The 576,716-nt window shown below is 42.8% G+C and overlaps 1 protein-coding gene and 1 long non-coding RNA gene across 4 annotated transcripts; both read left to right on the plus strand.

Moving 5' to 3' along the window:
• Positions 1-726: 726 nt before the first annotated feature.
• On the plus strand, positions 727-442,148 carry negr1 (neuronal growth regulator 1). 2 transcript variants are annotated; one of them, XM_045205313.1, is made up of 8 exons: positions 727-1,156; positions 175,729-175,955; positions 245,935-246,060; positions 294,007-294,138; positions 354,890-355,010; positions 356,589-356,737; positions 376,917-376,958; positions 441,223-442,148. In XM_045205313.1, the coding sequence occupies exons 1-8, from the start codon at positions 987-989 to the stop codon at positions 441,321-441,323; spliced, it is 1,068 nt and encodes a 355-aa protein (XP_045061248.1). In that variant the 5' UTR covers positions 727-986; the 3' UTR covers positions 441,324-442,148. The 2 variants fall into 2 exon arrangements, with proteins under 2 accessions (XP_045061248.1, XP_041695038.2); XM_041839104.2 differs by lacking the exon at positions 376,917-376,958 and having other exon boundaries at positions 729-1,156.
• LOC121572321 lies at positions 331,964-334,013 on the plus strand. 2 transcript variants are annotated; one of them, XR_006001867.2, is made up of 3 exons: positions 331,964-332,256; positions 332,950-333,070; positions 333,698-334,013. It is a non-coding gene; the product is annotated as an uncharacterized LOC121572321 (long non-coding RNA). The 2 variants fall into 2 exon arrangements; XR_006001868.2 differs by having other exon boundaries at positions 331,966-332,238.
• Positions 442,149-576,716: the final 134,568 nt, after the last annotated feature.

Below are 576,716 nucleotides of genomic sequence, written 5' to 3' on the forward strand. Positions count from 1 at the left end.
TATCCCCAGAGAGATAGAGATTTGCCGGTGGCATGCTATGACAACGACATGCATTTCTTTATGTCAGATGGCTACTGCGTCTGCTATACAGATATAGAACAAATTCTTAATATTAGCCACACCATAACAAAACTTCACAAACGTTTCTAATCTTTATTAGGGTAATACCAAAAGTAAGTCAAGCCATTCTTTATAGGGTAAATTCGAGCAGAAGAACGAATGTAAACCAGGGAAAAAACGCACTACCCTCCCATGTACCACCCAAAGAAATACACAACCCTCCCCAAAGCCAAAAATAAAAGTTTGACAACCCTCCCCTATTTTGGACCACACCTCCCCCCAGTAAATGTCGATATGTCTCTTAGGATGATTCTCCAATCAATCTTTATTTGCTATTGGGTAGTGTTGCTGTACTATAGCACCTTTACTAGGTTGTCTCTAGTTACCACAGCCACAAAGTCATCATTATGGGTAAACCCCGCCTATAAATAGCTACCATTTCTCTTGTTAAAATCTGATTTTAAACGAAACTCTAACCTTAACCCCAGCTTTAACCACACTACTAACATTATGCCTAACCTTAAATTAAGACCAAAAAGCATATTTGTTTTCATTATTTGTTTTGATATTCTGACTTTCTGGCTGTGGTAACTAGTGACAACCCTTTAACTGCTCCATCACGAACCACTGGGAACAGGTTGCCTGGGAAACGGCCGCATGGCAACAGGATCAGAGCCTGGGAGTTGTCTGCTGCTAGGTCTGCTCCCATTTTATCGCATTTCTTCACTAGATGGTGTGCAAGCCACTGGAGAGTAGGCTGTACTTGCTCGCGCACAGTAGGCTACGGCTTGAACAAAACAAACCTGGAAAACTACATTATACGACGCGCCATTTCGTAAGGCTTTTGAGGAGGAAAGTGTGGGAATAAAAGCTTTGCTTTAAGGTTTTCATGCGACTTGGATAATATAGCCTACAATCCAGCTGTGATGGACATAATGATTGCGGTGCAGGATGTGTGTGTCTCCAGTCAATGGTTTACCGCTATAATTCTCAGTCTGTGCTGCTTTTTGCCTTCCTGCTTACCCGCTGGACAAACTGTGGACTATGCCTCGATTGAAAGTGTGGTCACCCGACAAGGCGATACGGCTCTCCTGAGGTAGGAAAACAAGCAAAGCAGCTTCAATTTCCCTCTGTCTCTGCATTCACGGACGACAGAGTTTCAATAGCTAACCAAAGATTGCTGTGACACCAAACAATAAACATAGCATATCATTTGATACATTTCTGCGTTGCATTCAATGTTAGCAATTCTAAACTGGGTCACTTCACGCGCTACAAAAACAATCCATTCTTAGCCCGTGTGTTTTTTCATAGAATTAGGAATTCGAATTACTATAATGGCTAGAATGGTTATAAACCTTCCTTTGATGGAATCAGCCATTTTGGTCAGGGAGTTGGTCAACCATTGTTTGCCAGTGCTGTTATAAGATATTGTGTAAAATAATGAATTTGAATAATTGATCTGCGCTGTATGCAGGGCCATGCACAGACCTTTCAGGGGGCAGGTTCCCAAAACTAAAAAAGGGCACTCCCCCTTGAAAAAAAAATCGGCTTTCATAATTAATATCTTGAAATTCATAACATATTTGTAAATGTTTTAGCATAGGCCTATTTATTTCTGCAACAACACACTCATCACAAGTTGTAAGTAAGCTAGTTACAGTGCCTCCTAAAGACATGATTGACATCAGAAAAGAGGGTAGGCTATTGATCATTGATCAAATCAAATTTAATTGGTCACATACACATATTTTGCAGATGTTATCGCAGGTGCAGCGAAAGTACACCATTTAAAAAAAAGAAATAAAGAAATATCAGAACGAGCAATGTCAGAGACCGAAATATATATATATATATATATACACACACACACACACTGCCGTTCAAAAGTTTGGGGTCACTTAGAAATGTCCTTGTTTTCGAAAGAAAAGCAATTTTTTTGTCCATTAAAATAACATCAAATTGATCAGACAATGTAGACATTGTTAATGTTGTAAATGGCTATTGTAGCTGGAAACGGCTGATTTTTAATGGAATATCTACATAGGCGTACAGAGGCCCATTATCAGCAACCATCAGTCCTGTGTTCCAATGGCACGTTGTGTTTGCTAATCCAGGTTTATCATTTTTAAAAGGCTAATTGATCATTAGAAAACCCTTTTGCAATTATCTTAGCACAGCTGAAAACTGTTGTTCTAATTAAAGAAGCAATAAAACTGGCCTTCTTGAGACTAGTTGAGTATCTGGAGCATCAGCAATTGTGGGTTCGATTACAGGCTCAAAATGGCAAGAAACAAATAACTTTCTTCTGAAACTCGTCAGTCTATTCTTGTTCTGAGAAATGAAGGCTATTCCATGCGAGAAATTGCCAAGAAACTGAAGATCTCGTACAATGCTGTGTACTACTCCCTTCACATAACAGTGCAAACTGGCTCTAACCAGAATAGAAAGAGGAGTGGGAGGCCCCGGTGCACAACTGAGCAAGGGGACAAATACATTAGTGTCTAGTTTGAGAAACAGATGCCTCACAGGTCCTCAACTGGCAGCTTCATTAAATAGTACCCGCAAAACACCAGTCTCAACGTCAACAGTGAAGAGGCGACTCCGGGATGCTGACCTTCTAGGCAGAGTTGCAAAGAAAAATACATATCTCAGACTGGCCAATAAAAAGAAAAGATTAAGATGGGCAGTCTTTGAAATGGCTTTTTCTTTGCAACTCTGCCTAGAAGAATAGACTGACAAGTTTCACTTGGGAGCCAGGCCCACCCACTGGGGAGCCAGGCCCAGCCAATCAGAATGAGTTTTTCCCCACAAAAGGGCTTTGTTACAAAGAAATACTCCTCAGTTTCATCAGCTGTCCGGATGGCTGGTCTCAGACGATCCCGCAGATGAAGAAGCCAGATGTGGATGTCTTGGGCTGACGTGGTTACACGTGGTCTGCGGTTGTGAGGCCGGTTGGACGTACTGCCAAATATTCTCTTATGGTAGAGAAATGAACATTCAATTATCTGGCAACAGCTCTGGTGGACATTCCTGCAGTCAGCATGCCAACTGCACACTCTCTCAATACTTGTGACATCTGTGGCATTATGTTTTGTGACAAAACTGCACATTTTAGAGTGGCCTTTTATTGCCCCATCACAAGGTGCACCTGTGTAATGATCGTGCTGTTTAATCAGCTTCTTGATATGCCACACCTGTCAGGTGGATGGATTATCTTGGCAAAGGAGAAATGCTCACTAACAGGGATGTAAACAAATGTGTGCATAACATTTGAGAGAAATACGCTTTTTGTGCATATGGAAAATGTAGGGGATATTTTATTTCAGCTGATGAAACATGGGACCAAAGCTTTACATGTTGCGTTTATATTTTTGCTCAGTATAATTCACCAGGCAGGCCAAAACTCAATCGAACAGCTCTTACACTGAAAGTGCATTATCATAATTTTCACAATTCCCCAGTATTATTCCAAACACAAGAAAATCAAATGTTTGACTATACTGGGCCTTTAAAGAGAAGGACTTTTCATTTAAGTGATAACTTATGCATTTTGTTGTGCATTTATGTATTGAATTAAAAAAGCTGAATTGCCTCTGGTTGTCTGCCTTGGCCTGTGGACAGCAGTGATGAGATATTGTTAGTTATTTTGTGATTTAATACATTCATCACAAAATTACCTTAGCAACAGCAATGATGGAGTGCACAATTTTTGCCCTATTCTCTGCATGCCCGACGGCTGCCATGTCAAACCGACTTACACCTCAGAGTCTAATTCCCTGGTGTCAATCTGGGTTGCTTGTGATCAGTGGCAGAAGCTGTGCTTGAATCCCAATGTTTCATTGGGCTAGAGATTATCCCTGTGGTATGAATCAGCTCAACAAACAAGTTTACCACTCCACAACCGGGTCATTGACTCTGATTGCAGCTCTGACAGACTGGAAATCGTGGAAATGGATATGGGGACCATTTTGAAGGTCCTTTGCGTTTAAAAAATAAAACAAATGAAGAGGTAATTTCACAATACCAATTATAGGCAAAAAAGCCTATATTTCTGTTTTGAAATTCAATGCAGTTTTCTGTGTGTATGCAGTCAGTGTGGAGTTATCATTTCACTCTGTTCAACTCTGTTAAACTAATGGATATTGGAAAGCTCTTAAGCTGCTCTACTTGCCTCTCTGCCTTGCATCTAATTGCAGTTTATCGTTATCACCAGGATGACTGGTTGTGTTGATATTTGCACTGCGATAAGGGGTTTTCAGAAAACGGGCTGTTTTTCAAAATCCGAATGAAGCTCGGATTTGACTTTTCCAGTACAGTGGGGCCTTTGTTTTCGAGAAGGTTTCAAACCTAACCATGTAGCTAGAGTGCAACCATAAAACAATGTCTGAGGTTGGAGCCCTCTTTTTCCAGACCCTAGACTAATATAAGGCAATTTCTGCCATTCTCCCTAAGCTGATTGTAAAGAGAAAATGGTGAGCATTCTCAAATGGTGACAAACCCAGAAGCATGCAATTAGTCACTGCCTCTGGATTATGGAATAGCTCCCAAGAGGAACGTCCACTCTGTCATGTGTTCATTATTCCTCCCTCCTCTTCAATTCTTAATGCTGCATTACTGTGGCCTTCTGTGTTCCCCCTGCCTCCCTGATTTATGTTCGACAATGGGTCCATATCAATTAAATGACTAGGGCTCTTAGAACAAAAGGAATGGTCCGCATGTGCATCATCTTCCTTTTAAAGGCCCAGTGCAGTAAAAAAAACTTTCCTAGGTTTTATATATATTTCCACACTATGAGGTTGGAATAATACTGTATAATTGTGAAAATTATGATAATGCCCTTTTAGTGTAAGAGCTATTTGAAAAGACCCCCTGAAATGTCAGCCTGTTTTGGTGGGATGGAGTTTTGGCCTACCTGGTGACATCACCAGGTGGTAAATGTAGTTAATAGACCAATAAGAAAGCGTTCCAAACCTCTCTGCCAATAACAGATAGTTTTCAGTTTTCCCCTTCCCAGACAGTCCTAGCAAAATTCTTGCTTGAGAAATGTCTCTTTGCTAAGAAGCTATTTTTGTTTCTTTTTGACCATTTTATTTGAAAACAAGGTACTTATTTGTTACCCAGATTATTTGATATTGAGATTAAATCGTCTGCATTGGACCTTTAATATTTTTTAATGACCTAAAAGCTTTGCCATTTTCCTAATGGGGTCGTTTTCCATCATTAACAAAGGGCCTTGTATTCTGAATGAGTTATGCTTGGTTTGATGACTGCATAGTTTCATGTATCTGGTGCATTTTGCATACAAAGGGGTTTCTGAGCCAGTGATTCCTCACGAAACCTAGTGATTCCTCACGAAACTCAGACAAAAAAAGACCATCATTTTGGGGATTTTTACTAGAATAGAATAGTCATTTGGAGGAACGATTGTTGAGATTTATTTGGCTTTTGTATCTAAAAGCATAATTGAGAAATAATTAATCAAAGTTGGTATATTTATAACATTTTGGCCTTACCCAGGCATCCTTTAAGACTCCATCATGTTTTATCTGTACATGCTACAAGGAAAACATTGGTGTCATATGAAGCTTTACCACTTGCTCTGTAATATGAGTAGAATTTTGATTTCAATAAAAAATTGTTTTACATTAATTTATTAATATTGAAGAATATACACTTGAATATTGCATATATACAATTTTGGATTTGGCAAATTGTTCAATATATTGTTCAACATAATGTACTCTAAGGGCATATCAAAGTTCCTGAGTGGGATCTCGGCTAGTTTTAAGTTATGGCCCATTTTATAAAGAGAAATTGGCATAGGAGGCAATGTAACCAATCACAGCCCCCCTTTTACTTGTACTTTGCACATCCTGCAAATCACCATCAGAGGGTGATACATTTGAATAAATTGTTACATTCACTCTGTTGGTAATGCTTACAAATTGGATAATAACTCTAAAAGTAGCAGAGATCCCACTCTGGGACTTTGATATGCACGTAGAGTATATTATGTTCAACAATATATTAGCAAATTTGCCAAATCAAAAAAAGAAAACGTTCAATATTCATGTTTATATGTATAAGAATATAAGAATAATATAATAATAATAATAGTATTCATAAGTTAATGTAAACAAATGTTTTTATTGAAATCAAAATACTACTCATATTACAGAGCAAGCAGTAAAGCTTCATAAGACACCAATGTTTTCTTTGTAGCACCTACAGATGAGAAACTATGGAGTCTTAAAGGAGGCCTGGGTAAGGCCAAAATGTCATACATATGCCAACTTTGATACATTATTTCTCAATTATGCATTTAGATACAAATGTCAAATATATGTCAACAATCCTTCCTCCAAAGGACTATTCTATGGATTACTTTTAATGAAAATCCCCCAAATCATGTTTGTTTGTTGTGAGGAATCACTCAGCTGCCATGGAGCGCACACCATCAATGGGAGCATCACTTCCATGCACCCCATCTTCTCTATTATTTACTGGTGTGATGCCATTGAGATTCAGACGGATGAGACTTGAATCTTCACATTAAATGTTCTTCATGGCTAAGTAGACTATAGCATGGGACAGCAGGGATACAGTTCTCTTGAAGGAAAAACAGGTAAGATATCATTAGAAATCCATTCCACCCAGATAAAGCGATATAGGCCTAAACAAATGTAAACTGAGCTAAGCTGTAGCCTGCTGCATAGGTAGGCTTAACCTATATCTTGAAAATACGTTTGTAAGACATTATGACGTGATGAATATGGTATTGACATGGTACATTATAGATGATAGAACCTGTAAAATATTAGCCTACATTATACAGTCTAATAGAGTCAAAAGGGGGGCGTACCGTAAGTAGGCTATTCAGTGCAGGCATATAATAAATCAGAGGTTCAATTGGGGGGGTTGTTCCACCACCATTCGAAGGGGGATTTTGTGGCAGTTGAATATAAAACACTTTTTTCCCTTAAGAAAACCATCCTCCATTGTGATTGGTTAGGCCGAGTTGTTCATGTTGAGCTTTCTCCTGAGGACTAGGCCAACATAGTATCAGCTTGATGATAAGTCGTGTTTTGTAAAATAGAATATAATGAGTGAATTTAACTTGCTGAAAGATACTGAAATGAAACAAAGCATCACTTCCTTGTCTTACAAACTTGGCATAGCGATAATGGTGTGAACATCTGGACGTTGGTATTGTAACAGTAAGACATGGGCCACAAAATGATAGCAAGAGTTTATCTATCTATCCACACTGAGGATAAGATAAAGATCCAAGTTTATTTTTGTTATTTAGTTTGACAGTTGGCCCTTGGCTGTAAAATAAAGGCTGCACAGAGGCCTTATTCCCTGTAATGATGCAAAATTGACCTGTCACTACTTTCGAAGTCTGATATGTAACATCATTGCCATGTGTCAATTTAGCGTTTGATGAAAACCTTTTTCGCTCTGTACAATTATTAGGGATGTAACAATTCACCGATACGGTCCCCGATTAAAATATTTAAGATATGACTGCGTCAGTTCATGGATCCCAAACTGATTCAAATATATCATGCATCATTTAGAAAATAGATTCAGCCTCCCGAGTGACACAGTGGTCTAAGGCACTGCATCTCAGTGCTTGAGGGGTCACTACAGACCCGGGTTCAATCCCAGGCTGTTTCACTACCGGCCGTGACCGGGAGTCCCATAGGGTGGCGTACAATTTGCCCAGCGTCGTCTGGGTTAGGGGAGGGTTTGGCCAGCGGGGGCTATACTTGGCTCATCGCGCTCTAGCGATTCCTGGTGGTGGGCCAGGCGTTTGCAGGCTGACTTCAGTTGAACAGTGTTTCCTCCGACACATTGGTGCAGCTGGCTTCCGGGTTAAGCAGGTGGGTGTTAAGAAGCGCGGTTTGGTGGAGCATGTTGCACATCTGCTAGGCACCTTCAGCATTTGTTATGATGAGTTTCTCGGGTATCAAGTAATTGAGAATGTAAGAATATACTTAGACACTTTTGATGGGGAGTTCATTTAATATTTAATAGGTACCATGGTTCGTTATGACAGAAGGACATAGCCCTGCCTCTTGCTATTCCGAACTACTGAACAAAGAAGATATATCAGCTTATATACACTCTGATACACGTTTCTTCAACACATCTGGTACCCATCAGTGGGCACTCCCTTCTTTGATGTTATTACCCTTTACCCCAAGTCAGTATATCCTGTCCATCAATCATTCTAAAATCAACATCAGTAATCTCCTTTGACATGATGGAATATGCAGACTCTGTGGCACCAAGTCACTTATCTACTAACTCTAACCTGATTTCCCATAACACTATGAAAACAACATCATAACAGCATTCAAATGCTAAAATGGCTTGCACAATATTAGCCTTTATTAGTTAAGTGACAACCTATGTAATTTGCTAGGTTATTGTTATCTTTGAACTGTTGAAAATTGTGTTTTACCATAATAAATGTAAGCTACCGGAGGCTATACCTGCTGAACAGGGTTTACAATAGATTTTATTTTGATTGTTCAGGTTCACCATCAGCAATAGTTTTGGTAGTTTTGCTTTAAACAATCAGTGTATATGGTCATTTTTAGATATACAGAGTAAAGGTGATAATTTCATAACGAGGAATCACTTTTGGCGCACTGCAAAGCGGAAGGAGAAAATAAGCTCACTGAGATGGGGGTGAAATCCAAAGTTGTGCTATATATTCATTGGCTATGTCATAGCTAATTTGCAAACAATAAATATTGATACACTACTAGCTCAAACACGTAATCTGCAAAAATGACAAGTTAATTAGTGGGTGATTGTGATTTCAGAACCAAAGTGGGTGGACAAAAAACATAGGCTACATTGCCCATTGGCTCAGATCAGGTGCCTGCATAGTACACACCATAGACATACATCATTTACACCCACACAGTACATAACAGTGTTGGGAGTAGTGCACTACATGTAGTTGAACTAGTATTTTACCTACATTTTGCAGTACCTTGGTGGTAGTTAAACTAAATTCAAAGCTTGGTTGTGTTTTCAATAGTTAATAACTTTTTTTGTCATGTAGCGGTGTAGCTAACTACTGGAACTACACACTACTTTGTTTGCAAAAATAAAATACAATATTGGTGAAGTATGCAATAGATTTCTTTCTTTTTCAGCATCAGACCTGCCTTATTCTCACTTGAAAGATAATTTTTGTGTTTACTAGGCTAAGTTACACATTCTGTTAACATCTGAATCCAGAGTGATCTGTTCAGCTCAGACAGATCAAGCTCAAAGAGGCCCAGTTCATGCGCTCCATCAGCAGCAGATTTAATTTAGAATGGAAAATCAATGTGTTTACGCAACAAATGTTAGTGCATTAAATCATGTCGCATCGAACCGAATCGCATCGATTCGTTCTCTAATCAAACCAAATCACACCGAATCGTTTCAAATTAAATGTATTGTTCCTATATTGTATCGTACAGTGGGGGGAAAAAAGTATTTAGTCTGCCACCAATTGTGCAAGTTCTCCCACTTAGAAAGATGAGAGAGGCCTGTAATTTTCATCGTAGGTACACGTCAACTATGACAGACAAATTGAGAAAAAAAATTCAGAAAATAACATTGTAGGATTTTTTATGAATTTATTTGCAAATTATGGTGGAAAATAAGTATTTGGTCACCTACAAACAAGCAAGGTTTCTGGCTCTCACAGACCTGTAACTTCTTCTTTAAGAGGCTCCTCTGTCCTCCACTCGTTACCTGTATTAATGGCACCTGTTTGAAGTTGTTATCAGTATAAAAGACACCTGTCCACAACCTCAAACAGTCACACTCCAAACTCCACTATGGCCAAGACCACAGAGCTGTCAAAGGACACCAGAAACAAAATTGTAGACCTGCACCAGACTGGGAAGACTGGATCTGCAATAGGTAAGCAGCTTGGTTTGAAGAAATCAACTGTGGGAGCAATTATTAGGAAATGGAAGACATACAAGACCACTGATAATCTCCCTCGATCTGGGGCTCCACGCAAGATCTCACCCCGTGGGGTCAAAATGATCACAAGAACGGTGAGCAAAAATCCCAGAACCACACGGGGGGACCTAGTGAATGACCTGCAGAGAGCTGGGACCAAAGTAACAAAGCCTACCATCAGTAACACACTACGCCGCCAGGGACTCAAATCCTGCAGTGCCAGACGTGTCCCCCTGCTTAAGCCAGTACATGTCCAGGCCCGTCTGAAGTTTGCTAGAGTGCATTTGGATGATCCAGAAGAGGATTGGGAGAATGTCATATGGTCAGATGAAACCAAAATATAACTTTTTGGTAAAGACTCAACTCGTCGTGTTTGGAGGACAAAGAATGCTGAGTTGCATCCAATGAACACCATACCTACTGTGAAGCATGGGGGTGGAAACATCATGCTTTGGGGCTCTTTTTCTGCAAAGGGACCAGGACGACTGATCCGTGTAAAGGAAAGAATGAATGGGGCCATGTATCGTGAGATTTTGAGTTAAAACCTCCTTCCATCAGCAAGGGCATTGAAGATGAAACGTGGCTGAGTCTTTCAGCATGACAATGATCCCAAACACACCGCCCGGGCAACGAAGGAGTGGCTTCGTAAGAATCATTTCAAGGTCCTGGAGTGGCCTAGCCAGTCTCCAGATCTCAACCCCATAGAAAATCTTTGTAGGGAGTTGAAAGTCCGTGTTGCCCAGCGACAGCCCCAAAACATCACTGCTCTAGAGATCTGCATGGAGGAATGGGCCAAAATACCAGCAACAGTGTGTGAAAACCTTGTGAAGACTTACAGAAAACGTTTGACCTGTGTCATTGCCAACAAAGGGTATAAAACAAAGTATTGAGAAACTTTTGTTATTGACCAAATACTTATTTTCCACCATAATTTGCAAATAAATTCATAGAAAATCCTACAATGTGATTTTCTGGAAAAAAAAATCTCATTTTGTCTGTCATAGTTGACGTGTACCTATGATGAAAATTACAGGCCTCTCTCATCTTTTTAAGTGGGAGAACTTGCACAATTGGTGGCTGACTAAATACTTTTTTCCCCCCACTGTATATCACAGCACTGTTTTCCAGGCAAGTCCTATACCGGTCTCTACAGAGGTTTGTCAGTGACAAAAAAGGTTCTGATGTATCATTTTTATGAAATCTGTTATTATTGTGGCTCTTGGAAAGATCTTGGCATTTGCCAATAGAGCTTATGCGAGGGCAGGCATCCAGCGTGAATGCCTGTGTGCCCAACACAGATGCGAAAGGTAGGCCTAAGCGAAGAACAAATTAATATTCTAGCTATGTAGCCTCTTCAGTTTGCAACTTCTTAATCAGTACAAATATATTCAGCTGCACATAGGGCATTTTATCCTCATTTACCTATACAGCACACACATAACCAGATAGGCTACATCAAATAAACTGAGACTCCCTCAGATGCCTGTGTGGCTTTCCTATGGAATAACCTGTGTTTAGGCTAGGTCTGGGAGGAAATCATGCTCTGTGGTCTGAACATGTCTGCCACATGTATCTGTATCGTCAGACGTACATGGGGAGGCAGAGGCGTCATGCCCATAGGGTGCACAAGGGCAGATGCTCCCGCATATTTGTTTTATGTAATACAAAAAAATATACGTTTAATTATTATATGTTTACACTGAACAAAAATGTAAACGCTACATGCAACAATTTTAAAGATTCTACTGAGTTACTGTTGAAATAAGGAAATCAGTCAATTGAAATGAATTCATTAGGCCCTAATCTATGGATTTCAGAAAACCAGTCATTATCTGGTGTGACCACAATTTGTTTCATGCAGCACGACACATCTCTGTCAGGAGTGGAGTGTAGTGGGATGTGGAATCACACGCAGGACACAGAGATATAAATCCAAAGGTCTTTTAGTGAAGTCCGTAGTACACGCCAAGCACGGCAACAGGCCACAGGCGAAATCAAACGCACACTAAACTGTACAAAGTAAGTGTGCACAACGAGCAGAGAAATAAGAGAGAACAAAAATCCAGAGGACCAAACAACCACACGACAGTAGAACAATTACACACAACACCTGACCTAACACAAGGAACTAAATAGGGTGCCTAATGAGACTAAACACTAAACAGGTGTGACAAACAGACAAAACCAATCAAACATGAAACATCGAACGGTGGCAGCTAGTACTCCGGAGACGACGACCGCCGAAGCCTGCCCGAACAAGGAGGAGGGGCCGCCTCGGCCGAAACCGTGACAGTACCCCCCCCCCTTGACGCGCGGCTCCAGCCGTGCGCCGCCCCCCGGCCTCGGGGACGACCAGGAGGACGCGGAGCAGGGCGCGTAGGATGACCACGATGGAATTCGGTCAGAAGGGACGGGTCCAGGATGTCCCTCCTCGGCACCCAGCACCGCTCCTCCGGGCCGTACCCCTCCCACTCCACGAGATATTGGAGACCCGCCATCCGGCGTCTCGAATCTAGGATGGCCCGAACAGTGTACGCCGGAGCCCCCTCGATGTCCAACGGGGGCGGAGGAGTCTCCTCTATCTCAAAGTCCTGGAGTGGACCAGCTACCACCGGCCTGAGGAGAGACACATGGAACGAGGGGTTAATATTTTTGTAATCAATGGGCAGTTGTAACATGTAACATACCTCGTTCAATCTCCTCAGGACTTTAAAAGGCCCCACAAACCGCCGACCCAGCTTCCGGCAGGGCAGGCGGAGGGGCAGGTTTCTGGTTGAGAGCCAGACTCGATCTCCAGGTGCGTACACTGGCCCCTCACTGCGGTGGAGGTCGGCGCTCGTCTTCTGTCGACGGATGGCTCGCTGCAGATGGACGTGTGCAGCGTTCCACGTCTCCTCCGAGCGCCGCACCCACTCATCCACAGCAGGGGCCTCGATCTGGCTCTCATGCCAAGGTGCCAGAACCGGCTGGTACCCTAACACACACTGGAAAGGGGTTAGTTTAGTGGAGGAGTGGCGGAGAGAGTTCTGTGCCATCTCGGCCCAGGGCACATATCTCTCCCACTCCTCCGGCCGGCCCTGACAATATGACCTCAGAAACCTACCCACATCCTGGTTGACACGTTCGACCTGCCCATTACTCTCCGGGTGGTAACCCGAGGTAAGGCTCACCGAAACCCCCAACCGTTCCATAAACGCTCTCCAGACTCTGGAGGTAAACTGGGGGCCTCGATCAGACACTATATTCTTGGGTACCGCGTAATGCCGGAAGACGTGAGTAAATAGAGCCTCAGCGGTCTGTAGGGCAGTAGGAAGACCCGGCATGGGAAGGAGACGACAGGCCTTCGAGAACCGATCCACAACGACCAGGATGGTGGTATTCCCCTGTGAGGAGGGAAGGTCGGTAACAAAATCCACCGAGAGGTGAGACCAGGGTCGTTGTGGAACGGGCAGGGGTTGTAATTTACCCCTGGGCAAGTGTCTGGGCGCCTTACACTGGGCACACACTGAGCAGGAGGAGACATAAATCCTCACATCCCTGGCTAACGTTGGCCACCAGTACTTTGTACTAAGGCAGTGCACTGTCCGGCCAATACCTGGATGTCCAGAGGAGGGTGACGTGTGAGCCCAATAAATAAGCCGATCCCGGACCTCGAGCGGGACGTACGTCCGACCCACCGGACACTGTGGAGGGCTAGGGTCGGTGCGTAATGCCCGCTCGATCTCCGCATCGACCTCCCATACCACCGGTGCAACCAGACAAGACTCAGGTAGTATGGGAGTGGGCTCCACGCACCTCTCCTCTGTGTCATACCGCCGAGACAGGGCATCTGCCTTCCCGTTCTGGGACCCAGGGATGTAAGTGATCTTAAACACAAACCGGGCGAGAAACATAGTCCATCTAGCCTGGCGAGGATTCAGTCTCCTAGCTGCCAGAATGTATTCCAGGTTACGGTGGTCAGTTAGAATGAGAAAAGGGTGTTGAGCCCCCTCAAGCCAATGCCTCCACACCTTTAGGGCCTGTACTACGGCTAACAGCTCCCTGTCCCCTACGTCATAATTCCGCTCCGCCGGACTGAGCTTCTTAGAATAAAAGGCACAGGGGCGGAGTTTAGGTGGTGTGCCGGACCATTGTGAAAGAACAGCCCCGATACCGGCTTTAGACGCGTCCACCTCCACTTGGAATGGTAAGGTGGGATCCGGGTGTGCCAGCACTGGAGCTGAGGTAAACAGGTCCTTCAGTCTCCATAAAGCCCTGTCCGCCTCAGCTGACCACCGCAAGCGCACAGGACCCCCCTTCAGAAGGGACGTTATGGGAGCTGCCACCTGTCCAAAACCCCGGATAAACCTCCGGTAGTAATTCGCAAAACCCAAGAACTGCTGCACCTCTTTAACCGTAGTTGGGGTTTGCCAATTACGCACGGCAGACACACGGTCAACCTCCATCCTCACCCCTGACGCAGACAACTGATAACCCAAAAAGGAGACCGACTCCTTAAGAACAGACATTTCTCGGCTTTGACATACAGGTCATGCTCCAACAGTCTCCTCAATACCCTGCGCACCAGGGCTACATGCTCGGCCCGAGTAGAACTGTACACCAGAATATCGTCTATGTACACCACTACTCCCTGCGCCTGCATGTCCCGGAAAATCTCATCTACAAAAGATAGGTAGTACTAAATGCTGTCTTCCACTCATCGCCCTCTCTAATGCGCACCAAGTTATATGCGCTCCTGAGGTCCAATTTTGTGAAGAACCGTGCCCCGTGTAAGGACTCCGTCATGGTCGCAATCAGCGGGAGTGGATAACTATATTTCACAGTCACCTGATTGAGACCGCGGTAATCAATACACGGACGCAAACCTCCATCCTTTTTCTTCACAAAAAAGAAGCTCGAGGACGCGGGAGAAGTGGAGGGCCGTATGTATCCCTGTCTCAGAGACTCGGCAATGTATGTCTCCATTGCCCTCTTCTCCTCCTGTGACAAAGGATACACATGGCTCCGCGGGAGCGCAGCTCCTGCCTGGACGTCTATCGCACAATCCCCCTGTCTATGAGGCGGCAACTGTGCCGCTCTTGTCTTGCTAAACACGAGTGCGAAATCCTCATACTCAGGTGGAATGTGCAGTGCTGGCATCTGGTTCGGACTCTCCACCGAGGTCGCCCCTACGGAAACACCCAGACATAGCCCCTCACACTGAGCAGACCACCCTTTAAGAGCCTTCTCTCGCCACGAAATCGTAGGATCATGGGTAATCAACCAGGGAAGCCCCAGTACCACCGGATACGCAGGAGAGTCGATCAGATAGAGTTGAATCGTCTCCTCATGACCCCCCTGCGTCTTCATCCTAAGTGGCGCTGTGACCTCCCTAATCAACCCAGATCCTAACGGACGACTATCTAGGGCATGTACAGGGAAAGGATTATCAACCGGAAGGAGGGGAATCCCTAACTCAACACAGAATTTACGATCTACAAAATTCCCAGCTGCGCCTGAATCTACAAGCGCCTTATGCTGGGAACGAGGTGCAACCTGTGGAAAACAAACAGGTATAGTTATGTGTACGACAGAAAGCTCTGGGTAAGTGGGGCGCCTACTCACCTGGGAGGACTCCCCAATGTGTGGCCTGCCGTCTCCTCCACCAGGGGACCCTCCCCAGCACCTAGCCGCGGTGTGCCCTCCACGGCCACAGTTGGTGCAGGGGACGGCCCCCCTCGGGCTCCTTCTTCTCCCTCCTCTAGCGCCAGCACCTCCGAGCTCCATCGGGCTCGGCTCGGAGGCGCTGGAGGGTGGAATGGGCAGCCCCCACCTGGGACGTCCGCGGGTAGCGAGCAGGGTGTCCAGCCGAATGGCCATGTCCACCAACTGGTCAAATGAGAGTGTAGTATCCCTGCACGCCAACTCTCTGCGGACGTCCTCCCGGAGGCTGCAACGAAAGTGGTCTATGAGGGCCCGCTCATTCCACCCTGCATCTGCCGCTAGAGTCCAGAACTCCAGCGCAAACTCTTGAGCGCTCCTCATCCCCTGCCGGAGGTAGAATAGACGCTCCCCCGCCGCCTTCCCCTCTGGTGGATGGTCGAAGACCGCACGGAAGGGGCGGGAGAACTCCGCATAGGTGATAGTGACGGCGTCTATTCTCCTCCATTCGGCGTTGGCCCACTCCAACGCCTTGCCGGTGAGACAGGAGATGAGGGCGGAAACGCTCTCGTGTCCCGAGGGCGCCGGGTGTACGGTGGCAAGGTAGAGTTCCACTTGTAACAGGAAACCCTGACACCCGGCGGCGGTGCCGTCGTACGCCCTCGGGAGCGAGAGCCGAATCCCACTGGGTTCCGGTAGTTGGACGGGCGGGCTGACCGATGGTGATGGTGCGGTAGGTGGGGGTGTGGGTACCCCGCCGGTCTCCCATCGATGGAGGGTGTTCATCACCCGGTCCAGGGCGTGCCCGATTTGGTTGATCCGATCTTCTTGACCACGAAGGCGCTCCTCCATGATCTCCGTGGGTGCGGGTGCTCCTGCTGATTCCAAGAGATGGTGTGTAATTCTATCAGGAGTGGAGTGTAGTGGGATGTGGAATCACACGCAGGACACAGAGATATAAATCCAAAGGTCTTTTAGTGAAGTCCGTAGTACACGCCAAACACGGCAACAGGCCACAGGCGAAATCAAACGCACACTAAACTGTACAAAGTAAGTGTGCACAATGAGCAGGACTCTCTATTACAACACGAAATAAGAGAGAACAAAAATCCAGAGGACCAAACAACCACACGACAGTAGAACAATTACACACAACACCTGACCTAACACAAGGAACTAAATAGGGTGCCTAATGAGACTAAACACTAAACAGGTGTGACAAACAGACAAAACCAATCAAACATGAAACATCGAACGGTGGCAGCTAGTACTCCGGGGACGACGACCGCCGAAGCCTGCCCGAACAAGGAGGAGGGGCCGCCTCGGCTGAAACCGTGACAATCTCCTTCGCATAGAGTTGATCAGGCTGTTGATTGTGGCCTGTGGAATGTTGTCCCACTCCTCTTCAATGGCTGTGCGAAGTTTCTGGATATTGGCGGGAACTGGAACACCCTCTCGTACACGTCGATGCAGAGCATCCCAAACATGCTCAATGTGTGACATGTCTGGTGAGTATGCAGGCCATGGAAGAACTGGGACATTTTCAGCTTTCAGGAATTGAGAACAGATCCTTGCGACATGGGGCCGTGCATTATCATGCTGAAACATGAAGTGATGGCTGGGGATAAATGGCACGACAATGGGCCTCAGGATCTCGTCACGGTATCTCTGTGCATTCAAATTGCCGTCAATAAAATGCAATTGTGTTCGTTGTCCGTATGCTTATGCCTGCCCATACCATAACCCCACCACCAACATGGGGCACTCTGTTCACAACGATGACATCAGCAAACCACATACATGCTGTCTGCCATCTATTAGACTAAGCATAGGTGACAAGATGATGTTGACATTTTGAAGTTGAAATGGTGCTGGAATAGTGGAGGCAGCGCCTGTTTTCTTTGCGACTTGTGGTAACTCTCCGTGGTTCTAAATCAATTGTTGATTAGTTGTCCGAAAATGTCTCAAACATTAACTTACTTGACTATGCTGTAGGTCAGTGTTTCCCAACCCTAGTCCTCAAGTACCCCCAACAGTACACAGTTTCGTTGTAGCCCTTGACAAACACACCTCATTCAAAAATGTGTACTGTTGGGGGTACTCGAGAACCAGGGTTGGGAAACACTGCGGTAGGTCAGGTAACTTTGTTACATGCAATATGTTTTGTGGACTTCACCGGACAGATGTTGCTCTCCGGTTTTGTGATGAAACAAAGGTGTGGTTGAATGTATTATGCCACTGTGTCTTCTTATTGTCTCGGCCTTAGGCCTATATATCACTGTGTCAAGGCATATGAACTAACAGGTTATAGAGTAAACAACGCAATTATCACCACATAGGTTGTTATATGGCTTTTTGTCCTGGCTTGGCTTCCCCAGTGATTTTACCCACGCAGCGCTACTGGTTGGACGTACTGCCAAATTCTCTAAAATGACGTTGGAGGCGGCTTATGGTAGATAAATGAACTTTCAATTCTCTGGCAACAGCTCTGTTGGACATTCCTGCAGTCAGCATGCCAATTGCACGCTCCCTCAATACTTGTGGCATTGTGTTGTGTGAAAAAACTGCACATTTTAGAGTGACCTTTTATTGTCTCCAGCACAAGGTGACCTGTGCAATGATCATGCCGTTTAATCAGCTTCTTGATATGCCACAGGTGGATGGATTATCTTGGCAAAGGAGAAATCCTCACTAACAGGGATATAAACAAATTTGTGCCAAAAATTTGAGAGAAATAAGCTATTTGTCCTTATGGAAAATTTCTGGCATCTTTTATTTCAGGTCATGAAACATGGGACCAACACTTTACATGTTGTGTTTATATTTTTGGCAGAAATGCCTTCTGGAACATGTGAACTTTCATGTGCCTTAATAACAAACGTGTATTCCATCCGTAAATACGAATACAATTGTTAAATTACAAGCCTAGTTGGTTTAGCCAGTGAAAAAGACAGGAACCTTCCCGCTAACCATGATTAAAAACATTCGCCATCGAGAACTACAAAAGTTTTGCTACTTTTCTCAACAACATTGATGCCCTGAATTTAGCAGGCGCTATCGACAGATCAGTTGGAAAATGTGATGGGCTACTTTCTGCATATGCCATGGTCAGTGTGAACTAGAGTGACTTGACACAACACTGGCCAAACAAGATGTAGCTACAAACAAAACAGAGTTAAATGGTTCCAGTCTGCCATGAAGCGTTTATCCATTGATACGGGTAATTTTCAGATATTATACGTTTCTAATTTTGTCAGAAAGTCAATTCATTGCAAGTTAAAGTGTACTGTTTGCTGGCTGGCTTGCTAGCTAACGTTACATGTATGCTCTGTGTAGTAATATTATTTGAATCAGAAAACCAGTTGCATTGCTAGTTATAGCCTAATGTTAGCTAACTAACATTGAACCTAGTTTGTTAGCTTTAGCTACCTGCAGATTCATACTACAGCTATGACAATGTTTATATTGGTAGTAGCTAGTATGAGTTGGGATTATGCCGGTTCATTGTTTAGCTAGCTAGCTACATGTCTAAACAAAAGACTCCACTTTGGCCGGATTATTACACAACCCATCAAGTTAGCCAGGTGTGTCTGGGGGTGATTACGGCCAACTATTGTATTTCATGAACATGTGTACATGTATAGACAATAGTGACCCATCCACTTAGCTAGATGTGGCTTTGGGGGTGGTTATAGCCTTTCCTTTACATGACCCATCAATTTAGACAAGTATGTTGGGTAAGCGTCATCTAATAATTATAACATTTTATAAAATATTTTTATCTGGACACTTTCTGTTTTTGATATTGCTGTAACCATTTCACTGTACCGTTTACACTTTCTGTATCCTGTGCATGTGACAAATACATTTAGATTTGATTTGATATAGTGTGTGTTTACCACATGGCCTCACATGTGAATACTTAAAGAGATGGGTGGGGCTAAGGCGTAAGAGGTTGTGTACGATGCCAATTTCTCAAAAGTGGGGTTACAAGTTTATCAACTTTCAAAGCAGAATTATTTTCCCATTCTTCCTCAACTGCAGTGTATGATATACCATTTTCCAGCTCTGAGTCTCTACTTTTATCCAAGGTAAAAACCACATTTTCAAATGTTGATACATAAGACCGAATCGAGGCGGACGGTCACATATTATTATAATTTTTTCAGATGTTAAATTAATTATTAAACTTCATTTTTAAACCCAAGTTTTATCATCATTATTTATCATTATACAAATATTGTTCTATTCTCTCTAGTAAGTGGTTCCTTCCAAGGTGCACCACGGAGCAAGGATATGCTAGGCTGGATGCTAGATACTCTAGTGCGTGCAGACAGTATCGGCAGTGGAGGAGGAGAGAGAGTGTCGAGTGACACGCCGTTTGATTTGATTTTAGCTGCCAGTGATAGGCAGGACTCGCAGGAGGTATGTTTGTAAATTAATTTGATCAAGTTACGTAGCCTATTGATTCCTTTTTGATGAATAAATAAAACAAAAATGCTTTCTTGTTTCTCTATAATACTAGCCACATAGCAATTTTATTAAGTTGGCTTTAGCTAGCCAGCTAGATAGGTTCACAATCTCCCAACCTCATGACTAGCTACCAAGCCATTTCAGGCTATCAATCAAGTTCGAGTAGCTTGTCTATCTAGACTTTAGAAAATACTAAAATTGCTTTAATTCTTGGGTTATGATTCTATACCAGTGTGGCAGTAAAATCATTGTGCATCATTAATTTAAATTACAATTGAACAGGGCTGGGTTTCCCAAAAGCATCGTAGCACTAAGATCATCTTACTCCCTTGAAACTAAATGGACGAAAGATGATCTTAGTGCTATGATGCTTTTGGGAAACCCAGCCGAGGTAAAGAGGTATGCTTATATAACCTATCCAGAAATATATACTCTTTATTTTTTGTACATAGAATTAGGCATAATGATTATGCTCTAGATTGCAGGAAAAACTGTTTCAGGTGTTTTGAAAAATGCTAAATTCTCTAAATTTAACCTCACATACTTTGTGCCCTCTCTAAAATAATGGGTGCATGACGCCCCTGTGGGAGGTGACCTGCTTTAGCCTCGCATGACACATCTGGGGACACATCTGAAACTGTCACTGCTGATTAAACGGCCAAGTCCTCCAGCATGCGATCTCCTCTACGGGCTTAATGGGATCAATGTTGCTGTCAAAAAAATATTGCTCTCCAATTCATAATCTTCATGTCTCAAATGCTTACTGAAACTGGGAAATACATTTACATTTTTACATTTTAGTCATTTAGCGACTTACGGTTAGTGAGTGCATACATTTTTCATACTGGCCCCCTGTGAGAAACGAACCCACAACCCTGGCGTTGCAAGCGCCATGCTCTACCAACTGAGCTACAAAGGACCACACTATGTACTGTACATCAAATGATTTGTCTAGGCCTATATCTACTGAGGTGCCAGCGTATAGCCACAGTGTAATAATTCACAGTTGTCTTCAGTGTTCACGATGAACAGTTAATTTATATCAACCATTTACAAATGATGAACAAGACGTCAAGAACAAGATGAAATACAGTATATGCCTGTATAATGTGAAGAAAAATGGCATCTGCTTAAGAGGATTTTCCAGCTAAGCTGAAATATACTTTACTGTAACAAGCCTACAGCTGCTCTCTGAATGCTCCAAATCAGCAAGCCTCAGCTTGCTAGTGTTATCTATTGTTACCCAAGGAAGGCTGGCTACAGTAAAGTATTCATTAAATTAATTACACTGGCGACCATTTGCATATGATAATCTTAACTATTGATGAACTTCAGTTAACAAGGTGGCAAGGTAGTGCAGTATGTCCTGAATGGCTAAAAATACTCGCCACTTGCTTTGTCGCCTCACATACAAGTACATTTTACAGGATCCGGAAGACCATCACCGGTAGGTAAATCAAAGGCTTATTATCACTCTGTCAAATGCCTATTGTTGTTTGAGTGCACTTATTTCATGAGTTATTCATTTATACTACAGGGATGACTTTGAATCAAGTAGTACTTGGGTTTGAAGAATCATTACCTTTTCATGCGGTCCCTCGTGGCACCAGGTTGAAAGGGGGGTTCAGCTGTGGCTTTTATACACAAGTTATATGCAGAACACAAGCCATATGTAACCATTAAGTAGGCCTAATAGCCATTCAAAATGCAAGTAAATAATTTCAAAATAGCTAACATCCACAGCTTTCTAACATTTTAGATTATTAATTGTTATTTTTTGGAAATTAAAAAGTATTTCTATCACTAATGTATTTCAATTAAAACTAAAATGAGTGTGCTGAGGAATTAAATCCTAAATTGAAATACTCCCCTAATGTAAAACCCTAAAAGGGAGAAAGATGCTATGCTTGTTTAGAAGCCGTCCTCTAATATGATTATAATGGCTATAATAATAAGGAATGTGGGAATTTTGGGGGGGGGGAAAATGAAGCTTTTACTGGCACCCAGCTGAGCTCTGTGGCAGCACCCCCATAATTGCAATGTTTCTGTAGGAGAAAATCTCAAAGGAGTGTTTGTTTATTTCAGTAAAAAGTCTGGGGCGGAAGTTAGTCTAGCAGTTAAGAGCATTGGGCCAGTAACCAAAAGGTTGCTGGTTCGAATCCCCAAGCTGACAAGGTAACTTAACCCTAATTGCTATTGTAAGTCACTCTGGATAAGACTGTCGACTAAAAAAAGAACTTGACACCAAATAATTCCAGCTGCAATATCAGGTTTTAAGGCTAAAGCAATTATTACAGGTCTTGGATTTTTTTTTTTACATTACAGACTGCATTTTTTTGTAGCCTATCTAGTCAGGTGGCTAATGGTCGTAGATATGATATGTTGCTAGTAGAAAGCAAACATGCTAAACTCTACAATACTTTAAGGGCGATTCCGTGGGAAAGGCAACCTGAGCATGCAAAATAAAGTTAGCCATTTCCAAAATTATCCTTAAATTAACTTTCCAGTGTTTCCAGATTTATATGAAATTTGACCTATAATTACTTACAATATGAGGGAAAATGGTAATTAAGTATGTTAAAAAACAGCTTTTCTGTGTTGGAATGGTGTGGGCATATACCAGTCATTAAAAATATTCATGCAAGTAGACCGCTGATTGGCCAGCTCATCCTCCTCTCAACAGCTGATTGGCCAGCTCATCCTCCTCAGGAGTATGACATCATACTCTATTTGGAAATTGAAAGTATTTTTTAAAGATGCACTATGCAGAAATTGCTCCGCCATTTCCTGGTTGCTAAAATTCTAATAGTTCACCTAATTTCAATTTATTGTGCAAAACAAGCAAGTATAGTGTAGAGAATCATTGTACCATCTGAACCGCTGTAAAATATATTTGCCATAACCAAAAATATTGTATTTTCAGCTGTTTTGAAGCTGGTATAGAAAACTGAAAGTAAAAGCAAAAATGAAACTTAGAAATAGTGCACAAAGAACAGACCTACTGCTTCTTAGACTAGCTTTCAATGAGAATGACAGATATAAGCCTCACATTTCTATGTGAATTTTGGAAGGTCACCCAAAAAGTGACAAATTGCTGCTTTAAACGGTCTCTTTGACAAGTTTGAGGTGGGGTTTCTGAAGTGTTTTATCTCCAATGTATGCTTTGGCCACAAATACAAGTATAGAACGAGTCAACAACATTATTTGGGTATGAGTTAACGGAATATGAACTTTTAAAAGTGAGAGTTTCACTGGACAGTTACTTTAAGGTCTAAATGTTGGAGTGCAGGTTTTATTTTAACAGTTAAAGTAGATAATTGCATGAAATAAATAGGTCTAGGCTAAATTATTAATATAATTCCAATACAAGTCAATGGTACAGTGCGTAGTGGAAGTCACATTTTTGCTGCTTTCAAATGGAATCTAAAAAGGTTTACATTTAGATTTTTTTCCTACCGATCTACACAACCTACTCCAAATGTTCAAAGTGAAAGAAAATTATAGAACATTTTCAAAATTAATTAAAAAAAAAGAAACTAAGATATCTTTATTGCATATGTCTTCACACCCCAGAGCTAATAATACTTGATGGAAGTACCTTTGGCAGCCATTATAGCTGTGAATCATTTTGAATAAGATTCTACCAACTTTGCACACACACATTTCGACGCCAAACACACCTGCCTGGAGTTTGCTAAACGGCACTGGCACTTGGATTGGAACCGGTGCTTTGGTCAGATGACATGCAAATAGAGCTCTTTGGCCACTCACACCAGTGGTGGGTTTGGCATCAACATGAAAATGCATAAGCAGAAAAGAACCCCATACCTACTGTAAAATATGGTGGTGGATCTTTGATGTTATGGGGCTATTTTGCATCCACTGGTCCTGGGGCCCTTGTTAAGGTCAACAGCATCATGAACTTTACCCAGTACCTGGACATTTTTGCCAAAAACCTGCTTGCCTCTGCCAGGAGGCTGAAACTTGGCCAGCAAGACAATAACCCCAAGCACACATAAAAATCCACAAATAAATTGTTAATTGGCCACAAAATTACAATTTTGCAAAGGCCATCTCAGTCTCCGGACATGAAACCCATTAAAAACCTGTGGTTTGAATTGAATAGCGCAGACCAAGGATATCAAGGATCTGTATGGAGGAATGATCAAAGATCCCTCCCATTGTGTTCTCCAACTCATAAAACATTTTAGAAAAAGGCTCAGTGCCTTGCAACTTATCCTCGCAAGGTGAGGTATTGAAAACAGGATTGTCAATAATTTTGACCCCTAGCTTTTTGAGAAAAAAAGTTTACTTGTTAAACAAAATCTCTTTCTCTGAGCAATTGTATTAGTATAAAATAATGAGCGTACAATATAGCTTAGTATTTGAATTATTTACTTTATACAGTCATTTTTGTGTCAATCATTTTGGACTACATTGATTTTGTCAAAATTGCTCAAGTTCAGTAAATTTGGTTGGGAACCATTGATGAACAGCAATAATCAAATCTTGTCTCTGAGTTTCAAGCTAATTTAACTCAGAAACACTCAACACCTCTTGGAAAGCCATTCTGGTGTGTCTTCGGCGTTACAATTTGTGTAATTGTCCCGCTTAAAAATCTTTCTATCCCAGGGTTAGGTTTTCAGAAGGCTGAGGCTGGGTTTATTAAAACTTTTTCAGGGGGGAACCCATTTATTTGGCAATAATTTCTGGGGACCCAATTTTGTTTTGCACAATTTTCTTGCGACCCCACCCCAAGTCTAATCACACTAATTACACAACCTTAAAATTGGTAAATCTAGATTTTTACATCAACAAATTACCTTATATTCATTATATTTTCATCTCTTATCAAAAAAATAATAAACCAATACATACATTTACTCAATCAATTTTTTGTTTTCAATTATCTTTCTCAAAAAACGTTTGTATATTGTCCGTTTAGTGGGGTCCCGGTCCCGACCCCGACTTGGAATACCAGTGCTCTAACTTTATACCTGGGCTTTGCTCCTTTCATATTTATTTTGATTCTGACCCTGCTGGTGACAAGCATACCCATAACGAATGATGTTGTTTTTCTAAGTTGCTTGTCTCTTTTTGTTGTTGCTTAAAGCGCTTTCAGATTATTTATGTAATGAATAGCGCTATAAAAGTTCAATAAATTATTATTACTATAACATGATGCTGCCACCACAAGTTGGGATGTTTCCTGGTCTGACAAACACCTCTGTAGCTCTGTCATCTTCCACCGCAGATGCCGAAGGCCGACATTGGCGGATGCGGTGGATTAAGACGGAGCCCATACAAATAAAAATACATCTCTAGTTTAAACAGACAGATTTTGATGGGGATGTGTATTATGCTAATTTGAGTTCCACGTGGACAGCGACTCTACTACGTACTAATATACTTTCTTTTAGATATTTCCACGTTTTTAGGTTGGATACTTTTTTTCTAAAATAAACATTTGTTGATTTTCGGTATTGGAGGTACTGTTATGATTTACCAGTATTAGAACCCAAATGCAGACAAGTACACCAAGCCAGAGAAGGTTTAACAGGTTTATTTAAAATGTTCAATAGTCCAGGTTTCCAATAATAGGGGAAGAGCAAGTCCAGGTTACAGGGAGGGTAACAGATCCAGGTCAGGGTAGGTGTGGTACCGTAATGTCCTAGTGTCCGTGGTGAGTCCAAAAGAGAGGTCCGGTAGTGGAGAGCAGGATGGTGGTGGCAGGAGTGAAGCGGAGGCAGGAGTCAGGTTCCAAATATATGGTCGTCTTGACTATGATCTGACGATGAGTGGTAAGTTTGACCGGGTCTTAAAGGCTGAGGTGATTATGGTGAATGAGCTGCAGCTGGAACCCTGACTCCCGCACACCAGACTTCACTCCTGCAATCAAGGACAGACAGAGGGGAGGGAGAGAGCAGAGAGAGAGCTACCTAGCAGCAGTAGGCCTAACAGTACCCCCTCTACGGACGCCACCTGGCGGCCGACGGGGTTTATCGGGATGTAACCTATGAAACTCTCGGACCAGAGTAGGATCCACAATGAAGCTCCTGGGCACCCAGGAACGTTCCTCAGGACCATAACCCTCCCAATCCACCAGGTACTGGAAACCACGACCCCGGCGGCGAACATCCAGAAGTCGCCGGACAGTGTAGACCGGACCCCCACCCACGATCCTGGGCGGAGGAGGGGGACGAGAGGGCGGGCACAGAGGGCTAACCGACACAGGCTTAATCTGGGAAACATGAAAGGTGGAATGAACCCGTAGGGAGGCAGGAAGCTGTAGCTTAACCGCGCAGGGGTTAACAATAGACAGTATCTTGAACGGTCCTATAAAACGAGGCGCCATCTTCTTAGACTCCACCTTCAATGGAAGGTCCCGTGACTTCAGCCATACCTCTTGACCAGGAGAGTAACCGGGAGCCTGGGACCGGTGACGGTTGGCTTGCCTCTGCATGTACGCCGAAGCTTCGGGACAGAGCTACCCTGGCCTTCCTCCAGACCTTGAAGCAGCGGCGCATGTGGGACTGCACCGAGGGTACCGCCAGTTCCCTCTCTTGAGATGGGAACAGGGGAGGTTGATAACCCAGAGCACACAGAAAAGGAGACAAACCAGAGGAAGCGTTAGTCAAGGTGTTATGAGCATATTCCACCCAGGAGAGCATGGAGCTCCATGACCCAGGGTTAGACCCTGTGACACAGCGAAGAGCGGTCTCCATCTCCTGGTTCGCTCTCTCGGCTTGCCCGTTGGTCTGGGGGTGATATCCAGAGGACAGGCTGGATGTAATGCCCAAAGCTTTACAGAAAGCTTTCCACACCTGGGAGACAAACTGGGGACCCCTGTCAGAGACAATATCCGTGGGTAGACCATGAGAGCGGAACACATGTTCAACCAAAATATCAGCCGTCTCTCTGGCAGTGGGCAGTTTAGGTAGGGCCAAAAAATGAGCGAACTTAGAAAAAGCGATCAATCACCGTGAAGAATTACAGTCTTTCCAGACGAGGGGGGAAGTCCAGTGACAAAATCCATAGCGATATGCGACCAGGGCCGGCTGGGTATAGGTAGAGGTCGTAGATGACCAGCGCTGGCCTGGGTGGAGTTCTTACTTCGTGCACATACCGTACAAGCAGCAATGAAGGCTCGAGTGTCCGCCTCCATCGTGGCCCACCAGAACTTCCGTCGCACAAAGTCAAGGGTCCGCGAAACTCCAGGGTGACAGGTAAGGGGAGACGAGTGAGCCCACTGAAGTACCTGGGAGCGAGCAGACTCAGGGACAAACATCCGGTTAGGAGGACCCCTCCCAGGGTCAGCTTGATGATGTTGAGCCTGTCTAACAATCCCCTCGATGTCACATGTGACGACCGCAATACTGCAGGTAGGAGGCAAAATGGGTTCAGGGTTACTACCAGTATCAACAGCCGAATGAACACGAGACAGGGCGTCAGGCTTGACGTTGCGTGACCCAGGACGGTAAGACAGAGAAAAATTGAATCTCCCAAAAAATAGTGCCCACCTGGCTTGACGGGGGTTGAGCTGCTTCGCTGACTGGAGGTAAGCCAGATTCTTATGATCCGTCCAAACGATGAAGGGTTGTTCCGCCCCCTCCAACCAATGTCGCCACTCCTCGAGAGCCAGCTTAACGGCGAGCAGTTCACGATTGCCAACATCATAATTCCTCTCTGCCTGAGAAAGTTTCCTTGAGAGAAAAGCACAGGGATGCAGTTTGTTATCTTCAGGAGAACGCTGTGACAACACCGCACCTACCCCAGTGTCAGATGCATCCACCTCCACGACAAACTGGCGGTCGGGGTCCGGCTGCATCAGAATGGGAGCCGAGGCGAAGCGATGTTTCAGTTCTTCGAACGCTGATTCGGCCCCTTCATTCCAAGCGAACGGTCGTGAGATGGAGGTGAGAGCGGTGAGTGGCGCCGCAATGCGGCTGTAGTCCTTGATGAACCTCCTATAGAAGTTCGCAAACCCCAGAAATCGTTGAAGTTGTTTGCGGGTAGAGGGGGCTGGCCAGTCCGTGACAGCAGAGATCTTAGCTGGGTCCATCCGCAACTCCCCCTGAGCGATGATGTAACCCAAAAAGAGGTCTCAGACACATGAAATTCACATTTCTCCATCTTCACAAACAGTTTGTTCTCCAACAACCTTTGCAACACCTGGCGCACATGCAGTTCATGTTCCTGGGAGGACTCTGAGAAAATCAAGATATCATCCAGATAGACAAAAACAAACCGATTCAACATGTCCCGAAGGACATCATTGACTAGTGCCTGAAAAACAGCAGGGGCATTAGACAACCCAAAAGGCATAACCAGATACTCAAAATGTCCCAAGGGTGTGTTGAAGGCAGTCTTCCATTCATCACCTTTACGAATGCGCACCAGGTGATACGCATTTCGTAGATCCAGTTTCGTAAAGATGGTAGCACCATGAAGGAGGGGAAAAGCAGAATTAATCAAAGGCAGAGAATACTTGTTCTTAATGGTGATGTTGTTAAGTCCACGGTAATCAATACAGGGTCTGAGGGTCTTATCCTTCTTAGCAACAAAAAGAATCCCGCTCCTACAGGTGACGAGGAAGGACGCATAATACCTGCCGCCAAGGAGTCCCGAATGTAGTTCTCCATAGCCTCCGTCTCCGGCCGGGAGAGATTGTACAGGCGACTGCTGGGGGAGCGGGGCTCCTGGCTGGAGGTCAATGGCACAGTCGTAAGGCCGGTGAGGAGGAAGAGAAGTAGCTCTGTGTTTGCAGAAAACGGATGCCAGGTCATGATACACGTCAGGAACATTAGAAAGATCCATGGACTCCAGTGGAGGTCGAGGCACAGTACTGGCAGGAGTCAGAGCAGAACACAAACAATTCACATGACAAAATGTGCTCCATGAAACAATTCTACCTGTCACCCAATCAATGTGTGGATTGTGTCTTATGAGCCAGGGGATACCAAGGACCAGAGGGGTCTGTGGGCAGTCGATAATATGGAATTGAATGTTCTCCTGATGATTTCCCGACACTCTAAGACAAACAGGAACAGTCTGATGGGTAATATGGGTCAACAATTGTCCATTCAGACCCTTAGCCTGCAGCGGACAGTCCATAGGAACAGTCTCCAAATCCATTTGTTGAGCCCACTCTCTATCCAAAAGCTTTCGTCTGCACCAGAGTCAATCAGCGCACTAACAGAGAGATTCTGGAACTGCCACTGGAGGGATGCCTGGAGCAGAATGCGGGGAGAAGAGGAAGAATCCGCTGCTCGGCTCACCAAAACTTCTCCCATTAATGATGAGCCGGCCCTTTTCCCCGGACGAACTGGGCAGGAAGGAACGAAATGACCAGCTTCTCCACAATACAGGCAGACCCGAGCCTGAATGCGACGTGCACGCTCCTCTGAGGACAACCGTGCACGACCCACCTCCATGGCTCGGGTTCAGTGCTCCTCGTATCGACTCGGGAAGACACGGCTTTCTCCGTAGGGAAGATGCGGGGAGGAGTTTGTTGATGACAGACAGGTTGCTTGGAACTAACACTCCTCTCCCGGCGGCGCTCCCGAATCCGATTATCCAACCTGATGGTGAGTGAAATAAGATTATCCAGCGTAGGCGATTCATCATATGACACCAATTCATCTTTTAAAGTCTCAGACAAAGCATTGATGAACACTCCTTGTAATGCCTCGTCATTCCAACCACTCACTGCTGCTAAAGTCCGAAACTCCACTGCCATCTCCGCCACACTGCGAGCCCCCTGCCGAAGAGAAAACAACCGTTTCGCAGCCTCCTTGCCTCGTACGGGGTGGTCAAAAACCTTCCTCATCTCAGTGGTGAAGGCAACGTAAGCGTTGCAAATGTCCGATTGACTCTCCCAGACCGCGGATCCCCAGGCACGAGCGGAACCGTTAGTAGAGTTGATAAGGTAGGCAATACGGGCTCTTTCTGAGGCGTAGGTGAGGGGCTGTTGTTCAAACACTAACGAGCATTGAGTCAAAAAAATCGCCACAGGTTCCCATGTTCCCGTCATAGCGCTCTGGAGCAGGAACAAAAGGCTCTCTGATCTGGGCTGAAGGGGTAGTAAGGGCAGACACTTGATTGGTGAGTAATTGAACCTGATTAAGCAGCACCTGACTGTCCTCAGCAATCGTCTTAAACAGGGTATCATGTTGGCCAAGTAAAATGCCCTGATTGGCTATGGCAGTCCAAATTTGAGTGCACTCTGGGGTGGTATCCAAGCTACTGTCTGCTGGGTTCATGATGGTCAGATCATACTGTTTTGATTTACCAGTATTAGAACCCAAATGCAGACAAGTACACCAAGCCAGAGAAGGTTTAACAGGTTTATTTAAAATGTTCAATAGTCCAGGTTTCCAATAATAGGGGAAGAGCAAGTCCAGGTTACAGGGAGGGTAACAGATCCAGGTCAGGGTAGGTGTGGTACCGTAATGTCCTAGTGTCCGTGGTGAGTCCAAAAGAGAGGTCCGGTAGTGGAGAGCAGGATGGTGGTGGCAGGAGTGAAGCGGAGGCAGGAGTCAGGTTCCAAATATATGGTCGTCTTGACTATGATCTGACGATGAGTGGTAAGTTTGACCGGGTCTTAAAGGCTGAGGTGATTATGGTGAATGAGCTGCAGCTGGAACCCTGACTCCCGCACACCAGACTTCACTCCTGCAATCAAGGACAGACAGAGGGGAGGGAGAGAGCAGAGAGAGAGCTACCTAGCAGCAGTAGGCCTAACAGGTACAGGTAACGGAGGTACCACACACCCAATTCTAAAAGCTGATTTAATTAAATCCATGAACAAATTATTTTTACACATTAAACCTTTTAAAGTAATGTCCAATCATTAAATAAAAAGGATAATAATGTTTCTAATGTACATACTGGAGATGTCATTTGCTGTAGAAAAAAGGGGAAAACCTGCAACACAGTGATGCTTGATGTTGTACAAAGTAACACTATGTTTAAACCAACCCACTATCACAAATTATCGTGAAATAGACACAAATTAGTGATGGGAAATCCATGACAGACACATGAAAAAGAAAATAAATTGTGTCCGCCACACGATTCTGTATACAGTGCATTTCAATCAGAGATGTAGGCGGTAGGTTACATAAGACAGAAACGATAGGAGGGAGATTGGTCGGGGAGGATGGGTGGGCGTCACAGGAGGTTGGTGGCAACTTAATTGGGGAGAACGGGCACGTGGTAATGACTGGAAAGGAATCAGTGGAATGGTATCAAATACATCAAACACATGGTTTACAGGTGTTTGATGCCGTTCCATTTGCTCCATTCCGGGCCATTATTATGAGCCGTTCTCCCCTCAGCAGCCTTCAGTGGTGGGCGTATAATGTGAAGGTCTAGTAACCCAAACGTTGCGTGTTTGAGTCACATGATGGACAACTTTAGCATTTTAGCTAATTAGCAACGTTGCAACTACTTAGCTAGCATGTTAGCTAACCCTAACCGTAACCATTTAACTACTTAGCTAGCATGTTACCTAACTCTTACCCTAACCGTAACCCCTAACCCTAACCTTAACCCGTAACCTAGCTAATGTTAGCTACCTAGCTAACCTAGCTAATGTTAGCCACAACAAATTTGAATTCTTTATGAATAAAACCGTGTACTGGACACGAATGAGTTCTGAAAAAAAATAGTGTGGTGGGCACGGAAATCGTGTACTGGACACCAATGCGTTATGAAGAAAATCATGTGGTGGACAATAATATTTTGAATGAGTAATTTGTGTCTATTTCACGATAATCTTTGATTTTGATACTATGGATGGTCAGTCCTTGCATCCATAGCTCTGTTTATGAATTTGAGAGTGGTTACATTTCTCCAGCCCCATCCCTCAGCTTTTTACCTAAACAGGGGCGAGAAGAACGCTTTGTTATTGTTTCAACTGCGGATTGCCCTTTAAGCTTTCTTTGGTGTACCGTTGAGGATCTGAAGCAAGCACCCTTGTAGTTTTTTGTTTGAAACACAGACCTGTATCCCCACCATTACACAATTATGGTTGTTGTTTACACAATCCCAGAATTGCCCATTTACAAATCGCTATCTGGGACAGGTGGACATTAATTGAAAGCTTATTCTATTGCCAACATGACTAATTAAGTTATTATGATCTTACAGTATTAGGCTTTCACAACCCACTGGGCACACCTTGTCATGTCAATGTAGATAATTGGGTAATATTTGGTTGAGACGTTGACCAATGAGATTACAATTTATAATCTATAAAAAGTTTGTTGAATTTCCAATGTGTTATCACTATGCTTTTAACCATCTAAAAGCACAACCAAATGTCAGATTTCTGGTTTAGTTGTCACCCAAATGTATATCACTGTGCTTTCAACCATTTAACATTTTACTGCAGTGGGATAAATCAGGGTCACACAGAGTGTTGGTAGTCTTAAACAAATCTACTTTGAAACAAAGGTATACACCTTACACATATGGTTATGGGCTTAAAAACATAAGACACCTGTACCATGTCAGTTTGCATCCCAATATTACACTTATACATCACAGAATACTGAAATATAACAAAACCTTTTGACATAAAAACTCAGGATTTTGGACTTGATTAATTATGAAATTATGAAAAATATTAACATTCCACCCATGAGGCCACTAGCGCTTTGATCATTTGACTGCAGGAAAGGGTTTTAAAAGCACAGCAAAGTTCAAATGGGAATACCATGTCAGATATTTTGTTTATTTATACACTGAGTATACAAAACATTAAGAACACCTGCTCTTTCCATGACATAGACTGACCAGGTGAATCCAGGTGAAAGTAATTATCCCTTTGTGACGTCACGAGAGGCTACACAGCTTTCAGCGGGATTGCTCAAGTAGTGCAAGGAGACAAGGTTCAAACAAAACAAGGATTTTATTATAGGTCTTGGGAAATTAACGAAAATATAACAAAATTCTGTTCTCTTGTGGCTCTTTAAGGGTTAACAGTTCAGGGATGTCTCTTCCACATCCAAAATCATAATTCTCACTCGCTCAGATAACTTTTCCCCAGCCTTACTGTAGTCCACGTTGCAGCTAGTGGCCAACCCAGCAAAAAGTCCTTCCAAATGTCTCTCACGTATTTCCACAGGTGCATATATCCAAAGGTGAGTATTTCCCAAAGGTAAGTATCTCCAAATCCTTATATTCCTCATGGAAGTGGACGTGCAGCACTCTTGTCCTCCAGAGAGCCCAGGTTGGAGACTGTGTCTCTTCCCTTCCCAAACCTTCAGCTCATCAGCTCCTCATTTGTTTCAGCTGCGTGGGAAGATTGGCCATAGAGGGGTGGAGTTCCCGACCATACCAGCAGATGGAGCCATAGCTGTCTGGGTTTGCAGCCACCTCAGGGGGATGTAACGTCCCTCCAGGACACAGCCTCTCGTGACATCACACATCCCCCTCCTCGGGACCGACGTCCTCGTCGGGGTAAAGGCAGCGAAGAAGGCATCACGCCGGGAGAGGGCGTCCGCATTGCCGTGGTGCTTGCCAGACTGCTCTCTCTTCAACTCCTCCAACTCTAGGACCAGGGACTCCGCCTCCTGTTGTCTCTCCTTGAGTTTCTTACTGAACGCATCAGCCTTGGTTTTAGCAGAGTTTAGCTTCTGTTGAGCAGCTTTCAGTTCCTTCTCTCTCTCTGCCTCCGCATTCTTCATCTTGTTCTCCAACACCTTGTACTTCTCCTCTGCCTTCTTCTGGACCTCCTTACTACTGCGCAGGGTCTCCTCACACTCCTCGATGGTCCTGCGCAGCCTCTCCAGCTCCTCCTGTTGCTTTAACAAACGATACCTCTCAGCGGTCCCCTTCAGACCAGACAGTTCTTTGTCCAGATTCTGTAGCTCCGTCTCTGTGTCGGTCTGGGCACCTGCCATCCCTATCAGAGCCCGGGCGGGAGTGAGTAACTCGGAGGATTGCACCGGAGCCTTCCCAGGATGAGTCTTGCCTCTCCGTTTCCGAGGTACTCGGGTTATCCTCTCCTGAGACTCTCTCCAGAGTGGGTAAAAGGCTGGGCAGTCTCGTCCAATTAGGACAGGGACGGGGAGGGAATCAACCACCCCCGCCGTCGTGTGTATGGTTCCCCGTGTGCTGGTCATTGTAAGTTCAGTAATGGGGTATTCTCTGGTGTCCCCATGGACACAGGAAACTGGGAGGACTTTCCCCGGGGTCAGACACGTTGGGCCCACCAAATCCTTACGCACCAGGGTGGCCCGGCTACCAGAATCCAGTAAGGCCTCCACATCATGGTGATTCACAGTTACCGGGCAGGTGGGGGGTCGATCTGGGCCGCCATCTACGACTCCCAAGAGCGAGGCAACACGGTGTGTGGGTGCTGAGCTGGAGGACTCCGCAGTGGGCATAGGTTCATCGGCTGGTTTCCCACACTGCCAGGAGATATGTCCCATCTCCCCACACCGGTAACACTGTCGAGTTTCCCCCCTCCTGGTGTACTCTTCTTGGACCCGCCTGGTTTCTGGCTCCCCCTGGAGCCGGGATAAGTCCTGACGTGGCTGGGTTCGAGACCTTGGGGGTCCTTTGGACGGGTTCTTCCCATTTGTGGTGGGGCCGCACTCCTGGGGTCTTTTCGGGAAGCATTCAGCATCTCCGCTGTGGCCTGGTACTTTTCCACAGCTTCCACGGTCAGATCAGCCGTGGTCAAGGCCTGTTGACTGATGAACCGTTTTGCCTCATAAGGCAGGGCGCGTGAGGTAACGATCCACCACAACGGCCTCCACCACCGCCGCTGCTGTATTCCTCTGCGGATCCAGCCATTTCCTTGCGATTCGGACAAGTTCATGCATCTGCGCCCGAGGAGGTTGGTCTGGTTGGAAGGTCCAGCTGTGAAAGCGCTGGGCCATACCAAACTTTGTGAGTCCATATCTGCTGAGGATCTCAGACTTCAGGGCATCATAGTCAGTAACCTGGTCAGGGCCCAGGTCCCGGACAGCATTCAGCGATTCCCCGGTTAGAAAGGGGGCTAACAGACCAACCCACTGTTGCTTGGGCCAGGCTTCCCTAGTGGCCGTGGCCTCAAATGCATGCAGGTATGCCTCAATGTCATCGGTAGCTCCCATCTTAGATATAAAGTCACTTGCCTTTATTGGGCGGGTATTTTGGACCACCCTCTGTCTCTGCAACTGCAATTCCTCTGCCTTCAGAAGGTTGGCTTTCTTTTGCTCCTCCAAGAGAGCCACGTTTGCTTGCATCTGGGCTTGCTGGCCAGCAACAAGGGCTTTCAATATGTCCTCCATTTCAGTCGGCGGGGAGCCTACGGCCAACTTGGAAAACTGGGTGATCCAACCTTCGGTATCCTCCTCTGACATGCACTATTAACGCTTGAGCGTGCCCGTATTCTCCACCATCTGTGACGTCACGAGAGGCTACACAGCTTTCAGCGGGATTGCTCAAGTAGTGCAAGGAGACAAGGTTCAAACAAAACAAGGATTTTATTATAGGTCTTGGGAAATTAACGAAAATATAACAAAATTCTGTTCTCTTGTGGCTCTTTAAGGGTTAACAGTTCAGGGATGTCTCTTCCACATCCAAAATCATAATTCTCACTCGCTCAGATAACTTTTCCCCAGCCTTACTGTAGTCCACGTTGCAGCTAGTGGCCAACCCAGCAAAAAAGTCCTTCCAAATGTCTCTCACGTATTTCCACAGGTGCATATATCCAAAGGTGAGTATTTCCCAAAGGTAAGTATCTCCAAATCCTTATATTCCTCATGGAAGTGGACGTGCAGCACTCTTGTCCTCCAGAGAGCCCAGGTTGGAGACTGTGTCTCTTCCCTTCCCAAACCTTCAGCTCATCAGCTCCTCATTTGTTTCAGCTGCGTGGGAAGATTGGCCATAGAGGGGTGGAGTTCCCGACCATACCAGCAGATGGAGCCATAGCTGTCTGGGTTTGCAGCCACCTCAGGGGGATGTAACGTCCCTCCAGGACACAGCCTCTCGTGACATCACACCTTATTGATGTCACTTGTGAAATCCTCTTCAATCAGTGTAGATGAAGGGGAGGAGACAGGTTAAAGAAGGATTTTTAAGCCTTGAGACAATTGAGACATTGATTGTGTGTGTGCCATTCAGAGGGTGAATGGGGAAGACAAAATATTTAAGTGCCTTTGAATGGGGTATGGTAGTGGGTGCCAGGCGCACCCATTTGTGTCAGGAACTGCAAAGCCGCTGGGGTTTTCACGCTCAACAGTTTCCTGTGTATATCAAGAATGGTGCACCACCGAAAGGACACCCAGTCAACTTGACACAACTGTGGGAAGCATTACAGTCAACATTGGCCAGCATCCCTGTGGAACGCTTTCGACACCTTGTAGAGTCCATGCCCCAACGTTTGAGATTCTGCACAGATTATTACAGCAATTGTGAAGATCTCCACAGACCTGCGATGACGTACACATGGTATCTTGAACATACACACTTTATATGATAACATAAGTCATTCATAAGAGAAATGTTGCCTGGGTCAAGGCCAGGAACATAGGCTTAGGCCCGGATTGGCAATATTTTAGGCAACTGAGGAATCAATGTGTAACACTAATCAGAAATGCTAAATCTGATTATTAGGGGAATCTGTCAAATCGCTGAAGGGTTGCATTTCCTACTCTGCCCCAACAAATTAATTCAGACTCTGGCCCAATTACGGACAAAAATGCCATCATCGGAGATGGCGCCGGAGAAGATGGCTGTCGTTTTACAGCCCTCTAAGCAATTGTACTATTATGTGTGTTTTTTCGCGTTATTTGTAATTTATTCTGTACATAATGTTTCTGCCATCGTCTCTTACCAAAAAGAGCTTCTGGATATCAGGACAGTGATTCCTCACCTCATATTGGACGAAGATTTTTTCTTCAACGAGTCGGATGCGAAGGATATCCTACAGACACCCGACAAGGCCCAAATCCCCGTCATTCGCAGGAGAAAGAGACGGAGATATCGTGGACGTAGGTCGGGGTGCCTTGTAAGGATCCAACGGCGAGCGAGTAAACTGCCTCTTCCATCAATCCTATTAGCCAATGTTCAATCATTTGAAAATAAATTAGATGACCTACGATTACGGTTATCCTACAAACGGGACATTAAAAACTGTAATATCTTATGTTTCACCGAGTCGTGGCTGAACGACGACATGGACAACATACAGCTAACGGGATATACGCTACATCGGCAGGATAGAACGGCTGACTCCGGTAAGACAAGGGGTGGTAGTCTGTGTATATTTGTAAACAACAGCTGGTGCACAAAATCAAATACTATGGAAGTCTCGAGGTTTTGCCCGCCTGAGGTAGAGTATCTTATGATAAACTGTAGACCACACTATTTACCAAGAGAGTTTTCATCTATATTTTTCATAGCTGTCTATTTACCACCACAAACCAATGCTGGCATTAAGATTGCACTCAATGAGCTGTATAAGGCCATAAGTAAACAGGAAAACGCTCATCCAGAGGCAGCGCTCCTAGTGGCCGGGGACTTTAATGCAGGGAAACTTAAATCCGTTCTATCTCATTTCTACCAGCATGTTAAATGTGCAACCAGAGGGGAAAAAAAACTATAGACCACCTTTACTTCACACACAGAGACGCATACAAAGCTCTCCTTCGCCCTCCATTTGGCAAATCTGACCATAACTCTATCCTCCTGATTCCTGCTTATAAGCAAAAACTAAAGCAGGAAGCACCAGTGACTCGGTTAATAAAAAAGTGGTCAGATGACGCAGATGCTAAGCTACAGGACTGTTTTGCTAGCACAGACTGGAATATGTTCCGGGATTCTTCCGATAGCATTGAGGAGTACTCCACATCAGTCACTGGCTTCATCAATAAGTGCATTGATGACGTCGTCCCCACAGTGACCGTACGTACATACCCCAACCAGAAGCAATGGATTACAGGCAACATCCGCACTGAGCTAAAGGGTAGAGCTGCCACTTTCAAGGAGCGGGACTCTAACCGTAGCCGATGTGAGTAAGACTTTTAAGCAGGTCAGCATTCACAAGGCCGCAGGGCCAGACGGATTACCAGGACGTGTACTCCGAGCATGTGCTGACCAACTGGCAAGTGTCTTCACTGACATTTTCAACATGTCCCTGACTGAGTCTGTAATACCAACATGTTTCAAGCAGACCACCATAGTCCCCGTGCCCAAGGACACTAAGATAACCTGCCTAAATGACTACCAACCCGTAGCACTGACGTCTGTAGCCATGAAGTGCTTTGAAAGGCTGGTCATGGCTCACATCAACACCATTATCCCAGAAACCCTAGACCCACTCTAATTTGCATACCGCCCCAACAGATCCACAGATGATGCAATCTCTATTGCACTCCACACTGCCCTTTCCCACCTGGACAAGAGGAACACCTACGTGAGAATGCTATTCATTGACTACAGTTCAGCGTTCAACACCATAGTGCCCTCAAAGCTCATCACTAAGCTAAGGATCCTGGGACTGCACACCTCCCTCTGCAACTGGATCCTGGACTTCCTGACGGGCCGCCCCCAGTTGGTAAGGGTAGGTAACAACACATCTGCCACGCTGATCCTCAACATGGGGGCCCTTCAGGGGTGCGTGCTCAGTCCCCTCCTGTACTCCCTGTTCAGCAATGACTGCATGGCCAGGCACAACTCCAACACCATCATTAATTTTGCCGACGACACAACAGTGGTAGGCCTGATCACCGACAACCATGAGACAGCCTATAGGGAGGAGGTCAGAGACCTGGCCGCGTGGTGCCAGGATAACAACCTCTCCCTCAACGTGACCAAGACAAAGGAGATGATTGTGGACTACAGGAAAAAAAAGAGGACTGAGCACGCCCCCATTCTCATCGACAGGGCTGTAGTGGAACAGGTTGAGAGCTTCAAGTTCCTTGGTGTCCACATTACCAACGAACTATCATGGTCCAAACACACCAAGACAGTCATGAAGAGGGCACGACAAAGCCTATTCCCCCCCAGGAGACTGAAAAGATTTGGCATGGGTCCTCAGATCCTCAAATATGTCTACAGCTGCCCCATCGAGAGCATACTGACTGGTTGCATCACCGCCTGGTATGGCAATTGCTCTGTGTCCGACCGCAAGGCACTACAGAGGGTAGTGCGTACAGCCCAGTACATCACTGGGGCCAAGCTTCCTGCCATCCAGGACCTCTATACCAGGCGGTGTCAGAGGAAGGCCCTCAAAATTGTCAAAGACTCCAGCCACCCTAGTCACAGACTGTTCTCTCTGCTACCGCACGGCAAGCGGTACCGGAGCAACTAGCCGGTGCCCCCGCACATTGACTCTGCACCGGTACCCCCCTGTATATAGCCTCCCTACTGTTATTTTATTTTACTTCTGCTCTTTTTTTCTCAACACTTTTTTGTTGTTGTTTTAATTTACTTTTTTATAAAAAAAATTATGCATTGTTGGTTAAGGGATGTAAGTAAGCATTTCACGGTAATGTCTACACCTGTTTTATTCGGCGCATGTGGGAAATAAAATTTGATTTGATACATTTAACTGTAATTTTATATCAGCGGGCTATCTTTTTGAAAGAGTGTCTAACCCTACTATCGGCTAAATGCTGATTCTGGAATTTTGCAGATTGACTCGGAAAATGGTAGTGAAGTTTTTGCATTTCGGCAATTCACCGAAAAATGTGTCCTTGATGCCTTACTTGCTATACTTACCAAGAAATCCACAGGGGCTGACCAATTCGAACTGGGTCTGCTCAAGTGTGCTGCCCCCCTCATTGCTGGCTCAGTAAATCATATCCTACATCTAACATTGTTATCAGGAAATATTCCAAAAGTATGGAAAACAGCTTATGTGCTGCCACTCCATAATGGCGGGATAGTAGTGATTTCAATAATTATTGTCCCATCTCCAGGCTTCCATGTCTAGCTAAGATTCTCAAATATTTGGTAATGAAGCAACTTTGCTCTTTTTTATCTGAGCATGGTATTTTGAATATAAATCAATCTGGGTTTAGGCCAGGGCACTATCACAGCAACCACGTCAGTTGTTAATTTTAGTGTCGTTGCTCTAAAGGCTAAAATGAATTGTGCTGCCTGTTTGTGGACCTGTCAAAAGCATTTGATACTGTTGATCATGAACAAGTTGTCCTCGATGCCTGCTCATGGTTTCATGATTATCTTAGTGACAGAACTCAGGCCACTGGATTTCTTGAAGTACATAAAGATGTTCCGCAGGGGTCGATACTAGGACCTGCTCTTTTCAATATTTATATAAATGCTATTGGTCAATCTGTTAAAATGTTTTAATTTAATCTATATGCGAATGATACTATTATGTACGCAATTGCCCCAACGGCTGACCTGGCTGTGAGAGTCCGATTTTGTGTCACACCCTGGCTCTGGGACTCTATATGTTGAGCCAGGGTGTGTTCATTCTATGTGTTTATTTCTATGTTGGTAGTTCTAGTTGTGTCTATTTCTATGTTGGCTAGAGTGACTCCCAATCAGAGGCAACGAGTGTCAGCTGTCGTTGGTTGTCTCTGATTGGGAGCCATATTTATACTGTCTGTTTTCCCTTTGGGTTGGTGGGTTCTTGTTCCAGTTGGTCATGGTTACCGTTGGACGTTACGAATCGTTTATTGTTTTGTTGGTTGTGTATGTTATCACTGAAGATAATAAATACCATGTTCGTTCAACACGCTGCGCATTGGTCTCTCCCTGACGATGGAGACAGAAGAACCCACCATACAAGGACCAAGCAGCGTGTGCAGGAGCAGGCAGCCTGGACATGGGAGGAGATATTGGACGGTAAAGGGTCCTGGACCTGGGAAGAAATCCTGGCCGGGATGGATCGCCGGCCATGGAGTGAGACAGTGGAGAGGCGACGGAGAGAGGAGCAGCGGCGTCAGCAGTGTCAACGTCGGACAGGCGAGAGGCAACCCCAGAAATTTTTTAGGGGGGGGCACACGGCATGGACGACGGGGCTGACGGAGGCAGAAAAGGGGCGGATTCAGAAGGCCACCAGGTTACGGGGGCCACTGGGCAAGGCAGGGATGGAAGGTGTAGAGGCACGGCGAGAGGTACTGGGGTGTGTAACCAGTCCGGTCCGGCCCGTTCCAGATCCCGAGGTAGAGCCAGTGGTGTGTGTCCCCAGTACGGTCCGGCCTGTTCCGGCCCCTCGCACCAAGTGTACAGTGTGCGTCGCCAGCCCAGTCCGGCCTGTCCCTGCTCCACGCACCAAGCCTACGGTGTGCGTCGCCAGCCCAGTCCGGCCTGTCCCTGCTCCACGCACCAAGCCTACGGTGTGCGTCGCCAGCCCAGTCCGGCCTGTCCCTGCTCCACGCACCAAACCTACGGTGTGCGTCGCCAGCCCAGTCCGGCCTGTCCCTGCTCCACGCACCAAGCCTACGGTGTGCGTCGCCAGCCCAGTCCGGCCTGTCCCTGCTCCACGCACCAAGTCTACGGTGCGCGTCGCCAGCCCAGTCCGGCCTGTCCCTGCTCCACGCACCAAGTCTACGGTGCGCGTCGCCAGCCCGGCCCGGCCTGTTCCTGCCACTCGCACCAAGTCTACGGTGCGCGTCGCCAGCCCGGCCCGGCCTGTTCCTGCCACTCGCACCAAGTATACGGTGCGCGTCGCCAGCCCGGCCCGGCCTGTTCCTGCCACTCGCACCAAGTCTACGGTGCGCGTCGCCAGCCCGGCCCGGCCTGTTCCTGCCACTCGCACCAAGTATACGGTGCGCGTCGCCAGCCCGGCCCGGCCTGTTCCTGCCACTCGCACCAAGTCTACGGTGCGCGTCGCCAGCCCGGCCCGGCCTGTTCCTGCCACTCGCACTAAGCCAGGGGTGCGAGACGTCAGCCTGGTAAGGCCCGTCCCTCCTCCACACACCAAGCCAGGGGTGCGAGTCGTCAGCCTGGTAAGGCCCGTTCCTCCTCCACGCACCAAGCCAGGGGTGCGCGTCGTCAGTCCAGCACAACCCGTGCCTGGGTCACCGGTGCCTGGGAAGGTACCAGTCAACTGCTCCACTACGGAGCTGAAGCTAACCGCTCCAGCCAGCGGGGCCAGACTGGACCAGGGGTGCTATGGGGGGTTTATTGGAGGGTGGTGGGCAAGGCCGGAGCCAGAACCGCCGCCGAGGAGGTATGCCCACCCAGCCCTCCCCTGTTTTGTTCTAGTGGAGGCGCGGTCGCAGTCCGCGCCTTTAGGGGGGGGTACTGTCACACCCTGGCTCTGGGACTCTATATGTTGAGCCAGGGTGTGTTCATTCTATGTGTTTATTTCTATGTTGGTAGTTCTAGTTGTGTCTATTTCTATGTTGGCTAGAGTGACTCCCAATCAGAGGCAACGAGTGTCAGCTGTCATTGGTTGTCTCTGATTGGGAGCCATATTTATACTGTCTGTTTTCCCTTTGGGTTTGTGGGTTCTTGTTCCAGTTGGTCATGGTTACCGTTGGACGTTACGAGTCGTTTATTGTTTTGTTGGTTGTGTATGTTATCACTGAAGATAATAAATACCATGTTCGTTCAACACGCTGCGCATTGGTCTCTCCCTGACGATCGTGACATTTTGCAGCTGTGCAGGAAGGATTCACATCTCCATCGCAACCAGAAAACTAAATTAAAGAATAGGACTAAATCAAATCAAACTTGAAATATACTTTATCAAGTTTGATTTGATTTAGGCCTATTCTTTAACTTTGGTTGAGATGGAGACGTGAATCCAACATATCTATTATTAATCTGTAGACTAACTGATTTTAAAGCCAGAGTAAGACAGTGGCACAGATGGAATTACCAAGCAGAAGAGACATCTCCTTCAAATGCTGATATTTGGTTGCGTTAACAATCAAACACAATTCAATATCACTAAATTATAATTTCATTTGAAATCAACCAGAGCTATGCTATTGTCTATTTGTAGTTGCATTCTGGGTTGAATTGAAACAATAGCTGTTGAGGACAAATGTGTTAAGTAAAAAAATATAAATACAAAATAATTAAAGAGCAGCAGTAAAATAAAATAACAGTAGGGAGGCTATATACAGGGGGTACCGGTACAAAGTCAATATGCGGGGGCACCGGTTAGTCGAGGTAATTAAGGTAATGTGTACATGTAGGTAGAGTTAAAGTGACTATGCATAGATAATAAACAGAGTAGCAGCAGCATAAAAGAGGGGGTGGAGTGGGGTGGGTGGGACAATGCACATAGTCTGGGTAGCCATGATTAGCTGTTCAGGAGTCTTATGGCTTCGGGGTAGAAGCTGTTAAGAAGCCTTTTGGACCTAGAATTGGCGCTCCGGTACCTTGCCGTGCGATAGCAGAGAGAACAGTCTATGAGTAGGGTGGCTGGAGTCTTTGACAATTCTTAGGGCCTTCCTCTGACACAACTCCTGAGTGGCATAGTGGTCTAAGGCACTGCATCGCAGTGCTAACTGTGCCACTAGAGATCCTGGTTCGAATCCAGGCTCTGTCGCAGCCGGCCGCGACCGGGAGACTCATGGGGCGGCGCACAATTGGCCCAGGGTAGGGGAGGGAATGGCCGGCAGGGATGTAGCTCAGTTGATAGAGCATGGCGTTTGCAACGCCAGGGTTGTGGGTTCGATTCCCACGGGGGGCCAGTATAAAAAAAAATATAAAAAAAATATGTATTCACTAACTGTAAGTCGCTCTGGATAAGAGCGTCTGCTAAATGACAAAAAAAAATAAAAAAATAAAATAGAGGTCCTGGATGGCAGGAAGCTTGACCCAAGTGATGTACTGGGCCGTACACACTACCCTCTGTAGTGCCTTGCAGTCGGAGGCCGAGCAGTTGCCATATCAGGCAGTGATGCAACCAGTCAGGATGCTCTAGATGGTGCATCACCGAGAGCATCATTGATATTACACTATACTGTATATACAAAAGTATGTGGACATTCCTTCAAATTAGTGGATTTGGCTATTTCAGCCACACCCGTTGCTGACAGCTGTATAAAATCGAGCACACAGCCATGCAATCTCCATAGACATTGGCAGTAGAATGGCCTTACTGAAGAGCTCAGTGACTTTCAATGTGCCACCTTTCAAACAACTCAGTTTGTCACATTTCTGCCCTGCTAGAGCTGCCCCGGTCAAGTGCTGTTATTGTGAAGTGGAAACTTCTAGGAGCAACAATGGCTCAGCCGCGAAGTGGTAGGCCACACAAGCTCACAGAACGGGACCACCGAGTGCTGAAGAGTGTAGCGCGTAAAAAGACTAAGATCACCGTGCGCAATGCCAAGCGTCTGCTTGAGTGGTGTAAAGCTCGCTGCCATTGGACTCTGGAGCAGTGGTATCACGCTTCACCATCTGGCATCCTGACTGCCAGGAGACACTACCTGCCCCAATGCATAGTGCCAATTGTAAAGTTTGGTGGAGGAGGAATAATGGTCTGGGGCTGTTTTTCATGGTTCGGGCTAGGCCCTTTAGTTCCAGTGAAGGGAAATCTTTACGCTACAGCATACAATGACGTTCTAGACGTTTCTGCGCTTCCAGCTTTGTGGCAACAGTTTCCTGTTTCAGCATCACTGCCCCCATGCACAAAGCGAGGTCCATACAGAAATGGTTTGTCAAGATCGGTGTGGAAGAACTTGACTGGCCTGCAAAGAACGCAACCCCATCGAACACCTTTGGGATGAATTGGAACTCCGACTGTGAGCCAGGCCTAATTGCCCACCATCATTGCCCAACCTCACTAATTATCTTGTGGCTGAATGGAAGCAAGTCCCCGCATCAATGTTCCAACATCTAGTGGAATGCCTTCTCAGATGAGTGGAGGCTGGTATAGCAGCAAAGGGGGGAACAACTCCATATTAATGCCCATGATTTTGGAATGAGATGTTCGACGAGCAGGTGTCCACATGCTTTTGGTCATGTAGTGTAAATAAGTGAAGTATGGTCACATTTAATTTGCTCTGTTTAACCTAGCCTTTGGAATGACTTCGATACCAACAGTGAATCTATTTAGGTTTTAATTGGAGATCTCTCAACAATCATTCTCAGTATTGCACATTGGTAATAGTCAGTGACAAATACAGTGGGGAAAGAAAGTATTTAGTCAGCCACCAATTGTGCAAGTTCTCCCACTTAAAAAGATGAGAGAGGCCTGTAATTTTCATCATAGGTACACGTCAACTATGACAGACAAAATGAGGAAAAAAAATCCCAAAAATCACATTGTAGGATTTTTAATGAATTTATTTGCAAATTATGGTGGAAAATAAGTATTTGGTCAATAACAAAAGTTTCTCAATACTTTGTTATATACCCTTTGTTGGCAATGACACAGGTGAAACGTTTTCTGTAAGTCTTCACAAGGTTTTCACACACTGTTGCTGGTATTTTGGCCCATTCCTCCATGCAGATCTCCTCTAGAGCAGTGATGTTTTGGGGCTGTCGCTGGGCAACACGGACTTTCAATCCCTCCAAAGATTTTCTATGGGGTTGAGATCTGGAGACTGGCTAGGCCACTCCAGGACCTTGAAATGCTTCTTACGAAGCCACTCCTTCGTTGCCCGGGCGGTGTGTTTGGGATCATTGTCATGCTGAAAGACCCAGCCACGTTTCATCTTCAATGCCCTTGCTGATGGAAAGAGGTTTTCACTCAAAATCTCACGATACATGGCCCCATTCATTCTTTCCTTTACACGGATCAGTCGTCCTGGTCCCTTTGCAGAAAAACAGCCCCAAAGCATGATGTTTCCACCCCCATGCTTCACAGTAGGTATGGTGTTCTTTGGATGCAACTCAGCATTCTTTGTCCTCCAAACACGACGAGTTGAGTTTTTACCAAAAAGTTCTATTTTGGTTTCATCTGACCATATGACATTCTCCCAATCCTCTTCTGGATCATCCAAATGCACTCTAGCAAACTTCAGACGGGCCTGGACATGTACTGGCTTAAGCAGGGGGACACGTCTGGCACTGCAGGATTTGAGTCCCAGGCGGCGTAGTGTGTTACTGATGGTAGGCTTTGTTACTTTGGTCCCAGCTCTCTGCAGGTCATTCACTAGGTCCCCCCTTGTGGTTCTGGGTTCTTGTGATAACTTTGACCTCACGGGGTGAGATCTTGCATGGAGCCCCAGATCGAGGGAGATTATCAGTGGTCTTGTATGTCTTCCATTTCCTAATAATTGCTCCCACAGTTGATTTCTTCAAACCAAGCTGCTTACCTATTGCAGATTCAGTCTTCCCAGCCTGGTGCAGGTCTACAGTTTTGTTTCTGGTGTCCTTTGACAGCTCTTTGGTCTTGGCCATAGTGGAGTTTGGAGTGTGACTGTTTGAGGTTATGGACAGGTGTCTTTTATACTGATAACAAGTTCAAACAGGTGCCATTAATACAGGTAATGAGTGGAGGACAGAGGAGCCTCTTAAAGAAGAAGTTACAGGTCTGTGAGAGCCAGAAATCTTGCTTGTTTGTAGGTGACCAAATACTTATTTTCCACCATAATTTGCAAATAAATTCATTTAAAAAAAATTCTCCTCAATTTGTCTGTCATAGTTGACGTGTACCTATGATGAAAATTACAGGCCTCTCTCATCTTTTTAAGTGGGAGAACTTGCACAATTGGTGGCTGACTAAATAATTTTTTCCCCCACTGTATCATAGCTAAGAAGGGCTTGGTTTGTATTTGTTTTTGTATTTATTAAGGTTCCCCATTAGCTGCTGCCAAGACAGTAGCTACTCTTCCTGGGGTCCAGTAACATTAAGGCAGTTATATACAATTAAAAATATTACATGACAATATATTTCATAACACTTTTCACAACACATTAAGTGTGTGCCATCAGGCCATCACTCTGCTACCACATATCTACAATACAAAATCCATGTGTACTTGTGTGTAGAGTCAGTGCTTAATTTGAGCCGGATCCAGTCGGAACATGATCCGGCACCTCTCCGTTTTGGACTGTTTTGTTCCGGGAACCTATTTGACCGGATCCGGTAACTCGTGGCATGAAAAATAATTTGCGTTGCCTCTTCATTTATTATTCTAGCCCCCCAAAAGAACGTAATGTTAAAAAGTAGATTTTCCACACAGGCCTAATATTCAACGAGTTGATTGGGTTGGGCTGGCCCGGGTTTATGGTTTGCGCAACATTGTAACCTACTGTAGGCCTATGTGTGAGACCAACAGGTGGCCGTGGTTGTGTGAGAAGCTCGCCTGTATCTCTCACATAACTAGAATGAGATTAACTTTCTATGATCTTTCCTTCTCTCTGCTGTGATAGACATGAGCCTGCAACTCTCATCTCTACAGCGTTGCACGTCATCATTTATTTCCTTATAGAATCATAGCCGCACGATGGGTTCTGAAGGAATTGCAGCACCCCTAATAAATTGAAATAAATTTGCCAAAGTTACAGAATTACTATTGTCTGTTTAGAAAGTAATGAAATCATTCAGAAAAGCCTACTACACCATGAGAAGGCCTATAATTTAGCCACAGAGGATAAATAGCCTCTTTTAAAAATAGACTAGCTGTGGATTGTAGCCCAATAACAAGGGATATCCTACAGTCGGGAACGCGCGGCAAATCTGTCAGTGAACAAACAGCATGCAGACAAAACAGGACTTTCGCAATATTTCAAATACAATTGAGGAAAAACACAGGTTGGAAAGCAAATCACTACTGCTGAAAATAGAAGACTATGCTGTAGCCTACCAAAATATTTGATCAACTTCCAGATATTGTTTTACAAAGTTTGGAACTCAGTAGTGAGTGTTGCAACCGAGGACAGATGATTTTTATGCGCTACATGCTTCAGCGGTCCCGTTTTGTGAGCTTGTGTGGCCTACCACTTCGCGGCTGAGCCGTTGTTGCTCCAGCTGCACCAAAGTGTCGGAGGAAACACCGTACAACTGGCGACCGAAGTCAGCGTGCATGCGCCCGGCCCGCCACAAGGAGTCGCTCGAACCCGGGTCTGTAGTGACGCCTCAAGCACTGCAATGCAGTGCCTTAGACCGCTGTGCCACTCGGGAGGCCGACCGGGCACCTCCAGCAGGGCAGAAATGTGACTAACTGACTTGTTGGAAAGCTGACATCCTATGACAGTGCCACGTTGAAAGTCACTGAGCTCTTCAGTAAGGCCATTCTACTGCCTATGTTTGTCTATGGAGATTGCATGGCTGTATGCTCGATTTATACACCTGTCAGGAACAGGTGTTGCTGAAATAGCCAAATTCACTAATTTATTATATATAGTGTATTTAGTTATGCCACTGTGACGCCATTGCATAATTTCATATTTGGCTCCTCAGTTGAGGCTCTTTCTGTGCCGAACCCTGGGTTACAGACAAAACCCCTGTCATTAATGTTTGACGCCACCTCAGCGCTGAGGCTTAGGCCCTTAGTAAACCGAAATAGGAGCCCTTATAAAATAAAAATAGGTGTTTTTATTCAATTAGGCTACCACAGCTATATCAGTTCGGCACATATCAGTTTCTTTCACATAAATGCATCAATGCATTTTTCAATGCAGATATTGGTTAAGTAGCCTTACAAACTTGAATGAAGTGCTGTTCAGTGAATAGCAGCACTTGTCCTGCAAATTAGTTTGCCCTAGTGGGATAGAAGTCTCAGCCAACCTAGTGGGTCAAATACTATTTCAAGGGATTGTTTCGATTATGTTTGATGAGATTATGTTTACAGTACGAGAATTAGTAGAGAGAATTAATGAGTCATCATGTGGAATTCTCTCATGGGATAGTAAGGCCATTGGTACTGCTGGTAACTTCCTGGCAGATTCTGAGTTGTGTGAGCATCTTCAATGTGTTAGCATGGTCTCGGCCTAAGGGACTTCAGGTAAACATTTATTTGATCCTCTGGGAATAATATATCAGACAGGGGCTTCACTTTACCTCTGGAGCAATGAGACAATCTATTACCAGCAAGTGCTGACATATGGTCGCCTCAGCAATGCCCTTTGTACTCTGAGTTAAATATGATCCAGAGGGATTTCTGTCTCTTCTGGGACATATTTTCTTGTCCTTTAATGAAATCCAGCCATACATTTGTGTCATACAGGGACAGTTGTCTGTAGTTAAGGATAAAGAAGGCAAATACTTTTACGTGTCAGTTTGGGGTGAGAAATGGCAAGGACCTCATGATACGATATTGTCACGATACTTACGTGCCGATATGATATGTATTACGATTCGATGTTCCAAACATATTGCTGCTGCAAGATGGAGAACAAGCTATGCGTTGAGAAATAACATAGTTTTTGGTGCAGGTACAGCTGACTAGCACTAGCTAATTTTAAATAACTTGTTTTCTTTCTTAGAATGAATACTTGTAGTCAGAGTATCGCTATAGAATCATCAATACTAATATTGCAATACTCTAATGTATCGATTTTTTCCCCCATCACTAGTATAAAAGAACTGCATAGATTTGATTCAGTAACAAGCAGGTTCTGGTTAACATACAGTATGCCCCTTAAATACCCAATGAAACCGTTTCTATCTAAATATCAAAACATTTTGGGTAACAATAAAAGTTACTTACTAACCAGGTTTTCATACAACCATTTTATGCGAGTAAAGTATGTTGGACAAAAAATGTAATGACAGGCCTGATGGAAACTTTCCAAATGTCGACGAAACACAGTACGCTAGACAAGGTGGGATCTTTTGTGTCGGTAAAATGAAATATGCTAGAAATGTTGGTGGAAGCGCTTTCATGCGCAAATATGAATATAATAACCTTCATATCGAAGTAAACTTGGAGTCACGCGATGACATGTTTTGTGTTCTTCCCACTATGACTCGTCGGAAAGCATGCAGTTTATTAGGCTACAGATGAAATAAGTTATGATGAACTTCACAGGGTGGTGAAAGTGCAAGGTGATGAGCTTGATGCTCCTTTCCAATAAATATCAAGGGTCTTATTCTGGTGACATGATAATCGATGCTTTGCTGCCGTTTGAAAAAAAATAATATCTTGCTCTTTTGTCCATAATAATCTCAATGATGAGTAGGCTATACATGCGCTCTAGCTAACAGCGAGCAGATAGCGCTGTTGGCTAGAGCACATGTGCCAATACCAGATTGGGCACACTCACTATATAACACAATTTATTTTGTGAGAAAACCATCAGTAGAGTTGAAAATGCAATGGAAATCCATTTACATTTTAGGCATTTAGCAGACGCTCTTATCCAGAGAGACTTACAGGAGCAATTGCTCAAGTGCACATCGACAGATTTTTCACCTAGTCGGCTCGGGGATTAGAACCAGCGACCTTTCGGTTACTGGCACAACGCTCTTAACCACTAAGCTACCTACCGCCCCATTGCACTTTTATTTGTTATTCGGTACATGAGAATTTAACCGCTAAATATATTTGTATGTGTACGTCATCACGCTTTTATCTGCAACAAGTAAATTAGATGGAAACACATCTTTGGTGGGTAATTGTTTTTATGCATATTTTAGAATATTCGGCTGAAAATATGTCGCCAATTGGATGGAAACCTAGTTAATGTAATAGTTTTCCATTAAAATGGTCAAAAAGAAACAGAAAACTAAAAAAACTAAAATCTGAGCATTTTGCTGGGACTGTCTGGGAATGGTCGATATGTAACCTGAAAACTAGCTGTTATTGGCAGAGATTTGTATTTATTAGGGCTCCCCACAGCAGCTACTCTTCCTGTGGTCCAAACACATTAAGGCACTTACATCACACATAAAACAAAATATAAAACAGTACATCATATAACATTATTACACCACTACATATCTACAATACAAATGTATAATACCACCATACAACAATATTACAATGTACGTGTGTGCTAGCGTTTGTGTGCGTATGCGTGTGTCTGTACCTGTGTGTGTGTCTCTTCACAGTACCCGCTGTTCCATAAGGTGTATTTTTATCTGGTTTTTAAATCTGGTTCTCCTGCTTGCATCAGTTACCTGATGTGGAATAGAGATTCATGTAGTCATGGCTCTGTGTAGTACTATGCGCCTCCCATAGTCTGTTCTGGACTTGGGGATTGTGAAAAGACCTCTGGTGGCATTTCTTGTGGGGTATGCATGGCTGTCCGAGCTGTGTACTAGTCGTTTAAACAGACAGCTCGGTGCATTCAGCTTGTCAACACTTCTTACAAGAAAAATGAGTGATGAAGTCAATCTCTCCTCCACTTTGAGCCATGAGAGATTGACATGCATATTATTAATGTTAGCTCACCATGTACATGTAAATGCCAGCCGTGCTGCCCTGTTGTGAGACAATTGTAATTTTTCTAAATCCATCTTTGTGGCATCTGACCACACGATTGAACAGTAGTCCAGGTGCGACAAAACTAGGGCCTGTAGAACCTGCCTTGTTGATAGGGCTGTTAAGAAGGCAGAGCAGCACTTTATTATGGACAGACTTCTCCCCATCTTAGCTAATGTTGTATCAATATTTTTTGACCATGACAGTTTACAATCCAGGGTTACTCCAAGCAGTTTAGTCACCTCAACTTGCTCAATTTCCACATTATTCATTACAAGATTTAGTTGAGGTTAAAGGTTAGTGAATAATTTGCTCCAAATGCAGTGCTTTTGGTTTTGAAATTATTCAGGACTAACTTATTCCTCGCCACACATTCTGAAACTAACTGCAAGTCTTTGTTAAGTGTTTCAGTCATTTCAGTCTCTGTAGTAGCTGACGTGTATAGTGTTGAGTCATCCGCATACATAGTGGAATGTCATTAGTAAAGATTGAAAAAAGTAAGGGGCCTAGACAGCTGCCCTTGGGAATTCCTGATTCTACCTGGATTATGTTGGAGAGGCTTCCGTTAACGAACACCCCTCTGTATTCTGTTAGACAGGTAACTCTTTATCCACAATATAGCAGGGGGTGTAAAGCCATAACACATACGTTTTTCCAACAGCAGACTATGATCGATAATGTCCAAAGCCGCACTGAAGTCTAACAAAACACCCCCCACAATCTTTTTATTTCTCTCAGCCAGTCATCAGTCATTTGTGTAAGTGCTGTGCTTGTTAAATGTCCTTCCCTTTAAGCGTGCTGAAAGTTTGTTGTCAATTTGTTTTTCTGTAAAATAGCATTGTATCTGGTCAAACACAATTTTTTCCAAAAGTTTACTAAGGGTTGGTAACAGGCTTATTGATCGGCTATTTGAGCCAATAAAGGGGGATTTACTATTCTTGGGTAGTGGAATGACTTTTGCTTCGCTCCAGGCCTGAGGACACACACTTTGTAGTAGGCTTAGATTGAAGATATGGCAAATAGGAGTGGCAATATCGTCCGCTATTATCCTCAGTAATTTTCTATCCAAGTTGTCAGACCCCGGTGGCTTGTCATTGTTGATAGACACAAAAGAAAAATTCACTCACTTTACAGAATTCAAAATTACAATGGTTGTCTTTCATAATTTGGTCAGATATACTTGGATGTGTAGTGTCGATGTTTGTTGCTGGCATGTCATGCCTAAGTTTGCTATTCTTGCCAATGAAAAAATCATTAAAGTTGTTGGCAATATCAGTGGGTTTTGTGATGAATGAGCCATCTGATTCGATGAATGATGGAGCTGAGTTTGCCTTTTTGGCCAAGATTTCATTTAAGGTGCTCCAAAGCTTTTTAGTATAATTCTTTATATAACTTATCTTTGTTTCATAGTATAGTTTCTTCTTATTTTTATTCCGTTTAGTCACATGATTTCTCAATTTGCAGTAAGTTTGCCAATCGGTTGTGCTGCCAGACGTATTTTCCATACCTTTTGCCTCATCCCTCTCGACCATACCATTTTTCAATTCCTCATCAATCCAAGGGGATTTTACAGTTTTTAGTAATTTTCTTTAATGTGTTTCATAAATGTGTCAAGTTGCTCCTCATTACACACCACATACCAGCAAATATTATTTACATCATCATCATAAGAATCACTACAAAACCTGTTGTGTGACCTCTTATACACTATATTAGTTCCAGCCTTTGGAACTTTGGTTTTCCTAGATATGGCTACCATTTTGTGATCACTGCATCCGATGGATTTGGATACTGATTTAAAACAAATTTCTTCAGCATTAGTAAAGATGTGATCAATACATGTTGATGATTTCATTCCTGTGCTGTTTGTAACTACCCTGGTAAGTTGACACTGGTTACAGTTTGAAGCTTTTTCTTGAGTGGGCAGCTTGATGAAAGCCAGTCAATATTGAAATCACCCAGAAAATATACCTCTCTGTTAACATTACATACATTATCAAGCATTTCACACATATTATCCAGATACTGACTGTTAGCACTTGGTGGTCTATAGAAGCTTCCCACAATAATGGGCTTTAGGTGAGGCAGATGAACCTGTAGCCATATTACTTCAACAGTATTTAGCATGAGATCTTATCTAAGCTTTACAGGAATGTGGTTCTTAATATAGGCCGCAACAACGCCCCCATTGGCATTTCTGTCTTTTCTGTAGATGTTATAACCATGTAAGTGAGTTTCAGAGAATATGAATATATCTGTTACTAGCAAGTTACTGATTTGATTACCCTTGTTTCTTAGGCTACATATGTTAATATGGGCTATTTTTAGCACTTTTCTGTGATGCTTGATTATTTGTATTGCTTACTGGGAAGCTTATCAGAAGTAGACATGCTGATGTTATTTATATTTGAGCTAAAAGTGCAGGGTGAGCTGCACACAGGGGACTTACTGCTAGGGCACACTGCGTCAGTGCTAACAGTATAACTCTGGTTCATAAGCACATGATTACTGCATACAGTAGCTGTAGGATCAACAAAGGCATTCAGGGCAGTTAGGGGGACATATTGTAAATTAAGTTACTTACATTGTGTCTGCCAATGCCCAACACAACTCAGCGACACAATGGTAGGGATTAACTGAGCTGGTCTTGGGTCATTGATAAGTAATTGTCTCAACGCAGCCTTGAAATGCGTGGACAGAGATGTTTGGAAGTCAATTAATTACGATTCAAATCAAATCAAATCAAATCAAATCAAATTGTATTGGTCACATGCGCCGAATACAACAGGTGCAGACATTACAGTGAAATGCTTACTTACAGCCCTTAACCAACAGTGCATTTATTTTAAACAAAAAAAGTAAGAATAAAACAACAACAAAAAAAGTGTTGAGAAAAAAAGAGCAGAAGTAAAATAAAGTGACAGTAGGGAGGCTATATATACAGGGGGGTACCGTTGCAGAGTCAATGTGCGGGGGCACCGGCTAGTTGAGGTAGTTGAGGTAATATGTACATGTGGGTAGAGTTAAAGTGACTATGCATAAATACTTAACAGAGTAGCAGCAGCGTAAAAAGGATGGGGTGGGGGGCAGTGCAAATAGTCCGGGTAGCCATGATTAGCTGTTCAGGAGTCTTATGGCTTGGGGGTAGAAGCTGTTGAGAAGTCTTTTGGACCTAGACTTGGCACTCCGGTACCGCTTGCCGTGCGGTAGCAGAGAGAACAGTCTATGACTAGGGTGGCTGGAGTCTTTGACAATTTTGAGGGCCTTCCTCTGACACCACCTGGTATAGAGGTCCTGGATGGCAGGAAGCTTTGCCCCAGTGATGTACTGGGCCGTACGCACTACCCTCTGTAGTGCCTTGCGGTCAGAGGCCAAGCAGTTGCCATACCAGGCGGTGATGCAACCAGTCAGGATGCTCTCGATGGTGCAGCTGTAGAATTTTTGAGGATCTGAGGACCCATGCCAAATCTTTTTAATCTCCTGAGGGGGAATAGGCTTTGTCGTGCCCTCTTCACGACTGTCTTGGTGTGTTTGGACCATGATAGTTCATTGGTGATGTGGACACCAAGGAACTTGAAGCTCTCAACCTGTTCCACTACAGCCCCGTCGATGAGAATGGGGGCGTGCTCAGGCCTCTTTTTTTTCCTGTAGTCCACAATCATCTCCTTTGTCTTGGTCACGTTGAGGGAGAGGTTGTTGTCCTGGCACCACACGGCCAGATCTCTGACCTCCTCCCTATAGGCTGTCTCATCGTTGTCGGTGATCAGGCCTACCACTGTTGTGTCGTCGGCAAACTTAATGATGGTGTTGGAGTCGTGCCTGGCCATGCAGTCATGGGTGAACAGAGAGTACAGGAGGGGACTAAGCACGCACCCCTGAGGGGCCCCCGTGTTGAGGATCAGTGTGGCAGATGTGTTGTTACCTACCCTTACCACCTGGGGGCGGCCCGTCAGGAAGTCTTAGAGGGCACTATGGTGTTGAATGCTGAGCTGTAGTCAATGAATAGCATTCTCACGTAGGTGTTCCTCTTGTCCAGGTGGGAAAGGGCAGTGTGGAGTGCGATAGAGATTGCATCATCTGTGGATCTGTTGGGGCGGTATGCAAATTGGAGTGGGTCTAGGATTTCTGGGATTATGCTGTTGATGTGAGCCATGACCAGTCTTTCAAAGCACTTCATGGCTACAGACGTCAGTGCTACGGGTCGGTAGTCATTTAGGCAGGTTATCTTAGAGTTCTTGGGAACGGGGACTATGGTGGTCTGCTTGAAACATGTTGGTATTACAGACTCAGTCAGGGACATGTTGAAAATGTCAGTGAAGACACTTGCCAGTTGGTCAGCACATGCTCGGAGTACACGTCCTGGTAAACCCTGCGGCCTTGTGAATGTTGACCTGCTTAAAAGTCTTACTCACATCGGCTACGGAGAGCGTGATCACATAGTCATCCGGAACAGCTGGTGCTCTCATGCATGCTTCAGTGTTGCTTGCCTCGAAGCGAGCATAGAAGTGGTTTAGCTCGTCTGGTAGGCTTGTGTCACTGGGCAGCTCGCGGCTGTGCTTCCCTTTGTAGTCTGTAATAGTTTTCAAGCCCTGCCACATCTGACGAGCGTCAGAGCCAGTGTAGTATGATTCAATCTTAGACCTGTATTGACTCTTTGCCTGTTTGATGGTTCGTCGGAGGTCATAGCGTCCGGGTTAGAGTCCCGTTCCTTGAAAGCGGCAGCTCTACCCTTTAGCTCAGTGCGGATGTTTCCTGTAATCCATGGCTTCTGGTTGGGGTATGTACGTACGGTCACTGTGGGGACGACATCATCGATGCACTTATTGATGAAGCCAGTGACTGATGTGGTGTACTCCTCAATGCTGTCTGAAGAATCCTGGAACATGTTCCAGTCTGTGCTAGCAAAACAGTCCTGTAGCTTAGCATCTGCGTCATCTGACCACTTTTTTATTAACCGAATCACTGGTGCTTCCTGCTTCAGTTTTTGCTTATAAGCAGGAATCAGGAGGATAGAGTTATGGTCAGATTTGCCAAATGGAGGGCGAGGGAGAGCTTTGTATGCGTCTCTGTGTGTGGAGTAAAGGTGGTCTAGAGTTTTTTTCCCTCTGGTTGCACATTTAACATGCTGCTAGAAATTAGGTAGAACGGATGTAAGTTTCCCTGCATTAAAGTCCCCGGCCACTAGGAGCGCTGCATCTGGATGAGCGTTTTCCTGTTGATTAATGGCCTTGTACAACTCATTCAGTGCAATCTTAATGCCAGCATTGGTTTGTGGTGGTAAATAGACAGCTATGAAAAATATAGATGAAAACTCTCTTGGTAAATAGTGTGGTCTACAGCTTATCATAAGATTCCATGTGATTCCAAACATATTGCTCACTATAATCTGTTGCAGAAGGACGAGAGAGAGACATGAGTTTGGTCATTTCCATGTAAAAGGACCCATGAGCACCAACGTGTGAAGTTCACAGGAGCATGTCAAATTGGGTATCAAATGAATGCTAATAGTCGATATATAAAATGTTCAAGCATTTTCCATCCCAAAAATGTGAAATAAGCAAAGGCTTTTATTTCTTGTCAAACAGATGGAAAAGGGTCTTAGAAAACATCTACCAGAAAAGGTCTTAAAATATTAAATACGGTCTTAAAATATAAAATTCATCAGAACACAATATATTAGAAATAAATCAAAACACAATCATGTAAACTAATATCAACACTTTTAGTTTAAGCTATTTATTTCTGCCTTCTGTAAGTTAAAAAAAGCTTTGCCTTGTGCCTTGGAATTCCGCTACCAAAACCCCACATACAGTACCAGTCAAAAGTTTGGACACATCTACTCATTCAAGGGTTTTTCTTAATTTGTTAAAAATGTTACATTGTAGAATAATAGTGAAGACATCAAAACTATGAAATAACACACATGGAATCATGTAGTAACCAAAAAAGTGTTAAACAAATGAAAATATATTTGAGATTCTTCAAATAGCCACCCTTTGCCATGATGACAGCTTTGCACACTCTTGGCATTCTCTCAACCAGCTTCACCTGGAATGCTTTTCCAACAGTCTTGAAGGAGTTCCCACATATGCTGAGCACTTGTTGGCTTCTTTTCCTTCACTCTGCTGTCCGACTCATCTCAAACCATCTCAATTGGGTTGAGGTCGGGGGATTGTGGAGGCCAGGTCATCTGATGCAGCACTCCATCACTCTCCTTCTTGGTCAAATAGCCCTTACACAGCCTGGATGTGTGTTGGGTCATTGTTCTGTTGAAAAATAAATGATAGTCCCACTAAGCCCAAACCAGATGGGATGGCGTATCGCTGTAGAATGCTGTGGTAGCCATGCTGGTTAAGTGTGCCTTGAATTCTAAATAAATCACAGACAGTGTCACCAGCAAAGCACCCCCACAACATAACACACATTTCCACAGGTCTAATGTCCATTGCTCGTGTTTCTTGGCCCAAGCAGGTCTCTTCTTCTAATTGGTGTCCTTTAGTAGTGGTTTCTTTGCAGCAATTTGACCATGAAGGCCTAATTCACACAGTCCCCTCTGAACAGTTGATGTTGAGATGTCTAATGACAGACACATGACTAGTCCCGTGTAGATCAGTTGGTAGAGCATGGTGTTTGCAACGCCAGGGTTGTGGGTTCGTTTCCCACGGGGGACCAGTATGAAAATAAAAAATAAAAATATGAAAACAAAAATATTGTATGCCCTCACTAACTGTAAGTCGCTCTGGATAAGAGCGTCTGCTAAATGACTAAAATGTAAATGTAATGAACTTATCCTCTGCAGCAGAGGTAACTCTGGGTCTTCCATTCCTGGTGCGGTCCTCATGAGAGCCAGTTTCATCAGAGCGCTTGATGGTTTTTGCCATTGCACTTGAAGAAACTTTCAAAGTTCTTGAAGTTTTCAGTATTGACTGACCTTCATGTCTTAAAGTAATGATGGACTGTCATTTCTCTTTGCTTATTTGAGCTGTCATCAAGGTAAAGGGCGGCTATTTGAAGAATCTAAAATCTAAAATATATTTTGATTTGTTTAACACTTTGGTTACTACATGATTCCATATGTGTTATTTCATAGTTTTGATGTCTTCACTATTATTCTACAATGTAGAAAATCGTAAAAATAAAGAAAAACCCTGGAATGAGTAGGTGTGTCCAATCTTTTGACTGATACTGTATATTTAAGACATTTTCACATTTCTCTCCCTCATGAGGAGGTAGGATAATGAAAGTTCACAGAAGTAACAAATAAAGGTAGACCTACAGTATCAATTACTTCAAGTGTTTTTAATGATATCATGTTTGTTTATAAATTATTAAGTGATTATAACTAGAAATTCTGTTACCAAGTCGGTAACAGAATTCCCGAAAAATCGGTAACGGTATTTTTGCAATTGAATTGGCTTTTACGGGAAATCATAATAGTCACAAACCACAGTTGGGTCACCTGCTACTGTCCTCCCTTCCACTGGCATACTGTTAGGTGCAGCTGTCTTCTTTCTCTTTCTGTCGTCTGGTGGTCAAAGCAAGTGTGTGAAAAGTCTGGACAACCCCTCACTCTCCTCTCTCTTCTCTCTCTCTCTCTCCAATGAATGTCACCTCTCCCAGCGCTTACTGACACCTACCCATGAGCCCCCTCTCTTTCCATTTACTGTAACCAGCATCCTTACCCACTGAGCACCGACCGACACAGGACGTCCATGGACGTTGAAAAGTAGGTCAAATTTGGTCAGTCCGCCCTGGTCTTGATTTCAACGTCCACACGATGTGGACCGGCCTTCATTTGGCCCAAACATAGACATCCATGATTTGTTCAGATTTGGTCATGTAGTTTTATTGTGACATACACCTGATAGGTGCAGCGAAATGTGTTATTTTACAAGGTCAGCCATAGTTGTACAGGCACATCAATAGATTTTTCACCTTGTCAGCTCGGGTATACGAACCAGCAACCTTTCGGTTACTGGCCCAACTCTCTAACTGCTGGGCTACCTGCCAGCTTTAATAGGTTAGAGTACAGTAAAGAATAGTAGAGTATAGTTCAGTACAATACAATATACTCAATCTTCTGTGGGGTGAACTATCACATAATTTCACTACACACTGGAATTAACATTTAATTATTTTACTCTACAGTACAGCAGGGGTTCCCAAACATTGTTGGCCCACGACCTCATTTTGATATCTGAAAATGATCGTAACCCCAACTATGTAAAAAAAAAAAAATGTAATTAACAGCCAATGTTTACATTTTTATTTGGGGCTGTGGCAGTCAATTGAAAAACATTCTAACAGTATTTCTGATTGTCTTCTCAACTCACCATCACATACTTTTAATGGGGGGCTAAGATAGTCAATTGCAAATTAGTCTGACATAATGACTCTTATCTCACCACCACTAGTGAGATGGGTCTGCTTGATGCATTTTGTGTCAAAGTTTCTCAACGTCAGGGGGGCGTGGTCGACAGTGCGGACCTCATCTCTGCTGTCATATCCAACCTGGATCGATATTTTGTTTTAATGCAGATGAGAGGACTGAATCCAGCTTAACACAGATATGAGCTGGCGAAGGGTACCATGAGTTTTATGGTGCTTTCAAGACAACTGGGAACTCAGAAAAATATGAAGACAAATCATAACGTCAGTGATCTTCAGGTCGGAAAGTCGGCGGTCTAGATAGAGGCCCGAGTTCCCGAGTTGTAATTCTGAGTTGGATGACCATTCAAAACTATTTTTCCCAGTCGGAGCTAGCTTTTTTCTCAGTTCCCAGTTGATTTGAACGCGGCATTAATGCTCAGAGGGAGACGGCAGGAACCAAAACTTGTCCGTGGTGACCCGGGAATGCGTTGTCTGCAGCATTCGGTCATATGACAGCTCGATCAGCTGTTCGATTTCACTTACCGGCATGTCAAATGAGCCAGGATCACAGTCAATCGGATTGGGAAGTAGGTCTCAAAGTGCTCTTCCAAGCGTTTGAGGTGAGCAGTCATCACTCGTGTGGGTACATTTACTGATGCTATTTTCTGTTAGAAACATCCACAGCTGAGGGAAGGGGCATGGTTCGCTTTTGAAAGACTTTCTCTTCAATAATAATGTTTTCCTCTGAATCCACTGATTCGGTCACTCATCTGTAGAATGTTTTTGTATATCCCCTGCATGCTTGCGTTCAGTTGGTTCAGTTTCCCAAATATGACTGTTACATAGGTAGGCAAGGAGACACATTACACAAAAAGTCAACCTAATCTGTGTTATTTTTTTTTACATCCATTGTGAATGACAACAGTTCCTCTCTCAATGCGAAAAATCTTTCGAACACTCCCCCTCGATAACCACCAAGCCTCGGTGTGAAATAGAACATTGTCATGCTCTGATCCCATATCTCCTTATAGTTTTGTGAACAGGCGTGCGCGCAGTGGATGTGGTTTGATGTAGTTTACAATCGAAGTTACCTGCTGCAGTATATCTCTGAGTTCTGTGCTCAGCTCTTTTGCCGCCAGTTGCTCTCAGTGTTTCATACAATGCGTCCATACAGTGAGGGAAAAAATATTTGATCCCTTGCTGATTTTGTACGTTTGCCCACTGACAAAGATATGATCAGTCTATAATTTTAATGGTAGGTTTATTTGAACAGTGAGAGACAGAATAACAACAAAAAAATCCAGAAAAACACATATCAGAAATGTTATAAATTGATTTGCATTTTAATGAGGGAAATAAGTATTTGACCCCCTCTCAATCAGAAAGATTTCTGGCTCCCAGGTGTCTATTATACAGGTAACGAGCTGAGATTAGGAGCACACTCTTAAAGGGAGTGCTCCTAATCTCAGCTTGTTACCTGTATAAAAGACACCTGTCCACAGAAGCAATCAATCAATCAGATTCCAAACTCTCCACCATGGCCAAGACCAAAGAGCTCTCCAAGGATGTCAAGGACAAGATTGTAGACCTACAGAAGGCTGGAATGGGCTACAAGACCATCGCCAAGCAGCTTGGTGAGAAGGTGACAACAGTTGGTGTGATTATTCGCAAATGGAAGAAACACAAAAGAACTGTCAATCTCCCTCTGCCTGGGGCTCCATGCAAGATCTCACCTCGTGGAGTTGCAATGATCATGAGAACGGTGAGGAATCAGCCCAGAAGTACACGGGAGGATCTTGTCAATGATCTCAAGGCAGCTGGGACCATAGTCACCAAGAAAACAATTGGTAACACACTATGCCGTAAAGGACTGAAATCCTGCAGCGCCCGCAAGGTCCCCCTGCTCAAGAAAGCACATATACATGCCCGTCTGAAGTTTGCCAATGAACATCTGAATGATTCAGAGGAGAACTGGGTGAAAGTGTTGTGGTCAGATGAGACCAAAATCGAGCTCTTTGGCATCAACTCAACTCGCCGTGTTTGGAGGAGCAGGAATGCTGCCTATGACCCCAAGAACACCATCCCCACCGTCAAACATGGAGGTGGAAACATTATGCTTTGGGGGTGTTTTTCTGCTAAGGGGACAGGACAACTTCACCGCATCAAAGGGACGATGGACGGGGCCAGGTACCGTCAAATCTTGGGTGAGAACCTCCTTCCCTCAGCCAGGGCATTGAAAATGGGTTGTGGATGGGTATTCCAGCATGACAATGACCAAAAACACACGGCCAAGGCAACAAAGGAGTGGCTCAAGAAGAAGCACATTAAGGTCCTGGAGTGGCCTAGCCAGTTTCCAGACCTTAATCCCATAGAAAATCTGTGGAGGGAGCTGAAGGTTTGAGTTGCCAAACGTCAGCCTCGAAACCTTAATGACTTGAAGAAGATCTGCAAAGAGGAGTGGGACAAAATCCCTCCTGAGATGTGTGCAAACCTGGTGGCCAACTACAAGAAACATCTGACCTCTGTGATTGCCTACAAGGGTTTTGCCACCAAGTACTAAGTCATGTTTTGCAGAGGGGTCAAATACTTATTTCCCTCATTAAAATGCAAATACATTTCTAACATTTTTGACATGCGTTTTTCTGTAGTTTGTTGTTGTTATTCTGTCTCTCACTGTTCAAATAAACCTACCATTAAAATTATAGACTGATCATTTCTTTGTCAGTGGGCAAACGTACAAAATCAGCAGGGGATCAAATACTTTTTTCCCTCACTGTATGGCAGAGGGCGACATTCATATCTAGAGTGCAGAGGCCTGCCCGCCGTCTCACCATAAATGGAGCCCCATCTGTGCAAAAGCCCACCATTCGATCCCATATGGAATCAGTTTTTCGTCAAAATATATATATATATATATATTTTCTTCTTCTTTTATTTAACCTTTATTTAACCAGGTAAGCCAGTTGAGAACAAGTTCTCATTTACAACTGCGACCTGGCCAAGATAAAGCAAAGCAGTGCGATTAAAAACAACAACAACACAGAGTTACACATGGGATAAACAAAACATACAGTCAATAACACAATATAAAATCTATATACAGTGTGTGCAAATGTAGTAAGTTATGGAGGTAAGGCAATAAATAGGCCATAGTGCAAAATAATTACAATTTAGTATTAACACTGGAGTGATAGATGTGCAGAAGATGATGTGCAAATAGAGATACTGGGGTGCAAATGAGCAAAATAAATAACAATATGGGGATGAGGTAGTTGGGTGGGCTAATTACAGATGGGCTGTGTACAGGTGAAGTGATCGGTAAGCTGCTCTGACAACTGATGCTTAAAGTTAGTGAGGGAGATAAGAGTCTCCAGCTTCAGAGATTTTTGAAGTTCGTTCCAGTCATTGGCAGCAGAGAACTGGAAGGAATGGCGGCCAAAGGAGGTGTTGGCTTTGGGGATGACCAGTGAGATATACCTGCTGGAGCGCATACTACGGGTGGGTGTTGCTATGGTGACCAATGAGCTAAGATAAGGCAGGGATTTGCCTAGCAGTGATTTATAGATGACCTGGAGCCAGTGGATTTGGTGACGAATATGTAGTGAGGGCCAGCCAACGAGAGCGTACAGGTCACAATGGTGGGTAGTATATGGGGCTTTGGTGACAAAACGGATGGCACTGTTATAGACTACATCCAATTTTCTGAGTAGAGTGTTGGAGGCTATTTTGTAAATTGCATCGCCGAAGTCAAGGATCGGTAGGATAGTCCGTTTTACGAGGGCATGTTTGGCAGCATGAGTGAAGGAGGCTTTGTTGCGAAATAGGAAGCCGATTCTAGATTTAACTTTGGATTGGAGATGCTTAATGTGAGTCTGGAAGGAGAGTTTACGGTCTAACCAGACACCTAGGTATTTGTAGTTGTCCACATATTCTAAGTCAGACCCGCCGAGAGTAGTGATTCTAGTCGGGCGGGCGGGTGCCAGCAGGGTTCGATTGAAGAGCATTCCCTGTGCCGTTTCATGCTCGGGAATTGAGAGACAGAATAAGATGTCCTCGTGATTAGCACCCCCCGACATGTATAGTGAACAAAAGTCAATGCATGGGCATCTCGGCCCTCAAAGCTAACGTCCATTTGGAGAGCACAAGCTGGGTTGTTAACAATGTTATCTGACAAAGGTATTGATGTGAGTTTCTGTGAATCTGCCTCCCAACACATTGTTTTCACCATATCAATTGCGGCCGGTAATATCAAAGTCTCTGCAATAGTGTGTGGTTTCATAGCGTAGTGGGCCTAGCCATTCACCGTGGGAATGATTCAAGTGCAACGGTCAAATGTTGCCTTTTCCCATGATCTAAGGTCGCTCTCTGGATAAATTGTATCTTTTAGATTTGAATAATTTTCATTTAAACTGAACAAAAATAAAAAGTGTTGGTCCCATGTTTCATGAGCTGAAATAAAAGATCCCAGAAATGTTCCATGTGCACAAAAAGCTTATTTCTCTCAAATTGTGTGCTCAAATTCGTTTACATTTTTGTCATTTAGCAGACGCTCTTATCCAGAGCGACTTACAGTTAGTGAGTGCATACATTTTCATACTGGCCCCCCGTGGGAAACGAACCCACAACCCTGGCGTTGCAAGTGCCATGCTCTACCAATTGAGCTACAGGGGACTGTTTACATCCCTGTTAATGAGCATTTCTCCTTTGCCAAGATAATCCATCCACCTGACAGGTGTGGCATATCAAGAAGCTGATTAAACAGCATGATCATTATACAGGTGCACCTAGGGTTGTGGCGGTCACGAAATTTCATCAGCCGGTGATCGTCAAGCAAATAACTGTCGGTCTCACGGTAATTGACCGTCAGTTAACATAATCACATTTAGCATCTCCTGGCTTCCACGCATACCCTACAAGCCATTTTAAAAAGTCTAATATATCCATGAAATATAGCCTACACCTTCACAATATATCCATTATTTATTTTAGACAGGTCTAAAGAAGCATGATATGAAGAAAATGTAGTCTATTTCAGAAGAAAAGAATAGCATACTCTGAGTTGTCCTTATGTTAGGTCCTGATGTGGCTATGCCATATGGCTGTGGGCTACACTTGTTCATTTAGCAGACAAGATTTGCTTATAATTCCGTGGCATTATTTCATATTATTTTATAGTATGAAGAATACAACTGAACAATGCTGAATAAAATATAAATATTTTCTCCAAACGATTTGAGGGAGTGCGCACATGCAGCTATTCTGTGTTGAGCTGTTAACAAAAAAATAGGTACTCCTATATGCTTAATTTAGAGTTATTAATGTATTTTTAGTTGTTCTACAAACGTTGGGCTATATGTTTTGATTTTTAATACATTGTAAGGCTACATGATGAGACTCTAATGATGATTTGAAAAAAGTCGCTTGAAAGGCTTTTTTTGCGCAGGCTGCACACACTAAATAGTCTCTCATTCACAATTTGACAAGCACTTGATAATGCCTCGAATTTCATGGCGGCTTCCCCTTTGTGGCCGTAATGCACCCTAAAGAAATCCATGCCTTTTGCGGCCCGGAGTGCTGCGTTGTGCCCTTCTCCCAGAGTGTGCTGCGCAATCCAAAGCATCTCTCACTCACATGGCTCTCCGTCACGTGACCAGGGCTTTCTCACAGGCTACATACAAGTGAAGACCGACACATCGGGGACGCAACTGCGCGCGTGCTTTTCCAATTCCGGGGTGCATATTGAAGATATTGGAAGAACTGGCCACATTTACTTTTCGTCAGCCAACAAGATGAGTAGGACTAACGAACAGCAAAAGCACTAGCCTGTGTCAAATTACTATCCCCCATAGTGCAAAAGTCGACCTATTCTGTGCGACATATAAATATTCCAAACATAGTCTGGGACAGTTGTGGGATGCGATAGATCCCAAATTAATAAAACCACTAGCATCATAAAACCTTTTTTATGCAATGTGGCTGACGCAACAGATCAGAATGTTTAGCTTAAAATGTTGATAAACTATTAGGCTATTTCTTCACATTATAAGCGCAGCAATACGCACATGATAGTAGGCTATAAGCGCAAATGTTCCATTAGCGGAAAACACCATTAGCAAAAGTGACCGCAAATGCAATTATGCATGTAATACTTTTATTATAAAGGTTAATATTTATGGTGAAAATTATCTTTCTCAAACTTGAAACTTACGCGCTGCTTATATATGCCAGTTAGGCTCAACACCCCTTGTGAAGCGGATTAATGTGCTTAATTTTAAGAAGTTATTTGGCCACTTTAGTTGTGATACAAACCTTATTAAAACATATAGGCCTATGGGCTAGGCTACATGAGGTGTGCGACTATGATTAACAAAAGGCTTTGTTTCTTATGCTGGGCGTCATTCACAAGTGATAATATATAATACACTGATGGGATCCTTGTCTTTTTATTAGCGGCCATCACGGCCATTTTCTCCCACAATTGCAGAGCCTATAGTAATGTTGCGCATCATGAGCTCATGGGCTCTCATTAAGTGTGTGATTACATTTTCGAATACATTTGCATTGATGTCAGAGGGACAATAGAGTGCTGAGTACCAGGCAGTTAGCAAGTTTGGTAGGCTACTAATGACCAGCAGCAGCATCAGAGCTTGGAGAAGCCTAATTACTGTGACTAAACGGTCATGTGGAATTTGACTGCCTTCATGACTTGTGACCGCCGGTGTGGCGGAAATACGGTCACCACAATAACCCTAGGTGCACCTTGTGCTGGGGACAATAAAAGACCACTCTAAAATGTGCAGTTTTGTCACAGAACACAAAGCCACAGATGCCTCAAGTTTTGAGGGAGCGTACAATTGGCATGCTGATTGCTCAAATGTCCACCAGAGCTGTTGCCAGATAATTTAATGTCCATAAGCCACCTCAAATGTCGTTTTAGAGATTTGGCAGTATTTCCAACCGGCATCACAACCGCAGACCACGTGTAATGACCTGCGGGATCGTCTGAGACCAGCCACCCGGACAACTGATGAAACTGTGGGGGAAAACTAATTCTGATTGGCTGGGCCTGGCTCCCAGTGTGTGGGCCTATGCCCTCCCAGGCCCACCCATGGCTGCGCCCCTGGCCAGTCATATGAAATCCATAGATTAGGGCCCTAATGAAATTATTTCAATTGTAAAATCGTTGAATTTGGTGCATGTTGCGTTCATATTTTTCTTCAGTATATATTTCATTTCACTGCATTCAAATATGTGCTCAGAGTTTGAGTGACCATGACAATTGGTTTTCGTATAACATGGATGGTTGTCCTATTTACATGGGATGAGGCCTGTATTTGAATTTGGCTACGCCTCTAATACCATATGTGACACTGACAGAAAGAAAATGGCAGGGGAGGGGCTGACAGGAGCTGTGTATATCGTTAACAAGTACTGTTCTAGGGAAAGGAAATGTAACATAAAAATTCTGGTTAATACCATCAGTTAGCATCCGTGATTCATTTCTCAGCGAAACTACAGCCATGTTTTAAACTAAAGCTGAGGGATGGTGCTGGGGAAACCCCCTTTATGAACAGACAGGCTGATACTCTTCAGTCAATGAATGACCCACTTAAAATGTGACCCGTTTTCAAGAAGCTAAGCGTATGTCACACGTCACTACTTCACAAGAGAGGCATTTTTAAGTAATCTTTTTTAATCAAAATGTGCTTTTTGGCAGAAATGCCTTCTGGAACCTGTGAACTTTCATGTGCCTTAATAACAAACTTGTATGCCATTTGTAAATACGGAAAAAAATAAAATAAATACGAGCCTAGTTGGTTTAGCCATGGAAAAAGACAGGAACCTTCCCTCTAGCCATGATTGGCTGAGATAATGGATGGGCTGGACATGCCGAGAGATGAGTTCGGCTTGGTCTGCCATGTAGCACGCTTCTGTCTATAACATGAGCTGCTCAGTATGTGTAGACAATCCTTACTACCGCAGCTTTTTTGAAATATATAACGTTAGCCATGGAGTTCTGCAAAAGTGTTGCTACTGCTCTCAACAACATTGCTGCCCAGAATTTAGCAGGCGCTATCAACAAAGATCAGTGGGAAAAAGTTGCGATGGATTACTTTTCTGCACATGGTCAGTGTGAACCGGAGTGACTTGACACAACGGGCCAAACAAGCTGTAGCTAGCTACAAACCAAACAGAAAAGACACGCTGCCGTGAAGCGTTCATTCATGTATACGGGTAAGAGTCTAGCTACATTTTCAGATATTATATATTTCTAATTTTGTCAGAAAGTCATTTTCATTTTAACGAACGTTAGCTTGCTTGCTGGTTATAGCATTTTTTTTCACATGACCCATCAATTTAGACAAGTGTCTGGGTAAGCATCATCTAATAACTATAAAAGATGTATACAATATTTTTATCTGGACACTTTCAAAGTCAGATTAGGATATAGGCCAAGATAAAGTGTATTTTTGCCTGGAGTTTTTCCTTATTGTAAAGAGATGAGTGGGGCTAAGTCTTAAGAGACCATGAATGATGCTGAATAGGTGTAGAGAAAGGATGAGCTCTCCAGTAGGTGTACCAAAACATTCAAGTGCCATTTTCTTAAAAGTGGTGTTACAGGTTTATCAACTTTCAAAGCAGAATTACTTTTCCATTGTTCCTCAACTGCAGTGTATGATATACCATTTTGTAGCTCTGAGTCTCTACTTTTATCCAATTAAAAAAAAAACACCATTGCAGATTTTGCTACATAAGTCTGAATCGAGGCAGTAGGTCACAAGTCACAGTGTCACAGTAATGGAGCTTATGTCACAGTCCAAGCTAAAATGAAAGCTTGTAAAATGTTTTCATACCTCAAAAGTATACTAATGTCAAGATATGGTTTACATTCCACACCATTGGTTTGTAGATATAGTAACTATATACCTCAACCTCCAAAGAATTGGCAACACAAAAGTAATATCACTAATGCACTAGTAGTGCAGCTAAAATAAATTTTTACACAACTCACATCTCTTGCTGCGTCTGTGGGTCCATCAGTCAGACTTATTTTCCTTGCCTTGTTTTCATCCAGAATTATAGTTGAACCAGAGGAATCAGACCTGACTGAGCAGATAGAGACCTTAGAGATGGACATTTGTTCATCTGATAGATTACAAAGATATAACTTTCAGGGAAAGTTCAGCAAAAACACACCCTAACATTACCACTAGCATTGCTAAAATGTTAACTAGAATCTGATGGACATAGCAAAATAACCAGACAATGATTTACCAAATACCACAATCAACTGATAACAGGTGAGTGAAAATAAGATGTAGGTATTCTTGGTGGACTATCCCTTTAGCAAATAATTGGCATAATCCTGTGCAGGAAAGTTTTTGCTTGGCCCGTGCAGGATCCTTCCAGGGCCACGTGTCACTCCCAAAATGCAAAGTCAGATGGCTAGCTAGTTAGCTATCTAAATGATAAAATATAGCCTAAGATTATAATTAATTATATTTCAGTACCTAGCTTTAGCTTAATAGCTAGAAAGACCGTAGTTCTTTCTAGCTAACTAAGAATGAATGGTCCCCGCCATAATGGTAGTGTTAACTAGCTACCAACTATTAGTTGAACCAACATCAGCTATTGCAAAATGCTAACTATTTTTCCAAAGGAAGGCACACCATATCTTAGGCCAGGTAATGTAAACTGGCAAGCTAGTAAATTGGCTGGCTGGCTAGCTTTCACCTCAGCTTCGGTGAGCTGTCTTTCAAATTGCTCGCTCGTTAACTCCAAATCTCTTAGCTGACACAAAACATGCCCTGAATCATGGACAATCATCAATCCACTTTACATAGCTGGTCCTCTGTAGCTCAATTGGTAGAGCATGGCGCTTGTAACGCCAGGGTAGTGGGTTCGATCCCCAGGACCACCCGTATGTAAAAATCATGACTATAAGTCGCTTTGGATAAAAGCGTCTGCTAAATGGCATATTATTATTATTATAGCTATAACAATTAAAGATAACCATGTGAAATGTACTGTTCTGTTTTGAATATTTTCATGTTCCGTTGGCAATGCAAAAGTTAAGTGAGATGAGAGGAAAAAATGGCGGCCGCTGAGTACTTGAAAACGAGGAAAGTTTGGATTTGGGGCATGGCTTCTTGTGATAAATTAGCCCTGACGTTGTTATAAGTCATACCACTCCCTGTTTTAACCCTGAATATATTAATCACTCCAAGAGTGTGGTATCAGAAACATGAACACTTTTTAGTGTTACATTAAAACTCTTTTTTTTTTTTTTTTATGTACCCTCACTCTGGATTTGATGTGTACTCTACTGAGCTCTACTGTGCTGTACTTTGATGTCCAGACTTGTGAAACATAGACATCTATGATTGGTTCAGATTTGGTCCGGACCAAACAAATTTGATCTTGTTTGGTGTCAGAGCTCATTAACGGGTGTAAATCCACTTCACTTAAGGTAGTTCAATAACCAAAATATATTTTTTTCAAACTCAAGGTGCCATGTCATAGCTGACACCCCATTCTTTCTGCAGACATATTTTAATCTTAATTCAGCACAGATATTTAACAGAGTTTTTGGAAAACTGAGGGAGATTTAGCCAACATTCTATTCCCAAACTTTGCATCTGCACAGTTCTTCTAGTAAATGTGTTTTTGTAAAATGTTCTGTGTAAATTGTTAAAAGTAGTCCTAGAGTTGTATGGTTGGTTAAACTTTGAAATAAATGTTTTTTGTTTGGCATACATTTTAAGTGAAAAGTCTCGGCGCAATTCCATTTCCGTGGAATTGCCTGTTTTTTAATGTCATGGAAATAAAAGTGCTGAAAACATGTTGGCTCACAATTTAAAAATAAGTTGGAGAACAAGCTATAGGATGAGAAATACCCCAAAAAGCAAAAAAACTATTTCTCAAGCAAGCATTTTGCTAGGACTGTCTGGGAGTCGTCGATGTGTAACCTGAAACTAGCTGTTATTGGCAGAGATGTTTGGACGACTTAATTATTGGTCTATTAAATAATTTTCACCTCGTGATGTCCCTTGAAAAGCCAAAACTCCACCCATGCAAAACGTACTAAATAGAAAGTGCAATGTAGATAGTTTTTTCAACCAGCATCTATCAGAATTAACACTGATCACATTTTTTCACACTTTTACAGTGTTTGTTTCATCAGCTGTACAAAGACAATACAAAACACATGAAAAAACTAAATGTTGACGGCACTGGGCCTGTAGCCCTTTACACTCGTACCCGTATACTGGTATTGGGCGGTATACCGTATACCGGGTATTTGGAAAAAGCCACAGGACCGTCAAAATATTTATTTGAAGTTTTTCAATAAATATGAATATTTGTGGCTACAATGTGGCCTGCAGTCAACTTGTGCAATACATTAGGAGATAAAGCAGATTGCGTTCTTCATTTCACCTGTCACATTATTTTACATTATGAAGCTTATGGTAGTTCCCCAGAACAGTTTAGCCAGTCACGTGTTTGTTTGTAAATAGCACAACGGGAGGCGGCGTGAGCTGGTGAGCCAATAGCGTTCCATATCTATCGATGAGTCTCTGTTTTGCAGTGCACATATCTTATAATGGCTTTCTGCCAGAAGTGAAAGAGCTCTGGATTAGTTATCTGTGGGACGTTAACAGGGTGTCCTGACTCTCTGTGGTCACTAGAGATCCCATGGCACTTATCATAAGAGTAGGGGTGTTAACCCCGGTGTCCTGGCTAAATTCCCAATATGGCCTTCATACCATCATGGCCACCTAATCATCCCCAGCTTCCAATTGGATCATTCATCCCCCTTCCTGTCCCATGTAACTATTCCCCAGGTCGTTGCTGTAAACGAGAATGTATTCTCAGTCAATTTACCTGGTAAAATAAGGGTAAAATAAAACATAAAAAAATCTGTACAGCTACCATTTTTTCACTACTAGCGTTTTTTTCTTTCTCCTCCGTTCTTCTCCCCTCTGCTCCGTGTACAGATGCTGCTCTTCCTTCAGAAAAGCATGCATCACAACTTTATTCATTTCCACAATTTCTGTCGTTCCCTTACGCTTGTAAATGTTCACACTCACCAAAAATGACATTCGGTAGCTACTAGCTATGCTTGTATAACTTTATGAGCTGGATTTGCCTGTCTTTGCAATTAGCTTATGTTTGTTTTCGCTCTTTAGCATTTAGCTAACAACATCTATGTTATTTGACTATTATTTTGTGCTAATTTTGTTAGCATTCTGGTAATAGAGGCCCAATGTGCTTTTCTTGCGTTTTTAGCACGCCCTTGTGTGCTATGCTGGTAATACAGTAAATCCCAGGATGAGAGAAAGATGGTATGACGATATGAAAATCTGGATGCCACCCAAGCCTACTGTATACGGGTTGAAAATGGCATATTTGGGTACTGATAAACGCCTAAATTGGAATGCAGTGGCTGTACAATAACATGCTATACATGATGTCAGAGCTCTGGTTCTGCGCTTCAATGTGCTGTAAGGGTTTTGACTGACAGCCGTTCGGATCTTGAACACCTCGCGCAACAAGAAGTTGCCCCCATCCCTCCCGCTAATTGGGCAACTTTTTTGTTATCTGAGTGAGAGAAATGCTGTAAATGAAGATGACTCGATGTATTTTGAAAGATGAGACATTGAGGATTATAATAAATACCGCTTTGATGTCATAGAAGCAAGCCAAACACCCATGAGTCCAAATGTGCACTTCATATTTCCATATCATAAAACTCATGTCATATACAGTGTCAACGTTTATGATCACTATGTTTTATGTACAGTTAAAAGATGACATGGCATCATATCCTTGGTTGTTCTGAACAGAATGAGCCTATGTTTGTATATTCTGAAGGAAATTCACCGCGGCACACTCCTGAATGCTTTCATGACTCCTTTCTATGCGCACCAAAATGATCATCTGTTTCCCTAAATTGTATTGTGAAAGGCTAACACTGTAATATAGTATCTTATAACTTAGCTAGTCATGTTGGCAATAGAACAGGCTTTCAAATTATGCCTACCTGACCCAGATTGCGATTTATAATGGACCGTTTTTGGATTGCGTAAACCGCAACAGTAATTGTGTGAGGGCGGGGATGCAGGGTTGTGTTCCAAACAAAACAACTACAAGTGTGCTTGCTCTAGTTCCTCAACTGCACAGCTAGGAGAGCTCAAAAAAACACTTTATAGTTGAAGACTCTTCATTGAAATTACTTAGGAACTGTGTACAGTTGTGGTCAAAAGTTTTGAGAATGACACAAGTATTGGCCTTCACAAAGTTTGCTACTTCAGTGTTTTTAGATATTTTTGTCAGATGTTACTATGGTATACTGAAGTATAATTACAAGCATTCCATAAGTGTCAAAGGCTTTTATTGACAATTACATTACGTTTATGCAAAGAGTCAATATTTGCATTGTTGACCCTTCTTTTTCAAGACCACTGCAATCCGCCCTGGCATGCTGTCAATTAACTTTTGGGCCACATCCTGACTGATGGCAGCCCATTCTTGCATAATCAATGCTTGGAATTTGTCAGAATTTGTGGGTTTTTGTCTGTCCACCCGCCTCTTGAAGATTGACCACAAGTTCTCAATGGGATTAAGGTCTGGGGAGTTTCCTGGCCATGGACCCAAAATGTCTATGTTTTGTTCCCCGAGCAACTTAGTTATCACTTTTGCCTTATGGTAAGGTGCTCCATCATGCTGGAAAAGGCATTGTTCGTCACCAAACTGTTATTGGATGGTTGGGAGAAGTTGCTCTCGGAGGATGTGTTGGTACCATTCTTTATTCATGGCTGTGTTCTTAGACAAAATTGTGAGTGAGCCCACTCCCTTGGCTGAGAAGCAACCCAATACATGAATGGCCTCAGGATGCTTTACTGTTGGCATGACACAGGACTGATGGTAGCGCTCACCTTGTCTTCTCCGGACAAGAGAAAATGACTTTACCCCAGTCCTCAGCAGTCCAATCCCTGTACCTTTCGCAGAATATCAGTCTGTACCTGATGTTTTTCCTGGAGAGAAGTGGCTTCCTCACTGCCCTTCTTGACACCAGGCCATCCTCCAAAAGTCTTTGCCTCACTGTGTGTGCAGATGCACTCACACCTGCCTGCTGCCATTCCTGAGCAAGCTCTGCACTGGTGGTGCCCCGATCCCGCAGCTGAATCAACTTTAGGAGACGGTCCTGGCACTTGCTGGACTTTCTTGGGCACCCTGAAGCCTTCTTCACAACAATTGAACCTCTCTCCTTGAAGTTCTTGATGATCTGATACATGGTTGATTTAGGTGCAATCTTACTAGCAGCAATATCCTTGCCTGTGAAGCCCTTTTTGTGCAAAGCAATGATGACGGCACGTGTTCCCTTGCAGGTAAACATGGTTAACAGAGGAAGAACAATGATTTCAAGCACCACCCTCCTTTTAAAGCTTCCAGTCTGTTATTCTAACTCAATTAGCATGCCAGATCGATCTCCAGCCTTGTCCTCGTCTACAATCTCACCTGTGTTAACGAGAGAATCACTGACATGATGTCAGCTGTTCCTTTTGCGGCAGGGCTGAAATGCAGTGGAAATGTTTTTTGGGATTAAGTTCATTTTCATGGCAAAGAGGGACTTTGCAATTCATTGCAATTCATCTGATCACTCTTCATAACATTCTGGAGTATATGCAAATTGGCATCATAAAAACTGAGGCAGCAGACTTTGTGGAAATTAATATTTGTGTCATTCTCAAAACTTTTGACCACGACTGTACACTTTGAAGAGGTGTGTGGCCATTTGGAGACACCAGTTAGTCCTCTCACTCAAACCCTTGTCATATTTTTGTTTTATGTAGCACTAACATTTTCCAGGAATATTCTTATCATGTTACTGAATGTATCCAGAGCATTTTCAGATTTTGTTATTAACAAATGCGGCGAAAGTACAGTGAATGCTTTTCATATTTCTTCTGTAAGAAACATTTAAATGTAGCTTTATCCATATACAGTGGGGAGAACAAGTATTTGATACACTGCCGATTATGCAGGTTTTCCTACTTACAAAGAGACAGAATCTAAAACAAAAATCCAGAAAATCACATTGTATGATTTTTAAGTAATTCATTTGCATTTTATTGCATGACATAAGTATTTGATCACCTACCAACCAGTACGAATTCCGGCTCTCACAGACCTGTTAGTTTTTCTTTAAGAAGACCTCCTTTTCTCCACTCATTACCTGTATTAACTGCACCTGTTTGAACTCATTATCTGTATAAAAGACACCTATCCACACACTCAATCAAACAGACTCCAACCTCTCCACAATGGCCAAGACCAGAGAGCTGTGTAAGGACATCAGGGATAAGATTGTAGACCTGCACAAGGCTGGGATGGGCTACAGGACAATAGGCAAGCAGCTTGGTGAGAAGGCAAGTTCAAGATGACGGTCAATCACCCTCGGTCTGGGGCTCCATGCAAGATCTCACCTCGTGGGGCATCAATGATCATGAGGAAGGTGAGGGATCAGCCCAGAACTACACGGCAGGACCTGGTCAATGACCTGAAGAGAGCTGGGACAACAGTCTCAAATAAAACCATTAGTAACACACTACGCCGTCATGGATTAAAATCCTGCAGCGCACGCAAGGTCCCCCTGCTCAAGCCAGCGCATGTCCAGGCCCGTCTGAAGTTTGCCAATGACCATCTAGATGATCCAGAGGAGGAATGGGAGAAGGTCATGTGGTCTGATGAGACAAAAATAGAGCTCTTTGGTCTAAACTCCACTCGCCGTGTTTGGAGGAAGAAGAAGGATGAGTACAACCCCAAGAACACCATCCCAACCGTGAAGCATGGAGGTGGAAACATCATTCTTTGGGGATGCTTTTCTGCAAAGGGGACAGGACGACTGCACCTTTATTGAGGGGAGGATGGATGGGGCCATGTATTGCGAGATCTTGGCCAACAACCTCCTTCCCTCAGTAAGAGCATTGAAGATGGATCATGGCTGGGTCTTCCAGCATGACAACGACCCAAAACACACAGCCAGGGCAACTAAGGAGTGGCTCCGTAAGAAGCATCTCAAGGTCCTGGAGTGGCCTAGCCAGTTTCCAGACCTGAACCCAATAGAACATCTTTGGAGGGAGCTGAAAGTCCGTATTGCCCAGCGACAGCCCCGAAAACTGAAGGATCTGGAGAAGGTCTGTATGGAGGAGTGGGCCAAAATCTCTGCTGCAGTGTGTGCAAACCTGGTCAAGACCTACAGGAAACGTATGATCTCTGTAATTGCAAAAAAAAAGGTTTCTGTACCAAATATTAAGTTCTGCTTTTCTGATGTATCAAATACTTATGTCATGCAATAAAATGCAAATTAATTACTTAACAATCATACAATGTGATTTTCTGGATTTTTGTTTTAGATTCCGTCTCTCACAGTTGAAGTGTACCTATGATAAAAATTACAGACCTCTACATGCTTTGTAAGTAGGAAAACCTGCAAAATCAGCAGTGTATCAAATACTTGTTCTCCCCACTGTATGTCACACCCTGACCTAGATAACTCTAGTTAGTTTGGTCAGGGTGTGCATGTTTAGTTCTAGGTTGTTGTATATCTATGTTTAGATTCTAATTGTTATACTTCTATGTTTGGTCGGGTATGATTCCCAATCAGAGGCAGCTGTCACTCGTTGTCTCTGATTGGGGTTCATACTTAAGTAGCCTGGTTGCAGTCCTTGTTTGTGGGATCTTGTTCCGTGTAGGCTGGTTGTTGATTAGCCCATAGGACTTTCACGTCACGTTAAGTGGTTTTGTTGTTTTTGTGTGTTTATTCTATATAATAAACATGTACGCTTTTCACGCTGCACCTTGGTCTGACCCGTCTCTCAACGTGCGTGACAGAAGATCCCACCAACAATGGACCAAGCAGCGTGTCCGGGAGAAGCAGACACCTTGGACACAGGTCGGGAAGAGTTTTTGGACATGGGAGGAGATTTTGGCAGGTAAAGGACCCTGGGCGAAGGAGGAGGCCCAGGCAGGAGAGGTACACAGAAGGCGCCGGCCGAGGAGGAATCCCGAGAGACAGCTCCTATAATTTTTTTTGGGGGGGCTAAAAGGGTGGTCGGGGATCGATAGAGAAGAGCCCCGACCACTGCACTCGTGGGGGCTCAAGGAGGAGTCCTCACTGGAGGAGGACTGTGCGCGGAGAGTAAAAGACTGGTACAGTCTGAGATCTCTAACGACAGTTCCCAGTCCGGTAAACCTCGTGCCTGCGTCTCGCACCAAGCCAGTGGTGCGTGTTCCCAGTCCAGTACGGTCCGTACCTGCTCCTCGCACCAAACCAGTGGTGTGTGTCGCCAGCCCGGTACGTCCCGTACCTGCTCCCCGCACCAAGCCAGTGGTGCGTGTTCCCAGTCCAGTATAGCCCGTCGCTGCTCCTCGCACCAGGCCAGTGGTGCGTGTTCCCAGTCCGGCACGGCCCGTGCCTGTTCCACCGTGGGAATCTTTGTGGGATCTTGTTCCGTGTAGGCTGGTTGTTGATTAGCCCATAGGACTTTCACGTCACGTTAAGTGGTTTTGTTGTTTTTGTATGTTTATTCTATATGATAAACATGTACGCTTTTCAAGCTGCACCTTGGTCCGACCCGTCTCTCAACGTGCGTGACAACATAGGCCAATTCTTATGAGTGTAAAGAGTTAACAGGGTGTGGTCAATTTATTAATTACTACATTTTTATTTAACCTTTATTTAACTAGGCAAGTCAGTTAAGAACAAATCCTTATTTACAATGATGGACTACCAAAAGGCCTATATTTGTCCTATATACAAAAATTGTACAAAACACACATCACTACAAGAGAGACGCCACAACACTATGTAAAGAGTGACCTAAGACAACAACACAGCATGGCAGCAACACATGACAACACAGCATGGTAGCAACACATTACAACAACACGGTAGCAACACAACATGGCAGCAGCACAACATGGTAGCAGCACAAAACATGGTACAAATATTATTGGGCACAGACAACAGCACAAAGGGCAAGAAAGTAGAGACAACAATACATCACGCGAAGCAGCCACAAGTGTCAGTAAGAGTGTCCATGATTGAGTCTTTGAATGAAGAGATGGAGATAAAACTGTCCAGTTTGAGTGTTTTTTGCAGCTCGTTCCAGTCGCTAGCTGCAGCGAGCTGAAAAGAGGAGCGACCTAGGGATGTGTGTGCTTTGGGGACCTAACAGAATGTGACTGGCAGAACGGGTGTTGTATGTGGAGGATGACGGCTGCAGTAGGTATCTCATATAGGGCGGAGTGAGGCCTAAGAGGGTTTTATAAATAAGCATCAACCAGTGGGTCTTGCGACGGGTATACAGAGATGACCAGTTTACAGAGGAGTATAGAGTGCAGTGATGTGTCCTATAAGGAGCATTGGTGGCAAATCTGATGGCCGAATGGTAAAGAACATTTAGCCGCTGGAGAGCACCCTTACCTGCCGATCTATAGATTACGTCAATACTGTACAATGACATTGAAATCATGGTTTGTTTTACATAGTTTACCAGTTGGATATTGGATTTGAATAACATTGTAAAACAACAGCATTAACTACTAAATTAAAGGTGGGTGTTCAAAGACAAATGTGTCCCTCTACTGTCAATGAGAGAATGTTGATTAATACAACTAATATAACTAAGACAAAGCCATTTCCTTTTGATGAAGACATTTTTTTTTACTTCGACCTCTCTATTCAAACCACTTCTGTTTGGTTACTGGTATTAGTTCAGTTTCAAGTGAAGCTATAAAATAAGTGTTGTCATCCTAATTTATTTGGCTCTGCATTGCCCTGGCCAAAGGATTTTAATTGGAGTAAGCAGCAGGTCTCAAGTTTTTTCCTGTCATCTGCATAATGAGTATGTGGATTACAGACTGCTGTAAATGTTTGTTTGAGCTGAGTAATTGGAAGGACCGCATTGGTAATTATTAGTAAATTGAGAAAGAGGCAGTGAAGCAAAACAATATCGTTGAGCACATAACTCTTTTCTTTTCCACCTTTTACTGGGAGAGGAAGTTAAGGTAACAGAGGTGTCATGCTGCACAGAGATTAGCAAAAGCTTAATTTGTGAGGGTGATTTATTCACAAGTGACCCCAAATGTATGTACATAATGGATTGAATTATAATACTGATCAAATATGTCCTTGCCTTACTCTGAGTCATGCTGGTCTGATAGAAGTGAAATTACAGATGTGAAATTACAATTTCATTCTGTACTGGGTGATAAAATGTATTACACATAATTTATAACCATGATGAAAATACCCCTGGCAGTGGTGTAACTCCATGACATCTATATAAATTACTTTAATTGACTATAGGTAAATATTCCGTCCCTTATATGTGCCTCATATCATATCGTTATTCACCCCTAAAAATGGATTACGAGCATGGATGCACTTATAGATCAATGGAACGCAGACTGTGGGGGATAGCACAAGGACTGATCTAACAAAGTGGATATGTGTCAAATCCAGCATGAATGATGTGTTCTAAAGCTTTGTTCACACTGCAGGTCTTAATGCTCAAATCAGTTTTGTTTTTCAAATCAGTTTTGGAATACTGACCGTGCAAACAGCAAATTACAAGTGACCAAATCGGATATGTGTGTGTTCAGACAGTAGTCATTTGCTGACATGGCTACCCTAGTTGTCATAGTAACGAAGGGTGTAGGCTTATTGGTGGTGGGGCTTGTGCTTCCTCTCACTCAGAAATGGTTGTTTAGCAAGCTAAGGCGACAACAATGCCTGCTATGGAAGTTTCCCTGTTTCTTTGTATGTTCAAAATCATAATGTAAGTACACATTTAAAGTGTTATAGGATACGATGAGCAAACTTTCAAAACAAGTATTTTTTGGCTAACCACAACAGTCAACAAGCTAGCTAGCTGTTTAGCTTGCCAGCACTCACTAATTCATTTGTAAACATTTAACAAGCTAGTTAGCTACCACATGTTCTTGTCAAACTGTCAACAGAGTAGCTAGCAAGCAACAGGATACGCCAAATAACAGTCTAAAAAACATTTGAGGGCGGGCATGCGTGGGGTTTCCATGGCGTTTCCATTGTTTTGGTCAAATTCTTACCTGATCTATTCCTGAACAGTTTCTCAAGGCCCTGTTTCAGAAACAACCAGGTAGACAAATGCAATATAACACAAACTCTGAAAGGTCACTAAATGTATTGGTCTTGACATATTGGTATAACATTTCCCTGACATTAATAGGTTTCCAAGTATTGTTCCTACCATCCCATGGCAGACAAATTTAGTCAATCAGTGTTAATGTTCAACAGTGAATTCATCAAGTGATTTGTGAGACAGGCAGTCATTAGAATTCTAATTTTAGGCTCAGGGGCCTTTTTGCTATTCATAATTGGACTGCAATCTCTCTCCCACCCACCCCACACCGCCCCTTCCACTTTATTTTTCCCTCTCGCTCCCCCCCTCCCCCATTCCCCCTCCATCCCTTCACCCTCAGACATATTTTTTTATTTTTTATTTAATGGCCCTTGGTTTCTTATAGTATGTTTACTTGGGAGTCACTTTGTTGCTGGCACTTGGCAGAAAGATCATTTTCACATGCCCAGTGGTTATGTCGAGAACCTGGGTTTTTTCAGAGACTCTTGTGTATTCATAATGCTCTCACCATCTCCTCTGGCACCATGTTAGCTCAGCTATGTTCTGCACAGTACGATTCAATAGTCGACTCATTGTGCTTGATCAAGGGGATCACAATCAATGAGTGCTTGTTTGAAGGACTGAAATAACAGAGGCTCTGGCCCGTATCAGTCCTGATCAAGCCATCAATAACCCGAGCTAGGATTCTGAGTGTTTCTACTGAGGTCCTCAAGTCGAGACAGACAGGCATGTTGAGGGCACACATGCTACAGTACTACATAGAGCTATGACTACATGGAACTCTATTCCACATCAGGTAACTGATGCAAGCAGTAGAATCAGATTTAAAAAACAGATAGAAATACACCTTATGGAACAGCGGGGACTGTGAAGCAACACAAACATAGGCACAGACACATGCATACACACACGATAACATACGCACTATACACACACATACACGTGGATTTTGTGTTGTAGATATGTGGTAGTGGAGTATGGGCCTGAGGGCACACACTTAGTGTATTGAGAATTGTGTAATGAATGTATTGTATTGTTTTTAAAATTGTATAACTGCCTTAATTTTGCCGGACCCCAGGAAGAGTAGCTGCTGCCTTGGCAGCAGCTAATGGAAATCCATAATAAATAAAAGTACAAATATATGACTGTGTTATTACAGTAATTCCATTTATCCTTTGCTACTTACTTATGTTACTTGCGAAGTCACGATGTACGCCTACTGTGAACATTATGTTTGCTGTTTCAAATGGAAAAACAAAATGTTCTGTTAATGTTAAAAGTATTACAGATTAGCATTAATTGAATATTTATCTTATCTAAAAAATGTGAACAACAATCAACTAAAAACACTTCAGTGTAAATCATCCAAATAGCCTATACAACTGAAATGGATAAATATGCTGTTCAAGCTATTATATACATATTATCTTTGATTATCTCAGATGACATAAACAATTCACAATGGATTCCCTTCTCCTTGAATTGTAGTCCTCTAATTGCAACCCTCTAATTGCAACATTATTTGTAATTTATTTTATGATGTAGATGTATAGATGTATGCCACAGGAGGACCCCAACCGCCACCACTGCTGAAATCCTAGGAGGAACACTGTGGGCTAATATGCCAAGGAGTCTTTGTGCATAATGGATTTCATTAGGAAAAGACTACTGCCGTCTTGAACATATTTGGCCACAAAAGTAAAGTGCTTTACTCTTAGATTTTTTAAAATGATGACTAAATAAGTGAAGCAGTCAATGAGAAACAGAAAGAGCGCCTAACTTGCAAAATAAAGAGAGAATGCCTCATTTAGTTAATTGAGGTTACATGGTTGGATAGATCAAATGCAAATGTCCTTGAGTTACCATTCAGTGTGTCTTCTATAACAAGCTGAAAAAATGGGACTAGTATCAATGAAGGTAGAACCCTTTTGGTCACAGGTAGAACCCTTTTCAGTTCCATGTAGAACCCTTTCCACAGGGGGGTTCAACATGAAACCCAAAAGGGTTCTCCCTGGAACCCAAAAGGGTTCTCCCTGGAACCAAAAATGGTTATCCTATGGGGACAGCTGAAGAACCATTTTGGAACACTTTTTTCTAAGAACACTTTTTTCTAAGAACACTTTTTTTCAACATAGAGAACTGTGCAATAAATAGGCCTATTTAGCAATGCGTTGCATTGTCTTTATCTCTTTCTTGGCACAATTGCTTGAAACAGAATTATGTGAATAACCTCAATGAGGTTACTTTACTAACCTTTGCCTTCTTTCTATTTCTGGTGATTTCCTGAAAAGAAAAACAAAAGGGGGATAACAGCGACAAGCTAATTCCCATTCAGCATAAGGAGCTCCCAAAGAAATTGATTTGTACATAATGCAATGCTCATAGCTAGTTAACGTCACTCTGTGGCAGCAAAACTTACGCATTAACATTTGACGATAGATATCTTCACGTCGACTGCATTGTGTGACACACTTTAACTCAGGTTTCTTGTATGGGAGAAGACAAAACTACTGGAGACACGCAGTGAGTATTGTAGTCCCCTCATCTTTGATACATTTTGCTACAGTATGCTCCTCACTCTCTAACCAGCCAATTGGCCTCACTTTGGATGTCTGTGCTGTGCTCACTGCCTCCAAACTCAAACCAGGCATCATTTTGCCTTTTAAGATGCCTTCATTCGGACGATTTTGAAGGCAGCATCCGATGTATACTTCCCCGGGGAGGCTATCCCATAACACCTTGCGGCACAGCAAAAATGCCCCAAATTCCAGAATTAGTGTTGGACAGAAGTCCCCGCTTGGGATAACATTTTCCAGAAGAATAAGCAATAACTTTGCAAAATGTAAGTCTAATGTTTATTTATTCACCAAATTATATTAAAATGTTTAACAAATTACTTTCATATGAATTTTGAATTCAAATGTTGAGTAACTGTTGTTTATCAGCCCATTGCCAAGCTAGCTAGCTAGCTAGCTAACATGTTGGACACGATAGCTAGCTAATGTTAGTAGGCAATCTCTTCCTGCTTATCGGCTGTTTAGAGATGAACAACTAAACTAACTAGGCCTAATCGTAGATTAAGCAATGTGTCAATTGTGAAGACCCAGACAGTTTTTAAATCAGGAATGGGTGAACTTGCTAGCCAGCTAAATACATTTTTCCCCATTTGTTTTCATGGACTAAAGTGGGCATCTGATCGCATTTCACTCCATTGCATTGGCTTGGCAGGAGAAAACAGTCCTGCCCGGCTCGTTTGGAGGTGTAAGGTTCTGAACAAATAGTAGTAATAACTCAAATGGACGACTACAAAAAGCTCAAGCCAAGTGTATTCATCCCATTGGGTCATACAGCTGCAAAGACAAGACATGATGATACAGCACATATATTTATAACCTCCTACTAGGCGGGGTCAACTCCTTACACATCTAGACAGCCAATACATCTCGTTGCTAGGCAGAAACTTAATTTGTTTCTCTCACTGGTGTAGTCATGGCCCTGCCTGATGCTAGAACCTTTGTGGGTGTGGAAGGATATGTAGGAGTGTAGTAGGAGGGTCGTTGGGGTGGGCCCCTCTGGCCCCCCTCCCAGAGGTTTCTTCTAACTTCTTCTGTTGACTTGCCCTCGAGCCGAATTCCTCGCTCCTCCCTTGTTCAACAGCTGGTCTGCCTTATCAGAGACTAATTGTTGCCCTTCGCCTCCCTCAGTAACTTTCCATACACATTCCTTATTCACCCATCATTGACACATATCATAAACAGTTATCATACATGTAACATAATCAATAAGTTCTTATATAGTGACAGGAATAAGTATATTTCAAGTTAGAACCCAACAGGCGTAAGACATGTTAGAAATGTTAACAACATCGGATGAAAAATGTAGGAAATGCAGCCAGCTGTGTTCTGTTTAATCTAGGCTTGCTAGCCAGCCAAGTTATTTGTGCATTCTGTTGATGAGTCTGTTTAGCTAGCTTGCTAGCTAGCTGCATGCAGTGTCTGTTTACATAACATTAGCTAACTTTCTCTTGTCACTTCCCCTCACCCTATTGTGTTGCACGATTGGGTTTGGTGTTACTAGTTAAAATTAAGGCTGTTATTCTTCTCTTACTGTAAACAACTGACCAAGCCTAAAAATATGCAAAACGATTGCACATTAATAAAGGTAGCTGTGACTTGAGCAACATGAACTAGCACTGAAATTTGAGCAGTGAGGTTAATTTCTCCCCCCTTGTCTCTGCTTATTCCAGGTTGAAGGACATCCCACCCTGACACCCTGCAGTGTTACAGGAGGGTGTCGCAGTTCCGGAGCGACCCACTAGGTGTCCTCCTCCGACAACCTTAGGCACCTCCTCGCTCACAGTCTGAACTAATCATGATCCTATTGGTTTCACTGTGTCTACCTGTTCACCTGTGTATTTATGCCCTCACTTCTCTGTGTTCCCTTGCTCAGTTTTCTCTGCTAGTTTCTCGATGCCAAGCAGTACGAATCAGTGTCTGATCGCGAGACGTATGTACAGGCACTTGAGAAGTGTTCTCCCTGTTTCATTGTTGTTTCAGTCGTAGTTAGTATTTCGTATTTTTGCTGTCAGCCTGTTTTTGGAGACCAATTTGCTCCTCCTTTATTTTATCGTGACAAGTCCGTTATTTTGTATCCTGGCTTTGGGACCACCAGTAAAGATCCTTGTTTCACCATCTCTGCCTACTGCCTACTGTCTATCCTGCACCGCACCTGGGTCACACATCACACCAACCCTTACACTGTAGATATAAATAACTTGTTGTGAACCTCCCAGCCACCAGGATAATCACCATATCTCAGGATATTATAAGGAGTGTGCAACATCACAATGTTAGATAGAAATAAATTCACCCATGTTATTGTTTATCATGCAGATTTGCCAGGACATTGTAACTTATGAAGCTCATTCTAAAATACAGACATGATTTCTGTCCCAGGGGATTGCACTGTGTGCACATCTTCAATTTAGACCACAATTAGTTAAATGAGGTGTTAGTAAAGGGCTGGAACAAAAACCTGTAAACTCCTGTCCTGTGTATAAAAAAACCTGTGGCGGTCATGGCAAAATTTGCCCTCATGTACTGAACAAGTTTATGAATGTGGGATGTTAATCTCCTTGAGATGTCCTACTTATTTTGTACAATGGACTATGTGTTAAGTACTCATGCACAGATACAGGAAACCAATAAAAAGTGTAATATTTATTCAAAATGACAAAGTTTTTATGTCTCCACATGTTTCTGGTTTTGAGGCTTTGGCATCTGGTGACTGCAGTTCATCTGTCCAATCCCCAGCAAGGAACGAGAAAGGCATCAATAATATTACAATGCTTTATTCATTTCATTGAATATATATTCCTGTTTGATATGCATTTATATAATTATATTGGACATATCCTTTATCACATGCCAGTATTTGTTTTGTAACTAATGCATTTAGCTTACATTAGGATGAATTAGCCTAGGCCTTCTCATCTAGTTAGATTGCATCATATGAACTTTCAATATTAGTTATCTGTCACGATCGTCTGAAGAAGCGGACCAATACGCAGCGCGTGGAGTGAACATGATGACTTTATTTATTAAAGCAACCACGAAAACAAATAAACGAATGACGATAGTGAAGTCCTCTGTAACACTGACAGAAACATGGAACAAAAACCCACAAACCAAGGAGAAACCACACAGTTTAAATATGGCTCCCAATCAGAGATAACGAGCCGAACAGCTGACACTCGTTACCTCCGATTGGGAGTCATATGACTAATCAAACACAATCACCCAACATAGAAATGAACAACTAGAATCCCCAACATAGAAATACACCCAAATGAAAATGAACAACCCTGGCTCCATAAATCAGAGTCCCTGGAGCCAGAGTGTCACATTATCAACGAATATAAAACCATGTTATCCTGAACATCGGTGTCATTTAATAATATGCACGGCCCCGTGTAGCGCAGTTGGTAGAGCATGGCGCTTGCAACGCCAGGGTTGTGGGTTCGATTCCCACGGGTCCAGTATGAAAAATATATGCACTCACTAACTGTAAGTCGCTCTGGATAAGAACGTCTGCTAAATGACTAAAATGTAAATGTAATAGTTGTATGAATTAATCACAATTTTAGGCGTATTCATTAGAAAAAACAGCATCTCTAATGCAATATTAGATTCACAGTGAAACACCACTATTCTTGCTATTAATCATTCTTAAACAGTCAGTAAAATAGCTTATTTAGCAATCTAAATTTTTTTTATCCTGTATCATGCATGCAAGCTTGTCTGTCCACGACAAGGGAGCAGCAGACCAAGCAATATGCGAGAGTAGGACCCTATACCGTAGGATATTTATTCTGGTCGGTGTCAACTTAATTCATGAACAGGTACTGAGGAGATTGATTCTGGTACTATTTCCATTTTGGGATAGTTGTTCACTGAATTGCTAGCACTAATTGCTCATGCTGCTACAGTGGCTCCAATGTAAACAAACATCTCGCGCTCAGTGGAATGTGAATGCGTTGTCACGTGATGCTGCCTTTGAATCCCCTCCCAAATGGCAGTTACCTACTGGAAAAGTGCTACCTACTAAGGTAGGTGCCTTTGGAGGCAGGTAGGCAGCAGGCAGCTGGCTTTGGATTGGGACACAGCCTGTGTCTCCCACTGCCTTCCTCCCTGTACAGTTTGAACGGCACTTCAATTCCAGAATATTCAAACTCCTTTGCCATCGGAATGGCAGAGGGAAAGCTCTATCCAGAGATGGGATTAAAATGTCTGTCTATGTTTTTGATGGCCTTTTCACTGTAATGGTTCAAGCAAACTACATTGTATTAAGCCCAACCCCACAGTGAAAGATGACACTGTGTTCAAGATGCATCCATGCCCATAGGACCAGTGTATAGTATAGGTCAATGTGAAAACAGGTGCCATGTACTACGACTTAAGTAGCATGCGCTGGCTCACGTTGGGGAGTAATTTTAAGCAGATGCTTCATTATGTTGCACTAATAGTGATGACAGTGTACCACAATGCACAGAGAGGAAAGTAAAAGGACAGGCAATGGCTAGCGAATGCATGCTTTCAGAACCAGCTTTGGTTCCAATTTACACTCATCAGAGCTGCAGACAAACAAACTAAACAACACTGATACAGAATCTGACAGGAAAAGGCCTTCGCAAGGGGATCAAGTTTACCATTTTAAGAAGCTGGCATGTTCTATTACTGTATAATAACCACTATATCAGTTGCAGTTTAACTTGTCGATACAGAGAGTGTGATTGAAGTAAAATACTAAGATATAAGGCTTAATTCAGTTCAAGCCACATTGCAGTATGTACATTGTAGTTTCGGTAACATTGCTTTTGAGGTGTTTACACAAGACATTCATAACACCTTAATGCGTGTTACAGTATCATTCATAACAACCTCCATAACACATTTGTTCAACTTCATTTATAAGGAGTTTTCAAATTAAAAGTCCCCTCGAATAGATCTTTATTTATCCATTGTACAGACATTTTTATTTTTACCCAACCCCCTGACACACTACTCAGGCAACAGGCTGGGACCAGCACAGGGTCCACCTCAGAACATTACCCTAGTAAAGGTTTAGGGGTTAAATGCCTTGCTCAAGGCCACAATGGCAGAAGGGGATGGCACATACAGTGGGGTCCGAAATGACCCTTGATAAAGACGAGCAAAAATAACTGTATGGGGGTTCTTTCTGCTTATGCATTCTTATTTCGACGCCAAACCCACCCACATGTCGTCTGACCAAGGCACCGGTTCCAATCCAAGTATCAATGCCGTTTAGCAAACTTCAGGCTTTTACAGTTGTTGGATGACATGAAAATACAGCTCTTTGGCCACACACCAGTGATGGGTTTGTTGTAGAAATGAGAATGCTTGAGCAGAAAAGAACCCCTACTGTAAAATATCAAATCAAATCAAATCAAATGTTATTTGTCACATACACGTGTTTAGCAGATGTTATAGCGGGTGTAGCAAAATGCTTGTGCTTCTAGCTCCAACAGTGCAGTAATATCTAACAATTTCATAACATATACCCAATACACACAAAACTAGTAAGGAATGGGATTTAAGAATATATACATATACAGTGAGGGAAAAAAATATTTGATCCCCTGCTGATTTTGTACGTTTGCCCACTGTCAAAGAAATTATCAGTCTATAATTTTAATGGTAGGTTTATTTGAACAGTGAGAGACAGAATAACAACAAAAAAATCCAGAAAAATGCATGTCAAAAATGTTATAAATTGATTTGCATTTTTAATCAGGGAAATAAGTATTTGACTCCTCTGCAAAACATGACCTAGCACTTGGTGGCAAAACCCTTGTTGGCAATCACAGAGGTCAGACGTTTCTTGTAGTTGGCCACCAGGTTTGCACACATCTCAGGAGGGATTTTGTCCCACTCCTCTTTGCAGATCTTCTCCAAGTCATTAAGGTTTCGAGGCTGACATTTGGCAACTCGAACCTTCAGCTCCCTCCACAAATGTTCTATGGGATTAAGGTCTGGAGATTGGCTAGGCCACTCCAGGACCTTAATGTGCTTCTTCTTGAGCCACTCCTTTGTTGCCTTGGCCGTGTGTTTTGGGTCATTGTCATGCTGGAATACCCATCCACAACCCATTTTCAATGCCCTGGCTGAGGGAAGGAGGTTCTCACCCAAGATTTGATGGTACATGGCCCCGTCCATCATCCCTTTGATGCGGGGAAGTTGTCCTGTCCCCCCAAAGTATAATGTTTCAACCTCCATGTTTGACGGTGTCACGATCGTTACAGGAAGCGGACCAAGGCGCAGCGTGAAAAGCGTACATACTTTATTTGTACTGAACACGACACAAAAACAATAAACAACGATGCGTGACGTCCTGAAGTTATACACAACACAAACCTTAACGGAACAAAATCCCACAAACCCGAATGAAAAACAGACAGTTTAAATATGGCTCCCAATCAGAGACAACCAACGAACAGCTGACACTCGTTGCCTCTGATTGGGAGTCACTAAGGCAAACATAGAAAACAACAAACCAGAACCCCCAACATAGAAACACACCACATAGAACAAACACACCCTGGCTCAACAACTAGAGTCCCATAGCCAGGGTGTGACAGACGGTGGGGATGGTGTTCTTGGGGTCATAGGCAGCATTCCTCCTCCTCCAAACACGGCGAGTTGAGTTGATGCCAAAGAGCTCCATTTTGGTCTCATCTGACCACAACACTTTCACCCAGTTCTCCTCTGAATCATTCAGATGTTAATTGGCAAACTTCAGACAGGCATGTATATGTGCTTTCTTGAGCAGGGGGACCTTGCGGGCGCTGCAGGATTTCAGTCCTTCACGGCGTAGTGTGTTTTCTTGGTGACTATGGTCCCAGCTGCCTTGAGATCATTGACAAGATCCTCCCGTGTAGTTCTGGGTTGATTCCTCACCGTTCTCATAATCATTGCAACTCCACGAGGTGAGATCTTGCATGGGCCCCAGGCCGAGGGAGATTGACAGTTCATTTGTGTTTCTTCCATTTGCGAATCATCGCACCAACTGTTGTCACCTTCTCACCAAGCTGCTTGGCGATGGTCTTGTAGCTCATTCCAGCCTTGTGTAGGTCTACAATCTTGTCCCTGACATCCTTGGAGAGCTCTTTGGTCTTGGCCATGGTGGAGAGTTTGGAATATGATTGATTGATTGCTTCTGTGGACAGGTGTCTTTTATACAGGTAACAAACTGAGATTAGGCGCACTCCCTTTAAGAGTGTGCTCCTAATCTCAGCTCGTTACCTGTATAAAAGACACCTGGGAGCCAGAAATCTTTCTGATTGAGAGGGGGTCAAATACTTATTTCCCTCATTAAAATGCAAATCAATTTATAACATTTTGGACATGCGTTTTTCTGGATTTTTTTGTTGTTATTCTGTCTCTCACTGTTCAAATAAACCTACCATTAAAATTATAGACTGATAATTTCTTTGTCAGTGGGCAAACATACAAAATCAGCAGGGGATCAAATACTTTTTTCCCTCACTGTATGGACAAGCAATGACAGAGCGGCATGGACTAAGATACAGTAGAATATTATAGAATAGAATGCAGTATATACATATGAGTTGAATGCACCAATTTGTAAGTCGCTCTGGATAAGAGCGTCTGCTAAATGCCGTAAATATAAATGTAAATGTTGTGCAAGATATGTAAACATTATTAAAGTGACTAGTGTTCCATTTCTTAAAGTGGCCAGTGATTTCAATAGGCAGCAGCAGCCTCTAATATGCTAGTGATGGCTATTTAACAGTCTTATGGCCTTGAGATAGAAGCTGTTTTTCATTCTCTCTGTCCCAGCTTTGGGAGACCGCACCACCCTCTGGAGAGCCCTGCGGTTGTGGGCGGTGCAGTTGCCGTACCAGGCGGTGATACAGCCCGACAGGAAGCTCTCAATTGTGCATCTGTAAAGGTTTGTGAGGGTTTTAGGTGCTAGGCCGAATTTCTTCAGCCTCCTGAGGTTGAAGAGGCTCTGTTGCGCCTTCTTCACCACACTGTCTGCGTGTGTGGACCATTTCAGTTTGTCGGTGATGTGTACGCCAAGGAACTTGAAGCTTTCCACCTTCTCCACTGCGGTCCCGTCGATGTGGATAGGGGGGTGTACCCTCTGCTGTTTCCTGAAGTCCACGATCATCTCCTTTGTTTTGTTGATGTTGAGTGAGAGGTTATTTTCCTGGCACCACACTCCCAGAGCCCTCACCTCCTCCCTGTAGGCGGTCTCGTCATTGTTGGTAATCAAGCCTACTACTGTTGTGTCGTCTGCAAACTTGATGATTGAGTTGGAGGCGTGCTTGGCCACACAGTCATGGGTGAACAGGGAGTACAGGAGGGGGCTGAGCACGCACCCTTGTGGGGCCCCAGTGTTGAGGATCAGCGAAGTGGAGATGTTGTTTCCTACCTTCACCACCTGGAGTTACCGCTGCTCTGATATCCCATAGTTTTTCCCGGCTGTATGTAATGATGCAAAACACTTTCTGAGCTAATAATGTAAATAATAATACATAAAAATAAAAAAAATACTGCAAAGTTTCCTAAGAGCTAGTCGCGAGGCCACCATTTTCGTCGGCGCCAGTCAACGATAACTGCCGCCGGTGGTGGATGTTTAATGTTATGGGGATATTTTGCTTCCACTGGTCATGGTGCCCTTGTTAAGGTCAACAGCATCATGAAATGTACCCAGTACCAGGACATTTTAGCTAACAACATGGTTGCCTCTGCCAATATAATCCATCCACCTGACAGGTGTGGCATATCAAGAAGCTAATTAAACAGCATGATCATTAAACAGGTGCACCTTGTGCTGGGGTAAATAAAATGTGCAGTTGTGTCACACAACACAATGCCACAGATATCTCAAGTTTTGAGGGAGCGTGCAATTGGCATGCTGAATGAAGGAATGTCCACCAGAGCTGTTGCCAGATAATTCAATATTCATTTCTTTACCATAAACCGCATCCAGCGTTGTTTTCGAGAATTTGGCATTACGTCCAACCGGCCTCACAACCGCAGACCACGTGTAACCACGTCAGCCCAGGACCTCCACATATGGCTTCTTCACCTGCGGGATCATCTGAGACCAGCACCCGGCCAGCTGATGAAACCGAAGAATTTCTGCACAAACTGTCAGAAACCGTTTCAGGGAAGTTAATCTGCGTGCTCGTCGTCGTCACCAGGGTCTTGACCTGACTGCAGTTCGGCGTCGTAACTGACTTCAGTGGGCAAATGCTCACCTTTGATGGCCACTGGCACGCTTGAATTCCGGTTTCAACTGTACCAGGCTCTGGATTGACATGTATGACAGTGTGTTCCAGTTCCCGCCAATATCCAACAACTTCTCACAGCCATTGAAGAGGAGTGGGACAACATTCCACAGGCCACAATCAACAGCCTGATAAACTATATGAAGGACATGTGTCGCGCTGCATGAAGCAAATGGTGGTCACACCAGATACTGACTGGTTTTCTGATCCACGCCACTACCTTGTTTTTAAGGTGTCTGTGACCAACAGATGCATATCTGTATTCCCAGTCATGTGATATCCATAGATTAGGGCCTAATTTATTTATTTCAAATGACTGATTTCCTTATATGAACTGTAACTCAGTAAAATCTTTGAAATTGTTGCATGTTGCGTTTATATTTTATTCCAGTGTACTTGTTAAACAAAATCTCTTTCTCTGAGCAATTGTATTAATTTAAAATAATTATATTTTTATTATTTATTTAAACAGTCCTTTTTGCTCATCTATATCAAGAGTGTCAATCATTTTAGACCCTACTGTACATAAACTGTGCTAGTTTGAGTTTGCCTGGCACAATGGAATAATCCCAAAAATGCAAATGTATAGCATGAGCTAATGCAGGCGTATTTCACACATGACGCACCGCCAGGTACACTCGATGAGGCAAAATGAGCGGTCATCTTGGTAGATGGGAAATACAGTGGGGGAAAAAAGTATTTAGTCAGCCACCAATTGTGCAAGTTCTCCCACTTAAAAAGATGAGAGAGGCCTGTAATTTTCATCATAGGTACACGTCAACTATCACAGACAAAATGAGGAATAAAATTCTAGAAAATCACATTGTAGGATTTTTTATGAATTTATTTGCAAATTATGGTGGAAAATAAGTATTTGGTCAATAACAAAAGTTTCTCAATACTTTGTTATATACCCTTTGTTGGCAATGACACAGGTTAAACATTTTCTGTAAGTCTTCACATGGTTTTCACACAGTGTTGCTGGTATTTTGGCCCATTCCTCCATGCAGATCTCCTCTAGAGCAGTGATGTTTTGGGGCTGTCGCTGGGCAACACGGACTTTCAACTCCCTCCAAAGATTTTGTATGGGGTTGAGATCTGGAGACTGGCTAGGCCACTCCAGGACCTTGAAATGCTTCTTACGAAGCCACTCCTTCGTTGCCCGGGCGGTGTGTTTGGGATCATTGTCATGCTGAAAGACCCAGCCACGTTTCATCTTCAATGCCCTTGCTGATGGAAGGAGGTTTTCACTCAAAATCTCACGATACATGGCCCCATTCATTCTTTCCTTTACACGGATCAGTCGTCCTGGTCCCTTTGCAGAAAAAACAGCCCCAAAGCATGATGTTTCCACCCCCATGCTTCACAGTAGGTATGGTGTTCTTTGGATGCAACTCAGCATTCTTTGTCCTCCAAACACGACGAGTTGAGTTTTTACCAAAAAGTTATATTTTGGTTTCATCTGACCATATGACATTCTCCCAATCCTCTTCTGGATCATCCAAATGCACTCTAGCAAACTTCAGATGGGCCTGGACATGTACTGGCTTAAGCAGGGAACACATCTGGCACTGCAGGATTTGAGTCCCTGGCTGCGTAGTGTGTTACTGATGGTAGGCTTTGTTACTTTGGTCCCAGCTCTCTGCAGGTCATTCACTAGGTCCCCCCTTGTGGTTCTGGGATTTTTGCTCACCGTTCTTGTGATTATTTTGACCCCACTGGGGGAGATCTTGCGTGGAGCCCCAGATCGAGGGAGATTATCAGTGGTCTTGTATGTCTTCCATTTCCTAATAATTGCTCCCACTGTTGATTTCTTCAAACCAAGTTGCTTACCTATTGCAGATCTTCCCAGCCTGGTGCAGGTCTACAATTGTGTTTCTGGTGTCCTTTGACAGCTCTTTGGTCTTGGCCATAGTGGAGTTTGGAGTGTGACTGTTTGAGGTTGTGGACAGGTGTCTTTTATACTGATAACAAGTTCAAACAGGTGCCATTAATACAGGTAACGAGTGGAGGACAGAGGAGCCTCTTAAAGAAGAAGTTACAGGTCTGTGAGAGCCAGAAATCTTGCTTGTTTGTAGGTGACCAAATACTTATTTTCCACCATAATTTGCAAATAAATTCATTAAAAATCCTACAATGTGATTTTCTAGATTTTTTTTTCTCATTTGTCTGTCATAGTTGACGTGTACCTATGATGAAAATTACAGGCCTCTCTCATCTTTTTAAGTGGGAGAACTTGCATAATTGGTGGCTGACTAAATACTTTTTCCCCCCACTGTAGACATGTCTTATATGGGCAGAAAGCTTAAATTCTTGTTAATCTAACTGCACTGTCCAATTTTCAGTAGCTATTACAGTGAAAAAAGACCATGCTATTGTTTGCGGAGAGTGCACAACAACAAAAAACTTATCACGGCAACTGGTTTGATACATTCACCTCTGAAGGTAATAATGTACTTACATTCAGTAATTTTGCTCTGATTTGTCATCCTGAGGGTCCCAGAGATAAAATGTAGCATAGGTTTATTTGCTCAAATCCATTTTTATATTCAAATGTAGGAACTGGGTTCTACAGTTTGAACCCTTGCTGTCTCTGGCTCCACACCCACCCCGCCCGGCCATCTAGATGTGTGAAAGTTAGTGTATAAGCTAATGATCCATTATGTATGACATTCCTGGGAGTGTGTAAACTTACATTTTGTATTACCATATCATTTATGTATATAGTCCTGTGTAGCTCAGTTGGTAGAGCATGGCACTTGCAACGCCAGGGTTGTGGGTTCGATTCCCACGGGGAGGCAGTTTGAAAATGTATGCACTCACTAACTGTAAGTCGCTCTGGATAAGAGCGTCTGCTAAATGACTAAAATGTAAATGTATGTTCTCTATATTTATGTACTTGAAAATGTATCAATTGACCAATTCGGCACATTTAGGCAGACTTGATGAAATATAGTCCAGTATTGCAATGCTTCACTGGATCAATCTGAAACTTTGCACACACACTGCTGCCATCTAGTGGCCAAAATCTAAATTGAACCTAAACTGCAATATTATATTGTGGCCTTTCTCTTGCGTTTCAAAGATGATGTAACAACATTTTTTTTGGTTTGTATTATCTTTTACCAGATCTAATGTGTTATATTCTCCTACATTAATTTCACATTTCCACAAACTTCTAAGTGTTTCCTTTCAAATGGTATCAAGAATATGCATATCCTTGCTTCAGGTCCTGAACTACAGGCAGTTAGATTTGGGTATGTCATTTTAGGCGATAATTGAAAGAAAGGGTCCGATCCTTAAGAGGTTAAAGGGATGGAACATTTAATGCATTTCAGACTGAAGAACCCATAAAATACATCAAACAGACCGCCTCTAGCAAAGGCTCATGTAAACTCAACACCATCGCCTTAAGTGAACTCAAACTTGTGCTACGGAGAGAGGAGAGATACTCCTGATATGCATGTTTGTTGCTTTCCATAGACGACAGATGGATGCCTGAGCTAACTGCACGCCGAAGGGTCCTGACAGCCGAGATTAACTGAATTCCTCCTATCCCTACCTGAAATGTGGAATAGAAATGCATACATGGTTATAAAACAGAAGAGATCGTACAGAGAGAGAGCTCAGCCATGACATACTATCACATAGCATATACAACATAGAGTATATTAACAACCCCCCAAAACCGCAACTAAAATGGTAGCTACATAGAACCACCTGTGCTATCCAAAGCCTAATGTCACTACATATACAGTACTGCTTGGCAGTAGCTGAACATCTGCAGCATGCACAGCATACACGGTGAGAGTGACATGATAATCTAAAACCTAGACCTACAATATAGTCTACCTGAGCTGAAGCTTATGTCTAACAGTATATGCCGGTAAGCCAAGAGAGAAGATAGATTACCTGATAACAAAATAAATAGACCCCATAGATTACTAGAATAAGCCTGCATATAAGTGTGTCTGAAATAAGCTCTCTAACAGAACGTTCCCATAGAGGCAATGAACACTTGATCGCGAACAGCTGATCACCATGTTGGTATTTAGCAAGCCCACAGCATGCTAGGTAAAGCTAGCATCACCAGCCAATCCAATGTGACTGGAAGCTATAGTGAGCCTTGATTGGTCATCGCACTGCGATACAGCGTCAGCTCCCCCACAAAGGTCCAAGGTGATAACTTGAAATCTGAGGGGGGAAAGGTTTGAGATATGGTTAGGGTTAGCAGTAGTAAACAACTAAAATTAGGCTGAATTTCTGTGAATATATGCTTAATGATGGAAAGACCTAGTAATTTTAAGCCAGCGACAGACTGTTGCACAAAATGTTTTGTTGCTCAACTGCTGGACAGCGCATGTAGCGGCCCCCAGCATTTCGGCCAGCACAATGGTGGTAGAAATGAGTCACGCTCAGATAGAATGACTGTATCAAAGTGAGCTGCATCAGGGTATAAGATGCCTTGCATATGTGTAAACTTGAAGGAGAGTGATGGAGTGCTGCATCAGCTGACCTGGCCTCCACAATCCCCCGAACTCAACCAAATTGAGATGGTTTGGGATGAGTAGGACCGTAGAGTGAAGGAAAAGCAGCCAACAAGTTCTCAGCATATGTGGGAACTCCTTCAAGACTATTGGAAAAGCATTCCAGGTGAAGCTGGTTGAGAGAATGCCAAGAGTGTGCAAAGCTGTCATCAAGGCAAAGGGTGGCTTTTTGAAGAATCTAAAATATAAAATATATTTTGATTTGTTTAACACTTTTTTGGTTACTACATGATTCCATATGATATGTGTTATTTCATAGTTCTGATGTCTTCACTATTATTCTACAATGTAGAAAATAGTAAAAATTAAGAAAAACCCTTGAATGAGTAGGTGTTCTAACACATTTGACCGGTAGTGTATGTGCAGATGATACAGGACATAACAGCCAATGCATGAATTAGCACGAGAATCGCCTCGTCAAGGTGATGAATACAGAGCCTAAACATGCACGTGCTCCCATAAAAGCAATACCGCCAGCCATTCACCACCACATTCAAAGTTGCAGCAGGAAACACATGAAGAACTAGTATGTAAGACAAGATCACAAAATGCAAGCAGAAGATGAGTTAATAACAGCTAAAACATGACCAGGAGGAAGAGATCTCTACAATAGCATACAATATAATAGCGTATGTTAGAATAGATAGTCAAAATGCTGTCACTAGAATAATACTACTAGAATGCAAGATAGACCGACAGGGAGGGACTACATATGTCAAATGCATGATAGAAAAATGGCTAATAATCAGCCAAACATACTGCTGCAGATAATGATTAAGTAAATATGACTACGTGACTGAATGATACCCAAAAATTTATGGAAATAAGGTGACTCATTGCAACAGTATGCACTAATGAGCTTGCAATACTCTGGTAGCTCAGAGCAGAAAGCAGCAAGGTGTGACTATACAAGCACACTAATCCAGACCAGTCAGCACGTAAAGTGAATGTTTCTAGCTTAAACTGTGTAAGAATAGGGTTCCAGACAGTGGTGGGAAAAGTACCCAATTGTCATACTTGAGTAAAAGTAAAGATACCTTAATAGAAAATTACTCAAGTAAAAGTGAAAGTCACCCAGTAAAATACTACTTGAGTAGAAGTCTAAAAGTATTTGGTTATAAATATGCTTAAGAATCAAAAGTAAATGTAATTGCTAAAATATACTTAAGTATCAAAAGTAAAAGTACAAATCATTTCAAATTCCTTATATTAAGCTAAACAGATGGTACCATAAAAAAATAAAAAATAAAATGTTTACGGATAGCCAGGGGCACACTCCAACACTCAGACATCATTTACAAACGAAGCATGTGTTTAGTGATTCCGCCAGATCAGAGGCAGTAAGGATGACCAGGGATGTTCTCTTGATAAGTGTGTAAATTTGACAATTTTCCTGTCCTGCTAAGCATTCAAAATGTAACGAGTACTTTTGGGTGTCAGGGAAAATGTATGGAGTAAAAAGTGTATTATTTTCTTTAGAAATATAGTGAAGTAAAAGTTGTGAAAAATATAAATAGTAAAATAATGTACAGATAACCCAAAAAACTACTTAATTAGTACTTTCAAGTATTTTTACTTAAGTACTTTACACCACTGGTTCCAGACGATGACCATGAGTCAGATAATTTGCCAGCGCAAATCAGACTAACTAATTTGACTGAGATGACGCCATAAAATGTATCACTGATAGTGTGCCTGCACGTCTCGTAAGCTGTGCGACACACAGTGATAGCTACTATTGATAGATTGCTGCACTAACAAATTACCAGCCGGATAGAGACCAAAATAGTAGAATCACTGTGATGAGTACCATCTCCTTGCTCATGTTATCAAGAAAACATTGCTACTCACTGTACGTACAGTGGTTCCTCAATTAAAAGTTTCGAGCTTATGCCGCGACCATTTGTGGTAGATGGTGGCAGATTGTGGTAAATTGCGTCATTGCACAACACTATCACAAGGGGGAGTTAGAACGCTGATCTATCAGTATTCTGAACTGTGGCACAAATTGACTATCTTTTTGTAAATTAATGGAGGTGTGAATGTTTCAGTCCAATAGTCTCTCTTCTCTGGCACTTGAGTGCTGCATCAGGCAACAACAAAAAAAGGTGGCGGGTGGTCCCGGAGTTGAGAGAGAACTTGGCTAAATACAATGGCACATTTACACTTAACATGTGGACTGACGATTTTCGAAAAATAGGCGTGGTGGGCTTTTGGTTTCTCTCCCTCTAACAACTGACATAAATATTTATAAATAACAAACTGGCTTTATTTACCACAGTGTGAAAGAGTGATAGCCCCGCTATATAAAGTGAGTTTCTGAAACACGGAGTCCTTCTTTGCTGATGTGAAGAAGAAACTGAATGAAAGAGAGTCCAGCGAGGATAGGGAGGGGAAAAAGGTTGCCCATATCTTCAAGACCTGAGCTACTTCATTTATTTATGAAATGTACTAGTTTATTTAGGAAATATAATATATTAGTTTAGGCTTGGCCTATTTAGTAGGCTATTTCGCAGCATAAAGGTATGTTTGTCAGCATAAAGCTGAGTGACTCACTCATTCGTGGCTTTGGATCAAATAGATAAGTACCAAAAATCTTTCTGATAGTCTTTAATAAAGAAATGTTTTGACCAAGTTAATCTGCTCATGTTGTGTGTGTTAAATTATTTGTGACATTGTGGTTACAATGAAGAATGTAAACAAAATAAATCAAATACATCCTATTCATAATGAATAATCAGATGCGTGTTGCGAGCTTGTCATTTTTCCTTTTTTATTTTTTTTTACGATTTCTTTAGACAATACACCTACAAACGACAACTACATCACACCTGCCCAGACCCACCTGCTCACACCCCCATCTCCAGCACCCGCGCCACATGGCCTCAAACTGCACCGTTTTGTTTCTCTCCGTCGCCCACACTCACTTTCAACATTTGGATAATAAAGCATTCAAAGGCTGACATTGGTTGATTTTCAGTGTTTAAGTACTTTTTTCAAGATGATTGATGAGAAAATTATTGTCCAACCCATAGGGTATCTCGCTGCACCCTTATATGCCATGTCTTGAAATATGCAGACAGACGGATTAAAAGTATATTTCCATTGTAATACTTCTGACAGCCAAATCTCTAACTCCACCCATAACTTTTGGGCTTTATAACATTCCAAGAAGACATGTATTATTATAACCTAATGAAAAATTAACCTGGTAATCTAATTTAATTTACTGCAGTCCTAAGACCTATGGGTTTAATCTTCTGAATTAATGATTATATTGAAGACAGAAGCCGCCTCTTAATGAGTTCCGAGAGCCGATCCATTACCCAACAAAATAATATCAATTTATTTAGCCTAATTGGTTTTATGACAACAGACAGTAGCTATTATTCCTATTTTTCCTGCATTCATTAATTTGTCTGCATGTCTATTCAACATTTGGCTAAAAAGAAACCATGCCATGATTTAAGAACATATACAGTGGGGAAAAAAAGTATTTAGTCAGCCACCAATTGTGCAAGTTCTCCCACTTAAAAAGATGAGAGAGGCCTGTAATTTTCATCATAGGTACACGTCAACTATGACAGACAAAATGAGAAAAAAAAATCCAGAAAATCACATTGTAGGATTTTTAATGAATTTATTTGCAAAGGAATTTATTTGCAAATGTGGAAAATAAGTATTTGGTCAATAACAAAAGTTTCTCAATACTTTGTTATATACCCTTTGTTGGCAATGACACAGGTCAAACGTTTTCTGTAAGTCTTCACAAGGTTTTCACACACTGTTGCTGGTATTTTGGCCCATTCCTCCATGAGATCTCCTCTAGAGCAGTGATGTTTTGTGGCTGTCGCTGGGCAACACGGACTTTCAACTCCCTCCAAAGATTTTCTATGGGGTTGAGATCTGGAGACTGGCTAGGCCACTCCAGGACCTTGAAATGCTTCTTATGAAGCCACTCCTTCGTTGCCCGGGTTGTGTGTTTGGGATCATTGTCATGCTGAAAGACCCAGCCACGTTTCATCTTCAATGCCCTTGCTGATGGAAGGAGGTTTTCACTCAAAATCTCACGATACATGGCCCCATTCATTCTTTCCATTACACGGATCAGTCGTCCTGGTCCCTTTGCAGAAAAACAGCCCCAAAGCATGATGTTTCCACCCCCATGCTTCACAGTAGGTATGGTGTTCTTTGGATGCAACTAAGCATTCTTTGTCCTCCAAACACGACGAGTTGAGTTTTTTACCAAAAAGTTCTATTTTGGTTTCATCTGACCATATGACATTCTCCCAATCCTCTTCTGGATCATCCAAAGGCACTCTAGCAAACTTCAGACGGGCCTGGACATGTACTGGCTTAAGCAGGGGGACACGTCTGGCACTGCAGGATTTGAGTCCCTGGCGGCGTAGTGTGTTACTGATGGTAGGCTTTGTTATTTTGGTCCCAGCTCTCTGCAGGTCATTCACTAGGTCCCCCCGTGTGGTTCTGGGATTTTTGCTCACCGTTCTTGTAATCATTTTGACCCCACGGGGTGAGATCTTGCGTGGAGCCCCAGATCGAGGGAGATTATCAGTGGTCTTGTATGTCTTCCATTTCCTAATAATTGCTCCCACAGTTGATTTCTTCAAACCAAGCTGCTTACCTATTGCAGATTCAGTCTTCCCAGCCTGGAGCAGGTCTACAATTTTGTTTCTGGTGTCCTTTGACAGCTCTTTGGTCTTGGCCATAGTGGAGTTTGGAGTGTGACTGTTTGAGGTTGTGGACAGGTGTCTTTTATACTGATAACAAGTTCAAACAGGTGCCATTAATACAGGTAACGAGTGGAGGACAGAGGAGCCTCTTAAAGAATAAGTTATTGGTCTGTGAGAGCCAGAAATCTTGCTTGTTTGTAGGTGACCAAATACTTATTTTCCACCATAATTTGCAAATAAATTCATTAAAAATCCTACAATGTGATTTTCTGGATTTTTTTCCCTCAATTTGTCTGTCATAGTTGACGTGTACCTATGATGAAAATTACAGGCCTCTCTCATATTTTTAAGTGGGAGAACTTGCACAATTGGTGGCTGACTAAATACTTTTTTTCCCCACTGTATATATTTTCAACAATGCAATGCGGCACATTGACAACTCAAACCGCTTTAAAGAGCCCTCTAATATTAGACAACAAATAAATATACTAAAACAATAGCTTAAAAAACAGTCCATTCATCACTGGATTTCTTCAAATTGCTGTGCAGGAAAAGGATGTCATCCACCATGCCTGGTCGCAGGCTCGTAGCTGGCTTCTCTCTGAAACCACACATCCATCTGAAGGTAACACTTTTTCCTTTGGAACCACACAATTACCAGGTGGACAGTAGGCCTCTTGAAGCGATAGAGGAAATCAACAAGATCCACAAGTATTCTTTCACAATAGCTAGCCTTATGTTATCTGCAGTTTTGAGCTGCTCTGTCCCACTCTGTGGTGGATAACATCTACTCTTCATTTATGTAATGGGCTGAAAGGCACAAGTATCCTATTTTTTGAAAATCATCAGTACACATGTCAAGTGTAATTGCGCCAATGTATTTACCCACATTTTCTCTCAACTCCGGGACCACCCGCCAGATTTGTTTTTTTTTCCTGATGCAGGACTCTAGTGCGATAGGAGAGAGATTGACTGAAACATTCACACCTCCATTAATTTACAAAAGGATAGTCTAATAGCTCGGCTAGGTGTGAAAAATCCTCCAATTTGTGCCACAGTTTAGACTACCGATAGGTGCTGCGGTCAGTCAGGGTTGAGTCCTATTGTAAAGTGTAGCCTAATTGCCAAAAAAGGGCAAACTTGTAATGTATTCAATGCTTAAGTACTCTAAAGATTTACATTTCTAACTCAATATCACAGACCAGATTTACCCTAACGAAAAATGCATCAACTCCTACAAATATATTAGTTTATTATAATCCACATAATAAATCAAACGAAATTAGCTGTAGCGAGAGGAGAGACTGCATGCTAAAGACAATCAGAAATAATGTTTTTTTAACCCTGCATTATAATATAACTTATTTTGAACAAAAGCCAGGAATGACTGAGTCACTCAGCCCTATGCTGTTCATGCTTCTGTTGCCTATTTGAGTGTTTGTTTAATATCCTACTGATTCTGTGATCACCAAGCCTCATGCAACTGCAAAATGTCGGATAAAGCAATTTCACAAAAACGGCTGTTTTTAAACTTTGCTATGCTGTATTAAAGGCTTTACAATGTTTTTTCATAGAACAGACTCTCTAGTACTACTTATACTTTATTTAGTATTGTTTACACTTTTCCAAACTGGCAGATAAATTATATTGTAATCTAACAGCACCTGTTTGTCATGTTACAGGATCTCTTGCACTTTTGACAATGATCTTACATGAAGCCTAATTCACATGATATGCCTAAAATACTTATATCCATTAGGCTAATAAATAATCAAAATTTTCCTTTCGATTATTTAATATACCTATATCATGTTATTTCAAGTTATCTCTTTGGAGCACATGTAAAGGCGATTTGGAGTTGTTGAATGGGAGTGACAAAATGTATTACAATTTAATTTGAATGAACTGAATGATGAGGATGAAGAAGAAGAGACTGATTGAATTTAGAACAGTAGTGTAAGAATTTGTCTTCCTCTGTCCCGCGTGCACACTCAAAAAAAGACACTTATTTTTGTTTCTACTTTGTCAGAAGAAGCTGTAACTGGACCGTAGCTTATTACTTACTAAAACTGTTGTTACACTGTAAGGTTTTTATTCTAAGAGAAACGAAAATGGTCTGTTATATTCCATTATATTCTTAAAATATATGTGTTGACTGAAAATACGCAAGTGATGTCTGCTAAATTAAAAAGTTGATAGCGACGCCATAAAGCCTCCATTACTAAGCACAAAAAAAGGGTTATCATATTTTCAAGACCTGAGCTATTTAATGTAGGTGTTATATTTGTTACATTTACATGTGGAATGTTAGCGAATAGATAACAACAATAGAACAAATAATTTGGTGGAATTGGTAGAGAGTCAGGAGGAGAATGGAGTGAAAGTGCACTGTACTGTAAGTACGCAACAATGCTGTGGGCCAGGTGTAAATGGTTTAGCAGCCTTTCCAGTAAATTTAAATACAAAATAAGTCATCCACCCTTGATGGGCTATCAGCAGGACAATAGACACTTGCCAAGTTTAGGGACTTTAAATGTATTAATGTATGTTTGCGAGTCACTTTACCCATCTCTTTGCATAGCCCACCACATGCAATGTTTTCTAACTACATCTGGATGGATCCATGACGAATTACTATGGGAATAAATATCACTGAATGACAAAAATATTGGAATAAAGTAGGCTAATGCATTTGAAGGCAACAAATGGTTGCTTACTGAAACACCCAAAGTCATCCAATTGTTATAATAGGATTTGAAGCAATAGCCTACCCGCGTGTGGTCAACTATTTCAGCACTGTTTCGCGCTGCTTTGAGACAAGCATGGGGACTGGTCTTGATCAATCAATCAGATTTTTATTTTCACTGAATCTCCGTTTGGGTATTGGTTAGCCTACAATTAGGGTTTGGAAATGTTAGGATTATTTTGCTCTTCACTCGCAATCGCTTAGTAGCCTAGGCCTACTCCCGACCGGTCATGTTGTACAGCGCCATATTTTCCTCACGGAAACCCTGAGGCATACACATGCTACTGTAAAATGCATTTTCGTTTTTCTTGGAATAGAAACACCATAATATTAATCAATTTAATTAAGCTACATTTCTAACTGTATAAACAGCACAACAAATACAATAATATTTTGCAAACAAATTATAATCAATCCCATATAATCTGTTCTAACAAAAAGGGTTTAAAGTCTAGTACAGCCAATATTAAAAACAGTCAAATGCATTCGTGAATTTAGCCGACATGTTGAGGTTTATTCATTGTTTAATTATTCAAGGCTCTCTTTGTTATTTTGTTTTATAACTAAAACACTTGACTGTATTTAAAGACATTGATGACTTGTATGCTGTGTACAGTATATACCCCCCCATAGTAAAGTGTAACTAGTAGCTTATTTCTACTACTGGACTGTTTAATTACCACTACAGAGATGCATCCATGTCGGGTGACTACGTCATCAGAGTGCGAAGCTGAACACTGTATGCTGGAAACACTCGGTTTGTTATTTTTGACTAAAACATAACAATATTCATTAAATATAAATACCGAACTTGTTTTTGCGTGGATTCCGCGATGCGGTTATCTTTTAACAGCTACATTCGCTATTTCTTGTCCCGAAATCCCGCTTAACAGACCGGTTGAAGCCTGCTTGACAGAGCCGCTAAGCTGCTAGCCATCAAGCTAACGAAGTTAGTCCCAGATGAGTTTTGCAATGGAGCCCTCTTTGTCTTGTGATGTCACGAGAGGCTGTGTCCTGGAGGGACGTTACATCCCCCTGAGGTGGCTGCAAACCCAGACAGCTATGGCTCCATCTGCTGGTATGGTCGGGAACTCCAACCCTCTATGGCCAATCTTCCCACGCAGCTGAAACAAATCAGGAGCTGATGAGCTGAAGGTTTTGGAAGGGAAGAGACACACTGAGGGAGTGTGTGGGGGGTGAAGAAACACAGTCTCCAGGCTGGGCTCGCTGGAGGACAAGAGTGCTGCACGTCCACTTCCATGAGGAATTTAAGGATTTGGAGATACTTACCTTTGGGAAATACTCACCTTTGGATATATGCACCTGTGGAAATACATGAGGGACATTTGGAAGGACTTTTTGCTGGGTTGGCCACTAGCTGCAACGTGGACTACAGTAAGGCTGGGGAAAAGTTATTTGAGCGAGTGAGAATTATGATTTTGGATGTGGAAGAGACATCCCTGAACTGTTAACCCTTAAAGAGCCACAAGAGAACAGAATTTTGTTATATTTTCGTTAATTTCCCAAGACCTTTAATAAAATCCTTGTTTTGGTTGAACCTGGTCTCCTTGCACTACTTGAGCAATCCCGCTGAAAGCTGTGTAGCCTCTCGTGACGTCACAGTCTGGAGAAATAAATGAACGGTTCCAGTGCTGTAGGAGCTGTATCTACTACACTTTGTTTCAGGACTAACCGGATCACTCAGAGTTCCAATACAGCAATTGTTTGCTTGCCGAGGATTATAGGCTTGAGGTGGCTTACTTGATCACGCAGGTCGCCAGCCTATGTAAGAAACTGGGGAAACGCAGAGTGGAATGTTTACCTTTTCTACGCCGGTGGCTGGATGGCGTTCGTGCTTGTTGGATGCATCTCCGCCTTGTCGTTTGTTGTTATCCAACTGGCCGGTGTTGCCCGGAGCTCCCCCATCTGATAGCAGAGTCGAAGGCTCACAACAAGAGGAGCATGGCAATCAGCGTTGTTCGCATGTCACGAGCCGTGGAAGCCGAAGACAGCGGCCTCCCGCAAAGCAGTCTACACTCGTAACGAGAGGCCCGGAGCGGATACAAACAACAAATAGTTTCACCGTCCTGGAGCCTGATCTTCCTGCACCTTCGTCGCTGGGGCTACCTGTGTCTGCGGCCACAGTGCCTACTCCTACGATTTCGAAGTCGACGTCGGCAACCTTCTGTCCCTGCTCTGGATCAAGCGGGGCTTCTCCATCTGTCGGAGGCCTGCACAAGGCGCCGGGAGCAACGGGCTCAAGTTATCCTGCCTCTCACCCGTCCATAAAGGGTTCTCCGAATCCTGTGAAGCATGGGAGTGGGTGGATTTCCTCGTCCTTCTTGCCAGCTGTGATTTTGGGCAGCTCCATGGTAAGAAATGTGACCGTTCCTGGTGCAAAAATAATGTCCTATCCTAGAGCTCGAGTAAATGACATTACTAAGCTGCTCCCGAATGTACTACGTCAGGACATGGAAATCGATTCTATCGTAGTCCATGTGGGTTTTAATGACATTATGAAGGGCAGCTCTGAACAGTTGAAACTGGATTAAAAGAGCTGATTGACTCTCTGCTAGACACTAATAAAATACCCATCATATCTGGCCTTGTGAAACTCACTTAGATAATACCTTTGATGATACAGTGGTAGCAGTACAAGGTTATAACATTTACAGAAAATACAGAAATGCCAATGGTGGAGGTGTTGTTGTTTATATTCAGAACCAAATTCCTGTAAAGCTTAGAGAGGATCTCATGTTAAATACTGTTGAAGTAATATGGCTACAGGTTAATCTGCCTCACCTAAAGGCCATTCTTGTGGGAAGCTGCTATAGACCACCAAGTGCTAACAGTCAGTATCTGGATAATATGTGTGAAATGCTTGATAATGTATGTGATATCAACAGAGAGGTATATTTTCTGGGTGATTTAAATATTGACTGCCATTCATCAAGCTGCCCACTCAAGAAAAAACTGGTACAGGTTACCAGTCAACCTACCAGGGTAGTTACAAACAGCACAATAATTAAAATCATCAACATGTATTGATCACACCTTTACTAATGCTTTACTAAAGCATTATCCAGATCCATCAGATATAGTGATCACAATATAGTAGCCATATCTAGAAAAACCAAATCCCAAAGGCTGGGCCTAATATAGTGTATAAGAGGTCATACAATAAGTTTTGTAGTGATTCCTATGTTGTTGATGTAAATAATATTTGTTGGTCCGTGGTGTGTAATGAGAGCAAACAGAAGCTGCACTTGACAAATTAAGAAAATGACTGTAACAATTAAGAAAATGACTGTAAAATTACAATGCTTGTCAAGTTAAGAAAATGACTGTTAAAATGGTTAAATCCCCGTGGATTGATGAGGAATTGAAAAATTATATGGTTGAGAGGGATGAGGCAAAAGGAATGGCAAATAAGTCTAGTTGTACAACCGATTGACAAACGTATTGTAAATTGAGAAATCATGTGAATAAACTGAATAAAAAGAAGAAGAAACTACACTATGAAACAAATATAAATGACAAAGAATGATAGTAAAAAGCTTTGGAGCACCTTAAATGAAATTTGGAGAAAAAAGGCAAACTCAGCTCCATCATTCATTGAATCAGATGGCTCATTCATCACAAAACCTACTGATATTGCCAACGACTTTAATGATTTTTTCATTGGCAAGATTAGCAAACTTAGGCATGACATGCCAGGAACAAACGTTGACACCACAAATCCAAGTATATCTCACCAAATTATGAAAGACAAGCATTGTAATTTTGAATTCCGTAAAGTCAGTGTGGAAGAGGTGAAAAAAGTATTGTTGTCTATCAACATTGACAAGCCACCGAGGTCAGACAACTTGGATGGAAAATTACTGAGGATAATAGCAGATGATATTGCCACTCCTATTTGCCATATTTTTTATTTAAGCCTACTAGAAAGTTTGTGCCCACATGCCTGGAGGGAAGCAAATGTCATTATGCTACCTAAGAATAGTAAAGCCCCCTTTGCTGGCTCAAATAGCTGACCAATCAGCCTTGTTACCAACCCTTAGTAAACTTTTGGAATAAATGGTGTTTGACCAGATACAATGCTATTTTACAGTAAACAAATTGACAACATACTTTCAGCACACTTATATGGAAGGACATTCAACAAGCACAGCACTTACATAAATGACTGATGATTGGCTGACAGAAATTGATGATACTCGAACCAGGATCTCTAGTGGCACAGTTAGCACTGCGATGCAGTGCCTTAGAGCACTGCGCCACTCGGGAGGCCCCCTGGACTACTGTTCAGTCGTGTGGTCAGGTGCCACAAAAAGGGACTTAGGAAAATTGCAATTGGCTCAGAACAGGGCAGCACGGCTGGCCCTTGGATGTACACAAAGAGCTAACATTAATAATATGCATGTTAATCTCTCCTGGCTCAAAGTGGAGGAGAGATTGACTTTATCACTACATGTATTTATGAGAGGTATTGACATGTTGAATGCACCGAGCTGTCTTTTTTAACTACTGATGCATCAGTAAAATTAGATAAAAAAAAAAAAACTAATACAAATACACCTTATGGAACAGCGGGGACTGTGAAGCAACACAAACATAGGCACAGACACATGCATACACACACACGATAACATACCACATACGTACACATGGATTTTGTATTGTAGATATGTGGTAGTGGTGGAGTAGGGGCCTGAGGGCACACAGTGTGTTGTGAAATGTTTGAATGTATTGTAATGTTTTTACATTTGTATAACTGCCTTCATTTTGCTGGACCCCAGGAAGAGTAGCTAATGGCGATCCATAATACATACAAATACTACTACTACTACTACTACTACTACTACTACTAGTACTACCAGGTAGAAGAAGTATGTCTCAGACTCATTAAACAGTTTTTAAACGAAGACTCTTCTTAGCTAGATATTGCTAAGGCAGGTTCCATTGAATTGTGAGATGCCAGTTCCTACATCACAGTAGGGCTGTTTTGAAGTTTTTATTTTATTTTTATGCCTTATTGAAAATGTGAACATTCAAGTGTCTTAATTTCAAATGTGTATGGGATCCGTAAATGTAAATAAAAATGTAGATTAAGAGCCTAGTTTTGCCAAGGAGAAAGCACTGAGCTATATAGGGAGAAAGACAGGATCCTTCCTGGCTACCCATGGGGCGGCGCACAATTGGCCCAGCGTCGTCCAGGATAGGGGAGGGAATGGCCGGCAGGGGATGTAGCTCAGTTGGTAGAGCATGGCGTTTGCAACGCCAGGGTTGTGGGTTCGATAAAATAATGTATGTGCTAACTGTAAGTCGCTCTGGATAAGAGCGTCTGCTAAATGACTAAAATGTAAATGTAATGATTGGCTGAGATAATGGGGGGGTTGACCATGCTGACGATTGGCCATGCATTTAAATGTGAATTCTTAAAGAGATGGTTGGGTCAATGGCTTAAGAGGGTGTGAACGATGCTGAATGGGTGTAAATAAAGTAGAGCTCTCTAGCACTTAACAAAATCTCTCAAAGACATTTCTCCTACTTGTCTCATGGGATAACACGTTTAGCAACTTTTAGTGTGAGAAATTAGCATACATGCATCCTCCGAAACACAACTCATGAATGATTTAATAGTGGTTTCCAAAGTAGATATTGTAGTGAATTCCACTGGGACTTGAAACTGAGTCCTGACTGTCAGTCCAGCACCTTAACCAATACACCAAGAGGTCAGAACCTCTTGATGAGATCACTAGATTTTGTACTAAACCACTCTGTACCCTTGCAATTCAGTCTCACAAGCTTGTACCAATGGAACACGCTTTTGATGGCCCTCTCAGCAGCACCATCCCATTTATGAAACAATGCAAATTCATCAATATGACCAAATGATTTAAGCACCACCAAATCGACTCATCCATTTTTCTGAATGGATTTCCATTTGGTTTGATCAACCATAATGTGCAGTTGCCGCTGCACAACTCAGTGCTATTTTGCTACTTCTGCTGTGTAAATTATTTCTGAGATATATATAAAAAAATTTAGCACACTAAATAACAAGGAGGTAAATCAAAATAAAATCGAATCACATTTTATTCGTCACATACACAGTTTACACCATGTATAAAAGGTGCAGCAAAATGCTTATGCGCTAGCTCCCTCAACAATGCAGTACATTAGTCAACAACAATGGGTAGCTACCATACAGATTCATACATTATTCATAGAGGCATTCCTTTGTATAGATAAAAAACGGAATAAGAATAATTTACACTGTAAGCTAGTGTATTCAATGCCGATACTAGTATCACAATACTCAATACCATCACGATACTTGATAGCAAAACGATACCACGGCAAAAAAAGAAGGCGTATCAGCCAAAGTCACACAATGGCCCTTGATCCAGACAGTTATTTTTAGTTCAATATCATTACATTTAAAAATGTTGTTGTCAATTTTTCAGAGACAGCCATGTATGTGTTAATGAATCAATTATGCAATCATACAATCAATTTCACTTTGTTATTACTTATCTAACTTCATAACAGCATAATGTTAATCACTTATTTGAATGGTAAATGTCTATTGATTTAGAAGTTATTGCACTGATCAAAAACATTTGCATAGAAGAAGCGATCTCTTCTTTTAAAAAGTGTACGCTGTCTCTTTAAGATCTAATGACGTCATTCACACACACAATGAGAGAGAAAGGAGAGATGTGACTGAGGCGAGGGAGACAAAGTGAATGAATAACGTTTTTGGTAATGACTGTAGGGTTTTTGGCGACAATCAGCTTTGAAATCAGCATATTTTGTGTTTTGGTCCTATGGTAGTGCATTGATGTTCGCTTCAGCTGTAAGCTAGCAAAGCTGGAAGCTACCGGTATCTTCTTGCATTGTAAAGTGTTGTAGTCTGTAGTGGACATTGTTTTGCGAACAGTAATTAACAGTTGCAACACTTCTATATATCATGTTGCATTATTCATTGTGTTAACTTCTGTGCAGCATGAGTGGGGAGCTAGCATGATGCAGCTCATACTACCAGTGAGTGCAGTGGTTCCTCAGGACAGGCTAGAGCTAGTAATAAGTAGCCTAAGGGGAGCAGGCACAGTGCGCTCGCGCTATACGGGGGCATCGGCTGCGCTGATAGACAGACTTGATCCTCTCTCAATCAGTAGACAACGTGAGACACATTTGATAGTATCTAACCATTTTTCATGTTCTAGTATCGAAAAAGTACTGAAGTTTCGGTATACCGTGCAACACTACTGTGAGCTTACATAAATTGTTTTAGAAACCGCTAATCAACTCACAAACCTGTCTGGGTAGCTACTCCCACAGTAGCTACCTGCTCTTCTGAAGTTTGGGGCTTAAACCCAAGATGAGAGCCAGAAATGAATTCAAATGGAGTCTGTAGGTAGACACTCCCTCCACAATCTATATTCCAGATGATGGTTCTCTCCTGGACACGTGACATGCCGAATCAGCCTCTCACTGTTTCCTCTGTCACTGAGGAGACAGTGACAGCACCAAATTATACAGTCAAGGGGCCCAGAGGCACTTCAACATTAAGAATTACTTAAGGATAAAAGCAGCAGATAAAAGGGGAGGAATAAAAGAAGATAGAGGGACAGGTAGAAAATGAAAGGAATTGCAAATGCCGTCAGGAAAGAAGGGATAAAAAATGAAAAATGTTGATGGGTTTAGAGAGAGACAGGGATTTGAGGTGTGGTGCAGGGAAACTCTGCTAATGGTCTCTTTCTACTTGTTTCTATGTTTTAATCAGATTTAGAGCCACATTATCCATATTTATTTAAATGAGAACATTTTTACATAATACTCTTGTGCTGTGGACCAATTGCAGAGATCAGTTGCGCTTCAGTTCACTGCAGCAAATTCCCACCCAGAATTTGCACCCTTTGACCTTCAATGGAAATTATGGAACATGGGCATTGTTATTAGTAAAATGTCTCCAGTCTTATGACTTGCAAGGTCAGTGGTCCTGCAGTTGAGAACATTTCAGGAAAAATTGAATAACTGAATGAGAGTACTATTTGTACGAAGCCCTAAAGGACATTGGGCTGTGTTTACTTTAAACCTCAGAGACGTAAATGGATTAATGATCCAAAGGTTGTCAGTTCAAACACAAGCCGGAGGATACTGCTGATGTGTCCTTAGGGGAGGCACTTAATCTAAATGTTAATATCCATCTTCATATATGCATTATATCCATCTGCTAGGTTATGTAAGTCACTCTTGATAAATTCAGGGAAACAAACCATGTTAGCCCTGTGCTCTGGCCCCTATGCACAGTTGAAGGAATATCAAGGGGCTCCTTCCTTTGTATTGTATTTCTCTTTTCCGGAGGAGACTCTCAGGTTCTCGTGTTCTCTCAATATTTATGGGAAGAGGTGCCCACTCTGGTGTCTTCTAGTGTGTACCCCACCGAGTACCATGACCCGATGTAGTGTCCCGCTGGCATGGGGGGCCCACAGGCGATCCTTAATCAGGGGCACTAACCACACTCCTCTGTGTGGGTGGTTTCGGTGGACCCCACAGTATCTGCGAGGGAGTTTTTTAGGGTTGCCCAATTAGCAGTGAAGAGTGTTGGGCGGTGAGAGTGCATCAGCAGGGACATGTGGGCCAGAGGAGTCATTAATCATCACTCCAGCCCCTTGTTCATTCAGCCCCCTCTTCCAGAGCTGGAGGAGGAAGGGAAGAGAAGGCCCGGCTAGTTAGGGAAGGTCATCGGTTACAGAGTTACAAAAGCAATCAGAGTGATTTTTATTACCATGATATTGAGTTGCCCATACAGTGCATTCGGAAAGTATTCAGACCCCTTGACTTTTTCCACATTTTGTTACATTACAGCCTTATTCTAAAATTGATTAAATAAAACAATTCCCTCTTCAATCTACACACAATACCCCATAATAACAAAGTAAAAACAGGTTTTAGAAATGTTTACAAATATATTAAAAATAAAAAAACTGAAATACCTTTGCTATGAGACTCGAAATTGAGCTCAGGTGCAATCTGTTTCCATTGATCATCCTTGAGATGTTTCTACAACTTGATTGGAGTCCACCTGTGGTAAATTCAATTTATTGGACATTATTTGGAAAGGCACACACTTGCCTATATAAGGTCCCACAGTTGACAGTGTATGTCAGAGCAAAAACCAAGCCATGAGGTCAAAGGAATTGTCCATAGAGCTCTGAGACAGGATTGTGTCGAGACAGATCTGGGGAAGGGTACCAAAAAATGTCTGCAGCATTGAAGGTACCCAAGAACATAGTGGCCTCCATAATTCTTAAATGGAAGAAGTTTGGAACCACCAATACTCTTCCTAGAGCTGGCCGCCCGGCCAAACTGGACATTCGGGGGAGAAGGGCCTTGGTCAGGGAGGTGATGAAGAACTCGATGGTCACTCTGATAGAGCTCCAGAGTTCCTCTGTGGAGATGGGCGAACCTTCCAGAAGGACAACCATTTCTGCAGCACTCCACCAATCAGGCCTTTATGGTAGTGGCCAGACAGAAGCCACTCCTCAGTAAAAGGCACATGACAGCCCGCTTAGAGTTTGCCAAAAGTCACCTAAAGGACTCTCAGACCATGAGAAGCAAGATTTTCTGGTCTGATGAAACCAATATTGAACTTGGGTATGACGCTTGTAGCGTCATACCCAAGAAGACTTGAGGCTGTAATCGCTGCCAAAGATGCTTCAACAAAGTACTGAGTAAAGGGTCTGAATACCTATGTAAATGTGATGTATAATTCTAAAAACCTGTTTTTGCTTTGTCATTATGGGGTATTGTGTGTAGATTGATAATGGGAAAAAACGATTTAATCCAGTTTAGAATAAGGCTGTAACGTAACAAGATGTGGAAAAAGTCAAGGGGTCTAAATACTTTCCGAATGCACTGTATATGAGGACAATAAATCTGAATCTGGGTTTAGTTTAGTAGTAAGTAATTTCAGGGGCTATTAGGATGTTTTTCATGTTATTAGTCTGTGTTTAGTTTAGTGGTAAAACTCTTCCATAGCCAAATTTTCATATGGTGTGTTGTATCCGAGTGTTTATGTACAGGGTGGCATTACAGTACCTCTTTGTCATGAAGACCACAGATTTTTTTTTCATAACAGCCCATGACAGAACTTCATATTTCACTTATGGGAATGTGGTACTATTGTCTCTTTCAATTCATGTAATGTATTGCTTCTTCCATTATGGAACTAGCAGACTGTCATCAACAGACCCACTGTGGTTGATTGTGTTTTACAGTGAGTTACTTTGTAACACTGGTTGGGAGATTAGTAATGTTGCCAAAAGAGACTATTTAGTATGTTAAGCATAATGACAATTCATTATCAGAAAGAATGTCTCTCACAACAAAATAATCTGCTCATTACTTTTGCTTACTTTGACAGACTATCACCAAAGTAAGATAGCTACTTATTTGGCTTTAAATTATGTTCTTAATTGTTTGGTTAAGAAAGATCACTGTGTGGACCTTTTTATTGACCTGTCTAAAGCATTTGACACTGTGGACCACTCATTACTTTTTCAGAGGCTTTCATCAGTTGGTCTGGACCAGGCTGTGTGTAGCTGGTTTGGAAATTATTTAAAGGACAGAACACAGTGTGTATTTGCTGATAGTGTTAAATCAGGTTTTCTGGACATAACAAAGGGTGTCCCATAGGGATCGATTCTTGGTCTGGTTCTTTTCACTATTTACATGAACAATTTAGGTTTATCTGTAAAAAAAAAAATATATATATATATATATACTTTCACCTGTTTTGCCCCCACAGCTGACCACGCTATGTCAGAGCTTCAATCTGCCTTTATTGCCCCGCAGAAAGCCTTTGTTGAACTGAAATTGGTACTTAATGTAGGTAAAACCAAGTACAGTGGGGAGAACAAGTATTTGATACACTGCCGATTTTGCAGGTTTTCCTACTTACAAAGCATGTAGAGGTCTGCAATTTTTATCATAGGTACACTTCAACTGTGAGAGACGTAATCTAAAACAAAAATCCAGAAAATCCCATTGTATGATTTTTAAGTAATTAATTTGCATTTTATTGCATGACATAAGTATTTGATCATCTACCAACCAGTAAGAATTCCGGCTCTCACAGACCTGTTAGTTTTTCTTTAAGAAGCCCTCCTGTTCTCCACTCATTACCTGTATTAACTGCACGTGTTTGAACTCATTACCTGTATAAAAGACACCTGTCCACACACCCAATCAAACAGACTCCAACCTCTCCACAATGTCCAAGACCAGAGAGCTGTGAAAGGACATCAGGGATAAAATTGTAGACCTGCACAAGGCTGGGATGGGCTACAGGACAATAGGCAAGCAGCTTGGTGAGAAGGCAACAACTGTTGGCGCAATTATTAGAAAATGGAAGAAGTTCAAGATGACGGTCAAACACCCTCGGTCTGGGGCTCCATGCAAGATCTCACGTCGTGGGGCATCAATGATCATGAGGAAGGTGAGGGATCAGCCCAGAACTACACGGCAGGACCTGGTCAATGACCTGAAGAGAGCTGGGACCACAGTCTCAAAGAAAACCATTAGTAACACACTACGCCGTCATGGATTAAAATCCTGCAGCGCACGCAAGGTCCCCCTGCTCAAGCCAGCGCATGTCCAGGCCCGTCTGAAGTTTGTGGTCTGATGAGACAACAATTTGGTCTAAACTCCACTCGCCGTGTTTGGAGGAAGAAGAAGGATGAGTACAACCCCAAGAACACCATCCCAACCGTGAAGCATGGAGGTGGAAACATCATTCTTTGGGGATGCTTTTCTGCAAAGGGGACAGGACGACTGCACCGTATTGAGGGGAGGATGGATGGGGCCATGTATCGCGAGATCCCTCAGTAAGAGCATTGAAGATGGGTCGTGGCTGGGTCTTCCAACATGACAACGACCCGAAACACACAGCCAGGGCAACTAAGGAGTGGCTCCGTAAGAAGCATCTCAAGGTCCTGGAGTGGCCTAGCCAGTCTCCAGACCTGAACCCAATAGAACATCTTTGGAGGGAGCTGAAAGTCCGTATTGCCCAGCGACAGCCCCGAAACCTGAAGGACCTGGAGAAGGTCTGTATGGAGGAGTGGGCCAAAATCCCTGCTGCAGTGTGTGCAAACCTGGTCAAGACCTACAGGAAACGTATGATCTCTGTAATTGCAAACAAAGGTTTCTGTACCAAATATTAAGTTCTGCTTTTCTGATGTATCAAATACTTATGTCATGCAATAAAATGCAAATGAATTACTTAAAAATCATACAATGTGATTTTCTGGATTTTTGTTTTAGATTCCGTCTCTCACAATTGAAGTGTACCTATGATAAAAATTACAGACCTCTACATGCTTTGTAAGTAGGAAAACCTGCAAAATCCGCAGTGTATCAAATACTTGTTCTCCCCACTGTATGTGTTATTTTCCAAGTCACGTAAAAATGTATCTGATGATTTATGCATACATACTTTGGATGGTGCCCTCATTGACCGTGTCCCCTTTTATAAATATCTGGGCATCTGGATTGACTAAAAGCAATCTTTCAAAAAGCACGTTGATGAGTTAGTTAAGAAATTAAGAATTAAAATAGGCTTCTTCTATAGGAACAGGTTCTGTCTTTTGTTAAATAGCAGAAAACAAATCATTCACTCAACATTCATTCCGGTTATTGACTATGGCGATATCGTCTATATGAATGCAGCTTCCACTGTATTGAAGCCATTGGACGTAGTTTATCAAAGCTTATTGCGCCTGATTACGGGCAATAGGTTCAGTACACATCATTGCATTTTGTATCAGAAAGTAGGCTGGCCCTCTTTGAACTCTTGTAGATCGATGCATTGCATTCTTTTTGTCTATAAACCCCTCTTGCATAAACTTCCGCCATACCTTACCTCATTGTTAACCTTCAGACGTATAAATTACCAGACCCGGACTCAGGGATGGCTAACCCTGGAGATCCCTTTAATCTCCACTGAGTTATGTAAATCTGCTTTTAGTATTTTTGCACCTCTCATGTGGAATGATCTCCAAAACTCCTTAAAGTTGGTGGAGTTGCTGCCACTAGAGCAATTCAGGCGGATGTTAGAGGGCCTTTTTACTGAAGAATGTGTTTGTTTCATACACTCTTAGAAAAAAAGGTGCTATCTAGAACCTTTAAGGGTTATTTGGCTGTCCACATAGGAGAACCCTTTGAATAACCCTTTTTGGTTGCAGGTAGAACCCTTTTGGTTCCAGGTAGAAACCTTTTGGGACCCAAAAGGGTTCTACCTTGAACCAAAAAGTATTATCTTATGGGGACAGCCGAAGAACCTTTTCGGAACTCTTTTTTCTAAGAGTGTATGATTGTGTTTTGCTTTTCATGTTTTGTGTTTGCTTTTCATGTATTGTGTAATTGATGTGTATATAGATATGTATGGTGTAATTATTGTTCACTGCTGTGTTCATGCAGGCTTATCTGCAAAAGAGACCATGGTCTCAGCATGACTCCCTGGCGAAATAAAGGTCCTTATACTGTTCCTATAATATCAACATTGAAGGAAGGTATTCTTCAAATATGCGCTCTACCAGCTAGATGCTCCATAACTTAAATTAGATTCCAGATACAGTTTCTAGCCTGAACCTTTTTGTTCATTTTATGCACTGACTCCTCTCCTCAGCAATTTCCATTCCGGGAGCTGTAATATACAGTGACGGAAAAAAGTATTTGATCCCCTGCTGATTTTGTACGTTTGCCCACTGACAAAGACATGATCAGTCTATAATTTTAATGGTACGTTTATTTGAACAGTGAGAGACAGAATAACAACCAAAAAATCCAGAAAAATGCATGTCAAAAATGTTATGAATTGATTTAGCATTTTAATGAGGGAAATAAGTATTTCACCCCTCTGCAAAACATGACTTAGTACTTGGTGGCAAAACCCTTGTTGGCATTCACAGAGGTCAGACGTGTCTTGTAGTTGGCCACCAGGTTTGCACACATCTCAGGAGGGATTTTGTTCCACTCCTCTTTGCAGATCTTCTCCAAGTCATTAAGGTTTCGAGGCTGACTTTTGGCAACTCGAACCTTCAGCTCCCTCCACAGATTTTCTAGGCCACTCCAGGACCTTAATGTGCCTCTTCTTGAGCCACTCCTTTGTTGCCTTGGCCGTGTGTTTTGGGTCATTGTCATGCTGGAATACCCATCCACGACCGGTTTTCAATGCCCTGGCTGAGGGAAGGAGGTTCTCACCCAAGATTTGACGGTACATGGCCCTGTCCATCGTCCCTTTGATGCGGTGAAGTTGTGCTGTCCCCTTAGCAGAAAAACACCCCCAAAGCATAATGTTTCCACCTCCATGTTTGACAGTGGGGATGGTGTTCTTGGGGTCATAGGCAGCATTCCTCCTCCTCCAAACACGGCGAGTTTAGTTGATGCCAAAGAGCTCGATTTTGGTCTCGTCTGACCACAACACTTTCACCCAGTTCTCCTCTGAATCATTCAGATGTTCATTGGCAAACTTCAGACGGCCCTGTATATGTGCTTTCTTGAGCAGGGGGACCTTGCGGGCGCTGCAGGATTTCAGTCCTTCACGGCATAGTGTGTTACCAATTGTTTTCTTGGTGACTATGGTCCCAGCTGCCTTGAGATCATTGACAAGATCCTCCCGTGTAGTTCTGGGCTGATTCCTCACCGTTCTCATGATCATTGCAACTCCACGAGGTGAGAACTTGCATGGAGCCCCAGGCCGAGGGAGATTGACAGTTATTTTGTGTTTCTTCCATTTGCGAATAATCACACCAACTGTTGCACCTTCTCACCAAGCTGCTTGGCGATGGTCTTGTAGCCCATTCCAGCCTTGTGTAGGTCTACAATCTTGTCCCTGACATCCTTGGAGAGCTCTTTGGTCTTGGCCATGGTGGAGAGTTTGGAATCTGATTGATTGATTGCTTCTGTGGACAGGTGTCTTTTATACAGGTAACAAACTGAGATTAGGAGCACTCCCTTTAAGAGTGTGCTCCTAATCTCAGCTCATTACCTGTATAAAAGACACCTGGCAATCAGAAAAACCTTTCTGATTGAGAGGGGGGTCAAATACTTACTTCCCTCATTAAAATGCAAATCCATTTATAACATTTTGGACATGCATTTTTCTGGATTTTTTTGTTGTTATTCTGTCTCTCACTGTTCAAATAAACCTACCATTAAAATTATAGACTGATCATTTCTTTGTCAGTGGGCAAACGTACAAAATCAGCAGGGGATCAAATAATTTTTTCCCTCACTGTAGAATATATCAGAAACTACCCTCACATACAGAAAATGGGACAAAAGGATATAACAGTTAGAATTTATTTTTATGATAATGCATTTTGCAGTTATGACTATTCAACCTTCCCAATTGTCTCCATGATAGCAATCGTCATATCTGATCTGGAAAAATACATTGAATCAGATCGGCAGTCATTGTATTGGCCCTGTTATCCTACCCAACTTTCTGACACCCGCCTACTTTCCATAAAACAATCATCAGCATTTACTGAGTGGTGTAATTAAGCTTTTGAGAGATTTTGGGCCTCCATTAGTACAATATTGCTCGCAAATTATGTTCAACAACATTATCTTGATGACAATGTCCATATGGCATCCTTGATGGCTGTGCAGTTTATTGGTGATGGGAACAAATGTTTATTGTACCACTTTATTGTCCCAGATTGATTGAAAAAGCTGGGATATAGGGGGCTGGCTGTATCTTCATGACAAGGTTCAGGGGATTATGTTCAGACATTATAACTACATGTCAATGTGTGTGCTCTTCATCTGCTTCCATATTCAGGTGGGAGCAGTGCTTTAGACAAAGAACTGCCATGGAAGAGGGAGCTGGAATCTAGTGGTAATAACCTCTTCTGTGGTTTCAGCCAGCAGCCAAGGAAAGGCAGGACTGACTCCCTCTTGTTAGTATGTGCTGGTGGGGAATCAAGGTCCTCTCTGTCCAGAGGTGATACGCCAAAGCTTCAGACAATCTAACTAAGTCAGAGTGCTCAGTGAGAGGAGGCTAGACATCATTTCATTACATGGAGGGGGACGAAGGGGCCACTCTCCCACAACACTATTCAGCCCAAGCCATCGTTAATCGCTGACAAAATTAGCATTTTACTGTTATACACTACCGGTCAAAAGTTTTAGAACACCTACTCATTCAAGGATTTTTCTTAATTTTTTTACTATTTTCTACATTGTAGAATAATAGTGAAGACATCAAAACTATGAAATAACACATATGGAATCATATAGTAACCAAAAAAGTGTTAAACAAATCAAAATATATTTTATATTTGAGATTCTTCAAATAGCCACCCTTTGCCTCGATGACAGCTTTGCACACTCTTGGCATTCTCTCAACCAGCTTCACCTGGAATGCTTTTCCAACAGTGTTGAAGGAGTTCCCACATATGCTGAGCACTTGTTGGCTGCTTTTCCTTCACTCTGTGGTCCGACTCATCCCAAACCATCTCAATTTGGTTGAGGTCGGGGGATTGTGGAGGCCAGGTCATCTGATGCAGCACTCCATCACTCTCCTTCTTGGTCAAATAGCCCTTACACATCCTGGAGGTGTGTTGGGTCATTGTCCTGTTGAAAAACAAATGATAGTCCCACTAAGCCCAAACCAGATGGGATGGCGAATCGCTGCAGAATTATGTGGTAGTCATGCAGTTTAAGTGTGCCTTGAATTCTAATCACAGACGGTGTCATCAGCAAAGCACCCCCACACCATAACACCTCCTCCTCCTCCTCCATGCTTTATGGTGGGAAATACACATGCAGAGAGAATATGTTCACCCACACCGCATCTCACAAAGACAGGGTGGTTGGAACCAAAAATCTCAAATTTCCACTGGTCTAATATCCATTGCTCGTGTTTCTTGGCCCAAGCAAGTCTCTTCTTCTTATTGGTGTCCTTTAGTAGTGGTTTCTTTGCAGCAATTCGACCACGAAGGCCTGATTCACACAGTCTGAACAGTTGATGTTGAGATGTGTCTGTTACTTTAACTCTGTGAAGCATTTATTTGGGCTGCAATTTCTGAGGCTGGTAACTCTAATGAACTTATCTTCTGCAGCAGAGGTAACTCTGGGTCTTCCATTCCTGTGGCGGTCCTCATGAGAGCCAGTTTCATAATAGCGCTTGCTGGTTTTTGCGACTGCACTTGAAGAAACTTTCAAAGTTCTTGAAATGTCCGTATTGACTGACCTTAATGTCTTAAAGTAATGATGGACTGTCATTTCTCTTTGCTTATTTCAGCTGTTCTTCCATAATATGGACTTGGTCTTTTACCAAATAGGGCTATCTTCTGTATACACCCCCTAACTTGTCACAACACAACTGATTGGCTCAAACGCATTTAGAAGGAAAGAAATTCCACAAAATAACGTTTAAGAAGGCACACCTGTTAATTGAAATGCATTCCAGGTGACTACCTCATGAAGCTGGTTGAGAGAATGGCAAGAGTGTGTAAAGCTGTCATCAAGGCAAAGGGTGGCTATTTGAAGAATCTCAAATATAACATATATTTTGATTTGTTTAACACTTTTTTGGTTACTACATGATTCCATATGTGTTATTTCATAGTTATGATGTCATCACTATTATTCTACAATGTGGAAAATATTACAAATAAAGAAAAACCCTTGAATGAGTAGGTGTTCTAAAACTTTTGACTTGTAGTGTAGGTACAGGGCAAAATCCTTTTCCCCCTTTTTGTGTATGCCAAGGAAGGAACATCCACAAATGTAAAAGGTTTTCGATGTGTTTGGTTCATTGAGAAAATGATTGATGAACTGGTTTATCAGCAGCTCTCTTTTTCAAGATGGGGGTTGTTCTACCTCTCTGTCAAGGTCATTGGCTGTGGGGATAATACAGTAGAAGAGCCTAAGTCTGGTAAGCTAGGGTTCAATGCAGTCTATTTTCTTGACCCTGCCTAAACATCTGTCAACTGCACACTGAATTTGCCATATTGTCTCAAAATCCACCCATTTTTGTTGGTGACCATTCTAGCAGTGACAGTGTTTCAGTCGTACACACTGAGAAGCTAATTTCTAATTCAATCAACTCTTTGGCACTGCTAAAAGGAAATACCAGTATTGCCAAAGAAACCTATTCAGTGACAATATTTCCAATAAATACAATGATCCGTTCAAAAGGCAAGTGATCAGTATGGGGAATATGTCATGTCTTCTGTCACTTCACCAGCAGGGTTTGTCGGAGGAGCACGGAGGAACTCAGCAGGGGGTGCAGAGGATTCCTCTCACTGAAAGTGAGTCATCACAGAGTTGTTATCGTGTATGATCTGTGCTCAGTCAACAATGTCAACAGCCAATGCTGCTGAAAACACAGCCACAGGATAGAGAAGTGTATTTGTCAAGAACTTCAGAGTAAACAATGCACACTATACCCAGCTGCAGCGGAATAAAACTTGTCATTATGAAGTGTTTTATGGTGTCATGGTCAGGTTGTATACTGGTTGTATAAGGCTGTTTTGTTAATGTCATTTTAGCAACCAGAAAATATGTATTTATCTGGTTGTAATGGCTGGTTGGTTTTGGTTGGTTGTCTGACTAGATAACCAAAATATGACGTATTTCCAGTGACCTCTTTAACTGTTTGTAGTTTGGTTATACTGTATGATGTCTTCTCAACCAGAAAACTAGTTTCCAACCAGACAAAATGTCATTAAGACATCATGTGCCAAATATTTCCTGCTGGGACGGCCCATGTAATTCTGTATTTCATTTTGAAATATCTTACATTTTAGTCATTTAGCAGACACTCTTATCCAGAGCGACTTACAGTTAGTGAGTGCATACATTTTCATACTGGCCCACCGTCGGAAACGAACCCACAACCCTGGCGTTGCAAGCGCCATGCTCTACCAACTGAGCTACACGGGTGAGTTCTAAATATTATTAGTTGATGCACAATATGTGTATGTCACATTTGTATTTTCACGGTCTTCCCAACCAAATGCAAAGAAATCATGATCAACTTCAGGGTTGTAAATTAGGGTTTTAAAATCATGTTGGTTGCCACCAGATGTGGTGAACAAATACTAGAGTTAAATTGCCTTTTTATTTTGGGAGAATGATATTTATAAATTCTATTTGACTAGATGTGTCCCATCAATCTGAAGGTGCGTAAACAAACCTGAATTAAACCGTGGAGGAAAATGTTGCTGTCTTCCCATCAAATGAAAAGCATGTCCATGGAAAAACTCATTACACTGGCCTGCAGGCACTTTCCTATTTAACACTGTGTTCACTTTAATGGGGTTATTCAGTAAACCTCCTAGCCATCTTAAAATAACGCATGTTTTATAAACTGATAAGAAAGACTCACACACTTTATAGGCTGCACACCATATATCTTACAGGAGTGCACCACTGTCAAATTTAAGAGCTTATATTTTTATTGACCTCAAAGTACAACTTGATCTCACAACAAACGCTAAAAATGTTGGCCGAATTGCAACAGCCTGAGAAGTGTACATGTTCTCTGAATCTCAAAATGGCCGATATTTACATACAGTGCCTATAATAAGAATTCACCCCATTTGGGTTTAATAAAACACAAATATATCTTGATTAGATAGGTATTCACCCCCCTGAGTCAGTACGTTATAAACACCTTTGGCATCTATTACAGCTTTGAGTCTCTAAGAGCTTTGCACACCTGGATTGTGCAATAGTTGTCAAGTTGTTGGGGATCATTGCTAAACAGCCACTTTCAAGTCTTGCCATACATTGTCAAGCAGATTTACAGTCCCTTTACTTTTTTTCACATTTTGTTGTGTTACAGCCTGAATTTAAAATGTATTGAATTTAGATTTTTTTTGCCACTGGCCTATACACAATACCCCATAATATTGGAATAATGTTTTCGAAATGTTTACAAATTAGTTAAAAATGAAAGGCTAAAATGTCTTGAGTCAATACATTTTCAACCCCTTTGTTTTGGCAAGCCTAAATGAGTTCAGGAGTGAAAATGTGCTTAACAAGTCACATAATAAGTGTCATGGACTCACTCTGTGTGCAATAATAGTGTTTAACATGATTTTGGAATGACTACATCATCTTTGTACCCCACACATACAATTATCTGTAAGGTCCCTCAGTCGAGAAGTGAATTTCAAACACATATTTAACCACAAAGACCAGAGAGGTTTTCCAATGCCTCGCAGAGAAGGGCACCTATTGGTAGATTAATATATATATATTTTTTAAAGCAGACATTGAATATCCCTTTGAGCATGGTGAAGTTATTAATTACACTTTGGATGGTGTATCAATAAACCCAGTCACTACAAAGATACATGCATTCTCCCTAACTCAGTTGCCGGAGAGCAAGGAAACCGCTCAGGGATTTCAGGCCAATGGTGACTTTAAAACAGTTATAGAGTTTAATGGCTGTAATAGGAGAAAACTGAGGATGGATCAACAACATTGTAGTTACTCCACAATACTAACCTAATTGACAGAGTGAAAAGGAAGCCTGTACAGAATACAAATATACCAAAATATGCTTCCTGTTCGCAACAAGGATTTGCCCTAAAATAATATGTTTAGGGCAAATCCAATACAACACAATACTGAGTACCACTCTCCATATTTTCAAGTATAATGGTGTTATGGGTACGCTTATAATCGTCAAGGACATGGGAGTCTGTCAGGATAAAAATGAAACGGAATGGAGCTAAGCACAGGCAATATCCTAGAGGAAAACCTGGTTCAGTCTGCTTTCCACCAGACACTGGGAGATGCATTTACATTTCAGCAGGACAATAACCAGGGCTGCACGATATATCAAATGATTTGATTAATTCGACCATGCATAATTCAGTGTCTGATTTGTTATTTTTATTTATTTGGAAAAACTCTGGGGCCTCATTTATAAACATTGCGGATGCACAAGGTATGCTCCAAAAGTTGGCATTTATAAAAACTTGAAAAAGTCGTGAGAATGTGCTTATCCTCCCGCAAACTTTAGACCATGTGTACAGTTTCTACTGGTTGAAGTATTGCATTGCAAGAAGGCAGAAGTAGTAGCCTTTTGCAAATGGGGAATATTATTCATATTAAAAAAACAGGTAGCCTAGCTAATTATAATAACAAGATGCAAACATTTGCCGTTAGTGAGAATAGCTTTTTTTCTTTTCTTATCTTGTCATTCTAAAATAATTAGAAATAGGCATATATTACCTATTATTTATTTCATTTCCATGATCATTGCAGAATTAATTCCTCACCTTTTCTGACTGTGTCGCGAAATAGCCTATAGGCCTACAACAACTTAGTATAGGCTACCATTCGTCCCATCTCTCATTTAATTGTCACATGTCCCAGTAGTAAATAGATAAGCTATTTCAAGTATTTTGTTCTATGCGATCCAATCCGAAGCGCAGTTTAACGGTAGAACAGATGGTTCACCTTTTCCATTGACATCTGTAGGCTATGGCTGAATACTGTTATGTCAAATTTCTCGAGTAGACAATATTAAATATATTAACATAATACATATATCATAAAGAATTAATTGAAGAATATATTCCTCACCTTTTCTGGCCATGTTGAGGCAGTTGACTTTGTATTCCCGAGGTACCCATACAACACATTACCATGTGCATCTCTCATTTAATTTCAAGTTTTTGCTTCATGCATCCGACAGGGAGCGCAGTTTTTAACATACAGTAGAATTTAACAGGTGAACAGATGATCTTTTGCATAGGCTACCACTGTAAGTAGGACTACTGTAGTAAAAAAAATAATAATCAGAGTAGACAATGTTTCAGAAAAATATAAAAATCCCAATTAAAGCAATATCAATATCACTTTGTAACACAACAAACTAGCCACTGTACAAGTGTGACAGGTTAGATTTAGGCACCCCCCCCACCAGTCCCAACCAACCTCCTTGTACAGCATTTCCTATTTTGACTCTTGCCGTGTTTCCTTCACTTCTGGTGCCTCCGAAAATTACATACTGTAACAGTAAAATAAAATTGTGGTCAGTATGGTTTTGTATACATTTGTTAGTTTTTTGGTCATTTAGCAGACACTCTTATCCAGAGCGACTTACAGTTAGTAAGTGCATACATTTTCATACTGACCCCCCGTGGGAAACCAACCCACAACCCTGGCGTTGCAAGCGCCATGCTCTACCAACTGAGCTACAGGGGACCTGTACATACCCATGAATGCCAGAATGATGGAAATCCTTCTGCTTTTGGATTTAAAATAGTATAGAGATGAGAGCTTGCCATCCGGTGCAGTGTCATTGAACCAATAGTCCAAGCTACATGGTAGTGCATTCGGTCACATTTGAATCTGTGACTTCTGTAATGAGCTGCCTGATATTCCGAACACATTATTGCAAAAGGAATGAATGAGTGACATGGATTCTCCTGGGGATTTCTGTTTTAGCATTATTGTCCTGGTTGCCAAGATCTCAAGTCCCAGATGCTTCAGAAATGTACATGGGCTTAATGAACCTGTTCACTCCGATGCTTTCCGCTATTCCCTGTATCAGTTTATGAGTGGGAGAAAGCCAGGCCAAATCCATCATATAATAGGCTTTAGATAACAGCATGATGATGGCTAATATGTAACTGAGCCAATCTGGTGCCTTGATTTTGGAGCAATGCCACCACTGCTGTGCATGTTCCAATGACATTACGTTTTGAGTGATATGTATTATGAAGCTATTGCATTTTTTACCTCTGGCGATGGAGAGCGACAAATGTTGATTATTTTGGTTGTCAAGGAGAGAGGGAATAATCTCTGTGCATCATTAATCTTCATTCTGCAGATAATTTATTTTTACACCAGAGAAAAATTACATGTACTTAGCTGCCCTTAGAAGATGTATTGTGCAACCCAGATACATATGTGTGTTAAAACAGGATGTTGATGCCTTTAGGAAAGATCACTAAAGGCCACACACATACCTTTGTTCTGGGTTATTGTTAAGTTAAGGTCACAAATAGCGATTATCATGCATTTGGATTTTGTTTATTTATCTGGCAGCTTTTCGCTTGTTGAATCTCAGGATTGGCCATGGTTGAATTGCCTCTTACTGTTGTTCCTTTCCATTTCAATGTTTGCATTTCACATTATGAGCATAGTTTTTGACCTGAAGGTCTTTCCCTATAATGCTATTATGTGGTGTAAGCATTAGAAAGTAGGTCCAATTAGTTAGTCATTTCACAATGTTTTATCTACTCATTCATACTATTTACAGGCCACATTGTTAATGGTGACCTGTGACCTTAAAGTTATTCTAGCAAATCACATAATGTAAACCAGTATGTTTTTACAATTATGAGCTTAATCTCTTGATACTGTGTATTTAGCTCACATTGTCTGTCTTTGGTATAGCGTTGGAATGTAGGCATTTTAATGCCAGGATTAAATCTGATCAGTGGTAGCCGACAAATGCATTGCTCTTGTTTTGGCGGTGTCAGGGGTGTAACTACGTTAGAGCGATCAAATCCACAAGCGGCTCTTAGCGTTACTTATCACAGACATTTCCATTGGATGCACTGTCACATTAGTAGATATTCCATGCAGTCCGTTACAAGTTCGAACACTGGAATGTGTGATGTTGTATGTAGTCTACACCTCGATTAGGCTGATTATAAAGCCCCATTTATTTTGATAAATGATTTTACATTTTATTTTTATCATCGATAGAGCCTACACTTTCTATTGCCCTTCTGAACTTCTAACGCGGGTGATTGAATCCTGGCCATACTCTGATCATAGTTGTTGTTGTTTTTGGTGGTGGTGTGGTGTTGTTGCAGTCGATGCTGTTATCACTATATTGTATAGAAAAGGGTACTTTACTTCTCAGAGGATCTCTGTTTTAAACATGCTGAATGTAGGACCAAACACGTATCCAACAACACTACCTATCCCCCGTGCCTATCAGAGTCTCTCCAAACCAAATTGTGCCTCCTGTTGTCTCTCATCAAATTGCCTTGCCACTGCTAGACTATTTGGATCGAGGCATGACAGACAAGCATGCTCCTTCCTGGATGCGGCTTTTACAGCAACACAGAGTCAACCAGACAAGACGCCATACAAACACGTATACAAACACATTAATATTTGTAATTGTTTTAATTACATTTCAATGTTGCTAATGTCTTCCTATGTAGTCCCAATTGATTAAAGCAACCTCAAATGGATAATTGTTTCTATCAATACAAATTACTTATTAAAGTCACTGTTATGAATCAAAGACCATGTATGTGGGACGTACATAATTCCTGCAAATCCCTGGACTGCGATTAGCTTATCGCATGACTTTTTTGTAACTGCCAACACCAAGACTGCATTTTAAACAGAGGAGCACTCATTGAATTTCCCTATTAATGCCTCCTCTGTGCGATTCCACGCCAGCGTAGTCCGAAAATATTTTTGGTATCTCAGATTGTTCTGGCAATTCTCATAAAGTAATTTCATTGGGAGGAAGCATGGTTGACATGCTTTTTACATTTGTATCACAAACCATTTTTGTGAAAATCATGATGAATGTGGTCATTTTAGGCCTTTTTAGACCTATTCATGCCTCCTTTAAGACCCTATGATCTATCTGTGAACCGTACATGATACAGACAACATCTTGGTGTCATTATACTCCTTATAGTGTGCTCTAAAATATGGAGTATGTCTAGATTCTGAAATACAAATGATCACATTAATTTATTCAACATTAAAAATATTAATATTCATATCTCAAAACTAACCTTTTTGATTTAGCTAATTTTTTTGACATATTGTTTGTAACAATGTAATTTTCAAACACATCAAATTTCCAGAGTGGGCTCTCTGGTACTTTTAATGATATGACCCATTTTATACATAGACATTGACAGCATAGGTCATTAACCAATCAAAGCCCTCCTTTAGGATTGCACATTCAGCAAGTCACCAGCAGAGGGAGTTCCTTTTCAATCAATTTTCCCATTCACTATGTTGATGGTGCTCATAAAATGTATCATACCTTCAGAATTAGCAGATAGCCCACTCTGGAAATGCTATGTGCTTGTTGAGTATATTGTTCCAAACAATGTCTTAAAATGAACAAAATAAAAAAGGGTCGTTTTGAGATATTAAAGCTGCAATATTTAATTTAATTTATTTAGAAATGTGAGTTATAGATCTGTCATTCTCATTGAAAGCAACTCTAAGTAGTGGTAGATATGTTCTATGTGCGCTATTTCTATGCTTCTCATTCTTAAGCCTTGATTTTGCTTCATTTACTTTAGGCTTTGTACACCAGCATCAAAAGCTGAAAATACAGTTTAGATGGTACAATGATTCTCTACACTATACTTGCTTGTTATGTCACATAAACTGAAATTAGGTGAACTATTAGAATTCTAGCAACCAGGAAATGGCGGAGAAATTTCTGCATAGTGCATCTTTAATATAAATATTTTTTATGTGAAATAAATTAATGTGAAAATGTGTATTTCAGAATATAGACATACTCCATATTTTAGAGCACACTATAAGGAGTATAATGATACCAAGATGTTGTCTGTATCATGTACGGTTCACATATAGATCATAGGGTCTGACAGGAGGCATGAATAGGTCTAAAAAGGCCTAAAATGGCCACTTTCATCATGATTTTCAAACAAAATGGTTCGTGATACAAATGTAAAAATCATGTCAAACATCCTTCATCTAAATTTTCTATGTGAGAGTTTCTGTGTGAGAATTGCCAGAACAATCTGAGCTACGAAAAACATTTTCAGGCTACGCTGGCGTGGAATCTCCCCCCTTCTCTTCCTCATACACAACCATGTACACATGTACTGCTGACAAAGGTCCCGATACACCCAGGAATGTAAGACATGCTTTGACATCATTAATAGCCAGCCTATGTTCATATTGAATCAAATCTTGCATTGTTTGCAGAAATGCGATTTCCAGAGGATGAATGGCGTTTAGTGTAGAGCCATCTCCCGCTGCATTCCATGGTCATTCCCCTTGTTAGTGGGACTCGCCTGATGCGTTTCCTTCTGGTTGAGGGAAGAAGAAGCAGGAAGCTGGGCAGCTGTGCCGAACAACCTAGTTCTTTCACCCACACTATAAAGTAGGGATGGAAATTGATGGTGTGTAAGTATCTTGCAGGAGAGAGAGGAAATAAAGATGTCCCCAAAAGGAAGGCACAGTAAGCACAAATAGGGCATGTAAAATATGACTAGGCCCTAAGGGGCCCTCTTCTTCTAGACATATTTATTCCAATATTTGCAGATGACTGAAAACAGTTGAGGTCTGGCAATTGCTTATTTCTTTTTTGTCAGGGTGATAAATACCAGAGCAACTATCTGCCTGCACTCGGTTCTATAAGTCATTTGACAATGAAGGATGGTCCATTTGTGCTTTGGATGCAGCACATCAAAACAGAGGGTTAAACCCTACAGAAAGGCAACAACAAACTACTTTACTGTCATTGTTTATGACAATGTCTATAGAGCTACGTGGCTGTTCCCGTAAAAGCCATGCAGATCTCTATCATCTGTTAATGTGCAGTTGAGAGGAACTGCATTTGTTGTTGGATGACGGATGGAGTTTGCCCTGAGATCGAAGATCGGTGTTGTCAGGATTGTCAGAGAAAATAAGTGTACTGCTCGCACATAATTTGTATTCATGCCTTTAATTTAAAGCTGCCATCATTAATTCCAAAAACAAACAGCAGCCTCATCACTTGGTTTGCTATATTGTTAAGGGGATGGGGCTGGAGAACTGTAACCACTCTCAAATGCATAGCTGGACATATGGATGGAAAGACTGGCAGTCAATGAGAAATTAGTTTTAACAATTTAAAGCTGTAATGTTTTTGTAAACAAAGACATGGAGTAAAACAACCTTATACAGTGCATTCGGAAAGTACCCCTTGACTTTTTCCACATCTTGTTACGTTACAGCCTTATTCTAAAATTGATTAAATAGTTTTTTCCCTTATTCAATCTACAAACAATACCCCATAATGACAAAGCAAAAACAGCTTTTTAGAAATGTTTGCAAATGTATTAAAAATGTAAAAATGAAATATAACATTTACGTAAGTATTCAGACCCTTTACTCAGTACTTTGTTGAAGCACCTTTGGCAGTGATTACAGCTTTGAGTCTTCTTGGGTATGACGCTACAAGCTTGGCACACCTGTATTTGGGGAGTTTCTCCCATTCTTCTCTGCAGTTCCTCTCAAGCTCTGTCAGGTTGGATGGGGAGCGTCGCTGCACAGCTATTTTCAGGTCTCTCCAGAGATGTTCGATCGGGTGCAAGTCAGGGCTCTGGCTGGGCCACTCAAGGACATTCAGAGACTTGTCCCGAAGCCACTCCTGCATTGTCTTGGCTGTGTGCTTAGGGTCATTGTCCTATTGGAAGGTGAACCGTCGCACCAGTCTGAGGTCCTGAGCGCTCTGGAGCAGGTTTTCATCAAGGATCTCTCTGTACTTTGCTCCGTTCATCTTTCCCTCGATCCTGACTAGTCTCCCAGTCCCTGCCGCTGAAAAACATACCCACAGCATGATGCTGCCACCGCCATGCTTCACCGTAGGGATGGTGCCAGGTTTCCTCCAGACGTGACGCTTAGGCATTCGGGCCAAAGAGTTCAATCTTGGTTTCATCAGACCAGAAAATCTTGTTTCTCATGGTCTGAGAGTCCTTTAGGTGCCTTTTGGCAAACTCCAAGCGAGCTGTCTTGTGCCTTTTACTGTGGAGTGGCTTCCGTCTGGCCACTCCACCATAAACGCCTGATTGGTGGAGTGCTGCAGAGATGGTTGTCCTTCTGGAACTCTGGAGCTCTGTCAGAGTGACCACCCTGACCAAGGCCCTTCTCCCCCAATTGCTCAGTTTTGCTGGGCGGCCAGCTCTAGGAAGAGTCTTGGTGGTTTCAAACTTCTTCCATTTATGAATGATGGAGGCTACTGTGTTCTTGGGGACATTCAATGCTGCAGAAATGTTTGGTTACCCTTCCCCAGATCGGTGTCTCGACACAATCCTGTCTCTGAGCTCTACGGACAATTCCTTCGACCTCATGGCTTGGTTTTTGCTCTGACATGCACTGTCAACTGTGGGACCTTATATAGACAGGTGTATGCCTTTCCAAATCATGTCCAATCAATTGAAATTACCACAGGTGGACTCCAATCAAGTTGTAGAAACATCTCAAGGATGATCAATGGAAACAGAATGCACCTGAGCTCAGGTTTCAGTCTGATAGCAAAGGGTCTGAATACTTATGTCAATAAGGTATCTCTGTTTTCTCTTTGCCATTATGGGGCATTGTGTGTAGACTGATGAGGGAAAAAAATAATTTAATAAATTTTAGAATAAGGCTGTAATGTAACTAAATGTGGAAAAAGGGAAGGGGTCTGAATACTTTCCGAATGCACTGTATGTTGGGTTATGATGGGGAAAGAATACTAAGCTAATGGGTGTTGATATTCTTCAAGAATCAAATCCTATATTGTGTCCTTAAACATTGATGTTTTGGCCCGCAAGGCCCACTTCAGAAAGATAGAGAGGTCGAGAGACTAAACAACAGCACAAACACAGTCGATCAACAGGAGAAGGGTTAGTAAAGCCCCTAGACCCTGCACTTGGGGACAACTTCTATTATTTTGAGCACTTTACCCACCGGGCACAGACGTCAATTCAACGTCTATTCCACGCTGGTTCAACGTAATTTAATCGAAATTACGTGGAAACAATGTTGGTTCAACCAGTGTGTGCCCAGTGGGTATTGTCTCTTACCTGGGTGGGCAATGCTTAACAGAGAGAAATCTTTAGTGGCTCACGTAGCAGCCTGACCCCTCCCTGCGATTCCACTTCACCCCATCTCCCTGGCGCTCTGCCAAGCCTGACTTGTCACCTGGATGGTGGGCAGCATTGGTAAATAGCGCCACACATATTACTCAACCAAGCGCAGCGGTTGCATGTGGACTTATAAGACAGGAAAAGGCCCCCATACACCTCAGCCACACAAACAAGCCTGTGATAGAGGAGTGGGTCGAATACAAAACAGCAACATTATATGCGGATGTGAATAGTTCTTTCCAGTTTTACTTTAGGTTAAGGGGGGTGGGATTGAGGGGGCAAGGAGGGTTATTATTCAGAAGAAAAAATAACTGTATTTAAATTATGGCCATATACGTGAGCCCTCTTGTGGCTGTTTATGGCAGTTTGAAGGTCATCAGGTTTTGAATTTGGCTAGTTTCGCTTGTATTCAGGCATTTCTGACCCAACACAAAGCTACAGTATGTCCTGTCATGTAAGCAAAGCTACAGAGACTTAAATATATACAGTAGCATGACGTCTAGTTGTGAATTCAATTCAGATGTGAACCTCCTCTTCCGTCCGCATGGAACTGAAGGCTGTAATAACTCTAACTCTACCTTATGTTATGATATGAACCTGAGCACAGATTGCTCAGGGAGACAGATGTCCCTGATGCGCCATTCAGGTTAGCCCTGCCAACTCTGAAAGGGTAACAGTAACAATGAATGAATACCTTAGAGCTGGGTAGATTTAGAAAAGCAGCTGCTAAAACCATGCTGCGTGTGTGTTTGCCTGTGTGTGTCTGTGTTCTGTTACGTGTATTTGCGCTTATGGACGTGACTGGCACGTCGGGCAGTCTGTGAACGGGGGTATAGGCTTGTCGGCTGATGAATGCTTCCAGTCACAGAAGGGAGAAGGGCCAATGATAAGGTATCTGCCGTATTGTTCTGCTGTGAGCACATTACAACACATTTGAAATGAATTTAGGCATAATTAATAGGCTTCCAAGGAACCAAGGAGCCATTAGCGCTCAGAGCTCCTGCGCTGTCTGGGGTAAGTCCACCACCCACTGCCTCCCAGACCTATCCCTGGGTCTCCAAGAGAGAGCACAAATGCAATTATACTCTGTATTTATATTATTCTCTCTCTCTCTCTCTCTCTCTCTCTCTCAGTAGGTGGGGAATTATAGAGGCATGTATTCACACAGAATGTCACATCCCAGATTCTGCCGTTACATGCACACAATTGGTCCATTAATCTCCAAATCCTGGTCCCCTTTCATATGGGAATGCCCCCTCCTCCTCCCCCTCCTCATGGATGGCAATTGAATTTCAAGATCAACCAATCATCTACTTTTAGAGGCAATTCTTATAATTTTGCATGCAAGTGATCTGTGTCCGATTTGCTGTAGCCTATATGCTTGTTTTGCAAAAGCAACAGAGAGGGTACTGTGTACAGTCTCGAACCTGATTTTGAAGGCCAGTGTAATTCATTTTGGGAGAAGCATTGGTGGTCTCTGTATCCAGAAGTAATTGTGACCAATTGAGGTGCAACTAAGAAGATGAAGGCAGCATTCAAATTGCCTTCCTTTTACAGTGCCTTGCAAAAGTATTCATCCCCCTTGGCGTTTTTCCTATTTAGCTGCATTACAACCTGTAATTTAAATTGATTTTTATTTGGATTTTATGTAATGGACATAAACAAAATAGTCCACATTTGTGAAGTGAAATGAAAAAAATAACTTGTTTCAAAGAATTCTAAAAAATTAATAACGGAAAAGTGGTGTGTGCATACAGTGGGGAAAAAAAGTATTTAGTCAGCCACCAATTGTGCAAGTTCTCCCACTTAAAAATATTAGAGAGGCCTGTAATTTTCATCATAGGTACACGTCAACTATGACAGACAAAATGAGATAAAAAAATCCAGAAAATCACATTGTAGGATTTTTAATGAATTTATTTGCAAATTATGGTGGAAAATAAGTATTTGGTCAATAACAAAAGTTTATCAATACTTTGTTATATACCCTTTGTTGGCAATGACACAGGTCACCATGAAGACCAAGGAACTCTCCAAACAGGTTAGGGACAAAGTTGTGGAGAAGTACAGATCAGGGTTGGGTTATACACTCCACGGAGCTGGGCTTTACGGAAGAGTGGGCAGAAAAAAGCCATTGCTTAAAGAAAAAAATAAGCAAACACGTTTGGTGTTCGCCAAAAGGCATGTGGGAGACTCCCCAAACATTTGGAAGAAGGTACTCTGGTCAGATTAGACTAAAATTGAGCTTTTGGCCATCAAGGAAAAGGCTATGTCTGGCACAAACCCAACACCTCTCATCACCCCGAGAACACCATCCCCACAGTGAAGCATGGTGGTGGCAGCATCATGCTGTGGGGATGTTTTTCGTCAGCAGGGACTGGGAGACTAGTCAGGATCGAGGGAAAGATGAACGGAGCAAAGTACAGAGAGATCCTTGATGAAAACCTGCTCCAGAGCGCTCAGGACCTCAGACTGGTGCGAAGGTTCACCTTCCAGCAGGACAATGACCCTAAGCATACTGCTAAAGCAACACTCGAGTGGTTTAAGGGGAAACATTTACATGTCTTGGAATGGCCTAGTCAAAGCCCAGACCTCAATCCAATTGAGAATCTGTGGTATGACTGAAATATTCCTGTACACCAGCAGAACCCATCCAACTTGAAGGAGCTGGAGCAGTTTTGCCTTGAAGAATGGGCAAAAATCCCAGTGGCTAGATGTGCCAAGCTTATAGAAACATACCCCAAGACACTTGCAGCTGCAATTGCTGCAAAAGGTGGCTCTACAAAGTATTGACTTTGAGGGGGTGAATAGTTATGCACGCTCAAGTTTTCTGTTTTTTTGTCTTATTTCTTGTTTGTTTCACAAAAAATAAGTATTTTGCATCTTCAAAGTGGTAGGCATGTGTAAATCAAATAATAATATAATAATATGCCATTTAGCAGACACTTTTATCCAAAGCGACTTGCTATTGTTTATGTGTGTGGAACCCACTACCTTGGCGTTACAAGCGCCGTGCTCTACCAGCTGAGCTACAGAGGACCACCCATACAAGCCCCCCAAAAATCCATTTGAATTCCAGGTTGTAAGGCAACAAAATAGGAAAAATGCCAAGGGGGGTGAATACTTTTGCAAGACACTGTACATATTATCGTTGCACAAAAGCAGTACCTACAGTCGTGGTCAAAAGTTTTGAGAATGACACAAGTATATGTCTTCACAAAGTTTGCTGCTTCAGTGTTTTTAGATATTTTTGTCAGATGTTACTATGGTATACTGAAGTATAATTACAAGCATTCCATAAGTGTCAAAGGCTTTTATTGACAATTACATTAAGTTTATGCAAAGAGTCAATATTTGCAGTGTTGACCCTTCTTTTTCAAGACCTCTGCAATCTGCCCTGGCATGCTGTCAAGTAACTTATGGGCCACATCCTGACTGATGGCAGCCAATTCTTGCATAATCAATGCTTGGAGTTTGTCAGAATTTGTGGGTTTTTGTTTGTCCACCCGCCTCTTGAGGATTGACCACAAGTTCTCAATGGGATTAAGGTCTGGGGAATTTCCTGGCCATGGACCCAAAATGTCGATGTTTTGTTCCCCGAGCCACTTAGTTATCACTTTTGCCTTATGGCAAGGTGCTCCATCATGCTGGAAAAGGCATTGTTCGTCACCAAACTATTCTTGGATGGTTAGGAGAAGTTGCTCTCGGAGGATGTGTTGGTACCATTCTTTATTCATGGCTGTGTTCTTAGGCAAAATTGTGAGTGAGCCCACTCCCTTGGCTGAGAAGCAACCCCACACATGAATGGTCTCAGGATTCTTTACTGTTGGCATGACACAGGACTGATGGTAGCGCTCACCTTGTCTTCTCTTCTCTGGTCAAGCTTTTTTCCGGATGCCCCAAACAATCGGAAAGGGGATTCATCAGTGAAAATGACTTTACCCCAGTCCACAGCAGTCCAATCCCTGTACCTTTCGCAGAATATCAGTCTGTCCCTGATGTTTTTCCTGGAGAGAAGTGGCTTCCTCGCTGCCCTTCTTGACACCAGGCCATCCTCCAAAAGTCTTTGCCTCACTGTGCGTGTAGATGCACTCACACCTGCCTGCTGCCATTCCCAAGCAAGCTCTGCACTGGTGGTGCCCCGATCCCGCAGCTAAATCAACTTTAGGAGACAGTCCTGGCACTTGCTGGATTTTCTTGGGCGCCCTGAAGCCTTCTTCACAACAATTGAACCTCTCTCCTTGAAGTTCTTGATGATCTGATAAATGGTTGATTTAGGTACAATCTTACAAGCAGCAATATCCTTGCCTGTGAAGCCCTTTTTGTGCAAAGCGATGATGACGGCACGTGTTTCCTTGCAGGTAACCATGGTTAACAGAGGAAGAACAATGATTTCAAGCACCACCCTCCTTTTAAAGCTTCCAGTCTGTTATTCTAACTCAATCAGCATGACAGACTGATCTCCAGCCTTGTCCTCGTCAACAATCTCGCCTGTGTTAACGAGAGAATCACTGACATGATGTCAGCTGGTCCTTTTGTGGCAGGGCTGAAATGCAGTGGAAATGTTTTTGGGGGATTAAGTTCATTTTCATGGCAAAGAGGGACTTTGCAATTAATTGCAATTCATCTGATCACTCTTCATAACATTCTGGAGTATATGCAAATTGCCATCATAAAAACTGAGGCAGCAGACTTTGTGAAAATTTATATTTGTGTCATTCTCAAAACTTTTGACCACAACTGTACACAGCCCAACATACTGGGCAGAGAAAAGCGAGGCTGCACTTGGTTAGAAAAGATTAGTCTAAATAAACATGTTCATAACAAGGTGTTGATGTGTGTTAACTTAGGGACAATTCAAAATTTACTGGAAGGGGGTGGGGGTGGTCTGGTCCTACTCGAGGTGTCATTAAAATAAATGCACCCCCCTCACCAACGTAAAACATATTTTCAGACGACCCTCCCCTTGTACTATCAAAAAACATTGCACACCCTACCCCCTCATAGAATTAACAACAAATTATGTTCACGACCTCAAATAACAATAACTGTAGTGACCATGTGGTAATAAACGTGGATATCGACTTTGCCACTTCAGCACGATTTTGTGGCACAGTCGATGCCACGCAGGGCTACGGGCCACAAGGTTGAACTAACTCTCCCTGCCTGTTTCATTAAACCTACTGCCAGCTGCAGACAATGATCAGCTAGGTAGACAGATTTTCAACATGTTGATGCTATATTTATAATTATATAAAATATATGCAACACATTTTTCCACCAACAGGTTTCTGTGCCAATGCACCACAACCAATAAACAAAGCATATCGACTTCGGGTACTTCAACGTCATGGTTTGCGTTTTCAACACCACAATCTGCACAGTTTGGATGCTATAATAATATTTTGGATGAACGTGCGCAGGTAGCCTACAGGTGACTTTTGAAGTAGCCTAATCATATTAAAACATTGTGACTGGTTGTGTGCCCCACATAAAATGTAATACATTTTCAAACTTAAATGCCAAATACAGTGGGGAAAAAAAGTATTTAGTCAGCCACCAATTGTGCAAGTTCTCCCACTTAAAAAGATGAGAGAGGCCTGTAATTTTCATCATAGGTACACGTCAACTATGACAGACAAATTGAGAAAAGAAAATCCAGGAAATCACATTGTAGGATTTTTAATGAATTTATTTGCAAATTATGGTGGAAAATAAGTATTTGGTCACCTACAAACAAGCAAGATTTCTGGCTCTCACAGACCAGTAACTTCTTCTTTAAGAGGCTCCTCTGTCCTCCACTCGTTACCTGTATTAATGGCACCTGTTTGAACTTGTTATCAGTATAAAATACACCTGTCCACAACCTCAAACAGTCACACTCCAAACTCCACTATGGCCAAGACCAAAGAGCTGTCAAAGGACACCAGAAACAAAATTGTAGACCTGCACCAGGCTGGGAAGACTGAATCTGCAATAGGTAAGCAGCTTGGTTTGAAGAAATCAACTGTGGGAGCAATTATTAGGAAATGGAAGACATACAAGACCACTGATAATCTCCCTCGATCTGGGGCTCCACGCAAGATCTCACCCCGTGGGGTCAAAATGATCACAAGAACGGTGAGCAAAAATCCCAGAACCACACGGGGGGACCTAGTGAATGACCTGCAGAGAGCTGGGACCAAAGTAAAAAAGCCTACCATCAGTAACACACTACGCCGCCAGGGACTCAAATCCTGCAGTGGTAGACGTGTCCCCCTGCTTAAGCCAGTACATGTCCAGGCCCGTCTGAAGTTTGCTAGAGTGCATCCAGAAGAGGATTGGGAGAAAGTCATATGGTCAGATGAAACCAAAATAGAACTTTTTGGTAAAAACTCAACTTGTCGTGTTTGGAGGACAAAGAATGCTGAGTTGCATCCAAAGAACACCATACCTACTGTGAAGCATGGGAGTGAAAACATCATACTTTGGGGCTGTTTTTCTGCAAAGGGACCAGGACGACTGATCCGTGTAAAGGAAAAATGAATGGGGCCATGTATCGTGAGATTTTGAGTGAAAACCTCCTTCCATCAGCAAGGGCATTGAAGATGAAACGTGGCTGGGTCTTTCAGCATGACAATGATCCCAAACACACCGCCCGGGCAACGAAGGAGTGGCTTCATAAGAAGCATTTCAAGGTCCTGGAGTCTCCAGATCTCAACCCCATAGAAAATCTTTGGAGGGAGTTGAAAGTCCGTGTTGCCCAGCGACAGCCCCAAAACATCACTGCTCTAGAGGAAATCTGCATGGAGGAATGGGCCAAAATACCAGCAACAGTGTGTGAAAACCTTGTGAAGACTTACAGAAGTCGTTTGACCTGTGTCATTGCCAACAAAGGGTATATAACAAAGTATTGAGAAACTTTTGATATTGACCAAATACTTATTTTCCACCATAATTTGCAAATAATTCATTAAAAATCCTACAATGTGATTTTCTGGAATTCTTTTTCTCATTTTGTCTGTCATAGTTGACGTGTACCTATGATGAATATTACAGGCCTCTCTCATCTTTTTAAGTGGAAGAACTTGCACAATTGGTGGCTGACTAAATACTTTTTTTCCCCACTGTATTTAGGCTATTGGCTATTGAACCGTTATGGGTTCTAGATGCAGACTGGCATGCTACTGTGCCTTTCTATACCTTATAAACTGTTGAGAGTAGACCCTCAACTGATCCAAATGGAATTAAATATTCAAATCACAGGGCTTTTTCAAACTGTCCCTTATTTGGGATTGGACATTTAGAGGGAGCATTTAGGCCCCCAAAATGAGTTGAGGCTCCTACAATATTTGGATGAATGGACAATTGTCCCTTGAGTAAATGTATTCTCTGGTGCCCAATGATGTAGTGGATAGAAGTTGAGTATGTGATGCATTGGTGTTTACATGGCAATAGCATAGGTGAGAACAAAGGTGAGAGCCTGGAGTCCAGAGATGGTTTCTGCAAACATATTTAGTTGCACACTGAAGTGCTGTAACAGAGAATTGCTAAATAATCCTCTGTACCAGATATTCTTGAAATACTGGGAGTTCAAATAAGGACTGTTTATATCATAGATTTGCTCTCGCTGCTGTTTTATGTCTTCAAGTCAACCCTGAGCCTTTCAGGATGGATATCAAAAGCAAGCAAATCAAGTTAATTGATAATGATAACAATGGATTTGATTTGTATAGCACTTATACGGTGCTCAAATCATTACCTCACCTCACCCACTATGTGTAGCACCCACCTAGGTTGATAAGGATGCGTTTTTCCCCCAAAACTATGTAAGTATGTAGGAATGTAATTACCATTGTACAAAACTCATTACTTGACATGTGTTTACAGTGCCTTCGGAAAGTATTCAGACCCCTTGACTTTTTCCACATTTTGTTACGTTACAGCCTTATTCTAAAATTGATTACATTAATTTTTTTCACTCATAAATCTACACACAATACCGCATAATGACAAAGCAAAAATCGGTTTTTAGAAATTTTTGCAAATGTATTACAAATAAAAAACTGAAATATAACATCTACATAAGTATTCAGACCCTTTACTCAGTACTTTGTTGAAGCACCTTTGGCATCGATTACAGCCTTGAGTCTTCTTGAGTAAGACGCTACAAGCTTGGCACACCTATATTTGGGGAGTTTCTCCCATTCTTCTCTGCAGTTCCTCTCAAGCTCTGTCAGGTCTCTCCAGAGATGTTCGATCGGGTTCAAGTCCGGGCTCTGGCTTAACCACTCAAGGACATTCAGAGACTTGTCCCGAAGCCACTCCTGCGTTGTCTTGGCTGTGTGGTTAGGGTCGTTGTCCTGTTGGAAGGTGAACCTTCGCCCCAGTCTGGAGCAGGTTTTCATCATGGATCTCTTTGTACTTTACTCCATTCATCTTTGTCCCGATCCTGACTAGTTTCCCAGTCCCTGCCGCTGAAAAACATCCCCACAGCATGATGCTACCACCATGCTTCATCGTTGGGATGGTGCCAGGTTTCCTCCAGACGTGATGCTTGGCATTCAGGTCAAAGACTTCAATCTTGGTTTCATCAGACCAGATAATCTTGTTTCTCATGGTCTGAGAGTCTTTAGGTGCCTTCTGGCAAACTCCAAGCGAGCTGTCATGTGCCTTTTATTGAGGAGTGGCTTCCATCTGGCCATTCTACCATGAAGGCCTGATTGGTGGAGTGCTGCAGAGATGGTTGTCCTTCTGGAAGTTTCTCCCATCTCCACAGAGGAACTCTAGAGCTCTGTCAGAGTGACCATCAGGTTCTTGGTTACCTCCCTGACCAACACCCTTCTCCCCCGATTACTCAGTTTAGCCAGACGGCCAGCTCTAGGAAGACCCTTGGTGGTTCCAAACTTCTTCCATTTAAGAATGATGGAGGCCACAGTGTTCTTGGGGACCTTCAATGCTGCAGATTGTTTTTGGTACCCTTCCCCAGATCTGTGCCTCGACACAATCCTGTCTCGGAGCTCTACGAGCAATTCCTTCGACCTCATGGCTTGGTTTCTGCGCTGACATGCGCTGTCAACTGTGGGACCTTATATAGACCGGTGTGTGCCTTTCCAAATCATGTCCAATCAATTGAATTTACCACAGGTGGACTCCAATCAAGTTGTGGAAACATCTCAACGTTGATAAATGGAAACAGGATGCACCTGAGTTCAATTTCGAGTCTCAAATCAAAGGGTCCGAATACTTATGTAAATAAGGTATTTCTGTTTATTATTTTTTAATACATTTGCCAACATAAAAAAAAAAATGTATTTTGCTTTGTCAGTATGGGGTATTTTGTGTAGATTGCTGATGATTTGTTTTTTAAAATCCATTTTAGAATAAGGCTGTAACATAACAAAATGTGGAAAAAGGGTCTGAATACTTTCCGAAGACAGTTATTAGATTGTCTTTGTTTCAGTAGCCTCGCTAGAATGTAGGATAGAGACTGAGATTCTGTGGTCGGTAGCCTTAGGATTTAATATGTTCTCTTACGGACAATGTGCTATTTGTTTTTCAGATAATGGCACTGTGGGCCTTTCTTATGCTTTATCATGCAATTTCAAGACACTTTAGAATGTGACATGTACCCAGTTACATTTACCCAGGCTCTGAGGAGTAACTGTATGGGGGCCTGGTTGTTACTAGGCCTGTTGGCTCCACACACATCAAAAGCATAAAGCATATTCACAAATGTTCATAATGGGTATAACTGTGTCCAGGAGGGAACAAATGCCAGACCCATTACATCCAACAAAGACTGCTTTTATCCTTTCAAATTCCAACTCACAACTTGTGAACCAAGCATAACGTCAGCCCCCCAAAAAATTGATTGGTAAGTTAGTCTAGTGGCCAGCTATCTAAATTTGTAGGACACATGGTTGGGGTATGGATGTACACTACCGGTCAAACGTTTTAGAACACCTAACCAGATGGGATGGCATATCGCTGCAGAATGGTAGCCATGCTGGTTAAGTGTGCCTTGAATTCTAAATACATCACAGACAGTGTCACCAGCAAAGCACCCCCACACCATAACACCTCCTCCTCCATGCTTTACGGTGGGAAATACACATGCGGAGAGCATCCGTTCACCCACACCACGTCTCACAAAGACACATCGCAAATGTCCATTGCTCGTGTTTATTGGCCCAAGCCGGTCTCTTCTTCTTATTGGTGTCCTTTAGTAGTGGTTTATTTGCAGCAATTCGACCATGAAGGCCTGATTCACACAGTCTCCTCTGAACAGTTGATGTTGAGATGTGTCTGTTACTTGAACTCTGTGAAGCATTTATTTGGGCTGCAATTTCTGAGGCTGGTAACTCTAATGAACTTATCCGCTGCAGCAGAGTTAATTTTGGGTCTTCCATTCCTGTGGTGGTCCTCATGAGAGCCAGTTTCATCATAGCGCTTGATGGTTTTTGAATAAACATTTCCCTATTGACTGACCTTTATGTCTTAAAGTAATGATGGACTGTCGTTTCTCTTTGCCTATTTGAGCTGTTCTTGCCATTATATGGACTTGGTCTTTTACCAAATAGGGCTATCTTCTGTATACCCCCCTACCTTGTCACAACACAACTGATTGGCTCAAACGCATTAAGAAGGAAATAAATTCCACAAATTAACTTTTAAGAAGGCACACCTGTTAATTGAAATGCATTCCAGGTGACTACCTCATGAAGCTGGTTGAGACAATACCAAGAGTGTGCAAAGCTGTCATCAAGGCAAAGGGTGGCTATTTGAATATATTTTGATTTGTTTAACACTTTTTTGGTTACTACATAATTCCATGATAGTTTTGATGTATTCACTATTATTTCTACAATGTAGAAAATAGTAAAAATAAATGAGTAGGTGTTCTAAAACTTTTGACCGGTAGTGTAGGTACGAGGACCCACTAGCCACGGCCCATCGTGATGAGTTCCATTGTTTTGTGGCCCCCACCTCCATCAAAGTTTCCCATTCCTGACATTGACTGACCAGGTGAATCCAGATCAATGTCTCAATCAGGGGAGGAGACAGGTTAAACAAATATTTTTAAGCCTTGAGACAATTGAGACATTGTGTGTGTGTGCCATTCAGAGCGTGAATGGGCAAGACAAAATATTTAAGTGCCTTTGAATGGGGTATGGTAGTAAGTGCCAGGCACACCGGTTTGACTGTGTCTAGAACTGCAACGCTGCTGGGTTTTTCATGCTCAACAGTTTCCCGTGTGTATCAAGAATGGTCCACCACCCAAAGGACATCCAGCCAACTTGACATAACTGTAGGAAGCATTGGAGTCAACATGGGCCAGCATCCCTGTGGAACGCTTTCGACACCTTATAGATATCGGATTGAGCCTTTGGATTGCGTGGATTATGGCTGGAGGGCTTCAGATGTGTCCCACAGGCTACAGTAGACAGGATTACTGCAGGAATTAAAGCCTCAGTGCTGTGTACCTTCACTGAACAGCAGCATGTCCTCATTCTTCCCCATTCTGTGGCCTCCCTCTCATGCCGAGTAAACACAAACCTCACACCTACACTCACACCAAACACTCGCACAAAAACACACACACACACACAGCAATAGTGTGAAGAGCAAAATTGACAAAATACACTTTATACAGTGCCTTGCAAAAGTTTTTCCTATTTTGTTGCATTACAACCTTTAATTTAAATGGATTTTTATTTGGATTTCATGTAATGGACATACACAAAAGTCCAAATTGGTGTAGTGAAATGAAAAAAATGGCATGTTTAAAAAATATCAAAAAAATTAATAACGGAAAAGTGGTGCGTGCATATGTATTCACCCCCTTTGCAATGAAGCCCCTAAATAAGATCTGGTGCAACCAATTAACTTCAGAAGTAACATAATTAGTTAAATAAAGTCCACCTGTGTGCAATCTAAGTGTCACATGATCTGTCACATGATCTCAGTATATATACACCTGTTCTGAAAGGCCCCAGAGTCTGCAACACCACTAAGCAAGGGGCACCACCAAGCAAGCGGCACCATGAAGACCAAGGAGCTCTCCAAACAGGTCAGTGACAAAGTTGTGGAGAAGTACAGATCAGGGTTGGGTTATAAAAAAAAAATATCTGAAACTTTGAACATCCCACGGAGCACCATTAAATCCATTATTAAAAAATGGAAAGAATATGGCACCACAACAAACCTGTCAAGAGAGGGCAGCCCACCAAAACTCACAGACCAGGCAAGGAGGGCATTAATCAGAGAGGCAACAAAGATACCAAAGATAACCCTGAAGGAGCTCCAAAGCTCCACAGCAGAGATTGGAGTATATGTCCATAGGACCACTTTAAGCCGTACACTCCACAGAGCTGGGCTTTACGGAAGAGTGGCCAGAAAAAAGCCATTGCTTAAAGAAAAAAATAAGCAAACACGTTTGGTGTTCGCGAAAAGGCATGTGGGAGACTCCCCAAACATATGGAAGAAGGTACTCTGGTCAGATGAGACTAAAATTGAGCTTTTTGGCCATCAAGAAAAACACTATGTCTGGCACAAACCCAACACCTCTTATCACCCGAGAACACTATCCCCACAGTGAAGCATGGTGGTGGCAGCTGATGGTGAATGAAAACATCAGCAGGGACTGGGAAATCTGACAGAATTGAAGGAATGATGGATGGCGCTAAATACAGGGAAATTCTTGAGGTAAACCTGTTCAGTCTTCCAGAGATGTGAGACTAGGACAGAGATTCACCTTCCAGCAGGACAATAACCCTAAGCATACTGCTAAAGCAATACTTGAGTGCTTTAAGGGGAAACATTTAAATGTCTTGGAATGGCATTTGTGGATTGAGAATCTGTGGTATGACTTAAAGATTGCTGTACATCAGCGGATCCCATCCAACTTGAAGGAGCTGGAGCAGTTTTGCCTTGAAGAATGGGCAAAAATCCCAGTGGCTAGATGTGCCAAGCTTATAAAGACATACCCCAAGAGACTTGCAGCTGTAATTGCTGCAAAAGGTGGCTCTTTAAAGTATTGACTTTGTGGGGGTGAATAGTTATGCACGCTCAAGTTCAGTTTTTCTTTGTCTTATTTCTTGTTTGCTTCACAATAAAAAATATGTTGCATCTTCAAAGTGGTAGGCATGTTGTGTAAATCAAATGATACAAACTTCTAAAAAAATCAATTTTAATTCCGGGTTGTAAGGTAACAAAATAAGAAAAATGCCAAGGGGGGTGAATACTTTCGCAAGCCACTGTATGTGCATGTTGGCACACACACACACACACAAACACACACACACACCATGGTGTCGTGACGTGACTTTCATTATTGTGATGACTATTATTTATCGAATAATTACCTACTGTGTTTAATTGTTACTACATTAAATTATTCATGTAAAAATTAACTCATTAGGAATTTGGGGCACCACGGGAAAAGTAGTTTAACGAGTTACCGTTTCCCGAATTAACTCTGAATATATCTAGATATCTCTTATCATTTAACAGTCATTTATTAATAATTTACCTTATATCAGTCTCATTCTGAAAGTCGTAGACTCTTTAAGTCTGCACGAACCCGGGCCTTACTGATCATTCCGTACCACACAAATTGATGTAATTATTTATTTACTAACTAATTAAAAATGATAACACAAGATACAAACACATACACTGTATAGGTAGGGATTAGAAACTTAACACAATGAAAACGGGTCCCTAGCGGACTAACACAATATGACACTTGTTACAAAATATGGCGAGTTAAGAGAGAGAAAACACTTGGATAAATATGGACCTACACTCACAGTAATCCTAATACTTTGCCCCGAACTGCCGCCCGTTTGGGAAGAAAAGCAATGCATGTATTTACGTATTGGAGGTGTTCGTCGTGTATCTCTGTTGGACCCAGGCCTTCGTGGGAAGGAATCGATTGGGCCTTCTCTTTCGGATGGCCTTTTAGATGTAATGCTCAGGTTGTCCACACGAGGTCACAATGTCCTTCTTCTTAGTTGTCTGTTTACTTTCACTCGTTCTGGAAGTGGTCTTCTGAGGACGGCTAATCAGCCGTGTCGATGATCCCCTGTGGGGTGATGAGAGCAGTGTAGTAGACGATGACTTGAAGAGAGTAACAGGATGGTCCCACTTAAATTCACCTTCTTAGATACAGTACTTAGAACAGCTACTCAGCCTTAACATTGATTGTTAGTGGAGGCAACTTTGTCATCTTCACCTCGTGTTGATTTTCAGGGTCAGGACCAATATGGACAAAAGCTGCAGCTTGAGGTCCGTCTAGTCTGATCTGATATTTCTTATCTCAATCTTTTATGCACACTTGTAAAGAGGGGCGTTTCCGTCATACTGACACGCTCTCTGAGCTCCCGCGTGTGTGGCTAGTTACGAGGCAAAAGTATTCTCATCACTATGATTTTGTTAGAAAGCTAAAATCACATTCCTATCATCATGAAAACATTGTCTTCCTCCTTGATATTTTCTACCCAAGGTAAAGGATGTAAACCTGATATACACAGTGTAAAAGCTTTTCAAGTCAATGTTTTCATTATAAAGCCTATATACCATTTTTAATGACATCACAAAATATACATTAATTTTCCATATTCCATTTCTCATCATTCCCAACGTTTGGATGTTTAAATATATTGTCCCAACATTCATTGTTGGATGTTGAAGTTTTTGGGCGGCAAAAAGTCTCTGAAACAAAGGCATTGCTTTCACCATACTAGAATGGCAGAGACAGATTCTCCTCCTCTCTAATTTATGACATTATTAAGGTGTCAAGATCGGCACAGCCCCCCTGTGGGTAAGAGGGTCTGGTTGTTGTCGGTCATTTGTCAAGCTGATGTGAGGCCTTTGATCCTCACCCAGGGAGAGTCATGACAGTCCCCCTCTGGTGGTTCAACCTTGGAAGTATTCTGCAAGTTTGCTACCCACCATAAAAAAAAATGACCACGTGATGTCCTGGTTGTGGATCATCGTTGCGGGCCCGTCTAGGCAGTAACTTACACAGACGTTATCAACGCACAACACTCAGGCAATACATCATAACATTTCTTCCCCAAATGGGCGGTGTTGTGGCACTAACTGGTGATCGTATGGGGAACTTGTTTGTGGCAATATCACTTCCTTAGTGTCAATGGAAATAAAAATTTAAAGAATAAAAACACAACAAAATATATACAAAATATAGTTCCCCCACCTTAATCATCTACTTGGACTCTTATTCTATGTACGTCCATGGTCTTGGCTAAATGACTCTATCATGACATATGTCTTACCTCAACTACCTCAACTAGCCGGTGCCCCCGCACATTGACTCTGCAACGGTACCCCCCTTTATATATAGCCTCCCTACTGTCACTTTATTTTACTTCTGCTCTTTTTTTTCTCAACACTTTTTTTGTTGTTGTTTTATTCTTACTTTTTTTTTTTTAAATAAATGCACTGTTGGTTAAGGGCTGTAAGTAAGCATTTCACTGTGATGTCTGCACCTGTTGTATTCGGCGCATGTGACCAATAAAATTTGATTTGATTTGATCTAGGGCGATCCTACTTGAAGGTGAGTAGGTAAGGCACTCTCTAAAATGGCACCCTGAATGACAAAGATTCCATTGGTGGCACTACAGGGCTGACCTAGCAAACTCTGGGGAAGAAGCTGGGGATGCTGTGGATGGGTCACCTGATGGGGTTTTGGAATCTATTGCCAGTTTTCCGAAAGTCGGGATTGCTTCCGTCCCACAGGTGATCCTAGCATAAGACCTCATTAGGTATTTTGTTGCGCGTGTGCGCCTGTGTACATAGTAGGTGCACACGCCAAGGGCAATAAGACCATGGATCATGATAACAGTCAGGATACAGTCCGGCACCGTCCAAGAGCGGGTGTCAGACCAATCTTTTGGCTTATAGCCAATCGGGTCAACTAAAAGTCAAAGATCAACAGTCATCAGTCCCTCATACTGAATTTGGTTTTGAATAGCTGGTGGTAACTCAAGGCAACGTTTAGCAAAAGCATCAGGCATTTAAATATCTGTGTCTATCCTGTCGTCAGGAAGTTGGTATAGGGCTAGGTCGTCTATGTGGATAAACGCCCCCTCTCGTACCTTAACAAAAAATGTCTGATTGGGAAGGTTCAGTTGGGTGGTTGAGTCATGGCGTTCGTAAATCATAGTGGCGGACGTGAATGGGGTGTTAGTCAGCCATTGATTCCCTACCACTTCCACTTGCGTGGTGGTGACTCCACCTCTTGCTGTTAGTTTGGCTCTACAGCATTCTTCGCTGGTGATAGGCTTAAGGCCACAAAGGCGCTCAGTGTTATCCCTGACAATGGGTTTGCTAGGACACAAGTAGTCGACGTCTTTGGTTAGAGTACACATTAACAGGTTAGGGGTGAGATAGAAATATGGATTGTGTTCCTGATAAGCTACGACTGGAGGTGTGATGATTTTCACATGGGTGTTGCCGCGCCAAAATCCTACGCTTAGAACTGTTTTCAACCTATAGATATTCTCCAGTTCAACAACCGGCAGCATCAGTAAAAATCCCACTTAATTTCGATTGACATCAACGTGTATTGGAATTGCTGGCTTTATCATGGTTGTGGTAGCTGAGGTCAATATGTTGTGCACCATTGAGAGGGGCACTAGATATGAGGGGATTCTATTCATGGCCAAGTGGTCCATAGAAGAGCTAACTTCACGGAGAAAATCCTCCAACAACAATCAAACCAATTGGACATGGGCAGAGTCATGGTTCATGACCTCTACTAGCTTGCCTACTGACAGGAGGGTTTTGTTCAGGAGAGTAGCGTGTGTGTTTACCACCAGAATAGTGTCCTGGAGAGACCTTCCCACATGCTGCAACCTGAGTGCCTGTGATTGCATCTGTTGCTGGATAAGTGGCATCGCTTCAGTAATCTCCCTAACATTTATTTTGACCGTGCCTAGACTGACTGCATTGACGGCAGTGGTACCTAGAGCAAATAGTGACCCTATGGCTGCACCTATTGAGAGTAGCACCCTGAGGAATCGTTTTTCTCGCCTGGGCTCTGCTAGTTCTGACTTTTAGAGTTGGTGCCAACATGTGGGCAGTGTCTAGCTGAGCGTGCTTAACTGCCTGAGGATACTTGAGAATTTTGTTAGTACCTCTGATTGGCTAGGTTTCTATCTATTTGGGGCTGGCTTGCACCCTTTCTATTCCCATGGGGGGAGTGTACAACTTGATTTGGTTCCTGTGGACCCACTTGAACGTGATGTTCTGTTGACCTTTGCAGATTCTGATTTGATAAGCAACAGGTGTCAGTTGTAACACAATCTCATGTGGTCCTGTCCAGTGGGGCAGGAACCCACGGGTTTGGTGTATACGTAGTACCACACCATATCGCCGACCTCAAACTCCTGGTGTGAGGCCTTTTTGACGTAATGGGTCTTGTCACCTTCCACACATCTTTCCAACTTTCCTTGAGCGTACGCAAAGGTAGTCTGGAGGTGGGTTCGCAAGTCTGTCACGTATTGATGGGCCGTGTACGCGGTGGCCGCGGCGACATCTCCCGGTTGGTACAGGAGATGCAGTGGAAGCGTCATTTGTTTGCCCATCATCATCTCAAATGGTGTTATTCCCGTAGACCTGTTGCGTGTGACTCTGATCGCCATCAATACCAGTGGTAGTTTGAGGTCCCAATCTTTGTGGTTTGCTGCCACATATTTCCTCAAGACTGTGACGATTGTTTGGTTGCTCCTTTCTACCCTGCTGGAGCTCCTAGGGTGGTACGCGATGTGGAGTTTAGCTTTGACTCCCAGGAGCAGTTCGGTCATTACAGCAGCCGAAAAATTGGTTCCTCTGTCGCTGTCCACGGTTTGTCCTGGCAGGCCAAACGACTGAAAACGTGGTTGAGCAAAAGAACGGCCGTGGTTTCCGCTGTGTCATTGGGTGCGGGCAGGCACTCCACCCACTTTGTGAATGTGCAAGTCACTGTGAGGAGATACTTGTTGCCTCTTGCCGACCTGGCAACTGGGCCGACCCAGTAGATCTGGAACGAGCTCCAATGGTGAAGTGGCTTGGAGGGTTGAAACTGGCAGCAAACTAGACACCCCCTCACATATTTTGCCACGTCTTGTTCCATGTGAGGCCAGTGGGCTACCTGTCGCAATGTTTCACATGTAGCCTTGAACCCCCTATGGCCCCCACATGGCTCGTCGTGGGCATGAGCTATCATTATCCCCCTCTGTGTTTTAGGAACCACCCACCTTTGTTGGTCATCTACAGGTGTGAGGTGCTGTTTAGTTGCGTACAGTGAACGCAAGTCATGTGAGCCTGCCAAAGCCAACTTGGACACTGGGTGATTGATAGGATCAAACAAGAAAGCCATGAAAGTGGCGAGGGATTCATCTTGGTGTTGCATTGCTACCAGGTCACCATTCAAGAATGAATGAGTTAGCAACACATTATGTTCGTGTGAAGATGATTCCCGCGGTGCTACATGGCTACGCGTTACTGCAGACACCATGGGCGCCTTGGTGATCATTGCATCCCGAGCATCGAACACCCAAGGGGTGCCGTGAATTGCACGTTGCCAAGTTTTTCACGACCAGGTGATTTGGAGTGTCCCTTGACTTTTTTCCAATACACCTGTATGTCGTGTTTAGTTATGAGGTCATCGCAAGCTAGAATGAGCTCTTTGTTTTTCACTTCTTTGCCACTTGAAGTAGTCATGTGCTTTTGTTTCCAAAACGGCAAGTGGCATAAGAAGGTGAGTCTGGCATAGAGTCGGTGCAGATTGCCAGTTCTGACAAGTCGTGTTTTACCGCAGTTTGCAGTGTGACAAGTACACCATCTACTTCTGCGAACTGGCTGGTCTTGTTGCCTAGCTTAAATTGAAGCGGTTTGCACGGAATGTCGTTGTGCCATACCAATCCCACACCAGCTTGCAAGTGGTCTAGCTGACGGTAAGAACAGCCATCTACAAATGCCATCGGCATGCCAAGACATACGTTGTCTTCGAAGTAGTGATGGCAACGGCGGAGCTACGTCACATGGGGCTGGTGCGAAGTCGGTTTCGTCTTCACCGCAACGTTGACACACCAAAGCCCCACCCAAAGGCAGGTTTTTTGCATTTGCGTAGTTGACAACCACATCATGGCTTTGCAGCGTCATGAGCCAACCCGCTATCCTGCTGTTGTGTACAGTACACTCACGGATTCATTGGCTTTTCAAAAAAGTCACCGGCTGGTGACATGTTTCTATGATCACCTTTTGTCCACCGACATAAGAGATGAAATGCTTGACCGCCCAGACTGTCGACAGCAAAATTTTTTTGCAGTCTGAGTACTTGTGTTCAGCAGGGTTGAGTGTTTTGCTCATGTAAGCAACCACACGTCTGTCTTGGTCGTATTTTTGGTACAACCCAGCACTTAGTCAGTGCTCTGAGAAGCCTACTTCCAAAAATAACGTCTTTGTTGGGGTAGACCAGGCACGGTGCCGCACAAAGCAGGTTTTTCAAGGAAGTCACAGATTCGTTGTGAGTGGGGTCCCAAACGAACGGGGTGTCTTTCTGAAGAAGACGGGTCAAAGGTTTTGACAAGTCGGCATAATTGAATTGACGGGAATAATTACATACTCCCAAGAAGCTGCGTACCTCATGAAGGTTTGCAGGCGTTTTGATGTTGCAGACTGATTGGATTCTGCTAGATTGTGGCAGGATGCCCTCAGCACCCACCAGAAGTCCAACATAGTTGACCTTGGTCCTGCACCATTGTCCTTTCATGATAGCCAGCTTAGCCCCTGCCGTTCCTAGTTGTTTAAGAACGTTGTGCATCTCGTTGAGGTGATGTGACCAAGTCTCACTTCTCAGGAGAACATCATCCACATATATTATCGATCCCCTGGTGGCTGCATCTGTCATTGCCTTGTGCAGGAAGATGTTGAACTCTGCGGGGGAGTTCAAATACCCAAACGGGTAACGATTGAACGTGAAGAGCTTGTTTGAGAAAGAGAAAGCCAACTTGAGTTGGTCGCGAGGTTCGACTGTCATTGTCCAGAAACCATTCGCCATGTCGACAGTGAAGAAGTATTTGGCCGTTTGTCACCTTTGGCAACTCTTGGTCGAGCTGTGTCATAGGCCAACGAGACAACGGAACCAACTTGTTGAGTTGCCTATAGTCAATGGTAAGACGCCATTTACCCGTTGGTTTCAAAACAGGCCACATGGGAGCACTGTACGTACTGTTACATTCCCTGATTATCTGTTTAGCTAATAGGGAGTCTACAATCTCTTGTACCGCCGAGTACGCTGCAAGCGGAATTTTGTATTGTCTCACAAACGTAGGAGCTGCTCCGGGTTGCGTAGGAATACACACCACATGAATACCCGTAATGCCGCAATCCAGCGAGTCTGTCGACCAGATCTCTCTTGGTTTGTTAAATAATAAGAACAACTGATGTCTTTCATTGTCATTGACAAGTGTGTCTGCCTCCATCATTAGCTGTAGTACCTGTGCAATGAAACCAGGATATGGTTCAGCAGCATTATACAGGTCTTCATCAGGTGGTGACGGCTTGTCAATGGTGTGGGAATCATTAGCTGTTACATCATCTGTGTGTTCTTCACGTGCAGAAGAAGATGCATTATCCTCCTCCGTGACGATGGAGTGTATCATCAGGTCGTTGTCAGAATCGACATCCAGCCTGAACGTTGATGTGTCGTCCAGTGGCAATACGGGAGTTATAGCGATTGCCTTTGATGGACAAGTAAAAAGTGTCCCTTCCTCACCACATAGGTCTAGGGAGGAAGGAAGAGGCCCAATCATGGGAACAACAAATTCAAAATCATGGAATGAGTAACCAATCAATGTTCCTAGCTGAGTGTGCCGAGGAATGGAGATATCCGCTTGAGTCAGATTCTGCACCAAGAGGTAAGTGGATCTGGCGTTTAGCTCCAACAGCGGTTTTACCATTGATAGTTAGCCCCAATTCGAATAATTGCAGCGAGGATTGGAAGAACCCAGTGGTGCCTTCCATCCGGTATTCGGGTGCCAGGTTCAGTCTTATAGAAACCTCTGTGGTTCTTGCCGGTATCACCACGGCGGACTCAGTTATCACGTTGCAAGCTTCAGGAATAGTCTGCCCGGATGCCATTCGCACAGGGTCGAAAGACAAGCCATGTTGAGCTGAATGCGCCAAAGACCAAAGAACTTGGTGTATGGTATCGAGTTTAACACCCAATCTCACCAAAATGTCTGTATGCAGGAGGTTCGTGACAACCAGTAAGTAGTGAAATACTTCCATGTTTCAAATGCGGATCAAATCAAATCAAATTTTATTTGCCACATGCGCCGAAAACAACAGGTGTAGACATTACAGTGAAATGCTTACTTACAAGCCCTTAACCAACAATGCAAAGTAAAAAAAAAAAAAAAAAAAAGTGTTACGTAAAAAGAAAGAAAAAAAAAGCAAATAACTAAATAGCAGCAGTAAAATAAAATAACAGTAGGGAGGCTATATACAGGGGGGTACCAGTGCAGAGTCAATGTGCGGGGGCACCGGCTTGCCTTTTGGACCTAGACTTGGCACTCTGATACCGCTTGCCGTGCGGTAGCAGAGAGAACAGTCTATGACTAGGGTGGCTGGAGTCTTTGACAATTTTGAGGGCCTTCCTCTGACACCGCCTGGTATAGAGGTCCTGGATGGCAGGAAGCTTGGCCCCAGTGATGTACTGGGTCGTACGCACTACCGTCTGTAGTGCCTTGCGGTCGGAGGCCGAGCAGATGCCATACCAGGCGGTGATGCAACCAGTCAGGATGCTCTCGATGGTGCAGCTGTATAACTTTTTGAGGATCTGAGGACCCATGCCAAATCTGTTCAGTCTCCTGAGGGGGAATAGGCTTTGTCGTGCCCTCTTCACGACTGTCTTGGTGTGTTTGGACCATGATAGTTCGTTGGTGATGTGGACACCAAGGAACTTGAAGCTCTCAACCTGTTCCACTACAGCCCCGTAGAGATTGCATCATCTGTGGATCTGTTGGGGCGGTATGCAAATTGGAGTGGGTCTAGGGTTTCTGGGATAATGGTGTTGATGTGAGCCATGACCAGCATTTCAAAGCACTTCATGGCTACAGACGTCAGTGCTACGGGTCGGTAGTCATTTAGGCAGGTTATCTTAGAGTCCTTGGGCACGGGGACTATGGTGGTCTGTTTGAAACATGTTGGTATTACAGACTCAGTCAGGGACATGTTGAAAATGTCAGTGAAGACACTTGCCAGTTGGTCAGCACATGCTCGGAGTGCACGTCCTGGTAATCCGTCTGGCCCTGCGGCCTTGTGAATGTTGACCTGCTTAAAAGTCTTACTCACATCGGCTACGGAGAGCGTGATTACATAGTCATCCGGAAGAGCTGGTGCTCTCATGTATCCTTCAGTGTTGCTTGCCTCGAAGCGAGCATAGAAGTGGTTTAGCTCGTCTGGAAGTCTTGTGTCACTGGGCAGCTCACGGCTGTGATTCCCTTTGTAGTATGTAATAGTTTTCAAGCCCTGCCACATCCGACGAGCGTCAGAGCCAGTGTAGTACGATTCAATCTTAGTCCTGTATTGACTCTTTGCCTGTTTGATGGTTCGTCGGAGGGCATAGCGGGATTTCTTATAAGCGTCCGGGTTAGAGTCCCGCTCCTTGAAAGCGGCAGCTCTACCCTTTAGCTCAGTGCGGATGTTGCCTGTAATCCATGGCTTCTGGTTGGGGTATGTACATACGGTCACTGTGGGGACGACATCATCGATGCACTTATTGATGAAGCCAGTGACTGATGTGGTGTACTCCTCAATGCTATCTGAAGAATCCGGAACATGTTCCAGTCTGTGCGAGCAAAACAGTCCTGTAGCTTAGCATCTGCGTCATCTGACCACTTTTTTATTAACCGAGTCACTGGTGCTTCCTGCTTTAGTTTTAGCTTATAAGCAGGAATCAGGAGGATAGAGTTATGGTCAGATTTGCCAAATGGAGGGCGAGGGAGAGCTTTGTATGCGTCTCTGTGTGTGGAGTAAAGGTGGTCTAGAGTTTTTTTTTTTTCCTCTGGTTGCACATTTCACATGCTGGTAGAAATTAGGTAGAACTGATTTAAGTTTCCCTGCATTAAAGTCCCCGGCCACTAGGAGCGCTGCCTCTGGATGAGCGTTTTCCTGTTGACTTATGGCCTTATTCAGCTCATTCAGTGCAATCTTAATGCCAGCATTGGTTTGTGGTGGTAAATAGACAGCTATGAAAAATATAGATGAAAACTCTCTTGGTAAATAGTGTGGTCTACAGCTTATCATAAGATACTCTACCTCAGGCGAGCAAAACCTCAAGACTTCCTTAGTATTTGATTTTGTGCACCAGCTGTTGTTTACAAATATACACAGACCGCCACCCCTTGTCTTACCGGAGTCAGACGTTCTATCCTGCCGATGAAGCGTATAGCCCGCTAGTTGTATGTTTTCCATGTCGTCGTTTAGCCACGACTCGGTGAAACAACATAAGATATTACAGTTTTTAATGTCCTGTTGGTAGGATAACCGTAATCTTAAATCATCCAATTTATTCTCAAATGATTGAAGATTGGCTAATAGGATTGATGGGAGCAGCAGTTTACTCGCTCGCCATCAGATCGTTACAAGGCACCCCGACCTACGTCCACGATATCTCCGTCTCTTCCTCATGCGAATGACGAGGATTTGGGCCTTGCCGGGTGTCTGTAGGATGTCCTCCGCCTCGTTGAAGAAAAAATCTTTGTCCAATACGAGGTGAGTAATCGCTGTCCTGATATCCAGAAGCTCTTTTTGGTTATAAGAGACGATGGCAGAAACATTATGTACAAAATAAATTACAAATAACGCGGAAAAAATACACATAATAGTAAAATTGGTTAGAGGGCTGTAAAACGGCAGCCTTCTTCTCCGGCGCCATTATTATTAGATGCAATAGATTATGCAATGACGACGGTTCGGCGTCGTCGACTGACATACCCCCAGTGAACTTGGTAATGACTCTGCCATTTGTGGCAGATGACAGGGTGACTAGTTCAACTCGGAAACTAACCGAACATGAGGTTTTCCTATGTAGCTTGGGTGAATCACCAACGACTCCCCAGACGACACTCACCGCTTTAGGGATATGTGCGCTATTAAGCAGGTCAACATTCACAAGGCCGCAGGGCCAGACGGATTACCAGGACGTGTACTCTGAGCATGTGCTGACCAACTGGCAAGTGTCTTCACTGACATTTTCAACCTCTCCCTGTCTGTGTCTGTAATACCAACATGTTTCAAGCAGACCACCATAGTCCCTGTGCCCAAGGACACTAAGATAACCGGCCTAAATGACTACCGACCCGTAGCACTGACGTCTGTAGCCATGAAGTGCTTTGAAATGCTGGTCATGGCTCACATCAACACCATTATCCCAGAAACCCTAGACCCACTCCAATTTGCATACTGCCCCAACAAATCCACAGATGATGCAATCTCTATTTCACTCCACACTGCCCTTTCCCACCTGGACAAGAGGAACACCTACGTGAGAATGCTATTCATTGACTACAGCTCAGCGTTCAACACTATAGTGCCCTCAAAGCTCATCACTAAGCTAAGAATCCTGGGACTAAACACCTTCCTCTGCAACTGGATCCTGGACTTCCTGACGGGCGCCCCCAGGTGGTAAGGGTAGGTAACAACACATCTGCCACGCTGATTCTCAACACGGGGGCCCCTCAGGGGTGTGTGCTCAGTCCCCTACTCTACTCCCTGTTCACCCATGATGACTGCATGGCCAGGCACGACTCCAACACCATCATTAAGTTTGCCGACGACACAACAGTGGTAGGCCTGATCACCGACAACGATGAGACAGCCTATAGGGAGGAGGTCAAGAGACCTGGCCGTGTGGTGCCAGGATAACAACCTCTCCCTCAACGTGATCAAGACAAAGATGATTGTGGACTACAGGAAAAAAAAAAGAGGACTGAGCACGCCCCCATTCTCATCGACGGGGCTGTAGTGGAACAGGTTGAGAGCTTCAAGTTCCTTGGTGTCCACATCACCAACGAACTATCATGGTCCAAACACACCAAGACAGTCATGAAGAGGGCACGACAAAGCCTATTCCCCCTCAGGAGACTGAAAACATTTGGCATGGTTCCTCAGATCCTCAACAAGTTCTACAGCTGCACCATCGAGAGCATCCTGACTGGTTGCATCACCGCCTGGTATGGCAACTGCTTGGCCTCTGACCGTAAGGCACTACAGAGGGTAGTGCGTACGGCCCAGTACATCACTGGGGCCAAGCTTCCTGACATCCAGGACCTCTATACCAGGCGGTGTCAGAGGAAGGCCCTCAAAAAGACTCCAGCCACCCTAGTCATAGACTGTTCTCTCTGCTACCGCACGGCAAGCGGTACAGGAGTGCCAAGTCTAGGTCCAAAAGACTTCTCAACAGCTTCTACTCCCAAGCCGTAAGACTCTTAAACAGCTAATCATGGCTACCCGGACTATTTGCACTGCCCCCCCCCCCCCCCCACCCCATCTTTTTACGCTGCTGCTACTCTGTTAATTATTTATGCACAGTCACTTTAACTCTACCCACATGTACATGTTACTTCAACTACCTCAACTAGCCGGTGCCCCCGCACATTGACTCTGCACCGATACCCCCCTGTATATATAGCCTCCCTACTGTTATTTTATTTTACTTCTGCTCTTTTTTTCTCAACGCTTTTTTGTTTTAATCTAATTTTTTAATTAAAAATAAATGCACTGTTGGTTAAGGGCTGTAAGTAAGCATTTCACTGTAATGTCTGCACCTGTTGTATTCGGCGCATGTGGCCAATAAAATTTGATTTGATTTGCATGTAGCCTTCGATGAAGGTGGTGATGTCAGCTGAGTTATTGCGATTTGTGACCAGATTTGGTTCGATTTCCAATCCATCAGTGGTACCAAATGGTCTATTAAATCCATCCCAATCAGCATCTGCTCGGTGTCAATGCTAGTCACGTACATAGGGGTGGACAAGGGACACGCTTTCAAAGTTCCATTTTAGTAGGATACGCTTAGTAAGAGGCAAGGTAGCCTGAGTGAAACCTTGAAGTTTAGTGTCGCATCGTTCTGTTTTTAACCAACGTTTCGCTGGTTTCACTGCCCTTTTGAGTTCATCCAGCAAAGTTTGAGATATGAGGGAAATAGTCAAACCCGAATCTATCAGTGCATCACAGGTCTAACAGTCCTCTAACACAGCTTTGAGGTATGGCCTGTTCAAGTCGGTTTTTGATGCATCGGGGGTGCACCCTCCAACTGGAGTGATTGCACCCCCACAATCTTGAAAACCGAGGTGTCCGGGCTCTTAGCCCGCCTGCTTTGGATGCATCAAAAGCTGTGCTCGCAAGCTCTCGGAGTGCCGAGATTGGTAAGGGGGCCCAAGTAGTTAATGAAGTTGGGATACATGTTTGACATAAACGTTTGTTTGAATGGTAATAGCTCTTCCATTCCTGTTTCAGTGAGCATGCCAAAGTAAGCTGTACGAAGGCTATGATAGTAGGCTTGTGGGTGTTCATTCCGAGCTTGTTTGACAGTGTTAGCCAGCGAGCTGTCGTGTTTGCGAGTCAAAGAACCACTGAATTCTATTTTCAAAGCTGTGGCAAGTTTAGTGTAGTCATTTTGCACATGTTGCTGTTGTAGACGGATGAACCTTGTCACATGTCTGTTGGACGTTCGCTTGTTGGCTAAATCGAGTTGTTCATGTAGAAAACAGATTTGTTCGAGAGTTTGTGCTCGTTCTTCGTCATAAGTGTTTGCCAGATCTTTAAGTTGAACTGTTCTCAAATGCAGCTCCTCGGCTAGCAGCATCTTGTCTTTGTCAGCTTTTGTCATTAGCTTCCTGGTTCTCTCCACCTGTCCCTTCATCTCAACAGTTTCTTGCTCGTGCTTCTGCTGAGCACAGCGGTATTGGACCAATGTCCATCTCTGCTGGTGGGCATAGTTCAGGGCTAAACTGGAGAGAACCTTTACAAGGCCTGTACCTGCCGGCCTATTTAGGAGTGCGTCAGTTGCGATTTCTGCAGTTTTTTTGCTTATGGCATTGTGATCTAACATTCTCAACCCTTCGGCAGAGTTTGGATTTGCATTGCTGCTGAGGTCAGCGATCAATCTTTATGTGGGTGAGGGTTCACTTATTAGCGTGGGAATGGATGGCACCCCCTCTGATAGCTTGCTCATTTTGATGATTATTAGTTCTTTAAACTTACTTTGGATTTTGAGTCGTTGGATGCTGCAAAAACGATTTTATTCGGTTTACAGACGTCAAAGAATCATCAATACTGGATCAGTATTGTTGGAGTTGGCGTTTAACGAACTTGAAAAAGCTATTTTAATTGATTAATCAATGTTATTGATTAATCATACCTGTATAGGCTATCTGGGAATTCAACTTTAATTAACCTGATAGCATTGTTGTATCTAGGTTAATATGGAAAAGTTTAAATTGTCTCCTTTGTTGAACCAAATCAATCTGGATCGTATCCAAATGATCAACCTGAAAGGGTATGTTCGGCAATTTATTACTTATTAAATTAAATGAGACAATTATATCCAATCACTTGAGATTTGCTGGATATCCTAAGTGTAACTAGTAGTTCAAATGTGAGTATACATTCACCACCAGGGTACTTTTTCCTAAGGGCTGGAACCACATGGGATTCCCGTGAAGGCTGGACCAGTACTGTTGGAGTTGGTCCAATGAGCTTTGCAAAAGCAAATTGAATTGATTAATCATTGAGAATGATCAATCATACCTGTATAGGCTATCTGGGAATTAAACTTTAATTAACCTGTAAGCGTTGCTGTATCTAGGTTAATGTGGAGAAAGTTTAAAATGTCTCATTGGTTTGAACAAATAAATATGGACCTTATCCAAATGACCAACCCTGAAATGCTAAATTATGTAAATGTAAAAAGGTTTGTTTGGCGATTCACCTTCCCGGTTAAATCGAATGAAACAATGATATCCAACCAGTTGAGATTTGATTGATATCATACAGTGTAACCCGTTATAACAGTGGGTTAAGAGTGTGCCCTCACATTAATTGTTTTAAAAACAATTACTGACGATTCTTCACCACCAGAGGTCGCTGATCGCAGAAAGCTGAAATCAAACGGGAGTCCCGAGGGGCGGAACTTCCGTTGGAACAAAGGGAAAAACAAAAATGGCTGCTCTCCCTTCGTTAGCTTAGCATCTAGTGCAAAGCTACCCTACTTGTACAGGGAATCTAATTTCCACACACACACAGGGTCCCCTTTAACAAGGGAAGGGGTTTATTAATGACATCTCACGTTAACCCTTTCTTTTGCTAGCAATGTTTTACCGGAACACACAGAAACATAAAATAAATGTTTTTGCCATTGGTCTTACTCACACTACTGAAGAGCGATAAACAGACAGATATTACTTTGCTTCGGCCAACAAATATATCTTCTCAAATTTCTTTAATTGACTGGCTCAAGAAATTAATACTGACCGAGTCTACTCATTTCTGAAACGCGAGAGACAGAAATAGTACCACGGTTGGCTCAACTTTGTCTATTTCTCTTGATAACTGCATTGGCTGGCTCATATGTCCTAGCTTGTAGCATTCAGTAAATCCCCTACACACTTACTTTTCGTCAGATATACAACACAGGAGTTAATCTCTCCCTACTAGTATCTGGATGAAAAGGGACCACACACATGCCACTCTCAACAACAATCCTGCCTACAGCGCTATTGGTGTACAACGTATCTTGCTACACAATTCCTATAGACTGAATTTAACAGTAAGACCTAGTTCTATCTTAGACTCCTTGCACGGGGGCGAGATTCTCCTCGTCTCTAATCTATTGTAGTATTAATGTGTCAAGATCGGCACAGCCCCCCTGTGGGTAAGAGGGTCTGGTTGTTGTCGGCCATTTGCCAAGCTGATGTGAGGCCTTTGATCCTCACCCGGGGAGAGGCATGACAATGGCTTGAAGGAGAAGTGTACCAACAGATTGACCTAATAAAAGTACAATTACCCATATTCAATCAAGATGACCACAGTGTACTGTAAGATGAACTGCCTCAATATACCCTCACACCCAAGCCCTAATACCTAACACACCCAAGCCCTAATACCCTCACACCTAAGCCATATATAGCATTCATAATGATTCTTAGAGCATGCTTACTTCTAATGAACGGTGGAATGTTTTCATATCTTCTCAAATCTACAGTGTGTTGAATCTAGAGGTCTAGAGGACTTGATTGTAGACCTCTATGGTATTTTCACTGGCTACATGCCAAACGTGGCCTTGTGACCTGTGAATATAGCATTAACACATTTTCACCCTGATATTGCATTGACATCAACTCAGTATGTTTCAGAAGTAGTATCTCAAGTGAGGATTCATCCCTGAGTCATGTTATTGAGGACTGTGGAACAAATGACAATGAGAAGGCTAATCAGGTGCTCCTGTCCTCAACAATGAAAAACAACATTTGTCTCACATTTCACAATCAAAAGGCTTCACTCTCTCAAGACCAACTGAATGACGTCTCATTACGCTCTTCAAAACACATCTCTTTTATTCAAGTAGGATAAGTGTTTGCTGTTAAAAGCAACACACACACACAGCCATTATCTGTGAACAGTATCCAGTGGAAAGACTTGATACATCTTTACCCGGTGTCTGCATTAAAACAATGAGCATATACAGCTCTATTTGTTAGAATCCACTCCATATTGCATGCTGCAATATCAATTATGAGCATGCATGGCACTGTACAGATAGGGCCACAGTTCAACATGAAATTAATGGCCTGGGTTTGTATTACATAACTATTACATAACTAAACCATCTCAGACTTCACAGGAGCCATTCCAGAAGTGTGCTCATTGCATTTGCCAAAATAATTGTAATGCCCGTGCCAGGAAGCATATTTGTATTTTTGCGAACGTTTCGACTGAGAAGACAATTTTCTAAAGCAAATAAGAATCTGGGTCAAACCTAGGTCCCAGCAATAATAATATAAAATAATAATATATGCCATATAGCGGACTATTTTTTCCATGCGCGTGCATACATTTTACGTATGGGTGGTCCTGGGAATTGAACCCACTATCCTGGCGTAGTAATTACGGCACACTATCAAAGTGCCTAAGTTAGTTTGGCTAAAAGGATTACGGTCTGCTTCACTTAGTAACTGCCATACTATAATTAACAGTGGGTTTTCATCATCCTCCATTCATAGAAGGTGCTCAACACATTCACACTTCCCTTTTTGTATCCCACATAATTACCGGGTGAACAAAGAAAACAGGCACTCTTTGTGAGCCAAAAAAATACAAAATGCTTGTAATGAGCTTGCTTTTCACAAATCACTCTTCGGGAGATGAAATAAATAAAGCACCATTTAATTAATATTTCAGATGTAAAAAGCTACATCAAAATGTATGCGCCAGGGTCAATTAAATAATTGACTTAACTTCCTGTAAAACCATGGGAAGCCCGACACCCATCTGGCTTCTAAAGGAAGGACTTGATGAAAGAAAAGCCCACCTTGGGTGTAATCGGTTTTGTGTTGATGTGCTTCAGAGGGGAACTCTTTGAGGGGATAAATATAGATGATGAAGGAAAATGTACAGTAATAAAGAATCATCAGCTGCAAAAACATGACTTGATTGCAATGGCTTCACAGTCTGTCATTATCAACGCAAGCCCCTTTGGAACATAGCATTTATCATTCCACAATACAACAAAGTAATATTTTTTTGTAAATGTGCCCCTTCTACAGTGCCTTCATTCCCCTTGGCGTTTTTCCTATTTTGTTGCATTACAACCTGTAATTTAAATGGATTTTATTTGGATTTCATGAAATTGACATACACAATTGTGTGTCCAAATTGGTGAAGTGAAATGAAAAAAAAAAACTTGTTTCAAAACATTCTAAAAAATAAATAACGGAAAAGTGGTGCGTGCATATGTATTCACACCCTTTGCTATGAAGCCCCTAAATAAGATCTGGTGCAACCAATTACATTCAGAAGTCACATAATTAGTTAAATATAGTCCACCTGTGTGCAATCTAAGTGTCACATGATCTGTCACATGATCTGGGTATATATACACCTGTTCTGAAAGGCCCCAGAGAGAATGCCAAGAGTGTACAAAGCTGTCATCAAGGCTACTTTGAACAATCTCAAATATAAAATATACTTTGATTTGTTTAACACTTTTTTGGTTACTACATGATTCCATATGTGTTATTTCATAGTTTTGATGTCTTCACTATTATTCTACAATGTAGAAAATAGTAAAAAAAAAAAAAAACTTGAATGAGTAGGTGTGTCTAAACTTTTGACTGTAACTGTACATTTTAGTCATTTAGCTGATGCTCTTATCTAGAGCGACTTACAGTAGTGCGTGCATACATTTTCATACTGGTCCCCCGTGGGAATCAAACCCACAACCCTGGCGTTGCAAGCGCCATGCTCTACCAACTGAGCTACACAGGACCATATACATATAAATAGCATTATATACATCATAACAACTGTAGCAGTGACCATAGGCGGAACAGCATGTGTGGGAACCAAGTGAAGTAAAAACAAAACAAATGATAAAAAAATATATATACACAGTGGGGAGAACAAGTATTTGATACACTGCCGATTTTGCAGGTTGACCTACTTACAAAGAATGTAGAGGTCTGTAATTTTTATCATAGGTACACTTCAACTGTGAGAGACGTAATCTAAAACAAAAATCCAGGAAATCACATTGTATGATTAAGTAATTCATTTGCATTTTATTGCATGACATAAATATTTGATACATCAGAAAAGCAGAACTTAATATTTGGTACAGAAACCTTTGTTTGTAACTACAGAGATCATACGTTTCCTGTAGGTCTTGACCAGGTTTGCACACACTGCAGCAGGGATTTTAGGCCCACTCCTCCATAGAGACCTTCTCCAGATCCTTCAGCTTTCGGGGCTGTCGCTGGGCAATACGGACTTTCAGCTCCCTCCAAAGATTTTCTATTGGGTTCAGGTCTGGAGACTGGCTAGGCCACTCCAGGACCTTGAGATGCTTCTTACGGAGCCACTCCTTAGTTGCCCTGGGTGTATGTTTCGGTTCGTTGTCATGCTGGAAGACCCAGCCACGACCCATCTTCAATGCTCTTACTGAGGGAAGGAGGTTGTTGGCCAAGTTCTCGCGATACATGGCCCCATCCATCCTCCCCTCAATATGGTGCAGTCGTTCTGTCCCCTTTGCAGAAAAGCATCCCCAAAGAATGATGTTTCCACCTCCATGCTTCACGGTTGGGATGGTGTTCTTGGGGTTGTACTCATCCTTCTTCTTCCTCCAAACACGGCGAGTGGAGTTTAGACCAAAAAGCTCTATTTTTGTCTCATCAGACCACATGACCTTCTCCCATTCCTCCTCTGGATCATCCATATGGTCATTGGCAAACCTCAGACGGGCCTGGACATGCGCTGGCTTGAGCAGGGGGACCTTCCTTGCACTGCAGGATTTTAATCCATGACGGCGTAGTGTGTTACTAATGGTTTTCTTTGAGACTGTGGTCCCAGTTCTCTTCAGGTCATTGACCAGGTCCTGCCGTGTAGTTCTGGGCTGATCCCTCACCTTCCTCATGATCATTGATGCCCCACGAGGTGAGATCTTGCATGGAGCCCCAGACCGAGGGTGATTGACCGTCATCTTGAACTTCTTCCATTTTCTAATAATTGCGCCAACAGTTGTTGCCTTCTCACCAAGCTGCTTGCCTATTGTCCTGTAGCCCATCCCAGCCTTGTGCAGGTCTACAATTTTATCCCTGATGTCCTTACACAGCTCTCTGGTCTTGGCCATTGTGGAGAGGTTGGAGTCTGTTTGATTGAGTGTGTGGACAGGTATCTTTTATACAGGTAACGAGTTCAAACAGGTGCAGTTAATACAGGTAATGAGTGGAGAACAGGAGGGCTTCTTAAATAAAAACGAACAGGTCTGTGAGAGCTGGATTTCTTACTGGTTGGTAGGTGATCAAATACGTATGTCATGCAATAAAATGCAAATTTCTTACTTAAAAATCATACAATGTGATTTTCTGGATTTTTGTTTTAGATTCTGTATCTCACAGTTGAAGTGTACCTATGATGCTTTGTAAGTAGGAAAACCTGCAAAATCGGCAGTGTATCAAATACTTGTTCTCCCCACTGTATATATACACTGCTCAAAAAAATAAAGGGAACACTTAAACAACACAATGTAACTCCAAGTCAATCACACTTTTGTGAAATCTAACTATCCACTTAGGAAGCAACACTGATTGACAATACATTTCACATGCTGTTGTGCAAATGGAATAGACAACAGGTGGAAATTATAGGCAATTAGCAAGACACCCCCAATAAAGGACTGGTTTTGCAGGTGGTGACCACAGACCACTTCTCAGTTCCTATGCTTCCTGACTGATGTTTTGGTCACTTTTGAATGCTGGCGGTGCTTTCACTCTAGTGGTAGCATGAGACGGAGTCTACAACCCACACAAGTGGCTCAGGTAGTGCAGCTTATCCAGGATGGCACATCAATGCGAGCTGTGGCAAGAAGGTTTGCTGTGTCTGTCAGCGTAGTGTCCAGAGCATGGAGGCGCTACCAGGAGACAGGCCAGTACATCAGGAGACGTACAACATCCTCACATATGCATTCCTTTTGTCAAGGTGGGTAAGGGCAGTGTGCAGTGCAATGGCGATTGCGTCGTACGTGGATCTGTCAATGCTGTAGGTGAATTGGAGACGGTCGAGTGTGTCGGGGAGGGAGGAGGTGATATGATCTTTGGCTAGCCTCTCGAAGCACTTCATTATGACGGAAGTGAGTGCTACTGGTCGGTAGTCATTCAGTTTTACACAATGATTTAACTATTAGATGTTCAATGTTTCTTGTGAAAGAAATATTTTAAAAGGAATAGTTTCACCATATTAAAATTAGAGTTCAGTTCACGTAACAGGGTTGACCTTAAAATGAGGGGGAGACGTGAATGAATCACTAATCACATGAAATAAAGAATAATCTTCAGAAATAACTTTTGTCAAAGCAACAAAATAACCAGGGCTTTACAATGATGGTGAAAACATTTGGGGTTTAGTGGGTTAAAATCATTCAAGTGTGCATGGTGGGACATGTCAAAATGCTGCATTTTGGCACTCTAGCAAGTCTTAAGTCAATAAATCTGATTTTCAATATGAATAATCATGTTTGTAGTAATTTGAATGCATTGAAATGCATGTTAGTGCTTTTTGTATGTGTGAAGTAAAATACAAATGCAATTTGACAAAATATATTGTAGTAGCGGCAGCCTATTAGAAGACTTGGTGGCGTGGCTTGTTGGCGGTGTGGCTTTCTCAAAGTGCTTTTTGGCCTCCCATGAGCCGGATTGTCATGCTAGTTAATGTGTTATGGGTGTGACGCAATTGCAGAGCCTCCGGAGGCATGCAGAGTCCAAATTGAGCTCCGTACCGCATCGCTGTGCGCCTCTGAAAATTTTGAACAATGCCGAGGGCTCCTAATAGCTACACATTGACATGATTGGTTGACGGTAGGTGGGGTTGGGAGGTCCTGTATAAACACAAACTCACTTCCTTGACAACTTCCTTCACAACAGCTCTGCACTGCTCAACGAAGCACAAAAAGTATGTTTGCTCTGACTTCTGCGGAGGCCACATCGCAGTAAATGCTGTATGGCCAACGCAGACGTTGGATTGAACATGCAGCGTCTTTAACATAAGTGCATGTTATACATTTTACACCTTCCTAATATTGCGTTGCACCCTCTTTTACCCTCAGAACAGCCTCAATTTGTTGGGGCATGGACTTTACAAGGTGTCAAAAGTGTTCTACATTTATGCTGGCCCATGTTGACGCCAATGCTTCCCACAGTTGTGTCAAGTTGGCTGGATGTCCTTTGGGTGGAGGACCATTCTTGATACACACCTGAAACTGTTGAGTGTGAAAGACCCAGTAGCGTTCACCCTCTGAATGGCACACATACACAATCCATGTCTCAATTGTCTCAAGGCTTAAAAATTATTATTTAACATGTCTCCTGCCCCCTGATTCAAGTAGATTTAACAAGTGACATCAATAAGGGATCATAGCTTTCATCTGGATTCACCCGGTCAGTCTATGTCATGGAAAGAGTAGGTGTTCTTCATGTTTTGAACACTCAGTGTATATTTCTTACAAATACATTTAAATGCGTGTTGGAATAGATACTGAACAAAAATATAAACGCACCATGCAACATTTTCAATGATTTTACTGAGTTACAGTTCATATAACGAAATCAGTCTAATCTAATGACTGGGAATACATATATGCTTCTGTTGGTCACAGATACCTTTAACAAGAAGGTAGTGGTGTGGATCAGAACACCAGTCAGTATCCGGTGTGACCACCATTTCCCTCATGCAGCGCAACACATCTCCTTCACATAGAGTTGATCAGGCTGATGATTGTGGCCTGTGGAATGTTGTCCCAATCCTCTTCAATGGCTGTGCGAAGTTGCTAGATATTGGCGGGAACTGGAACACGCTGTCGTACACATTGATCAAGAGCGTCCCAAACATGCTCAATGGGTGACATGTCTTGTGAGCATGCAGGCCATGCACTGGGACATTTTCAGCTTCCAGGAATTGTGTAGAGATCCTTGTGACATGGGGCCGTGCATTATCATGCTGAAACATGAGATGATGGTGGCGGATGAATGGCACAACAGTGGGCCTCAGGATCTCATCACGGTATCTATATGCATTCAAATTGCCATCGTTAAAATGCAATTGTGTTCGTTGTCCGTAGCTTATGCCTGCCCATACCATAACTCCACCGCCACCATGGGGCACTGTTCACAACGATGACATCAGCAAACAGCTCACCCAGGGGGGTACTAGTGAGCAAGCCATGGAGTAGGTCAACTCCTGCTGAAATTGCATTTATTTAATACTTTCTTTGCGCTTTGACCCAAAAATAACTAGGAAACACAGCCTTTAAATGACATTCTTTACTTTGTTCAACTTACATTAACATTTTAGTCATTTAGCAGACGCTCTTATCCAGATTGACTTACAGTTAGTGAATGCATACATAATTTTTTTTCCAACCCCTGTGGGAATCGAACCCACAACCCTGGCGTTGCAAACGCCATGCTCTATCAACTGAGCTACATCCCTTACACTTTTGTTTTAATGCGTAAATGGCGCATAACCTGCAAAAGTTTAAGTTCAGTGGAGTCACTGTAAAAGAGAAAGCACCAGGCCCAACACGAGGAGCTCAAATTCTTCAACAAGTTGTGGCAGCGGCTCCTCCCTTCGGCTCGGTGAAAAAAATTTACACTGAGGATTTGAAGGCCGAGATTCTTGCTGCCCTCAAAGCGGACATTTCATCTATACTCAAGTTGGAACTCAAGGAGGCGTTCAGCGAGGAATTTTATTTTATTAAGTCGGAGTTACAAGCAGTCAAGAATGAACTCGCAAAGCATACAGCAATGGTTCGTACTGAACTGGATACAGTTAAGAAAACTGTCTCCGATATGGAACAAGGCTTGTCAACATGCTCAGACAACACGACTATGCTACAAACCATGGTTAAGAAGCTACAAATGTATGTGGCTAGCCTTAAGGAACAATGCATACATTTAAAAGGTTATATGTAAAGATCCAATATCAGGAACATGGGGGTAGCTGAGGACCCGGGCTCAAGTTCTACTTCATCAGTCTCAAAGTTATTGAAGGAAGCCCTCAAATTGGCTAAAGACATCCTTGTAGACCGCTCACATCGGGGCTCTCAAGCAAGAAAGCCTGGCGGAAAACCTTGCATCATTGTGGCTAAACTACACTACTATCAGGATTCTATTTATGTTCTTCGGTGTGCCAGAGAATTTGGCCCGCTTCGATGCAACGGAGCACCCATCTCTGTCTTCCCAGACGATGCCCCCAGCGTTGCTCGTGACCATGCCACTTTTAACGATGTCAAGAGTCTGCTCCGTGGACGGACTGACGTTCGGTATGGTGTGGCTTTTCCTGCCCGGCAAGACCCCCATAAGGCGATGGCCTTCGTAAAGGTGAACATTCTACCGAGGTCGGACGAAGCAAATGGCTGAATGTTCACCTATTTGGCGATTAGGGTAATGGGCGAATATGTCTACCACTGCAGACTCAGTCTCTCTTTTGTAGATACTTCATAGCATTGCCATTGGTATTAGTTGATAGTGTTATTATTAGGTAATGTTAGTGTCAAATCTCCTTTTGTTTTATGTTTTATTTTATTACCATGAAGCTGCTCATTTCTATTTATCGATGGTACCCGTATCCAGGGTAGATAAAGCACAGTTCTTTTATTAGGTTACATAATTTCTTTAAAGAAGTTGCTGCTAAGTTAGTGGTATTGCTGTAAGATGTGATTTATACAATGTTTTATACTTTCTTTTAAAACAGCCTAGTTTTGGGTTGTAAATAAGTATTTCTTGTTTTAAATCCTTCACTATTTCAGCAGGGCTCTCTATATCAATGTAGGTTTAGTGTTCCCCACTACAAGCACATTACGTGTGGATATCTTTGCGTTGGGGTTAGCGGTTATCTTGTTCTATTAGGTGACCAGGGTGGGTTTTCTTTTTCAAAACAGACTTCAGAGTATTGTTTGTTTATTTTTACTTCAACTTTTGTTTTTTTTATTTGCTATTTTTTGAAAAATGTTTAATGGATCAGTTGTTGTTGTCTATCCTTTTCCCACCTGACTTTACATGGCTAGGCCTAATATCATGAGAGGGACAGCTGGTTGCTCGGTCACTTTTGCTAGCTGGAATGTTAAATCTTTAAATCACCCAGTGAAACGCAAAAAAGGGTTATTTCTCATTTAAATCACCTTAAAATAGATATCACCTTTCTTCAGGAGACACATCTCCACACTTTCGACAACTCCCTTTTAAAAGGAGGGAGGATAGGTCAATCATATCATTCCAATTTTCATTCTAAAAATAGAGGAGCAGACATTTTAATTAGTAAAAACATACTGTTCGCAATGTCAGGTGTAGAGGCAGACTCAGCAGGCTGTTTCATTATTGTAGTAGGAAGACTGTATAATACACCTGTTATCTTGGCTAACATTTATGCACCAAATTGGGATAACAGTTCATTCTTCACAAATGTATTTTCTCGATTACCAAATATGGACACACACCACCTAATACTAGGTGGTGATATGAATTGTGTGCTGTTACCCAATCTGGATCGTAGCTCTCCTAAGGTATCATCTTCATCAAAGACAGTATACACAATGTAGCTATTTCTTAAAACATATGGCATATCTGATGCGTGGCGTTTCCGCAATCCCACAGCTAGGGAGTATTATTTTTTCTCACCAGTTCATAAGACCTTCTCACGTAAAGACTACTTTTTCCTAGACAATATATTTCTGCCACTTATCACGGAGAATGATTACCAAGCTATAGTAATTTCGGATCATTCTCCACTTACTATTGTTAGGTTCTGACAAACAGAGTGAAAAACTAACGGACAACTAGTTAAAGCTCAAACCAAGTTTATTCACCCAATGGGTCGAACAGCTACAAAGACAAAAATATGTTTCCACCAGCACAAGTATTTATACACTCCTTTAAGCGGAGTCTCCTCCTTTTCTCTAAACACTACATATGTGTTGCTAGGCTCCTCCTAGTTAAGTGATGTGGGTAATAAACTGTTCCTTCTCCCTTCATGTGACCTGACCTGACCTCGGCCCACATTCCTCACTAATCCACAGCTATCCCTTATCAGTGACCCAACCATGTGATTGCCTTTTCCCTTACTAACTTTCCAGGCCCCTACTTCTTATCCACCCTCCATTGACCCCACCATATACATTCCTCCTACATATAACCATTAACTTCTGGTGTAGCAAGTATTTCAAATTACAACCCAACACTATGAAACGACTTATACCAAATACACAGCTTAATTATCGCCCTTGGCGGCTTAACTCACTACTGCGATCAGAAGAAACCTTTTTTGCTTGTATTTCATCTCAAATTGAGCTATTACTTGAGCTTAATCAAACCCTTGGAATGTCTGCTACAACAGTTTGGGAATCAATGAAGGCTTATCTAAGGGGCCATATTATTTTGTACAGCGCAAGATTAAAGAGGTGCAATATTCAACGCCTAGGGGAATTTACAAATAAAATCTTGGATTTGGATATGGCATATTCACACTCTTCATCCACAGATTTACTAAAACAACGTTTGACACTTTAGACAGAGTTTGATCTTCTTTCAACTCGACAAGCTGAAAACCTAATGAGTAAATCTCGTTACAAAAATTATGAACATGGAGAGAAATCAGGGAAAATGCTAGCACACCAGCTGCGTCAGAGAACCGCAAATCAAACCATACCTGAGATAACTGACAAGCTGGGTAACAAATGTGTTGATCATTTAGAGGTCAATTCATGCTTTTATAACTTTCACTCACAATTATACACTTCGTAATCCACTGGTAATGCTACCTTACTCGACTCCTTCTTTGAGAACTTAGATATTCCTACAGTTGAACCTGAGATAGCTGCTGAATTAGAAGAACAGTTCTCTGTAGAATAGATTGTATTGGCAATTAAATCTATGTGGTGGTAAATCCCCTGGACCCGACGGATGTCCGAGCAAATTCTTCAAAAAATTCTCAGATAAACTTGCTTTCCGTATTTGAGGAATCATTCTCCTCAAACTCTTTACCCTCAACAATGAGACAAGCATGTATTTAACTTATTCTGAAAAAGGAAATAACGAGTGTGGTTCATATAGGCCAAATTCTTTACTGAATTGTGATGTAAAGATACTTTCTAAGATGATTGCCTGCCATTTTGTGTCAGTCCTTCCCTCCATTATCTCTACAGATCAAACTGGTTTCATTAAACATTTATTATTTTTTCAACATCAGACGTCTTTATAATATACTTTATAATCCCTCTTCATCTGACACTCCAGAGATATTGTTAACACTTGATGCTGAGAAGGCATTTGATCGGGTGGAGTGGGATTATCTATTTTATACTCTCAAACAATTTGGATTCGGTCCCAATGTTATGTTGTGGATCAAAGTCCTTTACTCCTCCCCTATGGCTGCAGAGCGAACAAATAATAACCTTTCATCCTATTTCCAACTTCAATGTGGGACAAGACAGGGTTGTCCTCTATCCCCTCAGCTGTTTGCCATCACAATTGAGCCTTTAGCCATAGCAATACGTAATAACACCACTATAAAAAGGTATTCGAAGAGGGGGCTAGGAGCATAAAGTTTCACTCTATGCGGATGACATGCTATTATAAATGTCTGACCCTTTAACTGGTCTTCCAGAGATCCAGGTTCTACTAAAGACATTTGGTAAAATATCCGGGTATGAGGTTAATTTATAAAAAAGTGAATTGATGCCTATTTAATCCTTCTGCCATGCAAACTTATTTTAGTCATGTGCCCTTCAGAGTGACTACACAGACATTGAAATATTTGGGTCACACACAATTTCAAATATCTCTGTAAAGCCAATTTCCCTCGCTTGAAACTCTGTCTGAAACAGGATCTTGAACTTATTTCAATCTTTTTTTGATCTCCATAGATAAACTGATATCTGCTTTTATCTGGAACAATAAAAACCCCCGGATACATAAGAGCATAATGCAGAGATCTCATCCCCAGGGTGGTCTAGCACTTCCAAACTTTCAATATTTTTACTGGTCAGCTAATATAAGAATCATTATATATTGGGTGACATAAATCCCTGATGTTACAGGCCCAAAATGGTTGACCTTGGAGATCTCATCCTGTGGCCCCACCTCCTTAGCTGCCTTACTCTGCTCAAAACTTGCATTAGCTGAGCCTGTTTCTACTAAAAACACTATTGTGAAACATTCTCTAAAAATCTGGAAACAGTTCAGGCGATCGTTTGGTCTCAGTGAATTTTCAACTTCATTATTAAAGAACCATACATTCTCTCCATCATTATTAGACCGGGCATTTCATATCTGGTCTGGAAAAGGGATCTCCTCACTGAACGACTTGTACATTGATATGGATTGTGCATCTTTTGAACAGTTAGTACAAAAGTTCAATATTCCTAGATCCCATTTCTTTAAATGCCTGAAATTGCGTAGTTTTGTATCTTCATACTCTAGTCACTTTCCATCACTCCCACCTACCTCCCTTCATACTCTAGTCACTTTCCATCACTCCCACCTACCTCCCTTCTAGATTCTATTTTTAGAAGTGAACCCTTATATCAATGGGGGCATAAGCTTGATCTATACATCATTAAACTCGCACAATCTGGATTCCCTGAACTCTCTTAAGAACCAATGGGAAGAGGCTTTAGGTGAACAACTTTCAGATGAAACTTGACAGAGTATGCTTCAGAGAATACATGCTTCATCTATATGTCTAAGACATGCTGTAATTCAATTTAAAATAGTTCATCAGCTGCATTGGTCAAAGGCAAAATTATCCAAGATTAGACCAGAAATAGATCCCACTTGTGACCGATGTAAGCAGGCACCAGCTACTTTATTACACTTGTTTTGGACTTGCCAGAAATTGACAGATTTCTGGATATACATTTTTGAGATGTTTTCTAAGATACTAGAGAGACCTATAGAACCTTCTGCCTTTATTGCATTATTCAGAGTGGTACCACAGGAGGCCCCTCTAAACAGTTCTATGGGCAACATGCTGGCATTTACTACACTTCTAGCTAGACATTTTATACTATTTAAGTGGAAGGATCGGTTTCCTCCTACTTTTAACCATTGGATAAAGGAAGTTATTCAACATCTCAAGCTAGAGAAAATACGCTACTCCGTTAGGGGATCTGCAATTACATTTGATAATATCTGGCAACCTTTCCTATCCTTTGTAGAGACATGGACCCAGCTAATTTCACAACTCCATAAACCAACACAAATTAGAATTTGTATCATTATTTGTACTGTTTTTAAACTTTGTTTTATAATATCTTTGTATTTTTTAAAACTATTTGATTATATTTCTCATTGTATATCATGCCTGCTTTAAGTCTGGTTTTGTGGTGGGTCTCTGTTAGAGCATGGGAGGGTTGGGATGGGTTTGATTTGGTTCCAAAGATACTTTGAAACAATGTGAAGTAGTACAAAAATTTCAGTGCAGTGGCTTCAAAACAGCGGCCCATGTGGCAGGTTGACGTTTATTGTCATGAATCCTTCCCTGGAGGCAGAACTGAGCGATTTCTGCTAGATAGGCCACCAGCAAAGTCAAAATTGGCTGTATCGTAAAAAATCATGAAAACAAAAATGTGCTTTTTGGTCTTAATTTAAGGTTCGGGATAGGCATTAGAGTTAGCAGTGTGGTTAGGGTTAGGTTTAAAATAAGATTATATGACTTTGTGGCTGTGCCAGCTAGTGACCAGGGCAAGATTCATTACAATAAATGTTTATAGTGTTTATATACAGTACATCATTGGTCTCTATCAGAGTGTCCTAGTGTATGTACAGGGTCTTGAACAGGCTCTTACTTTATGTGTACCTCCACACGTTGACTCTGTACCGGTACCCCCTGTATATAACCTCGCTACTGTTATTTTACTGCTTTTATTTTTTACTTATCTATTTACTTAACACTTATTTTTCTTAACTGCATTGTTGGTTAGGTCTTGTAAGTAAGCATTTCTTCACTGTATGGTCTATACCTGTTGTATTCGGCACATGTGACAAATACATTTGATTTGAATGTCTAACCTGGTACCAGATCTGTTTGTGCATTGGCATGACGACGAGCATAGGAGTTGGATATACAGCACAAAAAGACCTGGGACCAGGCTACTGTTATGTGTAACAGGCTCTTGCGGGTCAGTCATTGATTAGCCATGTCATCAATGACTTCCAGGCTTAGAGACTCCTTGAAATCTGACTGGGCTCTTTTTGTTTCTACTTCTAGGTGCACTTCGGATGGAATCTCTAAAGGAGCCTGGTTGAACCGTTCCAGCATCATCTTCGCAGGGAATGACAAGTGGTCCGTGGACCCCCGTGTGTCCATCGTATCGAGTGGGGGGGAGTACAGCCTGCAGATACAGAAAGTGGACGTGACTGACGACGGCTTGTATACCTGCTCTGTTCAGAGCGAGCGCAATCCAAAGCCAAAGCACCTTCATCTAGTCGTTAAAGGTATCTATTGACTTTTTAACATATCATGGGTTTCTGCATTTTCTTAAATAATTGAGTGGGGTCCGGAATTATTGGATCCCTTCATAAAGATTAGCAAAAAAAAACTGTATAAAATAAATAATACAACCCATACCGAAGCCTAATATATATATATATATATATATACACATACACACACACACACACACACACACAGTGGGGAGAACAAGTATTTGATACACTACCAATTTTGCAGGTTTTCCTACTTACAAAGCATGTAGAGGTCTGTAATTTTTATCATAGGTACACTTCAACTGTGAGAGACGGAATCTAAAACAAAAATCCAGAAAATCACATTGTATGATTTTTAAGTAATTAATTTGCATTTTATTGCATGACATAAGTATTTGATCACCTACCAACCAGTAAGAATTCCGGCTCTCACAGACCTGTTAGTTTTTTTTTTAAGAAGCCCTCCTGTTCTCCACTCATTACCTGTATTAACTGCACCTGTTTGAACTCGTTACCTGTATAAAAGACACCTGTCCACACACTCAATCAAACAGACTCCAACCTCTCCACAATGGCCAAGACCAGAGAGCTGTGTAAGGACATCAGGGATACAATTGTAGACCTGCACAAGGCTGGGATGGGCTACAGGACAATAGGCAAGCAGCTTGGTGAGAAGGCAACAACTGTTAGCACAATTATTAGAAAATGGAAGAAGTTCAAGATGACGGTCAATCACCCTCAGTCTGGGGCTCCATGCAAGATCTCACCTCGTGGGGCATCAATGAGGAACGTGAGGGATCAGCCCAGAACTACTCGGCAGGACCTGGTCAATGACCTGAAGAGAGCTGGGACCACAGTCTCAAAGAAAACCATTAGTAACACACTACGCCGTCATGGATTAAAATCCTGCAGCGCACGCAAGGTCCCCCTGCTCAAGCCAGTGCATGTCCAGGCCCGTCTGAAGTTTGCCAATGACCATCTGGATGATCCAGAGGAGGAATGGGAGAAGGTCATGTGGTCTGATGAGACAAAAATGTAGTTTTTTGGTCTAAACTCAATCGCCGTGTTTGGAGGAAGAAGAAGGATGAGTACAACCCCAAGAACACCATCCCAACCGTGAATCATGGAGGTGGAAACATCATTCTTTGGGGTTGCTTTTCTGCAAAGGGGACAGGATGACTGCAACGTATTGAGGGGAGGATGGATGGGGCCATGTATCGCAAGATCTTGGCCAACAACCTCCTTCCCTCAGTAAGAGCATTGAAGATGGGTCGTGGCTGGGTCTTCCAGCATGACAACAACCCGAAACACACAGCCAGGGCAACTAAGGAGTGGCTCCGTAAGACGCATCTCAAGGTCCTGGAGTGGCCTAGCCAGTCTCCAGACCTGAACCCAATAGAAAATCTTTGGAGGGAGCTGAAAGTCCGTATTGCCCAGCGACAGCCCCAAAACCTGAAGGATCTGGAGAAGGTCTGTATGGAGGAGTGGGCCAAAAGCCCTGCTGCAGTGTGTGCAAACCTGGTCAAGACCTACAGGAAACGTATGATCTCTGTAATTGCAAACAAAGGTTTCTGTTCCAAATATTAAGTTCTGCTTTTCTGATATATCAAATATTTATGTCATGCAATAAAATGCAAATTAATTACTTAAAAATCATACAATGTGATTTTCTGGATTTTTGTTTTAGATTACGTCTCTCACAGTTGAAGTGTACCTATGATAAATTACAGACCTCTACATGCTTTGTAAGTAGGACAACCTGCAAAATCAGGCAGTGTATCAAATACTTGTTCTCCCCACTGTGTGTGTGTGTGTGTGTGTGTGTGTGTGTGTGTGTGTGTGTGTGTGTGTATATATGTATATATATATATATTTATATATATATATATATATATATATACATACATACATACATACATACATACATACATACATACATACATACATACATACATACATACATACATACATACATACAAATACAGTGAGGGGAAAAAGTATTTGATCCCCTGTTGATTTTGTACGTTTGCCCACTGACAAAGAAATTATCAGTCTATAATTTTAATGGTAGGTTTACTTGAACAGTGAGAGACAGAATAACAACAAAAAAGTCCAGAAAAACGAATGTAAAATTTTTTATTAATTGATTTGCATTTTAATGAGGGAAATAAGTATTTGACCCCCTCTCAATCAGAAAGAAATCTGGCTCCCAGGTGTCTTTTATACAGGTAACGAGCTGAGATTAGGAGCACACTCTTAAAGGGAGTGCTCCTAATCTCAGTTTGTTACCTGTATAAAAGACACCTGTCCACAGAAGCAATCAATCAATCAGATTCCAAACTCTCCACCATGGCCAAGACCAAAGAGCTCTCCAAGGATGTCAGGGACAAGATTGTAGACCTACACAAGGCTGGAATGGGCTACAAGACCATCGCCAAGCAGCTTGGTGAGAAGGTGACAACAGTTGGTGTGATTATTCGCAAATGGAAGAAACACAAAAGAACTGTCAATCTCCCTCGGCCTGGGGCTCCATGCAAGTTCTCACCTTGTGGAGTTGCAATGATCATGAGAACGGTGAGGAATCAGCCCAGAACTTCACGGGAGGATCTTGTCAATGATCTCAAGGCAGCTGGGACCATAGTCACCAAGAAAACAATTGGTAACACACTACACCGTGAAGGACTGAAATCCTGCAGCGCCCGCAAGGTCCCCCTGCTCAACAAAGCACATATACAGGGTCGTCTGAAGTTTGCCAATGAACACCTGAATGATTCAGAGGAGAACTGGGTGAAAGTGTTGTGGTCAGATGAGACCAAAATCGAGCACTTTGGCATCAACTCAACTCGCCGTGTTTGGAGGAGGAGGAATGCTGCCTATGACCCCAAGAACACCATCCCCACCGTCAAACATGGAGGTGGAAACATTATGCTTTGGGGGTGTTTTTCTGCTAAGGGGACAGGACAACTTCACCGCATCAAAGGGACGATGGACAGGGCCATGTACAGTCACATGTTGGGTGAGAACCTCCTTCCCTCAGCCAGGGCATTGAAAATGGGTCGTGGATGGGTATTCCAGCATGACAATGACCCAAAACAAACGGCCAAGGCAACAAAGGAGTGGCTCAAGAATAAGCACATTAAGGTTCTGGAGTGGCCTAGCCAGTCTCCAGACCTTAATCCCATAGACAATCTGTGGAGGGAGCTGAAGGTTCAAGTTGCCAAACGTCAGCCTCAAAACCTTAATGACTTGGAGAAGATCTGCAAAGAGGAGTGGGACAAAATCCCTCCTGAGATGTGTGCAAACCTGGTGACCAACTACAAGAAATGTCTGACCTCTGTGATTGCCAACAAGGGTTTTGCCACCAAGTACTAAGTCATGTTTTGCAGAGGGGTCAAATACTTATTTCCCTCATTAAAATGCAAATCAATTTATAACATTTTTGACATGCATTTGTCTGGATTTTTTGTTGTTAATCTGTCTCTCACTGTTGAAATAAACCTACCATTAAAATTATAGACTGATCATGTCTTTGACAGCGGGCAAACGTACAAAATCAGCAGGGGATCAAATACTTTTCCCCCTCACTGTACAGTTGAAGTCGGAAGTTTACATACACTTAAGTTGGAGTCATTAAAACTAATTTTTTAACCACTCCACAAAATTCTTGTTAACAAAACTATAGTTTTGACAAGTCGGTTAGGACATCTACTTTGTGCATGACACAAGTAATTTTTCCAACAATTGTTTACAGACAGATTATTTAACTTATAATTCACTGTATCACAATTTCAGTGGGTCAGAAGTTTACATACGCTAAATTGACTGTGCCTTTAAACAGCTTGGAAAATTCCAGAAAATGATGTCATGGCTTTAAAAAGCTTCCGATAGGCTAATTGACATAATTTGAGTAAATTGGAGGTGTACCTATGGATGTATGTCAAGGCTTACCTTCAAACTCAGTGCCTCTTTGCTTGACATCATGGGAATATCAAAAAAAATCTGTAGACCTCCACAAGTCTGTACAAGCAATAGTACGAAAGTATAAACACCATGGGATCACGCAGCCGTCATACCGCTCAGGAAGGAGACGCGTTCTGTATCCTAGAGATGAACATACTTTGGTGCGAAAAGTGCAAATCAATCCCAGAACATCAGCAAAGGACCTTGTGACGATGCTGGAGGAAACAGGTACAAAAGTATCTATATCCACAGTAAAACAAGTCCTATATCGACATAACCTGAAAGGCCGCACAGCAAGGAAGAAGACACTGCTCCAAAACCACCATAAAAAAGCCAGACTACGGTTTGCAACTGCACATGGGGACAAAGATCGTACTTTTCCAAGAAATGTCCTCTGGTCTGATGAAACAAAAATAGAACTGTTTGGCCATAATGACCATCGTTATGTTCGGAGGAAAAAGGGGAAGGCTTGCAAGCCGAAGAACACCATCCCAACCGTGAATCACGGGGGTGGCAGCATCATGCTGTGGGGGTGCTTTGCTGCAGGAGGGACTGGTGCACTTCACAAAATAGATGGCATCATGAGGAAGGACAATTATGTGGATATATTCAAGCAACATCTCAAGACATGTCAGGAAGATAAAGCTTGGTCGCAAATGACGCCAAGCATACTTCCAAAGTTGTGGCAAAATGGCTTCAGGACAACAAAGTCAAGGTACTGGAGTGGCCATCACAAAACCCTGACCTCTATCCTATAGAATATTTGTGGGCAGAACTGAAAAAGTGTGTGCGAGCAAGGAGGCCTACAAACCTGATTCAGTTACACCAGCTCTGTCAGGAGGAATGGGCCAACATTCACCCAACTTATTGTGGGAAGCTTGTGGAAGGCTACCCGAGACATTTGATCCAAGTTAAACAATTTAAAGGCAATGCTACCAAATACTAATTGAGTGTATGTAAACTTCTGATGAAAGAAATAAAAGCTGAAATAAATCTATCTCTACTATTATTCTGACATTTCACATTCTTAAAATAAAGTGGTGATCCTATCTGACCTAAGACAGGGAATTTTTACTAGGATTAAATGTCAGGAATTGTGAAAAAACTGAGTTTAAATGTATTTAGCTAAGGTGTATGTAAACTTCCGACTTCAACTGTATATTTCAAATACATACAGTGTGTACTAATATTTTAAATAAATATATCTAAATATTTTATTACTTATATATGTTCATATACAGTATGTAATATATTTCATAAATATATTCATACTGATGTAATTTCCAGGCGAGTATCTGCTGGCTTCTTGCTTGACTGCCACTTCTCCATGGTACCGATTTAGTAACAGTGTTGAGTGTTTACTCGTTAACTTTGATTTGTTAGTTCTTTGTCTATTTTTCATAAAGTCTTTTTTTTTGTCTACTTTTCGTCTCTATTCATGTTTTTGTTTAGTCTGATGTTTTGTGTCCAGTTTTTTTGTTTTTCTTTTCATTCCTACAATTGTAAAGTGACTTTGGGTTCTTGAAAAGCGCTATATAAGTCCCATGTATTATTATTTACATATTCAATTTTGGCTGTTTTTATATAATTTGTTTATATTTTTGACATATGTATAAATATATATACATGTATTACTTATCTATATGTGGTAGTATGCATTCATATGTCTATTTAACATATATGTAAAAATATGTTTTGAAAGTATGAACAATTTATGTAAGTCGCTCTAGATAAGAGCATCTGCTAAATGACAAATGTAAGTGATATTTTTTTTATATATATGGGCTATAAATACATTTTGACAGCATGCTGTGGTAGCTAGCAAAATATATTCAAAATATATCTCCTAAATATATGTTGTCATTTATTTTAATGTATGGAAGATTGCGCTATTTACCTAGCTAGGCTACATTCAAATACAATGCATACAACTACAAAGTTCAGCACTATTACACAATTGTATGCTTTAGTTTGAATGAATGACTCAAGAAGTGCTTTTAATCATATTTATTTTCTGCTCAAATAACTTGGTCCATTGTTGAATTGTGGCATAGGAGTCACTGGAAGGTTGCATCTGAAAAAATATATAATGTACAAATTACCTCTGTGCTCTTATCATCATCGTTCATGCTGCTTGTTCACGTTGCTCATTCGCGATACTCATTCACACTACTCGTTGGTAAGCGAATGCTCCTGCTACCTGTCTCTCCCTAACTTGTTGACCGGTGTTTTGTCTCACTGCCCTGCAATTTACTGCTTGTTTCTACAGAACCAACTTGCGAGTTGGGGATCTCCCGCTTGTATAGTGTATGTGCAACCATGATTCATACAGTGAGCAAGTTCTCCGATTTCTCTCTGTTTTCCATACTGGTGTGTGACTCGGGTGTGTGTTGCTTGTGTGTTTGCAATTTCACTGGCTGTGCTTGTTTTGGGAGGTGGGGTGCAGGCTGTATTTGTGAACCCACTGTAGCTCATAGCAAACTTTTAGTAAATTCCTGTCAAGAAGAGAGACAAGGAAGCCCAGCTAACCTAGCTAGCTTGTAGTTTCAAATGGAGGTCGCTAACGAATGTGTTCAATGCTGCAGGAGCTGTGTTTATTTTGGTCTATCCTGGGACAATGTGGACAGTCCAGACTTTCAATGTAGCAACTGTTTTCTTGCAGAGGACTAGAGTGATTAAGTGGCTACTCTTAGAAAACTAGTAGCAACCACACAAACTACTGGGGAATACACATTCTCCTACTTTCTCTTTCTCTTCTACTCCAGTAGCTGGATGCCACTTTGGCCAGGTGGGAGTGTCGCTACCGTGTCGTCTCTCCACAGCCGATTAGCCGGTGCTCTGCATGAATCCCACCCCGAAAGGGTCTCCCCCTTCCCTGGAGAATGGAGTTAGTAGTAGGATGCTTCTGGATGACTTAGTTGATGTTCCTATTCTTGACCTTACAAACCAGCCATGGAGGCACGTCTCTCGTTGTGGAAGTCAACAGCAGCGGCCTTTGGCAATAGTGGCCTCCTTGGCAGTAGGAAGCCCTGACCGGATACAGACTTCAAACAGCTTCGCCGCCCTGGATCCAGGAGTTCTAGAGCCTTCATCCCTGCATGCTTCTGTTTCGAGATTGATCCGGAGGTACCTACCTGCGCCTTTGTCCCCTGTTCGGTCTCCCTCTCCGGTGGCTTCTACAGTGAATGAGGCTTCGTTTGTTATGGGAGGCTCGAACCGGGTGCCAAGAGTTGCGGGCGTTCGAGATTCCACCTCTCGTAAGTCCTCGACGTGTCCCCCAAATCATGCGAGGCGTAGGAATATGCGGATTATCTCGCCGGCTGATGTTTTAGGCAGCTCTATGGTAAGAAACGTCTCGGTTCCTGGAGCAAAAACCCTGGGGCTCTAGTACATATTCCTAGACTGCTCCCCACCGTTCTACATCAGCACACAGAGATTGATGCTGTTGTAGTCCATGTGGGATCCAGGGTAGCTCGTAATGGCTGAAACTGGATTTTGAAGAACTGATTGGGTCTCTGCTGGGCACCAAAAAAACTCCTATAATTTATGGCACTGTGCCCTCACTGGGTCGAGGGAGTGAACATTTTAGCAGGCTACTAGCACTTCACAAATGGCTACGTGACTACTGCAGCTCTATGGGTGTAACTTTTGCTTCCAAAAGGTATCAAAGCTGTCTACAGGGGATGCTTTATAAGGAAGCAAAGGATGCTTTATCCACCCTAATCATTTGGGTGCCTGGATCCTGTCCAAACACTACAAGGCAGCGCTGAATCATTGACTGATCAAATCAAGCTCCTCAAAGGTATTTACTCCCATTAAATCGCAGCAATATCATTCCGCCACAGCTTTCCATGTTAATAGGGGTATTATAAATAGTAATTCTGTGCCTGTTAATTTAATTTCCATTGATAGCTCTGTTAACTCCCATAAGGAACCCACTGTTGTTAGCTCCACCTAGGTCCTAATCCAGGCAACTCGCTGTTGGCTGGGCTCCCTGCCTGTGCCATTAAACCCCTACAACTCATCCAGAACGCCGCAGCCCGTCTGGTGTTCAACCTTCCCAAGTTCTCTCACGTCACCCCACTCCTCCGCACACTCCACTGGCTTCCAGTTGAAGCTTCCATCTGCTACAAGACCATGGTGCTTGCCTACGGAGCTGTAAGGGGAACGGCACCTCCGTACCTTCAGGCTCTGATCAGTCCCTACACCCAAACGAGGGCATTGCGTTCATCCACCTCTGGCCTGCTGGCCCCCCTACCTCTGCGGAAGCACAGTTCCCGCTCAGCCCAGTCAAAACTGTTCGCTGCTCTGGCACCCCAATGGTGGAACAAGGTCCCTCACGACGCCAGGACAGCGGAGTCTCTCACCACCTTCCGGAGACACTTGAAACCCCACCTCTTCAAGGAATACCTGGGATAGGATGAAGTAATCCTTCTACCCCCCCTTACCCCACCCGCCAAAAAATAAAAAAATAATAATGTCCCACTGGCTATCATAAGGTGAATGCACCAATTTGTAAGTCACTCTGGATAAGAGCATCTGCTAAATGACGAACATGTAAAAATGTATGCTATTAATAGTCTTATATCAAGCTATCATATTGCTACATGTGCTCATAAGCATAGGGGTATTGTCAACAGTAATCTTGTGCACATTTACCTGAATTATACAATTAGCTCTGCAACTTTGAATCCAATCAGAAAGCCCATTGTGGCTAGCTAATCCAGTTTTATTGACTCTTATGTCACCATGGATACTCCTGTTGTTTTCAAATCTCGCAGAGGGCTTGGACTGTTACATATAAAGTGCCTTCGGAAATTATTCAGAACCCTTGACTTTTTCCACATTTTGTTACGTTACAGCCTTAGTCAAAAATGTATTAAATAAAATAAATTCCTCAGCAATCTACACTCAATACCCCATAATAACAAAGCGAAAACAGGTTTTTAGAAATGTTTGCAAAGGTATTAAAAATAAAACACATAAATACCTTATTTGCATAAGTATTCAGACCCTTTGCGATGAGACTCGAAATTGAGCTCAAGTCCATCCTGTTTCCATTGATCATCCTTGAGATGTTTCACAACTTGGAGTCCACCTGTGGTAAATTCAATGATTGGAAAGGCACACACCTGTCTATATAAGGTCCCACAGTTGACAGTGCATGTCAGCGCAAAAACCAAGCAATGAGGTCAGAGGAATTGTCCGTAGAGCTCCGAGACAGGATTGTGTGGAGGTACATATCTGGGGAAGGGTACCAAAACATTTCTGCAGCATTGAAGGTCCCCAAGAACACAGTGGCCTCCATCATACTTAAGTGAAGGAAGTTTGGAACCACCAAGATTCCTCCTAGAGCTGGCCGTCCGGCCAAACTGAGCAATCGGGGGAGAAGGGAGGTGACCAAGAACCTGATGGTCACTCTGACAGAGCTCTAGAGTTCCTCTGTGGAGATGGGAGAACCTTCCATAAGGACAACCATCTATGCAGCACTCCACCAATCAGGCCTTTATGGTAGAGTGGCCAGACGGAAGCCACTCCTCAGTAAAAGGCACCTGACAGCCCGCTTGGAGTTTGTCAAAAGGCACCTAAAGACTCTCAGATCATGAGAAACAATATTCTCTGGTCTGATGAAACCAAGATTGAACTCTTTGGCCTGAATGCCAAGCGTCACATCTGGAAGAAACCTGGCACCATCCCTACAGTGAAGCATGGTGGTGGCAGCATCATGCAATGGGGATGTTTTTCAGCGGCAGGGACTGGGAGACTAGTCAGGATCGAGGGAAAGATGAACGGAGCAAAGTACAGAGAGATCCTTGATGAAAACCTGCTTCAGAGCGTTTCAGACCTCAGACTGGGGCAAAGGTTCACCTTCCAACAGGACAATGACCCTAAGCACACAGCCAAGACAACGCAGGAGTGGCTTCGGGACAAGTCTTCGAGTGTCCCAGCCAGAGCCCTCTGGAGAGACCTGAAAATAGCTGTGCAGTAACGCTCCCCATCCAACCTGACAGAGCTTGAGAGCTTCTGCAGAGAAGAATGGGAGAAACGTGTGCCAAGCTTGTAGTGTCATACCAAAGAACACTCAATACTGTAATCGCTACCGAAGGCGCTTCAACAAAGTACTGAGTAAAGAGTCTGAATACTTATGTAAATGTGATATTTCAGTGTTTTGTTTTTAATAAATTAGCAAAATAATTTAAACACCTGTTTTTGCTATGTCATTATATGGTATTGTGTGTAGATTGATGAGGAAAACATTTTTTTTAAATAAAATTTAAGAATAAGGCTGTAACATAACAAAATGTGGAAAAAGTCAAGGTGTCTGAATACTTTCCGAAGGCACTGTAAATGTGCGAAGCCTGATGTCTAAACTAGATTTTCTGGATGTCTGGGTGCATGACACTAGCCCAGACCTTCTGGTTATCTCAGAGACCTGGCTGAATAATTTGATTATGTTTAAGGACGTTGCCATTGAAGACTACAACATTTTCAGATGTGATAGACTAAAAAGGTGGGGAGGGGTGGCTATTTACATAAAATCTACTCTTATGCCATCATGATCTTTTAGCATCTACTGTATGTCCCCAAAATGTGTGAGCTGTTGGTTGTAAAAGTGGCCATATGCCAAAATATGCATATATTTATTTATTCGGTCTACCGCCCTCCAGCCGCCTCAGTGGAGGCTGTTGGTATTATTTCTGTTTAATTACAACCCTTTCTGGAATCTGAACTGGTTGTGTTAGGATATCTAAATCTTGATTGGCTTACACATGCCTCAGATCAGTAAGAATATCTGTCTTGAGTTAACTTGTCTCAGTTGATAATGAAACCCACTCGGATTAATGTAAAAAACTTAGCAAACTCCTCACTTATTGACCTTATCCTGACTAACCGTCCCCATAAGTATTTGGCTGGTGTTGTTTTTGCAAAGGATATCAGCAACCACTGCCCTATTGCTTGCATTAGAGATACCAAATTGAAAAACTCTGACCCTTGTATAATTGTGAAGATACATTTTTAAACATTCATCTGAAAAAGAGACCCCAGTCTTAGTATTAATTCTCTGTCAAAATAAAGGTTTAATAATAGTAATAATTTGAAAATAAGGTCTTTAAACATCAAATTGATACTTACAATGCAGATTTGTCCATTTTCAGAGTAAGTTGACAGGTACCCTATGGATAATGCAGAGACGGAGTGTCAAAGAAGAAAATCCACACAAGATGAATAATTACGTGTTAATTGAACATAAAATGTATACCTACCATGCAGATTCCTTAACATCCAGCGTCCATTTTCAGACTCACAAGTTGACAGTTACCCTGTGGATAATGCAGAGACAGAGAGTCAGTGAAACAATTCCACACAAGATACATAATTTATCTTGTTAAACAAAATCTCTTTCTCTGAGCAATTGTATTAGTATAAAATAATACACATTTATGTTTTTTTTATACAATATAGCTTAGTATTAGTATTATTTATTTTATACAGTATTTTTTGCTAATCTTTATCAAAGGTTCCAATAATTCCTGATACCACTGTATGTTCATTGGGGATGTTCACAATCACCCCAAATACAGTGGGGGAAAAAAGTATTTAGTCAGCCACCAATTGTGCAAGTTCTCCCACTTAAAAAGATGAGAGAGGCCTGTAATTTTCATCATAGGTACACGTTTATTTGCAAATTATGGTGGAAAATAAGTATTTTGTCACCTACAAACAAGCAAGATTTCTGGCTCTCACAGACCTGTAACTCCTTCTTTTAGAGGCTCCTCTGTCCTCCACTCGTTACCTGTATTAATGGCACCTGTTTGAACTTGTTATCAGTATAAAAGACACCTGTCCACAACCTCAAACAGTCACACTCCAAACTCCACTATGGCCAAGACCAAAGAGCTGTCAAAGGACACCAGAAACAAAATTGTAGACCTGCACCAGGCTGGGAAGACTGAATCTGCAATAGGTAAGCAGCTTGGTTTGAAGAAATCAACTGTGGGAGCAATTATTAGGAAATGGAAGACATACAAGACCACTGATAATCTCTCTCGATCTGGGGCTCCACGCAAGATCTCACCCCGTGGGGTCAAAATGATCACAAGAACGGTGAGCAAAAATCCCAGAACCACACGGGGGGACCTAGTGAATGACCTGCAGAGAGCTGGGACCAAAGTAACAAAGCCTACCATCAGTAACACACTACGCCGCCAGGGACTCAAATCCTGCAGTGCGAGACGTGTCCCCCTGCTAAAGTCAGTACATGTCCAGGCCCGTCTGAAGTTTGCTAGAGTGCATTTGGATGATCCAGAAGAGGATTGGGAGAATGTCATATGGTCAGATGAAACCAAAATAGAACTTTTTGGTAAAAACTCAACTCGTCGTGTTTGGAGGACAAAGAATGCTGAGTTGCATCCAAAGAACACCATACCTACTGTGAAGCATGGGGGTGGAAACATCATGCTTTGGGGCTGTTTTTCTGCAAAGGGACCAGGACGACTGATCCGTGTAAAGGAAAGAATGAATGGGGCCATGTATCGTGAGATTTTGAGTGAAAACTTCCTTCCATCAGCAAGGGCATTGAAGATGAAACGTGGCTGGGTCTTTCAGCATGACAATGATCCCAAACACACCGCCCGGGCAAAGAAGGAGTGGCTTCGTAAGAAGCATTTCAAGGTCCTGGAGTGGCCTAGCCAGTCTCCAGATCTCAACCCCATAGAAAATCTTTGGAGGGAGTTGAAAGTCCGTGTTGCCCAGCGACAGCCCCAAAACATCACTGCTCTAGAGGAGATCTGCATGGAGGAATGGGCCAAAATACCAGCAACAGTGTGTGAAAACCTTGTGAAGACTTACAGAAAACGTTTGACCTTTGTCATTGCCAAAAAAGGATATATAACAAAGTATTGAGAAACTTTTGTTATTGACCAAATACTTATTTTCCACCATAATTTGCAAATAAATTCATTAAAAATTCTACAATGTGATTTTCTGGATTTTTTTTTCTCATTTTGTCTGTCATAGTTGACGTGTACTTATGATGAAATTACAGGCCTCTCTCATCTTTTTAAGTAGGAGAACTTGCACAATTGGTGGCTGACTAAATACTTTTTTTCCCCCACTGTAGGTTCTTTCTTAAAAATAAGACCGTGGGGAATGCTTTATATTACCGAAACAGACAATGTAGCTACATTTGTAGGGTGTAGCCCTTAAGTGCTGACAGTTATTGTTAAGATTCCATGATGTTGTTTGTAAGCTATTACATGGATCATGTATTCCTTACCATATTGGACCTGACAATATCCTCCCATTGCCCAATATATCAGATAGCTAATGATCACAGGTGTATCCAGCACCATCTGTGCTGGGGATGTGTTTGTCATTAATTTTTCAACTCTGTATGTAAACAGTTGGGAGATATGTGTTGGTCTACTAACTTTGGAATTAAAGCCTTCCTTTAGGCCTGTAGGCTATGGTAAACTGAGTTAAATTGTTTTATTATTTGCATAAGGTAGGCTAGATAGGCTATGTGTGTTTTTACCCAAGTCTCTCTGGTTTTATCATGGAATTTAAAGATTGAAGGTAACGATTAAACAATGGTGACATTTTTGTTTAGTTGAGAATATGGGCACATCTCCGAGAGAGCAATGACCTTTCACTATTGATTTGTGTTTCTATACAAGTATTCGTAAAAGGAGGGACATAATACTATATGTTTCAGCCTTATATACTGTATAACTGCCAGTGGGCCCTTTGAAGGCAGAACAAATTGGATTGCATCTTCATTCATATTTACGTTCAATAAATCTATATTTTCTGCTTTTTGAAAACAGTGTGAGTTGTCTGACGTGCTTGCACAGAGCTAATTGACAACATAGACAGCAAAATAATTGTTTGTTGGTGGTGTAATATAGGCTGAGTGTGGCTGAGTTTGTATGCTAATGCACAAATGCTCCAACCGTTGAGTGCTGCAGATCACGAGAATGACCTTATTGAAAATCAATTTTCCAAATGCCATGCTCTCTCTCTTTAATGGGGTGATGCTAAAGAAATTACAGTCGACCTGACTCAGAATATGATTCTCATGTTGTAGCCTATGTTTCAGAGAAGAGTGTGAGGTGGGAATAAGCTTATGGGTGATCCTACCAATGAGGATGCTAAAGAAACTAATGTTTTTTTTGGTGTTATGTATATCTTTCTAGGGACATTTTTTTTTATAGATGACCCTACATTATTCCTGAAGGGTTTGACCAGTTTGACCCTGGTTCACAAAATCTGGAACCCAGCTTGCTGTCAATTACTAAAGAGCAAATGTACCTCATGGATCTATCCAATTTTCAAATGTTCCGTAGTTAAAGGAAAACTCCACCCAAAAATTATCTTTTAGTATTTGTTTCATTAGTCCATTGTTGACATAGTCCCAAAATGTTTTGCTTGTCAGCAATCAAGTTTTCAAGATACTGTATGTAACTTTCAAAATACAGAAATCATCGCCGTATGATGCATTTTGCGTCATATGATGCTGTGTTTTGCATCATCTGGGTACAAGGGCTCCAGTAATCAGTGACATACCCCGATTGGCAGTGCCACAACGAGTAAGATGCGTCCCGGTAACCAGCTGGCACCCAGCGCTGGACTGCCCGCATAAAAAAATGTTGTGCTGGAGACCGACAGCTCATTTTGGGGTTCAAAGAGGCTGTGTGTGGGATAATAGCATGGTTGTGTCCAACCCTGCTTGTTCCCTCAACTCCGCTACCAACAACCAATCGCTAGGCATCACTAGGTACCTCATAGGGATTAGTGAGCTACAGGCAGGAATCAGCAATGGACCCCAGTAATGAGCCACCGATGGAGGAGTGCCCCCTTGTGGACAGAGAGCGAGTCGCTCGTCTTATTACTCTCACCCTGTGGACCCCTTGAACCCCGTGAGCACCATGGAACTCGGGGTAACAGAGAGGGCATCAAACACGGATAATCTTCCAGCATACGTCGTGCTTCTGTGAGACTGCATAGCCTGCATGAAGCCCAGACGCTTTATGGTCACAGGGGGCTCCAGCAATGGCTGACGTAGTACCCCTTTCGTCCTTACCCAAAATGGAAGCCCAGTGGTCACAGTAATATTTTGTGGAGCACAATGGTGACTGATAGGAGTTGCTGTGTTGAAGCCCCCGCGCCATCATCTTAGCACTACCCACCAACATATTTTGGAAATGCATTTATTAATATCTACATATGTTTTGCCATGTTTATTCTAGTTAATCCGAGCCTCAGGGTTATCACCTGGGGAAGGCGGGGCTTCCAGCAAGGCACAGTTTTCATTGGCCTTGTCAGGGGTGATTTTAGTTCTAAAGTCGAAGTCGTGAGACCGCGACTCCCCATAGTTGTGTTCTACCGAGAGTACCGACTGAAAGGGAACTGGAGACTGCTCCAACCCTATTTTCCACCATTTCCGAACATTGTGTAAATGTTGTTATCATGATGGTTACCTACAGTACCTACTGCTTGCAGCCACAGCACATCGAGTGTATGAGTGAGGAGACACATCTGCCACAACTGAGCCACCAGACACAAGCCTGGGAGACAGAGGCATATTTGAATGTGTGCCGGAGGAGACCAATGCATCAAAGGACGATTCACTCCAGCTGATCACGGTCAGGTCCCAGACAAGCTGCTCACAGTAGTTAAGAATATGGTTCATTAATTGGCAGCAGGTTGGTCATATATATATTTATGTACTATAGGGTCTGCACAGCACGCTTTTGCACCTCCATAACTTCATGCGGTGTATGTACTTTTTGTTTATTTGCTTTGTCAAACTCTACATTGTGAATTCTGTCATGTTCCGTATGCTCTCTGCGGTGGGCTTTGTTTCGGCAGATGAAGGGAACACTGTGAAGAGAACCATGTTTAGTTTTCCTGTCAAAATATACAATACAATTGTGGCCAGTAAGACATATTTGAACATTACCGTGCTATTTTAATGTATGTGTTGCATAGACCAAGTATTTAACAGGCAGATTTTATGACTTGAAGCTGCCATTGCCAATTGCTGTTTTGTCATGATCCGTTGTCATATTATGTCTCATTATATTACAGTAACTGCTACAGATAAGAACATTCATTGTGCATTACACCCACCTAAAACCCTTCATATTGGCGTCACAGAAAAACTTGCCAACTACAGACAATCTGCATAATTTTTACTGTCAGCATTCATGACATAGACCTACATTACTCATTGTATCAAGCTCCCGGGTTGTGTTCATTAGGGCACACAGTAACAAAATGTGTTGCAATGGAAAACAAAAATGTGCATTTCCTATTGGACAATTACATGTAGTCCCTCCCCGTTTTACTCTGTTTCTTTCGTTTGGTGCCTACTGAACATGACCCTGACCCTTTATGGCAATGTTCAAAGTCAGGAGGCCCAATAGTTAGTGGGAAGTTTCACACTACAAAGATATCCCTGCTTTAAAGGCTACTGGATAAGCAAGTGAAAGCAAGGGGATAGATATGGATATAACTGCTCCCTCACCTCTCTGAATCATTTAATCTCTGTGTGACATTATCCTCCTCAGGGACCCATGTCACCTCAACAAATTAGAGTTTTACATTTGTGCTTCTCTCCCTGAGCTTTATTGCCATTAAACAGTACCCAGGAGGCTGTTTAAAAATCATTGCATTCGAAACACTTTATTGCTTAGGTATCACATGCAGCACACAGGGTTGAAATGGATATAAAGGGCACATCTGAATATCTTAGTTTCCCCAATGGCTCTTGGCAGAGAATATTTTTCACCATTGTGTTGTGCATGCAAAGAATCCAGATTATTGCGGTCTGAACGTATCAGCTAATTATCCTCCAGCACCTTATAGTGTAAAATAAAATAAAAAGGACAACTATAATGTCAAGGTATACAGATAATGTGAAGGTATGCTTCAATAGATTAGCGGGCCAATGTGTGACATTAGGATCACAATAGCAAAGTGATGTAATCCAAATGTAACAGTATTGTCCTGTGCTTTCACATGTAGAAAACAATACAGCAGCTAACAGACCATGACTCAACAACTAAACATTCACCACCTAGAGCCATTAGGTTATTTTTGTATTCCAGACATTTTCTGTGTTAAAGACCTCAAAGTGAGATAGCTTGGGCCTATATGTGATGTGATTACTACTGTATATTGACTGGTCATTGAGGGCCAGTTTATGCAATGGCCATTACAATGTTAACTTTGAAGTGCACATGTCACATTCACTGCTCTGGTGTACTCAGGAAAGCTAACTGCATGTGAAGAGAGGCTATTTAAATTGTACTATGGTATTGCTCCTAGTAATACTCAGTGGTGGAAAATTGTCATACTTGAGTAAAAGTAAAGATACCGTAATAAAAAATTACTCAAGTAAAAATGAAAGTCACACAGTAAAATACTACTACTAAATATTGGGGTTTAAATATACTTAAGTATCAAAAGTAAAAGTATAAATAATTTCAAATTGCTTATATTAAACATACCACACGGCACCATTTTCTTGTTTTTAAAATTTACGGATAGCCAGGGGCACACTCCAACACTTAGACATAATTTACAAATGAAGCATTTGTATTTAGTGAGTCCGCTACATCAGAGGAAGTAGGGATGTTCTCTTGATAAGTGTGTGAATTGGACCCTTGTCCTGTCCTGCTAAGCATTCCAAATGTGATGTGCACTTTTGAGTGTCACGGAAAATGTATGGAGTAAAAAAGTACATTATTTTCTTTAGGAATGTAGTGAAGTAAAAGTTTTAAAAAACGACTTAAGTAGTACTTTGAAGTATTTTTACACCACTGCTAATACTCCAGTGCAGGTTTGATTGAATTTAGCTATAATTTACTGGTGTAGGAAATGCCAACTGACTCCTTTATTTTAAGACCGACTAAGGCTGTTGTGGTGACCATATTACCGCCACACCGGCAGTCATGAGTCATGACCGCAGTAATATTCCACGTGACTGTTGAGTCACGTAATGTCTCATCTTATGCACTCAGGACATGCGTTGGTAGTATCCAACTCACTAATGGCCTGGTACTCAGTGCTCTGTTGTCCTTCTAACCACTCACATCAAACACTTATCAGCAAAACAGTATTGTACTTTTAAAACTCACCTCTCTGTGGTTGATACATTTGAAGAAAGAAGTTCAACAACAACAGGTTGAAACTGAGTGGAAAACATGGTCATTGTGGATGTTGTTTCAAAGCCTAACAACGAAATGGACAGCGCTTTATAAGACGATGATTAATTAAAAACACCCATACACATATTAGTCTTATACATAGGCATATATATATATTAGCCCAAGCCTGAAAAAACCCGGAATTAAAATAATGATTGTGCCATTCCTTAAACAATACATAGCCTACCGCATATTACGCACCACAGAAAAGCATTAAAAAAAACGGATTTAATTGGTCTAGAATGTATTCCAAAATTAAACAAATTCTAGTAGTCGCCTTTGAGTGTGGACTGTATTATTATGCATACTGGATGGACTGGTTACCTTATGCTACACTCCAAAGTTTCTATTCATTAGTCTGGGAGAGAATGTATAGGCCTAGGCAATGCTGTTGGTTCATTGATTGTGCAGGGCGGCTTACAGAGGTAGCCTACAATAGTGCATTTGTATTTGAATAGCCTATTAATAGGGAATTTCTAATTAATAGGGTGACACATTAGACTACCTTTAGCTACAGAATATCTCACCACCGTGCGTTTCCATCTCATCCCCTCTCTCGTTCATTACATTCTCAAGCACGCAGAGAGTTTAATGAAATATGTTTAGGTGTGAAAACATTACTTTCAATGATCCCAAACCGATTTTACTTGGTTTCCCAAATTAAGCACTTGGTAGCTGCAGGAACAGGGTTGGAGAGGCCATGGCATACATAATATCACCTGTCATGCAGCGAGTGGCTGCATGCTCCTCAAACAGTGGTTGATGCATGGAGTGAAATAACCAGAGTAGCCTACCCGAACAAACAGGCGGGAAAGCGGCCTCCATTCGCCATTCGAGTGCATAGGCGGATGACATGTCTTTTTCCCCCCTGCCCCTGTTCCCGCCCATTTGATAATGGGCCATTCTAAATCAAAACTAATTTTACATATCAGTAAAGACAATATTAAATTGAGAATAGTCGAATGGGTGATATGATCACTTGATGAGAACATTGTGTGCAGCCTGAGGCAAGCTTTTTTTGCGACTTTCTCAAATCATCAATAGCCTATAGTCACATCATGCAGCCCATATATGATTTGATTTCCAAGACATTCTATGGTTTGTATTATTAACAACTAAAGTTGCCAAATAACTCAATCTAGCGTATAGGACCTGTTTCAAATGATCATTTTTACGCTCAAAATAGCCTTCATATGCACACTTGCTCCGGAATGGGAAAAATATCCTTTCTATTTTATTCAGCTGAAATAAAATAATAATATAATATAAAATAATGACAGGGGACTTATAAGCATATATTGTCTGCTAAATTAGCAAGCCTTCAGCCTATGGCATGCAGCATAGCCAGATAACACAAAGTAGGCCAACTCATATTCTGTTAATCCGAAATACATTTTCTTCATATCATAATGTTTCTTTAGACCTACCTAACATAAATAATGGATTTATTGTTTTATTAAATTGAGTTATTAGACTTGTTAAAATGTAGATGTTCCAAAAGCAGGTATCAGCAGCTTGTACGTGTAGAGGCCTGGAGATGCTAAACCTGTTTATGTTAACTAACGGTCAATTACTGTGAGACCAGCATCTTTTGCATGACAATAACCGGCTGACAAAATGTCACGACCACCACAGCCCTAACCCATTCATAGTCCATAGAGAACGCTGGCCATATCTGATAACAATCTGTAATTTCATTATATCTTCTATCAGATCCAACCCACCCACCCGCCTGCATAGCAATGCACTACTTCCTCGGATGCCATTTTCTCTCCCTCTCTGTTAAGATTGCATACATGATCATGTATTACATACAGTATGCACTGCACCTTTCACCTAAGAAAATGTTGTTGTAACAGCGAGTAAGGGAAAGAGGCACCCTTTCCTCCACCTTTAAGTTGTTAGATGAGTGTAGCGTTTACCAGCTAGGACCACTATTTCTTGTCCCGGAATCCCGCTTAACAGACAGGTTGAAGCCTGCTTGACAGAGCTGCTAACCTTAGCTAGCTAGCTAGCTAAGCTGCTAGCCATCAAGCTAACGAAGTTAGTCCCAGATGAGTTCTGCAATGAAGCCCTTTTTCTCTGGAGAAGTAAATGAACGGTTCCAGCGCAGTAGGAGCTGTATCTACTAAGCTTTCTTTCGGGATAAACTGGATCACTCAGAGTTCCAATGTGGCAATTGTTTGCTTGCCGAGGATTATAGGATTGAAGTGGCTTCCTTGATCAAGCAGGTCGCCAGCCTACGTAAGATACTGGGGAAAATGCTGTGTGGAATGTTTACCTTTTCTATGCCGGTGGCTGGATGGCATTCACACTTGTTGGATGCATCTCCACCTTGTCGTTTGTCGTTGTTTGACTGGCCGGTGTTGCCCATCTGATACATCTGATAGCGGAGTCGAAGGAGCACAGCAAGAGGAGCATGCCAATCAACGATGGTCACATGTCACGAGCCGTGGAAGCCGAAGACAGCGGCCTCCCGCAAAGCAGGCTACACGCCAACGAGAGACCTGGAGCGGATACAAACAATGAATAGTTTCCCCGCCCTGGAGCCTGATCTTCCTGCACCTTTGTTGCTGGGGGTACCTGTGTCTGCGGCCACTATACTTACTCCTTCCCCTACGATTTCGAAGTCGACGTCGGCAACCTTCTGTCCCTGCTTTGCATCGAGTGGGGCTTCTCCATCTGTCGGAGGCCTGCACCAGGCGCCGGGAGCTACGGGCTTAAGTTATCCTGCCTGTCAACCGTCCTTAAATGGTTTTCCGAATCCTGTGAAGTGTGGGAGTCGGTGGATTTCCTCGTCCTTCTCACCAGCTGTGATTTTCGGCAGCTCCATGGTAAGAAATGTCACTGTTCCTGGTACAAAAACAATGTCCTATCTCGAAGCTTGAGTAAATTACATTACTAAGCTGCTCCTGTCATCAAGGCAAAGGGCGGCAATTTGAAGAATCTCAAGTTTGGATGTCTTCACTATTATTCTACAATGTAGAAAATAGTAAAAATAAAGAAAAACCCTTGAATGAGTAGGTGTGTCCAAACTTTTGACTGGTACTGTATGCACATATACAGTGGGGGAAAAAAGTATTTAGTCAGCCACCAATTGTGCAAGTTTTCCCACTTAAAAATATAATAGAGGCCTGTAATTTTAATCATAGGTACATGTCAACTATGATAGACAAATTCCGATTTATTTTCTCCAGAAAATCACATTATAGGATTTTTTATGAATTTATTTGCAAATTATGGTGGAAAATAAGTATTTGGTCACCTACAAACAAGCAAGATTTCTGGCTCTCACAGACCTGTAACTTCTTCTTAAGAGGCTCCTCTGTCCTCCACTCGTTACCTGTATTAATGGCACCTGTTTGAACTTGTTATCTGTATAAAAGACACCTGTCCACAACCTCAAACAGTCACACTCCAAACTCCACTATGGCCAAGACCAAAGAGCTGTCAAAGGACACCAGAAACAAAATTGTAGACCTGCACCAGGCTAGGAAGACTGAATCTGCAATAGGTAAGCAGCATGGTTTGAAGAAATCAACTGTGGGAGCAATTATTAGGAAATGGAAGACATACAATACCACTGATAATCTCCCTCGATCTGGGGCTCCACGCAAGATCTCACCCCGTGGAGTCAAAATGATCACAAGAACGGTGAGCAACAATCCCAGAACCACACGGGGGGACCTAGTGAATGATCTGCAGAGAGCTGGGACCAAAGTAACAAAGCCTACCATCAGTAACACACTACGCCGCCAGGGACTCAAATCCTGCAGTGCCAGACGTGTCCCCCTGCTTAAGCCAGTACATGTCCAGGCCCGTCTGAAGTTTGCTAGAGTGCATTTGGATGATCCAGAAGAGGATTGGGAGAATGTCATATGGTCAGATGAAACCAAAATATAAATTTTTTTGTAAAAACTCAACTCGTCGTGTTTGGAGGACAAAGAATGCTGAGTTGCATCCAAAGAACACCATACCTACTGTGAAGCATGGGGGTGGAAACATCATGCTTTGGGGCTGTTTTTCTGCAAAGGGACCAGGACGACTGATCCGTGTAAAGGAAAGAATGAATGGGGCCATGTATCGTGAGATTTTGAGTGAAAACTTCCTTCCATCAGCAAGGGCATTGAAGATGAAACGTGGCTGGGTCTTTCAGCATGACAATGATCCCAAACACACCGCCCGGGCAACGAAGGAGTGGCTTCGTAAGAAGCATTTCAAGGTCCTGGAGTGGCCTAGCCAGTCTCCAGATCTCAACCCCATAGAAAATCTTTGGAGGGAGTTGAAAGTCCGTGTTGCCCAGCGACAGCCCCAAAACATCACTGCTCTAGAGGAGATCTGCATGGAGGAATGGGCCAAAATACCAGCAACAGTGTGTGAAAACATTGTGAAGACTTACAGAAAACGTTTGACCTTTGTCATTGCCAACAAAGTGTGTATAACAAAGTATTGAGAAACTTTTGTTATTGACCAAATACTTATTTTCCACCATAATTTGCAAATAAATTCATAAAAAATCCTACAATGTGATTTTCTGGATTTTGAATTATCATTTTGTCTGTCATAGTTGACGTGTTCCTATGATGAAAATTACAGGCACAATTGGTGGCTGACTAAATACTTTTTTCCCCCACTGTATCTCTGAATCTCACTTAGATAATACCTTTGATGATACAGTGTTAGCAATGCATGAATATAACATCTACAGAAAATACAGAAATGCCAATGGTGGAGGTGCTGCCGTTTATATTCAGAACCACATTCCTGTAAAGCTTAGAGAGGATCTGATGTTAAATACTGTTGAAGTAATATGGCTACAGATTCATCTGCCTCACCTAAAGCCCATTCTTGTGGGAAACTGCTATAGACCACCAAGTGCTAACAGTCAGTATCTGGAGAACATGTGTGAAATGCTTGATAATGTATGTGATATCAACAGAGAGGTACATTTTCTGGGTGATTTAAATATTGACTGGTTTACATCAAGCTGCCCACTAAATAAACTGTAACCAGTGCCTGCAACCTGGTTCAGGTTATCAGTTAACCTACCAGGGTAGTTACAAACAGCACAGGCATGAAATCATCAACATGTATCGATCACATCTTTACTAATGCTACAGAAATTTGCTTTAAAGCAGTATCCAAATCCATCGGATGTAGTAATCACAGTATAGTAGCCATATCTAGGAAAACCAAAGTTCCAAAGGCTGGGCCTAATATAGTGTATAAGAGGTCATACAATAAGTTATGTAGTGATTCCTATGTTGTTGATGTAAATAATTTTTTGGGGTCTGTGGTGTGTAATGAGGAGCAACCAGGCGCTGCACTTGACACATTTATGAAATTCCTTATTCCAGTTACTAATAAGCATGCACCCATTAGGAAATGACTGAAAACATGGATAAATCCCCTTGGATTGATGAGGAATTGAAATGTGTTATTATTGAGAGGGATGAGGCAAAAAGAATGGCAAATAAGTCTGGCTGCACAACTGCAAATTGAGAAATCATGTGACTAAACTGAATAAAAACAAGAAATAACTATACTATGAAACAAAGAAAAATGATATAAAGAATGATAGTAAAATGCTTTGGAACACCTTAAATTAAATTGTGGGCAAAAAGGCAAACTTTAATGATTTTTTTCATTGGCACGATTAGCCAACTTAGGCATGATATGCCAGCAACAAACGCTGACACTACACATCCAAGTATAACTGATCAAAGTATGAAAGACAATCATTGTAATTTTGAATTCCGTACAGTGAGTGTGGAAGAGGTGATTTTTGGTTGTTGTCGTCTATCAATAATGACAAGCCACTGGGGTGTGAGAGCTTGGATGGAAAATTACTGGGGATAATAGCAGACGATATTGCCACTCCTATCTTCAATCTAAGCCTACTAGAAAGTGTGTGCCCTCAGGCCTAGAGGAAGCTAAAGTAATTATGCTACCCAAGAATAGTAAAGCCCCCTTTACTGGCTCAAATAGCCGATCAATCAGCCTGTTACCAACCCTTAGTAAACATTTTGGAAAAAATTGTTACCGTAAACAAATTTACAACAGACTTTCAGCACGCTTATAGAGAAGGACATTCAACAAGCATGGCACTTACACATATGACTGATGATTGGCTGAGAGAATTTGATGATAAAAAGACTGTGGGAGCTGTTTTGTTAGACTTCAGTGCGGCTTTTGACATTATTGATCATAGTGTGCTGCTGGAAAAACATATGTGTTATGGCTTTACACCCCCTGCTATATTGTGGATAAAGAGTTACCTGTCTAACAGAACACAGAGTGTGTTCTTTAATGGAAGCCTCTCCAACATAATCCAGGTAGCATCAGGAATTCCCCAGGGCAGTTGACTAGGCCCTGTAGTTTTTTTCAATCTTTACTAACGACATGCCACTGGCTTTGAGTAAAGCCAATGTGTCTATGTATGCAGATTACTCAACACTATACACGTCAGCTACTACAGCGAGTGAAGTCACTGCAACACTTAACAAAGAATTGCAGTTAGTTTTAGAATGGGTGGCAAGGAATAAGTTAGTTCTAAATATTTCAAAAACTAAAAGCATTGTATTTGGGACAAATCATTCACTAAACCCTAAACCTCAACTAAATATTGTAATAAATAATGTGGATATTGAGCAAGTTGAGGTGACTAAACTGCTTGGAGTAACCCTGAATTGTAAACTGTCATAGTCAAAACATGTTGATACAACAGTAGCTAAGATCAGGAGAAGTCTGTCCATAATAAAGTGTTACTCTGCCTTTTTAACAACACTATCAACAAGGCAGGTCCTACAGGCCTTAGTTTTGTCGCACCTGGACTATTGTTCAGTTGTGTGGTCAGGTGCCACAAAGAGGGATCACTGAAAATTACAATTGGCTCAGAACAGGGCAGCACGGTTGTCCCTTAAATGTACATGAAGAGCTAACATTAATAATATGCATGCAAGTCTATCATGGCTCAAAGTGGAGGAGAGATTGACTTCATCAATACTTGCTTTTTTTAAGAAGTGTTGACATGCTGAATGCACTGAGGTGTCTGTTTAAAATACTAGCACAGAGCTCGGACACCCATGCATACCCCACAAGACATGCCACCAGAGGTCTCTTCACAATCCCCATGTCAAGAACAGACTATGGTAGGCGCACAGTACTACATAGAGCCATGGCTACATGGAACTCTATTCCATATCAGCAAGCAGTAGAATCAGATTTAAAAAATAAAATAAAAAATGATATAAATACACCTTATGGAACAGCGGGGACTGTGAAGAGACACACACACGCACAGACACAGACACACGCTTACGCATACACATAATGAGACTCACACATACACATGAATTTTGTATTGTAGATATGTGATAGTAGAGTAGTGGCCTGTGGGAATACACTTAATGTGTTGTGATAAGTGTTATGAAATGTAATGCCATGTCAAAGATGGGATCCTTAATAAATACAAATAAATGCAAATACAAAGATGTATTGTGTTTTTTTCCCACTCAAGACCCTGCCTGATCTCTTTCGAAGATCCAGAGGTTCGGCAATAAAACACATCGCATCTTTGTTTAAATCAGACATTACATCACACATAAATGTTTTATACATTATTATATAACTTCTAATTATGTTCACTACCATGGTAAATATTTTGTAACTGGCAACAATTAGCAAGTTGTAGTACCAAAGAAAACAGCATAAAAATAAATAAAATATTATAGAATGATATTTCAAGTGTGCAAAAGGTCCTGTAGGCTCTATGAAATAAACATATCCAATCTTATGATCCCTACTCTAAGTCCCAACATTAATATTAAGCATGGATATCATGTTACCACGTCTGGATTTGGATGTTTTAAATATATACCACTTCTGATGCTGTGAACATTAATATGGACTACTGGCAGATCCACTTTGAATACAACCACCAACATCAAGTGGGTCTCTCTCTTTGGATAGGGGTCTGCATCCCAAATGGCACCCTATCCCCTATATACTGCACTACCTTTGACCATGGCACCATTTGGACACACCCGGGGTCTCAGTTTCACTCAGAAAAGGAGACCAGGGAGGGTTAAAACCTCTGGGTCTCACTACAGCTTTGATGTCAGGCTTCAGCTGAGTATAATTATAGAGTGCAGCATAAAAAGCCCCAGCAGATCCAAATCTATACTTGATACGGTATGATTCTGTCACTCTCATTAATTGCTCGTGTATAAATAGATTTCATTTTCCCAGACTCAAGTCAGAAAATAAATTCCAGTCAACTGCACTTTTGCGCCATTCTCTAAATTAATTTGGGAGAATGAACACCTTTTCAATGACATTTCTCTTTCATTTACTGTTGGAAATGTCTCCCGAGGCTGGGCTCCATCAATATTATATGGTTTGAGCGTAATTACATCTTAGCTCTCCATTGCTCAGAATTAATTAAGGATAAATTGCATTGTGTGAATACATTGATTAGACTGTGTTTCATATAATATCAATACTCTTACCCGGCTTAAAGTTGATAGTCTTGCACCTCCTTGACTTGTAAGCTGTTATGAATCTCTCGATTGTTATTCGTAATGTGTTTTATTTTTATTTTTCCTTGTTAATAGTAGTTCACCAAACTACAGCGGCCACAGAAATTCCAGCAATACTCACAGTGATTGTAGCTCAGAGGTATCATTATAATTCTGATTACATAGACTAAGCCTTGCAGTTAGACCAGGACATGCCTTTCGTTAAATAGCAGAAAACAAATCATTCAGTCGACATTCATTCCGACTTTAAATGATTGTCTATATGAATGCAGCTGCCACTGCATTGAAGCCATTGGATGCAGTTTTTCGTCGCTTTATTACGGGCAATAGGTTCAGTACACATCACTGCATTACTCTATCAGAAAGTAGGCTGGCCCTCTCTTAAATCATTTTGATCAATGCACTGCTCTATTTTTGTTTATAAAGCCCTCGTGCAAACTTCCGCCATACCTTACTTCATTGTTAAATTACAGACATATGAGTCACCAGACCCGATCAAAGGGATGTCTAACTCTGGAGATCCCTTTGGTCTCCACTGAGTTAGGTGGAAATGTATTTATTTTTTATATCCAGAACCATCTAGTTGAATGCTTTGGTGCCTCTAGGGCAGTTCAGATAGCTGGTTGATTACTATTTTACTGAGGAATGTGTTTGTTTTTCATGATTGTGTTTTATAAGATACTTTTCTTAAACCCCAAAACACTTCTGGGCCCTTTATAACACTTGCCTGGTCATTTGTCAGTACCCCAGACAGTTTTTAGATCCATTGCTTGAGTATTTAGATGTATGTAATAAGCTGATTCTACTCCCGCCTTCCCCATTGAAACCCCATGCAACGTGAAAGTCCATCATAAATACCCCCCAAACACACTGCTCTGGCCTCCCATTACCACAATAGTCCTTGTAATGACTTTCTCTGCACAATTTTTCAGCTAACTTATTTTAGTAGGCACATTTTTACCAATGTATTTTGTTGTGTTCGTATTGAAATCCAGGAAGTAGATTAATGCGCCCCACAAGTCAGGACCTAGGTCGGGACTTCCGAGGTGGGCGTGGTTGAAGGATGTAAACAAAAAATTTCTGTTCTCACTCCCTCATATTATTTGCTGCTGTCGTCAAATTTAATTAGAGTAAAGAATGTCAGATCGAGAACGAAGAGGAAATTGGAGACCTGCCTTATTTTTAGAATGGTATTCTTGTGCCATATCGGTTTGAGCCGCATTTTACTGAGGCTGAGTTGTTCCATTTGTGGCTGACCGAGAGAAATGAGCTAGAGACAGGAGCAAGCAGATGTCGAGGAAACACAGGCTCTTCCCAGAACACACAGGAATGGTGGTGCAGTTGCGGGAGATGCCTACCTCTACCAACAGACCCAAGAATGGGACCAACTTATTCCAATAATGGAGGAGGTAGAACATCAGTCTGACGATGCAGCAGAAGATGGCCTGTGTGTAACTAAACACTCCAATTTCTTGTCTCTTATTAATCCTGGTGTGTTGGAGACTTTCTTCAGAATGCCCAGGATCAACTGGAAACGACGTGCCACGCCTGACGGTCCAAATGGGAAGCTCTCTGAAGTGTAAGTGTTTTGGCTAATATTACTCACAGTATATTTATATTATTCTTTAAGATGAAAATAAATAGCCTACCTAATGAAAACCTTCAACTGTATTTTCGAGTGTCCTGCCTACACCCCATAATGTAACTGGCTACTGTAGTCCCCTTCAAGTTTGTCTGACAATGATGACATGCTGGCAGTTTCTCAACTGGCTTACCTGGTTAAATGAAGGTGAAATAAATAAAAATAAAAATAGGTAAACGGTGTCTAGAACGAGTGGATGCGTGCCATAAAAATATAATATGGGTTTACACAAACAATAATTTATATTACCAAACATGGTAAGAATTATAAAGTCAATAGTAGTAGTAGAGAACAACATGTTGCTTGTAGGTGCCGGTCTAGCTTTTCTACCAATAATCTCTTACCTAGCCTGTAAACCCACACACAAGAGGAAGAAAAACAGCCTCATACTTGACCACTAACACTCTTTGAACAATATTATTCTTATTTATTTTTTTTAACCTATATTTAACTAGGCAAGTCAGTTAACAACAAATTCTTATTTACAATGACGGTCTACACCGGCCAAACCTGGGCCAATTGTGCACCGCCCTATGTGACTCCCAATCACGGCCGGTTGTGATACAGCCTGGAATCGAACCAGGGGGTCTATAGTGACGCCTCAAGCACTGAGATGCAGTGCCTTAGACCGCTGCGCCACTCGGGAGCCCAATGAGTTGGCTATACAGTCTTCAAGTATACAAGACCAAGCGAGCCATCAATAGTTTTGTGGCAGGTAGCCTTTTGATTAAACTTTTGGGCCAGTAACCGAAAGGTTGCTGGTTCGAATCCCAGAGCCAACAAGTTTAAACATCTGCCTATGTGCCCATGAGCAAGGCACTTAATCCTAACTGCTCCTGTTAGTTGCTCTGGACAAGATAATCTGCTAAATTACCTAAATGTAAATGTATTGTGCCATCATCAATACAGTTTATACATGAATATGCTTAATGATCCCAGAGCCTGTTATATTTTATGTTGCCTAGGCCTATTTATTTACTTGATTGTTGTATATAACATTGTCATGTATTCATTTTCTGTCTCTCTAGACAATACAGACTGGTCTCTTATCGGATCACCCTGGAGTGGATGCTGAGGGGAGAACATCTAGGTCGAGGCCAACGATGGGTACTCCCAGCCTCTGTGGTGGCAGCAATTACATCCAACTACCCTGACCCCAAAAGCATCTACGTTGGATTCCAGGAAGTTGAGGAGGCTCATAGAGTCTTATACAAATAACATTTTCAAGAAATAACATTGTAGTTAAAATATTTTTAATAAAGAATTTAATGTTATTATTAAACAACAATTACACAGTTACTATGCCATTCACACTGTCACTCAGCATTAGTTAGACCAGGGATTTACAAACATGTTCCTGGAGAGCAACTGTTTTGTAGGTTTTCACTCCAACAGATGAGCTTGATTAGGGTTGGGTTGGATTGAAAACCTATAGGACGGTAGCTCTCTAGGTACAAGGTTTGAGAACCATGGGGTTATGTAAAACACAGGGAAGTTCCCAATTGCTTACTCCACGCGTCCACTCTCCTCGTCTCCTTCTCAAAACACATTGGATGAGAAAGCCAGACTCATCACATACGCTGCTGTTACTGTTTATTATCTGTCACTTTATACCTAGTTACAGTGCATTCGGAAAGTATTCAGACCCCTTGAATTTTTCCACACTTTGTTATGTCACAGCCTTATTCTAAAATGGATTAAATAAAGAAAGAAATCACATCAATCTACACACAGTACCCCATAACGACAAAGCAAAAACAGAAATAACTTATTTACATAAGTATTCAGACCCTTTGCTATGAGACTCGAAAATGAGCTCAGGTGCATCCTGTTTCCATTGATCATCCTTGAAATGTTTCTACAACTTGATTGGTAAATTCAATTGATTGGACATGATTTGGAAAGGCACACGTGTCTATATAATGTCCCACGGTTGACAGTGCATGTCCGAGCAAAAACCAAGCCATGAGGTCAAAGGAATTGTCCGTAGAGCTCAGAGACAGGATTGTTTCGAGGCACAGATCTGGGGAAGGGTATCAAAAATGTTTTGCAGCATTGAAGGTCCCCAAGAACACAGTGGCCTCCATCATTCTTAAATGGAATAAGTTTGGAACCACCAAGACTCTTCCTATTGCTGACCACCCGGCCAAACTGAGCAATCGGGAGAAAAGGCCCTTGATCAGGGAGGTGGCCAAGAACCCGATGGTCACTCTGACAGAGCTCCAGAGTGCCTCTGTGGAGATGGGAGATCCTTCCAGAAGGACAACTATCTCTGCAGCACTCCACCAATCAGGCCTTTATGGTAGAGTGGCCAGATAGAAGCCACTCCTCAGTAAAAGGCACGACAGCCCACTTGGAGTTTGCCAAAAGGCACCTAAAGACTCTGAGAAACAAGATTCTCGGGTCTGATGAAACCAGCATTGAACTCTTTGGCCTGAATGGCAAGCGTCACGTCTGTAGGAAACCTGGCACCATCCATACGGTGAAGCATGGTGGTGGCATGATCATGCTGTGGGGATGTTTTTCAGCGGCAGGGACTGGGAGACCATTCAGGATGAAGGGAAACGGAGCAAAGTACAGAGAGATCCTTGATGAAAACCTGCTCCAGAGCGCTCAGGACCTCAGACCGGGGCAAAGGTTCACCTTCAAACAGGACAACAACCCTAAGCACATAGCCACATAGCCTTCAGAGGTATTTCTGTCCTTGAGTGACCCAGCCAAAGCCCGGACTTGAACCCGATTGAACATCTCTGGAGAGACCTGAAAATAGCTGTGCTTCGACGCCACCCATCCAACCTGACAGAGTTTGAGAGGATCTGCAGAGAATAATGGGAGAAACTCCCCAAATACAGGTGTGCCAAGCTTGTAGCGTCATACCCAAAAAGACTTGAGGCTGTAATCGCTGCCAAAGGTGCTTCAACAAAGTACAGAGTAAAGGGTCTGAATCTTTATGTAAATGTAATATTTCCTGTTTTTTTTTATTATACATTTGCAAACATTTCTAACAACCTGTTTTTGCTTAGTCATTATGTGGTATTGTGTGTAGATTGATGAGGGGGAAAAAATATGTAATCAATTTTAGAATAAGGCTGTAATGTAACAAAATGTGGAAAAAGTCAAGGTGTCTGAATACTTTCCGAATGCACAGTATATGTACATATCTGCCTCATTTACCTCGTACCCCTGCACATCGACTCGGTACTGGTACCCATTGTGAATAGCCAAGTTATCGTTACTCATTTCGTATTAATTATTACTTTAGTATTACGTCTTATTACTTTTCTATTATTTCTCTATTTTCTTTCTTTCTCCATTGTCGGGAAGTAAGTAAGCGTTTCACTGTTAGTCTCCACCTGTTGTTTACGAAGCCTGTGACAAATAACATTTGATTTGATGACAACACCAGGCAGCCATTGCAAGTCTACATAGCAGTCACACTGCATGCAGCCACCAATGATTGCATGACATGTTATTGATGGCATTCCATAACATCACACTGCCATCATTAGGCCAGTTAAAGTTAGTTGTAAAGTTAGGCTGAAAGGTTTTGCCACCAGCTCCTCCTTGGTTGGTTTTTCAACCAGGGCGATGTTGGGAGTTAGGTCTGTTTTGTCAACTTTGAAGTCTTTGTATATGATCTGTTTATCTTCCCGCCGCTTGACCAATCGGGTTCTAAAGTTGAATGTCTTTTGTTCAGACACTGTTCTCTACCCAGTCCTTGGCCTGTTTGGAATACTCCACATGGCTTCTCAGATCTCCTGAAAGATGTGTAACAGAATAACAAAACTAAAAATATAATTAGTCCTAATTAATCTTTCCTTGCATCTTCCTGAAGAAGGAGGTATGAGTGAAGGAACATTGGGTCCCCTCTTTGAAAAGGATACAAAGGGAGAAGTGAGAAATGTAACAAAGATCAAATCCGAAACAGTATGGTTCATTGTCCTATCCTCATGTCTGTTCCACCACCCCTATCCTTCTTCCATTCCTTCCCAGGCAGGTAGAAACAGAAAGAGTGATTGGTGATGTTGGCTGGTATAAAACAGAGTCAGTCATTACATGTCAATTCAGGGCATGAGCTGATATTCTAAATATTTTAATTAAAATAATGTAAAGGTTGGGTTAGTTTGTTGTCATTACAACTCATGCACCAGCTAGGGCCAGAGCCATATACAGTGGGGAAAAAAAGTATTTAGTCAGCCACCAATTGTGCAAGTTCTCCCACTTAAAAAGATGAGAGAGGCCTGTAATTTTCAGCATAGGTACACGTCAACTATGACAGACAAAATGAGAAAAAAATATCCAGAAAATCACATTGTAGGATTTTTAATGAATTTATTTGCAAATTATGGTGGAAAATAAGTATTTGGTCAATAACAAAAGATTCTCAATACTTTGTTGTATACCATTTGTTGGCAATGACACAGGTCAAACGTTTTCTGTAAGTCTTCACAAGGTTTTCACACACTGTTGCTGGTAGTTTGGCCCATTCCTCCATGCAGATCTTCTCTAGAGCAGTGATGTTTTGGAGCTGCCGCTGGGCAACACAGACTTTCAACTCCCTCCAAAGATTTTCTATGGGGTTGAAATCTGGAGACTGGCTAGGCCACTCCAGGACCTTGAAATGCTTCTTACGAAGCCACTCCTTCGTTGCCCGGGCGGTGTGTTTGGGATCATTGTCATGCTGAAAGACCGAGCCACGTTTCATCTTCAATGCCCTTGCTGATGGAAGGAGGTTTTCACTCAAAATCTCACGATACATGGCCCCATTCATTCTTTCCTTTACACGGATCAGTCGTCCTGGTCCCTTTGCAGAAAAACAGCCCCAAAGCATGATGTTTCCACCCCCATGCTTCACAGTAGGTATGGTGTTCTTTGGATGCAACTCAGCATTCTTTGTCCTCCAAACACGACTGAGTTGAGTTTTTACCAAAAAGTTCTATTTTGGTTTCATCTGACCATATGACATTCTCCCAATCCTCTTCTGGATCATCCAAATGCACTCTAGCAAACTTCAGACGGGCCTGGACATGTACTGGCTTAAGCAGGGGGACACGTCTGGCACTGCATGATTTGAGTCCCTGGCGGCGTAGTGTGTTACTGATGGTAGGCTTTGTTACTTTGGTCCCAGCTCTCTGCAGGTCATTCACTAGGTCCCCCCGCGTGGTTCTGGGATTTTTGCTCACCGTTCTTGTGATCATTTTGACCCCACGGGGTGAGATCTTGCGTGGAGCCCCAGATCGAGGGAGATTATCAGTGGTCTTGTATGTCTTCCATTTCCTAATAATTGCTCCCACAGTTGATTTCTTCAAACCAAGCTGCTTACCTATTGCAGATTCAGTCTTCCCAGCCTGGTGCAGGTCTACAATTTTGTTTCTGGTGTCCTTTGACAGCTCTTTGGTCTTGGCCATAGTGGAGTTTGGAGTGTGACTGTTTGAGGTTGTGGACAGGTGTCTTTTATACTGATAACAAGTTCAAACAGGTGCCATTAATACAGGTAACGAGTGGAGGACAGATGAGCCTCTTAAAAGAAGAAGTTACAGGTCTGTGAGTGCCAGAAATCTTGCTTGTTTGTAGGTGACCAAATACTTATTTTCCACCATAATTTGCAAATAAATTCATTAAAAATCCTACAATGTGATTTTCTGGATTTCTTTTTCTCAATTTGTCTGTCATAGTTGACGTGTACCTATGATGAAAATTACAGGCCTCTCTCATCTTTTTAAGTGGGAGAACTTGCACAATTGGTGGCTGACTAAATACTTTTTTTCCCCACTGTATTTAACTGGACCTTAATTTTATGCAGTCAATAAATAGCACTACAGAAAACTGTAATGCCTAGTAGAAAATAATATATTTTTTCTTATCAGTAACTCTATAATGAAAAATAGAATTGTATCACAAATCAAAATAAACTAAACAGTCAGTAGGACAGGATAACGTTACTGTTACAGTTGTAGCTAAGCTAAAAACACCTCAAATTAGTTCAGGGAATGGCAAACAAATAACATTATAAATTACTTTGCGATGACTAGCTACAGGTGTTAGCAACTTAGCTAGCTAGCAACATACCCTGAATGGTTGGAGCTTTCCCGTCCATGGTGGGAAGGCGGTGGGAACAGAACCCGGTTTCAACCAGTTCCCATTGTAGTAGGTGGCCACAAAGTGATCACTGGACACGGTCAACCTCAGCTGGTGAATGACTTCAGGAGTCGTACCGACACCATAAGCAGGATGCCGGATGGCCTGAACAAAGCTCCATCGGGGTCAGGAAAAGAGTGGAAATGTGAAGTGGATTGTATCTGACCGGAACGTTATTGCACCCGGGTACAATACACTTAATTTTGGCCAACGTCACTCAGCTACTCGATTACTAACGTTATTCACATAGATTTACTTTACTTCAGATATGACTAAACGCTAGCTACCATCTTTGTTTACTTTCTTTAGTTATGATTTCCTTTCGTCCCGCCTCCTGTAATTATCCATTTTAGAAGCACGAGTGTCTACTGGATTACAGACTATATCGAAGACCTTTGCGCAAGCACGAAGTAGGTCTTTGTTTTTTGTACTTTTTACATTAAACAACACATTTATTTGTCAATTCAAAGACACCAATCGTTGTTTATGTAACAATAAATACACATTTTGTAATGCATTTTAGGTAATTTCAGAAATGCAGCATTTTGATATAAAAATACAGAAATCTAAATACTCAAACAATGGACCTAAAAACTATCTGGGGTACTGACAAACAGCCAGGCAAGTGTTATAAAGGGCCCAGAAGTGTTTTGGGGTGAACTTCCCATTTAAATTGCATGTTTTTATTGTGTTGGAATTGTAAATATGGTGAATTGGTATGAATGTGTGCATGGCTCCCTTGTAAAATAGGCCTTGGTTTCAATAGGTTTTCTCTGTTTAAATACATTTTAAATAAATACAATAAATAAAATAAATTACTGTATCAAGGCGAAAACAAACACCTAAATGTAGTAAATAACAGGTTATAGCAACACTTGGTGCAAGAAGGGCAATCACTAAGAGTGTCACTATTTTATGACATTACTAACCTACCACAAGACAACCTGGCTTGTAATGTAGTGCCACAGTGTGTGTGTGTGTGTCTGTCGGTCTGCGTGTATTTGTGTCTACCCAGAAGGAACACATTTGCCGTCGTAGCACCTGACATTTACAGTTCTTACTTTCTTATAGCAGTGGTTCTCAAAACTCTCCTCGGGGACCCCCAGTTGTTCAATGTATTTGATCTATTCCAGAGCTAGCACACCTGATTCAACTTGTCAACTAATCATCAAGCCCTTGACTAGTTGAATCAGATGAGCTAGTTCAGGGCTACAACAAAATTGTGAAACATCTTGGGGTCACTGAGGAGAAGTTTGAGATCCACTTATAGGCCTCATCACCTTGTATGTGAATGCATGCGAGTGTGTGTCTGTGTGCATGTGCATATGTGTACTGCATGTGTGTTTGTGTACGTGCTTGGATGTGAGTGTGTGCATGTGCGTACGTGTGTGTCTGCTCTCAAACATTATATTGTGAGTCCTCACAGAAATGGTTGCCATTAGCTCGGGCTAATTAAAATAGGGGGTGACAAAGGTTAGAGACTCTGCTTGCATGTGTCCCTTTTCTCTCCAGAGACAGAGGCTAGTTAGAGAGAAAACAGCAGTGTTTCAGTGTACTTCATTAAGATGTTTGAACTGACCTGTGGTCTCCATGTCTGGAAACTGAAAGCTCCTGGAGTTTGTGTCTGAATCCCAAATTCATCAGGTGTGAAACTAGTGGTTCTTAGTGGTTAGTTGTTCAACATTTACTGTGGTTAGTTTTGAAGAACAACAAAGACATGTATTCAAATCCATTAGGGTATTGTATGCCTTTTGTATGCATATGCCTCAGTCAAGACAACTAGACTAGACCTCAGATTCAAATTCTGTAATGTATAATAATTTGGCTCTCTGGTAAGCTATAAACAAGTAATTGTGACCAATTGAGGTGCAACTAAGAAGATGAAGGCAACATTCAAATTGCCTTCCTTTTACAGTGCCTTGCAAAAGTATTCATCCCCTTTTGCATTTTTCCTATTTTGTTGCATTTACAACCTGTAATTTAAATGGATTTTTATTTGGATTTCATGTAATGTACATACACAAAATAGTCCAAATTGGTGAAGTGAAATGAAAAAAAGGAAAAGTGAAAAGTGGTGTGTGCATATGTATTCACCCCCTTTGCTATGAAGCCTCTAAATAAGATCTGGTGCAACCAATTACCTTCAGAAGTTACATAATTAGTTAAATAAAGTCCACCTGTGTGCAATCATTGACTACAGCTCAGCATTCAACACCATAGTGCCCTCAAAGCTCATCACTAAGCTAAGGATCCTGGGACTAAACACCTCCATCTGCAACTGGATCCTGGACTTCCTGACGGGCCGCCCCCAGGTGGTAAGGGTAGGTAACAACACATCTGCCACACTGATCCTCAACACGGGGGCCCCTCAGGGGTGCGTGCTCAGTCCCCTCCTGTACTCCCTGTTCACCCATGACTGCATGGCCAGGCACGACTCCAACACCATCATTAAGTTTGCCGACGACACAACAGTGGTAGGCCTGATCACCGACAACGATGAGACAGCCTATAGGGAGGAGGTCAGAGACCTGGCCGTGTGGTGCCAGGATAACAACCTCTCCCTCATTGTGACCAAGACAAAGGAGATGATTGTGGACTACAGGAAAAAAAAGAGGACTGAGCACGCCCCCATTCTCATCGACGGGGCTGTAGTGGAACAGGTTGAGAGCTTCAAGTTCCTTGGTGTCCACATCACCAACAAACTATCATGGTCCAAACATACCAAGACAGTTGTGAAGAGAGCACGACAAAGCCTATTCCCCCTCAGGAGACTGAAAAGATTTGACATGGGTCCTCAGATCCTCAAAAAATTCTACAGCTGCACCATCGAGAGCATCCTGACTGGTTGCATCACCGCCTGGTATGGCAACTGCTTGGCCTCCGACCGCAAGGCACTACAGAGGGTAGTGCGTACGGCCCAGTACATCACTGGGGCCAAGCTTCCTGCCATCCAGGACCTCTATACCAGGCGGTATCAGAGGAAGGCCCTCAAAATTGTCAAAGACTCCAGCCATCCTAGTCATAGACTGTTCTCTCTGCTACCGCACGGCAAGCGGTACCGGAGTGCCAAGTCTAGGTCCAAAAGACTTCTCAACAGCTTCTACCCACAAGCCATAAGACTTCTGAACAGCTAATCATGGCTACCCGGACTATTTGCACTGCCCCCCCACCCCATCTTTTTACGCTGCTGCTACTCTGTTAATTATTCATGCATAGTCACTTTAACTCTACCCACATGTACATATTACTTCAACTACCTCAACTAGCCGTTGCCCCCACACATTGCCTCTGCACCGGTACCCCCCTGTATATACAGTGGGGGAAAAAAAGTATTTAGTCAGCCACCAATTGTGCATGTTCTCCCACTTAAAAATATGAGAGAGGCCTGTAATTTTCATCATAGGTACACGTCAACTATGACAGACAAATTGAGGGAAAAAAATCCAGAAAATCACATTGTATGATTTTTTATGAATTTATTTGCAAATGATGGTGGAAAACAAGTATTTGGTCACCTACAAACAAGCAAGATTTCTGGCTCTCACAGACCTGTAACTTCTTCTTTAAGAGGCTCCTCTGTCCTCCACTCGTTACCTGTATTAATGGCACCTGTTTGAACTTGTTATCAGTATAAAAGACACCTGTCCACAACCTCAAACAGTCACACTCCAAACTCCACTATGGCCAAGACCAAAGAGCTGTCAAAGGACACCAGAAACAAAATTGTAGATCTGCACCAGGCTGGGAAGACTGAATCTGCAATAGGTAAGCAGCTTGGTTTGAAGAAATCAACTGTGGGAGCAATTATTAGGAAATGGAAGACATACAAGACCACTGATAATCTCCCTCGATCTGGGGCTCCACGCAAGATCTCACCCCGTGGGGTCAAAATTATCACAAGAACGGTGAGCAAAAATCCCAGAACCACACGGGGGGACCTAGTGAATGACCTGCAGAGAGCTGGGACCAAAGTAACAAAGCCTACCAGCAGTAACACACTACGCCGCCAGGGACTCAAATCCTGCAGTGCCAGACGTGTCCCACTGCTTAAGCCAGTACATGTCTGAAGTTTGCTAGAGTGCATTTGGATGATCCAGAAGAGGATTGGGAGAATGTCATATGGTCAGATGAAACCAAAATATAATTTTTTTGTAAAAACTAAACTCGTCCTGTTTGGAGGACAAATAATGCTGAGTTGCATCCAAAGAACACCATACCTACTGTGAAGCATGGGGGTGGAAACATCATGCTTTGGGGCTGTTTTTCTGCAAAGGGACCAGGACGACTGATCCGTGTAAAGGAAAGAATGAATGGGGCCATGTATCGTGAGATTTTGAGTGAAAACCCCCTTCCATCAGCAAGGGCATTGAAGATGAAACGTGGCTGGGTCTTTCAGCATGACAATGATCCCAAACACACCGCCCGGGCAACAAAGGAGTGGCTTCGTAAGAAGCATTTCAAGGTCCTGGAGTGGCCTAGCCAGTCTCCAGATCTCATCCCCATAGAAAATCTTTGTAGGGAGTTGAAAGTCCGTGTTGCCCAGCGACAGCCCCAAAACATCACTGCTCTAGAGGAGATCTGCATGGAGGAATGGGCCAAAATACCAGCAACAGTGTGTGAAAACCTTGTGAAGACTTACAGAAAACATTTGACCTGTGTCATTGCCAACAAAGGGTATATAACAAAGTATTAAGAAACTTTTGTTATTGACCAAATACTTATTTTCCACCATAATTTGCAAATAAATTCATAAAAAATCCTACAATGTGATTTTCTGGATTTTCTTTTCTCATTTTGTCTGTCATAGTTGACGTGTACCTATGATGAAAATTACAGGCCTCTCTCATCTTTTTAAGTGGGAGAACTTGCACAATTGGTGGCTGACTAAATACTTTTTTTTCCCCACTGTATATAGCCTCCCTACTGTTATTTTATTTTACTTCTGCTCTTTTTTTCTCAACACTTTTTTGTTGTTGTTTTATTTTACTTTTTTATTACAAATAAATGCACTGTTGGTTAAGGGCTGTAAGTAAGCATTTCACTGTAATGTCTGCACCTGTTGTATTTGGCGCATGTGGCAAATACAATTTGATTTGATTTGATTTGAATCTAAGTGGCACATGATCTGTCACATGATCTCAGTATATATACACCTGTTCTGAAAGGCCCCAGAGTCTGCAAAACCACTGAGCAAGGGGCACCACCAAGCAAGCGGCACCATGAAGAACAAGGAGCTCTCCAAACAGGTCAGGGACAAAGTTGTGGAGAAGTACAGATCAGGGTTGGGTTATAAAAAAATATCAGAAACTTTGAACATCCCACGGAGCACCATTAAATCCATTATTCAAAAAGAGTATGGCACCACAACAAACCTGCCAAGAGAGGGCCGCCCACCAGAACTCACGGACCAGGCAAGGAGGGCATTAATCAGAGAGGCAACAAAGATACCAAAGATAACCCTGAAAGAGCTGCAAAATTCCACAGAGGAGATTGGAGTATCTGTCCATAGGACCACTTTAAGCCATACACTCCACAGAGCTGGGCTTTACTGAGGAGTGGCCAGAAAAAAAAGCCATTGCTTAAAGAAAAAAATAAGCAAACACGTTTGGTGTTCGCCAAAAGGCATGTGGGACTCTCCAAACATATAGAAGAAGGTACTCTGGTCAGATGAGACTAAAATTGAGCTTTTTGGCCATCAAGGAAAACGCTATGTGTGGCCCAAACCCAACACCTCTCATCACCCCGAGAACACCATCCCCACAGTGAAGCATGGTGGTGGCAGCATCATGCTGTGGGGATGTTTTTAAAATCGGCAGGGACTGGGAAACTGGTCAGAATTGAAGGAATGATGGATAGCGCTAAATACAGGGAAATTCTTGAGGGAAACCTGTTTCAGTCTTCCAGAGATTTGAGACTGGGATGGAGGTTCCCCTTCCAGCAGGACAATGGCCCTAAGCATACTGCTAAAGCAACACTTGAGTGGTTTAAGGGGAAACATTTAAATGTCTTGGAATGGCTTAGTCAAAGTCCAGACCTCAATCCAATTGAGAATCTGTGGTAAGACTTAAAGATTGCTCTACACCAGCGGAACCCATCCAACTTGAAGGAGCTGGAGCAGTTTTGCCTTGAAGAATGAGCTAAAATCCCAGTGGCTAGATGTGCCAAGCTTATAGAGACATACCCCAAGAGACTTGCAGCTGTAATTGCTGCAAAAGGTGGCTCTACAAAGTATTGACTTTGGGTGGGTGAATAGTTATGCACGCTCAAGTTTTCTGTTTTTTTGTCTTATTTCTTGTTTGTTTCACAATAAAAAATATTTTGCATCTTCAAAGTGGTAGGCATGTTGTGTAAATCAAATGATACAAACCCCCCAAAAATCAATTTTAATTCCAGGTTGTAAGGCAACAAAATAGGAAAAATGCCAAGGGGGGTGAATACTTTCGCAAGCCACTGTATACTTTCGCAAGCCACTGTACCAACCCACATTGGTTATTTGAAACTCCCCAGACACTACAGTGTAGCAAATTGCCTGGGAGCAGTTACTGTTTGTGAAATGTCTGGACTGGGCTTAATGATACCAAATGTACCCTTTAAACCCATGATTTTTCCAACCTTTCTTTCTAAAGTTATTAAAATAAACTGATCATGAAAGTAGCACTCATAACACTACTTTCAATGAATTATCTGAAAGCTGATTCACATTTGATGTACTACTATTCTTGTTAATTAGTTAAACTTGTCTTCCTAAATCCTATCTTAAGAAAGTATCACATATCCCTGTCTACTGTTGTGTTACAAAGGTACAGGTGGTAGACTCAAAAAATTGAATCACCTGGATGAATGAAGGACAATAATATGACAATGCCCCCACCCAGAAGTCCATGAGTATTAGCCCAATAGTCATCTTCTTGTCCCTCATTTGTTTGCATTTTTGTCCACCACTTATATGTCTTCTATCCCCGATAACCCAGCCAAACCTTGGTCTTATTCTTCTCTCTCTGCATGAACGACTGACTACCTGTCCACACCAAATGTCTTAAAGAGAGTACAGAGGTTTCACATTTATCCTAATTGTTTCTAATCTCAGTGATGTCTAGAGGCATAATATTCATAACTGTAGTTTTAAATCTGAACAAAAATATATTAATGCTCGGGTTCATTGAATATTAGGGATATCAAAACTGTATCCCCATGTGTTTTAATGCAAGTGGGCTTAATAGGAGCATACTGGGCTTAATTGGAACAACAGTGATTTATGGTGAAAAATACAGAATAACAAAGTCTACTCATAAAATATTTGGAAACAAATGGTTTGTGGTATAAATATACACTATAGACTACAATATTATGCAAAAGTTAGTATTGAACAATATTTATTTGTTGCCATTTACATTCTAGGCAATATAGAGGGGGTGCTTTTTGTGCACTGTACCCTTTAATTAAGCCCACCTGAGATAAATGTGAAATGTAGAAAAATGGTATCTATGTATAAAAGTGCAAGGTTAATTTTACAGTAAAATAAGACAAAATGCATTTAAAAATATAAGCTGTGAATGCCTGAAATCTAATTCCACCTTGACATTATGGGGTATTGTGTGTAGGCCAGTGACGACAAAATCTAAATATAATAAAAATGTTATTCAGGCTGTAACACAACACATTGTGGAAAAAGTCAAAGGGGTATGAATATTTTCTAAAAGCACTGTATGTGTCTGCTGCCAACCATGCGTCCCCCATTAATCATGACCCCAGCTTCTGTCTTTTGACCTTTGACCTTTCAATGCTGCATAGAGCTGCATCAAGGCTGTGTGACAGATGGCGACAAAGCTGAGCAAAGCCAATATTCTCCCCATCAAAGGTTCCAGCAAACACAGAATGGGCCGTGATGGTACTGTCTATCACCCAGCAACGGTATAGTGTGGTCACAAGCTGATATTTCGAAATGGAAAGAGTATCGTAAAGGGAGAGAGTATGCTCTCACCCATCTACCATTTGCTTTGACTTCTTTTTGTATTTTCAAAGCATCTCAAAATATTTTCACTTAACTCAAAAGACATGTTTGCTTATACAGTGGTTTGCGAAAGTATTCACCCCCCTTGGCATTTTTCCTATTTTGTTGCCTTACAACCTGTAATTAAAATATATTTTTCGGGGGGGTTGTATCATTTGATTTACACAACATACCTATCACTTTGAAGATCCAAATATTTTTTCTTGTGAAACAAACAAGAAATAGGACAAAAAAACAGAAAACTTGAGTGTGCATAACTTGAGTGTGCACTTGAGTGTACTCAGCTCAGCTGGTAGAGCACGGCGCTTGTAACGCCAAGGTAGTGGGTTCGATCCCCGGGACCACCCATACACAAAAAAAATAAAATAATGTATGCACGCATGACTGTAAGTCGCTTTGGATAAAAGCGTCTGCTAAATGGCATATTATTATTTATTATTATTATTCACCCACCCAAAGTCAATACTTTGTAGAGCCACCTTTTGCAGCAATTCAAGCTGCAAGTCTCTTGGGGTATGTCTCTATAAGCTTGGCACATCTAGCCACTGGGAATTTAGCTCATTCTTCAAGGCAAAACTGCTCCAGCTCCTTCAAGTTGGATGGGTTCTGCTGGCGTACAGCAATCTTTAAGTCATACCACAGATTCTCAATTGGATTGAGGTCTGGGCTTTGACTAAGCCATTCCAAGACATTTAAATGTTTCCCCTTAAACCACTCAAGTGTTGCTTTAGCAGTATGCTTAGGGCCATTGTCCTGCTGGAAGGGGAACCTCCGTCCCAGTCTCAAATCTCTGGAAGACTGAAACAGGTTTCCCTCAAGAATTTCCCTGTATTTAGCACCATCTATCATTCCTTCAATTCTGACCAGTTTCCCAGTCCCTGCTGATTTAAAAACATCCCCACAGCATGATGCTGCCATCACCATGCTTCACTGTGGGGATGGTGTTCTCGGGGTGATGAGAGGTGTTGGGTTTGCGCCAGACGTAGCATTTTCCTTGATGGCCAAAAAGCTCAATTTTAGTCTCATCTGACCAGAGTACCTCCTTCTATATGTTTGGGGAGTCTCCCACATGCCTTTTGGCGAACACCAAACGTGTTGGCTTATTTTTTTCTTTAAGCAATGCCTTTTTTTCTGGCCACTCTTCCGTAAAGCCCAGCTCTGTGGAGTGTATGGCTTAAAGTGGTCCTATGGACAGATACTCCAATCTCCGCTGTGGAGCTTTGCAGCTCCTTCGGGGTTATCTTTGGTCTCTTTGTTGCCTCTCTGATTAATGCCCTCCTTGCCTGGTCCGTGAGTTTTGGTGGGCGGCCCTCTCTTGGCAGGTTTGTTGTGCTGCCATATTCTTTCCATTTTTTAATAATTGATTTAATGGTGCTCCGTGGGATGTTCAAAGTTGCTGATATTATTTTATAACCCAACCCTGATCTGTACTTCTACTACTTTGTCCATGACCTGTTTGGAGAGCTCCTTGGTCTTCATGGTGCCACTTGCTTGGTGGTGCCCCTTGCTTAGTGGTTTTGCAGACTCTGGGGCCTTTCAGAACAGGTATATATATATATACTGAGATCATATGACATATCACGTGCCACTTAGATTGCACACAGGTGGACTTTATTTAACTAATTATGTGACTTCTGAAGGTAATTGGTTGCACCAGATCTTATTTAGGGGCTTCATAGCTTTTCCGTTATTTATTTTGTATATATATATTTTTTTTTTTCATTTCACTTCACCAATTTTGACTATTTTGTGTATGTTCATTACATGAAATCCAAATAAAAATCAATTTAAAATTACAGGTTGTAATGCAACAAAATAGGAAAAATGCCAAGGGGGATGAATACTTTTGCAAGGCACTGTACATGTAATTGAAAAGCCATGGTTATCAGCTTTGAAGATGAAAATAGAGTGGCCCCCTTGTAAAATAAGTGTGTTTATCGTCAGAGAGATGCTGGGGAGAGACACTGATTACCATGAATAAATTATGCACAATTTCCATAAGTGGATGATACCTTATCTTAAAATGACATGCCAATGTGGAATTCATGTTCTAGATTAATTGCCTCTCTCGTAAGATGTTTCCAAAAGTTCATTTTCATCAATTGATTTTTATTAAATTTGAGAAATTCTCAGAAGTGCATGACATTTCCATCGGGCTCGTTCAGAATCACACTTTCTGCATCGTTACCCTTCCATCTGTAATTACTCAACACATGTATAAGTTGTGACATTTGTGGAAGCATGTTATGTGTGCATCATTAAGTCATGACAGGAACATTATCATAAACTCATGACTAATTAGTAACTGAACTTGCTCAAAGTTGCACTTCTTTTGCACAGTTGCGGTTCTAATATATATGTTCCTTCAAACTCTACATTCTTGAGGCCGATGCTTGACAGACGTTCTTATTCAATAACCTCTGTAATTAATCCACTGATCATTGTAATGACTCACCCGAAAGCCCAATCAAAGTTGTGCATGCCTATTGAAGAGATTAATGCACTTGATTAAAAAACAACATCTATTTGTTATATACATTTTTATTGAAGTGACATTTAATCCTCACTGTTTCCCCCCTCTCTCTTAGCAGCTTCTCTGCTTAAGTTACAGTATCAGGCCACAGCCAATGGTAGACCAGTTGACATAATATACAGCAATACAAACTAAATCATGTTGTTTAAAGCTCAGAAGTAGGCCATTTTTAATGGGTTGTGAAAGCAATATAACGCCAGGGTTAGTTAACTTAAATTGTGGCCACCGATTCAGCTTCAGTGTTGTATACCAGGTGCATCTATTGTGATTCTCATGAGAAAGGTGCTTACTGTGATACAGTTGTTAAAATAAAACTAGGGCATTTACAAAACAAGATAGAAGCTACAAGTACAGCTGAATCAATGACAACTGAAGACATTTAGAAATAATATAATTATTCAATCCAGGGTGAGTCCCTGTATCAAATGAATTAATAAACAACAAATGTTGTGTCAAAACTGCTGTGATCTTATTATTACTCAGCAGACAGTATTACTGTTAGCAGGCATAGCTTTGACATTATATTTTAATGGGCTCCTCAATCTGCACACTCTTGAATTGACCCTCCAGGCAAAACCTCCAACACTTGGACACATTAATACTCTGAATTAATTTAAGGATCCATCAGACATAATGATACCATTATAGCAGTATGTTCATTGGATAATGTGCATATGAAAACATGCACTAGTCTTTTATCTATTTGTAAACACAACCATTAGCTCCTAAACAATCTCTTACCAACTATCCAATGCAGAAGTCCTCTTTTCATTTATTTGTTTATGCAAAAGTGGGCACTTCTGGGCATAAGTGCTTTGAATCCAATTAAACACCTTTCCCTATCTATTAAAATCAAATCAAATTGTATTTGTCACATGCACCGAATACAACAGGAGTAGACCTTACAGTGAAATGCTTACTTTCAAGCCCTTAACCAACAATGCAGTTTTAAGAAAAATATGTGTTAAGTAAAAAATGGATAAGTACAAAATAATTAAAGAGCAGTAAAATAACATTAGCGATGCTATATACAGGGGGTACCAGTACAGAGTCAATGTGCGGGGGCACAGCTTAGTCGAGGTAATTGAGGTAAAATGGACAGTACATGTAGGTAGAGTTAAAGTAACTATGCATATATAATAAACAGAGAGTAGCAGCAGCGCAAAAGATGGGGTGGGGGAACAATGCAAATAGTCCGGGTAGCCATTTCATTAGCTGTTCAGGAGTATTATGGCTTGGGGGTAGAAGCAGTTAAGAAGCCTTTTGGACCTAGTTTTGGCGCTCTGGTACCGCTTGTCGTGCGGTAGCAGAGAGAACAGTCTATGACTAGGGTGGCTGGAGTCTTTGACAATATCTAGGGCCTTCCTCTGACACCGCCTGGTATAGAGGTCCTGGATGGCAGGAAGCTTGGCCCCAATGATGTACTGGGCCGTACGCACTACCCTCTGTAGTGTCTTGCGGTCAGAGGCCAAGCAGTTGCCATACCAAGCAGTGATGCAACCAGTCAGGATGCTCTCGATGGTGCAGCTGTATAACTTTTTGAGGATCTGAGGACCCATGCCAAATATTTTCAGTCTTCTGAGGGGGAATAGGCTTTGTCGTGCCCTCTTCACGACTGTCTTGGTGTGTTTGGACCATGATAGTTTGTTGGTGATGTGGACACCAAGGAACTTGAAGCTCTCAACCTGCTCCACTACAGCCCCATCGATGAGAATAGGGATGTGCTCTGTCCTCTTTTTCCTGTAGTCCACAATCATCTCCTTTGTCTTGGTCACGTTGAGTGAGAAGTTGTTACCCTGGCACCACACGGCCAAGTCTCTGACCTCCGCCCTATATGCTGTCTCATCGTTGTCGGTGATCAGGCCTACCACTGTTGTGTTGTCGGCAAACTTAATGATGGTGTTGGAGTCGTGCCTGGCCATGCAGTCATGGGTGAACAGGGAGTACAGGAGGGGACTGAGCACGCACCCCTGAGGGGCCCCCGTATTGAGGATCAACGTGACAGATGTGTTGTTACCTACCCTTACTACCTGGGTTTGGCCCGTCAGAAAGTCCAGGATCCAGATGCAGAGAGAGGTGTTTAGTCCCTGGGTCCTTAGCTTAGTGATGCACTTTGAGGGCACTATGATGTTGAACGCTGAGCTGTAGTCAATGAATAGCATTGTCACATAGGTGTTCCTTTTGTCCAGGTGGGAAAGGGCAGTGTGGATTGCATCATCTGTGGATCTGTCAGGGCGGTATGCAAATTGGAGAGGGTCTAGGGTTTCTGGGATAATGGTGTTGATGTGAGCCATGACCAGCCTTTCAAAGCACTTCATGGCTACAGACATGAGTGCTACGGGTCGGTAGTCATTTAGGCAGGTTACCTTAGTGTTCTTGGGCACAGGGACTATGGTGGTCTGCTTGAAACATGTTGGTAGTACAGACTCAGTCAGGGACATGTTGATAATGTCAGTGAAGACACTTGCCATTTGGTCAGCGCATGCTCGGAGTACACGTCCTGGTAATCCGTCTGGCCCTGCGGCCTTGTGAATGTTGACCTGTTTAAAGGTCTTACTCACATCGGCTATGGAGAGCGTGATCACACAGTCGTCCGGAACAGCTGATGCTCTCATGCATGCTTCAGTGTTGCTTGCCTCGAAGCGAGCATAGAGGTAATTTAGCTTGTCTGGTAGTCTTGTGTCACTGGGCAGCTTGCGGCTGTGCTTCCCTTTGTAGTCTCTAATGGTTTGCAAGCCCTGCCACATCCGACGAGTGTCGGAGTCGGTGTAGTACGATTCAATCTTAGTCCTGTATTGACACTTTGCCTGTTTGATGATTCTTCGGGGGGCATAGCAGGATTTCTTATAAGCGTCCGGGTTAGAGTCCCGCTCCTTGAAAGCGGCAGCTCTGCCCTTTAGCTCAGTGCGGATGTTGCCTGTAATCCATGGCTTCGTACGGTCACTGTGGGGACGACGTCATCGATGCACTTATTGTTGAAGCCAGTGACTGATGTGGTGTACTCCTCAATGCAATCGGAAGAATCCCGGAACATATTCCAGTTTGTGCTAGCAAAACAGTCCTGTAGCTTAGCATCTGCGTCATCTGACCACTTCTTTATTGACTGAGTCACTAGTGCTTCCTGCTTTAGTATTTGCTTGTAAGCAGGAATCAGGAGGATAGAGTTATGGTCAGATTTGCCAAATGGAGGGCAAGGGAGAGCTTTGTACGTGTCTCTGAGTGTGGATTAAAGGTGTCTAGAGTTTTCTTTCCCTCTGGTTGCACATTTAACATGCTGGTAGATATTTGGTCAAACGGATTTAAGTTTCCCTGCATTAATGTCCCCGGCCACTAGGAGCGCCACCTCTGGATGAGCGTTTTCCTGTTTGCTTATGGCCTTATACAGCTCATTGAGTGCGGTCTTAGTGCCAGCATCGGTTTGTGGTGGTAAATAGACAGCTGCGAAAAATATAAATAGTGTGGTCTACAGCTTATCATGACATACTCTACCTCAGGCGAGCAAAACCTCGAGACTTCCTTAATATTAGATTTCATGCACAAGGTGTTGTTTACAAATGTACACAGACCGCCACCCCTTGTCTTACCGGAGGCAGCTGTTCTATCTTGCCGATGCAGCGTATATCCTGCCAGCTGTATGTTATCCATGTCATCGTTCAGCCACTACTCAGTGAAGCATAAGATATTACAGTTTTTAAAATCCCGTTGGTAGGATATCTGTGATCGTAGTTAGTCTATTTTGTTATCCAATGATTGTACGTAGGCTAATAGGACTGATGGTAGAGGCAGATTACCCACTCGCCATTGGATCCTTACAAGGCACCCCGACCTACGTCCCCGATATCTCAGTCTCTTTCTCATGCGAATAACAGGGATTTGGGCCTTGTCAGTTGTCTGAAGAAAATCCTTCGCATCAGACTCATTAAAGAAAAATCTTTGTCCAGTACGAGGTGAGTAATCTCTGTCCTGATATCCAGAACATATTTTCTGTCATAAGAGACGGTGGCAGAAACATTATGTACAAAATAAGTTACAAATAACGCGAAAAAACACACACAATAGCACAATTGGTTAGGAGCCCGTAAAACTGCAGCCATCTCTTCTGGCTCCATTATGTATTAATTTCAGAGTTTTTTCCAAGTTTGGCTAATTCAGACCAATAATAATAACAATCCTTTGGTCTATGTATTGATCTTGGAGGCAATACATGGTAAATACATGAGGTGGGAGAAAGACTGCTGCTTAGATGGGCCTTATGCGTGCATGTAGACCTAAAGTAAAGGTCACAGGCAGTCTTTTGAATCAAGGTAATGTAAGGAGAAGTAAAGCATTACTTTTGAGGTTCCTACTGCACATAATAAATAATGACATCTAAATCTGTACTTGTGGTCTGTAGGTATCACTGGTGACAAAGGACCAAACAGTAAATGTATCCTTTCTATTGTTTTGAGGTTCTTTACTTCGCAGTAGTACGTTGGAATAATACTGTGAAATTGTGAAAATTATGATAATGTCATTTTAGTGTAAGAGCTGTTTGAATAGACAGCCTCAAATTTCAGCCTGTTTTGGTAGGATGGAGTTTTGGCCTGCCTGGTGACTCCCCACTCAGACCACTCCAGTAGCTGTGCATGGGTAAAATCACTGGGAAGCCAAGCCAGACAAAAAAGCCACATTACAACCTTTTTTAAATGATAATTGCATTGTTTGCTATATAACCTGTTAGTTCATATGCCTTGCCACCGTGATATATAGGCCTAAGGCCGAGTCAATAAGAAGACACCGTGGCAGAATAAATTCAACCACTCCTTTGTTTCATCACAAAACTGGAGAGCACTACTAAGACAGATATCTGATCAGCAAATTATCGTTGATGAGGTTTTATATTTTGCCCCCTCCTCTCCCACATGCATTCCACTTCAACCATTGCTTCTAGGCTCCAATAAATGAAAAACATCTACCGTTATATGTCTCTGAACATGTATTGCTTTTTATTATTAGTTTGTCTTTTTCAGCCGAAAATAATATATATCAATTTGAGAGGAATATCTGGGATGTGGTGCAGTTTAAATGAACAAAAACACTGTTTATGCACATTCTATTATGGCGAATGGTGCAAATGCATCTCAACATTAGCATTATTAGGATTTATATTTACGTTACCCAACACACCTTAGCTTATTTTTCTACATCATGATCTTCACCACATTAGTTAATGGGCTATATTTAGAAGAAAGTTAGACACAAGCAAACAAACTAGGGGATTTTAGACACATTATTCAACCATGTTTTATAATTTTGTTTAAATAAAATGGCTACCAATGAAATATTTTTTTTCTACTTCGACCAATTTTTTCTAAAGTTAAGTACAGTGTATTATTTGTGAATACTTTGTGACATTGCAAATGGAGGTAATGCCTTTGGGTAATATAATCTGTCAGTCTGTATGTTTAGTTTCCGTGTCTGCCTCCTAATTAAGGGATTGAAGTTTTTTTTTTTTTTACAGCCCGCAGCAGGGAGAGGGATTTGAATATCTGTGGGAATATGTGTAGAAACTGTCTCCTAACTGAGGTTTATCTTAACTGGCTAAACCAGAGATACTGTATCTTTTAGGTTTTTCATTTAGGCCTATATCAATGTCATCTTTAACAACTGGCAATTTTTTCAAGGATATGAACCCACCAGGTTTTTATTTCTGTCAGTTCTTGAGTACAGCCCAAAAAATATTTTTCAAATGTACACACATTAGACTTCTGTTGATCAATGGACTTCCTCCCTCAATCATGTAAACATCTGTGCCCTGTAATGACATTCAATTACAGTGTATTTAGACATGTTTGTGATTGTGCAATGTTGCAGAAAATGGAAAACAAAATAATATGAATAAATTAGGTGAATAAGGGATTTATTTATCCCTTGCTCCTCTCCACCTTTTGCCCATGGTAGTGAGCATTATGATAGGAGGCATGGTTCCCCTGTGCAGTAATTGGAATGTGGGTTGGCAGTAGGTGTATAGTAATGGGGTCCTGCAATTAGGTGGCAGTAGTCAGCCCTAGAGAACCTGTCAGAATTTATGTAAAGCCGTGTATTCCACTTTCCTGCGGAGAAAGCCCTGCATTTTAATAGTGCAGCTGTAAGCGTTTCAGTAATTGAAGGTGGCGTCATTAGAGGCTTATTTATTCACTCCGGGCTGTGGAAAGGAGATGATGCCGTCCCGATCAGCTGTGGCAGCTTCGTCTCACTACCTCCCGCAGGGCTGGAGAATCGAAATGGGCAAACACGACAATCACACAGCCGTTAATGAATTAGCACGTAAAGAAAACAAGTCGACTCGGAGGGGGTTAGAAAGTTGTTTTCTTGCGGGGGGGGTGGCATTGTCACGGCCACCTCCATTGTTTAAGGTGGGAAGCATAGAAAGGGCAGACAGACTTTGGACAAACTCACGTTTTAAAGCCACCTCTCTCTGTAGCCTTTGAAGTAAATGGTGTCCAGGGAGTTTAGAGGATAATCAGACATTAGTCATTTAGCAGACGCTCTTATCCAGAGTGACTTACAGTTATTTATTTATTTTTCATTCTGGCCCCCCGTGGGAATCGAACCCACAACCCTGGCGTTGCAAACGCCATGCTCTACATCCCTGCCGGCCAGTCCCTCCCCTACCCTGGACGACACTGGGCCAATTGTGCACCGCCCCATGGGTCTCCCGCCCGGTCGCGGCCGGCTACGACAGAGCCTGGATTCAAACCAGGATCTCTAGTGGCACAGCTAGCACTGTGATGCAGTGCCTTAGACCACTACGCCGCTCGGGAGGCACAGAACACCAGAGCTGCAACAAACAGATGAAATAAGAGAGAACCCCCCCCGGGTTGGAGATTAAATCATGTTTTTCTTTCATTATATGCTCAATGGAACGTAAAGGAGTGTGCTCTGTACTGGTGTTAACCTTTCTAGCTGTTTATGACTACGCAGTATGTTGAGTGGAAAGCTACGGAGGCCCTCCAAGCTATTCACACTCCCACTCAAACCCACTGCACTGTATTAAAATATTTTGAGTTTATCCATTGTCTGCAGGTTCCCATCATCCTCTAGTGGTACATGCAAAATATTTCAAGCTTTCGATTCTATTGTGGTTATATGGTGCTCTTAAATTGACCATATTTGACACATTACTCATTTGCGTTCAACCAGCATTATTAGCTAAAGATGCACTTATGCTACCATGGCATTTGTCAATATAGAGGCTAAGGAAAAAAGTGTTAGCCATCCCTGTGACTGGCTATGGTACAGTATTTCGTACTTCTATAGGTTAGTAACAATGTTAGGTAATGCGGGAGTTTTTGCAAAAGGGCTTTATAAAGGAACAGAATGCAGTGTTTGGACCTATGAGACGTCAAAGAGGGCCATACTACTTACTAATAGAGAAAGAAGTGATGAGTGCAAAACCTTTCACCTGTGATAAAATGAAGTACACTATGGCGCAGTGGTCTAAGGCACTGCATTGCAGTGCTAGCTGTGCCACTAGAGATCCTGGTTCGAATCCAGGCTCTGTCGTAGCCGGCCGCGACCGGGAGACCCATGGGGCGGCGCACAATTGGCCCAGGGTAGGGGAGGGAATGGCTGGCAGGGGATGTTGGTAGAGCATGGCGTTTGCAACGTCAGGGTTGTGGGTTTGATTCCCACGGGGGGGGGGGGCAGTATGAAAAAAAATATATATATAATATATGCACTCACTAACTGTAAGTCGCTCTGGATAAGAGCGTCTGCTAAATGACTAAAATGTAAATGTTAATGTGAACTGCATCTAATGACTTTTGTTAGATTCTCCGGTATTTTTTAATACTTTTTAGCCAGTAGTTCTGAAAGTAGCACTCATGAGCCAAAAGTGCTCCTGGAAAATTGCATACCACGCACATACAGTGGGGGAAAAAAAGTATTTAGTCAGCCACCAATTGTGCAAGTTCTCCCACTTAAAAAGATGAGAGAGGCCTGTAATTTTCATCATAGGTACACGTCAACTATGAAAGACAAATTGAGAATTTTTTTCTCCAGAAAATCACATTGTAGGATTTTTAATGAATTTATTTGCAAATTATGGTGGAAAATAAGTATTTGGTCACCTACAAACAAGCAAGATTTCTGGCTCTCACAGACCTGTAACTTCTTCTTTAAGAGGCTCCTCTGTCCTCCACTCGTTACCTGTATTAATGGCACCTGTTTGAACTTGTTATCAGTATAAAAGACACCTGTCCACAACCTCAAACATTCACACTCCAAACTCCACTATGGCCAAGACCAAAGAGCTGTCAAAGGACACCAGAAACAAAATTGTAGACCTGCACCAGGCTGGGAAGACTGAATCTGCAATAGGTAAGCAGCTTGGTTTGAAGAAATCAACTGCGGGAGCAATTATTAGGAAATGGAAGACATACAAGACCACTGATAATCTCCCTTGATCTGGGGCTCCACGCAAGATCACACCCCGTGGGGTCAAAATGATCACAAGAACGGTGAGCAAAAATCCCAGAACCACACGGGGGGACCTAGTGAATGACCTGCAGAGAGCTGGGACCAAAGTAACAAAGCCTACCATCAGTAACACACTACGCCGCCAGGGACTCAAATCCTGCAGTGCCAGACGTGTCCCCCTGCTTAAGCCAGTACATGTCCATGCCCGTCTGAAGTTTGCTAGAGTGTATTTGGATGATCCAGAAGAGTATTGGGAGAATGTCATATGGTGAGATGAAACCAAAATATAACTTTTTGGTAAAAACTCAACTCGTCGTGTTTGGAGGACAAAGAATGCTGAGTTGCATCCAAAGAACACCATACCTACTGTGAAGCATGGGTGTGGAAACATCATGCTTTGGGGCTGTTTTTCTGCAAAGGGACCAGGACGACTGATCCGTGTAAAGGAAAGAATGAATGGGGCCATGTATTGTGAGATTTTGAGTGAAAACCTCCTTCCATCAGCAAGGGCATTGAAGATGAAACGTGGCTGGGTCTTTCAGCATGACAATGATCCCAAACACACTGCCCGGGCAACGAAGGAGTGGCTTCGTAAGAAGCATTTCAAGGTCCTGGAGTGGCCTAGCCAGTCTCCAGATCTCAACCCCATAGAAAATCTTTGGAGGGAGTTGAAAGTCTGTGTTGCCCAGTGACAGCCCCAAAACATCACTGCTCTAGAGGAGATCTGCATGGAGGAATGGGCCAAAATACCAGCAACAGTGTGTGAAAAACTTGTGAAGACTTACAGAAAACGTTTGACCTGTTTCATTGCCAACAAAGGGTATATAACAAAGTATTGAGAAACTTTTGTTATTGACCAAATACTTATTTTCCACCATAATTTGCAAATAAATTCATAAAAAATCCTACAATGTGATTTTCTGGATTTTTCTTCCTCATTTTGTCTGTCATAGTTGACGTGTACCTATGATGAAAATTACAGGCCTCTCTCATCTTTTTAAGTGGGAGAACTTGCACAATTGGTGGCTGACTAAATACTTTTTTCCCCACTGTATGTGCACCATGTTCTCTCTCTCTCTCTCTCTCTCTCTCTCTCTCTCGTGTCCACTGAGCCGTTGGGCCCGCCCTGCAACCTCATTGGAGAACGCTGGGCAGGCTTTTTGCTAGCTGTCACTCAAACGTGGGGGGCTGAAGCTCATTGGCTAGAACACCAGTTGCTAGGGGCTGGCCCATGTTGGGGGAAATGTAGGGAAAATGGCGTGGCACTCCTTCAACAAAACAGACACTTTCAGACTAGGGATTTAGTGGATAATTGAGGTAAGACAGTAATTATGCTCATAGATTATGCATGTATGAACTACACATTGACACATCCAGGCCAAAGTGGGAAGTTTAAAAAATACTTTCTTAGTCGCCAAAGTACCGGAGCATGTATTTAATGAAGTGGCAGCTGCAATCATGTAGATGATGTCACCATAGTCCAGGACTGGAAGAAATATCGACTGAATGATCTGCTTTCTACTATTTCATTAGAGGCATGACCTATTTCTATAGAAGAAAAAAAACATTTTTATTCTCAGCTTTTTAGTTAACTCATATATGTTTTTTAAAAGACAGCTTTTCATCTATCCAAATGCCCAGATATTTGGAAGTAGGGACATAATCAATTTGGGCACCATCCAAGGTACAGATGTTTAACCTCTTAAGGATCCATTTTCACCTAAAATGACATAGCCAAATCTAACTGCCTGTTGCTCAGGATCTGAAGTAAGGATATGCATATTCTTGATACCATTTGAAAGGAAACACTTTGAAGTTTGTGGAAATTGGAAATTAATGTAGGAGAATATAACACATTAGATCTGGTAAAAGATAATACAAGCAAAAAACATGCATTTTCTATAAAAAAATTTGTTCCATCATTTTTGAAATGCAAGAGAAAGGCCACAATATAATATTGCAGTTTAGGCGCAGTTTAGATTTGTGTGCAAAGTGTGTGTGCAAAGTTTCAGATTGATCCAGTGAAGCATTGCAATACTGGACTATTTTCTATTAAGTCTGCCCAAATGTGCCGAATTGGTCAATTGATACATTTTCAAGTACATAACTATAGAGAACATACAAAAATGATATGGTAATACAAAATGTAAGTTTACACACTCCCAGGAATGTCATACATGATGAATCATTAGCTTATACACTAACTTTCACACATCTACATGGCCAGGTGCGGTGGGTGTGGATCCAGAGACAGAAGGGGTTCAAACTGTAGAACCCAGTTCCTACATTTGAATATAAAAATTGATTTTATCAAACTAAACTATGCTACATTTTATCTCTGGGACCCTTAGGATGACAAATCAGAGCAAGATTACTGAATGTAAGTACATTATTTACCTTCAGAGGTGAACGTATCAAACCAGTTGCCGTGATAAGTTTTTTGTTGTTGTGCGCTCTCCTCAAACAATAGCATGGTCATTTTTTTACTGTAATATCTACTGTAAATTGAACAGTGCAGTTAGATTAACAAGAATGTAAGCTTTCTGGCCATATAAGCCATGTATATGTCCTGGAAAGTTTGCTGTTACTTACAACAGTCATGCTAATCACATTAGCACACGTTATCTCAACCGTCCCGTATACGTGACACCGATCCCGTGGAGGTTAAATCATATCTGCGTTGTCCTTGTGTTGATTAGTGTTACAAGGTGGAAAAGTGACAGGTCCTAAGGTCTGGGTTGAGCAGGCAGAGTGAAGCAGAGGCAGACAACAATAAGGACAGTTTTCAACATACATTTTTTATAAGGCATGTTTTTCAATCTTCACCGTTTCAGTAATCAAGTTTTAACCCATTCTCAATTTGTTTTCACAATTCAGTTAGAATGTGTCATTTCCATTTACCATTTTCTTTTAACTTTTAACATAAAAACCATGCCAATTAAAATCAGACAAACATATAAACCAAACCAAAGAAACAAAGGGGCACAGCGATGCAGGCCAGCAGGCAGTTGCCCATCTTTCCTCAGACTTTCATCACAAAGTCCATTTGCCATGTGCTCACATTAAACATTTTAGCCATAAGCTCTCTTGCAACAATGATCCACCATGACTGCATCACTTCCTGTGGTCAGCCGCCTGGGACACAAATACAGGGGGGTGTAAATACACAATTTAAAAATCACGTTGCGTTAATCATTCAATAGGAATGTTTGATTGTTACACATGCAAAATAGTCACACCTGTGACATTGATTCCACAACAAGCTGTCTGCCGACATCTCTGTTGAAACAGTTGGGACCCCTTTGCCACATCTGGGAAAGGGTCTTGGTTCCTGCCAAGGCTGAGATAGGATCAGCAGACAAACTCAACATTTTCCATTTGTGCTATCCAACATTAAGGAGATGTGTCAACAGTGGGGGCAACATCAAGTAAACATGAGTCAGACAAGCAATAATTGATTCAGCAGAGCCTCAGAAAGACTGTCGTAACAAAAGGTCTGCTACTTTATTCCCATTTGGATCCAAATCTGTTTATCAGAAAGCCATTTCCACAACACAAATTCCACTGAACAACACACTGAGTGGCATGCAAACTGCATCCTTCCTTCCTCCATTCCTTGTAGTGGTCACTGATCTGACACAGTTGGTATAGGTTTCACTACATAGTTTTTGTCAATACAGTAATGCCAGATCAGTGATTATTCCAAGGAATGGAGGAAGGAAAGATGCACATTTTTAGAGTTCCAACAAGGCCATGCTCGAAGTCAAGAGCAGAAATAACTTCTAGATAATTGTATTGGAAAGAAAAAACATAGACATGCTAACTTGCCTCAGGCCCTATTACTCACCAAAGGGGTGTATTTAAGCAATAAGGCACGAGGGGGTGTGGTATATGGCCAATATTCCACGGCTAAGGGCTGTTCTTATGCACGACACAACACAGAGTGTCTGTATACAGCCCTTAGCTGTGGTATACTGGCCATATACCACAGACCCCAAGGTGCCTTATTGCTATTATAAACTGGTTACCAATGTAATTAGAACAGTAAACAAGTAATTTGTATCATACCCATGATATACCACAGTGTTCAGCTAATCAGCATTCAGGGCACGAACAACCCAGTTTATAATAAAGGGTAACAACCCTGTATAGTCTACCATAGCACAAATCAAAACTCTATATTTGATATTAGTAATTGTTTTGTATGTGGCACTTAATCAATATTCTTCATTTTATTTTAAACATTTATTCTATTTGGTGTTCCCAGATATTCATATCAATTTTTTTTATAGCATCACAGGAGAAATGTTATTTTGAATATATTCATACATTGCAAAGTCCTATTTATTTATCATACATATTTATCAGGTAATTTTGTTTTAATTTGAAGTGAAAAGGGAAAAAAAAGTATAATTTAATTACACACTTGGAAAAAGGTCCTCATTATTAATTTGCTTACATCAAATCAAATTTTATTTGTCACATGCTTCGTAAACAACAGGTGTGGTCTAACAGTGAAATGCTTACTTAGGGCATTTTCCAACAATGCAGAGAGAAAGAAAATAGAGAAAAACACATCATAATAAAAGTAATACTAGATACACAATGAGTAACGATAACTTGGCTAACAATAACAATGGGTACCAGTACCGAGTCAATGTGCAGGGTTACGAGGTAATTGAGGTATACAGAGAGGGAAAAAAGTATTTGATCCCCTGCTGATTTTGTACGTTTGCCCACTGACAAAGAAATGATCAGGCTATAATTTTAATGGTAGGTTTATTTGAACAGGTCCTCTGTAGCTCAGCTGGTAGAGCATGGCGCTTGTAACGCCAAGGTAGTGGGTTCGATCCCCGGGACCACCCATACACAAAAAAATATAACAAAATTATGCACGCATGACTGTAAGTCGCTTTGGATAAAAGTGTCTGCTAAATGGCATATTATATTATTATTATATTATAACAGTGAGAGACAGAATAACAACAACAAAAATCCAGAAAAACGCATGTCAAAAATGTTATAAATTGATTTGCATTTTAATGAGGGAAATAAGTATTTGAACCCCTCTCAATCAGAAAGATTTCTGGCTCCCAGGTGTCTTTTATACAGGTAACGAGCTGAGATTAGGAGCACACTCTTAAAGGGAGTGCTCCTAATCTCAGCTTGTTACCTGTATAAAATACACCTGTCCACAGAATCAATCAATCAGATTCCAAACTCTCCACCATGGCCGAGACCAAAGAGCTCTCCAAGGATGTCAGCGACAAGATTGTAGATCTACACAAGGCTGGAATGGGCTACAAGACCATCGGCAAGCAGCTTGGTGAGAAGGTGACAACAGTTGGTGCGATTATTCGCAAATGGAAGAAACACAAAATAACTGTCAATCTCCCTCGGCCTGGGGCTCCATGCAATATCTCACCTCGTGGAGTTGCAATGATCATGAGAACGGTGAGGAATTAGCCCAGAACTACACGGGAGGATATTGTCAATGATCTCAAGGCAGCTGGGACCATAGTCACCAAGAAAACAATTGGTAACACACTACGCCTTGAAGGACTGAAATCCTGCAGTGCCCGCAAGGTCCCCCTGCTCAAGAAAGCACATATACAGGGCCGTCTGAAGTTTGCCAATGAACATCTGAATGATTCAGAGGAGAACTGGGTGAAAGTGTTGTGGTCAGATGAGACCAAAATCAAGCTCTTTGGCATCAACTCAACTCGCCGTGTTTGGAGGAGGAGGAATGCTGCCTATGACCCCAAGAACACCATCTCCACCGTCAAACATGGAGGTGGAAACATTATGCTTTGGGATGTTTTTCTGCTAAGGGGACAGGACAACTTCACCACATCAAAGGGATGATGGATGGGGCCACGTACTGTCAAATATTGGGTGAGAACCTCCTTCCCTCAGCCAGGGCATTGAAAATGGGTCGTGGATGGGTATTCCAGCACGACAATGACCCAAAACACACGGCCAAGGCAACACAGGAGTGGCTCAAGAAGAAGCACATTAAGGTCCTGGAGTGTCCTAGCCAGTCTACAGACCTTAATCCCATAGAAAATATGTGGAGGGAGCTGAAGGTTCGAGCTGCCAAACGTCAGCCTCGAAACCTTAATGACTTGGAGAAGATCTACAAAGAGGAGTGGGACAAAATCCCTCCTGAGATGTGTGCAAACCTGGTGGCCAACTACAAGAAATGTCTGACCTCTGTGATTGCCAACAAGGGTTTTGCCACCAAGTACTAAGTGATGTTTTGCAGAGGGGTCAAATACTTATTTCCCTCATTAAAATGCAAATCAATTTATAACATTGTTGACATACATTTTTCTGGATTTTTTTGTTGTTATTCTGTCTCTCACTGTTCAAATAAACCTACCATTAAAATTATAGACTGATCATTTCTTTGTCAGTGGGCAAATGTACAAAATCAGCAGGGGATCAAATATTTTTTCCCTCACTGTATACACTACCAGTCAAAATTTTGGACACACCTACTCATTCAAGGGTGTTTTCTTTATTTTTAAATTTTTTTTACATTGTAGAATAATAGTCAAGACATCAGAACTTCGAAATAACACATATGGGATCACGTAGTAACCAACAAAGTGTTAAACAAATCAATATATACTTTATATTTGAGATTCTTCAAATAGCCACCTTGATGACAGCTTTGCACACTCTTGGCATTATCTCAACCAGCTTCATGAGGTAGTCACCTGGAATGCATTTCAATTAACAGGTGTGCCTTCTTAAAAGTTAATTTGTGGAATTTATTTCCTTCTTAATGTGTTTGAGACAATCAGTTCTGTTGTGACAAGGTAGGGGGGTATACAGAATATAGCCCTATTTGATAAAAGAACAAGTCCATATTATGGCAAGAACAGCTGAAATAAGCAAAGAGAAATAACAGTCCATCATTACTTAAAGACATGAAGGTCAGTCAATACGGACAATTTCAAGAACTTTGAATGTTTCTTCTAGTGCAGTCGCAAAAACCATCAAGTGCTATGATGCAACTGGCTCTCATGAGGACCACCACAGGAATTGAAGACCCAGAGTTACTTCTGCTGCAGACTATAAGTTCATTAGAGTTGCCAGCCTCAGAAATTGCAGCCCAAATAAAGGCTTCACAGAGTTCAAGTAACAGACACATCTCAACATCAACTGTTCAGAGGAGACTGTGTGAATCAGGGCTTTATGGTTGAATTGCTGCAAAGAAACCACTACTAAAGGACACCAATAAGAAGAAGAAACTTGCTTGGGCCAAGAAACACGAGCAATGGACATTAGACTGGTGGAAATTTGTGAGACACAGTGTGGGTGAATGGATGATCTCTGCATGTGTATTTCCCACCGTAAAGCATGGAGGAGGTGGTGTTATAATAATAATAATAATAATAATAATAATAATAATAATAATAATAATATGCCATTTAGCAGACACTTTTATCCAAAGCGACTTAGTCATGTATGCATACATGTTTACGTATGGGTGGTCCCGGGGATTGAACCCACTACCCTGGCATTACAAGGGCCATGCTCTACCAATTGAGCTACAGATGACCACTTTGTTATGGTGTGGGGGTGCTTTGCTGGTGACACTGTCTGTGATTTATTTAGAATTCAAGGCACACTTAACCAGCATGGCTACCACAGCATTCTGCAGCGATACACCATCCCATCTGGTTTGGGCTTAGTGGGACTATCATTTGTTTTTCAACAGGACAATGACCCAACACACCTCCAGGCTGTGTAAGGGCTATTTTACCAAGAAGGAGAGTGATGGAGTGCTGCATCAGATGACCTGGCCTCCACAATCCCCCGACCTCAACCCAATTGAGATGGTTTGGGATGAGTCGGACCGCAGAGTGAAGGAAAAGCAGCCAACAAGTTCTCAGCATATGTGGGAACTCCTTCAAGACTGTTGGAAAATCATTCCAGGTGAAGCTGGTTGAGAGAATGCCAAGAGTCTGCAAAGCTGTCATCAAGGCAAAGGGTGGCTATTTGAAGAATCTCAAATATATTTTGATTTGTTGAACACTTTTTTGGTTACTACATGATTCCATGTGTTATTTCATAGTTTGGATGTCTTCACTATTATTCTACAATGTAGAAAATAGTAAAAATAAAGAAAAACCCTTGAATGAGTAGGTGTGTCCAAACTTTCGACTGGTACTGTATGCACATATAACTAAGAATAATGTGGCAGATAGTAAACAAAATCAGCAGCATATGTCAAAGTTAATTAAAAAAGGGTCAATGTAGATAGATAAATAGTTAACCAAATAGCTACCTGGACTAACTATTATGTCTTATGGCAGAATCTGTTCAGGGTCCTGTTGGTTCCAGACTTGGTGCATCGGTACCACTTGCCATGCGGTATCAGAGAGAACAGTCTATGACTTGTGTGGCTGGAGTCTGACAATTTTTAGGGCCTTCCTCTGACATAAAGAGGTCCTGGATGGCAGGGAGCTCTGCTCCCTGTTATGTACTGGGCCGTACACACTACCCTCTTTAGCACCTTGCGGTCAGATGCCATGCAGTTTCCATACCAAGCGATGATGAAGCCAGTCATTGCTCTCATTGGTACAGTTGTATATATTTTTGAAGATCTGAGGGCCCATGCCAAATCTTTTCAGCCTCCTAAGGGGAAGAAGTGTTGTCGTGCCCTCTTCACGACCGTGTTGGTGTGTTTTGGACCATGATAGATCCTTAGTGATGTGAACACCGAGGAACTTGAAGCTCTCGACCCGCTCCACTTCAGCCTTGTTGATGTGAATGGGGCCACGCTCGACCCTCCATTTCCTGTAGTCCACGATCAGCTCCTTTGTCTTGCTGATGTTGAGGGAGAGGTTGTTGTCCTGGCACCACACTGCCAGGTCTCTGACCTCCTCGCTATAAACTGTCTCATTGTTGTCGGTGATCAGGCTTACCACCATTGTATTGTCGGCCATCTTAATGATGGTGTTGGAGTTGTAAGTGTCCACACAGTCATGGGTGAATAGGGAGTACAGGAGGGGACTAAGCATGCACCCCTGAGGGGCCCCCATGTTGAAGGTCAGCGTGGCGAATGTGCTGTTGCCTACCTTCACCACCTGGGGGCGTTATGTCAGGAAGTCCAGGATCATGTTGCAGAGGGAGGTCTTCAGTCCCAGGGTCCTTACCTTAGTGATGAGCTTGGAGAGGACTTTGGTGTTGAACACTGAGCTGTAGTCAATGAACAACATTCTCACATACTGTAGGTATTGCTTTTGTCCAATGTGGAAAGGGCAGTGTGGAGTGCAATAGAGATTGCATCATCTGTGGTCCTGTTATGGCAGTATGCAAATTGGAGTGGGTCCAGAGTGTCTGGGATGATGGTGTCGATGTGAGCCAAAGCATTTCATGGCTACAGATGGGAGTGGTCATTTAGACAGGTTACCTTGGTGTTCTTGGGCATAGAGACTATGGTGGTCTGCTTGAAACATGTACATATTACAGGATGGGTCAGGAAGAGGTTGAACATGTCAGTGAAGACACTTGCCAGCTGGTCAGACCATGCTCTGAGTATGTGTCCTGTAAGTCCGTCTGGCCCTGCGGCCTTGTGAATGTTAACCTGTTTAAAGTTCTTACTCACATCTGCTACGGTGAGCATGATCATACAGTCGTCCTGAACAGGTGGTGCTTTCACGCATTGTTCAGTGTTGCTTTCATCGAAGCGAGCATAGTTCTATTGTTCAGCATATTGGAATGGAGAGCAGAAGAGTTAGAGAGGCCTCAGCTAAATTGGACAGAGTTCAAACCACACAGAGACCATTTTTATTTAACCTTTATTTCAACAGGGAAGACATTGGTCTCTTTTTCAATTGCAACATACAGTGGGGAAAAAAAGTATTTAGTCAGCCACCAATTGTGCAAGTTCTCCCACTTAAAAAGATGAGAGAGGCCTGTAATTTTCATCATAGGTACACGTCAACTATGACAGACAAATTGAGGGAAAAAATACAGAAAATCACATTGTAGGATTTTTAATGAATTTATTTGCAAATTATGGTGGAAAATAAGTATTTGGTCACCTACAAACAAGCAAGATTTCTGGCTCTCACAGACCTGTAACTTCTTCTTTAAGAGGCTCCTCTGTCCTCCACTCGTTACCTGTATCAATGGCACCTGTTTGAACTAGTTATCAGTATAAAAGACACCTGTCACAACCTCAAACAGTCACACTACAAACTCCACTATGGCCAAGACCAAAGAGCTGTTAAAGGACACCAGAAACAAAATTGTAGACCTGCACCAGGCTGGGAAGACTGAATCTGCAATAGGTAAGCAGCTTGGTTTGAAGAAATCAACTGTGGGAGCAATTATTAGGAAATGGAAGACATACAAGACCACTGATAATCTCCCTCGATCTGGGGCTCCACGCAAGATCTCACCCCGTGGGGTCAAAATGATCACAAGAACGGTGAGCAAAAATCCCAGAACCACACGGGGGGACCTAGTGAATGACCTGCAGAGAGCTGGGACCAAAGTTACAAAGCCTACCATCAGTAACACACTACGCCGCCAGGGACTCAAATCCTGCAGTGCCAGACGTGTCCCCCTGCTTAAGCCAGTACATGTCCAGGCCCGTCTGAAGTTTGCTAGAGTGCATTTGAATGATCCAGAAGAGGATTGGGAGAATGTCATATGGTCAGATGAAACCAAATATAACTTTTTGGTAAAAACTCAACTCGTCGTGTTTGGAGGACAAAGAATGCTGAGTTGCATCCAAAGAACACCATACCTACTGTGAAGCATGGGGGTGGAAACATCATGCTTTGGGGCTGTTTTTCTGCAAAGGGACCAGGACGACTGATCCGTGTAAAGGAAAGAATGAATGGGGCCATGTGTCGTGAGATTTTGAGTGAAAACCTCCTTCCATCAGCAAGGGCATTGAAGATGAAACGTGGCTGGGTCTTTCAGCATGACAATGATCCCAAACACACCGCCCGGGCAACGAAGGAGTGGCTTCGTAAGAAGCATTTCAAGGTCCTGGAGTGGCCTAGCCAGTCTCCAGATCTCAACCCCATAGAAAATCTTTGGAGGGAGTTGAAAGTACGTGTTGCCCAGCGACAGCCTCAAAACATCACTGCTCTAGAGGAGATCTGCATGGAGGAATGGGCCAAAATACCAGCAACAGTGTGTGAAAACCTTGTGAAGACTTACAGAAAACGTTTGACCTGTGTCATTGCCAACAAAGGGCATATAACAAAGTATTGAGAAACTTTTGTTATTGACCAAATACTTATTTTCCACCATAATATGCAAATAAATTCATAAAAAATCCTACAATGTGATTTTCTGGGGAAAAAAATCTCATTTTGTCTGTCATAGTTGACGTGTACCCATGATGAAAATTACAGGCCTCTCTCATCTTTTTAAGTGGGAGAACTTGCACAAGTGGTGGCTGACTAAATACTTTTTTTCCCCACTGTAAATACGGCACCAGAACATCACGATTACATGTATTTTGAATTTTGCATTAAAACTAAAAGCAGATTTACCTAGCTCGGTGGAGACCCTAGGAACCTCAATCCTATGAACAGGTTAGGCAACTCAGGTGTCTATACTTCAACAGCAAAGTTAGATAAGACGGAAGTTTATGAAGTAGGGCCTTGTAAACAAAAAGGGAGTGATGTAGATATCTATGGGTCTCTAACAAAGTCCAGCCAACCTTTTGATGCAGTGATGAGTATCAAAACTGTCACCTGTAACAAAATTATGGGCACTATGGTAGATGACATCAAAAGGTTTAAGAGTAGTAGCAGCTGCACTTTGATAAATAAGAACAGAAAAAGAACAGATAAAAGGTTGACTGAATAATCTGCTTCTTATTGCTTAGATAACAGCACAATCTATTTATGTAGATAAAGCCCAATTTAAATCTTAGCTTCTTAACCAGCTCATCTATATGTTTCATTAAATATTGAGGTTTATTGAAAGATGGCACCAACGGAGAAGGGCGACATCTTCCGAGTTCCAACCCAACTTTGCTATTTAATGACTTATCGTGTTTATCTTTTTTTTTTTTTTCTGTACAGAAAGTTCATACTATTATCACATACGTGACTCACCACCTGGATTTGGTCTTATGTATCAACATTTGAAATTGTGTTTTTTACATTAGATAAAAGTAGAGATTCAGAGCTACAAAAATGGTATATCATACACTGCATTTGAGGAACAATGAGAAAGTCATTCTGCATTGAAAGTTGATAAACTTGTAAACTCACCTTTGAGAAAATGGCATTTGAATGTTTTGGTATGTAGTGAAGAGCTCTTCTTTGTCTACACCCATTCAGCATCGTTCACACCCTCTTAAGCTTTAGTCCCACCTATCTCATTTTGCTCTCGGAGTGTTCAGAGCGCACACTTGATGCTCTGGTCAATGATTTGTTTACCTCTGGATAACATGAAAACAGCCTAATAAGCTCTGCTGGCAACAATTTAATTATGCTCTTTTGCCGATTTTTACTGACACCGGCCATATTCAACAGGTGTTATACGCTTTAGCTTAAGACATGTAGCTAGCTAAACAATGAACCTAGCTAGGTAAACTACGTGCAAGATCACATATGTCACGTCACGTTAGATAACGAGCCAGCCAGCTAATGTTAGCTAGTTAAACAACAATGAACATGGTGGCAAATCATGTCGTTACTACCCTGCATGAATTTGCTAGGAGCTAACCAACCAGGTTCAATGTTAGCTAGCTAACATTAGGTTCTAACTAGCAAAGCAAAGAGCTCTGGGATACGAATAATAACGTCATACACGTAACGTTAGCTAGGGAGCCAGCCAGCTATCGTTAGCTAGTTAAACAACGATGAACATAGTGCCAAATCATGTCGTTACTACCCTGCATGACTCTGCTGGGAGCTAACCAACCAGGTTCAATGATAGCTAGCTAACATTAGGCTCTAACTAGCAAAGCAAACGGCTCTCGGATACGAATAATAACATCATACACGTAACGTTAGCTAGGGAGCCAGCTAGTTAACAGTACACTTTAGCTTGAAATGAAACCACTTTCTGTCATGCCATGCCACGGTTGCCCTTCCTTAACATGTAATCCAGAGACGGGTGTTTTCTCCATCTCTTTAGCTATCATACTCTAATTCCACTGATTTCAAAACTTCTGACATCAGATCGACAGTTACTAACCTTGATTTCGACTTCAACTCTGACTCACCTGTTCCCGTTCATACCGAACCCTATTTCTTTGTTCCATGGGCTACCAAAATGCCACAGGCGTAAACGCGGGAGACGAGGTGGAGTCCTAGGGAATTTGAGGCATAGAGAAAACAAAATGGCACTCCCCTATGTTCTATTGGGAAATGTCCAGTCACTCGAGAATAAGAAGGATGAGCTTCGTTCGACAGTCTCCTATTATAGACTTGAAATGCTGCAATAGTATATGTCACTACTGAAACGTGGCTGGATGATGACGCTATGCACTTAGTACTTGGTGGATTCTCCATGCAGCGGCAGGATCGGACAGTGGCTTTGGGGAAAATGAAAGGAGGCGGTGTGTGTTTTTTCATAAATAACAACTGGTGTGCTGCTTCAAGTGTGAAGGAAATCTCGAGCTTTTGCCCACCAAATTTAGAATACCTCATGGTAAACTGCAGACCCTTTAATCTACCAAGAGAGTTCTCATCTGTAATTATCACGGCTGTCAACATTCCTCCACAGGCCAACTGTGGCACTCAACGAACTGTATGGGGCCATAAACAAACAAAAAACCACTCACCCAGAGGCAGCGTTTCTGGTGGGCGGATACTTTAATGCAGGGAGACTTTAAACCGCCCTACCTCACTTCTACCGACATGTCTCCTGCACCACTAGGGACGCTAAAACTCTAGACCACTTTTATTCTGGCCAGAAAAACACATAAAAGGCCCTCCCTCGTCCTCTCTTCGGCAAATCTGACCACCTGACTCCATTCTCCTGCTTCCTGTTTACAAACAAAAGCTCAAACAGGAAATACCAGTGATATGCTCAATATGGAAGTGGTTGGACGAAGCAGATGCGAGGCTACAAAACTGTTTTGCTAGTACAGACTGGGATATGTTGTGGGATTCATCCAATAACATTGAGGAGTTTACTACAACAGTCACATGCTTCATCAATAAGTTCATAGACAATGTCGTCCCCACAGTGACTATAAAAACAAATATCAACCAATAACCATGGATTACAGGCAACATCCACGCTGAGCTAAAGGCTAGAACTACCGCTTACAATGAATGGGACACGGACAAAGACACATACAAGAAATCACACTGCGACACAGCCAACATGCAAAAGGACAATATTTGAGGAAGGTGAAATCCTATTACACGCTCCTTGTATGTGGCAGGGCTTGCAATCGATAACGGATTACAAAGGGAAACCCAGCCATGAGCTGCCCAGCGATGCAGAACTCCCAAACGAGCTAAATGCCTTTTATGCTCGCTTCGAGGAATATAACACTGTGCCTTGCATGAAAGCCCCTGCTTTTCCGGATGACTGTGTCATCTCGCTCTCCGTGGCCGATGTGAGCAAAACATTTAAACAGGTTAACAACCCCGTGCACAAAGCAAGGTCTATACGGAAATGGTTTGTAGAGATCGGTGTGGAAGAATTTGACTGGCCTGCACAGAGCCCTGACCTCAATCCCATCTAACAACTTTGGGATGAATTGGAATGCCGACTGCGAGTCAGGCCTAATCGCCCAACATCAGTGCCTGACCTCGCTAATGCTCTTGTGGCTGAATGGAAGCAAGTCCCCGCAGCAATGTTCCAACATCTAGTGGAAAGCCTTCCCAAAAGAGTGGAGGCTGTTATAGCAGAAAAGGGGGGACCAACTCCATATTAAGGTTCATGATTTTGGAATGAGATGTTCGACGAGCAGGTGTCCACATATTTTTGGTCATGTGGTGTAGATTAAGTTTATAATTTTTAACAGATTGACCAATGTTGTTTATATAAATAGTGAAGAGAGCAGGTCCCAAAATCGACCCCTGTGGTACACCTTTATGTACTTCAAGAAATTCAGACTTAACCCCAATCAATCACGATGGCCTGTGTTCTATCACTAGAGATGTCCAGCTGGGACTATTGATATGACTCAGGGTTGGAGTTGGGTCTTATGAGGAAGGGGCTCCCGAGTGGCGCAGCGGTCTAAGGCACTGCATCTCAGTGCTTGATGCGTCACTACAGACCCCCTGGTTCGATTCCAGGCTTTATCACAACCGGCCGTGATTTGGAGTCCCATAGGGCGGCGCACAATTGGCCCAGCGTCGTCCGGGTTTTGCCGGTGTAGGCCGTCATTGTAAAATAATTTGTTCTTAACTGACTTGCCTAGTTAAATAAAGGTTAAATAAAAAATTAAAAAAGGGGAGTTGTTTATTTCACCGTTTTGGGAAGCCTTAGATGGCTGACATTAAACACTGGGAGTGTGGAAAAGCTTCCTAAGAGATACATATCTCACAGGTTAAATTAAATATACAAATGTATTTGAAAAAGCTCTTAGGATTTCACTGCCCAGAAACACCCATAATGATGGGAAGAGATGTCCAGCTGGGACTGTTGATGAGCTACAATATCCATTATTATTTTCAAAATTCTTCAAGCTCTGTCAAATTGGTTGTAGGTCATTGCTAGACAACCATTTTCATGTCTTTCCATAGATTTACAAGCAGATTGAAGTCAAAACCGTAACTCGGCCACTTATTCACTGTCTTCTTGGTAATCAACTGCAGTGTAGATGTGGCCTTGTGTTTTAGGTTATTGTGCTGCTGAAAGGTGAATTAATCTTCCAGTGTCTGGTGGAAAGCAGACTGAACCAGATTTTCCACTAGGATTTTACCTGTGCTTAGCTCCATTCCATTTATTTTTTATCCTAAAAATCGTCCCAGTCCTTAACGATTACAAGCATATCCATAACATGATGGAGCCACCATTATGCTTGAAAATATGTAGAATGGTACTCAGTGATGTGTTGTGTTGGATTTGCCCCAAAATATAACGCTTTGTATTCAGGACATAAAGTTTATTTCTTTGCCACATGTATTGCAGTTTTACTTTAGTCAGTAGCGGTGCTTAGGTAAAATCACTGGGGAAGCCAGTGCTCTATAACCCATTCGTTCATATGCCACCATGATGAGCTATCATCACCAGAGGACAACTTCAGACTTTTCCCTATAACTTTTTCAAATTGATTCTATGAATATGAGCAAAGTAAACTCAAAAACAGTGATTCTGTCTCCAATTATATCACATTGCCACATACATTACAGTATAGTACAATAGACACAACTGAATACAATTCAAACTATTACTGTATGTCAGTTTCAATTTTATTTTTTACGCTTTTTTGTCCCCTGTTCCATCGCAAAACAATTAGAGTGGGAGGGTGCACTGTGGGTCAAAGATTCAAAATGGTAATCTGGTTTATTTTATGTTTCTTTTGCTTTGCAGTTCCTCCCAAGATCTATGACATTTCCTCTGACATCACGGTAAACGAGGGCAGCAATGTGTCGCTCATCTGCACAGCCAGTGGGAAACCAGATCCCACCATCTCCTGGAGACACATAACCCCATTAGGTGAGTTCACTTTACAGGAAACACTCTCACATACCTGACACTAATGGACAGGAATTGCTTTGTGCACTGCTGTTTATGGTTTGTTTAAAATAATTTAAGGTGAGGCACCACACACACTAATATACACATTTTCCCCCCTTAATCATATCACAATGAACTTTACTAGTTGAATATAGACAGCAATATAATACTTTTTGTATTAGCTACAACTTCTCTGAAATATTGTATGAAAATATGCAAATGAGGCAATAACTTATTAAATATGCACGTATTTGCATATACCGCAAATCCATTTATCTGGACACTGGATGAAGTCAGCCTAACTATTTTAGTTTCACTATTTTAAGAAACTCCAGGACCGGACTTGGATTGAGCAGATTGTGGATATATACTTCTTTCATCTTTCAATCTGTAAAATACTAAAGACATGTACATAAACTGCATTTTTGGCACATATTTCCAAAGAAAATGTTATCTAGAATCAAAATTTGACAACATATCAACAATTCCCTCTATACAAGTTTGGAGAATATATCTGTCACATTCGTTTATAGACGGGACGGACCAAGGCGCAGCGTGATATGCATACATGTTTATTTAAATGAATAAACAACCGACAAAACAACAAACAAACGAAACGTGAAGTCCAAGGTACACAAACAACATACCTAACACGGAACAAGATCCCACAACCCACTAGTGCCAAAAGGCTACCTAAATATGGTCCCCAATCAGAGACAACGAGCGACAGCTGCCTCTGATTGGGAACCACACCGGCCAACATAGATCTAGACGATCTAGATCTAAACCTAGAAAATACAACATAGAACATAATACACAGAAAATACACACCCTGACTCAACAAATACAAGTCCCCAGAGTCAGGGTGTGACAGTACCCCCCCCAAAGGTGCGGACTCCGACCGCACAACATAAACATAACAGGGTAGGGGCCGGGTGGGCATTCCGCCTCGGAGGCGGATCCGGCTCAGGGCGTGACGACCACTTACTCTCCGCCTCCCTGTTGCGCCCCTGGTCTGGTCTGGACCTCGGCGCGCTGCTTCCCCTCTCCTTCCTCCCACGAAGTACCAAGCCCTGTCTGGACCCTGGTGTGGGAGACCCCGAACCTGGAGAGGGGCTGACATCTGGGTCTGGACTGGAGCCGCTGACCGGAGCTGGACCGGGCACTGGTGGAGTGCACTGCACAGGCTCCGGACTGGAGCCGCTGACCGGAGCTGAACTGGGCACCGGTGGAGCGGACTGCTCTGGCTCCGGAGTGGAGCAGCTGACCGTCACCGGTGGAACAGGCACGGGCCGTGCTGGACTGGACACACACACCACTGGCTTGGTGCGAGGGGCAGGAACAGGCCGGGCCGGGCTGGCGACGCGCACCACTGGCTTGGTGCTAGGGGCAGGAACAGGCCGGGCCGGGCTGGCGACGCGCACCACTGGCTTGGTGCGAGGGCCAGGAACAGGCCGGACCGGGCTGGCGACGCGCACCACTGTCTTGGTGCGAGGGGCAGGAACAGGCCGGGCCGGGCTGGCGACTCGTACCACTGTCTTGGTGCGAGGGGCAGGAACAGGCCGGGCCGGGCTGGCGACGCGCACCACTGGCTTGGTGCGAGGGCCAGGAACAGGCCGGGCCAGGCTGGCGACGCGCACCACAGGCTTGGTGCGAGGGGCAGGAACAGGCCGGGCCGGGCTGGCGACGCGCACCACTGGCTTGGTGCGAGGGACAGGAACAGGCCGGACCGGGCTGGCGACGCGCACCACTGGCTTGGTGCGAGGAGCAGGAACAGGACGGGCCGGACTGGCGACGCGTACCACTGGCTTGGTGCGAGGGGCAGGAACGGGTCGGGCCGTACTGGGAACACGCACCACTGGCTTAGTGCGGGAAGCAGGAACGGGCCGGACCGGACTGGCGACACGCAACCACTTGCTTGGTGCGAGGTGCGGGACTGGGTTCCTTTATTAACCCCCGCTCCTTCTGCTGCCTAACCAGCTCCTCTCGCCTTGCCTCTACACTTTCCTTCTCCCTTTTAGCCTCCTGTAGCACCTCCCTCTGACCGAATAACCGGGAGCCCCCACGAGTTAGGGAACAGAAACTCGTCGTCGTCGTCATCCTCCGACTCCTCAGTATAATACTGTTCCCACTCCTCTTCCCATGGTCGTAGGGACCCAATCTGAAAACCGACCGGGTGCAGTGGTCGGGGCTCTTCTCTCTCGCTCCCCGACCACACCTTTAGCCCCCCCAAAAAAATGTCTTGGGGCTGTCTCTCGGGCTTCCTCCTCGACCGGCATCCTCTGCGTTGCCGTTGCACCTCTCCTGCCTGGGTATCTACCTTCGCCCATGGCCCTTTCCCCGCGAATATCTCTTCCCATGACCACAATTTGCCCACTTGGGACATGGCTATTCGCTCCTCCTGGGCACGCTGCTTGGTCCTCGTTTGGTGGGATCTTCTGTCACGTTCGTTTATAGACAGGACGGACCAAGGTGCAGTGTGAAATGCATACATGTTTATTTAAATGAATAAACAACCGACAAAACAACAAACAAACGAACAAAACGTGAAGTCCAAGGTACACAAACAACATACCTAACACGGAACAAGATCCCACAACCCACTAGTGCCAAAAGGCTACCTAAGTATGGTCCCCAATCAGAGACAACGAGCGACAGCTGCCTCTGATTGGGAACCACACCGGCCAACATAGATCTAGACGATCTAGATCTAAACCTAGAAAATACAACATAGAACATACTACACAGAAAATACACACCCTGACTAAACAAATACGAGTCCCCAGAGTCAGGGTGTGACAATATCTAAGGATAACCACATGCAATGTGGTGTATGTAGATGCTTCTGAAGCTGAGAAAAATGTGTTGGCGTGTGGGAAGAGTCTTACTTTCAGGAAATAGCAGTTAAAGAAAGGTACAATGAATTTTGCCTACCAATCGCCAAACGCTTATTTAGACTCAATCACGACCTCTTTAAAGTAAGTTTCTACATACAGTCCAGTTTGTAACTTTCTCTATGAAATGGATTAAATAGATTACTCTCTCACCCATCTACACACAATACCCCAAAATGACAAAGTGAAAAACATTTTTTTGAATTAATTGCAAATGTATAAAAATGTAATATAGAAATGTCTAATTTATATAAGTAAAGTGAGGGAAAAAAGTATTTGATCCCCTGCTGATTTTGTACGTTTGCCCACTGACAAATAAATGATCAGTCTATAATTTTAATGGTAGGTTTATTTGAACAGTGAGAGACAGAATAACAACAACAAAATCCAGAAAAACGCATGTCAAAAATGTTATAAATTGATTTGCATTTTAATGAGGGAAGTAAGTATTTGACCCCCTCTCAATCAGAAAGATTTTCTGGCTCCCAGGTGTCTTTTATACAGGTAACGAGCTGAGATTAGGAGCACACTCTTAAAGGGAGTGCTCCTAATCTCAGCTTGTTAGCTGTATAAAAGACACCTGTCCACAGAAGCAATCAATCAATCAGATTCCAAACTCTCCACCATGGCCGAGACCAAAGAGCTCTCCAAGGATGTCAGCGACAAGATTGTAGACCTACACAAGGCTGGAACACACTACGCCGTGAAGGACTGAAATCCTGCAGTGCCCGCAAGGTCCCCCTGCTCAAGAAAGCACATATACAGGGCCGTCTGAAGTTTGCCAATGAACATCTGAATGATTCAGAGGAGAACTGGGTGAAAGTGTTGTGGTCAGATGAGACCAAAATCAAGCTCTTTGGCATCAACTCAACTCGCCGTGTTTGGAAGAGGAGGAATGCTGCCTATGACCCCAAGAACACCATCCCCACCGTCAAACATGGAGGTGGAAACATTATGCTTTGGGGGTGTTTTTTCTGCTAAGGGGACAGGACAACTTCACCACATCAAAGGGACGATGGACGGGGCCATGTACCGTCAAATCTTGGGTGAGAACCTCCTTCCCTCAGCCAGGGCATTGAAAATGGGTCGTGGATGGGTATTTCAGCATGACAATGACCCAAAACACACGGGCAAGGCAACAAAGGAGTGGCTCAAGAAGAAGCACATTAAGGTCCTGGAGTGGTCTAGCCAGTCTCCAGACCTTAATCCCATAGAAAATCTGTGGAGGGAGCTGAAGTTTTGAGTTGCCAAACGTCAGCCTCGAAACCTTAATGACTTGGAGAAGATCTGCAAAGAGGAGTGGAACAAAATCCCTCCTGAGATGTGTGCAAACCTGGTGGCCAACTACAAGAAACATCTGACCTCTGTGATTGCCAACAAGGGTTTTGCCACCAAGTACTAAGTCATGTTTTGCAGAGGGGTCAAATACTTATTTCCCTCATTAAAATGCAAATCAATTTACATTTTTGACATGCATTTTTCTGGATTTTGTTGTTGTTATTCTGTCTCTCACTGTTCTTTGTCAATGGGCAAACGTACAAAATCAGCAGGGGATCAAATACTTTTTTCCCTCACTGTATTCACACCCCTGAGTCAATACATGTTAGAATCACCTTTGGCAGCAATTACTGCTGTGAGACTTTCTGGGTTAAGTGCTTTTCACACCTGGATTGTACAATATTTGTCCATTATTCTTAAAAAAATTCTTCAAGCTCTGTCAAATTGGTTGTTGATCATTGCTAGACAACCATTTGCAGATCTTCTCTAAATGACTAAAATGTAAATGTTATTGTGCTGCTGAAAGGTGAATTCATCTTCCAGTGTCTGGTGGAAAGCAGACTGAACCAGGTTTTCCACTAGGATTTTGCCTGTGCTTAGCTCAATTCCATTTATTTTTTATCCAAAAAAAATTCCCAGTCCTTAACGATTACAAGCATATCCATAGCATGATGGAGCCACCATTATGCTTGAAAATATGTAGAATGGTACTCAGTGATGTGTTGTGTTGGATTTGCCCCAAAATATAACGCTTTGTATTCAGGACATAAAGTTAATTTCTTTGCCACATGTATTGCAGTTTTACTTTAGTCAGTAGCGGTGCTTAGGTAAAATCACTGGGGAAGCCAAGCCAAGCCAATAAAGAAGCAATATTACAACCTGTTGTGATATTTACGTTGTTTGCTCTATAACCCATTTGTTCATATGCCACCATGATATACAATAAGGCCGTGACAACAAAAATACAACAGTCACACAGTGGCGGAATAAATTCAACTACACATACATTTGTTTCATCACAAAATCGGAGAGCAGCATCTGTCCGGTGAAGGCCACAAAGCAAATATTGCACGTAACAAACAGTTATATGACCTGCAGCATTGTCAAGCAAGTTAATGTTTCTGACAGTTTACTAAACAACTACTGATTTAGAACCACATTTACCACAAGTCAGAACAAAGACAACAGGAGCATTGCCTCTGCTATTTCAGCACCATTTCAACTTAAATATTTAAACATAATCAAATCAACAAGGCTATATATGCTTAGTTTAATACACTGAAAAACTTAGATACCAAAAACAATTTAGTCCAATCAATGTTGCTAAATATCATGTGGCTGTCCGTGGTACTGATTTATGTCTGTGTGTATGTGTGTGTGTGCGCGTGATTGCGTGTGCAAGTAAAAAAAAGTGTACTCACCCTACTGGTAGTCTAGTTGAACGCCAATGCCATCTTCCCCTCTTTCATGTTGGCAAAACAGTCTATGGCTCTGTCATACAGTATTCTTTTAGTTTTTATTTTCATAGGCTACCTAGCCAAAATGCTTGCTAGCCTAACTTCCTTGCATGGGCAAAAATGAACCAGCTAAGTTAGCTAGATAGTTAACGTGAGCCTACTATGCTACATCTAGGCAACAAATTCAACTTCAATCGTCTCAGGACCTATACAGATAATTAAGTCAAAACCACAAGTCCAAATCCATATCTCCATCCATGGCTTAGGAAAGGGCCGATTTAGCAAGCTAGCTACTGCAGGACATCAACACAAACAGACCAGAAACAGACATGTTTGTCTGACGATTACATTTTGCTTAGGATGTGATTTGGTTGGTGTGAAGCCAAATCCAAACTGGCCTCCCTTGGAAGGTGTTTTGCTGCGCCAGGACAACCCATAATTGAGCTCTGCTCAGCGCTGATTGGCTCATTCTTTTATATATGTATTTTTATCAAGGGAGGCCAAATGCTTGCTGGTATCAATCAATTTCTACGGCAGCAATATGGCATAGTCTTTTGTTCCAGATAGCATCAGATTCATGGGCTACACATACTGAGACAGAGGGGCGCTGTTTCCCTCGCTCTGATGATTTCTCCAGTGAGATTCAGCCACTTGTGAATTGACGGAAAATTATGAAAACACAGAGAGACAAAATAAAAAGTATTCCCCTTGGCATCCATGAATATACACCACTGACTTTAGTGCCTTATTGCAAAGAGGATGCATGTTTTGGAATATTTATATTCTGTACAGGCTTCCCTCTTTTCACTGTGTCATTTATTGATGCCAATATTGTGGCGTAACTACAATGTTGTTGATCCATCCTTAGGTTTTTCGTATCATAGCCATTCAACTCTGTAACTATTTTAAAGTCACCATTGGCCTCATGGTGAAATCCCTAAAGCGGTTTCCTTCCTCTCTGGCAACTGAGTTTGGAACTGTGCCTGTATCTTTGTAGTGACTGGGTGCATTCATACACCATCCAAAGTGTAATTAAATTCAGGCTGTAACACTGTAACACAACAAAATGTGTAAAAAGTCAAAGGGTGTGAATACTTTCTGAAGGCACTGTATGATTACATGTAGTGAGCTTTGAAATTATAGATTCATGTTCATTTGGATGTGGGTCAAATTCATGATACACTGCCAATTTTGCAGGTTTTCCTATTTACAAAGCATGTAGAGGTATGTACTTTTTATCATAGGTACACTTCAACTGTGAGAGACGGAATCTAAAACAAAAATCCAGAAAATCACATTGTATGATTTTTAAGTAATTAATTTGCATTTTATTGCATGACATAAGTTTTTGATCACCTACCAACCAGTAAGAATTCCGGCTCTCACAGAACTGTGAGATCTCACCTCGTGGGGCATCAATGATCATGAGGAAGGTGAGGGATCAGCCCAGAACTACACGGCAGGACCTGGTCAATGACCTGAAGAGAGCTGGGACCACAGTCTCAAAGAAAACCATTAGTAACACACTACGCCGTCATGGATTAAAATCCTGCAGCGCACGCAAGGTCCCCCTGCTCAAGCCAGCGCATGTCCAGGCCCATCTGAAGTTTGCCAATGACCATCTGGATGATCCAGAGGAGGAATGGGAGAAGGTCATGTGGTCTGATGAGAGAAAAATAGAGCTTTTTGGTCTAAACTCCACTCGCCGTGTTTGGAGGAAGAAGAAGGATGAGTACAACCCCAAGAACACCATCCCAACCGTGAAGCATGGAGGTGGAAACATCATTCTTTGGGGATGCTTTTCTGCAAAGGGGACAGGACGACTGCACCGTATTGAGGGGAGGATGGATGGGGCCATGTATCGCGAGATCTTGGCCAACAACCTCCTTCCATCAGTAAGAGCATTGAAGATGGGTCGTGGCTGGGTCTTCCAGCATGACAACGACCCGAAACACACAGCCAGGGCAACTAAGGAGTGGCTCCGTAAGAAGCATCTCAAGGTCATGGAGTGGCCTAGCCAGTCTCCAGACCTGAACCCAATAGAAAATCTTTGGAGGGAGCTGAAAGTCTGTATTGCCCAGCGACAGCCCCGAAACCTGAAGGATCTGGAGAAGGTCTGTATGGAGGAGTGGGCCAAAATCCCTGCTGCAGTGTGTGCAATCCTGGTCAAGACCTACAGGAAATGTATGATCTCTGTAATTGCAAACAAAGGTTTCTGTACCAAATATTAAGTTCTGCTTTTCTGATGTATCAAATACTTATGTCATGCAATAAAATGCAAATTAATTACTTAAAAATCATACAATGTGATTTTCTGGATTTTTGTTTAGATTCCCTCTCTCACAGTTGAAGTGTACCTATGATAAAAATTACAAACCTCTACATGCTTTGTAAGTAGGAAAACCTGCAAAATTGGCAGTGTATCAAATACTTGTTCTCCCCACTGTATATATGGAACCATTTACAGAGCTCTCTGAGATTAGATGTTCTGGTCCCCCTTGGTCAGTTCAGAGTAATGATCGGAGACCTCTATGTTGATAAATGTGTCTGTTTTTCTTTAAATGTTTTGTAATTTAGTATATTGTATATTGAATGTATGCAGGGCACATCTGTCTCAGTATAATTTCCCTGTCAAAATAAAGGTTCAATAAATACAAATAATATATATATACATATATATATACACACACACACACACACACACACTTACCTACTCATTTAAGGGTTTTTCTTTATTTTGACTATTTTTTACATTGTAGAATAATAGTGAAGACAGCTTTGCAAACTATTGGCATTCTCTCAACCAGCTTCATGAGGTAGTCACCTGGAATGCATTTCAATTAACAGGTTTGACTTCTTAAAAGTGAATTTGTGGAATTTCTTTCCTTCTTAATGTGTTTGAGCCAATCAGTTGTGTTATGACAAGGTAGTGGGGTATATAGAATATAGCCCTATTTGGTAAAAGACCAAGTCCATATTATGGCAAGAACAGCTCAAATAAGCAACAATAAATGACAGTCCATCATTACTTTAAGATATGAAGGTCAGTCAATACGGAACATTTCAAGAACTTTGAACGTTTCTTCAAGTGCAGTCGCAAAAAACATCAAGCGCTATTATGAAACTGGCTCTCATGAGGACAACCACAGGAATGGAAGACCCAGAGTTACCTCTGCTGCAGAGGATAAGTTCATTAAAGTTACCAGCCTCAGAAATTGCAGCCCAAATAAATGCTTCACAGAGTTCAAGTCACAGACACATCTCAACATCAACTGTTATGAGGGGACTGTGTGAATCAGGCCTTCATGGTCGAATTCCTGCAAAGAAACCACTACTAAAGGACACCAATAAGAAGAAGAGACCTGCTTGGACCAAGAAACACGAGCAATGGACATTGGACCGGTGGAAATGTGTCCTTTGCTCTGGAGTCCAAATTTGAGATTTTTGGTTCCAACCACCATGTCTTTGTGAGACGCGGTGTGGGGGAGGAGGTGTTATGGTGTGGGGGTGCTTTGCTGGTGACGCTGTGTGTGATTTATTTAGAATTCAAGGCACACTTAACCAGCATGGCTACCACAGCATTCTGCAGAGATATGCCATCCCATTAGGTTTGGGCTTAGTGGGACTATCATTTGTTTTTTAACAGGACAATGACCCAACACACCTCCAGGCTGTGTAAGGGCTATTTTACCATTTTTACATTTTAGTCATTTAGCAGACGCTCTTATCCAGAGCGACTTACAGTTAGTAAGTGCATAAATTTTTCATACTGGCCCCCCGTGGGAAACGAACCCACAACCCTGGCGTTACGAGCGCCATGCTCTACCAACTGAGCTACAGATGGAGAGTGATGGAGTGCTGCATCAGATGACCTGGACTCCACAATCCCCCGACATCAACCCATTTGAGATGGTTTGGGATGAGTCAGACCACATAGTGAAGGAAAAGCAACCAACAAGTGCTCAGCATATGTGGGAACTCCTTCAAGACTGTTGGAAAAGCATTCCAGGTGAAGCTGGTTGAGCGAATGCCAAGAGTGTGCAAAGCTGTCATCAAAGCAAAGGGTGGCTATTTGAAGAATCTCAAATATAAAATATATTTTGTTTAACACTTTTTTGATTACTACATGATTCCATGTGTGCTATTTCATAGTTTTGATGTCTTCATTATTATTCTACAATGTAGAAAATAGTAAAAATAAAGAAAAACCCTTGAATGAGTAGGTGTGTCCAAACTTTTGACTGGTACTGTATATATACACATTTTTTATTGTACCTTTTGAAAGTACTAATATTAAAGGACCAAAATGCCCACAAATCTCAAAATTGTCATTTCAGCCTGTGGTGCCTCACCTTAATTTAATGGAAATACCAAAACAAGAACATGATTTGGTTTCGATACATTTTGCTTATTTGACAGTAAGGATGATCACTATTTATGGTTGTATTCTTATTTTTATGATGCCACAACTATTGCTTCGATAAGAAACAACAGGGTTGGTTTTGATGGAGATTATGAATGGTTCATAATCACTGCATGAATATTCAGAGAGTCTCAGCACATTAATGCCATTTGTTGTGGTCTTGGATATTGATTACAAGACCACCAAAAGTAATCACTTGGACTATTGCTAATCCTCCTGGCTCATCTGTATATGCCTTTGTACACCATTAAGCTTCTGAAACTTTTAGGTCCCATTCAAAAACGAATTGACAGCGCTATGGTGCTGCAACATTTCCCCTGCCATTGCACTGACTTTGAGTCCCCCCTAATTTTCATATTAATGGATTAGTGCATGCCGTGCTTATCTGATAACTGTAAGGATGACTACGCTAATAATATGGCTGTCAAATCCTCCTATCTGGTGCATTTTCCCTTATTATATTAGGGTTTTCAGAAGCTGATCAAAAGACCCATCTGAAGAGTCAAAGTGGCAGTCCCTTATTCTACTTTAAAGTATCCATACTTTGATGTTGCTTGGGGGGAAATTATATGCTGGTCAAATGAAAGAACCAGGAACTAAATGTAATCACAGTGGAAGTCTAGGACACATCAAAAGGGGCCATTTGGCATATACTATATGGACCAGCTATTACTGTAATGGCAATTTGTCCAAGGGACTAGGTTGTAATGGTATAATCAAATGACTACAGCTACATCCCTTTCAGTGTATTGGATGTGCACAGAAATACACTACATGACCAAAAGTATGTGGACACAAGCTCGTCGAAAATCTCATTCCAAAATCATGGAGTTGGTCCCCCCTTTGCTGCTATAACAGCCTCTACTCTTCTGGGAAAGCTTTCCACTAGATGTTGGAACATTGCTGCGGGGACTTGCTTCCATTCAGCCACAAGAGCATTAGTGAGTTCGGGCACTGATGTTGGGCGATTAGGCCTGACTCGCAGTCGGCATTCCAATTCATCCCAAAGTTGTTCGATGGGATTGAGGTCAGGGCTCTGTGCAGGCCAGTCAAGTTCTTCCACTCCGATCTCGACAAACCATTTCTGTATGGAACTCGCTTTTTGCACAGGGGCATTGTCATGCTGAAAATGGAAAGGGCCTTCCCCAAACTACCCCACAAAGTTGGAAGCACAGAATCGTCTAGAATGTCAATGTATGCTGTAATGTTAAGATTTCCCTTCACTGGAACAAAGGGGCCTAGCCCGAACCATGAAAAACAGCCCCAGACCATTTGTCCTCCTCCACTAAACTGTACAGTTGGCACTATGCATTGGGTCAGGTAGCGTTGTCCTGGCATCCGCCAAACCCAGATTCATCAGTCGGACTGCCAAATGGTGAAGCGTGATCTGATGGCTAACCTGACTTTTTGAATTGACCCCCCTTTTTTTTATTCTGCTGCTACTCGCTGTTTATTATCTATTATCTATGCATAGTCACTTTACCCCTACCTACATGTACATATTGCCTCAATTACCTCGACTAACCTGAACCCCCGCACATTGACTCGCACCTGTACTCCATGTATATAGCCTTGTTATTGTTATTCTATTGTTGCTCTTTTATTTTTTACTTTAGTTTATTTAGTAAATATTTTTCTTAAACAACAATGCAGTTAAGAAAAATAAGAGTTAAGGGCTTGTAAGTAAGCATTTCACGGTAAGGTCTACAGTTGTTGTATTCGGTGCATGTGACAAATGCATTTTGATTTGATTTGATCCATCACTCCAGAAAACGCGTTTCCACTGCTCCAAAGTCCAATGGCGGCTAGCTTTACACCACTCCAGCCGACGCTTGGCATTGCGAATGGTGATCTTAGGCCTGTGTGCGGCTGCTCGGCCATGGAAACCCATTTCATGAAGCTCCCGACGAACAGTTCTTGTGCTGTCGTTGCTTCCAAACGCAGTTTGCAACAGAGGACAGATTTTTTACGCACTACGCGCTACAGCACTCAGCGGTCCCATTCTGTGAGCTTGTGTGGCCTACCACTTTGCGGCTGAGTTGTTGTTTGCTCCTACACATTTCGACTTCACTATAACATCACTTACTGTTGACCGGGGCAGCTCTAGCAGGGCAGAAATTTGACGAACTGACTTGTTTGGAAGGTGGCATCCTATGACGGTGCCACGTTGAAAGTCAATGAGCTCTTCAGTAAGGCCATTCTACTGCCTATGTTTGTCTATGGAGATTGCATTGCTGTGTGCTCGATTTTATACAGCCGAAAGAGGTGAGCGAACTCCCCGTAGTTCTCCAACGCGGCTCCTCCTTTGTTCCAAACCGCGTTGGCCCACTCCAGGGCTTTCCCCGAGAGTCAGGAAACGAGGACGGACACCTTCTCCCGCTCCGATGGGGCTGGCCTGATGCTGGAGAAGTAGAGCTCCAGTTGGAGGAGGAATCCTTGGCAGAGCGCCGCCGTCCCGTCGAACTCCCGTGGTCGGGATATCTGGATCCCTCCGGGTGCTGGGGTGTGGGTGGCTGGATCCGGTTGGCCAGCTGGTCTCGACAGATCGGGTCCTCTCCTCTCCAGGCGTTGGACGACCTGAAGAACCCGATCCATCGCTTCCCCCAAGCTGGCCAGCATCGTGGAATGCTCCTGGACCCGTGCCACGACTCCAGGCATGCACTCCTCTATATCGGGTGGGTGATTCTGTGATGAGTGTGATTAGAAGGAGTCAGGCGCAGGAGGGTAAATCACAGAATACAGAGTTTATTCCGTCGTACACAGTTGCGCTGGATAGCGACAACAAAATACAGGCACAGGGAAATAATCTATCCCGTCAATACACGGTACGAGTAGCTCCACCGAGCTACACTCAACTCACATAAAACTATCACCCACAAGGACAAGGGGGCAGAGGGAACAGTTATACACAGACTAATGAGGGGATATGAACCAGGTGTGTGTAATTGACAAGACAAGACAAATGGAATGACGATATATGGAGCGGCAGTGGCTAGTAAGCCGGTGACGACGAACGCCGAAGCCTGCCCGAACAAGGAGGGGAGGCAGCCTCGGCAGAAGTCGTGACAATGGTCGACTGACTGCTCTAACAATGGAAATACATATCCGCAAAGGTGATAGGCAGTCTTGAGTAATCGAGATCAGGTGGGAGCATTCTAGCCAATGAGAGGACATATATGTGTGTGAATATCAGGCACAACTCCCATATAAAATAGTTTTTCACAAAGTTACCGGAATGTCACTTATATCAGTACACTCGTAACAACCTAAGCATTATGAAACTAATATTACATCAAATAAGCCTCACCTATCAAAATAGCAATTAACTTTTATATTGACCAAATTTGACACTCTTTCATTGCTCCCCATACAAAAACTCCTCACTTGGTCTACTTAACGCTAATTTATGCGTGGACAGATTTTTGGCGGAGTCGATCCTCTAGCTTCGCCTCTTCCTGTCTTCTCGCTTTCGGCTTTTTTATGCAAAAGGGTAATTTGTCTCTGTCCAGTGTTTGTCAACAAAAAGAGTCATCCGTCCACCACTTACAGAACTAACTACACAGGTATCAAACTGACTTTGATAAGATGCAGTATGAGTGTATGATTGACAAGAAACCAAGTAAGTGAAATCATAAACATGCCAATTTTTCTTTGCTTTCTCTAGCACTCAACTCAGCCATTTTGGTGAGATTATGTGTACTGTAGATAGCTGTGCTGCAGCAGTCAGTGGAGTTTGACAGAATGATAAATTGCCCTGACTGACTGTCAAGTTCCTGTTCCTTCTCCAAATGTTTTCGTGTTTGCTTATTTATTTCCTCTCTCTTTCTCTTGCCAACCCAGAAAATGCCAACTAATCATAAACTTCATGCATCTACTGAACTGTGGCTATGGTATGGTATTTTGAGAATATAAGTTGGCTTTAATATGCTTCCTGTAAAGTACATTTGCTTCATGTAAAGTAACAAGAATAACAAACAATATTTGTGGAAGAGCAGCTGATAAGAGATATAGCTGAATTCCAATTCCAAATTCAGTGGTTTTATACACCAGTGGAGGCTCATCAGAGGAGGAAGGGGAGGACCATCCTCCTCAGTGAATTTAAAATAAAATTGTAAAACATTTAAAAAAGTTATCATTTTTAGATACAATTAAACTAAATAGAATCACGTCACCAAATAATGGATTAAAACACACTATTTTGCAAAGAAGGTCTACAGTAGCCTCAACAGCACTCTGTAGGGTAGCACCATGGTGTAGCCGGAGGACAGCTAGCTTCCGTCCTCCTCTGGGTGCATTGACAATACAAAACCTAGGAGACTCATGGTTCTCACCCCCTTCCATAGACTTACACAGTAATTATGACAACTTCCGGAGTACGTCCTCCAGCCTATCAGAGTTCTTGCAGCATGAACTGACATGTTGTCCACCCAATCAAAGGATCAGAGAAATAATCTGGTACTGAAAGCATAAGCTACAGCTTGCTATCACTGCGGTGTATAAAATGTGGTGAGTAGTTGACTCAAAGAGAAAGACAATAGTTGAACAAATTAATTTCTTCCAAAATGAAGGAGAAGCAAGAGAGAAATAGAGAGAGAGAGTGTGTCTTTTTTCAGTTTCACGTACTTAGCTAGCAAATGCAGCGAGCTAGTTTATCCTACTGAAACACCCTGCTCAAACAGAGGGATGCTATGTTAGCTAGATGGCTTTGACTTTCCAACAGAACACTGGAACTCTTCCAAGTCAAGGTAAGCTTTTGGTATTACTAATTTATTGCCACCGGGGCCCACCGGTGTAATTTCTTACTGACTGTACACTGTAACGTTACTGCATGATTGTAGCAGGTATTACTAACGCGTTAGTTCTATTAGCTATGCTGACTATGACGTTACTTTAGCTAATATGGTGACAGCGATGTAGGCTGTGTGTAGCGGTTTGGCTTGAAAAAATGTTTTCCGCCTGGTCACATACAGCTGATATTTTGTGCAATGAAGTCCACAAGCGAAGGGAAGAGGTGACAGAAGGAGAGTGCATAGATGCGAGAAGGAATACAACATGGCTGCTATGATAGTTAACTGTGTTTACGCGTGATCATGGGTGTATTCATTCCGCCAATTCTATTGAAAAATGTTTCTTGAACGGAAGCAAATGGAACAAAACGGGGATAAACATACCTCAATTTGTCCAATAGAAACTATTGTTTGCAACTGTTGGACTAATGATTACACTCTATATCAGCTAGATGCAGGCAAGAGTGTGCAATGTGGTATTGAATGTAACTGTGGCACTGTCTGTCACATTAAATTTGTCTCTCGACATGTGTGCACCTATGTTGTAAACTTTCATTCATAGGCTATGTTGGAGCAACCTCATGATGGGTATAGGGAAAATGTGAGTATCACTTAGTAGCCTAAACCTGTCGCTGTTACATTGAACTGGATGAATGGAATATAAATGAGTCATCCAATATGCTGTAATAGAAATAAGGCCATGCTCATGAAAAATAATGGTCCTCCCTCATCTTAAACGGCACTGACCGCCATTGTTATACACATCCTCTATTACACAAAGGTTTGTGCTATACACATGGATTTCAAATTCCAGACAATAGTGTTAGAATGTGGGTCATGCAAAAAAATAAAAAAATAAAAATAAATTTGAAAGTATGTAGGCACAATATACATTATCATGTAAACTCATGTTTCCTCAATTGAACTCTTGGTGCCTTCACCACAGTAGTGGTGTGTGGGTAAAATCACTGGGGAAGCCAAGCCAGAAAAAAAAGCCATATTACAACATACTGTATGTGTCGTGATAATTGCATTGTTTGCTCTATAACCTCATATGCCTTGCGACCGTGATATATGCCGAAAGCCAAGACAATAAAAAGACACAGTGGCAGAATAAATTCAAACACCTTTGTTTCATCACAAAACCGGAGAGCAACCTCTGTCCGGTGAAGTCCACAAAGCATATTGTATGTAACAAACAGTTACATGACCTATGTATGAAAAAAAAAAAAAAAAAAAAAAGAATATGCACTCACTAACTGTAAGTCGCTCTGGATAAGAGCGTCTGCTAAATGACTAAAATGTAAAATGTAAAATGTCAAGAAAGTTCATGTTTCCGACATTTTCAGACTACATCTATTGATATAGAACCACAAAGAGCTACTGCAAGTCGCAAAGAAAACAGGAGCTGCCTCCACTATTCCAGCACCATTTCAACTTCAACATTTCAACATCATCAAATCACCTATGCTTAGTCTAATACAGTGACAACTAAAATATAACAAAAATGATTTTGTCAAATCAACGTCAGCTAAATATGATGTGGCTGTCCATGGTTCTGATTTGTGTGTGTGTGTGTGTTCGTGCAAGTAGAACAAATATGTTGACTCACCCTACTTGTAGAGAAATGCCAATGCTATCCTCCACTCTTTCATGTTGCTTAAAAGGTCTATGACTCTGTCATACAGTACACACTTTAATTTTTTGTTGTCCTAGGCTACCTGGCTAAAATGCTTGCTCTCTAGCCTAACTTCCTTTCATTGGCAACGTTAGCTAGTTAACATTAGCCTTCTACATCTAGCTACATATTGAGCTTCCAATCTCTCAGACCAAGGTCAAAATGTATTTTATGGTTGGATCAGAATCGGCGTTATAATCATTGGCCAGTACGGAGAATTAAGTAAAACCACAAGTCCAAATCCCTATCGCCATCCATGGCCAATTTTAGCTAGCTAGCCAGCCACCAGAGGACAACACAACGAGATGCAACAATTCAAGTTGTTTCTATTGATGACGTATTTCACTGTGATAGGATGAAACCAAATCCAAACTGCCTTCTCTTGACACAGTTGTTTAGTGCACCAGGACCATTCACAGTTGAGCTCAATCAGTTTAGCTCAATGCTGATTGGCTATTATTATTATTCATTTTTTTAAATCAAGGGATGCCAAATGCTCGCTGCTTTCCCTTGCATTCAATGCTCTGGACGGTAACAATGCCATACTCTTTATGACCAGACCGCATCAGATAGATGGCCTACACATACAGAGACAGAGGGGCGCTGTTTCGCTCGCTCTGATGCTTTCTCCGGTGAGATACATTCAGCCTCTTGGGAATTGAAGGAAAATTATGAAAACACAGAGAGACGAAAGATACATTATTTAGTTCTCTCTTATTTTCCTTGGTCAACTTTTTTGGGGAAGCCTGGCTTTCCTTTTCCATCCATGAATACATGCCACTGCTTCACCATAATTATCCAATAGTCAAACAATAGAAACAACAGACGTGTTGCCATCTGTCATGTCTTTCTAGCACTGTACTACCTGACTGTGGTTCTTTAAAAAGGCTCCCCCAGGTTATAGGAAGGGAGATGAAATAGCCTTAAACTCTGGCTGCTCAGTACAGGTTGTGAAAAATGTGCTTTCATATGCTTTTTCCATTGAGATTTGAATCCATGCAGGATAGAACAGTGACCTTGGAAAAAGACTGACTAGAATACTTCATATTTAATTGTTTCCTATGATAGATGTAGGTATGCTGGAAGACATTGCTCTCTTTCCAAGACACTCCCATTAGAGAACTACGTCAGTTTTTTTCTATTTGGTAACACTTATTCGGTAACACAAGCCTTCAGAAAAAAATCTCACTCTGAACCCAGAGGTTCCTGCGGCGAGATTCAATATCTGTGTTTGGACTGAGCTGTGCTAGGCACCAGCTTAAATGTATAAGTAGCTATGCTGCATAGAGAGATTGTTGCTCTGGGTAGTGATATTGACACTGATGAATGTGCAGATATTGTCAGTGTGCTGGTGTTTACCATGACACTATGGATTTTCCCTGCTCTTTAGAGTTCCAAAATACATTCTGGCAGTTACAGTAGATGGCTGATAAAAGACAAGCCACATTTTGCCCATATGATGCAATCTGTACCTTTGTAATGTAACTCGACTGAGGATTTGTAATTGAGCTGAAATCATTGTTGATACTCAGTTGGAATTAGAATAGTGCTGTCATCACAATCACCAAGCCAAGCTACCTAGCTCAGGATTTTTACTATGGCTCGCAAGAATAACCAGACAAAGACAAACACGGATGCTATAAGGAGGTATAAAACTTTGAAAGCTCAAATTAGAAGATTTTCTGCTGTTCAATGGCAATTTCAATTAATGATATACAGTACACCTGTTGCTTCTTGAAGAACATAACTTACTGTATAAATGCCTCATTAGCTTAGTACAGCTGTCTTGAAATAAGCATCAACATATTTTCTAAACGATCATGTCAACTTGCTCAGTTGGTAGGGAATGGCACTTGGAATGGGGGTTCGATTCCCAGGACCACCCATACATAAAACAAAAAAATATGCATGCATGACTGTAAGTCGCTTTGGATAAAAGTGTCTGCTAAATGGTTTATTATTATTATTATTATTATTATTATTATTATTATTATTATTATTATTATTATTATTAACCTCAGGGACTATCAGTGGTTGCATCCATAGCTGTATTTTTATTGGATTGACATGACACCTGACCTTTGACTCATGACACCTGACCTTTGACTCATGACACTTGACATCCCCCTATTTACTATTCATAGACATATCTGTATAGACCTGTGAAATACTTTAATATGGTGTCCAAATTAGGGCACTCAGTCTCAGTAAGAATTGCATTGTTGTCAGTAGGAGTTAAGTTGAACTCAGTAAAAGTTGAGTCATTGTCAGTAGGTGTTGATTCAATTACAATTTGAAGGATATGTTATGAATTACAATAATGTGTTGTGGCCAAAGTTAGCTAGATGGCTAGGTGGCTAATGCTAACGTTAGCTAGGTGGCTAACATTAGCTAGTCCAAATCAAATCAAAGTTGATTTGTCACGTACACAGATGTGCAGATGTTAGCAATAAAAAACAACACATAATCCAGAAAAATAAATACATTATATAGGATGAGCCATGACCAGAATACAGTATATACATACCGTATAAAGTGGTTGAAACAGTATGTAAATACTATTAAAATGACCAGTATTCAATAAGTATGCACATAGGGCAGCAGTGTCTAATGTGCAGGCTAGAGGTCTTCATGGATCCACCTGTACCCAAATACCCGAGACCCGATCCGGGACCCGAGCGGGTCCAGATCCAGAATTATAAATAATGTCACGGGTCTGGGTCAGCTCTGATATGATTGTCACGAGTCTCGGGTATGTGTAATTTTAACTGACTTGTCCGGAAGGGCCCCTCTCTCGATCCCTGCTCCCCGTGTCACTTGCTCACAGTACGGCCCCCTCCCCCACCTGCTAGAGCGGCACCTCTCTCCCGCTTCTCGCGCTTTATCAGCTCCGGTAAATAATGTAGACCAGGTCTATACAGAAGGGGTCTAGTTGTCCTCGAGTCCATTTGGAACGGGTCTCCATTTAAACAAATCATTTATGCATATCGGGTCTGGGTGGGAAAGCCCCTGGTCCATTTTAGAACGGTCCAACTTGTTGGACCCGTGAAGACCTCTAGTGCAGGGTAGAGTACCGGGTGGTAGCCAGCTAGAACAGTGACTAAGCTTCAGGGCAGGGTAGTGGGCAGAGGCTGGCTAGTGGTGATTGTTTAACAGTCTGATGGCCTGGAGATAGAAGCTGTTTCTCAGTCTTTCGGTCCCAGCTTTGATGCACCTCTACTGTCTCAGCCTTCTAGATGGTAACGGGGTGAACAGGCCGTGGCTCAGGTGGCTGAGGTCCTTGATGATATTCTTGACCTTCCTGTGACACCGGGTGCTGTAGGGCTGAGCGCACCACCATCTGGAGAGCCCTGCAGTTGTGGACGGTGCAATTGCCGTACCAGGCGGTTATACAGCCCGACATGATGCTCTCAATGGTGCACCTGTAGAAGTTTGTGAGGGTCTTAGGGGCCAAGCCAAATTTCTTCAGCCTCCTGAGGTTGAAGAGATTCTGTTGCACCTTCACCATGCTGTCTTTGTGAAGGGACCATTTCAGGTTGTCAGTGATGTGCTTTTGACCCTCTCCACTGTGGCCCGTCCAAATGATGCAACATCAGCTGAGATTGACAAAAGTGTGTGCCTTTGTTGTTAAACTTCAAGAACATTGATAAGAGGGAGTAGGCCTACTTAAACATTGGGAGCATTAATAGCTGTATGTTTGTCATGAGCCCTCTCACTCCACCGGGTTACCACCTTAATGTGTTTCCACTATCTTCCACTCTGCTCATCTCTCTCTCTCTACTCAGCCTAACGAGCTCCACCTGTCCCTGCTCTGCTCGGCTCTAATTACTCTGCCAGCTGCGCTGCATTACCCACTAACCTCTCCCAGTATTTAAAGTCCCGTCTTTCAGCTCTCCTTTGTCAGATCGTCTGCAAAGCTCACACCCCGGAACCTGTGTGCTCGCGCTTCTGGCTCACCCTTGTTTTGTGACCCCGGACCTGCCTGATTCTTGGATACTCTTCTGCCCCAGGAAAACCAGACCTGCTTTCTGCCATTACGACTCCTGACTACTCTTCGACCCCGGTAACTCTGACCAGCCTTCTGCCTTGCTACAACGTATTTGGATTTCCCTTGAACTGTACTTCTGCCTGTTTTCATCCGCCCGTTGTGTCTGTGTTTCCTCCCCCCAGGACTTCTGGACCACCAACCACCGGCGTCATCGGACGCATCGCTGCCACTGGGGGAGGCACAGACCCAGCACATTGGACGGGATAACCCCTGGAGCCTTCACTCACTCCCTACTTCCCTTTTCCCTTAAGTTTAAATAAACTTTCTGGTGTGACGCAATTGTGGTCCTCTTGTCGTCTGTCTGAACCGTGACAGTACGATCTGACCATCATGGACTCAGCGCACACTTCCCCCGACATGGAAACCGAAGAACCTGAGCAACCCACCGCCATGCTACGCCTGGAACACACTGAGAGAGAGCTAGGCCGCATGAGCGGCGACATCACCTCTCTGCTTCAGGTCGGCTACCAACAGCATCAGCAGTTCCAGCAGCACCAGCAGCAGTCCCAGCAGCAGCAACAACAACTCGCCAGGATCATCCAACTCCTCACCAACCTTACCCCAGCCAGTCTGCCCACCAGCCCTGCCTCCGAGTTACCTGCCCCGGTCAGTTCAGCCGCTGCCCCGGAACCCAAGATTGGAAACCCCGAGCGGTTCAACGGCGATTCTACCCAGGTCCGGCCATTCCTGACTAGCTGCCGACTTCAGTTCTCCTTGCAGCCAAGGACCTTCGCCACGGAGGGGGCTAGGGTCGGGTATGCCATCACTCACCTGACGGGCCGAGCTCGACTCTGGGGAACAGCAGAGTTCGAACGTCAAACCCCCGCATGTGCAACCTTCGACCTGTTTGCTGAGGAGATGCTGAAGGTGTTTGACCTGGATTCACCAACCGCAGAGGCGTCTCGTGAACTGTTCAGTATTCGACAAGGCAGACGTACAGTCGCAGACCATTCCATCGACTTCCGAACCCTGGCAAGACGAAGTTCTTGGAACACACCATCGTTGGTGGACGCGTTCTTCCATAGCTTGGCTGACTATATCAAGGACGAGTTGGTCTCCCATGAACTGCCTTCCACTCTTGATGAAGCCATCGCACTGACTGTCCGGATCGACAGAAGGATACAGACCCGTCGTCGTGAGAGGGGGCGCCAAGGTCCACCAACTACCGGCATTCGGAGAGATCCGACTGGGCTCCTGTCAGCTACTGCCACTCACCCAAGTCAGCTTGATCAGTCTGAGCCTATGGAGATTGGGCGAGCCTCTCTCACTCCTGCAGAGCGCCAGCGCCGCTTCACCTCAAACCTCTGCCTCTATTGTGGAGGTGATGGACATCGTGTGGTAACCTGCCCTTTAAAGCCGAAGCTCACCGGGCATAGGGGGAGTCCGGTTGAGCTCAATGACCATCCAGTCCTCCGACCGCAAACCCTTGCTGCAAGTTCACCTCCGCCTCTCTGACTCTACTCACACCCTGGCTGCTCTGGTGGATTCTGGCGCCGAAGCCAACATAATGGACATCAAGCTGGCACGCCAACTGGGACTGGAGAACCTCCGTTTGACACCTCCTATTCCTGCCCGGGCACTGGACGGACACTTACTCGGATCGGTCACTCATGTCACGGCCCCGGTCTTGATGGGTCTGTCCGGAAACCATCAAGAAACTATCCAGTTTCACCTGCTCCCCTCTCCAGGCCAACCCCTCATCCTGGGTTACCCATGGCTCCGCCCGGCACAACCCTCAGCTCGACTGGGTGACCGGGGTGATCAGGGAGTGGGGAGAGGACTGCCACCGAACCTGCCTGCTTGCTGCCGCACTACCCCCTCGGCCAGTACCTACTAACTCCGCCCCTGACCTCTCCCATGTCCCAGAATGCTACCATGGTCTCAGAGAAGTGTTTAACAAAGCAAGAGCCACATCTCTGCCCCCTCACCGACCGCGTACGACTGTGCCATCGACCTCCTCCCTGGAACAGCCCCTCCAAGGGGGCCGTCTTTATTCGTTGTCTGCTCCTGAAAGAAGGTCCATGGAGGACTACATCAATGACTCTCTGTCCACAGGATTGATCCGTTCATCTTCATCTCCGGCTGGTGCTGGCTTCTTCTTTGTGGGGAAGAGGGACGGATCTCTTCGCCCCTGCATCGACTACAGGGGACTCAACGACATCACAGTGAAAAACCGTTACCCTCTCCCTCTGCTCACCTCTGCTTTTGAGTTGCTCCAGGGAGCCACTGTTTTTACCAAGTTGGATCTCAGAAACGCTTACCACCTAGTGCGGATCCGGGAGGGAGATGAATGGAAGACCGCATTCAATACACCAACAGGCCACTACGAGTATCTGGTTATGCCTTTTGGCCTCACCAATGCTCCTGCTGTGTTCCAGGCTCTAGTGAATGATGTACTGCGGGACATGTTAAACAAGTTTGTCTTCGTTTACCTGGATGACATCTTAATCTACTCCAGAAACCTGTCTGAACACACCCGCCATGTCCAGCAAGTCCTTCATCGTCTTCTGGAGAATTCCCTCTACGCCAAGGCAGAGAAATGTGAGTTTCACGTCAAGACAGTGGCCTTCCTGGGGTACATAGTGGCAGAGGGAAGTATCCAAATGGATCCTGCCAAAGTATCAGCAGTCACGTCATGGCCAGTTCCGGAGAACAGAAAGAAGCTGCAACAGTTTCTGGGGTTTGCTAACTTCTATAGAAAGTTTATCCGGAACTACAGTACCGTTGCTGCCCCTCTCACTGCTCTAACCAGCACCAAGCAACCCTTCTCCTGGACCCCAGCAGCCGACAAGGCCTTCAGTACCCTCAAGGTAAGGTTCACCTCCGCTCCCATCCTCCAGATGCCTGACGTGGACCGGCAATTCATTGTGGAGGTGGACGCCTCGGATGTGGGAGTTGGTGCTGTGATTTCTCAGTGGGCTGCGGAGGATAGGAAGCTCCATCCCTGTGCCTTTTTCTCACGTCGGTTGTCCCCCTCTGAGTGCAATTACGACATAGGGAACCGAGAGCTGCTGGCTGTGAAGCTTGCCTTGGAGGAGTGGCGTCACTGGCTGGAGGGGTCCACCATTCCATTTCTCGTTTGGACCGATCATAAGAACTTGGAGTACATCCGCACGGCCAAACGGTTGAACTCCAGGCAGTCCCGCTGGGCCCTGTTCTTCACCAGGTTTAATTTCACTCTGTCATACCGGCCTGGATCACGCAACACCAAGCCAGACGCCCTCTCCCGTCAATTCCAGAAGGATGACAACCCCTCCAAGGATCCTGTGTCGATTCTGCCAAGTCCCTGCATCGTAGCAGCTCTGACCTGGGCTGTTGAGGAACAGGTGCTGGAAGCTCTCCGTAACCAGCCCGGTCCCAGCACTTGCCCAGCTGACCGCCTTTTTGTCCCCGAAAACCTAAGGTCCCAGGTCGTTCAGTGGGGACATGACTCCCGCCTAGCTTGTCACCCTGGCTCCACCCGCACTTACAACCTGCTCGCCCAGAGGTTCTGGTGGCCCGCTCTGAGAAAGGATGTACGGGAATTCGTCCAAGCCTGCCCCATCTGCAACCAACACAAGTCGTCCTGCCAGCCCCCAGCCGGATTGCTGCAGCCCCTGCCTGTGCCCAGACGTCCCTGGTCTCACATCGCCCTTGACTTTGTCACGGGGCTGCCCCCTTCAAGGGGCAAGACCGTCATTCTCACCATAGTTGACCGATTCAGCAAGATGGCACACTTCATTCCCCTCCCCAAGCTCCCAACCGCCAAGGAGACCGCCCAGGTGGTCCTGGAACACGTCTTCCGGATCCACGGACTGCCAAAGGATGTAGTTTCTGACCGTGGTCCACAATTCTCCTCCGCTTTTTGGAAGGAGTTCTGTCACCTGCTGGGAGCCACAGTCAGTCTGACTTCCGGATTCCATCCCCAATCCAATGGGCAGTCAGAGCGGGCAAATCAGGAGCTCGAGAAGGCACTGCGATGCATGACTTCACGCAACCCCCACTCCTGGTCGCAGCAATTGACATGGGTGGAGTACGCACACAATTCTCTGACCTGCTCTGCCATCGGTATGTCCCCTTTCCAATGTGTTTATGGATACCAGCCTCCTCTATTTGCCAGTCAGGAAGGGGAGGTTACTTGCCCATCTGCACTTGCGTTTGCCCGTCGATGTCGCCGCACCTGGTCACAGGCCCGAGCCACACTTCTCAGATCCGTTGCCAGCTACACTACCGGGGCCAACCGTCGGAGAATCCCTGCTCCCACCTACCATGTTGGTCAAAGGGTGTGGTTGTCGTCAAGGAACCTGCCACTCAGGGTGGAGTCGCAGAAGTTGGCACCTCGGTTCATTGGCCCATTCCCTATCATAAGAGTGATTAGCCCAACTGCTGTCCGGCTCCAACTGCCTAATTCCATGAGGGTGCACCCCACTTTCCATGTGTCTAGGATTAAGCCCATTCATGAGAGTCCGCTGGTCCCTGCTGCGCCTTGTCCTCCTCCTCCACGGCTCGTCGATGGTGGTCTGGTTTACACCGTCCGCCGCCTGCTTCGGTCCAGACGGAGGGGTAGGGGTCTCCAGTACCTCATTGACTGGGAGGGCTATGGACCTGAGGAAAGGACCTGGGTGCCAGCTAGTCGGATTGTGGATAGGACTCTCATCACCGCCTTCCACCAACGGGCATCCTGATCAACCTGCAATCCGTAGGGGGCCGCCCCAGAGGGATCCCCTAACCGTCCTGCCCGCTCGGCTTCCTGTCCTGTGCCTGATCCTGTCTCGGGACCTGTCCCATCTCCCGACCACGGCCCTCCGGCTTCCTCCGAGGATGAGGGCGTTCGCTCGGACCGTTCGGAGGAGTTCTAGCCCTCCTCCGGCTCCCCTCCTCCCGCCCGGCGTGGTGTTGCTCTTGGGACTTCTGGGGCCGTCCCTTGGGGGTTCTGTCATGAGCCCTCTCACTCCACCGGGTTACCACCTTAATGTGTTTCCACTATCTTCCACTCTGCTCATCTCTCTCTCTCTACTCAGCCTAACGAGCTCCACCTGTCCCTGCTCTGCTCGGCTCTAATTACTCTGCCAGCTGCGCTGCATTACCCACTAACCTCTCCCAGTATTTAAAGTCCCGTCTTTCAGCTCTCCTTTGTCAGATCGTCTGCAAAGCTCACACCCGGAACCTGTGTGCTCGCGCTTCTGGCTCACCCTTGTTTTGTGACCCCGGACCTGCCTGATTCTTGGATACTCTTCTGCCCCAGGAAAACCAGACCTGCTTTCTGCCATTACGACTCCTGACTACTCTTCGACCCCGGTAACTCTGACCAGCCTTCTGCCTTGCTACAACGTATTTGGATTTCCCTTGAACTGTACTTCTGCCTGTTTTCATCCGCCCCGTTGTGTCTGTGTTTCCTCCCCCCCCAGGACTTCTGGACCACCAACCACCGGCGTCATCGGACGCATCGCTGCCACTGGGGGGAGGCACAGACCCAGCACATTGGACGGGATAACCCCTGGAGCCTTCACTCACTCCCTACTTCCCTTTTCCCTTAAGTTTAAATAAACTTTCTGGTGTGACGCAATTGTGGTCCTCTTGTCGTCTGTCTGAACCGTGACAATGTTACATTGACTTTTGTGTTGTTTATGGTGAAAATGCCATGAATTTGTTTTTTTCACTTACAGTCAAAACATAGTATGCCTGTAAATTAATGCACTGTTTTTTTAATGAAAAATTATTTATTTAGGGCCAAATCTGAAAAGATTCTACAATTGCGATTAATCGCGATTAACTAATGCCATTAACTCTATAAATTATTTTGTTTGACAGCCCTAATTTACACACATTTCTTTTGAACATAAGGAGAGTAATAATGATATTAAGATTATGCTACCACCTTTCAGTGACAGCTGAGGTTACTGATGACGTGTCAGTAAGATGCTGAAGATGTCGAAGAGAACAATACCATTAATTGTAATAAAGACTACATTTTTAGAGATGCATTCAGCTGCAGTACCGCAGCAAGGATGTCACTAAAACTGGCATGTCACAAAAAACTGGCCTCTCATTAAAGGGGCAATCTGGGGTTGCTACATCCATTTTTGGACTTATAAATTAATTATATTGTAGTGAACGGCAGGGCAGGGACGCAAACCCAGGTTGCTGCCGTGAAAGGAAAACACCATACGCATCACAACTTGGTGGGAATTGTAGTGTGGCTCATATAGCTAGGATTGCTACACTGCCTCCTCCAAACGGAAAGGCACGTCCCTGTGCTTTGTCTACTCAGCCCCCTCACACGTCCTGGGCCACGCGTTTCAATGGCCCCACAGCCGCCATCCCACTTCTGAAACCAATGTAGCAAACGGCGGGGCAGGGAAGCGAAACAGAGTCGCTGGCGTGAAAGATCCTGTGTAGTTCAGTTGGTAGAGAATGGTGCTTGCACCACCAGGGTTGTGGGTTCGATTCCCACAGGGGACCAGTATAAAAATGTATGTACTCGCTACTGTAAGTCACTTTGGATAAAAGCGTCTGCCAAATGTCATATTCTTCTAAAGGTGAACACCCTACGCATCGCACCAATAAGGCTAACCCAGAGAGGATCACTACAATACTTACCCATTGATACTTGAAGAATACAACTTATAAATGCCTCATGAGCTTAGTTCATCTGTCATACCCCATCAGAACCCAAAATATAAGCTTGTATTACTCCAATGCTTGTAAAAAATAGGAAATGTAAACAAACGCTATACAGCCTCAAAACATTGTTAAAACTATAATGTTGATATTGTGACACTCTGGCTCCATGGACTTTATTATTGAGCCAGGGTTGTTCATTTTCCTTGTTTGGGTGTATTTCTATGTTGGGTATTCTGGTTGTTTCATTTCTATGTGTGGTGATTGTTCGTGATTATTCAGGTGACTCCCAATCGGAGGTAACGAGTGACAGCTGTCGGCTCGTTATCTCTGATTGGGAGCCATATTTATACTGTGTGTTTTCTCGTGGGTATTGTGGGTTTTTGTTCCATGTTTCTGTCAGTGTTACAGAGGACTTCACTATCGTCATTTGTTGTTTTTTGTGGTTGCTTTATTAAATAAAGTCATCATGTTCACTCCACGCGCTGCGTATTGGTCCGCTTCTTCAGACGGTCGTGACAGAAAAACCCACCATAGAAGGACCAAGCAGCGTGTCCAGGAGCAAGACAGCTGGACATGGGAGGAAGCGCCTGGTAAGGAGCTCGAGAGGATGGCGATGGCCCAGGTGGGCAAATCGTGGTCCTGGGAGGACATGCTCGGGGGCAAGGGACCTTGGGGGAAGATCAAGGCCCTGGCGAGAGAGGAGCAACGGCGTCAGCAGGGCCATCATCGTTGGAAGGACGAGAGGCAACCCCAAAAAAGTTTTTTGGGGGCACATGGCTTGGACGACGGGGCTAACGGAGGCAGAGAAGGGGCGAATTCAAGAGGCAACCAGGTTACGGGGGTCACTGGCCAAAGTAGGGAAAGGAGATGTAGAGGCACGGCGTGAGAGACTGAGGTGTGTATCCAGTCCGGTCCGGCCCGTTCCAGTTCCCGGGGTAGAGCCAGTGGTGTGTGCCTCCAGTACGGTCCGGCCTGTTACGACCCCTCGCACCAAGGATACGGTGCGCTTCGCCAGCCCGGCCCGGCCTGTTCCGGCCACTCGCACCAGGGATACGGTGCGCGTCGCCAGCCCGGTCCGGCCTGTTCCTGCCACCCGCACCAAGTCTACGGTGCGCGTCGCCAGCCCGACCCGGCCTGTTCCGGCCACTCGCACCAGGGATACGGTGCGCGTCGCCAGCCCTTTCCCACCAGTGCCTACACCACGCCCCAAGCCTCCTGTGTGTCTCCCGAGTCCTGTGCGTCCTGTTGCTGCTCTCCGCACTAGGCTTAATGTGAGTCCCCAGGGTCCAGCATGCCCTGTTCCGGCTCTCCGCACTAGCCCTTATGTGCGTCCCCAGGGCCAAGCATGCCCTGTTGCTGCTTCCCGCACTAGCCCTGAGATGCGTGTCCTCAGCCCGGTACCTCCAGTTCCGGCACCACGCATCAGGCCTACGGTGCGTCCCCAGGGCCAAGCATGCCCTGTTGCTGCTTCCCGCACTAGCCCTGAGATGCGTGTCCTCAGCCCGGTACCTCCAGTTCCGGCACCACGCATCAGGCCTACGGTGCGTCCCCAGGGCCAAGCATGCCCTGTTGCTTCTCCCCGCACTAGCCCTGAGATGCGTGTCCTCAGCCCGGTAACTCCAGTTCCGGCACCACGCACCAGGCCTACGGTGCGCCTCAGACGGCCAGAGTCTGCCGTCTGCCCAACGGGGCCTGAACTGTCCGTCTGCCCAACGGCGCCTGAACTGCCCGTCTGCCCAACGGCGCCTGAACTGTCCGTCTGCCCAACGCCGTCTGAACTGTCCGTCTGCCCAACGCCGTCTGAACTGTCCGTCTGCCCAACGCCCGTCTGAACTGCCCGTCTGTACTGAGCCTGCGAAGCCGCCCGTCTGCCATGAGCCTTCAGAGCCGTCCGCCAGACCCGGGAGCCGCTAGGAGCTCTCCGCCAGACAGGATCAGCCAGAGCCTTCTGCCAGACAGGATCAGCCAGAGCCTTCCGCCAGACAGGATCAGCCAGAGCCTTCCGCCAGACAGGATCAGCCAGAGCCTTCCGCCAGACAGGATCAGCCAGAGCCTTCCGCCAGACAGGATCAGCCAGAGCCTTCCGCCAGACAGGATCAGCCAGAGCCTTCCGCCAGACAGGATCAGCCAGAGCCTTCCGCCAGACAGGATCAGCCAGAGCCTTCCGCCAGACAGGATCAGCCAGAGCCTTCTGCCAGACAGGATCAGCCAGAGCCTTCTGCCAGACAGGATCAGCCAGAGCCTTCTGCCAGACAGGATCAGCCAGAGCCTTCTGCCAGACAGGATCCGCCAGAGCCGTCCAGCCAGGATCCGCCTGAGCCAGCCAGCCAGGATCCGCCAGCTAGTCAGGTACTGTCCCTTAGCCCGGTGCTGCCCCTTAGCCCGGTGCTGCCCCTTAGCCCGGTGCTGCCCCTTAGCCCGGTGCTGCCCCTTAGCCCGGTGCTGCCCCTTAGCCCGGTGCTGCCCCTTAGTCCGGTGCTGCCCCTTAGTCCGGTGCTGCCTCTAAGTCCGGTGCTGCCCCTTAGTCCGGTGCCGCCCCTTAATCCAGGTGGGTTTAGTTGGGGGGTGGTCATGTGGAGGGGGCTACGGAAGCGGATAGTGACTAAGGTGGGGTGGGGACCACGACCTGGACCAGAACCGCCACCATGGACAGACGCCCACCCAGACCCTCCCCTAGACTGTATGCTGGTGCGCCCGGAGTGCGCACCTTTAGGGGGGGGTACTGTGACACTCTGGCTCCATGGACTTTATTATTGAGCCAGGGTTGTTCATTTTCCTTGTTTGGGTGTATTTCTATGTTGGGTATTCTGGTTGTTTCATTTCTATGTGTGGTGATTGTTCGTGATTATTCAGGTGACTCCCAATCGGAGGTAACGAGTGACAGCTGTCGGCTCGTTATCTCTGATTGGGAGCCATATTTATACTGTGTGTTTTCTCGTGGGTATTGTGGGTTTTTGTTCCATGTTTCTGTCAGTGTTACAGAGGACTTCACTATCGTCATTTGTTGTTTTTTGTGGTTGCTTTATTAAATAAAGTCATCATGTTCACTCCACGCGCTGCGTATTGGTCCGCTTCTTCAGACGGTCGTGACAGATATCATGGATTGTCAGTCTTTGCATTCATAGCCCTGTCTATGAATTTGAAAGTAGTTACATTTCTCCAGACCCATCCCGCAGTTGTTTTACCGAAACAGAGGCAGTGAAACACTTTGTGATTGTTTCAACTGCTGATTGCAGCTTTAAAGCCCACTACTATTAACATCTACTGGTGTTGGTGAATACCTACCACATACATGTGAACTGTCCTTTCAAAGTCAAATCAAATGTATTGGTCACATACACATGGTTAGCAGATGTTATTGTGAGTGTAGCGAAATGCTTGTGCTTCTAGTTCCGACAGTGCAGCAATATCTAGCAAGTAAAATCTAACAGTTCCACAACAAAAACCTAATACACACAAATCTAAGTAAAGGAATGGAATAAGAATATATAAATATATGGATGAGCAATGTCATTATCAGAGTGGCATAGGCTAAGATGCAATAGATAGTATAGAACACAGCATATACAGTGAGGGAAAAAAGTATTTGATCCCCTGCTGATTTTGTACGTTTGCCCACTGACAAAGACATGATCAGTCTATAATTTTAATGGTAGGTTTATTTGAACAGTGAAAGACAGAATAACAACAAAGAAATCCAGAAAAATGCATGTCAAAAATGTTATAAATTGATTTGCATTTTAATGAGGGAAATAAGTATTTGACCCCTCTGCAAAACATTACTTAGTACTTGGTGGCAAAACCCTTGTTGGCAATCACAGAGGTCAGAAGTTTCTTGTAGTTGGCCACCGGGTTTGCACACATCTCAGGAGGGATTTTGTCCCACTCCTCTTTGCAGATCTTCTCCAAGTCATTAAGGTTTTGAGGCTGACGTTTGGCAACTCGAACCTTCAGCTCCCTCCACAGATTTTCTATGGGATTAAGGTCTGGAGACTGGCTAGGCCACTCCAGGACCTTAATGTGCTTCTTCTTGAGCCACTCCTTTGTTGCCTTGGTCGTGTGTTCTGGGTCATTGTCATGCTGGAATACCCATCCATGACCCATTTTCAATGCCCTGGCTGAGGGAAGGAGGTTCTCACCCAAGATTTGACGGTACATGGCCCCGTCCATCGTCCCTTTGATGCGGTGAAGTTGTCCTGTCCCCTTAGCAGAAAAACACCCCCAAAGCATAATGTTTCCACCTCCATGTTTGACGGTGGGGATGGTGTTCTTGGGGTCATAGGCAACATTCCTCCTCCTCCAAACACGGCGAGTTGAGTTGATGCCAAAGAGCTCGATTTTGGTCTGACCACAACACTTTCACCCAGTTCTCCTCTGAATCATTCAGATGTTCATTGGCAAACTTCAGACGGGCCTGTATATGTGCTTTCTTGAGCAGGGGGACCTTGCGGGCGCTGCAAGATTTCAGTCCTTCACGGCGTAGTGTGTTACCAATTGTTTTGTTGGTGACTATGGTCCCAGCTGCCTTAAGATCATTGACAAGATCCTCCCGTGTAGTTCTGGGCTGATTCCTCACCGTTCTCATGATCATTGCAACTCCACGAGGTGAGATCTTGCATGGAGCCCCAGGCCAAGGGAGATTGACAGTTATTTTGTGTTTCTTCCATTTGCGAATAATCGCACCAACTGTTGTCACCTTCTCACCAAGCTGCTTGGCGATGGTCTTGTAGCCCATTCTAGCCTTGTGTAGGTCTACAATCTTGTCCCTGACATCCGTGGAGAGCTCTTTGGTCTTGGCCATGGTGGAGAGTTTGGAATCTGATTGATTGATTGCTTCTGTGGACAGGTGTCTCTTATACAGGTAACAATCTTAGATTAGGAGCACTCCCTTTAAGAGTGTGCTCCTAATCACAGCTCGGTACCTGTATAAAAGACACCATTAAAATGCAAATCAATTTATAACATTTTTGACATGCGTTTTTCTGGATTTTGTTGTTGTTGTTCTGTCTCTCACTGTTCAAATAAACATACCATTAAAATTATAGACTGATAATTTCTTTGTCAGTGGGCAAATGTACAAAATTAGCAGGGGATCAAATACTTTTTTCCCTCCCTGTACATATGAGATGGGTAATGCAAGATATGTAAACAATATTAAAGTGGCATTATTAAAGGGACTAGAGTTCCATTTAAAGGGACTAGTGTTCCATTTATTAAAGTCTGTATGTAGGCAGCAGCCTCTCTGTGCTAGTGATGGCTGTTTAACAGTCTAATGGCCTTGAGATAGAAGCTGTTTTTCAGTCTCTCTGTCCCAGCTTTGATGCACCTGTACTGACCTCGCCTTCTGGATGATAGCGGGTTGAACAGGCAGTGGCTCGGGTGATACTTGTCCTTGATTATCTTTTTGGCCTTCCTGTGACATCGGGTGCTGTAGGTGTCCTGGAGGGCAGCTAGTTTGCCCCCGGTGATGCGTTGTGCAGACCGCACCACCATCTGGAGAGCCCTGCGGTTGTGGGCGGTGCAGTTGCCGTACTAGGTGGTGATACAGCCCGACAGGATGCTCTCAATTGTGCATCTGTAAAAGTTTGTGAGGGTTTTAGGTGACAGGCCAAATTTCTTCAGCCTCCTGATGTTGAAGAGTGTGTCTTCTTCACCACACTGTCTGTGTGGGTGGACCATTTCAGTTTGTCAGTGATATGTACGCCGAGGAACTTAAAACTTTCCACCTTCTCCACTGCTGTCCCGTCGATGTGGATAGGGGGGTACTCCCTCTGCTGTTTTGTGAAGTCCACGATCATCTCCTTTGTTTTGTTGACATTGAGTGAGAGGTTATTTTCCTGACACCACACTCCGAGAGCCCTCACCTCCTCCCTGTAGGCTGATTCATTGTTGTTGGTAGGCAAGCCTACTACTGTTGTGTTGTCTGCAAACTTGATGAATGAGTTGGAGGCGTGCATGGCTACGCAGTCATGGGTGACCAGGGAGTACAGGAGGGGGCTGAGCACACACCCTTGTGGGGCCACAGTGTTGAGGATCAGCAAAGTGGAGATGTTGTTTCCTACCTTCACCACCTGGGGGCGGCCCTTCAGGAAGTCCAGGACCCAATTGCACAGGGCGGGGTTGAGACCCAGGCCTCAAGCTTGATGATGAGCTTGGAGGGTACTATGGTGTTGAATGCTGAGCTATAGTCAGTGAACAGTATTCTTACATAGGTATTCCTCTTGTCCAGATGGGATAGGGTAGTGTGATGGCGATCACATCATCTGTGGACCTATTGGGGTGGTAAGCAAATTGAAGTGGGTCTAGGGTGACAGGTAAGGTGGAGGTGATATGATCCTTGACTAGTCTCTCAAAGCACTTCATGATAACAGTCATTTAGTTCAGTTACCTTTGCATTCTTGGGTACAGAAACAATGGTGGCCATCTTGAAGCATGTGCGGACAGCAGACTGGGATAGGGAGAGATTAAATATGTCCGTAAACACACCAGCCAGCTGGTCTGTACATGCTCTGAGGACGCGGCTAGGAATGCCGTCTGGGCCGGCAGCCTTGCGAGGGTTAACACATTTAAATGTCCCTTGCATAAGGGATTTAGGATAGGAAACTAGGAAAGGAGGAAATGACTCTAGGAAAGGAGGAAAGGGAACTAGGAAATGAAGAAGGAAAGGAAGCTTAGAATGTATAAGAGTAAAATAACTAGGAAGGGAAAAGAGAAAAGGAAAAGCTAGGAAATGAAAGGAAAAGGAAAGGGATTTAGGAAAAGAAGCTAGGAAAGGAGGAAATTATAGGAAGAAAGGCAGCTAGGAAAGCAAAAGAGGGGAGGGAACAGGAGGGAAGGAAACAGAGTTAGGATAGGAGTGAAGGAATGTAGGAAAGCAGGAAAGGAAAGGAAGCAAGAAAAGGATGAATTAAGGGATGTAGGATAGGAGGAAAGAATTAATGGGATCTAGAAGAGTATTTGAGTAAATTCCTACTGAGGCTGATGCAACACCTACTGACACTGACTCAACTCCTACTGAGATTCACTCAACTCTTACTGAGATCGATGCAACTCCTGACTCAACTGCTACTGATTCTAGCTATGTTTCCATTAACTTGTCCAATTATTTTTTGTTGACATTTAGAAAGTTCGCATAGAAAATAGTTGCGATAATTACCTACTAGGGTGCATTTCCATTTAACTATCTTTCGTCAATAAAAACAGCTGGACGTAATGACGTCACACCTAAAAAAAAAAAAATGTAGTGGTTGAAGTGTTTCCATTACCCACTTAGGCAAATTGTGCATTAATAAATGGGTGACAGCCTGTGTGCCCTCCCACCTACAGTTAAAGTCGGAAATGTACATACACCTTAGCCAAATACATTTAAACTCAGTTTTTCACAATTCCTGACATTTAATCCTAGTAAAAATTCCCTGTCTTAGGTCAGTTAGGATCACCACTTTATTGTAATAATGTGAAATGTCTGAATAATAGTAGAGAGAATTATTTATTTAAGCTTTTATTTCTTTCATCACATTCCCAGTGGGACAGAAGTTTACATACACTCAATTAGTATTTGGTAGCATTGCCTTTAAATTGTTTGACTTGGGTCAAACATTTCGGGTAGCCTTCCACAAGCTTCCCACAATAAGTTGGGTGAATCTTGGTCCATTCCTCCTGACAGAGCTGGTGTAACTAAGTCAGGTTTGTAGGCCTCCTTGCTCGCACACGCTTTTTCAGTTCTGCCCACAAATTTTATATAGGATTGAGGTCAGGGCTTTGTGATGGCCACTCCAATACCTTGCCTTTGTTGTCCTTAAGCCATTTTGCCACAACTTTGGAAGTATGCTTGGGGTCATTGTCCATTTGGAAGACCCATTTGCGACCAATCTTTAACTTCCTGACTGATGTCTTGAGATGTTGCTTCAGTATATCCACATACATTTCCTTCCTCGTGGCGGCATCTATTTTGTGCAGCAAAGCACCCCCACAGCATGATGCTGCCACCCCCGTGCTTCACAGTTGGGATGGTGTTCTTCGGCTTGCAAGTGCCCCCTTTTTCCTCCAAACATAATGATGGTCATTATGGCCAAACAGTTCTATTTTTGTTTCATCTGACCAGAGGATATTTCTCCAAAAAGTACAATATTTTTCCCATGTGCAGTTGCAAACCGTAGTCTGGCTTTTTTATGGCGGTTTTGGAGCAGTGGCTTCTTCCTTGCTGAGCAGCCTTTCAGGTTATATCGATATAGGACTCATTTTACTGTGGATATAGATACAGTGCTATGGAAAAGTATTTTCCCCCTTTCTAATTTTCTCTACTTTTGCATATTTGTGATACTGATTGTTATCAGAACTTCAACCAAAACCTAATATTAGATAAAGGGAACATAAGTGAACAAGTAACACAACAATTACATATTTATTTCATTTATTTTATAAACAAAGTTATGCAACACCCAATTCCCCTGTGTGAAAAAGTAATTGCCCCCTTACACTAAATAACTGGTTGTGCCACCTTTAGCTGCAATGACTCCAACCAAATCCTTCCTGTAGTTGTTGATCAGTCTCTCACGTCGCTGTGGAGGAATTTTGGCACACTCTTCCATGCAGAACTGCTTTAACTCAGTGACTTGTGGGGTTTCAAGCATGAACTGCTCGTTTCAAGTCCTGCCACAACATCTCAATTGGGATTAGGTCTGGACTTTGACTAGGCCATTCCAAAACTTCCATTTTGTTGATTTTTTAGCAATTTTCATGTAGACTTGATTGTGTGTTTTGGATCATTGTCTTGCTGCATGACCCAGCTGCGCTTCAGCTTCAGCTCACAGACGGATGGTTTGACATTCTCCTGTAGAATTATCTGATACAGAGCAGAATTCATGGTTCCTTCTATTAAGGCAAGTCGTCCAGGTCCTGAGGCAGCAAAGCATCCCCAAACCATCACACCACCACCACCATGCTTGACCTTTGGTATGATGTTCTTACTGTGGAATGCAGATTTTGGTTTTTGCCATGCATTACTGGAACCATGTCACAAATATGCAAAAGTAGAGAAAATTAGAAAGGCGGCAAATACTTTTTCATAGCACTTTACTTTTGTAGCTGTTTCCTCCAGAATCTTTACAAGGTCCTTTGCTGTTGTTCTGGGATTGATTTGCACTTTTCGCACCAAAGTACGTTAATCTCTAGGAGACAGAACGTGTCTCCTTCCTGAGCGGTATGACGGCTGCGTGGTCCCATGGTGTTTATACTTGCGTACTATTGTTTGTACAGATGAATGTGCTACCATCAGGTGTTTGGAAATTGCTCCCAAGGATGAACCAGACTTGTTGGAGGTCTACAATTTTTTGGCTGATTTCTTTTGATTTCCTCATGATGTCAAGCAAAGAGGCACTGAGTTTGAAGGTAGGCCTTGAAATACATCCTTCAACTAAATATACTTTCCTGCATCCCGCCTCACCCAATGTGGAACGGATTCTATTATTTCTTATACCTTTTTATCCAGAACCTCCGGCTGAAACTAGCCAGCTAGCTAGCTACTTGCTATTAGCCACCGTTAGCAGTTTTCACCATTGTCCGTGGCCTGCACTATCTACCTACCAGCCAGCTCTAGCCTGGACAATTATCGGCCAGTCTGCACAATCTGCACAGTGCACTATTGACCCAGAACATATCGGATTTTCGGCCGGAATCACTGAATCACTGGACCTTAACACCGGATCATTGCAACTAGCTAGCTGCAACCAAATGGATGTTGTCGTTGGCTAATCACCACTGTCCCGAAGCTAGCACCAGTTAGCCTTGAGCTAGCCTCGAGTCAGACCCATCTCCCGGCTATCTACCTCTCTGTCAACCGGACGGGACCTCCTAGTGTCGACACGGAGCCCCGCCGATCCATCACGACTGGTCTGCCGATGTAATCGTCTGATGTGGTTTCAACAGGCTTCCCGACCACGAAGATCCATCTGCTAGCCCCGGCCCGCTAGCACACGCAATCAACAGCCATGCCTCCTGCTCGCCTGTGCCGTAGCAGCCATCGAACTGCTCCCGGAGTTTACCTCCACTGTACTCATATCCTTCCATATCCTTGTCTGTACATAATGCCCTGAATCTATTCTACAACGCTCGGAAATATGCTCCTTTTATTATCTGTACCCAACGCACTAGAAGACCAGTTCTTAAAGCCTTTAGCCGTATCCTTATTCTACTTCTCTGTTCCTCTGGTGATGTAGAGGTTAACCCAGGCCCTGTAGCCCCCAGTATTACTCCTACTCCCCAGGCACTATCATTTGTTGACTTCTGTAACTGTAAACACCTTGGTTTCTTGCATGTTAACATCAGAAGCCTCCTCCCTAAGTTTGAATTATTCGCTGTGTTAGCACACTCCGCCAACCCTGATGTTCTAGTAGTTTTTGAATCCTGGCTTAGGAAGGCCACCAAAAATTCAGAAATGTCCATCCCCAACTACAAAATGTTCCGTCTAGATAGAACTGCCGAAGGGGGCGGAGTTGGAATCTACTGTAGAGAGAGCCTGCTGAGCTCTATCATACTATCCAGGTCTGTGCCCAAACAGTTTGAGCTTCTACTTCTAAAAATCCACCTTTCCGGAAATAAGTCTATCACTGTTGCCGCTTGCTACATCCCCCCCTCAACCCCCAGCTGTGCCCTGGACACCATATGTGAATTGATTGCCCCCCATCTATCCTCAGAGTTTGTACTGCTTGGTGACCTAAACTGGGATATGCTTAACACCCTGGCCGTCCTACAATCTAAACTAGATGCCCTCAATCTCACACAAATTATCAAGGAACCTACCAGGAGCAACCCTAAATCTGTAAACACGGGCACCCTCATAGATATCATCCTGACTAATTTACCCTCTATATACACCTCCGCTGTCTTCAACCAGGATCTCAACGACCACTGCCTCATTGCCTGCGTCCGTAACGGGTCCGCTGTCAAACGACAACCCCTCATCACTGTCAAACACTCCCTAAAACACTTCATCGAGCAGGCCTTTCTAATTGACCTGGCCCGGGTATCCTGGATGGATATTGACCTCATTCAGTCAGTAGAGGATGCCTGGTTGTTCTTTAAAAGTTATTTCCTCTCCATAAGCATGTCCCATTCAAAAAATGCAGAACTAAGAACAGATATAGCCCCTGGTTCACCCCAGACTTGACTGCCCTTGACCAGTACAAAAACATCCTGTGGCGTTCTGCATTAGCATCGATCAACCCCCGTGATATGCAACTTTTCAGGGAAGTCAGGAACCAATATAGACAATCAGTTAGGAAAGCAAAGGCTAGCTTTTTCAAACAGAAATTTGCATCCTGTAGCACTAACTCCCAAACGTTTTGGGACACTGTAAAGTCCATGGAGATTAAGAGCACCTCCTCCCAGCTGCCCACTGCACTGAGGCTACCAAACACTGTCACCACCGATAAATCTACGATAATCGAGAATTTGAATAAGCATTTTGCTACGGCTGGCCATGCTTTCCACCTGGCAACTTGCCCAACTTGTGACTCTCAGATCCACCTCTACGCAGACGACACCATTTTGTATACATCTGGCCCTTCATTGGACACTATGTTAACAAACCTCAAAACGAGCTTCAATGCCATATAACACTCCTTCCGTAGCCTCCAACTGCTCTTAAACGCTAGTAAAACTAAATGCATGCTCTTCAATCGAACGCTGCTTGCACCCGCCCACCCGACTAGAATCACTACTCTCGGCGGGTCTGACTGAATTTGTGAGAATACGTAGGTGTCTGGTTAGACCGTAAACTCTCCTTCCAGACTCACATTAAGCATCTCCAATCCAAAGTTAAATCTAGAATCGGCTTCCTATTTTGCAACAAAGCCTCCTTCACTCATGCTGCCAAACATGCCCTCATAAAACTGACTATCCTACCGATCCTTGACTTCAGCGATGTCATTTACAAAATAGCCTCCAACACTCTACTCAGCAAATTGGATGTAGTCTATCACAGTGCCATCCGTTTTGTCACCAAAGCCCCATATACTACCCACCATTGTGACCTGTACGCTCTTGTTGGCTGGCCCTCACTACATATTTGTCACCAAACCCACTGGCTCCAGGTCATCTATAAATCACTGCTAGGAAAATCCCTGCCTTATCTTAGCTCATTGGTCACCATAGCAACACCCACCCGTAGTATGCACATTCACCAGGTATATCTCACTGGTCATCCCCAAAGCCAACACCTCCTTTGGCCGCCACTCCTTCCAGTTCTCTGCTGCTAATGACTGGAACAAACTGCAAAGATCTCTGAAGCTGGAGACTCTTATCTCCCTCACTAACTTTAAGCATCAGTTGTCAGAGCAGTTTACCGATCACTGCACATGCACACAGCCCATCTGTAATTAGCCCACCCAACTACCTCATCCCCATATTGTTATTTATTTTGCTCATTTGCACCCCAGTATCTCTATTTGCACATCATCTTCTGCACACCTATCACTCCAGTGTTAATACTAAATTGTAATTTTTTTGCACTATGTCATATTTATTGCCTTACCTCCATAACTTACTACATTTGCACACACTGTATATATATTTTCTATTGTGTTATTAACTGTATGTTTTTGTTTATCCCATGTGTAACTCTGTGTTGTTGTTTTTATCGCACTGCTTTGCTTTATCTTGGCCAGGTCGCAGTTGTAAATGAGAACTTGTTCTCAACTGGCCTACCTGGTTAAATAAAGGTGAAATAAAATAAATAAAACATCCACAGGTATACCTCCAATTGACTCAAATGATGTAAATTAGCCTATTAGAAGCTTCTAAAGCCATGACATCATTTTCTGGAATTTTCCAAGCTGTTTAAAGGCACAGTCAATTTAGTGTATGTAAACTTCTGACCACTGGAATTGTGATACAGTGAATTATAAGTGAAATAATCTGTCTGTAAACAATTGTTGGAAAACTTACTTGTGTTATGCACAAAGTAGATGTCCTAACCGACTTGCCAAAACTATAGTTTGTTAACAAGACATTTGTGGAGTGGTTGAAAAATGAGTTTTAATGACTCCAACCTAATAAGTGTATGTAAACTTCCGACTTCAACTGTATCTGTTTCATGTCTCAGGTAGGGTGCGAAAGCCAGCATGGATAGAATGCAATAATTAACTAATATTTGCCATATTCTAGTAATTCTCATGTGCCAACATATTGCCACGGATCGGCTGCCTAGGCTAATCCATGCCATGGTGAATATAATCATTGGATAGTGAAACTTGCCAGCCAACCAGAAAACCAAGGCGAAGCAATTCAGGCATTCTTGAAAGTCAGGACAGTCCTGCAAATAAACTGTTGTAGTTGAAAATGTTTTCTTTTGCAAGCAGTATGCATTTAGAATTAAATGTAGAGTGGAGCTTATAGTTAACGTGATGACATGTGCCCCGCATACCTTTTAAAAGTATTTGGCAATCATAATGTATTAAAAAAACACAGTTTATATATTTTTTATCTTTAGAAAATGTCTCATATCTGCCGTTTCCATTACACATGTCGCAATAATTTTTTTGCGACATTGCTTTTGTCGAATAAGCCCGGGTCAATAGAAACCTGCCAAATAACTCAATTCTTACTGAGATCGAGTTAACTCCTACTGTTAATGATGCAACTCTTACTGAGAACGACTTAACTCCTGACAACGATGCAATTCTTACTGAGACTGAGAGCGTCCTAATATGGACACCGTATGTGAAATGCTTTTAATCCCATCTATAGTATGTATGGACATCTATTTTTCCTAGTCACATGTGGCTATACATTTGAATACAAAATGTAACTATAAAATAATCCTACACATCACAAAGGTGGGGTTCTCAGTCAGGTGTGACTCAGTGGGTTTTGGATCCGCTGTATTAATCGAGTCCCGGCTAGATGTTAATGTTCCAGATTGACAATAAACTCTGAAGGTTGATGTGTCAAGAGACACAGTGTGAAAGGAAAAGGGTTCTGGCCCGTACCTTGAGCAGGCCTAGAGGGGAGCCGCTGAGAAAGCCACTGCGTAGGTAGTACTCTATTTTCAAGAGTTAAAAGGATAAATGGATGTAAAAATTCAGCCTGTGCTATAATGGATTCCTCTGTGGTGCTCTTGCTATCTGTGTGTTGCAGCCCTGGAGGAAATGCACTCCGTGCTCCCTACACAATGTGGGAAATTGCTTACTGTGACCACACTGAATATGAAAATTAACCTCGCTATGATTTCTTTAATTTGTTTGGAGTGACATCTCCCTCAGGTGTGAGGGTCTCCTCTGAAGCTTCCGAATACCTCTCAACACACACTGTCAGTGTGTTCTCTCAATGAAGTTCTCAGTGGAGGACCTTCACGTGGTATTGTTCAACCAGGCAAAAAATTGTTGAGTGCCAATGGACCTGTATGTGATATATATATTTTTTTACCTGCATTGAACAGCACATATAGGCTATTGGATGCTATATCATAGAAATCAAAGGCTAGTTACATGTGAAAATGTTTGGGGATTTGCTCCATTGGTTTTGTTGGTAGGCCACTAGGCCTACGTTATGTTCAAATAGCCACAATAGCCTATTGGCTACTGTCTAAAACTGTACGGGTACAGCCTCGGTGTTCACTGTAAACGCACTTCACAGAATTCTCACAACATTCAAGTTTCCGCTCAGAAGACCTAAAATTTGCTCAGTGCCCACCAAGAATTGAGTTAACATTGCTCTCAATGTAAGACCCTACGCCTTGCATACTGTTTCAAAAGATCACTTTTTGTTGTATGACAGCGGTTCCACATGTTCCCGTGACGCAAGTTGTGTGGGAAAAATATTATTTGTATTTTATTGTTATATTTCATTATATTCATACCCTACTATAAAATATGTGTGTTGACTCTGATCAGGGAAAGTGTGTCTTGTTTGTTCAATTAACAAAATAACAATAGGATTTGTGTGCATGGCACAGCCATGTTGCCTAGGCTGCACAGACCAGAAACACAATTCAACTCAAAATGTGCTATTCTATTCTTTTGAAAATACATTTTATTAATCTTCCTGGGCCATGCCTAAACAAAATAATAATGAATTTCTTTGATGGTGTATATTCAAAGAATTTGTTAAAATAGGCTTCCACCCACATCGGCTCATGACTTCCCCTCCTAAACTTGTCGACATGTGCACGGGAGATATAAAAGGCTTCTCCCGGCAATAATGTGGTAAAAATGGAACTATGAATTGGCTTCTTAAAAACATTGCCATATTTTTGTTTACAGGCAACTGTGATGAGTAATTTCGAAGGAGTCAGGTGCAGGAGGGTAATTCACAGAATAACAGGATTTATTCCGAAATACAGAGTTACGCAGTAATGCGTCAAAACACTCCAGTGCGCAAAACAAGCGCACTGGAAACAACAAGGCACACGGGGAAAAGTCCCGCCGATACAAAAAACAAGGAGATCCACCGAGCTTCTCTATCCTCCACAATAAACAATCACACACAAAGACAAGGGGGCAGAGGGAACACTTATACAGGTGCTGATGAGGGGATATGAACCAGGTGTGTGTAATAAACAAGACAAAACAAATGGAATGATGAGATGAGGAGCGGCAGTGGCGAGAAGGCCGGAACAAGCACACCTGATTCAACTTGTCAACTAATCATCAAGCCCTCAATGAATTGAATGAGGTGTGTTTGTCAAGGGCTACAACGAAACGCTGTACTGTTGGGGGTACTGGAGGACCAGGGTTGGGAAACACTGCTATAAAGGAAGCCCATTTTAATTTATTAAAGGAAAGATTCACCCATTTTGAATGTTATTTGGGCACCTCTGAGCGATGTTCTATCGATTGCCGGGGTCATTTCATGTATATCATGAGCTCTTGCCATTCACACAGTCAGAAATCCGTCCGGTAGGACGTAGCATTGCGATAAAGCCACTCTCACTATTCAGGAAGTTAATAGGAAGATTACTTCTAGATCGCAAAAACGTTTATCATACATGTCAGATTTCAATACTGGCCAATGTCGAAATGCGGTAGGTTGTCTTCTCTCGAATTAGCCATTGATCATTTATTAGATATTCCTACCTCGAGAAATGTGTAATTTAACAGAGGGTCCAACACATTTCTCCTATTTTTCAGCCTCTTCAGTCCAGGGTGCATTGTGTGGTGCTGCCCAGTGGTTCCACCCTTGCCCGGGCGGTTTATACAAATGAGGTTGGTCCTCACTGTTGTTCATAGACATCAAACTTCTGGGCTAACTTCCTGGCTACTGGCTACCTAATTGTTTGTTTTTCGCTATCAAAATGACAAATGTACAGGACATTCCACTGTCAGATTTGGAGGATGAGGATGAAGTGTTTGACAATATTATGTTAGAGCGTGACACCCGACCGGACCTCTTCGAGCCGGATTACAGCGACGATGTGCTCAGAGAGAGGAACAACAGCGTGCAGCTCAGCAAGCAACTAGCCCCACCGAGGAGTGCAAATAGTGATTGGTGGTGTCTGTGCGGTTGTTGTGCCGCAATGCCAACAGAAGAATAATCGCTGTGCTGCAACGAGTGGGACCGAGGGCAGTTTATTTTGGCAACAATTCCTCTGCCGGAGGACAACGATGATGATGATGATGATGAGCACGCCACTTTGGTGTCACAGGTCATGAAATCTTTTGAGCACATTTTGACCCCAGAGTCCTGGAGACATACTTCAGGATCCCCAAAGTCAATTGGAAGAGGTAGCCCAAACCAGCAGTACCACAGGGGCAGATGACAACAAGGTAAATTCAAACATATAGCTTGCTCCATTTGTGCTCTGCGTCAACAGACCGCGTTTGATAAACAACAACACGATAAATCTACGCAGTGTATGTATGACATATCTGGGGTGAATATCCAACCCATTAGTTACATTACATGTTAGCTATCTAACTGTACTAACACATGTTAGCTAGCTAACTGTACTGTAACTAGCTAGCTAAGTACAGTACCGACTGTCTAGCTGTGAGGGAGGAACAAACCGCATTTGATAAACAACCCCAATAAATCCACGCAGTGTATGTATGACAACTTTCTGGAACGAATATCCAACCCATTAGTTACATGTTAGCTAACTGTACATATGTTGTGGATCCAGGTTAATGTCAACAACCCATTTTCAATGCCCTGGCTGAGGGAATGAGGTTCTCACCCAAGATTTGACGGTACATGGCCCCGTCCATCGTCCCTTTGATGCAGTGAAGTTGTCCTGTCCCCTTAGCAGAAAAACACCCCCAAAGCATAATGTTTCCACCTCCGTGTTTGACGGTGGGGATGGTGTTCTTGGGATCATAGGCAGCATTCCTCCTCCTCCAAACACGGCGAGTTGAGTTGATGCCAAAGAGCTCCATTTTGGTCTCATCAGACCATAACACTTTCACCCAGTTCTCCTCTGAAGTTTGCCAATGAACATCTGAATGATTCAGACGACCCTGTATATGTGCTTTCTTGAGCAGGGGGACCATGCGGGCGCTGCAGGATTTAAGTCCTTCACGGCGTAGTGTGTTACCAATTGTTTTCTTGGTGACTATGGTCCCAGCTGCCTTGAGATCATTGACAAGATCCTCCCGTGTAGTTCTGGGCTGATTCCTCACCATTCTCATGATCATTGCAACTCCACAAGGTGAGATCTTGCATGGAGCCCCAGGCCGAGGGAGATTGACAGTTATTTTGTGTTTCTTCCATTTGCGAATAATCGCACCAACTGTTGTCACCTTCTCACCAAGCTGCTTGGCGATGGTCTTGTAGCCCATTCCAGCCTTGTGTAGGTCTCCAATCTTGTCCCTGACATCCTTGGAGAGCTCTTTAGTCTTGGCCATGGTGGAGATTTTGGAATCTGATTGATTGATTGCTTCTGTGGACAGGTGTCTTTTATACAGGTAACAAGCTGAGATTAGGAGCACTCCCTTTAAGAGTGTTACCTGTATAAAAGACACCGGGGAGCCAGAAATCTTTCTGATTGAGAGGGGGTCAAATACTTTTTTCCCTCACTATATATATATATATATACACTACCGTTCAATAGTTTGAGGACACTTAGAAATGTCCTTGTTTTCGAAAGAAAGGCAATTTTTTTGTCCATTCAAATAACATCATATTGATCAGAAATACAGTGTAGACATTGTTAATGTTGTAAATGGCTATTGTAGCTGGAAACGGCTGATTTTTAATGGAATATCTACATAGGCGTACAGAGGCCCATTATCAGCAACCATCAGTCCTGTGTTCCAATGGCACGTTGTGTTTGCTAATCCAAGTTTATCATTTTAAAAGGCTAATTGATCATTAGAAAACCCTTTTGTAATTATGTTAGCACAGCTGAAAACTGTTGTGCTGATTAAAGAAACAATAAAATTGGCCTTCTTGAGACTAGTTGAGTATCTGGAGCATCAGCAATTGTGGGTTCGATTACAGGCTCAAAATGGCCAGAAACAAATAACTTTCTTCTGAAACTCGTCAGTCTATTCTTGTTCTGAGAAATGAAGGCTATTCCATGCGAGAAATTGCCAAGAAACTGAATATCTCGTACAACGCTGTGTACTACTCCCTTCACAGAACAGCGCAGACTGGCTCTAACCAGAATAGAAAGAGGAGAGGGAGGCCCCGGTGCACAACTGAGCAAGAGGACAAATACATTAGAGTGTCTAGTTTGAGAAACAGACGCCTCACAGGTTCTCAACTGGCAGCTTCATTAAATAGTACCCGCAAAACACTAGTCTCAACGTCAACAGTGAAGAGGTGACTCCGGGATGCTGACCTTCTAGGCAGAGTTGCAAAGAAAAAGCCATATCTCAGAATTGCCAATACAAATAAAATATTAAGATGGGCAAAAGAACAAAGACACTGGAAAGGGGAAGATTGGAAAAAAGTGTTATGGACAGACAAATCGAAGTTAGAGGTGTTCGGATCACAAAGAAGAACATTTGTGAGACACAGAACAAATGAAAATATGCTGGAGGAGTGCTTGATGCCATATGTCAAGCATGGTGGAGGCAATGTGATGGTCTGGGGGTGCTTTGGTGGTGGTAAAGTGGGAGATTTGTACAGGGTAAAAGGGATCTTGAAGAAGGAAGGCTATCACTCCATTTTTCAACACCATGCCATACCCTGTGGACGGCGCTTGATTGGAGCCAATTTTTTCCTACAACAGGACAATGACCAAAAGCACAGCTCCAAACTATGCAAGAACAATTTAGGGAAGAAGCAGTCAGCTGGTATTCTGTCTATAATGGAGTGTTCAGCACAGTCACCGGATCTCAACACTATTGAGCTGTTGTGGGAGCAGTTTGACCGTATGGTACGTAAGAAGTGCCCATCAAGCCAATCCAATTTGTGGGAGGTGCTTCAGGAAGCATGGGGTGAAATCTCTTCAGATTACCTCAACAAATTGACAACTAGAATGCCAAATGTATGCAAGGCTGTAATTGCTGCAAATGGAGGATTATTTGACAAAAGCAAAGTTTGAAGGAGAAGGTCTTTATGGAGCAGTGGGCCAAAATCCCTGCTGCAGTGTGTGCAAACCTGGTCAAGACCTACAGGAAACGTATGATGTCTGTAATTGCAAACAAAGGTTTCTGTACCAAATATTAAGTTCTGCTTTTATGATGTATCAAATACTTATGTAATGCAATAAAATGCAAATTAATTACTTTAAAATCATACAATGTGTTTTTCTGGATTTTTGTTTTAGATTCCGTCTCTCACAGTTGAAGTGTACCTATGATAACAATTACAGACCTCTACATGCTTTGTAAGTAGGAAAACCTGCAAAATTGGCAGTGTTTCAAATACTTGTTCTTTCCACTGTATATATATATATATATATATATATATATATATATATATATATAATTACAAAAAATATATACAGGGGATTGGAATTGATGCAGACAATTATGTTGAGTTGGTAGTCAGTGATATGTTGTGTTGGATTTGCCCCAAACATTACGCTTTGTATTCAGGACAAAAAGTACATTTCTTTCCAAATTTTTTGCAGTATTACTCTAGTACCTTATTGCAAACAGTATGCATGTTTTGGAATATGTTTTATTCTATACAAACTTCCTTCTTTTCACTCTGTCATTTTGGTTAGTATTGTGGAGTAATCACAATGTTGATCCATCCTCAGTTTTCTCCTATCACAGCCATTAAACTGTAACTGTTTTAACCTTGGCCTCATGATGAAATCCCTGGGTGGTTTCCTTCCTCTCCGGCAACTGAATTAGGAAGGACGCATGTATCTTTGTTGTGACTGGGTTTATTGATACACCATCCAAAGTGTAATTAATAACTTCACCATGCTCAAAGGGATTTTCAATGTCTGCTTTTTTACAGTTCTAATGCTGCCCTTCTTTGTGAGGCATTGGAAAACCTCCCTGGTCTTTGTGGTTGAATATGCACTTCCTGTTTACTGCTCGACTGAGGGACATTATAGATAATTGTATGTGTGGGGTACAGCAATGATGTAGTCATTCAAAAATCAATATTGCACACAGAGTGAGTTCATGCAACTTAATATGTGACCTGTTAAGCAAATGTTTACTCTTATTTAGGTGTGCCATAACAAAGGGGTTTATCTATTGTTTTATTGATTTGTAAAACTTTCTAAAAACATAATTCCACTTTGACATTGTGGGGTATTGTGTGTAGATCAGTGACACAAAATCTCAATTTAGTCCATTTTAAAATCAGGCTTTAACACAACTAAATTTATATATTTTTTCCTCTTATTTTTAGCCAGGAAGTATGACAGTGGAGAATATCTAAACATCACCGGTATCACGCGGGACCAAGCAGGGGACTACGAATGCAGTGCAATGAATGACATCGCCTCTCCTGACACCAAGACGATGAAAGTCATAGTCAAATGTAAGTACATCTCTGTCCTTGCTACAATATGGCTGCCAAAGCAGATTCTCAACTATATCAATGTGTACTGTCCATTGACAATGACCCAGATCTCTTTATGAGCCATCTAGTCAGATCGGCTGAAGTTTGAATGAAAGTCTTGGTTTGAAGTTTCTCAATATTTAACAAGATAATTCCCTTTTTGTCTGTGTGGAGGTGATTAATTCACTGTAAGGAAAGGTCTGGCTGTTCTAAGGACTATTCCATTATGCAGGTAATGAGTCTTTCAAAAAGTGTGAAGAGACAGTAATGAGCACCAAGAGCATTAATGAATGATACTGGCTTTAGTCATCATGGTCACATGGAAATCAGCACTCCTAAGTATGAGGATGAAGGGTGCTTGACAATTATTACTCTTCCCGTCCTCTTCTCTCTCGCATTTAAGTCTTCCTCTCCTCTGCTATTATTCTACTCTTTGCCGCCGTTGATACCCTGTGCTGAATCACACCACCGATATGACCAGTCACAAGTGTGTGAGAAAAATGATGACGCCTAGTTTGTTTGATGCTAATCGGGTTGATTAAGGATTCCTCCGATTTCTGAGTTGATGAAGTTACTGTAATGATAGTATATTCAGAAAAGTACATTTACATTTTGTCATTTAGTAGACGCTCTTATCCAGAGTGACTTACAGTTAGTGCATACATAACTTTTTTCATACCCCCCGTGGGAATCGAACCCACAACCCTGGCGTTGCAAACGCCATGCTCTACGAACTGAGCTACATCCCCTGCCGGCCATTCCCTCTCCTACCCTAGACGACGCTGGGCCAATTGTGCGGCACCCCATTGGTATCCCGGTCGCGGCCGGCTACAACAGAGCCTGGATTCGAACCAGGATCTCTAGTGGCACAGTAATCAGTAATACAACACCCTAGACAGTCATGCTTTCTAACTTTCCTTTCTACCTTTAGTTCTCCAATAGTTGTCCAGACTTGCCATTATCGCCCCTGGTCTATGCTTACAGACAGTTTGGCACCTATTTGTGTCCATTTATTTTTTAAATGGATATCTTGCTATTATTTTGTCTGTGAGACCAGCTATAACAAGGTGTACTGCAGAGGAATATTAGAGGCCAATTATTTACAGAGACATGGCTTCAAGAGATGAAAGATGCTTTGGCAACTGGAAATGTCTTAATCTTACTGAAGAGGAAATTCATAATAATATGCTGTGCTGTGGACCCATCCTACATTTTCACTGGGATGGTGATTTGAATGGTCCTGAATACAAAGTGTTATGTTTGGGGCAAATCCAATACAACACACTACTGAGTACCACTCTCCATATTTTCAAGCATAGTGGCGGCTGAATCATGTTATGGGTATGCTTGTAATTGTTAAGGACTGGGTAGTTTTCAGCATACAAAAGTAACGGAATGGAGCTAAGCACAGGCACAATCCTAGAAGAAAACCCGGTTCAGTTTGCTTTCCACCAGACACTGAGAGGTGAATTCACCTTTCAGCAGGACAATAACCTAAAACAAGGCCAAATCTACACTGAAGTTGCTTACCAAGAGGACTGTCACCGAGTTACAGTTTTGACTTAAATCTATGAAAATGGTTGTCTAACAATGATCAACAACCAGTTTGACTGAGCTTGAAGAATTTTGAAAAGAATAATGGGCAAATGTTGTACAATCGAGGTGTGGAAGGCTGTTAGAGACGTTTCTACAAAGTATTGACTTAAGGATGTGAATACTTATGTATTCACATTTAAGAAATGGAACACTAGTCACTTTAATAATGTTTACATATCTTGCACTACTCATCTCATATGTATATACTGCATTATATTCTATAATATTCTAATGCCACTCTTTCATTGCTTGTCCATATATGTACAGTTGAAGTCGGAAGTTTACATACATTTAAACTCAGTTTTTCACAATTCCTGACATTTAATCCTAGGAAAACTTCCCTGTCTTAGGTCAGTTAGGATCACCACTTTATTTTAAGAATGTGAAATGTCAGAATAATAGTAGAGAGATTGATTTCTTTCAGCTTTTATTTATTTCATCACATTCCCAGTGGGTCAGAAGTATGCATACACTCAATTAGTATTTGGTAGCATTGCCTTTAAATTGTTTAACTTGGGTCAAACGTTTCGGGTAGCCTTCGACAAGCTTCCCACAATAAGTTGGGTGAATTTTGGCCCATTCCTCCTGACAGAGCTGGTGTAACTGAATCTGGTTTGTAGGCCTCCTTGCTCGCACACGCTTTTTCAGTAATGTCCACACATTTTCTATAGGATTGAGGTCAGGGCTTTGTGATGGCCACTCCAATACCTTGACTTTGTTGTCCTTAAGCCATTTTTCCACAACTTTGGAAGTATGCTTGGGGTCATTGTCCATTTGGAAGACCCATTTGCAACCAAGCTTTAACTTCCTGACTGATGTCTTGAGATGTTGCTTCAATATATCCACATAATTTTCCTTCCTCATGATGCCATCTATTTTGTGAAGTGCACCAGTCCCTCCTGCAGCAAAGCACCCCCACAGCATGATGCTGCCACCACCGTGCTTCACGGTTGGGATGGTGTTCTTCGGCTTGAAAGTGCCCCCTTTTTCCTCCAAACATAATGATGGTCATTATGGCCAAACAGTTCTATTTTTGTTTCATCTGACCAGAGGACATTTCTCCAAAAAGTATGATCTTTGTCCCCATGTGCAGTTGCAAACCGTAGTCTGGCATTTTTTATGGTGGTTTTGGAGCAGTGGCTTCTTCCTTGCTGTGCGGCCTTTCAGGTTATGTCGATATAGGACTTGTTTTACTGTGGATATAGATAATTTTGTACCTGTTTCCTCCAGCAACTTCACAAGGTCCTTTGCTGTTGTTCTGGGATTGATTTGCACTTTTCGCACCAAAGTACGCTCATCTCTAGGAGACAGAACGCGTCTCCTTCCTGAGTGGTATGACGGCTGCGTGGTCCCATGGTGTTTATACTTGCGTACTATTGTTTGTACAGATAAACATGGTACCTTCAGGTGTTTGGTAGTTGCTCCCAAGGATGAACCAGACTTGTGGAGGTCTACCATTTTTTTCTGAGGTCTTGGCTGATTTCTTTTGATTTTCCCATGATGTCAAGCAAAGAGGCACTGAGTTTGAAGGTAGGCCTTGAAATACATCCACAGGTACACCTCCAATTGACTCAAATGATTTCAATTAGCCTATCAGAAGCTTCTAAAGCCATGACATCATTTTCTGGAATTTTCCAAGCTGTTTAAAGTCACAGTCAACTTAGTGTATGTAAACCTCTGACCCACTGGAATTGTGATACAGTGAATTATAAGTGAAATAAACAATTGTTGGAAACAATTGTTGGAAGAATTACTTGTGTCATGCACAAAGTAGATATCCTAACCGACTTGCCAAAACTATAGTTTGTTAACAAGAAAATTGTGGAGTGGTTGAAAAATTAGTTTTAATGACTCCAACCTAAGTGTATGTAAACATCCAACTTCAACTGCATATATTCTTAAATTCCATTCCTTACTAGTTTTGTGTGTATTGGGTATATGTTGTGAAATTGTTAGATATTACTGCACTGTCGGAGCTAGAAGCACAAGCATTTCGCTACACCCGCTATAACATATGCTAAACACATGTATGTGACAAATACGATTTTTATTTTATTTGATATAAATTAGATATTTCATTTTGACATACGTTTTTCAGTTGGTGGCACCAGCCCCCGATTTGGTCGCAGTGTCACGCAATACTATGTCATTCACAGTGCTTTATTAAAAAGTGTAATAGACTACTGAGATGGTATTCAATAAATAAGTTGTTCATCATCTTTTCATGTTGTGATTCGAAATATTTGAATGTGCAACCTAATCTAGTGATTGTCATGCATTTTGGGTTGACAATTATTGTTGTTATATTTTACTGTTAAAATAGGGCTCCAGAATTGTCTGTATTTTTTTTTCAATAGAGATTAATTTGCCCGCATCTTTATGTGTACTATTATCATAGGCTAATACTGTATATCAAAACACATTAGCTAGATCGCTAACTCTAAATATAATACCCACTGCTAGTAGCCATATAGCCAGATGTAATTGTAGACCTAAGTGTATATAAACCGATATGTGTGTATGTGTGTGACTGGTGAATGCTGCTGGGTGTGATTGTGGTGTAGGGGAATGAATATGGAAATGTACGACAAGTTGCTGAGGTGAAAAACATTATGTTGAAACTTTAGCGGGAGGAAACTCCACACGATTCAAGGTTGCTGCATTCATGTTAGGGGAACATAGCAGGAGTGAAACTTTGGTGCACCTCCATATGATTCAAGAGATGACATGTTACCCCAGGAAACCCATTGTGGGTGGTAACTGTTATAAAGTCTATATTTTATCCCATGATTCCCATTGAGGGTGGTAACTGTAGACGACAAGGTAGCTTTATTCACATCAGGGGAATTTAGCAAAACACAGTAGCTTTATTCACATCAGGAAAATTAAACTGAGTGCGGTGCAACTCAATACGATTCAAGGTTTAAGCGTTCACGTCAGGGGAACATAGCAGGAGTGAAACTAAGGTGCAACTCAATACGATATGAGGCTCTGTTCAAACCAGGGGAGCTGAGCAGGAGTTAACGACTTCGGTGAAACTCCACATGATTATTGCATTTCCATGTTTGTGTGTTACACTTGCGTTCAGTAGTATCTGTGATTCACATGATTATGCATAGTATTGACGTCAAACGGAAGAAGCAAGGACACAGATGGTTCCTGATGTTGTGAGATTCTCTCTGGTGTTTTCAGAACAACTGGTACTGTGAGATTAGGATATCAGGATTCAAGGATGCTGTGAGATTAGAATAATATCAGGACCTGCTTAGACAAATCAATTGAAACAGTAGAGCAAAGTATCGAAATATATTGGGAAATGAATGGCTGCAGTATTGCCATTATAATGAGTACATGACGCATGGAATGCTAAAGCATAAATGTATGAAAGTGTGTATTCTTATTTTAAATGCATGTAGTTCTCTCCTTGTGCTGTACTATTAACCCTATCAGTACTGAGACCCCAGCAAACATCAGCTTTTCATTTATCTGACTTTCATTTATCTGCATGTCCAGCCCTTAGTTTTAGCCTCACAATGCAGTGTTTTGCCATTTTATTTTCAGGATAACCAGGGCTACAAGTAGAACACAAAACAATTTCACATAAACAGTTGCATTCATGTGTTTTATTGACAAATAAGGTCTGCCAAAGCAAAAAACCTGCTACAATTGAATGTATATTTATGCTATAAGTACAGAAATGGTTTGCTCACTGGGAAATTAATATCCAACACGTCAGTGACAACTGTGTGGAGTTTGGAGTTTGTGACAGCAACTATGTGAGCTTATTACAGTGTTATAGACACTATGCCCTGGGATATTCTATGTAGAAGAACCCCTTACCTTCTAACGACTCTTGTGTAGCTTGTGAGCATCATAGAGCAAATCATGAGCGTATTCGTGAGAGTCTCAGCTTTTCATAGGTAGCTTTTAATAGTTTGTAGCACAAACCATTCGGACTCTACAAATGTGTTTGCATAAAAGACCCGGGATCTGCCCTTGTCTCACAAACACCGCTCTAGCTCAGCCCCCATTAATCACACAGACTAATGATTGGTATCTACGGATGCAGAGGAAATAGATTAATCCAATGTAGCTCAAACACACAATGTTTAAAAGGGGTTAGAAGTCCAAAACGCGCCGATGATACATATGGTGGGACTCATTGGGTTAATGTTATGTATTATGGCATGTTTTATGTTATGTGTGGACCTTTATTTTGACAGGGAAGTCATTCTGAGACGAGGGTCTCTTTTACAGATGACCCCTGCATAAATACATACAATGTACAAAATTACAAAACATATTAAGAAAAACATACATATTTATCAACATAGAGGTGTCCTATCATAACTCTGAACAGACCAAGGGGGGCCAGAACATCTAATTTCAGAGAGCTCTGTAAATTGTTCCACATGAAGGGTGCATTAAAAGAAGCTTTACCCCACTCTGTGGAGACCGAAGGTGCTTCCTGAGACCATATTTGGTAATTTCTAAGTAAATGTAATGTATGATGAGACATACTGTACATAGGAAGTGTTTCCATGAGTGCTTTGCAGATGAACACAAGAAAAAATGCTGCTCTCTCCTTACATACAAAGAGGCCCAACCCAGTTTTTGATACAAAACACAATGACAAAACACAATGGTGAGTTCTATAACCATCACTAGTAATAAACCTAAGCGCACAATGGAAAACAGCATTAGTGGTTTAAGTGTAGATGCTGTTGCATGCATTAGATAATATCCCCATAATCTCAAATAGACATAAAAGTGGCCTGGACAATTTCCTTCCTATTAACAAAAGTCATACATGCTTTGTTTCTGTAAAATAAACCATCCTAGACCATCAACTTTTTCACCAGCTCAGTGACATAATAAAATAATGATAGTTTGTCATCAAGCCAGATACCAAAATGTTTGTAAGAAGGAACTTGTCATTACATATTCATTTAAATCTGGGTTATGGGACCAAGAAAAAAAGCATGCATTTTGTTTTGTTTGCATTTAGTACTAACTTTAGATCCAATAGATCCAATAGTGACCTCTGCAGTACTTGACAATCAGACTTCAAATGTGAAAAGGCTTGGCCAATCAATGGAGCAATGGAATACAACACTGTATCATCTGCAAACAAATGAATGGTACCATTTTTTACAGCATTACCAATATTATTTGTTTAGATTGTTAAAAGTAGTGGGCTGAATATTGAACCTTGGGGCACCCCTTTATGTAACACAAGGCACTCAGATTTGATCCCATCTACTTTGGTGGCCTGAGTTATGTCATTGAGATAATTATGAAACCATCGGCAAGCATCAGTACCCAACCCTATAGAGGACAGCTTATTCAACAGAATAACATCTACAGTATCAAAAGCTTATGACAAGTCTAGAAACATGGCAGCACTTTCTATCATCTAAGGCATTTGCAATATCATTTACAACAAGCGTGGTAGCTGTAGTGGTGCTATGTTTAGGTCTGCATCCGAATTGATTAACATTAAGAATAACATTTACAGATAGAAAATAACGTAGCGGTTTGTTGACCAATGATTCTATACTGAACAAAAATATAAATGCAACATGTAAAGTGAATGATCATTACATAGGTGCACCTTGTGCTGAGGACAATTAAAGGCCACTCTAAAATGTGCAGTTTTGTCACACAACACAATGCCACAGATGTCTCAAGTTTTGAGGGAGCGTGCAATTGGCATGCAATTGGCATGCTGACTGCAGGAATGTCCACCAAGGCTGTTGCCAGAGAATTTAATGTTAATTTCTTTACCATAAGCCGCCTCCAACATCGTTTTAGAGGATTTAGCAGGACGTCCAACCGGCCTCACAACCGCAGACCACATGTAACCACGCCAGCCCAAGACCTCCACATCCGGCTTCTTCACCTGTGGGATCGTCTGAGACCAGCCACCTGGACAGCTGATGAAACTGTGGGTTTGTACAACAGAATAATTTCTGCACAAACTGTCAGAAACCGTCTCAGGGAAGCTCATCTGCGTGCTTGTCATACTCACCAGGGTCTTGACCTGACTGCAGTTCGGCGTTGTAACCGACTTCAGTGGGCAAATGCTCACCTTCGATGGCCACTGGCATGCTGGAGAAGTGTGCTCTTCACTGTACCGGGCAGACAGCGTGTATGGCATCGTGTGGACAAGTGGTTTGCTGATGTCAACGTTGTGAACAGAGGGCCCCATCGTAGCGGTGGGGTTATGGTACGGGCAGGCATAAGCTACGGACAATGAACACAATTGCATTTTATCGATGGCAATTTGAATGCACAGAGATACCGTGACAAAATCCTGAGGCCCATTGTCGTACCATTCATCCGCCGCCATCACCTCATATTTCAGCGGGATAATGCACAGCCCCATGTTGCAAGGATCTCTACACAGTTCCTGTAAGCTGAAAATGTCCCAGTTCTTCCAAGCCCTGCATACTCACCAGACATGTCACCCATTGAGCATGTTTGGGATGCTCTGAATTGACGTGTACGACAGCGTGTTCCAGTTCGCACCAATATCCATCAACTTCGCACAGCCATTGAAGAGGAGTGGGACAACATTCCATGGGCCACAATCAACAGCCTGATCAACTCAATGCAAAGGAGGAAGAGGGTGGATCTGATCTCCATCAACTAGGACTTGACATAGGTTAATCAAATATCAAATTGTTGTAAATTTTTGCTCAATCTTGCATGCTTTCTCAAACAGCTGTAACTGTATATTTATTCGTAAATCAGGTCCTTTCTTGAGTTGGGCTCTGGGATGTAACAACCGTTGAGCATCTGAGCTTATGGTTGATTGTGGAGGAAAGTGGTTGAGTGTGTAGGAGTAGTGTGTGTGTGTGTGTGTGTGTGTGTGTGTGTGTGTGTGTGTGTGTGTGTGTATCCCACATTTTTTGCAAGGGGGTAAGGATGTTAGGGAGAATATAGGATGAACCACAACAATTGTTTGCTAAAATAATAATTGCTTGACAAAAATGTAATGTAATACAATGGCAATCCGGGTTATAGGTAACAATCCTTTGCATGAACTGTCGACATTATTACGCATATGAATTGATAATGATGGAAATTAAAGATATGCTAGATATTCAAATAGATATATATTTTTAATAGCTATATATATAGTGGTGGAAAAAATTAAGAGACCACTGCAAATTGTTCTTAAATCAGTATGTCTACATGACAGCCATTCCATTCCAGTGTCTGTTGAATTCCAACACAGGCACACCTCATTCTACTGAATTAGGTACTGATTAGGTGATCACCTGAACCAAATCTTATTTAACGAGGAAAAGTATAAAACCACTGCTGTGGTCATCACTATCCTCTTGCAATAGTACCAGCTGGATGGCAAAAACAATGCTAATAGTACCTCAAAAGTAATATTAATCAAAAAATAACTATTGACCATGCCAAAAGAGTTGAAAAGGAAAGTTTTGAGTACGGAAAATAAGGGTTAAATTATGGCTTTACTGGCAGAGGGATACAGTGAGCGTCAGGTTGCTTCCATCCTTCAAATTTCAAAGACGGCGGTTCATAAGAACAAGGTCAAGCAGCAGACATTGGGGACAGCAAAGCTACAGACCGGCAGAGGGTGAAAATGACTCTCTACTGACCGGGATGACCGCCAACTCATTTGAATGTCACTCAACAACCGTAGGATGACATCAAGTGATCTACAAAAAGAATGGCAAACGGCAGCTGGGGTGAAGTGCACGGCGAGGACGGCTGAAAACAGGCTCCTAGGGGCAGGACTGAAGTCGTGCAAAGCTAGAAAAAAGCCCTTCATCAATGAGAAGCAAAGAAGAGCCAGGCTGAGGTTTGCAAAAAACCATAAGGATTGGACCGTAGAGGACTGGAGTAAGGTCATCTTCTCTGATGAGTCCAATTTTCAGCTTTGCCCAACACCTGGTCGTCTAATGGTTAGACGGAGACCTGGAGAGGGCTACAAGCCACAGTGTCTCGCACCCACTGAAATTTGGTGGAGGATCGGTGATGATCTGGGGGTCCTTCAGCAAGGCTGGAATCGGGCAGATTTGTCTTTGTGAAGGACGCATGAATCAAGCCACGTACAAGGTGAAGGACGCATGAATCAAGCCACGTACAAGGATGAAAATGTCCTTCCTTTTGCTCTGACATTGTTCCCCAACTCTGAGGATTGTTTTTTCCAGCAGGACAATGCACTATGCCACATAGCAAGGTCAATCAAGGTGTGGATGGAGGACCACCAGATCAACACCCTGTCATGGCCAGCCCAATCTCCAGATCTCCAGACTGAACCCCATTGAAAACTTCTGGAATGTGAGCAAGAGGAAGATGGATGGTCACAAGCTATCAAACAAAGCCGAGCTGCTAGAATTTTTGCGCCAGGAGTGGCATAAAGTCACCCAACATCAATGTGAAAGACTGATGGAGAGCATGCTAAGACGCATGAAAGCTGTGATTGAAAGTCAGGGTTATTCCACCAAATATTGATTTCTTAACACTGCCTAAGTTAAAACATTACTATTGTGTTGTTTAAAAATGAACATGAACTTATTTTCTTTGCATTATTCGAGGTCTAACAACACTGCATCTTTTTTGTTATTTTGACCAGTGTCACGATCGTCGAGGAGTGAAGGAGACCAAGGCGCAGCGTGTGAAACGAACATGGTACTTTATTAAGTTAAAGCACGACAAAACAACAAATCAAAGCGACGAAAGTGAAGTCCAAATAGTAACAAAGACTAAACAGGAACAATAACCCACCATGCCCACAGGAAAACATGCAGTATAAATATGGCTCCCAATCAGAGATAACGAGCCGACAGCTGACACTCGTTACCTCCGATTGGGAGTCAATGACCAAACCTAGAAATAAACGTGACAGAAATGCAAACATAGAAAATCACCCAAAACCCAACAAAACACAATACACCCTGGCTCAAATACCAAAGTCCCGGAGCCAGAGTGTTACAGTACCCCCTAAAGGTGCGCACTCCGGGCGCACCAGCATACAGTCTCGGGAGGGTCTGGGTGGGCGTCTGTCCACGGTGGCGGTTCTGGCCCTGGTCGTGGTCCCCACCCCACCTTAGTCACCACCCGCTTCCCTAGCCTCCTCCACATGACCACCCCCAATTAAACCCCACTGGATTAAGGGGGCGGCACCGGACTAAGGGGCAGCACCGGACTAAGGGGCAGCACCGGACTAAGGGACAGTACCGGGATAAGGGGCAGCACCGGGCTAAGGGGCAGCACCGGGCTAAGGGGCAGCACCGGGCTAAGGGGCAGCACCGGGCTAAGGGACAGTACCTGACTAAGGGGCGGATCCTGGCTGGCTGGCTCTGGCGGATCCTGGCTGGACGGCTCATGGCAGGCTGAAGGATCTGGCTGCTCATGGCTGGCTGACGGATCTGGCTGCTCATGGCTGGCTGACGGATCGGGCTGCTCATGGCTGGCCGACGGATCTGGCTGCTCATGGCTGGCCGACGGATCCTGGCTGGCAGAAGGCTCTGGCTGATCCTGTCTGGCAGAAGGCTCTGGCTGATCCTGTCTGGCGGAAGGCTCTGGCTGATCCTGTCTGGCGGAAGGCTCTGGCTGATCCTGTCTGGCGGAAGGCTCTGGCTGATCCTGTCTGGCGGAAGGCTCTGGCTGATCCTGTCTGGCGGAAGGCTCTGGCTGATCCTGTCTGGCGGAAGGCTCTGGCTGATCCTGTCTGGCGGAAGGCTCTGGCTGATCCTGTCTGGCGGAAGGCTCTGGCTGCTCCTGTCTGGCGGACGGCTCTGAAGGCTCAATACAGACGGGCAGTTCCTGCGGCGCTTGGCAGACGGACAGTTCAGACGGCGTTGGGCAGACGGGCAGTACAGGCGCCGTTGGGCAGGACGGGCAGTTCAGACGGCGTTGGGCAGACGGACAGTTCAGGCCCCGTTGGGCAGACGGCAGACTCTGGCCGTCTGAGGCGCATCGTAGGCCTGGTGCGTGGTGCCGGAACAGGAGGTACCGGGCTGAGGACACGCATCTCAGGGCTAGTGCGGGGAGAAGCAACAGGGCATGCTGGACCCTGGGAACGCACATAAGGGCTAGTGCGGAGAGCCGGAACAGGGCATGCTGGACCCTGGGGACTCACATTAAGCCTAGTGCGGAGAGCGGGAACAGGCCGGGCTGGGCTGGCGACGCGCACCGTATCTCTGGTGCGAGAGGCCGGAACAGGCCGGGCCGGGCTGGCGAAGCGACCGTATCCCTGGTGCGTGGAGTAGGAACAGGCCGGGCCGGGCTGGCGACGCGCACCGTATCCCTGGTGCGAGTGGCCGGAACAGGCCGGGCTGGGCTGGCGACGCGCACCGTACACTCTGGTGCGGGTGGCAGGATCAGGTCGAACCGGGCTGGCGACGCGCACCGTACACTTAGTGCGAGGGACCGAACAGGCCGTACGCAGCACGGGAACACACACTACTGGCTGCACCTCGGGACTAGGAACGGGCCGGACCGAACTGGTTACACACCCCAGTACCTCACGCCGTGCCTCAACACTTTCCTTCCCTGCTTTACCCAGTAGCCCCCTTGACCTGGTAGCCCACTGAATCCGTCCCTTCTCTGCCTCCGTCAGCCCCCTTAACCTGGCAGCCCTCTGACTCTGCCTTGTGGCAGCCTCCTGCTGCTCCGTCGCCCAAGCCATGTGCCCCCCCCCAAAATTTTTTTGGGGTTGCCTCTCGTCCTTCCGACGATGATGGTCCTGCTGATGCCGTTGCTCCTGGACGCGCTGCTTGGTCCTTTGATGGTGGGTTATTCTGTCACGATCGTCGAGGAGTGAAGGAGACCAAGGCGCAGCGTGTGAAACGAACATGGTACTTTATTAAGTTAAAGCACGACAAAACAACAAATCAAAGCGACGAAAGTGAAGTCCAAATAGTAACAAAGACTAAACAGGAACAATAACCCACCATGCCCACAGGAAAACATGCAGTATAAATATGGCTCCCAATCAGAGATAACGAGCCGACAGCTGACACTCGTTACCTCCGATTGGGAGTCAATGACCAAACCTAGAAATAAACGTGACAGAAATGCAAACATAGAAAATCACCCAAAACCCAACAAAACACAATACACCCTGGCTCAAATACCAAAGTCCCGGAGCCAGAGTGTTACAACCAGTTGTCATTTTCTGCAAATAAATGCTCTAAATGACAATATTTTTATTTGGAATTTGGGAGAAATGTTGTCAGTAGTTTATAGAATAAAACAAAAATACCTATAAATAGTAAAATCAGAGAAACTGATAATTTTGCAGTGGTCTCTTAATTTTTTCCAGAGCTGTATGTGTATATATATACAGTGAGGGGGAATTTTTTTTTTGATCCCCTGCTGATTTTGTACATTTGCCCACTGACAAAGACATGATCAGTCTATAATTTTAATGGTAGGTTTATTTGAACAGTGAGAGACAGAATAACAACAAAATAATCCAGAAAAACACATGTCAAAAATGTTATAAATTGATTTGCATTTTAATGAGGGAAATAAGTATTTGACCCCTCTGCAAAACATGACTTAGGACTTGGTGGCAAAACCCTTGTTGGCAATCACAGAGGTCAGATGTTTCTTCTAGTTGGCCACCAGGTTTGCACACATCTCAGGAGGGATTTTGTCCCACTCCTCTTTGCAGATCTTCTCCAAGTCATTAAGGTTTCGAGGCTGACATTTGGCAACTCGAACCTTCAGCTCCCTCCACAGATTTGTTATGGGATTAAGGTCTGGAGACTGGCTAGGCCACTCCAAGACCTTAATGTGCTTCTTCTTGAGCCACTCCTTTGTTGCCTTGGCCGTCCCTTTGATGCAGTGAAGTTGTCCTGTCCCCTTAGCAGAAAAACACCCCCAAAGCATAATGTTTCCACCTCCGTGTTTGACGGTGGGGATGGTGTTCTTGGGATCATAGGCAGCATTCCTCCTCCTCCAAACACGGCGAGTTGAGTTGATGCCAAAGAGCTCCATTTTGGTCTCATCTGACCACAACACCTTCACCCAGTTCTCCTCTGAATCATTCAGATGTTCATTGGCAAACTTCAGACGAGCCTGTATATGTGCTTTCTTGAGCAGGGGTCATTGCGGGCGCTGCAGGATTTCAGTCCTTCACGGCGTACTGTGTTACCAATTGTTTTCTTGGTGACTATGGTCCCAGCTGCCTTGAGATCATTGACAAGATCCTCCCGTGTATTTCTGGGCTGATTCCTCACCGTTCTCATGATCATTGCAACTCCATGAGGTGAGATCTTGCATGGAGCCCCAGGCCGAGGGAGATTGAAAGTTATTTTGTGTTTCGTCCATTTGCGAATAATCGCACCAACTGTTGTCACCTTCTCACCAAGCTGCTTGGTATGGTCTTGTAGCCCATTCCAGCCTTGTGTAGGTCTCCAATCTTGTCCCTGACATCCTTGGAGAGCTCTTTGGTCTTGGCCATGGTGGAGAGTTTGGAATCTGATTGATTGATTGCTTCTGTGGACAGGTGTCTTTTATACAGGTGACAAGCTGAGATTAGGAGCACTCCCTTTAAGAGTGTGCTCCTAATCTCAGCTCGTTACCTGTATAAAAGACACCTGGGAGCCAGAAATCTTTCTGATTGAGAGGGGGTCAAATACTTATTTCCCTCATTAAAATGCAAATCAATTTGTAAAATTTTTGAAATGCGTTTTTCTAGATTTTTGTTTTGTTATTCTGTCTCTCACTGTTCAAATAAACCTACCATTATAATGATAGACTGATCATGTCTTTGTCAGTGGGCAAACGTACAAAATCAGCAGGGGATCAAATACTTTTTTTCTCTCACTGTAGATGGGTGGTGTTGAATGGAGCTGAAGGATGGGACTAATAACAACTAATAACAACAAGATAACTACTGTAAAGCATACTGTGTCCATAATAAATATATAGGTTATAGGTTGAGAGCATTTGTGAAAGAGCACAGTTAGAAAGATATGGCATATACTGTACAATTGAAGTCGGAAGTTTACATACACCTTAGCCAAATACATTTAAACTCAGTTTTTCACAATTACTGACATTTAATCCTAGTAAAGATTCCCTCTCTTAGGTCAGTTAGGATCACCACTTCATTTTAAGAATGTGAAATGTCAGAATAATTGTCACGATCGTCAGGGAGAGACCAATGCGCAGCGTTGAAGGTGAACATATTTATATTTATTAAATGATCACACGATCAAAACAACAAACGAAAATGTGACGTCTACGGTTTAAACACAAACCAACACGAACAAGAAACCACAAACACAAAGTGAAAGACAGACAGTTAAATATGGCTCCCAATCAGAGACAACCAGCTGACACTCGTTGCCTCTGATTGGGAGTCACTCAGGCCAACATAGAAATACAAACATAGAATTACACACCCTGGCTCAACATAACAGTGTCCCCAGAGCCAGGGCGTGACAGTACCCCCCTAAAGGCGCGGACTCCGACCGCGCCAACTTAAATACCACAGGGGAGGGACCGGGTGGGCACTCCGCCTTGGCGGCGGATCCGGCTCGGGCCTGATCCCCACTCCCTCTCCAACCCCCCAAAGTATCCCTGGTCCGGTCTGGCCCGCTGGCCGGAGCTGGACTGCACACTGATGGAGCGGATTGCTCTAGCTCCGGCGTAACGCATCTGACCGGTGCCGGACCAGGCACCAGTGGAACAGGCACGGGCCGTGCTGGACTGACGACGCACACCACTGGCTTGGTGTGGGGAGCAGGAGCGGGCCGGACAGGGCTGACGAAACGCACCACAGACTTGGTGCGGGGAGCAGGAATGGGCCGGACTGGGCTGGCGACGCGCACCACAGACTTGGTGCGGAGAGCAGGAACGGGCCGGACAGGGCTGGACGCAAACGCACCACAGACTTGGTGCGGGGAGCAGGAATGGGCCGAGCCGGGCTGGACGAAACGCACCACAGACTTGGTGCGGGGAGTAGGAATGGGCCGAGCCGGGCTGACGGGGCGCACCACTGACTTGGTGCGGGGAGCAGGAACGGGCCGAGCCGGGCTGACGAGGACGCACCACAGACTTGGTGCGGGGAGCAGGAATGGGCCGGACTGGGCTGGCGACGCGCACCACAGACTTGGTGCGGAGAGCAGGAACGGGCCGGACAGGGCTGACGAAACGCACCACAGACTTGGTGCGGGGAGCAGGAACAGACCCGGACCGTACTGGGGACACACACCACTGGCCCTACACCGGGATCTGGAACGGGCCGGACCGGACTGGTAACACACCCCAGTACCTCTCGCCGTGCCTCTCCACCTTCCATCCCCTCTTCGACCAGTGGCCCCCTTAACCTGGCGGCCTCCTCTGCCAACCCGCTGGACCGCTCTATCGCGCCTCCTGCTGCCCCCGGCGTCGTGAGCCCCCCTAAAAAAATTCTGGGGGTCTCTCCTCCCCGTGGGCCAGGCCTCTATCGTTCTCGCCCAACTCTCGCTCCTCTGTCTCCAACTCCCGCTATTCAGCTCCTCAATGGGCTTGACCCAGTCGAAGCTCTTCCTCAACTGTTCCCAAGTCCACCCTCTCTGCTCCTCACTAGGCTTGACCCAGTCGAGGTTGCCACGGAGATCTGCTAGCGATGGCTCCTGGACACGCTGCTTGGTCCGGTTTTGGTGGTTTCTTCTGTCACGATCGTCAGGGAGAGACCAATGCGCAGCGTTGAAGGTGAACATATTTATATTTATTAAATGATCACACGATCAAAACAACAAACGAAAATGTGACGTCTACGGTTTAAACACAAACCAACACGAACAAGAAACCACAAACACAAAGTGAAAGACAGACAGTTAAATATGGCTCCCAATCAGAGACAACCAGCTGACACTCAGGCCAACATAGAAATACAAACATAGAATTACACACCCTGGCTCAACATAACAGTGTCCCCAGAGCCAGGGCGTGACAATAATAGTAGAGAGAATGGTTTATTTCAGCTTTTATTTATTTCATCACATTCCCAGTGCGTCAGAAGTTTACATACACTTAATTAGTATTTGGTAGCATTGCCTTTAAATTGTTTAAGTTGGGTCAAACATTTCACGTAGCCATCCACAAGCTTCCCACAATAAGTTGGGTGAATTTTGGCCCATTCCTCCTGACAGAGCTGGTGTAACTGAGTGAGGTTTGTAGGCCTCCTTGCTTGCACATCCTTTTTCAGTTCTGCCCACAAATATTATATAGGATTGAGGTCAGGGTTTTGTGATGGTCACTCAATACCTTGAATTTGTTGTCCTTAAGCCATTTTGCCACAACTTTGGAAGTATGCTTGGGGTCCATTGTCCATTTGGAAGACCCATTTGCGACCAAGCTTTAACTTCCTGACTGATGTATTGAGATGTTGCTTCAATATATCCACATAATTTTCCTTCCTCATGATGCCATCTATTTTGTGAAGTGCACCAGTCCCTCCTGCAGCAAAGCACCCCCACAGCATGATGCTGCCACCCCCGTGCTTCACGGTTGGGATGGTGATCTTCGGCTTGCAAGCAACCCCCTTTTTCCTCCAAACATATAATGGTCATTATGGCCAAACAGTTCTATTTTTTTTTCAAAGCAAACCGTAGTCTGGCTTTTTTATGTCGGTTTTGGAGCAGTGGCTTCTTCCTTGCTGAGCGGCCTTTCAGGTTATGTCGATATAGGACTCGTTTAACTGTGGATATAGATACTTTTGTAACCGTTTCCTCCAGCATCTTCACAAGGTCCTTTGCTGTTGTTCTGGGATTGATTTTCACTTTTCGCACCAAAGTACGTTCACCTCTAGGAGACAGAACGCGTCTCCTTCCTGAGCAGTATGACAGCTGCGTGGTCCCATGGTGTTTATACTTGTGTACTATTGTTTGTACAGATGAACGTGGTACATTCAGGCGTTTGGAAATTGCTCCCAAGGATGACCCAGACTTGTGGAGGTCTACAATTATTTTTCTGAGGTCTTGTCTGATTTCTTTTGATTTTCCCCATGATGTCAAGCAAAGAGGCACTCAGTTTGAAGGTAGGCCTTGAAATACATCCACAGGTACACCTCCAATTGACTCAAATGATGTCAATTAGCCTATCAGAAGCATCTAAAGCCAATACATCATTTTCTGGAATTTCCCAAGCTGTTTAAAGGCACAGTCAACTTAGTGTATGTAAACTTCTGACCCACTGGAATTGTGATACAGTGAATTATAAGTGAAATAATATGTCTGTAAACAATTGTTGGAAAAATTACTTATGTCATGCACAAAGTAGATGTCCTAACCGACTTGCCAAAACTATCGTTTGTTAAAAAGAAATTTGTTGAAAAACAAGTTTTAATGACTCCAACCTAAGTGTATGTAAACATCCGACTTCAACTGTATATACAGTTGTATATATTGTAGACCTGCACCAGGCTGGGAAGACTAAATCTGCAATAGGTAAGCAGCTTGGTTTGAAGAAATCAACTGTGGGAGCAATTATTAGGAAATGGAAGACATACAAGACCACTGATAATCTCCCTCGATCTGGGGCTCCACGCAAGATCTCACCCCCATGGGGTCAAAATGATCACAAGAACGGTGAGCAAAAATCCCAGAACCACACGGGGGGACCTAGTGAATGACCTGCAGAGAGCTGGGACCAAAGTAACAAAGCCTACCATCAGTAACACACTATGCTGCCAGGGACTCAAATCCTGCAGTGCCAGATGTGTCCCCCTGCTTAAGCCAGTACATGTCCAGGCCCGTCTGAAGTTTGCTAGAGTGCATTTGGATGATCCAGAAGAGGATTGGGAGAATGTCATATGGTCAGATGAAACCAAAATGTAACTTTTTGGTAAAAACTCAACTCGTCGTGTTTGGAGGACAAAGAATGATGAGTTGCATCCTAAGAACACCATGCCTACTGTGAAGCATGGGTGTGGAAACATCATGCTTTGGGGCTGTTTTTCTGCAAAGGGACCAGGACGACTGATCCGTGTAAAGGAAAGAATGAATGGGGCCATGTATCATGAGATTTTGAGTGAAAACCTCCTTCCATCAGCAAGGGCATTGAAGATGAAACGTGGCTGGGTCTTTCAGCATGACAATGATCCCAAACACACCGCCCGGGCAACGAAGGAGTGGCTTCGTAAGAAGCATTTCAAGGTCGTGGAGTGGCCTAGCCAGTCTCCAGATCTCAACCCCATAGAAAATCTTTGGAGGGAGTTGAAAGTCCGTGTTGCCCAGCGACAGCCCCAAAACATCACTGCTCTAGAGGAGATCTGCATGGAGGAATGGGCCAAAATACCAGCAACAGTGTGTGAAAACCTTGTGAAGACTTACAGAAAACGTTTGACCTGTGTCATTGCCAACAAAGGGTATATAACAAAGTATTGAGAAACTTTTGTTATTGACCAAATACTTATTTTCCACCATAATTTGCAAATAAATTCATTAAAAATCCTACAATGTGATTTTCTGGAATTTTTTTTCTCATTTTGTCTGTCATAGTTGACGTGTACCTATGATGAAAATTACAGGCCTCTCTCATCTTTTTAAGTGGAAAATAAGTTTAACTAAATACTTTTTTCCCCCACTGTACAGTATCTCACAAAAGTGAGTACACCCCTAAAATTTTTGAAATATTTGAGTATATTTTTTCATGTGACAACACTGAAGAAATGACACTTTGCTACAATGTAAAGTAGTGAGTGTACAGCTTGTATAGCAGTGTAAATTTGCTGTCCCCTCAAAATAACTTAACACAGCCATGAATGTCTAAACCACTGGCAACAAAAGTAAGTACACCCATAAGTGATAATGTCCTAATTGGGCCCAATTAGCCATTTTCCCTCCCCGGTGTCATGTGACTCGTTAGTGTTACAAGGTATCAGGTGTGAATGGGGAGCAGGTGTGTTAAATTTGGTGTCATCGCTCTCACACTCCCTCATACTGGTCACTGGAAGTTCAACATGGCACCTCATGGCAAAGAACTCTCTGTGGATCTAAAAAAAAAGAATTGTTGCTCTACATAAAGATGGCCTGGGCTATAAGAAGATTGCCAAGACCCTGAAACTGAGCTGCAGCACGGTGGTCAAGACCATACAGCGGTTTAACAGGACAGGTTCCACTCAGAACAGGCCTCGCCATGGTCGACCAAAGAAGTTGAGTTCACATGCTCAGCGTCATATCCAGAGGTTGTCTTTGGGGAATAGACGTATGAGTGCTGCCAGCATTGCTGCAGAGGTTGAAGGGGTGGGGGTCAGCCTGTCAGTACTCAGACCATACGCCGCACACTGCATCAAATTGGTCTGCATGGCACAAGAAAGCCCGCAAACAGTTTGCTGAAGACAAGCAGACTAAGGACATGGATTACTGGAACCATTTCCTGTGGTCTGATGAGACCAAGATAAACTTATTTGGTTCAAATGGTGTCAAGCGTGTGTGGCGGTAACCAGGTGAGGAGTACAAAGACAAGTGTGTCTTGCCTACAGTCAAGCATTGTGGTGGAGAGTCATGGTCTGGGGCTGCATGAGTGCTGCCGGCACTGGGGAGCTACAGTTCATTGAGGGAACCATGAATGCCAACATGTACTGTGACATACTGAAGCAGAGCATGATCCCCTCCCTTCGGTGACTGGGCCGCAGGGCAGTATTCCAACATGATAACGACCCCAAACACACCTCCAAGACGACCACTGCCTTGGTAGCACATAAGCTGTTTTCCACACTTTTGGAATATTTCCTGATACTAAAGTTCAATAAAAAAATTGTGTTACTGAGCCAGCAATGAGGGGCACTGCATACTTAAGCAAAGACGGGTCCAAATTGTCAGACCCTAATGACTTCTTGGTGTCAATAGCTAAAAAGGCAGCAATAACTTTTGTTACTGTGAGTTGCCAAAAAGAAAAACCTCACGTGAGGTTGACTGATCATCCATTGAGGCAACTGGAGGCTGTATGTGGGAAGAACAATCAACTGACTGGCCAAGACCAGTATGACCACCATTTCTTTCAAATAGGACACCAGCTGAGATAAAATGCTGATTAAAAGCATCACAAACTGAACTTTTTCAGTAATGATGCAGGAGTCTAAAACTACTTGCTTAGGCAGGGAAGTAGAGGAATTACCCCGCTTCAGTGAATTAACGGTTTTCCAGAATTTAGAGGGATCACTAACAGAGTCTGTCATAGCGCTAAGGAAGTAGTTTGATTTGGCCTGTTTAACCAAGACAGTGCACCTATTTCTCATTTGCCTAAATAGCTGGCAATCAGCTAACTAGCCAGTTTGTCTAGACTTGGCCCAGGCTTGATTTCTTATCATGAGGTCTGAGAGTACAGGAGAGTACCATGGGTTAGTTCGGTTTTTGACTCTGAGTCGCTTGAAAGGGGCATGTTTATCAGCCAGAGGTAAAAATGGATGAGAACAATTTCAGTGCCAAAACAGGGTCTTGTATGCAGCTAGTAGAAAAAAGCTCTGAATAATATAGATCATGAAGGAACACCTGGGGTGAGTTTTCTTTTAAATTTCTCTTCACAATTATATGAGGGTCCGAGTTTTTCAATTTGATATCTCTAATGCAAGCAATAGGGCAGTGATCGCTGATATAATTTGCAAAAACACCACTAGCCAAATACTTATGGGGACGGTTAGTCAGGATAAGCTCAATCAATGAGGAGTTTGCTAGGTTTTATACATTAATCTGAGTGGGTTTCAGCAAAACTGATACAGGGGCAGGCAGACACTTTCATTATCATGAGCATAATGTACTTTACTGTTTGACCAAATCATCGTTTTAGCCTCCTAAAAAAATAGGACTTTTGAGTGAGTTGACCATATAGAATGGCCAGCACGCACCGATACGACCAATTCAAAATGTAACTTGCACAGCCAAGTCAAAGGGTCATAAAATGTGAGTAAATGGTAGGTCTGGAGCCGTGGATGGGTCTTCTGTTTTGACTCTCTTCTAACAATGATGCCAATCGGTGAATAATTACTGTATGAGATTGTTTTTTTTACGAGTGACCTACAGTATAATAGGCTAGGTGGCAGGTCTCAAAGAGCTGCAGTTTAAGCTGTGTGTAATTTATTCTGTTTATCCACTGCCTGACAATCCACTCCCATCCCCTCCAGAATAAGAATGGTGCCGGAGGGGATGGCTGCCGTTTTACGGGCTCGTAACCAATTGTGCTTGCCCAGTGACACGAGCCTACCAGATTAGCTAAATGACTTCTATGCGCGCTTCGAGGAAAGCAACACTGAAGCATGCATGAGAGCACCAGCTGTTCCGGATGACTGTGTGATCACGTTCTCCGTAGCCGATGTGAGTAAGACCTTTAAACAGGTCAGACTGATTACCAGGAGTTGTACTCAGAGCATGTGCTGACCAGCTGGCAAGTGTCTTCACTAACATTTTCAACCTGTCCCTGACCGAGTCTGTAATATCTACATGTTTCAAGCAGACCACCATAGTCCCTGTGCCCAAGAACGCCAAGGTAACCTGCCTAAATGACTACTGGCCCATAGCACTCACGTATGTAGCCATGAAGTGCTTTGAAAGGCTGGTCATGGCTCACATCAACACCATCATCCCAGAAACCTTACATCAACAGGCTATAGGGAGGAGGTCAGAGACCTGACAATGTGGTTCTAGGACAACAACCTCTCCCTCAACGTGATCAAGACAAAGGAGATGATCGTGGACTGCAGGAAAAGGAGGGCCGAGCACGCCCCCGTTCATATCGACGGGGCTGTATTGGAGCAGGTCGAGAGCATCAAGGCGCTACAGAGAGTAGTGCATATGGACCAGTGCATCACTGGGGCCCAGCTTCCTACCATCCAGGATTACATACTATAAATCCTGTGTGTTATGCCCTCTGCCACATTCCCCTTCCAACCTACTCGCCAATTCTTGTTATGACTCTTGCTACATTTCCACTCACCAACAATGTTTTCAAAGACGCATGAACTGAGCCTCCCATACAATTGTTCAATTGTAAACGATTGGGCTGTGAATGGAAAGCATATGGATTTAGTTGCTAATGTCTTGTTGCATACCCCTTTTCCTCCTCCATTTCAATAGTACTGTAGGTCTATGTAATCATATCCAGGCTGCCGGGTTTGCATATGTAAAAGGTCTCTTGAAGATAAGAAAATTCTGTATCTAAGCGTGTATGTGTCTGAATCATATATTTGTGTGTGTGAGTGTCCATACTAGGTGGATTGTGACAAATAGGCTCATTTGCAAAAGATAAGGCCTCAATTAATGGATTTAAGTTCCATTGGAACAGCAGATACCACAGCAGGCTGAGGGGAGGGCCAGCTGCTGGGCAGTCCTCACTGCCTTTCAACGACTCTGGCTTAACTCAGCCTCTGTGGGAAGAGAGATGAGTTTGGGCCCAATCCCAATACATCATTCAGGCCACACTCACACATCCCTTTATAATCATAGAGCAGACTCTGTCACTGGGGAATTCAGGAGAGGACGGACATGCCACATATGGAATTAGAATAATGGTATTACTCCCGTCAACATCTCTGGGAAGAAAGGATGATAAAATTATGGCAAGAAAGCAAGACTGCGAGAGCAATCTACTCTGCTGACATGCATTTGCTTGTTAAATAAAGGTTATTCTCATTTGCCAATGGGCACAATTGTGGCTAAAGGAATGACTCAACCTCATAAGAATCCCTAAGGGAGTGCTGCAAGGTATCCGTTTGCTCGTGCCACAGCTCTAGAAATGTGGCATTTTCAAGACTTTCAATAAAGTACTTTCTGTTTTGTTCACAATATTTTGATAGCCAATTGACCACAGCCATAACCATGTCATAATATTTAATAACAGCTGATATAACCTGTCATAATATGGTCATAACACTGTCATGACACATATATTTAGACCTGTTGCGATATATATTGCATTATTTTATGGCTGGTTATGACACCTACATAAGAGTGTCAAAACCCACAAAATCGACCACACAAGGCAAAACATTCCATTACATCGTAGCCTACTTGTCAACAGTATGTTTGTTATATAACATTTTCTGATTATGATGGTCATAATGCTTCTTGAAAGTGGCATAAAGTGTATTTTCTTAGGCCAAGTAAAGTGACACGAGGTTCATAATGCTTCTTGACAGTGTCATAAAGTGTATTTTCTGATTAAAAAAACATGACTGTAAAGAATTAATTACCACAACAACAAAGGACTTAAGAAACAAACTTTCAAACAAAGGACCTTCTTGGCAAACTTTCAAATGAAAGGAAACTTCTTTTATGCTGCTGCTACTCTCTGTTTATTATCTACAGTGAGGGAAAAAAAGTATTTGGTCCCCTGCTGATTTTGTATGTTTGCCCACTGACAAAAAAATGATCAGTCTATAATTTTAATGGTAGGTTTATTTAAACAGTGAGAGACAGAATAACAACAAAAAAATCCAGAAAAACACATGTCAAAAATGTTATAAATTGATTTGCATTTTAAATGAGGGACATAAGTATTTGACCCCCTCTCAATCAGAAAGATTTCTGGCTCCCAGGTGTCTTTTATGTAGGTAACGAGCTGAGATTAGGAGCACACTCTTAAAGGGAGTGTTCCTAATATCAGCTTGTTACTGTATAAAAGACACCTGTCCACAGAAGCAATCAATCAATCAGATTCCAAACTCTCCACCATGGCCAAGACCAAAGAGCTCTCCAAGGATGTCAGGGACAAGATTGTAGACCTACACAAGGCTGGAATGGGCTACAAGACCATCGCCAAGCAGCTTGGTGAGAAGGTGACAACAGTTATTCGCAAATGGATGAAACATAAAATAACTGTCAATCTCCCTCGGCCTGGGGCTCCATGCAAGATCTCACCTCGTGGAGTTGCAATGATCAGGAAAATGGTGAGAAATCAGCCCAGAACTACACAGGAGGATCTTGTCAATGATCTCAAGGCAGCTGGGACCATAGTCACCAAGAAAACAATTGGTAACACACTACACCGTGAAGGACTGAAATCCTGCAGCATCTGCATGGTCCCCCTGCTCAAGAAAGCTCATATACAGGGCCGTCTGAAGTTTGCCAATGAACATCTGAATGATTCAGAGGAGAACTGGGTGAAAGTGTTGTGGTCAGATGAGACCAAAATCAAGCTCTTTGGCATCAACTCAACTCGCCGTGTTTGGAGGAGGAGGAATGCTGCCTATGGCCCCAAGAACACCATCCCCACCGTCAAACATGGAGGTGGAAACATTGTGCTTTGGGGGTGTTTTTCTGCTAAGGGGACAGGACAACTTCACCGCATCAAAGGGACGATGGACGGGGCCATGTACCGTCAAATCTTGGGTGAGAACCTCCTTACCTCAGCCAGGGCATTGAAAATGGGTTGTGGATGGGTATTCCAGCATGACAATGACCCAAAACACACGGCCAAGGCAACAAAGGAGATGATCAAGAAGAAGCACATTAAGGTCCTGGAGTGGCCTAGCCAGTCTCCAGACCTTAATCCCATAGAAAATATGTGGAGGGAGCTGAAGGTTCGAGTTGCCAAATGTCAGCCTCGAAACCTTAATGACTTGGAGAAGATCTGCAAAGAGGAGTGGGACAAAGTCCCTCCTGAGATGTGTGCAAACCTGGTGGCCAACTACAAGAAACGTCTGACCTCTGTGTTTGCCAACAAGGGTTTTGCCACCAAGTACTAAGTAATGTTTTGCAGAGGGGTCAAATACTTATTTCCCTAATTAAAATGCAAATCAATTTATAACATTTTTGACATGCGTTTTTCTGGATTTTTTTGTTGTTATTCTGTCTCTCACTGTTCAAATAAACCTACCATTAAAATTATAGACTGATCATGTCTTTGTCAATGGGCAAACGTACAAAATCAGCAGGGGATCAAATAATTTTTTCCCTCACGTATATGCTGTATTCTATACTATCTATTGCATCTTAGCCTATGCCACTCTGATAATGACATTGCTCAGCCATATATTTATATATTCTCATTCCATTCCTTTACTTAGATTTGTGTGTATTAGGTTTTTGTTGTGGAACTGTTAGATTTTACTTGCTAGATATTGCTGCACTGTCGGAACTAAGAAGCACAAGCATTTCCCTACACTCACAATAACATCTGCTAACCATGTGTATGTGACCAATACATTTGATTTGATTTTGAAAGGACAGTTCACATGTATGTGGAAATCAGCAGGGGATCAAATACTTTTTTCCCTCACTGTATGCATAGTCACTTTAACTCTACCTACATGTACATATTACCTCAATTACCTCGACTAACCTGTGCCCCCGCACATTGACTCTGTACCGGTACCCCCTGTATATGGCCTCACTACTGTTATTTTACTGCTCTGCTCTTTAATTCTTGTTTTATTTTTTAGTTATCTATGTTTTACTTAACACTTATTTTTATTAAAACTGCATTGTTGGTTAAGGGCTTGTAAGTTCTACACCTGTTTTATTCGGCGCATGTGACACATACAATTTGATTTGGAAGGGAAAAAAACGTTTGACACTCTTATGTAGATGTCATAACCAGCCATAAAATAACGCAATATATGTCACAACAGGTGTAAATATATGGGTTGTGACAGTGTTATGACCATATTATGACAGGTTATGACAAGTTATGTCAGCTGTTATTATATTATGACATGGTTATGACTGGGTGTCAAGTAAAATGTTACCAAGGAGCCAATATGATCATCATGGTAATCATAATTACCTACAGGAAGAATATGTTTCCTTTTCTAGAAGTGTATATCACTATTACTATTACTGTATTTCAGTTTGGAATTATCCCATACTCATGAACTGTGACTTTCCCCACTGTTTTGCTTTTATCTGTTAACTATAATACAGATGAAGTGAATGACACTGACATTTCAAGGGTAAGCAGTATAATTAAATAAATGCCCTAATAATCTCATTCCCCTTTAAAAAATAATTACAGCTTTTAGGTAAGAGCATAGTTGACCTCCGGGCTAATTGCAGATTAGGGCCACTAATTAAAATAAGCAAGCCAAAGTAATGAAAACAAAATTAAGCTCCGGCATGTTTGGAGTTTTAATGTTTTGTGTGGCATTTGCATAACATTATCTAATGTGTAAAAGGCTGGCACTTCAGATTTCATAGGTGTTTGTCTGGACAAAAACAGCTGAATCCACAATAACCAAATCTGACTAAAAACTAAAATGCATAACATGTTTTTTAGACCTGTGTTGAGGGGAGATTTTAAATCAAATAAAATGATTGTACCAAAAGTATAATCACATAATTTTTGGGGGAATAGTAGGTAAATCAAGAGCGGTATCTCAATAAAGGCCGTATTAATTAATGTATGAATTGCCAACTCTGCATGAGTTAATGCAAGTACATGCCCTCCAATAATTTACCAAGCAGACCTCAATTCTGTCAACCATTGAGAAGGTCATCATTATATCAGATTGCCTGAAAAGCCCCACTTGGCTAAATTATATTTCTGCAATGATTGGACGTGATGAAAAGTGATCTCTGACCCACTTTTCAAATTTACATATTCATATTCGCTGCTGGTGTGGGTGTGATTGGCTGAAATCTCTGAGCACAGATTGATTCAAAGCCATAAAGATCACGTCTAACTTTGACGTACAGAGCGATGAATAGGCAGGAAAGAACCATGGAAATGCCTCTGCCCGAGATGATAAAAAAGCAATTGAGACATTAATTAATGAATTGCCCTCATTGTTGCAGCAAGAATTAAGGGATTTTATCTGAAGTTGAAACTGAAGGCTATAAACAGGTAAAATACCCACATTGCTCATTTTTTACTGTTTCACGTATTGTGATGAGATTTACTTGAATAACACTCTGTAAAACTGCATATTGATACACTTCTTCTAGCTGTCAGTACATTGCTGCTCCTTGAATCTTACATTCAAAGTGTATTCATATTGATTCCCAAAAGGTGTGCATACACCAATAACCTAATATTGCCTACTTGTTTTCCTTTGACAGTTGCTTAAAACTTTGTACTACATTTCAAAAGTACACATACACACAGACTGAGTGACATACAGTGGGGAGAAAAAGTATTTGATACACTGCCAATTTTGCAGGTTTTCCTACTTACAAAGCATGTAGAGGTCTGTAATTTTTATCATAGGTACACTTCAACTGTGAGAGACGGAATCTAAAACAAAAATCCAGAAAATCACATTGTGTGATTTTTAAGTAATTAATTTGCATTTTATTGCATGACATAAGTATTTGATACATCAGAAAAGCAGAACTTAATATTTGGTACATAAACCTTTGTTTGCAATTACAGAGATCATACGTTTCCTGTAGGTCTTGACCAGGTTTGCACACACTGCAGCAGGGATTTTGGCCCACTCCTCCATACAGACCTTCTTCAGATCCTTCAGGTTTCTGGGCTGTCGCTGGGCAATACGGACTTTCAGCTCCCTCCAAAGATTTTCTATTGGGTTCAGGTCTGGAGACTGGCTAGGCCACTCCAGGACCTTGACATGCTTCTTACGGAGCCACTCCTTAGTTGCCCTGGCTGTGTGTTTCGGGTCGTTGTCATGCTGGAAGACCCAGCCACGACCCATCTTCAATGCTCTTACTGAGGGAAGGAGGTTGTTGGCCAAGATCTCGCGATACATGGCCCCATCCATCCTCCCCTCAATACGGTGCAGTCGTCCTGTCCCCTTTGCAGAAAAGCATCCCCAAAGAATGATGTTTCCACTTCCATGCTTCACGGTTGGGATGGTGTTATTGGGGATGTACTCATCCTTCTTCTTCCTCCAAACACGGCGAGTGGAGTTTAGACCAAAAAGCTATATTTTTGTCTCATCAGACCACATTACCTTCTCCCATTCCTCCTCTGGATCATCCAGATGGTCATTGGCAAACTTCAGACGGGCCTGGACATGCGCTGGCTTGAGCAGGGGGACCTTGCGTGCGCTGCAGGATTTTAATCGATGACGGCGTAGTGTGTTACTAATGGTTTTCTTTGAGACTGTGGTCCCAGCTCTCTTCAGGTCATTGACCAGGTCCTGCCGTGTAGTTCTGGGCTGATCCCTCACGTTCCTCATGATCATTGATGCCCCACGAGGTGAGATCTTGCATGGAGCCCCAGACCGAGGGTGATTGACCGTCATCTTGAACTTCTTCCATTTTCTAATAATTGCGCCAACAGTTGTTTCCTTCTCACCAAGCTGCTTGCCTATTGTCCTGTAGCCCATCCCAGCCTTGTGCAGGTCTACAATTTTATCCCTGATGTCCTTACACAGCTCTCTGGTCTTGGCCATTGTGGAGAGGCTGGAGTCTATTTGATTGAGTGCGTGGACAGGTGTTTTTTATACAGGTAACGAGTTCAAACAGATGCAGTTAATACAGGTAATGAGTGGAGAACAGGAGGGCTTCTTAAAGAAAAACTAACAGGTCTGTGAGAGCCTGAATTCTTATTGGTTGGTAGGTGATCAAATACTTGTCATGCAATCAAATGCAAATTAATTACTTAAAAATCATACAATGTGATTTTCTGGATTTTTGTTTTAGATTCCGTCTCTCACAGTTAAAGTGTACCTATGATAAAACGTACAGACCTCTACATGCTTTATAAGTAGGAAAACCTGCAAAATCGGCAGTGTATCAAATACTTGTTCTCCCCACTGTACATGATTCCATATGTGTTATTTCATAGTTTTGATGTCTTCACTATTATTCCACAATGTAAGATTAAAGAAAAACCCTTGAATGAGTAGGTGTATCCAAACATTACCTCATCGGTCTCATTCTGAACATCTCATAATCCTTGAACCTCCAAGAACCCTAACCTTATTGATGAATCAGCAATACACAAATTGGCTTAATTATTTATTTACTAACTAACTAAATAATAACACAGAATACATAAACACACACACACGGTATAGTTTATTGATTACTAACGTAATACAATGAAAACAGGTCCCTAGTGGACTAACAGTAATATAATAATAATAATATGCCATTTAGCAGACACTTTTATCCAAAGCGACTTACAGTCATGTGTGCATATGGGTGGTCCCGGGGATCGAACCCACTACCTTGGCGTTACAAGCGCCATGCTCTACCAATTGAGCTACAGAGGACCACACAGCAGCATGGGTTTGGTTAGGGGAAGGAGGGGTCAATAGAAAGAGAGTGAAAGTGAGAGACACAGAGATTCAACTTTTCGTTGTTACATTTGGAAACCACCGCTCATACGGATAAGAAATGCAATGCATATTTACACGTAGCTGTCCTTGATCGTCGTCTCTATGTTGAACCACTTTCTCAAAAAGGGTTTGAGTGTGCTATCCCACTTCGGTGAGACTCGGCTTGTCTTCGAATGGACTGTTCATTAGAATAGGTACTTCAGATGTACCAACGGTTGTCTGAGATGGGATTGTGCTTCCCAACTCGTATCTTTAGTGAAAGTTTAGACTACACTGCTCAAATAAATAAAGGGAACACTTAAACAACACATCCTAGATCTGAATGAATGAAATAATCTTATTAAATACTTTTTTCTTTACATAGTTGAATGTGCTGACAACAAAATCACAAAAAAATTATCAATGGAAATCAAATTTATCAACCCATGGAGGTCTGGATTTGGAGTCACCCTCAAAATTAAAGTGGAAAACCACACTACAGGCTGATCCAACTTTGATGTAATGTCCTTAAAACAAGTCAAAATGAGGCTCAGTAGTGTGTGTGGCCTCCACATGCCTGTATGACCTCCCTACAACGCCTGGGCATGCTCCTGATGAGGTGGCGGATGGTCTCCTGAGGGATCTCCTCCCAGACCTGGACTAAAGCATCCGCCAACTCCTGGACAGTCTGTGGTGCAACGTGGCGTTGGTGGATGGAATGAGACATGATGTCCCAGATGTGCTCAATTGGATTCAGGTCTGGGGAACGGGCGGTCCATAGCATCAATGCCTTCCTCTTGCAGGAACTGCTGACACACTCCAGCCACATGAGGTCTAGCATTGTCTTGCATTAGGAGGAACCCAGGGCCAACCGCACCAGCATATGGTCTCACAAGGGGTCTGAGGATCTCATCTCGGTACCTAATGGCAGTCAGGCTACCTCTGGCGAGCACATGGAGGGCTGTGCGGCCCCCCAAAGAAATGCCACCCCACACCATGACTGACCCACCACCAAACCGGTCATGCTGGAGGATGTTGCAGGCAGCAGAACGTTCTCCACGGTGTTCATGTGCTCAGTGTGAACCTGTTTTCATCTGTGAAGAGCACAGGGCGCCAGTGGCGAATTTGCCAATCTTGGTGTTCTCTGGCAAATGCCAAACGTCCTGCACGGTGTTGGGCTGTAAGCACAACCCCCACCTGTGGACGTCGGGCCCTCATACCACCCTCATGGAGTCTGTTTCTGACCGTTTGAGCAGACACATGCACATTTGTGGCCTGCTGGAGGTCATTTTGCAGGGCTCTGGCAGTGCTCCTCCTGCTCCTCCTTGCACAAAGGCGGAGGTAGCGGTCCTGCTGCTGGGTTGTTGCCCTCCTACGGCCTCCTCCACGTCTCCTGATGTACTGGCCTGTCTCCTGGTAGCGCCTCCATGCTCTGGACACTATGCTGACAGACACAGCAAACCTTCTTCCACAGCTCGCATTGATGTGCCATCCTGGATGAGCTGCACTACCTGAGCCACTTGTGTGGGTTGTAGACTCTGTCTCATGCTACCACTAGAGTGAAAGCACCGCCAGCATTCAAAAGTGACCAAAACATCAGCCAGGAAGCATAGGAACTGAGAAGTGGTCTGTGGTCACCACCTGCAGAACCAGTCCTTTATTGGGGGTGTCTTGCTAATTGCCTATAATTTCCATCTGTTGTCTATTCCATTTGCACAACAGCATGTGAAATGTATTGTCAATCAGTGTTGCTTCCTAAGTGGACAGTTTGATTTCACAGAAGTGTGATTGACTTGGAGTTACATTGTGTTGTTTAAGTGTTCCCTTTATTTTTTTGAGCAGTGTACTTTACATGCCAGCTGCAGACTGGTAATGCTATGGTATAGTAAGTTTTTTCTTCTTGTGTAGAGATTGAGAGTTTCAAAGTCTCTCACCGTTTGAAACATGTGGACTAATGTCTCACGTTTCCTGGTCTTAGAGTGTCAACCATTTGTAACTTTCAACTCCCGCTGCATGTCGGCTGGTCTTTCTGGTCTAACCATTTTAAGCCATGTAGCCACAGCTCCACGGTTTCTGGTCTCTGATTCAAAGTTCTAACCACTCTAAACGTGCAGTTGCCACTCTTACGTTTTCTGGTCTGAATGTTGATTTGTTTTTCAAGGCGTTTTATGCCCTCTGGGTAAAAGGGGCGTTCCATCGTGATGACACGGTCTCTGATGTCACTCGGGGCATGGCTAGTCACTGTGCATAGTTTATATGAAAAACTATTATCTCATTAGAAGACTAAAATAACATTCCTATCTTCACCAAAATAATGGCTTTCTGTCAGCCATTTGCCAAGCTGATCTGGCACCTTTGAATTCTCACCAAGGAGAGAGTCATGACAATACTGTACGCTTTCTTGAATTTGTTCTGGATTTGGGGACTGTGAAAAGACCCCTGGTGGCATGTCTGGTGGGGTAAGTGTGTGTGTCAGAGCTGTGTGTAAGTTGACTATGCAAACAATTTGGGATTTTCAACACATTAATGTTTCTTATAAAAATAAGTAGTGATTCTTAGCTAAGAGAGACTGGAAATAATAGTATTTATATCAGCCCTCTGATTACAATGAAGAGCAAGACGTGCTGCTCTGTTCTGGGCCAGCTGCAGCTTAACTAGGTATTTCCTTGCAGCACTCGACCACACGACTGGACAATAATCAAGATAAGACAAAACTAGAGCCTGCAGGACTTGCTTTTTGGAGTGTGGTGTCAAAAAAGCAGAGCATATCTTTATTACGGACAGACTACTCCCCATCTTTACAACCATTGAATCTATATGTTTTGACCATGACAGTTTACAATCTAAGGTAACGCCAAGTAATTTAGTCTACTCAACTTGTTCAACAGCCACACCATTCATTACCAGATTCAGCTGTAGTCTAGAACTTAGGGAATGATTTGTACCAAATACAATGCTCTTAGTTTTAGAGATGTTCAGGACCAGTTTATTACTGGCCACCCATTCCAAAGCAGACTGCAACTCTTTGTTAAGGGTTTCAGTGACTTCATTAGCTGTGGTTGCTGATGCGTATATGGTTGAATCATTAGCATACATGGACACACATGCTTTGTTTAATGCCAGTGGCATGTCATGTTCAAGTTTTTGATGGAATGTGATGAGGAATCCATGTTGAGGAATGTGATTGATTTTCTTAAATCGCTTGTAAATATTGTATGTTTTTATTGGGTTGTTTTTGTAAATGTTGTAAATTATGTATGATTTGTGTACATGCAGGGCTCCCTTGAAAATAGGCCTGGGTCTCAATGGGATTTCCCTGCTAAAATAAAGGTTAAATAAAGTAGTGATGTGCCTACCGTGGATCCCATTGTGATACATCGAAACAAGTATTTGAAGGAGAACCTGGATTAAAGTTTTTGCTCAATGCTATGCTGTGAACCATTCAATGATCCGATGTAGGTCTCGTTGAGTGATTGTCTTGATCTGGAGCATTCAAGAATGTCAGGGTGTGAGAGATATCTAAAGGTGAATGTAGACTTCCACCCATGTACTAGATACAGTATGCCGGCTACTCCTGCCATGTTTGCCTGACTCAGAGTGCAAGTTTATGAGCTTGAGTGAGCTCATTGTACCTCCTCTCACACTTTTCCTTCATGTGGAGACTTAACTTATGTTGCTTTGCTGAGAGAAGCTGTGCACTGTATGCTTTCTAGATTGCCAGCCATTTGTTAACATCCTCTCTGGTATCTCACAGCTGCTGATTCTGTTCATATACAAACCTGGCCAAGGGAAAGACAGCAACTCAATTTTATTCCCCTCTTATAGTAGTTGACTGTCAACTGTAATACTTTAAAATTAATTATGAGCATGCACATTAGTACTGCTATGAGCAATTAGACCCACAATATTGATAGACTTCCAAGCCCTAATTAAAATGTGAGGTGTTAATGCGGATACTTAAAATGCTTTTTATTTTGTTCATACACTCTCCCTTGCTAAGGCTCATGGCAGTCTCTTGTTTGGGCTGTCTCACCAAAAAGACACACAGAATACACAGAACATCATCTTCCAACAATGTGAACAGCGATATTCAGGAAAATGACAGTGTTTTTATTTGTGGTCAGGAGCGCACACCTTGCATCCTAATGACCTGATATTATAACATCAAATAATGACATGGAAATTAAGAAGTCCCCAGTCAGATCAGGCCCGGGAGGGGAGGTTGGGGGGAGGTTGCATGTGTGTGTGTGTGTGTGTGTGTGTGTGTGTGTGTGTGTGTGTGTGTATCAGCTCCAGATGTCATAACTCTGATGCACTGGCAGGGGCGGAATTAATGGTGTGCACCGCAGGTCAATCAAATTGTGGCGTAGGAGGGAAACAAGGTACAACATACTATGGGGAGTCTCACTCTTACAACTTCTGTTGAAGGATCTACAATCACGCCTGACAATGCCAATGAAATCCGCACCTCGCTGGAAGCCCCGCCTTCCACAGGTGAAAAGCGGGAGGCTCGGATGAATTCCTTCAATTTAATACCGCTCTTAACCGAGCCCAGAAACGGGCGGTGCGTCAGTCTGGGTAGTGCGCTGCCTAGTGACTTTCCCCTGTCCCAGCCGTAAGCACACTGTGGGCTATACTGAGAGCAGTGACATCCAAGCGATAAAACCTCACAAAGCTGTGTGGTGAAGCCCAACTCGCCGCATCACAAATCCTGTATCTCCTACAATTAACCCTTTAAACAATGCCCAAGACGCTGCCACACCCCTGGTGAAGTGGGCGCATACACTGCTAGGTAGCCCTTGCCACTTGCTGCTATATGTTAGGGAGATAGCCACCACAATCCAGTGGGAGAGACGCTGCTAAGAGAGTGCCTTGCCGTGAGCTGGATTAGCAATACAGACGAAAATCTTGTTACATAACCGGATACTCCGGGTCCGTTCAATGTATGTGCGTAAAGCTCACACTGGACACAGGGCATGTAATCTTTGTTGTTTTTCAGAAGCAAAAAGAAGGAGGTGAAAAGGGAAAAGCTGAAAAGCTAAGGACCTATAGGGCATAGCCATGACTTTCGGGGCGAAAGGCCACATTTGGACGCAACGTCACCTTAGAATCACCCAGGACGAACTGAGTACAGGAAGGGTGTATGGATAACGCGTGGAGGTCCTCAACATGTTTAGCTGAGGCCAAAGCCATGAGCAGGGAGGTTTTGTAGGAGAGGATCTTCAGATCCACCGACACCAAAGGCTCATAATCCCCTAGTCTCGCACATTAACTGATTGGAGTGATTACAGCCTGAGCATGCACCGAGCCGAGACATACAAGACAACAAACGTGAGTATCTTTGGGGCATGTTCGCAAACCCGAAACCGGCTTGTTAGCCTTTGTCGTTTCGATCGGGTTAGCCATCTTACTTATTGCTATAGCCAGGCCAAGCAATTTGAAGAATAACTAATTGTTTGTGATTAGGAAACTTAAGAGAACCATACAAACTTCAGCACACAATGTCCAGGGGGTGAGCACGCTAGTTGGTGCAACGTAGGACAGTCTCATGTTCCAATTGTTTGTTTTAGTAGCGTGAATCATTCCAGTTCACGAGGTGAAGAGCGGAATAATTGAAGGAATGAAGCCGAGCCTGACGCTTATCACCTGTGGAAGGCGGGGCTTCCAGCGAGGCGTGGATTTCAATGGCCTTGTCAGGCGTGATTGTAGATCCTTCAAACGAAGTCGAAAGAGTGTTGTACCGAAGTTGACTGACTGAAAGGGAACCATTTTGAATGTGATTTTCATCAGGGTTATAGTTTGAAGTATCGCTGAAACATTCATATATAATAAATTAGCCCCATGCTGCACGCATCAGTTACAGTGATATACTATAACAACTGTAGAATCATGATGAACATACAGAGAATATTTAGAGACATCTTCCGGGGAGTAGATGCTAATTCCAACCCAAATAAAGTTGAACCAATACACTCAAGCTATTTGGATGTAAATCTCTCTTTAAATACACTACATTACCAAAAGTATGTGGATACCTGCTCGTCGAACATCTTATTCTAAAATCATGGGCATTAATATGGAGTTGGTCCTTTGCTGCTATTACAGCCTCCACTCTTCTGGGAAGATGTTGGGACATTGCTGCGGGGACATTCAGCCACAAGAGCATTAGTGAGGTCGGGCACTGATGTTGGGCGATAAGGCCTGACTCGCAGTCGGTGTTCCAATTCATCCCAAAGGTGTTCACAAAGTTGGAAGCACAGAATTGTCTAGAATGTCATTGTTTGCTATAGCGTTAAGATTTCCCTTCACTGGAACTAAGGGGCCTAGCCGAACCATGAAAAACAGCCCCAGACCATTATTCCTCCTCCACCAAACTTTACAGTTGGCACTATGCATTGGGGCATGTAGCATTCTCCTGGCATCCGCCAAACCCAGATTTGTCAGTCGGACTGCCAGATGGTGAAGCGTGATTCATCACTCCAGAGAGCGCTTTTCCACTGCTCCAGAGTCGTCCAATAGCGGTGAGCTTTACACCGCTCCAGCCGACGCTTGGCATTGTGCATGGTGATCTTAGGCTTGTGTGCAGCTCCTCTGCCATGGATACCCATTTCATGAAGCTCCCGACGAACAGTTATTGTGCTGACGTTCCTTCCAGAGGCAGTTTGGAACTTGGTAGTGAGTGTTGCACTTGGCGGTCCCGTTCTGTGAACTTGTGTGGCCTACCACTTTGCGGCTGAGCCGTTGTTGCTCCTAGATGTTTACACTTCACAATAAAAGCACTTACAGTTGACCAGGGCAGCTCTAGCAGGGCAGCAATTTGACAAACTGACTTGTTGGAAAGGTGGCATCCTATGATGGTGCCACATTGAAAGTAACTGAGCTCTTCAGTAAGGCCATTCTACTGCCAATGTATGTCTATGGAGATTGCATGGCTGTGTGCTCGATTTTATACACCTGTCAGCAACGTGTGTGGCTGAAATAGCCAAATCCACTAATTTGAAGGGGTGTCCACATACTTTAGTATATATAGTGTATCTTTCTTAAGCTCTCTCCCTGATTTATTATTTTTGAATCTTCACTAGATTATTATTTAATGGTGTTATTGAGCTAAGTTTCATTTGAATAGATGCCCTTCCCCATTCCAGTAAGGCTGAATACTGTATGACCCCGTTTACAGAAGCACTGTTTGGGGACCTCATAAGGGCCTTTGAATGGAATGTTATTGGCACCAGGACCATAGCCAGGGTTTGAGTTTTGTTGAGGTCCGAAAGGGCTCAACAAAACTGAAACCATTCTATTTATGCAATTCAAAAACTTTAAAATGCTATTTGGAGAACAGCAAAGACGAGCAAAAATGACCCCAGCCATTATCACTTTGGCTGCTGTAGGTTCATTCACCTCAGTCGATCTACAAACACATAGCCTATTAGCTATACAATTGTAATGGTATAACCCTGAAAGGGGGAAAATATGAGAAATTATTCACACTGACACATAGCATCAGCAACGAAATGAAAACCTGGCATTTCTATTGCATTTTAATGTTGGCCAAGGCCTATAGGGAAGATAGGACATGTGGAGATGTTAATATTGAAACATATCTTATTTTTCTAAGTTCCTAACTTGTTTGATGAGATTAGTACAGATTCTCTTAGGGGGCCCAGATCTCAAGTTTGGGAACCACTAACCTCCTCTGCTTGCTTCCTCTCTCTGTCTCCTCTACTTTATCCTGCATGCATTGATCCTGCCTCAGCCTCACAACTGAGTGCCACATCACTGTCTGTGATGTGTCGCTCAGTGGAGGACCAAATCTGCCGTAATTATAAACAAATAAATAAATGCACACATAAATAGATAAATAATGAATAAATGAATGCACACATAAATAGATCAACAGTTTTTTAAATAATTAATCCCACTTTCTTTCTTTCATTTTATTCATTTATATCATTTATGTATGTATTTCTTCGTTGAATAAGATAATGAGGGGGTGTCACGCAAAAGTATGTGGATGGTATATAACACACCATTGGTTGATCAATGTCACAGCTCGTTGCTCGATTGCATTTGCCTGGGCTGCGTTCAGAATGACAGAACGATGTTCAACAAAGGCCATGTTTCACATTAGAACTATGTATCAATGTGATGTCACCTTTTTTTTGTGGAAATTTCAGATAATATTGATTATATGCTGCACCATAAAAGCACATAAAAAATAACAAATGGAACATTGTCCTTGCATGACGTAGAAACAGGTGACGTAGCTTTGACTTTGGAAGACAAAGAGACGGGAGTACGTAGGCAAGAAGGAGTTGACCGGGATTGGCCATAAAATCATGGTAAACTAACGTTACTGAGTGAGTATCAAGTTATCTAGCTTGGCTACAACTGATAAAGTCGAGTTAGCTAGCTAGCTAGTTGTGTTTTACAGTCAGACTCAGTTTTATACTTAGCTAGCTAGATAATGAACTAAACTGCAATTATCATAAACCATTATTATCTAGCTAGCTACGGTAGCTAAATATCTTTCAGATGTAAAGGTAGCTGGACCATGGCATGTGTCAGAAGCAATGCATGTTAGCTTGATCACTTATTAAGAATAGAGTGGATACTTAATTAATAGGGTTGCCATTTAGCTAGCTAGCTACCTAGGCTAATTATTAACATCATCCATCTTTGAAGCAGATAGGTTGCACAATTTGGTCTCAACAATCACATGCATCTAAGCTAGCAGCTAGCTAACTACAGTCAAATAAGGAGGAGAATGTTATGATGGAATAAATCACCTATGTGAAGCTAGCCACAATACGGATTAGCCACAAAAGTTGAATTTGCCTTTTCGCCTTAGCAATTGTTAGTGAGATGAGACGTGGTGCCATAATATAAATAATTGCTTAGCTAGCTATAAATGCACATGTATGTCATGTTATTTGTCGTAGCCGTTAACACAAAATGGCATGCATACTTTTAATCAGCTATATTGTTTTCAGATTGTGAAGTAGGCAAACTGATAAATTAATCCTAAATACAGGTATTATTAATCTCTGAAGGTTTGTCATCTGATCTCTTGGAGCCTGGTGGAGATCTATATGCAACCATACTACAAGGCAGGACCTTTCTCTGCATCCAGGTTGAGGCTTGCTACCAGCAGGAACATGGAGCACTCCATCAGTAAATAATGATATTGTTTTCCTTTACATTGCATGATACAAGACAGGAGGCCCTGGGCCAGTGGTAGGTCAGGGGTGAGGGATACTAGACAGGAGGCCCTGGGCCAGTGGTAGGTCAGGGGTGAGGGATACTAGGCAGGAGGCCCTGGGCCAGTGGGAGGTCAGGGGTGAGGGATACTAGGCAGGAGGCCCTGGGCCAGTGGTAGGTCAGGGCTCTCTTTTTAGTACACTCACTACCTCTATCCATCTCTCTCCAGGTGCTACAGAGACATAATGGTCCTCCAGAGCCTTCTGATCAACTACCTGCGATCTCTACAGAGCATTTAAAAAATATATATTAGTTATTTAGCAGACGCTCTTATCCAGAGCGACTTACAGTTAGTGAGTGCATACATTTTTCATACAGAGCAGAGAAGTAAGCTACACACATAATTGTATACTTGATGCATGCACTATGTAAACCTCATTCACTATGACAGTCTGCCTGTGTGACAACTTAGCATATTATCAAGTGCCACTGGTTGGATTGGATTTGCTGTACTCACTCCAAAACTCATGCTCTCTCCTCCCTGTAAAAGTCTCCCAGACTTTTACCAAAACTAAAATGTGTCCATTTCTCTATCCCCAGGTGAGTCTGCTGGGCCATGGAACTCTAGAGCATCACATAAATAAACCTGCCACTCTGTTGTCATCTATCTGCAGACACTTCCCTGAGGAAGGATGCAACTATCAAGGTTTTCAAAGGCCACATTTTGGGGATGACCAAATGCAATAACGTTTTGTATAAACAACTCATTTAATTGTTTTGTTAGATTATAAAACAATAACTTTTTCATAGCATATCTGTCTTCATACTAACTTTGAATAACTTCTGTGATAACTTAAATACAAAGACAATGATTCAAAAGGTCTAAAATAAATGCAAGTGTTATGTCCAGGGTGAATACATTTGTATTCATGTATATCAGACATCACACAGGTGTTTCAAATAAAATGTATATCCCAGACAAGATTGAATGGGACAAGAAGACAAAATGAATATAAGTCAGTGACTGCGTCCGTAGCAGTTTGTATGAATTATAGAGGTTACATACAATCCATATTGGCAGAAGGGCTGTGAGACCGAGAGAGAGAGTGTTGCTGTACTCCCAGGTAAGACCCTTGCTCCTGGTACCACTGAAGGCCCCAGTATTCAGTCAGGCAGCTTGAAGAAGTGTCACCATACAGGCCCATGTCACAGCATGGAGTGGCCTGATGACAAATGCATTATGTACCTTTCATCACCAAAGTCATGTTAACATTTACTGCAGATGTTGAACAATTCAACCCTTTTGTTAGTGTCATTGATATGGAAATTCACATACAATATTCAGTTCATAAGCATTGACCTCTAGGGCAGGGGTAGGCAACCCTGGTCCTGGAGTGCCGCATGTTTTTGATTTAAGGGGCAATCAACTGGTCAATTAGCTCAGTTGGTCAAGGCTGCGTTCAGTACATTAAAAAATAAATAAACGGGAAAGGTTGGGTTGTGAGTTGAAAATGCACCGCTGCCCTTTAAATACGTCACTCGTTGCTTCAAGCCACACACTCACTGAATGGAGCAAATGTATCTCAAAGTCTGTTCAGGAACGTCTTGGGAAAATGTGTAGTTCAGTACAAACTAATTTATATAACAACGTAGAAAATGTTCAAGTGAACTGAACACGTCCCTGGTTTATGTAATTTGTGGTTCACCTTCAGAATAAAAGTATGTCATTGAAACTGATGCAAATAGTGGAATCATGCCGTATTTGTACTAGATAATGCTTAACACATTTGGAATGTTGTTATATAAATTCAACAAAAGACAAGAATTAGTTAATTTGACAAAAAGGACAAATCAGTTGAAATCGCATGACTTCATAATTGCATTGGGGGCATACTAATATTTCACTGTACAGCCTTACCTATGGATTGTGAAGCAATTAAATGGGGTATCAGCCTATTCAGTGACACCCACAGAACACAACTGTGAACAGTTTATACACATATTCACGCTGTAGCTCTTATTGCAGGACTTTGACTGTGGAAAATCACCTCCCCAGTCAGTCTATTGTGCGTATTGGACATTCATATTGCAATGTGCAGCCTTACCTATGGATCTTGGGCCTACGAAATGGGGTATCAGCCTACTCAGTGACACCCACAGAATACAACTATGAAGAGTTTACACAAATATTAGCGTCGTAGCTCTTATTGCAGGACTTCGACACCACTGTGAAATGAGCCACATTCGCTCACCTGTCAACCTACTATTTAACCTATGTGTATTGAACATTCATATTGCAATGTACAGTCTTACCTAGGGATCTTGGGTCCATGAAATGGGGTATCAGCCAGTGGTGTAGTGCTATTTTATTTAGCTGAGGGAGCGCCCAGATTTTTTTCTGTAATGTCATCATTTCTTAATCAAAGTTTGTACTGATAGGTGTAGCCTATTGAATATCATTTGTGAATAGGCCTATGTATAAAATGCATCCTCCAATTAAAACGTCTTCCTATGCCCACACATATTGTCAGAAAAAGTTTTTCTATTTTTAATACCCTCAAACACCTAGTTAGGCATACCTAATTAAAAATAGGCCATCACTGTCAATCGTGAATGATAATTATTCACTTTTTACCAGTGACTGCATGCCAATCATTTGATCTCAATCCGTTTCATGGGACTATGCGTTTAGATCTTCTTGAATTACTGAATTAGTTGAATTGAAGCAGATGGTGTTAACAAACTATTAGCCTTTCTTGTAGGCCTATTTTGTTTCAATCAAAGCTTATCTATCCTGCCTGGTTGCACGTGCTGTTATATTTTGTCCGCATGAGGAAATAAATGTGACTATTCAGCTTCAGATAAGAAGTTACTGACGGTTTTTTGGAGTAACATATTATAGGCCTACTACAGTGGGGGGAAAAAAGTATTTGGTCAGCCACCAATTGTGCAAGTTCTCCCACTTAAAAAGATGAGAGAGGCCTGTAATTTTCATCATAGGTACACGTCAACTATGACAGACAAAATGAGAAATTTTCCCCAGAAAATCACATTGTAGGATTTTTAATGAATTTATTTGCAAATTATGGTGGAAAATAAGTATTTGGTCAATAACAAAAGTTTCTCAATACTTTGTTATATACCCTTTGTTGGCAATGACACAGGTCAAACGTTTTCTGTAATTCTTCACAAGGTTTTCACACACTGTTGCTGGTATTTTGGCCCATTCCTCCATGCAGATCTCCTCTAGAGCAGTGATGTTTTGGGGGTGTCGCTGGGCAACACAGACTTTCAACTCCCTCCAAAGATTTTCTATGGGGTTGAGATCTGGAGATTGGCTAGGCCACTCCAGGACCTTGAAATGCTTCTTACGAAGCCACTCCTTCGTTGCCCGGGCGGTGTGTTTGGGATCATTGTCATGCTGAAAGACCCAGCCACGTTTCATCTTCAATGCCCTTGCTGATGGAAGGAGGTTTTCACTCCAAATCTCACAATACATGGCCCCATTTATTCTTTCCTATACACGGATCAGTCGTCCTGGTCCCTTTGCAGAAAAACAGCCCCAAAGCATGATGTTTCCACCCCCATGCTTCACAGTAGGTATGGTGTTTTTTGGATGCAACTCAGCATTCTTTGTCCTCCAAACACAACGAGTTGAGTTTTTACCAAAACATTCTATTTTGGTTTCATCTGACCATATGACATTCTCCCAATCCTCTTCTGGATCATCCAAATGCACTCTAGCAAACTTCAGACGGGCCTGGACATGTACTGGCTTAAGCAGGGGGACACGTCTGGCGCTGCAGGATTTGAGTTCCTGGCGGCGTAGTGTGTTACTGATGGTAGGCTTTGTTACATTGGTCCCAGCTCTCTGCAGGTCATTCACTAGGTCCCCCCGTGTGGTTCTGGGATTTTTGCTCACCGTTCTTGTGATCATTTTGACCCCACGGGGTGAGATCTTGCGTGGAGCCCCAGATCGAGGGAGATTATCAGTGGTCTTGTATGTCTTCCATTTCCTAATAATTGCTCCCACAGTTGATTTCTTCAAACTGATAACAAGTTCAAACAGGTGCCATTAATACAGGTAACGAGTGGAGGACAGAGGAGCCTCTTAAAGAAGAAGTTACAGGTCTGTGAGAGCCAGAAATCTTGCTTGTTTGTAGGTGACCAAATACTTATTTTCCACCATAATTTGCAAATAAATTCATAAAAAATCCTACAATGTGATTTTCTGGAGAAAAAAAATCTCAATTTGTCTGTCATAGTTGACGTGTACCTATGATGAAAATTACAGGCCTCTCTCATCTTTTTAAGTGGGAGAACTTGCACAATTGGTGGCTGACTAAATACTTTTTTCCCCCCACTGTATACAGGTACTGATGAGGGATACACAGGTGTGTGTAATAAACAAGACAAAACAAATGGAATTATGAGATGAGGAGTGGCAGTGGCTAGAAGGTCGGTGACGACGAACGCCGAAGCCTTTGAATCAATTTTCCCATTCACTGTTTTGGTGGTCCTCATAAAATGTATCATACCTTCAGAATTAGCAGAGAGCCCACTGGAAATGTGATGTACTTGCAGAATATATTGTTCCAAACAATATGTCTTAAAATGAACTAAATCAAAGATATTAATATTTGTAATGTTGAATAAATTCATGTCAAATATTGTATATCAGAATCAAGATATACTCCATATTTTAGAGCACACTATAAGTAGTATAATGACATCAAGATGTTGTTTGTATCATGTATGGTTCACAGATCATAGGGTCTTACAGGAGATATGTATAGGTCTAAAAAGTGCCTAAAATGTCATCATAATTTATTTTTTTATGGTTTGTGATACAAACATAAAAAGCATGTCAAACATCCTTCCTACCAATGAAGCTTCTATGTGAGAATTGCCGGAACAATCTGAGATACCAAAACTACACTGAACAAAAATATAAACGCAACATGTTTTTGTTCCCATGTTTTATGAGATGAAATAAATGATCACAGAAATGTTTCATATGCACATAAAGCTTATTTCTCTCAAATTTGGTGTACAAATGTGTTTACATCCTTGTTAGTGAGCATTTCTCCTTTGCCAAGATAACCCATCCACCTGACAGGTGTGGCATATCAAGAAGCTGATTAAACAGCATGATCATTACACAGGTGCACCTTGTGCTGGGGACAATAAAAGGCCACACTAAAATGTGCAGTTTTGTCACACAACACAAGGCCACAGATGTCTCAAGTTTTGAGGGAGTGTGCAATTGGCATGCTGACGGCAGGAATGTCCACCAGAGCTGTTGCCAGAGAATTAAATGTTCATGTCGTTTTAGAGAATTTGGCAGTACGTTCAACCAGCATCACAACTACAGACCATGTGTATGGCATTGTGTAGGCGAGCGGTTTGCTGATGACAACGTTGTGAGCAGAATGCCCCATGGTGGTGTTGGGGGTTTTTGGTATGGCCAGGCATAAGCTATGGACAACGAACACAATTGCATTTTATTGATGGCAATTTGAATGCACAGAGATACCTTGACGAAATCCTTAGGCCCATTGTCGTGCTATACATCCGCCGCCATCACCTTATGTTTCAGCGAGGTAATGCACGGCCCCATGTCGCAAGGATCTGTACACAATTCCTGGAAGCTGAAAATGTCCCAGTTCTTCCACGGCCTGCATTCTCACCAGACATGTCACCCATTGAGCATGTTTGGGATGCTCTGGATCGACGTATACGACAGCGTATTCCAGTTTGTGCCAATATCTAGCAACTTCGCACAGGATTTGAAGAGGAGTGGGACAACATTCCACAGGCCACAATCAACAGCCTGATCAACTCAATGCGAAGGAGATATGTCGCGCTGCATGAGGCAAATGGTGGTCACACCAGATCAAATCAAATTGTATTTGTCACATGCACCGAATAAGACAGGTGTAGGACCTTACCATGAAATGCTTACTTACAAGCCCTTAACCAACAATGCAGTTCAAGAAATAGTTAAGAAAATATTAACAAAATTAACTAAAGTAAAAATAAAAAGTAACAAAAATATGTATATAACAATAGCCAGGCTATATACAGGGGGTACCGGTACCGTGTCAATGTGCGGGTGTACAGGTTAGTCGTGGTAATTTGTACATGTAGTTAGGGGCGAAGTGACTATGCATAGATAAAAACAGCGAGTAGCAGCAGTGTAAAAACAAAAGGGGGGTCAATGTAAATAGTTTAGATGGCCATTTGATTAATTGTTAAGCAGTCTTATAGCTTGGGGGTAGAAGCAGTTATGGAGCCTTTTGGACCTAGACTTAGCGCTCCGGTACCACTTGCCATGCGGTAGCAGAGAGAACAGTCTATGACTTGGGTGACTGGAGTCTTTGACCATTTTTGACACCGCCTAGTATATAGGTCCTGGATGGCAGGAAGCTTGGCCCCAGGTGATGTATTGGGCCCTACGCACTACCCTCTGTAGTGACTTGCGGTCGGATGCCAAGCAGTTGCCATACCAGGCGGTGATGCAACCTGTCAGGATGTTCTCGATAGTGCAGCTGTAGAACTGTTTGAGGATCTGGGGACCCATGCCAAATCTTGTCAGTCTCCTGAGGGGGAAAAGGTGTTGTTGTGCCCTCTTCACAACTGTCTTGGTGTGTTTGGACTTGATAGTTTGTTGGTAATGTGGACACCAAGGAACTTGAAACTCTCGACCCGCTCCACTACAGCCCCATCGATGTTAATGGGGGCCTGTTCAGCTCTCCTTTTCCTGTAGTCCATCTCCTTTGTCTTGCTCACATTGAGGGAGAGGTTGTTATCCTTGCACCACACTGCCAGGGCTCTGACCTCCCTATAAGCTGTCTCATTGTTGTCGGTGATCAGGCCTACCACTGTTGTGTCGTCAGCAAACTTAATGATGGTGTTGAAGTCGTGCTTGGCCACGCAGTCATGGGTGAACAGGGAGTACAGGAGGGGACTAAGCATGCATCCCTGAGGGGCCCTGTGTTGAGGATCAGCGTGGCAGATGTTTTGTTGCCTACCCATACCACCTGGGGGCGGCCCATCAGGAAGTCCAGGATCCAGTTGCACAGGGAGGTGTTTAGTCCCAGGGTCCTTATCTTAGTGATGAGCTTTGTGGGCACTATGGTGTTGAACGCTGAGCTCTAGTCAATGAACAGCATTCTCACATAGGTGTTCCTTTTGTCCAGGTGGGAAAGGGCAGTGTGGAGTGTGATTGAGATTGCGTTGGGGCGGTATGCGAATTGGAGTGGGTCTAAGGTTTCCTGGATGATGGTGTTGATGTGAGTCATGACCATTCTTTCAAAGCACTTCATGGCTACCGACGTGAGTGCTACGGGGCGGTAGTCATTTAGGCAGGTTACCTTGGCATTCTTGGGCACAGGGACTATGGTTGTCTGCTTGAAACGTGGGTATTACAGACTCAGTCAGGGAGAGGTTGAAAATGTCAGTGAAGACACTTGCCAGTTAGTCCGCGCATGCTCTGAGTACATGCCCTGGTAATCTGTCTGGCCCCGCTGCCTTGTGAATGTTGACCTGTTTAAAGGTCTTGCTCACATTGGCTACGGAGAGTGTGATCACACAGTCGTCCGTTACAGCTGGTACTCTCATGCATGCTTCAGTGTTGCTTGCCTCGAAGCGAGCATAAAAGGCATTTAGCTCGTCTGGTAGGCTCGCGTCACTGGGCAGCTCCCGGCTGGGTTTCCCTTTGTAGTCCATAATAGTTTGCATTCCCTGCCACATCCGACGAGCGTTAGAGCCGGTGTAGTAGGATTCAATTTTAGTCCTGTATTGACGCTTTGCCTGATTGATGGTTCGTCGGATGGCATAGCGGGATTTATTATAAGCATCCGGATTAGTGTCCCGCTCCTTGAAAGCGGCAGCTCTAGCCTGTGGGGATGATGTCGTCGGTGCATTTATTGATGAAGCCGGTGACTGAGGTGGTATACTCCTCAATGCCATTGGATGAATCATGGAACATATTCCAGTCTGTGCTAGCAAAACAGTCCTGTAGTGTAGCATCTGCATCATCTGACCACTTCTGTATTGACCGAGTCACTGGTACTTCCTGCTTTACTTTCTGCTTGTAAGCAGGAATCAGGAGGATATAATTATGGTCAGATTTGCCAAATGGAGGGCGAGGGAGAGCTTTGTATGCATATCTGTGTGTGGAGTAAAGATGGGCTAGAGTTTCTTTTTCTCTGGTTGCACATGTGACATGCTGGTAGAAATTAGGTAGAACGGATTTAAGTTTGCCTGCATTAAAATCCCCGGTCACTAGGAGCGCCGCCTCTGGATCAGCATTTTCTTGTTTGCTTATGGCCTTATACAGCTCGTTGAGTGCGGTCTTAGTGCCAACATCGGTTTGTGGTGGTAAATAGACGGCTACGAATAATATAGATGAGAATTCTCTTGGTAGATAGTGTTGTCTACAGCTTATCATGTGGTGTTCTCAGGCGAGTAATACCTCGAGAATTCTTTAATATTAGACAAATAGACACACACCACCGCCCCTCATCTTACCAGACGTAGCTACTCTGTCCTGCCGATGCACCGAAAACACAGCCAGTTCTATATTATCCATGTCGTCGTTCAGCCACGACTCGGTGAAACATAAGATATTACAGTTTTTAATGTCCCGTTGGTAGGATAGTCTCGATCGTAGATCATCAAGTTTATTTTCCAGTGATTGTACGTTGGCCAATAGAGCCGAGGGTAATGGCGATTTACTCACTCGCCTACAAATCCTAACAAGTCACCCTGACCTTCTCCCTCTGTATCTTTGCCTTTTCTTCACACCAATGACGGGGATTTGGGCCTGTTCTCCTGAAAGTAGTATATCCTTCGCGTCGGACTCATTAAAGAAAAAATCTTCATCCAGTTCGAGGTGAATAATCGCTGTTCATATGTCCAGAAGCTATTTCCGGTCATAAGAGACGGTTGCAGCAACTTTAGGTACAAAATAAGTTACAAACAATGTGAAAAAAACACACAACAAATAGCACAGTTGGTTAGGAGCCTTTAAAACGGCAGCCATCCCCTCCGGCGCCATTATTGAATACTATCACTTGTTCTCTGATCCACGTCCCTACTTTTTTCTTAAAGGTATCTGTGATCAACAGATGCATATCTGTATTCCCAGTCATGTGAAATCCATAGATTAGGGCCTAATGAATTATTTCAATTGACTTATTTCCTTATATGAACTGTAACTCAGTAAAATCTTTGAAATTGTTGCATGTTGCGTTTATATTTTTGTTCAATATATTTCTGGGATACAATATCAAGGAACACTTAATGCGACTACACGGAGGAGCCCTTAATGCTACTGAGCGGCAAAACGGTTGCAGTTCAACATCAACCATTAATATTAAACAGAGAGAGGTTAAACAATGTATTGATAATGTATGTGTGTGTTCACCATATTGTATAGCTGCTGTTCTATTGTACACATCATCTTTGTTTTGGTGACACGGCCTGTATAATGTAAATCTAATGGGAAGTTGCTTTATGATCCACCTGCAACTTGCAATTTGTCAAACAGAGGAGGCCCTGCAGCACCTATTATTCATGGAGGTTGTGCTATTCCTGGACCTCAGCCGTGATTAACAGCAAAGCTACGGCGCTCTCCAGCCACTAAATTACCTGGATTATTGGGCCTTCATGATTTTTTGTGCACTACTTTGCATTACTCTCCAAAAATGCTCAACCTGTATTTAGACACAATATATGATGATGAAGAACATGCCAGCTGGCTCAAATTGAAATTATTAAAATGGCACTGGATTTTATGTTTTTTGTTTATGTTCTGGGGAGTCATTGCCCAGGAATATATTAGTAGACATCATATTTTTGATATTCATACTGAATCTGGGCATTTAGGTTTTTGAATGCACAAATCAGTGCTGAAACATTGTTAACAGTTCAGCAAAAATAAATACAACACATTAAAATCTCCCCAAAAAAATCTTCAAAGATATTTTACTCAAATGGATGCTAGTTGTGAGGCACAGACACTGGCAGGTACATAAGTGGGAGGCTTTATTGCACTGCTTTGAAAATGTCACAGACTTCGTGGTCTGTGCGTTCTTAGTGTTGGTGCTGCCTCCACTATTGTGTCCACCGCTGTCTCTAATGTAGCCCACAATGGGAGGGGATGTGTGTTTGTACTGACAGGCAGGTCACAGAGACCTTTCAAATGCATGTTAATCAATGGCCCCGCACAATGACACCAGTGGAGGATTATGAGGACTTGGCAAGGCTCTTAGCATTGGCATACTGCGATTGATTTAGTCACTCTTGTTATTGGCTTCCATTTCTGCAGATGTTGTAGACCCCTTGGCTGTCTTCTGCCTTTATCTCTCCCTGAGTATTGAGTGACATTGTTCACGTTTGCTTAGGACTGATATGAATCTAGGGCCCCTTGTTCATCCAAACTCCACACAACGGTTTAGAGACAAAGGTTTTCTGAAATCATAGCCACAAACACAATGGACTAGGAACCCAGGTATGTCTGCAAAGTACAGTATATGCACATCTCTTACTGTGGTAGAATGGTACACCATTACGTTCTTATTGTTTTACTCCATAGAAGGTATGGCCCGGTTCAGGATCTGTAGGGAGACTGATGAGAATCCAGGCTTCCCCTTATACACTAAGGCAGATCCAGGTAAGATCAGGGTTAGACCCACCTCTGGACCAGGGGTCTGATAACCTTGGCATACACTAAAGGCAAACCCAGGTTTCCTATTCCAGTGTATTTGGGGCTCAGGAGTTTGTGGGTGTTTTCTAAACCGTTGAAACAACTAGGTGTTTTGACTCTTTGTTACTGCATCTAGAGAGTCCCGTTTCTCTCTGTAGTTTAGTTTCTGCTGTTCTGCTGAGATAGTGCTGGTAGAGGCTATAATTGCTTTGTTGCCTTTCTTTATGGTGCGGTTATTGCTAATGTTGTTTGTAATTAAAGGAGCGGGCCTTCCAGAGGTCCAGATCCAGCTGTGAGATAGAGGCAGGGTGTTAGCGCCTTGCAGATCCATCACAGCCCAATACACAGCCCCAGCTCTCTACCTTCTCTCCACACATATGCATGTCCACACAGACACAAACGCAAGCACGCGTGTCCACACATACACACACTGACAGACAGACACAAATGCAAGCACGCGTGTCCACACACACACACACACACACACACAGGCAGCCTGCCAAGCACCTGCCAATACCCCTCAACACAGCACCAATCCCTGTGATAGATTACCAGGAAAAGTCCCTGTCTCACTTGCCCACTAGATTTGCAATCTTAGGTCTCCCTTCTCCAGAGTACAGAGGCGTAGGGATGCAGAGGTAAGACACGCAAGAACAGGAAATCAACATATACAAACTGCATGCACAGTACTATGTTTATAAGGATTCCACGTGAAAGATTTGCACACACTCGCACACACCCTTCGGCGTTGCAATGCATCTTTCTTATCACGCCTCATCTGTCTAAGTGGACTGTTGATGTCAGCAATGATATGTAGTGCCAAGAAAGGTAGCATATTCATTATAGGGTATGCACAGTATGAACTTGCTCGAAGAACACAAGCACACACCTGTATATGGAGTGCCCTGCTCTTTCAGAAGAACATGAGTCCTTGAAAAATATGTTCTGTACTGGTGATTTGTCTCAATAGAGCCCCACAGTGGAGGTGTTATAATACCCATAAAACCTAGCAGTCAAACAGGCAGATGGTTCCAATCATTTTTCCATAGGGAATTTTAGAAACACTTAAAATAAGGGTTGTGTTTCGTGGAGGCTTACTCTTGCGTGAAGTTTTGATAACCATGTAAATCTCTCTTGGATCAATATATTCGGCTCATTTACTCTCAGATTCAAAAATGCTAATTAGCATTAAAGTAGACGTCATGCAAGACTACAAATACCTGCAAGCTCCTCTAGCTGACACCTTTGCTAACAGGTATTGTGTCAATTAAAAGTGTGCACAAGTCAGTTCAAGGAATTGTCAGTTTAAAGAAATGTAGCCAATTTATTCATGACTAAATTTAGCTAACATAAGATAATTAATCCAAAGATTTTTACCTTTGCCTCGATTCAGCAGTCTCGTCCAGATCATCATAGCATTTGTAGTTCTTTATGATTAGAAGTAAATTAGCATGTCATTATTGGGGGGTAAATTCAGGCGAATATATTGATAAAAGTCACCTTGTCCTAGAGAGATTTACGCGGTTATAAAAACGTCACGCCAGGGTAAGCCTACACAAAACATAGCCCTTATTTTAAGTGTTTCTAAAATTCCCTATGGGGAAAATGAATGGTGGAAAAACTATTGGAACCATTTCCTTGTTTGACCGCTAGGTTTTATGGGTATTATGACTCATGCTGTGGTACTCTATAAGAACAGGCATTTCAGCAGCATCTCCCGAGGGTGAATATGTATTTTTCCTGCTTGAGTGTGACATGAGGCAGCACCTTCGAGAGGTACTATCACAGGACAGTCTCCATTGTGGAGGAGGTTGTGCAGGGGCACTTCACAAATGCAATTGGAAATAAAGGTTTGAGTGTGCCCTGCCAAATCTCCCCCTGAACAGAACACAGACTGGTCGTGACTGACTGGCAGGTGATTCTCAAAGACTCAATAGTGGGGAATATACCATAACTCAGATTCAGACATGGCATGTGATTGAATGCTAGCCAGCAAATCCTAAGTGGATTTGTGTTTTTCTTTCAGTCACCCTATGTGCTTCTGTTTACTTTCGGTAAAACAGTATGTTCTGACCTCAACCTTGTTTTGCATGTTGACTTTGCATTCTTACTGGCCACTAGACCAAACTGCCGTAGACAATCGTATAACCCCAAACCAATGCTACTCACTTGGTCATTGTGTAGCTTGAGTGCTACACTGATTCATATTCACCACTAACATCACAACAGTAGTGTGGCACTGACGTCTGTCCCTTTCATATGCCTTTTGAATCAGCAGTTCAGTGACTAACACTTCTCAAGGGACATATTTGGAATGGTTTGTATTATTTGTATGGAGTAGGATAGATGGTACCTGTTTTCACTGACCCACAGAAGACCCCTGTGAGAAGGAAATATTGTCTGCATTAGGAACATTGCCAATGTATATGTACTGCTTTTTATTTACATATTGTGCACGATGTGCTTTTACCCCACTAACCATAAAAGAGTGAGAAGAATTGAACATTATGTTAAAAGTTGATGATAAATACAAATAAAAAAGTGAAAAGAAAAAGCCTATTTTATGTGGTGATTGTTATAATTTCAGTGGCCAACCACTGTCGTCACATACTAATTTAGATTCAACCAAATGCTTTGTGTGAATTCTATATGATTTCAATCTAGCAATTACATTCTTCCTTTCAAGACTGTGTTACTTTAAGCTCTGTAAATATTTTAAATACAAAAAGCCCTGGCTGCTTGAGAAAGCGTCCATAGTTAAAGCTGCCTCCCTGACATTGGCAAAGAGATTTACACCGCGTCTCGGCACATGAAAGGAGACTCATTTTGTATTCACAGAACCTGCCTCTGCCATTCAGTCTTTTGAACTTCCATTAAGCAATTTATCACCATGCAATTCATTTCATTTTCCTAACCCTTGGGATGGATGCTTTTTTCCTTCCCACTGCCTCAGTAGCGTTAACATTAAATATGCACACTGACCACAGTGTGGTCGCTATGTTTTGTGTTGGGTTACAAAGCTACTGGTAGTTTACCAAAGTTACCAGAAACGTCAGTCATTTTGGTAATTAAAAACAAATCTATGGCAATCTATCGTAACCTTAGTAATATATACTTGAATAACTTTTAAAATATTTATTCATACACTACCGGTCAAAGGTTTTAGAACACCTACTCATTCAAGGGTTTTCTAAATTTTTTACTATTTTCTACATTGTAGAATAATAGTGAAGACATCAAAACTATGAAATAACACATATGGAATCATGTAGTAACCAAAAAAGTGTTAAACAAATCAAAATATATTTTATATTTGAGATTCTTCAAATAGCCACCCTTTGCCTTGATGACAGCTTTGCACACTCTTGGCATTCTCTCAACCAGCTTAACGATGTAGTCACCTGGAATGCATTTCAATTAAAAGGTGTGCCTTCTTAAAAGTTAATTTGTGGAATTTCTTTCCTTCTTAATGTGTTTGAGCCAATCAGTTGTGCTGTGACAAGGTAGGGGGGTATACAGAAGATAGCCCTATTTGGTAAAATAACATGTCCATATTATGGCAAGAACAGTTCAAATAAGCAAAGAGAAATGACAGTCCATCATTACTTTAAGACATGAAGGTCAGTCAATACGGAAAATGTCAAGAACTTTAAAAGTTTATTCAAGTGCAAACACAAAAACCATCAAGCGCTATAATGAAACTGGCTCTCATGAGGACCGCCACAGGAATGGAAGACCCAGAGTTACCTCTGCTGCAGAGCATAAGTCCATTAGAGTTACCAGCCTCAGAAATTACAGTGCAAATAAAGCTTCACAGAGTTCAAGAAACAAACACATCTCAACATCAACTGTTCAGAGGAGAGTGTGTGAATCAGGCCTTCGTGGTCGAATTGCTGCAAAGAAACCACTACTAAAGGACACCAATAATAAGAAGAGACTTGCTTGGGCCAAGAAACACGAGCAATGGACATTAGACCTTTGGATATTTGTCCTTCGGTCTGGAGTCCAAATTGGAGATTTCTGATTCCAACTGCCGTGTCTTTGTGAGACGTGGTGTGGTTGAACGGATGATCTCCGCATGTGTATTTCCCACCGTAAAGCTTGGAGGAGGAGTGTTATGGTGTGGGGGTGCTTTGCTGGTGATACTGTCTGTGTGAGGGCTATTTTACCAAGAAGGAGAGTGATTTAGTGCTGCATCAGATTACCTGGCCTCCACAATCCCCTGACCTCAACCAAATTGAGATGGTCTTGGATGAGTCGGACCGCAGAGTGAAGGAAAAGCAGCAACAAGTGCTCAGCATATGTGGGAACACCTTGAAGACTGTTGGAAAAGCATTCCAGGTGAAGCTGGTTGAGAGAATGCCAATAGTGTGCAAATCTGTCATCAAGGCAAAGGGTGGCATTTTGATTTGTTTTACACTTTTTTTGGTTACTACATGATTCCATATGTGTTATTTCATAGTTTTGATGACTTCAGTATTATTCTACAATGTAATAACTCCTAGTGGCCGGGGTCTTTAATGCAGGAAAACTTAAATCCGTTTGAACTAATTTCTACTAGCATCTCACATCTCACAGAGGGAAAAAAAACTCTAGACCACCTTTACTCCACACACAGAGATGCATACAAAGCTATCCCTCACCCTCCATTTGAGAAATCTGACCGTAATTCTATCCTCCTTATTCCTGCTTACAAGCAAAAACTAAGCAGGAAGTACCAGTGACTCGCTCAATACGGAAGTGGTCAGATGACGCAGATTCTAAGCTACAGGACTGTTTTGCTAGCACAGACTGGAATATATTCTGGGATTCTTCCGATGGCATTGTCACGACTTCCGCCGAGGCTGCCTCCCCTCCTTGTTCGGGCAGGTTTCGGCGTTCGTCGTCACCGGCTTACTAGCTGCTGCCGATCCATTTATCATCACTCCACTAGTCTTGTCTAATTAATCACACACACCTGGTCCTTATCCCCAATTAGTCATTGTATAAGTGTTCCCTCTGCTTCCTTGTCTGTGTGGGTAATTGTTTGTTGTGAGCTGTGTGTAGCTCGGTTGAGCTACCCTTACCTTGTTGTTGCCAGGGTAGATATTTCCCCTGTGCCTGAGTGTTGTTGTCGCATGCTTGCGCAACTGTTTATCGACGGAATAAACTTTTTGGATGCGTATTACTCTCCTGCTCCTGACTCCTTCTATCACATGCATCACAGGCATTGAGGAGGACACCACATCAGTAAGTGCATCGATGATGTTGTCCCCACGGTGACCGTACGTACATACCCCAACCAGAAGCCATGGATTACAGGCAACATCCGCACTGAGCTAAGGGGAACAGCTGCCACTTTCAAGAAGCTGGACTCTAACCCGGACGCTTATAAGAAATCCCTCTATGCCCCCGACGAACCATCAAACAGGCAAAGGGTCAATGCAGGACTAAGATTGAATCATACTAAACCGGTTCCGACGCTCGTCGGATGTGGCAGGGTTTGCAAACTATTACAGACTACAAAGGGAAGCACAGCCACGAGCTGCCCAGTGATACGAGCCTACCAGACGAGCTAAATTACTTCTATGCTCGCTTCGAGGCAAGCAACACTGAAGCATGCATGAGAGCACCAGCTGTTCCGGGTGAGTGTGTGATCACGCTCTCCGTAGCCGATGTGAGCAAGACCTTTAAACAGGTCAACATTCACAAGGCCGCGGGGCCAGATGGATTATCAGGATGTGTACTCAGAGCATGCACGGACCAACTGGCAAGTGTCTTCACTTATTTTCAACCTCTCCCTGACTGAGTATGTAATACCTACATGTTTCAAACAGACCACCATAGTCCCTGTCCCCAAGAAAGTGAAGGTACCCTGCCTAAATGACTACCGCCCCGTAGCACTCACGTTGGTAGCCATGAAGTGCTTTGAAAGGCTGGACATGGCTCACATCAACACCATCATCCCGGAAACCCTAGACCCACTTCAATACGCATACCACCCCAACAGATCCACAGATTACGCAATCTCAATTGCACTCCACACTGCCCTTTCCCACCTGAACAAAAGGAACACCTATGTGAGAATGCTGTTCATTGACTACAGCTCAGCGTTCAACACCATAGTGCTCACGAAGCTCATCACTAAGCTAAGGACCCTGGGACTAAACACCTCCCTGTGCAACTGGATCATGGACATCCTAACGGGCCGCCACCAGGTGGTAAGGGTAGGCAACAAAACATCTGCCACGCTGGTCCTCAACACAGGGGCCCCTCAGGGGTGCATGCTTAGTCCCCTCCTGTACTCCCTGTTCACTCATTAAGTTTGCTGACGACACAACAGTGGTAGGCCTGATCACCGACAACGATGAGACAGCCTATAGGGAGGTGGTCAGAGACCTGGCAGTGTGGTTTCAGGACAACAACTTCTGCCTCAACGTGAGCAAGACAAAGGAGCTGATTGTGGACTACAGGAAATGGAGTGCCGAACACGTCCCCATTCACATCGACAGGGCTGTAGTGGAGTGTGTCGAGAGTTTCAAGTTCCTTGGTGTCCACATCCCCAACAAACTATCATGGTCCAAACACACCAAGACAGTCGTGAAGAGGGCACGACAACACCTTTTCCCCCTCAGGAGACTGAAAAGATTTGGCATGGGTTCCCAGATCCTCAAAAAGTTCTACAGCTGTAACATTGAGCGCATCCTGACCGGTTGCATCACCGCCTGGTATGGCAACTGCTCGGCATCCGACCGTAAGGCGCTACAGATGGTAGTGTTTATGGCCCAGTACATCACTGGGGCCAAGCTTCCTGCCATCCAGGACCTATATACTAGGCTGTGTCAGAGGAAGGTCCCATAAGTTGTCAACGACTCCTGTCACCCAGGTCACAGACTATTCTCTCTGCTACCGCACAGCAAGCGGTACCGGAGCGCCAAGTCTAGGTCCAAAAGGCTCCTTAACAGCTTCTACCCCCAAGTCATAAGACTGCTGAACAATTAATCAAATGGCCACCCGGACTATTCCCCACCCCCTTTGTTTTTACACTGCTGCTACTAGCTGTTTATTATCTATGCATAGTCACCTTACCCCTACCTACAGTGAGGGAAAAAAGTATTTGATCCCCTGCTGATTTTGTACGTTTGCCCACTGACAAAGACATGATCAGTCTATAATTTTAATGGTAGGTTTAGTTGAACAGTGAGAGACAGAATAATAACAAAAAAATCCAGAAAAATGCATGTCATAAATGTTATAAATTGATTTGCATTTTAATGAGGGAAATAAGTATTTGACCCCTTGCAAAACATGACTTAGTACTTGGTGGCAAAACCCTTGTTGGCAATCACAGAGGTCAGACGTTTCTTGTAGTTGGCCACCAGGTTTGCACACATCTCAGGAGGGATTTTGTTCCACTCCTCTTTGCAGATCTTCTCCAAGTCATTAAGGTTTTGAGGCTGATGTTTGGCAACTCGAACCTTCAGCTCCCTCCACAGATGTTCTATGGGATTAAGGTCTGGACACTGGCTAGGCCACTCCAGGACCTTAATGTGCTTATTCTTGAGCCACTCCTTTCTTGCCTTGGCCGTGTGTTTTGCGTCATTGTCATGCTGGAATACCCATCCACGACCCATTTTCAATGCCCTGGCTGAGGGAAGGAGGTTCTCACCCAAGATTTGACGGTACATGGCCCCGTCCATCGTCCCTTTGATGCGGTGAAGTTGTCCTGTCCCCTTAGCAGAAAACCACCCCCAAAGCATAATGTTTCCACCTCCATGTTTGACGGTGGGGATGGTGTTCTTGGGGTCATAGGCAGCATTCCTCCTCCTCCAAACACGACGAGTTGAGTTGATGCCAAAGAGCTTGATTTTGGTCTCATCTGACCACAACACTTTCACCCAGTTCTCCTCTGAATCATTCAGATGTTCATTGGCAAACTTCAGACGGCCCTGTATATGTGCTTTCTTGAGGAGGGGGACTTTGCGGGAGCTGCAGGATTTCAGTCCTTCACGGCGCAGTGTGTTACCAATTGTTTTCTTGGTGACTATGGTCCCAGCTGCCTTGAGATCATTAACAAGATCCTCCCGTGTAGTTCTGGGCTGATTCCTCACCGTTCTCAGGATCATTGCAACTCCACGAGGTGAGATCTTGCATGGAGCTCCAGGCTGAGGGAGATTGACAGTTCTTTTGTGTTTTTTTCCATTTGCGAATAATCACACCAACTGTTGTCACCTTCTCACCAAGCTGCTTGGTGATGGTCTTGTAGCCCATTCCAGCCTTGTGTAGGTCTACAATCTTGTCCCTGAGATCCTTGGAGAGTGCTTTGGTCTTGGCCATGGTGGAGAGTTTGGAATCTGATTGAGTGATTGCTTCTGTGGACAGGTGTCTTTTATACAGGTAACGAGCTGAGATTAGGAGCACTCCCTTTATGAGTGTGCTCCTAATCTCAGCTCGTTACCTGTATAAAAGACACCTGGGAGCCAGAAATCTTTCTGAATGAGAGGGTAAAAACGTATTTCCCTCATTAAAATGCTAATCAATTTATAACATTTTTGACATGCGTTTTTCTGGATTGTTATTCTGTCTCTCACTGTTCAAATAAACCTACCATTAAAATTATAGACTGATCATTTCTTTGTCAGTGGGCAAACGTACAAAATCAGCAGTGGATCAAATACTTTTTTCCCTCACTGTACATGTACAAATTACCTTGACTATCCTGTACCCCTGCACATTGACTCGGTGTCACGCCCTGGCTCTGGGGACACTGTTATGTTGAGCCAGGGTGTGTAGATCTATGTGTTATATTTCTATGTTGGGGGTTCTAGTTCGTCTGTTTCTATGTTTGCCTGAGTGACTCCCAATCAGAGGCAACGAGTGTCAGCTGTCGTTTGTTGTCTCTGATTGGGAGCCATATTTAAACTGTATGATTTTCATTCGTGGTTGTGGGATTTTGTTTCAAGTCTGTTTATGTTAGACCGTGAACTGTCACGTATCGTTTGTTGTTTTGATCGTGTCTCTAATTAAAGAGTATGTTTGCCTGCAACGCTGCGCCTTGGTCCTCATCTATTCCTGACGATCGTGACAGAAAATCCCACCACAACTGGACCAAGCAGCGAGTCGAGGAGCCATCGCCAGGGAAATCCCTAGCAGATCTCCATGGCAGCCTCGACTGGGTCAAGCCGAGTGAAGAGCAGAGAGAGTGGACTTGGGAACAATGGAGGAAGAGCTTCGACTGGGTCAAGCCAATTGAGGAGCTGAATAGCGGGAGTTGGAGGCAGAAGAGCGAGAGTTGGGCGAGAACTATAGAGGCCTGGCCCACGGGGAAGAGAGACCCCCAGAAATTTTTTTAGGGGGGCTCACGACGTCGGGCAGCAGGAGGCCGCGATAGAGGCGGTCCAGCGGGTTGGCAGAGGAGGCCGCCAGGTTACGGGGGGCCACTGGTCGAAGAGGGGATGGAAGGTGTAGAGGCACGGCGAGAGGTACTGGGGTGTGTTACCAGTCCGGTCCGGCCCGTTCCAGATCCCGGTGTAGGGCCAGTGGTGTGTGTCCCCAGTACGGTCCGGTCTGTTCCTGCTCCCCGCACCCAAGTCAGTGGTGCGCCCGTCAGCCCTGCTCGGCCCGTTCCTGCTCCCCGCACCAAGTCAGTGGTGCGCTTCGTCCAGCCCGGCTCGGCCCGTTCCTGCTCCCCGCACCAAGTCAGTGGTGCGCCTCGTCAGCCCGGCTCGGCCCGTTCCTGCTCCCCGCACCAAGTCAGTGGTGCGCTTCGTCAGCCCGGCTCGGCCCGTTCCTGCTCCCCGCACCAAGTCAGTGGTGCTCTTCGTCAGCCCGGCTCGGCCCGTTCCTGCTCCCCGCACCAAGTCAGTGGTGCGCTTCGTCAGCCCGGCTCGGCCCGTTCCTGCTCCCCGCACCAAGTCAGTGGTGCGCTCCGTCAGCCCGGCTCGGCCTGTTCTCCACACCAAGCCAGTGGTGGGCGTCGTCAGTCCGGCAAGGCCCGTGCCTGTTCCACTGGTGCCTGGTTCGGCACTGGTCAGATGTTTTACGCCGGAGCTAGAGCAATCCGCTCCATCAGTGTGCAGTCCAGCTCCGGCCAGCGAGGGCCAGACCAGACCAGGGGTACTTTGGGGGGTTGGAGAGGGAGCGGGGATCAGGCCCCGGGCCGGATCCGCCGCCCAGGCGGAGTGCCCACCCGGTCCCTCCCCTGTGGTATTTGGTTGACGCGGTCGGAGTCGGCGCCTTTAGGGGGGGGTACTGTCACGCCCTGGCTCTGGGGACACTGTTATGTTGAGCCAGGGTGTGTAGATCTATGTGTTATATTTCTATGTTGGGGGTTCTAGTTCGTCTGTTTCTATGTTTGCCTGAGTGACTCCCAATCAGAGGCAACGAGTGTCAGCTGTCGTTGGTTGTCTCTGATTGGGAGCCATATTTAAACTGTATGATTTTCATTCGTGGTTGTGGGATTTTGTTTCAAGTCTGTTTATATTAGACCGTGAACTGTCACGTATCATTTGTTGTTTTGATCGTGTCTCTAATTAAAGAGTATGTTTGCCTGCAACGCTGCGCCTTGGTCCTCATCTATTCCTGACGATCGTGACACTCGGTACCGGTACCACCTGTATATAGCCTCGTTATTGGTATTTTATTGTGTTACTTTTTACTTTATTTTTTACTTTAGTTTACTTAGTAAACTATTTCTTGAACTGCATTATTGATTAAGGGTTTGTAAGTAAGCATTTCACGGTAAGGTCTACACCTGTTGTATTCGGCGCATGTGACAAATAACATTTTAATTGATTTGAAAATTACAGACACCTATGATAATATGAAGTTCCCAAAAAGGCCACTAGATGTCTTGTGATAGATTACCTAAAATCCTTGACATATACCAAAAATCTGGTAATTTATTTGTAAACATCTAAAGTTTCCAGCAACCCTAGTTTTGTGTTTCAAGTTTCAAGCCTTTCTCACCTCTTACACCTATCTGGACCAAAACCATGTTCCAGTACTACATTCAAGCTGAGGAAATTGGCTTTTATTGAATGTATTTCTATATCATAATGTTTCTCCCTTGTAACATTTTTATTTCTTCTTCATTTCAGTTGCACCAGCCATCCACGAGATGAAAAGCCATGGAGTTGGCTTGGGACGCACAGCTCTGCTGAGGTGTGAGGCTGCAGCTGTACCCACACCATCATTTGAGTGGTACAAGGGAGAGAAAAGGTTAGAGAAACAAATTGCTCTGGGTCATTCGCCATGGAAATAAAAGTTTTTTGGGTTTATAGAGTTGGATGCACATTTGTTGCCAACCATTAGCACTAAACTAGTTCCATTGGTTCGATCCATTATGCAATGAGGGTAGAGTGTGTTCTGAAGCATCTTTGACTTCTTTACACATGACAAATGTCACCACATAGTAAATGTGTAAACAATGTGTTAGTCTGGCACTAACTGTCACTAGTCTGGCCCTGGAAAGTATAAGTAATAACTAATCCAATAAGAAAAGTAATTTTGACTACGTCCACACCTTGCTTTCTAATTAAATGTTTGCGTAGCTCATCAACTAGCTAAAAACATTCTCAGCACATACATCAATCAGTGTAGATTCAAGTGGCTGTTCTTGAATTTAGAAACCAAATTACTCCCATTACCCGTCATTTACCCACTCCTAGTGAGCACAATTTCAATCATCAGTTCACACTGCGCTAATTGTAATTATAGGGTGGATTCAATTTATTTTAATAGCTAAGGAGGCACATTGCCATGATTCTAGTGTTTACTTAATCCTAAACCTAGCTCTACGTTTGAGCCTTTTAACATGAAAAGTCATTTTTCTTGACACATTCGTAGTTATAGAGGTCTTAAAGACATTATGGATGTGTGCGCTGCGTAATGGTAGAGCATGGATGTTTCTATATGCTAAGCTGCACTCAGTGTTCCCAGATGTTAAGTGCCACACAGTACATTTAGCTGTGTGTGGATGTCACTATAGTATGAATGCAGTCATGCCACTGGTTTGTCTGCATCAGAAATAATGAGACAGTTTTGACAGTAAAATCTTTCTTTTGAGGCTTCACTGTTCATGGTGTTGAAAGAGAAACGCTTTTGCTCTGACAGACAGTGATGCTTGTTTTGTGGCGTTCTGGAGGAGAAGCAAGCATGCTCCCAGACTCCCACCGAGATGATCAGTGAATGTTCAACTAACATTTGAGGAAATCGCAGTGGGGGAGAGAACAACAGATGCTCAGAGATTTGCTGGACATAAGGTCATACGTAGCGTTTCAACTCCGAGAGCCACTGTGAGCCAGTCAAACTACGCAAGTGCATATACAGGAGGCCACTGTGCTGCCAGAATAGGAGTCATCCCTGTCTTCTCCCTGGACTTTTTCAATATTTTAGGTAATTTGAACAATGGCTAAATTGTACATCATATCTTAGGTAACTCATCTGGCCATCTCAGATTGTTTATGCCACCAGAAAAACAAACTAAAGAAACTGATTAGAAAGGAATAATGGCAAACGTGTCATACAATTATACATTGAATGCCAATAATAAGTGACATGCTGCTAGTTCACACTTACTCTTAGGGTCGTCTCTCTATCTTGCTGTGGCAGTCCTTCAAAACAACACTCAAAGACATAAGCCCAGCAAAAGGAAAATTTGATGTATTGAAGAGGATGATGAAGTACTGTAGAGACCCTATTTGAGGTTGATACATATTTTCTCCCTTCTTGACTCACCTCTTCCTCCTCGATATTTTCAGAAAAGGAAAGCTTTATTTGTCGTCCGTTCTATTTCAGGATTAACAAGGGTCAGGGGATTGACATCAAGAACCTTAGCTCCAGATCAGTCCTCACAGTGACCAACATGACAGAGGATCGCTATGGTAACTACACGTGTGTCGCCGCCAACATCCTGGGAAGGGCCAACGCCAGTGTGCCTCTCATTCGTAAGTAGCCTGGATATCTCTGTCATTGCTGACATGGGCCTGTTCTGTGGGTGGCTCTTGCATTTTGAAACAGTATTTTTGATGTGATTGCTTGACAACTTCCTTTCTGCTGGTGCAGATATATGAATTTAGTCATTTTTGTATATTTTTATATGTTAAAGTATACGTGTTTGTGTGTGAGTGCGTTTGTGTGTTTGCTTGTGTGTGTCCACACACATCAAGCAAGCAGCAAGGAAGCAACAAGGAAAGAGAATATTTGCTGTAAAACCATTTTTGATCAAGTACATGATGTAGAAAATTCCATTTGATATGTTCAGCAATGAAATATTAGCCGGTACATTTCAATTATTCACTAGTTTGTGCAGCTCCTTCTAATAACACTGTCCTTAACAGACCAAACCCTGCTCTACAGAAAGATACCCTTATAGGTGGTGAATGCCAAGGGAGTGCTTGAGTCTCCTGTTTGTGCATGCACAAAGAGCCACATCAAAGGGCTGTGTGAGATCCTCAAATGGAGGGATCTTAATGTGACGACGCTGCCGAGGCCTCAAAGGCAGACTGTGTGGCAACGGGGCCCAAAAATAGACAGCCAGGCAAATTCCTGTGTTCCCTCAGAACCGTGCTTCTCTCTCTCGCCCTCTCTCTCTCTCTCTCTCGCCCTCTCTCTTTCTCGCTCTCGCCCTCTCTCTCTGATCAACACTAATGGAAGAGAGGCCAAGCAATCCCTGCAGCACGACTCAAAGCCCACACATAAACACACACAACAAACCAAGGAGTGAAATCACCGTGGGTGACTTTAAATTGCTATTCTAGTAACAGTCGATAGGTATTGATGAGGTGGAGGAGAGGAGAAATTCCTATTTAATCAAGAAGTGCCCATTGGCGTACATTTTAAATGGCAACAGTGACAGTATGGGTTGATGTGTTTGGGGAAAACTTGGGAAATTGTGGGCTGTTGCATTGGGCCATCTTTGGCTCGTCCATAGTTCATGCTTCTTTCTTTGGGTACATTCTATGTTTTGTTTAGTTCCTTTCATCACACCCAAGGGTTGAAACTTGACACATCAAATTATAACCCTATCAATTTGAAACTTCAATTATATAATAATGTACATTGCTCAAGTGCAGACCTTAACCTCTAAAAATTATTTGAGAGCAACTGCAGCAATATACAGTACCATGGTGAATTAAGGCAGTATGCATAGTATTCTTAAGTGCATAGAGAACATGAAAAAGGTGACATCCTGCACCAGTCTTCCACAGTGTATTTCCAATGACAGATGGTTTGGTTGTGTTGGGAAAGAGGGGTGAGTATCAAACATCTGAGCTTTGGGCTTGTATGTCGTTTTGTGTCTTGCAAACAAAGTGTTTCACTGATATCTATCTAGTCGGTGGGAGTTGTGGGATTGTTGTGTCCCAACTGTGCTGTTAAAGTGGTTGAGTTCGCTTGTCCAAGTCTGTGTCAGAAAGTGTGGGTTCTTTGTTTCCCTGGAGTTTGCATTTAGTCAGGGTCTCTGCTGCAAAGAGTTGTGAGCCTCCCTGGCATTTTAGACACTCTTAAGCCTTTGACAGGGTACTCACCACACTGATAAATCATATCCAATATCCACTCTATTCAACATTTAAAAAACACTCAAGGCTGTCTTTCAGAATGCCTGTCTTATATTATTCACCATGCACTGCTGCATCACACTCTCGGGTATATAGTCTCAATAAATAAAAAAAGCTGTGTGTTTCATGTCACTGAAGTGAACTTTTACAAAGTACTGCACAGATTTAGTCCCCGTCTCCCCCAACAATTCAGAGGACTCCTCCAGCTTAATTGGTCAAGTGTTTATCCCCTGCCCACCTCGGCTTAGCTCTGGAGGAGCTTTGCAGTCTACCCCCAACCTTCCTCCTACTGCTCTGGGCCAAAATGAGAAGAGACACATTGGTAGCGGGAAAGTAACGCATTCTCCTCCTGAAAAACCTCCTCCTGGCGGCCATGTTGAACCAGGGCTCCACTGGCTGGTGGGCTAATAACTGCCTTGTTCATTTGTCATGCTTATCAATCACCGCCCGGGATTGTGTCATCTCTCCATGTATCCTTGTCTGTTATTGTTGTTGTTGTCGTTGTTATTGTTGTTGTTTTTCTCTGTCACCATACTGTGACCACACCTGAGTCATCGAGCATAAAGGGACAAAAAATGTAACCAAATAGTGGTGGATATGATCGGACTTTATACCTACAAATAAATGTCATATAAAGTGCCTTCAGAAACCCCTTGACTTGTTCCAAATTGTGTTCTGTTACAGCCTGAATTAAAAATGTGATTAAAAATAATAATAATCACCCATCTCCACACAATGACCCATAATGACAAAGTGACAACTTTTAGACATTTTTGCTAATTTATTTAAAATGAAATACAGAAATATGTATACTGAACAAAAATATAAACACAACATATGACAATTGATTTTACTGAGTTACAGTTCATATAAGGAAATATTGAATTGAAATTAATTCATTAGGCCCTAATCTATGGATTTCACATGACTGGGCAGGGGCGCAGCCATGGGTGGGCCCACTTGGGAGCCAGGCCACCCACTAGGGAGCCAGGCCCAGCCAATCAGAATGAGTTTTTCCCCACGAAAGGGTTTTATTACAGACGGAAATACTCCTCAGTTTCATCAGTTGTCCAGGTGGTTGGTCTCAGACGATCCCGCAGGTGACGAAGCTGGATGTGGAGTTCCTGGGCTGGCGTGGTTACACTCGGTCTGCGGTTGTGAGGCCGGTTGGACGTACTGCCAACGACGTTGAGGCGGCTTATGGTAGAGAAATTAACATTCAATTATCTGGCAAACGCTCTGGTGGACATTTCTGCAGTCAGCATGCCAATTCCACACTCCCTCAAAATTTGAGACATCTGTGGCATTGTGTTGTGTAATAAAACTGCACATTTTAGTGTGGCCTTTTATTGTCCCCAGCACAAGGTCCACATGTGTAATGGTCATGCTGTTTCATCAGCTTCTTGATATGCCACACCTGTCAGGTGGATGGATTATCTTGGCAAAGGAGAAATGCTCACTAACAAGGATGTAAACTAATTTGTGCCCAAAATTGGAGAGAAATAAGCTTTTTGTGTGTATGGAAAATATCTGGGATCTTTTATTTCAGCTCATGAAACATGGGGCCAACACTTTACATGTTGCGTTTATATTGTTGTTCAGTATAATTTACATACACTAAATGACCAAAAGTATGTGGACACCTGCTCGTCGAACATCTCATTCCAAAATCATGGGCATTAATATGGAGTTGGTCCCCACTTTATTGCTATAACAGCCTCCACTCTTTTGGGAAGGCTTTACACTAGATGTTGGAACATTGCTGCGGGGACATGCTTCCATTCAGCCACGAGAGCATTAGTGAGGTCGGGCACTGATGTTGGGCGATTAGGCATGGCTCGCAGTCAGTGTTCCAATTCATCCCAAAGGGTTGAGGTCAGGGCTCTGTGCAGGCCAGTCAAGTTCTTCCACACCGATCTCGACAAACCATTTCTGTATGGACCTTGCTTTGTGCACGGGGGCATTGTCATGCTGAAACAGGAAAGGACCTTCCCCAAACTGTTGCCACAAAGTTGGAAGCACAGAATTGTCTAGAATGTCATTGTATGCTGTAGCATTAAGCTTTCCCTTCACTGGAACTAAGGGGCCTAGCCCACACCATGAAAAATAGCCCCAGACCATTATTCCTCCTCCACAAACTTTACAGTTGGCACTATGCATTGCGGCAGGTAGCGTTCTCCTGACATCCGCCAAACCCAGATTTGTCCGTCGGACTGCCAGATGGTGAAGCGTGATTCATCACTCCAGAGATGGTGTTTCCACTGCTCCAGAGTCCAATGGTGGTGAGCTTTACACCACTACAGCCAACGCTTGTCATTGCACATGGTGATTTTAGGCTTGTGTGCGGCTGCTCCGCCATGGAAACCCATTTCATGAAGCTCTCAACGAACGGTTATTGTGCTGACTTTGCTTCCAGAGGCAGTTTGGAACTCAGTAGTGAGTGTTGCAACCGAGGACAGACGATTTTTACGTGCTGCGCGCTTCAGCACTCCACGGTCCCGTTCTGTGAGCTTGTGTGGCCTACCACTTTGTGGCTGAGCCGTTGTTGCTCCTAGACGTTTCCACTTCACAATAACAGCACTTACAGTTGAACGGGTAAGCACTAGCAGGGCAAAATGTTGACGAACAGACTTGTTGGAAAGGTGGCATCCTATGACGGTGCCATGTTGAAAGTCACTGAGCTCTTCAGTAAGGCCAATCTACTGCCAATGTTTGTCTATAGAGATTGCATGGCTGTGTGCTCGATTCTATACACCTGTCAGCAATGGGTGCGGCAGAAATAGCAGAATCCACTATTTTGAATGGGTGTCCACATACTTTTGTATATATAGTGTAAGTATTCACATCCCTGAGTCAATACATATAAGAATCACATTTGGCAGCGATTACAACTGTGAGTCTTTTTGGCTAAGTCTCTAAGAGCTTTGCACACCTGGATTGTACAATATTTGCAAATTATTAATTTAAAACATTCTTCATGCTCTTGCCATAGATTTTCAAGCCGATTTAAGTCAAAACTGTAACTAGGCCACTCAGGAATATTCAATGTCGTCTTGGTAAGCAACTCCAGTGTGTATTTGGCCTTGTGCTTTAGGTTATTGTCCTGCTGAAAGGTGAATTTGTCTCCCAGTGTCGGTTGGAAAGCAGACTGAAGCAGGTTTTCGTCTAGGATTTTGCCTGTGCTTAGCTTTTTTCCATTTACTTTTATCCTAACAAACTCCCCTGTCCTTGCCAATGACGAGCATACCCATAACATGATGCAGCCACCCCCATGCTTGAAAATATGAAGAGTGGTACTCAGTGATATGTTGTGTTGGATTTGCCCCAAACATATCGCTTTGAATTCAGGACATAAAGTTAATTTCTTTGCCACATTTTTTGCCGTTTTAATTTAGTGCCATGTTGCAAACAGGAATCATGTTTTTGGAATATTTATATTCTGTGTAGGCTTCCTTCTTTTCCCTCTGTCAATTAGGTTAGTATTGTGGAGTAACTACAATGTTGTTGATCCATCCTCAGTTTTTTCCTATCACAGCCATTTTCTTTAATTGACTAATATCTCGCTTCTTGTATAAATGTATTAGCCATGTTAACCCCCAAATTACCCCCTGGCACAATCAATTAATTTACAACGCTCTGGTTGTGTTCATGGCCCAGATTCCCTGTGAAGTAGCACATGGGACTGGAGACTGAAGAAGCGGGCTGGAAATGCAAATGGCCGTCTTTGGATGATGAGCCCTGTGGAACCCCCCATAAGATGATATGCATGCTAAGCAGCATTAACAAGTAGAAGAATAACAAATTATGTGGTTCATAAATAAATAACATATTAACACCTGCAGTCATATCATTAAAGAGAAAAAACAGTTAAGATAGCCTTGAGAAATATTCACGCAATGAATGTGGCCGTGCATGAAAGACAGATAATGCAATCATGTTGTGGCAGCCCAGGTTGGGCTCAGTTGGAGTTGCACATTAGTAAAGTAGTGATTTCTTCATCATTATCATGACCTTAATTTTTTTCGACAATCAACCTTCAGCCAAAGCTGAACAAGTCCATTTACATATATTCATTTGTTATTCTAACAACAACTCTAAGAAGACAAAGCAGATCGCATACAGCTCCCCACTAAGTTAATCTGGGCAGCTCTGAATTGTGTGAATGTTACTCATTTTCTGCTATCATTGTTCTGCTAAGACAAAGAGGATGTTGTTATTACAGTGTAAGATGAAATACCCCGCTGCATAATGTGTTTTGTCTCGCAAGTGAGTACTGTACAGAGGTCGCTCAGCATACACATGAATGCGTTTTGATGGGATACATTGTGTGAATGTGAGAATGTAGCTAACGCCCGACCTCATTAAGGATAGAGGAGGGAGATTGCATGTCAAAGGATATCATACTCTGCAGGAATGGAAGAGTGTCTGAGAGAGCTGAGAATGGGAGATGATTCACTAGTGGATTCATGCTCAAGTATTAATCAGATAGTGCTGCTGCTTGAAAAAAGTCTGTCCTCAGATATCCACTACCGCACTAGTTACCCCCCAAAAAATACAAAATCACTGGTTCCCACCAATATAGTCAGGAAAAGAGTATCATTGTAAATGTAATATATGACTCTTTACACATATTCAAATGTAAAGCATATCAGACTTTTAATTTTTGCTACAAACCCTAATGGTTTCTTCTTTAGGAGGCCTTCTAGTTCAGATACTTGGAAAACTAGCAAAGAGGCTAACGTTGAATGAGCAATTGGTGGCTCTCCATTTGCCCTGAAATCGAAATGGATATACAGTGGGGGAAAAAAAGTATTTAGTCCGCCACCAATTGTGCAAGTTCTCCCACTTAAAAAGATGAGAGAGGCCTGTCATTTTCATCATAGGTACACGTCAACTATGACAGACAAATTGAGATTTTTTTTCTCCAGAAAATCACATTGTAGGATTTTTAATGAATTTATTTGCAAATTATGGTGGAAAATAAGTATTTGGTCAATAACAAAAGTTTCTCAATACTTTTTATATACCCTTTGTTGGCAATGACACAGGTCAAACGTTTTCTGTAAGTCTTCACAAGGTTTTCACACACTGTTGCTGGTATTTTGGCCCATTCCTCCATGCAGATCTCCTCTAGAGCAGTGATGTTTTGGGGCTGTCGCTGGGCAACACGGACTTATAACTCCCTCCAAAGATTTTCTATGGGGTTTAGATCTGGAGACTGGCTAGGCCACTCCAGGACCTTGAAATGCTTCTTACGAAGCCACTCCTTCGTTGCCCGGGCAGTGTGTTTGGGATCATTGTCATGCTGAAAGACCCAGCCACGTTTCATCTTCAATGCCCTTGCTGATGGAAGGAGGTTTTCACTCAAAATCTCACGATACATGGCCCCATTCATTCTTTCCTTTACACGGATCAGTCGTCCTGGTCCCTTTGCAGAAAAACAGCCCCAAAGCATGATGTTTCCACCCCCATGCTTCACAGTAGGTATGGTGTTCTTTGGATGCAACTCAGCATTCTTTGTCCTCCAAACACGACAAGTTGTGTTTTTACCAAAAAGTTCTATTTTGGTTTCATCTGACCATATGACATTCTCCCAATCCTCTTCTGGATCATCCAAATGCACTCTAGCAAACTTCAGACGGGCCTGGACATGTACTGGCTTAACCCTCCCGTTGTCCTAGGGTCAAAATGACCCGCCACTGTGTTGAACCAACTTTATTTAATTTTTATATTTTTGGGATCATTTGTGAGAAGGAGGCAGTGAGACTTTAAAGAAAGTATCAATGCCTCCTTCTCACAAATGATCAAAAAAATATAAAAATTAAATAAAGTTGTTTCAACACAGTGGCGGGTCATTTTGACCCTAGGACAACGGGAGGGTTAAGCAGGGGGACACGTCTGGCACTGCAGGATTTGAGTCCCTGGCAGCGTAGTGTGTTACTGATGGTAGACTTTGTTACTTTGGTCCCAGCTCTCTGCAGGTCATTCACTAGGTCCCCCCGTGTGGTTCTGGCATTTTGACCCCACGGGGTGAGATCTTGCGTGGAGCCCCAGATCGAGGGAGATTATCAGTGGTCTTGTATGTCTTCCATTTCCTAATAATTGCTCTCACAGTTGATTTCTTCAAACCAAGCTGCTTACCTATTGCAGATTCATTCTTCCCAGCCTGGTGCAGGTCTACAATTTTGTTTCTGGTGTCCTTTGACAGCTCTTTGGTCTTGGCCATAGTGGAGTTTGGAGTGTGACTGTTTGAGGTTGTGGACAGGTGTCTTTTATACTGATAACTAGTTCAAACAGGTGCCATTAATACAGGTAACGAGTGGAGGACAGAGGAGCCTCTTAAAGAAGAAGTTACAGGTCTGTGAGAGCCAGAAATCTTGCTTGTTTGTAGGTGACCAAATACTTATTTTCCACCATAATTTGCAAATTAATTAATTAAAAATCCTACAATGTGATTTTCTGGAGAAAAAAAATCTCAATTTGTCTGTCATAGTTGACGTGTACCTATGATGAAAATTACAGGCCTCTCTCATCTTTTTAAGTGGGGGAACTTGCACAATTGGTGGCTGACTAAATACTTTTTTTCCCCACTGTATTGAGTGCCCATGTAACTGGATTAAAATGGAAAGTGTAAGTAGGCTCCGCACTACTCTTGGCTGTCCTATATATCATTGCCCTTCTGTGCAAGTAGAAAGAAAATAAAGTGGTAGTATTTTTTACATATATGAAGGCAGTGTAAACCACAATAATGGATTCCTGAGTTTCCTCTCCCCTGTGGAAGTTTCTGGAGGAGGTTATATCTGCATTTTGGGATTACGGTGAGGCCTACATTGTACTTTCTTGCAGCCCACATACAGTAATCTTGTTTGTCACCTCCCACCAAATTCTATCTGGCGAAGCTTAGCAGCCATCTAACCTAATGATCCATATGTCTTTAAGGGTGTTTTCACATACAGACCTTATCAGTCCCGAGACCCAAGCAAATATCGGCTTTTCATTTATCTGACTTTCATTTATCTTCATGTCCAGCCGTTATATTTAGCCTCACAATTAAGTGTTTAACAATTGTATTTTACATAAACAGTTGCATTCATGAGTTACATTGACAAATCTCAACAATAGCATAAATGTCACGGTTTCGGCCGAGGCGGCCCCTCCTCCTTGTTCGGGCAGGTTTCGGCGGTCGTCGTCTCCGGAGTACTAGCTGCCACCGTTCTATGTTTCTTGTTTGATTGGTTTTGTCTGTTTGTCACACCTGTTTTGTGTTATGTCTCATTAAGCACCCTATTTAGTTCCTTGTTGTTAGTTAGGTGTTGTGTGTAATTGTTTTCTTGCCGTGTTGCTGCGCTACCTATTTTGGTGCGCTATTTAGTAGTTTGCCTCCTTGTTGTTTTAGGAGAGATTTACGCACATGTTTAGTGCGCCCGTTTGGTTACGCCTGTGCTCGCTTTTCTCGCCTCCGGGCTGTTCTTGGATTATTTTGTGTTGATCTACTAAAGACTTTGTTTGGACTTAACTTCTGCGTCCTGCGCCTGATTCCACACCACACCTATCTACAGCAACGCGTGACAGAATTACACACCACATATGGAATCAGCAGGAGCACCCACCGACGTCATGGAGGAGCGTTTTCGTGGTCAAGAGGATCGAATCAACCAGATCGGGCACGCCTTGGACCGCGTCATGAACACCCTCCATCGATGGGAGACAAGCGGGGTACCCACACCCCCACCTATCGCACCATCACCATCGGACAGCCCGCCCGTCCAACTACCGGAACCCAGTGGGATTCGGCTCTCGCTCCCGAGGGCGTACGACGGCACCGCTGCCGGGTGTCAGGGGTTCCTATTACAAGTGGAGCTCTACCTTGCCACTATACACCCGGCGCCCCTCGGGATACGAGAGCGTTTCCGCCCTCATCTCCTGTCTCACCGGCAAGGCGTTGGAGTGGGCCAACGCCGAATGGAGGGGAATAGACGCCGCCACAGTCACCTATGCGGAGTTCTCCCGCCGCTTCCGTGCTGTCTTCGACCATCCACCAGAGGGGAAGGCGGCGGGGGAGCGTCTATTCCACCTCCGACAGGGGATGAGGAGCGCTCAAGAGTTTGCGCTGGAGTTCGGACTCTGGCGGCAGATGCAGGGGTGGAATGAGAGGGCCCTCATAGACCACTTTAGATGTGGCCTTCGGGAGGACGTCCGCAGAGAGTTAGCGTGCAGGGATACTACACTAACATTTGACCAGTTGGTGGACATGGCCATTCGGCTGGACACCCTGCTCGCGACCCGCGGACGTCCCAGGTGGGGGCCTCCCATTCCACCCTCCAGCGCCTCCGAGCCGAGCCCGATGGAGCTTGGAGGTGCTGGCGCTAGAGGGAGGAGAGGAAGGAGCCCGAGGGGGGCAGTCTCCTGCACCAACTGTGGCCGCGGAGGGCACACCGCGGCTAGGTGCTGGGGAGGGTCCCCTGGTGAGGGAGATGGCAGGTCACACATTGGGGAGTCCTCCCAGGTGAGTAGGCGCCCTACTTACCCAGAGCTTTCTGTCGTACACATTACATTACCTGTTTGTTTCCCACAGGTTGCACCTCGTTCCCAGCATAAGGCGCTAGTCGATTCAGGCGCAGCTGGGAATTTTGTAGATCGTAAATTCTGTGTTAAGTTAGGTATTCCCCTCCTTCCAGTCGATAATCCCTTCCCTGTACATGCCTTAGATAGTCGTCCGTTAGGATCTGGGTTGATTGGGGAGGTCACAGCGCCACTTAGGATGATGACGCAGGGGGGTCATGAGGAGACAATTCAACTCTATCTGATCGACTCTCCTGCGTATCCGGTGGTACTGGGGCTTCCCTGGTTGATTACCCATGATCCTACGATTTCGTGGGCGAGAGAAGGCTCTTAAAGGGTGGTCTGCTCAGTGTGAGGGGCTATGTCTGGGTGTTTCCGTGGGGCGACCTCGGTGGAGAGCCCGAACCAGATGCCAGCACTGCACATTCCGCCTGAGTATGAGGATTTGGCACTCGTGTTTAGTAAGACCAGAGCGGCACGGTTGCCGCCTCATAGACAGGGGGATTGTGCGATAGACCTCCAGATAGGAGCTGCGCTCCCGCGGGCCATGTGTATCCTTTGTCACAGGAGGAGAAAAGGGCAATGGAGACTTACATTGCCGAGTCTCTGAGACAGGGATACATACGGCCTTCCACTTCTCCCGCGTCCTCGAGCTTCTTTTTTGTGAAGAAAAAGGATGGAGGTTTGCGTCCGTGTATTGATTACCGCGGTCTCAATCAGGTGACTGTGAAATATAGTTATCCACTCCCGCTGATTGCGACCATGACGGAGTCGTTACACGGGGCACGGTTCTTCACAAAATTGGACCTCAGGAGCGCATATAACTTGGTGCGCATTAGGGAGGGCGATGAGTGGAAGACAGCATTTAGTACTACCTCCGGCCATTACGAGTATCTCGTCATGCCATATGGGTTAATGAATGCTCCATCAGTCTTCCAATCGTTTGTAGATGAGATTTTCCGGGACATGCAGGCGCAGGGAGTAGTGGTGTACATAGATGATATTCTTGTGTACAGTTCTACTCGGGCCGAGCATGTAGCCCTGGTGCGCAGGGTATTGAGGAGACTGTTGGAGCATGACCTGTATGTCAAAGCCGAGAAATGTCTGTTCTTTCAGGAGTCAGTTTCCTTTTTTGGGTTACCAGTTGTCTGCGTCAGGGGTGAGAATGGAGGTGGACCGAGTGTCTGCCGTGCGTAATTGGCAAACCCCAACTACAGTTAAAGAGGTGCAGCGGTTCTTGGGTTTTGCGAATTACTACCGGAGGTTTATCCGGGGGTTTTGGACAGGTGGCAGCTCCCATAACGTCTCTTCTGAAGGGGGGTCGGTGCGCTTGCAGTGGTCGGCTGAGGCGGACAGGGCCTTTGGGAGACTGAAGGACCTGTTTACCTCGGCTCCGGTGCTGGCGCACCCGGATCCCGCTTTACCCTTCCAAGTAGAGGTGGACGCGTCTGAGGCCGGTATCGGGCAGTTCTTTCACAACGGTCCGGCACACCACCTAAGCTCCGCCCCTGTGCTTTTTATTCTAAGAAGCTCAGTCCCGGCGGAGCGGAATTATGACGTAGGGGGACAGGGAGCTGTTAGCCGTAGTACAGGCCCTAAAGGTGTGGAGGCATTGGCTTGAGGGGGCTCAACACCCTTTCCTCATTCTGACCGACCACCGTAACCTGGAATACATTCGGGCAGCTAGGAGACTGAATCCTCGCCAGGCTCGATGGACTATGTTTCGCCCGGTTTGTGTTCAAGATCACTTACATCCCTGGGTCCCAGAACGGGAAGGCAGATGCCCTGTCCCGGCGGTATGACACGGAGGAGAGGTGCGTGGAGCCCATTCCCATACTACCGGAGTCTTGTCTGGTGGCACCGGTGCTGTGGGAAGTCGATGCGGAGATCGAGCGGGCATTACGCACCGACCCTAGCCCTCCACAGTGTCCGGTGGGTCGGACGTACGTCCCGCTCGAGGTCCGGGATCGGCTGATTTATTGGGCTCACACGTCACCCTCCTCTGGACATCCAGGTATTGGCCGGACAGTGCACTGCCTTGAGTACGAGTACTGGTGGCCAACGTTAGCCAGGGATGTGAGGGTTTATGTCTCCTCCTGCTCAGTGTGTGCCCAGTGTAAGGCGCCCAGACACTTGCCCAGGGGTAAATTACAACCCCTGCCCGTTCCACAGCGACCCTGGTCTCACCTCTCGGTGGATTTTGTTACCGACCTTCCCTCCTCACAAGGGAATACCACCATCCTGGTCGTTGTGGATCGGTTCTCGAAGGCCTGTCGTCTCCTTCCCATGCCGGGTCTTCCTACTGCCCTACAGACCGCTGAGGCTCTATTTACTCACGTCTTCCGGCATTACAGGGTACCCGAGGATATAGTGTCCGATCGAGGCCCCCAGTTTACCTCCAGAGTCTGGAGAGCCTTTATGGAACGGTTGGGGGTCTCGGTGAGCCTTACCTCGGGTTACCACCCGGAGAGTAATGGGCAGGTCGAACGAGTCAACCAGGATGTGGGTAGGTTTCTGAGGTCATATTGTCAGGGCCGGCCGGAGGAGTGGGCGAGATATGTGCCCTGGGCCGAGATGGCACAGAACTCTCTCCGCCACTCCTCCACTAGACTAACCCCTTTCCAGTGTGTGTTAGGGTACCAGCCGGTTCTGGCACCTTGGCATGAGAGCCAGATCGAGGCCCCTGCTGTGGATGAGTGGGTGCGGCGCTCGGAGGAGACGTGGAACGCTGCACACGTCCATCTGCAGCGAGCCATCCGTCGACAGAAGACGAGCGCCGACCTACACCGCAGTGAGGGGCCAGTGTACGCACCTGGAGATCGAGTCTGGCTCTCAACCAGAAACCTGCCCCTCCGCCTGCCCTGCCGGAAGCTGGGTCGGCGGTTTGTGGGCCTTTTAAAGTCCTGAGGAGATTGAACGAGGTGTGTTACAGGTTACAACTGCCCATTGATTACAAGAATATTAACCCCTCGTTCCATGTGTCTCTACTCAGGCCGGTGGTAGCTGGTCCACTCCAGGACTTTGAGATTGAGGAGACTCCTCCGCCCCCGTTGGACATCGAGGGGGCTCTGGCGTACACTGTTCGGACCATCCTGGATTCGAGACGCCGGATGGGGGGTCTCCAATATCTCGTGGAGTGGGAGGGGTACGGTCCGGAGGAGCGGTGCTGGGTTCCGAGGAGGGACATTCTGGATCCGTCCCTGCTGACCGAATTCCATCGTGGTCATCCTACGCGCCCTGCTCCGCGTCCTCCTGGTCGTCCCCGAGGCGGCGCACGGCTGAAGCCGCGCGTCAAGGGGGGGTACTGTCACGGTTTCGGCCGAGGCGGCCCCTCCTCCTTGTTCGGGCAGGTTTCGGCGGTCGTCGTCTCCGGAGTACTAGCTGCCACCGTTCTATGTTTCTTGTTTGATTGGTTTTGTCTGTTTGTCACACCTGTTTTGTGTTATGTCTCATTAAGCACCCTATTTAGTTCCTTGTTGTTAGTTAGGTGTTGTGTGTAATTGTTTTCTTGCCGTGTTGCTGCGCTACCTATTTTGGTGCGCTATTTAGTAGTTTGCCTCCTTGTTGTTTTAGGAGAGATTTACGCACATGTTTAGTGCGCCCGTTTGGTTACGCCTGTGCTCGCTTTTCTCGCCTCCGGGCTGTTCTTGGATTATTTTGTGTTGATCTACTAAAGACTTTGTTTGGACTTAACTTCTGCGTCCTACGCCTGATTCCACACCACACCTATCTACAGCAACGCGTGACAATAAAGGTCAGCCAAAGGAAAAAACATGATAAAAAAATGAATTTATATAAATGCTTTAAGTACAGAAATTGTTTGCTCAGTAGGAAATGAATACCCAACTAGTCAGTGACAACTGTTACATGTGTGTGTTTGTGAGTCTCAGCTTTTATAGATAGCTTTTAAAAGGTATGAGTTTTTACTCACCAATGTAACAACACAGTGTGGTCAAAGACTTAGTAACTTATTTGTAGTCACGATCTGGTTACCTATAATTACAAACATAGTTATGTGTTTGGGTTATTACATATTTATAAACTTATTTCCGGATATCTTCTAAACTACCCACAATGCACTATTTCTCAACGTCATATGGAGGATATACTCTGTGCTACCGAGTTCGTATGCTAGCTCGGTAGCTAGCTCAAGCTGGCTAACGTTAGCCACTATCCATGCTAGCATGTAATTACATTCCAGACCAAGTGTTGGCGGTGGTGAGTTACAATCCACCAATCACGAGAAAGAGTGATGTAAACAAGGAGCAGATGGGGCACGTGCGGCCATGCAGCATGCTCTTCACATACTTTGTGGCTGTGTTATCTAGTGGCAACCCATTAGCACGGCAGACTCTGGTGCCTTATTGCCGTGGGCTCAAAACAAAGAAGAAAATTATACCTGCTTGCTCTATTGCGGTTCTGTTTTGGTTGTGTTGTGTTAGTTATGTTCTAGCTGGTCTCCAGTAGTTGGGCTCTAGCTTGCCGACAATAACCATGGTGGTTGGCTAGGCTGGCTCGGCTAATAGCTAGTTGGCTAAATAGCTAACGTTAGCTGGCTAGTTTGTTGGCTAGGATAAGTGCATATAGCTAACATTCTTTGATAACTGGTTAGATTGTGTTATGTACTTTCAAAACTTTGGCTTACTTAAATGGAGCTGTAAGCTAGGTGTTGATAGCAACTGGCTGACTCATGCACTGCTAACGTAACATTAGCAGGCTGGTAGGGCTAACGTAAGCAGGCTACTTAGCTAGTAACCTGGCAAGTTGGTTTGTAACAATAAATTCATAAAGTATTTGCTTTTAAGTTGGCTTAAAATGTAATTGAAACCAGTAGTCATCAGTGAAAATTATTTTGTTAAATTTTAAGTTATACATTTGAGGTTATTATTTCTGTTGGAGTTACATTATAGGGAATAGGCTGGCTTGCCGGGTCCTCCATATTGCATCACACCCCAGGGGGAAAAAAATCTGACATGATTCTTCGGAATTCTGATCGGTTTTATGTAATAACTGGAAAACTAGAAAAGTGAGGTGTAACTTTGCATTGTGAATTTTGATGCGTATATCAATGCAAATCCATATGTTACATGTGGTTACGTTTATGCTACCTACCCTTTAATAGTTTGTAGCTGAAACCATTCAGGCTCTACAGACGTTTTTGTGAAAAGGCCCCTTCGGGATCCACCCTTGTCTCACAAACACCGCCCAAGCTCAGCCCCTGTTAATCGCACAAACTAATGCTTAATGGTTGGTACCAACGGATGCAGAAGAAATAGACTAATCAAATGGTACAACCCATAAGTATGTAGCTCAAACGCACAATGTTTAAAAGGTGTTAGAAGTCCAAATCGCACCGGCGTCGCAGTGGGAGTGATTTCACACTTGGTCCCTTTCAGCCAATTTTTGTGAACTCAGTGCGGTTCGCAGATTTTTTTTGAGTAGTTTGAACTCCAAAGGAACTCAGACCCATTAAAAGAGCCCCCGAAGCAAACTGAACTGAGACCATCTCGAGAGGTTGTCTGAGATCGGTTTGCTTGAATTCCGCGGTCCGGTTCCCTTTTTGAACAACAAAACTCCCCAGGTTTGCTTGTCATTACTCCCACACCACACACTAGACTACTGCAACACCGTTTCCCCTGCCATAACCCCTCACATTGGTGCCACAAAAGAGAGAAGATGATCATGTGCAAGTTCGTGGAAAAAAAGTATGCTGTTTCTGGATATTGATTAGCGATGCATAGAAATTCCAAAATATGTGTGGAGTTTTGTACTGACACGATGTTCTGATTATTTGTTTGCAATACGTGATCTATAGGCTAAGAGAGCTTCATAAGCTGTTTATTGTGGGGTTTGAATAGTGTGAGAAGACAACAACATTTGGTGAGAATCACAACAAAATCAAGGTCCTTGCTATCAGGGATCCTTGGAACGTGCCAACTCTGACATTACCCCATTGAAGTTGACATTTAAAATGGTTAAGGTAAGGGTTAAGGTTAGGGTTAAGATTAGGTAAGGGTTATGGTTAGGGTAAGGGTAGGGGTTAAGGTTAGGGACGTCCCAAGGATACCAAATAGTACTAATCACAAAATCTATGTTAGCTCTTAAAGGGGCAGTAGCCTACATTGAGTATACCATTTTCAATTACAACATTATTTAATCTGCATTATAAACTGGGTGGTTCGAGCCCTGAATGCTGATTGATTGAAAGCTGTGGTATATCAGACTGTATACCACGGATATGACAAAACATTTATTCTTACTGTTCTAATTACGTTGGTAACCAGTTTATAATAGCACTAAGGCACCTCTGGTGTTTGTGGTATATTGCCAATGCGTGGTGCCTAAGAACAGCCCTTAGCCGTGGTATATTGACAATATATTGGCAATATACCATACTCCCTCAGACCTTATTGCTTAATTATACCATGGCATTGTTGAATACTCATTTCTGATTGGCTTGAAGGGCATTCTAAAGCGTGCATTATTTCCCTGTAACGCACGGTAGAATTGAATGGCTATAGGTCATTCTTACATGTTCTATGTTTGAGCTGCTTTTGAACGCAAAAGTCTAATTGAAAACATTATTGCTATTTTTGAATTCAATTTTCATAATAGCAAGCTAGGATGGATGGTTTGGTTAGCTAAACTAGCAAGTCTGTTTGTTTGGTTACCAACGCAACTACTGTCACTATCTACTAAACTTGCTAGCTACTTCAGATGAACACATTTCTAGTGGCAAATGTGTTAAATTATAGCCATGGTATAAAAGGGATAATCATCTCGTGGCTCTATGTGTTCTTTGGAAAATAATGCAACTCCGTGGAAGGTTAGTTTCACTCCGCTAGCGCATCGTGGAACACACCTTCCACGTCGTTCATTACTTTCCAGAGAGCGCATAGCCCTTTGTTGATTATCCCTTACCTATTATTCTGCTACTTATGATGTTATCAAAAATATTTACATGTTAATATTATCTTCCGGTTATAATTATTATGTCTAATATTTTAACTAAATTCAATCTATTAGCTTCCAAAATAAGTAGGTATATCTGTAAGTAGGTATATCTAGCTGTCCGATAACATGATCTGATGGAATGGCTTGTCCTGCACTTTGTGAATGCCAGTTCACTTAAGTGAATGTTGGAAAAAGATCTTGGTTCATTTTTAAACATAGTAATGTGAATGCAAGGAGGACTCGGACCACAAAATATGTGAAGTGAACTGGCATTTTTTTTTGTCCTCATTCAAAGGCAAGGGCAGTGTCAATACAAAGAGAATGTAGTTATTTTGCCTTTTTTTACCCCAGAGTTCACTTTAAAGAGGACTGAGATTGGTTATTTTAAAGAGGACTATATGTGAAAACAGCCTCATTGGGTTAAAAGAACCGATCTCAGTCCTCTTAAAACTCTGGGGTAAAAAAAGCTCCATAACTCAGTAATCTTTGTATTCACACAATAATTGTTTATTCACATAATAATTGTAATCAGAATATACTATTAACATGTAAATATTGTTGGTAACAGAATAAATAGCAGAAGAATAACTGCAGATTAAATAATGCTGTAATTGAAATTTGTACACCCAATGTAGGCCACTGGCCCTATAATTGATTTTGTACCCTTCATTCTTAGAAAAAAAGCTGCTATCTAGAACCTAAAAGGGTTATTTTGCTGTCCCCATAGGAGAACCCTTTGAATAACCCTTTTTGGTTCCAGGTAGAACCCTTTTGAGTTCCATGTAGAACCCATTACACAGAGGGTTCTACATGGAACCCAAAATAGTTCTTCCTGGAACAAAAAATAGTTCTACCTGGAACCAAAATGGTTCCTCTATGGGGACAGCCAAAGAACCCTTTTGGAACCCTTTTTTTCTAAGAGTGTATGTTGTGATTCTCATCAATTATGTTGTTGTCTTTTCACACTATTCAAACCACACAATCGAATAAACAGATTATGAAGCTCTCTTAGTCTATAGATCACATATTCCAAACCAATAATCTGAACAAAAAAATATATGGAATTTCTGGTGCATCCTTGACAATCGCTAATCAATATACAAAAACATCACACGTTTTTCCGCGAACTTGCACATCATCTTCCTTTCTCTTTTGTGGCTCCAATGTGAGGGGTTATGGCAGCGGAAACGGTGTTGCAGTAGTCTAGTGTGTGGTGCGGGAATAATGATAAGAGAACCTTGGGAGAACCTGGGGAATTCAAGCGAACCGAACTCAGACCACCTCTCGAGATCCTTAGTTTCTTTGGAGTTTTCACACTGCACAACAAATTGGCTGAAAGGGACAAAGTGTGAAAACACCCTAAGGCGTGGTGCTTTTGTAAAAATATTTAAAATGATAGACTAGATCCTAAATGTTGAATATATTTAACACAACAGCACTGCAAAGCTTCAACCATTGGCATCAACAAACTGTATGAGGTAATGTGCAATGTTTAAAGGCCCAGTGCTGTCAAAAACATAATTGTTCTGTTTTTATATATATTTTCACACTATGAGGTAGGAATAATACTGTGAAATTGTGAAAGTTATGATAATGCTCTTTTAGTGTAAGAGCTGAAATTGCAGCCTGTTTTGGTGGGAGAGAGTTTTGGCCTTCCATGGTGACATAACCATGCAGTAAATTACTTAATAGACCAATAAGAAAGAGAGTTCGAAACATATCTGCCAATAACAGCACATTTTCAGTTTTCCCGTCCCCACTCAAAGACAGTCCTAGCAAAATTCTTGCTTGAGAAATTGCTCTTAGCTAAGAGGCTATTTTTTACCATTTTTATTTTACCTTTATTTAAGCAGGGAGTCACCATTGAGACCAGGGTCTCTTTCACAACAGAGTCCTACATATACAATTTCATAAGACAAAATAAAAAATAGAATACAATATGGAACAAGTAAAATACAGCACAACACAAATATTCAAGAAAAACTATTACATTACTCAATAAGAAGGTCCCCAATCAATATTTTAAATTGCCCGAGCGGCACCAGAACATCCAATTGTAATGTGTTTTGTAGTTCCAGCAATGAGGTTCTTTAAAACTAAAAGTGTATTTGCCTAGTTCGGTGGAGACCTAAGGAGCCTCAAGAGTTAACCAACTTTGTGAACGGGTTTGGTATCTCATGTTTTTCTATTTTAACAGCAAAGTTAGGTAAGTCGGATGCTAGTGTAGTAGAGCAATCACATTAAGGTACTTAATTGTTATCCAGAAATGATTTGATATTGAGATAAAAAAACGGTTGCATTGGACATTTAATGCCGAAAACGACACAAAATACATGTATTTGTCATATAGTTATGTAAATATGAACGTTTGAAATGTATAAAGAAGAAGAAGACATTTAATAGACACATCGGGTATGACTGTTTTTCGAAGATGGTGGACGTGGACATTTCAGGATGTCACATTATTAGATTCCCCAAATGCCACCACCCGCTCAGTTTGAAATGAGTTCATAAGGTAATCAGATTGGGATTCACTTCCCCCTCAGAGGGATCAAAGAGGAATGTATGTTTTTTTCAGCCAGACTCCAAAAAAAGAAGAACAGGAAATGGGGAGAGTTGCATGATATTAAAGTGAAAATCAAATTACATCAATATGATTAAACGGCTGCCAACAAGGTGCAGATGTAATTATGATTGTTAATTGAGCCAAGTTTGATTCCATGCCATCAAAGCGAGAGACGGTCAGTAGTTTATAATCTCAGGACAAGGAAGTTTGATGAGCTCCATATGGACTCAGTCTAAAGAACATTTAGGACTTTGGGCAGAGAAGCTCAGCAGTGACCTTTACCATTCAGACCTAAGGGGAAGGGATATGTTGTTGATAAGCATGTTTAGCTTACAGCTTACGACAGACCTCAGGCATGGTTAGTTTTGTCTTCATTCCCTGTCCTTTGTCCTTGAATGTGGATTATTATTTTATTTTGCGTCTCCATTCTGTTAATAATACATGAATGTCCTCTTTTTTCCTTCTTCCCCCCTTTTTTTCCTGTAGCAATTATTGAACCCACCGCAGCTAGTGCTGTCTCCCGCTCAGGTCAGTATATGTCACTGTGCTGTACGTAAACCAGCAAAGGGATCCACTCCACACTAACCTAAAAACCTCTCCTCCATCTCCAATTCCTCTCTCTTGATTGGCTGGGATGCCTGCTGGGGTACAGCTTCACTGTATGTGCTTTTACTTTCAGTTAATTTTGGTTTCTCAGGATTGGTTCTGTTTTGTTTCTGTTTTGTTTTCTTCCTGTCAATGTAAACAGCCCGTCCGTCTCATTGCACACCCCCACCTCCTCTACTCTCTCTCCTTTGGAGCGTAGTGGCATCATAAAAGTGACTGTTACATATGGCTCTGGGACCGATGCGTTTCCTTTTGCTGATGGCTTTACTCTGGCTTCTTCATCCCTCCCCCTATGCTAGCTAAGTGCAGTCTGCATGAAGGGCAGGATGTCAGTGAAAGGACCCTGTTAGTTTGTCGTTTGCTATGTGCAGTGGCTCTATCTCCGTTTCTCTCCTTCCGGAAGCAGCCGGGCTCTGCTGCTGCCACCTCTCTAACCTGTTCTGCTGCTACTGTCGATGTGGCAGGTGTTTTTCCACTCTACTTCTGCTGCTTTCAAATTACAGCTGGGAATAATCCCTTTGCCAGGCCGTCTTTTCTCTCTCTCTCTTATGGTTTTAAGCAAGTCGCAGAATGTAATCTCTCACGCTGGTTACATTATTTTGCTTAATACTGTTCGCACACATACACACGCCCGCTCGCATACACACACAAATGCACAGACACACATGGCGAGTGACATTGCATGATAAATCTACTCAGCGCTATCCAGAGTTTTTCATCCTGCATCATGGATTTGCCCATTGTTTCATGTTCCATTATGGAGACGTGGCTCTGTATGAGCATGTACTCTCCTGCATCCCTTAAATTTTTATTTGAAATGGATCTCCATGGGGATTTTGTCAAATTGCAAGTAAAAACCTGCTCTCTGACAACACTTAGCCCAGAACTCTCATTTGATGTAATGCTCGCAGAACAAATGACAATTTCATGGTCCAACGCAACACCAGTGCTATCAATTGTGGAGATAAACTAACTTGATGTCCCACTGTTCTTGTTTTGTTCCAAGTTCAACATTTTATTTCTTGCATTGCATTAGCTGAGCAGCTTGGCAAAGTCAATTGTTTTAGATTCCTGGCAACAGGTAGCCTCCAACTCATTTAACCACATCTGTTAATTAGGTTGAAGATATATAATTATCTTCTGTCAGCTCCACAAAGGAGGAGTGGGGGAAAAGGTCCTTGTAGTGAACCACATTTGTTGTCATTTAGAGTTATCAAACAGGAAACAATTAAGTGAAAAAAAAGTTTGTCCCTGTTCGGCCCCTTAACAATTGATGCTAAACCTCATCAATCATGTAGATTAAACAATTTTATGATTCCTTTCAAATACCATTGATGCTTATTTAGGAGCAGGGTTGGAGACTGAATTCTAGCTTGGTCTCAAGTGACATGCTCTAACTATTATGAAAGTTAAAGTAAAAATGGTCAACATGACTATCTAATATACAAAGTAAATTGCATGGTTGTGGCAGCACCGGCTCACAAGACATTACCTTCTTAAACAACACTGAAACGTCAATAAAAGGATTAATTACAATTCACTTTCAGTTTTTTGCAGAAAAAACATTGGCTAATGTTTTCTACATGAGATTTGTGAAATGTGCTCTACAGTTGACCTCTTCCTATATGTTAATGACAGTACAGTATGACACCGCATGGTTGTGGCAATGATATTAAATGGTCGGTCCAGTACTTGAATATCAATCTGTCTTGTTTGAGCACCGCTACAGTATGCATTGAAATGTTAAAGGTCCAATGCAACCATTTTTATCTCAATATCAAATAATTTCTGGGTAACAATTACTGTGATCGCTTTCAATTAAAATGGTAAAAAAAATAACAAAAATAGCTTCTTAGCAAAGAACAATTTCTCAAGCAAGAATTTTGCTAGGACTGTCTGGGAGTGGTCTGAGTGGGGAGGGGAAAACGGAAAACTAGTTGTTATTTGCAGAGATGTTTGGAACTCTCTTTCCTATTGGTCTATTAACTAATTTACCACCTGGTGATGTCACCAGGCAGGCCAAAACGCCATCCCACCAAAACAGGCTTACATTTCAGGCGGCCTTTTCAAACAACTTTTACAGTAATACAATTTCACTGTATTATTCCAACCTCATACTGTGGAAAAAATATAGAAAAAAAACATGTTTTTGACTGCACTGGGATGTTAAAATGAGTAGATTAGTAGTAGAAAATTTGTAAATGTAAAAATTCAAAATGAATTAAATATATATATATTTCCCTCACCCATCAACACACAATACCCCATAATGACAAAGTGAAAACATGTTTTTATATTTATTTTGCACATTTAATGAAAATGAAATACATAAATATCTCATTTACATAAGTATTCACACCCCTGAGTCAATATGTTCTTGAAGCACCTTTGGCAGTGATTACAGCTGTGAGTCTTTCTGGGTAAATCCACATCTGGATTGTGCAACATTTGCAAATTATTATTGTCTAAATTCTTCAAGCTCTGTCAAATTGGTTGTTGATCATTGCTAGACAATCATTTTCAGGTCTTGCCATAGATTTTCAAGTACATTTAAGTCTAACCTGTAACTCAGCCACTCAGGAACATTGACATTCTTCTTGGTAAGCAACTCCAGTGTAGATTTGGCCTTGTGTTTAGGTTATTGTCCTGCTAAAAGGTGAATTCATCTTCTAGTGTCTGGTGGAAACCAGACTGAATCAGGTTTTCCCCTAGGATTTTGCCAGTTTCTTTTTTATCCTGAAAAACTCCCCATTCCTTAACGATTACAAGCATACCCATAACATGATGTAGCCACCACTATGCTTGAAAATATGGAGAGTGTTATGTCTGGGGTACAAAGATGAGGTAGTCATTAAAAAATCATGTTAGGCACAGAATAAGTCCATGCAACTTATTATGCGACTTGTTAAGCACATTTTTACTCTGGAACTTATTTAGGCTTGCCATAACAAAGGGGTTGAATACTTATTGACTCAAGACATTTTTCATTTTTTATAAATTTTGAAAAATTTTGAAAAACGAAATTCCACTTTGACATTATGGGGTATTGTGTGTAGGCCAGTGATGACAAAAAAATCTAAATTTAATCCATTTGAAATTCAGGCTGTAACACAACAAAATGTGGAAAAAGTCCAAAGTAAAGGGGTGTGAATACTTTCTGAAGGCACTGTACCTAGCAAATTAAAATAAGTTGTGTGTAGAGTACAACAACAGATAGAACAAGGAGCATAAACATCATTGGTACAACTTCAGCTGTCCCACGACACTGCTGAACAACAATTGCACCAGGTTTTGTAAGTAGCCTGTGAATGAAAAATTCATATACAGAAGTAATTATATTAATAGAGTGACTGTAAGTACAGAATAGATTCAGTTCAGTGACGCAAATATGCAACCAGCTGTGTAATGTTACATTGCTGAATGCTTGCAGACACGTATTTGTAGCATATTAGCTAAAAAGACTTGTACTCAGGCTAGACAAGTACCATCCTAAATGTATTTTTGCCCTAGAAAATGCACAATCGACTTTTATGAGAACAGGCATGTTGTTTTAGAACTAGTAGCAGATGAAGCCCCTAACTGCTAGCTAGCTAATGCTAACCTATCCCTTGATCATGACTCCCAGTTCAATAAAGGCAGAATGCCACCAGGGCCTGAGTTATCGAGAGCAAGTGCTAACCCAAACAACATGCCTGCTCTCTTAAAAGTAGAGCTAGCTACTTAACTTGCAAATCCGGGTTAGTTATCAATATCTTTGTCAGAGTTTAAATGAATTGGCTAGCTAGCTAACGTTAGCTAGCAGGGATATTCTTAGTTAGCCTGTTCGAGTTGAAACATTATCGATAGCAAGCTGGCTGATGTTACATCCTATCAAACCTTATCGTCAGGTGCAACATTATCTATGTAAATCTTCCTCTCTATGACATTACATCACATTACACATTAGGGAGAGGCTATATATTTAGCTAGTTACATCACAGTATCATAGCTAGCTAGCTACTCACCACACACCAGTCACAGCCATCATGTCATACGTTTGTATGATGTAATCCATCACTTGCCATCTTGCAAAATATTGTTGAATGCATTAGAAGTTTGCACCAACTTTATGGAAGCCCATTTTCACTCCTATGCCGAGCAAGTGGGCGTGCGTTGCAGACTTGACAACATGTCCACAAAACATGGTAGCTGGGGGCGGACCACACCTTGTCTCTGGGCAATTGGACATCATTGGCAAAACTGGGCATGTAAGTAATCCATACTTCCAAATCTCATTTTGGACGAAATTATCCTATTTACACTTTGTAGTCAATTTTGACACTATAATTAATGTTTCTGACTCATATCAATGCCACATAGGCCGTTTATAACCAGAGAAGTTGGTTGTAGGAGGCAGTTCCCCTTTAATATGTTATATTCCTCCATCTTGCAGCAACAGGGCCGGCCCCAGCCTTTTGGGGTCTCAGCGGGCAAAACATTTTAGTGGCCCCCCTATTGACAAAAAAAAAAGTGTTTGATTACATTTTCTGAATTCTACACATTTTGCCATGGGGCATAGAGAAATAGAGAACATTTTGCAGTTTTAAAGCAAGTTTGCTGCAATTCTACACATTTGCCATAGGGTGGAGAGAAGATTGTGCTATTTAAAAAAAAATGTCATGCAATTTGACTCATTTTGCCATGGAGTGTAAAGAAAAATGTGCTGTTTTACAGCTAATTTCCTGCAATTCTACACATTTTGCCATACAGATTCGGCCCCCTAGCAGCAGCGAGGCCCTAAGCGGTCGCTTATGTCGCTTATGCCCTGTGCACCACCAAAAGTCAACAACACTAAAGACAAGCATCGTTTCAAGCTAAAACAAAACTGATGTAATCAGATATAGGTATTTTAAATGTTCCATGATGTTCTTGTCTACAGGTATGATATAACTTTGTGGTGGCTGTCTTTTAAATGGTAATACCACATATTTGACATGGTCCTCAGTGACGTACTGGTAACTTTCAGGAAACTGGTAGAAGGTGACAGGTGCACCGGTTTGTGTCAAGAACTGCAACACTGCTGGGTTTTTCATGGTTAACAGTTTCCCATGTGGGGCTGCAACTCAATATTAGGAAGGTGTTCCTAATGTTTGGTATACTAAGTGTAGATCCGTAATGCAGCTTGAACAAATATAGAAGCTATGATGATAAGATACGCTCCCATAAGCTTCTGCTTTTACTTTTTTCATAAATCAAAGACCGCTTAACAAGCATCATTCCAAATATTTTGACACATACAATGTACCCAGCACACAGGGGAAACCCTGAGGACAATCGGCGACGTTCCCATTAGGTCCCTTAAGGGTTTTGGCGCAACATTTTCCCACTAACGTTCTGAGAACGTTCTAAGAACGTCACATACAGTGGGGAAAAAAAGTATTTAGTCAGCCACTATTTGTGCAAGTTCTCCCACTTAAAAAGATGAGAGAGGCCTGTAATTTTCATCATAGGTACACGTCAACTATGAAAGACAAATTGAGAAAAAAAAATCCAGAAAATCACATTGTAGGATTTTTTATGAATTTATTTGCAAATTATGGTGGAAAATAAGTATTTGGTCACCTACAAACAAGCAAGATTTCTGGCTCTCACAGACCTGTAACTTCTTCTTTAAGAGGCTCCTCTGTTCTCCACTCGTTACCTGTATTAATGGCATCTGTTTGAACTTGTTATCAGTATAAAAGACACCTGTCCACAACCTCAAACAGTCACACTCCAAACTCCACTATGGCCAAGACCAAAGAGCTGACAAAGGACACCAGAAACAAAATTGTAGACCTGCACCAGGCTGGGAAGACTGAATCTGCAATAGGTAAGCAGCTTGGTTTGAAGAAATCAACTGTGGGAGCAATTATTAGGAAATGGAAGACATACAAGACCACTGATAATCTCCCTCGATCTGGGGCTCCACGCAAGATCTCACCCCGTAGGGTCAAAATGATCACAAGAACGGTGAGCAAAAATCCCAGAACCACACGGGGGGACCTAGTGAATGACCTGCAGAGAGCTGGGACCAAAGTAACAAAGCCTACCATCAGTAACACACTACGCCGCCAGGGACTCAAATCCTGCAGTGCAAGACGTGTCCGCCTGCATAAGCCAGTACATGTCCAGGCCTGTCTGAAGTTTGCTAGAGTGCATTTGGATGATCCAGAAGAGGATTGGGAGAATGTCATATGGTCAGATGAAACCAAAATATAACTTTTTGGTAAAAACTCAACTCGTCGTGTTTGGAGGACAAAGAATGCTGAGTTGCATCCAAAGAACACCATACCTACTGTGAAGTATGGGGGGTGGAAACATCATGCTTTGGGGCTGTTTTTCTGCAAAGGGACCAGGACGACTGATCTGTGTAAAGGAACGAATGAATGGGGCCATGTATCGTGAGATTTTGAGTGAAAACCTCCTTCCATCAGCAAGGGCATTGAAGATGAAACGTGGCTGGGTCTTTCAGCATGACAATGATCCCAAACACACCGCCCGGGCAATGAAGGAGTGGCTTCGTAAGAAGCATTTCAAGGTCCTGGAGTGGCCTAGCCAGTCTCCTGATCTCAACCCCATAGAAAATCTTTGGAGGGAGTTGAAAGTCTGTGTTGCCCAGCGACAGCCCCAAAACATCACTGCTCTAGAGGAGATCTGCATGGAGGAATGGGCCAAAATACCAGCAACAGTGTGTGAAAACCTTGTGAAGACTTACAGAAAATGTTTGACCTGTGTCATTGCCAACAAAGGGTATATAACAAAGTATTGAGAAACTTTTGTTATTGACCAAATACTTATTTTCCACCATAATTTGCTAATAAATTCATTAAAAATCCTACAATGTGATTTTCTGGATTTTTTTTTCTCATTTTGTCTGTCATAGTTGACGTGTACCTATGATGAAAATTACAGGCCTCTCTCATATTTTTAAGTGGGAGAACTTGCACAATTGGTGGCTGACTAAATATTTTTTTCCCCCACTGTAATGGTCCCAAGGGAACCTTCTCAGGGGGACCTTTGTTTAGTTCCCTGTAGGTTCCAGGACTTCACTGAGGACCACGTCAGGACAATGCCAGGACCTTTTTAGGACGTTCTTGGGACATTAAGTCATGGGGACGTCCCCGGGGACTAACCGGGATCTGAACAAAACCTCTAAGGGACCATGACACAACTTTCTGACGACTTTAAGCAACCGTTTTGTGACGTCCCGGGGACGTCCTAACGACTCATTATTGTTTGCAGGGTTCTGTGTTCCACATTTCTTGTTTTTCAGAATGGTAGAATCTGTTATCTATATAGTACATAAATATTATACAGGGTATATTACAATATATATATATATATATATATATATATATATATATATATATATATATATATATATATAGTACCAGTCTAAAGTTTGGACACACCTACTCATTCAAGGGTTTTTCTTTATTTTTTACTATTTTTTAAATTACACATATGGAATCATGTAGTAACCAAAAAAGTGTTAAACAAATCAAAATATATTTTATATTTGAGATTCTTCTAAGTAGCCACCTTTTGCCTTAATGAAAGCTTTGCACACTCTTGGCATTCTCTCAACCAGCTTCACCTGGAATGCTTTTCCAACAGTCTTGAAGGAGGTCCCAACATATGCTGAGCACTTGTTGGCTGCTTTTCCTTCACTCTGCGGTCCGACTCATCCCAAACCATCTCAATTGGGTTGAGGTCTGGGGATGTGAAGCCCAGGTCATCTAATGCAGCACTCCATCACTCTCCTTCTTGGTCAAATAGCCCTTACACAGCCTGGAGGTGTGTTGGGTCATTGTCCTGTTGAAAATCAAATGATAGCCCCACTATGCCCGAACCAGATGGGATGGCGTATTGCTGCAGAATGCTGTGGTAGACATGCTGGTTAAGTGTGCCTTGAATTCTAAATAAATCATAGACAGTGTCACCAGAAAAGCACCCCCACACCATAACACCTACTCCTCCATGCTTTACGGTGGGAACTACACATGCAGAGATCATCCGTTCACCCACACTGCGTCTCACAAAGACACAGCGGTTTGAACCAAATATCTCCAATTTAGACTCCAGACCCAAGGACACATTTCCACCGGTCTAATGTCCATTGCTCGTGTTTCTTGGCCCAAGCAGGTCTCTTCTTATTTTTAGTGTCCTTTAGTAGTGGTTTCTTTGCAGCAATTCGAACATGAAGGCCTGATTCACACAGTCCCCTCTGAACAGTTGATGTTGAGATTTGTCTGTTACGTGAACTCTGTGAAGCATTTATTTGGGCTGCAATTTCTGAGGCTGTTAACTCTAATGAACTTATCCTCTGCAGCAGAGGTAACTCCGGGTCTTTCATTCCTGTGGCGGTCCTCATACGAGCCAGTTTCATCATAGCGCTTGATGATTTTTGCAACTGCACTTGAAGAAACTTTAAAAGTTCTTGACATTTTCCGTATTGACTGACCTTCATGTCTTAAAGTAATAATGGACTGTCGTTTCTCTTCGCTTATTTGAGCTGTTCTTGCCATAATATTGACTTGGTCTTTTACCAAATAGGTCTATCTTCTGTATACCCCCCCTACCTTGTCACAACATAACTGATTGGCTCAAATGCATTAAGAAGGAAAGAAATTCCACAAATTAACGTTTAAGAAGGCACACCTGTTAATTGAAATGCATTCCAGGTGAAGCTGGTTGAGAGAATGCCAAGAGTGGGCAAAGCTGTCATTTTTGTTTTTATTTTATTTCACCTTTATTTAACCAGGTAAGCCAGTTGAGAACAAGTTCTCATTTACAACTGCGACCTGGCCAAGATAAAGCAAAGCAGTGCGATAAAAACAACAACACAGAGTTACATATGGGGTAAACAAAACATAAAGTCAAAAATACAACAGAAAATATATATACAGTGTGTGCGAATGTAGTAAATTATGGAGGTAAGGCAATAAATAGGCCATAGTGCAAAATAGTTACAATTTCGTATTAACACTGGAATGATAGATGTGCAAAAGATGATGTGCAAATAGAGATACTGGGGTGCAAATTAACAAAATAAATAACAAAATGGGGATGAGGTAGTTGGATGGGCTAATTACAGATGGACTGTGTACAGGTGCAGTGATCGGTAAGCTGCTCTGACAACTGACGCCTAAAGTTAGTGAGGGAGATAAGAGTCTCCAGCTTCAGAGATTTTTGCAGTTCGTTCCAGTCATTGGCAGCAGAGAACTGGAAGGAATGGCGGCCAAAGGAGGTGTTGGCTTTGAGGATGACCAGTGAGATATACCTGCTGGAGCGCAGACAATGGGTGGGTGTTGCTATGGTGACCAGTGAGCTAAGATAAGACGGGGATTTGCCTAGCAGTGATTTATAGATGACCTGGAGCCAATGGGTTTGGCGACGAATATGTAGTGAGGGCCAGCCAACAAGAGTGTACAGGTCACAATGGTGGGTAGTATATGGGGCTTTGGTGACAAAACGGATGGCACTGTGATAGACTACATCCAATTTGCTGAGTAGAGTGTTGGAGGCTATTTTGTAAATGACATCGCCGAAGTCAAGGATCGGTAGGATAGTCCGTTTTACGAGGCCATGTTTGGCAGCATGAGTGAAGGAGGCTTTGTTGCGAAATAGGAAGCCGATTGTAGATCTAACTTTTGATTGGAGATGCTTAATGTGAGTCTGGAAGGAGAGTTTACAGTCTAACCAGACACCTAGGTATTTGTAGTTGTCCACATACTCTAGGTCAGACCCGCCGAGAGTAGTGATTCTAGTCGGGTGGGCGGCTGCAAGCAGCGTTCGGTTGAAGAGCATGCATTTAGTTTTATTAGTGTTTAAGAGCAGTTGGAGGCTACGGAAGGAGTGTTGTATGGCGTTGAAGCTCGTTTGGTGGTTTGTTAACACAGTGTCCAATGAAGGGCCAGATGTATACAAAATGGTGTCGTCTGCATAGAGGTGGATCCGAGCGTCACCAGCAGCAAGAGCAACATCATTGATGTACACAGAGAATAAAGTCGGCCCGAGAATTGAACCCTGTGGCACCCACATAGAGACTGCCAGAGGTCGACACAACAGGCCCTCTGATTTGCCACATTGAACTCTATCTGAGAAGTAGTTGGTGAACCAGGCGAGGCAGTAATTTGAGAAACCAAGGCTATTTTGTCTGCCAATAAGAATGCGGTGGTTGACAGAGTCGAAAGCCTTGGCCAGGACGATGAAGACGGCTGCGCAGTACTGTCTTTTATCAATCGCGGTTATAATATCGCTTAGGACCTTGAGCGTGGCTGAGGTGCACCCATGACCAGCTCGGAAACCGGATTGCATAGCGGAGAAGGTACGTGGGATTCGAAATGGTCAGTGATCTGTTTGTTAACTTGGCTTTCAAAAACGTTCGAAATGCAGGGCAGGATGGATATAGGTCTGTAACAGTTTGGATCTAGAGTGTCACACCCTTTGAAGAGGTGGATGACTGCGGCAGCTTTCCGATCTCTGGGGATCTCAGACGTTACGAAAGAGAGGTTGAACAGGCTAGTAATAGGTGTTGTGACAATTTCGGCGGCTAATTTTAGAAAGAAAGGGTCCAGATTGTCTAGCCCAGCTGAACTGTAGGGGTCCAGATTTTTCAGCTCTTTCAGAACGTCAGCTGTCTGAATTTGTGTGAAGGAGAAGCGGGGGGAGCATGGGCAAGTTGCAGCGGAGGGTGCAGAGCTGGTGGCCGGGGTAGTGGTAGCCAGGTGGAAAGCATGGCCAGCCATAGCAAAATGCTTGTTGAAATTCTTGATTATTGTAGATTTATCGGTGGTGACAATGTTTCCTAGCCTCAGTGCAGTGGGCAGTTGGGAGGAGGTGCTCTTATTCTCCATGTCATCAAGGCAAAGGGTGGCTACTTGTAAGAATCTCAAATATAACATATATTTTGATTTGTTTAACACTTCTTTGTTTACTACATGATTCTCTATGTGTTATTTCATAATTGTGATGTCTTCACTATTATTTTAAACCCTTGAATGAGTAGGTGTGTCCAAACTTTTGACTGGTAGTGTATATGTTACATGACCAAAAGTATGTGGACACCTGCTTGTCGAACATCTCATTCCAAAATCATGGACATTAATATGGAGTTGGTCCCCCCTCTGCTGCTATAACAACCTCCACCCTTCTGGGAAGGCTTTCCACTAGATGTTGGAACATTGCTGCTGGGACTTGCTTCACTTTAGCCACAAGAGCATTAGTGAGGTCGGGCACTGATGTTGGGCGATTAGGCCTGGCTCGCAGTCGTTGTTCCAATTCATCCCAAAGGTGTTGGAGGGGGTTGAGGTCAGGGCCATGGAAACCCATTTCATGAAGCTCCCAACGAACAGTTCTTGTGCTGACGTTGCTTCCAGAGGCAGTTTGGAACTCAGTAGTGAGTGTTGCAACCGAGGACAGACGATTTTTATGCTCTACAAACTTCAGCACTTGGCAGTCCCGTTCTGTGAGTTTGTGTGGCCTACCACTTCGTGGCTGAGCCATTGTTGCTCCTAGACGTTTCCACTTCACAATAATAGCACTTACAGCTCTAGCAGGGCAGACATTTGACAAACTAATTTGTTGGAAAGATCGCATCCTATGACGGTGCCACGTTGAAAGCAACTGAGCTCTTCAGTATGGGCCATTCTACTGCCAATGGTTATCTCTGGAGATTGCATGGCTGTGTGCTCGCTTTTATACACCTGTCAGCAATGGGTGTGGCTGAAATAGCCGAATCCACTAATTTGAAGGGGTGTCCACTTACTTTTGTATATAGTGTACAGTCGTGGTCAAACGTTTTGAGAATGACACAAGTATTGGTCTTCACAAAGTTTGCTGCTTCAGTGTTATGAGATATTTTTGTCAGCTGTTACCATGGTATATTGAAGTATAATTACAAGCATTCCATAAGTGTCAAAGGCTTTTATTGACAATTACATTAAGTTAAAGCAGTCAATATTTGCAGTTGACCCTTGTTTTTCAAGACCTCTGCAATCCGCCCTGGCATGCTGTCAATTAACGTCTGGGCCACATCCTGACTGATGGCAGCCCATTTTTGCATAATCAATGCTTGGAGTTTGTCAGAATTTGTGGGGTTTTGTTTGTCCACCCGCCTCTTGAGGATCGACCACAAGTTCTCAATTGGATTAAGGTCTGGGGAGTTTCCTGGCCATGGACCCAAAATGTCGATGTTTTGTTCCCCGAGCCACTTAGTTATCACTTTTGCCATATGGCAAGGTGCTCCATCATGCTGGAAAAGGCATTGGTCGTCACCAAACTGATCTTGGATGGTTGGGAGAAGTTGCTCTCGGAGGATGTGTTGGTACCATTCTTTATTCATGGCTGTGTTCTTAGGCAAAATTGTGAGTGAGCCCACTCCCTTGGCTGAGAAGCAACCCCACTCATGAATGGTCTCAGGATGCTTTACTTTTTATTATTTTCCCACTCCAATATTCTCTCTTGGCCAGCACTTTGTAAATAATAACAAGTAGTGTGTTGGGGAAAGCTTATTGGCACTTTTACCCCTGCTTTGAAACCCACTTAATTTGCTTTTTTAATGATTGCATCTATTTCAAATGAGAGAATGTCTTAACCCGTTATTTACTTTCCATCACTGAAGCATTTGATAACTTAATCCTAAACTTATAATATGTATTTTGCTGATTTGACTCAAATACAATATATTTTGCATAACAAAGGTTTTGACATAAATTATACGTTTTTTTATAAGAATATGCTACAAATGAGGAGAATAACATGTACCTATTATTTTCTCAAAAGCTTAGTCAACAAAATGATTAATGTCTTGATTAATCTCTAAAGATTAATTTCTAGAAATACAGAGATAGGTATTAGCATTATATAATTGCTTAGCATTTGGTCCACTAGATCATTATACATTTGGTATCACATTCAGCAATGGTATCACATCTTCATTTTCAGCAGTTTTTTTCCCCAGCAGAACATCAAATTACCACATCCCATTTGTGGCACCAAAAACAGCAGTTGCTCAGAAATGTTTCTTAATTTATGTTTGTGTAGGTCTTGAAGCTCAGCTTGTTGATCTTGGAACTTTTTATTTTTTTTAACGTGAGTGAGGCTAAAGCAGTTTTTTTGTGAAATGTTCACTCTTTTGCCATTCAGGAGGTGGTGTTTCTACTCCTGGGCCTTGCAGCAGTGCATTCTAACACCTTACACTGTGCTCCAAACATATGGTTCAACATATGCTACACGTCCACATCACTTGAATACTGATGATCATTGCAAATACTGGGTCATTCTGACCAAAGCACAAATACTGGGTCATTCTGACCAAAGCAGGCTTCAAAACATCAGAAGACACTCACAGGCTCTCAGCCATGTCAGAACGAAAAGGAGATAATCTATTAAAGTAGGTTTGGATTCGTCATTGATGTATGTATTGTGACTCTGTGGGTACTTAATTTTCACCACAATTTCATCTGATTTTATGCAGCAGAAAATGGAAACTAACAGAGTAATATTGGATTTCTGAGGTGTCATTTTATGAGCCAGATACCAATGTCCTTAAATTCACTTTTAGATGTAGTCAGTCAGATGAATAATCATAAATCATTGTGCATTGCAGTTGCATAACACTGTATTTATTGCATCCCTCCTGAGCTCAAATTTGTTCACACATCTCCTCATCTGTTGTCCATTTCAGGCACTTTCAACTGAAACTCTGGAAAGTCCAATCAAATCATGTGCCAGATTATGAAAGGATGCTTTTTTTCATCCCTTGTATCTTTGCGCAGCAGCAGAGATTTTCCCTCTCCCTCTCCCTGCAGTGACTGGAGGCTTTAAATCACCCATGGCAGAGCTATTGAGCACACCCACGGAAGAAGCGTTTCTAAAAGGGTGGGGGATCGTTCAGTGAGTTGCAGTGGTGGAAAAAGTACCCAATTGTCATACTTAAGTAAAAGTAAAGATACCTTAATAGAAAATGACTCAAGTAAAAGTGAAAATCACCCAGTAAAATACTACTTGAATAAAAGTCTAAAAGCATTTGGTTTTAAATATACTTAAGTATCAAAAGTAAATGTAATTGCTAAAATATACTTAAGTATCAAAAGTCAAAGTAAATGTATAAATAATTTCAAATAACTTATTTTAAGCAAACCAGACAGCACCGTTTTATTTTTTATTTACGGATAGCCAGGGGCACACTCCAACACTCAGACATCATTTACAAACGAAGCATTTGTGTTTAGTGAGTCCGCCAGATCAGAGGCAGTAGAGATTACCAGGGATTTTCTCTTGATAAGTGCGTGAATTGGACAATTTTCCTGTCCTGCTAAGCACTCAAAATGTAACGAGTACTTTTGGGTGTCAGGGAAAATGTATGGAGTAAAAATTACATTCTTTTCTTTAGGAATGTAGTGAAGTAAAAGGAAAATGTGTCAAAATATAAATAGTAAAATAAAGTAAAGATACCCCTAATAACTACTTAAGTAGTACTTTAAAGTATTTTTACCTAAGTACTCTACACCAATGGTGAGTTGTGGGTAGACATTGAGGATGAGGTTTGATTCTTAGATGTGAATTGAAGCAGGAGGAAGAACATGAATATTGGTGATGAAATTGTATTTCACTGCATGGCACAAAGTGCACAGTCAATTTTCCAGTGTACTTACCTCGTTCAGCACTTACAGTATGCAACAATTCTATTTTAGCTGTTTGGAAGCTGATTATGATATGCCAGTGTTACTAGATATGCTTGTGCTACTAGATGCATCTATCTGGCAGATATAATCAATTCCTTATTTTTTTAGGTATGTAATATTGGAGTACACCCCATTTTAGCTTATTAAGGTTTGCTTACATGGAATGTTCATTCCTTGTGGACTCATTTACTTTACACCTATTTACCCAGCATGCACTGGATAGTAGTGCACAGTGGGCTATCTGAGGGTAATCTGTTTTGGCGATGCATTTCAGCTTCGCTTATCAGATGCTGTATATGGCGTATCAGGCTCAGCGAGATCCAAAAAACCCTCTATGGTTTGTTAAGCGGTACTACCTGACCTTCATTTTGCGCCATGCTAAAACCAGATTCATCTCTGGAAGGGGCTGATAAGCAGATGGCATGTCATATATCATACTTCACATCTAGATCCTTTGCAGGCATAAATAGACCACGGGTCATTTATCCCCACTGAACTTGGGGCCTGTTGTAAGGCCGGTCTAAAGTGTTCCCCTACAATGAATGGGTTTATGATAAAGCGAGCACAAGAGCTGCGTCCACAATATCAATAATACATTTTATTTCGGAATCAAAACTCCCCAGTGAGCCCTTACATAATACAACCATAAAATGAAAACAGCAAATGATATTCAGGCTCCATAGAATATCTAATCTTTGATAGGGGCTCTTCAATAGAACAATACCCTCCCTGCAAACAATAATGAGTCGTAAGGACATCCCCGGGACATCACGAAATGGTTGCCTGAAGTTGTCAGGACGTTATGTCATGTACCCCTGGAGGTTGTGTCTGTTTGGTCCCATGGACGTCCCCGAGGACGTTTTTAGGACTTTCTTGGGACATTGTGTCATGGTCCACTGGAGGTTTTTGTCTAGTTCCCGGTTTGTCCTGGGGACATCACCTGATGGTTGCTAAGTAACGTTCTTCCCAAAAAAATACAAGTTTTACCCAGGGCACGCGCACCCTAGTTTCACTACACATCATCCCTTGTTAGTAAGACCTGCCTGAAATAAATACAACAAAAATTGGTCTTGTCAAAGAGGTGGGGCTTTAGGAGGGACTGAAAGATAGTGATGGACTCCGAGTCACGGATGGTTGGAAGGAGGGAGTTCCAGAGCCTAGGAGCAACCCTGGAGAAGGCCCTGTCACTGAAGCTCTACAGCTTCAACCTGGGGATGACAAGGTGGCCTGCTGTGGTGGAACGGAGTGTGGTTTGGTAGGGGAGAACAAGGTCTGAGAGGTAAGGGTGGGGGGGGGGGGACAATTTGGTGAAGATCTTTGTAGGTCAGAAGGAAGATATTGTAATCAATGTGTTGGGAGACAAGGAGCCAGTGGAGTTCACGGAGGACAGGGGTGATGTGCTTCCAGGACATAGTGCGGGTGAGGAGTCGGGCTGCAGAGTTTTGAACCATTTGGAGCTTATGGAGGGAGCTTGAGTTGGTGCCGGATAGTAGTGAGTTTCGGGAGGAGATTAATGCATGTACAGTATGAGGGTTTCAGCGGCAGGACGGTAGAGGTAGGACCTGACTTAGGCAATGTTGTGGAGGTGGAAGTATGAGGATTTGACAGTCTGTCTTATGTGGTAGTTAAAGGATATGGTGGAGTCCAGGATGACGCCAGCTTTGGTGAGGGTGGATTTGGTGCTTATGAGGAGGAGTTCCGTTTTATCACTGTTGAGCTTGAGGAAGTTTTGTTGCATCCATGTTTTATTGCAGAGGCAGGATTCAATGTGTGTCAGAAGTGGGTTGAGGAGGAATTTGGTGCTGAGGTAGATCTGGGTGTCAACGGCATAGCAGTGGAAGTCAAGGTTGAAGTGACGGAGGATCTGACCAAGGGGGAGGATGTAGATGATGAAGAGTAAGGGACCCAGCACAGAGCCCTGAGGGACACCCTGTATAACTGCAGCTGAATCTGAGGTGTGGCCATTGAGGGAGATGTAGTGGGTCCGGTTTGTGAGGTATGATTGTAGCCAGGAGAGTACGGTGTCATCAACACCCAAACCCTTAAGCCTGGTGAGGATGATCTGATGGCTCGTTGTGTCAAAAGTGGCACTCGGGTCAAGGAGAATCAGGATGTTGAGGGCACCAGCATCAGCAGAGGTGAGGAGGTCATTGATAACTTTGAGGAGTGCAGTTTCAGTACTGTGGAGGGGGCGGAAACCAGACTGGAGGGGCTCGAACAGGTTGTTGATTAGCAGGTGGGTTTGTAATTGGGAGGCAACAGTACGTTCCAGAGTCTTGGCAAAGAAGGGGATGTTGGAAATGGTTCGGAAGTTATTGAGGATGGTGGTGTACAGTTCTGGCTTTTTTAAGATGGGGGTGACTGCAGCTGTTTTGTAGTTGGAGGGGACAGTTCTGTGGGCAAGGGAGAGATTGACGATGTGTGTGATATATGGACAGAGAGCAGGCAGGCAGGCTTTGATGAGAACAGTGGGGAGAGGATCAAGGGAGCAAGTTGTAGTCTTGGATGACATGATGAGCTTTGAGATATAGGGAGAGTCAATGGTGGAACATTTGGAGAGCCATGTTTCAGGGGTGACGGTTGGGAGGTTGACAAGGGGAGGGGCGGCTGATCTTGTCCTTGAAAAACTGAAGGAAGGAGTTGCATAGTTCAGTGGAGGGAGTAGAGAAGGTGTCGTCACGGGGCTGAAGTAGTTTGCTGACAGTGGAGAACAGTCTGGGAGTTCTTATTGGAGCTGTTGTTGGAGAAGTAGGTGGACCTGGCAGCACTGAGGGTATCTCTGTAGGTGGAGAAGTAGAGTTTGTAGGCCTCAGCGTGGACAGTGAGGCCAGACTTCCTGCTCAGGCGCTCCAGGCGGCGGCCAGCCTGCTTCAGGGCGCGGAGCTCAAGGGTAAACCAGGGGGAGGAGGAGAACAGGACAGGTTTAGTTTGGAGGGAGGCCAGAGAGTTGAGGGAGTCAGAGAACAGAATTGAATTGGGCAGCTAGTTCATCAGGTGAGTTGGGGGCTTGGTCAAGGGGCAGGGCAGAGCAGATGGCATCAGAGAGTTGGAGGGGGTCAACAGCTTTGATGTTACGGAAGGAGATGAGGCGTTTGTCAGTGTTGTGGGGTGAGTATGAGGTAAGAGAGAAATTAAGTATCTTGTGGTCAAACAGTGGGAACAGGGAGGGGGTAATATGAGAGAGCGCAGATGAGGTTCAAGTATGTTTCCCTTGATGTGAGTGGGAAAATTGACATGTTGGATAATATTGAAACAGTCCAGAACAGCAATGAAATCAGAGGCAAGTTTTGAGTTTGATGAGTCTACGGGAATATTCATATTGCCAAGCAACAGTAAGCGGAGAGTGGGACAGCAATGGTGAGTAGTTAAGATAGTTCAGACAGGAATGATTCATTAGCTTTTGGAGGATGGTACACAAGGATAGTGGTCATGGAGCAAGATGATTTGTATGTAATGTATTCAAATGAGGAGACAGTAGGCAGAGACCGTTAAGTTATTTAGATTTTAGAGTTATACGGTACAGCGACGCTGCCACCACGGCCGGTGGAGCGGGGTGACACAGGTAGCCATAACCAGCGGGAGTAGCTTGGTTTGACATAACAGAATAATAAATGCTCTGTCTCTGTATGTAATTTCCTTCATGAAAGTAAATGAAGAGGACATTCATTTTATTTAGTTGTTAGATTGGTATTCTAGCTGGTACTGTCAATTTATGGTGTTGACAATGTCCATTGACCCAAGTGAGGTACACACTATACACCGTGGCATATTCTGCAAGCACATTTGAGAGCATAAGGCCTAGATTCAATCAGTTCAGCGTTAACCCATGATAACCGACAAACTGCATAGCATATATTTTTTTTTGTTTAGGCGATGTCTGAGGTGTAACTGTGTTGGAGCTGTCAAATCGGTGAGCAGCTGCTCTTGCAGTCATTTTCACCCTTTCTACCCGCGTTAGAAGTTCAGAACAAGAAAGTCTATATAGAGATAATGACACTCAAATAAAAAAGTATTAAACAAAATAATTATTGTTATCAGCCTAATCGAGGTGTAGATTGGACATGGTATTCCCTCAAAGAAAAGTATTCCCCAATCTTAAATTCTTATGTCTGGGATGATTCTGAGCACATTTTAAACACCAGCATTGGCCAGTTACCTATTTCCCTATCCCCCCCATATAAAATACATTAACAGGTACTAACATACATATTTCATGGGCTCAAGTCCTCCCCTCTCCCCTCTCCTCTCTCGACCCCTGTGAAGATTAATTTTCAGCCTTGGTTTTCTCAGCATTCAGAGAGGGATGCAGCTACAAATGGCTGTGCCCCCAGATCATCATCCTGACCGCTCCCATTCTCTCTCCCTCTCCCTCTCTCTATTATCCGTGCCTCTCTCCCACATGCACTCTCTCCCTCTGATTATCTCTCCCGCTCCGGATATCCACTGGAGCGGTGGCCATTAAAAGCAGGCTTCAGCGTGCTGTCAGTCCCACATGCGCTTTCGCACACTAAACCGTGGTAAATACCCAAGAAGCCGGGAAAACAATTACTACACAAACTTTTCTGACTCCCCCACCGTGCCCTCCTGAGGTTAATGAGTGTGGTGGTGATCTGGGTGTTCGGACCGAGCTCTGTTTCCCCTCCACTGCTCTTTTACTGAACTCACTCAGTCAATTGTTCCCTTCTCTCATTTCAGTTCTTGATCTAAAGTAGACATTGCTTTTATACGGTTGTTGCCATTAACATTCCTTCCCAAGCCTTACTTCTATATCTCTCATTTCTATCACTGCGCCTGAGATCAAAGTACCTCATGAATTGTACTGCTTTCAGGTCTCAGCATCTCTCCCCTTTTTGATGTCGGTTTAAAACAGTTACAAGTGTTTTTCAAAGCTTCACACATACTTACCTGCGAACAAAAAGTTAGCAGAAAAAGTTGGAAAATACCAAACCACTTAAATGACAAATGGTTGCTATTCTTTTCTCGCTCAAATGATTAATCTTCATTTAATTGGAAAGCTATAAAATGTGATTCATATGACTTTCTTAAAAGTTGAGAGATGTTTTTGTGATTCTCCCCCATGGACAAGCTCAGAGGCTGTGTGAGACCTGAAGCAGAAAATGGATAGTCATATTCTTTTATAGACAACCAAGGTTGCTGTGGAGATTTAGTCTTTCTCTATAATTGAGACACAAGGGTATATTCCCTTTCTCAACAGACTCTAATGGTCAGTACATTAAGGGGTATGATTGAAGAAAGCCATACACAATAGAGGCCACAGTAAATCAGCAAAGAAGGCTTTCTAGCCAATTTGAACATTACACTTAGAGGATAGCACACTGTAGGTATCTTTCTTCTCTGGCGAGACTACTCTTTGGCAGAGTTAAATGGGTGTAATTTCGAAGTAATGTAGAAAAAGCTTTTTGAAGTAATAAAGAAAGCATAGGTTATGCTGCCATTGTCCTAAATACATGGGCACCAAGTTTGGGTGTTGTTAGGCACTTTTATACACACTATTTTGCTTTTCAGACTCCCTGAAATCCCTCTCGGTTTTTGTATAGGAAAAGCATGTTATGGTCAGGGGGGTCGGGCTGGCCAACAACTGACGAGAGTGTGAAGTAACAAGTGTAGATCAAAATTGACCTTTCTCCAGGGAAATGACCCAGGACTTTTATTCAGGGAAAGAAAAAACAGAATGGGCCACAGCGCTGGGTAACAATAAAACCAAACCAAAACCTAGCTCGTCTTTGAGCCTTTCTACACGTCTTTCTACCTTTCTTCTGGTCCCTCTCTGCTACCGGACAGCTAAGCTGTTTACCGCCGTATCCAACAAAAGAAAACAGAAATCCAACAGGCTTGTCCTTACTGGGGTCAGGTATACGGCCAAGTAACGTCCGGTAGGTTCCTGTCCAGTTGGGTTCGATATCCCTCCAAGTGTTGGACGGCCCTGCATGTCAGCTCTTGCTGCTCCAGACCAAAAACAGATCTGGCCAAAGCCAGGTTAAAACAGCCACCACCCAACCTCCAAGCTAATTATATTCAGGTGTGTGTAATTAGGCTCTTACCCTTCCGGGCCATCCTCTCTCCTGGCCAGCAGATGTAGCCAACGAACAGGAATATACCGGCCTTCACACACCCACCCTCTCATTCCATCACACACCCCCCTCCTCAGCACCGACCCAGCGGCCGGGGCGGCCATTGTCCACAGAGCGTTCCGGTGGGACAAGGCGTCTGCATTCCCGTGTTTCGACCCGGACCTGTGGACAACAGAGAAACTATACTGTTAGAGTGACCGGGTGGTTTCTCTCACTCCATCGTTGGTGTCCTTGTTCCTGGACATCCAGACTAGAGGAGCATGGTCCGTGACCAGAGTGAAGTGTTGTCCCAGGAGGTAGTACTTTAACTTCTTCAATGCCCACTGCACCACTAGGCACTCTTTCTTCACTGTTGAGTATTTTATTTTTAGGTGCAACAGCTTCCGGGTGATGCATAAGATGGGATACTCCTCCCCTCGTACCTCTTGGTACAAGACCGCTCCCACCCCTGTGTTGTAGGCATCAGTCTGGACCACCATCTCTCTCCCAAAATCCAGCATCACCAAGACCGGTCCGGAGCACAGGGCCTCCTTCAGGTTCTGGAAGGCTTCTTCAGTCCACCTGACCCCGTTGGGCTGGGTCTTTTTGGTCAGGTCAGTGAGAGGACAAGGTACAGTTACATAGTTAGGAATGAACCTACGGTAATAGCTGTTAGCCCCTCAAAGGTTTTTACCTGAGACTTGGTTTGAGGCCGTGGCCACTGTCGGATGACTTTAACATTCTTCTCTTGCGGTTTGACGTTGCCCCTCCCGATGGTGAAGCCCAGGTACTCTGTCCCAGTCTGCATTTTTTTGCATTGGCGGTTAGAATTGCTCTGCGAAGAGCCTCCAAGACAGTGTTGAGCTGCTTCAGGTGAGATTCCCAGTTAGGGCTGTACACAATCACGTCATCCAAATATGCTGCCGAGGACTCACTATGAGGTCTCAGGACCCTATCCATTAGCCTCTGAAAAGTAGGCGGCGCTCCATGCAGGCCGAAGGGTAGAACCGTATAATGGTACAGCCCTGTAGGCGTCTTGTCCCTCGCCTCTGGAGCCAGGGGAACCTGCCAGTACCCCTTTGTAAGATCCAGGGTGCTGATATACCGGCCGTTGCGCAGGCGGTCAATCAGCTCATCTACACGGGGCATAGGATAAGCACGGGGCAAATTTCGATATCTCATTAATTTTCAGAATTTGAAAAACCTTACCGACCTGTCCAGCTTCGGCCCTAAAACGATCGGGCTTCACCATCCACTCTGGGATGAGTCGATAATCCCCATCTTTAGCATCTGGTCCTCCTCCTTTTTGATGGCCACCTGTCTGTCCTCTGGGATCCTATAAGGCCATAATGTTACCTCCTTTCCAGGTTTTGTGTGGATGTGGTGGTGCGTCAAGGTTGTGCGCCCTGGGAGGGAAGAGAAGACGTCCCTGCTCTGGTCCACTAGTTCACCCATCTCTTGCCGCTGTAGTTTTGTAAGCTGGGTGCTGATGGCAACCTCTTCTCGAGCCGCTTCTGTGGGGACAGCGGACACAGCAACACCCAGCAACGCCTCTCAGGCGTGCCCCTTTTTGAGAAGGTTAATGTGGTATATTTGCACCGGCTTCCGGCGCCCTGGCTGCCGAACTTTGTAGTTCACTGGACTCACCTTCTCCTGGATCTCATATGGCCCCTTCCAGGTGGCCAGAAACGTATTCTCTGTTGTGGGCACCAGTACCAGAACTCTCTCCCCATTCTGGAATTCTCTGGGTTGAGCTCCCCGATTGTAGACCTTCCTCTGCGCTTCTTGGGCTTGGGCCATATGCTGTCTTACCATTGGCCACAACTTCTGCATCTGATCACCCATTTCAGCCCCATGGTCGATGAGACTGATGCGGACTTGGCTCAGTCTCCCAGGTCTCCTTTGCAATGTCCAGTAGGCCCCGGGGTTGTTGTCCATACAGGAGCTCGAACAAGGAGAATCCAGTGGATGCCTGGGGCACCTCCATTATGGAAAAGAGCAAAAATGGCAACAACTGGTCCCAGTTCCTTCCATCCTGGTCTACTACCTTACGGAGCATGCTCTTTAATGTTTTATTAAACCTTTCAACAAGCCCTTCTGTCTGAGGGTGCTACACAGATGAGCAGATTTGTTTTACCTTCAGGAGCTTGCACAAATCCCACATGATCCGAGACATGAAGGAGGTCCCCTGGTGGGTGAGGATCTCCTTGGCTAGTCCCACTCGGCTGAAGAACATCACCAGTTCCTTGGCAATACCTTTTGAGGTCATAGTTCTTAGGGGACTGGCCTCTGGGTAGTGGGTGGCATAGTCTAGAATCACCAGGATAAATTGGTGCCCTTTGGCGTACTTTACCAGGGGCCCCACCAGGTCCATTGCAATTATCTCAAAGGGGACATCAATGATAGGAAGAGGGATTAGATGATTTTTTAAGTGAGGTTTAGGTGCAGTGAGTTGGCATTCGGGACACGACTGGCAACAATCCTCCACGGCTCTTACCACTCCCGGCCAGTAGAAGCGCCCCAGGACCCCCAGGTGGGCTCCAAGGACATGTGAGTGGGCTAACTGTAACACGGTGGGGACATACCATTTTGGGGCCAACAACAGTTCATTAACTTTAGAATAGATTTTTTAGCATAACACAACAGCTGCCTCTTAATCACAAAGCGAGGATATATCAATTCACTCACCCCAGGGACCATCTTTCCATCTGGACCTGGACCTTCGCTTGGGTGAGATTGGGGTCCTCCAGCTGGGCCGTTCTGAACTGGCCTTTGAGGTTGAGACCGAGGGGCACCTCCCCGAGATCTTCCTCTGACAGCACCCAGTCTGGCAATGGATCGAAGGGTCCTGCTGATTCTTCCTCTGATCCCGGCTCAGTGGAGGCCCCATCCGGGTTCCCCTGGCCAGCGCAAATTTGGGGTTTTGTCGACTGTTGGAGTGGTTCTTTGGCCATGGCATATTTGGTTTTCCTCCAAGCCCCAGGTGTTATTTTTCTTCTTGACGGCTGTACCAGGCCTCCTGCTTCCTCAACAGTTTAGGAAAGAGAGGACAATCACGACCCACCAGAAGGGGCACTGGGAGGTTGGGGACATGGCCTACTTGGAGTTGACAGTTCCCTTGAGGGGTTGTAAGCTTCACCACTGCCGTGGGATATTCCTTGGTGTCCCCGTGAATGCAGGACACTGCCACGGGATTCCCTGGAGTACAATTGTGCTCATCTACTAGCTGTGGCTGTATCAATGACATCATACTGCCGGAGTCCAACAGTGCATCCGCATCTCTTTCATCTACTTTGGTTGGGATTGTGGGGGCTGTTTCCTTATGGGCCCAACAGGAGGTCATTAAGTGACAGGGCCTCCCCCCAACTGGGTCCGTCTTACCAGACTTCAGCAGATCCATTGTGGTCTGGTGGCTCTCCACCAGGAGGTCTAGTTGGTCCACGGACTGTGGATTGCCCTGGCTAGCCAAGTTCTTGGCATCATAGGGAAGGGCCCATAGGAAGTGGTCCTTTACCACTCTCTCCACCACGCTGGGCCCTGCAGGGTCACTCTGCAACCAGGCCTTCGCCAGCCGGATAAGGTCGTGCATCTGGGCCCTAACTGACTGGGAGGGAAGAAAGGTCCATTCCTTGAACTTCAAGGCCTGGGTCATCAACGTGTAGCCATACCGGGCAAGAACCGCTGCCTTAACCACCTTGTAGTCTTTTGACTGGTCATCTAATAGGTCATAGTAGGCCTGTTGTGCTTCTCCCGCCAGGAACGGTCCAAGAAGCCTAGCCCAGGTGTTCTCGGGCCAACCCTCCCGTGTTGCTGTTCTCTCAAAGGTTAAGAGGTCCTCCGCCTGTGTCATTTTCAACAGGAACCTTCCCGGGTTGGGTCCACTGGCTGGCGTCGCCTGTGGAGCACAAACGGTGAGGGTCTGTCGGTGGGCCAGCAACCTAGCATTTTGATTCCTTTGCTCTGAAATGAACTCCCTGTGCATGTCGAGCTGGGCCTGGCTGTCATGAGCCAGCTGCTTGATGAGGTTCTCCATGATCTGGCATTACTTCAGTCTCTTGTCACTTGCCCTTCAAGCCCAGAGTAATAATGCCTGCATTCTCCACCAGTGTAGCGGTCAGGGAGGGCCATGCTGGCCAACAACTGACGAGAGTGTTTAGTAACACAAGCGTAGACCAAAATTGACCTTTCTCCAGGGAAACGACCCATGACTTATATTCAGGGTAAGAAACAACAGAATGCGCCACAGCGCTGGGTAACAATAAAACCAAACCAAAACCTAGCTTTTCTTTGAGCCTTTCTACACGGGTCTTCCCGTCCCTGTCTGCTACCGGACAGCTAAGCTGTTTACCGGCGTATCCAACAAAATAAAACAGAAATACAACAGGCTTGTCCTTACTGGGGTCAGGTATACGGCCAAATAACGTCCGGTAGGTTCCTGTCCAGTTGGGTTCGATATCCCTCCAAGTGTTGGAGGGCCCTGCATGTCAGCTCTTGCTGCTCCAGACCAAAAACAGATCTGGCCAAAGCCAGGTTAAAACAGCCACCACCCAACCTCCAAGCTAATTATATTCAGGTGTGTGTAATTAGGCTCTTACCCTTCTGGGCCATCCTCTCTCCTGGCCAGCAGATGTAGCCAACGAGCAGGAATATATCGGCCTTCACACACCCACCCTCTCACTCATCACAACAGCAACTGAGAGAAAAGCCATGGCTTGACTCAAACTGTAAGAGTTCTGTCAGTGGCGGGCAGCAAAAGCCATTTTTTTCTAATACATAATCTGTCTTTGGGAAACTATAATTTATGCCCATTTTAGCAGAACTCCATTTGTGACTTGAAGTGTCATGGCTTGGAATATTTGGGTTTAATATGACAACTGGCTGTCAGCAGATTCCCAATCAAATCAAAGTTTATTGGCCGCGTACACAGATTTGCAGGTGTTATAGCACGTGCATCGAAATCCTTGTGTTACTAGCCCGAACAGTGCAGAAGAATGTCTCGCAAATACAATACAAATAATCAAAATAATCAATAATCAATCTTCCATGTGTCTGTGCCAGGGCATTCTATTTTGCCACTCTGCCCATAACCTCTTTACCTTCAGGACTTTGCTCACCAGCGACCATTTCATCTCCACCAGTATTTGCATGGAGAAGTGGTCGGATGTCTATATGTCTCTCTACGATAAGAGTTGAAATTACACAGTAATTACTCTCTCCAATATTACAGGCAGCCCCGATTGACATTGGAGGGAGAGGGGAGCCTGGAGAGTCAAGATACAGTGCCCACAGCTTCCAGAAGCAACACTGCTAAACACTGACCCTTCTGAATTAGCATATAAATTATTATTCCAAGGTTTGCTTTTCATATATTGTGCAAATATAGAGAGCCACGATATGGAAATACAGTTTGTGCTACTCAACGGAATTAGATTATTATATATTTTTTTGTTGCTCAATTTCCCTCTGTACACTCTTAGAAAAAAGGGTTCCAAAAGGGTTTTTCGGCTGTCCCCATAGGGGAACCCTTTTTGGTTCCAGGTATAACTATTTTGGGTTCCATGTAGATCCCTCTGTGTAAAGGGTTCTACCTGGAATTAAAAAGGGTTCTTCAAAGGGTTCTCCTATGGGGAGAGCCGAATAACCCTTTTAGGTTCTAGATAGCACCTTTTTTTCTGAGAGTGTAAGTCAATCAATCTATACTCTAGCCGTATACAGTAAGTTTGCATCATATTAAACAAAGAGGCTTTCATTCACAAAAGAACATGTTGATTCTTTCTCAGCGTTTCCTTCATTTTACATTACATTTACATTTTAGTCATTTAGCAGACGCTCTTATCCAGAGCGACTTACAGGAGCAATTAGGGTTAAGTGCCTTGCTCAAGGGCACATCGACAGATTTTTCACCTAGTCGGCTCGGGGATTAGAACCAGCGACCTTTCAGTTACTGGCACAACGCTCTTAACCACTAAGCTACCTGCCGCCCCTTCATCCTCAGAGCCTGCGTTCGAGGGGAAGAAGGTAACCGCATTCATATCCCCTTGTCTATTTGCAAGATTGTATACAACATATGATAGGTGTCCCGCTATTTTGATTGACCTCAGCATTCCCTCCAATTTTCATATTATTTTTTTTCGGGGGGGGGGGTCTTACCCTGGAAACATCTATATTCTAACCCCGTCTCTCGCTCTTTTGTTTTTCTGTCGAGTTTGATGTCTTCAGTTGTTTCACCGCCCATCAGGATGTACTATGTACTTGTGGGGCAGTAGTGGCAGTACTGGACAATGTGACAGTGTCTTATTCTGGCACCCAATTATCTCTGAGAGCCCTGGACGAACAGTGCTGCTCTTTCCAAGACCATTCTCCCCCTCCACACACGGACACAACTCACTCACTGTCATCCCACCGAGAAAAAGCTTCTCATTTAGCTTCTACAGATGACAGGCAAAACGAGATATCCCCCTAACACACATATGAATACGTATTCTTCAGATGGTTTTTCCCCTTACTTTCATGATGGTTTGGAATTTTTATTGACTAACAAAACCTTGAGGTTTTTTAATGTGGTTAGGAAAGGTCATGACATTCAGAAATGCCATTCTCTTTGGGGCAATCCTGGATGATGGCCTGTTAAACAAGTTTAGCAGTCATATTGGCTCAATTTCTATCTATTTTGTGGCCTCCAAAATGCCCACATTAACACTGACTCGCTCTTCCTTGCTCAAGCATGTCGCTCACCATTAGGTACTCAGCTTGAGAATTTCACAGTGAATTATATAGCCCTCAGGAGGTATGTAAGGACTGCACTGACACACACATGCATAGGCTACACTAAATACACACCCTGACACACACACACACACACACACACACACACACACACACAGGGATACGGTAAATGCACACCCTAACCCTCAAACACACACTCACTGACATACAGATGCAGTAATTATTGTGTGCATCACATCCATGACACCTTTTCCCACTGAGTTACCTTACAGCATTCCATGTTGCCTCACTTGGTTGTACTCATGTAATTATTGAACTGCTTTAAAGGAACAGACCCGAGGACCTACACGCAGAGACCATTAACCCTTTAGCACTTTTTACAATTCCCCCTTGCATTAACATAGTAAAACAATCAATGAGTTGAGCTAGAAGAGCCTCACCTCTGTCCTGTCAGCATTGACATTGATAATTAGCATGACAAAAGAATCCAAGGCACTTTTGTCAGAGCAGATTTGCAGGGAGAGAGAGGATAAGTCCATTTTGCTCTACAGTTTTTCCCTAATGCAGTCTAGGACTGAGGAGCTCTCTGCAAAGAAGAGGGGTGGGCTCCCGGTAGGCCTCAGAAATGCTGCTTTCCAAAGCGAAATGGAGGAATATTATAGACGTGAGGATAGTATATTAGGTTTTGATTGGTTAATGTATGTTAAATTAACTTTTCCCTCTCCTGTTTTCTCCGTCAATCCTCCATATTCCCTAATGAAAATCCACAAATCAACTGAGAACTCCATTCCCTAAATGGTCACCAGATTGCGCCGCGATCTGTTTGCTAGTTTTCTCTAGAAAAGGGGGACGAATAAATAGCCAAATTAGCCAAAATTACAGTCAGATTTGAAATGACCTCTAAGAAATTCCAAAAGGTGTTGTTGATGTAATTAAAACCAATCTTCTAGTTTTGATTTCCCCATTCAGAATGAAGGAAAGATAGCTAATGAATGGTGAAAACACACATGCTAACGACTAATAATGAATCTTAGTTAAACAGAAACAGATTAACAGAATTAGTATGACAGATCATACAGTCGTATTCAAAGTGAGAATGCAGTATGTCTTGATTGGATATCTATTTGATCTGTGTACGGGGCAGTAACGCAAACTGAAACCTAGCCACTCTCTCATCTCTTAGCTACAGTAGCTAGCTAGCTGCACACATTTTTAGTTAGCTAGCTAAAGTTAAATCCTGACAACATTGCATTTCTGTGATGGTGCTGCAGAGATGGAGAGCTGCCGTTTTACAGGCTCCTGTCCAATTCTGCTATTTTGTGTATTTTTTTACGCTGATCTCAACTTCTTTGTACATAATTTTTCCGCCATAATTTCCTATGACCAAAAACAGCTTCTGGACATCAGAACAGCAATTACTAACCTCGATTTGGATGAAGATTTCTACTTCAATAAGTTGGCAGGTGTGGATGTACTGCTCATTCCTGACCAGGCCCTAAACCCCGGGACTCGAAAGAGGAAGCGACGACGCAAGAGAGGCAAACGAGTGGGCTCCCTGTTGAGACATTTACATTTACATTTACGTCATTTAGCAGACGCTCTTATCCAGAGCGACTTACAACTACGTTGGGGGGCAAATAAACTGCCTCTACCCTCCGTTCTATTGGCGAAAGTACAATCAATAGAAAACAAACTGGACGAGCTCCGTTCGAGATTATCCTATCAAGTCGTGGCTGAACAAAGAGCGTTGTGTGTCAGCTAATAACAGCTGGTGGGCAATGTCCAATGTTAAGGAAGTCTCAAGGTTTTGCTCACCTGAGTTAGAATACCTCATGATAAACTGCAGACCATACTATTTTCATCTATATTTTTCATTGCCGTCTGTTTACCACCACAAGACCGCACTCAACGAGCTGTATAGGGCCATAAGCAAACAAGAAAATGCACATCCAGAGGCGGCGCTCCTAGTGGCAAGTGATTTTAATGCAGGGAAACTGAAATCTGTTTTTACCAGCATGTAACCTGTGCAACTAGAGGCAAAAAAAACTAGATCACCTTTACTCCACACACAGAAACGCATACAAAGCTCTCCCTCGCCCAACATTTGGCAAATCTAACCATAACTCTATCCTCCTGATTCCTGCTTACAAGCAAAAACTGAAACAGGAAGTACCAGTGACGCGCTCAATATGGAAGTGGTCTGATCAAGCAGATGCTAAGCTACAGGATTGTTTCGCTAGTGCAGACTGGAGCAGCTACTCTTCCTGGGGTCCAAACACATTAAGACACTTACATTACACATAAAACAAAAGATTAAACAGTACATCATATAACATTATTACACCACTACATATGTACAATACACCATACAAGAATATTACAATGTATGTGTGTGTAGAGTGCGTGTGCTAGCGTTTGTGTGCATATGCGTGTGTCTGTACCTGTGTGTGTGTGTGTCTTCACAGTACCCGCTGTTCCATAAGATGTTTTTTTATCTGTTTTTTAAATCTGATACTACTGCTTGCATCAGTTACCTGATGTGGAATAGAGTTCCATGTAGTCATGGCTCTAGAGAGGACTGTGCGCCTCCCATAGTCTGTTCTGGACTTGGGGATTGTGAAGAGACCTCTGGTGGGATGTCTTTTCGTGTATGCATGGGTGTCCGAGCTGTGTGCTAGTAGTTTAAACAGACAGCTCGGTGCATTCAGCTTGTCAACACTTCTTACAAAAACAAGTAGTGATGAAGTCAATGTCTCCTCCACTTTGAGCCAGGAGAGATTGATATGCATATCATTGTCGTGACGTGACTTTCATTATTGTGATGACTATTATTTATCGAATAATTACCTACTATGTTTAATTGTTACTAGATTAAATTAATCATGTAACAATTAACTCATTAGGAATTTGGGGCACCACAGGAAAAGTTGTCTAGATATCTCTTGTCATTTATTAATAATTTACTTCAAATCAGTATCATTCTGAAAGTCGTAGACTCTTTAAGTCTGCACGAACCTGGGTCTTACTGATCATTCCGTACCACACAAATTGATTGAATTATTTATTTACTAACTAATTAAAATGATAACACAAGATACAAACACATACATGGTATAGGTAGGGATTAGAAACTTAATACAATGAAAACAGGTCCCTAGCGGACTAACACAATATGACACTTATTACAAAAGATGTCGAGTTAAAGAGAGAGAGAGAAAACACAAAACAGCTACTCAGCCATAACATTTATTGTTAGTGGAGGCAACTTTGTCGTCTTCACCTCGTGTTGATTTTCAGGGTCGGGACCAATATGGACCTCGCTGCAGCTTGAGGTCCGTCTAGTCTGATCTGATCATTCTTAACTCAATCTTTTATGCACTCTGGTAAAGAAGGGCGTTTCCATCATACGGACACGCTCTCTGAGCTCCCTCGGGCATGGCTAGTTACGAGGCAAAAATATTATCATCACTATGATCTTGTTAGAAAGCTAAAATCACATTCCTATCTTCACGAAAACATTTTCTTCCTCCTTGATATTTTCTACACAACGTAAAGGATGTAAACATTATATACACGGTGTAAAAGCTCTTCAAGTCACAATGTTTTTGTTATAAAGCCTTTATACCATTTTTTATGATGTCACAAAATATACATTTATTTTCCATATTCCATTTTTCATCATTCCCAACATTTGGATGTTGAAATATATTGTCCCAATGTTCATTGTTTCAGATACTTTTTGCTGCCCAAAAACTTCCAACATCCAACAAAGGCATTCCTTTCACCATACTAGAGGGCAAGAGATAGATTCTCCTCCTCTCTAATTTATGGCAGTGCTAAGGTGTCAAGACCAGCAGAGCCCTCCCACGTGGGTAAGAGGGTCTGGTTGTTGTCGGCCATTTGCCAAGTTGATGTGAGGCCTTTGATCCTCACCCAGGGAGAGTCATGACAAATTTAATGTCCTGTGTAGCTCAGTTGGTAGAGCATGGCGCTTGCAACGCCAGGATTGTGGGTTCGATTCCCACGGGGGGCCAGTATGAAAAAAGTAGGAAAATGTATGCACCCACTAACTGTAAGTCACTCTGGATAAGAGCGTCTGCTAAATGACTAAAATGTCAATGTAATTAATGTTAGCTCCCCGTGTACATTCTGAGCAAATTGTAATTCTCCTAAGTTCTACTTTGTGGCACCTGACCACATGACTGAACAGTGGTCCAGTGATGAGACCAGTTACAGAAAGTAGGCTATGACAATACCCAAACATAACAATATTTCACTCAAGTCAACCTAAACTACATGATTGTAATTGCACATCCTTGTCATTATTCTATGCATAACTTTAGTCAGGGGTTTGCTACTGTATTAAAATGCATGCTTTATTCAGACAGATACATGGTTGTCTCCAACTCCAGAGTTGTGCTGTGAACTGCAGGTAGCCACGATTCATGGAGGGTAGGATGACCGCAGGGTAACCCTAACCCTACTATGAAGACCGGGGGTACCTACAGGGAAGAAAATACAGACAGAGAGAAAAGTCAGGTAGTATTTATTAGGATCCCCATTAGCTGCTGCCAAAGCTTCCTGGGGTCCAAACAGGAATAAAACAATTACATCACAACAAAACAACAGCCTACATCATAAATAAAACAATCAAATCAAATGTTATTTGTCACATGCGCCGAATACAACAGGTGTAGACCTTACAGTGAAATGCTTACTTACAAGCCCTTAACCAACAATGCAGTTTTAAGAAAAATAAGTGTTAAGAAAGTATTTACTAAAATAAACTGAAGCAAAAATTTGATAAGTAAAAAATTAAAAAAGAAGAAAAAATAGAAAAATAACGAATAATAAAAGAGCAACAATAAAATAACAGTAGTGAGGCTATATACAAGGGGTACCAGTACAGAGTCAATGTGCGGGGGCACAGGTTAGTCGGGGTAATATGTACATGTAGGTAGAGGTAAAGTGACTATGCATAGATAATAAACAGAGAGTAGCAGAGCAATCTTCGGTACCGCTTGCTGTGTGGTAGCAGAGAGAACAGTCTATGACTAAGGTGGTCTTTGGCAATTTTTAGGGCCTTCCTCTACACCGCCTGGTATAGAGGTCCTGGATGGCCGTACGCACTACCCTCTGTAGTGCCTTGCGGTCGGAGGCCGACCGAGCAGTTGCCATACCAGGCGGTGATGCAACCAGTCAGGATGCTCTCGATGGTGCAGCTGTAGAACTTTTTGATGATCTAATACATTGTACAAGACATTATTACTCTGTTATTACAAATTTACTATATAAAATGTACAATACTACAATAATATACAATTCTGATACTACAATGTGTGTGTGTGTGCGTGTGTGTGTCTTTCTTCACAGTCCGCGCAAAAAGTCAGTGGTAATAAATTCACAAGTCTTACCAGGTACAATGGGTCTCTCAAAATCCATTCTCTCCTCCATGCTCTGTGACCAGGAAATGGATACCTTGACGCAATATGTAAGCTAATCTAAATGTTTTAATAATAGGAAGGTGTATTTTCTTTGTCAATAGTATTCTATCAATTATGTGCAGTATCAATTCAGAATGGTTGACAAAGCATCAAGAAGAGGACACATCATGGGGCCAATTCCGACTTAACAATTTACTCCTTTCCTACGAATGCCTTTCCTACTCACTTCTCAGTATTTGGTATTCAGACTTACCTTAGTCAGTCGCGTAACGTGCACTGTAGATGTGGCTACCTTGAGCGCTCTGAATAAATGTCATGCAACCGCTGAAAACCATCCCACATGCTGGACAACAATAGGGTTTTCAGTACATTTATCTTAAGCCAACCCTTTAAATACGGTGTACCTTTTAGTTAGACTTTTGTCGACAGAGAACAGGTTCAGAATATTAGGGATCAATGAAAGAAAGATATCTAAATATATGCATATTTGTCACTGTCAGCACCAGTTGGTAGATTTAAAAATACTCTGATCTTGTAAATTATTTAGGTTTAGGAAAGTATTTATGAATCATAAAGAAAAACAGGTTTGGAGAGCCTTTATGCATGAAAGAAAGAAAACAGTGGTATGATTTATTCAGAAAATTGCAACATTCAGTTCTTCAACCCATGGTAATGTTGGAAAGTTATTGTACATATAATTATAGGGAGAATAGTGTACAATAGTAGGCTATACAGTGAGGGAAAAAAGTATTTGATCCCCTGCTGATTTTGTACATTTGCCCACTGACAAAGAAATTATCAGTCTATAATTTTAATGGTAGGTTTATTTGAACAGTGAGAGACAGAATAACAAACAAAAAATCCAGAAAAACACATGTCAAAAATGTTATAAACTGATTTGCATTTTTATGAGGGAAATAAGTATTTGACCCCCTTTCAATCAGAAAGATTTCTGGCTCCCAGGTGTCTTTTATACAGGTAACGAGCTGAGATTAGGAGCACACTCTTAAAGGGAGTGCTCCTAATCAAAGCTTGTTACCTGTATAAAAGACACCTGTCCACAGAAGCAATCAATCAATCAGATTCCAAACTCTCCACCATGGCCAAGACCAAAGAGCTCTCCAAGGATGTCAGGGACAGGATTGTAGACCTACACAAGGTTGGAATGGGCTACAAGACCATCGCCAAGCAGCTTGGTGAGAAGGTGACAACAGTTGGTGCGATTATTCGCAAATGGAAGAAACTCCCTCGGCCTGGGGCTCCATGCAAGATCTCACCTCGTGGAGTTGCAATGATCATGAGAACGGTGAGGAATCAGCCCAGAACTACACGGGAGGATCTTGTCAATGATCTCAAGGCAGCTGGGACCATAGTCACCAAGAAAACAATTAGTAACACACTACGCTGTGAAGGACTGAAATCCTGCAGCGCCCGCAAGGTCCCCCTGCTCAAGAAAGCACATATACAGGCCCGTCTGAAATTTGCCAATGAACATCTGAAAGATTCAGAGGAGAACTGGGTGAAAGTGTTGTGGTCAGATGAGACCAAAATCGAGCTCTTTGGCATCAACTCAACTCGCCGTGTTTGGAGGAGGAGGAATGCTGCCTATGACCCCAAGAACACCATCCCCACCGTCAAACATGGAGGTGGAAACATTATGCTTTGGGGGTGTTTTTCTGCTAAGGGGACAGGACAACTTCACCGCATCAAAGGGACGATGGACGGGGCCATGTACCGTCAAATCTTGGGTGAGAACCTCCTTCCCTCAGCCAGGGCATTGAAAATGGGTCGTGGATGGGTATTCCAGCATGACAATGACCCAAAACACACGGCCAAGGCAACAAAGGTGTGGCTAAAAAATAAGCACATTAAGGTCCTGGAGTGGCCTAGCCAGTCTCCAGACCATAATCCCATAGAAAATCTGTGGAGGGAGCTGAAGGTTCGAGTTGCCAAACGTCAGGCTCGAAACCTTAATGACTTGGAGAAGATCTGCAAAGAGTAGTGGGACAAAATCCCTCCTGAGATGTGTGCAAACCTGGTGGCCAACTACAAGAAACGTCTGACCTCTGTGATTGCCAACAAGGGTTTTGTCACCAAGTACTAAGTCATGTTTTGCAGAGGGGTCAAATACTTATTTCCCTCATTAAAATGCAAATCAATTGATAAATTTTTTTACATGTGTTTTTCTGGATTTTTTTGTTGTTATTCTGTCTCTCACTGTTCAAATAAACCTACCATTACAATTATAGACTGATCATGTCTTTGTCAGTGGGCAAACGTACAAAATCAGCAGGGGATCAAATACTTTTTTCCCTCACTGTACCCTCATCTATTTCCTGCACTAACCATGGAACTGTGTGATGACACGGCCAAGTATTGCTCCATGCGTCGGGTTCAAACTGTTACGGCTTGATCTGAGCTCCGCTCCATAACAATTTAATTAGCCTACATGTCTTTTTTTAAATTATCAACTGTTACTAATGATCCTCAGCAACAACCACACAGCTGTGACGGTGTTTACAGAGGAAGCAAATGATGATAAACGAAACAATGTAATTAAATAGAATGATAATGTTGGCTATACCAACTTAAGGGAACTAACAGTAAATTGGCAGTTATGTGGTTATTAGGGCTGCTCATGATCGATACATATAGTGGCTAATATTTAACATGAAATAAATAGGAGACAGAGAATGTCGGGTTATCCTATAATTAAGACATTCGAGAGTGCCCATCCCTGCAATTTAAAAGGCTGTACAATTTACATTTCACATAATGGCACAGCATTTCATAAACTTTACTGTGGGAAAGTTGATATGTTGCTATCCTTCAGTTTGCTACCAAATGACTGGTTTCACATTTGACTCCAACAATTCCCTCATCCAAACGGATTACTCATTTACCTAGCTCTTATCAATAGCTCTTATCAAGTTGTAAATTACAGTGCATGGAGTATGGTGTTATTTCTATAGGAACAAATAAACTAGATGCTTTTCCCACTTTGAACCGATAGGTTCCTAGACTTTATTCATGGTTTCCTTGCGCATAAAGGTGGTGAAATGAAGTTAAGGTCTGTAGACACACCTCCGCCACACCTTCATTTATAGCATCCAACACTACATTACCAAAAGTATGTGGACACCTGCTCGTCGAACAGCTCATTCTAAAATCATGGGCATTAATATGGAGTTGGTCCACCCTTTGCTGCTATAACAGCCTCCAATCTTCTGGGAAGGCTTTCCACTAGATGTTGGAACATTGCTGCGCGGACTTGCTTCCATACAGCCACAAGAGCATTAGTGAGGTCGGGCACTGATGTTGGGCGAGTAGGCCTGGCTCGCAGTCGGCGTTCCAATTAATCCCAAAGGTGTTCGATGGGGTTGAGGTCAGGGCTCTGTGCAGCCCAGTCAAGTTCTTCCACACCGATCTCAACAAACCATTTCTGTATGGACCTCGCTTTGTGTATGGGGGCATTTTCATGCTGAAACAGGAAAGGGACTTCCCCAAACTGTTGCCACAAAGTTGGAAGCACAGAATCATCTAAAATGTTGTTGAATGGTGTAGCGTTAAGATTTCCCTTCACTGGAACTAAGGGGCCTAGCCCGAACTATGAAAAACAGCCCCAGACCATTATTCCTCCTCCAACAAACTTTACAGTTGGCACTATGCAGTCGGGCAGGTAGCGTTCTCCTGGCATCCGCCAAACCCAGATTCGTCCGTCGGACTGCCAGATGGTGAAGCATGACTTCACTCCAGAGATGGCGTTTCCACCACCCCAGCCGACGCTTGGCATTGCACATGGTGATCTTAGGCTTGTATGCGGCTGCTCAGCCATGGAAACCCATTGCACGAAGCTCCCGATGAACAGTTCTTGTGCTGACGTTGCTTCCAGAGGCAGTTTGAAACTCAGTAGTGAGTGTTGCAACTGAGGACAGACGATTTTTACACGCTACTTCACAATAACAGCACTTACAGTTGACCAGGGCAGCTCTAGCAAGGCAGAAATTTTACGAACTGACTTGTTGGAAAGGTGGCGTCCTATGACAGTGCCACGTTGAAAGTCACTGAGCTCTTCAGTAAGGCCATTCTACTGCCAATGTTTGTCTATGGAGACTGCATGGCTGTGTGCTCGATTTTATACAACTGTCAGCAACGGGTGTGGTTGAAATCACAGAATCCACTAATTTGAAGGGGTGTCCACATACTTGTGTATATATAGTGTATTTCAAGGTCAGAATACGCATAGAGAGAAAAGTGCATAAAAAGGGAATTACTTTCCATTGACGCGCACTTAACTCGAGTCGGTATCGGGCCCGAAATGAATTTAAATTGACACCACATTTGGTGTTATCGTACTTTTTAAAGAGGCCAAAATACACTACAAGGCCAAAAGTATTAATTAATGCCCATTATTTTGGAATGAGATGTTTGAAAGGCAGGTGTACACATACTTTTAGTGTAAATATATACAGTATAGGGGATGTTTCCATAATGTACTTTAATGGAGCCAACTCTTCCTTGTCAAGCCGTACATGTATAATGTTTGGCGTGACAATAAATGTACAGGGAGGAGTTGGGGGGTGGGGGGGTTAATATGGTTAGCAATACAGCACTGGGTCCAGCACTGGGTCCAATGGGGGCCAGCAACACAAGCAGCACCAGTCTCACCGGCATCCCCCAATAGAAAAATTATCAGCTTGAATTGAAGACTAGGACAAAGGGGAAGAAAGAGGGTTGCTGGAGTCAAAACAACACAAACAGAACCATGACCACAACAGACATTGTAGAAGGTATTCCTGTAGCACACAAATGCTTAAAGGGATAGTTCACCCAAATTACCAGATTACATATTGATTTCCTTACCCTGTAAGCAGTCTATGGACATGGTATCACAGCAATCCTTGCTTTGGTTTAGTTTCCCTGGCACAGTTTCCACATGCTAACGTTTAAGCATTTGTGGGACAAATCCCATCCAAGCCATGTGACCAATATGCATTTTTCGCACAACATATGACTTTCAGCTTCAAAATCAATTCAAGATAGTTTCGATCCCATGACTTGAATGTCCACAACTGCTTTAACGTTAGCATGTGGAAACAGTGCCAGGGAAACTAAACCAAAGCATGGATTGCTGTAATAAATTGTCAGACTGCTTACCGGGTAAGGAAATCAATATGTAATTTTGTAATTTGGGTGAACTATCCCTTTAAGATAATGATAACGTCTCTACAAATCCTGCATTGATGTAAATGGGAGGTTCAAATGAAAGTTTAAGTTTAATGCACATAACTTTAGTTAGTAATTGACTTGAGTTACTTGTAGACTTGGCCTTAATGTCTCGAGGAAACTTGTGGCACACACTATTATAGTTGGTGCAGATGTGGTTGGGTACAGTGGAACTGCCAGAGACACAAGACATTCTAGAACACCTTATTCCACATGTGATAACTTTCTACATGTAAAAGTGTAACAATTGTTAAATAAATTAGCAATAGAAACGTAAAAACAGTATAAAGTATATATACACTCATGGAATTGTAATAGGAACAAGGGCTCCATCTTACCTGAGCCATCTCCCAACGTGGTCTCAGAGCATTTCGTATTATTCTGTACTTAAATTCGAGACACTCCATTTAGTATGATATGTTACAAATTACAAATCATATGATATGTTACGAATTGCAATTCTAATTTCTTGTGGATAACGTTAACGTTAATGTTTTCTAGGTGGCTAACGTTAGCTAGGCTAGGGGTTATGGTTAGGATTAAGGTTAGGGTTAGGAGTTAGGTTAAAGGGTTAACTAACATGCTAAGTAGTTACAAAGTAGTAAGTACTTGCAAAGTTGCTAATTAGCTACAATACTAAAGTTGTCCATGATGAGATTCGAACACACAACCTTTGGATTGTTACACGTTCGCGTTATACGCCTACCCATCCACCCTGACGAACCACCCTCCTTTTGTTTTTGCCTTAAGTAACCTTCTGTCTTATGTAACCTTACCAACTGTAATATATAATATGTTTACTATGTTACGTCTAGTCTATGAGGCCAGTCTGCATCTCTAGGTACACCAGCACATTTCCATCAAACTCAACCCTGATCATAGCAGCCTCCATCAGGACTGTCATTGTGTAGAGTTCTGAAACAGAGGCATAACACGCGTGATATCCCAGGATCAACAGAATTATAAAACGCACAGTCCGTCACTATGAACCAAATCCAGCTCACAACAGGATTATGTAAAATAACAGAAACATTAGAGGAATGTATGAGGGTGTTCCTCAAAAACATGTAGATACCTGTAAGTGCAACCAGGTGTGGGAGGCAAAGACTGCTGGCAAGAACAGGTCAGTGTATACGTACTCCAGCACAGCCCTCATACAGCTGCGAGTCATGTTAGGAAACAGCACCTGACACAACAACACAGATCGACATCATGTTTTCCTTCCCTATTCAGTAGTGAATTGAATGAGATCCTGTGTGTTTATCAAGCATTTCATGTTAAATTGACTTTTTCCTCTCCTCTTTTCTCCATCAATCCTTCATATTCCCTAATGAAAATGTGCATACCAGCGGAGAGTGCCAGCTAGCCTCCTGTAGGTATTCGCTCCAACTCCATTTGTAACTAACCTGATCCAGTTTATCAACCAGCTAATTATTAGAATCAGATGCACTAGATTGGGGTTGGACCTACAGGATGGTAGCTCTCCAGGAACAAAGCATCGGCCTGATAGACAGCAGGTGGCTCCTATTGGAACCATGGAAGGGTGTAGAGCTGGGTTCCCCAATAGACAGCGCTTTATTTGCCCTGTCAAGGAAAAAAATATATATATATATATATATATATATATATATAGATACAGTGGGGAGAACAAGTATTTGATACACTGCCGATTTTGCAGGTTTTCCTACTTACAAAGCATGTAGAGGTCTGTAATTTTTATCATAGGTACACTTCAACTGTGAGAGACGGAATCTAAAACAAAAATCCAGAAAATCACATTGTATGATTTTTAAGTAATTAATTTGCATTGTATTGCATGACATAAGTATTTGATCACCTACCAACCAGTAAGAATTCGGCTCTCACAGACCTGTTAGTTTTTCTTTAAGAAGCCCTCCTGTTCTCCACTCATTACCTGTATTAACTGCACCTGTTTGAACTCGTTACCTGTATAAAAGACACCTGTCCACACACTCAATCAAACAGACTCCAACCTCTCCACAATGGCCAAGACCAGAGAGCTGTGTAAGGACATCAGGGATAAAACTGTAGACCTATACAAGGCTGGGGTGGGCTACAGGACAATAGGCAAGCAGCTTGGTGAGAAGGCAACAACTGTTGGCGCATATTATTAGAAAATGGAAGAAGTTCAAGATGACGGTCAATCACCCTCGGTCTGGGGCTCCATGCAAGATCTCACCTCGTGGGGCATCAATGATCATGAGGAACGTGAGGGATCAGCCCAGAACTACACGGCAGGACCTGGTCAATGACCTGAAGAGAGCTGGGACCACAGTCTCAAAGAAAACCATTAGTAACACACTACGCCGTCATGGATTAAAATCCTGCAGCGCACGCAAGGTCCCCCTGCTCAAGCCAGCGCATGTCCAGGCCCGTCTGAAGTTTGCCAATGACCATCTGGATGATCCAGAGGAGGAATGGGAGAAGGTAATGTGGTCTGATGAGACAAAAATAGAGCTTTTTGGTCTAAACTCCACTCGTCATGTTTGGAGGAAGAAGAAGGAATGAATACAACCCCAAGAACACCATCCCAACCGTGAAGCATGGAGGTGGAAACATCATTCTTTGGGGATGCTTTTCTGCAAAGGGGACAGGATGACTGCACCGTATTGAGGGGAGGATGGATGGGGCCATGTATCGCGAGATCTTGGCCAACAACCTCCTTCCCTCAGTAAGAGCATTGAAGATGGGTCGTGGCTGGGTCTTCCTGCATGACAACGACCCGAAACACACAGCCAGGACAACTAAGGAGTGGCTCCGTAAGAAGCATCTCAAGGTCCTGGAGTGGCCTAGCCAGTCTCCAGACCTGAACCCAATAGAAAACCTTTGGAGGGAGCTGAAAGTCCGTATTGCCCAGCGACAACCACGAAACCTGAAGGATCTGGAGAAGGTCTGTATGGAGGAGTGGGCCAAAATCCCTGCTGCAGTGTGTGCAAACCTGGTCAAGACCTACAGGAAACTTATGATCTCTCTAATTGCAAACAAAGGTTTCTGTACCAAATATTAAGTTCTGCTTTTCTGATGTATCAAATACTTATGTCATGCAGAAAAATGCAAATTAATTACTTAAAAATCATACAATGTGATTTTCTGGATTTTTGTTTTAGATTCCGTCTCTCACAGTTGAAGTGTACCTATGATAAAAATTACAGACCTCTACATGCTTTGTAAGTAGGAAAACCTGCAAAATCGGCAGTGTATCAAATACTTGTTCTCCCCACTATATATATATATATATATATATATATATATATATTCGTTGTTGGACATTAAAGACTGTAAATTCACCAGGAAATCAGCTCAAAGTGATTTTAATTTAGGAAATCTGTTCCCAAGTATTCCCACGCATATATAGAGAGGCATATGTGATTGTATACCAATGTAATCAAGGTTTGAAATGATGATGTTTTTGTCAAATGCTATAATTATTTATAATTATGTTATCAAAAAAAATGTAGTTGGGGATAGAGTAATGTTTTAAATCAAGCCCTCACCCTGCCATTGTTTTGGTAAAAAGTTGAGGAGGGAAGAGAAATTTAACCAGTCTCATCGATAGAGCTATGGATACAAAATGACAATTTAAACTATATTCAGAGGCTAAACGGTGTTTGTTTACAACTACATTGTTTACAATCTAGCAGAACAAGCATATGTTTTTGGGGGGATGACAATTGGACTAAGCTCATTTATTATATATAAGTTATATTATTCAAGAATCAGTGGGTGTGTGTAAAAATGTAAAGTAACTGTCCAGTGTTTCCAGGTTTCTATGATATATGACCTGTAATTATTTACAATATAAGTGAAATAGTTTTATCAAGTACATTAATGGGCTAAACCTACTCTAAGAATATGTATTAGACTGTTTGAGAGAAAGTTTGAATCCTAATTAACCCATCCAATGTGAGTACATGTGTTGTTGAAGTACAGTAGATAAATAAAGCTACAGTACTCTAGCAGATGTCAAGGTGTGTGTGCTGAAAAGCCTTGTTAGTGCATAGCCAAATTAGCTTTAGAATTTCCTGTCTTTTTCGGCTTCAGACAAAAGCTAATATTTCACTTAAAACAGTTTTTTGTATTAATTAATACTGGAATTGGCTATTGTGTGTGTTGCTAGCAGCGGGTCCTTGCAGGGGAAATATCCAAGGATGTTTACTTCCTGGGTTGTTTATTTGGAGCGCTTGTACATGTCTGCCATGAGATTAGATTTTGATAGTCTGTCCTTTGCTTTGTTTGTTGACATTTGGGTGATTGATGTGGGTTGGGCGATGAATAGCAGCACTCACAACTACCCAGCTCAGATGAAACATTGATTTCCACTGGCTGCCAATACGAAAAGAAAGCAGTTATTAAATAGTTATTGTTATTTTTGCCCTTGCGTGTGGAAATAAACAATGAGTAGCTGTTATAAAACGTAATAACTGATACAAGTAATGTGGCATTTAGAATGACTTTTGGCTAAACTATATATTTTTTATTACTCACATACACTACATGACCAAAAGTATGTGGACACCTGCTTGTCGAACATCTCATTCCAAAATCATGGGCATTAATATGGAGTTGGTCCCCCCTTTTGCTACTATAACAGCCTCCACTATTCTGGGAAGACTTTCCACTAGATGTTAGGACATTGCTGCGGGGACTTGCTTCCATTCAGCCACAAGAGCATTAGTGAGGTCGGGGACTGATGTTGGGCGATTAGGCCTGGCTTGCAGTCGGCATTCCAATTCACCCCAAAGTTGTTCGATGTGGTTGAGGTCAGGGCTCTGTGCAGGCCGGCCAGTCTAGTTCTTCCACACCGTTCCCGTCAAACTGTTTCTGTATTGACCTCGCTTTGTGCATGGGGCATTTTCATGCTGAAACAGGAAAGGGACTTCCCCAAACTGTTGCCACAAAGTTGGAAGCACAGAATCATCTAGAATGTTGTTGTATGCTGTAGCGTTAAGATTTCCCTTCACTGGAACTAAGGGGCCTATCCCGATTCATGACAAACAGCCCCAGACCATTATTCCTCCTTCACCGAACTTTACAGTTGGTACTATGCATTGGGCAGGTAGCGTTCTTCTGGCATCCGCCAAACCCAGATTCGTCCTTCGGACTGCAAGATGGTGAAGCGTGATTCATCAATCCAGAGAACGTGTTTCTACTGCTCCAGATTCCAATGGCGACAAGATTTACACTACTCCAGCCAACACTTGCCATTGTGCATGGTGATCTTAGTCTTGTGTGTGGCTGCTCGGCCATGGAAACCCATTTCATGAAGCTCCCGACGAACAGTGCTTGCTCTGACGTTTCTTCCAGAGGCAGTTTGGAACTCGGTAGTGAGTGTTGCAACCGAGAACAGACGATTTCTACGCACTACATGCTTCAGCACTCAGCGGTCCCGTTCTGTGAGCTTGTGTGGCCTACTACTTCGCGGGTGAGACGTTGTTGATCCTAGACATTTCCACTTCACAATAACAGCACTTACAGTGACCGCGGCAGCTGTAGCAGGGCAGACATTTGACGAACTGACTTGTTGCCACGTTGAAAGTCACTGAGCTCTTCAGTAAGGCCATTCTACTGCCAATGTTTGTTGATGGAGATTGCATGGCTGTGTGTTCGATTTTATACAACTGTCAGCAACGGGTGTGGCTGAAATAGCCGAATCCACTAATTTGAAGAGGTGTCCACATACTTTTGTATATATAGTGTATGTTGCATCTGTTCTGTGAATGGGAATTTCTCATATTATATTTTTGCTATCGTCATAATTAGTAATGATTACATCAGGAAGCATAATATTGCTTCAGGCAAGAGAACAATATTTTAATCAAGTTCTGAAGTGGAAATTTCAATTTTGATATTTTAAATTATATTTTAGGCATGGGACACCATATACCTTATGTAGATGTAGATTAAGATATCAGCAAGAGTTATTTGGGTAACACCCTGGAGCGAGAAATGTGTTAGAGCAACAATTCCTTTCCCTTGCAAAGAGGTTTGTCTTCCTGGGAAGGTAATCCAGGATTCACTTTCCCCTGTGTTGTGAAGAACACATAACTCAGAAAGAGTAACTCAATAATTGGATTCCGGTTATGATTAACAATCAAACTGGCATATTTGAAATTACTTGTGAAACTTTTGATCATTAGTTTCTGGGTAGGTGGTCATATAATTGCCATTGTAGCTTGTATAGCATTATAGCTTCTCCAGTAATTGCTCCACTGAAAATTAGGTAATTGAAATGGCATTTACAATGCTTACATTTTTAAAAGGGGAAGCGTGAATCAACTAAGTGAGTGGTGGTGGTGGTGCTGATGAATATCAGGGGGCAGGTGCTCAAAATGTAAGCAAGCTAGTTACAGTGGCGAGGGTAGGCTATCAGTTGATCATTGATGTTGATTATTGATGTAAATCTGCTAGTTAGCGCAATTTTTTTTTTTTACTGATTGTGATTTATCTTCAACGCTCTTAAATAATATCGTCATAATATAGCCTAATATTCATAATCTTCTAACTCATGATATATGGCTGGCTGGCTAATGGATTGTGTGGATATTTTAGTATATGGTGTTTAGCTAGAGTCTAGACTACCTGTGTTCAGTGCTTAATTAGTAAATCGGAAGATGCTGGAACAAAAAAGTGAGCGCATGAGGGGGGGTGAACTAGGGAGCTCTGAGGTATCAGAACGCATTAGATTATTATATGTTTTTTTTTAACCTTTATAATAAAGCATTGCATGCATATCATCGCATTTCCGTAGTGGCATAAAACAGGAGAGTAGAGGCGCTTACAGAGGTTGCACACAGGGGGACCATTTTTATTGTGCCTTTTATGAAGGCATTTCTTGCAATTCTATGTCATTTTATATTGCTGGAGACTTTGGCAGAATATTTGTTGATACTGCAGAAATTATCAAAATGACAGGCTACTTTGACACTGACAAACTGAGAATCTGAGATTAATAAAAACAACTTGAACTTGACGACGTCACGACGACTTTGGGGCAGTGGGTTCAGGACAACAACGACAAAAACTGTATACCAAAAAATATAAACACTACTGGTCAAAAGTTTTAGAACACCTACTCATTCAAGGGTTTTTCTCTATTTTAACTATTTTCTACATTGTAGAATAATAGTGAAGACATCAAAACTATGAAAGAACACATATGGAATCATGAAGTAACCAAAAAAGTGTTAAACAAATCAAAATACATTTTAGATTTTAGATTCTTCAAAAAGCCACCCTTTGCCTTGATGACAGCTTTGCACACTCTTGACATTCTCTCAATCAGCTTCACCTGGAATGCTTTTCCAACAGTCTTGAAGAAGGTCCCACATATGCTGAGCACTTGTTGGCTGCTTTTCCTTCACTCTGCGGTCCGACTCATCTCAAACCATCTTAATTTGGTTGAGGTCGGGGGATTGTGGAGACCAGGTAATCTGATGCAGCACTCCATCACTCTCCTTCTTGGTCAAATAGCCCTTACACAGCCTGGAGGTGTGTTGGGTCATTGTCCTGTTGAAAAAAAAATTATAGTCCCACTAAGCCCAAACCAGATGGGATGGCGTATTGCTGCAGAATGCTGTGGTAGACATGCTGGTTAAGTGTGACTTGAATTCTAAATAAATCACAGACAGTGTCACCAGCAAAGCACCCCAACACCATCACACCTCCTCCTCCATGCTTCACGTTGGGAACCACACATGCGGAGATCATCCGTTCACCTACACCGCGTCTCACAAAGACACGGCGGTTGGAACCAAAAATCTCAAATTTGGACTCATCAGACCAAAGGACAAATGTCCACCGGTCTAATGTCCATTGCTCGTGTTTCTTGGCCCAAGCAAGTCTCTTATTCTTATTGGTGTCCTTTAGTAGTGGTTTCTTTGCAGCAATTTGACCATGAAGGCCTGATTCACACAGTCTCCTCTGAACAGTTGATGTTGAGATGTGTCTGTTACTTGAACTCTGTGAAGCATTTATTTGGGAAGCAATTTCTGAGGCTGGTAACTCTAATGAACGTATCCTCTGCAGCAGAGGTAACTCTGGGTCTTCCATTCCTGTGGCGGTCCTCATGAGTGCCAGTTTCATCATAGCGCTTGCTGGTTTTTGTGACTGCACTTGAAGAAACTTTCAAAGTTCTTGAAATGTTCCTTATTGACTGACCTTTATGTCTTAAAGTAATGATGGACTGTCATTTCTCTTGGCTTATTTGAGCTGTTCTTGCCATAATATGGACTTGGTCTTTTACCAAATAGGGCTATCATCTGTATACCCCCCCCCCCCTACCTTGTCACAACACAACTGATTGGCTCAAATGCATTAAGAAGGAAAGAAATTCCACAAATTAACCTTTAAGAAGGCACACCTGTTAATTGAAATGCATTCCAGGTGACTACCTCATGAAGCTGGTTGAGAGAATGCCAAGAGTGTGCAAAGCTGTCATCAAAGCAAAGGGTGGCTATTTGAAGAATCTCAAATATAAAATATAGTTTGATTTGTTTAACACTTTTTTGGTTACTACATGATTCCATATATGAACATAGTAAAAATAAAGAAAAACCCTTGAATGAGTAGGTGTTCTAAAACTTTTGACCAGTAGTGTGTGTGTGAATATATATATATATATATATATATATATATATATATATATATATACAGTTGAAGTCGGAAACTGTAAAACTCGTTTTTCAACCACTCCACAAATGTCTTGTTAACAAACTATAGTTTTTGCAAGTCAGTTAGGACATCTACTTTGTGCATGACACAAGTAATTTTTCCAATAATTGTTTACAGACAGATTATTTCACTTATAATTCACTGTATCACAATTCCAGTGGGTCAGAAGTTTACATACACTATGCCTTTAAACAGCTTGGAAAATTCCAGAAAATTATGTCATGGCTTTAGAAGCTTCTAATAGGCTAATTGACATAATTTGAGTCAATTGGAGGTGTACTGTGGATGTATTTCAAGGCCTACCTTCAAACTCAGTGCCTCTTTGCTTGACATCATGGGAAAATCAAAAGAAATCAGCCAAGACCTCAGAAATAAAATGGAAGACCTCCACAAGTCTGGTTCATCCTAGGGAGCAATTTCCAAACGCCTGAAGGTACCACATTAATTTTTACAAACAATAGTACGCAAGTATAAATACCATGGGACCACGCAGCTGTCATACCGCTCAGGAAGGAGACACGTTCTGTCTCCTAGAGATGAACATACTTTGGTGCGAAAAGTGAAAATCAATCCCAGAACAACAGCAAAGGACGTTGTGAAGATGCTGGAGGAAACAGGTACAAAAGTATCTATATCCACAGTAGAACGAGTCCTATATCGACATAATCTGAAAGGCCGCTCAGCAAGGAAGAAGCAACTGCTCCAAAACCGCCATAAAAAAGCCAGACTACGGTTTGCAAGTGCACAAGGCGACAAAGATCGTACTTTTTGGAGAAATGTCCTCTGGTCTGATGAAACAAAAAATGTAATTGTTTGTCCATAATTACCATTGTTATGTTTGGAGGAAAAAGGGGAATGCTTGCAAGCCGAAGAACACCATCCCAACCGTGAAGAACGGGGGTGGCAGCATCATGCTGTGGGGGTGCTTTGCTGCAGGAGGGACTGGTGAACTTCACAAAATAGATGACATCATGAGGAAGGAACATTTCAAGACATCAGTCAGGAAGTTAAAGCTTGGTCGCAAATGGGTCTTCCAAATGGACAATGACCCCAAGCATATTTCCAAATTTGTGGCAAAATGGCTTAAGGACAACAAAGTCAAGGTATTGGAGTGGCCATCACAAAGCCCTGACCTCAATCCTATAGAACATTTGTGGGCAGAACTGAAAAAGTGTGTGCGAGCAAGGAGGCCTATAAACCTGACTCAGTTACACCAGCTCTGTCAGGAGGAATGGGCCAAAATTCACCCAACTTATTGTGGGAAGCTTGTGGAAGGCTACTCGAAACGTTTGACCCAAGTTAAACAATTGAAATGCAATGCTACCAAATGCTAATTGAGTGTATGTAAACTTCTGATGAAAGAAATAAAAGCTGAAATAAAATCATTCTCTCTACTATTATTCTGACATTTCACATTCTTAAAATAAAGTGGTGATCCTAACTGACCTAAAACAGGGAATTTTTACTAGGATTAAATGTGAGGAATTGTGAAAAACTGAGTTTAAATGTATTTGGCTAAGGTGTATGTAAACTTCCGACGATAGAGAGATAGATAGATAGATAGATAGATAGATAGATAGATAGGAGTATAGAAAACACATGCTCTTTCCATGACATTGACTGACCAGGTGAATCCAGGTGAAAGCTATGATGGCTTATTAATGTCACTTGTGAAATCCGCTTCAAATCAGTGTAGATGAAGGGGAGGAGACAGGTTAAATAAGGATGTTTAAGCCTTGAGACAATTGAGACATGGATTGTGTATGTGTGCCATTCAGAGGGTGAATGGGCAAGACAAGAAATATATGTGCCTTTGAACGGTATATGGTAGTACGTGCCAGGCGCACCGGTTTGTGCCAAGAACTGCAATGTTGCTGGGTTTTTCATGCTCAACATTTTCTCATGTGTGTCAAGAATGTTCCACCACCCAAAGGACATCCAGCCAACTTGACACAACTGTGGGAAGCATTGACTCCCACATGGGCCAGCATCCCTGTGGAACGCTTTCGACACCTTGTAGAGTCCATGCCCCAAAAATTGAGGCTGTTTTAAGGGGAAAAGAGGGGGTTGCAACTCAATATTAGGAAGGCGTTCCTAATGTTTGGTATACTCAGTGTAAATATACAGTGAAGATTCGGAAAGTATTCAGACCCCTTGACTTTTTCCACATTTTGTTACTTTACAGCCTTATTCTAAAATTAATTATATTGATTTTTCCCACATCAATCTACACACAATAACCTATAATGACAAAGCAAAAACAGGTTTTTAGAAATGTTTGCAAATTTATTAAAAATAAAAAACCTATTTACATAAGTATTCAGACCCTTTACACTGGACTTTGTTGAAGCACCATTGGCAGCAATTACAGCCTTGAGTCTTCTTGGGTATGACGCTACAAGCTTGGCACACCTGTATTTGGGGACTTTCTCCCGTTCTTCTCTTCAGATCCTCTCAAGCTCTGTCAGGTTGGATGGGGAGCGTTGCTGCACAGCTATTTTCAGGTCTCTCCAGAGATGTTCGATCGGGTTCAAGTCTGGACTCTGGCTGGGCCACTCAAGGACATTCAGAGACTTGTCCCGAAGCCACTCCTGCGTTGTCTTGGCTTTGTGCTTAGGGTCATTGTCCTGTTGGAAGGTGAACCTTCGCCCCAGTCTGAGGTCCTGAGCGCTTTGCAGCAGGTTTTCATCAAGGATCTCTCTGTACTTTGCTCCGTTAATCTTTCCCTCGATCTTGACTAGTCTCCCAGTCCCTGCCGCTGAAAAACATCCCCACAGCATGATGCTGCCACCACCATGCTTCACCGTAGGGATGGTTCAGGCCGAAGGGTTTAATATTGGTTTTATCAGACCAGATAATATTGTTTCTCATGGTCAGAGTCTCACCTTTAGGTGCCTTTTGGAAAACTCCAAGCGGGCTGTCATGGCCACTCATCCATAAAGGCCTGATTGGTGGAGTGCTGCAGAGATGGTTGTCCTTCTGGAAGGTTCTACCATCACCACAGAGGAACTCTGGAGCTCTGAAAGAGTGACCATTGGGTTCTTGGTCACCTCCCTGACCAAGGCCCTTCTCCCCCAATTGCTCAGTTTGGCCGGACGGCCAGCTCTAGGAAGAATCTTGGTGGTTCCAAACTTCTTCCATTTAAGAATTATGGAGTCCACTCTGCTCTTGGGGATCTTCAATGCTGCAGAAATGATTTGGTACCCTTCTCCAGATCTGTGCCTCGACACAATCCTGTCTCGGAGCTCTACGGACAATTCCTTCGACCTCATAGCTTGGTTTTTGATCTGACATGCACTGTCAATTGTGGGACCTTATATAGACAGGTGTGTGCCTTTCCAAATCATGTCCAATCAATTGAATTTACCACAGGTGGACTCCAATCAAGTTGTAGAAACGTCTCAACGATGGTCAATGGAAACAGGATGGACTTGAGCTCAATTTCGAGTCTCATAGCAAAGGGTCTGAATAATTATGTAAATAAGGTTTTTCTTTTTTCTTTTCTTTTTTTTGTGCAAAAATGTCATAAAATCAGTTTTCGCTTTGCCTTCATGGGGTATTGTGTGTAGATTGATGAAGAATTTTAGAATAAGGCTGTAACGTAACAAAATGTGGAAAAAGTCAAGGGGTCTGAATACTTCCGAATGCACTGTTTATACCACCACTCAAAAGGGCACTTGGCGAGTGGGAGGGGGAAAAGGGGCAGGTGCTCGAGCACACGTATACCCATATCTGTTCACGTGCCTGATGAATATGTTTATCGGAATCAGTTTGACCTGCTTTCTCGTAACCACTGTGTGGACTTTAGAAAATGTATTGATATTAGCTGCTGCTGAGCTCCCGGCTAAGGTTGAACTGGGGTCAATCATCTGGGCTTCATTTGTCCATAAACACACACTCATTCTCCTTCAGTAATGCTGCTCAATAATATTTGACCCCTGGTTGAAAAGCCAGAACACAAAGGTGGACTTGGCGGCCACAAGCTGACAGCTGCAGGCGACTGTCGTCACCCATATCAAGGAAAGGTGCATGTGTCACTGGTGCTGGATGTGGTATTTATGCAGCAGTGTAAGTCACACACAGATAGTGTCAGTGTGCCGGAGAGGATAAGCTTGCAGAAGAAAGGATTTAGTAGATTTGGGGTTGATAACAGTTGAAGGATTTTTTTGTGTGCGCTTTTACACTTTTCTGTAGAAGTAGTTGATATTGTCTGCCTTTGCTAGGTTCACGTCCTGCCATTTCTGGGGCAAGCTAAATATCTGTCTGTTCATATTACTGTTCCACTATACAGAAGGTCTCTTATTATCCCTCACTATTCTAGTATTGAATTGGACTACCCCCCTATATATCTAACATGTCTACTTATCTACTCTCTACTCTGCTGTACAGTAGACTTCTATACTCTGCTATTACTCTAACTTCTCTGTTATAGATCTGACCAAGCTCTTATACAGTGAGGGAAAAAAGTATTTGATCCCCTGCTGATTTTGTACGTTTGCCCACTGACAAAGACATGATCAGTCTATAATTTTAATGGTAGGTTTATTTGAACAGTGAGAGACAGAATAACAACAAAGAAATCCAGAAAGACGCATGTTTTTGATGCGGTGAAGTTGTCCTATCCCCTTAGCAGAAAAACACCCCCAAAGCATAATGTTTCCACCTCCATGTTTGATGGTGGGGATGGTGTTCTTGGGGTCATAGGCAGCATTCCTCCTCCAAACACGGCGAGTTGAGTTGATGCCAAAAAGCTCAATTTTGGTCTCATCTGACCACAACACTTTCACCCAGTTCTCCTCTGAATCATTCAGATGTTCATTGGCAAACTTCAGATGGGCCTGTATATGTGCTTTCTTGAGCAGGGGGACCTTGCGGGCGCTGCTGGATTTCAGTCCTTCACGGCATAGTGTGTTACCAATTGTTTTCTTGGTGACTATGGTCCCAGCTGCCTTGAGATCATTGACAAGATCCTCCCGTGTAGTCCTGGGCTGATTCCTCACCGTTCTCATGATCATTGCAACTCCACGAGGTGATATCTTGCATGGAGCCCCAGGCCGAGGGAGATTGACAGTTATTTTGTGTTTCTTCCATTTGCGAATAATCGCACCAACTGTTGTCACCTTCTCACCAAGCTGCTTGGCGATGGTCTTGTAGCCCATTCCAGCCTTGTGAGGTCTACAATCGTGTCTCTGACATCCTTGGAGAGCTCTTTGGTCTTGGCCATGGTGGAGAGTTTGGAATCTGATTGATTGATTGCTTCATGCGTTTATCTGGATTTTGTTGTTGTTATTCTGTCTCTCACTGTTCAAATAAACCTACCATTAAAATTATAGACTGATCATGTCTTTGTCAGTGGGCAAACGTACAAAATCAGCAGGGGATCAAATACTTTTTTCCCTCACTGTAGATCTTGCTACTCTATTGTGCCATATGTTTGTCTACTCCTCTAAAGATCTCAATAGTGCATTGGATACTTAATTTTCCTCTTATTAGTGTAGCCTAAACAACTGTCTCCCTGACTACAGACTCCCTGACTATTTAACTATTAATTACAGCTTAGCAATTAGTATTCTCATGTGCAAAATGGAGGCTCATTCTTATTTGTGGCTCAAGAGCTTCAAGAGCTTCCTTTTGATAGAAAGTGTGTTTTTGGCACAGGAGTATCGCACGGTGTGGTCTGTGAGGAATGGGGTATAAATGTCCATTTCCTTTTTTTGGCCTTGCGCTGTTAGCTATTGTATGTGAAATGATCCCTCAGCAGGCAATGGGAGAATAACAAGGCATTCACTAACATATGCCAAATTGATTTTTTTGTATTTTATGAGAGAACCCCATTGAAGTGCTGCATGAAATAACCAAGATCTTGTGTGAATGGAGCTCTCTCCAAGACACCACCTCTTTTATCTGTACATCCCTGGAGCGGCTCACAAGGAGGTGAGTATAAAACTGAGTGTGTTCAGGGCCCCAGGTTTTGTGTTGGCGTAATGAAGGGATATTTAATGTGTGACACACTGTTAACCTATGGAGGTAACAACCATATAGCACAGGCTCAGATAGCAATAATTAACGCAAACATATGGCGATGTACTCACATTAAATGCAACTATCCTCAAAACGGCATAGGACCGAGATTATAGCCAGAATTAGACCACATCATATGCTAATCACCAGGCATCTGATTAAACCCTTTTTTCAGTCAGGTACAATCATTTACAGTGCATTCAGAAAGTATTCAGACCCCTTGACTTTTTCCACATTTTGTTACGTTACAGCCTTATTCTAAAATGGATTAAATAAAATGTTTTCTTCATAAATCTACACACAATAACTCATAATGACAAAGCGAAACAGGTTTTTATACATTTTAGCAAATTTATACAAAATAAAAAAAGATACCTTATTTAGATAAGTATTCCGACCCTTTACTATGAGACTCGAAATTGAGCTCAGGTTCATCCTGTTTCCATTGATCATCCTTGAGATGTTTCTACAACTTGATTGGAGTCCACCTGTGGTACATTCAAATGATTGGAGATGATTTGGAAAGGAACACACCTGTCTATATAAGGTCCCACAGTTGACAGTGCATGTCCGAGCAAAAACCGAATGAATTGTCCGTAGAGCTCCGAGACATGATTGTGTCAAGGCACAGATCTGGGGAAGGGTACCAAAACATGTCTGCAGCATTGAAGGTCCCCAAGAACACAGTGGCCTCCATCATTCTTAAATGGTAGAAGTTTGGAACCACCAAGATTCTTCCTAGAGCTGGCCGCCCGGCCAAACTGAGCAATCGGGGGAGAAGGGCCTTGGTCAGGAAGGTAACCAAGAACCTGATGGTCACTCAGAGAGAGCTCCAGAGTTCCTCTGTGGAGATGGGAAAAGCATCCAGAAGGACAACCATCTCTGCAGCACTCCACCAATCAGGCCTTTATGGTAGAGTGGCCAGATGGAAGCCACTCCTCAGTAAAAGGCACATGACAGCCTGCTTGGAGTTTGCCAAAAGGCACCTAAAGGACTCTTAGACCATGAGAAATAAGATTTGCTGATCTGATGAAACCAAGATTGAACTCTTTGGCATGAATGCTAAGCTTTACGTCTGGAGGAAACCTGTTACCATCCCTACTGTGAAGCATGGTGGTGGCAGCATCCTGCTGTGGGTATGTTTTTCAGCGGCAGGGACTGGGAGACTAGACAGGATCGAGGGAAAGATGAACGGAGCAAAGTACAGAGAGATAATTTATGAAAACCTGCTCCAGAGTGCTCAGGACCTCAGACTGGGGCGAAGGTTCACCTTCCAACAGGACAATGACCCTAAGCACACAGCCAAGACAACGCAGGAGTGGCTTCGGGACAAGTCTCTGAATGTCCTTGAGTAGCCCAGACAGAGCCCAGACTTGAACCCGATCAAACATCTCTGGAGAGACCTGAAAATAGATGTGCAGTGACGCTTCCCATCAAACCTGACAGAGCTTGAGAGGATCTGCAGAGAAGAACGGGAGAAACTCCCCAAGTACAGGTGTGCCAAGCTTGTAAAGACTCAAGGCTGTAATCGCTGCCAAAGGTTCTTCAACAAAGTACTGAGTAAAGGGTCTGAATACTTATGTTAATAGATTATTTCATTTTTTTTAATTTTTTTTATGTGCAAACAGTTCTAAAAACCTATTTTTGCTTTGTCATTAATCGGGTATTGTGTTTAGATTGAGTGAAAAAAACGTATTTATTCCATTTTAGAATAAGGCTGTAACGTAACAAAATGTGGAAAAAGTAAAGGGGTCTGAATACTTTTCGAATGCACTTTATGTAAACTACAGGATTGATTATGTAGAAATCAATTAACAGCACAGTGGCGGTAAATATGAACAAAATATATTGATTTGTTCTGTAAATGTCCTTCCAAGCAAATCCAGACTGTGACTAATACCCTTTTGCAAAGTTGTTCAGAAATAATTCCTATTCTAGCCAGGCTCAAATGACCATAACCAAAATAAGATATACCCCACCTTGGATGATAAAGTTATCATAAGTCCATCTGCACTATAATCCCCCATTCTGAAATAAACCCTACCATCAACTAGGACAAATACATAATAACAAGTCACCTTTATCATAATACAGATGCATGGCTTAAAAAAGCCATGCAAGGTGCAGTAGACTAGAGGTACATTTTCTCCATGCAGGTAAAGGGACAGGACGGGTGAGAGGGAAGGAGGGAGGGAAAAGGATTCCTCTTGGCTTGAGTTCAGATCCGATCCAGACTGTTGATAGCTCATTTCTTGTAGATGCATAGTGCTGTTGATGTCCCATAAAGAATCCTTCACAGCTAGTTGGAGCTGTCATCATAAGGGGCCATGAGCTAAGTGATGTCTGACTCAGCACATCTGAGGGCTTGGAACGGGCTCGCTCAGAGAAAGAAAAAGGCATAACAAACATTAAAAGAGAGCGAGAAAGAGACAGAGAGAGAGGAGAGGGAGAGAGAGAGTTATGAAGAGCGAGGCCCAAAATGAGGCTGTGCTCGTTACATCTACAACATTAACTTCAGTGCTGACGTGTTTCATTTGTGTCCCAATGCATTTCGTTAGGCTCCTGTCAACTAACGGATTTAGCCAAAGCACTCAAGTAATATGGTAATTATGCCGCTACTGAAAACCTTTACTTTCACGACGATCAATCCAGATTGTACAGACTCACTATGTTTATTTCCAATGCAGGCTGTGGTTTGAATGAGCAAGATGTGCAACTTGTTTTTCAATTTAAAATGTTGAGATACAAAGTTCAGGGGAGATTTGAATTCTGTGTTTTGTGGAGTTATCACATATAAAGTACATCATTTGCAAGCAAATCAATGTAAAGTATGCTACTTTATGTTCTTGAATTAAAAATGTCAACAAACAACATGCACAGTTTTGGAATTCATACACTACTTTCACATTTCTGAATTTAAGAATGACTTAAATTATTATTAAATATGCTATTAAAGTTGCTAATCAAACAATAGTAAACTGTATTGCTGTAGTGTGTTAGGTCAGAAGCCAAACCAAATCAGAAAGGCAAGAGCATAAATAATGAAAACAAACAGTATTTGAACCATTCCCGCAGTCCGTAAATTACTCTTGTTGGGCTTCCCCTCTGTGCTCACAGCATGCTAAGGTTCTCTTATGTCTCACGGAACCCGGCTGCGCTTTTGATTGAGTCAAGCTCACGGCCCAAGCCAGCCGCCATTGAAGCTAGCACACTCATAAGCTATCAGGTGACCTGGCTCTCTCCGCACAGTCTGATACTGATGCTGAAACTAGCTATCGAAAACATTCTGCTGAGCATTGATAACCCAAAGGAACAGGGCGAAAGGAAAACTGTCTGAAGGACATCTCAGCTGTGTCTTTTCATCATCAGGTTAATGTAAACGATATGGAGCACAAATAATGGAGTGCAAACGAGCCCTACAGTGCGGATGTGGATGTGTAGGATATTATAACGGTTAATAAGACTACCGTATCTCAATGTCAACTCCTCTCGTACACCATTGGTTTGCTGTTTTCTTGTGTAAGAACAGGAGAAAATAGAAAAATGCAAATGTTCTCATTGAGTCAGTTGTGCACCACTCGTGAATGTCGTGGTAGCCTACAGTATAGCCCACTGCTAGTGAGACACTAAGACTGATGGTGAGTATTCATTACTATACTGTGAGAGTGTGCACTACTATGTAAGAGTATACTAAGAGTGAATGTAATACTATAAAGCACAGTTTACTTTAAGGGTTTGGTGTTCTCTGAGTGAGAGACTGTGGTAGATGGTGAGTGTGGGAGGATTATTAGCCAGGTTTGCAGTGGATGTGTGGATTTAGGCTCAGCCCTGGCTCAGATGGGTCTCATGTGGGCTTTCTCTTGGGGCGGCAGGGGAACCAAAGGCCACTGATTGATGGTCAAGGACATTGAACTCCTCACTCAGGAGCCCATCCCCAGGGGGATAGGGATGCTACTGCTCATGGAGCCACCATGACAGCCTGGAGACACAAACAACTCCAAGCATGAATCATCAGCAGCACAGAGAAGCCTTAGCATTAGAGGGGTCCATCAGACAAAAAGATAGTTCTGAGATAGTATTTCAAGATCTTCATAGCTCCAATTGGTTTAGTGTTTTCTTGACAATTTTAATTCCAAATGGAACGGCATAGTTCCAGTTCTCTGCTCACGTCACATACAGGGGGTGAAGGATACTACGCAGGGCATGTACTGTCTAGGTTGATACATGATTTCTTACATAAAGTAAGAGGCCTGGCAAAAGAAAAAAAGCCTTTTGGGCTATTATTCTTTGTGTTGATATTTGATTATGGTTGCAAAGGGAGGGTATATTACGGGAGAATTTTGAAGTTTACCAGTAAACTACCAGAATTTGTGTAACTTTCAAGGATTTTAATTAATTTATCACAAGACATCTAGTGGCCCTTTTCTGTACTTCAGATTATCACAAGTGTCTAATTATCTCTGGCCTTATCACATGTAATATATATATATATATATATAAAATAATAAAATAAGATGATAAAAAAATATATATAGAATGACAAAGCTGTAAAACATTATCGTAAATATAAACAATGAATTTAGTGAATACCATTGGTGTTTAATATGAGGGTTTCAGCATGAAATATCCTTAATTTTTTTACAGACTTTTATTTATTTGACTGTCAATATGTCTTTGTTGTAAATGTTTTGGCGCCAAACTGGTGGCAGTTGTGAAAAGTTGTCAATAGTTGGAAGAGTTGCAGAATTAATTGAAAATAATGAATGTATCTCATGAACAATATGGTCTATCCACTAGAAACTCTTAATTTTAAAAAAGTTATTCAACTATAAATTACCAAAGTTACCATAGATTACCTGTTTCCGGTAACTTTGGTAAATTACCGGTAGCTTTGCAACCCTATATGTGATTGATGACGTTCAAATGAATTACAGTGTGTGACTAACACTTGTGCCAGTGTGGCATACTTCAGAATTATTCATTCTTTGTGTCAACAGCGACAATGGTTCAGAGAAAAACCTTTCAAATTAAAGGTTAAATAAATTGTTTAGAATGGGTTGAGGCTTAATCTCTCCATTACCTCATTACCCCATTTATGAAATGGATGACCATAAAAATATTTTATTGCAAAAGTGGTTAAATTGTGAGATATTGTGACACACCCTCTAAACTCAAAACTTTCTGAATAATGTCTGGTTGGAAGAGTGGTGGGCCACATAAGCTCAATATTGCAAAAATGTGGAATACAAGTAAATAGTCAGTTGTCTGCCCTACATACACAAACAAATAGCATTAGGATATCTTAATGCATATTGGAAATATAGACCTGTAAACACAGAAACAATAGGCGGAAATAGAAACTATGAATATTTATGATGATTAATGGTAGCTGATTAATAGACATCTTTCCAAGTCAAATTTGCTCTCATTCATGTGCTGTATGGTCCTGCCCGACAAAAATACATAAAGCTACACGTTTTATTATGTTGTGGTTATAGTAAGCTAAATCTGCTCTAATGAAAACAAGTGGGCTGAGACAGTGAAAACTGCCATTTCTTTTCAGTCAAAGGTTCGTCTGTGGATTTTATGTTCAGCCTTTTGCAATTATGTTAAGAGGCCCTCCTAGATTTGACTCAAAATCCATTATGGCATCCAAAATCCATTAAATGGTGGTTTAATCACCTCTATATACACTGAGTGTACAAAACATTAAGAACACCTGCTCTTTCCATGGCATAGACTGTCCAGGTGAATCCAGGTGAAAGATATGATGCCTTATTGATGTCACTTGTTAAATCCACTTCAATCAGTGTAGATGAAGGGGAGGAGACAGGTTAAAGAATGATTTTTAAGCTTTGAGACAATTGATACATGTTTTGTGTATTTGTGCCATTAAGTGGGACAAAATATTTAAGTGCCTTTGAACGGGGTATGGTAGTAGGTGCCAGGCGCACCGGTTTGTGTCAAGAACTTTCACGCTCAACAATTTCCCGTGTGTATCAACGCTTCCGACACCTTGTAGAGTCCATGACTTGATTAATTGAGCCTGCCATAATTACAATCAAACACCATTGTCTGGATATAGAAAAAGCAGCAGACTGCTTCCCAGGGCAACACCAAGTATTCCAAGATACAAGCCTCTTTGAGGATCAATTACGCAACTCAGAGGCTCCAACGGAAGTAAATAAAACCCTGGACACCCTCTCCGTAGCTCTACAACATGCGCTATACCAAATGTGGCATAACTTGTGCCTCCAGGATTGGGCTCTTAAGTCACCACATTATTTAGAAGTAAGCTTTGATTCATTGCTAGTCCAATACGGCTGCCTGAATTTAACATAACCTTCCGCTGGCTCACTGCATTTGTGATGCGCATTGGGATGTTCCGGTGCACTCTTTTGCTGTTTGGGTTGAGTTGACACATAAAAAAAAATAAGAATAATCATGTCCACCATCCTTTCCTGGCTGTCTGTCCTGGAGTTGCCGTATGGTGACTGTCAGGAAGAGTGGGGTGTGCCCGACTACACAAGCGGCAATGAGTGAACACAATAAAAGAGTTCAAGTTTCAGATGTTTTTACTTTAGTGTCTCTGGCATTCTAGTCCACAAGCCATTCAGGGTTAGGGTTAGTTGGCCACCTGTAGTCTCTTGCGTCGGCGGTGGTGTGGCCTCACTGGCAGAGTCCGTAACTCTCCTTCTGATGAGTCTGTGGAAGGCGCGAGAGACACAGCGTAAGTGGGAGAGTAGGCAGGCTGTGGCTGTCTTCCTAACTGCTTCACTTGAGTGAGGTCCAGGCTTCACTCTTGTGCCAGTCAGTTGATTAGCGAATGCCTTGCTGATTAGTAATCCTGCACAGGTGTGTTGGGTGAGCAGAGCTGTGGAGCTGTCTTCGGCTGGCCTGGTGCTGAAGGTAGTGCAGCCTTCCACAGTGTTGAACTGAGTGCCGCTGTTCACTGTGCTGCAACTAGTGCCACTGTCCATGGTGCTGAAGTGAGTGCACCTGTCTTCTGTGCTGCGGTGGGTGGCTCTGTCCATGGTGCTGCCCTGGGAGTCCTTCAGCCATGTGACATTGTGGTGTATGGGGTGGATGAAACCACACATGATAACAAGCGCATAAGGCAAGTGCTCACTACAACAAACCAACACAACCTGACACTCATTGACAACAAATACCATAAACTTAGTGGGCCTTCACATCATAGGAATATTACCTATCCAATGTCAATGCCATCCTCAATCTCTCAGTCTGCCCTGGAGTTGAGGTACATGTTGACTTGGTGAAATTATGGTGTATGGGGAGGATGTAACCACATATGATGACAAGCTCCATAAGGCAGTTCACCACATTGAACCAACACACCTCTCTAATGTCAATGCCATCCTGAATCTCCCAGAACTGTCCTTGATAGGTCCACTCCACCTTCAGTCCTCCCCTCTGGCAGTTACTACAGACAGAGACACCATGGAATTGGACTGCCACATGTCAGTAGGCCATTCAACAGTCCAAATTCCATCTGGAAAGTGCTGGTGTGCATTGACATCATACGTACCTATTTTGATACCACCCATGGCTGGCCAGCCCATGTGATACCTGAACTGGACTCGCATGTGAAGAATGAGCTCTCACGTTGGGGTGACTCATGCATTGGTCTGGGAAACTGTTCAGTAACATTATTATTATTATCATATTTTTATTGTTTTATTTCACTTTGTCCTGCATTGTTGGAGCTCGGAGCTCAAGAATGGCTACTTTGTCTCCTCACCCTGTTAGGACATAATCATGTCTTGGCCACCTCAGACTTTGAATGAACCTTGCACACTTAGTTCCATTGGGAAAAAGAGGGGAAATGTTAGAGCTGTACATATACACTACTAGAGTGTCTGACTGTTGTATTACAGGTTGCTTTCCGATAACTTGGTTATGCTATGTGCTTGTGTCGTGAAAAACATGAACACCCTTTGAAAAGCTAGTTGACTTCAGCAATTTAACACAACAGAGGCATGGCAGTGCCACTCATAGTCCTAGTTATACCAAAAGTTGTATGAAACCCTTTTAAAGACAGAATAAAACAATACAAAATAAACCAGGGCAATTTATATGCAGGCAAAGGTGTTTGAGTGTAATTATGTTGGCCATATTTGATTCAGAATAAAATAGATTTACACCAAAACAGTCTTTATGTGCATGCGTGTTTTTGGATATTGGATTTGAAAGAACATCCAGGGTGGCCCCAAATATAATCTGTGGTGGCCCCCTGACTAAATCACAAGAGCAGGAGCTAAAGATACAAAATCCTTCAAGGAGCCTTGGACCCCAAAACATGTCATTTCAATGTCTGAGCCCACAGGACCATACAGCACTGAATGAGAGCAAATTTGTCTAGCTACCAAAACATTGATATGTCTTCCTATGGTATCACTGTGTTTACAGGTCTATATTTCATAGATGCATTAAGATATCCTAATTATGTTTGTTTTGTGTATGTAGGACAGACAACTGACTACTTGTATTCCTCATTTTTGCAAAATCAGAGCTTGCAATATTGGGTTATATGAGGCCCACCACCCCTCCAGTCTGGCATTATTCTGCACGTTTTGAGTTTAGGGGGTGTGTCACAATAGATATACATTTAACCACTTTTGCAGTACAATATTTTTTCACAACCATCCATTTCATAAATGGGAGACATTAGAGATTGAAAAAAAACATGGTTGTGTTTTGTTCTACCTCAGGTAAGGGTATCTAAAAAATGTGGAGGCCTTGCCACTAGCCTATTTCCCTTTGGAACACACTTTTCTCTGAACAGGCTTGTCTCCTCGCCTTGTTTTCTGTGTGATATATTGTCTTGGATTCTGGTGCTTCTTTGTAGCTTTGCTGATGTACATGCACAATTATATATCTCTCTCTCCCTCCCTCCCTCTACCTCTCCCCCTCCCCTCTCCATCCCTCCCTCCCATTCCCTTCATGTTAAAAGCTGAGAGGAATCGTGTTCGAGGCAGATCCTGGTTGGGGAGTTAATTAAAATGGCAAGTTGCAACCCACACAGTCAAAACAATGGATGCCCGGTTTAGAAAAGGCTCAGGGGGATATTAAACAAGCACAAAATAAAGCACTGCTAAGAAGCAGGTAATATAGACTCTCCTGAATTACTTCTGCTAGAGAAGGGTATGTGGTTTATTGGCACACTTGACTGTAGACCAGAAAAACCACTCAGGATAGATGTAAATATTATGCACATGTGCTTAAAAAAGAGGCTAAAAAGGAAATTGTACAGGAGATTACGCTGATTGTGCTTTTGACCCAGCAGCTATGCCATGCCATGTCCACAGCTCAGATAAGGAATCCTATAGCCGAGAAAGGGAAGAGGATCTGCTTATATGGCCCCCAAATTATTTTGTTAGTGTGGCTATACAATGCACACTCAGGCTCCGGCAATAGGGCCATGCAGGACATGAGCTGTTGCCATGGTAACCATCTCAGCTCTAGCAGCCCAGGAAAACTGTGTCATTATCCTCCGCTATGGATGGGAGCAGAGCGAGAGAGAGAGAGAGGCTGCATCCACACAGCCTGCTCATGCATCTTACAACCCCCATCACAATTTGCACAATTTTCTCTCCTCTATTCAACCCTGTCTTTTTTGCTTTCCATTTGTTGGAGAGTACAGTTTTCACAGTAATAGGTAAACAACAAGCATAATACCAGAGCAAAATTCAGGAAAAATATCAGGCTGAAATGTATCACAGTGTAGCTTTTCACATTTGCTGTCAAATTTCTGTAATTCACAAAAATAACTGTCACAACCTAGTTGTTATGTGAACACAAAGGAATTGAAATATGTACTACACTTTCCTATCATTAAGCAACTCACCACGGCACTAAGATATATAATCCATTACAGGATCTTATTGAATTCAAACATAAAATAAATTGACAACAGCTCAACATGATGTTGATCCTCAACATATAAAATACAGATGTATGTGGACAAATCTGAAGACATTGGTAGAAGTTGTTGCAATGTGTGTTTGCTTGTGTGTATGCGTTGCGTAAGAGAGTAAGTAACTGCTTGCGTATACACCAGTGCAGTATGTATATGCAAACCAAAGTCCACATGGGAGGAATTACATTCTGAACTAATTACATAGGTGTGTAAATAGAGGCACCCTACTGTGATGGGTTGTGCTGCGCATGATTTCCCCAGGTAGAGCTGAGCCTGCCGGGTAGCACGTGTGTGTGTGTCTGTGTGTGATCCTCCCCCACCCTCAAAATGAAAGCCTTTCCATTCCCTCTCCTGCTCTGAAGCATCTCTTCAGAGACCAGAGAGATGTGTTTGCTCATGGAGCACCACTGTACTAGTGTTCACTGGTCAGGATCATAATTTCCTTAGAAACAGCAGATGGCACAGCTGAGTCTGACTAACACATTCAAACGCCACATTCATGTAGCATTAGTTGCTTCCTTCCCTCCTCTCCTTGTTCCTTTGTTGCCTATTTTACCTACAGTGTCAATATCAGAGTCATACGTATGTTTCCAAATATATGAAAGGACTCGATAGAGGGAAGGAATATGGTTTAAACATTAATTGAGATGTCGAAATGCAGCCTTTTAAGAGTGTATTTGATCTTGGCCAAATTCTATTTAAATGTAGAGCCCTTCATAACACCCTCATAACATTTTGTCTGTCCCAAAGTATTTTTCCTCTTTTGACTATTGGATTGGATTAGTCATCTTTCTTTTCAGGCAGGGGTCCTAAATATATGATATATACTTGAAGCAAGTGTTTACGTTTGTACTGGTAACATACTGTAGTCTGGCTATTTTTGGTTCTTTCAACTGGTCAGGATAATAATTTCCTTAGAAAGCAGAGAGCACAGCTGTGTCTGACTATCACATTCAAACGCCACATTCAAGTAGCATTAGTTGTTTCCTTCCTTCCCTCCTCTCCTTGTTCCCTTGTTACCTCTTTTACCTACCGTATCAATATGAGAGTTACACGTATGTTTCCACGTATATAAAAGGACTCGATAGAGGGAAGGAATATGGTTGAAATATTAATTGAAATGTCAGAATGCAGGGTTTTAAGAGTGTCTTAACACAGCAAGAACATTGTTTCTTGGAACAGAATGGATTGGTTTGTCATCTGACTCACAATCTTCATAAGAGCTTAGGTAAACTCTAGCAGTTATTGGTGGTTTACTAACAATTGAAACAAATGACTGAACTAAATGAAAAAGAGGTGTGGCGTGGTGAAAGTGCAATCGTACTAATCAGTGTGTCTCTTGTTTCCTGTCCGCAGCGCCAAACACTGCGCCGTATGGGAGTACAGGAAGAGCGGAAGTCCTGCTGGCCTGTCGGTACCTGATCCTGGCTCTCTCCTCCTTCATCAGTGTGTACTAGTGGAAGGGCAGCCATACACAATGACTGTAAAGAGCCCTTCAAGCATTTATGAATCCTTTGACATTGCTCATGTCTGGATCAAATCTGGTACAGTTTGTTGAAAGCAGTGTGGGATATAATCAGCATTACTTATGTGGGGATGGTCGTTTTATTTCTGTGGAATTTCTCATCATGTAAATACTTAAAAATCGTTAGTTTTTTATTTGGATTGTCCACTTTGTGAATCAGTGCTCATTGTCCCCTTTCCAAGACCATGAAAGCTCTGAAATGAGTTATTGTATTATTCTCTCACCAGGAGGTGGTGATGCGGAAATTGACATTTTCATCTCAGTTTTTGTAAATGGCTCAAAAGATGCCATTGTGTGTCCCTCAATACATCAATGCATCATTTCCATACCAATGTTGTGGCCAGTATTGAAAGTATACAGGGTTAAAAAGGAAAGCATCATTTTAGATATCATTCATTACAAATTAAGGTTAGAGCATGCTAGAATGATGACATCTTTTGAGATGTGTTATTATAATAATACAATAGCTGAAATGCTGCACAATAGACATTAGAAAGGGAACATTTCAGACATATTTGATCTTGGCCATATTCTATTTGAATGCAGAGCCTTTTATCACACCCCCATAACATTTTGTCTGTCCCAAAGTATGTTTGATCTTTTGAACATTGGATAAGTCATCTTTCTTTTCAGGCAGGGGTCCTAAATGTATGTTATATACTTGACACTCATATTTGACCAGGCAGTGAACATAGTAGCAAGTGTTTACGTTTGTACTGGTAACATACTGTAGTCTGGTTATTTTTTGGTTCTTTCGGGGGGGTGTAATAATAATAATAATGGGAATAATTTACATAATTACCATTTCATCAGAAAACAGCTGACTCATTTTCAATACTCAAGAGGACGAAAGGAAGACAGTTTTCCTCTCTGAGGACAATAAAGTATATGTCTACATTTACAGTTTTTCATTTGTATTTCTATAGTTTGAGAGAGACTCGTTTACAAGTTTACAGAGGTACTTCACATGAGGAGGAAGACCTCTGATGAAGGGATACTTAGGTATCAGTAAAGCTCTTCCAATATAGTAAAGTTTAAGACAACTTTTAACACTGAGTAACTATGGATCTAGACAGATGGAAATATTTTCCATCCCTAACTTTACAAATAACATTAGCCTTCTAATTTAAGATCAAACGTTTAAATAACCAAGATGGGATTGGTAAATGGAGGATAAGGATTATTGATGCATTATGATGTGTTTCAGTTAGACTTTTATTAATCATATATTCCACAGGACAAGGGAATTATGTCTGCCAACTTCTTAAAACACAAATTGGTCTAATGAACAAAACTTGTGACTATGAAACCGTAGACAACATAGCCATCGAGATATAAATCTGAAAGCACAAATACTGTACTTGGTGTTATTTTTGGTTGTGTAGTGTTTTATTTTTTAAATATAGTGAATACATTTTTGTTAGATTTATTTTCTGTTTTTATTATTTTTGTTTGTACTGGAATTGTTTTCAGCCTGTTTTGTGGTATATGAAAATACTGCACCATATAATCTAGTTTAAATGTTGAAGTATGATGCAAAATGGGTCAGAAATATATTTATCTTCCTTTGTGAAAACACTGCAAAAAACAACAACAAAAAAAAACGATTTAAAACGTGAATCTGGATATGTGAAATTATTTGAATAAAGCACAGTATGGCATAGTTTATAATGTTGTAAATTAATTTAGATGCCATCACTGTTGTTGATTCTTGTCAAAACAATAGATTAAAAAAGAGATGTTTGCAATCTAATTATCTACTTTTTGAAACAGATGGTGTAAACCAATATAACAGTATTATAGAAATGAGTAAATTGTGTGTATATTTGGAGAAAATAGGATTCCTTTTGATCTTATTGGTAGAGCCGGTGTGTAGTTTAGTTTTCACACACTTGTTTGATGATGTGCAGAGAGTATGGTTGTGCTGCATGTCAAAATTAACCTGTGTTTTAAGGTGGCCAGTTTACAAATAATCAATACTTTTATGGATAAAACCAGTTTTCAGAATGTTTTGGCTCTATGACAAAAAAAGAGCATTGCATACTAAAACACACCAGGCTACATCCATTTGTGTTTTGTTTGAATCTAACTTGACTATATATGTGACAATACTGTGTTGCTATGTTCAAGTCATAGTAAGAGTGGCACATTGGTGACAGCATGGAGTGTGTTGGTTGCCTGTCTAAGCAGCTCAGAACATGGAAGTATTTCATCATGTAAAATGTACTGTATGTTCATTATTTTGATTACACAATTTGGCATTAACCAAGACCATTTATATAGTCACTATTATTTGCAATTTCCTGATGTTGACAGACTTAAAATTACACATTTGAGTTAAAGAGCAACTGCTGCTAAAACCAACTTCTCCTTTTAAAAACAGCCTGTGGTATCAATATGAGTCATTTATTCTAGTGTCAAAGTGGTAAATCTCCAAAACTGAGATTTGCGAGATGATAGGAAAAAAATGTATGTAACGGAATGAAGGGTACTGTAACAGCTTTCCTTGGGTTAGGTTTATTTCAATCCTGCCCACAGCTGGCAGCACTCAAGTAATCATCAATTCGGAGTGCAGCTGCACGCAACCCGATCTTAATGCCCATGGTCAATTTGGTTTGACATTCGATAACCCTATTGGGCATTTCAATAGCTCCAAATTTCAATAACTTTACCTCAAACCAACAATAAATTGTAGAAATGCATATACAAATATTGAAAGCATTTGATGAGACAACTAAAAAGGTGTGCAAGATAAAAATATTGTCCCATTTACATTGTGTAATTTTTTTTACTGTCTCAAAGATAGGCTATCCAAAGTCAAACCAACTCTGCCACAATCCCACACCAGCCAGCTGAAGCTAATTGGTGAATGAAGTTGGCTAGCACTAGCTAGCCTAGGCGATTTCAAGATGCAAGACCTGGTTAGACTGTTTCAAGTTATCTAGAACAGGGTTTCCCAAACTGCATATTTTGAGTGAATGTACAAACACTTGCCACGTGTGAACACACACACACAAGAGACACCCACATTTTAAAAAATGAGGCCAAACCAGGATGTTCAGCTCCCCGGTAAGAGGTGCATAGCTGTGTGAAGTAGGGGTGTTGAGGGTGCTGCAGCACCCTGACAATGCATTAAAAAATATATATATTATGCTTTTTTTTTTGTTAAAAACTTTTTTTTTTTCTTCACAAAAGTAGTGCTGAATTAGCAGACTGATATAGCTGTCTGTAGCACAGGTAAACAAACAAAAATCATGAGCCCCCCCGGTCCATCTATTGAGATGTTTCATAGACAGTGTTTGACGCGAACACCACTGTGCCACAGTCCACTATACCAATCCAAGATGCATTTGGGTAAAAAGCTTGTGCTGTTTAAATTAGACTTCAACATACCTGGGTCATATTCATTAGGGCACACAACAGAAAACACTTTAAAATGTTTTGCAATGGAAAACTAAATTGAGCATTTCTTATTGGACAGGAAGGAATAGGGTTTATTTTTTGACAAAGTGATAAATTAACATGACTTTTCCATTCTAACTTTAAGAGGTGGGTCACAACAATGGTTGTAATCTCAACAGAGGATAATCCAAATCAGAGTACATTTGAAAAACAAGGTTGTGTTTATTAGGCACCAAAACAGGAATGAACCATGTTCATTTATCACTTTGTCAAAAATGAGGCCCTGGCACACATCTGCAGAGGTTATCCCCCTGTGAATAAGGTGACCTGTCTCTGTGCTAGCTGTTAACAGAAAATCATTCAACTTTCAAATTTCAGATAAGAGGATATTTAAATATTCATGCAATTATGACCAGGCCAAGCTCTTGACTTTTCCCTTGAGTTTTACCACTGCAGTATTAGGGACAACTTCAAAGCGCACTCTTTAACTCACCTGATATTGTGATAATCCCTCACTTTAAATGTTCAATGCTTTGAATACAGAATAGAATACATTGTTTTGAATAAGGAAACAACAGCTGTCAAATGAGTCCACAAGGGGAACAAGTACTGTACTGAATGTGCCTTTAAAGTATTTAAATAATACGTTAAATACCATATCCTAGCCTCATTTATTAAACAATTATTGCACCTCTAGATAAGGCCCTTGGAGAAGGGGCATTTACAGGGCATAAGTATTTCAACAATATCAAAATATTCATGATTGCTTAATCATTCCACATCTTGAATTCGCTGTATGTTATCTCTTAAATATCACCAGACATATTAAGCTTTTCAATAATACAAGCAATGTGCTACATGCAGGTTAAGATCATTTGATCAGATCTGGATCATTTTCCCTATTTTGTCTGCAGCTATTTACTTGTATTGGGTTTATGTGGTAAAATGTAAAAAATACAAAGCATTATCAGGCTTCATACAGTGTTTCTTGTAGGTAGTGTAATAGTTACATTCCAAGCAAAAGACAGTAAAACAACACTCAGTTAGCAGCCTCAGTCAAAATCAATCCACATCATTATAGGAAGTCAATGAGAGTATGGGCAAACCTTATTTAAGTGTGTTTTGATTGTATGATTACCCCTTCATTACTGCACATTACTCAGACCTCAGGAAAGATTTGCCAATTTTTTTATGTTATATTGTTTCTGTGCATCTCTGAGCGATGTTCTATCGATTCCTGGGGTCATTTTATGTTTTCATGTGTATCTGAGCTATTGCCGTTCAGACAAGCAAAACTCGTCATACCGGCTGCCAATTGATAGAAAAGCATTTTACATTTTAGTCATTTATCAGACTCTCTCTACAATTAGTGCAGTTTTCAGACCCCAAAAGTAGAATAATGTCAAGAGGAGTACATTTCTCACGTCGTCTGCTGTGTAGATCCAGCCATATGCCTTTCTTTTCCATTCATTTGGAGTTGAGGCTTACAGATGGATCTACAAGCTACATGGTGTGGGACGTGGACTAATCTCTACATATGACAAAGTTAGATTTTGGAGTGAACTTTCAATTTAATGTAAAACTCAGTAACTAATGTAAGATTCCATTAAATCACACTGCCACTCCCAATTGTTATCTCATCAACACACACAATAGTAATTAAAACAACATCATTTGTAAGTCTACTATTGGCTTGTAAAACATAACAAGTGTAACGGAGTTAAGAACATACCATAACCTCACTCCACAGCTAGCTTGAAATGTCCCCAATGGCGCATCTTTTGTATAGCTAGAACGGTTTGTATGTTGTCACGCGGGCGGTCACGTGTGTTGGCAAGGTAGAGGACACTGGTTCAAGCCCAGTCAGAGGCAAGTTCAGGGAGGTAAAGCTTTTATGCTAAGCTAGCACACTGATTCCGGTTATACAATCATACTTAGACTAAATGCCCTGAAGAATTATTTGAAACCTGTTTATGCTATGTCAAAATGAGAGGATTTACATTGGTGACTGTTACTCAGGCTTTGAGTATTGAAAATAGTTTATTTCTTGTCCTCGAACAACATCAGAAATGCTAGTGGTTGAATGGCAGTATGAGAGGATATGCTGTGGTTTATCGAGATGATTAGGATGCTGTCCAGCCTTTTTCTCTCTTGCTTTTGCCTGTCTCTTCACAAAGGCATCTGTTGGCTGAGTGAATGGAAAATGGCCAAAGCAGTTCTGAGAGAGGGATTCCTCTGACCCTGTGGTTAATAAAATCCTTCCTGTGCCTTTGTCAATTTTTACTGGCCGATTTTGTCATACGCTGGAGGTGCTGCCTGCTCGGGCCCTCTGTGTCCACTCCCTGAGCAGCATACTGAGTTGGCTGTATCAAAAAACCTCTGTGGTTTTAAAGTACTCACATTCAACTCAGTGAATACGCTTGTAGCACAGCAGGCAAGAGCTCTCCTCGCCCCTGTCAACCCGAGCCACAGACCCCTTCTACATTTTTGATAACTGATCTTCAGGGGAGTCTTCGTACAGCATTGTGTGGTGGAAAAATAGTAATGTAAAAAATATATATATATATATATATATATATATATATATATATATATATATATATATATGGTTTGCTGCATCTGTCTTGAACTTTTCAAATTGTAATTTTTTTATTTGTGACTGGCATGAATGTATCTCGCTGTTGATTTTCTTTGAAATAGTATCCTTTGACAGTACAGTAGCTGCCAAAAAGTGGAACGTGTGGCTTTAAAAGGCATACTATGAAGTATTTGTCAATCTGTCCCTCAATATTTTCACTGAGCTGGAAAATAAGTTAGCAAGGCACTGATGCAGAGACTCCGATAATGCTACGTTTTAAAGCAAGCTATCTAATCATAGATAGTCTCCATGTGCAGTTGATGACTGAATCGCACAGTGAGAAGTGTTTTTATGTGAAGTTTGAGAGCAATTGTCAGTTTCAAAAAGGACCAAGCAGGGTGTTGTATAAAAAATATAACTATGAAACTAAATACAGTACAATCCAATTTGTTTTTTGTTATTGTGCCTCCGATGGCACATTATATTGATTTATACTGAATTACATGGCAAATCCTGAGTTCTTGCCAGGATTACCTTTAAATCATTGATTTCATCATAACCAACAACCACATGATGTTGAGTGTAAGAGGGAACAATTGATTACATTTCACTGAGCTATTAGTTTCTATGGAATGAAGCACTGAGTAGACAACGATTTGCTTTTTCACCCAGGCAAACTTTCAAAATCAACACACTATCATTATTTATTCGAAATTTGTGACATGCATGCGGAAAAGCAACATTTTTGTATTTATTACAAGATTTTCATCACAACACATTTCATGTGTATTACATGAACTTCTTTCTTCAAAATGCATTTGTGTACATTATACGAATTCCAATGTGTTGTGGCTAACATTAGCTAGACTAGCTAGGTGGTTAACATTAGCTAGACTAGCTAGGTGGTTAACTTTAGCTAGACTAGGGGTTAGGGTTAGGGGTTAAGGTTAGACTTAGGTTTAGGGTTAGAGGTTAGGTAACATGCTAGCTAAGTAGTTAAAGGGTTAAGGTTAGGGTTAAGGTTGGGAGTTAGGTTAAAGGGTTAAGGTTAGGGGAAGGGTTAGCTAACATGTAGTTGCAAAGTAGCTAAAATGCAAAAGTTGTTGGTGATGAAATTCAAAACATGCAAACTTTGGGTTGCTAGACGTTCGCGTTCTACACCCGACCAACCTTCTTCCTATTTTATCTGTCTTAAGTAACCTACTGTCTTTATCTGTGATTGAACATCACAGTATACAAAATTGTGTACTACACACGAAAATATTAACTTTTTTGTGTGCCTGTCACAAATTTCCAATTAGCAAGTCTATTTCCCAATAATCTCTGATACTGGGTTCTTCGAAATATGAGGTGCAGCATTTCCTTGTCTTATTTATCTTTCTCTCTGTACATATGTTTATTTCATTATATCCTTTTTTTTTACAACGGTGTTGATGATTATGTGGAGTAGATGGTTACACCATAACAAAAAATATTTGTGTAGATTAAAAAAAAATGTGGCAATTTATTTCATCCTCCAATCATCATTATAAAATTCTGTGATGAGAAATTTGAAATGGTTATCTTTACTCAAATGTGTATGAAGGTCCTTTAGCCACCAGGGATATAGTTGTATATTTATAGGCTCTAGATCACTGGAATGACATATATGGCTTTAAGTGGCATTGATATATATTGATATTTGTCAACAACAAAAAAAATCATGTACTTTAATTACGTTAAAGCTTACATTGTGTATAGCACGTATGCAAGTCAATTTTCATCATGTTTGATGTAATTTTGTAGCAGTGGTTTGATACTAATAAATGGCAGTTGATGATGGAACTGTAGAATGCTCTGTATTGCGTCATTTGAGCAGTGAAGTGACTTTTGGGCCACTCTCACCACAGACACACTACAGATACATTTTAGTCATTTAGCAGACGCTCTTATCCAGAGCGATTTACAGTTAGTGAGTGCATACATTTTCATACTGATGTGTACGTTGTTATTTTGCATAGAAATTCATGCAACATTTGTCTATCTAGACTTTAGGTGCTCCGGTATTAAGAGTACAGTGAGGGAAATAAGTATTTGATCCCCTGCTGATTTTGTACGTTTGCCCACTGACAAAGACATGATCAGTCTATAATTTTAATGGTAGGTTTATTTGAACAGTGAGAGACAGAATAACAACAAAAAAATCCAGAAAAACGCATGTCAAAAATGTTATTAATTGATTTGCATTTTAATGAGGGAAATAAGTATTTGACCCCCTCTCAATCAGAAAGATTTCTGGCTCCCAGGTGTCTTTTATACAGGTAACAAGCTGAGATTAGGAGCACTCCCGTTAAGAGTGTGCTCCTAATCTCAGCTTGTTAACTGTAAAAAAGATACCTGTCCACAGAAGCAATCAATCAATCAGATTCCAAACTCTCCACCATGGCCAAGACCAAAGAGCTCTCCAAGGATGTCAGGGACAAGATTGTAGACCTACACAAGGCTGGAATGGGCTACAAGACCATCGCCAAGCAGCTTGGTGAGAAGGTGACAACAGTTGGTGCGATTATTCGCAAATGGAAGAAACACAAAAGAACTGTCAATCTCCCTCGGCCTGGGGCTCCATGCAAGATCTCACCTCGTGGAGTTGCAATGATCATGAGAACGGTGAGGAATCAGCCCAGAACTACACGGGAGGATCTTGTCAATGATCTCAAGGCAGATGGGACCATAGTCACCAAAAAAACAATTGGTAACACACTACGCCGTGAAGGGCTGAAATCCTGCAGCGCCCGCAAGGTCCCCCTGCTCAAGAAAGCACATATACAGGGCCGTCTGAAGTTTGCCAATGAACATCTGAATGAGTCAGAGGAGAACTGGGTGAAAGTGTTGTGGTCAGATGAGACCAAAGTCGAGCTCTTTGGCATCAACTCAACTCGCCGTGTTTGGAGGAGGAGGAATGCTGCCTATGACCCCACCGTCAAACATGGAGGTGGAAACATGCTTTGGGGGTGTTTTTCTGCTAAGGGGATAGGACAACTTCACCGAATCAAAGGGACGATGGACAGGGCCTTGGGTGAGAACCTCCTTCCCTCAGCCAGGGCATTGAAAATGGGTCGTGGATGGGTATTCCAGCATGACAATGACCCAAAACACACGGCCAAGGCAACAAAGGAGTGGCTCAAGAAGAAGCACATTAAGGTCCTGGAGTGGCCTAGCCAGTCTCCAGACCTTAATCCCATAGACAATCTGTGGAGGGAGCTGAAGGTTCGAGTTGCCAAACGTCAGGCTCGAAACCTTAATGACTTGGAGAAGATCTGCAAAGAGGAGTGTGACAAAATCCCTCTTGAGATGTGTGCAAACCTGGTTGCCAACTACAAGAAACATCTGACCTCTGTGATTGCCAACAAGGGTTTTGCCACCAAGTACTAAGTCATGTTTTGCAGAGGGGTCAAATACTTATTTCCCTCATTAAAATGCAAATTTTTGACATGCATTTTTCTGGATTTCTTTGTTGTTATTCTGTCTCTCACTGTTCAAATAAACCTACCATTAAAATTATAGACTGATCATGTCTTTGTCAGTGGGCAAACGTACAAAATCAGCAGGGGATCAAATACTTTTTTCCCCTCACTGTACCTCCATCAAGGCTGAATTTCACTGTCCGGCAAAATCAAGTACAAGTGGCCATTGACCGACACTTCAGCCCCTCTCAAACCATTAATATTGTCAGAGCTGATAAAAGAGGGCTAAATCAGTGTGGTCAGTGGCTGAATAACTGACTGGAACCAAAATCTGGAGACAGCAGTCCTCTGGGACCGGCGCTGAGTAGTCCTGCTCTACAGTCTAATTGCCCCCCTCCCACCCACACATCACATGTGCAGTGGCCTGATGCTGAGTGCTACAGAGTACTGATGAAGTCTACATCACACTCTTTAGATCCCCCATGATAAAAAAAACTGCCATGGTTTCACAGCTATTCTGTAGGTGTATAGAGCAATAATTATTGACTTAGGCTCTATTCAATCAGATCCACTTTAGCCAACATCTGCATAGCGGTGGAATTGCGTTTAAGCTACCAAATCCACAAGTGGCTCCTGGCGGATAGGAGTATATAATCCTGGTACCACTTTACATTCCAGATTGGTAATAACCGGGTAATAAGATGGTAATAACTAGGTATTTATTAGGTAATTAGCCAGTAATTACCATTAGTGGTTACCATGTTGTTTCCTCCCTTTCCCGACATCCCAACCAGCCCACAAACAGCACAAACCGTCATTCTGTTACCAAAATGTGCATATGTACTGTTCTTCAAGTAAATTTATTTTTGTCAAATTTTCATAGGAAATTGTTCAAAGTAGTCGTTGTGCATAGAGTTGTATGCTTATTTAAACGTTGCAATCATTGGTTTTTGCTGTAACACAACCAGAGTAATCTGACTCTGGGTAAGTAGAAATCTCGCACTATTGCCGCAATCTCACACTATCCCTTTAAAAGTAAGTCTCAGCAGAAATACACTGCTCAAAAAAATTAAGGGAACACTTAAACAACACATCCTAGATCTGAATGAATGAAATAATCTTATTAAATACTTTTTTCTTTACATAGTTGAATGTGCTGACAACAAAATCACACAAAAATTATCAATGGACATCAAATTTATCAACCCATGGAGGTCTGGATTTGGAGTCACCCTCGAAATTAAAGTGGAAAACCACACTACAGGCTGATCCAACTTTGATGAAATGTCCTTAAAACAAGTCAAAATGAGGCTCAGTAGTGTGTGTGGCCTCCACGTGCCTGTATGACCTCCCTACAACGCCTGGGCATGCTCCTGATGAGGTGGCGGATGGTGTCCTGAGGGATCTCCTCCCAGACCTGGACTAAAGCATCCGCCAACTCCTGGACAGTCTGTGGTGCAACGTGGCGTTGGTGGATGGAGCGAGACATGATGTCCCAGATGTGCTCAATTGGATTCAGGTCTGGGGAACGGGCGGTCCATAGCATCAATGCCTTCCTCTTGCAGGAACTGCTGACACACTCCAGCCACATGAGGTCTAGAATTGTCTTGCATTAGGAGGAACCCAGGGCCAACCGCACCAGCATATGGTCTCACAAGGGGTCTGAGGATCTAATCTCGGTACCTAATGGCAGTCAGGCTACCTCTGGCGAGCACATGGAGGGCTGTGCGGCCCCCCAAAGAAATGCCACCCCACACCATGACTGACCCACCGCCAAACCGGTCATGCTGGAGGATGTTGCAGGCAGCAGAACGTTCTCCACAGCGTCTCCAGACTCTGTCACGTCTGTCACATGTGCTCAGTGTGAACCTGCTTTCATCTCTGAAGAGCACAGGGCGACAGTGGTGAATTTGCCAATCTTGGTGTTCTCTGGCAAATGCCAAACGTCCTGCACGGTGTTGGGCTGTAAGCACAACCCCCACCTGTGGACGTCGGGCCCTCATACCACCCTCATGGAGTCTGTTTCTGACCGTTTGAGCAGACACATGCACATTTGTGGCCTGCTGGAGGTCATTTTGCAGGGCTCTGGCAGTGCTCCTCCTGCTCCTCCTTGCACAAAGGCGGAGGTAGCGGTCCTGCTGCTGGGTTGTTGCCCTCCTACGGCCTCCTCCACGTCTCCTGATGTACTGGCCTGTCTCCTGGTAGCGCCTCCATGCTCTGGACACTACGCTGACAGACACAGCAAACCTTCTTGCCACAGCTCGCATTGATGTGCCATCCTGGATGAGCTGCACTACCTGAGCCACTTGTGTGGGTTGTAGACTCCGTCTCATGCTACCACTAGAGTGAAAGCACCGCCAGCATTCAAAAGTGACCAAAACATCAGCCAGGAAGCATAGGAACTGAGAAGTGGTCTGTGGTCACCACCTGCAGAACCACTTCTTTATTGGGGGTGTCTTGCTAATTGCCTATAATTTCCACCTGTTGTCTATTTCATTTGCACAACAGCATGTGAAATTTATTGTCAATCAGTGTTGCTTCCTAAGTGGACAGTTTGATTTCACAGAAGTGTGATTGACTTGGAGTTACATTGTGTTGTTTAAGTGTTCCCTTTATTTTTTTGAGCAGTGTATATACAGTGCCTTCAGAAGGTTTTCACACCCCTTCACTTTTTCCACATTTTGTTGTGTTAGGGAGTGAACGTTATTTATAATAAGGGTTACATGGAGAAAATCGGACCTCTCTGAAATGAAAATGGATGGCCTTCCCGTCAGCAAAATGTATTTGACCTAAAACCTCCCTGAACACTTAAGAAGAAAAAAAGTGACCCTCCCCTGTACCCAAAATAATAATTCAAACAAAGTGGAAAGCAGAGAACATGTCTACCCTCACTTGTTGGACAGACCAGAGCCTTAGATATGCAGTTTTAGAAAATGTTATTTGTCCCATAAGCATTACATGGCAACGCAGGAATTTTGATAGCACTCAGGACTGCAGGCCAGAAGGTTGTGTGTTTGCAGACCACCGTGGACAAGAGTAGGGGTAGAAAGATCTCCTATATAGTAAAAGCATTAAATGAATCTATCATCGTATTTGCAGGTCTAAGAAAAAATTGCCTTTTATAAAGATTTCATGCAATTCTACGTAATTTTAGATATTAGTGGAATCTTTTTTTAATACCACACAAATTAATGAAATTACAAGCTAAAATGGACAGACGGAATAGGCCTATGTGTTCATCATATCATATTTCTCCAATTCCAAATCAGTGTGTCTTATTTACAACAAAACTGTCTATGTTTGCAAATAATTAAAATCTGAGACGTCATTAGGAATCTGAGCATGGTACTTTCAAAAGTTAGGCCTACCTTTCCACCGCAGTCTGTCTGGGCCTACCGAAGCAGAAACATTTAAGCTTTAATTGTTGGCTACTCTTTTTCCGTGACTTAACCCAACGAGAAAAGTTCACAAGTGTTTCCCTTAATGCTGTCTGGGTTTAAACATCTTCTATTGTACAGAAAGCGAATAGCTTAATCAATTGATAGTGACATAATTAGATTACTTCCCAAGCAAAGTCAGCCTCTGATTGCCAAACAAACAAAACAATGATTTCCCTATATGCATCGAAGTCGTCATTCCTGGGTATTTTACAGCTTGTTTCTAGCATAAAGCATCGTGGACCAAAGCGCTGTTATAGATCACTTTATATAATCAAATCACTTTTATTTTCTTAAAAATGTTAAGCTAGCAAGGGGTAGGTCTGTGCTTTTTGACGTTTTTCTTTAATTAAAGGTAGGCCTATGGCATACCCTGTCATACCCCCTCATTTCGAGTATGTCAAACAGGTAGGCCTACCTCTTATTTCTTAAATAGGAAGAAATAGGCTCCAACACAAACCCTGTTTTTAATCAAGTCTAATTCAAATGAAGACAGTTAAAATTAATTATGCCTACTCGAATTTGCCTATTTTCAGCACCATGAGCTGTCCATTTCCAATTGGTTGTGACGCGGCTGCTGCTTCAAGTTTCAGCACCACAATGTAAGTTACTCGAATCTGGCTTATTGTGAGGTCAATAACCCTAAATACATAATGGGCAAGAAACATAATTGTTTTTAATAAAATCTATTATAGTAGGTGCAAGCTATCAAATTTGACCTCCGGTCTTCCTTCTCATCTTTGCGCTCTCCTTCTCAAACTGAACAGAATATATGCTATAGGCTAGTCCTTCATGCAAGATAGTGATATTTATTTTACTAGGCCTAATCAACAACAACAAAAAATCGGAAGAAACCTTTAACTCTCTTCCTAAATTGCCACCGTAGCCCTACACAGCACAGCCATTGGTTAAGCAGCACACAAAAAAGTGTTTGATTATCAAAAGCAGAGCAGGCCAGGGTTCAGGGTTGGAATATCCATTGCAGTGTGTAATGCAGCCTAGTTTTATTTACACCATCCCAGCAGCTATCTTAGAATAATAACTGCTCTGTGCTTCTCCGAGCATGCACTTCGTAGCCCATAGCCTATGGATCATTTGATTGAGACCACACTATAGCCTATAGGCGCAATTCATATTGCGCGCTCAGTGGAGAATCAGAGATGAGGTGCGGCATCGGGCACACATCGATATATAGCCTAATAAGCAACTAATTCTAAAACACTGAGAAATATCTAAATGTAATCAATTACAAATTACATGACCTTCCTCTGGACTAGACTGAAAAAATACTAAACCCTCCCCTTGACAGAAATTTAAAAAGTATTACTACCCCCATTTTTCTCCAGGTAACCATTCTGTACATTTCGATCTGTCCTTTACAGCTTGAATTTAAAATGGATTAAAATTAGATTTTTTTGTTTGACAAATTAATAAAAATGTCAAGCTGAAATTTCTTGAGTCAATAAGTATTCAACCCCTTTGTTATGGCAAGCCTATAAAAGTTTGGGAGTAAAAATGTGCTTAAAAAGTCACAATAAGTTGCATGTGCAATAATAGTGTTTAACATGATTTCTGATTGACTACCTTATCTCTGTACCTCACGCATACAATTATCTGTAAGGTCCCTCAGTTGAGCAGTGAATTTCAAACACAGATTCAACCACAAAGACAAGGGAGGTTTTCCAATGCCTCACAAAGAAGGGTACCTATTGGTAGATAAAAAATAAAATAAAAAGCAGACACTACACAGGCATTCTTCCTAAGTCAGTTGCCGGAGAGGAAGGAAACCACTCAGGGATTTCACAATGAGGCCAATAATGACTTTAAAACAGTTACAGAGTTGAATGGCTGTAATAGGAGAAAACTGAGGATAGATCAACAACATTGTAGTTACTCCACAATACTAACCTAATTGAAGAGGGAAAAGAAGGAAGCCTGAACAGAATAAAAATATTCCAAAACATGCATCCCGTTTGCAACAAGGCACTAGTAATACTGCAAAAAATGTGGCAAAGCAATTCATTTTTGGTGCTGAATACAAAGTGTTATGTTTGGGCCAATACAACACATTACTGAGTACCACTCTTCATATTTTCAAGTGCTGCATCATGTTATGGGTATGCTTGTAATCGTTAACAACTGGGGAGTTTTTCAGAATAAAAAAGAAACAGAATGGAGCTAAGCACAGGCAAAATCCTAGAGGAAAACCTGGTTCAGTCTGCTTTCCACCAGACACTGGGAGATGAATTCACCTTTCAGCAGGACAATTGGGTATTGTGTGTAGATCGGTGAGATTTTTTTATTTAATACATTTTGAATTCAGGCTGTAACACAACAAAATGTAGAATAAGTCAAGGGGTATGAATACTTTCTGAAGGCACTGTACACACACACACATTTTCTTGATAAAGACACACAAAATTAATACATTCACAAACAATTTACAAGGAGTTAAAACAAAAAATTTAGGAAGAGTTAAAAGGGGCAATCAGCGGTTGTCACTGCCCATTTTGGTAAAAAGCTGAGGGAGGAGGCTGGAGAAATGTTACCATTTTCAAATTCATAGAGATAGCTATGGGTGCAAGGACTGACCATACACGATATGAATAATATTGTTTTAACCATGTTTTGAGGGTATAAAGTATTTCTTTACATTTATTTTGTTTATAAACATTTGAGTGAAACAAGCTTATATTTTGGGTTGTAATGGGGTACGGCAGTAGAACTAAGCTCATGTGGTATTCATAATTATATTATTCAGGAATCAATAGGTACATATCATTAATTTATAAGCCAAAACATGGATGTAGCACCTGCAGATTGCCCTTTAAGCAAGCTACTTGTTTCTTTCTATGTGTGGACTATTTACATTAACCCCCTATAACCTAGAAACATCTTAAGATGTCACTGGGACCACCTACAATTATTTTAGGATCAAACTGTCAATTAGGCTATTATCTACTGTCTGTTAACTAACGTTTTGATTTAATATGGGGCTGTATGTTTCAGGAAATGGCATTCCCCTCTCGCTGCACTTAGCTAGCTACATCAGCACCACACACCTTCTCAGAAACATTCGTGAAAGATACCTGAAGAAAGGTAGCTACTAAAGTTAGATAGCTAACATGTAATATAAATATCTTAAATTCTGTGCACCATTAGGGTCGGCACTTGGTCTGTCTGCATGCCTCTTGCATGCCTCTTGCATGCCTCAGAACGCTGCATGCCTGCATGCCTACGTGAAATGCAATCAAGTATAACATAAAACACCCTGCAGGCAGCTAATGTTAGCTAGCCTAGCTAGCTAAATAGCTAGCAACCTAAAATTGCATCACAAGGTCTAAAACTATATTTACACAATAACATCTCATTACCTCTAGATTGCTAATATCCCAAAAACATTAGCAGGATTAATGAAATGTACATGAAAATGTACGTCAAAGTCAATACAGCATGAAAATAGGCAGAAACTGCTTTTCCAATAGAAATACCCTGATTACACTTGCAGACAATGTTTTTATTTTTATTTAACCTTCATTTTAACAGGAAAGACATATTGAGACCTAGGTATTTTTTCCAAATGTGCCCTGTATAATACAATATAAAATGACACATTAAACAATATACACAGTACCAGTCAAAAGTTTGGACACACCTACTCATTCAAGGGTTTTTCTTTATTTTTACTATTTTCTACATTGTAGAATAATGGTGAAGACATCAAAACTATGAAATAACACATATGGAATCATGTACTAACCATGATGCCGCTGCAAGGGGAAAACTTTGGCTGATGGTAAAAAAAGTCCTTTTGCATTTATCGATGGAAAGAAGCTCAATTGCCAAGACGTCAATTGAATGTCACAAAATCTGACTGAGTACTGAATGACTTGAAAACGCTATGTGCTCAGGTGTAAAGCTACAATGACTTGAAATCGATGTGGACATACTCTTTCTAAGTTAGCTAAATTACTCATGAGTCGATTGTCATTATTACATTCAATCTGTTTTATATCACCAGGTTCATAAATGTTGTGAAAATGGGTTCATCATATTGATCACAACTACCTCGAATTAGGGTAGTCCAGTTCTTCTCTATGCTCAGGTTTCCTTACTAGCTACCTAGCTTACCAGTTCAACAAATTAAACATTTATTCATATCACTACATTGTATTTTATTTTTTTGGCATGGGTCCTCAGATCCTCAAAAGGTTCTACAGCTGCACCATTGAGAGCATCCTGACTGGTTGCATCACTGCCTGGTATGGCAACTGCTCGGCCTCCGACCGCAAGGCATTACAGAGGATAGTGCGTATAGCCCAGCACATCACTGGGGCCAAGCTTCCTGCTATCCAGGACCTCTATACCAGGCGGTGTCAGAGGAAGGCCCTAAAAATTGTCAATGACTCCAGCCACCCTAGTCATAGACTGTTCTCTCTGCTACCCCACGGCAAGCGGTACCGGAGTGCCAAGTCTAGGTCCAAGAGGCTTCTAAACAGCTTCTACCCCCAAGCCATAAGACTCCTGAACATCTAATCAAATGGCTACCCAGACTATTTGCATTGTCCCCTGACAATTGACTCCTGTGATTCAGATTTTAAGTTTGGGAAATGACAATTGGGAAATTATTTGTATTATAGTCAAGGGTCTAACCACTCTCAGCTGGTACTATGATATTGCTTCATAAGTTTAGAGGTGACATTTCAGAGTATTGTGCTTCCAAAGATGGGTGATGGGTTATATTGATCACCAAAATAGATAATGCTTTTTTATTATATGCTATGTGTATGGTTTCTCACACCTCAAATAATACCTCTTGCTGATAAGCTCACTAAGCTGCAAAACAAGTATACAAATGCATGGCTTATCAGAGCTGGAGACTTTCATGAAACACCTGATAACCCTTTAGACAGACTTCTACCTATAATAGCTCATAAATCTCAGAAGAGTGACATCACCTAATTTTACAGTAAACTGACATGTATTTTCTTTAATATGAACTTAAAATAAATACAACTGGTGTAATAGGTCAATGATGGTCACATCCAGAATTGATCGGTTTCTCATTTCTTCCCCACTTTTTTCAGTACATACAAACATGCTCCTTTGACTGATCATAAAATTATATTACTGAAGTTAGAAAGCTCTTAAAAATATTGTGGTATTAGAGGATACTGGAAACTTCATAATTCCCTCTTAAATGATAAAGTCTTTAAGAGCATAAAGAGTTTAAATCAGGGACTTGTTTAATTAAAATGATATAGAACCAAAGCATGGGATCACTGGGAAATAAAAATCAAAGTGAGATCTATCACCATTACACGCAGTAAGTAAAATGTACATTGATTTAGCTAAAGGGGCCTTTATTAGATCTAGAGCAAAATGGGTTGAGAAGGGTGATAAAATAAATGTGCACTTGAAAGAATTAACAAAATAAAAATATTTTTCTACCTTAAATATTGACACAAACTGTGTACTCTTTCTATGAAAATCTGTATGAATCTAGTTTTAATGTCCAGTTATTTCTGGTGAGTTCAAGTTCATATGTGAAGATTCGTTTTCTATAGTAGAGATTAGAGATGCTCTTAAATCTATGAAGAACGGCAAAGCACATGGAACAAATGGTCTTTCTGTGGAATTGTATTTACACTTTTGGGAACATTTAGAGGAACCATGTTCCAAGAATGCCTAGCTAATGATGAGATTATTACTACCATTAAACAATGGGTTATTTCTTTAATACCAAAACCTGATAACTTTTCATAGATAATTGGAGACCTATTACATGATTAAATACAGATTATTAATGGATAATGGATGCTAATAGACTTAAAATGGGTCTAAACCACCTTATTGAGTTTTATAGTTGCCATGGCGCCCTACTAAAATCAAATCAAATGTTATTTGTCACACGTGTTTAGCAGATTTTATTGCGGGTGTAGTGAAATGCTTGTGCTTCTTGCTCCGACAGTGCAGTAATATCTAACAAGTAATATCTAACAGTTTCACAACATATATCCAATACAGTAGAATATTATAGAATACAGTATATACATATGAGATGAGTAGTGCAAGATATGTAAACATTATTAAAGTGACTAGTGTTCCATTTCTTAAAGTGGCCAATGATTTCAATAGGCAGCAGCAGCCTCTAATGTGCTAGTGATGGCTATTTAACAGTCTGATGGCCTTGAGATAGAAGCTGTTTTTCATTCTCTCGGTCCCAGCATTGATGCACCTGTACTGACCTCACCTTCTGGATAGCGGGGTGAACAGGCAGTGGCTCGGGTGGTTGATGTTCTTGATGATCTTTTTGGGCTTCCTGTGACATCGGGTGCTGTAGGTGTCCTGGAGGGCAGGTAGTTTGCCCCCGGTAATGCGTTCGGCAGACCGCACCACCCTCTGGAGAGCCCTGCGGTTGCGGGCGGTGCAGTTGCCGTACCAGGCGGTGATACAGCCCGACAGGATGCTCTCAATTGTGCATCTGTAAAAGTTTGTGAGGGTTTTAGGTGCCAAGCCAAATTTCTTCAGCCTCCTGAGGTTGAAGAGGCTCTGTTGCACCATCTTCACCACACTGTCTGCGTGGGTAGACCATTTCAATTTGTCAGTGATGTGTACGCCAAGGAACTTGAAGCTTTCACCTTCTCCACTGCGGTCCCGTCGATGTGGATATGGGGGTGCACCCTCTGCTGTTTCCTGAAGTCCACGATCATCTCCTTTGTTTTGTTGACGTTGAGTGAGGGGTTATTTTCCTGGCACCACACTCCCAGAGCCCTCACCTCCTCCCTGTAGGCTGTCTCGTCAGTTTTGGTAATCAAGCCTACTACTGTTGTGTCGTCTGCAAACTTGATGATTGAGTTGCAGCCTAAGCACAGAGCTCCTGTAAATGTGTACATAATTAGTTATTTTTTAGGTGTTTTTGAAAAATGCATCTGGACACAATACCAGCTTTTTTGTTTCACCTGGCTGCCAATTCCAAATCTTCTGAGAACATCCTTTGAAGAGTTGCCTGAAGCAGAATGGGAGATAGAGGAATACAACAGTGCTGAGGCAGAGGGCACATATTGAGGACGACTGGCTACTATGCTGAACTTTGTGTGGTAAGCTTTCTGGCACCCAGAGCTCCTGCAGCATCACCCAAGTGGGTGCTACACAGAGTGGAATAGGAGAAGTCCAGTGGCTGATTCCCAGACCTGCCCTCCCTTTGCTCAAGCCATGAACTGACCTTCTCCATCTTTGGAGGATGCAGATTTCAGAGACTTGGCCTCTATTGGTTGACCTGTCATGATATATTGCTTGTTGGTTTTTTGCTCTTGAAGCGCTTTGAGATTCTATGAAAAGCTCTATAGAAATGTAATACATTATTATTATTATTAATTAAACCCAAACTGGTTTCATGAAAGGTCGCCACATCAGCAGCAATATTAGGTTAGTTTTAGACTTGATCGATTACGCTGATTCAATTGGCTATTATGTTATTCCTTGACTTTTGCAAGGCATTTGATACAATGGAGCACAAGTTCCTAATACAATCGTTGTACACTTTTGGTTTCAGGACTAGTTTTGTCTCTGTTATCAATATGTTTTATAAAGATATGAATAGTTATATTATTAACACATCTAAAATATTTATACTGAACAAAAATAAACGCAACATGTAAAGTAGAGTTGAATGGCGGGAACCCGGTTACCGAGATTTACCACCCAAAACCACTCCCTTTTCCCGGATAAATACCTGTGAGAAGCCTTTGAATTATAATAAATAATTTATATGAACAGCATGGTGTGAAATGGAACTGTTAAATTATATGTGATGTCTAAATATGGCTTCTGTACGGCCTCTGCATGATGAATCATCAACGCTCAGGGTGGGGATAGACCATATCAGTATGGAGAGCAGTTCACAATGCATGTAGACCTATCATCTCATCATGGTCACTTTTTTTCTTGTGACAGGTAGGCCTAAATTTGCTGCAGCAGTAAATGCTTCAGTAATATAAAAACCGAATGTGCGTCTAATTTACCCATCTCCTGATGTGTTGTGAAATTTAAAATTGTATAACTGCCTTAATTTTGCTGGACCCCAGGAAGAGTAGTTGCTGCCTTCTAGATTGATATTTATATTTACATTTTAGTAATTTAGCAGACGCTCTTATCCAGAGCGACTTACAGTAAGTGAATACATATATTTTTTTTATACTGGCCCCCCGTGGGAATCGAACCCACAACCCTGGCGTTGCAAACGCCATGCTCTATCAACTGAGCTACATCCCTGCCGGCCATTCCCTCCCCTACCCTGGACGACTTGTGCGCCGCCCCATGAGTCTCCCGGTCGCGGCCGGCTGCGACAGAGCCTGGATTCGAACCAGGATCTCTAGTGGCACAGTTAGCACTGCGATGCAGTGCCTTAGACCACTGCGCCACTCAGGAGATATATAGCCCTATATATAGATGTCCTAGCCTACCTCTTTCAGGTAATAAATTCAATGCAGTATTAGCCTCATATTTAGCCAATTAATGATGGGTTATGCATAATAAGCTTCTAACTTATAGCCTCTCTCTCTTGCGCAATACACACGCACCTGTGCTCCGCTGGCCTCTCTCCCTAAAAAAATGCTCCTTAGCTCTTGGAAGTTCATGCAGGAAAAGCTAGACTAGAATAGCTTGCTGGACATTATTTAAAAAAACATTTCTTATACCAATAGACTATTCGAAGAGGGACGCAAGCTCTTTTTTGCGGAATGTTTAATAAAGCAGCCAATAGAACTCACGGGTAGTTTAAAAGAAGAGCGAATGCGTGATGGCGGGTGTCTATAGAAGTTATTTATTCAGACCCATAGCCATTCAATCTCAGTGAAGAGAAGTGAAAGCCTTCTGCATCGAATTCTAGTCCTATATTATTCAAGGATGTCATTAGAATGACGAAGGACAACAAAACGTATTTCATTTAACTGTTGAAAGCGACGAAGGAATGAGCAACAATAGAGCGAGAAAGAGGAGAAAGGCTAATAACATTTTGTGAAATATTATGAAAGGTAAATGCGTCAGCCTACTAATTATACAAATAGGCACTATTATATTAAAAAATTAAAATCAAATTCTAACTTTGTAGGCCACATGTGCTGCAACAGAATCCCATGTTCTCTCCCTGCTTTATCATGGTTTGAACGATGTGCGTAATTCCAGTCCATATAATACAATACAATACAGTTCACACTCAAAACGATTAGCCTACTGGCTAATTCCAGCCCCCGTCCCCGCAGGAGGCCTTTTGCCTTTTGGTAGGCCGTCATTGTAAATAAGAATTTGTTCTTAACTGACTTGCCTAGTTAAATAAAGGTTAAATAAATGAAATAAAAAAGCTATATCTATGGGCTTTTATGTTTTTCTGTTGTGTGTAATGTGCAGTAGCCTAAATAATATACTGCTTTTTTGGGCTTGGGCTCATTAAATGTCTTTAATGTAGGGCTCATAAAATGTATGTCTCATCAGGCTCAGGTAGCATGAGGATTACATTTTCAATCAAAGCTCTAATCAAATCCAGACATTGGCCTATTTACAGTATATGCTTTATAATACTTTTGAATGACACTAACGGTTTTGGCAGGAAATACCGGGTTACCCGGGAGAAAAGTGATTTATTCTCGGGATGGAACATTTGTAAAATATTCAACCCTAATGTAAAGTGTTGGTTCCATGTTTCATGTCCTAAAATAAAAGATTTCCAAACACACAAAAAGCTTATTTCTCTCAAATTTTGGCAACACATTTGTTTACATCCCTGTTAGTGAGTATTTCTCCTTTGCCAAGATAATCCATCCATCTGACAGGTGTGGCATATCAAGAAGCTGATTAAACAGCATGATCATTAAACAGGTGCACCTTGTGCTGGGGACAATAAAAGGCCACTCTAAAACGTGCAGTTTTATCACATATCACAATACCACAGATCTCTCAAGTTTTTGTCCACCAGAGCTGTTGCCAGAGAACTGAATGTTCATTGCTCTACCATAAGCCACATCCAACATCGTTTTAGAGAATTTGGCAATACGTCCAACCGGCCTCACAACCGCAGACTACGTGTAACCAAGCTATCCCTGGACCTCCACATCCGGCTTCTTTACCTGCGGGATCGTCTGAGACCAGCCACCCGGACAGCTGATGAAACTGTGGGTTTGCACAACCGAATAATTTCTGCACAAACTGTCAGACAACGTCTCAGGGAAGCTCATCTGTGTACTCGTTGTCCTCACCAGGGTCTTGACCTGACTGCAGTTTGGCGTCGTAACCGACTTCAGTGGGCAAATCCTCACCTTCGATGGCCACTGGCCATGCTGAAGAAGTGTGCTCTTCACAGATTAATTTTGGTTTCAACTGTCCCGGGCAGATGGCAGAAATCGTTGTGTGGGCAAGCTGTTTGCTGATGTCAACATTGTGAACAGAGTACCCCATGGTGGCGATGGGGTTATGGTATGGGCAGGCATAAGCTACGGACAACGAACACAATTGCATTTTATCGATGGTAACTTGAATGCACAGAGATACTGTGATGAGATCCTGAGGCCCATTGTCGTCCCATTCATCCGCCACTATCACCTCATGTTTCAGCATGATAATGCACAGCCCCATGTTGCATGGATCTTGTCACGAACCGGCTCAAGTTCGTAACAAAAGGGAGACACGTGGAGACAAGGAGTACTCAAAGTATATATTTATTAATTAAAGTAAACTAAATCAAATAACAATGGTGTGTGTAATCAGTAATCAGTAGTGTACGTGAGTGTTTGCATGCATAAATGTAATATGGAAAAGTGTTGAAAAGTGCCAAAGCAAACAACCCAAAAAGGCCTCAAAAATATCACAACCAAGATCAAAGTAACTGCCTGGAGAGAGTCTCCCTAATGAATGTGGAAGAGGTCCATTTATCCTGGGACACACCCGGCCCAGGTGTTTCCCATGTAGCTGACTGACCCTCCCAACTCCGCCCACCGGCATCCTAACAAGGAAACAAGAACAAAGAGAGAATACGGCAGACAGAGTGGGAGGGTCGTCACACCCCCCCATAAGACCGGGGACCAACAAGGACCCCGGACCAACGTACCAGCCCCCTGCGTCCCAAACCGACAAATTGTACATGTTCACACCTCCACTTGCCCCACCCATCATCCTCCTCTCCAGACCTCAGCAACCTTTACACAGGAAGCAACCTTTAAGAGGAAAGAAGAACACAAGACTAGGAGGGGACAAACAGGAAGGATAGAACATGACAAAATCAAACAATGGTCGGTCACATCAATATTCATGAACAGGGCGCACGTCACCCTGCCCAACCACCTTTCCAAGGTATACAACAGTCGCCTGAGCAAACTCACATTCATCCAAATTCATCGTGAGGCGACCCGCAGCCAGACGTCCGAACAAGGCCTGAATACGGGACAGATGCTCCTCCCAAGCATCTGCATATATCACTACATCGTCCAGATAAACAGCGCAACCCGGCCAGACCAAAGACAACCCTGTTCATAAATCGCTGAAAAGTGGCAGGCGCATTACGCAGTCCGAAACTCATAACCGAATACGAGTACAGACCAAAAGGTGTAATAAAGGCAGAGATTTCACGTGCCCTACTCATCAGTGGCACCTGCCAATACCCCTTTAACAGGTCAAATTTGCTCACAAACGTAACTGCGCCCGACTTGACCAACGCAGTCCTCCATCCGAGGAAGAGGAAATGAATCCGGCCCAGTGACATCGTTTACCTTACGGTAGTCCGTACAAAATCTATTTGTTCCATCCGATTTACTGCCCAAGATACAGGGAGAAGCCCAACTGGAGAAAGAAGGATCTGCTATTTTACTCTCCAGCATGTACCTGACCTCAGCATCCAGACAACGCAGTTTCTCTGAAGAAACTCTATAGAACCGTTGACGAATGGGGTCAGCATCTCCAATGTCAATATCATGTTCTATTAAGTTTGTACGTGTAGGTGTATCCGAAAACAACCCTGGAAATCTCCGAATCAAACCAACCCTCTCTTTCCGCTCATCAACAGGTAGATGAGTAAGAAGGCTATCTACAATCTCCAGTGTCTCTGAATTTTTCAATCTACCCTGCAGTATGCAATCGTCAGGACCAGAAACATCTTCCTGCTCCTGCACAGACCTAGCATGACCAGAACTCAGGGAATAAACAATATCAGCCAAAAGAACAGCCTTACCGTCCTCTGTAGACTCCCCCTGTTCAGTCTCAGAGGAACGTGCATAATAGGGTTTTAACAAATTTACATGGCACAGAGGTGTGCTTTCCTCCGTTCTGGAGTGGCAACTAAATAATTTTGCTCAGTGTACTGGCGCACCACTGTATATGAACCTTGAAACTTGGCTTGAAAAGGAGAACCAACAATTGGCAGCAGAGCCAGAACCTGATCACCTGGACTAAAGTGATGAGGCTCAGCTCGGCGATCATATATGCTCTTCATCCTGTCCTGTGAAGATGATAGCTCCTCTTTAGCCATTTCACCAGCGGCATACAAGCGTCGCCGAAAATCACCCACATATGATAACAGGGACTGAGGAGGCTCGGGAGACTTCCAGTCATCCTGGAGAACAGATAAAAGCCCACGCACCCGATGTCCAAACACTAGGTCATTTGGGCTAAAACCCGTGCTCTCCTGTGAAACCTCCTAGCAGCTAACAGTAACCAAGGCAACCCCTCCTCCCAATCCTTATCCATCTCAGTACAATAAGCTCTCAACAAAGACTTAAGTGTTTGATGGAAACGTTCCAGTGCTCCTTGACTTTGGGCATGATAAGCGCTAGACAAGTTGTGTTTAATATAGAGTTGTTGGAGAACCTGTCCAAAGAGATTAGAGGTGAAATTAGATCCTTGATCACTTTGAATGACCTTAGGGATTCCAAACAGTGAGAGAAACTGAGTCAAAGCTTTTAACACAGCCTTAGTCGTGATAGACCAGAGAGGGTAGGCAACAGGAAACCTAGTGGTCTGACACATCACAGTCAACAAATAATTACTACCCTTTCTAGAACGAGGCAGAGGACCAACACAGTCAATAATCAAATACTCAAAAGGTTTACTGAGTACAGGAATAGGGAACAGTGGTACCGGCTTAATAGCTTGATTAGGTTTACCAGTTAATTGACAGGTGTGACAAGTTTTGATGAAATCAGAAACATCCCTCTTTAATCTTGGCCAAAAAAAATGTCGTAATATGCGATTGTAGGTTTTTCTCACACCCATATGCCCAGCAACGTCGTTGTGAGAAGTTGTCAGCACCAACTCACGAAGCCTAACTGGTACCACAACCTGACTAATCGCCTCCCCCAGAAAACAACTACCATGAGACATCCACTTCCTCATCAGGACCTCCTCTTGGAGAAAATAGCCCTGTGCGACATCTCCCAACTGTTCTACAGGCACAATTTGGTCCCGCAACTCTTCTAATGTAGGGTCAGCCCGTTGCGCCTCGATTAAATCGGAGCGGGATACGGATAACGGGATAACAGGGAAAACAGTAACAGACTTCTTTATGGTATTCTCGTTAGCCAGTTCCGTGACCAAGTCATCAGGGATCATAGAACGCGTCACTGCACACGCAGAAAACACCTCTGGGAAATTCTGCGCACTCTCATCAGGAATCCCTACAATTGAAGGCTTAGTAGAAACCGCTAAAGATGGAAACACGATAGGCCACACACGCTCCCCAGCCAAGTTATTTCCAAGGATCACGTCAACACCCTCAATAGGCAATGAAGGACGCACCCCCACATCAACCTCACCTTTCACCAGTCCACAATCCAACATCAGTTTATGCAATGGAACTGACAGAGTGTTCAAACCTATTCCCCTAATTAGAACACTATTCCCCGAATCAGTCTCCGCAGAGAAGGGTAACACAGATTCCAACACAAATGATTCAGAGGCACCTGTATCTCTTAGGATCTTTACTGGCACTAGGTTCTTACTTCCTACCATAGACACAAAACCCTCCGTAACAAAAAGGTAAATACTGGGATCAATATAGCCCTTCACATGGCTCTGGGCATGAGACAATGCATCAGGAGTGAACTGATGTGGAACAGGCGCTGCTAACGCTATAGGCCTCGATTTACCATAAGCACCTGTACTGAATTTACCCCTAGACCTAAGAATCGGACATTCATTTTTCCAATGACCTAATTCTCGACAGTAGTGACACTCTTGACCAAAGTCAGTTTTACCACGGGTATCAGGCTCAACCCCAGTTGAATGAAACTCTGCCCGGGAACCGAAGTATCTCGGCGAGCGAGGCCCAAATCTCTGCAAACACCCCCACTCACTCCGAATACGGGGTTCTGCAAAAAAATGTGTGTGAGTCAACACATATTCATCTGCCAAAACCGCAGCTTCAGCGAAAGTCTTTATTTTTCGTTCGTTAATGTACGTCGCTATACGATCAGGGATTGTGTCCTTAAATTGTTCTAACATAATCAGATCACACAGCCCTTGGAAAGTCATAACTGCAGAGGCGGAACACCAGCGATTGAACTGTGAAGATAATATTCGCGCAAACTCAACATGAGTCTGCTGATCATCCCTTTTTAAAGTTCTAAATCGTTGGCGGTAAGCCTCAGGGACCAATTCATAACTCTGTAACACAGCCGTTTTAACCTTCTCATAACTAACACTGTCTGCTACACTAAGAGCTGAATATGCTTCTTGCGCTTTACCAGTCAGCACACACTGCAACATCAAAGTGCGATCAGAATCAGGCCAACTCCTAGCGTCAGCAACACGCTCAAACAATGAAAAGAATGTCTCCGGGTCCTTTTCATTAAACTGGGGCAACAACCGTAAATTCCCAACAATATCAAATGTGTCTGGATTACGACCAAAAGAGGAACGACCCTAGGTAACTCTGGGTCACCTTCCCAGAGCAAACTCTCCCCTGAGAGCTTTCCTTCCCCTAACCAACTCTAGTCGCTCTTGTTGCAGCTTGATTTTAGCACGCTCCATATCCTGTTTAAATTCCAATTCCCTTTCATATTTTACACGATCATGCTCCATTTTAGCTCTTTGTCCATTTCGTTTCATGCTCCATTTTAGCTTGTTCATGCTCCATTTTAGCTCTTTGTCCATTTTGTTCATGCTCTAGCTGTAACAGAAGCAGTTCTTTCTGCTGTTCAAAAAGAAGACCACTATGACTAACCGATGGAGCGGTCATTGTAACATATCGGGGAGACAACGTGTCCTCAGCAGAGGCTGCCCCAGTGGTAACATCCAGAATACCACTCTCCATCAAATTGGCCTTCAATATTAACCTAATAGAATTTTTTAGACGTTTATCACTAATTTCAACCTTGTAGTGTTCAGCAACCTTCAACAGCTGTTCTTTAGTACATAATTCTAACAGTTCTTCTGATGGAAAGCGAATGAACTCGTCTACATTAGACGCCATAATCAGGGAAAAAAAAATTAAATATATATAGATCATAATAATCTTGCTCAACCCCTCTGCTGAGCACACCAGACACAAGAGAAATACAATCACACCGAGCACCACAGAAAAGAGCTGGGATATGGAGCTTCCCCAAAACCTACAATAACTCAACCCTAGTCTTCGTGCAGATTTGCGGTGGGTAATTACGCACTGTAGCCCGCTGGCAAGGAATTAAACCCCCAGCACGCTGGTAGATTTCCCCAAGCCACGGATGTGCCCCGAGACAACTGCTCAGTCCACTGACACCACACAAAAATAACAAACATTTAACCATGCCCACGTATCCCAAAACAAAACACGTCACTAAGCCTATCAGGGGAAAAAGCTTATAGCTCCGGGTAGCAAATGTCACTACCCTACCCAATCTCCCACTGAGGTACACAGCCGATTGTACTCACCTCAGACCGATGTCCCAACAGCGAGTAGAGCAAGAGTTTCCAGGCTGGGCAGGGACTGAAACTAACCAATGTACTCTCTCCAACGCAGTACAAAACCCAAAGGCAACCAATACTGGCCTATCAAACTCAAACAAACTAACAAAATTTACAAAGAAAAACCCTACAGAATTGGACATTAACTCCACGTTCTCCCAAACACAACCAGTTCAAGATCCCAGACGAGCCCCCACTTGTCACGAACCGGCTCAAGTTCGTAACAAAAGGGAGACACGTGGAGACAAGGAGTACTCAAAGTATATATTTATTAATTAAAGTAAACTAAATCAAATAACAATGGTGTGTGTAATCAGTAATCAGTAGTGTACGTGAGTGTTTGCATGCATAAATGTAATATGGAAAAGTGTTGAAAAGTGCCAAAGCAAACAACCCAAAAAGGCCTCAAAAATATCACAACCAAGATCAAAGTAACTGCCTGGAGAGAGTCTCCCTAATGAATGTGGAAGAGGTCCATTTATCCTGGGACACACCCGGCCCAGGTGTTTCCCATGTAGCTGACGACCCTCCCAACTCCGCCCACCGGCATCCTAACAAGGAAACAAGAACAAAGAGAGAATACGGCAGACAGAGTGGGAGGGCGTCACACCCCCCCCATAAGACCGGGACCAACAAGGACCCCGGACCAACGTACCAGCCCCTGCGCCCCAAACCGACAAATTGTACATGTTCACACCTCCACTTGCCCCACCCATCATCCTCCTCTCCAGACCTCAGCAACCTTTACACAGGAAGCAACCTTTAAGAGGAAAGAAGAACACAAGACTAGGAGGGGACAAACAGGAAGGATAGAACATGACAAAATCAAACAATGGTCGGTCACATCAATATTCATGAACAGGGCGCACGTCACCCTGCCCAACCACCTTTCCAAGGTATACAACAGTCGCCTGAGCAAACTCACATTCATCCAAATTCATCGTGAGGCGACCCGCAGCCAGACGTCCGAACAAGGCCTGAATACGGGACAGATGCTCCTCCCAAGCATCTGCATATATCACTACATCGTCCAGATAAACAGCGCAACCGGCCAGACCAAAGACAACCCTGTTCATAAATCGCTGAAAAGTGGCAGGCGCATTACGCAGTCCGAAACTCATAACCGAATACGAGTACAGACCAAAAGGTGTAATAAAGGCAGAGATTTCACGTGCCCTACTCATCAGTGGCACCTGCCAATACCCCTTTAACAGGTCAAATTTGCTCACAAACGTAACTGCGCCGACTTGACCAACGCAGTCCTCCATCCGAGGAAGAGGAAATGAATCCGGCCCAGTGACATCGTTTACCTTACGGTAGTCCGTACAAAATCTATTTGTTCCATCCGATTTACTGCCCAAGATACAGGGAGAAGCCCAACTGGAGAAAGAAGGATCTGCTATTTTACTCTCCAGCATGTACCTGACCTCAGCATCCAGACAACGCAGTTTCTCTGAAGAAACTCTATAGAACCGTTGACGAATGGGGTCAGCATCTCCAATGTCAATATCATGTTCTATTAAGTTTGTACGTGTAGGTGTATCCGAAAACAACCCTGGAAATCTCCGAATCAAACCAACCCTCTCTTTCCGCTCATCAACAGGTAGATGAGTAAGAAGGCTATCTACAATCTCCAGTGTCTCTGAATTTTTCAATCTACCCTGCAGTATGCAATCGTCAGGACCAGAAACATCTTCCTGCTCCTGCACAGACCTAGCATGACCAGAACTCAGGGAATAAACAATATCAGCCAAAAGAACAGCCTTACCGCCCTCTCTGTAGACTCCCCTGTTCAGTCTCAGAGGAACGTGTATAATAGGGTTTTAACAAATTTACATGGCACAGAGGTGTGCTTTCCTCCGTTCTGGAGTGGCAACTAAATAATTTTGCTCAGTGTACTGGCGCACCACTGTATATGAACCTTGAAACTTGGCTTGAAAAGGAGAACCAACAATTGGCAGCAGAGCCAGAACCTGATCACCTGGACTAAAGTGATGAGGCTCAGCTCGGGCGATCATATATGCTCTTCATCCTGTCCTGTGAAGATGATAGCTCCTCTTTAGCCATTTCACCAGCGGCATACAAGCGTCGCCGAAAAATCACCCACATATGATAACAGGGACTGAGGAGGCTCGGGAGACTTCCAGTCATCCTGGAGAACAGATAAAAGCCCACGCACCCGAATGTCCAAACACTAGGTCATTTGGGCTAAAACCCGTGCTCTCCTGTGAAACCTCCCTAGCAGCTAACAGTAACCAAGGCAACCCCTCCTCCCAATCCTTATCCATCTCAGTACAATAAGCTCTCAACAAAGACTTAAGTGTTTGATGGAAACGCTTCAGTGCTCCTTGACTTTGGGCATGATAAGCGCTAGACAAGTTGTGTTTAATATAGAGTTGTTGGAGAACCTGTCCAAAGAGATTAGAGGTGAAATTAGATCCTTGATCACTTTGAATGACCTTAGGATTCCAAACAGTGAGAGAAACTGAGTCAAAGCTTTTAACACAGCCTTAGTCGTGATAGACCAGAGAGGGTAGGCAACAGGAAACCTAGTGGTCTGACACATCACAGTCAACAAATAATTACTACCCTTTCTAGAACGAGGCAGAGGACCAACACAGTCAATAATCAAATACTCAAAAGGTTTACTGAGTACAGGAATAGGGAACAGTGGTACCGGCTTAATAGCTTGATTAGGTTTACCAGTTAATTGACAGGTGTGACAAGTTTTGATGAAATCAGAAACATCCCTCTTTAATCTTGGCCAAAAAAAATGTCGTAATATGCGATTGTAGGTTTTTCTCACACCCATATGCCCAGCAACGTCGCTGTGAGAAGTTGTCAGCACCAACTCACGAAGCCTAACTGGTACCACAACCTGACTAATCGCCTCCCCCAGAAAACAACTACCATGAGACATCCACTTCCTCATCAGGACCTCCTCTTGGAGAAAATAGCCCTGTGCGACATCTCCCAACTGTTCTACAGGCACAATTTGGTCCCGCAACTCTTCTAATGTAGGGTCAGCCCGTTGCGCCTCGATTAAATCGGAGCGGGATACGGATAACGGGATAACAGGGAAAACAGTAACAGACTTCTTTATGGTATTCTCGTTAGCCAGTTCCGTGACCAAGTCATCAGGGATCATAGAACGCGTCACTGCACACGCAGAAAACACCTCTGGGAAATTCTGCGCACTCTCATCAGGAATCCCTACAATTGAAGGCTTAGTAGAAACCGCTAAAGATGGAAACACGATAGGCCACACACGCTCCCCAGCCAAGTTATTTCCAAGGATCACGTCAACACCCTCAATAGGCAATGAAGGACGACCCCCACATCAACCTCACCTTTCACCAGTCCACAATCCAACATCAGTTTATGCAATGGAACTGACAGAGTGTTCAAACCTATTCCCCTAATTAGAACACTATTCCCCGAATCAGTCTCCGCAGAGAAGGGTAACACAGATTCCAACACAAATGATTCAGAGGCACCTGTATCTCTTAGGATCTTTACTGGCACTAGGTTCTTACTTCCTACCATAGACACAAAACCCTCCGTAACAAAAGGTAAATACTGGGATCAATATAGCCCTTCACATGGCTCTGGGCATGAGACAATGCATCAGGAGTGAACTGATGTGGAACAGGCGCTGCTAACGCTATAGGCCTCGATTTACCATAAGCACCTGTACTGAATTTACCCCTAGACCTAAGAATCGGACATTCATTTTTCCAATGACCTAATTCTCGACAGTAGTGACACTCTTGACCAAAGTCAGTTTTACCACGGGTATCAGGCTCAACCCCAGTTGAATGAAACTCTGCCCGGGAACCGAAGTATCTCGGCGAGCGAGGCCCAAATCTCTGCAAACACCCCCACTCACTCCGAATACGGGGTTCTGCAAAAAAATGTGTGAGTCAACACATATTCATCTGCCAAAACCGCAGCTTCAGCGAAAGTCTTTATTTTTCGTTCGTTAATGTACGTCGCTATACGATCAGGGATTGTGTCCTTAAATTGTTCTAACATAATCAGATCACACAGCCCTTGGAAAGTCATAACTGCAGAGGCGGAACACCAGCGATTGAACTGTGAAGATAATATTCGCGCAAACTCAACATGAGTCTGCTGATCATCCCTTTTAAAGTTCTAAATCGTAGGCGGTAAGCCTCAGGGACCAATTCATAACTCTGTAACACAGCCGTTTAACCTTCTCATAACTAATACTGTCTGCTACACTAAGAGCTGAATATGCTTCTTGCGCTTTACCAGTCAGCACACACTGCAACATCAAAGTGCGATCAGAATCAGGCCAACTCCTAGCGTCAGCAACACGCTCAAACAATGAAAAGAATGTCTCCGGGTCCTTTTCATTAAACTGGGGGCAACAACCGTAAATTCCCAACAATATCAAATGTGTCTGGATTACGACCAAAAGAGGAACGACCCCTAGGTAACTCTGGGTCACCTTCCCAGAGCAAACTCTCCCTGAGAGCTTTCCTTCCCTAACCAACTCTAGTCGCTCTTGTTGCAGCTTGATTTTAGCACGCTCCATATCCTGTTTAAATTCCAATTCCCTTTCATATTTTACACGATCATGCTCCATTTTAGCTCTTTGTCCATTTCGTTCATGCTCCATTTTAGCTTGTTCATGCTCCATTTTAGCTCTTTGTCCATTTTGTTCATGCTCTAGCTGTAACAGAAGCAGTTCTTTCTGCTGTTCAAAAAGAAGACCACTATGACTAACCGATGGAGCGGTCATTGTAACATATCGGGGAGACAACGTGTCCTCAGCAGAGGCTGCCCCAGTGGTAACATCCAGAATACCACTCTCCATCAAATTGGCCTTCAATATTAACCTAATAGAATTTTTTTAGACGTTTATCACTAATTTCAACCTTGTAGTGTTCAGCAACCTTCAACAGCTGTTCTTTAGTACATAATTCTAACAGTTCTTCTGATGGAAAGCGAATGAACTCGTCTACATTAGACGCCATAATCAGGGAAAAAAAAATTAAATATATATAGATCATAATAATCTTGCTCAACCCCTCTGCTGAGCACACCAGACACAAGAGAAATACAATCACACCGAGCACCACAGAAAAGAGCTGGGATATGGAGCTTCCCCAAAACCTACAATAACTCAACCCTAGTCTTCGTGCAGATTTGCGGTGGGTAATTACGCACTGTAGCCCGCTGGCAAGGAATTAAACCCCCAGCACGCTGGTAGATTTCCCCCAAGCCACGGATGTGCCCCCGAGACAACTGCTCAGTCCACTGACACCACACAAAAAATAACAAACATTTAACCATGCCCACGTATCCCAAAACAAAACACGTCACTAAGCCTATCAGGGGAAAAAGCTATAGCTCCCGGGTAGCAAATGTCACTACCCTACCCAATCTCCCACTGAGGTACACAGCCGATTGTACTCACCTCAGACCGATGTCCCAACAGCGAGTAGAGCAAGAGTTTCCAGGCTGGGCAGGGACTGGAAACTAACCAATGTACTCTCTCCAACGCAGTACAAAACCCAAAGGCAACCAATACTGGCCTATCAAACTCAAACAAACTAACAAAATTTACAAAGAAAAAACCCTACAGAATTGGACATTAACTCCACGTTCTCCCAAACACAACCAGTTCAAGATCCCAGACGAGCCCCCCACTCTGTCACGAACCGGCTCAAGTTCGTAACAAAAAGGGAGACACGTGGAGACAAGGAGTACTCAAAGTATATATTTATTAATTAAAGTAAACTAAATCAAATAACAATGGTGTGTGTAATCAGTAATCAGTAGTGTACGTGAGTGTTTGCATGCATAAATGTAATATGGAAAAGTGTTGAAAAGTGCCAAAGCAAACAACCCAAAAAGGCCTCAAAAATATCACAACCAAGATCAAAGTAACTGCCTGGAGAGAGTCTCCCTAATGAATGTGGAAGAGGTCCATTTATCCTGGGACACACCCGGCCCAGGTGTTTCCCATGTAGCTGACGACCCTCCCAACTCCGCCCACCGGCATCCTAACAAGGAAACAAGAACAAAGAGAGAATACGGCAGACAGAGTGGGAGGGTCGTCACAATCTGTACACAATTCCTGGAAGCTGAAAATGTCCCAGTTCGTCCATGGCCTGCATACTCACCAGACATGTCACCCATTGAGCACGTTTGGGATGCTCTGGATTGACATGTATGACAGCGTGGGACAACATTCCACAGGCCACAATCAACAGCCTCATCAGCTCTACGCAATGGAGATTTGTCGCACTGCATGAGGCAAATGGTGGTCACACCAGATACTGACTGGTTTTCTGATCCAGGCCATACCTTTTTTTTATGTATCTGTTGTCAACAGATGCCTATCTGTATTCCCAGTCAAGTGAAATCCATAGATTAGGGTCTAATGAATTTATTTCAATTGACTGATTTCCTCATATAAACTGTAACTCAGTAAAATCGTTGAAATTGTTCCATGTTGCGTTTATATTTTTGTTCAGTATAATATTCATCGTAGTAGGTTGCCCTTTTTCGGCTTTCTTATTCCTCTGTTGTTGAATTACTATCTATTAGCATTTTAAACAACCCTGATTTAAAAAGTATTTCTATATTTGGAAAATAATAACATCTCAGTTAGCAGATGATACAACTCTGTTTCTAAAAGACAAGGATCAAGTTGCTATTGCACTTAATACTATCAAATCATTCTCTTCAGCTTCTGGTCTGGAATTGTGAAATATTGTCCCTACATAATTCAAATGACCAATTTGTTGAGAATATTGTGATGTGAAATATTTAGGTGTGCACATGGCAAAAAAACAATGTCCATCAACATCTCAATTTCTCTTGTAGATTAAAGAAAACAAAATCCATCTTTAATAACTGGCTCCCGCGTGACCTCGCCAATATTGAAAGGGTTTAATTGTCCAAAGCAGAGGGTCTATCACGTTTTGTCTACCCTGCTCTATCCCTATGTCACGGATTCTGCCGAGGCTGCTCCTCCATCCCCCAGCACCTCCGAGCCGAGCCCTATGGAGCTCGGGGGTGCTGGTAGTAGGGAGGCTAGGAAGGAGGCTGTCCCCTGCACCAACTGTGGCCGCCGAGGACACACAGCGGTTCGGTGCTGGGGAGGGTCTCCTCGGATTCGAGGCAGCAGGCAGCGCACTGATGAGTCATTCCCGGTGAGTAAGGTCCCAACTCACCCAGAGCTCTCTGCTGTTCATATGTGTATCCAAGTGATGTTTCCAGAAGTTTCTTCTTACTCCCAGCATAAGGCGCTAGTCGATTCAGGCGCAGCTGGGAATTTTATCGATCACCATTTCTCATATAAGTTAGGGATCCCTATATTACCAGTCGATGTGCCCATCCCTATCCATGCCTTAGATAGCCGGCCTTTGGGGTCGGGATTGATTAGGGAGGTCACAGCACCACTGAAGATGAAAACGCAGAAGGGTCATGAGGAGACTATACAGTTGTATTTAATTGACTCTCCTGCGTTTCCAGTGGTGTTGGGACTTCCCTGGTTAATATCTCATGACCCCAACATTTCATGGCAACAGAGGGCTCTCAAGGGATGGTCTGATCAGTGTGTGGGGCGGTGTGTAGGTGTTTCCGTAGGGGCAACGACGGTGGAGAGTCCGAACCAAATGCCCACAATGCACATTCCTCCTGAGTATGCCGATTTGGCAAGCGCCTTCTGTAAGAAGAAGGCGACTCAATTACCACCTCATCGACAGGGGGATTGTGCGATAGACCTCCAGGTTGGCGCGGCACTCCCTCGCAGCCATGTGTATCCTCTGTCTCAGGAGGAGACGGCTGCTATGGAGACATACGTCGCCGAATCCTTGAGACAGGGATACATACAGCCTTCCACTTCTCCTGCGTCCTCAAGTTTCTTTTTTGTGAAGAAGAAGGATGGGGGTTTACGCCCGTGTATTGATTACCGTGGTCTCAATCAGATCACTATTAAATACAGCTATCCTCTCCCTCTGATTGCTAGCATGACGGAGTCATTACACGGGGCGCGCTTCTTCACAAAATTGGATCTCAGGAGCGCTTACAACCTGGTGCGCATTCGGGAGGGAGATGAGTGGAAAACAGCCTTCAGTACCACCTCGGGTCACTATGATGCCATACGGTCTAATGAATGCTCCTTCAGTCTTCCAATCATTTGTAGACAAGATTTTCCGGGATTTGCATGGACAGGGGTTAGTGGTGTATATTGATGACATTCTGATATACTCCGCTACACGTACCGAGCATGTGTCCCTGGTACGTCGGGTGCTGGGTAGACTGTTGGAGCATGATCTGTATGTGAAGGCAGAGAAATGTCTGTTTTTCCAGGAGTCCATCTCCTTCCTGGGACACCGGTTGTCTGCGTCAGGGGTGGAGATGGAGATTGACCGCGTTTCAGCCGTGCATAATTGGCAGACTCCATCTACAGTAAAGGAGGTGCAGCGGTTTTGGGGTTTTGCCAATACTACCGGAAGTTTATCCGGGGTTTTGGACAGGTAGCGGCTCCCATTACCTCCCTGCTAAAGGGGGGCCCGGTGCGTTTGCAGTGGTCGGCTGAGGCGGACAGGGCGTTTAGTCATTTGAAGGACCTGTTCACCTCAGCTCCGGTGCTGGCACATCCGGATCCCTCTTTGGCGTTCCAAGTCGAGGTGGATGCGTCCGAGGCGGGGATCGGTGCTATACTGTCTCAGCGCTCGGGCACGCCTCCAAAACTCCGCCCCTGTGCTTTCTATTCTAAGAAGCTCAGTCTGGCGGAGCGCAATTATGACGTGGGGGACAGGGAGCTGCTAGCTGTGGTCCAGGCCCTGAAGGTGTGGAGACATTGGCTTGAGGGGGCTAACCACCCTTTTCTCATTCTGACTGACCATCGTAACCTGGAGTACATCCGGGCAGCGAAGAGACTGAACCCTCGTCAGGCTAGGTGGGCCATATTTCTGGCCCGGTTTGTCTTTAAGATCACGTATATCCCCGGGTCACAGAACGTTAAGGCAGACGCCCTGTCCCGACGATATGACACAGAGGAGAGGTCCATTGAGCCCACTCCCATACTACCGGAGTCTTGTCTCGTGGCACCGGTGGTGTGGGAGGTCGACACGGAAATCGAGCGGGCGTTACGTACCGACCCATCTCCCCCAAAGTGTCCAGAGGGATGGAGGTACGTGCCGCTCGAGGTCCATGAGGTCCTCGAGGTCACACGTCACCCTCCTCTGGTCATCCTGGTATTGGTCGGATGGTGCACTGTCTTAGCGGGAAGTACTGGTGGCCCACCTTAGCTAAGGACGTGAGAGTTTACGTTTCTTCCTGCTCGGTGTGCGCCCAGTGTAAGGCGCCTTGACACCTGCCCAGGGGGAAGTTACAACCTCTCCCCGTTCCACAACGGCCGTGGTCTCACCTGTCGGTGGATTTTGTCACGGACCTTCCCCCCTCCCAGGGGACTACCACGATTTTGGTCGTTGTGGATCGGTTTTCTAAGGCCTGCCGTCTCATCCCTATGCCAGGTCTTCCTACAGCCCTACAAACGGCCGAAGCCCTGTTTACTCACGTTTTCCGGCACTACGGGGTGCCTGAGGATATAGAGTCTGATCGGGGTCCCCAGTTCACCTCTAGTGTGGAGGGCATTTATGGAACGTTTGGGGGTCTCGATCAGCCTTACCTCGGGTTTTCACCCTGAGAGTAATGGGCAGGTGGAGAGAGTAAACCAAGATGTGGGTAGGTTTCTGAGGTCCTACTGCCAGGACCGGCAGGAGGAGTGGTCGGGGTATATTCCCTGGGCAGAGATAGCCCAAAACTCACTCCGCCACTCCTCCACTAATCTCACTCCTTTCCAGTGTGTGTTGGGCTATCAGCCGGTTCTGGCACCCTGGCATCAGAGCCAGATCGAGGCTCCTGCGGTGGAGACATGGAACGCTGCGCACGTCCATCTGCAGCGGGCCATCAGACGGCAAAAGCCGAGCGCCGATCGCCACCGCAGTGAGGGTCCGGTTTATGCACCGGGAGATCGGGTCTGGCTCTCGACCAGAAACCTGCCCCTTCACCTGCCCTGCCGGAAGCTGGGCCGGCGGTTTGTGGGGCCATTTAAAGTCCTGAGGAGATTGAACGAGGTATGTTATAGGTTACAGCTGCCTGTTAATTATCGCATTAACCCCTCGTTCCATGTGTCTCTCCTCAGGCTGGTGGTAGCTGGTCCACTCCAGGAGAATGAGGTACGAGAGGCCCCTCCGCCCCCACTTGACATCGAAGGGGCTCCGGCGTACTCAGTCCGTTCCATCGTGGATTCGAGGCGTCGGATGGGGGGTTTGCAGTATCTCGTGGAGTGGGAGGGGTACGGTCCAGAGGAACGGTGCTGGGTCCCTAGGAGGGACATCCTAGATCCCTCCCTGTTGACAGAGTTCCACCGGAGTCACCCAACTCGCCCTGGTCCGCGTCCTCCTGGCCGTCCCCGAGGCCGGGGTCGGCGCACGGCTGAAGCCGCGCGTCAAGGGGGTGGGTACTGTCACGGATTCTGCCGAGGCTGCTCCTCCTCCTTGCTCGGGCAGGCTTCGGCGTTCGTCGTCCCCGGAGTACTAGCTACTGCCGTTTGATGTTATCGGTGTTTGTTTAGTTTTGTCTGTATTGTTTACACCTGTTCGTCATTATGTTAATTGTTTCCCTTATAATTACCCCTGTCTCTCATCTGTACTTTGTGTGTGATTGTTTTCCCCTTCACGGTTGTCTATTTTGTGAGCGGGTTATTTCCTCCCTGCGTGGAGTTTATTTTCTGTGTCCTTTTGGATCCTTTTCGTATTAAAAGTACGTATCCGGGAGTTCTGTGTCCTGTGCCTGACTTCGTTTACCGCATCTCACAGACAGTCGTGACACCCTATTTGTTACTGATCAAACCAGCAAGGATAGATCAGAAAAACTTTCCTAGACTTTATATGGAACAATAAACACAAACTTAAGAAATCTGTAATGTCAAACAAAATAGCTGATGGTGGGCTTGAAGTACTACATTTAATTGATATCAACAATACATTTAAAGTAAACTGGCAAAAAATATGTATGCTTATCTCTGAATCTGTGGTACTTCATTTCTTGTCATATTTAAGAAATTGGGTGGTCTTCAAAATTATCCAGCAAAATTACCAGTCAAACTGTCCAAATTTCACAAACAAGCCCTTTTAGCCTGGAAACTACAGTGGCTTGCGAAAGTATTTTTCCTATTTTGTTGCCTTACAACCTGGAATTAAAATTGATTTTTGGGGGGTTTGTATCATTTGATTTACACAACATGCCTACCGCTTTGAAGATGCTAAATATTTTTTATTGTGAAACAAACAAGAAATAAGACAAAAAAACAGAAAACTTGAGCGTGCATAACTATTCATCCCCCCAAACTCAATACTTTGTAGAGTCACCTTTTGCAGCAATTACAGCTGCAAGTCTCTTGGGGTATATCTATATAAGCTTGGCACATCTAGCCACTGGGATTTTTGCCCATTCTTCAAGGCAAAACTGCTCCAGCTCCTTCAAGTTGGATGGGTTCCGCTGGTGTACAGCAATCTTTAAGTCATACCACAGATTCTCAATTGGATTGAGGTCTGGGCTTTTAAATTTAACATTTAAATGTTCCCCTTAAACCTTAAAAAAACTGTGAGGTAGAAAGGACTGTCAACACATACTGAACAGCTCACGTTATAGACAGAAGCATACTACATGGTAGACCAATCCAAACTCATCTCCCGGCGTGTCCAGCCCATACATTATCTCAGCCAATCATGGCTAGTTGGAAGGATCCTGTCTTTTTCGATGGCTAAACCAACTAGGCTCGTAAATGAACAATTTTATATGTATTTATGGATGGAGTACAAGTTTGTTATTAAGGCACATGTTCTAGAAGGCATTTCTGCTAAAAAACGCATTTTGATAAAAAAATTAATGTTTACATTCAAATGCTGCTCCTGTGAAATAGTGACGTGCGACATTCGCCTAGCTTCCTGAAACGAGTCACATATCTACCCATTGATTCCTGGAGAATATAACTTATAAATGCCTCATGAGCTTAGTTCAACTGTTGTACCCCGTCAGAACCCAAAATATATTTGTAAACAAAATATATGTAAACAAATACTTTGTAGGAGGGGTGTCAAACTCATTCCACGGAGGGCCAAGTGTCTGCTGGTTTTTGGTTTCTCTTTTCAATGTTTGTCCAGTTAAGACTTATATAGACCCGGCACCAGGATAAAGTGGGCAGTTGAAATCGGTGAGGGGGCACAATTTTGGGGGGTTATTGCATTGGAATTATATTGAATTCTGCTTATATCACCACAATAGTAATTTTTGAAGTGACAGGTTAGCCCGAAATCTGTGGCCTATCTCCGCTGCTCCTTTATCAGCACAATGGACAGCGCCCTACACACTAAAGCAAGGCTGTTTTGGTAATGAATATAGGCTACAAGATAGATAGGGTAATTCACCTATTACAAACAGCCTATGTGAATGCATCCATACACAGAGCTGTCTTAACCAAAGTAACGGAACTAAATGCTGTAGCCTAGTTATTGGAATGATATAGAATTGGGATCAGGGCCGGCCCTCCCATTAGGCTATGACGGCACTTGAATTTGGGTTGCCATTTTGACAATTGGCTGCTGCCCTCCAGTGCCCCTGATCGGCTGCTACATCGCCGACGGCACCCCAGCCACAAGCTCATAGCATTGGTGCAGTTCCCGCCCTCACCCCATTCCCGCATCTCCCGAAGTTCACTCCCACTGTCCTTGGTAGCTATGGTGATGTGTGTGTTTATATGGGATTATCCAATTGTGAAACAAAAGTTTTCGGTGGCCCACTACAATAGGAGGATTGCGAACAGGGAGAGAGTGGAGAGACCATGGCTTGTCTATTCCAAGCAAAACGATGGAGCCTTCTGTTTTTGCTGCAAATCTGCGCTGGTCAGGGATGGAACCAGGGACTGGAAGAATCTGTGCCACCTCCTCAGCTCGCATGAGAAGTCGCATGACCACCTAGATAGTTTCCAAAGGTGGAAGGAGCTGGAGATCAGGCTGGTGTCCAAGCAAACTATCGATGCCCAAGCCCAACGGGCTATTGATGGAGAGACTCTCCACTGGCAGCAGGTGCTGCAGAGGCTCATAGCCCTGATACGTTTAATGGCCACCCAGAACATTGCGTTACGTGGGACCACCGATTGGCTGAACGAGCCAAATAATGGGAAGTTTCTGAAGTTTGTGGAAATGCTGGGTATCTTTGATAGAATCATGAAGGAGCATGTAAGGAGAGTACAGTCCAAAGAAACACATGTGCACTACCTCGGTAAAATAATAATCCAGAACGAAATCATTGACATGCTGGCACAAGAGATCCAGCAGACAGTGTGCAGTGATCTAAAAGCAGCCAAATATTTTTCTATAATTTGGACTGCATTCCAGACAAGAGCAAAACAGAGCAGATGACCATGGTGGTGCATTTTTTTTTCAACCGAGGATGATGGGTCAGTGCGCATGTGAGCGCACTTCCTGGAGTTTAGTGAACTGCTTAACGCAATGGGGGCATCGCCATCATGGACATGAGAGGGCAGGGATATGACAACGGGGCGAATATGCAGGGGAGACATAGCGGAGTTCAAAAGAGAGGATATCAACCCGAGGGCCTTTTTTGTGCCATGCAGCGCGCACTCGCTGAACCTGGTTCTCTCTGATGCAGCATCGTGCTGCTTGGAGGCGGCTGAGTTTTTTTTTAACAACATCCAAGATATTTATACATTTGTACAAGGTTGGAGGCAAACAGCATTGCCGCCAAGATGAACAACTTTGGCTTCATGTGCGCAGTGGTCGTTTGGCATGACATCTTGTTCGAAGTGAACATCACCAGTAAGAGTTTACAGGCGGTGAGTTTTAACATTTCACTAGCAGTGGAGTACATATCCAGACACCCAATGGCCTCCTTGTATCCTAATGCCTTTGTTGCCCTGAGAGTTCTTCTCACACTCCCGGTGACAGTGGCAAGTGGAGAGCGCACATTCTCCAAGCTCAAACTACCTGCGCTCTACTATGAGTCAAGAGAGACTGAATGGACTCGCCACCATATCAATTGAGCACGAGTTGTCTTACAAAATCAACCTCCAACAAGCAGTGCATGCTTTTGCTGCCAGGAAGGCCAGGCGAGTCAACTTGTCTTTGAATAAAAGGTAAGCGTTGATCATACACTCACATTAATTTGTAAGATTACTCAATTATCTATCACCTGTTTACTTTGTATTTTTTATTTATTTAATTAGACTACATCCTAATCTCGCTCTCTCACTCTCTTTCTCTCTCTCCCCCCTCTCTCTCTGTCTCTCTCAGATTATTTGATTTCAGGATCATGGACAGCTACCGAGAGAAAACATCGCTGACTGCAGAGGAAAGAGGCCACTCTAGGTGGAGACTAAATAAATAAATGCTGAAACTGATTTTGGACAATCAAATTCGTTATGTAAATAAACAACATTCGTTGAGGCTGGGTCATTGACATAAAGCTTATTTTACAATGCTCCAGCGAAACGAGGCCCGCCATGCATTTATGAAAGCACTTGTTTCTAAAGCTTAAATTATCTCATTCTTTTTTACAGTTCTACAGGAATATTAAAATATATGTTAAATATGTTATATAATAGTGTTATTTTTATTGTAATTGTAAAAATTATGGGATCGTGCCATGTGGGATAACAGGTGGTATATTATTAATAAGAAACTTGGTTTCCTTCTATAGGTAGTTGGCTGCAAAGTGAAAGCAACATTGTAACTCTCCGATGCAGGGGTTAAAGTAAAATTCCCTTCTGCCTGGTAAGGGACCTCCTAAATTATATGTGCATGCACCAACATTTTTTATGGGCATAATAATAGAATTACATATATTATTGGAGCCTATTTCTTCCTATTCCAAAAACTAAGTGGTAAGCCTACCTGTTTGACAGACACAATTATGCTATCCATAGATGTTGGTATAGCCAAATACTCCAATACTGTCGCATGCACTGATTAAATACCTCGGTGCCTGGGAAGGGCTTGGTGTGTTTGGTTAAAACCAGGGCTCGAATTGAGTGAGGGTATCAAATACGCTTTGTTAAAGAAAAGGGCAAAAAGGATATCTATTGTTTGCTTTATATTTTGAAATAAATGCATAAAACGTATCCAAATTATATCAAGCGTTCTATAAGGATGCTTAACTCGATGATGCCTTATGGTAGAAACAAGCTCTAAAAGACTTGACTCCAATGCATATGGGGATATATTGATTCCTCTCTATGACATTCTGAAGCTGAGCTGCAGCCTATAATATTGAAGGAGATAATTTGTTTAAACCCAGGCAGCTGTCACACCCTGGCTCTGGGGACTGTTATATGTTGAGCCAGGGTGTGTAGGGTCTATGTTTTGTGTTCTATGTTCAGTTTCTAGTTCATGTGTTTTCTAGGTTGGCCGGGGTGGTTCTCAATCAGAAGCAACGAGAATCAGCTGTTGCTTGTTGTCTCTCATTGGGACCCATACTTAGGCAGCCTGTTGTGCACTTGTGTTTGGTGGGATCTTGTTCCATGTTGGTTTGTGTTGTTAACCGAGGACTTCACGTTTCGTTTGGTTGTTTTGTATTTTGTATCGTGTTGCCAGTACACTATTAAAAAGATGTACGCATAACACGCTGCGCCTTGGTCCAATCATTATGACGATCGTGACAGCAGCTTTTAGGGAAGCACTTCTGTTGTTGGGTTATACAATGGACGAGTAGCCAGCAGTTGAAGCTTACATTTTTCTGCGTCGGTAGAGCTTCTGTCTGGGTGGAAAGGTAACTTTTGAAAGTGCCATGCTTAGATTCATAAGGATGTCTATGATGTAATTATTTGCAAACAGTGTTGCAAACAAGACACTCTGTTTTGACATTGAGAAATATTAATTTTTTTCTCGCCTAGGGCGGCAGAACGTCCAGAGCCGGCCCTGATTGTGATTATATCACACTATACCGCAATAAACATAAAATATCAAATGCCGACACCATTGAGTGCTTTTGACCAATAAGTGACAGGTTTGTGCGAAATCTCCACTATGCTCTATTAGCACTATGGACAGCACCCCACACACTAACTAAAGCAAGGCTTTTGAAAACCTAGGCCTTTACCTTTTTATCTTGTTTCTTTCTTTCTCCATTGTTGCGGCTTTTTCATAACTCTTCTCAAGGTTCGCCTTCAACTCCTTTATACAGTATCTTTACTGACTAGTTCAAGTATGCCCAATTTATCGACTTTAGCAAGTTGGTTTCTACACTTACTGTTCCAGGTGATGGAAAGCATAAATCGTCTGTGTCAGTCGAGGAGTCTCGTTTTCTTTTGGGAATTGGTTCTCCATGCTTACCCTCCGACATGTTTTGGTGTTGACTGTGTTAGTAATATCGGTCGATAAATTTCTCTCGCCTAATAATTTGTTTTGTGTTGTTATTCAGATTGAAGGTTATTGCCCACGAGTATATGAGTATGTGGAGTGAAGTGTTCATATTTAGACAGATTTACAGATATTGAATATTACGTTTTTATCTTCAGGCATTCTGCTCCGCTGTCTTCAGTCCGCCATTGTTCGTAATGACTCTTTTGGGTTTCCATAAAAAGTGATAAAAAAATGCTTCTCATCTGTGGTAGGCTAAGTGAATAACATGATACGCTTCCGCCTGTAATATTTGATTTTGATTTAGAAGGGTGGGGTCAAGTTTACCATGGAAGCTGCTTCACTCAACTCTGCCTCACGCCCCACCAATACAGAGTTTAGTTAGCTAGCTTCTTAGCTATTTGAAAAAAGTGTTAGTGTTATTAGCCTTAGCCTATTTAGCTAGCTTGAAGAAGCTAATCTGCCACTATGGATATCAGAAATTGGTTTCGCCAAAGTACCCAAACAAAGCCAAAGGAGAAGGAGAGCGATGAGCAGCAGCATCAAACCACCGAGGCCGCCGCCAAGCCCAGCAGCGATGATGCTGCCGAGCTCCCACTTGCTCCACGTGCAGAGCCTACCAACTCTTCCACAAGCACCGCCAGGATAATGGCTCTACAGCCCCCTCCACCTCTGACTGTTCCAGACGATCTTGGAACATAGGAACCAGCCCAGGTTAGCCTAGTTCATTTACATTTACATTTTAGTCATTTAGCAGATGCTCTTATCCAGAGCGACTTACAGTTAGTGAATACATATATTTTTTTTATACTGGCCCCCCGTGGGAATCGAACCCACAACCCTGGCGTTGCAAACGCCATGCTCTATCAACTGAGCTACACCCCTGCCGGCCATTCCCTCCCCTACCCTGGACGACGCTGGGCCAATTGTGCGCCGCCCATGAGTCTCCCGGTCGCGGCCGGCTGCGACAGAGCCTGGATTAGTAGGGTTTCTGTCTAAAAACATTCATTTAATAGTAACTGGTTCATTGGAAGAGAGTGGCTGGAATACTCGGTTACTGCAGATGCAGCATTTTGTTTCCCTTGTCAAAAGTTCTGTGTTCGGTCCAATGCTAACGCAGACAAGGCTTTCACCCAAGCTGGGTATTCTAACTGTAAGCGTGCTATTGATAGTACCAAAGGATTCGCTAGACATTATTATTATTATTATTATTATTATTACATGCATCAAGCAAAGTGCATTTGAAATGCACTGCACTGTGGAAAGAAAAACAAGTTCGAAGTGCTATGGGAATATCGGTGTCAACACTTGTTAATGACGGACAGCTGGCAAGAAATTGCATGTATGTGTCGCCGATTGTGGACATTATTGAGTTCCTTGTTTCAAACCAGCAGCCACTGAGGAGGACATTGGACGTGATAGAGTCAAGAAAGGAGGGGGGCAGTGGAGTTTTTCTGTCTATGATGGAATATACTCTCTGAAAAGACAAGGAACTTGCCAAGATGTTTAGCACAAAACCCTACAATACCATATACAGTGGGGAGAACAAGTATTTGATACACTGCCGATTTTGCAGGTTTTCCTACTTACAAAGCATGTAGAGGTCTGTAATTTTTAACATACAGTGGGGAAAAAAAGTATTTAGTCAGCCACCAATTGTGCAAGTTCTCCAACTTAAAAAGATGAGAGAGGCCTGTAATTTTCATCATAGGTACACGTCAACTATGACAGACAAAATGAGAAAGGAAATTCCAGAAAATCACATTGTAGGATTTTTTAATGAATTTATTTGCAAATTATGGTGGAAAATAAGTATTTGGTCAATAACAAAAAAGTTTCTCAATACTTTGTTATATACCCTTTGTTGGCAATAACACAGGTCAAACATTTTCTGTAAGTCTTCACAAGGTTTTCACACACTGTTGCTGGTATTTTGGCCCATTCCTCCATGCAGATCTCCTCTAGAGCAGTGATGTTTTGGGGCTGTCGCTGGGCAACACGGATTTTCAACTCCCTCCAAAGATTTTCTATGGGGTTGAGATCTGGAGACTGGCTAGGCCACTCCAGGACCTTGAAATGATTCTTACGAAGCCACTCCTTCGTTGCCCGGGCGGTGTGTTTGGGATCATTGTCATGCTGAAAGACCCAGCCACGTTTCATCTTCAATGCCCTTGCTGATGGAAGGAGGTTTTCACTCAAAATCTCACGATACATGGCCCCATTCATTCTTTCCTTTACACGGATCAGTCGTCCTGGTCCCTTTGCAGAAAAACAGCCCCAAAGCATGATGTTTCCACCCCCATGCTTCACAGTAGGTATGGTGTTCTTTGAATGCAACTCAGCATTCTTTGTACTCCAAACACGACGAGTTGAGTTTTTACCAAAAAGTTATATTTTGGTTTCATCTGACCATATGACATTCTCCCAATCCTCTTCTGGATCATCCAAATGCACTCTAGCAAACTTCAGACGGGCCTGGACATGTACTGGCTTAAGCAGGGGGACACAGCAGGATTTGAGTCCCTGGCGGCGTAGTGTGTTACTGATGGTAGGCTTTGTTACTTTGGTCCCAGCTCTCTGCAGGTCATTCACTAGGTCCCCCGTGTGGTTCTGGGATTTTTGCTCACCGTTCTTGTGATCATTTTGACCCCACGGGGTGAGATCTTGCGTGGAGCCCCAGATCGAGGGAGATTATCAGTGGTGTTGTATGTCTTCCATTTCCTAATAATTGCTCCCACAGTTGATTTCTTCAAACCAAGCTGCTTACCTATTGCAGATTCAGTCTTCCCAGCCTGGTGCAGGTCTACAATTTTGTTTCTGGTGTCCTTTGACAGCTCTTTGGTCTTGGCCATAGTGGAGTTTGGAGTGTGACTGTTTGAAGTTGTGGACAGGTGTATTTTATACTGATAACAAGTTCAAACAGGTGCCATTAATACAGGAAACGAGTGGAGGACAGAGGAGCCTCTTAAATAAGAAGTTACACGTCTGTGAGAGCCAGAAATCTTGCTTGTTTGTAGGTGACCAAATACTTATTTTCCACCATAATTTGCAAATAAATTCATTAAAAATCCTACAATGTTATTTTCTGGATTTTTTTTCTCATTTTGTCTGTCATAGTTGACGTGTACCTATGATGAAAATTACAGGCCTCTCTCATCTTTTTAAGTGGGAGAACTTGCACAATTGGTGGCTGACTAAATACTTTTTTTCCCCACTGTAGGTACACTTCAACTGTGAGAGACGGAATCTAAAACAAAAATCCAGAAAATCACATTGTATGATTTTTAAGTAATTAATTTGCATTTTATTGCATGACATAAGTATTTGATCACCTACCAACCAGTAAGAATTCCGGCTCTCACAGACCTGTTAGTTTTTTTTAAGAAGCCCTCCTGTTCTCCACTCATTACCTGTATTAACTGCACCTGTTTGAACTCGTTACCTGTATAAAAGACACCTGTCCCCACACTCAATCAAACAGACTCCAACCTCTCCACAATGGCCAAGACCAGAGTGCTGTGTAAGGACATCAGGGTTAAAATTGTAGACCTGCACAAGGCTGGGATCGGCTACAGGGCAATAGGCAAGCAGCTTGGTGAGAAGGCAACAACTGTTGGTGCAATTATTAGAAAATGGAAGAAGTTCAAGATGACGGTCAATCATCCTCGGTCTGGGGCTCCATGCAAGATCTCACCTCGTGGGGCATCAATGATCATGAGGAAGGTGAGGGATCAGCCCAGAACTACTCGGCAGGACCTGGTCAATGACCTGAAGAGAGCTGGGACCACAGTCTCAAAGAAAACCATTAGTAACACACTACGCCGTCATGGATTAAAATCCTGCAGCGCACGCAAGGTCCCCCTGCTCAAGCCAGCGCATGTCCAGGCCCGTCTGAAGTTTGCCAATGACCATCTGGATGATCCAGAGGAGGAATGGGAGAAGGTCATGTGGTCTGAAGAGACAAAAATAGAGCTTTTTGGTCTAAACTCCACTCGCCTTGTTTGGAGGAAGAAGAAGGATGAGTACAACCCCAAGAACACCATCCCAACCGTGAAGCATGGAGGTGGAAAAATCATTCTTTGGGGATGCTTTTCTGCAAAGGGGACAGGACGACTGCACCATATTGAGGGGAGGATGGAAGGGGCCATGTATCGCGAGATCTTGGCCAACAACCTCCTTCCCTCAGTAAGAGCATTGAAGATGGCTGGGTCTTCCAGCATGACAACGACCCGAAACACACAGCCAGGGCAACTAAGGAGTGGCTCCGTAAGAAGCATCTCAAGGTCCTGGAGTGGCCTAGCCAGTCTCCAGACCTGAACCCAATAGAAAATCTTTGGAGGGAGCTGAAAGTCCGTATTGCCCAGCGACAGCCCCGAAAACTGAAGGATCTGGAGCTGGAACTGAAGCTCTGTATGGAGGAGTGGGCCAAAATCCCTGCTGCAGTGTGTGCAAATCTGGTCAAGACCTACAGGAAACGTATGATCTCTGTAATTGCAAACAAAGGTTTCTGTACCAAATATTATGTTCTGCTTTTCTGATGTATCAAATACTTATGTCATGCAATAAAAAGCAAATTAATTACTTTAAAATCATACAATGTGATTTTCTGGATTTTTGTTTTAGATTCCGTCTCTCACAGTTGAAGTGTACCTATGATACAAATTACAGACCTCTACATGCTTTGTAAGTAGGAAAACCTGCAAAATCGGCAGTGTATCAAATACTTGTTCTCCCCACTGTACATGTCACACGATATTCAAAATGAAATGAGTAGGGGCAGGGCGTCCACAGCTACATACAGTGAGGGAAAAAATTATTTGATCCCCTGCTGATTTTGTACTTTTGCCCACTGACAAAGACATGATCAGTCTAATTCTAATGGTAGGTTAATTTGAACAGTGAGAGACAGAATAACAACAACAAAAATCCAGAAAAAAGCATGTCAGAAATGTTATAAATTGATTTACATTTTAATGGCGAAAATAAGTATTTGACCCCTCTGCAAAACATGACTTAGTACTTGGTGGCAAAACCCTTGTTGGCAATCACAGAGGTCTGACGTTTCTTGTAGTTGGCCACCAGGTTTGCACACATCTCAGGAGGGATTTTGTCCCACTCCTCTTTGCAGATCTTCTCCAAGTCATTTAGGTTTCGAGGCTGACGTTTGGCAACTCGAACCTTCAGCTCCCGCCACAGATTTTCTATGGGATTAAGGTCTGGAGACTGGCTAGGCCACTCCAGGAACTTAATGTGCTTCTTCTTGAGCCACTCCTTTGTTGCCTTGGCTGTGTGTTTTGGGTCATTGTCATGCTGGAATACCCATCCACGATCCATTTTTAATTGGATGGTACATGGCCCCGTCCATCGTCCCTTTGATGCGGTGAAGTTGTCCTGTCCCCTTAGCAGAAAAACACCCCCAAAGCATAATGTTTCCACCTCCATGTTTGACGGTGGGGATGGTGTTCTTGGGGTCATAGGCAGCACTCCTCCTCCTCCAAACACAGCGAGTTGAGTTGATGCCAAAGAGCTCCATTTTGGTCTCATCTGACCACAACACTTTCACCCAGTTCTCCTCTGAATCATTCAGATGTTCATTAGCAAAATGTGCTTTCTTGAGCAGGGGGACCTTGTGGGCGCTGCAGGATTTCAGTCCTTCACAGCGTAGTGTGTTACCAATTGTTTTCTTGGTGACTATGGTTCCAGCTGCCTTGAGATCATTGACAAGATACTCCTGTGTAGTTCTGGGCTGATTCCTCACTGTTCTCATGATCATTGCAACTCCACAAGGTGAGATCTTGCATGGAGCACCAGGCCGAGGGAGATTGACAGTATTTTGTGTTTCTTCCATTTGCGAATAATCGCACCAACTGTTGTCACCTTCTCACCAAGCTGCTTGGCGATGTTCTTGTAGCCCATTCCAGCCTTGTATTCCAGCCAATATTGTCCCTGACATCCTTGGAGAGCTCTTTGGTCTTGGCCATGGTGGAGAGTTTGGATTGATTGCTTCTGTGGACAGTGGTCTTTTATACAGGTAACAAGCTGAGATTAGGAACACTCCCTTTAAGAGTGTGCTCCTAATCTCAGCTCGTTACCTGTATAAAAGACACCTGGGAGCCAGAAATCTTTCTGATTGAGAGGGGGTCAAATACTTATTTCCCTCATTAAAATGCAAATCAATTTAATACATTTTTGACATGCAATTTTCTTGATTTTTTTTGTTGTTATTCTGTCTCTCACTGTTCAAATAAACCTACCATTAAAATTATAGACTGATAATTTCTTTGTCAGTGGGCAAACGTACAAAATCAGCAGGGGATCAAATACTTTTTTCCCTCACTGTAAGTGTTTCTAAGTACCTGGGGGTTGTGATAAGGTACTTTAGTGACACCAAGCAGACAATTGTATCAACATTTCTGGGGCTTGTTGAGTTGGAGGGAGGAGATGCCAAATCTATAGCCCGTGCTTTTGTGGCTTTCCTCGAGAAGTGTTGTCTTAAAAAAGAGATACTCCTGGGGATATGGACTGACAATGCCTCTTATGACGGGGATTAACAATGGGGTCCATAAAGTGCTGAAGGAGGAGTATGGCCTCAAAGATCTGGTTCTTATTCGCTGTGTGTGCCACTCTCTGCAGCTTGCTGTAAGTCATGCTTCCAATGACACCATCCCCGAGAGACTTATAACTGGTTTTCAGTGTCTCCAAAGCGCAGGGAGGCCTACAAGGCCATATATGAGACCATCAACTGTGGGGAGAAACGTTTACAGATAACCAAGGTGTGTGCCATACGTTGGCCCTCCATTGAACCCGCAGTTTCACGCATTTTGGACCAGTGGGAGGAGCTTAGGCTGCATTTCGCAGTCACCAAGTCCAGTGAACACTGCTACATGGCTGAGGTTTTATACTCCATGTACAGTGATCCTCAAAACATATTGTATCTGACTTTTTTGAAGTCAGTGCTGGGTGAGGTACAGTTTGCCATCAAGGCTTTTGAGGGAGAGCAAGTAGATCCTCTTAAGCTACTTGACAGCTTGGTTAGCCTGATCAAGTCTGTTAGCAGCAGAGTGCTGAATCCACTGGCAAATGTTGATGTACTCAAAGGGCCAATAGATGGATACATCAGTCCTAAACCGTACCTTGGTTACCTTTTTGAGTCAAAGGCAGCTGAGCTCCACCTTGCGCCTGAGGATGAAAACAATGTCCGAAAACGGTGTGTAGCCTTCACCATCTCCCACACTAATGAGTTGAGGGTGAGACGGCCGTACAACATCGAAGCATTGCAGTACATGTCAGTTTTCAATGTGGAGGAAACTCTAAACCACAATAAGAGCCCTGGAGAAATAGAAAAAATAGCCAAGCTCCTTGGCTACTCCCCTGCAGAGATAGACAAGATTGTCCAGCAATGGCGTGCCATCCATCTTAGTAAATGGAATGAGACAAAAAACACACTGGGCTTCTGGAGTGAGATTTGGAAGTTCAGGGATGCAGCTGATATCAACCCGTTTCAAGAACTTGCCATGGCTGCTATGTCTGCGTTGTCCTTGCCACACTTGAATGCTGAAGTCGAGAGAGTTTTCAGCCAGATGAGTGTGGTAAAAAGCAAACTTAGAAATCGGATGTCCTTGCAGACCCTTAACTCCATCCTGTACATTCGATATGGACTGAAGCTGTCTGGTGAGGCTTGCTATGAGCACCAGCTGCCTGATAATGTTTTGCAGCTTTTTGGCTCATCAGCTGCTTACTCATTTAAGTCAGCTCCCTCAGTTGCTGAACCTGCCATAGAGAGCCTTGACCAAAATTACAATGACCCACTCTTTCTGTGAGCCAGCACAGCCTGTGTGTGTGTGTGGAGCGGGGTCTGAAAAAACAACAACAATTAACCTGAATTAGGGCCAGACTAGTTACCATCATTTTCTCACATTGCCATTGACAGTTTTTTTTTATTGTCTCTTTTTGGTCCATTTAGATTGTTAATGTAAAAAAATGTTTTAAATGTTATGGTTAAAAATGTTCATGTTTTACTGTGACTTGTTGTAGGCTCCTAAGTGGACCATAAGGTTAAAAACCAAACCAAAATTAAGAAAATTAAGTGTCTGTTTTGGGTCACTTTTGCCGGTCCAAAGCCCGGATAAAGGAGGAGGGTTGGAATTATGACATAAAAAAAAACAAGAATCGACAGAAGAAAGTTAATTTGTAGTTGTAAACATATTTAGGGTGTTTTTTACTCACTTTTTGTCTCTCCCACGACGTTATTCCTCTCTCCTACAGCGTCCATCACAATTACATGCACATGGCCAATTATGCAAATTAGGTTATGACGTCATTTAGCGACTTTTAGGACAGCCAATAGCTACTTTCCTTACTGAGGAGTTGGCAACACTGGAGTCACAACTTCTCGAGCAGTACATGAGTTGATGCCTTCACACAGCACACGCGAGCTGTCCAGAGCAAAAAGAAGCGCCCATCAATCTACTTGCTGAGCTTATTTATTTTAAGGAAAGTGATTTACAAAAGTAAACCTTCAATAGTGAACATACTAGCAATATGCTGGCTGTTCATAGTCTACAAAAAGAAAGCTACAAAAAGACACCTAGCATTTGTCTTGGCTAGCCTTCTGTAGCCATGTCGATACCTCTTTTGGAACGTCTGTCTTAAAGTGGCAGCGTCCTATTTTCAAATCTTCTCAAATGAAATACTTTAGAAACAAAAATGAATGCAATTAACACAATGCAATTATAAATAATAGAGTAATGACTTGCATTGCTAAATTATATTACACCGTTTTTTAATATATCATAATAATCACATGTAGCCTATACATTTATAGATGTGGTCCTCTGTAGCTCAATTGGTAGAGCATGGCGCTTGTAACGCCAGGGTAGTGGGTTCGATCCCCGGGACCACCCATACGTAAAAACGTATGCACACATGACTGTAAGTCGCTTTGGATAAAACCGTCTGCTAAATGGCATATTATTATTTATTATTATTATAGAGAGAAAGCATGCCAACCTATATTAGCCCTTTATGACCCCAATGCATTTAAAAACTACACCATGTCCGGGCCAGTAGAAATTCTGTTTGTGCCATTAGATTTTTGGCCAACTGGTTAATGTGAGTGTGAGTTCACTGGACTTGGTGACACGGAGTGGCAAGCTTGACTAGTTTAGAAAAGGTGTCGAACTGACTGAATAAAGTTGATCTCATATATCCTACATCATATACAACGTAGTTATATGTCCATGATATCGCATCGGGACAAGTAAACTAAAGATCTCGTTTGTATTTTTTCTATATGAATTCCATTAGGACTTGCCAGGCAGTGACGTTAAAGTGAGTGACTCGTCAGTAGCTTACCGAATTGCATTAGTAAGAGAGCTGTTAATTTGTCTCCCTAATTTGCACACTGTTAGGCTTTTTGGCGATTATCTGCAGATAAATAATAAACATTCGATGAAGATGGTAAATCTTCCTCAATGCAGGAACAATAGGTAGGCTAGTGGAAAGAGTCTGACTCTGGTCCAAAATATTATAAAAGAAAACAGATTGAATTGTTTTAAAAGCTATTTTCAAAGATATTGATATAGGTCTACTGATTTAATCAAAGTGTTAATGATGGAGTAGTCAACTGCTGCTTTCTGTGTAACAAAGCCCATGTTTAACACCTGCTTCATTCTTCAATCATCCCTGTATTGCAGACAGATGGGAAAATGCCTCTTACAATGAAGCTTAATGTGTGATTTTTTAAATCTGTGTTATTTCCTGATAGTTGCTGGTTGAAAATACAATCTAGCATTGGAATGTACCAGAGGCCAATAAATAGAGCTTGTTCGGCAAACATTTCTTAACCCGGGGGAGGGAAGTCCCCCGGGGGAGCCTGGCTGGCTACTTTTTCTATTGGGCTGGCTATTCCATGTGCTTATGGAAAACACTGCATCTTATTACCCGGTTATTACCGAGCTGGAATGTAAAGTGGTACCATAATCCCTTCACCTTGCCGAGAATATGCAAATTGGCAGAGATGGAGTTTATGATCCAGAACAGCTCTGTTCTGAACTAGAACAATAAATGACAGCAGCTAAAGTCTGAAAGAGACACTTAAGCAAAGTATTTGTGAAATTAAAGTCAGTATAATGAGACCTCTATTCCAGGGTGATTCATGAATTTACCATTAATTAGGATGTCTATGACAAGCTGGATGCCAGCTATCTGGCTTTTCCTGTCTTTTTCTTTTTTTAATATTGTCACTCAACCATTGCTCTTAAGAGGACTTGCAGATGAATAGACCTTCTTTGTAACATGCCAGTGTATAGCACAAAGATTGTATCCTTTGATTGTGAGATTGAAATTTAAAAGCAATTTCCGATTGAGCTGACATATGCAGCATTTACCATGAATCCAGTCTCGAACATTGCCTTTAAATTTAAATCATGCCGTACCGCTGAACTTCCGCGATACAATAGAGCCCTTAGGCTACAACCACACTTGTTAATATATTGTTGTAAAGTGAATGGTGTCGAAACCAGTATCTCATCACCAACCCGGCTTTCAAAGGTTACACACATACAGAGTCCAGATAGATAGGTTAGCTATGCTCGCTACTCTTATGAATATACAGTGAGGGAAAAAAGTATTTGATCCCCTGCTGATTTTGTACGTTTGCCCACTGACAAAGAAATGATCAGTCTATAATTTTAATGGTAGGTTTATTTGAACAGTGAGAGACAGAATAACAACAACAAAAAAATCCAGAAAACGCATGTCAAAAATGTTATAAATGGATTTGCATTTTAATGAGGGAAATAAGTATTTGACCCCCTCTCAATCAGAAAGATTTCTGGCTCCCAGGTGTCTTTTATACAGGAAACGAGCTGAGATTAGGAGCACACGATTAAAGGGAGTGCTCCTAATCTCAGTTTGTTACATGTATAAAAGACACCTGTCCACAGAAGCAATCAATCAATCAGATTCCAAACTCTCCACCATGGACAAGACAAAAGAGCTCTCCAAGGATGTCAGGGACAAGATTGTAGACCTACACAAGGCTGGAATGGGCTAAAAGACCATCGCCAAGCAGCTTGGTGAGAAGGTGACAACAGTTGGTGCGATTATTCGCAAATGGAAGAAACACAAAATAACTGTCAATCTCCCTCGGCCTGGGGCTCCATGCAAGATCTCACCTCGTGGAGTTGCAATGATCATGAGAACGGTGAGGAATCAGCCCAGAACTACACATGAGTATCTTGTCAATGATCTCAAGGCAGCTGGGACCATAGTCACCAAGAAAACAATTGGTAACACAGTACGCCGTGAAGGACTGAAATCCTGCAGCGCCCGCAAGGTCCCCCTGCTCAAGAAAGCACATATACAGGGCCGTCTGAAGTTTGCCAATAAACATCTGAATGATTCAGAGGAGAACTGGGTGAAAGTGTTGTGGTCAGATGAGACCAAATTCGAGCTCTTTGGCATCAACTCAACTTGCCGTGTTTGGAGGAGGAGGAATGACCCCAAGAACACCATCCCCACCGTCAAACATGGAGGTGGAAACATTATGCTTTGGGGGTGTTTTTCTGCTAAGGGGACAGGACAACTTCACCGCATCAAAGGGACGATGGACGGGGCCATGTACCGTCAAATCTTGGGTGAGAACCTCCTTCCCTCAGCCAGGGCATTGAAAATGGGTTGTGGATGGGTATTCCAGCATGACAATGACCCAATGCACACGGCCAAGGCAACAAAGGAGTTGCTCAAGAAGAAGCACATTAAGGTCCTGGAGTGGCCTAGCCAGTCTCCAGACCTTAATTCCATAGAAAATCTGTGGAGGGAACTGAAGGTTTGAGTTGCCAAACATCAGCCTCGAAACCTTAATGACTTGGAGAAGATCTGCAAAGAGGAGTGGAACAAAATCCCTCCTGAGATGTGTGCTACAAGAAATGTCTGACCTCTGTGATTGTCAACAAGGGTTTTGCCACCAAGTACTAAGTCATGTTTTGCAGAGGGGTCAAATACTTATTTCCCTCATTAAAATGCAAATCAATTTATAACATTTTTGACATGCGCTTTTCTGGATTTTTTTGTTGTTATTCTGTCTCTCACTGTTCAAATAAACTACCATTAAAATTATAGACTGATCATGTCTTTGTCAGTTGGGAAACTTACAAAGTCAGCAGGGGATCAAATACTTTTTTCCCCTCACTGTATTCTCATGTTGCTATATTAAGATGTATTGAAATTCAAATGCATCGTGTCAGGGAGCCGTACAAGAACATGAAGGCATCATCATCTGAACCACGTTTAACGATATGCAGCCTTTTTATCATGATGAAAAACAAATGGAGCACTCCACACAATCGAACTCTCATCACATACTGTATCTTCTTCTGTCACTCTTGGTCACTTTTGTGAGCCTCTTCCTGTGTGGCCACAGCTCCTAAAATGGATACCGTGGGAGCGGTCTCTCTCCTCAGTCTTTCATGTGCCAGGTATAGTGTAGAGGGCTGCCGAGGTGTCCAGAACACCTGCTCACTGAGACTAATGAGGGAGAGGACCACTCGGCCGCCCATCATCCCCACGCTAATTAATCCAGCCAGTCATTAAGAGGACCAGGGAGAGGCTCTGAGACTAATACCATGATGAAGAATTACCAACATGTTTAAACATAGATTACTCGTTTTTATTATTATGGGATTTGAACGATTCAGGGCCAACAAGACTGAAGATGTTCTGAAGATTATTTATCTTCCAAATATTCCAATGGATAATTTCACGTGGTGTATATTGTTTTATGTACAGCTTTGGAGAGGACCTACAAATGCACACGAAAGAGACACACTGTCGCACAGTACGCGTCCTAAAATCATGCCACCATGTCATTATCTCAACTCGCTCTTTGCCACGACAACTGGTAAGCATGGCTAATGGAAATGTAATCAGTGATAGGAGAGGAGAGGATTCCATAATGCAACCGATAACAAGTAACAGAAAGATGCTAATGCTATTTATTTTAGTGAGGCCATGCATATGTTGTTGATTGTTTTATTTATTTTTTACCTTTAGTTTGAGAGGGAGTCAATGCTGAGACCAAGGTCTATTTTCCAGATGAGCCCTGTTTAGAACAACAATACATTAAAATACACATTATACTACACAACAATACATGAAAAGCAAAAGATCACCACTAAACATTTCTGTAGAAAAGCCAGAAATAAAGTATTGCGCTCCTATTTGTTTTATTCGTCTTGCACTGTTGGCGGTAAGTGCACTTGATTCAGAAGCCCTGCGTGCTGGGTACGCAAAATGTTAAAGAGCGACTGCAATAAAATGCAATCAATCCCTTTGAAAATCGCCAATGTGGCATCGATATCAATCAGAAACAATTATTCTAGTGTAAAAATTGACAACAAAGTGTAAATAGGAAAAATGTTGGTCATAAAGTCAGCCCCGTCTAAAATGGAATTTGGAACATCCGTGCGTCACAACGGGTAAATTAATGTTGGGTTTTGATTTGATGATGTCCATTTGCTCACTAACATGGGTGAACAGCTGCGGTGATTGCTCTCTATCCAATAGCATAGACAATGAGACAGACCTGGCCAGCAGCTCTGACTTTGTTCACATAAGACAACATGTTGCACATATTTTTTACTTGAGAAATATTGCACAAATCACCTTAGTTAGGTGTAAAATTGTGCAAATAAAACATCCACGGCTAAAACGTCAAAATTAATTACAGATTTCTTGACTTATCTTAGATTCATTCTGGGGATGTTGAGGAAGTGAAATAGGCTACAGTGTCTCATGGGGGACAAATATCATTAACCAAACGCAGAATTGGTCAGGAAACACACCTCTTTCTAATGAGCAACAGAAAAACACGTGCCAATCGGCGTGTTCAGTGGCTCTTTAACATTTTGAACCATCTAATTCCTCTGAAGGGGCAAACTTCGCCTACCCGGTGGACCAGGAGAGTTGTGGCTAAATCAAGTGTGCCTACTGCGCTGGCCAATCAGATAGCTCAAATCACCGTGCCTACAGCTTCGACGACCCCACAGCAAAGTTTGATACTAGCCTACATGAGATTTCATAACTTTTAAAACCATGACCAGAGAGAGTCTGTCAAAGAATACAGCAAAGAGCTGCTGTTTTTGTGAGTGAGTTTGTATTTATTATGGATCCCCATTAGCTGCTGCCAAGGCAACAGCTACTCTTCCTGGGGTCGAGCAAAATTAAGGCAGTTTATAATTTTTAAAAAACAAAACAATACAGTCACAACACATTAAGTGTGTGCCCTCAGGCCCCTACTCTACTACCACATACAGTGGGGGAAAAAAGTATTTAGTCAGCCACCAATTGTGCAAGTTCTCCCACTTAAAAAGATGAGAGAGGCCTGTAATTTTCATTATAGGTACACGTCAACCATGACAGACAAAATGAGGAAAAAAAAATCCAGAAAATCACATTGTAGGATTTTTTATAAATTTATTTGCAAATTATGGTGGAAAATAAGTATTTGGTCAATAACAAACGTTTCTCAATAGTTTGTTATATGCCCTTTGTTGGCAATGACACAGGTCAAAAGTTTTCTGTAAGTCTTCACAAGGTTTTCACACACTGTTGCTGGTATTTTGGCCCATTCCTCCATGCAGATCTCCTCTAGAGCAGTGATGTTTTGGGGCTGTCGCTGGGCAACACGGACTTTCAACTCCCTCCAAAGATTTTCTATGGGGTTGAGATCTGGAGACTGGCTAGGCCACTCCAGGACCTTGAAATGCTTCTTACGAAGCCACTCCTTCGTTGCCTGGGCGGTGTGTTTGGGATCATTGTCATGCTGAAAGACCCAGCCACGTTTCATCTTCAATGCCCTTGCTGATGGAAGGAGGTTTTCACTCAAAATCTCACGACACATGGCCCCATTCATTCTTTCCTTTACACGGATCAGTCGTCCTGGTCCCTTTGCAGAAAACAGCCCCAAAGCATGATGTTTCCACCCCCATGCTTCACAGTAGGTATGGTGTTCTTTGGATGCAACTCAGCATTCTTTGTCCTCCAAACACGACGAGTTGAGTTTTTACCAAAAAGTTCTATTTTGGTTTCATCTGACCATATGACATTCTCCCAATCCTCTTCTGGATCATCCAAATGCACTCTAGCAAACTTCAGACGGGCCTGGACATGTACTGGCTTAAGCATGGGGACAAGTCTGACACTGCAGGATTTGAGTCCCTGGCGGCGTAGTTTGTTACTGATGGTAGACTTTGTTACTTTGGTCCCAGCTCTCTGCAGGTCATTCACTAGGTCCCCCCGTGTGGTTCTGGGATTTTTGCTCACCGTTCTTGTGATTATTTTGACCCCACGGGGTGAGATCTTGCGTGGAGCCCCAGATCGAGGGAGATTATCAGTGTTCTTGTATGTCTTCCATTTCCTAATAATTGCTCCCACAGTTGATTTCTTCAAACCAAGCTGCTTACCTATTGCAGATTCAGTCTTCCCAGCCTGGTGCAGGTCTACAATTTTGTTTCTGGTGTCCTTTGACAGCTCTTTGGTCTTGGCCATAGTGGAGTTTGGAGTGTGACTGTTTGAGGTTGTGGACAGGTGTCTTTTATACTGATAACAAGTTCAAACAGGTGCCATTAATATAGGTAACGAGTGCAGGACAGAGGAGCATCTTAAAGAATAAGTTACAGGTCTGTGAGAGCCAGAAATGTTGCTTGTTTGTAGGTGACCAAATACTTATTTTCCACCATAATTTGCAAATAAATTCATAAAAAATCCTACAATGTGATTTTCTGGATTTTTTTTCCTCAATTTGTCTGTCATAGCTGACGTGTATCTATGATGAAAATTACAGGCCTCTCTCATCTTTTTAAGTGGGAGAACTTGCACAATTGGTGGCTGACTAAATACTTTCTTTCCCCACTGTACAATACCGTTCAAAAGTTTGTGGTCACTTAGAAATGTCCTTGTTTTTGAAAGAAAAGCAATTTTTTGACGATTAAAATAACATCAAATACAGTGTAGACATTGTTAATGTTGTAAATGGCAATTGTAGCTGGAAACGGCTGATTTTTAATGGAATATCTACATAGGCGTACAGAGGCCCATTATCAGCAACCATCAGTCCTGTGTTCCAATGGCACGTTGTGTTTGCTAATCCAAGTTTATCATTTTAAAAGGCTAATTGATCATTAGAAAACCCTTTTGCACAGATGAAAACTGTTGTGCTGATTAAAGAGCAATAAAACTGGCCTTCTTGAGACTAGTTGAGTATCTGGAGCATCAGCAATTGTGGGTTCGATTACAGGATCAAAATAGCCAGAAACAAATAACTTTCTTTTGAAACTCGTCAGTCTATTCTTGTTCTGAGAAATGAAGGTTATTCCATGCGAGAAGTTGCCAAGAAACTGAAAATCTCGTACAACGCTGTGTACTACTCCCTTCACAGAACAGCGCAAACTGGCTCTAACCAGAATAGAAAGAGGAATGGGAGGCCCCGGTGCACAACTGAGCAAGAGGACAAATACATTAGAGTGTCTAGTTTGAGAAACAGATGCCTCACAGGTCCTCAACTGGCAGCTTCATTAAAAAGTACCTGCAAAACACCAGTCTCAACGTCAACAGTGAAGAGGCGACTCCGGGATGCTGACCTTCTAGGCAGAGTTGCAAAGAAAAAGTCCAGTGTCTGTGTTCTTTTGCCCATCTTAATCTTTTATTTTTATTGGCCAGTCTGAGATATGGCTTTTTCTTTGCAACTCTGCCTAGGTCAACATCCCGGATCTCTCCTCCACTTTGAGCCAGGAGAGATTGACATGCATATTATTAATGTTAGCTCTCTGTGTACATCCAAGGTCCAGCCGTGCTGCCCTGTTCTGAGCCAATTGCAATTTTCCTAAGTCCCTCTTTCTGGTACCTGCCCTGGGAAATTCCTGATTCTACCCGGATTATGTTGGAGAGGCTTCCATTAAAGAACACCCTCTGTGTTCTGTTAGACAGGTAACTCTTTATCCACAATATAGGAGGGGGTGTAAAGCCATAACACATACGTTTTTCCAGCAGTAGACTATGATCGATAATGTCAAAAGCCACACTGAAGTCTAACAAATCAGCCCCCACAATCTTTTCATCATCAATTTCTCTCAGCCAATCATCAGTCATTTGTGTAAGCGCTGTGCTTGTTGAATGTCCTTCCCTATAAGTGTGTGGAAAGTCTGTTGTCAATTTGTTTTCTGTAAAATAGCATTGTGTCTGGTCAAACACAAGCTGATTGGTCGGCTTTTTGAGCCAGTAAAGGGAGCTTTACTATTCTTAGGTAGCGGAATGACTTTTGCTTCCCTCCAGGCCTGAGGGCACACACTTAATAGGCTTAAATGGAAGATATGGCAAATAGGAGTGGCTATTGTCCGCTATTATCCTCAGTAATTTTCCATCCAAGTTGTCAGACCCCTGTGGCTTGTCATTGTTGATAGACAACAATAATTTTACTTTACGGAATTCCAAATTACAATGCTTGTCTTTCATAATTTGGTCAGATATACTTGGATGTGTAGTGTCAGCGTTTGTTGCTGGCATGTCATGCCTAGGTTTGCTAATCTTGCCAATGAAAAAATCATGTAATTGTTGGCAATATCAGTGGGTTTTGTGATTAATGAGCTATCTGATTCAATGAATGATAGAGCTGAGTTTGCCTTTTTGCCCAGAATGTAATTTAAGGTGCTCCAAAGCTTTTTACTAGCATTGTTTATATCATTTATCTTTCTTTCATAGTATAGTTCCTTCTTCTTTTAATTCATTTTAGTCAGATGATTTCTCAATTTGCAGTACGTTTGCCAATCGATTGTGCTGCCCGACTTACAGTGCATTCAGACCCCTTTACTTATTTCACATTTTGTTACATTACAGGCTAATTCTAAAATGGATTCAATTAGTTGTTTTCCTCATCAATCTACACACAATGCCCTATAATGACAAAGTGATAACAGGTTTTTAGACATTTTTGCAAATTTATAAAAATAAAAAACAGAAATACCTTATTTAGATAAGTATTCAGACTCTTTGCTATGAGACTAGAAGTTGAGCTCAGGTGCATCCTGTTTCCATTGATCATCCTAGAGATGTTTCTACAACTTGATTGAAGTCCATCTGTGGTAAATTCAATTGGTTGGACATGATTTGGAAAGGCACACACCTGTCTATATAAGGTGCCACAGTTGACAGTGCATGTCAGAGCAAAAACCAAGCCATGAGGTCGAAGGAATTGTCCGTAGAGGGCCGAGACAGGATTGTGTTGAGGCACAGATCTGGGGAAGGGTACCAAAACATTTCTGCAGCATTGAAGATCCCCAAGAGCACAGTGGCCTACATAATTCTTAAATGGAAGAAGTTTGGAACCACCAAGACTCTTCCTAGAGCTGGCCGCCCGGACAAACTGAGCAATTGGGGGAGAAGGGCCTTGGTCAGGGAGGTGACCAAGAACCCAATGGTCACTCTTTCAGAGCTCCAGAGTTCCTCTGTGGAGATGGTAGAACCTTCCAGAAGGACAACCATCTCTGCAGCACTCCACCAATCAGGCCTTTATGGTAGAGTGGCCAGACGGAAGCCACTCCTCAGTAAAAAGGCACATGACAGCCCGCTTGAAGTTTGCCAAAAGGCACCTAAAGGAAAGGGAAAGGAGAATACCTAGTCAGTTGTACAACTGAATGCATTAAACGGAAACGTGTTTTCCGCATTTAACCCAACCCATCTGAATGAGAGGACTCTCTGACCACAAGAAACAAGATTCTCTGGTCTGGTGAAACAGTTCACCTTCCAACAGGGTAACTACCGTAAGCACACAGCCAAGACAATGCAGGAGTGGCTTCAGGACAAGTCTATGAATGTCCTTGAGTGGCCCAGCCAGAGCCCGGACTTGAACCCGATCTAACATCTCTGGAGAGACCTGAAAATAGCTGTGTAGCGACGGTCCCCATCCAACCTAACAGAGGTTGGGAGAAGAATGGGAGAAACTCCCCAAATACAGGTGTGCCAAGCTTGTAAAGGTGCTTCAACAAAGTACTGAGTAAAGGGTCTGAATACTTATGTAAATGTAATATTTCAGTTTAATATTTTTATACATTTGCAAAAATATCTAAAAACCAGTTTTTGCCTTTTCATTATGGGGTATCGTGTGTAGATTGATGAGGACATAGGTTTTTTATTTTACCATTTTCGAAATAGGTTGTAACGTACATTTTTTGGGAAAAAGTCAAGGGGTCTGAATACTTTCCGAAAGCACTGTATTAGCCATACCTTTTGGCTCATCCCTCTCAACCATGAGATTTTTCAATTCCTCATCAATCCAAGGGGATTTAACAGTTATTAAATTCATTTTCTTAATGGGTGCATAATTATTAGTAACTGGAATAAGCAATTTCATAAAATGTGTCAAGTGCAGCGTCTGGCTGCTCCTCATTACAGACCAGCAGATATTCTTTACATCATCAACATAGAAATCACTACAAAACTTATTTTATGACCTCTTATACACTACATTAGGCCCAACCTTTGGAACTTTGGTTTTCCTAGGTTCATGTTTAAGTTTTTATTCAGCACTGTCAACACTGTTTTTATTAAACACTTTTACAAAACATAAAATGCGCTTCTTCCTACTTCCACTTGTGCTGTAGCTGCAATGAATGATTAGCCAAGTGTATCGATAGGCCTGCATTTTTATTATTAGCAGCTCATCATGTCTATTTTAATATTGAGGAATATTTCACTTTCTCTGGTCATAGGAACAACATGTATTTGTGCATGAGGCAGAAATAATGTGATGCGACTCGCCATCATGTGGAATACGGTGTCCCCTCTCTCTGGTCAGTTTCACTGGAGAGAGCAGGGACTGTGAGAGGCGGACCCTTTGCTGCTCTCTCCCTTCCTCCGCTGAAACTAACCATCAGATGCAGGTACCATCAGTCCAGTAAAATAGAAAAGCGAATTATTTGCAAATGATTTCAATTTATGCTCGGCTATGCCTCGCAAGTGATACAACAACTGATCTATTTTGTTATCAAAGCTTGAGTTTAATTAGCAGCCTTGTAACTTTGTCCTCCCTACGATCCTCATCACTGCACACCTCTGCCATCTTGCTTTTTCGGATTCTGTCCATCCTCAACATCCGGACACAGTGATCTTGAGCTTTGATAACAAAATAGATCAGTTGTAGCATTCGAATCAAAATGTTAGCTAGCTACCCAAACAAACAAATGACTTGCCAGCTTCAGTTTTAACACTGTGGTGGATTCTGATTATATTAATTAGCTATATTAATTGTTCATTCTTAATACAAAAAGATTGTAGGTAAAAAATGCCATAAAATGAATTAATTACAAAAATATTTACAAAATCTACAGAAGCTCTCTATTAGTATTAGGCCTATTCCACAAACCTCATTCCTACAGAACTGTTATATTTAGGTTAATGTTGCATAGGCTTAAATTTTTTAAAGTTTAAAAACAAATCTGAGCGGTAGATCTTGGCTGGCTTTTTGACTGCAAAAGTGATCTTGGAATGGTTGGTGACCACTGCCCTAGAGGCACCAATTCCTCAGATTTTAAAGTGCATTGGTGATCATTCCACACGTAAGGTGCAACAAAACTAAAAGCAGACCTACCCAACTCAGTGGAGATCGAAGGGATCTCCAGAGTTAGCCATCCCTGAGACCGGGTCTGGTATCTCGTACATAAGTTAACAATGAAGTAAGGTACAGCAGAAGTTTATGCAGGAGGGCTTTGTAAACAAACAGTGTGTAATGCATCGATCTATGAGACTTCAAAGAGTACCAGCCTACTTTCTGATACAGAATGCAGTGATGTGTACCAAACCTATTGCCTGTAATAAAATGTAGTACGCTATGATAAACTGCGTCCAATGGCTTCAATGAATGTTGAAAGAGAGAGACTCTCCTTTTGGCCTGATCTGTAACCCGCTAGCACCTACGCTGGTAAGATGGGAATAAGGCAACCTCAGAGTTACACACAAGCAGTGGCGGCCACTGACTGGCTGAATACCCGGGGCGCAAGGAGTTGTCAACAAAGCAGCATGACAAAAATATGATGCCAAGTTTTCAAACTACCGGTAGTTTTTTTGAGAAGATACAGTGGGGAGAACAAGTATTTGATAACCTGCAAAATCGGCAGTGTTTCCAACTTACAAAGCATGTAGAGGTCTGACATTTTTATCATTGGTACACTTCAACTGTGAGAGACGGAATCTAAAACAAAAATCCAGAAAATCACATTGTATGATTTTTAAGTAATTAATTTGCATTTTATTAAATGACATAAGTATTTGATACATCAAAAAAGAATAACTTAATATTTGGTACAGAAACCTTTGTTTGCAATTACAGAGATCATACGTTTCCTGTAGGTCTTGACCAGGTTTGCACACACTGCAGCAGGGATTTTGGCCCACTCCTCCATACAGACCTTCTCCAGATCCTTCAGGTTTCGGGGCTGTCGCTGGGCAATATGGACTTTCAGCTCCCTCCAAAGATTTTCTATTGGGTTCAGGTCTAGAGACTGGCTAGGCCACTCCAGGACCTTGAGATGCTTCTTATGGAGCCACTCCTTAGTTGCCCTGGCTGTGTGTTTTGGGTCGTTTTCATGCTGGAAGACCCAGCCACGACCCATCTTCAATGTTCTTACTGAGGGAAGGAGGTTGTTGGCCAAGATCTCGCGATACATGGCCCCATCCATCCTCCCCTCAATACGGTGCAGTCGTCCTGTCCCCTTTGCAGAAAAGCATCCCCAAAGAATGATGTTTCCACCTCCATGCTTCACGGTTGGGATGGTGTTTTTGGGGTTGTACTCATCCTTCTTCTTCCTCCAAACACGGCGAGTGGAGTTTAGACCAAAAAGCTCTATATTTGTCTCATCAGACCACATGACCTTCTCCCATTCCTCCTCTGGATCATCCAGATGGTCATTGGCAAACTTCAGACGGGCCTACAATTTTATCCCTGATGTCCTTACACAGCTCTCTGGTCTTGGCCATTGTGGAGAGGTTGGAGTCTGTTTGATTGAGTGTGTGGACAGGTGTCTTTATAGAGGTAACGAGTTCAAACAGGTGCAGTTAATACAGGTAATGAGTGGAGAACAGGAGGGCTTCTTAAAGAAAAACTAACAGGTCTGTGAGAGCCGGAATTCTTACTGGTTGGTAGGTGATCAAATACTTATGTCATGCAGCAAAAAGCAAATTAATTACTTAAAAATCATACAATGTGATTTTCTGGATTTTTGTTTTAGATTCCGTCTCTCACAGTTGAAGTGTACCTATGATAAAAATTACAGACCTCTACATGCTTTGTAAGTAGGAAAACCGGCAGTGTATCAAATACTTGTTCTCCCCACTGTATATAAAGCTATCTGTGCACTTGAACAACAGCATAAATACACATTTCACTTTTTCATGTCAAAAACTGAATGACCACTTCTGCACATGCTGCCACTGTTTTGAACACATTGGATTATACTATTTAGAACAGCCAGTCAGCTCACGCCACGAATGAATGTGTGCACCAGGGAGAACGCAACAAGCATGCAGATGAAATAAGTGAAAACACATTATCTAACTGGAGGAAGAACGCAACAAGCATACAGATGGAATAAGTGAAAACACATTATCTAACTGGAGGGAGAACGCAACAAGCATACAGATGGAATAAGTGAAAACACATGATCTAACTCGGGTTAGCTAGCTAACATACACTGAGTGTACAAAGCAGCTACTCTTCCTGGGGTTTATTATGGATCCCCATTAGTTCATGCCAAGGCAGCAGCTACTCTTCCTGGGTTCCAAACATATTAAGGCACTTACATTAGACATAAAACAAAAGATAAAACAATACATCATGTAACATTGTTACACCACTACATATCTACAACACAAAATGTATGATACCGCCATACAACAATATTACAATGTACGTGTGTAGAGTGCGTGTGCTAGTGCCCATGTGCGTATGTGTGTCTGTACCTTTGTATGTGTCTCTTCATAGTCCCCGCTGTTCCATGAGGTGTATTTTTATCTGTTTTTTAAATCTGATTCTACTGCTTGCATCAGTTACATGATGCGGAATAGAGTTCCATGTAGTACTGTACGCCTCCCATGTCTTGTGGGGTATGCATGGGTGTCCGAGCTGTGTGCTAGTAGTTTAACATAGACTGAAAGGTGATTCCAGGTGAAAGCTATGATCCCTTATTGATGTCACTTGTTAAATCCACTTCAATCAGTGTAGATGAAGGGGAGGAGACAGGTTAAAGAAGGATGTTTAAGCCTTGAGACAATTGAGACGTGTTGTGTATGTGTGCCATTCAGAGGGTGAATGGGCAAGATAAAATATTTAAGTGCCTTTGAACGGGGTATGGTAGAAGGTGCCAGGCGCACCGGTTTGTGTCAAGTACTGTAACGCTGCTGGGTTTTTCATGCTCAACAGTTTCCCGTGTGTATCAAGAATGGTCCACCACCCAAAGGACATCCAGCCAATTATGACACAACTGTGGGAAGCATTGGAGTCAACATGGGCCTGCATCCCTGTGGAACACTTTCGACACTTTGTAGAGTCCATGCCCCGACAATTGAGGGTGTTCTGAGGGCAAAAGGGAGGGGGGTCCTAAATGTTTTGTACACTCAGTGCAATGTCACAAAGCATTATGCGCTAGCCAGTTAAGTTTCAATCTGAAATAACTTCATACAGTAGGGAAAAAAAGTATTTAGTCAGCCACCAACTGTGCAAGTTCTCCCACTTAAAAACATGAGAGGCCTGTAATTTTCATCATAGGTACACGTCAACTATGACAGACAATTTGAGGGAAAAAAATCCAGAAAATCACATTGTACGATTTTTTATGAATTTATTTGCAAATTATGGTGGAAAAATAAGTATTTGGTCACCTACAAACAAGCAAGATTTATGGCTCTCACAGACCTGTAACTTCTTCTTTAAGAGGCTCCTCTGTCCTCCACTCGTTACCTGTATTAAGGGCACCTGTTTGAACTTGTTATCAGTATAAAAAAACACCTGTCCACAACCTCAAACAGTCACACTCCAAACTCCACTATGGCCAAGACCAAAGAGCTGTCAAAGGACACCAGAAACAAAATTGTAGACCTGCACCAGGGTGGGAAGACTGAATCTGCAATAGGTAAGCAGCTTAGTTTGAAGAATCAACTGTGGGAGCAATTATTAGGAAATGGAAGACATACAATAATCTCCCTCGATCTGGGGCTCCACGCAAGATCTCACCCCGTGGGGTCAAAATGATCACAAGATCGGTGAGCAAAAATCCCAGAACCACACGGGGGGACCTAGTGAATGACCAGCAAAGAGCTGGGACCAAAGTAACAAAGCCTACCATCAGTAACACACTACGCCGCCAGGGACTCAAATCCTGCAGTGCCAGACGTGTCCCCCTGCTTAAGCCAGTACATGTCCAGGCCCGTCTGAAGTTTGCTAGAGTGCATTTGGATGATCCAGAAGAGGATTGGGAGAATGTCATATGGTCAGATGAAACCAAAATATAACTTTTTTGGTAAAAACTCAACTCGTCGTGTTTGGAGGACAAAGAATGCTGAGTTGCATCCAAAGAACACCATACCTACTGTGAAGCATGGGGGGGTGGAAACATCATGCTTTGGGGCTGTTTTTCTGCAAAGGGACCAGGACGACTGATCCGTGTAAAGGAAAGAATGAATGGGGCCATGTATCATGAGATTTTGAGTGAAAACCTCCTTCCATCAGCAAGGGCATTGAAGATGAAACGTGGCTGGGTCTTTCAACATGACAATGATCCCAAACACACCGCCCGGGCAACGAAGGAGTGGCTTCGTAAGAAGCATTTCAAGGTCCTGGAGTGGCCTAGCCAGTCTCCAGATCTCAACCCCATAGAAAATCTTTGGAGGGAGTTGAAAGTCCGTGTTGCCCAGCGACAGCCCTAAAACATCACTGCTCTAGAGGAGATCTGCATGGAGGAATGGGCCAAAATACCAGAAACAGTGTGTGAAAACCTTGTGAAGACTTACAGAAAACGTTTGACCTGTGTCATTGCCAACAAAGGGTATATAACAAAGTATTGAGAAACTTTTGTTATTGACCAAATACTTATTTTCCACCATAATTTGCAAATAAATTCATTAAAAATCCTACAATGTGAATTTCTGGGTTTTTTTTCCTCATTTTGTCTGTCATAGTTGACGTGTACCTATGATGAAAATTACAGGCCTCTCTCATCTTTTTAAGTGGGAGAACTTGCACAATTGGTGGCTGACTAAATACTTTTTTTCCCCACTGTATTTCCGATTTAGTCAGATATTTTGTTTAGAACGACTTGAAATTGGCATGGGAGCTAACTAGCTAGCAAACTACCAGCTATCAGAAGACTATAGGGAAGAAGTGGCTACTCTTAGGAAACAGATTAAAAACTTGCACAATCTACTGGTGAAAGTACCCCCGCCTACCTTCTCCTTCTCTACACAACAGGCTGGACGCTGTTCCGATGTGTTAAGAGAATCACCACGTGTCAACACTCCTTGACTGAATGGCTAATGCCTTCCAGAGACCCCTTGAAGAAGTCTCCCAGGACATTTGCTTTTGGTGGATTTAGCGGATGATACTGTCACCAATCCTGCTGCCCAACCATGGAAGCACATCACCCGCCGTAGGCCAAATGGAGGGAAGCGGCCTGTGGTGAGTGGGGCTTCTCTGGCGTTCTGTATATCTCACTACCTCTGTCCCTAAGCAATTTGAATTTCTAGTCCTACATGTGGGCGTTGGTAATAATCCCCAATGTACGCTAGTGGGAATGTATTGCCCTCAACATGTACTATTAGCAAATTGTCTGACTTGCTATCTAACTATACTTTATCTGAATTATACATTTTGGGTGATCTTAATCTGGATTGATTGATGCCAGTTTCTGATAAACCGAAAGATATCTGCATTGAGCTAAATTTAACTAATCTGATAACTGAACCAACCTGCCCCAACTTTAAGATACAGTATTATTTGACGAATGCCCCTCATAAGTATACAGCCAATGGCATTTTTGCTAATGAGTTCAGTGACCATTGTCCCATTGCCTGTATAAGAGATGCAAAGCTACCTAAATCTCGCCCTCGCATTATTACAAAGAGCAACAATTCTTGCCTGATCTGGGATTGTGTGAATGGAGGGCTGTGTCACATATCTCGGACCAGGCCCTAAATTGTTTTACTTCTTTGCTCAACTCTATTGCAGATAAGCATGCTCCATTCAAGAAACTAAGGGTAAACTAATCCCTGGTTCACGCATGAACTATAAGTGAAACTTCAGGAGAGAAATGTAGCTTGGGCTAAGGCTGACTGATTCTACGTCTGACTGGCAGTCCTTCAGACGCTTGAGAAATAGATGTCTATCCCTGGTTAGAAAAGCAAAATCGACATACTTCTTGAACTGTGTATTGGAGAATACTGGAAATCCATCTGCCTTCTGGAAGGTAGTCAAACCTCTGAAACAAAACTCCATCCCCTCATTACCCCAGCAGGTTATGACAGCCTCTGGTCCCATAACAGATAAGATGGACATTTGTGGTGCTTTTAATAACCACTTTGCCTCAGCAGGCGATAGAATTTGATAAAATAGCTTCTGAAAACTCTGATTCCAGCAGAGGGACTCCTTTACTCACCTCGAGCCAGGTTGCTCGAGGTGATACATTCCCAGATACACATTCCTCATTTTCATTTCAACCATTTGATGTCTAGTGCCTTAATGAAGATAGATGTACAAAAAAAAATCCACTGGATCTGACTTACTTGATCCCTTTTTGCTGCAGCTTTCTGCCCCACTTATTGCAGAATCATTAACCTATATTTTTTACTTCACAATTGTTTCTGGGTTTATCCTTAAGATCTGAAAAATGGCACAAGTCCTCACCCTACACAAAGGCAGAGATCCTTCTGACTTGGATAACTACCGTCCAATTTCCAAGCTATCAAAGTTTTAGAGTCCCTGGTCAACTCTCAGCTTAGAACTTTTGAACTTCTCATTCTATTCTTAATGCTCACCAATCTGGTTTTAGACCTGGGCATGTTTCAGTGCCTACACTTGTCTTAGATGATGTGCTATATTATGATATCATTTTGCTGCCTTATTTATTGACCTTTCGAAGGCATTTGTTACGGTTTTGTTGAAAGATTGTCTGAAATAGGCCTAGATCAGGCATCTTTCAGTTGTTTCAAGGACTATCTAACGGAAAGGTCACAATGTCTGCTTACTGACAGTATCAAATCTAATTTCCTCAATATTACGAAAGGACATGCATGTCGCACCATTCTTGGTAAACCTTAGACACTGTTATGGTGAAAAGCCCAGGAGGCCGGCAGTTTCTGAGATACTGTAACAGGCGCACCTGGGACCGACGATCATACCACGCTCAAAGTTGCTTAGGTTACTAGTTTAGCCCATTCTAACGATCAATCGAACAGTAGCTGAATGCCTCGATGCTTGCTTTATATAGCAAGCAACGGCCACGTGACTCACTGTCCGTAGGAGCGAACCATGTTCGTGAACGGGGTGGTGTACTTAACAAACTGGCCACTGAATCTATAATTTTGTCACCAGAGACATAGGGCTCAATTCAATCCGTAGCACTGAAGATCTGCGGAAGATCTGCGCTGTAGAACGATTGAAATTTAAAGATAATCTCCAACTGACTTGGTTAAGTTTTACTCATGACTTAAAGAGTGGTAATCAGACTGGTAGCCTATAACTGTAAGTGTAAGTATAAGAAAAGCTCCAAATATTGCCAAAGGTGTCACGTTCGTTGTGTAAAGGATCGGACCAAGGTGCAGCGTGGTCGTTTATTTTAATAAACACCGACAAAATAACAAAATCCAACAGAACGTGAAGTTCAAGAGGCTAAACATCAAAACAAGCCAAACAGAAACAAGATCCCACAACTAAGGTAGGCAACATGGCTACCTAAGTATGATCCCAAATCAGAGACTACGACTGACAGCTGCCTCTGATTGGGAACCACACCCGGCCAACATAGAAATATATAAATTAGATTTCAAACCCTGACCAGTGCGGACTCCGGCCGCAAAAATCATTAGGGGAGGGTCCGGGTGGGCATCTAGCCTCGGTGGCGGCTCCAGCTCCGGCTTCGGACGTGACGTAGGCAGTAAACTCTTCTCCCATCCTGCCTCCCCTTTGCACGCCCGGTCCGGTCTGGACCCCGGCGCGATGCTCCCCCTCTCAGTCCTCCCACAATGCACCAAGCCCTGTGTGGACCCTGGTGTGGGAGCCCTCGACCCTGGAGAGGGGCTGATGTCTGGTCCCGGCCCAGCAGTCCTCCCGCGATGCACCAAGTCCTGTCTGGACCCTCGTGTGGGAGACCCCAACCCTGGAGAGGGGTTGACGTCTGGATCCGGCTCGGACCCCGGTGGAGCGGATGGCTCCGGCAACACTTTAATAGGATTCTAGCTCTTCACAACTGGCTATATGTTTATTGCAGCTTAATGGGTGTTCTTTTGTTGACAATTTTGATACCTTTTGGAAACAAAACAAGTTTTTTAAGGAGGATGTGATCCACCCAAATCATTTGGTTTCCTGGATCCTTTCACAGCATTATAAGGCTGCGTTGAGACAAAGACTTAGCAATGACCCAAGCCCAGCTCAGCTAATCCCTACCATTGTGACGCAGAGTTGTCAAAATGCTTCAGCAAATATACATTTACACAAGGGGCGTCGGTAGACACAATATAAGTAACCTAATTTATGTCCCTCTAACTGCCCTGAATGCCTCTGCTGATCCTACAGCTATTGTATGCAGTAATCATGTGGCTAAGAACCAGATTTATACTGTTAGCACTGAGCCGGTGTGCCCGAGGAGGAAGGCCACTGTGTGCAGCTCACCCTGCACTAACACAAAGAACATGACCAGATCTACTGCTGCTAACCTTCCCAGTAAAGCAATAAAAACAAGTAAGCACCCCAGAAGAAAAGTTCTCAAAATAGCCCACGTTAACATATGTAGGTTAAGAAACAAGGTTCATGAAAACAATAATTTGCTAGTAACAGATGACATTCATATTCTGACTATCTCTGAAACTCTCTTAGATAATGCATTTGATGATACAGTGGTAGCAATACAAGGTTATAACATTTACAGAAAATATATAAATGTCAATGGTGGAGGTGTTGCTGTTAATATTCAGAACCACATTCCTGTGAAGTTTAGAGAGGATCTCATGTTAAATACTGTTGAAGTAATATGGCTACAGGTTCATCTGCCTCACCTAAAGCCAATTCGGGTGGGAAGCTGGTATAGACCACCAAGTGCTAACAGTCAGTATCTGGATAACGTGTGAAATGCTTGATAATGTATGTGATATCAATAGAGAGGTATACTTTCTGGGTGATTTAAATATTGACTGGCTTTCATCAGGCTGCCCACTCAAGAGAAAGCTTCAAACTGTAACCAGTGCCTGCAACCTAGTTCAGGTTATCAGTCTACCTACCAGGGTAGTTACAAACAGTACAGGAATTAAATCATCAACAGGTATTGATCATATCTTTACTAATGCTGCAGAGATTTGTTGGAAAGCAGTATCCAAAACCATTGCATGTATTGATCACAATATAGTAGCCATATCTAGGAAACCAAAGTTATATATTGTGTACAAGAGGTCATACAATACATTTTGTAGTGATTCCTATGTTGTTGATGTAAAGAATATATGCTGGTCCATGCTGTGTAATAAGGAGCAAACAGACACTGCACTTGACACATTTATGAAATTGCTTATTCCAGTTACTAATAAGCATGCACCCATTAAGAAAATTACTGTAAAAACTGTTAAATCCCTGTGGATTGATGAGGAATTGAAAAATTTTATGGATGAGAGGGATGAGGCAAAAGGAAAGGCAAATAGGGCGGCAGGTAGCTTAGTGGGTAAGAGCGTTGTGCCAGTAACCGAAAGATCGCTGGTTCTAATCCCAGAGCCGACTAGGTGAAAAATCTGTCGATGTGCCCTTGAGCAAGGCACTTAACCCTAATTGCTCCTGTAAGTCGCTCTGGAAAATTACTGAGGTTAATAGTGGACGATATTGCCACTCCTATTTGCCATATTTTAAATTTAAGCCTACTAGAATGTATGTGCCCCAAGGCTTGGAGGGAAGCAAAAGTCTTTCCGCTACCTAAGAATAGTAAAGCCCCCTTTACTGGCTCAAATGGCTGACCAATTAGCCTTTTAGCAACCCTTAGTAAACTATTGGAAAAAATTGTGTTTGACCAGATACAATGCTATTTTACAGTAAACAAATCGACAACAAACTTTCTGCATGCTTATAGAGAAGGACATTCAACAAGCACAGGACTTACAGAAATGACTGATGATTGGCTGAGAGAAATTGATGATACAAATATTGTGGGGGCTGTTTTGTTAGACTTCAGTGCGGCTTTTGACATTATTGATTCTAGTCTGCTGCTCGAAAAACGTATGTGTGATGGCTTTACACCCCCTGCTATAATGTGGATAAAGAGTTACTTTCTAACAGAGGGTGTTCTTTAATGGAAGCCTCTCAAACTTAATCCAGGTAGAATCAGGAATTCCTCTTACTTTTTCCATCTTTACTAACGACATGCCACTGGCCAGTGTGTCTATGTATGCGGATGACTCAACACTATACAGATCAGCTGCTACAGCAACTGAAATAACTGCAACACTTAACAAAGAGTTGCAGTTAGTTTTGGGAATGGGTGGCAAGGAATAAGTTAGTCCTAAATATTTCCAAAACTAAAAGCATTGTATTTGGGTCAAATCATTCACTAAACCCTAAACCTCAACTACATCTCGTAATGAATAATGTGGAAATTGAGCAAGTTGAGGTGACTAAACTGCTTGGAGTAACCCTGGATTGTAAACTGTCATGGTGATAGATTAATTATTAATGACTAATTATTACACCCTGAAACTGTGTATAATGTGTTAGAAATGTGTGAGTGTAGGACCAGTAAAGGCTATGGCATATAGCCACTATTTAGCAATGTGAGTAAGAGTTAGGCCAGACAACAAAGACAACTGAGAAACTAAGATAAAGAGGCCTCCCAATTTAGGGAGGGGAGAAACTGTTATGCAAACATGGTGCAGAATATTGTGAGAACGGCAATAACTGAGTAATGCAGGGAGTAGGATATGTGTGTGTGTGTGTGTGTGTGTGTGTGTGTATGTATGTGTGTATGCATGTGTGTATATGTGTGTGTGTGTGAACTGATGGTCAGTAGAGCAGTTTTAGAGTGGAAAATTACAGCCCGCCTACAGAGGGGAGGGATTTTTTTTGTATGACGTATGAGTATAAAAGATGGACTCTGAAATTGTGATGGCAGAATTCTCAATGAATAAATATCTCTGACTATGCAGACCGGGACTCTGGCCGTTACTTAAATCCCAAAAGACTTACAACCTTTTGGGAGACGCACAGAGACACTGAAATAGTTTGTTAAATAATTCACGTAACAGCTTGGTCCTTCTGAGCCGGACTCCAATACCCTGTTTCTGTCATTCCAGGTAACTCTGAAAACCGTCGACGGGCGAATGATACATTCGTAAATAGAAAGTCCTGCCCTTTGACATTAAGGGTTAAAACAGGCCAGAGGACACCTGATTAATGACAGAGACGGTGACGGAATCCAAACCTACATTGAATCTCGGCTGCAAGGATAAGGTCAGTAGTCTTTATTCATTACTTGGTGAAATTGATTTGAGAACTTGCTAAAATATTGAAAAGTAGCAAATTGATCAATGCGTAGCCATTTTAAGTGAAATGTAGGGGGACTGTCAGGAATTATCAAGATTACATTGTGGGGATAGATTCCCCCGTAGAGTAGGAGATAATTCTGGGGGACTAGTCAACCTGTTGGTGGGTCCGTAACGATTCACGGTAATAGGCCATTACCAAAAGAAACTACCCGGTGTTGAAATAGAAGGAACTATTAAAAGTACACCTATGGGATGTAACCTGTAAGAGATTATAGAACAGTCAACAAATAATCTGGGTTAAACAAATACAAAAAGTACACCAGAAGGAATTAAAATAGCATGTGTGAGAAATAGAATGTTAGTAAAGTCAAAAGTCACAAACAACTGTAGATTTTGCTGTAACTCTATCCGTTCTGGAGCCTTATAAACTCTGGGTTACCGATGGTGTTAACCAATAATCATGTAAGGTTGTATACGTGTGAGACCTAATGTTTGCTCAAAAGTCACATCTATGAATAATTCCAGGTGGTTGTATAGAGGAGGGAGAACCCATTCCTGTTGTATGAGACTGTCAGGAATTATCAAGATTACATTGTGGGGATAAATCCCTCTGTAAAGTATGAGATAATTCTGGGGGACTAGTCAAGATTACATATACAGGAAGGGGTGATTCAAGGTGTTGTTGTGTGAAGCTGTTTTGAATTACTTGTTAAATTGACTTGTTATATAGAAGAGGTGGCTAAGGGATTTTTAACAGTACCAACCATGGGGGGCAAATCCTCACAAGAGGTCCCAGAATTTACTGGGGACGAGAAATACTTGATGTAATTAAAATGGAATCCAGGGATAGAAGAAATCTCCATTATGTAACCAGGTGGAGGGAGAGGTATGGTTTGGAGGGACGTCTAGACGCAGATAAACTCGAATCCATGCTTAAACAGATACATAAGGTGTGTAAAGGAGAAAGAAGCAGTGAGAGAGATGAGAGAGTAGGAGGGGGCCAGTACCCACTGATAGCCTTACCTAATCTATTGGCGGGGAATGAAAGGAGCCCCAGCAACCTTAGATGTATACAGTAATAATAATAATATGCCATTTAGCAGACAGGCCATGAACACAGAGGACGTGGCCAGAGCGGTAGAAGGAATGACCCACCCCAAAACAGGAATAGTAAGGTTTGGGCTGCCGTTAGAGGGCAGTGGGTTTCAGGGGATGCCCAGAGGACACTTTTGCCATGGGCCGATCACGGAGAGTATGTTGGGAAAATAACTGAATTGTGTAATAGCCTCAGAGAGACATGCAATCCATCATGAGCAGAATAACAGACAGGACAGAGCCAAGAAAGAAGAGGAAGATGCAGAGTAACTAATTGCCACTCTGGGAGAGATGGCGGGTAGAACTAGAAACTTAGGAGAGAGAGGAGATAAGGCAGGAAAGAGTGAAGGCCACGGGGGGGGAATAGGGGCTTTAACTGTAACAAGGGAGGGCTCTTCGCCAAAGAATGTGAGGCCCCGTGTAAATACTGTGGCAAGATAGGCCATAACTTTTCCCGCTGCAAACATAAAGGAGAGGGCAAGAAGGGAAACCGGGGAGAGAAAAGAGAGAAAAGAGAGAAGAGAGAGAGAGAAGTCCATCCCCCAGCTTTGAGCGTGAGGAAGAGGAAGATAAGGCGTGACTAGTCCTTGAGGGAGAAATAGTAGACTCAGTGAGGGGAAGACTAAGGAACCCTTTGATCCAAATTGTGAGGTGTTTGAATTGGCTACTATTGACTTAGCACTTCAACAGGAACAGAAACCTTATTTGACATTGACAGTAATGGGTAAGAAAATTAAATTCCTTTGTGATACGGGAGCCTGCAGGACAGCAATCTGTGCAACAGACAAGCCAGATGGAGTCAGGATTGATGGGGAGAAAATCATGGTCATCAATTTATTGAAAGGTTATCAGCCCCAATAACCCTAAAACATGACCAATCAGGAGGAGAGGCAACCATACCCGTCCTGATATCTAAGCTGTGTCCGGTAAATTTACTAGGACGTGATGTAATGACTAAATTGAATGTGGTCGTCATTTCCACTGAGAGGGGAATGAAAGCACACATAGTCAGAGACAATATGGTACTCTGTGGGGAAGGGGAGCCATGTTATTGGTATAGTCAAGATTTGTTAAGGTGGGGAATAACTGATATTCCCCGAACCTTGATGGAACTTGCTGATGATGTAGTACCAGGCCCCACTAAAATGTCCCCCGATGACCTACACTGTACTCTCTGGTATAACAAACACCCAGGTCCAGATGCAATCTATGAGGAAGCATTATTTAAAACCACAGAAAGGACTATAGCCTTGAAATGTTTTCACTATGACAACACCCACGCAGCAGTGGAGGTGGAACTAGGGCCCCAAAGTTCAGGGGAAAGATGGAGCCCACATGTGTCCCTAGCAAAGGAGCCAGCAGAGGACTGGAAAGACATGGGCCAGTGGGTATCCAAGGGTAAGAGGATCACTGATTGGGTCAATATTGTGAGTGGCGATCAACACAGCCCATCCACAGATAGTACATTTAGATGAGAATAGCAGATGCTGAGGAGAGGAATACCTGTTGACAGAACAACAGGAGTCAGACTTAAAAGAAGTTCCAGAGCATTTGTGGTCCAGGGGTCCAGCAGACGTAGGATTAATAAAAGGGGTAATTCCAGTACAGGTGATACCCAAATCTAATCATAGGCCATATCAGAAGCAATACCCTATGAAACCAGAAGCAATAAAAGGTTTGCAGTTTACCAAGAGCAGATTGGGAGGGACCTTGAGGGAGGGCCAATTCTCAGGGAGATAGTGAGGCCAGAAACAAAGGTGCAGTGTCCTGGAAATCAGTCTGTTTTGTTTTTTTCAGTTCTGCTGGGAGTACATTTGATGATGGGGTTTTGTGTTGAATTAGAGACAGTGAGATTATTAGTCAATACCTAGAAGAGAAGAGAGGTTACGGTAGCAAAGACAGACAAGAAGGAAATGGTAATAGTGGAGACAGGAGTGAGTGGAAGTGTTACAATTGTGACAAAACGGGACATTTTGCTAGAGAATGTGAGGAACCATGTAGTTACTGTGCAAGGAAAGGGCACCAGTTAAGAAGCTGTAGGCAGAAGGGGAAGAGAGAAATCAGGAGTCCTCATGACCTGGCTGTTTGGTTGTTGTTTTTTTAATTAAGGTTTTCAAATAAAAAACAACACACCTAGTATGATGTTTATAAAGGGTTGTTGTTTCAATTTTGGGGGTTTTTCAGCAGGTCAAGGGTGATAGGTCTTGGAGGAGCACGCACAGTGAATTTTATGGAGTTCTTCGGTTTGGGCTGAGTTTGGGGTATATATGATTTCTTATGAGAATGAATGTCATGAGGACTTAATGAACACTTGGGATAAGTAATATTTATGAAATATTTAGAATAATGGTAATGTTTGGTATACTATGGGATGGAACAGTTCGTTGAATAATTTAAATTGCCTCTGAACTCTGTTTTAACTTTCTGGTGTTAATTAATCATCCACACTGGTAAATTCTAAAGGCATGAGAGGAGGACTTTAAGATAGTTTATTTTACCAAGTTGAGGGTAATTTATAATACTGTAAAAAGTGTGAAGAATATTATAATTTGGTAATAATATATATGATTTGAACCATAAAATAACATAAGAGAGCTTTCCCTGAATGAGGGATACCTGTTGCTAGTCAATTGTACTAATCTTGGATTACTATTACGGGATAGAAGTAAATTGAGGTATTATCAAATGTTGTCATTTAAATTTCATTTTTAGTATGCTTTAATAAACAACAAGTTGGTATTTGAAACTAAATTAATGCAATGAGCTGCAGTAATCAGAGGAAGGCACAATCTAATGCGAAACAGCTATTACCTAGATCATTTATTTAGTAATGAGATCAGGAAGATAGGAGCAATAAAGAAGCAAGGGACAGTCTAAAAAAAAATAAAAAAAATAAGGGATGGCAATTGGATGATAAATTACCAATATTACCTAAGTGATTGTTTAGGTAGGTGGTAATATTGACACATGGGCAGTGACATGTGTCAAAAGGAGGGATGGATGGTAGAGCAGATTAGACAACACTTTGTTGCATATGGGATTACTATTTTTTTTTTTTTATAACAAAAAAAAACTTTTGTTCAAGATGTGTTATCGGTGCTCAAAATAATCACCAGGGCAGACAAAGGGCACCTCAGGGTGAGTATCCTCCGGCTAAGTACCCTTTCCAGCAATTGGAAATGGATTTTATAGAGTTATCACGGAGTGAAGGGAAGAAATTTAGAGCAACCCCAGATAAAGATGGGTTATCCCCCTTTGAGAAAGTGTTTGGAAGACCTTACAAAATGCCACAGTTGGCAGGACAAGACAGGCAGACATAGAACTAGAGAGCACCCTAGCAGAACACGTGAGAAGGTAGTTTATTAACCACACCTGTATGTCAGAGGTTTTGTGCCCCACAGGTGACTAAAGGAGAAGGTAACCCACTCCATCCAACCAGGTGATTGGGTGTGGATCCAATACTTAAAGAAGAAAAACTGGAAGCAGCCCCGTTGTGAAGGTCTATATCAGGTCCTGTTGGTGACGGCCTTCGCTGTAAGAATCGCCGAAAGATGTATGGAGATATGTCAATCTCCATACACAGTTTAAGGACAGGTGTAGTATTGCGAAAGTAGGGAATTACCAGGAATGGCAGTGCGACCCATATAAGGGTAGGTACTGTCTGAAAGTCCGAATTATGCTAAAACAGGTTACAGACCTGACAAATGAGATATCCTCTTGAACTGGGGCACCCTATGGAGTAAACCTCTCTGAGGGAGGTAGTGAGACCGGGGCTGTGGTGAAGATAGTGCAAACTATAGACCTGAAGGAAGTTGTACAGGTGGAGACGGGGTATAGAGATCCTAACCTGTTGTTGGAATGGATTCAGTATACGGCAATAACCATGTCTAAAGAGGACTCTTATGCCTGTGGGACAGCCAAACCAAGGTTAACAACTACTCCGTTCCCCTTGACAGGCTTTAACTCTCCATCAGGTTTATCCTCCATGATTAAATTGTTCAAGCCACCTAGGAATGTGATGAAGGAGTCTTGTAGTAACTTGCACTATCTGTATCCCCCGATAACAAAGTCACCCCGACCTAGGTTGCCTCCGTTTGAAGTCTCAGGGGATTCTTATTATTGTTTTTCTAGGACTAGTAAGATAGGATACAGGGTAGGGCATCTTAGCTCCTGCTCCCACACAGAGAATGTCACAACTAAAGAGACCATGACTAATCTCTCCTCTTTGTTGCAGCCAGATGATTTCAGGAACCAAAACCAGGCCTGTGCTGACATCTGGTGGTTGTGTGGTGATAACAGATTGTGAACTCACCTACATACGCAAACAATCAGACGTGTCAGAGACTGGTGAGTTGTCACGTAGAAAGTGGGACCTCCTCCTGGGATCCTTTGATGAAAGGATATATATTGATGGGATAGGAGTACCTCGAGGGGTTCCAGAAGAATTCAAAGCTAGGAATCAGATCGCAGCTGGGTTTGAATCAAGTATTTTCTGGTGGTCAACAATGAATAAAAACGTAGATTGGATAAATTATATTTACTATAGCCAGCAAAGATTTATAAACCACACTCGTGATGCAATAACGGGATTTGCTGAGCAGACAGCGGCAACTAGCTTAATGGCATGGCAGAATAGAATAGCTTTAAATATGCTTTTGGCTGAGCGGGGCGGAGTTTGTGTTCTGTTTGGATCTATGTGCTGTACTTTCATCCCCAACAATACAGCACCGGACGGGTCCGTGACCAAAGCGCTTCAGGGACTCACCACGCTGGCGAACGAACTGGCTGAGAACTCTGGTATTGATAGCTCCCTAAACGGTTGGTTTGATAACATATTTGGTAAATGGAAAACTATTGTTGTAACTATTCTGGGTGAAGTTATAGCTTCTATGGGTATACTTGTTCTTTGTGGATGTTGTCTTATTCCCTGTGTCCGAGGGTTGGTGAGCAAGGTGATGGAGCAGGCGGTTTCCCAACAGATGGTGAGATACGGCCCAATCCCGGACTCCGACCTAAGGAATGAAGGATATGACCTACCAGGCTTGGTGGAGGACGATGACGATCCAGATAGTTTGAGACTGGATGTTTTCCTAGAACTATAAATCTCTAGTTTAAAAGTTATTGTAATTATCTTCTGTGTATTAAAGTCTCGTTTTAAGTATGATGTACTAGTTACCATTGCTAAAAAGTAACGTTACGCTTTTAATCATGGGGTAACCCTGATGAACCTGTAATGTTTTTATATGCAAACAAAAGTTTTGTCGCACCTAGACTACTGTTCAGTAGTGTTGGCAGGTGCCACAAGGAGGGACTTGGGAAAATTGCAGTTGGCTCAGAACAGGGCAGCACGGCTGGCCCTTGGAAGTACACAGAGCTAACATTAATGACATGCATGTTAGTCTCTCCTGGCTTAGAGTGGAAGAGAGATTGACTTCATCCATGCTTGTTTTTTTACGGTGTTGACAAGCTGAATGTATCGAGCTGTCTGTTTGGAATGCTGGCACACAGCTCGGACACCCATGCATACCCCATGAGACATGCTACCAGAGGTCTCTTCACAGTCCCCAAGTCCAGAACAGACTACGGGAAACGCACAGTACTACATAGAGCCATGACTACATGGAACTCTATTCCACATGATGTAACTCAGTCAAGCAGTAAAATCAGATTTAAAAAACAAATAAAACTACACTTTATGGAACAGCGCGGACTGTGGAGACACACACACACACACAGCATTCGCAAACACATGCTAACACACGCACTCTACACACACACATTTAAATATTGTTATTTTGCTGAATTATTGATTTTGTATTGAAAATATGTTATGGTAGAGTAGTGTGTAATAATGTGTTGTGTTATGTGTTGTTTTATTGTATGTAAATTGTGATTGGACCCCAGGAAGAGTAGCTGCTGCCTTGGCAGCCGATAATGGGGATCCGTAATAAATACAAACACAAAATACTTGAATCACAATTTGAAACTGCAACAAATACAAAAGTACATGTTTTCAGTTACAGTAGTATAGAGCACAGAATGTCTTACACAATAACCGCACTACATGTACGAAATAAGGAATAAGAGCACTCAATCTAGAGTCAAATATAAAATAAAGTTACTAGGATGCAACTGTATGCTTGATACTGCTAAGCTAGGTGTCCCTAGGGAGAAATAGCACTGAAGCTAATACAAAGTAGCTAACAGCTAACTCAATTCTTCATCTTTTACAGAAACATAAAAATGATGTGATAAACATTTATCTTGTGTTAATAAACAAATGTACTTACAGACATTGCGTCTTACAACGCTTATAAAGAAGGATGTTGAAGGGTTGTAACTACTCTGTCACACTTGCTTATCTTACACATTGCTTCACTTCTGAAACTGCTTCCTGTCACATGACACAAACAGGTATTTCTACACTGCTGCACTTAAACTGCCACTAGGGGGTGCTAAACAACTAACCGGTCCAGAACAAGGATGCTCCTGGATGACTTAGTGGATGTTCCTATTCTTGACCCTACCAACCAGCCATAGAGGCACATCACTCACCGTGGAAGTCGAAAGCAGCAGCCTTTGGCAATAGGGGCCTCCTTGGTGGTGGGAAGCCCGGACCGGATACAGACTTCAAACAGCATCGCTGCACTGGATCCAGATGTTCCGGCGCATTCATCCCTGAGGGTTTCCTCTTCAAGATTGGATCTGGAGGTACCTGTGCCTTTGCCCCCTATTCTGTCTCCATCTCCAGTGGCTTCTACGGTGAATTAGGCTTTGTTGGATATGGGAGGCTCAAACTGGGTGCCAAGAGTTGTGGGCATGCGTCCTTGACGGGTCTCCCGAATGATGCGAGGTGTAGGATTTCCTCTCCCATCTCACCAGCTGTTGTTTTAGGCAACTCTATGGTAAGAAACGTCTCAGTTCCTGGAGCAAAAACCCTGTGCTACCCCAGGCCTCGAGTACAGCACATTACTAGGCTGCTCCCCACTGTTCTACGTCAGCACACGGAGATTGATATTGTTGTAGTCCATGTGGGATTTAATGACATTACGAATGGTAGCTCAGAACAGCTGATAAACATGCCCCTTTAAAGCAACTCAGAGTGAAACACCAAACTAATCCATGGTACGGCAGGTAGCTTAGTGGGTAAGAGCGTTGTGCCAGTAACCGAAAGGTCGCTGTTTCTAATCTCCGAGCCGACTAGGTGAGAAATCTGTTGATGTGCCCTTAAGCAAGGCACTTAGCCCTAATTGCTCCTGTAAGTCGCTTTGGATAAGAGCGTCTGCTGAATGACTAAAATGTATATACTCTCCTGTACTCGCAGACCTCGTCTTGATAAGAAATCAAGCCTGGGCCAAGTCTAGACAAACTGGCTAGTTAGCTGATTGGCAGCTATTTAGGCAATTGAGAAATAGGTGCACTGCCTTGGTTAAACAGGCCAAATCAAACTACTTCCTTAGCGCTATGGCAGACTCTGCTAGTGATCCCTCTAAATTCTGGAAAAATGTTAATTCACTGAAGCTGGGTAATTCCTCTACTACCCTGCCTAAGCAAGTAGATTTAGACTCCTGAATCATTCCTGAAAAAGTTCAGATTTGTGATGCTTTTAATCATAATTTTATCTCAGCTGGTTTCTTATTTGAATGAAATGGTGTTCATACTAGTTTTGGCCTGTCAGTTGACTGTTCTGGGAAATGGTAGTCAGGGTTTTTCTTTTTGGAACACACAGAAACATACGTTCTTGCTGCCTTATTAGCTATTGACAGCAATAACTCATTAGGGGCTGACAATTTGGATCTGTCTTTGCTTAAGTATGCAGCAACCCTCATTGCTGGCAGAGTAACACACATGTTTTATTTAACTTTAGTATCAGGAAATATTCAAAAAGTGTGGAAAGCAGCTTTTGTGCTCACACTCCATAAGGGCGGGGAAAGTAGTGATCTCGATAATTATCGACCCATTTCCATGCTGCCTTGTCTTGCGAAAATCCTAGAATCATTGGTCAACAAACAGCTATCTATCTCTAAATGTTATTCTTAATGTTAATCATTCCGCATTCAGACCTAACCAAAGTACCACTACGGCTACCATGCTTGTTGTAAATTATATTGCAAATGCCTTAGATGATAGACAGAATTGTGCTGCCATGTTTATAGACTTGTCAAAGCTTTTGGTACGGTAGACCATGTTATTCTGTTGAATAAGCTGTCCTCGATAGGGTTTTGTACTGATGCTTCATAATTATCTCAATGACAAAACTCAGGCCATCAAGGTAGATGGGGTCAAAACTGAGTTCCTTGAGTTATAATTTGAGTAAACATTTTCTGGGTGAGTAGTGATGTGGTATTTGTGCTTCTCGACTGTTTATATATATATATATATATATATATATATATATATATATATATATATATATATATATATATATATATATATATAGGTGTCATCATGGCAAAGGGTGGCTACTTTGAAGAATCTAAATTCTAAAATGCATTTTGATTTGTTTAACACTTTTTTGGTTACTACATGATTCCAAATGTGTTATTTCATAGTGTTGATGTCTTCACTATTATTCTACAAGGTAGCAAATAGTAAAAATAAAGAAAAACCCTTGAATGAGTAGGTGTGTCCAAACTTTTGACTGGTACTGTATGTCCTGCCACACTAGAATATGACTAATCGTATTGCAGAGACCTTCATCAAGTTTTGGCACACTAGACAGCTGTAAATGTGTATACGATTGGTTGATGATGTCGCACATTCTTAATTTTTTTGCAATTGTGGACAGAGTTTAAATTACATTGTTGATTGTAGAAAATAAAGTGATGATTATTTGTCAATGTTTACAAATACACCTTTTTGAAAGAGGTTGTTGCAACAAAACCTTGATTGAAGCGTCTGTAAAAGTGATTATACCCTTACTTTTGAGGGGCAACTAATGGTCCATCTTAACATTTTAATCTGTTCGCAGAGTATAGCAAAGTAAACATTCAGAGATTGTGATTGTAGCCTGCCTTATTTTATTCATATCAAAACAAATAGAATATCTAAAGAAACTGAATTTGATTCTCTGGAAATGTATTTAACTAGTCTTAACAGTTGGTGAGCAGGGATCTACTTTTATATAGTGAATTTAATCCCCTTATGGGAATTCCATGTGTTGTTTAACAGCAGCTACATTTTCAAACATGGGCATCATTCCCATAGGAGAGAACTTCGACAGAATGGATGGAAATCAACACGCATTTTGCTTGTATCCATCCCATTTTACGTATCAGATAGATTTTTCCCTTTTCCACCTCCTCTCCCGGTCTCTTTGTTAAAGAACTTGACATTGGCACAGGTAATATAATTAGATCTGTTCCTGTTATTGGGAAACTAACACATTCTGAGCCGCTTAATTTTCACATGCAATTTACATACAGTATTCAGACCCCTTTACTTTTTCCACATTTTGTTATGTTACAGCCTTATTATAAAATTGATTACATTTGTTTTTTTCCTCATCAATCTACACACAATACCCCATAATGAGAAAGCAAAAATAGGTTTTTTGAAATTTTTACAAATGTATTAAATATAAAAACTGAAATATTACATTTACATAAGTATTCAGACACTTTACTCAGTACTTTGTTGAAGCACCTTTGGCAGCGATTACAGCCTCGAGTTTTCTCCCATTCTTCTCTATTTTCAGGTCTCTCCAGAGATGTTAAATCGGGTTCAAGTCCAGGCTCTGGCTGGGCCACTCAAGGACATTCAGAGGCTTGTCCCAAAGCCATTCCTGCATTGTCTTGGCTGTGTGCTTAGGGTTGTTGTCCTGTTGGAAGGTGAACCTTCACCCCAGTCTGAGATCCTGAGCGCTCTGGAGCAGGTTTTCATCAAGGATCTCTTTGTACTTTGCTCCGTTCATCTTTGCCTCGATCCTGAATTGTCTCCCAGTCCCTGCCGCTGAAAAACATCACCACAGCATGATGCTGCCTCCACCATGCTTCACCGTAGGGATGGTGCCAGGTTTCTTCCAGACATGACGCTTGGCATTCAGGCCAAATAATTAAATCTTGGTTTCATCAGACCAGAGAATCTTGTTTCTCATGGTCTGAGAGTCCTTTAGGTGCCTTTTGGCAAACTCCAAGTGGGCTGTCATGTGCCTTTTACTGAGGATTGGCTTCCGTCTGGCCACTCTACTGATTGGTGGAGCACTGCAGAGATGGTTGTCCTTCTGGAACGTTCTCCCATCTCCACAGAGGAACTCTGGAGCTCTGTCAGAGTGACCATCGGGTTCTTGGTCACCTCCCTGACCAAGGCCCTTCTCCCCCGAGCTCAGTTTGGCCGGGCGGCCAGCTCTAGGAAGAGTCTTGGTGGTTCCAAACTTCTTCCATTTAAGAATGATGGAGGCCACTGTGTTGTTGGGCACCTTCAATGCTGCAGAAATGTTTTGGTACCCTTCCGAAGAGCTGTACCTCGACACAATCCTGTCTTGGACCTCTATGGACAATTCCTTCAACCTCAGGCTTGGTTTTTGCTCTGACATGCACTGTCAACTGTGGGACCTTATATAGTCATGTGTGTGCCTTTCCAAATAATTTCCAATCAATTTGTAGAAACATCTCAAGGATGATCAATGGAAACAGGATGCACCTGCGCTCAATTTCGAGTCTCATAGCACAGGGTCTGAACACTTATGTAAATAAGGTATTTCTGTTTTATATTTTTAATAAATTTGCAAAAATCTCTACAAACCTGTTTCTGCTTTGTCATTATGGGTTATTGTGTGTAGATTGATGAGAGAAAAAAAAATATTTAATACATTTTAGAATAAGGCTGTAACGTAACAAAATATGGAAAAATGGAAGGGGTCTGAATACATTCCGAATGCACAGTACATTAATACTAGATTAGCCATCATTTTCATTGGCAGCTTTAACTCAGGGATGGCTAACTCTGGAGATCTGTTCGATCTCCACTGAGTTTTAGTTTTTTTGCACCTTACTAGTTGGATAATCTCCAAAGCTCTCCAAAATTGTAAGAGTTGGTGCCTCTAGGGCAATTCAGACGGCTGATTGAGAACCTTTGTACTGAAAAATGTGTTTGTTTTATGTGATTGTGTTTTGCTTTGCTTTTTGTGTATTGATGTGTAAATTGATCTGTATATCAATCAAACAGTCAAATGTATTTATAAAGCCCTGTTGACATCAGCAGATGTAACGCCCTAGAAAGTCGGGAACCTAGGAAGAAACCTAGAGAGGAAACAGGCTCTGAGAGGTGGCCAGTACTCTTCTGGCTGTGCTTGGTGGAGATTGATGTGTATATTATGTATATTGATCTGTAGTGATGTGAATGTTTGATACAGGGCTCATATGTAAAAGAGACCTTGGTCTCAACGTAACTCCCTGTCAAAATTAAGGTTAAATAAAACATTTAAACATTTGTGGCTGTGAGGAAACACTTTTATTTTTATTTTTGCACATTGGCGTGTTGTACACGTTTGCCTTTAATCTATTTGGGAGCACAGCGTCACACTCACCTTGTGTCTGCAGAGACTTGAGGCTGTTGACTGTTTCAAAACACATCTCCAAAGATGGAGATTAGACATGCTGTATTCCAGATTAGTCAATCTGAACTCTGATCTCTGTTTCTATGCTGCGAGTGTTTTACGTTTGATCTATCCTTTTAAGATGGAGGAGACTGATAACACAGAGTTAGGGCTCCAATCTGGGCTTCTGGCATGGGCTGGCAGCCAAACTCCAGAAAAACGCTCAAGTCCATATCTCCCCCATCACATCAAGTCTTTGCTGAAATGTCGGCAATTTGACAGGTGCTAATTTACGATGGTGCTGACGGTGGCTGCAGGGGGAGTAGTGTGCAATCTCACTCCATAACATCTGTGCATCCCATTATGACTCTGATAAGAGAGAGATGTTGCTTTTAGCCTGGTCTCAGCGCTTAAGTCTCGCCACCACCTTCTCTGCCTGGCATCCTCTTCTGCTGATCGTGCCGTTCGCACCTCATTGACAAGTGTCATTTCCTCCCCACGTCTCCTTGAACCAAGAATAAATAACTCTATCCACTTGGCACCTAAATAATATAAATGATTTATACTGTACCACACAAGTGTCCCGCTGATGATTCATAGCTTGCTGGATTTACAGCAGCTTCATGAAATAAAAAGTAACAGAGTGACAACACTGAACTAATGTGAGACCTTTGCACATAGGTAGCCTAACGGTTAGAGAGGCGGCCAGTAACAAGTTTGTATCCCAGATCCGACAGGAAATCTCTGGTTTCTGGCATTCGTATCCATCTCTTGCCCCCAACTGCTCCAAGGGCACTGTGCTACCAACCCCTTGGGGTGTGTGCCTTGGGTGGTTGGGTTGAAAAAGGTAAATAGACACATTTCCATTCTCGAACAAAGAACATGGAAATATTCTTCAAACAAGAGGCCTAAAATACCTACTGAATAGTGCACAGGCCCTGCTGGCAACAAAGGTCTAATATCATTCAGGCCTGCCATGGTTAACAAACAATTTAAACCTGTAGTGTAGTCATAAAACTAGTGTCAACTTCAATAATATAAATAATTTTTAAAATGTATTATACAAACATTCGCATACAGAAATGTTCAGGTGGGTACTTCCCAATGATTAGTTTGGAGAATGGCCTGTTTAGTAATGCGCTAACCTGATTTGACAATGAGACAAATATGATGTCATGGCAGTCTATTCATGGTGGCATTTTAGTGGTCCTCTGTAGCTCAGCTGGTAGAGCACGGCGCTTGTAACGCCAAGGTAGTGGGTTCGATCCCCGGGACCACCCATACACAAAAATAATAATAATATAGGCACGCATGACTGTAAGTTGCTTTGGATAAAAGTGTCTGCTAAATGGCATATTATATTATTATTATTTTTGCTATAAAATCGGTATGTCAGCTCAACCCATTTTCATGGTAATTGACAGGTACATTTGGTCTAGAAAAGAGAGTGAAATGTAGGGTTTACCCTACGTTAAAATGTCTCAAACAAGGTCATGACCATATTCTTTTGTTCTTATATACGTAGATGGAATGTGCATTTAGCATTTCTACATGCTCCAAAAATGCGAGCCAGGAGATTTTGAAAATTGCTAAAAAAAAAAAGCCTAACACGTTGGATGAAAGGACATAACCCTAGAGAAGTTGAAAATAACAAAAACTTAAAGGCCCAGTGCAGTCACAAATGTTATTTTCCTTTGTTTTATATATATTTCCACACTATGAGTTTGGAATAATACTATGAAATTGTGAAAATGATGGTAATGCCCTTTTAGTGTTTTTTTATTTGATTTATTAGGATCCCCATTAAACGATACCAGTGGCGACAGCTAGTCTTACTGGGGTCCGACACATAAGGAAAAATACATTACCGACCAAAAAAATACTTTACAATTTACATACAGTGTAAGAGCTGTTTGAACAGACCGCCTGAAATGTCAGCCTGTCTTGGTGGGATGGAGTTTTGGCCTGCCTGGTGACATAACCAGGCGGTAAATTAGTTAATATACCAATAAGAAAGAGAGTTCCAAACCTCTCTTCCAATAACAGCTTGTTTTCAGTTTTCCCCTCCCCACTCAGACCACTCCCAGAAATTATTTATTCTTATTTATTTTTTAGGGGGTAGATCAGCTTTAATATTGCAGAGTTCCAAATCTGTCTTCTATCAATGTAATTATCTGCATCATTTCCAATCCCCCATATCTTTTTTGGTAAATATAAATATTTCTATATTTTCCTTATTTATAATATTCCCCTAACCCTATCATCCCTCCCATAATTGGAGTAAGCTAATGGACAACAATACTTAGGCTTCTACTTCCAGCTCATACATATATACAGTGGGGAGAACAAGTATTTGATACACTGCCGATTCTGCAGGTTTTCCTGCTTACAAATTATGTAGAGGTCTTTAATTTTTATCATAGATACACTTCAACTGTGAGAGACGGAATCTAAAACAAACATCCAGAAAATCACATTGTATGATTTTTAAGTAATTAATTTGCATTTTATTGCATGACATAAGTATTTGATACGTCAGAAAAGCAGAACTTAATATTTGGTGCAGAAATCTTTGTTTGCAATTACAGAGATCATATGTTTCCTGTAGGTCTTGACCAGGTTTGCACACACTGCAGCAGGGATTTTGGCCCACTCCTCCATACAGACCTTCTCCAGATCCTTCAGGTTTCGGGGCTGTCGCTGGGCAATACGGACTTTCAGCTCCCTCCAAAGATTTTCTATTGGGTTCAGGTCTGGAGACTGGCTAGGCTACTCCAGGACCTTGAGATGCTTCTTACGGAGCCACTCCTTAGTTGCCCTGGCTGTGTGTTTCGGGTCATTGTCATGCTGGAAGACCCAGCCACGACCCATCTTCAATGCTCTTACTGAGGGAAGGAGGTTGTTGGCCAAGATCTCGCGATACATGGCCCCATCCATCCTCCCCTCAATACGGTGCAGTCATCCTGTCCCCTTTGCAGAAAAGCATCCCCAAAGAATGATGTTTCCACCTCCATGCTTCACGGTTGGGATGGTGTTCTTGGGGTTGTACTCATCCTTCTTCTTCTCCAAACACGGCGAGTGGAGTTTAGTCCAAAGAGCTCTATTTTTGTCTCATCAGACCACATGATTTTCTCCCATTCCTCCTCTGGATCATCCAGATGGTCATTGGCAAACTTCAGACGGGCCTGGACATGCGCTGGCTTGAGCAGGGGGGACCTTGCGTGCGCTGCAGGATTTTTATCCATGACAGCGTAGTGTGTTACTAATGGTTTTCTTTGAGACTGTGGTCCCAGCTCTCTTCAGGTCATTGACCAGGTCCTGCCGTGTAGTTCTGGGCTGATCCCTCACCTTTCTCATGATCATTGATGCCCCACAAGGTGAGATCTTGCATGGAGCCCCAGACCGAGGGTGATTGACCGTCATCTTGAACTTCTTCCATTTTCTAATAATTGCGCCAACAGTTGTTGCCTTCTCACCAAGCTGCTTGCCTATTGTCCTGTAGCCCATCCCAGCCTTGTGCAGGTCTACAATTTTATCCCTGATGTCCTTACACAGCTCTCTGGTCTTGGCCATTGTGGAGAGGTTGGAGTCTGTTTGATTGAGTGTGTTTGCAGGTGTCTTTTATACAGGTAACGAGTTCAAACAGGTGCAGTTAATACAGGTAATGAGTGGAGAACAGGAGGGCTTCTTAAAGAAAAACTAGCAGGTCTGTGAGAGCCGGAATTCTTACTGGTTGGTAGGTGATCAAATACTTATGTCATGCAATAAAATGCAAATTAATTACTTAAAAATCATACAATGTGATTTTCTGGATTTTTGTTTTAGATTCCGTCTCTCACAGTTGAAGTGTACCTATGATAAAAATTACAGACCTCTACATGCTTTGTAAGTAGGAAAACCTGCAAAATCGGCAGTGTATCAAATACTTGTTCTCCCCACTGTACATTTTATGGACACAGTATATTTTACATTAGTTATTATTATTATTATTATTTTTTGTCCCACGTTCAGCTCCCCTCAACCCCTCCAATCTATCTCTGAACACCATCCAGTTCTGATTTCTATTTGCCATATATTTTCCAACTGTGCTGTGATGTTTCACAAAGGTTCTGAGCCTTTCTATGCTCATGGTTTTTACAGTTTGTAAATGAAAGCTAATATTTTTTGCTCAGAGTATTATTATATTATTGATCGGTTGACTATGACTTTTCAAATCACTCCCAGACATTCTTGCTTGAGAAATTGCTCTTTGCTTAGAAGCTATTTTGGATTCTTTTTTACTATTTTAATTGAAAACATTCACAGTAAGGTACTTAATTGTTACCCAGAAATGATTTGATATTGAGATAAAAATGGCTGCAATGGACCTTTGAGAATAAAGTAACAACCACTATTTAACTTTGCTTAAGTTGACATTCGATGGTGATCTGATGTGAGAGACAGATTACATAGAAATCAATCATACAAAGCTTGATAAACTAGCATTTGAAAAGCAATTTGTATTTTATTCCAGATACTCTGTGAAGTTAGTCAAGCAGTGTGATTTCGTAATGTGGTCTTTACATATTCCCAATGCTCAGATCATTCTTAATTAGGGCATAATTGATGGGTAATGTTTCGTAATTGGCGGATGAGTTGTTGGTGGTGAAGCACCATGAAAGGATAAGTGAAATTCCATTCTGCAGGAGTGAATAATGTTATTAATTCATCAGACCTTGGGATATACTTGTGGCAGGCAGATCTGGGCATTCAAAGTTTACATGGTAACCAGCATTCAAAGTTCACGGTTCATGATCAGGAGAATTAATGTAATTACCATTATCATTATTTTATTATCTTATACAGTGGCTTGCGAAAGTATTCACCCCCCCTTGGCATTTTTCCTATTTTGTTGCCTTACAACCTGGAATTAAAATGGATTTTTTTGTATCATTTGATATACAAAACATGCCTACCACTTTGAAGATGCTAAATATTTTTTTCTTGTGAAACAAACAAGAACTATGACAAAAAAAACAGAAAACTTGAGAGTGCATAACTATTTGCGCCAGACATAGCATTTCCTTGATGGCCAAAAGCTAAATTTTAGTCTCATCTGACCAGAGTACCTTCTTCCATATGTTTGGGGAGTCTCTCACATGCCTTTTGGCGAACACCAAATGTGTTTGCTTATTTTGTTCTTTAAGCAATGGCTTTTTTCTGGCCACTCTTCCTTAAAGCCCAGCTCTGTGGAGTATACAGATTAAAGTGGTCCTATGGACAGATACTCCAATCTCCACTGTGGAGCTTTGCAGCTCCTTCAGGGTTATCTTTGGTCTCTTTGTTGCCTTAATGATTAATGCCCTCCTTGCCTAGTCGGTGAGTTTTCGTGGTCGGCCCTCCATTGGCAGGTTTGTTGTGGCGCCATATTCTTTCCATTTTTTTATAATGGATTTAATGGTGCTCCGTAGGATGTTCAAAGTTTCAGATATTTTTTTATAACCCAACCCTGATCTGTACTTCTCCACAAATGTGTCCCTGACCTGTCTAAGCCGGGGGAGGGGGGTTCTACTAAGCTATATGGAATTGTTTTAAGAAGGACATACCAAGGATAATTTTGCTATTTGATTTTGAAGTTTAAGACCTCTTGAAGTATCAAAAAAATATAATAAAAATGTGGCCTTACTGCTATTAGCCTATACAAACGCATTGAATAACATATTTACTACATGGAACAAAAGATTGTCCTAACAATAAATAAAAATGAAGTTTGTTCTGAAGTGTCTGTCCTACAGAGCCCCACAGTGGAGGTGTCATAATACCCATAGAACCTAGTGTTCAAACAGGGAAATGGTTCCAATTGTTTTTCCACCATTCATTTTTCCCATAGGGAATTTTAGAAACACTTAAAATAAGGCCTGTGTTTCGTGTAGGCTTAAGGCGGCCCAACCGAAACAGTTAGGTACAGTTTGTGCATATATTATGTGGACATTTTGTGACATTTTTGTTTTGTTTTGGAGTTCAGTTAGGGTTTTGTCGGCTGTTCGGGCACACAACCTTTTTGTCAAGGGCCAGCTGAAGTTCGGAAGCCGAAGTCTAAGCCCCTTCGTCCGTGATTGGCCAACTGTAGGGGTGACGCGAGTTTCTGCTTCATGTCGATTCAGCACAAAACTCAGCGTGGATTCAACATGGCGAACAACAACTTCGAGCATCGATTGACCGAGGAGGTACAAAAGTACCTTCACCATTACGATTCTAGCCATGCATTATATAAAGACGAGCATGTGAATGCAAATTCATGGAGGGAGATTGCGGAGATGCTGGGGTCCAACCCAACCACTTGTTTGAAAAAGTGGGGCAAGAAGTTCATCATGGCAAAGAAAAGAAACAAGGGCCACAATGGAGATGCCGGTGGAAAGGCTACTCCAGAAGTGTTGCTGCTAGCTTGTTCGGCACGTAAAGCCAGGCCTACTCAACTCTGCTCAAACGTTTGCAACATTATATAGTCTATTGTAGTCTCGGTTAATGATATTTAATGTTCATTAATGTTTTGGATATGTGTACAAAATAGCCCTCTACTTTTTTTTTAAAGGCACAAACACCAGTGAATAGAGACAGTTCCTGGTTTTCTTCTCTGCACCCCAGCACTGCCTGTTCACCGGCCTCAAGCACTACCTCTGTCCCCACTACTGACTGGTGATCAGCCCCAAGCCCATCTCCCGCACTGAGTTGCAGTGCAGAATTAGAAACAATCTCCATGCAGGACCTGCGCTTTGGGGCTCCTTGGCCCATCTCCAATACCTGCTCAACTGGCTTGCTCCTCACCGATGCCACAGAGCAGCAGCAGTAGTAGCAGGGGTGTGAGAAGAAGGGAGAAAATAACTGCAGACTCAGTCCTTGACACATCACTCACAAAAGCATTGCAAATGAGTGAAGACATACTGTACTGTATCTCAAGATCTGGAGAACGTCATGCACCGAGCCACCAGCTTGTCCCAGAGGTAAATAATAAATAAATAAAATCTGACTTTACTCTGATCCCCTTTCCGCTCTTCTGTTGTTCTCTTTCCTCCTCTACTCACCATGCACACTGCTCTCCAGACACTCCTCATGTCCCCCCTCCTCTCCTCCTCTCCTCACCATGCGCACTGCTCTCCAGACACTCCTAATGTCCTCCTTCTTCTCCTCCTCTCCAAAGGGTCCTGGCACCTATAGCTGATTTCATGAATGAACTCTCGCCAATACTCAGGGAGGAATTAGATCACCAGCTGCATGAGTTTGTGCATGACTTCAAGAATAGGACATGGACCGAACCACCACAGTGAAATTAACAACTTGTTATGTTGTTGATCAGACATCTCAGGTGTCAGACACTAGACACATTTTTTTCCATAGACACTTTGTTATTTACATATCTGTTCATAAGACACTGTTTTATTATTGTTCCGAAATATTTATATTGTTCATAAATATTTGTATCTAGACTCTTGACACTATATTTGACAGTCAGTTCATAGCAGACACTGTTGTACTATTGTTCAGAAATATTTATATTCAGAAATATTTGTAACTACACTGACACTTACGACCACCTACAGTGAGGGAAAAAAGTATTTGATCCCCTGCTGATTTTGTACGTTTGCCCACTGACAAAGACATGATCAGTCTATCATTTTAATGGTAGGTTTATTTGAACAGTGAGAGACAGAATAACAACAACAAAATCCAGAAAAACGCATGTCAAAAATTTTATAAATTGATTTGCATTTTAATGAGGGAAATAAGTATTTGACCCCCTCAGCAAAACATGACTTAGTACTTGGTGGCAAAACCCTTGTTGGCAATCACAGAGGCCAGATGTTTCCTGTAGTTGGCCACCAGGTTTGCACACATCTCAGGAGGGATTTGTTCCACTCCTCTTTGCAGATCTTTCCAAGTCATTAAGGTTTCGAGGCTGACGTTTGGCAACTCGAACCTTAAGCTCCCTCCACAGATTTTCTATAGGATTAAGGTCTGGAGACTGGCTAGGCCACTCCAGGACCTTAATGTGCCTCTTCTTGAGCCACTCCTTTGTTGCCTTGGCCGTGTGTTTTGGGTCATTATCATGCTGGAATACCCATCCACGACCCATTGTCAATGCCCTGGCTGAGGGAAGGAGGTTCTCACCCAAGATTTGACGGTACATGGCCCCATCCATCGTCCCTTTGATGCGGTGAAGTTGTCCTGTCCCCTTAGCAGAAAAACACCCCCAAAGCATAATGTTTCCACCTCCATGTTTGACGGTGGGGATGGTGTTCTTAGGCACAGGCAGCATTCCTCCTCCTCCAAACACGGCGAGTTGAGTTGATGCCAAAGTGCTCGATTTTGGTCTCATCTGACCACAGCACATTCACCCAGTTCTCCTCTTAATCATTCAGATGTTCATTGGCAAACTGCAGACGGCCCTGTATATGTGCTTTCTTGAGCAGGGGGACTTTGCGGGCGCTGCAGGATTTCAGTCCTTCACTGCGTAGTGTGTTACCAATTGTTTTCTTGGTGACTATGGTCCCAGCTGCCTTGAGATCATTGACAAGATCCTCCCGTGTAGTTCTGGGCTGATTCCTCACCGTTCTCATGATCATTGCAACTCCACGAGGTGAGATCTTGCATGGAGCCCCAGGCCGAGGGAGATTGACAGTTCTTTTGTGTTTCTTCCATTTGCGAATAATCGCACCAACTGTTGTCACCTTCTCACCAAGCTGCTTGGCGATGGTCTTGTAGCCCATTCCAGCCTTGTGTAGGTCTACAATCTTGTCCCTGACATCCTTGGAGAGCTCTTTGGTCTTGGCCATGGTGGAGAGTATGGAATCTGATTGATTGATTGCTTCTGTGGACAGGTGTCTTTTATACAGATAACAAGCTGAGATTAGGAGCACTCCCTTTAAGAGTGTGCTCCTAATCTCAGCTTGTTACCTGTATAAAAGACACATGGGAGCCAGAAATCTTTCTGATTGAGAGGGGGTCTAATACTTATTTCCCTCAATAAAATGCAAATCAATTTATAACATTTTTGACATGCTTTTTTTCTGGATTTTGTTGTTGTTATTCTGTCTCTCACTGTTCAAATAAACCTACCATTAAAACTATTGACTGATCATTTCTTTGTCTGTGGGCAAACGTACAAAATAAGCAGGGGATCAAATACTTTTTTCCCTCACTGTATGTTGCTTATGACCAGGGCCGGCCCTGCGTTTACAGTCAGTTGCTTTAGCCTTACTACTCAAACGAGCCCGATGAACACATGGTCCAAAGTTTGGCTGAAGCATAGAGATACTAGAGAGCCCATCTCATATTTATACAATGGCCTCTTCTGTGACAGCATGGTCAGCACCATTGAGGGCTATCTCCATTTTAAAGTAGTCATTGTCTTCTTATTCTACTTCTATGAGTGTATTGGCAGTTCGTAAATAAATTGAAAAGGTGCATACCACCATGTGTTGGGGTGTATATTGTCTAAACAGGTATAAACAGGTGGAACAAGCTCCCCCATGACGCAAGGACAGCGGAGTCACTGACCACCTTCCGGAGACACTTGAAACCCTACCTCTTTAAGGAATACCTGGAATAGTATAACAGTAATCCTTGGAGGGCTGTTAATTTCCGATCCCAGGTGAAAACATCCTACCATTGTTGCCTTGAGCAAGACACTTAAAGGTCCAATGCAGCCATTTTCATCTCAATATCAAATCATTTCAGGGTAACAATTATGTACCTTACTGTGACTGTTTTCAATTAAAATGGTTAAAAAGAAACAAAAATAGCTTCTTAGCAAAGAGCAATTTCTCAAGCAAGAATTCTGCTAGGACTGTCTGGGAGTGGGGAGGGAAAAACTGAAAACTAGCTGTTATTGGCAGAGAGGTTTGGAACTCTCTTTTTTATTGGTCTATTAACTAATTTACCACCTGGTGATGTCTCCAGGCAGGCCAAAACTCCATCCCACCAAAAACAGCTGACATTTCAGGCAACGTTTTACACTCTGTCTTTACATAATCTTCCACTACATTCTTAGAGTGAAACTTGAAGCAGACTTGTTGTTGTTTTTATTCCGTGTCATGTATTTTCATATGATTAATCTTTAACATGGCTGAGCTGCTTCCCTGTAATAATCGTGGCCGAGTCACGGTGGTCCCTGAATGATTTCGGTAGGATGTGAAGATAATGAATGCCTTTGGCCCTCACCCTGACTCCCCCAGAATGCCTTGCCATAATAAGAGGCTAACCACTCTTTGCTACTTTCTCTCCACTCGTTTTTTCACCTGAGGATAAGATGACCTGCGGGATCACTCCAAAGCTGCTGACTGACAGCATAATTCATAACTCCCCCGTGCTAATTGCTTTAGCTTCTTGCTCTGTCCGAGACACCGATGACAGTTTGTATGGTGGGTTTGAATGGTCTCTCTCATACATGGAGGCTGCTGAGGGGGGGACGGCTTATAATAATGGCTGGAAACCACGTGTTTGATGTGTTTGATACCATTCCATTAACTCCATTCCAGCCATTATTATGAGCTGTCCTCCCTTCAGCACCCTCCACTGCTCTCATACCATTTGGTATAATATTTAAAGATATTATACCTAATTAAAACCGTGAGCTACGGCTCTGAGGAGCTCGGGTTCAATCACAGTGCTAGGCACTTGTTTACATTTTTTCAGTATTATACAAGTCAAAGGCATCTGCCTTTTAAGAATGAGATGCCCCTCAGGAAATAACGATTCACCTTGCTCATGGTACGATAAGCAGATCAACCATTGCATGAAATCCTAATTGTGAATGTTTCCTGTATCTTAATGAAAATATACAGTATGGTCACACTTCAGAATAGGGAACACATATTGAAGTACTATGCCCTTTATTTTTTTATTTTATTTTTTATTTCACCTTTATTTAACCAGGTAAACCAGTTGAGAACAAGTTCTCATTTACAACTGCGACCTGGCCAAGATAAAGCAAAGCAGTGCGATAAAAACAACAACACAGAGTTACATATGGGGTAAAACAAAACAAAGTCAAAAATACAACAGAAATACATATATATACAGTGTGTGCAAATGTAGCAAGTTATGGAGGTAAGGCAATAAATAGGCTATAGTGCAAAATAATTACAATTAGTATTAACACTGGAATGATAGATGTGCAAGAGATGATGTGCAAATAGAGATACTGGGGTACAAATGAGCAAAATAAATAACAATATAGGGATGAGGTAGTTGGGCGGGCTAATTTCAGATGGGCTGTGTACAGGTGCAGTGATCGGTAAGGTGCTCTGACAACTGATGCTTAAAGTTAGTGAGGGAGATATGTGTCTCCAGCTTCAGAGATTTTTGCAATTTGTTCCAGTCATTGGCAGCAGAGAACTGGAAGGAATTGCGGCCAAAGGAGGTGTTGGCTTTGGGGATGACCAGTGAGATATACCTGCTGGAGCGCAGACTACGGGTGGGTGTTGCTATGGTGACCAATGAGCTAAGATAAGGTGGGGATTTGCCTAGCAGTGATTTATAGATGGCCTGGAGCCAGTGGGTTTGGCGACGAATATGTAGTGAGGACCAGCCAACAAGAGCGTACAGGTCACAGTGGTGGGTATTATATGGGGCTTTGGAGACAAAACGGATGGCACTGTGATAGACTACATCCAATTTGCTGAGTAGAGTGTTGGAGGCTATTTTGTAAATGACATCGCCGAAGTCAAGGATCGGTAGGATAGTCAGTTTTACGAGGGCATGTTTGGCAGCATGAGTGAAGGAGGCTTTGTTGCGAAATAGGGAAACCGATTCTAGATTTAACTTTGGATTGGAGATTCTTAATGTGAGTCTGGAAGGAGAGTTTACAGTCTAACCAGACACCTAGATATTTGTAGTTGTCCACATACTCTAGGTCAGACCCGATCGAGAGTAGTGATTCTAGTCGGGTGGGCGGGTGCAAGCAGCGTTCGGTTGAAGAGCATGCATTTAGTTTTACTAGTGTTTAAGAGCAGTTGGAGGCTACTGAAGGAGTGTTGTATGGCATTGAAGCTCGTTTGGAGGTTTGTTAACACAGTGTCCAATGAAGGGCCAGATGTATACAAAATGGTGTCGTCTGCGTAGAGGTGGATCTGAGAGTCACCAGCAGCAAGAGCGACGTCATTGATATACACAGAGAAAAGAGTCGGCCCAATAATTGAACCCTGTGGCACCCCCATAGAGACTGCCATAGGTCCAGACAACAGGCCCTCCGATTTGACACATTGAACTCTATCTGAGAAGTAGTTGGTGAACCAGGCGAGGCAGTCATTTGAGAAACCAAGGCTATTTAGTCTGCCAATAAGAATGTGATGGTTGACAGAGTCGAAAGCCTTGGCCAGGTCAATGAAAACGGCTCCACAGTACTGTCTATTATCGATCGCAGTTATAATATCGTTTAGGACCTTGAGCGTGGCTGAAGTGCACCCATGACCAGCTCGGAAACCGGATTGCATAGCGGAGAAGGTACGGTGGGATTCGAAATGGTCGGTGATCTGTTTGTTGACTTGGCTTTCAAAAACTTTTGAAAGGTAGGGCAGGATGGATATGGGTCTGTAACAGTTTGGATCTAGAGTGTCACCCCCTTTGAAGAGGGGGATGACCGCGGCAGCTTTCTAATCTCTGGGGATCTCAGACGTTACGAAAGAGAGGTTGAACAGGCTAGTAATAGGGGTTGCGACAATTTCGGCGGCTAGTTTTAGAAAGAAAGGGTCCAGATTGTCTGGCCCAGATGATTTGTAGGGGTCCAGATTTTGCAGCTCTTTCAGAACATCAGCTGTCTGGATTTGTGTGAAGGAGAAGCGGGGGGGGCATGGGCAAGTTGCAGCGGAGGGTGCAGAGCTGGTGGCTGGGGTAGTGGTAGCCAGGTGGAAAGCATGGCCAGCCGTAGCAAAATGCTTGTTGAAATTCTCGATTATTGTAGATTTATCGGTGGTGATAGTGTTTCCTAGCCTCAGTGCAGTGGGCAGCTGGGAGGAAGTGCTCTTATTTTCCATGGACTTTACAGTGTCCCAAAACTTTTTGGAGTTAGTGCTACAGGATGCAAATTTCTGTTTGAAAAAGTTAGCCTTTGCTTTCCTAACTGCTTGTGTATATTGGTTCCTAACTTCCCTGAAAAGTTGCATATCGCGGGAGCTATTTGATGCTAATGCAGTACGCCACAGGATGTTTTTGTGCTGGTCAAGGGCAGTCAAGTCTGAGGAGAACCAGGGGCTATATCTGTTCTTAGTTCTGTATTTTTTGAATGGGGCATGTTTATTTAAGATTGAGAGGAAATCACTTTTAAAGAACAACCAGGCATCCTCTACTGACGGAATGAGATCTATATCCATCCAGGATACCTGGGCCAGGTCAATTAGGAAGGCCTGCTCGCTGAAGTGTTTTTGGGAGCGTTTGACAGTGATGAGGGGTGGTCGTTTGACCGCGGACCCGTTACGGACGCAGGCAATAAGGCAGTGATCGCTGAGATCCTGGTTGAAGACAGCGGAGGTGTTAGTTAGTAAGTTAGTCAGGATGATATCTATGAGGGTACCCATGTTTACGGATTTAGGGTTGTACCTGGTAGGTTCGTTGATAATTTGTGTGAGATTGAGGGCATCTAGTTTAGATTGTAGGATGGCCGGGGTGTTAAGCATATCCCAATTTAGGTCACCAAGCAGTACGAACTCTGAGGATAGATGGGGGGCAATCAATTCACATATGGTGTCCAGGGCACAGCTGGGGGCTGAGGGGGTCTGTAGCAAGCGGCAACAGTGAGAGATTTATTTCTGGAAAGGTGGATTTTTAGAAGTAGAAGGTCAAACTGTTTGGGCACAGACCTGGATAGTATGATAGAGCTCTGCAGGCTATCTCTACAGTAGATTGCAACTCCACCCCCCTTTGGCAGTTCTATCTAGACGGAAAATGTTATAGTTGGGGATGGAAATTTCAGAATTTTTGGTGGCCTTCCTAAGCCAGGATTCAGACACTGCTAGAACATCAGGGTTGGCGGAGTGTGCTAACGCAGTGAATAACTCAAACTTAGGAAGGAGGCTTCTGATATTTACGTGCAGAAAACCAAGACTTTTACGGTTACAGAAGTCAACAAATGATAGGTCCTGGGGAGTAGGAGTGATACTGGGGGCTGCAGGGCCTGGGTTAGCCTCTACATCACCAGAGGAACAGAGGAGGACTAGAATAAGGATACGACTAAAGGCTTTAAGAACTGGTCTTCTAGTGCGTTGGGTACATAGAATAAAGGGGGCAGTTCTCCGGGCGTTGTAGAAAAGATTCAGGACATTATGTACAGAAAAGGATATGGAAGGATATGAGTACAGTTCAGGTAACCCTAAGCGTTGGGTAACAATGAAAGAGATAGCGTCACTGGAGCCACCGATTGAGCCGGTCTCGGCGTGTATGGGGGGTGGAACAAAGGAACTATTTGAGGCAGTTTGAGAGGGACTAGGGGTTCTACAGTGAAATTGTATAATAAGAACTAACCCAAACAGCAATAGGCAAGGCATAATTGACATGAGAGAGAGGCATAAAGCAGTCACAGGTGTTATTAGAGAGAGCTAAGACAACAACTGGAAATAGCGATAACGTTTGGGCTAAGGCTAAACAGAATAAACAGGACAGGGTAAAGGTGTAAAGGAACAGTCCAGCAGGCATCAGCTGTGCAGCTGAGTGATCATAAGGTCCAGTGAACAGCAATATGTGAGTCCGAGAGCAGTTCAAATTGGTGCTTCAGCACAGCTAGCAGGGAGCACAGTTGTAGTTTGCGTGTGCTAGCGGGCCGGGGCTGGCAGATGGATCTTCGTGGTCGTCGCAACGGGAAGCCTGTTGAAACCACATCAGACTATTTCGTCGGCAGACCAGTCGTGTTGGATCGGCGGGGCTCAGTGTCAACACTAGGAGGTCCCGTCCGGTTGACAGAGAGGTAGATAGCCGGGAGATGGGCCTGAGGCTAGCTCAAGGCTAACTGGTGCTTGCTATAGGGCAATGGTAATCAGCCAACAACAGGTTGCAGCTAGCTAGCTGGTTGCGATGATCCGGCGCTAGGGTCCAGTGATTCCGGCAGAAAGTCCAATAAGCTCTGGGTCGATAGCACGCTGGGTCGATAGCACGCTGTGCAGACTGGCCGACGAATTGTCCAAGCTAGAGCTGGCTGGTGGATAGTGTAGGCCACGGACAGTGGTGAAGACGCTAACGGTGACTAATAACAAGTAGCCATTCAGTTGCAGCTACACTATTTTCAGCTTACGGTTCTTGATGAAAGTTATAAAGAAATAATAGAATCCTTTTCACGTTGGGTGAGGCGGGTTGCAGGAAAGTATATTTAGTTAAAGAATGAAAAGTAAAAATTTAGAAATATATACAAAATAGACAAAAAAACAAGAAACGGGAACTTTACACAGGGACAATGAATAAAAGCGACCGCACTGCTACGCCATCTTGGACCAATGTTAGTCCCACATAAAGACAGCTTACTAAGAGTCTGTTTCTTGTGTATGTTTCTCTTTATTAAGTAGTAATATGCCTTTATTATATGTTATTAAGGATTGGCCAGTAGTACATGACTTATAATGTTTGAATAAGAAACAATTAAGGCCTAATACATGGCTAATAAGACATAATAATGGACTTATAATCTACTTATATTTTGCCATGGTGGCATAGTAGCAGCCTAGGCAGAGAGCTCCTGTAAATCTGTACATATTTGATTGTTTAGGTCTTTTTTGATAGCACTTTTATTTTGATCCACAGCGTTTTAAGACTGGCTAGTCAGTTTGTTTGCTAAGACAACTGAGAGGCTAGCTAACTAGCTAGCTAGCTAGCTATTGTTTGTATTTGAACAAAAACAGAATAATTGGCTTAGAGATGGCGGCGCCTAGCTGGCATCACCCAGGTGGGTTCTACACGATGTTGGAGGAGTAGTTTACCACAGAGCCTACAGAGAGGCTGGGGATGGTAAGGGGGTGCCCTGATCAACGGCTCTAACCTGTCTTTCTGATGTGTATACAAAACATTACTCTTTCCATGACATAGAATGACAAGGTGAAAGCTATGATCCCTTATTAACTTGTTAAATCCACTTTAAGTCAAATTAAATCAAATCAAATTTGATCACATCAAATCAGATGTTACAGTGGGGGAAAAAAGTATTTAGTCAGCCACCAATTGTGCAAGTTTTCCCACTTAATAAGATGAGAGAGGCCTGTAATTTTCATCATAGGTACACGTCAACTATGACAGACAAATTGAGAAAAAAATATCCAGAAAATCACATTGTAGGATTTTTTATGAATTTATTTGCAAATTATGGTGGAAAATAAGTATTTGGTCACCTACAAACAAGCAAGATTTCTGGCTCTCACAGACCTGTAACTTCTTCTTTAAGAGGCTCCTCTGTCCTCCACTCGATACCTGTATTAATGGCACCTGTTTGAACTTGTTATCAGTATAAAAGACACCTGTCCACAACCTCAAACAGTCACACTCCAAACTCCACTATGGCCAAGACCAAAGAGGTGTCAAAGGACAAAAGAAACAAAATTGTAGACCTGCACCAGGCTGGGAAGACTGAATCTACAATAGGTAAGCAGCTTGGTTTGAAGAAATCAACTTTGGGAGCAATTATTAGGAAATGGAAGACATACAAGACCACTGATAATCTCCCTCGATCGTGGGCTCCACGCAAGATCTCACCCCGTGGGGTCAAAATGATCACAAGAACGGTGAGCAAAAATCCCAGAACCACACGGGGGGACCTAGAGAATGACCTGCAGAGAGCTGGGACCAAAGTAACAAAGCCTACCATCAGTAACACACTACGCCGCCAGGGACTCAAATCCTGCAGTGCCAGACGTGTCCCCCTGCTTAAGCCAGTACATGTCCAGGCCCGTCTGAAGTTTGCTAGAGTGCATTTGGATGATCAAGAAGAGGATTGGGATAATGTCATATGGTCAGATGAAACCAAAATATAACTTTTTGGTAAAAACTCAACTCGTCGTGTTTGGAGGACAAAGAATGCTGAGTTGCATCCAAAGAACACCATACCTACTGTGAAGCATGGGGGTGGAAACATCATGCTTTGGGGCTGTTTTTCTGCAAAGGGACCAGGACAACTGATCCGTGTAAAGGAAAGAATGAATGGGGCCATGTATCGTGAGATTTTGAGTGAAAACCTCCTTCCATCAGCAAGGGCATTGAAGATGAAACGTGGCTGGGTCTTTCAGCATGACAATGATCCTAAACACACCGCCCGGGCAACGAAGGAGTGGCTTCGTAAGAAGCATTTCAAGGTCCTGGAGTAGCCAGTCTCCAGATCTCAACCCCATAGAAAATATTTGGAGGGAGTCCGTGTTGCCCAGCGACAGCCCCAAAACATCACTGCTCTAGAGGAGATCTGCATGGAGGAATGGGCCAAAATACCAGCAACAGTGTGTGAAAACCTTGTGAAGACATACAGAAAACGTTTGACCTGTGTCATTGCCAACAAAGGGTATATAACAAAGTATTGAGAAACTTTTGTTATTGACCAAATACTTATTTTCCACCATAATTTGCAAATAAATTCATTAAAAATCCTACAATGTGATTTTCTGGAGAGAAAAAAATCATGTACCTATGATGAAAATTACAGGCCTCTCTCATCTTTTTAAGTCGGAGAACTTGCACAATTGGTGGCTGACTAATTACTTTTTTCCCCCACTGTATTTGTCACATGCGCCGAATACAACAGGTGTAGACCTTACAGTGAAATGCTTACTTACAAGCCCTTAACCAACAATACCCATTTATTTATGTTTAAATACAATATAAGATAATACGAAATAAAAGTAACAAATAATTAAAGAGCAGCAGTAAAAATATCAATAGTGAGGCTATATACAGGGGGTACCGGTACTGAGTCAATGTGTGGGGGCACCGGTTAGTCGAGGTAATTGAGGTAATATGTACATGTAGGTAGAGTTATTAAAGTGACTATGCATAGATAATAAACAGAGAGTAGCAGCAGCATAAAAGAGGGGGGGGTGCAAATAGTTCAGGAGTCTTATGGCTTGGGGGTAGAAGCTGTTTAAAAGCCTCTTGGACCTAGACTTGACGCTCCGGTACCGCTTGCCGTGTGGTAGCAGAGAGAACAGTCTATGACTAGGGTGGCTGGAGTCTTTGACCATTTTTAGGGCCTTCCTCTGACACCGCCTGGTATAGAGGTCCTGGATGGCAGGATGCTTGGCCCCAGTTATGTACTGGGCTATACACACTACCCTCTGTAGTGCCTTGCGATCAGAGACCAAGCAGTTGCCATACCAGACGGTGATGCAACCAGTCAGGATGCTCTCGAAGGTGCAGCTGTTGAACCTTTTGAGGATCTGAGGACCCATGCCAAATCTTTTCAGGCCAGGATCCAGTTGAAGAGGGAGGTGTTTAGTCCCAGGGTCCTTAGCTTAGTGATGAGCTTTGAGGGCACTATGGTGTTGAACGCTGAGCTGTAGTCAATGAATAGCATTCTCACATAGGTGTTCCTTTTGTCCAGGTGTGAAAGGGCAGTGTGGGGCGCAATAGAGATTGCATCATCTGTTGATCTGTTGGGGCGGTATGCAAATTATAGTGGGTCTAGGGTTTCTGGGATAATGGTGTTGATGTGAGCCATGACCAGCCTTTCAAAGCACTTCATGGTTACAGATGTGAGTGCTACGGGGTAGTCATTTAGGCAGGTTACCTTAGCATTCTTGGGCACAGGGACTATGGTGATCTGCTTGAAACATGTTGGTATTACAGACGCAGACAGGGAGAGGTTGAAAATGTCAGTGACGACACTTGCCAGTTGGTCAGCGCATGTTCAGAGTACACGTCCTGGTAATCCGTCTGGCCTTGCGGCCTTGTGAATGTTGACCTGTTTAAAGGTCTTACTCACATCGGCTACGGAGAGCGTGATCACATAGTTGTCTGGAACAGCTGATGCTCTCATGCATGTTTCAGTGTTACAGTGCCTTGCAAAAGTATTCATCCCCCTTGGCATTTTTCCTATTTTGTTGCATTACAACCTGTAATTTAAATTGATTTTTTTTGGATTTCATGTAATGGACATACACAAAATAGTCCAAATTGGTGAAGTGAATTGAAAAAAATAAGTTGTTTCAAAACATTCTAGAAAATAAATAACGGAAAAGTTGTGCGTGCATATGTATTCACCCCCTTTGCTATGAAGCCCCTAAATAAGATCTAGTGCAACCAATTACCTTAAGATGTCACATAATTAGTTAAATAAAGTCCACCTGTGTGCAATGTAAGTGTCACAAGATCTCAGTATATATACACCTGTTCTGAAAGGCCCACAATCTGCAACACCACTAAGCAAGGTGCACCACCAAGCAAGTACCAGGGAGGTAGCTCAGTTGGTAGAGCATGGTGTTTGCAACGCCAGGGTTGTGGGTTCGATTCCCATGGGGTATGAAAATAAAAAAGAATAATGTATGCACTAACTGTAAGTCGCTCTGGATAAGAGTGTCTGCAAAATGATGTAAATATAAAATGTAAATGTACCATGAAGACCATGACCTCTCCAAACAGGTCAGGGACAAAGTTGTGGAGAAGTACAGATCAGGGTTGGGTTTTTTAAAAATATCCGAAACTTTGAACATCCCATGGAGCACCATTAAATCCATTATTAAAAAATAGAAAGAATATGGCACCACAACAAACCTGCCAAGAGAGGGCCGCCCACCAAAGCTCATGGACCAGGCAAGCAGGGCATTAATCAGAGAGGCAACAAAGAGACCAAAGATAACCCTGAAGGAGCTGCAAAGCTCCACAGCGGAGATTGGAGTATCTGTCCATAAGCCGCACACTCCACAGAGCTGGGCTTTACGGAAATATGGCCAGAAAAAAAGCCATTGCTTTCAGAAAAAAATAAACAAACACATTTGGTGTTCGCCAAAAGGCATGTGGGAGACATATGGAAGAAGGTACTCTGGTCAGATGAGACTAAAATTGAGCTTTTTGGCCTTCAAGGAAAACACTATGTCTGGCACAAACCCAACACCTCTCATCACCCCGAGAACACCATCAGCATGGTGGTGGCTGCATTATGCTGTGGGGATGTTTTTCTTCGGCAGGGACTGGGAAACTGGTCAGAATTAAAGGAATGATGGATGGCGCTAAATACAGGGAAATTCTTGAGGGAAACCTGTTTCAGTCTTCTATAGATTTGAGACTGGGACGGCGGTTCACCTTCCAGCAGGACAATGACCCTAAGCATACTGCTAAAGCAACATTCAAGTGGTTTAAGGGGAAACATTTAAATGTCTTGGAATGGCCTAGTCAAAGCCCAGACCTCAATCCAATTGAGAATCTGTGGTATGACTTAAAGATTGCTGTACACCAGCGGAACCCATCCAACTTGAAGGAGCTGGAGCAGTTTTGCCTTGAAGAATAGGCAAAAATCCCAGTGGCTAGATGTGCCAAGCTTATAGAGACATACCCCAAGAGACTTGCAGCTGGAATTGCTGCAAAAGGTGGCTCTACAAAGTATTGACTTTGGGGGGGTGAATATTTATTTTATTGTAGTTATTTCACCTTTATTTAACCAGGTAAAACAGTTGAGAATAAGTTCTCATTTACAACTGCGACCTGGCCAAGATAAAGCAAAACAGTGCGATAAAAACAACAACAACACAGAATAGTTATGCACGCTCAAGTTTTCCGTTTTTTTTGTCTTATTTCTTGTTTGTTTCACAGTAAAACATATTTTGCATCTTCAAAGTGGTAGGCATGTTGTGTAAATCAAATGATACAATCCCCCAAAAAATCCAGTTTGATTCCAGGTTGTAAGGCAACAAAATAGGAAAAATGCCAAGGGGGGTGAATACTTTCACAAGCCACTGTACTTGCCTCGAAGCGAGCATATAAGTAATTTAGCTCATCTGGTAGGCTCGTGTCACTGGGCAGCTCGCGGCTGTGCTTCCCTTTGTAGTCTGCAATAGTTTGCAAGCCTTGCCACATCCGACGAGCGTCGGAGCCGGTGTAGTACGATTCGATCTTAGTCCTGTATTGACGCTTTGCCTGTTTGATGGTTCGTCGGAGGGCATAGCGGGATTTCTTATAAGCTTCTGGGTTAGAGTCCCGCTCCTTGAAAGCGGCAGCTCTACCCTTTAGCTCAATGCGGATGTTGCCTGTAATCCATGGTTTATGGTTGGGGTATGTACGTACAGTCACTGTGGAGACGACGTCATCGATGCACTTATTGATGAAGCCAGTGACTGATGTGATGTACTCCTCAATGCCATCGGAAGAATCCCGGAACATATTCCAGTCTGTGCTAGCAAAACAGTCCTGTAGCTTAGCATCTGCTTCATCTGACCACTTTTTTATTGACCAAGTCACTGGTGCTTCCTGCTTTAGTTTTTGCTTGTAAGCAGGAATCAGGAGAATAGAATTATGGTCAGATTTGCCAAATGGAGGGCGAGTGAGAGCTTTGTACGCGTCTCTTTGTGTGGAGTAAAGGTGGTCTAGAGTTTTTTTCCCCATCTGGTTGCACATTTAACATGCTGGTAGAAATGAGGTAAAACAGATTTAAGTTTCCCTGCATTAAAGTCCCCGGCCAGTAGGAGCGCCGCCTCTGGATGAGCATTTTCCTGTTTGCTTATGGCCGTATACAGTTAATTGAGTGCGGTCTTAGTGCCAGTATCGGTTTGTGGTGGTAAATAGACAGCTACGAAGAATATAGTTGAAAACTTTCTTGGTAGATAGTGTGGTCTACAGCTTATCATGAGGTACTCTACCTCAGGCGAGCAAAACCTTGAGACTTCCTTAGATATTGTGCACCAGCTGTTGTTTACAAGTATACATAGACCGCCACACCTTGTCTTACCAGAGGCTGCCGTTCTATCCTGCCGATACAGTGTTTAACCTGCCAGCTGTATGTTATTCATGTCTTCGTTCAGCCACGACTCGGTGAAACATTACAGTTTTTAATGTCCCATTGGTAGGATATGCGTGCCTGTAGTTCATCCACTTTATTATCAAGCGATTGTAAGTTGGCCAATAGTATCGATGGCAAAGGCAGATTAGCCACTCATCGCCGGCTCCTTACCAGGCACCCCGATCTCCTTCCGCGATATCTCCTTTTCTTTCTGCTGCGAATGACGGGGATGAGGGCCCTGTCGGGTGTCTGGAGCAAATCCCTCTCGTCCGACTCATTAAAGAAAAATCATTTGTCCAGTTCAAGGTGAGTAATCGTTGTTCTGATGTCCAGAAGCTCTTTTCGGTCATAAGAGATGGTAGCAGCAACATTATGTATAAAAACACACAAAATAGCACGGTTGGTTAAGAGTCTATAAAACGGCAGCCATCTTCAGTGTAGATCAAGGGGAGGAGACAGGTTAAAGAAGGATTTTTAAGCCTTGAGACAATTGAGACATGGATTGTGTATGTGTGCCATTCAGAGGGTGAATGGGCGGAGACAAAATATTTAAGTGCCTTTGAACGGGGTATGGTAGTAGGTGCCAGGCACACTGGTTTGTGTCAAGAACTGCAACGCTGAAGGGTTTTTCACACTCAACAGTTTCCTGTGTGTATCAAGAATGGCACACCACCCAAATGACATACAGCCAACTTGACACAACTGTGGTAAGTATTGGAGTTAAACCTCTACAGGATCAGTGTCCCAAAATCGGGACAGTTGCTGCTCAATATGCGATATATAAGTAGAAAGGCGCTGTAAACAACAACCAACTTTCCGGGACATAGACATGTCTTATATCGGCAGAAAGCTTATATGATTGTTAATCTAACTGCAATTTACAGTAGCTATTACAGCGAACCAATACCATGCTATTGTTTGAGGATAGCGCACAACAACAGAACACTTTTATCAAGGCAACTGGTTTGATACATTCACCTCTGACGGTAAATAATATACTTACATTCAGTCATCTTGTTCTGATTTGTTATCCTGATAAAATGTCAAATCCATTTTTATATCCTAACATGATCCATGTTGTATACAGCGTTTTGCATGAATTCCGACTCTTTCAACAAAACAATTTATGAAATCTAATCTGCAAAACGTTGCTTAACCCGGTCAAGTTCGGTTTCTGTGCAATCCTCAGACACTCTAGAAGGCAACCAAACTTGTTTAATCATTTTACATTATGTATTGGCTACACAACACGTCAATTAGCCCATGAAGGACAGCCATTGTTACGCACCAATGAGACGAGCAGTGTTCACTTGATTGACAGTGTCTTGGTCCAATGACCACCTATCATTTTGAAACATAGCTAGCTAGATATCCAATGAGCTGGACTTTACAGCAGTATGTGAACGCCCTTTGTACGACAAACAGCCATCATGCTAGAGCTGTGCGCAACAGTGTTCATTCTAAGGGTGAAAGCAAACTGGACGCGCGGTAGTTTACGTTAATTTCTTTCCTTCTTAATGCGTTTGAGCCAATCAGTTGTGTTGTGACAAGGTAGGGGTGGTATACAGAAGAGAGCCCTATTTGGTAAAAGACCAAGTCCATATTATGGCAAGAACAGCTCAAATAAGCAAAGAGAAACAACAGTCCATCATTATTTTAAGACATGAAGGTCATTCAATCCGGAACATTTCAAGAACTTTGAACGTTTCTTCAAGTGAAGACGCAAAAAAAATCAAGCGCTATGATGAAACTGGCTCTCATGAGGACTGCCACAGGAAAGGAAGACCCAGAGTTACCTCTGCTGCAGAGGATAAGTTCATTAGAGTTACCAGCCTCAGAAATTGCTGCCCAAATAAATGCTTCACAGAGTTCAAGTAACAGACACATCTCAACATCAACTGTTCAGAGGAGACTGCGTGAATCAGGCTTTCATGGTCGAATTACTGCAAAGAAACAACTACTAAAGGACACCAATAAGAAGAAGAGACTTGCTTGGGCCAAGAAACACGAGCAATGGACATTAGAGCGGTGGAAATCTGACCTTTGGTCTGATGAGTCCAAATGTGAGATTTTTGGTTCCAACCTCTGTGTCTTTGTGAGACGCAGAGTAGGTGAACGGATGATCTCCGCATGTGTGGTTCCCACCGTGAAGCATGGAGGAGGGGGTGTGATGGTGTGGGGGTGCTTTCCTTGTTACACTCTCATTGATTTATTTAGAATTCAAGGCACACTTAACCAGCATAGCTACCACAGCATTCTGCAGCGATACACCAGCCCATCTGGTTTGCGCTTAGTGGGACTATAATTTGTTTTCAACAGGACAATGACCCAACACACCTCCGGGCTGTGTAAGGGCTATTTGACCAAGAAGGAGAGTGATGGAGTGCTGCATCAGATGACCTGGCCTCCACAATCACCCGACCTCAACCCAATTGAGATGGTTTGGGATGAGTTGGACCGCAGAGTGAAGGAAAAGCAGGCAACAAGTGTTCAGCATATGTGGGAACTCCTTCAAGGCTGTTGGAAAAGCCTTCTAAGTGAAGCTGGTTGAGAGAATGCCAAGAGTGTGCAACGCCGTCATCAAGGCAAAGGGTGGCTACTTTGAAGAATCTAAAATCTAAAATACATTTTGATTTGTTTAACACTTTTTTGGTTACTACATGATTCCATATGTGTTATTTCATAGTTTTGATGTCTTCACTATTATTCTACAATGTAGAAAATAGTCTAAATAAAGAAAACCCTTGAATGAGTAGGTGTGTATTCAAACCCCTTGACTTTTACCAAAAAAAATGTACGTTAAATCCTAAAATTGATTTTTTTTTACATCCTCAGCAAGCTACACACAATAACACATAATGTCAAAGCATTATGTGTTACTTATTTACATATATATTCAGACCTTTTGCTATGAGACTCAAAGTTTAGCTCAGGTGCATCCTGTTCCCATTGATCATCCTTGAGATGTTTCCACAACTTGTATGGAGTCCACCTGTGGTAAATTCAATTGATTGTATATGATTTGGAAAGGCACACACCTGTCGATATAAGGTCCCACAGTTGACAGTGCATGTCAGAGCAAAAACCAAGCCATGAGGTCGAAGGAATTGTCCGTAGAGCTCCGAGACAGGATTGTGTCGAGGCACAGGTCTTGGGAAGGCTACGAAAAAATTTCTGCAGCATTGAAGGTCCCCAGGAACACAGTGGCCTCCGTCATTCTTAAATGGTAGAAGTTTGAAACCACCAAGACTCTTCCTAGAGCAGGCCCCCTGGCCAAACTGAGCAATTGGGGGAGAAGGGCCTTGGTCAGGAAACTGACCAAGGCCTCTGACAGAGCTCTGACAGAGCTCTAGAGTTCCTCTGTAGAGATGGGAGAACCTTCCAGAAGGACAACCATCTCTGCAGCACTCCACCTGTCAGGCCTTTATGGTAGAGTGGCCAGACAGAAGCCACTCTTCAGTAAAAGGCACATGACAGCCCACTTGGAGTTTGCCAAAAGGCAACTAAAGACTCTCAGACCATGAGAAACAAGATTCTCTGGTCTGATGAAACCAAGATTCAACTATTTGTCCTGAATGCCAAGCGTCACGTCTGGAGGAAACCTGGTACCTCAGACTTGGGCGAAGGTTCACCTTCCAACAGCTCAACGACCCTAAGCACACAGCCATGACAACGCAAGTGGCTTCGGGACAAGTCTCTGAATGTCCTTGAGTGGCCCAGCCAGAGCCCGGACTTGATTCCGATCGAACATCTCTGGAGAGACCTGAACATACACTACAGTTCAAAAGTTTGGGGTCACTTAGAAATGTCCTTGTTTTCGAAAATAAAGCAATTATTTTGTCAATTAAAATAACATCAAATTTATCAGAAATACAGTGTAGACATTGTTAATGTAGGCGTACAGAGGCCCGTTATCAGCAACCATCAGTCCTGTGTTCCAATGTCACGTTGTGTTTGCTAATCCAAGTTTATAATTTTAAAAGGCTAATTGATCATTAGAAAACCCTTTTGCAATTATGTTAGCACAGCTGAAAACGGTTGTGCTGATTAAAGAAGCAATAAAACTGGCCTTCTTGAGACTAGTTGAGTATCTGGAGCATCAGCAATTGTGGGTTCGATTACAGGCTCAAAATGGCCAGAAATCAATAACTTTCTACTGAAACTCGTTGTTCTGAGAAATGAAGGCTATTCATTGCGAGAAATTGCCAAGAAACTGAAGATCTCGTACAATGATGTGTACAGTCGTGGTCAAAAGTTTTGAGAATTACACAAATACTAAGTCTGTCGCCTCAGTGTTGATGATGGCAATTTGCATATACTCCAGAATGTCATGAAGAGTGATTAGATGAATTGCTATTAATTGCAAAGTCCCTCTTTGCCATGAAAATGAACTTAATCCCCCAAAAAACATTTCCACTGCATTTCAGCCCTGCCACAAAATGACCAGCTGCCATCATGTCATTGATTCTCTCGTTAACACAGGTGAGAGTGTTGACGAGGACAAGGCTGGAGATTACGCTGTCATGCTGATTGAGTCAGACTGGAAGCTTTAAAAGGAGGGTGGTGCTTGAAATCATTCTTCATTTTTACATTTGAGCGACTTACAGTTAGTGAGTGCATACATTTTCATACTGCCCCCCCGTGGGAAACGAAACCACAACCCTGGCGTTGATAGCGCCATGCTCTACCAACTGACAACCATGGTTACCTGCAAGGAAACACGTGCCATCATCATTGCTTTGCACAAAAAGGGCTTCACAGGCAAGGATATTGCTGCTAGTAAGATTGCACCTAAATCAACCATTTATCGGATCATCAAGAACTTCAAAGAGAGAGGTTCAATTGTTGTGAAGAAGGCTTCAGGGTGCCCAAGAAAGTCCAGCAAGTGCCAGGACCGTCTCCTAAAGTTGATTCAGCTGCGGGATCGGGGCACCACCAGTGCAGAGCTTGCTCAGGAATGGCAGCAGGCAGGTGTGAGTGCATCTGCACGCACAGTGAGGCGAATACTTTTGGAGGATGGCCTGGTGTCAAGAAGGGCAGCAAAGAAGCCACTTCTCTCCAGGAAAAACATCAGGGACAGACTGATATTCTGCAAAAGGTACAGGGATTGGACTGCTGAGGACTGGGGTAAAGTCATTTTCTCTGATGAATCCCCTTTCCGATTGTTTGGGGCATCCGGAAAAATGCTTGTCCGGAGAAGACAAGGTGAGCGCTACCATCAGTCCTGTGTCATGCCAACAGTAAAGCATCCTGAGACCATTCATGTGTGGGGTTGCTGCTCAGCCAAGGGAGTGGGCTCGCTCACAATTTTGCCGAAGAACACAGCCATGAATATAGAATGGTACCAACACATCCTCCGAGAGCAACTTCTCCCAACCATCCAAGAACAGTTTGGTGATGACCAATGCCTTTTTGCATAAGGCAAAAGTGATAACTAAGTGTCTCGGGGAACAAAACATTGACATTTTGGGTTCATGGCCAGGAAACTCCCCAAACCTTAATCTCATTGAGAACTTGTGGTCGATCCTCAAGAGGCGGGAGGACAAACAAAAACCCACAAATTCTGACAAACTCCAAGCATTGATTATGCAAGAATGGAATGCCATCAGTCAGGATGTGGCCCAGTAGTTAATTGACAGCATGCCCGGGCGGATTGCAGTGGTCTTGAAAAAGAAGGATCAACACTGCAAATATTGACTCTTTGCATAAACGTAATGTAATTGTCAATAAAAGCATTTGATACTTATGGAATGCTTGTAATTATAGTAGTAAGTATACCGTAGTAACATCTGACAAAAATATCTCATAACACTGAAGCAGCGAACTTTGTGAAGACCAATACTTGTGTCATTCTCAAAACTTTTGACCATGACTGTCCTACTCCCTTCACAGAACAGCGCAAACTGGCTCTAACCAGAATAGAAAGAGGAGTGGGAGGCCCGGGTGCACAACTGAGCAAGAGGACAAATACATTAGAGTGTCTAGTTTGAGAAACAGGCGCCTCACAGGTCCTCAACTGGCAGCTTCATTAAATTGTACCCGCAAAACACCAGTCTCAACGTCAACAGTCAAGAGGCGACCCCGGGATGCTGACCTTCTAGGCAGAGTTGCAAAGAAAAAGCCATATCTCAGACTGGCCAATAAAAAGTAAAGATTAAGATGGGCAGTCTGAGTTATGGCTTTTTCTTTGCAACTCTGCCTAGAAGGTTTCTAATGATGAATTAGCCTTTTCAAATGAAAAACTTTGATTAGCAAACACAACGTTCCATTGGAACACAGGACTGATGGTTGCTGATAATGGGCCTCTGTACGCCTATGTAGATATTCCATTAAAAATCAGCCATTTCCAGCTACAATAGCCATTTACAACATTAACAATGTCTACACTGTATTTCGGATCAATTTGATGTTATTTTAATGGACAAAACAATTGCTTTTCTTTCGAAAACAAGGACATTTCTAAGTGACCCCAAACCTTTGAAAGGTAGTGTATCTGTTCAGCGACACTCCCCATCCAACCTGACAGAGCTTGAGAGGATCTGCAGAGAAGAATGGGAGAAACTCCCCAAATTCAGGTGTGCCAAACTTGTAGCGTCATACCCAAGAAGAATCAAGGCTGTAATCACTGCCAAAGGTGCTTCAACAAAGTACTAAGTAAAGGGTCTGAATACTAATGTAAATGTTATATTTCATTTTTTTATTAGTAAAAATGTCAAAAAACCTGTTTTTGCTTCGTCAGTATGGGGTGTAGATTGATGAGGGGGAAACATTTTTTTTAATCAATTTTAGAATAAGGCTGTAACGTAGCAAATTGTGGAAAAAGTAATGGGGTCTGAATATTTCCCAGAAGGCACTGATATATATATATATATATATATATATATATATATATATATATATATATATATATCTCTATATATATATATATACACACTGCTCAAAAAAATAAAGGGAACACTTAAACAACACAATGTAACTCCAAGTCAATCACACTTCTGTGAAATCAAACTGTCCACTTAGGAAGCAACACTGATTGACAATAAATGTCACATGCTGTTGTGCAAATGGAATAGACAACAGGTGGAAATTATAGGCAATTAGCAAGACACCCCCAATAAAGAAGTGGTTCTGCAGGTGGTGACCACAGACCACTTCTCAGTTCCTATGCTTCCTGGCTGATGTTTTGGTCTCTTTTGAATGCTGGCGATGCTTTCACTCTAGTGGTAGCATGAGACGGAGTCTACAACCCACACAAGTGGCTCAGGTAGTGCAGCTCATCCAGGATGGCACATCAATGCGAGCTGTGGCAATAAGGTTTGCTGTGTCTGTCAGCGTAGTGTCCAGAGCATGGAGGCGCTACCAGGAGACAGGCCAGTACATCAGGAGACATGGAGGAGGCCGTAGGAGGGCAACAACCCAGCAGCAGGACCGCTACCTCCGCCTTTGTGCAAGGAAGAGCAGGAGGATCACTGCCAGAGCCCTTCAAAATGACCTCCAGCAGGCCACAAATGTGCATGTGTCTGCTCAAACGGTCAGAAACACACTCCATGAGGGTGGTATGAGGGCCCGACGTCCACAGGTGGGGGTTGTGCTTACAGCCCAACACCGTGCAGGACGTTTGGCATTTGCCAGAGAACACCAAGATTGGCAAATTCGCCACTGGCGCCCTGTGCTCTTCACAGATGAAAGCAGGTTCACACTGAGCACATGTGACAGACGTGACAGAGTCTGGAGACGCCGTGGAGAATGTTCTGCTGCCTGCAACATCCTCCAGCATGACCGGTTTGGCGATGGGTCAGTCATGGTGTGGGGTGGCATTTCTTTGGGGGGCCGCACAGCCCTCCATGTGCTCGACAGAGGTAGCCTGACTGCCATTAGGTACCGAGATGAGATCCTCAGACCCCTTGTGAGACCATATGCTGGTGCGGTTGGCCCTGGGTTCCTCCTAATGCAAGACAATGCTAGACCTCATGTGGCTGGAGTGTGTCAGCAGTTCCTGCAAGAGGAAGGCATTGATGCTATGGACTGGCCCGCCCCTTCCCCAGACCTGAATCCAATTGAGCACATCTGGGACATCATGTCTCGCTCCATCCACCAACGCCACATTGCACCACAGACTGTCCTGGAGTTGGCGGATGCTTTAGTCCAGGTCTGGGAGGAGATCCCTCAGGACACCATCCGCCACCTCATCAGGAGCATGCCCAGGCGTTGTAGGGAGGTCATACAGGCACGTGGAGGTTACACACATTACTGAGCCTCATTTTGACTTGTTTTACGGAAATTACATAAAAGTTGGATCAGCCTGTAGTGTGGTTTTCCACTTTAATTTTGAGGGTGACTCCAAATCCAGACCTCCATGGGTTGATAAATTGGATTTCCATTGATAATTGTTGTGTGATTTTGTTGTCAGCACATTCAACTATGTAAAGAAAAAAAGTATTTAATAAGATTATTTCATTCATTCAGATCTAGGATGTGTTGTTTAAGTGTTCCCTTAATTTTTTTGAGCAGTGTATATTAGCATAGCCTTTGTGTATGTTATGTTGGATATGACATGCTGTGGCTGTGGTTTTTCAGTGTCTTATTGCCTAGTGGTCCACATATTTCATTATAGTGATTGTGTTCCCCTACTCTATATAATATATACAGTGAGGGAAAAAAGTATTTGATCCCCTGCTGATTTTGTACGTTTGCCCACTGACAAAGACATGATCAGTCTATAATTTTAATGGTAGGTTTATTTGAACAGTGAGAGACAGAATAACAACAAATAAATCCAGAAAAACGCATGTCAAAAATGTTATCAATTTATTTGCATTTTAATGAGGGAAATAAGTATTTGACCCCTCTGCATAACATGACTTAGTACCTGGTGGCAAAACCCTTGTTGGCAATCACTGAGGTCAGATGTTTCTTGTAGTTGGCCACCAGGATTGCACACATCTCAGGAGGAATTTTGTTCCACTCCTCTTTGCAGATCTTCTCCAAGTCATTAAGGTTTCGAGGCTGACGTTTGGCAACTCGAACCTTCAGCTCCCTCCACAGATTTTCTATGGGATTAAGGTCTGGAGACTGGCTAGGCCACTCCAGTACCTTAATTTGCTTCTTCTTGAGCCACTCCTTTGTTGCCTTGGCCGTGTGTTTTGGGTCATTGTCATGCTAGAATACCCATACACGACCCATTTTCAATGCCCTGGCTGAGGGAAGGAGGTTCTCACCCAAGATTTGACGGTACATGGCCCGTCCATCGTCCCTTTGATGCGGTGAAATTGTCCTGTCCCCTTAGCAGAAAAACACCCCCAAAGCATAATGTTTCCACCTCCATGTTTGACGGTGGGGATGGTGTTCTTGGGGTCATAGGCAGCATTCCTCCTCCTCCAAACACGGCGAGTTGAGTTGATGCCAAAGAGCTCGACTTTGGTCTCATCTGACCACAACACTTTCACCCAGTTCTCCTCTGATTCATTCAGATGTTCATTGGCAAACTTCAGACGGCCCTGTATATGTGCTTTCTTGAGCAGGGGGACCTTGCGGGCGCTGCAGGATTTCAGTCCTTCACGGTGTAGTGTGTTACTAATTGTTTTCTTGGTGACTATGGTCCCAGCTGCCTTGAGATCATTGACAAGATCCTCCCGTGTAGTTCTGGGCTGATTCCTCACCGTTCTCATGATTATTGCAACTCCACGAGGTGAGATCTTGCATGGAGCCCCAGGCCGAGGGAGATAGACAGTTATTTTGTGTTTCTTCCATTTGCGAATAATCGCACCAACTGTTGTCACATTCTCACCAAGCTGCTTGGCGATGGTCTTGTAGCCTATTCCAGCCTTGTGTAGGTCTACAATCTTGTCCTTGACATCCTTGGAGAGCTCTTTGGTCTTGGCCATGGTGGAGAGTTTGGAATCTGATTGATTGCTTCTGTGGACAGGTGTCTTTTATACAGGTAACAAACTGAGATTAGGAGCACTCCCTTTAAGATTGTGCTCCTAATCTCAGCTCGTTACCTGTATAAAAGACACCTGGGAGCCAGAAATCTTTCTGATTGAGAGGGGGTCAAATACTTATTTCCCTCATTAAAATGCAAATCAATTTATAACATTTTTGACATGTGTTTTTCTGGATTTTTTTATTGTTATTCTGTCTCTTACTGTTCATATAAACCTACCATTAAAATTATAGACTGATCATTTCTTTGTCAGTGGGCAAACGTACAAAATCAGCAGGGGATCAAATACTTTTTTCCCTCACTGTATGTTTATTGATGGGTGATTCTGCAACTACGGGCACTTTTTTATTATTGTACGTTTTTATTCTTTATATGTTAACTTCACACTACAATCACCCAACTTTTTTAAACACCTCTCTATCAAGTATTTTAGCTACTTTTTAGATGCATTTTATACCTCAATTTCACTGTTTTGCCCTTGTCCATGACCCAGACTTTTGAGCTTCTACTATGTTTTTCTGTGAGAAAACATGAATAATTACACATTATATAATGTTATCTACTACAGAAAGAGTCAATGAAATAAAATCTATATCAATATTTATTGTGAGTGAGCCCTTTATATTGTTTTTTTTTTAACACAAAATATACCTGTCCTTTGGTAGTGGTGTCATTTCCACCACTGAGGACAAATTCCTCATTAATAACGTTTTTTCAAGAGAATGTTAATTTAGTTACCATGGAAACATAAAGGTATGATCGACTGATGAAAAAAAGACAAAGACAAAACAGCAAATGAAGGGAACTCCGAAGAACTTGAGAAGGAGTTTATTGTTTCAAAATACCATCATTGCTGAGTTAAAGCAAAAGTATAAAAAAATGCGCAGTGCCAAGGACAAACAAGTGGCTTCAAAACGGCTCAGAGGCAACATCCTGAGAAAGTATGGCCTGGTCAAAGCCGCAAACAGAGAATTTGGATTTTCAGCAAAAGCAATATGGGCAAATGAAAACAGGCCATCAAGTCTTCAATACTTCAGGAAAAATCAGGGTAACAGAATTAGCATAGCCACAGAAGAGAAAATCACTAGATTCTATGAACGTGATGACAACAGTAGAGCAACAACAGGGAAAAAGGACACACTAACGAGGAACAAGAAGAAAAAGCAGAAGTGCTCCTTGAATGGCACAATTCAGAACCTTTATCAGAAGTTTAAGAGATTCAAATTTCCTACCATGAATTCTGCAAAATACTTCCTTTTTTGGGTTGTCAAGCCAGCAGTCCAAGATAGGGACACATGCCTCTGCAAAACCCACGCCAACCTCCAGTTCATGGCGGACAAACTACAGTTTCACAAAGTGATCAGCTGCAGCAATATTGAGAACCTTATTGAGTCTTTGTGCTGTCAGAACCTGGAGAAAGAGTGCATGTCCACAGAGTGCTCCCTTTGTCAAGCAAAAGAGCTTAAAACATCTGACTTTGATGCTGGTGAGCAGACATGGTGGTTTGAGTGGAAAAACAAAGCTGAAGAGAGAGAGAAGAAAAACCAAGTGGGAAACATGGAGAAGTTCACTGTACATTTGACAGTAAAAGAAAAGGTGTGTGGCACACTGCAGATTCTACTGGAGGACTTCTCCAAAGGATTGAAAGATAAGTTGGGGAAACACATGTACAACATTCGACACCAATACTCCAAACTGAGAGAATTAAAAGAGAATCTGGGGAAAGAGGAGCTCATCGTGCATATTGACTTTGCAGAGAACTACCTGTGTAAATACACCAGTGAAATCCAGGCAGTTCACTTTGGCGATTCTCACAAGCAGGTGACCCGCTACTGCTGTACACTTTGTGAGTGATGGGCCTACAACCCAGTATAGGTCTAAAAATAATTTATACTATCTCTCCACCCTTCCCTTTGAATTGAGCTTCCAGAGAGTCACATGGAATTTCCTAGAAGCCAGACATGGAAAAGGCCTAGCTGATGGGGTAGGAGCAGCTGTAAAAAGAAAAGCAGATGCAATTGTGGTACAAGGCCAGGACCTCCCAAATGGAAGATCTGTATTTGAGGAACTGTCAAAAGATCAGTCAGCTATCAAGCTCTTCTATTTCTCAGAGGAGGAGATAGAGAGCATGGAGGCCTTCCCACCGGATCACGTGGAGACAATCCGTGGGACAATGATCCAACAGGTAATAGTTGTGGGTTATTTTATGTAAAATCTCACATTTGTATACAAACATATTATCACTACACTATGTATCACTAGACTCTGCTATCATTACATAATTCGAATGTGCATAACTTTTTGAATTTCCTGTGTTTCCAGATCAACGACAGTCCAGGAGAGATAACTTGGAGGATACTCAGTTGCTTCTGTTCCTTTCCACATCTCTGCAGCCGTTTCATCCCACATGCAGACCAAGATGGAAAAGCCAACACATCTCAGAGCACCGTCCAGCCCATTGAAGATCTAAGTGAATTGATCGGAAAGTGATGTGTGGTGGAGTGTGATCAGGACGTTTACCCTGGCATCGTGCAAGACGTTCACACAGAGAGTGGTGCTCTTGTGAAAACCATGAGTCGCGTTGGCTCCAACCATTTTTTTTGGCCGATGAGAGATGACATAATATGGTACAGACCACAGCATGTGCTTGGACTTGTCCCTGAGCCCCATCCAGTGACCAAAAGGCACGTGGAGCTGGATGCCTTGGTGTGGGAGGAACGTAGCTCTCTTTCTATGCCTTAGATACCCTTGGAAACTCACTATACAGTACATACAAAGCAGGACATAAAATCATACATTAAATAAAACGTGTAGCTCTCAATTAACTCTTCCCTCAATATATAGGTGCTGGAAGTTCTAGTTGTTGCATTTAAGTGTAGTCAAGGACAAAACATTGTTCTCATGTTGAAAAGGTGCTAGTTTCAGTGTTTTGTAATCTTACTTTGTCTCATATTAATTAAATGTTGTGGTTGTTGTTCATAATGTTTGCAATAAAATATTGTTTTCATATATATATTTTTTTACATAGATTTCTACCACACCTTGTAATTTCCATCACAACCCATATTTTTGAGGTAAATGAGTATATTATGTATAATTGACATTGATTTATTTGTTTTAGATAGGGAAATCATATGGTTGTTATCATAATCTCACAAAAAGGTTGGGTGGAAATATCTTATTTTTCATGATAAATAAATGTTTTCAGCTGTCACCAAGGCAAGTTTATACATTCAGGCATTGTGTTGAATTATTAATATTAGGAAAACCTTAAAAATCATTACAAATAATATTAAATACAAGTTCATGTACAAATGTATAAGAAATGTGTTTTAAATCAATTATACGATATTTCATTTTAAACTAGAATGGATGTTTAATGACATGATGGAAATGACATCTGTCTATGGCTGTCTGGGAAAAATGACAAAAATATATACATTCCTGAATAGTACTATCGCAGCCATTATCAGATATTGTTTCTAGACAAATCAAAGACAATTATTGTACTGGTAAAATAGTGTTTGAATAAGTTTTAATTTCTGAAAGCTTGCAGGGCCAAAGTGCCCGAAGTTGCCGAATCACCCAGATATGTGTTGTGTATTTGATGTATTGATGCAGGGCTCATTCGTAAAAGTATTGATGCAGGGCTCACCCCCTGCTAAAATAACAGATTTTTTTAAATCCTCAATAGTGGTAGAGATGACCTCTAGGAGCCAACTCCAAAGAGACCTCCATTCAAACGTAGGAACTGGTTCCTCCAGTCTGACCCCTGCTGCTGTCTCTGGCTCCACACCCACCCCTGCCAGGCCTTCAAGAAGTGTGAAGAGGCCAGGTTCACCTTCCAACAGGACACCAATCCTAAGCACACAACCAAGACAATGCAGGAGTGGCTTTGGGACAAGTATCTGAATGTCCTTGAGTGGCCCAGCCAGAGCCCGGACTTGAACCCGATCGAACATCTCTGGAGAGACCTGAAAATAGCTGTGCAGTGACGCTCCCCATTCACCCTGACAGAGCTTGAGAGGATCTGCAAAGAAGAATGGGAGAAACTCCCCAAATACAGGTGTGCCAAGCTTGTAGCGTCATACCCAAGAAGACTTGAGGCTGTAATCGCTGCCAAAGGTGCTTCAACAAAGTACTGAGTAAAGGGTCTGAATACTTATGTATATTTGATATCTGTTTTATTATTTTTATAAATGTGCAACAATTAAAAAAAACATTATGCAGTATTGTGTGTGGATTGATGAGGAAAAACAATTCAATACATTTTAGAAAAAATCTGTAAAGTAACAAAATGTGGAAAAAGTCAAGGGGTCTGAATACTTTTCGAATGTACTGTATGCAAATCGGCCCATAACTCCATCTATACAACAACATAGGCCTAGGACTATACATCCTTGAAGCAGGGTTCATACAGACATTGGCAAGTCAAATTCAAGGACTTTCAGGGACTTTTTCAAGCACTTAATTGTAATTTTCAAGGATCTCAATATTATACAATTGTATAATTTATATAATTGTACATATAGGGCCTAATAAAGACCAAAAAATATGCAAAAGGTGTAAAAATTAAACAAAATAAAAGTAGCCCATTACCACTGATACTGGTAATGGCATTGATATTCAAATTACTTTTACATTCTAAAATATATGAGAATAATGAGGTGATTGTTCTGTAGCCTGTGTGGCTAACGCAGGCACACATAATAAATCCATGAATAGCGGTAGCATTAATCTCACCATTTGAATCTCACCATCGCTGTTTTTATAATGAGAAAGCGACCAAAAATCGGGTTATTCTTTTAATTAATGGATTTGTATGGAAAGCCATGTTGAAGCCAGCATTAGATGTTTTCTTCCTCATAATAACCGCATGTGGTTTTACCGCAACACCCTTCAATTGAAGCGGCGGGAAACAAACTAAGGTAGCCACATCTCTCACAAAAATTGAGAGATGTGGCTACAATAATTACAAGGACTTTTCATGCATCAAATTGAGGAAATGTCTGATTTTCACATAGGCATATTCCAGTACTTTAATTTCTGAGCTCCAAATTCAAGTTCAAGTAGACTACTTGTTTAAAATTGCAGGTGTAACATGGAAAACAAAATGTATTTTTCATGTTATTTCATTACCAGATCATATTGTGAAGAAGCCCAGTAGGCTATGTAATTTGTTGTCATTATATCCTGAATAATTAATAGGAAGAGCGATGGGTGTTGTGCAATAGTCTATCCTACACAATTGCGCACAGTAGACTCGTCCAATCCGAGGCACAAAAACATTAAAACATGAACTTATTACCTTGATGCTTTCTCTATTAAATCTCAAGCAGACAACAACAGATGATCAACATCAATTCGCTAAAGATATTATATCCAACCTGGATCCAGGCACAACTGTCTTCACCTGCGTAACGAATGAGACACCAGAATGTTCTGGACATTCCTCGCGAACACTTTTTTTTCCAGCACTTGGGCTGTTGTTACATTACAGCTGTTTGTTTGTTGAAGGACAAACAGAAAAAGATTGACAGAATTAGGATTACAGATCATACAGTCTCATTCAAAGTGAGAAATGCAGCATGTCCTCATTGGAAATCTATATGCTCTATGTACCGAGCTGTGAAGCAAAACTGAAACCTAGCCCCTCTCTTGTCTCCTAGCCACAGTAGCTAGCTAGCTACACAAGTTTTTAGCTAGCTAGCATTATATTCACACAACATTGATGCTCAATATATTTTTTTAATTCTCAGCCATATCCTAAGACATATTCAAAATTGAATTCAGGCCAGATAGCCTACATTATTGAAATGGTATCTGTTTCATTATTTGACGTTGTAATGTCAGTTGCTAGCTAACTAGCTTGCTAGCCAGGATCTCGGGTTCATGTCTTGTCTGAGTTGCCCAGCTATGGCACAAGTATGCTAGATGGCTAGCTAACTCGTTGTAACTTGACAACATTGACCCTCAACATACATTATTTTGTTCAATTATCTCAGCCATATTCACAATCAAATTCAAGGCAGATTAACTATTTAACGGGCTCAGATCAGCTACAAATGTTCATTTTGTTGCGTCAAACCAACCTCTCCACCGTAGCTAGCTCTAAAATTACATAACAGCATAATGCCATGACAGTTTCATCAAACAGAAGTAAAACGTTATAGCTATGTCTATTCTTACCTTGATCGTCGGAATTAGTTACTCGTTGGCCATATCGCCAATATTATTTGGAGTCTCATCACAAAGTCATACATATAAGTGTCCAGGCAATGTTGTTCTGCACTAAGATGGCTGTTGACTGATGTTGCAGCATCTTAGCGGTCATAGCTAGAAGGTATCCAGCTTTTGTCAAATTAACGTCAGATGTGACTTTTCGTAGCATGTTAGAAGAATTTATGCAGCAGGTTAGGATAATTAGGTTTAAGGTTAGCTAAAATGCAAAACATTTATTTTACTTTTGACGTTAATTTGACAAAAGATGGATTCCTTCTAGCCATGACCATTTTGGTTGTTATTAGTTGTTATTAGTCCCAATCTTCAGCTCCCATCTCTCTCTTAACACCATCCATATTGGATTTCTATTTGCCATATATTTTTCAACTGTACTGTGATGTTTCACAAAAGTTCGGAACCCTTCTATTCTCATTGTTTCTACAGATTGTAAATTGAAAATAAACATTTTTGCTAAAAGTATTATTATATTATTGATCGATTGACTATGACTTTTCAGATCACCCAGTTGTGCTATCTGCAGGGTTAGCTCCAGGTAAATATTGCAATCCTTCAGCCATTCCTGGACCTGTGATCAAAAACAAGCTACAAATGGAAAGTACCAAAACAAATGATCTAATGATTCTGTCTCTTCACAGCAAGATCTGCAGAGCAGGGAAGATTCTATTCCCCTTATAAATAACATTATATTGGTAGCAAGAACTTTGTATAATAATTTAAATTGAACAATTCTACGTTTTGAATCCGGCGTCGTTTTGCATGTCAGTTCATAAACCATTTTCCATGGAATAGGTACGTCAAAAATCTCTTCCCAACTATTTTGCAATCTATATGGGACGGCTGTCAATCCTTTGGTCCTTAAATTAAACTGGTATACTTTTTTATTAATCACAATTTTCTTTAACCAGTTATGTCTTTAATGCAGGGCTGACAGACAAGTTCCTTATTTTTTCCCCCTTGCACTTTCCTCTTCCATTTTTGCGATAATGCTGCAATTATTTGGTTGTAATTTTGGGTAGAGCAGACATTTCCATATGTTTTTGTTTGCTGCATGTGCGACATAACTCCACCAGTTCTACCTAGGATATAATTTCCGAAGATAATTCCTTTAAAAAATTTTTTTTCAAAAAATCATGTTTTTTTATCAATTAGTATATTTGAGTTTAACCACAATATTACATTTACGTCATTTAGCTGACGCTCTTATCCAGAGCAACTTACATTATTATTTTCATACTGGCCCCCCGTGGGAAACGAACCCACAACCCTGGCATTGCAAACACCATGCTCTATCAACTGAGCTACCTCCCTGCCTGCCATTCCCTCCCCTACCCTGGACGACGCTGGGCCAATTGTGCGCCGCCCCATATGTCTCCCGGTTGCGGCCGGCTACAGCAGAGCCTGGATTCGAACCAGGATCTCTAGTGGCACAGCTAGCACTGCGATGCAGTGCCTTAGACCACTGCGCCACTCGGGAGACTGAATATTTGTTGCATTATTTGTTCTGTCATTTCTGGAGGATTAAATCTTACTACTTTGCTAGAGAACCAGTTCAGATTTAAGTTTAACTTTTGTATGACTGAATGTCACACCCTGATCTAGAAAACTCTTGTTGGTTGGGTCAGGGTGTGAGTTTCAGTTGAGATCTATATGATTGTAAATCTATGTTTAGATCTAGTTTTATATTTCTATGTTTGGCCGGGTGTGATTCCCAATCAGAGGCAGCTGTCGCTCGTTGTCTCTGATTGGGGATCATACTTAGGTAGCCTGGTTGCCTACCTTAGTTGTGGGATCTTGTTTGTGTTCCTGTTGGGCTTATTGTGTGTATAGCCCATAGGACTTCACGTTTTTGTTGTTTTGTTATTTTGTCAAGTGTTTATTTGTCTTAATAAATATGTACGCATATCACGCTGCACCTTGGTCTGACCTGTCTCTCAACGATCGTGACACTGAAGCTTTAATATTTAATCATTTCTGTCCTCTGAATTCATATTCATTATAGAAATCAGCCCGTTTAATTTTGTCTGGCTTGCCGTTCCAAATAAAATTGAATCTTTTTTTCTCATGTAATTAAAAAAAACTGTTCGCTAGGTGTAGGCAAGACCATAAGCAAATAGGTAAACTGGGATAATACTAAAGAGTTCATCAGGGTCATTTTTCCAAGATCTTATCTATTTCTGCTAACTTTCTATTAAAATGTATTGGAGTGAGATCATTTCTTTCTTTTGGGATATGTATTCCGAGTATATCCACATCACCATCAGACCTTTTTATTGGTAAACTACACAGTAATGTACATTTTTTATTTTTTAGTGATCCAATACGTAATATAGTACATTTATCATAATTTGGTTTTAATCCAGAGAGGTTAGAAAATGTATCTAGATCCTCTATGTTGTGGATTTAAAAGAAAACATGAATCATCAGCGTACAATGACACCTTTGTTTTTAAGCCCTGGATTTCTAATCCCTTGATATTATTGTTGGATCTAATTTTAATAGCTAACATTTCGATGGCCATAATAAATAGATATACCTATAGTGGACAACCTTGTTTTATTCCTCTTGACAGTTTAAAAGCCAATATTTACTATTCTACACCTAGGGTTACTATACATGATTTTAACCCATTTCATAAGAGATTCTCCACAATTGAAATGCTCCAGGCATTTATATATAAACTCCAGTCGTACTTTATCAAAAGCCTTTTCAAAGTCAGCTATGAATAGCAGGACTGGTTTCCTAGATTTTTCATAGCGTTCTGTTGTTTCCAGTACTTGCCTTATATTATCTCCAATGTATCGTCCATGTAAAAAACCTGTCTGATTAGAATGAATAATGTCCGACAATTCATAAACAATTTATCTATTGAAATGCAAGCAGTAGGTGATTTACATTTTAGTCATTTAGCAGACGCTCTCATCCAGAGCAACTTACAGTTAGTGAGTGCATACATTATATTTTTATTTTTCATACTGGCCCCACGTGGGAATCGAACCCACAACCCTGGCATTGCAAACACCATGCTCTACCAACTGAGCTACATCCCTGTCGGCCATCCCCTCCCCTACCCTGGACGACGCTGGGCCAATTGTACGCCGCCCCATGGGTCTCCCGGTCGCGGCCGGCTACGACAGAGCCTGGATTCAAACCAGGATCTCTATTGGCACAGCTAGCACTGCGACCCTTGGGAAATGGAGGAACAAGTCTGTGGCACTAAAGTTACCAGTCATGAGACCAAAACAAGTCAACCTTACCAACATGATTGTAATACAGTCTTCTGTACTATTCATATTAACCTACTGGACCTCCTTAGCATAAAAAAAAACAGGAATATGAAACAAAGATTATTCACTTTATTTAAATGATGATGTAATTGTGAATGAATCACTAGCTGTGTGCTAGTCATTTAAACAGACAGCTTGGTGCTTTCAACATGTCAATACCTCTCACAAATACAAGTAGTGATGAAGTCAATCTCTCCTCTACTTTGAGCCAGGAGAGATTGACATGCATGTTATTAATGTTTGCTCTCTGTATACATCCAAGAGCCAGCCGTGCTGCCCTGTTCTGAGCCTATTGCAATTTTCCTAAGTCCCTCTTTGTGGCACCTGACCACACGACTGAACAGTAGTCCAGGGGAGACAAAACTAGAGCCTGTAGGACCTGCCTTGTTGATAGTGCTGTTAAGAAGGTAGAGTAGCGCTTTATTATGGACAGACTTCTCCCCATCTTAGCTACTGTTGTATAAATATGTTTTCACCATGACAGTTTAACCCGGAAGCCAGCCGCACCAATGTGTCGGAGTAAACACCGTACAACTGGCATGAACAGCATTCTTACATAGGTATACCTCTTGTCCAGATGGGATAGGGCAGTGTGCAGTGTGATGGCGATTGCATCGTCTGTGGATCTATTGGGGCGGTATGCAAATTGAAGTGGGTCTAGGGTGTCAGGTAAGGTAGAGTTGATATGATCCTTAACTAGCCTCTCAAAGCACTTTATGATGAAAGAAGTGAGTGCTAAGGGGCGGTAGTAATTCAGTTCAGTTACCTTTGCTTTCTTGGGTACTGGAACAATGGTGGACATCTTGAAGCAAGTGGGGACAGCAGACTGGGATAGGGAGAGATTGAATATGTCTGTAAACACTCCAGCCAGCTGGTCTCTGCATGCTCTGAGGACGCAGCTAGGGATGCCGTCTGGGAAGGCAGCCTTGCGAGGGTTAACACGCTTAAATGTCTGACTCACGTCGGCCACGGAGAACGAAAGCCCACAGTCCTTGGGAGCGGGCCGCGTCGGCACTGTGTTATCCTCAAAGCGGGCGAAGAACGTGTTCAGCTTGTCAGGGAGCAATACGTCGGTGTCCGCGACGTGGCTGGTGTTCCTTTTGTAATCCGTGATTGCCTGTAGACCCTGCCACATACGTCTTGTGTCTGAGCCGTTGAATTGCGACTCCACTTTGTCTCTGTACTGATGTTTTCCATGTTTGATTGCCTTACTGAGGGAATAACTACACTGATTGTATTCAACCATATTCCCAGTCACCTTGCCATGGTTAAATGCGGTGGTTTGTGCTTTCAGTTTTGAGCGAATGCTGCCATCTATCCACAGTTTCTGGTTTGGGTTGGTTTTAATAGTCACCATGGGAACAACATCCTCTATACACTTCCTGATGAACTCAGTCACTGTGTCTTTGTATACGTCAATGTTAATCCAGGTAGGACTAACTTATTCCTTGCCACCCATTCTGAAACTAACTGCAGCTCTTTGTTAAGTGTTGTGTTTGAAGAAGCAGTGCGGCTTGGCAGGGTCGTCTTTCGGAGGTCGCATGGCTCTCGACCTTTGCCTCTCCCGAGTCCGTACAGGAGTTGCAGCGATGGAACAAGACTTTAACTACTAATTGGATATCACGAAATTGGGGAAAAAAGGGGGAAAAAGTACACACACATTTTTTTAAACAAAGTATGTTCATTGACTATTATATATTTGTTAATTCCATTCTTTTTACTTTTAGATTTGAGTGTATTGTTGTGAATTGTTAGATACTACTGCACTGTTGGAGCTAGGAACACAAGCATTTCGCTACACCCGCAATAACATCTGCTAAATATGTGTATGTGACCTATAAAATTTGATTTGATTTTTACATGCTTGCCAACCAATGTTTCACTTTTTAATTTTTATCTCTGTACCATATACATAGAAAGTGAACGGTGCCCAGATGAGATGAGACAACTTTTTCTGAGCCAGGACAAATCACACATCAACGTCATTACAATGGATATATTCAAGTAAATGCCAATAGAAAAAAAGCTAAAACACCAAAATGCAGCTAGTGTACTGTCATTCCAGGGGCAATGTTTGACGTGACTGAGTTAGCTGAAGTTAGCTAGATGGCTAGCAAGTGACAAGAACTTTATGAACTAAGAACCAGATTTTTGTCTGGACTATGTCTTCTGGTGAAATAAAAATCAGCATCCATGATCCAAACAGCTAAAAAACTGATTAAATAAAATTTCATGGAACGGCGGGACTGTGAGGAACTCATGCACACACAGACACTCTAACAAAACTTATTTTTGTTGTTGTATTGTTTCTATATTGTTGAATTTTAAATTTGTTTGACTGTCTATCAGTGTATCAATGTTTTGTTACTTGTCATGTTTTGTGTTTTTTTGTGGACCCCAGGAAGAATAAACAAATAAACAGGTAAATGGCATTGTTCGGCCCGGCAAGATATTCCCAAAATCCATCATGGGGGAAGTTAGGTACTGTGGTAAAGGTATTCCTTTTATGCACATGTATGCTCATTTATATCATTATATAATTCATAGACTATACTAAACAAAAAAATAAACGCAACATGCAACAATTTCAACGATTTTACTGAGTTACAGTTCATACAATGAAATCAGTCAATTGAAAAAAAATAATTAGGCCCTAATCTATGGATTTCACATCACTGGGCAGGGCATAGGCCAGGACCTGCCAATCAGAATCAGTTTTTCTACACAAAAGGGCTTTATTACAGACAGAAAAACTACTCAGATTCATCAGTTGTCTGGGTGGCTGGTCTCAGACAATCCCGCATGTGAAGAACCCGGATGTGGAGGTCCTGGGCTGGCATGGTTACACGTGGGGCCTGCGGTTTTGAAGCCGGTTGGATGTACTGCCAAATTCTCTAAAACGATGTTGGAGGCGGCTTATGGTAGAGAAATGAACATTACATTCTCTGGCAACAGCTCTGGTGGACATTCCTGCAGTCAGCATGCCAATTGCACGCTCCCTCAAAACGAGACATCTGTGGCATTGTGTTGTGTGACAAAACTACACATTTTAGAGAGGCCTTTTAATGTCCCCGGCACAAGGTGCACCTGTGTAAAGCTGTTTAATCAGCTTCTTGATATGCCACACCTGTCAGGTGGATGGATTATCTTGGCAAAGGAGAAATGCTCACTAACAGGGATGTAAACAAATTTGTGCACAACATTGGAGAGAAATAAGCTTTTTGTGCGTATGGAACATTTCTGGGATCTTTTATTTCTGTTCATGAAACAGGGGACCAACACTTTACATGTTGTGTTTATATTTTTATGTAAGACCTTTTTGCAGTTGGTCTAGTCCAGTGTCTGTAACTTAAACTGTTAAAGAGCTGTACCAACCACTTTAGGCTGTCATTGACAGCCATGTTGTTTTATGCTATTTCAAATAGTTATAATGCGCAGTAATCATGTTTGGTGGTAGGACTTGTGCTATTATCAGACCTTTCCAGGAAAAAAACCTGGAAATTATTTTTAAAAAACAATGTTTTAACCTTTTACTGCAGTGGGCTAAATCAAGGTCACACAGAATGTTTCTTGGTAGACTTAAACAAATCTACTTTGAAACAAAGGTATACACTTCACACACATGGTTCTGGACTTTTAAAAAAGAAGACACATGTACCATGTCTTATATAGAGTTGAAATGTATTCAATTTTGAGTTTGCATCCCAATATTACACTTTATATATATCACAGAAGACTGAAATATAACAAAACTGTTTGACATACCTGATTTTCGGCAAAAGAAATAACTAAAAAAGTTTATTAATTATGAAATTATGATATTTTTTTGTAACATTCAACCCATGAGGCCACTAGGTCACTAGGTCATTTGACTGCAGGAAAGGGTTTTTGTCTGAAGGTCAAAGACAGGAAATTCAAAAGCTAATTTGACCTATGCACTAACAAGGCTTTTCAGCATAAAAATAAGCAGCTTGACTACTGCTAGAGTACTGTAGCTTTATTGTTCTACTGTACTTCAACAACAGATGTACTCACATTGGATGGGTTATATTTTATAAAGCAATCACAGATTGACCGTTTAAATACTATCATTTTGTTATGATGAGTTTCTAGGGTATCAAGTGATTACAAATGTAAGGATGTACTTAGACACTTTTGATGGGGAGTTCATATTAGATATTTAATATGTACCATGGTTAGTTATAACAGATATAGCCCTGCCTCTTCCAACTTCCTAACTCCAGAACAAAGAACCACTCTCTCTATATATACACTCTGTTACAAGTCTCTCCACGAACATCTGGTACCCATCATGGGCACT

This window comes from Coregonus clupeaformis, chromosome 20, assembly GCF_020615455.1.
Source record: "Coregonus clupeaformis isolate EN_2021a chromosome 20, ASM2061545v1, whole genome shotgun sequence".
NCBI lineage: Eukaryota > Metazoa > Chordata > Actinopteri > Salmoniformes > Salmonidae > Coregonus > Coregonus clupeaformis.

Bases quoted from the DNA above. Each gene is read 5' to 3' on its own strand.
- negr1 (XM_045205313.1), top strand. From the start codon at position 987: ATGGACATAATGATTGCGGTGCAGGATGTGTGTGTCTCCAGTCAATGG. The intron at 294,139-354,889 runs GTAAGTACATCT...TCTTCATTTCAG, and splicing joins GATGAAAGTCATAGTCAAAT to TTGCACCAGCCATCCACGAG. The intron at 376,959-441,222 runs GTCAGTATATGT...TCCTGTCCGCAG, and splicing joins TAGTGCTGTCTCCCGCTCAG to CGCCAAACACTGCGCCGTAT.